Source organism: Manacus vitellinus, unplaced genomic scaffold, assembly GCF_001715985.3.
Source record: "Manacus vitellinus isolate BGI_N305 unplaced genomic scaffold, ASM171598v3 scaffold_28_pilon, whole genome shotgun sequence".
Classification (NCBI taxonomy): domain Eukaryota; kingdom Metazoa; phylum Chordata; class Aves; order Passeriformes; family Pipridae; genus Manacus; species Manacus vitellinus.
In genome coordinates, this window is record NW_021940122.1 from 4,522,472 (window position 1) to 5,012,523 (window position 490,052).

Here is a 490,052-nt window from a genome sequence, read left to right on the forward strand (position 1 = left end):
GAAACCTGGAATCACGTAATTCCAAATATCCAAATACCCAAATGCTTTTACATTGTTCTGACAACAGAAAAGGGACATAGTAAGGGTATAAACTAGGGAAAAGGGATTGCAGTGAAGCATATATCTACACTAGCTGTTGTGGCTCACTGTTTAATTATTTAAGATAAATATGCTATCACCAATAAATCAAACCCAAAGAAAGACTCAAGGTTATTTAGGATTCTCTGAACAAAACAAAATAAAACAAAAAATTCCTTGTTCAAATGGAAGCAACCTTCCTGCTTTATATAGTGCTTTTGAATTAAGTTTCCCAGCAAGGAGAGACTATATAATCACAGAGCCCTTAACACAGGCAAAATCTGCCTAGTGGAGTGAAATCAAATCTTAGGTCAGTTTTATGAAGATTAGAAACTTTGGGCAGAAACATGCTAAATTATGGGGAACAATCCTGTGGCATCTTAAAGGGTGTATATGAAACTAGGGCTACATATGCTTTCCCTGTCAGAGAAAATGGACTGAAGTCAACAAAAGAGAGTCCTGCCTGCAGAATTTGGCCCACAGAGTATTGGTCCAATCAGTTTTCAGGATTAAGCATAGATCTCACTGATGCTGACAAGAAAGGTCATGGTGTACATCCTCCCTGAACTGAGCAGCCTATTCATATTATGTTTGACAAACAAAAGCTCATTATGGGTGGAGTGTATGGGAAATCACCAATTTTCTGCTTCATTTCATTATAAGAATTTCTTTGAACCTGAACTTTGAAGCAAGAATCTAGGGAACTGATTGTTCAGAACATACGAAACTGGGAATAAATTCCAGACTTAAAGGACCTCTATCAGTTTCACAGCAGACCAAGCTACATCCTGGCATTAGGACAAAGGAAACAGGGCACCCCGAAAGACAATTAAACTTGTTGAAGATACTTGTGAAAAAGTAGTTCTGATTCCAATAAATGAAAGAGTGACACTTCTTCCACCAATAAATAGGAACTATATATTTTTCACAAGTTATTCATACATCAAAAAAAAAAAAAGAAGGCAGCAGCAGATACTGGGGATTCGGTCTTTTCCTCTAAGTGGCACGGGTGAAGAGCAAGTCCCTTGTATGGAGTTCAAGCACCCCCTCTCCTGGGAGGCCCCCTATCTTTGGTGTAAGCACCCCCAAAGTGGGGGACTCTCCTCTTATTCAACCTTGCAGGGAAAAGCTTTAAAATCCCTTTCTGTCCCGGCACAGTAGAACAGAGCAACACTCTCTTAGTACAAGGTTCTCCCTCTCGTGGTGACAGTGTTACCTACTTCAACCGTTGTGTTCCTCAAAAGCTGTATAAAACAGAAGAGAAGTGCAAAAAGGAGCTGAGTATAAATGCTGTCGACCACAGAAACGTGAGACCATTGCCTGTATTAGCCCTGGAGGTCTACTTGGTCAACGAGGAGATGGAAAACGAAAGTAATAATGAAAACCATACATTAGAATAAAGCTAATATTTGGACAGTCTTTCCTTGATGTTTATATCACTCAAGAAAAGCAGCCACTGCAAGAATCTATAAACTGTAAAGTTGATATCACTTTCTGTTTTCTCTCTCCTTAAAAAGCAGAAAATATGCACATATGAAACGAGTTTCTTAGAAAATCACAATTCTTAAGATTAGTATTTCTTCAGAGAATGAAAAAGAAAGGATATATGTTCATAAAAAAGCAAGATTTCTGGATTCACAAATGACTGACTGTCTTTTATGTAAAAGATATGTTAAAATAGTGTTCACCAGCTGATTATTTTGTTAGTTTCACTTTCCTTTAGGCAATTGTATCTGTACACACTGCGTTCTAAAAGTACAATCTCTAGTGTGGATAATCTACCTGTTTGGTACCATCCTGTTTGTAAAACCACTTCTTAGCCTAAAAATATAAACTGTAAACTGTATAACATGCAAAATGAATTGAGGTGTTTAAAAAAAGCATTAGGAAAAATAAAAGGCAACAAAGAAGTTAAATCAAGAAAAATGTTAAACTAGTAGTTATGCTAAATGAATTACTGAACCTCACAAAGGATTAGCAGGGCAAGTGTGGAATGGGTACGCAGCCATTTAAATGATCTGGCATTCTCAGTCAAGTGAGAACACTTTCTAAAAAAATACTTATGATTCAGGATTCAGTCAAAGGAAAAGGCAAAGAGCATGGTCAGAAAATGTGGACCACTGAATCAGCACTCTGTTGCAGCAGCTATATGGAATTAATTTGGGAAATGGCACCTGTTTGGCTTAATGGGACAAAGCCCATCCTTCATGTAGTAGGGTAATCTAGTTTTGTTACCTGCGTAATTAATGTTGAGAGGATAGTCTCCTCCTTCCCTTACAAATGGGTATATACAGAGTAAAGAAAAGCCAGACTTAGAAATCACTGCTGGAAGACCATAACTTTTAAACTGCAAGTAGAAAGAAAAAGAATGTGGCCTCCACGTAAGTGCAAATGGCAGGAGCCTGTAAGGAATGCTGGCACTTTTTGATTCCCATGCTTGAAGTTCTGATTGCAATACCCCAAGATGTGGCATAGGTAACTCCTTCCCTCTCTTCTCACTCCAAAATAACTATATTTGCAGAGACACAGATTTGCTCATTCTCAGTGAAAGCACAATTTGTAATTGATGTGACCATCTCTCATTTCTTCCAGTATTCAAGTTAGGAGAAATGAGATATAATGAATACCTCCTCCACAACCCTCATCCACTTGGTTTTGCACATTTTCATTTAGAAGTGAAATGTTATCAACCAGAGGAGTGAAGATCAGCTGAGATGTACCTGAATTAGGAAAGCAAACATAAATTCCCATGCTCTCATAAGTTTGCACTCTCACTAATTTTGAATCAAGACTTCCTGCCTGGGACATCTGTTGCAAGATCAGAATACAGAAAGGACATAAAAAGCCATGAGGCTTGGGTGTCTACCAGCTTTCCCTGGGCTATTTGGATCTAGATGTTGACATATCCCTCCCTAGTGACATTTTTTTCAGCAGCTCTGTGGTGACAATTAAAATCCAGCAGGACTGACATAAAATTCAGACCCAGTAGGAATGTCCTATGAAGCTGGTGCAGGGAACACTCAACTTTAAAAACTTATGAACTGAAACTAAAACTTTCAGAGGTTGTTTTAATTTGAAAAAGGGGTGATCAAGTGGATAAATAAAGATGCAATTGGAATATATTACTAACAGTGGATGGAGGTATTTTTATCCAATTCCTAGCGAAATCCATCGGCCACATTCAGCATAACTATGGAGAGAACAATTTTTTCTATCCCACCTTAATGCAGAAGATAATTTTAGGAAACCTCAAAACTTTAAAGAAACAGAACTTGGAAGGAGTGAAAGACCACTTGTGGCATCTTTCTCCAAGGTTAGGAATGGAAGAGGAAAGTCTGACATACACTATTACAAATGAAATAACAGGACATCTTAGAAGAGAGCTAATAGATAACCTTAATTGTCTTGATTAATTGTTCTTCTGTATGAAAGGGTAGCAGGGAACAATCTCTAACTTTTTGTAGAGCCTAATACTGTTTTACCTTTTCTTTAAAAAAATTACTTTTCTACATCTTACTACATAGAGATTTAAAAAAATCCTGAAAAATTGCTTGTAAAGACAATAAAGAAGCCAATAATATGAAAAAGCACACTAGAGCTGTAATATTGGTAAATGCTTCAAATAGCTGCAGCACTTGATTGGGTTGTGAATGATACATGTGAAAAATTATTTTTCTATGATCATAGGCAGATGCAAAAGTTAAATGATTATACTATGTATATATATTGATATAGAATTGCTATATATATTGTGTACTGTATGTTCTAGCTTTCAGAAATACTGTATTGTAGTGTACTGTACTTAACTAAGCAGATCTAAATAGCAACTTGTCATTTTCCACAAAGTCACTAGTACTGTTAACAAAAACCAAAAAGTCTATTTTCTCCAGTAAAAGAAATACATACTGTTACAGTCACAAGACATTTTGACTATAGAGAGACAATGTACATTTAACCAAAGAAAAACACCAAACCAAAATAAAAATCTCACCCCAAAATCAACCAGCCAAAACTGTTGCATTATCATCTTATTCAAAAGGGGAAGGGAAATGCCACCAATCTAAGAAGAGGAATAGCATTTACTTAAATTTTTATGACTGAAAATGAAAGAAAAAAAATCCCCCAAAATCTTCAATTATCCTCTCTGGACCAAGGAAAACCCCCTAGTCAGGCAAAAGAGTTAATAAAACGCTACTTTGGGGGCCAGCACAATACCAAAATAAGCAGCTGTAGCTAAACATACTTAATCATCCCACTAACTGAATAGGCGCAAAATGAGTTCTAGAAGTCCTGCAGTTCTCGTGGATTACATACTAATTAATCTTACTGACCAATTTCTTCTGCTTCTGAAAATCTACTGGTCTTCTAGACACACTAACCATGGTCCTGAAGAGATTTTGGCAAAGACCAAGGGAGAGAAAGTTACTTGTTATTTGGTAGTGACTGCACATTTGAAATGGATCTCAGATGACATGTAAAGATATTCATAATCAATATCTTTCAGAGTACGTGAGGTGGGGAAAGAGCTGTTTGACATGGCACTTTGGAAACCAGAGATTCCAGACCTGGAATATTTTAGAGCCTCTCAATATACTGTGCTGCTACCTGTTTAAAGACTTGATAATTTCTTAGTGTTCTTTTTAAGGGAGAGTGAACAAGCAAGTTATTTTGCTTGGATTTTATTTCTTTGTAAGGTGAACATGGAAATGAATGACTGAACTCAACAGTATTGTTCCAGAGCTGTCATCCTCCATGGCCTATCTCTGCTAGTGAAGCCTGCTGAGATCAACTGGTTTATTTATTTTGTGGCTGAAAGACCATATAAGGCTCTGAGAGACATAAATCAGCCTTCCCTTTAGAATGAGTACTCACAAAAATACACTGGACCAAATCTGGGTATCACATTTTGAATGAGGGCAAACATCTTATTTGGGCAAACATCCAACTGTGAGCATTTGGCTAACAGAACTTTTAAAATGAATATATATGTGCATATATACTGCATGAGAAGCGTACTTATTTTTCACTAGAGTCATGCCAATGCTCCACAGTTAATATTGTAATCGTTGTTTCATCTAAACCCTTTCCTGCATCTAAACCAGGCATATCCACATGCTCAGTTAGCAACCTGTCTGTAAAGCCAGGAGGAGACAACTGGCTCTCTACCTGGACATACATACATACACACACATACTCAGACATACATCTGCATGCACACACACACACACACACACAGGCCAAATAATTTGGTTTTACTCAAAGATCCCATGGGTACCAGCAGACTATGTGACAAATGAAAGTAAAGGACTTCATGGGAAAAATGAAAAGAAAGTTGGGCAGGTGAGTGAATGGGATCCTGCTTCCTGAATGTGATGATCCTCTCTAGTCAAACAGCGTATATTCAACATGAGGGTTGAACCTTCAGGGAACTTTCTAAAGTTTAACAAAGAAATTGGCAATATCCAGGTGGCAAAAAGAAAAGGAGCAAAGTGAAATAGAAAAGGTGCCTAATTAAACATACAGATCTCAGAAAGATGTCTGTCCATGTAGTAGGAACAGGACACTGGAGAATGAGACAGTTAAGCACAACAATAAGTATCTAACCAAGGTCTGCACTTTTCCCAAGTGCCATAGGATTATGAACTTGGAAAAAAATCAAGTCAACAGTATAAAGTGTAGAAGTCTGTAGTTCTGTCTGGAAAATATCTAAAACAAGCAATGTTTTGCTACACTGGTAGTAGATTTTCCAGCAGGAAAAGTCCCAGTGGGGATCTTATGAAAACATGTGGATTACTGTAATACCTAAGATCAATCTGACATGGAGCATTTAGGAGGGATGCTTGAGGTGTGGCTGCATGACTATGCATGAATTTCGCAGCACAAAGAGGGCTCAAGTGCTAATAAAGTTTGCATGAGGGGTAGAAACAAGAATGTCCCTATGGGCTGAACTGGATAGAAGTTCTCACACATGATGGGATATTGGTAGTTCTTTTGTTTGTGTAATGTTATTGCTGCATCAAAAGGATATTTTTAGAATATGCTTTTCTTAAAAGGAATCGCAGCTAAACTAATCAAAGAGTCTATATTTATCGCCAGTGACATGTATGCAATCCCAAAAGTGCCAATAGAGGTTGCATTGATAGAAATTCAGAACAGAATTTGCCACTGGGAAGTAGCTTTTCACTAGATTTCTCTCTCCACTAGCACTGGAGAGGCTAGAGTCTGTAGTCAAATCACACAGCCTTACCCCCATATTATTAATTTGGTTTAGGAAGACCATTTACCCTCACGAGTTTTAAAGGGAACTGATGCCAATCAACCCAATCAAAAGTAGGAGATCTCTTTGGAAGAGGACCAAACTTGGAGCTGTAACTGAAGGTAAGAAACAGCGGAGAAGCACCTTTCAATATGAAGAGAACACTATGCCTCACTAATACTTCTTTCCTTCTTTCCTGCCCTTTCAAACAGGAAAACACAACATAACATATTTCATATGAAAGGAATGTTTTAGATAAAACTTTGCTATAGATACAAAACATAAGTATGCTCCACACTGCTCAGATGCATTTTGTTTTAAGGCATCAATTGTCCATGAGGCTGTAGTGTATTCAAGGTTGTAGTGTATTTGCTTCTGAAAGAAGTATCTTAATGCTCTTTGCTTTTTGAAAAATAGTTGATGTGTAAATTGGGAGATTAAAATACAGTTAACAAAGTGTTTAGAAGGCTCCAGGGAGGACTATGGAGAAAAGGAGGTTGAGGGGAGATTTCATCAGTCTCTACCTGAAAGGAGGTTGTAGTGAGGTGGGGGGTCACTCTCTTCTCCCAAGTAACAAGTGACAGGATGAAAGGAAATGGCCACAAGTTGCATGAGAGTACATTTAGATTAGATATTAGGAAAAATTTCTTCACTAAAAGGGAGGTCAGGCATTGGAACAGGTTGCCCAGGGAAGTGGTGGAATCATTGTCCCTGGAAGTGTTCAGAACATGTGTGGATGTGGCATTTTGGGACATGGTTGAGTGGTGGGCTTGGCAGTGCTGGGTTAACTGTTGCATTCATGATCTTAGAGGCCTTTTCCTAATCTAGCTGTTTAGTTATCCGCACTAGGAATAATTATATGAACATACATTCTTGTCTAACATGTTTCTCAATTACATTTTCTTAGAAAAACAAAAAAAAGATTCTTCCTTGTGTTCCCTTACACCAATAGGTTTACAAGAGTTAAGAATGCTTATTTTTCAGATAGGTCGTCTCCCTGTCATTATCTCTCTTGCGGACCAAATCTCTCTGTTCTATTCCAGAGAAAACATAACTCACCTTTTTTTTTGGTCAGAGTTAGTTTGAAGAAAGGCACACACCTAAAGCTCTCTCCATATTTCCCACCTGAGTCATCTGTGAAAATATCTGGACACCTTTACTCCTGCTGAAATGAACTGGAGCACTGAGCAGCTTTAAGGGAAACTAGCTGAGAGCTTATTACTTCTTGCTGGACAAATAAGGTTAACAGCAGCAAGAACACTGACTTGGCATGGCCAGAACAAGCCCCTGATGGACATGAATCTAGCACTAGGCCACCTTCATGCACTTGACTGTCTTACTGGACATGCTGCAGCGACTTGCTACTTTCAGCATCTGCCCCTCTGCAAGGCCTTTCTACCTGTATTTGGTTCCTGTCAGCAGGACTGTCAAGGTTTTCAATTAATTACAAACTCAAACTCCAGACAATGTATTATCTGTAGTTTCCCTCATAAGCCTTTTTTCACAGCAGAGTTGTGATTGCTTAGGGGCCAAGATCTTACTGAAGAGAAACCTTCTGGGAGCAGAGGAGGCTCAAAACCTCTCAGGGCCAAGTTCTCATCACATTACACCTCCTTCACAAATTTTCACAGCCAGCATAAAAACAAATCAGGGAATGTGAAAAGCAGCTATTTTGCTTTAGGGTGATCAGATGCTGATACAATTAGGCTACCTGCTGGTTCTTTTCTATAAGGTTTATTTCAATAACTCAGAGGAGCTGAACTGAAAGGGTTGGTTACCAAGGACTAGTCTTTCTTGGCAGAACAGCCACCAGGTGCTAATGTGATACTAACATAGAAGGATTTGGGTTGGAGGGGACTTTAAAGAATCATCTAGTTCCAACACTCCCTGCAACTAGCAGGGAACCTTCCACTAGACCAGGTTACTCAGAGCCTCATTCAGCCTGGTCTTGAACACCTACAGGGATGGGGAGTCCACAACCTTTCTGGGCAACCTGTTCCACTGTCTTTACTCTTCTTGTAAAGAATTTCTTTCTAGTATCTAATCTAAACCTGCTCTCCTTCAGGTTAAGGCCATTTCCCCCCATCCTATCACTACACGCCCTTGTGAAAAGTCCCCCTCCAGCCTTCTTGTCAGCCCTCTTTAGGTACTGGAAGGCTGTCATAAAGTCTCCCCAGAGCCTTCCCTTTTTCAGGCTGATGCTTTTTTTTCCTTTTGAGTGGCAAGTCATTTTCATCAGTGAGAGTTAGAGGATTTCCTTAGCATAATTGTCAGAAGGGAAGCAGATTTAGGTACACCGAAGGTCTGGTCATATTTGAAATGATTTGGGTGCTTCTGATTTTGGACTGGACTCAACACTCCTGTGAAGAGTATGTTTTGTACCTTCTCCTTTTGGGATTTGTTTTCATTATTAAGAGACACAGCAAATGCTAGCATAATACTCACTAAAGGGAAGAGATCTGTTCCTCCACCATGTGAGTGATCCAGCGTTAAAAGAGTAGCTCCAGGTTGAAGGAAGTCAATCAGTTTGGGGTTGATAAGAAGTGAAGGGGCTGATGGTATGTGGGTTATTACTCAACTCTCCTTTGGATGAAAGAAATCAAAAGAGGAAAAATGGGTTCCACTTGGCCTCTTTGATCTTAGAGCAAAAGGAAACCTCACTCACTTAAACTCAATTAAAAAAAAGTCAATTAAATGCTACTCTTCCCTGTTAGCTTACTGTGAACTTGAGCTGGTTTTGAAGCTAACTAACAGCGTGGGCCAGAAGCAGGTCTAGTGAAAGCATGACAGATGTTGAGAAAGTGTCCCCAGAGTAGCTCCTGCAAAACATCTGTAACTATTTCCCTTATAAGACTCCTGCAAAACATCTGTAACTATTTCCCTTATAAGAGACTATTAATATGGGTTTTCTGAGATGAGGGACCAGATTGAAATACAATATTACAATTTATAGTACAATTTATGTACTGTACTGGTATGTTTCCATTATTCATGAGTTGTGCCTGCTAGTCCTCTGCAAGAGACCACTGTAGGAAAACCTCACTAATGCACACACCCCAGACATGCACACGGACACACTCAGTAGCTGTTCTCTCCTTGCTAATCAGCAGACACTGAGGTTGTGGTCCTGCATTCCTTGTGGATTCATATTTCCCAGGCAGACCTCAGTGGAATGGGCAAGAGAAGTTAAATTTTGGTTCTCTGATTTATGATTTCACATAATACAAGAACAAGGGTATTTCAAGGAACAGCAACAGAATTAACTTGAAAAGGAATCATTTCAACGAGGGGGTAATTTACCTGAGGAACTCACTTCCACAGGACAGCATGGGGCCCAGCTAGGAATTAATAAAATAGATCTTTAAAGGACAATGAGAATTACCTGCCACAATATATAATTTTTATATGGGATAAAAACTTAAAGCCATAAATTATGTCTTTAAGTTATAGGCAAGTAAATATTCTATTCAAATTTATATGTTTTTATATGTACAAATAGTTAATGAGGATTATAATAAATCTTCTCCCTTAGGCTTATTGCTTTGTAATTATCCAACATGGGTCTTTCATCTTCATTCAAATCATCTCTAAGTGGCCACGTCAGAGACAGAGTACTGGGTGAGATGGACCACAGGGCAGATCTGCTCTGGCCAATCCTACATTTCCAATTCACTTCATCAGCCTCAGCAGCAGTAAGAGAAGGCACTTACTTCTCATTTACTCTAAGGCTTCCTTTATTGCACTTTTGCCTTGCAGAGAGGCCTGGATTTGTAAGCTTGAATTTATGTTCTATTTAATGCCCTTTTCCATTACCAAAGCAATATAAAGAGAGCTTAAGGGAAAGTGAGAATCAAGCTCAAGGAATGCAGGATATTGCATGCCTCATCAGAAGGATGTGTGCTACAGTCTGTGTTTTCTCATCTGTATCATTTTATCAGTGTTTGGCAGGAACCCTTTAAAGCATACTGAGATGAGATTCGCTAAACCACTGTCAGCAGTGGTTTCCAGATCACTGTGACTGCCATTCTTTCTGCTAAGGAATATTGTAGCAGTACATGAAGGCTGAATATACCTGCAACATTTGGATATTATAGTTGTTTCCAAGTAGCATATAAGTATTTCAAAGATGGGAGGAAACATTACTAAAAAGAATTTAACGTTGTAAAAGACAAAGGGGGTTATGTTTGAGCTCCTAAATTCACAGTGACCTGGCAAGCACTTTCAGCTACATTAGCAGTCATGCTGCACGTTGCTTCATGTTTTATAAAATCAAGTCTCGAAGTTCAACAAAATCAGTTAATATTTCAGGCACTCATTTGTGAAGACCTTGGCCTAAATTCTTTGACAAGTGTTTTAGAATTCAATCTAGTAAGCCCTAGCTTTATTTGAAGAACTTTGTCTATTTATTTTATTCAGTTGGCACCCTTCATTCATTCACTACTGATCTTTAATTCAAATTTATTAGACCTCATAAAAAGTTTGGATTTAAAAGATGATGCTTCTTTGATTTAGGGAAGGATGAAAGCTGAAGGATTAAAATTTGGATAGGATTTTTCTCTCTAAACATGATAGTACTTGGATTTTGGTGGATGTAAACCCTGATTCTTGTTTCCTGTTTACTGGTATATCTCTTCTGGTATCAGAACCATATTCCAGAATATGCTACATCTTGACTATAGTTCACCAGAGTTACAACAGCAAATTAAACAGCTTTTCCCCTACCTCAGATGACAAATGAGCAGCTACATATTTTTAAGCTGGGTAAAATTTTTCACTCGTTCCTCATATGGGATAACACTCTTCTATACTAAAGATCTCAGAAGAAAACAACCTTTCCCCAGAGAAAAGTCTCTAATCCTTTTGTCTAGGTTCACTTTCCCCATTTTTTTCCACACCCTTGTCTCCAGAACTTTTGTTTTCTGCACACAGATTTAGTGTGCCTTTGCATGGCAGATATTAGTTCTCCCTCTCTGTGTCCTGGGCTTTGTCTTTTCACTTCTCGGTTTACATGCTGGCATTGCTTTTTCCAGTATGGTTAAAACAACAATATTTGTTAACTAACTTGTGCTCCTTCTCCAGCCCCTTGAGCTACCCAAACAAATTGGTAACATAGAAAGACGTTACCATAAAAGAGACTCATTTGCTCTGGCACTCACCTCAAAGCCTCTCTTATGCTGCATACTGCAAATGAAAATCAGGGCTTCAGCGTTTAGGATCTGCTGAACAATACCTTGCAGGGCATAGAAAGATTCTTAGACTGAACCACCTGTTAGGTTTTTTTTCCCAAATAAATTGTAATGGAACAGGCACAGAACATATAAATGAAGTTACCTGTATTGAATGACAGACATCTGATAGAGAAGCCGCAGGCGTAAAGAACACACAAAGTTGTATGTGGAGATCTATCAAGTCAACAGTTAGAAGGTTGTCCAGCATAAAAAAATGTCTCATGTGAAATGCTCAGTGTTCACAAGCAAAGTTCTGTAAACTTAAGAAAGCTTAATTTAAATATAAACACAAGTAAAAGCTAAACTAGCAATTTTTCTTTTTTTTTCTTTTTGCATATTTTTGTTAGGTGCTTTTTCTCTGCCTAAAATATGAAGTCCAGAGTGCAGCTGGTGCAAGTCCTCACTATAGGTTTCAAGCAAGACAGTGTCAGACACTGATCCAACTGAACTAAGGACCCACGTACTTTGGGAGTTGGCTTTGGGGGAAAAATTCTTACACAGATACACAGAAGACAACTAGGGAGAACACCAGTTCAAACACAGTAAAACAAAATACAGAACACCGACATATATATGCAGATCAGGAATCAATCTTTCACACTGATCCTACATTCCTTGCATAGCTTGGTATATGCAGAGAATGCGGGATGTGGCCCTTCCATTAGAGATTTTTGCAAATGAAGGGAAGATTATTTGCAATGGTAACATTTTAAGTTATTTTGGCATCAGCACAAATTACCAGGGGCAGGATCAGATTCCCACACAAATATGGAAGCTCTCTAGCGAGCAAGGCAGGGATGAGAGAACAATACAGCAGATTAATTCTTGTCCAGTGACCAAAAAGAAGGGAAATCCTAGTTATTACACACTTCCAAAACTTTCATTACTTTTTCAAATAAGAAGAAAGACTACAGATTATATCATTCCCAAAACCAAGGAAACATTGCTAGAAAAATCTCTTTCTCAAAAGAAACCATCCTTCAGCAGAAATAAATTCTGAGATGGAACCAAAAAAGAAACAATAGAAGCTTGGTAAGAGCCAAAAAGAGAACCATGTAATTAAAAAAACAAAGTAGCAGTTCAAATGATACTGCAGGATGCACAAACACTAGTAGATAATCTCACAGATGACTTCACAGAGCCCCTCATCGACCCAGGTAATTCTTGATTCCATTAGAAAAGAGAGAGAATAATACTAGAAAAGAAAATTAAGAAACATCCTTCCTCTTTTTTAAAATAAAAATCAAGATCATCTCCCCTCCCCCCCTCTATCTGGAAGCAGGTTAGCTAACCTTAACAGTCTCAATTTAAAATAAAATATATATTTTTATATATATTCATATATATAATAAAAGAGAAGATATTAGTGGCAGTGTATGCAAAACAAAAAAGAAAACAAAGAAAAATTACTTTTAACAATCTCACTTTTTTTGTTTTTTTTACACAAATACTGTTGTAAATATATTAAAAAAATCAGCATTCTATCTGGTAAACGTCACTTTTGCCCCTCTATAAAATTTTGAATTAAAAAAGTCCCAAGAACTCTTTTTTTTAAATTATTATTCCCCTCCCCACCCACCCTCTATTCCTCTTTCTTCCACAAGAATAAATCCTGATGCAACTTTTTTTTTTTTTTTGCAAAGATTGTGGGAACTAACCCTTCTCTTGTACCTAGATCCATAGGTTGCAACCTCTGATATCTTTGATTTTCCTCTGTGTTTCTCTTTGCCTTCTGTGAAAGTCCCTCTTGATTGTGCTGAGGCCCTGTGCTCAGCGAAGACACTGAATAAATTACAAAAAGCCACCGTTGCTCTTTGTCTGAATCTTCTTGGTTTCTGCTATAAGGTGGTGGTACGAGAAAAGCAGCGGGGAGGGTGCGCCAGAGAGCGTGGGATGGAGCAGAATCCAGGTGAGGAACCTCTGATTCTTTTTCCTCACCCTGCAGGGACTCCACACTATCCAAGCCACACTGCCTCGCATTCCCCTCAGCCCTTTTGTGTGTTTGTGGATGCGTGTGTGTGTGAAAAAGCAGACTCGTGGTGGAAACCAGCAGGGCCTTGTTTCCTCTGGTTGCTGTTCAACCAGAAGCAAAATATTCCACAGTTCTAACTGGATACTGTGAAGTCCAAAAGCGGTCAGCAATGTGAATCATGTCCATTGAAACACTGCAAGCGGTGTACTTATAATGACAGTAGGCCTTGTAGATTTGTAGTATATTTTGTTTTGTTTGTTTTTTTTGTAGTGCTCTTCACAAGTGAGAAAAAAAGATTTTTTTTTTTATTATTTTTTTGTCTGTTTTTTAATTTTTTTTTGTGGTTTTTTTTTTTGTTGTTTGCTTTTTGTAGTAAAGAAGGGTTGTATTTAGAGGCCAGTAGCTAGAGATCCAACCAGTGGAGCTCATGAAGCACTACCTGGCCTTAAGGCCACCATCCGAGGGAGGCTGGGAAAATTATTATTCACCCAGCCTCCGGAAATGTAATGTACCAGCAGGCAAAAAACAGTTCTTCATGTAGTACAAAAACAACAAAACAAAATGAACCCAAAAAAAGGAGGAAAATAAAGGTAAAAATGAAACAAAAATAATTTCTTAAATTCTAGTGCCATAGCTTTCTTTTTTTTTTTGTTGTTTCTATTTTTGTTGTTCATAACAAAGAGAGAGAGAGAGATTCTACTTATCCGTCTGACACATGCATCCTCATGTGGTCGTTGAAATGCTCGATTTGGTCAAACTTAGCTGGACAGACAGAGCAGACGTACGTGGTCCCCTCCGTGCAGGCCACCACCCCGGCGGGGACAGCCCTCGCGCCGGTGCCGGTGGCTCCAGGCGTGCCGTTGGTGGCACTGTGCAGAGCCACATGCCTCTCCAGCAGGGTCTTGTGGGAGAACTTCTTCTTGCAGATGTAGCACTCGTAGGACTTCTCCCCACGGTGGAGACGCATGTGCACATTAAGGGAGCTCTTCTGGGTGAAGCGCTTGTTGCAGATACTACACTGGTACGCCCTCACGCCGGTGTGCGTCACCATGTGTTTGATTAGGTAATCCTTTAAAGAGAAGGAGCGCCAACAGATGCTGCATTGGTGTGGTTTCTCACCTGTCCATTACCAATGAGAAAGAGAGAGACAGAGAGAGAGAGAGAAAGAAAAACAGACAAAAAAAAGAAGATCGTAAAATTAAACCAGCCCAGTAGAATGGTTGGCAATAAACTAATGGTAAGTCTTATGGGGGTCTTTGAAGAGCTGCTCTGGCTAACAAAGAGTAATTCTGTTAATAAGTGTGTTTTGATACACAACATTTTTTGTAATCACAGGATACAAATGCTTTACAAAGGGGGCTGTAGGTATTCCCAATCCACGTACAGTAAAAAAGAGTTCAGGTGATCTCTTCAAGTTCACATAGTAGGAACTAAGACAGGACTGAAGTTAAAATGTCCTGATATCTACACCCAGTTTCAGTGGCACAGCCTCTTCTGCCCGTGTCCTCACGCTCATTTCTAGACAGGTGTTAGCCAGGTTACTTTACCTTTCAGTGCCTCCATTTCCCTGCATGCAACCTGCATGCAATAAAAGCATGGACAAAGCCAGTGATTACTATATAGCTGACCTGTAACACATTTATTTTGGTCAAATTGCTTTGTATTTCTCAGAAGAGAAATGCCAGAGATTGCCAAAGGAATCCAATGCTTTACAAGAGGTTTACATTTGTTGCCTCCTTTTTTCTGGTCAAATCTCATAGATGAAACATGGATAAGAGTAAATGAAAAGGGAACCTCAGTATACAGAATTGCCTAGGCTGGCCAGCACCATGTGAAGGACAACCTAACAGATAAAATTATAGTGTAAGAGACAGGAATTTAAAATTATTTGACTGCCAATTAAATATAACACCTTATGAGGTAAATCAGAGATAAAATATACTTATGTAATCTACCACATTGCCTTGGATCTCCAGGACTGCTGTAAAACTGATTATGGTAACTTGTATAACTGAACTCTGATCATGAATTCTGACAAACAAGTGACTACAACGATGAACTGGGAAAATTATTCAACTGAGAACATATGATTGCTTTGTTCAGGCTACTCTGAAATCCTCCTCATGCTCAGAGTTCTTCTGGGAAACAATGCCACAGTCTCCTGTTTCATGGTATCAAGCAACGTTTTCATGATATGTTGTTGCATTGATAATGTAGACAATAACTAACACCCTGGATGCCCCATCAAAAGCTACTTTTTAATTTGTTTTCTGAATCGCTTGTGGTATATTTCAGGTTTGGTAATTCATCATCCCCAAAGCTGTTAGGGAGAGAGATAGCTCTGTAACAATCAAAATTATTCTCTGTTTCACTGATTGAAAAAATTATTTTCCTGTGGTTATTCTGCAATTTCCCATCTAGCAGAGATTTTTCTTTCTTTCCACAGATGTCCTGCTTCCTCCTTTTTACAGTCTGTCTGCACTGTTTTAAATCCTGAAGAGCCAATCTTCAGGGACCATGACACGCCTGTGGTAATATATAATTTACTCTTTGTATAGTGAGATTACAATATGCCAGTTATACTCAATTTTAATAGGAGATAATTAATATGGATTGGATGTGAAGGACCTACTTTTTTATCTCTCTGAGTCTCTGTTCCTTTTTATTTCATGGTTTGCATATGTGATGGTGACATCCATGAATGAAATCCACTTGCTGCTCTTCCTTGCACTCATGAGTTTGTCCCTATTTGGTGAAAGACACTTGGTCAAAACACTGAGTCCTTACTTTCCTGATGGCTTTGCCAAACACAGTAGCGAAATGAGTGCAGACAGACCAATTTGCTTGACACGTTATGTGGAAAATGATAGTCTGTCAGTTAGAATAACATCTGATTAACTTTTTTAAGTTAAGAGACCGATTATATTTACAGTGCTCATTTTTGCCTGGGGAAATATATGTCCCAGAGTTTGTAATAAGTTGGTCTCCTCCACTCTAGACCCTGTTAGGACTATGCTATAAAAACACCTTAATTTTTTCCTGCGTATGTTCCTAAGAGACACTGAGTTCTGGCTTTTTAACCTCAGTTTCAAAGCCTTCCTGGGAGTTTTCCTCTCTTAAGAATCTCAAAACTTTTTAGTTGTTGTTTTTTTTTTTTTTGTATGTAAATATATGTGCTTCCTCAGTGAGCACTGTAGATTCTTTATTCCCATGATTCTTCATCTTGAAGCCAGAGAAAACTTTGCTCAGTGAGTTAAATGTGCATGTTCCTCCTTTTGCTTCTTTATTTTGTATTTGGCTGGTATTAGACAGCAATGTGGGGCACTTAGAAACATAGAATCACAGCATATCCTGAGTTGGAAGCAGAAAAAGCAATGTCAGTGCCCGGGCATGGTTCCTTCGGCATGCCTTTTCCAGCTCCAGCCTTCCTGGAGATGTAGCCTCTGTGGCTCTTTGAACCCTAACCCGAACCATAATGGATGCTTGGTCTGACACTGAGGCCACAGAATCCTAGAATATACTGAGTTGGAAGGGATCCACAAGGATCATCAAAGTTCACCTCCTGGGCCTGCACAGGAGCACCCCAACAGTCACACCATGTGCCCAAGAGCATTGTCCAAGCACCTCTCAAATTCTGTCAGGCTGGTGCCATGAGTACTTTGCTGAGGAACTTGTTCCAGTGCCCAATCACCCTGTGGGTGCAGAATCTGTTACTAATATTTAGCCTAAATCTACCCTGAGACAGCTTCATGCCATTCTCTCATGTCCTATCACTGGTCACCAGAGGGAAGAGATCAGTTCCTGCTCTTGCACTTCCCCTCGTGAGGAAGCTGCAGACCACAATGTCTCCTCTCAATCTCCTCTTTAGGCTGAATAAGCCAAATGACCTCAGCTGCTCCTCATATGACTTCCCCTCATCCCATCACCATGGGTGCCCCAGATTATGGTGGTATGGAGGCAGCAGTGTTGGGGCCCTGCACAGACATTGCATCCATTCTAGCACTGCATTTCCACAACACTGTGTGTCTTGGAGAACAGCATTGCAGGATACATTAAGGCCAGTTTGTAGGGAACATGGAAAAATACTCATCGCCAGTATGTTTGCATCCACGTGAAAGAAGAAAAGGAAGTTGGTTTCTGCTGCATGGAAAGCTACATCAGACCGTAGTTTTCGGAGCATAAGAACATACAGAGATTTGAAGACGTTTAGATTGTTGAATTCTGGTTTATGATTAGACTCCTCCATGACTTCTCTTGTGAGCCCTCCAAACAGAAAGACTAATTCAAACATTTTCATGTCCTAAATCTTTCCCTTTTTCTGTGGATCTTTTCCAGAGCCACTTTGCCTGGCTTCTTTGACCAGGGATAGGGAAAATAACCCTGACAGTGGGAACAGCTGTCTGCTCTCCATTTTTGTAATGATCCTGTCCAGCACTAGACAAGGTAGCAGACATCCTATCTCTGAGGCTGCACATACAAAGATTATTTTCAAAAGGGTTTTCTGAAACCCAGTCTTCTGTCGGTTGAGGTGCAATTATTCTCCCAGACATTCCAGGAGCCAGTTTGCTCCTAAATGAATTTTGAAATAGTTTATCTCCCTGAATCTTTCCTTGCCACCAGAGTTTATTATTCTGGGCATTCTCAGACCCATACAAATATAACATTAATTAATGATTAGAGATGCCTACCATTTTTTCTTGGTTGGCATTATGTGTAATAGCTAGGAATGTTTTAAGGTCAGATCTTCCAGTACTACTCTTTATCTGACTCCAAATAAAAAGTGCAGTGCACAGCTTGGGGGTAGGAGAAATAAAGCACCCAAACTCAGTGAAATTATTTGTGAAAATGCCTTTCTAGCTTTTAGAACAAGGATGCAAGGAGATATATTTGAATGTGTTCTGAAGGAGATATTTTTCTGAATAAAACAACACTATGTATGTAATATTTTAGTTATGTGTCCACAACAGAAAAATGAAGAACATAAACAGATACAAAGGGTAATCTCGGGATTCAGGACTCTTGATCCTTGCAATTATTCATTTTGTACCAGTCCTGAAATGTTGATCTTTTTGTATACGTACATGTCTGCCTTAGATGTCTAGAGGAGTTTTTCATTTAAGTGATAAATATAGGTAAATTGAAGTCAAACATTTACATACTCACATGGAATTGAAGTCTATTGCATACAACTGAGAGGCATGACCTACATTCCTCCCATACTTTGGGTAATTTTTCCAGGTTTCAACTCCATGTATCACAAACCCAGCATTTATTTTAAGATCTGATGTTAACAAAACCACCGCTTGGTGAAAGAAATATTTACTCTTTCTCTAAACTAGAATTTCTCTCCAATGTCATAAAGAGCTGAGGGCTAAAGCAAGCAAAATTTAGTCCTGAACTCGTGATAGTTCCTCCATGTAAGATACATATATCTCCTTGCTTTGAAGTCTCTTAACTTGAGAAAGCTAGAAAAGGTAGTTTTGGTTTGGTAGAAAATATGGTTACCTATATTGTCTCAATAGTCCATAAACCATATACTAAAGCAGCTGCATTTTTAAACAAAAAAGGGCTGATGTTGTGTTCTGTTGCGTTTTACATATATTCTTCCAAAATTTTCTCATTGAAACCTATGTTTCTGTACTCACAGCTAGTGAATTATCTGACTTACCAAGAGAGAAGGGATTACAGCAATCAGCTTCAATGTAGTACAGAAAGACCTCTTTCCCTCCTTCCTTACAAAACTCCCAATTTACTTTCTTATAGGAATATGTGAGGTCAAGAAAATATGTGGCAATGTGCGTAACATCCAGGTCTGGACCTACTGCTGCAGCTCCATCAGTAATGACTTTGCCCTAACCTCATGCCAATTATCATCACTTGAGTTTAAACCCCTGTAGCTTTAAAACCTACAGGGGTATGCCCTTTCTTAGTAGATACAGTTTTTCTTATGACTTATTACAGTTCCTCATGCCACTTCCACTTAAGGTTGCCTGGTCACCTTGCAGGATACAACAAATGCTTACCATTTCCTTGGACAGATGCAGGGCACATTTTACTCCAACTAAAATGAGCTTGTTTCTGTACCATGCACAGTTAGGCCCCTGCATGAGATCTGTACGTTTCTGCAGAGGCTCAACTTCAGTGCAGTAAGCCTGGGGAGTGTTCAGTGACACCCTGGATAACCCCTCTCTTCTGTTTGTGTTGGGGGCTGGCATGTTGGCAAACAGACTCTAAGTCCATGGTTGTAAAGGACTTTCTCTGGCTTCATATATAAGCCAAAGGGAAGTACTCTTACCTGTGTGTACAAACATGTGCTTGACATAGTTCTGTTTGGCGGTGAAAGTCTTGTTACAGAGAGTGCACTCGTAAGGCTTTTTTTCGCCTTGCCCACCCGCTGTGCTGTGGCCCGCAGACGGGGCCAAGGGCTGTGGGGCTGGCAGCTGGGCAGTAAAGGTTGACAGGCCAGGCTGGGACACTGTCACAAACTGTGTCTGTTGGCCAGCTAAAGGCTGGGGCAGGCTGAAGAGAAAAGGTTTAGGGCCACTGCCAGCAGACTGTGTGGTGAAAAGGGCAGGCAGGTAGGTGTTGCCAGCTGTGCCAATGACCTGAGTGTTGCTGGTCAGAGTCAGTGGCATTCTCAGATTGCTGGTGAGGGTTTCTGTCTGGCGTAAGTAGATCTGTGTGGTTGGCAATGGTTGGGCAACAGTTGTGTTGACAGAAGGCTGCAAAGCCCCCTTTTCGGTGCTGTTATTGACTGTGAGCACTTTGCTGTCCATTTCAACGTCATTGCTTCTCTCTGGTGAGGAAGAGTTGGCATCTACATGTTGCTGCTGCTGCTGCGGCTGAGTGCCATCAGCAGGGACGTCATTTTGATCTGCTTGAGAAGGTTCTTGCTGCCCATCCCGGCCCAGAGCAGCCATAAACTGCTGCTCCATGGAATCAGGCTCAGTGCCAATGGAGGAACTGACGCCTGAGTCAAAACTCTCCCCTTTGGGCTCACTCTCAGTGCCTTCTGCTTGGTCAGTGTCCTCAGTGCATTCCTCAGACTCATTGCGCTCAAGGATCTGCACCCTCTGTTGGCCATAGTAGTCATAGTCATCCTCCATCTCCTGCTTAATATGGATGTTGCCCATCAGGGTTTGAATTCGGACAGGGCGCGGTTGCTTGCGGCAGTGTGTGGTCTCTGGAGTGGTGGAGAGGTACCGCTCCATCTGTTGTGACCGTTCATGGATCCGGGTAATCCAGCTGGGATCTTCTATGTGATGGTCCCTGGGGAGTCCCAGGGCTGTTTCATGGTGGCTGACCACAGCTCCACTGTAAAAGGAGCGCTCCCCACTGCCATTTTGCATGGAACAGGCATAGAGGGCCGAATAGATCCTGTCCACACTGTGCTGTGAATGGCTCTGCAGGTAGCCAGACTCTGTGTCGGTGCTCTGCCCCGAGGTGCCTGATTCGGGTGTTCCTCTGGGTGTCTCCTGGCCAGAATCCTGAATCACTGGGTAGACCTCTCCCACATTTTGCGAGACAATCCTTGTGCACTCATCGATCACAGTCTTGATCTGCAGGATGCTGGCAGCTGTGAGGATTTGGAGGGCCTCTGACTGTGAGACCCGCAGCACCCCGCTGTACATGAAGTCAATGAGCTTTTGCACAGACTGGACTGACACCACTGAGGGGATCTCGATGTCACTGTAGCCCAGCAGCAATTTGTCCTGGAAAAAGGGGCTGCCAGCCGCCAGCACACAACGGTGGGCGCGTAGCATGCTCCCGTGGATGCGGACCGTCACGTCACAGAAGTGGCCACGGTTGCGCTGCTCGTTGAGGGTCTCGAGCACAGAATTGCTGAAGTTGTGAAGGTTGATGCTATGAATGCGCTCTGTCATCCCCTTGCAACTGATGTTACCTGGAGCAAAGCAGGAGACAAAAAGAAAAAAAAAAAAGAACAGATTGAGTCTTGTCCTCTGCAGGGCCACAGTCAGAGCACTGGCAAAGGTGACTGCCCACTGGGTAAACAAAAGTGACTGCACTGTAAAAAATCACATACAAGGGCATTGGTAAGAAGACACCATTTTTGTAAGGTCAGGAGTAAATTTTGCTACTCATTTGCAGATGCTCAAGTCCTGAATTTTTGGGCAAAAGCAAGTGAAGACAGGTGTAGCTGGGCCTAAATTCCAATTATATTACTGGGCCTATCGGTTTTTCTGGCTTTAAAAAGCTTAGAGCCAGCCAATAATAAACACTGAGCACATGGATTAAAGCTGGATTTTAAACTGTTTGGATGTGGATCCATGCCAGAAGAGATCAGAATCTTACTTTAATGGCCCCAAGTTGTTAATGCAAAGAGTATATATGAAAATGTGATTTCTATCTAGATTGGTATTTTAAGGAATGTGGATCCTATGTTTCACAGTACAGTGAAAAAAAACTGGCAGTTACTTTGTAAAATCCAAATCTGGTTCAAGATTTAGGCTGTAAATGTTCCTAAAATCCCACGCACAGTTTTGTCTGGGTTCTGGTTTAGAACATTCGCTACCCAATAGTGACAAACAGTCCTCTGAAAGAACCCAAAGCAAAAAGTTAACATGAGCTGTCCCCTTAATTTTAAGCATATCCCAAGTTCTGACTTGCAGCAGAATGCCATCATATAAAAACAAATGTTCTCCTGCTGTTATTTACTTGACAGAAACTGGAAAATTACAGACATTTACTCCAAGGAAGATTTTGTCTTAGTTTGGTTGGATAATCTAAATAGAGAACAGTTTAGAAAAGCATCTAACCAAATTGGGTACAGAGCCAATATAATCTTCAAATTTAACTTTTACAAGTGACTGAAAAGTAACTTCTTAATCTCTCTATCCACTGTTTCCTATTTTCGTCTTGCTTCCTTTGGCTTTAATGCTTTTCTATTTCCTTTCCTGTTCTTTACCATTTTTAGTTCTATTCAGATTTTGATGGGCAGAAACTGTTGTTTCACCTTTTAACTCTGAAGAACCAACTGCCTTTGGAATGGTAAACAAATAAAATAGTATAATAATTTTCTTCTCTTCGCATTTGTAGCACATACATCACCTTGGTTCCTAGAAAAGCGTGCAGAGAAAAGTAATGCTAAATCACCACAAGTATTACAGACATTTTAACTTGAATATTCCTACCTAAAGCTACAACCCCTCTTGCCACAATTACTTGTCCATGTGTGAGGATCCAAAAGGAAAATCTGATAAGCAAGCATGAGTAAATTAAACTAGCTTATTGTCACTGTCTAACAGAAATATACAGAGCAAAGAAATAGCATTGATAGCATTGAAAGCAGTGTCTTTTAGCCCAGCAACATCTCTCTAGTCCCTAAGAAGTGCTTTACATCTCATACACGGGCACTAGAACACTATGCACTGCAATTTGCAGGAAAATGTGACATCTTCCCTGTTCTGCCTTTTCCTTCACATTTATTCACTTCTGACATCTCAAGCACCCTCTATTCTGGTGGTTCAAAGAGAAACCATCTTGGACACAGGTGGTTGTTTTAATTCTCTGAAGTAGCTAATGATAAAAGGGAAGCACAAAGGTCAGGAACTGGAAATCATGATGGGGCCTGGCTGTCTGAAGAAGTCTGATGTTAACAGATGTAAACCAACCAGTACCAGAAGGGTACTAATTGCCATGTGTGATTAGCACGCTGCAGGGATGCTCACAGAGCAGAAACAAGGAGGAAACTACTAACAGTATGATGGAGGTTGTGAAATACATCTGTCTTGTTCATAAGCTTAGCCAGGAAACCAGAGTTTCTTCCTCTGATGAGACTGACCATAGGATCGGAAAAACATCTTAGGCATTCAAATACATTGCAACTATTATTACACAAAATAATGTACAGAAGAGATGTATTTCCTCCTCCTTCCAGACAAAGTAATTCTCCAAATGCCTACAGGGCAGTTCAGGATGCTTCCCTTCCCAACATGTCAGATCACACAAGAATCCAAAATGTATTTACATAAAAAGTCGGAATCCTTGGCAAAAGCTTTGTTCTGGTGAAGCAACAGAAGGTGGAAAATTAATGATAAATAGATGACACATCTTTTCAAGACCTACTGTAGGCCACAGCAAATGACTGCACAGCTACCCATTTATCTCTGTCTTGAGTAGTATCAATGACAACTTGATTTGATCCTAGGACTGTCTTTTCACAGAAACATGACTTTATGTTCTGCTTTGTCAAATGAGGTATTTGATAATAAGAAATATGCAGCAGTCCAACTCAATAACCAAAAAACCCTGCTTTCCACAAACATTCACAGTGTGGAATATTCTACACATATCAGAGAGGCTACAGACAGGTCTCTTGATTTGAGAGGTGCAAAGTAATCTACTTTTTCCCTTATGCTCCTTGGCAGATAAAATAATTTTGTGAGTGGAACTCTGAAAAATGCATCCTCAGGACAAGTCCTTTCCAGAAAGGTGTAACATGCATCATGAGACTGGATGACTTCTTGGGAAAGTAAACTCTGCCACTTACCCACAAATTATGTACAGAAAGGAGGAAGGGCAAGGTTCATCTATAAGTTTCAACAGCCCTTCTCAGGTCCTGGCTGTGGGAATCAAGAGTTGCGTAGCCATAGAGTATTCTGTTGTTAGATGGCTTGATGAAATCAGGCAGCTGGGCTTAACCACAGCACAGAAAAGAGGTTTGTTTGCATTGTTGAGAGTGATGTGAATATCTCTCCTCTCTCCTATAGGAGCTGATTTAGGGTGCACCTTGTGGTGTAGGACCTGATCTGAAAACCAACTGAGTCACTTCATAAATGGCATGGAATGCTTTTTGTTGTTCCTGTTAGTAAAAACAGAGTTTGCCCTTAGAAAAAAAAAATCCTTTCCTCCTTTACTTCTTCAAGTGAAATTGGAACAAATACCACTTCTTCACCTGAGAAACAACTGAAATTTACTCCTTAAGGATAAAACAAGAAGGGTGGTGGAAGAAACACACAACAAAATGGAAAAAAAAGGTAATAGAGATTTTGAGGATGATTATTCTAGGCCATCTTCCTTGACATTCAACACTGTAAACTATATCTATCCAAAGTACAGGCAATCAAATAATTTGCAATAGTGTCAGAGACACTACTGCACAAACCACAGCAGTATGAAGAGCAGTTTTAACAAATTCCAGAGATTGGTCTGTAGCAAAACCTGCTGTCCCATTCAGATCCTCTCCCTCTGCAGGAAACTGGGTACAGATTTTTGTGGTTGAAAGCCGAAAGTCCAAAGCTGATGCTTCCCATAAAACGTGGACTTGCCAATGCAGGTTTGATTCTAAGTAAATGCCACATTCTGACAAAGGCTACTAGAGCCTTGGACAAGCCAGAAAGCGTGTCAGCTCTTCACAAGACCCAGCTATACACACGCGCACTCACCTACTCGTCACCGCACAGAATGCCTGGCTCAGGAAAAAGCCTGCTGTCTCGGGCTCTTCTCAGGCCTGCCACTCTTTTAAACTCGAGACAGTGGGAACCTTTCTGCGAAATTCAAGTGGTCTTTGTTAAGTATCCCCCCTTTTTTTTTTTTTTGTCCAGTAAACATGATGTAGAGATCCCAATGGACTTGTTCTGAGAAACTCCTGTAAAATGGTTTTGTCCCCTTTCTGTGAAGCTAGTTCTGATTGGAGGGGTATTCACAAACCATATAGGAAAGAATGGGTGTGAAAATGCAAAGGCCATTCTTACCCAGATGGGCAATGAATAGGCATTTGCAGTTAAAAAAAAAAAAAAAAGGCAGGAAAAAAAAAAAGAAAAGAAAAAAAGCCCAGACAACTGCACAGATTATGCACATTTGAAATCCTCCTGGGATACAATTTGAAGCTGGCATGGCATAAAGGTGAAACATATTACTGTGCAACTTTGAAAAAAGCTTCATTTGCCCGTATGCAAATGTACCGATTAAACTGTCAGGCTATTCACAGAAACATGCATGGAATTCATCCTCAACTAGTAAGAAGGAGCACAACGTGGATGGGAAAGGAAAAAACTTTTGTTGTGTAATACATGACTGAATGCTTAGATTAGTGTTTCCCTGAATCTCATCCACCCCTCCTGCTGACTTTTATGCTATGGGCATTCAAAAGAAAGTAGGTTTTACCATGACAATAACAATGACAACCCCTCCAAGTACAGTACCAAAGAGGAAGGCAATGGCAGAAGGAAACAGCAGGCAGTGGACTCCTGGAAGATGCTATAGAAAATGTGGAAGTGCTGCAGTGAGGTACATCGAGTATGGCCTGAGGCAGCTTTCTATTTGCCAGGGTTGCCATATACAGACCTACATAAACTAGAAAGTTATGGTTTGCAAAGGTGATTTTTTTTTTGCCAAAACCATAAAAAATGACCCCCAGCAAACACATGATGTAGCAGAGCTAAAAAGATGTACAGAATACTGAAGACTGAAGGCCAAACACAAATGACTATGCTGTACATTTTAAAATGCATTGAGAAAGGATTTTTTTGTACAGCCACTAGATGTCCCTTTCTGCAAAGCCAATTGCTGACAGCTTTAATGTTCGTACCTGAAGGATATCAGAGACTTTGATTTTCTCTAGTGTCCTTTAAAATCACAGTATCTCAAAGCTCATTGATGACTACCATTTCTAGAAACACACTGATGATGAATCCACCACAGCTACTGTAACTCAGCAGTAGCTTGGTGCATAGCCTGCATGTGAAGCAAAACTGCCTAGGACACTGGAATCCAAGCTCTTTTTGGAAACTTACTGTGTGTTCTTTCACGGGAATCACTAGCAGAGTGAAACCCAAAGACTCTGTCTTGCTTTCATACTTACAAGGGAAAGAGAATAATCATCTTACACTCTTGAGAACTGGTAGGCTTGGTAAGACATATAGATTAAGTTTTAGCCTCAATCTTCTGCAGTAGCATTTAGAAAATTGTTTGGCAACCCATCTCACTGAGACTAAAACAAGATCAACTAGCTTGATATATTTGCCTAGTTTGTCTTCCTGACAACCTTCTCAGCCCTTGCATTAAGAATACACACTTTGAGAGAGAGCAGAAAAGTTGGAGGTATTGTATCTTGTACATAATATGATAACTTTATATTCTTAATATCAAAATGACAAGTGCCTCCCTAGTTGTGAGAACACCCTGGGCTAAGACAAAGATGTAGAAGTTAGGCTTAGTAGGCCACCTTCTTGCTTCTGAAGTTGTTTCTCTCTGCATCAGTAATCCAGCCACTAGTTCCTGGGAGCACAACAAGCCTAACTAACCCACTGCTGCTGGAGAAAAGCATTATTATCTACTCCTTACTCTCTTTCTCTACCATGGGTGGTTTTGGAAATCTCTAATCCTTGGTCTTCACACCAAGTGCCTTCTGTTTGTATCAGAAGGATGCATCAGGTTCTTCAGATAGTCATCTAGTCTACTCCCTTTCCTCATGGTGGGAACAACTTACCTACACTATCTCTTCAGTAATTTGTCTACCGTGTTTGCAAAAAAATCAACATTGTGGGGGATTTCCACTCCCTCCCCAGACAGACTGTCTGCTATCTTTCTAGCAAGAAAGATGTCTTAGTATTTAACTTTGAAAATGATTATTCATCGTTTCCTCCAGCAGATAGAGAGAACTATGGACCACTTCCCTCTTTATCGGACTCTCTCATATATTGGAAGGTGCCTCACTTTTCTTCTTTAGACCTATCTTTTCTAGGAAATACAAACTCAGGTCTCCAAATCATTCTCACTGGTTATAGGTATTCCCCTCACTTTTATCTTCTTCCATCTCCTTTCCAATTTGTCTTTCCTTCACTTAAAATGCAACCCTACAGTGGATAAAGTACTCTAGCTAAGGGAGGTGAATGAAAGAGTTGCCTATTTATCATCATATGTGATACTCTTTCAAGACTTTACAGAATAAATAAACCAACCAAACAAAATCCTGTTATCAAAACAGATTTGCCCTAAGAAAGATATATATGTCAGTAAAGAATCCTTAAGTTGGGATGAAAATCTCAACTCTTGCAAAATACAACAGTTTAGTGGAAATACAGCATTTCCACCACAACATATGAAAACTACTATAGCCCCAAAATTTCCATAGGAAGTTTTTTCATTTCCATACATTAGTGTGTTATATTCCAAACTTAGCACCATAACCATTGTTGCTTTCTTCAGCTCCAATGACCCGATTTATCCCAAGTGACAAAGCTTTATTTTCTGTTGTCCTAAAGTTAGTTACTATAAAATAAAACTGAATTAACAGAGCAAAAATTTCTATATATTGTTTCCATACACAAAATTAGTCCTGTATCCTGTTCTAACCCTCTGGGACCAATTTAGTGGGGCAACATTTCTTCCACTTGAAGAAGTGACCAGAACTCAAATCCTGAAAACCTGGTAATGTCTGACTTCTCAGCATATCTCAAAGACAGTGGAGAGGCCATTTTAGTCACTCCTGCTCAGACTGATTCTCCTGAATATTTGGCCTCATTCTAAGCAAGAGGAAAAGCTTATATGGAGTTTCAGGAACACAGAAGAACATTTGTATCCTCAGCAGGAGATCTGACCAGGAGTAGCCCTTGCTTTCTGTTGCTTTAAAGGTTTGCTGGAGTTTTCACCCAATCATCTGCTTGAACATCTTGAAATTCAGTATCTCCTTCTATAATATCTATCCAAAACAAACACCAGATGACACTACACAAATTGCCCTAACCCTACCAGATTGTTGTTAGAATCAAAATATGTAGCAGTCTACATTTAACAGGAAGTACTGTATTTTTACCAGTACAACATCTATTAATGTGTCAGTAATACACTCTATGGAAGAAAGAATCACTGCGTTCTGAAAGCTGTCAAACTTCTCTAAATTTCATCGCTAATAACTACATTTGTTTGAAAGACATAAACGCACGCACACACAAACAGAACCTTATTCTCCAAGGATAAAACATATCGAAGAGACAGCAAAAAAGAAAGAGTTTGCTTAAACTTTGTTCAAGAAATAGACTTTTTCTGAGACTAGAGAATATTCAGCAAATTTCCTATGGACGATTTATTCAGTTAATTGCCCTGTCCTTTTTAGTATTTACCTAATGATGAGATATCCATTTTACATAAAACTGAAGACTAAACCATAGGTGTTCTGTACATAAATGGCTTCTATATTCAGTGGGCATAAATCCCCAATGTCAAGAATAAAAGCCTCTATTTCAGCTTACACCCTTGAGGAGCAGGCAGTGAGTCACCTTCCCGTGCTTCGTCTGAAAGACCACGAGAGGTGTCCATCAGCACTAATCCCGTTTGCTCTACAATCCACAGGAGGCAATGTCTGTGCCTCAGTTTGCTCCACATGTAGAACAAAGACAGCATCACTCATCCCATCCTGCAGGACTGCCTGCCTTAATTAATCCTAACAAATTGTTCTGCATTCCTTGGATAAAGAATACTACAGAAAGATGAAGAATTATCTCCAGAATCTGAAGTTCTCTTCAGATTTTGTTCTCCGTGATTACCAAAAAGTTGTTTTCTTCTCAAACCGTTTAGTGCTTTACTTCCTCTATATCTCTTTATGGTCAGCATCCAACTTCAAACTGTAAAACACCAGGTAAAAACTGCTCCAATTCATAGCAGTGTCGTGACCAAAGCCTTCAAAGTGTTACAGCATGTTCAGCTATTTTTAAGTTAGAGAAGTACAACATTTTTAGTAACATTTTTAGCCAGGGTATTTACTTTTCCCACTTTCAGTCCAATCTGTATACTTACTATTTTAGGAATTTCAAAGATACTTTAAAGATGGTACAGGCAGAAGCCATTTTTTATTCCTAGGCACATATTTGAGGTCCAGTCCAATATACCTCCACATTAAACACTGGTACACATATACACACATACTGTTTTTCTCAGGTCCTCTCTCAGACTTTGTCTTCAGACCTTGTGCTGCTACAGCCATGCCATCATATCCCCCTAACATAGACTTCATTGATGGGGGATACTTCTCCTGTAGGTACCTACACCACCTCCAAGCAACATGTATGACATTACCAGAAGAACCACTGAAGCTGTCATCACAGCTGCATTAACGGGGATTTCAACAGACTGGCTATATCATTATAAGGGTGGTAATTCTTGTGACCCAGCCAGCTGCAACCTATTTATGTTAACAAAATATAAGCTTGCCAAATAGCATTTTAATGCTCTTTTTAAAAAATGTAAAGGGAGAAAACTATTCAACAGCCCTCTTAAATTTGGAAACAGAGAAACAACATGGCCACATGATGGCACCATTTCCTAGGAAGAGATACGAAGCCACGCTCATCCCTTCTTCAGCAGGGAACATTTTCATGTTCTACGTGAAAACTGTTTCAACCACACTTTCTTGTTCCCAGGGAGTCATGCACGATCCTGCCAAGCCCCAGCATGGTCCAACTGTTTTAATTGGCTATAAGTTTATAGCAGTTTGGTTCTTTAACAATCTAGGTGCATCTATTGCTAGTCTTCCCTCACAGTGCCAGGTGCTGTTACTCAGAGGGCGTTCTGCACTGGCGAACCTGCAGCAAGAGAACCACTGAATAGGGAAGGGGTGAGATGGGCCAGCAGTGCTGGTGAAGTTATGGTGTGAGCACTCCCCAAAGAAAGAATAGGGGGATGCTTCTTGGGAAAAAAACCCATCACTTTTTGGAAAATGTAGGCAAACAAGGTGATTTATTTTGCTGTTCTATGGTCCTGATTAAAAGATTACTCAAGTCCTAAAGAATACCTTCACCTGCTTTAAGGGCTTTTGTTTAAACCCTAAATAGTGTATTTCAGACTGAATACCCACAAGGAAAGTGGATAAGGATTGCTTTTGGTTATCCTGCTGTGGGGGAACTATATAAACTTATACCCTCTCTCAGAAACGTTGTTTAGGGAGGAGAAAGGGCTGGGGTTGGAGGTGGGAGCTGAGTCTGGAGAAGGAATGAATTAAAAGGATAATAGGTGCAAATATATTAAAACATGTCTCCAAAAGAGACAACTGCTATTCCATGAACTCTTTCACGTTCACCCTGTATTGTTAGGTTTTTCCCCCAGGCAGAAAGACAAGGAGGAAAAGCTTATCAGCCTGAGTGTGGTTAAATTCAGTAAGCCTGAAAGCCTGTGGGCTTTGGTTAAAAGGAAAATATAGATTAAAACCTCTTAAGGTAATTACCTGTTTAGAAGGTTTCTATTCAAGCTAGAATCCTCTACAGGGAGTGTTTGTAGCAGTCTGTTAGGAGAAGGGTGCAGTCAGATATGTCTGAGTTTTGTGGGAGAGCTGCTGCCTGCAGAAGAACACTGCTTATATCCTGCATGGTTCCAGAGAAAGGCCTTTCCATGTAGGAGATTTTGTTCTGGTCACAAAACTACTGGTTGATGGGAGAAACAAGGGATGGATGAAAAATTGTAAATGCCATTCCTCAGGGCTGACAAAAGGATTCTTTTATCTCTTCCAGTGACTTTATCTAAGCCCTGAGTAGAGGAAAGCTATCACATGAAAATGCTAGATTTTATTTGGTTATTTTTTCCATTTATCTTTTTTATCTACTAGTGAAAGGGTAATTGTCAACTAGTACAACTGGGTGCTTTGGTGAATATTTCAACTTAGAAATATCGTGAGACAAATATTCATACTGTTTTGGACTGTGGCTTCTTTATTTTGAGTTTATGGGATGACTGTTCAGGCCTGCTTATAATTCAGATTTAAATATCAGTGGGAAACAGCACATGCTCATGTCAACAATGCTGAAGGCCACAGGGAAAGTTTCTGTGCTCTGTAATCCCTGGGAACAGACTTATTTCCAAAATCACCTACTTAGTTTTGATAGGAATAGAAATGTATGGCAGAATGCTTTAAACTTCCTTAAATCAAGGAAATAAACAAGAACACAGCATTGCTGGGTGGCTGGATATCATCAGATGGATCTCTAGCATTAAATGTACATTGTCAGTTCCAACACTTCTCACTACCCCTCAGGGAAAAGGCCCTGGAATTACATGTATACACAAGCATACAGACACCAACAGGTGATACTAATGCAGTGCATGAGAGTTATTTCTCAGGTCTGCCTTCAGGCACATTCTACCTTCTACTCAGCTAAGAACATTAGAGATAGCATCTGGGAGTTTTATTTTGAATACAGGGAATATGCCCTGTTTTGAAATGTGGCATAGGATCAAAACACAAGGTAGTTCTGTTAAAACTGATATGGTTGCCCACATAGACAAGGAACTATGGGGAGAAACCCCTTTCTCTGTTTTTATTTCCTCTATCATACCCCTTTTCACACAAAAATTGCTACTTTGTGTGGATTTTTCCTCTATCTGTGTAACATCAATAAATTACACGTTATCACGCCTATCATCTAGTTATAAAGAGCCTTTCAAGATTTTTAATAGATGCACAATATTGCTACACTTACATTTTCACTGGTTAAGAAGTCAAAAATAGCTGTTGTGAGATTACTCTTAATTCATACTACTTCTCTCTCGTGGGCTTTCAAGAAGCAGCATTTCAATACAAGTCACAGATTGATACAGAGTATATATTGCACATCCCAGCCAGGCAGAGATCCTTTCAGTGTTTAATAAAGCAAAGCTGGGATGAGTAAGGGTTCTAGGATTTGTTTATCTTTTTTTCATAGGTGCAGTTAATTCCTCAAGGAGCTAATAAAGCTGTCAGATTACCTAGACATCTTGAATCCTCTTTGTACTCTAGTTCCTGAGTGGTAGATACATAAGACTAGATCTCATGTTATTTTAGCCTTATAAGTGACTCTGTGGACAATGAAAATTGTCACAGAAAACATAAACGAAAAGATGGCACAATGGCATCCCCTCTAGAAACAATGTAATTGATGTCCTTGGGAATCCAAATGCACAGTGCCAGCCAGAACACGTTGCTGTGGTCTGCAAGGCAAACACCACGATGCAAATGAAGTTTAGTGACATTCTGACAGGCTTACAACTGACTTTCACCTATAGAGTAGATCAAACACCATGTTTCTTGTGAAAATACAGTGACTTTCCCCCACAACATCTCCTAACACACTTTATACACATTAGTAGGAGGTACTAAACAGCACCTCGGTATTATGTTTCAGGTTCTCTCCCAGTACCACGCTAAGGCTTCAGTTCAAAAAAGACTTCAATGAAAGAGCTCTCTTTGTTCAGCTGTTCAGTGGAGAACAAGGCAAGAATTGTTTTTGGTTTTCTCTTATTCGAACACTGATTTGGCCCTACCTTTTTCTAAAGTTACTGAGGGGGATCACAGCACAGAGATTACATGGCTACTCTTCCATAGGCAAACAAGAGAAAAGAGGAGGAAGTGACTAGGGAAGCTTAGAGGAAAAGAGCAGAAAGCTCCAATGCTAAACAGATCACAGTGGTGAACAGGAGCAGAAGGTGACCAAGCAGGTCTTTACACCTGTAACTTTGGAGTTGCATAGTTGCAACAAACCAGGCAACTAATGCACCAGTCAATGTTTCTCAAACCATGGGACGTGACTCCCGAGAGAGATGCAAGCACTAAGCTACACAGCATTTTAACAACCCACAGTAGGATAGAAGGAGATGTAGATATAGCTGCTTCAGTTTCCTTCAGACAAGAGTCACCTGTCAAACACTGAAGTGCCCCTCTGTAAACTATATTAGCAAAATGGTGCATTTGGTTTAGTCTTCTCACCCAATTAGGACAGAGGAGATGACAGCAGTAGCATGTATGGCTAAGACAAAATAACAATGATTGGCATGATTTTGTTTGACATCCTTCAAGCAGATCACATAAAGTGACAGTTTTGGTATGTGCAACTTTGGGAAGAACAAGTACTAAAAGGAAAAAAAAAAAGAAGAGGAAGTTAGTCAGAAAGGGTCTGAAAGGAAAAGATAAGGAAGTAAAATCCGTAAAATCAGCAGGGAGGTGGCCTTAATAATACTTTAATAGAGTCCCTATGCACACCCAAAGACAACAACAGAAAGATGAGGAAGTAGAAAATGCTACAATAGTTAAATAACAAGGTATAAGAGTTCATTAAAGCTGAAAATGTATTCTCCAAATATGGAAATCATGTCCAAGTGACACTAATAGAACTGAGCATAAACTGTAGCAGGCTAGATGTAAAACAAAGATTACATAGGGTAAAGAGGAAACTTAAACTCACTAAAGGCACAAAGATAAATACCGCAATAAAACATTATTTAAACATATCAGACAGAGAAAGTTTACAGGGGAACAACTGGTACCTGGGAAGTGCTGTGGATTATGTGGATTGATAGATTAAGTAGGCAACCAGTAGATTCAGTGTGTTAGCTAGACTACTGGTCTGTAAAAGCAGTAAAGGTAATTAAAGAGGTTACAGAAACTCTATAGTGGAACTGACATTATTGCTTTAATTTTCAAAATGGAGTATGATGGAAGAAGGTAAGCTATCTCAACAGGAGAAGAAGAAAGCACTGCTCTAGAGACTTGTTAAAAAAAAATCCCAAACCAAACACAAAACCCCCATTACAGAAACAAAAAACGTGAACAAAATCCCCAATAACAAAAACGTACTGGAAAATCTTCGCACATTGAACAGTGACAGATATTTGTACAGTATTCATCAGTCCTTCATTTCATGAGTGAAGCTCATCCAATATATAAAATAAGGATTTTCCTGGAAGACTCACAACTTAAAGAATGGTAATAAAAATCTTGGAAGAGGCAGACTCAGAAGACATGAACAAGTAAACTCAGACTGCAGATATCTTACTGGACAGTTAAAGCATGCCTTGGTGGCTACAGCATGACTTAGAAACAGAGACACCACAGTATTACCAACTCAGTCACGTCAAGAATGGAAGCTATGGAACTGTAAAGATCAATAAGCCTTATCCTTTTCCCTGCTATTTAGAAAGAACAGATACACTGCAGACACATCTTCAAGTTCTTCCCTGAAATCATGAAAGCTACATACTTGCATGGCAGTTTTAAACCAAAGCTGATATTACACGTTATCACTGAGAGTTCTCTAAATGGAGAGCAGTAAGAAAAGTGCTGAATAACACAAGAATTGACAACCTAGCATCAAGCCAGTATCAAGGGGTCATCAAATAAGAAAATCAACATTTAGGATAATTAGACAAACTTTCAAAGGAGTCTACGTGTTAGAAATGTGATTTATGCATCAGTGAAACTCAGGCTCCAAAGTCACACAGTTGCTTCTGAAAACATACTCACTGACTTCATAACTGAAGTACCATATGCTATTAGTCATTTCTCAAGAGAAGAAAAGCCCGAGAGACCAACCTGACAAAACTCACTTAGTGTACTGATTAGGAATGTAGAGACCAGTTCCTATCAGTACTACAACATTTTGCACTGCCAATTCTTCAGTGTATTGCGATGACTTTTTCAACAGAGGCAGGGTGAGCTCAGCTTATAGTTTTGCATAGCTGTACTTGTACTTACTTCTGTCTCTATACAACTCAAGCAACATATATCTGCATCTATGAAAAAACAAGTAATTCCTGGCTGATATTTCTCTGAGAGTTTTACAAACAGAAATATAAGCGTACAGGACATAGAAACCACCTACAACTACTAAAAAGCAAAGCATTTATTAAACAAAATTTCAAATATTCTTCAAGATGAAAGTAAAATTAAGAGTTGTGACACTAGTATTTGAGAACTATGGGTACCCTTGCTTTCAGTTTAGCTTTCTACGGAAAAGGCCTGTATCATTATTATTATATCATCTAAAATAGATATCTAAACATACATCATTTCTTAGGTCACCAAAAACAACCTAAAAATATTCAGCATTAGCTAAGACATACCATACATAGATTAGCAAAAACACAGATGAAATTACTATTGACATACTGTCTGACTATAAACAAAGAAGCTGCTAGAATCACGGCCCCTCTTCTCCTCACTGAGGGTGGAAACCATTTGAAAGCTCCAAAGCAGTTCCTAGGGAATCATAGCCAGATATTTCCAGAGGGAGAGGGAAGACCATAAGGGCATGTAACCATTCTCTTCCTGCCACAGAACCTCAAAGAGGAATACAGGAAACCTAAAAGGTAAAGATGAGGCCAAACCACCTTCAGATCCATCTAGCCTCTATATTAGCCCCACGCAAATCAAAAATCAAACCTGCAGATTCATGGGAAGAGAATGGTAGGTCCCTCTAGCTGCTCAAGAAAATGGAAACCCAGAGTTTCCATATCCACTCTCAATGCTCTGTGGAGCTCAGGAACCTCATGAGCTTTCCTCTCTTGACTTTCCCTGCCATGCTGGAAGGCTATGAAGCCACAAAAATCATAACTTAGAAGGAAAAAAGAAAACAGACTGCTTCAGAGTTCCCATCCTGTGAAAGCTGAAAAATGCTGGAATTAGACCAACTCAGCCACGTTACTTGAGCATGTAGGGGCAAAAAGTTCAGATGTAGTCTATCACTGAGAGTGTTTATAAAATGCATTCTATTTAATGCACAAAAACTTCCTGGTCCCTTGCTAAAACATAACCTTAGAAAGTCCTCTCCTATTTCAACATCCTGCCAATGATTGTTTAATGGATTTTTCAAAAAACATTCATGCCTTACTTTCCTTCTCAACTCATTCCTTACCAGAATCTCAGGTCTCCGCAAGAATTCTGTGTTCTCTAAAATCATAAAAATTGCTTCAGAAGTTTTTCCAGTGATTGTCCAACCTGTCTCTCAGTCCCATGGAAACTCTTTGCAAAGATGTTGCTTTTGTCTTGTCTGGAACAAATTCCTTCACAGATGGACCATCCAATATCTAAGAATAACTCTTTTAACTATCAATAGAGACAAAGAGATTCAGTTGCACTGTTCCCGTGGGATTCCTTTGAGTTTGGACACATCTGTTAAGATGCATACATCAGAGCTTGAATGAAGTTTTTGTCTGATTGTATCTCTGAGAAAGTTTCTGCCAAAATGATCTTATCTCTTGGTACTTGCAGAACATATAGAGTTATAAATGCTTTCTGAAATGCTCCTGAAATAAGTGGCCTATACAGATCAACTCAGTTTAAATACAGCCAAGTCCTAATGACTTTCTTCCTCTCAGCAAAATCTTCAGAAGCTTTACCTGAGGCAGTTCAGCCTTCGAACAAGAACTCTACTAACTATGCATTCTCTATCCACAAGCAAGGAAATATGTGAAAAACTGCATATAGCACAAATCTCATATGCTTTCCTTTGTTTTTTTGTAACCTTTCCAGAACCTGTGCTTGTCCTTGCAGCTTTTTGCACAAATACCTCTCTTCTGGGTAAGCAGCTACATGTGTTTGTGACAACTGAGTAGCTAGAGGTATAACTCAGCTGGAGCTCTATCAGCTCACTCTATCACTTAATTCCAAATTAATTCAAAGTGGTGTTTTTTATCTGCCAAGCCCTCCATGAAAACAGTTACCTCAGGAAGAACCTCTTCCTCTAGATTGTTTCTCCAATTGCATTGCATGACTTAGCATTTCCCAAGACTGAAAGAGATGGAACTGGACACAATGCATCCTAGGTTCTGGATTTTGCTTCAAGGATTCATCTGTGCTGGAAATATAATACTCAAATCCAGAATGTTAGGACCCAGTCCTACAAGTGTGAGAAATAATGCAATTTCATTTGGAATAAGTGGCACCAGAAACAGCATGTAGAACATACTATGCTACAATAAAGCCCCTAAATTAAACAGTGTCACATACGACTTCAGGGGTTTTTTTTTTGCTAAGCATTCATATCAGTAAGAGTGGCATTCATACTATTGCTTAAGCTTTCTTCACCTCTGCCTTTTACAGCTGAAGAGCAGATGGCTATCATAGAGTTTTTATTTCCTATGCTTGGAAAAAGTATTTTGATCTGAATCATTCCAAAAGCACCCTGATATTTTAAAGTAGATTGGCTTCTGAATAATTCTCATAAAAAATACGTGGTGGTGTTTTCTGCCAAGCACCAGTGACTGTGCATGCAAAATGGTCAGTGAAGATTTCAAACTGATTTGAATAGGTGGCCCATAAAATCCAAGTCTTTTCTTCCAGACACATGAATGAGGCCTTATGAAACCATCTGTACATCTGTGCATTTTTCCGAGAATTGATATACCCTACCATGCTAACTCTTTCTGGGTGTTTCTGATATTTTCGACAAAAATTTCTCCCAAACTTCCTATCTAACGCTAGTTTTTAAGTATTTTTATATTATTTGCCATCCACTAGAAAACTCTCCACCAGTCCTTTAAAAATGAAATAATCTGCCCAGCTGTGGGGGAAGAGGCAGTATGATAGTCTGGGCAAGAGAGGAGAAGCAATGCTGTACTGTCTAGAAGGAAGAGAGAAGAACAGGAAGTGTTGCTGGCCCAAAGAAGAAAAGCATCGCCACAGGTGATGGAGAAGGAACTTGTAGAGATAGGCCTTTTTTAAATGTTGGGAGCCAAAAATATTAATCTCTCGTGTCAAGGAACATATTCCAACAGTAAGTCTTGAGGCAATATTAAAAAAATACCACAGAACATGAGAGAAAGCTATAGTAAATATACAGTAAATATTCATCACACTTCATTTTAGCTCATGTGAGAAACTGGCATTGCTATTTTGCAAAGGCATGTCAAATAATAATTATATGCATACCATCCCAAACAAATACAGACCTGATAAAGGTCACAACCCATCATAAGTAATGGAAGTTTTTCTATGGGTTTCAAAGCATATGGAATCAACTAACAGAGATCAACACCACAAGAGGTCTTACCATTCCCCGAATTTTTGCAGGACTCTATATTTTGGGAACTAAATTTCAATAATTCATGACAGGACAATACTAATGGTGAAATTGTTATTAAACCTCTTTTCTGAAAAAAACCCACACTTTCAGTGTGAAAGGAGCACCTAACCTGGCTTTGCAGTTTATTCATATTTATAGAATCATAGAATTGTTTAGGTTGGAAAAGATCTTTGAGATCATCTGAAAGATGATTTGTGAACATTAAAAACTTAGGAGTCTAAAAGACTGTCCACAGAACAGGTAGAGTATGAAGAGCTGCAGGCTCCACCTCCCCCTGCTGCCTTCTGCCAATATTCCTCACCCCTGAACTTGGCCACCTCAGAAAGCAAAAGCAGGAGTTCATTCTCCAAGTTCCCTACAGTCCCTGCTGGCCTCTGTCCTAAGGTTGCTTTCATGGGTTTCCATTTGTACTGTCAAAAAACATCAATGTGAGGTTTCAAATCCCATTTACTAATGAACTCTTTCATCTTTGTGAATGGGATAAAGGGATTCTTTGTTTGAAAATAAGGATTATTTCTTCTTGTTGTTCTGCTCATTTTTTGCATCTTTTCACAAGCTTTTTGTTTTCAGAAAACATTACAAGACAAAACTGCACCCCAGTTTTAACAAAGAGCCTGACATCTCCAATTTGAAGAGAATTCTTGTATATACCAAATTGCATGCTGCCTGCTGTTCAATTGTTTCACATCTCTTTCTTCTCCCCAAATCACCAGGTGAGATTTAGGAAAGTGTCCCCAATGTTTACCAGCTCTATTAAAATCAAGATCTCTCGCAGAAGCTCATAATGAATAAAGTCAGAAGCCAACAGGAATGAATTGCAGCTAAAGTGATTTTGATAGTGATGATCCCTATAACCCGGCTGCTTCCAAGCTTGGCCCCGAGGCAGGATTTTTAAATTAAAAAAAGAAAAGAATACACATACTTTTTAATCTGATTTTTTATTGTCATGCCCTGATTTTTTTTATAGGTTTTTGCAAAGTCTGGTTGGCTTCCAAGCTCTTGAAACATGGTGTCATCATCTTTCTTTCTTCTTTTCCCCCCCTCTTGTAAATTTTACAACATCCTAAAACCACTGCAGGAGAAGTAAACCATATATTCTAAAACTAGTGAATGATGAGGTTCACAGTACCCTGCACATTCTTGCCCAAGAGACTTCCAGGCAGGGACCACTGTGAAACAACAATGTTTTGAAGAGCTGACAGGGTAAGTTATGACTTTCCAAAAATCGAGTTTTAATCATTCCCTCCTTTATTTTTGTATTTTTTGGCAAAATGGAAAAGAACATTTTTAAAATGCCAATTAACCCATGCTGAGTAATCTGAAAGTGAATGCACTCAAAACAAGGGCCTTAAAACTTAACAACCAAACAGGTCTACGAAGATTTTCCAGATTCTCACAGACTGATTCCCTCCACAAAACACTCCCCTTTTTTCGTGGAAATCCTTTACAATGCTGGGTGTCAGAGCCAGACACTTGTTTTCTACCACTGCAGTACAGCACAGGCTGAAACCCTCCAGTCAGCAGATATGCTTGGGTAATGAGAAGCATGTGATTACCTGGAGAGGAGCAACTACAGTTCTAGTTGGACAGAGACACGCTTGAGGGATCTTCCCTTTTTAATTTGTAAGAAGTAGCAACCTGACCCAACAACATGGTCTCAGCTTCCTCTGCTCGATTGCATTATCACGACCTTAACAGAAAAATGCTGTGTTTCAGTGGTAATTCCCAAAGAAGGGTGAAGGTAAGCCCTGAGGAAGTCCTGCTTATGACATTATGGAAAGAGCATCCAACTGGAAAACCTGGTCCACAATAGGGAACGTGTTTTCAAGAACCCCAGCACAACCCAGCAGCATGTTGGTGTACTCACAATCAGATGACCCTGTGTGTGCGTGCAGGTTTGTTGGTGAATGTGGAAAGTGGATGAGGGCCGGGCTCAGAGACGGAACAGCTTCAAGGTTCAGGCAGGGAAGGCCCGGCTTGGCGCTGCATGCACCCGTCTGAGTAATCTCATTCTCCTCAGACGCCTTCTGGTTTTCAGCTGTCTTGGGTTTCTTCCTGAAAATAAACAAAGAGACCTTTGAAGGGACTGACTGCATATTTGGGAAAAGGCATTTTTAGAATCTGTTAAAGATAACTTTCTTCCCCCACCACCACCCCCCTCTCGCCTCTCTTTTCCCTTACAGGGAAGGAGGCAGAGAAGACTTTCCTCCATGCTTCTTGTTTGGAAACAAGCTGCTCCTTGTTTTGACTCTGATGCAATGGCCCTGAGACTGTGTTACAGCAAATAGGCCAAGCACGAAGCTCCTCATTCTGCCCCTACTGATGACATATAAAATGAAACTCGTCCCAGTGGTTTAGACAGTTGGAGCTCCATTTGACAAATATTAACCAAGGCTGTAGCATTCTGAATAGAGAGAGTTATACAGAAATCTAACAGCATTGTCTGAAAAGCAAACAAATATGCAAGTTTCCAGTTCAAAACAAATCAGTGCAGAGACTCACTTTGTAGGGAAAAACTGAAGCAATTTTGAGATGCAGAGATCATCTAAGTAAAGCATGAAGACTTGGAGCCTGGAATAATGGTCTGTGAGCACTGTGCACATGAGCTCTCAACACCGTACTTGATCCAGGACCTCCAAGGAATTAAGCCTCAGTGGTACATCATCAAGCAGGTAGTCAATCACCACCTTAGTTTCCACAGATGGAGAAACTGAGGTATGAGGTGACGTGGCAGGTTTTGCATCGCACAGTGAACACTCTGAACAGGGTCCCTCTGTTTCCCCTGCTCCGTTACACAGGTGCAGGTGCTCCCTCCTGTGCTCCCCGAGGCCAGTCGCTGCCCAGCCAGGGGCACTGCTGCCCTGGCCCGGGGCACGCCGATGGCACCCCGGCAAACATTCGGCAGTTCCCACTGCAGCCAGGCGGAGAACTGTGGGTCACACTTGGAAAAGGAGCAACAAGAGGTGCGGAGGCCGAAGACATCCAAATAAAACGCCGCTATCTGCTGCTGACACTCGAGGTGCGAGCAGCGGCGGATCCCCCCGGGAGTGGGGGGGTCATCTCATCCTTCCCGGGGCAGCGCCTCACACTGCTGGGCGACCACGGTGTAGGGGCAGCGTCCGGCCCGAGCACGGGCCGTCCCAGAGCACAGAGGTGTTGCTGAAGCCCAGGCAGCGCTGCCCTGCGCCCCGCACACACAGTCCTGCTTCCCATCTGCGGGCACAGCCCTTCCCAACAGGGCTGGGCTCTCCTCCTGAAGGACCAAGGCGGGAGCCCCTTATTCCCGCACGCCCTTGCCCTCCTGCACCCCACCCAGGACGGGCGGCGTGCAGATGACACGCCAAAACACGGCGCTTGAGAGCCAGAGCGGCCCTCTCCGTAACTCGATGTTACAGCAAGGCAGGCCCCGTTCCCGCGGGGGGCGAGGAGGGGCAGCCCGGCCCGGCCGGTTACATAAAGGCGTTACATAAGGGCGGCACGCCCGGCCGGGGGCAGGGCCGGGCCCGCCGCCATTCCCCGCGCCGCCGGCGGGGGGCAGCACCGGCCCGGCCCGGCCCGGCCCGGCGCACAGCCCGGGCGAGGGGCAGAGCGGGCAGAAAAACTGCAATTGTAATAATAAAGAAAAGTTAAACGGGACAAAAAGTAATAAAACAAATCCCCCTCCCCTCGCCTTGCAAAGCCTCCCTCTCTCTCGGAGGTGCTGGGCCGGGTTGGCCGTCGGCACCTGCCTTGGGCTGCCCGGCGCTGGAGGGATGCCCTGGGCAGGAAAGGGCGCCCTGTCTCAGCGGGACGGGGTTCCGGGGCGCGGCCGGGGAGCTGAGCTTCGCACATGAGGCATCGCCAATGGGGGTCACACCGATAACCCCGCAGCTGCCGGCAGCCCTGATGTGTTTTGTCTTACTGGGGCTACAAACCCCCACGCCACGGGACGGGCCAACGGCACTGCTGCTGTGAACTACGTGTCTGTAATCAACATGCTCAAAATACACTGGCTAAAATCTAATCTGATTTAAAACAATAGCACATGACTATATGGACCTTACTTAAAGTTGTAGAGGTATAGAAAGGGGCCGAGCTGATTTAACTCTATTTTAAACAGAAGGAAAATGAAAGCATTTAAAAGTGTATTTTTTTGCATGAAGAGTAAACAGAGCATCTTGTCACTCCAAGCTTGGGTATCTATCCGTCTGTTCCCCTTTCTGTCATGGGAAGGATCCATCTTTTGCAACGCGAATGAGAATGCATGAGACATAGAGTTTGTATGTGGGCACATATATTTTGAAGTACGTGGACTGCATATGTTTTGTTTGTAACAGTCTGCATGGATCCTTGGCATACGAACTCTGGCACACCTTCACACATGCCTCATTTCCAGATCCCATGATGTTCCCATGTGTAGCCAACATGCACTAGGGACTGCAGGAAATCTGTGTGCAAAACAATGGGGGTTTACAGCACTGCTACCCAAGCAGCTTTCAGATAGCACATCTTTTTGTCCAGGCAGCAAAGGATGTATGTAAGGCTGGACTCTGGATGCACAGGGCAATGAAGTTCCTTGCACCTGGAAGCTGAACTGCTGTTTTTAGGGTATGTTTTCAGCTCAGAGTTAAGCCAAGTTACATGCTTGGAATACAGCCTCTGACTCCAGCTCTACCCACACACAAAGCCACCTACCCTGGGCAGGACATTGCTGTTATTTGCAGGGTAGAGGCTTAGTCCAAGTAAACATGACTTGTCAGCCACTAGCACAGCCAGAGTTGTGCTGTTAGACCAAGCACTGACTGATGCTTCATCCTGTGGCTGATCCTGTGTGTGCCTCCCAGGCCTTCAAAACTCATTACAGGGATAGGTTAAAAAATGCTATAGCAACAGGTAGTAACACCAAGGAGACTGTGCAAAGGACCCCCTGCTTCTTCCTTTCCAAAGCCATATATTTTCTACTTTGCTCTTAAGGCTGACACTGTGTTATCAAGATGCTCGTTGTCATCACTTTTCAACATCAGAGTCCTGCAGCTTGATGACTTGTGCTTACTAGGACGGTAAGAATAGCAATGATGCTGACTGGCACCAGAGACAATACCTCTCCACAGCAGTTCATTTCTCTCACTGTTTAGACATGTTCGGCATCTCAGTACCACCTGAAAGGAACACAGGCTTCCATAGGAGAAAGGCTGAGTAATGGAATCAGCCAGGTCAGTTAAGGATCTAAAGAAAACTTTTCAGAAAAGAAAAATCCTGGAGACACTGTGATCAAAACTACCTATGAAGAAACCCAAACAAAGTTCTCCACTCTGCAATGTCAGACTGCTGTTGCCAGCAAAGGCAAAGGCAGAGCAATCCTGCTGTTGTTGTAAGTATATTGCTATTCTTTTGTTCTACCTTATCACCCATATAGAAAGCTCCTATTGCTATGATCTTCACCTATATATTCTAATTAAATATTCTTACATTCTCTTTCATAGTCTACTTCTATTGCTATGTTATTACTATAGTCTTCATAGGGAGAGTTGTTAAGTGCTGAATCAGGTTGTCATACCTCCATCCTTGGAGATTTTCAAAACTTAATTGAACAAGGCTCTGAGTAACCTAATCCAACTTGGAAGTCAGCTCTGTTCTGAGCAGGGAATTGGACTAGACACCTCCAGAGGACCATTCCAACCTAATTTTTTTCTGATTGCACACTTCTCCTATGAACACTTCCATCAGCAAGCTCTCTAATATATCTCCAAGTTCCAGAAGCTTAAATAGCACACTAACTCTGGAAGAGTATGACTTGTTATAGCACACTAACTGTGGAAGAGTATGACTTGTTATAGCTACATGAAAAACCCTGAAAGAACAAGTGTAGGAGTGAGAATGAAACAAGTAATAAATATTGTTCATGGAACCTTCCCTAACTATACCTACTTATGTACCACCTCTGGATTTCATTGATTGGCAACCCTATGTGATTATATCAGTATTAAGGGTCAGTTTACCTTGCTACTTTAGTTCTTGTGATTATGTTCCTCTCTACAGACTAACCCTGGAAACAAGATGTTTACTATTTACTTGTTAGGGCAATAAAAGTTGCAACTTATTTGCAAAAGACTTGGGAATGTGCTCTTGGAGCAAGGGGCTCCATTCTGATATCCAGTTATCTCTGAGCTCCTTCTCCACGCACACGTGTGGTGCGTTACAGGTCCTTTCCAATATTGCACTCATTCTTAAAATAATCAGAGGGCCATCATCGTCTTCGCTTCTTGTGAAGGACAGCAGAAGGCCAATATAGCAAAGAGACGGCACTTCTGTACATGGACCTGATGCACAGAATACCAGAAGTTGGGGACAGAAAAGATGCTGACCTTTCTAAGACTAATCTGAGTCTAGAGGGTCACTGCAGAATTTGTATTTGCTACTGATTTACAAGAGATTCATCCGGTCCATTTCTAAGCATCCTACCTTCTCCATCTCTTTAAATTTGCTGTCCTATGTCCAGGTACTTTTTTTGGTATTCACTTTCACCATTCCCTTATATTTATTGTGTTTGTTTTCATTATGTTAATTTACACCACTTAAAATATATTCCCTTTTTTCTTCATTGTATGTTCTCCAGTACCAGTATTAGGCTAACTGCATCCACTGTCATCCTCGAACTGAACTGGGCATATCAGGACTTGCCAGCTCATGTGTAAAGCAAGATTTACAATCATTGCCATAATTTTATTTCTGTTTGCTGTCAGTATCTTCATTGCACCGAGATATTCCCTCCTGTCCACATACTTTAACACTGCACTATCATACAACAAGGTCTCAAGTGAGGGGCTACTCACAGTGATGCAGTGGCTGCAATGATCTGGGCTGTAAACTAGAATTGGCTCCTTTCTGTTTAATTTGAAGGCAGAATGGGTAATATTTTGGATGTCCTAACCTCAAAGCTATCTAGAAACTAATTACTACTTTTGAGCTTTGGAATGCCCTGCTACACTTCCCCTTTCTTGCTGCCACTCTTGCATACAGCTTTCTCTCCCTCAACCCTCCACTTGCTCTCCACAGTTGGAATGAATTTCCCCTGGATGAGTTAACACGTTCTCACAGCAGGGCCAGCAAACCAGGTCCCTGTCAAAAATAGACAATGTATGTTGTACTTCTCACCCAGCAGCTATAACTAATGCTTGAACCTTCCCTTACAAGGGGAACAGCTCTCTATTCTGCAGAGACACCAGGTTAGCAATGAACAAATTAGCTCAGGTATAGGAGCCAGTGTAGCCACGCAGAGCCCACAGTAGCATCCTGCCTCTCAGGGGAAGCTATGATAATGTGACTGCATGAGAATAATACTACATAATGAACAATAATGAGGCAGTTTTCAGCCTCTGAATACAGGGAGGGCTGGGTCACCAACCAGACCTTTGTTCATCGCACATTAAACAGCACGGAGGGAACACACCACAGGGTTGCTGATGTTGTTATGAGTGTTGCTGCTGGCTGAGTCTGCCCACCCATGTTCCAGGCATTATTTCACCTCCACACAGATATGGCATCACCTTACAGTAAGTGCCCTCAGGTCAGAGATGCCTGTAGTGTCCAAGCACTGCACTTAACTCACTGGTGTACAGTTCGTTTGTAACCTTAGTAATTCACAGAGGCTATATATAATTGAAAAAAAACCTCCAGCTTTTCAGATCCTAAAAATAAGAGTGTGAAAATAGTTCATGTCTGATTTTAAGTAATATTTTTCCTGAGTCTTCTGCTGCACATTCTTCCTCTGCCTGTGTGCGGCTAACACAGCTCCTGATATCAGTGCTTATCACTGCCAGTGTTGTGTCTCTTCCAGACGTGACACTGACAATACATATTTAGAAACTGACAAAGTAAAGAGGGAGAGAGATGAGCACAATCATAGAATATAAAAAAAAAAAGGCTCGAAAGAACAACAAAAAGCACTGAAATCTGCCCAGAGACCTCACCTCAAAATTCAGGGCACTCTGAATGCCAGAACTGAGGGTGAAGTTTCCCAAGATGGGCTGGCTTTACCTGAGCCATCACAGTTTTCCTGCCAGAAGTGTTGTTCAGTAGTTAAAAGTCCTGCACAGGCTGACTGTCTGAATATTCACGGAGCTTCTCTGATGATTTTGCAGCCACATTGATCTTCATGCTGTTACAGCTACATGACTGGCAGTTTGTTTAAAATCTCTGATTGCAAGTTTGTGTCATACAATGGAAAACACAAACTCCTGAAAACATCGCCATAAAATGTAATACGAAAGAGAAATCCCAGCAGAACACTGCAAAGCAAGAATGGGAGGCATGGAGAACTGACAAGAGAGACCCAATGTTCTAGTGCAATAAAAGCCTGGAAAATTTAATCAACACAGAAAAGTAAAATAAACTCCAAAATCCCTTACAGGAGACTGATTAACATAATTAAATTAAACTCAGAGATTAAGTTAGAGTGAAATTTGCTGTGTCTTTTTTAGGCCTGAAGAGGGGTTTACATGCCCCCAGACTTGTCTGTTTTTTCCGTTTCAACCACAAGTCTCATGAAAGTTGGGCCCCGACTACAAAACTTGCCTGACTTAAAACCTCAGAGCATCTCGGCCACAGCAACACTGTGACAATACTGGCAAGTACTGAGAATTGATCATAAGAATTCAAAAATATGGGATCTACAGGGGAAAATACCGCAAATAACAGACAAGTGGTCATTTCAGAGCATAATAAAACCACAATGCAAAGTCAAAATTCTCTCAGACAACTTTACCTATATAATCCAGCCAAATCTTACAAATCATAATGGCCTTAAATCATAAATGACTCAAGGCCTGGAAAGAATAGTGTAAACCTTTAAGGAGCTGCAGTACATTTCATCTGTATTGCCTGAAACACCAGTGAGAGAAAAGGTGTCTCATTAAAAAGTTATAAGAATAAAAAAGAAGATAAACACTCCAAAGACAAACATGGATGAACCAACTAGAACAGCATGAACTAGAGCAGTAAGTAGGGAGAACCTGCCAAAGTAAAAGATACAAGCAGATCAAACCAGCCATTGCTGAACTATGCTGTGAGGCTATGGCTTAAATATTTAACAGTTTTTTATTGACATACTTTTTGCCCACATATTTCCTTGCAAATTTCAAAAGCAAAACTTAGTTTACCCTCATCAGTAAGGCTTGCAGGTGCTGCAGCTTGGTTTTGTTTTTTTAAGATGTCTTTTTTTTTGCTGAACAAGAAGTCTTTTATAAGAGATAAAATATACTTACAGTGGTTTCCAAATGGTATCACTCTTCAGGTAAATTACTCCAAGCCTTGGACCTAGTGCAGACGTTCATTGGGGCAGGGAACAGAGAGAGGCTGTGTCTGTACCAAGAAGAATCAAAAGGAAAGGTCAGGGGCAAATAATAATTATTTAATAAAAGCAAGAAAATTTGCTACAACGCTAACTGGCATTCTCCACTGTCAGTACAGCTGGCTGCAGCCTGGTAGCACCAGATTCTTCCTGCTTCAATCCCTCCAGCTCTGGCTGCAAATTACCACAGAGTCAGTCCCCAGTTATCCCAGGCTGCCCATGCAACTAATCTGGTGAAGCGAGGAGGAGAGGGAGGATTAGACAGCAAAGTGCTATCAGTAGGATTCATTCTGAGAAGCGGCTCACTCTAATGGCATGAGCACGGAGCAGTGATGGGAGAGCTAGCACAAACTTGGCATACTCAAGTGCATCTCATCAGAACAACAAGGCTAGTCCTGTTCAGAGGAGCAACAAATGCTTCCTCAGGACTGAAAGGCAGGAAAAGGAAGGAAAAAATCCTCCTTCGTGTCTTTTGCTGTCTTCACATCACAAAAATGATGGCTCATATCAAAGCAGAAACCCCACTTATCTCCCATCAGCCACCAGGTCTACTGCAGTGGCACCAGGGAATTAACTTATTGTCAGCCTTGCAGGAAAGATTCAGCTCGGCAGCAGTTTTATCTCTGAAATCTTCTGAGCTAAAGAGAGAGTTGGAACCAGTGGACTAATATAGAATGGGATCCACAGAAAAACCTCAGCTCCAGTATTTATTAGAGGGTGATTTCACCATCCAGACCTAAGTTTTTGGAAGTATTTACATTTTTAGGGGACTTGAATGCCTCTCTAGACTTATAGAACTCTGCCTTTGCTAGCTTCCTATGATCCTTGGGTGGTTCATTGTGGATGTTGGAAGTACATCTGAAGTTAACATCCAGGGACAGAATTGAATCCTGCTTACTTCACTTATGCAAAGAACTCCCAGGACATCATATACAGTGAAGCCACTGGTGCTATTTCCATGAAGAAATGATTTTGCCTACTCTGATCAGACAAGAAAAGCAAATATTTGCTTTATCAAAAAAATCAAGAAGGTGGACAAAAAATGATAAGAGATGTAATTGTTATTTCACAGGTAGCTAATGTCACTGTGCAAGTTGGAATTTATCTCTGTAAATGCAAAACAAGAAAAAAACTCCACTGTTCATGCAGCAGGAACACAGGAATGAGTGCCAACAGACACAATGAAGGATTTTAGATGACACTGTAATAATGTACTTCACAAAATATACATTCAGTTTTATGTGCAATTCACACATTTTGTAATGATGATGATTATTAGTGACTGGGATAGATACTACATACTGATTTCAACAGGCCACATGAAACCTGGCAGCTACACTTCACAGGGGCTCAAGCAAACACTTTCTTTGATTCCAGTTTTTGTAGGTTCTTCCCTCTTGGAGTCTGCTTTGAATTGCAAATTAAGTAAATTCAAACACACACACACACACACACACACACACACACACACAAAAATCCTCAACTTAGCCTAAACCTCTGAGTTTCACCAGGGCTTGGGAGAGGAACCATATGTCAGCATCAGGTTAGCTCAAAAGAATTACATAAAACAGTGACACCTTTCACCAGTACCAAGAATTGAATTTCAAAGGTGCAGCAGCGCCCAAGGATTCTGTAGATTTAAGCCCTTGCTAACACTCAGCATGGCTTACTTTCAAGCTCTCCTTCCCACTTCCATATACGCCCCACCTGTTCTATTAATGCTGACCTTGTTTCTTTTATCCACATTGCACTCATAGGTCTGTCTTTTATCTGGCTATTCCTCACCTTTTTAAGGCATAAATCCCATGTGCCTTAACGACTGCCTAGTACTTCAGTTAACATGCATTTTTAACTTGTACTAGAAGCAGAAAAATCACAGGATTGCATCTTTAGTCTTTACTTTGCAGAACTCCTGCTCACTTCACTCCTAATTTCACACAAGAGAAGCCTAAGAACTGCATGTACTAATCCTACATATTTTGTCACCTCTCTTTTTTTGTCATTATTGCTCTTCTAATCTCTGGGATCCCAATCCAAGTGGTTCTGTCTTGTAGCACTGCCTAGCACTCAATCTGGCTTCACATCAAGGGTCAGGCAGACAAGTTGTTAGAAATGGGCTGTTCAAAGTCTTCTACAAAATCTGGGCACAGGAATCTCTGTGAAAGGCAATACTTAAAATATCTCCATTTTGCTCCATATTTTTTTGCTATGGCCTGGGAAGAGATATCTCTTTCCTCCAGTGTAATGAGCATAAAGCACAGAGATCCTCATCAGTTGTTAGGTACTTTTTAAATATGTAAAATCAGCAAAGCTGATGGTGTTTCTGAAGACATGGGGGGTGCAACAGAGAAGGAAACACTTCAAGTTTTTCTAAAAGACTTAATCTTGGGAGAAGTTAGAGGAGAAGGATATTTGACCATAAGAGAGGCAAGCAGGACAACAGAGGAATGGGATGCATGACAGTGGGTTAAGTAACTCCTTCCCTCTCTACATGGGCTTCTCTATCCAGAAAAGGAAAGCATTATGTTCCTGCTCCATGAGGTACTGTGTGCTTAATTAAGATTTTGGAGGATAAGTTTTCTGCATGAATGCATTCCAGAAGTGCAGACTTTTATTACTTAAATATTCCCACTAATGGTAATAACTTGGGCATTTTATATATGCTCACTTTTATCCCACCTTGATCTTTCCAAGTTTTATCTGTTAATTTAGAGGGTGTAAGAAACATTAATTCTATCAGTGTTTTTATTAAGGAAGGTCCCTTTTATGATAGCAGTGATGTACTACAGATTGTGATTTAAGATGTACACTTTAGGTCAGTTTTATACTGACTTCAGTGCAGTTGCAGTGGGCATAAAGTCAGGAGAAAATGTGGTACTTTACATAATAGTGCTGATGATTAATGGACTCCAGGACCATAACTCTGTATTCTTAGGCACTGATCGTTCTTCTCCCTCCTGAAATGTGTGTCTTGACCCTTTCATCTCTTGTTAGCTACCTTTCCAGAGCTGTTCATTAATCAGCACCATTGATCTGATGTGGTCTGTCATATTGTATTACTTAAAACACACAGAAGCAATCACTGGCCTGACTCTGCTCCTTACACAACACACCATCATATTTCCTTTACAGATGACTTAAATATTATAAACATCAATTTACTGCTGGTGCTTGGTCCTGAAATTGGCTTTTTCTAGATTGGTTCCCTGCAGGACATTTCTGTCTCTCCCCCTGGATGTACTCCCGTCTGCTCAGAGACACCATCAAACACCTTCAATATTCCCAGTTTGTTAGGGGCACTCGTATGTCTGACCAGCAAGGGACAGTCATGAAAACAGCCCTTTTTTTGCTTGAGACCTGGTACCACAGCCTTCTGTTACTTTCTTGCAGTGAGTCCTGATCAAGCAGACTCAATTTTTTACTTAATTGCTATTTATTTTATCCCTGCAATAGTCTTTTCCCTGATATCTTCAGAATGCTGCTTCCTTCTGCCTTTCCTGTGATCCCTAGTAATGAAAAAATTAAAAGATGAGCTTCTTGTGAGCTTATTTCTGATTATTCTTATTTGCTGTGCTGGTACAGTGCTGTCGATCATGAGGCAATGAAAAATAACTTGCTTGTGCCTTAGAAGTTAGCATGTCTGATCTTAATTCACATATTGTACAGGTCTCCTGAGTAAGGTGGGGTCAGTTTTAATTGATGCTTTCACAGTCATGATATATTTTCAGACTGGGCTCTCTAAGCTAAATCTAATTCTTTTTTGGTCACTTTTTCTCTCTGGAAGTAGCAGAGGAGATGAGAACATCAGTGTTAGCCATCAATAAACATTCAAGAATCAACTTTCTGCATGAAGTGGGTTATTTCAGATGTATTTTAGTGTTTCTTATTCAAAAGAAGGTACATCCTCTGACTACGACTGACTACAGCATTTATGTTACAAGAACAAGGTTAGGCCACTGACTACCTGCAGGTAGATATCCAATCCCAGTGTCTTTATACAGAGATCAAGATGGACTGATATAAAAACCACCATTCCAACAGAGGCCAGAACTTGTGCCATAGAAAACATAAAAATTTAGCAACACATGACATGCTATCAGAAGGCCATAACTATGACTTTTTCACAATAGTCAAGGCTTCATTCAGGACAGGAAACTGCTCATTTTTGTATTCTACTGGGAACACTGTATGTCCACTATCAGTATGGTCTGAAATTCAGAAATTAATTTGTTAATGGATTAGACATTTGCAGAAAGACTGTTTAAAGAGGCTAGACTGCTCTAGCCTGGTAAAGGCAAATTTCCCACAAGGACATGTTTGCAATAGTACTAGGGAAAAAAATCTCTCCCTGAAGTCCCAGGGGGTACCTACTGAAATCCAGAATAGCAAAGTAGTCTGTAGGAAAGTCTACATTATGTTCCCACTTTTTGTCCCTCTATTATTTGTCTGCATCTGTTTCTTTTTCCCTTCTTTCACTGCCTTTTATCTGATAGTATAAAATTTCACTGCTCTTAAGCTGCAATTCTTTTCTTAAATTTGACTTTGGCACATGGAATAGGCATTTTTAAGGTCTCACTTTTGTCTGTTTATTCTTCTGGTATTCCGTTCTATTTCTAAGCAGTATTCTCAATGCAACAGCTACCCATACCTAAGAGCTCAGGTCAAAAAGGATAACTCTTCTCCTATTGACTTTCCTTTCCACTTCCCATGCCAAATGGCCCCTCCTACCAGGTACAGCAGTACAAGGCTTCAACCCTGAACATTTTGAAAAGTTCTCTCTCATTGAAGATCTAAATCCGGGTGCTGCCTATTTTCCATGAATGAAGATCTCATCATGCTTAGTGTGTTGGGTGTATAAACTCCACACTTGTAGGTGAGCCTGGTTAGATGGTGCCCAAGCACAATGTGTGCTGCCCTCTTGGCTGCACTGGCTACACCTCACTGTGGGTAGAGCAGGGTAAAGCCACGTTAGGCAGCGTTAAGCAACTGTTTGGACTTTGCACACCTGATTTGAAATGGTGAAGATAACTGACACCAGGAAGAGGCAAATAAATGTCAGCAGTTGGTGGGCTTAATGAGAGCAGAAGCAGGTCAACAAAAGTCCTGATATAACATTCAGCTAAAGATTTAAAGGAATACAAAAATCTATGATGCCAGACTGAACCATGGCAGTGTGTCAGACCACTTTTCACTAGTGGTAACACAAAGAAACAGTATTGTACACATATGTAGATATATACATATCCATTAACCATATATTTATATGTGTGTATAATTATATACATGATTATTAATTTAAAATTATCTTGTTCTGGCAAAACATTGCTGGGTATACAACACAGAATTCTCTATATTCCTACTATGGAACCTTCTCAATTGTACCTGAATGTTAAAACCACATACTTTCCAAAATAGTTCATTAAAGAGGGGTGTGACTGAGGCAAATAGATAAATTCGTAATTTTATGCTGCTGGTCAAATATGGAGTAAATCTTCTGTGCTCCTACGTAACCTTTTCTGGGAACAGATTGATCTGTGGGCAGTGCTTGTATGCTGGTAGCTGAATCTTGAGTGCTAGTTTTCTACAGATACTTAGAATTTACAGAAGCAGTTTGAGAGTATAAACAACCTCAGGCATTTATGTGCTGATGCTGTAGGTTAAAAGGTATGAAACTCAATGGAAGAGGTTAAGGTTTTGAAGCCATGAACACCGAGGATGGCCAGTGCAATCAGACTATTGCCTTGTTAATAAGAAGGCGGCACTTGGACAACACGACACTGCCTTAAGCAGGGTTCTCACAAAACCAAAGGTATAGTTGTGCTGCAATTAATACTGATGTTTCTGCAACTGAAATATGAGTTGCCATCACTGCAATCACCAGAGACAAAGAAAATGTGTAGAAATTAAATTGTTACAGTAATATATCCGCCTAAGCTACTGCTTTGGCTAGATGAGCCAGATTAGCTCATGACAGATGAGCTTCATGAACATTTCATTGCCAAGGAACCCTGTCAAAATATTGGTGATTTCTCCGAATCTGTTCAACATCATGGAGATGTCAAACGAAATCTGAAAGGACATTATTTTTCAGGAAGAACAAAAACAATGAAAGCATACGAAGAAAATGAGCTGAGTTTTTTCCTCCTTTCCTAAACGTTGCTTTAGTTTCATTGAATGCTGTCCTTACAAGTACTTTGGCCTAAATCCTGAAACCCTCAGTCCCACAGATGTTGGTGAAGTGAAGAAAGTACTGAATCTATTCTCAAAGAACAGATCTCCATGTTTTTCAGTAACCAGGTTTTCAAACTGAAAATGTATTTTCAACTAAGTGCAGGGACCATATAATCTCAACACAAAACACAATTTAATGAAGATTTACACTGTTGACACTGGTTCTGCCATACGACCTCCCTCCTGGTCACAATGGTACAGCACTTGATGCATCGATGTCTGGCCACCAAATTTGTGGTTCTTATGCTGAAAGATGATCTCAGTCACAAGTTGGAAGTACATCGTCATAAGTATGGAACGTGATACAAAATGGCAACTGATAAAAGTAATGAAATACTGGTTTTTTCACGACTTGTTGCTTGCAGAGACTATGAGAAACTGTTTACATTAATTAAAGGTATAATTCTCTGTAGGACAAGGAAATAAATTTCAGCTATAAATTTCCATGTATTTGATCCATTTGTCACAGAACCATCTCCATCAAGGTAAACTAGGAAATAACAATTTCACAGATACATCTGGTTTTCTCAAGCACCAAGATCCAGGTTATCAAACAGGTACACAGAAAAATTGAACACTCTTCTCCCCCCACAAAACCCAGCATCTTCTTGATGGAATTCTTCCCTCTCCCTGAGCTTTGATTATGCGAATTGTTTTATAAGGAGAGGAAGATGCTGGCATGATTTTTACCTGCCTTTACTAGAGGAAGGTTTATATTAAAAATCTTGTTTGCATGGATTCTGAGGGGTAAATTCTGAGACAAGGAATCTTTTCCTTAAGTTTTAAGATTCATACCACCACTGCCTGAATGCTGAGCTAAACAACTGCGTTACTGACAGTCACAAAAAATATTAAAATGATTTCTAACTTTTTTTTTTGTTTTGGATGACTGTCTCCTGTCTCTGAAGATTTCCCTTGCAAGTCATTCATTAAAGAGTTGGTAACCAACACAGTGAAAAGACTAGGTAAAAAGCACTGTGAACATGTTTTCTCATACCATTCTTCCTGTGTGTTTGCTGCCTCTGGCCTCAAACTGTACAAATGAAAGCTTGTTTGATTTATGTCAAAAACTATATATAAAATATCATAGGGGATCCACAGAGAAACAGAGTCACTGTGGGCTTTGGTTTCATTATCCATTGAGGAATAACTGACTACAGCCTTGGAGTATGAAAAACTGATCAAAGCCCTTGCTTCCTCATATGCAAAGAGAAACCCACTGTAGATTTCCTGTTTCATGCTTCAGTGCCAAAACACAATGAAAAAGTTCTAGATGAGCATGTGAATTATTCTAAAACATTGTTAAATCAAATCTGATGGTTATGCACATTTGTGAAACTCATCATTTGAAATGTCAAGTCACTGACAGCAGTGTGTCCTGAGGTGTGATGTATATTTGTGATAATTATTTGCTTTTTAAAGTTATGTATCATCTGCATCAAAACAGGATTTTTCTTAAGTATGCCTGAAATGTAGAGATGTCAGTGCCAGCTGTGTTATTCAGATCTGGGTTTTAAACACCCTGTGCCAGGAAAACACGGAGTCAGGATATGACTACAATACCATTTTTAAGGCACTCTGAGTTATTTTTCACTTTTCTCTTAAAACTGTATGCAGTGTGGTTGATGGAGAATGATTACTAGCATTAATAGTAGCTGCAGTGATTTCTACTCTGTGCAGTATATGCAGCATGATGCATTAAGGAAAATAGCATAGCAATAATTGTTGTTATTCTTACTTCAGTATTAGCAAATGATAAACTCTTGGGATTTATTGGAATTCAGTATTCAGATCTCTTCTGTGGCTCTGAGAGGCCTCTTCTCTGGTCATTTCAAAACTTTTTTGAATGAAACTGAAGGCAGTTGGCTCTGTTGTTGGGTAAGTTCTGCTAACGTAGGAGGGCTGTCTCCTGAGTGTTAAAAAGACCATTTGCAAATCTTCAGCATCTTCTTCCTTGACAGCAGAAGTTACTACACAGAATGGTTAAGATGATGCTGAAATGAAATTTTACAGGAGATCCACAATCTTCCAACAGGAGACAAGGTAGGGAATGGCAGTGACTTGAGGTGACCCAATAGCAACTTCCCCACCTTTTCTTTCTGGAAAGTGACACCGTAAATCAGCACCCCACCAGTGTCTGAAGTCAATCTTTTTTCCTATCAGAAAAGAAATTCTGTGAGGAGACTGCAGAGAATCTGGCAGCTACCTTACTCCTGCTATTTCCTGACAGAAAATGTTATAAGAAAATTGCCCAGATGAACAAAATTATCAGGGCGCTTGCAGATATTCTAATCTGTGCCATGACCGGCAAGAAGTACCATAGGAGATGGATCAGGAATCTTAGCTGTAGGGGAGCTCAGAGCTATTCTAGTTCAATCAGATTTCACAATTTGCTCTAATGAAGACTGCTGGCAGAAGTTCAAAGCTACTCCAGGTCTCGACTCTCCCTCCACGTTACTATAAAAATGTCTGTAGAAGTGTTAACTGCAGAGGAGCCAAAAGTTGTTTTGGTTCCAGCCTTTCCCAGCAGGAGTAACTGAGAAAATAGAGTAGGAGTGCTAGTTCTACTCACAGCTCCCTCAGCCTCCTGTAGAACACCAGAGACGTTGCTGGGAACATGGCAAAGTGTGCCCAATGCTGTCACCCCTCAGAGCTCCTGCAGCCTCAGCCACTCCCTCCAAACACCACTGACACAGATGCACTGGCTCAGTAACTCCAGAAGTCTTTGGAATTGCCATCAACCTCAGCTGCTGATAACCTGAAGGCTGTTTGAGAGGCAGCAGGTATCAGGAGGATGGCTGTGTTCAGCCAGCATTGATTTCTTCAGCCTTTTGTCTGTATCTGCTTTCTGTCTCATTTGGAGGTGGTTACTGTTACTACACGTAGCATGAATCATGTCTCCGTTAAAAAACAGAGCTTCAATTGTCTTACATAACCCCTGGTAACTGCATGTCTAATAATAGCAAGCCATTTCCAGGTAGGGAATCTGTCTGTGTCCCAGACCAGACACATCCACATGCACGCACACACACATATTCATATTACTTTCTACACTTCACTTCTGGGAAGGAGTGAGCTTTTCACATGCAATATGACAGTTCTGAGCTGCAGGACCAGACAACTATTATTTTGAAATGCCATTTTCACTTATTGAGAAGCCAGTCCAGTACGTGCAACTTGCTTCTCAGCCCAAGCAGCAAAAAGGAGCAAAACCAAAACCCGACAGCTCTGTTTGGTTTTGAGTGACCATTGAATGGTGAGGGCTATGGTTGAATCCTGGCCTGAAAGCTTGAAACTTTCTAGATTTTAACTCTCCTTCTGTCTCTTAGGGAAGGCCCACATTTTAATCAAGTTGGTACTTCTCATAGTTCTGACGAACCTTATTTTTCCTCCTCTCAGTTTCCCCCTTGGAAAAGTAAACAACAATACGCAATTCCCTCATTACTGCCAGCCTAATGGAGAATGGTGCAAATTAATGATGACGTCTTCAAATGAAACTTCTTTATAAATTGAAAATATAATTATTTTTGTAATCCATGAGTGGTCCACAGAAAGGAGGAGTTTCTGAAGATTACTATGGTGTCACAAAAAATCTGAACTTTCATTCAGTAGGAGGTTAAAGAAGAAATTTTCACTGGCAATGTCGCTGCTTTTCTGTGAGACATTGAGCTGCCCGTCCTTTTCCCAACGAGACAACATTCTTCTGCAGAGAAACATGATTCAGGTCCATCAACTATAGTATCCTGATTTTGGTGAATAACAAACACAAGACTCTTCAAAGGGAGGGAATCACAGAATCATAGATATCTCGAATTGATCGTATGAGGATCATCGAGTCCAATTCCCTGTTCCTCGCATGACTAAAACTAAATCATATAACTATGAGCGCCATCCAGGTGCTTCTTGAACTCTGAGGGGCTTGGTTTGCAAATAGTGTGGTTCTAGACTGTTTCACAAGGTTTTCCAAAGAAACCTGTTCCTTCTGACCTCTCTTGTCATCAATCACCATATCCAGGCATCTCAGATTGGATTATATGGTATTACCAATGTAAGAGCCAGGCTTCAGTCACCCTAAACTTCTATATTATCTCAGTGTAAGAGAGGAATTGAAGGCAGGGATTTGGTAAATCAGTTTCACTTCTGAATTTGTTCAGCTTTGAGATTTCAGTTTAGGTTCATTTCTTCACATTGTGTGAATAAAACACACGTGAATAAGCAGTTAAAAACTTAACCGATCACATATAAAAAATGTTCTCCTTGAGCTTTCATTTCTAAATCTATTATCTTTCTTAGCTTGGATAATCTTTCTTGAAAGTTTGCTGGGATTATTTGAAAACAATAAAACTTAGTGGATCAGATGTCAGAATCTGGTTCTATGCCTACTTCTGATCAAGACATACCATATAGCCAGGCAGTATCTTTGAGAAATCATACTTTCCTATTTCTTGGGATCTATGGACAATGACTAACAATTTGGTATTGTTATTCTGGGATCAAGTGTCTTACTTCTTGGATCCACAAATCACCTTACAGTAAAGTCCGAAATGAACTAAACATAAATTGTATTTGAACTCACAAACTGACTGGTCTGGCCAACAATTGAAGACCAGCTTTCATGGATGCCCTCCCACTAAGTCTGTGATACTCATATGATCTCACACAGATTTCTTTTGGTGCAACAGGGAAAAAATTGGACTGGTACTTTTATTTGTTATCAAATAAAAGCCTATGGTTCAGCAGCAAAAAAACCCAAATCAAACAAGAAACCTGCTGAGTTGTAAACTGTAGGTTATCAGTGTCGTGCAGTCATGAGCTGACTGTGTTACTGCTCTAGGGTAAGAAATTCTTACCTTTTCTGTAGGAAGTCAAATTAATTTGCCTTCACCGTCTAGTAATCCCCTTGTCAAACAGGAAGAAATTCAGATATTGGCCACTCTGCATTACAACATATTATTTAGAAAGTTGAAAGAGAGAAGCAAATGGAAACCCTAGAACATGCATCAGTTGCTGAACTTTCAGCATTCCTGCTAAAAAAACAGTATTGCCCAGATTCCAGCTAAACATCTGAGAACACAATTGATCTTGTGCACTCAGGTTATTTTTGTTAGGGCTGAAACTCCTGTAGGAAACACTTTAACTGGTGACCCAGTAAAAGGTTAAACAAAAGTTGGACTCAAGTTTACAAAGCCATCTGAACTGGCTTCAAGTAGACATGAAACATCTATGCATCTGGAAAACGGAACTTGCAATTGACTTTTCTGTACCATCTGCTCTCAAGAACATTTTCTGCTTGGGAGTTGCATAAACAAGGAAAAAAAGCACACAAACAACTTCCTGTACCATGTTTTTGGTCACTTGTAATGACGCATTACAAAGCAAAGCAGCTAAATATGCACAACTGTGCCTCACTCCAGATGACAACATGTATTATATAAGAGTAATGCCTGACAGAAAGACACTTATTTTAAGATATCATGACACAAAGAGCACCCAAGGGGAAATATTCACTACATGTGAGAGTTGGGGGCAAGTGCCAGGGAGAGTTTTGCCTCCATCTCAAATGGCCAAGTGTAGTTCAGAAAAATCAAAAAGAGGACTTTTTTTGGCTTACAAAGTAAAATGACAGAACTTGTTGCACCTTCTTCTGTACAGGGGAATTTAACTTGTAATGAATGTAAGCTTTTTGTTGTTATTTAATGTCACTTTGATGCGTTTTAGATTCAAAATTATTCTTATCCCAAAAGCTTTCAAAAATATAATTTGTTTAGACTAGCTTTGTTTGCCTGTTGGGAAGCCATGGCCTGATTTAATCTTGTATTGTGGCATAAATAAAACAATATCCACAGGAATTAGAGTAGTTTAACCAGAATAAAAATATCTACCTCTCCAAATGAGTCCCAAGCCTTTAAAACTGTGTATGTGTTGGCCTCTCTCTTTCCAGTGACTGCACTAATGGAATTTCATGGAGACATATGGGGAAAACCCAGTACCTGTGCGAACACAGGGAACTGCTGAAGGTGAAGAGGGACGAAAGCCTAGACTGGAGTAGGGTGTGCAGCTAAAGAAGGCAGTTTGCCTCTGCTTTGCTGTATTTTTGAAACTGAAGTCGAGATGAGTTTCCCCCACTAATGAACAGACTCAAGCTATCAGTCCACAGCCGTTACTACAGGATCAGCTGGCAGTATAGATCTGACCTGGTTTGGGCATGGGCACATGATCACATTACTGGTAAATTAGCAAGAGTTTGTATTGCTGCAAGAGAACAGACGATATATAATCTAGCCCGAAGTCAGAGCGGCGCAGACGGGTGATACCTGATCTGATAGAAAGCCTGCGATATAAAGTTAATCCATTTGTTCTGAAAACATTCAAATCAGTATGAGAATTTACCCCAGATAACACTTTGTGTTACATGGCTACAGTGGTTTTGATACAGTTTTATGACTGAGATCCACTATGCCATCAAACCACAGCTTCAGAAATTGATTTTGCATGGACACAACCAATTCTATCAACCTACAGGGTAAATCTGGGGGTGCAAATAGCTCCAGGGGAGACGAAGTCCCCCCATCTGAGAAGCAGACTGTCTTTTTAAAGACGAGCCATGGAAGAATAAAGGGGTTCACTCCCAAATTGGTATCTGTTACTTTCCATGTGCCAAAAGGACTTAGAATGCCAAATTTTCTTCCTATCTTCAAAACACAGTGGTTTTATCGTTAATATAGGATTTTTCTAGATAATGGACCCTGTAGTTTAGAATCTGCAAGATTAGATTATTCTCAGGAGACAAGTCCATCTCCAAGAAAACATCTCTGCCTGTGGCAACAAATTCTCAGATTAATGAAAACTGTTTTAAGATTTCAGCTGAATTAAGAAGGTGCACAGTTCATACAGGTCACCTCTACATGGGAGGGAACATCAATATGTTTTCTGTACCTACAATTCATTAATAGCAAAACTTGGTTCATATCCTCTTTGCTATAGCATCCTTCCTTTCCTGCCTAGCCCCCTTCCTGACTCTAATGCCTTACACCTCCATCCATCAGAAGGACACCACATGAAATTTTGTCCATAATTACACTGGCAAGTCTCCTTTGGGTTTCGTGGAAGTTACATACTCATAAATGGGAGCAGAATTTGGCCCTCTGTCTTTTCAAAAGGAAGACTAACGATCAAATAATTTTCTCACATCTCTGTTTGCACTTTCACAGTCTGGTTACATTGATTTGTGTCTCATAAGTAGACATTTCCTTTGTTGGTTACAAATCAATGTTATAGACCTAGCCTGCCTGCACATTTTCCCCTTCCCTCTCACTGTGAGAAAAACAAAGTGCAGCTTCAATTCTTCTTGCTTTATAAATGTGAATTTCCTTGATGAAGCATGAGAGAAGCACAGATAAAATTCCAGCTCTCCCTCAAAAAACAGGAAACGTCTGTGCTTAAATTTCTAATTACCAAGGTGCTTTATGGTATGATAAACACCTTTAACATTCCAGTCCTGCCACTGTTTTGTTAACCTAGTTATAATCCTCTTCTTCAGATATCACAAGGTTTCCCAGAGCAATCCAATGTAATATCACAGACAGCTATGACTTCATGGCATGAGTAAGGAAAAAGAGGCAAAGGTTTTAGTCTTCAGCAGGACTGAGCTGCCACAAAAATCTCCAGGAAAGGATGGAAAAGAAAAGGGTTTGCAATTGGTGCCTGAGAGGCAATGAGCTTTTTGACTGCAGTATGAAAATACAACAGTGAGGATAGATGGGTATTTTACTACAAATGGATACGCATGATAATAGAAAAGAAATAGTAAGAAATAGAGCCATCAATAAGAATATACCAAGTAAAAGAAAGTACAGGTGTAAATGTGGAACATATCAGTTTGATTTTCCTTTATTAAAAGAGAAAAAAAAAGTTTTTAAAAAAGAGTAGAAGCAGCCTCAAATCAATCTCATCAATTTTAATACTATGAAGAAGTTTAATAAGTGACAGTTCCACCAGTTTGATGGAGGACTCATGACTGCCGAAATAAAAATAGAAATTTTTTAGAGCTGGCATCAATAAAAATAATAATAATGATAAGGTTTAAAGGATGTGAGATCAAAAAGGAAAAGAAAAATTTTACAAATATGAAACAAGGCTTGCTACACTGCCGTCACCACCATCAAAGAACATCCTCAGAAGTCAAAAGGGAATTCTATTTATTTTAAAGAGCAGCACTAGTAATCAGGAAATCTGGGTCCTACTTACACCTCTTCTGGGGAATCTGTGCTTGGCCTTGAGAAAGATATTTCAGTGCTCTGTGCTTCAGCTTCTCTGTAAGGCCAATCAAGATAATAATAGCTCTACTTCGCAGGCATCTTCTAAAGCTTAACTCATGGGTGCTGAGCAAAGACCTTTAAGGTATTTATGTAGAAACTATACATGGAAGGAAAGACAAAAAAGAACATAAAGATTTGGGAAACACTTGAAATTCCACAGCTCAACCACTTCCTGGAAATCAAAAGAAAAGAACAAATAACTTCCTTTTTTAAATTTTATTTCCAAAGGAAGTGTAAAGCTTCCCAGCTAATTGGCAAAGAAGTTGCCCCTGCAAACATCATCATACAAGAGGTAACAGGGAGCCCTGGCTGGCTGCATCCTTAAGACATTGTGTACACATGCCTGTGTTATCCCAGTGAGGTAACACCATTCTGCTGGTCTGATAAAAACAGAGATGAGGAGAAGTTACGACTACTTGGAGAGTTGTCTATTTGCACAGACTCTTGACAGCAGCAGTTCAGGCGAGAAACCATATTGCTCTAAGACTCTGGGGACCAACCATTCTGTCTCTCTGGTCCACCAATCCACAACCTTAGGCAACTACCTTTTTTGCTTGTGTTTAAAGTAGGCCTGGCTTTCTAAAAATTTTGAGTTTTCTAATAGTAGATGTGGTAGAATAGGCCTTGACAGAGTAAACCCATAAACTAAATCAGAAGGAAAGAAAAAGAGATAAAAAATAAGAATGCTAAAATGAAGAGAATTATAAAAACAAAACAAAATTATTCTGATTTAATACAACTTTGATACAACTTTTCCAAACCATTTTACTTAGACATAAATGACAAACAGAAGACATAAAATACCATGAGTCAGATCTGCAGAATCAAATAGGTTCATTGATGTTTGTCACAATTCTTGTCTCTAGTAAGAGTTAAGAAAGAACTCAAGAGCTAGAACTGCCCAAACTCTGGTTAGTTTACTGATTAAGAATATATCTACCAAAACCCCAAGCAGTGATGTGTTACCAACCCAAAAGGACTACCACAACTATGTTCATCTACAGGACACAGAGAACTCAAAATGCATTCCAATGCAAATATACTTATAGCTGCTTATTTACAGCATAGGTGCCTTCCACTGTATTCTGCATATTTTTCTTATCTTGCACTATCAAAGTTAGCAGACAGTGGAAAGGTATGTATCTTTTCCTTATCTTATCCTGAACAGGCTTTGCTAACAAGGACATAAATTCTGCCTTTTCAATACTAAGCTACAATTAGGACGGAGGTCATGACATCGCAGTTAGCACAAAGGTCACAAGTAGTGTTGCTACTCAAGGGGTTCCACACTACAGCTAAGCAGGAACCCAAAGCACTCTGGGCATACGGAAGTGAAAAAGCTTTTTTATGTCTGAATATATGCATGTCAAGAGTAAACATTTAATGAACAATGATAACAACCCCCCCCATCATGTTCATAAGCATAACAAGGATCAAAATATTTAACTGTCAGATGGACAAGGTAGGTTTACCTGGTGGAGAGCACTGTAGGTAAATGAAATCTTGTCTTTTACATTTCATGCATTTTAAGAAGCTCCTCAGACTATTTGTTTACTTTAACCAGATGTCAGTTCTTTTGACAGTAAGTGCTAGAACAAAATTTGTCGTGGAATGCATACACCTCCAAAAATTCCAAAATATCTCAACAGGTTGTTTCTTTTTGGTTCTTTTTATATGGATAAACATCAAAAGGTGAAATATCTGGGCATAATTCACCCAAAGACTGGGCAGAAGTACCCAGAACGAGCATTTTGCTGCAGGTGCATGTTACTTTACAATCTAGTCTCATGAAGACTCATTACAGGACAATATGATTCACTTACCCAAACTTTTACTAAAAAGCCTTGGATAGACTCAGGTAACTAAAGTTGAGTGCCTGTTTTTGCTGCACATTGGAGCAAGTAGCCTCAAAAACTCAGCCCACAGGACTGGCTCTGAGAGCAGGGGGAGTTGAACTGTTAACTGCAGTATCCAAAACACACGAACCATGAGAGGATTATACTGAGCTCTGTGACAACTACACTTGAGGAAAATGAGGGAGGAAAGGGGTTGAAGGAACATGAAAGGAAAATGAACAAATTCAGATCAATGGAACAGACCTGGAGGCTTCTAAAGAGGATCTTTTAAAGAGCCACAGACAATGGCCACAGTCTAGACTGAACACACAGAGAAAAGTCAAGACAAATCATCAACATTAAAAGCTAAGTAATCACATCACATAACAGCAAGATTACAGCAATAGTATCTCTGTCTCTGCTCTGAGGTGAAATCACCTGGAATGTGAGATTTGTTTCTGGGCACCTCCTCATCAGAGTGATTGGAGAGAGTTCAAAGAGCTGCCATATAAATGACCAGAGTGGTGGAAAGACTGAGCTATTAGGGAAAGAAATGAAGAACTACACCTGCAATAGCCCAGTTACAGTGCCAGTGACTATCAGATGAAGGGAAAGGCATGAAAACAAGCTTCATATAATTGAAAGGTGCAAATGCCAGAAACAAAAAAGAGAAAAAAAGAAACAAAAAAGGGAAAGAAGAGAGGGTAGCTAATAATAAAAAAGGTGTAGAGATAAAATCAAGACCAGTAACATAAAGCTGACATTCCAAAGAGCAAATAGCATAAGCCTGAAGAGTAATATGCTTAGGGAAGGAACTGAAGTTTGACGGTGTATTTAAAACTGACCTAGACAAAACACTAGACGTGATGCACACACCATCCTTCACTGGCCCTGGGAAGATGGACTGAGCAGGTCTTGATTGTTTTTCCAGTTTGATGACTCCAAGGTACACTCTGTTTTTGTGGCCTAAAAGCCATCTGTAAAAATATGGAAACCCATGAAACACACTTTGGCAGGTTAGATGATGATTAACCAGAAGGAGACTAAATTCATGTTCATTGGATAATCTTGTGAATTAGGCAGAGCTGTACATGAAGAAAGAAGTAAAACAGCAAGAAGCAAAACCTAGCCAGTTGAGGAAAGGACTTTTAGCATCAGACAGTACAACGAGGAATAGCCACACAGCAGAGTGGATAAATAATCCACTCTGCATAAAAATAGAATAGCATGTATGGATCAGGCAACAAGATGTGAGAATGGAATTGGGGAAATTACTTCAAAGGATATGTGGCCTCCTGAACCATGAGTTGACTAGGCTATGGAAAGTTTAAATGCTTGCATCACAAATCCAGAAACCTGATTGTGCAAAAAGGGAACTAGGCTCTCTAGAAAGCATCCTAAGAAAGTCAGCAACAGATAGACAGAGTGAGCCTTGAACCTTTCCATGCTATTGAATGGATATAAGAAAATAGAAGAAAAAATAATACTCCACTTACTGGAGTATTAAAACACTGCAAAAAGCTGCACACACAGACAAAAAGTATATTAAAGTCATGCAGGGGGTGGCAATGGAGGGAATGCAAGTGAGGTGAAACACTGCTGTCACTTCCCATCCATAAACCCCCAGCAGCAAGGAGTGCAGACAGGAAAACCACCAGCTAAACCTGAGACATAGAAATTATTACATTTCTGACTGATTTCAGCCTGCACTGGAAATAATCCTTAGTTATTATAACTGGAAAGTAAAGGACTTATGGGTGAAAAGCGAGGGGTAGGTAGAGACAGAAATAAACTTGTTTTTAATGACAGTTTAAAGTGGTGGTGTTATCAAAGAGAAAAATTAGGTTAATGATATCATCATTTGAGTTGTGTCTGTTTTTATGGTTTTTGGAAGCAAGGGGAAAAAAGACAACCTCCTTTGGACCAGAGACACTAACTGATTTAACTCTTCTATGCTTACTTCAGATTTGGTGCTGCCATGTAGCCCTGACAAGGCAGCACCTTCCCAACACTGCTAGCTTGGCCTGAGGTCTTACGAGTACAGCTCTGCTGACTGTCAGATCCTTCCACATTGTGAAGGAAAAACATCTCATGGAGTTTCATGATACAAAGATCATATTGGCTTCTGAGTTATTCTTCTGCTAATATTCCTCACTGGTCAAGTATGACACCCAGAAGACTTTCCCTTTGCTCTACCTTCAGGAGCACAACTTCTTCAAAGATGCATTTTGATGCTGAATTTGAAGTTGAGCTGGTTGTACCAGCAATGGTGCTTCCTGCACAAAATGGTAAACATAAATGCAGCACTGATTACTTTGCAAATCATGCCCTGAGGCTCGAGGTCCAATGAAACAGTGATTTTAGAGGCAATATCACATAAGGTATTCTCATTACTCCCCAGGCCATTGCAAAAAATTACTCCCCAATCCCTGCAAAAATTTATGATTTAAAGAAAGATTGGTTGTCTCTGCTCATAGCCCAACTCTACAAACAGCTGTGTTGGTATGAGTGGGGGAACTGTGCAATGTGTTGGCAAATCTGAGCAGCCAAAGAGGGAAATTTTTTCAACTGGTTTGGTCCCTGAAGCCCATGTGTCGACAAACCACAGCCTGTGCACCTTATTAGCTTTCTGCAGGTCCCTGCTAACTAATGGTATGTACCTGTCCATCTGCAGAGCCAAAAATAGCTACTTTTAAAGAACAGAAAGGAATTCCTGCTGAGCCTGACAGAAGACAAGCCCACCATGTGTCTGCCTGGTGCTGTGGAGTCCTGTGACAAAGGTGGCTTGAGGCAGTGCATTTATTTTCCAGCTGATGTGCACTGATAACCTGACCTCTACACTTACAAGATTCATGTAATATTTCACCGCTTACCTCAGCTTCTACTGGCTCCATATTCTAAACCCCCATGTACATCACAAAGGACCTTCCAAGCAGCTGACAGACAAAACACTTCTGACACCCATTCTGGGTAGGATAACACTTAAATATGAGAAGGAAATACAATGCTGCTCACTCCCCCAAAGTGCAAGCTAATTTTAAAGTTAATACTGTAAGTCCTTATTGATACAATGTTTTAATTACCTTCATCCCGTCCAAAACCAGCACTCCTAGCTCTATGTGTACTGCTGATATGACTGACAGCTGAGAGCTTTTCTAAATACCAGGCATAACATTGCAGTCACTAGCGACTCAAACTGCCTAAAATGGTGTGATTTTTATCACTTCGACAAAACTTATGACAACTCTCTTTAAGTGTAAAGGGATTTTTAAAATTTACTAAGATTTATAAAATAAGCCTACCTAAAAGTTTGATGTGTGTATGCAAATTATCTTCAACATCACAGTCTACAACTTCCTTCTGAGAGGAGGAGGAGGGGCAGACACTGATCTCTTCCCTGTGGTGACCAGCGGCAGGATCTGTGGGAATGGCCTGAAGTTATGTCAGGGGAAGTTTAGGTTGGGCATTAGAAAAAGATTCTTCACCCAGAGGGTGTTTGGGCACTGGAACAGGCTCCCCAGGGAAGTGGTCACAGCACCAAGCCTGACAGAATTCAAGAAGTGTTTGGAGAATACTCTCAGGCACATGGTGTGACTCTTGAGAAGGGTCCTGTGCAAGGCCAGGAGTTGGACTCAATGATCCTTGTGGGTCCCTTCGAACTTGGCATATTCTGTGATTCTGGTATATAGAAAACAGTCTGCCTTTGCCGTATACCAACATTAAAAAAGGTCTCTCCGCTCACAGAAACAAGCTTGGCCCTCCTTTCCTCAGTTTACACAGCCTTCCACTCAAGCCTGGGAAAACAGATAGGGCTTTCCCCCCCAAATATAACAATATTTGATTTTCTCTGAGGAAGGGTACACCAACGTAGCCAGTGAGATAAGGCATGCAAGACAATCAATGGCAGAGCTAATCAGGCTAATTCAGCTGTTAAGAAAGCAACCAAACCCCACAAAGCCCCTCAAAGGTCAAAAAGCATCTCCTAGATTATGCCTGAGAATGACCTGGAAGTCAGTGTCATCCAAAGAGTGTTAATATATTAAAATCAGTGGGAGAAAAAATTTTATGCAAGCAAGAACTTGCTCTGTATATGAGCTGAAGTTTTTAAACCATCCCCCACAGAGACAATCATAGTAGGATTCACAATGAGAAAGATCTTATTACAATTCCCCACCAGATACTAATGCAAACAACACCATGTGTCTATATTCAGAAAGCATCTACATTTCTGACAAGTCTAAGATTTCTGAGACCAGAGCAACAAAAGACAGTCAAATGCAAGTAAGTCTTAATTTACAAATACAGGTATCTTGACATCCAAAGGGTGCAAAGTTTTTCGTTTGTTTTTTTTTTTTTTCTGGCTCATAGAGTATTAGGTACTAGAATATCTGATCTCTATTTTATGTCTGATTCAGTTCCTGCTAAAATAAGAGATGCTAGTGGACCCAAGTGGGAGTCTAGGACATTTCAAAAAACTTTAGCCATTATTGGGCTTGGCTGGCTATGATACATAAAGATGATTTTTCAGGCAGAACCAATGAGCATGGCTCCACCCAATGCAAACTGTGGTCCTGCTAGAGCAGTCCCTTTAGTAGAGACCTGTACACCCTCCCCTGTGTACCTGACCGTCTGTATACTGCCAGTGTAGGTGCACCTACTGCTGGTGCAACAGATGTTAAAGCAGGAAAACCTGACTCCCAGGGCAGAGGATTAATGGGGCATTAACATCAAGGCCCCAGTTGTGACCATTTAAATGCTAACAGTCATAAGTAAGTTATCCAAAACACGAGCTTACAGTGTGTGCCACTAGAACTTTACTATAGGACATTTGGGGCCAAAACTTGCCCCAGGATATGCATGAAGTCATCCTGATGATGCTAAGGGAAACCCATGTGCTATATAATAAAAAGCAACTGGTTCTAAATAGGGCTATTTTAAATCAGAATGTAACAGGTTATCTTTTACTGAACAGTCCCTTTACTATTTACATTAGAAAAATTAATCATGTCACAGTTGCCTGGATTCATCAGCTGGGCTTTAGTTTATATTCTTCACTAACATTCCCAGAAAAATGGTTAAAGAAAAGCTTGGTTTTAAAGCCTAGCAGGTTGAATTAATGTTCTGTTAAATCTGGCAGAATTTGTCCATGGTTCTTTATTGACCCTTGTATTTCCCCTTTTGACACTGTTGTGATGCACCTTTTCCCATCCAAAGTTCACTTCATGGTCCAGAGATATTTTTTGACTGAGGAGAGTGTATTTTCACCTTCTCTTCACCTCCCAGAGCAGTATTTCAGGGCCCATCATGAGGTGTGCCATTAAAGCTAAAGCATGCTCATGGCTCCTCTCACATTGCAGCAAACAGATCTGTGAGATTTCAAATCTGCTGAGCAGCAGCAGGTAAACACAGCTTTTGTTTTAGCAGCTCAGTTACAGCTAAGTGAGCATCTGCCCTGGCTGTACACAATAAACCTTCTATTTCAGAAGAGTATAATTGTCATTGCATTTTGCTGTCCTTTGAAACTTGGAGCAGGACGCTTCAGCCTGAGGGTCCACTTCAGACCTTAAGGCACTAAAAAACCCACATCCTTGACTGCTTACTATCATATGCAATTACTGATATCTGTGTAAAATGGAAAGAAAATATCATACTACATAAAGCCTCAAATGATCACCCGGCTTGGGATTCATACACAAGAGGCAAAGCCACAGAAATTCAGTGTTGTTACGTGGCTGTGGCACGTGCTATGTGCAATATACTGAGTAAAACTCTGCTGTCACTTTAAAGATTTTCTTATTCCTGTTGACAGGTTAGGAGGCTCTAGAGAAGTGTCTTATCAGATGCTACTTTTCAGTTTTAATGAAACTTTCTGCAAAGTGGGAGCTGAGCTGCCTCCATATACCACTTCTCTTCTAGGAACTTCACTTGAAGTTATGGACCTGCTTCCTTATATGCAGCCCTTCATTTCCCCCCAGAAAAGACTTTTATATCAGGAATATATATATATATATATATTTTCTTCAAGAATATCTATTTTCTTCAGGAAATGCATTAGCACTTCTTTCTGGTTTATGTCTCAACGCATGGCACAGAAGGAACTTTGAAAGCAAATCTGTGGTGAAATTCAAGACAGGAATGTAGCATGTATGTGTTCAGAACAGAGTTTCCATGGTATGAAGACTGCAAAGTAATCGGCAACTGATCCAAAATCTCAGAATGAGCAATTTGTAGCAATTTCTTCTATGTAAAGTTATCTATAGCATGTAGGGAACAAACACATACATGCATACATGTCTTTGACAAAAATACCCAACCTCTTGGAACACACTGACATTGCATGGTGTATGTGTAAGACTTTAATAAAATGTTTGGGGCCCATGCTAACTTTGATTTGTAGAGCTTTGAGTCATGCAGCCCATGCTAATGTTACTCTATGCTGCTATGAATACAGAGAAGAATTTTTAAGACCAGCTCGGTGTGTTACACTCATAACTCTCATTTTATTTCAATTTAAATTGTGTGTTTAATCTCTTTTGAAGGCTTCAAAGATCCTATCCACCTCTTTTTTTGGGCACAGGATCTCATGAAAGCATGCATTGTAAATTCCATTCCACTGTGTTCCTCCCTTTTCCAGTTTTCTTTCTGCCTGTCCCTTTATCTGCCTTTTCTGGTCTCTCTTTACTAATTTCTAGTAATTCCTTTAGCCTGCCACCTGTTCTCTGCTTTCACGTATATATTTTGTAATACTCTCTAACATACATCTTTTCTCTGCTGTTCCTACTTAACTCTCCTGGCACCATCAATGTTCCATGCCACCACAGTACCAGGATTGTAATTTGTGTGTTTACCTTTGCCTTCCATTTACTAGGATAAACTCCCTCTGTCTCACACCTTCACCTTTAGTTAACTCTGATTTCCTATCCTCTTCAATTCCTGCCACTCCAGAAAAGGCAGGAGGAGGAATGAAGTGCTTGTGGAGGCAGTGCTGGCTGTCACAGATTGACAATGAGCACGGTGCCTCCAAGCGCCGAGATGCCGCAGTTTGTAGAGTGAAGTGAGACCTTGGTGCCCGGTACGCCCTCCTTGATTGAACAGACATTTTGAGTGTGGCTGCCAATCACTGTTAGCCCAGTGATTCCCTGCATTCTCCTCACTTCCTTCTCCCAAGCTGTCAGACTGGCAAGGCTCAGGAGAAATCACAGGTTTCTTAATTGCATTTGTGCCTGCACAGAAAGAAAACTTAAATACAGGCGGGTCAGATCTGTACAGATGATGGAGAATATTTTGCTCCATTCTGCATTAGTGTGGGCTCTTTGATTTGTTCCTGGCAGCTTCCTTGTTCCTGAGGACAGAAAGATAAACTGTGGCTTTGTATGGATGAGGAATGACAAAGCAAAAGGAGAGAAAACGAAATTCATTACATTTATCTGTGCAAACATTTTCTTGTACATTTTATGTATCAAGCCCACTCCATGAGCACATTTATCCTGGATGGCTCTACCTTGAATTTATAGAAAAAGCTTGTTCCTACATATACAACAGTCAGATTGGAGCCCTTTATTGGTGCTGATCAGTCTGTCCAGACTCTTCTGACTGCTCCTTGCTCAGAGTCAAAGCATCATGCACTGTTTTCAATGGCTATTTAAGTGGTGAGTGGGCTTTGGCAACCAGGCAGTCCAGAGGGAACGTGCAGCAGCCGCAGGCAGTCTGGTCTGTGAATCCGACTCAAAAGTGGTCAAATTTTCCTTTGACTGCACAGGATAGACTCACCTTTAAGAGGTCATTTTCTAGTCAAACCAAAGACAAAAGTTGACTTAATCAAGATGGTCCAGTGACTCTTGGGAATCCCAGTGCCGTTAGTGATCGGAGAGAAAGCAGAAGCCACAGACAGTCCTTTCCCAGGTGGCTTTATGGGCAGCCTTAGTTTACTTGGCTCAGTGTCTCACAATTACTGAAATAACAAGTTGCTTTCTTCTTTTTATCGCAAAGTCTCATGGGAAGCTTGATTTGCATACAGTGACTCAGAAAGCTGCCTGCTAAGCTGCACGTACTGTATGTCTGTCTGGAACAAGTCAGAGTAATTTGTCCTCTTATTTACAGCAGCCTATTTATAACAGTACAGAGATGACCCAAGGATACACCAAGTCCACCCTCCAAATACCCAGAAAGGGGCTTTTCACACTCATCACAAAGCCACTAGAATACTATAGCTCCCTCAACTCCTCCTTCCAAATGAAGATGATCTCCAAGGGCAACAGGGAGCAGAGTGGATTAGAGCAGGTTTTGATGAAATACATCAGCAAGAACATTTGTTGTGTCATGATCACAGTAAGAATCCACCTGTCCCAAGATGACACAAAGCCCAAAGGATGGAGGACAAGTGTCCTTGAATATCTATGGATTATGGTATCCATTATTACTATTTTCTCCAGAAATAAGATGTTTCCAAAGGGTAATGTCCTGAGTGATGCAGATGGTTGATCTGCAGCTTTCAGGATTTTTGTTTAATGGTTTCCAATGCCCAAAACTCCTAGAAAGGAATCTATAAAGTCACAACCTTTCTCAATCAGATAATTTCATCTCCTAATAATATCAGTTTCAGAAAGCACCATATATCATGCATGTAGAAGTAACAGACCTGTAATGAATCATATATGTGTATTCTAAATTAATTTTTCACAGGAGTAATTTTAAGTGTCCTATATTAGCATCTCCTGCTGGCTAAGGTTTCCTCCCAAGAATAAGATTAACAATTCTCCAACCTGTGCACCTTCAAACAACTGCTTCTTCCCAGACAAGGAAACAGGTTTTTCTTCTCTGTTAGAGATATAATATTCTTCATTAGAACTGCAGAAGCCTAAGTCTTTATCCAAAATTTTGTCTCATGTACAATTTCTATTTTGCATTAGAAGAAGGTCAGTGTCACTGCTCTGGAGAAGAGAGCAGGTTTCTTAATAAAGCATATCATGCTTATTTTTGACCCTGTTACTAGACTGAAATTAGTGACTATACGAATACATATCACATATTTAATATACAAATATAAACATATATGTCTGCACACACGCCCATCAAGCAGTTATACATATTCATGCATGCATATGTGCAAACAAATCTTTAATTTTATTTTTACCTATATATATTTACACACGTTTGTATAAATACTTATACATACACTTGCATATGTAACTTGTAAGCATTTTACACTCATAGAGCACTTCCTAATCTTTCTGATGTGTCTTTTGTGATATCTAAAGTGTTTGGCTGAACAGCAGTTTTGATTCCTGGAGAAATGATAAATAAAAGGTGTGAATTTTGCAATTCACGATGGAAAGAAACAGAAGAATTCTGTATCGAAGCAATACAATCCCTTTGATTTTCAAGGAAGATATGCAGAACAGGGTTAAAGGTGGCTTGTAAGGTCCTGAGAGATCAGCAATGCTACTTACAGCAATACTACGTACAGAAAAGCCATATATGTAATTATTCTAACATATGTTTACAGCTTTCCCTCTCTCTAAGGCTGGTCATGAAGGATTGGTAGAGTTGACTGTACAACTGATGCAGAATGGAAAAATTTGCTCCCTTTTTATTTTTGGTACCCAAACCTCAATCTTTTCTAGTCATGTTTTTGTTCAGTTGTGTGAGCTGAACAGTCTGGATAAATGGTACATATACCTTTGGCAATACATGAAGGATTCATTTTTTTGCCATTTGTTATTTATACTATGCGTCTGGCCATCTAAGTCATATGCTTCCTGTTTTTAACTGAATGACAAACTTTTCAAGCAGGAGGACAGATTCCAAGTGATGCAGAAGTGCCTCATAACCACAAAAATCTTCACCTGAACATTTTGAAAATGTTCATTAGGAGAGAAATACGGCAGAATAAAATAGGATTTGGACAAGTATGCGCAGATGCCATTTTGTAGTGCTTTGCCAGGCCTAAGATAAAAGACTCAAAATACAAACAGGTGAAATAAGGAACTCTTAATAGTTTTGCAAATGGTTTTACTTCACAAAGAATTGCATGTCATGAGTTAGAGACTGGCATTAAGATTTTATGACATTAATTTGGGAAGACTTACTAACTTATCAGAGATTTTACTTTCCAGGAAAGTGATTCTCCCAAAGTTTAAAGATGTTATGCCAGGTGTCAAACATTCTCTAGCTGTATCACAGCAGTAAGAACAGAAACCTTCCCACTAATTACTCAGTTTAACCTTTGGGTGCATTTTGTTGTTTTCTGGCAATCTCACTTCAGGTCCTTGAGCCTTCTCCATCCAGAAAGAGTGGGAGAGAAGTGGAGGTAACAAATATGATTATTGGTTGAGAGCAATATAAAGCTCTCTCTTCCCAGAGAAAAGATGTGTTCAGTAGTATGTGACAGTAGTGGCAGGCAGCAGGAAAATACATCTTGGAGTGCAGGGAGTTTAAATGATTACTCCTTGGCCTTGGGCAGCCTTTAGACCCACTTGTGCTATGGTCCCTCAGCATTTCAAGAACAGAGCTGGCAAAGAGCTGCTTTCCCACCATGCAAAAGAGCGGCTCATGCCAGAAGAACACCACCTGGAGTGGGCATGTGAGCGGTGGGCAGTGGGGGCTGGCTCCTGGTGCTTTGGACAGAGGAGTCAGAAAGGGTTCTGCTTGGGGGAACACCACCAAAACCATCATAAATGTGAACTTGTCTCTTTATAGTTATGTAGAGTGATCGAACTATTTTCTTGTGTCTATTAAGATATTGACAGCCGTTATGAACAGAGGCTACCTTAGACACTGTGGTTTGGAAGGAAAACAACAGAGAAAAATGTAGAAGATCAACTCCAAGCTGTCAACAATGATTTCTTCTAATTGTGAACAGTGCTGAGATGATATACTACTGACAGTAACAGAAGTTTACTTTACCTCAATATCCTTTAGACACTCAGTTGCGTGTTTAATGCATTCCAAGTCACAAAACTAACTTCCTTTGCAGAATCCTTTGAAAACTATACCTGAGATTATGAGGTGAGCTGGGCATCATCATTCTTTTATGATGGAAGAGCATTTTGTACAACCAAATCTACATTCCACTGCTCTTAAGTTAGGTCTCACTCCATAGGTCCACATTCCCAACATTTCTTTTCTAGATACTTATGCAAATCATAGAGTTGTAGCATGACCTCATAGCAAGACCTTCAAAATATTTTGTCGCACAAAATCCTTGTAGGTTACTGAAGTGCTAGTATTCCTATCTTACAGGCTAGAAACTAAGGCTTGTTACTTGCCAGGGTCACAAAAGAAAATAATATGCAAAAATCTGAAAATCAGACTTTAGAATTCAAAGTCAGTGACATAACTATTGGAATAGTCACACTGTCCACTTTGGGATTTAAGACCCTGCAGACCTTTTTCCTCCTGCCCTCCCACATAATTAAACTGGACCTTGAAGCTTTGTAATTTCTCATTAGGTTTTGTCCTGTGATTTTACTTAACAAATATTTTGTTTTGAATACTTTTTTCCCCTCCAAGTTACTTCCACTATTCCTGTTCCACCTTTGATTTTCCTTCTGCATCCACTTGGTTGCAATTGAGATCAGTAGAAGCTGCTGTGCTAGAACTCCCAGGAGTCAGAAAAACCCCACCAAGGATTTTTAAACTTCTGACTCTATCTTCTCCCTTTGCTTCATTGAATTGCTTAAAAATTCATGCACCATGCAAAGTTTGAGTCTAGTTTTCCATAGGCAGCACAGACTATATTTTGTTATGGCAACATTTTCTGGTGCTGTTAAGGGGGGCACTTCTTCCTATTGCATTGTGCACTTCTGATTTCCTGAATGCTCAGAGAGCACTGGATATTTATTGAGTCTTTCATAAACCTGAGCTCCTTGTCTACATCAAGATTCACTTTCACAGACCAGTTCAGAGCATGGCTGTTCCCCAGTCCTGTACCTCCTTTCCTCTTTTCTCTGACATTCAGTCTTCAAGAGGTCTTACCGGTTGTGTTTTCCCCTCAACTCTACTGCCTTGTGCTTGGTGGCAGAACTGTCACATGCAGCTGAGATCACACTGACCCCATAACTGAGCAATCTTGTATGCCAGCAGCAACAGTAGACCGAGAACATCTCAGTTAGGTGTCGTAAAAAGTGAAGTGTCTGGCAGCCACAAACCTCATTACATCCCTAGCAAAGGCCTTATACAAAATGATGCTCCCCTGATGCAAGAACCTAGTCTTCCCAGATTTCTTTACAACTTCAAGTACAATCCTAGAGCCAAACTGATAGCATGTGAGAAGTAGGTTGAAGGCTCTTTTCCTGATGGAGACAAATTGCGAATGCTAGCTACTTTCAATACCATGCTCACTGTGCTTTGGCATTTAGAGACATCCTTAAGCATGGATTTCTTGGTTTCTATTGTTTGTATGTTCTGCCCCAATGTTATTTCAGTGTACATTTTAATGACTGAATTTATTATATAGCTCACTGCACAAAAATTTCAGTTACATTATTAAAAACTCCCTAGTACTGATTTTTGGATCAGATATTTCCTGCATGTATTTTGAATCCACTGTTGGTTATTGAGTAGCTTTTCTTAATTTTTTTTTTTTTTGTTCTTGGTCCTGTCTGGGAATAAAGGCTAATATGGGTCTGCCCTCAGTACTGTTACCTTTTTTTTCCTCCCCTGTATTCCAGACTACAGCACAGACCTCTCTTAAACCCAGAGAGACAAGATAAGCCTTTTCTGCCTGGCAGCATTTCAGAGACATTAAGTGTAAGAGAGAAGGTAAGTAATTCACCATGCCTCCCCATTTCTGTAATGGGGGAGGACATCTTGATACATTTACAATACTCCTTTGGGGATATTTCATCAGTTATATCTAACTCTAATGGACAAGAATTGATTTGAACTTTCTACTTAGTGCAGAGCTGTAAACAGCTTCACTCTAGGTTGCAGAAATGAACTGGTGTTTTGTAAAATTGAGAGAAATTTTGAAAACTTCTGTGTTGATCTATTAAGTAACCTAGTAGCTGAATGATCCAGGGGTTACTAACTTGTCTTTTCAATTTTAATAACAGAGAGAGCAATAGCTAACCTAGATGATAAAATTTTTTGTTCTAACATCTCTCTTCCATTTTTGTCAGGGTATTGGCATTTAAACTATTTCATTTACTTTCCATTGAGATTTGTCAAATCAGGATAGAGTCTGAGAAGGTATTTTCATTGTTCTATTTGATGTCGGATGCTTATTTTTGTAGTTCTCAGAGCAAAGAGTCCAGAGAACTCTCTGTCCTGCTGTAGTAATATCTGCTAATGTTTAAAGTCTATCAAAAAATAGCATCCAAGGCTCTTGGGGTATTCCCCCCACCATCAAGTTTTCTATTGGTTGGTACCTTAGGCAGTTTTATTCCTGGGCATGAAAGCAAAATTCCATCATTTTTTAAAATTTGGCAAATACAGTATTATATCTTTGCCAAGGTTTGCAAAGTGAAAATACAGAGTTCTTTGTAGCTCTGCTAGGGAGCAACTAAGCAGCTACTGTTATCACATGCTGTATTTTTTAATGCCTGTTGTGTTAGAGATTATCTAGGAAGGTTGAAACTGGGGCAAATGATCACATCAGTAATCCATATTTTAAGATGCCTATTTTCAACATATTGATCATCATGGTGAGCTATGAAAGCGCTTTTGTAAGGCATTAACAATTCTTTACAGATATAGTCAGAGAAAACAGATGAGCAAAGGAGATACATTTTATACTAATTCTACAGTTAGAAATCAGGCAAACATAAGCAAGAAAAGCCAAAACTATGACCTTCTCAGCTCAACCTTTTGTTCCTCTGAACTAAAGATGTTACCCTGCACGACTGTGTTTCTACGCTGTTTCCTCTCATTGAAGAAAGAGAGAATTGCCTTTTTTTTGGTGCATCATCATCAGGAACTGCTGCTGAAACAAGACAATAGCCTTGAAAACTTTACTATGGGACCACAGAATTGCCTCTAACATAGGCAGGGCAGAAGATGTCAGCTGCCACCACCATCTGACATTGAATGGGATCCCAACCTATTTCCAGCTGGCATGACCACTGAGAGCCTAATCCTCACAGGCCTTTCTTATTTTGGTAGTCTAACTGACACTGGTGATACTGCCCTTTTGTTACCAATTTTTCTAGTTTCTAGCAAGAGATGACTTGAAGATATATTGAAACAAAATGGCAGAAGGCAAGACTGCCACAAGACTACTGTAACTTTGATACTGTGAATGGTGGGGTAAATAATGAAAAACAGCCTATGTGCCTTCAGAAAGTTGAGAACCACAGTACCAGATACACGGCTTCTGTACCTCTGGCATTTTAAGAGAGAAAAGCTGTTAATTTCCTGCTGGTCCCATGTTAGATCAGAGTTTTTGGCATTCATCCAGCACCAATTTAAGGAGTTAGTAGCAAAAACTAGGTCTAAAGTTTAAAGTCTAAATTTTGCTCCCTGGTTTCTACTGATGCTACAAACATGGCAATAGGGAAACTGGACTACTGCTATTAACAGGCTGTGTTCTTGTCTGCAGTTTGTAAACATCTGATTAAATTGTGTATTTCCATATTATAAGGGTCAGGTGAACCACGTTGAATGCCAATATGTTTCTGCTTATTACTTTGGTGATTTTCTTCTCGATATATTTTTTTAATAGTTCAATTTAACTTGATTTTATAAAAAGAGACAGAGCTTTATTTTAAATGTTTTCTAATGAATTGCTCTAAGATACACATTTCTTGACCCAGTACCTCGATTTAGCATCTTTCTTGAGACAAATTTGCAATTTGGGAATGGCAGAAGATGAAGAGAGAGAGGTGCTAGCACAAAGGATTTCATCTGAATACTTCACATTCCAACACATTTCAGGGAGAAACTGCTAAAAGGAACTGGCTCTTCTAATACACTCCTTATTGTGAAACCACAAAGACAGACTGGAACAAATTTTTAACTTCTGTAGTGATAACATTTGCCCCATCTCTTCTATCCTCATGGATATCCTGGGAAATGGATCCTGGATGCAATACACAATGCTAGCTGCCAATTACTGCTTCACAGACCAGCATCTAGCTGGTAGTGGGAAGCAGCAGAACCTCCTGGCATTCAGTACTTTAGAAGGTGCCCATCTGCAGAGATGACACCTGGGACCAGAGGGATGGCCTGTTTGCTCAGGAGGCATTAGGCATTGAAGCACTCAGGCATGGACAGATTCTTCCAATCAAGTGGAGAAAGCCTATGAGAAATTGTCTATGGTTTTAACCATGGTGGTAAACAATTTACAAACTACCAAAATAAGGTTTGCTAAATTAACTTGAAAGATGACCACTTGGTCTTTCAAAGTAATTCAGCAATCTTTGAATTTCCTTGTTTCTCCAACTAATTTTAAGAACAGATTGCATTTTTTGGTTTGGTTGTTGTTTTATTTTTGGCTAGGAGCATCTACACCTTCGTCTCAGTTCCCCGAATGCTCTAAGATTCATATGAAACATAATCCTAGATGATACGTCACTACACCCTCTCTGTGGAAGGTGTCTAAAAAGGATCTTAATCAGCTGAAAATCATAATGATCTCCTCCAATATAAAAAATTATGACAAACAAAAAGACATTCTTTACAATGCCTCAGTATTCCTATCCTTATGTCTTTCCTCTTTTCTTTGATAGTGTCTATTCCCCCTCAAACTGAAATTTAAGTACAGAAACTCTTCTTTCTATGGATTTGCTCTTTGCTTTTCCAACCACTGTTGCATATTTTTTTCTGTAACTTTTATCTGGGATTTATAAAACTTTCTTATGGATCTGCTTAGCCTGGACTTGTGCTTAGTGAAAAGTATTTTTTTTTCACTTGAACAACTTCTTACACCTTTGCTCATTTGGGCACACTCACCTTCCTGCTTCTTACACTTCATGATACCATGTTTGTGATATGGTAAGAAGTCTTTGTGAACCTTTCAATTTTGAATTTTACAGTCTTCCTTGAATTATCTTTCTTTTCTTCCTTTCTTTTCTTTAAGCCAAAATAAAATAGGCTACCATTATGTATCTGTTCTGGTATTCAGCAGCATCAGAAGTGTTTCCAAAGCAATTCTTAAGCACTGTAGTGTGGCCTGGGCCAAAGAGAAGTTCTTTAAAGGCATATTATAAATGAAAACACTTTCCATAATAAATGCTATTTGCACAACTGCTTGACTTCTTCCTTCTAGCCATTCAATAATGAAAATAATATTTCTAATTTACCTAAATAAATAAATAAATTCTAGTGTCTGGCAATATTCTCATTCCTACTAAATAGTTTTAAAGGAATGTATTAAAATGCAGTGTGATGGATTTATTTTCATGAAAATAGGGAGGAAGACAATGAATCTGGTAAGACAAGATGCCAAGATCTTTATACACAACATTCTTGAAAATCTATCTCTTCCCATTCAATCTAAGAAAAAAATTTTGCATTGAAGTGGCTTAATCCAAGGTAATATAAACTTTGGAATTCAAACTAGATAATCATTTTTTCAAATAATTCTTAGACCAAACCCATCTTACATATGGTTCCTAATCAGGGACTCCAATATTATATTGCTAAAGGAAGGTATAATTTTTATTGCTCACCCTCTCCAAAACTTTCCCCAAGTGGCAGCCCACACATCTGATCCTGATATTTTTCTCTTGTGATTCTGGATAAATGCAACAATTGTCTGGGAGATACTGCAAGATCCCTTTACACAGGGTGAATTGGGTAAAGACTCAAAATAAGTGGTGCCAATCCTTTATCCATCTGGTTTATGACTGTTCCAGATGGAAGGAGGCTATTAGAACACCACTCTTAACTCACAGCAAAGGCGGAATATAGTCTCCAAATTAATGATTTACCATATGAGCGACCTAAGCTTCGTCAGAAGGCCAAGAAAGTATTTGGCCCACTCGAAAATTTTCATATCTGTCTCGAAATGGAAAGGACCAGATTAACATTTCCTGAAGTTTAGTACCAAAAGGGGCTAGGACAGCTTGACAATGCCTGGCAAAAGCAAGACAGAAGTCAGCCCTTCAACTGTTACGCAATTTAAAAACACAGGTCTTCAGCCCACAACATATTTTAGGACAGACATGCTCTCCTGTGCAGAGTTACCAATCCAGTCATGCAGGTGCAGCCTCTGACATCCAGCTTTGCTTAAAATGAGAAAAGCTACTAAAATGAATTACTTTCATTTTCGTTCAACTGTAATGTTGTGCAACTAGTGCAGACAACCGATGCAATCATGAAGCAATGGAGGCAGTAGCTGGGGGGTGACCAGTGGGTCCCCAAGCTGCTGGGGCAGCTGAGTGGCAGGGCAGGGCTCAGCACACAAAGGGCCGGATGAATAGGAGGAACCCAAAGCTTGGAGTGACACCTAAAGGCAGCTGGGATAATAGAGACCTTTAAAGAGGTCTTTGAAAGTGGAATGTGGAGCGAGGATAGCAGGGGTACAGGAAAGGCATTGCTGAGGATTTTTCTGTTCGTTAAGTGAAGTAAAATACAGCCCTCGCTCATTATGGAGGCAGGCAGCCTCGCCTGGCTGATACATCTCATCAGCCTATTAATAAAGCTCTGCTCGAATCTAGTTTCACAAGGCAACCCATCAGAGTCTGTGCTTCCAACGCGTGGTACAGACACAGGGCTATGGAAAATCTCACCCTCCAGAGAGACCTGAGTGAAGCAGTCTTTTTCATTAATACCAAGTCTGCACAATGAATCAACAACAGATTCAATAAGGCCAGGAAGAGCAAAAATAGAGCTTCTGACCAAATAAAAGATGTAATGAGATCAGAGTGAATTTAATGGGAACCTCTATTCCACTGAATAGGCAAGGTCCCAGACATCCTCCTTCCTGGGTCTCAGGAGCTAAGCCAATAGACTTCAAGTTGCATCATTAAGTTCAAAATCAGACGAACTGTAATTGAAATAAAAGTCTTATTTTTGGCTTGTTGATCAAAATGGAGCTCAGATGTGCCTGAGGGCATGATTTTCATCAGGACCTCAATGCAATCCTTGATTTCCCAAGCACTGCACCTGCAATGAATCATGGGCTCAACTAGTAGCATATTAATACCCAGTTACCTGGTGTGCAGGTGGAAATAGAAAATGCAATATTTAAATGCTTTAAAAGCACCTGCCATTTATAATGAACACAATTCTTTCCAGGCACAAAATTGCATCTTAACACACATATGCCATTACTGAAAATCATGCCCGATGATTTTGAAATAGTATATTCACATTTGTGCCTACATCCTGATAGCCTTTCATTTCCCCTCCCTCCAGTAATTAATCTAAAAGACCTTCTTCCTGACTAAGGAAGTTAGTAGAGTCTCCATATCCTGATCATAGCAGATCCCTTAACCTTGTGGGAGAGTATCACAAAGCTCACATCAGCTGAGAGCCAAGCAGTGATCCTACACTGTAACTTGGAGTCAAAGACCACTAGTTAAAAACAGCATGTGGTCCCGCCTTTAATATGTAATACAGTAGGTGATGGAGAACTGAGAGAAATGAAAAATCTTGTTCTCATGGGTGAATGGACAGCCTGTCATCTGTCCAATTTCCCCCACACATGAGTAGGTAATAAATACAAATTAACATCCATTGTCCTAACGTCTTGAAGCTTGGCCTCTAACTTGGTGTCACACAAAGATTCAGCAAGTCCCGTGGGATACTCTGGTACCTAGGCAGAAGAGAAGATAATTTAGGAGTTTGGTGATCTGGGGCAGACAAATGAAAGTAATAAATGGCTTCTACGTTTCGCTTGTTTCCTGCAGAAGAAAGCATCTGCATCAAAATGAGTTTAAACATAAGGGAATACATTCTCAATGTGTTGCACAGGGATTTAGCCACATGACTCCCATTGATGTTTATGGGAAATGAGTGGCTAAATCCCCATGTAATAGGTTGAAATTTTAGCCCAAGGAGACTGACTGTGGAGGAACTCGTCAAGGTCTCTGCTTACAAAAATTGTGAGCACATCAACCATTCTCAAATACCATCTCTCTTTACTGGTATAGAATCAAGGGGACCCCTTGAAAGGGACCAGTGAAATTAACTCTTTATTAAAAGGTTGCTGAGAAATCTATAAAACTGCTCTGCCAGCGAGTGCACGAACATGATCTGCGGGTGCAAGTGCATGTCAGAGGATGATAACTTTTGTGTTGATCATGTCACTATTTACAAGCTAATGCTCTCCTGGAAGACAATAAGGAATTATTGAATGATTTAATGATTCAGACTTCAGCAACAAAAGGTATCTAGCAGCATGGACATCCTGCTATAAAATGCATCAAGAAGAGCTTCTAATCACAGTTAGTCTCAGTAGGTTGCAAAAAAAGAAGGAAGATGCTAAATCCCTTGGCTTTTCTCCTGCCTTAAGGAGGATGGAGATAAGCGTCAGATTAAAGTGAGAGAATCTCTTCTGTTTTCCAATTACACAGATACGGGCCTACCACAAGAAAGTTTTCAGTAGCCAAAATTTACAACCAAATCAGCAATATGAATATCAGATTAGGGGTTTAACCAGGAAATACATGTTTAATTCTTTCCTCAACCACATGACAGTTACTGCTCAAGGTAAATTAGCAAAGGACTAGCCTATTTCTGCCTAAAATACATAGTCTGGGTAAGAGTGTTGCTGTGAGACCTGCACACTTTCTGCAGCAGCAATGACAGTTGGATTCTGCAGACATTTCCCCTCCCTCACCTCTTGCCTGCTCTCAACCAAAGAGGATGTTATGGACAAAAATGAAGTGTTTTAACATAGCAGATCATTAGATTATATTCCATCATCCAAGTTCAGGTTTACAGGGAATCAAGTTCAAGTACAGTTATTATAGAAAGCATGTTCTTCACAGATGTGCAGCCAGCAAAACGATTGTTGCATGTCTGTAGTTTTTTTAATATAGCTGCTGAAGAAAACCCTTCCTGTAGAGATTTCATGATTATTTCATAGACTTGAGAAAACTCTGAAGGTTGTGATAACAGCAAAAGAGGGGTTTTTTTGACAATTATAAACCATCAGTCAGCGGCATTTGATAAAGTTTGAGCAGTGCATACCTATTCTTCTTTGGCCATCACACTACAATTTGAAAAGATAAATTGCAATCCTCTGTGTGTTTCAACTCTGAAACAGTGTATATGCGAAAATTAATCTGGCAGACTCTTCTGAAATCACAGGCTTCTGAGATGAGCAAATGGGTACAGTTTTCTTTTAGCTGTTTTTTGAACCCCATGTGTTGAGAGAAAACAACAGAATGGAAATTGCTCATCAAAATGTTAACTTGTGGCACGGCAGAGCCCCAAAGCAGGTGTGTGGCACGCCGTTCCCTTCGCTGACTTGCCTACCACATGGCACCCAGTTCTGCCACCTCCATCCCTTCCTTTTGGAATTCTTCCTCCTGCAAACAATGAAATGTGGCTTGACACTGAGTCTAGCACAGAAGTGATGTGACCTTTCAAGAAAGCAGGCAGTTTGGGAAAACCTTCATTTAGGATAATCCATCATGGAATAATCCCTTGGATTATCTGTAGCGACCACAGTTCTTCCAGCCCAAATATAACTGTTTCAGGTAATAATTTTGCTACTAGGAGCATATCTAGTCAGAAAAATAACATGATCTTGCTAATTCAAGCTAACAGCTAGGATGCTGACCTATCACAAATAGTTGAATTTTTCAAATTAACAAACACTTGAACAGACAACACAAAATATAAATAAATAAAGAATAAAGCATCACAGAGCACACTTTGTTCATTTATTTTGACAACTCCTTAGGTTTTAAATTGTGGAAATACTTCACAGTGTACAAGTAAATGTGCTGTGATGAACTTTCTAAAAATAATGAAGGCTTCACCATCTCTGCATGAATGTCTATCCCTGTAGTGTGTAGCTGGAACTGAAGGCTAATGGAGAAGTTACTGTACAAAGGTGGCTGAGATTTTCAGAGAAAATATGGGAGAAGAAATGTTCTTTTTGACTTATTCTTCATTCTTCATAGTGTTGTGTGTACTTGGACATCACAGACTGCAAGAAGCCAAAAGCTATTCTGTGTCTTCTGAATCCTTTAGCCTTCTGCTAAACCTCGGTGAAGGATCACTCAGATTTCCCTAAAATGTCTAATGAAAAACACAGTATTGTTTCTCTGGCATTCCCCCCCCTTTGCCTTGCATAGGGCCTTGCCAGACTTTCACAGGGGTCTCAATCTGATATGCTAAATTTCAGATACCTGCTCACAACCAGGTTTTGGATAAAGAGATGGATTTGAAATAAAAATGCCCATGAGCCTAGAATAAAATTTCACTTGCTCCAAAATCTCACATGTCTTAACATATTACCCAGAATTTTAGAAGTCACTTTTGAAATATAAGCTTAAAGTTATAAAATGTTTATCTTCACAACCTTTTTCCCTCCTCTTAAAATGCAAGAAAATGTTCAGTTTTTCTAAGGCACAAAGACAAATGTTGCTCCATAAACTAAAGAGCAATGCTCTTCTTCCAGCTGCATCTTTTTCTTCCCAAAAATGCAATGGAAACATAGGATACCTTATTAATGTCATTTGAAAAGATGCTATTAAGCCCGTGCTATGTGAGTAGTTGTCTCAGGGCTTAATCTATCACTCTCTTCCTGGGCAGAGCAGCAAACTAACATTTCACTGTTTTTCTTATTGCATTGCTCAGTGTGGCCTGGATGTGCCAGAGCTCACTCTGTCACTCTCTTCTGGAAGAGCAGAAGAAGCCCTAACATACTTCCAAGGGCCCTTGCATCCCCAATGGGAATGCATCTTCCATGTGCTTCCAATTTTCACACAAGTGTTCCCCCATGGGTTTACATTTCCCTTTCCCAGCAAGAGAGAGAGAGAGAGAGTATCACCTGAATGGGGAACTTGAGAGGTTTCAGAACAGAGGAAATCTCCCTACAAAAAGGTAACGGCACACAGGAAGTTTAAGAAACCCCTGATCATGCCAAATGAGTTATCAGGCTGCAGGGAAGTCTGTGGGCTACAGTGGCCCATCTTTGGTGGCCCTGATATATTTGCTGAATTCACGTTTTCTCTTAGAAAAGGCAGTATGAACAACAGTGTTTCAGGTGGCAAAGAAGGGTTACCAAAGCACACATGCATGGCACTCTTTCCAAATCTTCAAGAGGAAAAAAAAAAGATTGGACAAAAAATCCTCACAGATTCTGTCCCTAAAGAAATATGAACTCTCAACAGTTTCAGCCGTTGGGTTCCAGCAGCTGCTGTTTATTTCTTTCCCCCACCGAGTGAAAGCTGAAGAACAAAAGGCTGAGGACAGAGTATTGCGAGTGAGCTGGCGCGAGTCAAAGAACTGCACTGAACATAAATAGGCTAGAGATGAAGAGGGAAGTTGGTAGGACACGTTATGCTGATAGCACATTTATTTACCGCAGTACAGGGCTGACTGAACAGGCAGAGGAAGCAGACATTGACTGGACTGGGCTGGTGGAGGGCCTGATCAAAATTCACTAGGAAAAGCATTCCTAGTAAAATATAATGCAGCAGTAACCATTGTTATCATATTTACTGCAGAGTTAGTGTAGTTTGCTGCTCTGGTGTGACAGTATTCAGAGTTGAAAAAGGGGCAGCTCTTGCTACGTGGACCGCACTGATGGGCTTTTCAAGTTTGCCATTTTCCTGTGACCGGAGAGGTAAGTAACTCACATAGTTTGATTTCAGCCATGAAATGGCAAAGGGAGAACCAAGTCATAGCTCTGCAGATACTCAGTTGCTCCACTGGTGGCCTCAGCCTTTCCTTTCTTCTCAGGATGGAATTTATTACGATAGCTCTGAGCTCTGACTTCATTCTTAGTGGCTGAATTTGTGTCCAAATGTCTCTTTGCTGGCTGCTTAGACTAGGTGGGAGGGTATTGCCCTAGAGGATCATGCTGTTTGAGGACAATAAACAGCTCTAAAAATTCATTACTTTTCTTTAACCCTCACCTCCTCATTATCATTTTGCAGTAGTAAATACAAAGTGCAGATAAGCAGTGGAAACAGAAGACGTGAAATACCCATGACAAAATACAGAAGCATAGAAGTGATGCTTCCTCTGCCTTTACTTGGAGCAGAAGTTAGCTGACATGACAGAAATCATAAAACTTAATTATTTTCAGCAAAAGTATTTTCAGCAAAAAAAGTGATTTGATAATTTTTAAAGATTATTCATAACCTGTATTGCACTAGAGAGCCTAAGTCCCCAGGATATGTTGGGATACATGCTGTGTGGCTTTCAGGATGGGTACCATCTCATACTATGAGCTGAACTGCATTAAGAGCCATATGATGCCCTGTGGCCTAACAGCAGGGTATGCAACGTGGATCAACCCATTCCTAAATTTGGTGGGCATACTGGAGCAAAGCTCACTCACACCCTTATCAAGACAAAACTCAGGAGTCTTTTCTTCTCTATGACTGTTTTAAAGAGAGATGTGTCCTTAGAGGAAGATGTTTCAGTATTATTCAGTATTTCCCTGAAATTTTCCAGTGTTGCTCTTATTCAGGATTAAGTTCTACTTTATTGTGTTGTACCAACAAGCAAACAACAAATCCAACCCCAGAGCATTTAGTCTAAATCCACTGGATTTTTATTGCACTACTTCTTAAGTGGGAACAGACCTCAAATGCTACTTCTCCTTTTCTGAAGGCAGAAGACCATAGCACTCGAGCTCAGAAGCTTGACCATTAATTGTTTGTATTGCAGAGCCTATGACATACTTAAGTAGCTGAGCACAACAATAAACACAATAGCCAGTTCATTAAATCATTCTTTGTTAAGACTTTCCAAAGCTTTGGGCTTAAGCCTCTTAAAGTTGAAATCATTATGCTATTTTTTTTAAACAAATGAGCAAACATAACTCACATAAAAAGGGGAAAGCACAACAGTCTTTGATGTATGCATCATCACTGTGATGTCTTACTGAGATTAAACTATATGTCTAACACCGCTAAGAGGTTTCAACAGCTCTTTCCAAGGAGAAGCTGAAATCAGGAAGGGCTATAAAGTGCTGCTGTTGCTGTCACCTCTCTTGCAACAGCTTTCCTTGGCCTGTCATATCATGAGAGAGGCTATCAATAAACTTTGTAGAGTGGTGTTTGTGGTCCCTCTTGTGCCTGTAAGATCCTGTCAAAACCTTGACTTGTTGACGCACCCTGACAGGCTCTGAGGATGACTGGAAATGACAAAAGGTGGAAGAAAGAATGGAAGTTTGCTGCCTTGGGCGAGTTTGTTCTTTTAACACCATGTACGAATATTCCAGCTTAGAAAAATGGAGCTGAACTATTCACAGCCTTAAGGTATTAGGCAGGCATTTTACACAAGGCTATTTAGATATGGATAAAATACCTTAATAAAATGCTACTGTGATGAGTGCACCAAGTTATGCTACTTTTAAAATAAAATCATAAACTGCACCCTTTATTTTGCTACACAGCTCTGGCTGTCTACAACTCATTTCTTCTCTCTGTGCCAACATTGCAGCCACACTGCAAAAGAACTTGGTTTCTCTTTCTCCATAAAACAATCCTGCACCTTTACTCACATCATATGCCATGGACAGAATCTTTGCCTTTCCCTTCCTGTAAATACCTTTAGTATGTGAAATCACACACTATTTGCATAAGAACATATTCTAGGGAAAGCAGAAGAGATATGCAGAGCTAAGCAAAGACTTAAAAGAAGAAATTACCATCTTTTCCCCCACTTTTGCTACTATCTGCCTTTTCTCTTCTCTCAGCTGTGTTGGTTATGATGTTTGTTGTTTAGAACCATGTTGCTCTAAGAGCCAGTTTCTGATGGGTGCTGAGTGTCCCCTGTTTTTGATGGGTTGTTAAAGTTGTCAGGGCCTGGTTTCCTTTCCAGAGGTATCCCCTAGACTCTAAGCAGTATAAGGCTGGGGAGTGTTGCTTACAGGCTTCTGAAGGGACATGTTCCTCTTTGGGAAAAAAAATATGAACAATAATGGCTATGTTCAACATCCTACTCTATCAGACCATTAAATCACTTTCTTGCAGTTTTTACCACTTCTTACAATTGTTGCCACTATAAATTTCAAGACAGAGCTTACCCTGATATGGAAGTTACAAAATCATGGCTTGGCCAAGGACTCCCTCTCTGTGGCACACCAGTCTTCAAAGTAGTCCTTCCTGAGAAGAGTAGGGTGAAGAAAAAAGGTGGGAGCAGGAGGAGGAGGCAAAGCCTGACTTCTTTTTCCCCATGTAAGGTACCTCAGCCTGAGCAGAGATATATGCTCAGGACAGTTGTGGCCTCAGCTCTAAGACTAGGCTTTTTCTGTGCAGACACAAAGCACTTACAGCTTTAAAAACATGTATAAATGAATTGAGAGTTAAAAACTACTAGAGAATACTCCATGGGATTATCTGTACCATCAAGACAGGAAAACTTTGCAGATGCTACTGTCTCTCTAGAGGAATAAATGCTTGCATTTTAATATTCTCAGCAGCTGGTTCCTGTTGAATGCCATCAGGATGATTCAGCCACCCACCAGGAACACCAGTAGCAAGTGCACACACAGAGAAATCTGCAAAACTTTCTGCTCCTGATGCCAATGCTGTTACTTTGGCAGAGTCTGCTCTGTATTAGCTATTCTTCATTACTACCAGTAGCAGGTTTAACCTCACCCCAGGACGGTGAAAGAAAAAGAACTAGTCCCTGGGGCTGCTCTAATCAATCCAACTGTCTGCCTCCTATCAGTAGTGCTTCCCACAATCCACATCATTAGCAGCTTACTCTGTGGTTACCTCATTCACTTTCAGCCTCGCCACAAGTAACATATCTTCTGTGAGCTCTCTCTTCAAAATGATGGTTCAGGCAGTCTGATGTCCTTCCCCCTACAGTGGTCAACATCAGATGAAAGGAACATCACCTTATAACATGCTTGGTTTCTGCATGAGGCTCGACTGCAATAGATTACTTCCTCACACTAGCTGATGATCAATTTATGTCTAAAAATATGAGATCTGCTATCTCTCCCCATTAAAAAAAAAAAATCAACCTTAGTGACGTTCTGTCTGTGGTCTGTGGACCACTTCCAGGTGTTTTATGGAGGTGCATCTGTCTAGCAACAATAATGAGGCATTTACTTTTCAAGTGGCAATGCTTCCTGACAGTTGTTGACTGGGTCAAATCACTCAAGGTTTCCTCTGATCCTAATGGGACAAATTTCTGCCTCTCTTTTGTCTGGCATTTCTTGGAAGTAAACTGTGATGCTAATCTGCAGAACCCTACCTGGAAAGGCCAGAAGATAAAGAAGACTGAACTAAACAGCACAGTCACTCCTGGATGTTGGTGGACCCGTGACTATGGATTCTACATCAGGAAAAAAGTCTTTCAGTTCTAATTTGTGTGATGACTGACAGCCAGAGAGTGAAAATAAACAGCTCAAATGCAAAATAGTGGGAATGTAACAGAGCAGCTGCATCCATCTGGTCAATAACGCCCACTTAGGTTCTCCTCCTTAATACTCCTGCCATTTCATTCAGCTTAATATGGAAGATGCTACAGGTGGACTGCAATGTCGTATCAACATCTACATCATTACAGAGCATCCTAATTTCACCATTATTTGATGTTTTGAAAAAAAAAATCATGCCTTCAACGTGGAGATAAATGTTAGCACAGACCAAATCAGTGGTGTTGGCCTTCCAATAGTAACAACCCCAAATATGAGTGCCATACACACAGATAACTCCTCAAATAATCTGTCAAACAAACTAAAGAAATTAGGTTTATCGCCTGTGCCATGTCGTCCTCATGTGGAAAACAAGCCAAAATAGATAAGTCGGAACTTGTGCATTGGGTAAGTGACAGAAATAGTATGAACATAAGTGTTCACCTGTCAGATCCCTGATGTACCCATACAGCTTGTGACATCTACTGCTGACTGCAATGATATTCATCTTGATTAGAAGTGATACTATCATATTCCTTACTTGCTTTGTAAAGAATATCTTCAAGAAGCTGTGTCATTTACAGAATCCAGAGTGGTCCCTACCATGATCTCACCTTAAATCAATAAAGTTATGGAACCACTACTTGCTCTGCCTTAATGAGTGAAACAGCTAAATGCCATTCAGAGTCATCCATGAGTCTGTAGGAATATGGAAAAGAGAGACAGGACGGCAGCAGAAAGTGAGAGAATAAGCTTTCATACTGAATTAAAAATGAAAAAAAAAATTAATGAAAATTTTAACTGCTTGCACAGTTTTCTGGTATTTCATCTCATGTGAAAAATGAGAATTAAAATTCACAGAAATTAAAATCACTGAAAAATTGGAATTCATTTAAATTAAACAATAAAAAACAGTGTTTTGCTTTTCTGCCTTGAAAAAAGAATGAGAGAAAGGGGAAAGAGAACAATTTAATTTCTTTTACTTTTCTTTTTTTTTCCCCCAATCAATATTGAGGTTTTTTTGACCAGGTCTTCCAGTAAGCTATCTCACTGGATGCGATGTGGCAACAAGGATCTGTAACCGATTGTGGTTTCAGGGCTGAGAATGCATTGGATTGTCTTCTCTGCTATTTTAGCCCCAAAGTATATTTTAAATAGCCTTAAAGGGAATGAAAATTCTTCTCATACCAGTGACAGGGAGAAATGGCTTTAGAAAGGACTTTCATGTTTCCAGTAGTTTTCACCTCTTTCTGCTTCTGAATAATTTTTTCTTTGCTTGCACAAGTGCAACAGGATAGCCTTGTTTGAAAGATTTTAGAATATGACACTTGGTAATCCATCAATCAATGAGAACACCCAAATATGTGTGTCTAGTAAGTGGTGAGTGTCATGGCGTTAACTTCCACACACTTCATTCACATTGGAGACAAGTCAGCCATACAAAACCAGTCTGAAGGGATGGTTTTTTTTTCTTTTCATCTTCTTAAAAGTATGTTATCTTCTTAAAAAAGCTAGTATGAATGATCCAGACTGGCCCCATTTCAGTGCTTGGCCTACAATGGCAACTTAGAAATTATCACTTTTCTCACTCTATTTTCCCAGATTAGGACTACTCATGCATTTCGAAAAGCCAATCAATGTCCTTCAGAAAAATATTTTTTCTTTCTTAATAAAAACCAACCAGACTTTTACCTTGGGCGGAGTATTTTATCAGGTTTTAAGAGGAGAACACTAATACCTTCAAAGCACGAAAAAACTCATTACACTGATACTCATTTATCTTGTAGCATCAGTGATGAGCATTACCAGAGCTATTTCACAGGTAAAGGAAGACAGGAGAGGAATGATAGAATATTTGAAGTGAAGACACAGGAATTCTTCATACTGAACTCCATGAAATCCAAAGATAAAGGCAACCTTGCCAAATGTGCCTCATGATTTCCTAACATCTCACAGGCCACGTTGACACCATCTTCTCAGCTACTCCTGAGATAGGAAACCATCGGCTGGTTTTAGAGTTGTTTGTAGTAATCTGAAGCCAGGGAGTTAAGTGACCTGTTCCAGGCTGCACCAATGAGTGGGCAGCATATGAGGAACATGCCCATATTGTGATGTCCCAGCCACCAGGGCAAAGAGAGGTGTTGCTCTGGAGAGGGCTAGAAGGGAAACAATTTGAGAAAACTAACAATACACTTACCCTAATAAAGTTTTACCCTATTCTTTGTTCCTTTGCTGTCAGGGGAAAAAAAAAAAAATAAAAAGAAAAGAAAAGCTATGTGTGTCAGAAGACCTTTCTCTCTCTAATTAGGCCTCCCTTTCGTTATGCCCTGAACATTGGAGTTTTAATCCTGAGGACAGAGAGGCCTTGGGCAGAAAATTTGGCCAGTCTTTTTCACAAAGTTTGAATGTGTTCAGACCTTTCAAAACTGTACCAGTCTCTCACTAACCTTCAGATTAAGCAGTGCATTTTCAAAGCCATAATGAGCTAAGCCCGCTGGCCTCCTGTGAGATGGGAAAGTACCCGCTGCTTGAGAAGCCCTAGTCCAAAGTACCCATGGTGAATTACTGCTCCTTTTTGTTACACTCTTAACATGCTCTGATATTTCCCCATTTGGTCTGACCTTATTGATCCTGCAGACTACATTTGTTTCTTTTTCCTGTCTTCAATAGCTTTACGATGCTTCTCTTTTTACGCTACTCTCTGTGTCTGTTCTCAAGACCTTTTCTCTTATATTCCCATCTCTTTCCCTCTTTATAACTGGGTCTTTGCCTTTACTCACATATTTCTTTTATTTATGCCTTAAATACTCAGGAAGAAAAAGAAACCTGCTCTCTCTGCATATTGTTTCTCTTCTCTATTCACCCACTTCTTCTGCAACCAGTAATTCCTCACCTCTTACTTCAAATTCCACTACTCACCTCCCCATCCACTCAAACCGTATTCTGGGTGTCAAAAAATCACCATCCATCAACCAGACCAGCAAAGTTTATTAATACCAAGCACGGGGAGAAGATTTCTGACAGTAGAGGGCTCCTTAATACACCAGACAAAGGCATAGCTGAAGTTAAGTCAAATTCAGACTCAAAAGAAGTGAACTAGATTTCAAAATCTTCAGAATAATTCTGTAAAATATGTGGTCATTCCTTATGACTACATATCTCAATTACTTAAAGACTTAAAGATTATCTTTCTGAAACATATGTTCTAGTTCAGCAGAAGCAAAGTGCTTTCAGAAATTCAGTAGGCTTTTTCACATAAAGGAAACTAGTTAGGACTATCAGCAGTGCCCTTGCTGCTTGACCATCTTCAGAGATGAAAAGGCAACAGTGTCCAATCTGTCTTGGACTTTGTTTGACGTTGCCTCTGTTATTCCACCTGCTAGCAGATATTGGATAGTTTGAGACAATTCCTTCTCTCTTCAACTACAATGCTATTTCTCCTTGTTTGCAGGGTTACCCCTTCCCAAGCCTGGGCTTCATAGCTCCTTTAAAAATGGTGACTGTGAGGATCTAAATGGATGCATTTCCCTAGCACTCATCTGTACACTGAGAGAAAAACAGAGCAACTTTTACTTTTCAAGAGCCTTTCCTCATTTTACAGTTCCAGTCCCTGCCCCAGCTTCTGCTCAGGGCTTTTCCAGACTGCCTCCAAGAAGACTGACCTAGTTCTCCTTGGCTCACTGAGGTCCCCAGAAGCATCACTAAGAACTCAAGATTAATACGTTTTTCCTACTACATGTTCAAAGGACCGTAACAGCCACAGAGCTGTTAGACCCAAGACACATGAAGTTATCAATGACTCAATTTACATTAAATTACCATTTGGATATTTATGTTCTTAATCATATCTATGAGAATATACAGTCATGTCTTAACTAAGTACAACTGACAGATATGGAACCAATCAGCATCGAATACATGGATTTTTCAAGGTCTGTTTAAATTCAGTCTAAACTGTGGGTTTATGGCATCACAAAAATTTACTGAAAAAACATGAGTTAATATTTGTCCAGTTCTTTCACATGAGAAGCACTGTTACTGTTGTCAAAAGTCTACTGTGGGCTTAAGTAGCTGTGAGAATGCAAAACAGTTTAAAATTTGAATAGCTTTCGTAACTAATAGCAAGTAGGCAATATAACAGATGGCGACTTACATGAAAGATAAACCACATCTTAATAACAATAACTTACATTCAGAGGGGTAGTGTTTCTTAGTGCTTAGAGCATGGGACTGCGAAGCAGCATTCCCAAGTTATTCTCCTGGCTCTGCCACCGATTTGCTGTGTACATTTAGAAAAGTCACTCAAACATTTCTGTGCCTCAGTTTCCTCCTCTGCAAAATAGAGATAGTTCTTACAAATATCACCACAGCACTGAGGGAATGAGGTCCAATTTGTTAGATTTTATAATAAGCATTTTGAGACAAATGAAGGTATAGAAGAGAGGTGTTGGTTGTTGTCATTATTCAGTCATTGATCAAATTGTAAAGTGGTTACTTTGCTCAACACTGAGCTAATAAAGCCATCCGTGGAGTGGGAGGTGGCAGCTGCTTAACTATGCTCTATACCCTTATGGTGTGGATCAGGTCAGAAAGTGAATATTGCCTCACACAACTGACACTTCAGAGGGAATTCAAGGAGGCCAAATACAATTGCCTTCATTGAAATTTAGCCAGGGCATTATGCAATCTTTAACAGTGGTCTAAATCTCTATTTTTATATCTCTGATAAAAGGGAGCACCTACAGCTCTCCAGGTTTCTGTCATCATTAGTTGGCACATTACTTCATTTTGATCAGAAATAAGATTGCTTCTCACTCACTGACTTTGCTTTGTGCAGCTCTACAGAGTTTCAGACAAGTCCTCCAAAGCAAGCACCAGAACAGTCTTATGCTGTCTGACATGAGCATAATACAAAATGAATAGGTTGCAAATCAATGTTCCCCTTTGCTTTCTTATATATATCAACTTTTTTTTTTTTGAGGTATGGATTGAATTTTTAACTATATAAGTAGTAGAGACCACTCAGAGAGGCTCCATTTCTTTCCATGCTTGCCAGACACAGATTTCCTCACGACTTTGGTGAGAATTTCATGAAAATAGAAGTTAAAGAATTGGACCAGGATGTTAAAAATTATTACAGAGAGGAAGATTCCTTGTAGGGTACACCCTGGTGCTTCAGCAATGTGCAGGCAATGCCATAAACTAAAGCCTGAAATCAACTTGCTGGCTTGTCTCATTAGTGGGGAAGGTTGCCTCAGATCAGCTCTGTTTAGCATTCTCCATCTGTATAAGGTTACTGTGGCACTGATAATTTTCTGTGGCTTCTCAAGATTGTGGGGATATATTTCAACAAGCAAAAAAAAAAAAGGCACTATATATATCTATATCTATCTATCTATCTATCTATATAAAGAACAGTTGATCTCACTGAAGAAGACTCCAGCGTCTTCCTACAAAGAGCTTTCACTGGTATTTCCTGATTCTCCAGCCAAAAAAATCATCACTAAATTCTTTTCTCTGGAAGGATAGAACAAAAATTATTTCTCACACTGGCTTTATGGGATATGTAGTAGAGATTAACAGGTCAAAGAGTTTTAGGTCTCCTATTCAGAGGACTGCCTAAAAAATATTCTATGTACAACTGCTCTCCAGATGGTCAAAACTGAAAAAGCCATCTGAGCAAAAATCAAGTTTTGGAAAGTGCCATGAGAAATTTTAACCAGAGGATGTGGATTCTGCTTGTGCTGGCTTCAGTGGAAATAGAATCACCCTAAATACTAATTATTTTTTTAAAAAACCCTTAAGTTCATAAAAGGAAATGTCTGGAAACTCCATGTTGTTATTTTCAAAAGTGATGAGCTCGAATCACAAAACCTGGATCTGTATGCCTAACAGTGCCAGAAGTTCAGGAGAGTTTGGACCGACAAGGCTGGCTCAGGCAAGTGTTGAGTGTTTTCCCAGGATTTTTTGAAGGCCAATACAAGGGTTTCAAAGAGGAGAGAGGCATGTGCAACATGGCAGAGTCACAAAAAAACATCGCTTGGAATTTCCTGGGTTTTGTGAGATTAAAATTGTAAGTCTAATTAGTTTAAGGAAATTAGCTCTTTATAATTTTCATTTTGTATTGAAGAAATAAGAAAAATTAAAAATAGAATGAGAATGGAAAAATTAATGGGTTTCAGTAATTAGTTAATCAGAAAATGCTCCTGTCTTAGTGTGACTGCCCAACACATTAAAAAATAAAAAAAAAAAGAAAAAAAAAAAAGAAAAAAGTAACCATGACTTTCCTCATATTTTCCAAAACAATATAAGCTTCACCTCTGAGCTTGGAACGACTACTTGACATTTCAACTCAGCTCATTTTTTAGCGGTAAGCCACTGAAATTGGTGTTCAGGTTGAAATACCATCTCACCATAATATTAATACAGACATAGAAAAAATACATACATCCTGGCAAAAATAAACCAGAATTTGTTGCTTCTACTGGCCACATCACATTTACATGAGCTGCATGCTCTAATGAAAAGTTAAATGGAAGGGAAGCCTCTTCTGAAAGCAGACCTTTTCACCAAGTGCTGAACCAGGGATCTCTGACATCTGAAAGCAGCAGGACAACTTATTACACTGCAGGAAAACACATTTCTCTTGACAGTGGTGATCCACTCTGAGGCCTCACAAGCCACACACTGGTACACTAAAGAGACATGTGTTAGACAAGCTGTTTTGTCCCTTGGCTATCACCCTCCTGAGCACTGAGCAGATCTGGATTGGGCTGGCTTAGAAAAAAAGTCAGATGAAAGCAGTGAAGTTAAGCCAAGTCAAAATACAACTTTGGTGCAATTCCACCAAGTCCAAGTTATGCTAACAAAACTTCAGCAGCAGCAAGCCTCTGCCCAGCCCAAGTCACACACTCAAGCATTAGTTGCAGCATTTGGCTTTCACTTTTCCGCACCTTTTAGCTATATTTATTTCACAAGGTAGCTAAGTATGTATTTTATCATTATTTGAGCTTGTAATATCTTTGAAATAGAATAATCTGCTCTGCAGAGATGAAGGCAACAAGTTTGAGGATAACTTTTTTTTCCTATAAATAAAGATGCTGAGCAACAATACACTGAAACGGCCAAAAACTTGAAAGAAGTCTTCTACCTCCCACTTATGTAGCTCTCACACTTCAGCCTTATCATGGGGCTGTTTACTGACTGTCAACTAAATTCATGGGCAACTCCCAGAATGAGCTCACAAATAAATACCCACAGCTAGGACTGCTCAGAGTATTGGAGCACGTGTAGAGTAACAGGGAACATCACGTACTGTGCATGCACAGCAATTTTTAAACACTCTTAACACTTACTCCAAAACCAGATTTCTTCCAACAAAGTTTGTAATTCCTTTCTCAGTACCATGAATGTGCCCAAGCACGAAACATTAAAGTTGGTTTTAAGTTGCTAGAGGAAGAGAGAAAAGGAAATAAGCCTCAAAATGTTGTCTCTGGTGAAAGAGCCTCTTAATCCTCCTTGAAATGACTGGCAAAAACTAAACAAAAAGAAAGAGTGTGCTGTTGACAGTGAAGCAGAGATATTGGTACTTTTCTGAAGGAACTCGAGGCACATGCAAATAAAGTTTCAGACTGCTGGAGTCAGCTCAGCTCAGCTCTAGCAACTCCACTAAAGCAAGCATGCCCTGCAGGCTCCAGAGGGATGCTAGGCTGTGCACATTCTGGGGTGTCTGGTTTCCAACACTGATTCAAGGGGAACACCCTAAATCCTGATGCTCTAGCTCTGTTTTTCATCAACATTTCCTCAAGAAAACCTGCACTGACTTCAGTGGGAAGTTAGATGAGAAATAAGAAATACCATCAACTAGCAGGGAGACCTCAATTCGGTTCAACACACCTACAGTAAGGCTGAAATGCAGTTGTTTCTGGATTATTAACAGAAAAACCTCTGGTCTGTATTTGCCTCACTTACAAGATTGCTCTTGTACACTGGCCTAAGTATACACCAAGAAGAAATGCTAAAATTCAGAGCTCTTCAGCTGTGCTAATGAATATCAGCACGAAATGTATATAAATTGCATGTACAAAATATGCCCATACTTTCCCTGGAGCGTGGCGGTCGGCCCGCACGCAGCCAGCTGCTCAACAGCACAAGTTGGTGGAAGGACTGACTGGCCAAAGCATCTACTTTTGACAGAAAGTATCAGTAACTCCTTTGTGTCTCCACAGTGCAAACAGGATTTCGGCTTTGCTAATCTTACCAAATTTGGATGAATAAAACACCAAGTTCCATAAAAATACAGCAGTAATTACAGAGGGAGCAAAGTTGTGTAAAAAGCTCATTTTCTGGTTTGCTTGACAAAGTATATTATGATTCAGGTTGCATAAAACTGAACAAAAAATGAACAAAAACCCGAACATTTTAAATTCTTCCTAAAAAAACTAAATCTCCCCTCTTTCAAAATCTATCATTTATGAATGTTTTACAGATTCCACCTCCCATCTTTTTCCTTTACAAATAAATTCTTAACAATTCTCAAAATAAATCCTTACTTTACAAAGAGAAATTAAAATATTCCATAGCAAAGTATCAAAACAAAACATTACCTCTCTTTTGGAAAGACGGACTTTTTCCTCGCAACAATTTAATACGTTTGGTAACAATTCACTGTTTCTGTTGACGTGACTTAGCATTTTCAGGCAAAAAAGTTTTGCAACAGTGTTTATCTAAATAATGTAGTGCTACAGACAGCACAAAGAGGGAAAAAAAAAAATCTCATCTCCCTTAACTAAAATGTGATTCGGTATCAGAAATGGATATCAGAAATGCTGCCATAAGGCTACTTGGCTACACACCTCCGATTGTTAGCTGCTGTCTGGCTCCCCTCATCCTATTAGTAGGCACCAGCATTCTGGTTCAGGAAACTTTTATGGGTGGCGTGCACAAAGAGCGTCTAATTTCTACCTCGCACTTCATCCTCTCTTCCTTCAGCACAATGTTTCATTTTCTTACAGCCTTAACTTCCCCCGTTTGCTCACCTAAATGCAGAAAAGCCCAGCACAGGAATTGCTGCCTGACAGTTTTTCAAACTTGGTGTGAAGGTGCCCAAATGAAATAAATAAATAAACAGAGGAAAGTTTATGAAAGTGAAACAAATGGCAAGAAGCAGCAGGAGCAGCTGCAGGCAGCTCTGCACTTCTGCTTAGACTGATACAGGTGTATCCCAACTTCACCCACTCAGGCAGGAGAGACAGAAAGACATGCTTGAGTATATACGGACACACTGAGAAGTGCCAGGGCAAAGAAAGAAGTAAAAGAGAGAAATAAAACCCAAAGGTGTTATTTATTTTTACAACTTGACAATGAACTTCAATTTTGGCAGAGGATTAAAAACAGTCCTGGGAAATGATTAAGTTTTTTTTTTTTTTCTTTTCTATAAAGCTTCAGCACAAAAAGAGAGATTATAAAGGGGATATGCTCACACAGGCAAATATAAAATAGGGGGGACTGAGGAGAAGGAAATGAAAGGAAAAGAAAACAAACAGCCTCCTAACAGGCCCATACTGCTAACGGGAGGCCAAATAAAGAGTCATATGATATCTGATAGTGCAGGACACGTCGCCAGGAGCTGGAGCGGATTGCCTGCAGGAAGAAAGAGCCAGTGTGTTACTGCTCAAAGAGCTTTTCTTTCCCCTTTTTTTAATTTTTTTTCCCCCTCTTTCTCTTTTCTCCTGTACTGTGAATGTGCTACTCTCAGGTCAGCTCCACGGAGTCCCCGAAAGACAGCTACCGTCTTTCTTCCTACTTCTGGATGCAGTGACAGCCACTGGAAGATGCCTTCTAGTTGAGACTGAGGGGGCTAAATCTAGGTTTCAGCTCTGTTCTGTCCTCTCTCTTCTGTCACCACCTCCAAGGTTGCAGATATGAAATACTCACAAAAGCATGTTAGATTTAAAAAAAAAAATCAAGGGGGAGTGGGGGAGAATAAAAAAAGATTCAGGCAGAAAAAAAATTAGACTGCTTATCCTGTGGAAAACTTCAAAGATCAAGTCCCCTTTCTGTGCTCTTTTGCTTACTTTTCATGTGATTTTTTTCCTCCCTTTTCAGAGAGAGCAAGGGAGAAATGTCACAGAAAACATTCAGACCATGAAAAACATCAGGAACTGGGAAAACTCTCTGCAGGAATGAGGAAAGCAAGAATTTTAGGTAAAAGACAGGCATTTGTAATTTGCCAAAAGTTGTTCTATTTGTTATGTTTGCCAAGAGAACAACTAACTCTTTTTGGTGGTCCATCCCTCTTGGCCAAGCATTTTACATTAAACTGGGAAGCCCGAAAAGTACTTTCGACTGGGCACCACTATTGCTGTTACCTGTGCAAAGGCAGAGTATCTGGGTGACCTGCAGTGAAGGAACTTAGTCTTGGAGCAGGGCACTTCAGGCCACGATAACCCCCCAACTTCTGCTGGGAAAGCTGTGCCCACCACAGCTTTGGAGAGGGAAGAGTCCCAGCTAACAAAGCTGGAGGGTTACAAGCCCCCAGATTGGATACTGGCATGAAAACAAAACTGTGTTTTAACTGGTGGTTTCACTTGTCGTGGACAGTTTTCCTTCACTTCTGCAAAGGATGGGCTGTATCCTGCAGGACGTTTTGCCACTGTAGGCTAGTGGGATTTCTAAAGCAGCACAAGCAGAGCCCAAGAATGGATTTTTCCCCTCTTCATCATATAAGATGTAAATGGACTGATTCTCTGTGTACCCTTACACAATGCACAGGTGTTGCTTAAAAACAGTGGCACGAATACATATGCAATACCTATGTAGCTGTAACAGACAACCTCTCCTGAGGGAAGCCTGCAGCAGGAAAATAAAAATCAAGGTATTGCAGTAACAGTGCTCTGCATCCAGAAACAATCGTCGTAACTCTATAATAATTTGATACAGATCTGTGTATAAATTGCTTATGGTTTTTAGGGGGGATATAATATCAAAACCAAGAGTTTCCTCTCTTGTTTTCTGTACCTCTGCTATATGATGCTGTTCTTAGACTGGCAAATTGTCAAAGGCAGGAAAATACAAATCAATAAAGGAATGAAAGCAGAATTTGGGTAAAGAAAGCACTTCCTCAAGCTACTGAATTTGCAACAGTATATATTCTCAAACATCCTAACCACTGTTCAGGAGAAACTGTAAAGAAGATGTCTTGTATGCTATATACTATATAGCAATAAAATTCAAATCTAAACACCTCCCTAAATGTGATGCGCTATTCCCTTCTCTATTGCATGTGCCTTTTTCACGTACAAATAGACAAAGAGTGTATCTAGAAGAAATACATTCAGAAGAACAAAAAATCTACAGTGCAGAGAGGTCTATCCAGAAACCCTCAATCTGGGGCTCGACTAAAGAACTAAACTCAGAAGGTGAAATGGAGCCATTTGAGAGAGGGTCCCACCAAACAGGAGGAACAAGCAAACAAACAAATAAACAAAAAAATCCCTGAGCTCCGACTAATCATTTGAGCTGCCAGTGAGAGGTGACTTTTAGACAGATGGTCAGGGAAAAGCTGGGTCCGTGGACACAGACGTTAGTGCCCCATCTGTATTTTAGGATCCTAGCTTCAACAAGCCATTACCAACTTTTTTTCTAAGTGACAGAAAGTGAAAGATTTCTGTTCCCACTCATTCGTTTCTTTTCTACCATAACCACCCCATTTCCCTCCTTTTTTTTCCTCAGTAAGAATTTGTTGTTTGATTTTTTAAGTAAACAGAAACTGTACAGAAACTGTTTGCAATATAACTTTTATGGAAAAAAAAAGATGCTAGGTAAGTTGGCAAAACAGCAGTTGGAATTTAAAGAGAGAGTTTAAAAAAAGGGAGAAAAGAACAACATACCAAACTCACTTGGTCTTGTCCCCCTTCCATTCCTGTTCTTATTTATTCCAAATTATAATTTGGAGGTAAGAGAACTGCATTTCCTTTCAATCTATTTTGTTGCTGCCACACATTCTGTGCTTTGCTTCTCTCTTTCTTTTTAGTAGGGGAAAAAAAATCCCTAATAAAAATAGAAAAACATATCTCAGGCGTTAAGCTCGCTCTCCCCCTTTCCTTTGTAAAGAACTCTTTGTTCTCTAGTGAAAATGCTGAAAAAAATCCCCGGGCTCCCTGAAACAAGTGCAAAACACTTAGAGGCTTTTGGGCTGGCGAGGAGCCAGAAACCCTCCCGCTGTCTGGTTAGGAAGAGAGGAAAGAGAGAGAGAGAGGAGAGAGAGAGGGAAAAAATTGGAGCTTCCTTTAATAGACATAGGAAGCAGGTCCTTTTTTTTTTTTTTTCTTTTTTCCTTTTTTTCAAAACTGGCGGTCAAGCGTTAAGTAACTCCCTCTCTAAATCCACCTGCTGGAAATGAACTTGGGTAACCCCCCCAGGGGTGCACAAAGAGGAGACACAGTAACACACTCCCGGCTCTTCTCCCACCCGCCCCCTCCCCGCTGCCCTGCTTCCATTCTCCCTGTTCCCAGCACACAAATGCCCACGGCTCGCGCTCCCCCTGCCACCACCAACCAACGTACCAAAATAAACGCTCGCTCCATCTCCTTAAAGAGCAGACGGGGGGGTGAGGGGAAAGAAAAAAAAAAAAAAAAAGAAAAAAGGGGGGAAAAGCGCTTTTTTCCATCTCGGTTGCGACAGTGATAAGGGGTAGGGAACATCTCATACCTGGTGTGAATGCTAATCAGCCAGGAGTTCTCCTTTTTTCCCAAGACAGGGAACTGTTTCCTTCCAAATTTATTAGAACCTCCTCCACTGCCTCTTTGAAAAACCTTCTTTTGTCACCCTCTTCCCAAGTCCTGATACTTCTTTAAAAAAAAAAAAAAATGGCTTCGGAGCTCCTTCTATTCTTGATATTGATTCTCTCTCTCTCTCTCTCTCTCTCTCTTTCTCCCTCTCTCTTTCTCTCCCCCCCCCCACCCCTCCTCCTTTCTCCTGTCTCTGTCTCTTCTGAGTGGTCTATTGATAAGTCCCTAGAGGCACTGGGTCAGCCTGCCCGTAGGAAACCAGACACAATGCACAAATCTCCGAGTGCCATTCTGCCATCAGCAAGCAGACCACGTTTAGGAGAGAGGAAAAAAAAAACACACACACACACACAGTAGAGCAAAAGACAGAGAGAGAGAGAGAGAGAGAGAGAGAGAGAGGGAGAGTGTGAGAAAAAGACTGATTGGAACAGGAGGGAGGGAGGGAGGGAGGGAGTGAGAGAGCGAGGGAGAGAGAGCGACACTGCCAGTCAGGTTAATCATCCCTACTTTAATTAGCTGTTCGGCTTAGACATAAAACAATTGAATTTGAATGATCTGTCAGTGGGCTCGGCTGAACCAAAGGGGAAATGCGAATATTACAAAAAAGACTGTTGGTGTATTCAGATAAGCTCGCTGGGAAAATCCTCAAAGGATAACTATTAAAACTTACCACCAAACAAAAAGTACAGATTTAAATGGCATTATACAGAGGCCATCTCCAAAAAGCTGGGAGATCCCTTCCCTCTCCTTTTTACACATCACTGCAGCTCTCACCAAAATAAACACCCACACCTTCCTACAGTCTTCTAAGACTACCTGTCCTGTGGGGTGGGGAAAGGAGTGCCTACTACTTCAGCTCGCTTAAAGCAAGACCATGCTGCCCTTCAGTTGAATTTTCCTGATGGATCACTGGAATGTTATGATTCTGGAACTACACAAGCTCTGAGAGCACATCCTTGCCATGCATGTCTGCACAAACACAGACAAATCGAGTACCTGCAGGATACAGACGGAGATGCTGTAAAAAGGCAGTGCTGGGTACTGGGATAAGACAAGTCCCAGGCACTGGGGAGGTAGAGAAATTATACCCCAAAATAGGTGTCAAAGCAATCTATTCCTTCTACCCTGGGCTGCAAAATGAAGTACAGTTCAAATGGATGAATCCTGGTGATATCCAGGGCAGCGGCAGTGCTGTGTGGCAGGCCAGGCAGAGATTTATGACACTTCTTTAAAGTCTGCTTCTACAAAGGTGTGGGGCAGGCGGCCTCTCCTTCTGAGAGGGAAGGCAGCAAGTAACATGCTGCCCTGACAGCAAGCTGTCAGCATGTTTAGCCCTCAGACATCACCCCCCTGCCCCACCAGAACTTTCCCTTGTCACATGCAAGGGACCTACTTTCGATTTCAGGACACTGAATGCCCCCTCATCAGGGGCTCTGATGTCCCCTCCTGAGCGAATAGCAGCAAGGAAGGTGTGTGAATTTATTGTGCAAGGCAGCTATATTCTCTGTGGTTTATATACATTCTCTGTATTTCATACAGGGCTGCAGCTACAGCAGCAAGTCCATAATTCCTGATCAGCTCTGTGAACATCTGCTGTATATAAGCTTTAAAATGAGCATGGCTAACCTGCAAGCACTGCTCAAAAGCATGGGAAGAAAGTAGAGAAGGGACTCACAACGTGGCTGACGGTTGGCCTTTGAGAGGAAGTGCTGTGATTCCCCCATCACTGCATTTTGGGTACAAATGCTTAAGGAAGGAAGAAACAAAAGAGACAGAGGCTCTAGCAACCTCTCTATATTAATTTCACTGTCTTTTCTACATACATGTCCAGGCAAAACTGGCACCAGTTCTTATGTGTTTTGCCATTAATGGGAAGTTGATGGGAGGTGTCATTATTATTCATTCCTTCTATCACCCTCTGCTATGGGAAAAGGTGGGTTCCTGCCCTTTTCCACCACTGAAAATGTCACATGCTGTGTATCTGTGTCCCACCTGCCTACCAGCCCACTGGAGCTTGTTGACTCAGTACAGATTATAGGAAGACCTAACCAGGGTCAATAGGAGAGGGATGCACTGCAGAAGCAAATGGGATGTTGGACTTAATAAGGGCCATTAAATGTTATTTATGAGTTTTCTTCCCAGCCTCCCAATATGAGTTGCTCACACTTGAAATACCATGGAAGGTAAGATGCTCCCAAGGAACAGAAAAGGAGATTTCAGAGAAACAAAGTGCCATTAAAGGCCTCAACCCCTTTCCAGAAGAGGAGATTTTGTAGAGCACAGTGACATAGACAAGTAGTTTTCTCTTCCCTAGGTCAGTACCAAAGTAATAATGCAGCAGAACAGCTCTGGGCTACATTTCTAATGAAATATGCAGAGGACTTGACCACCTTATGCAGGGGTTCAGTGGAAGAAACAGTGTGCAGTTATGTAATTACAGGCTATGGTAATGGTACAAGGGGCCCTCCCTAAGGTGGCACAGACAACATTAACTGTGGCATTTCCTAACTTTTAAGTGTTTGACTTAGTAATATTAACATTATGGTAATGCGTTTTCAGTATAATTTTTCAGGGTTTTCTTTAAAAGTCAACTTAAAAATCGAAAGCTCTTCCATGTTGCTGCTGATGCTGAGGTGGGTTAGCACCTGTGGAGCTGTAATACAGAACTTCGCCACTTCAGCCGGCAGCGTCATCAGCAGCTTGTAAAACGGTGCTTACAAGCTGATCAATCCACTGGAAGACTGTAAGGAAACTTCATTCAGTGATTTGACAGTGTCTTCCTGACACTGCTTACTTCCTGCTGAGAGTCAGGAGCCCTAGGCTGACTTCCAAGGAGCAGAGCAAAGTGCACTGCCATGGGAAGAGACCCTTTGGTCACTGGTCCCCAAACCCGTACATCTTCTGTTGTTGATTTTGCTTTCATTCCTTCCATTCTCTTGACTCCATGGACTGCTGTATCTCCTGTTTTCTAGCTTACTTTTGCTCATACTGTTTCTCCCTCCCTACACTACTCCTTATCGCAGCCTGTTCCTCATCCCATTCCCCTTAAATAAGCATCCCCTCAAATGCCTCTCGACCTCTGCTCTATCCCAGACACAGACAGACATTCAGCACAGAGGAAAGGAAACTGCTTAGTATAGTAAATTAGGCCACGTGGTGTTCCAGGCTGCCTTAACTAGACCACTCCTTGCAAGACTGTTTAAAACTAACTCGGATATCATAATTTGCAATCCACAGTGTAGACATATCAAAATGTCCTTGTTCTCATTTCCAGTGCTTGCTGCCATAGCAACCCCTGGTCAAAAGGAAATTTCCATTGATATCAGAAGGAGCAGCATTTCACCCAGGTGAGTTTTTACTATGTGGCACACATTTTATTAGCATGTGTTCCTGATATGGTGATCCCCAAATTTCCTATAGCCCTTAATGTAGCAAGCACAACTATTAAGTCTGGCTCTCAGTTGGTCCCCTTCTACTAGAAGATACAAAAGTCTAAGACCTCCTGCTTTCTACATGGATATCATCCAAAAGCCAACCCACAGTCTAAATAAATGCAAAAGGCCAGTGGGAGCTCCAGAAAATGTATATCACCTAACCCTCCTCAGATTTTTATCACAGATTTTAACTTAGATACATGATGATCTCTTGTTTTGCATGGCACCCTCTTGCTTGCTCTTCCTTCATATAAATCATTGCATGTATCAGGGAGATTTAGGCAAAGAAGCAATAATTCAAAGCTCAGTCTGTCTAATCAGTTGAATAAAGTTAGCTCTTTGCTATGGAAAAAGCAATCAGTGCTGCAACAAGCTTTCAAACATATATATGATACTTTCTCCATAGGAAGAAAGTGTTGCTACAGAATTGGAAGAGATCTTTATGAGAACTGTACCTGGATTTGCCAGTGGCAAATGGCAGGATTTCTGAAAGAGCCATCAGAACTGCTCCTCGCTTTCTGTCTTCTACATGCCTTACTTAATGCCAGCCAAAAGAAGGACATGGAAATGGCAGACTACTTACTCCTTTAATGTATATAAAACATTCTGCAATGCAACTTGTAGCACTCAGTAGAGCTGACAAGAGCTGACATTAATGGGAAATCAACAGATCTGGGTGGCACAGAGAGGAATTTGGTTCCTTTGCAAAGAAGGAGCTCTGCCTACTTGAAAAAATGGCATTTAACTATATAATCTCAGGATGAGTTGTATAAATATATTCCTCTAGATTTATTGGCTTGTCTTCATAAACAGCTGCGAGTTTGTGCTTTTTGTTGAGATGTAAACCAGCACAGCATGTTGGTGAGGGTGAATATAGTTATTATTCAATACATAAAAAATTAGTGAAAGAGACTGGGAAGTCCATCCTATTACAGAAATCGACTGCTTGCTTATCTTTTGGGTAAGCATCATTCCTAACTTTTACCATTGTGCTCAGTAGATACCTTTGTATGCTAAAGTGAGAAAGGTACCATGCCTTGCATCTACTTCATTTCTGTCATATATGCAATTTGGTTTTCTGGGGTAAAACATACAAGCTTATTTCTTATTACACTGATTACCAGGACCAACTCCTCCTGCACCCTCCACCCTACCCTAAACTATATGAAATCCCCAGGATTGGTTCCTAAAGCACCTTTTACTGACACTGTGCAGTTCCCAGTTCCCAAGGCAATTCCTTTCAGATGTTTGCTGACAATAGGGAAATGTAAATGGAAACATCACAGAGGCTTCACAGTTTTACTCTCTTAGGCAATTCAAATATAATGGCCTATTTTGTGGGAGAACCTCTCTTTAAAAAAAAAAAAAAAGAAAATACTGCAAACTGGTCTATGAGGGACATTTGGTTCTTCTGTTTTAGTGCATTACCAGCACAGTAAGATGCTGAAAAGTGAGCCATGCCCTCATGGGCACCAGTGCAATCCCCTTGCCTTCAGAGGAAAAGCAACAGTGCAACCTAGGGGAACTCTATAAAACATTTGGTTGAGAAGACACAAGAAGAGCAAGACTCCTGCCCTTCTTTGTACTCAGCTGCATTGGGTCAAAAAGTAACATTTCAAAAGTGTGTTTTTACAACAAATTAAGGAAATCTGATTACTGGTTAAGAAGCAGGTAAATGAGGAGGTGACTTTCACAGGTAATATGTTTTCTGCATGTTTATAAGGATGTTTACTGTGAAGGCCTCAGAAGATTTTTAAACACCAAAAACATTAACTCTCTACCTCACTCTCTACCCTCTATCATGATTCTATACTGTCGTTACTGTTTGCACCTCTGCCCCAAAATTAAAAAAAATGAAAATTACTTAAACAGCATCATGTGTTATATTCAGTCTATTCTACTCCGTTCTATTATATTTTATTCTAAGATTTTTGAAAGAAGCATAAGTATTTCAGGATGTCAGGAGGCTTAATTTTCTCACACACTTTCATGGGAAGACAATTATAATTCTGATTTGAAGAACTTTAAAGCGGACGTCTGCCCCATTTCTGTTCTAAATGCTGACAGGAAACATGGTATATATCCCTCTTGCTAACTTTGGTCCTGTCACATATTCACAAACCTTATTTCCTGCATTTGGAGGTGACAGGTATTGTGCTGCTGCCTCCAGTCTTTCTCATGTAAAGATGTGTTGTTTCCGTAGGCTTTTCCATAGGCTCAATACTGAGTAAAAACTGTAACTATTCTCATATTTCTCATTCTAGATAAAACTTTTTAAGAACAACAGCATTGCTAGCAGTCTGGGGAGTTGTACAGCCTCAGCATACCAAAACCATGACATTGCCACCAAAATAACCCCATCAAGGGCTTCTGGTTTCTCTGTCCAACCATCTAGTTTTGTCTCAGGGACAGATGCAAAAGGGTCTCTATCTGCACATTCCACTTTATCTCTTAGACTTGGAAGCCAAAAACCCAGAGGAGAGTGTAGAGTTCTGAATATTTCCTGCATCTGATATAATTGTCCATCATGTCCCTTGGGCTGGGTGAAGCCATGAGGGAAGAAGACACAGACAGGGTTGATTTCCACCTCCACTCTCTCCACAGACACAGCTGCAGCTTGCACATTGACTAGAACAAGACCGGCTCAGGAAATGAAGAGTAGTACATCACTCATTTTCCCTGCCTGTTTGCTCCTAATTATCTTGCAATACATTTCACTGGTAGTTTTATCATAGAGAAAGACAGAAGGTCCTTCTGGTTACAGCACATAATTACTACTTTTAAAATGGCTTGTTATTCATTCATGGGCAAACTTCAGTCTCTTCCTCCCTCCCTCAAGCTCACTGCCTCTTCTCTTTGTTTGTTTGTTTGTTTTTTACTTTGGGAGGTAGGCTGTCAATTCTCTGATAATGTTACCTGATAAAGGAAAAGAAGGGCCAGCAGAGGTGGTGTTCACTTTCTTCTGATGAGATTGTGGCCACACTGAAAGAAGTGTCAACAATCTCAATAATTTAATTTTGGCTAATACAACACCTCTTACAGGCTTGAGCTATGCATCTCCTGTGTAGCCCCTAGTACAAATCAACAGAGCCACTTTTATACTCATCTTCCAATATTTCTCTCCAACCTTAGAAAAAACAGAAAATTGCCAGAGGGCAAAGAACTCTCATTTTGCCATTGACATTTCTGCAATCCATCTCCCTGAATTGGGAGACCCTTTCACAGATCCAGAACCTCACCAGCATAAGGAAGAATTAGTATAATTAAGAATTAGACACAGGGTCTCTAAAATGGGAATCATAACAATGACTAACGTCACAGGAGTGTTTTCAGAATTAATTCATGTAAGTAAAGCACTTACAAGATAAAAACGTAGGAGCTGCCACATCAGATTAGACCACTGCTCCATCTAGGAGAACATTCTGTGTGCCACAGACAGCAGCAATAAAGGCAGGGTAACAGAAGTGGGGTCTCCTCTCTGTGCAGGAACAGGGTTCAGTCTAAGAATAGTCAGTGTCAGTCCTTGGTTACAGCATTACTTTATGATTTAGGTTACATATTTAAGCCCCTACTACTCACTGTCAATAAACAAAGTGGTCTTGCAATTAAAGGAAAGAATGAGGGTCAGCAAGAGTTGGGTACAGTGACTGTACAGCTCTGCATTCATTCCTGTGCAGGACAGTTTCTGATCAAGAGTTTCTGTTTATCATTGAGTGAACTTAAAATTATTCTAAAAATCTCAAGTTTCAGAAACACGGTTATTGAAAAAATGCACAGTAGGATATAAGTACTTATAAAATTGATATATTTCATATACACATATATTAATATATATATATTTACATAAAGAAGGATATACATGGACATGAACAAGCTGCTTTAAAAAGTAACCTTGTCCTCACTGGTGCTGCTTTGAGCAGGGTGAGGGCTGGACCCAGATGACTTAAGGGGGTCCTTTCTGATTTTCATTATTCCAGAATTCTGTGAATCCACAATTTTCCATGGCAGAGCTCTGCCACTGAACATGAAACAACTTGTGGTAAACATAGTTTTTACAGAAAGTATTATTAGGGAAGTTTCTTGGGTCCAGGATAGAAACTCAAAGTTTCAAAGTCAGAGAAAGATGCTGACCCTAGACCCAGGCGAGTAAGGATGTGATGAGGGAGACCTGGAAGTGAACAGGTTCCCACACTCCCTCACCCACTGGAGAAGTCCTGGCCCATGTCTTTTAAAACCTATTTTTTTAATGAAAAAGTTTCATAAAGTTTAATTCTCACACTCCAAAACTGCAAATATTTTCACTGTGGGACATTGTTATTTTCTGGCCAGCTCATCTATATGACCGCACATTCTGCAAGTACCTGCAGACCTTACATGATTGCTAGCATTACTTGTGACAAGGGTAATGACAATCTTTCTGTGATATTTCACTATCTCAGATGGTTTGACACCTTTATTTTAATTCTTACAAATTGTTCACTTTATGAAACAGCCTTATCTTAAAAGTAAATATATGGGTTCAGATGAGTTTTTCTTAGTTTAAGAGTGGGATTTTAAAATTTGGTTTTACTTTTGTACTAATCATGCAGTGTTTAATAGAAACAATCTATACAATGCAAAACCCTCCTGAAAGACAGAGCTGCAATATATTTTTGTGCATGATTCTGTTTTATTCCATATTCTACTTCAGGACAGTGTAACAAAAAAACCAACAAATTAGAAGATAATCTGTGAATAAACCAAATCCCTCACAACTGACCGAACCGTAAATGAGTCTTACATTACTAGAACTGGATAAAGTATCATCAGTATCAGATTATTACATAAGAATACGTTAGTAATGTAGCAGCAGTCTAGTCTTTTAAGATGTGAAAGAGCGTTATCTAACCTCTCTGCAAAGTTCAGGAAGAGGAGCCATATGTCCAAATAATCATTTTCTTCCTGGTGTTTAACATGTCAGTTTTTCCAAGGGGCCTATTTCAAGTTAAAAAAAAAAAAGGCGTGAAATGCATTTTGATTTTTTTTTTTTTTTTTGGCAAAAGCAGCTCATTCTCAAGCTTGCAAGGAAACAAGAAAAACAAAATCAAATGTCAAGTAGATTTGCTCTTTGTTGTAATTAATACACAAGCATTTGCTTGTAGCTAGTCCTGAGCCTGAAAACAAGTAGTGTCAGTTGTGGTGCTTTTAAAAAGGAGTAGTTCTCTGGGCTTCAAAGGGCCAAATGTTCAACGACTGAAAATCCCAACTCAAATCAATGGCCCTAGGCCAGTGTACATTAGCTAAGGATCTGACCACAAAGGAAGGATAGCATGAAGCCTGATGGCTGAGAACATGACACACGCTCGAAGCATTGGGCCCTAAGTGATATGAGACAGCAAAGAAAGGCAGGGCAGACTTCTTCAGAGCAGAAAGAGGGTAATAATTAACTGAAAACAAGGAAATTGCAAAGCCCTGTGCTGCAGACTACATGCATGCTCAGTTTCTGGTCAAGGAAGTTACGTGAGATTTCTCTTTGAGTCAGAGCAATGTAGTGGATAAAAAGGCCCTGTCTAGCCAGGGGGATTTCCTGAGGCCATCACAGACCAGCTCAACATGCTGTTAAGAGGCTCGTTTTCATGAGAGTTCTTGTTGCATTTGTAACGCTGGCTCCAGGCCCCTAGAGCTTCAAGTGCCACATCACAGTGCTACAAGCCCAGTGCTGAATGCTTGGCACAGGACCAGGCATCTTCCCTTCCTTCTCTCTGTTTCCTCAAGTCAGCAGGTGGGGCTCCAGCGCTCCATCTTGTTTTGATTTGTGGGGGGATTTTTTTTCTCCAAGAAGAAAAAAAAAGAAGAAAAAAATTCCCATTGAATACTTGCTATTCTCCTTTTTCCCCATGTTGTTCCGTGGAAGCGTTTGGAAAGAGGGAGAAAAAAAGCACTTTTCTTTTTTTTCTTTTTCTTCCAAGGGGCTCGGTATTTTTAATGAAACGAGGTGCTGGAAACACCTCAGGACTGAGGGCTACTGGGCCGAGATCTGCTCATCTTCACACCAGGGTGAACAGTAGCAATTCAACTGAGGTCATCCAGAATGGTCTGGCAGGAAGCTCCCCTTGCCGTACGCGGAGTCAGCCCTACTGAGCAAAGCTCTTCGCCAGGACCAGCTGGGCCTGAGCCCCATCACAGGTCACAGAATGGGTGTAAATGAATGCAGGGCAGAGACAATATAAACCTCTACTAACTTTCCCTGTGAGATAGTCATAAAAGTGCTGGAACTCAAATGCTGGAGGGAGGAATTGGGGGGCAAAGCCAGCACAAGCAAAAAACTCTACCAACAGAAGTGTGTGATACTGGCCAGGATAAGAGAGAATCAGGGCAACATATATTAATTTGGTACTTATTTTCCCATACACTTGTGTCTGATGTGTAATTCTACCATTTAGGTCACTGCTGGATTTAGCCCGATGGGTTTGAACAATTAATTATTTTCAACGATAAAACTATTCCATTTTCAAAACTGGATTGAGCAGTAGATTAGTTCTAGATTAAATAATTTAACTACAGATCAGCAGTAGGTGTTTTTTTCTGTATTACACTGGCATATCAACAAGCACATATTACTTTTCAGCATTTTAATTTACTTCATAATTTATAATACTACATTGTAAACTGGGTGGACAACCATCACCTTGGAACACTACAGCCAACACCTCAAAATTTAATCTCTTTTCCGAAGAGCCTTGTTCAATCTTTTAAATGATCAACTACGTGGAGAAAAGAAGGAATATAATCACAATAGACTAAGAAAAGCAAGCTGCTTAACTCCACGAGCATAAGCTCTCAGGTTGCTTGACCTTAAGCAAATGCTATGCCTTGGTTTTCCCATCTCTGAATAACAACGGTACCTAATTAATCGATTGTTGTAAAGACCACACAGTTATTTATAAAATACTTTTCAGTAGACTACTTGAGGCAGACATTTCAAATGATTTCTCAGAAAATATTTTAAAATGACACTTAAATTCAGAGAAATCTGTGCTCTGGTATTCTGTTAAATCCAGAAGTGATTCATCCTGTGCCTCAGTTTCCTCCGAAGCTAAGTGCTGAAAATATGACCCCCTTACTTCACAGAATCCATGGAAATCCATCCACAAAATCCAGGGAAAGCTAAGTCATTAACAATTACTTAGTAATTGCAACTCCTTGGATAGAAAGTCTTGGAGAATGCAGTAATATTACATACTATGAATAACTGAGGCAGAAGAGGCTCAGAGCTCACACCGTAAGAAGTTTTGAGGTTCATCATATCAGAACCAAAAGGATCTGAAGTCGCTTTTGTGCAGAGCAGCAGCATCTGGGAACAGGTAGGATGTCTTATGCTCCACTTCCAGGGAAGAGAGATGGGCTTCAGACTGCTCTGTCCCATGCTACTTCTCATTCACAGCGAGAACTGCAGGATGCTTCTGCTCTGATGGAAACAGGGGCACCACACAGATGCCTGCTTTCTAAATGGAAATGCTAGAGTAAGAAGAAGATGTGGATGAAGAAGGGATGAAGGAAGGGAATATTTTCAGAGGAGGGAAAACCATCAGACTTCCACCAGAAGTGGCCAAATTACTTTCCGGAAAAGGAGAATACTGAAGATACATCAACTAAATGGGCTGCTGAAATGTCATATTTAAGTTCAATGGATCATATTAAGGGTCAGAAATTATCAGCTTGGGTTACAGAAGCGTGCAACTGGTCAGCTGCACTAAAGATGGCCTTTACCTTCCTGCCGTGCTTACATGGGGACAGACCAAAATCAAGGCACTGGAGGTTACTTCTGACACTCAGCAGAGAAACTTGTCCTCCCAGTTATTATTGTTATAAGGTCTGAAACACTGCAGATGGAGGACTTGTCATTCAAGAAGACACAGTGTACATTATGGAAATAAACTGGAAGCACAGTTAAAGATTAGCAAGTCTTTTTCCCTCCAGCTGCCATTGATATGAATGAAGCCCCTTCTTGCACAGGCAAAAGGAAAGATGAGTTAATGTCGCTTTCTCTTCTCTAAATTCTCGGATTTGATGACTAACAGGTTACCATGTCTCACTAAGAAAAAGGCCTGTTTTTTGCTTTTAAAAACCCTAAAAGTATACAGAGAAAGTAATTTTCAAGGTCAGAGGGTTGGTTTGACATTTAAGAAATACTAAAACAGATTTTGGCTTTTAAATTTGTAAATCAGAACTACTTCCTGACCTGAGAGACAATCTGCCAAATTTCTAGCTGATCACAGGCTCTTCAGGGTAAGCTAGAATCGTCAGATATATCATGTTGTCTATGTACACACCTCTGTGATTTTAAAACAAAATGTTGATCAACTTTAAGAGAACACAGTTTTTGAGACCCTTCGTACAAGAAACATGCACCCCCTCTCCCAGTAACCGAAGAGGCAATCCTCTCTTTAATAACTGCTTTGGTACAGTATTTTGCTTACTACCGGAGAACTCAATTGCTTAATACACTAATAAAAAAATGAAGGGAAATAGAAACATTTCAGCACACAGAAACCAAAACCCTCCTTTTATTTTACAGTAAGACTTTGATCCTCCCACCAATCCTGTTGCAATACAAACCAATTTCATTTAAGGCTACATCTGACAAGCCAGACTTCTGTGAGACTGCAAAACTCTGCTAAATCCCTGGGTAAACTGTAAATGGGTGGAGGGAAAGGTTCACAAATTCACAAATTGTGAATATATGCAGGTGGACCACACATATACAGGTAGCACAACCTTGCTATGAAAGCTCAACAAAACTTTGTGCATATAGAGATTTAAATATCCATATTGTTGTTTAATAGATGCAAGAGATTGCATTGCTTCTCCTTAAAGTCTCTTTCTCTCACAACCCATCCTGCCTACCGCTGTGGCTCCATTTGTGCAAAGTGGGCTGTAAAATAGTTATGTTATTTAAAATGGGAGAGGTTGTACTTTCTGCCTTGCCTCTCATGCCAAAACAGCCAAACCAATTTTGCTGTTTCAATTAGGCAAGAAAAATGAAACTTTTAATTGTTTCTCTCCCTACTTTTTTTTCAGTGATGTAGTCTGAAAACTTTCAGCCAAAACTGGCAACAGCTTAAGATGCAGTCCAGCAAAGGCAGCTACGCTGAGGAACAAAAGCCTGCTGGAGGTGGAGTGGGAGCAAAGAGGATGCTGCGAAGTTTCTGCTGCTTCCTAAATGCATCCCATATACACCTGTGCTATTTAAATCATGCCAGTTCTTGTATGGACTATAATGGGAAATTACTTTCCAAGACTGTTTACTAGATTTGTTTGTCCTACTTCCACCAGAGTTCAAATGTAATTGTATTTAATCTTCTATTTGTTGTTTTTGTGTTGTTTTGGTTTGTTGTTTTTGGGTTTTTTTAAGTTCTGTTCATAACAGTTTGCAGAAAAACAGAGAGTTTGCCAGCCTGAAACTCTGTTATACTCAAATCGCCCTGGGCATTACAGGATGTAACTTTTTGTCTAGGAAAGGATTTATCTTCAACAGACTACCCAACTTCCTGACTTCTGCCTTTTAGTAATTCTTTTCCTCTTTTCTCTATCCAGTCATCCCAACATATCATCCTCTAGCCAACAAATATTTAAAAATCATACAATCTAAAAGATGACTCAGGAAAACAAAAACTGATGAGTTCTAATAAAAAGATCCATGATCCTGGCACTTCCTGGTGCACAGGATATACACATACAAGAAGGAGAGAGATGCACAACAACACTGCTCAGCAGTTTTTTTAGGTACAAGAACTGCAAAACACTTAAACACAGTAATGGAGAAATTTTGGATCAGATAATGATTTGTGAAGCTGAGGAAGTGATACTGCTAGCAGAATGAGAAGAGTGTCATTTCCTTCTAATGCCCAGTTAAAGGCTGGCTTAGGCTGTGATTCTGGTTTTGGCAGGAGTACAAGGACAGCTTCTTGTGAGAACCACTGCAACACTAGACACCTCAAAGTGGAAATGATAACAGGAAAACAAAACTGAGGCCGTTCATGAGCAAGATGGTCAACACATAGGGCACACAGCCAAAACTTCAGAAAAGCTGAGAAAAGATTGATGACACCCTGCTTTTGCTGAGGGAATTTGTGGAGTTAGGTGCTCCTAGCTGGCTAAATTGAAGTTTTTTCTTCATGTGAATGCATAGTTTATGTGCACAGATTAAATCTAACCAAATCTAGTGCTACTGCAAATGTGCCTGCAAAGATGGCAATGTCTCATGATCAGCATTTCTCAAGAAGCTCAGATCAACTGCGTTTACAAAATGAAATTATATTTATGTCCCACTGAAAATATCAGCACCAAATTCTTAACCTGGGGTTGCTACCGAAAATCTGCATAATACACAAGGCAGCACTGAGTCTTGCTCTTGCTCTCAGAATTGGTGATTCTGCACAGTTAAAAAAGTGAAAGCCATAAAAGCCTGTTTAGTTGGAAAAGTAAGAAAATGACACTCTGAGCATTGACAAGGAGTGGGCTTGTTAGGTTAGAAAAGATCTCTACAAAACCTCTGATAATATCTGAACTTCAAGAGGAATGGTATTCTGTTGAGTTGGGTCATGGTGGTCACCAACACAAAGAAGAAACTGAGGTGCAGCAACAGGAGATCAAGTGATTTCCTCAGCATTGGAGGGAGTTATACTGCTGGGATTAAAGTAAAAAATCCATGTTCTTGGTCCCATTAGCAAACCACAGGCTCATATTGCTTTCACTACAAACAGATTCCCCTTCACCATACTGTTCTTTTCTTCTTGCTGACTGTTCAGTGTGACCATCCAAAAACACTCCTATTTGTGTTATTTTTCACACACACCACCCTGAAAAAAAATTCAGCATGAAAGAAGAGCAGTTTCCTCCAATACAGCTCAACATCCAAACTAAGCAGCAGTAAAATCGTATTTATTCAGTGACTGAGGTTTTAAACAGTAAAGTGATTGTTACTGAGTTATAGACTGGACCATGCACTGAAAAAGACCCCAGAATAAGTTTCTGGTAACAGCTCTCTCACCCTGACAGTCCGCAGGAGCACTGGGGGAGAAGGAGGAGTGTATGTACGTGTGTAATTGGGGGTGATATTTGAATATGGCCAAGCTTCACAATCACAGCAGGCAGAATTTGTCAGACTTTGCCTTTGGGAATGAAGTGGGGAGACAGAAAGAAGGGAGCTGGGTATCTGAGCCCAGTGCATGTGTGTGAGCTCTTCACCTGCAAGTTGGGTGTGCCTGAAATGGGAGTCAGAGAGAGAGGTAAGCCAGGAGCTCCCCAATGCTGAGAGTGCTCTCACGCTGCCAAACTGAGTGATCCAAAGGCATTGGTGCTAAATGTGGTCTTCTTCTCTTTCTGTGTAAAGTCTGGCAAGCCCTCTACCTTTCTCTATGTCTTTGTTTTCCTGTTTGAATACGTGGTATTCCAATGAAATATAAATATTAATATTTGATTAACTCTCATCTACAAAGCTTAGTTCCTTAAAGTCTCGTACAGATCTTTCAAATCCTTGAAAACCTATATAAATACAAATCCTTTTATTTTTATAGCATTACATTAATGACTGTACAGTGGAAGCTGAAGAATTAAATAATCTCTGTCTATATTTGCTCATACCTTTGTGAAACTGTTACCTTTTCAGCTGCTATTTCTCATGCCTTGTCTCAATCCAGAAATGTCATTTTTGGTAAAGTTTTGCAAAAAGCCATTCAGCTGCTCTTGAGTCATCCAAGTATGTAAAAAACAGTTTCCAGCTGTTAAGTTTTCCATAAGCTTTTTTTTCTCAAACATGCTCATATAATTATAACACAGCTTTGTTTTAAAACATCAAACTTGACACGTACATAGTCCTGAAAGAGAAGTAGCTGCACTGACATGTTTGAAACCATTTAGTTTTGAAATGAAAAGGTTTTTACCATATTAAAAAATATTTATTTTCTTAAATATTCTCCCAGACACTGACCTACGCTTTTCTAATGGTAGACAGTCAATTGTGTAAATGACCAGTACAAAAAAAAAAGAGGAAAAAAAAGGACACTATTCTTGCAATCTGTGACTGAGCTGAGCTGTAACAGGGAGGACTGGGGGACACTGTTTACATTGGGAGCAAGCTCGGACCTGCACATGGGGCACTCTGCATACATACACACATGCACTCTGGAAGAGCACGGCTAAAGCTCTAGCCCGGTGTTTTCACAAGACCCAGCTTGGCTGCATGCACTCCAGAGAGACTGGTAACAGCTGGACACTCGCACTCTTCAGCCTCGTCTGCTGGCAAGTGGCTCAAGGTCGCTCTCTCCAAGCCCAGGCCAGTCACCATGAATTTTAATGGTTGGTGAACTAATAGCTGGCAATAAGGTCAGAAAACATGAAGGTGGCACAGTCTGCTTTCAAGATCATGCTTCAACTACTAGTACAAACCTATGATTATGTACTTGCTAAAAACCTTGGAACTGGCACTTAAGGTGGGACAAGGACAACCGTATCCTTTCACCTTGCCCATAACACCTGGCACTCTGCTGTGATAGCCATAGCTTTCCATAAAGATTCTGAATTCAATTTGGTGTTACATACTTCTACAGTTTTAATTATTGCATACTTGCATTTCGGTATAGAACAGCATCATTTCAGATGGAGATGTTTCCTTGTTTATATTCAGCATAGACAGAAATGCACTGCCATGATACCAAGCAGTTACGAATCAGCCATTTCACAGAATCGCAGACTGGGTAAGGTTGGAAGGGACCACACTGGGTCATCTGGCCCAACTTCCCTGCTTAAGCAGGGTCATCCCAGAGCACACTGCCCAGAATTGCATCCAGACGGCTCTTGAATGTCTCCAGTGAGGGAAACTCCACAACATCCTGGGTAACCTGCTCCAGCGCATGGTCACTCACACAGTAAAGAAGTCATATTTGGGTGGAACTTTCTGTCTGTTGCCTCTTGTCCTATTGCTAGGCACCACTGAAAAGAGTCTGTCTCCATCCTCCTGACACTCTCTCTTCAGATAGTTATAGATACTGATGAGATCCCCTTTCAGTCATCTCTTCTTGGGGCTGAACAGACCCAGCTCCCTCAGACTTTCCCTGGAAGAGGGATGCTCCAGTCCCTTAATCATCTTTGTTGCCCTCCGTTGGACCTGCTCCAGGAGCTCCACATCCCTCTGTACTGAGGAGCCCAGAACTGGACACAGCATTCCAGATGTGCCTCACTAGGACTGAGTAGAGGGGCAGGATCACCTCCCTTGACCTGCTGGCAATGATCTTCCTAATGCACCCCAGGATACCTTGTGGTTTTCTTGGCCACAAGGGCACACTGCTGTACTTATATACCTTGGTAAGATCCCCTCTCAGTCATCTCTTCTGCAGCCTAAAAAGGCCCAGCTTCTTCAGCCTTTTCTCATAAGAGGGATGCTCCAGTCTACTAATCATCTTTAGATCTCACTTCATTTAATCTGTAATATTCCAGGTTCTAATGTCTTAGAGAAATAAGTGTTGGTTTTGAGAATATTAGTGAAGGCTGAAACAGCAGCTGTAGTCTGATGGATTACTGGATTACATGGGTTTTGCTCTCAGAACTATTTTTTTATATGACAACGTAAAGGCATACATGACTTTGCATGAACCACTGGCCTCAGCATGAACTCTTCTGTCAGGCTGGAGGAACTCTTTCTAAAGATGCAAAAGGAAAGTCACTGCATTTATAGGTTTTTATATGAGACTCAACTGTGCTGATTTGTACAGACAAGAAGAGACTCCACAGCTGTTTCTTATTCAAAATAAATAACAGTACCCTCCTGCTCTTGCCTTTCCTGGGACATATCCTCCTACCATGCAGGTGTGAGTCCACAGAAACCATCAATGTCAGAAGATACATCTTCATGTACTTTTATCAATACACCTATAACTCAGTTCTATGTCCACTACTTTGAGAGGTTTTCTGAATGTGTTTCAGACCACATTAAACATACAAGCAGTGCTCAACAAATAAATGTCACTAGAATACAATTACAGGGAAAAAAGCAGTTCCTATCCATTGCACTGTCTTCTCTCTGTACTATCTGCGTTGTAAAGCCCACAGGTAGGGATCAGTAAGAAACCCTATTGTAAGCAAGGGCAGAGGTAAGGTTGCTGTGGGAACCTTAACTCTAAATTTCCTGAGTTTAGGGAGATTAAAATCTGAGTTGTCACATCCCATTAGCACACTTTGTTGTGCATACAGAACATGGCCTAGGCAAGTGTATTGTTTCTAAAGGAAAAGATGTGCCATCAGGTAAATAGGTGTCATTTGGCATTGACATTTTGGCAACTCTAAGCTACACTATTCAGTTCTAATCAATGCTACTGGATTTTGAAACCCACCAACATAACAAAGAAGTGGAAAAAGCAGTAGAAAAAATCCAAACAAATTGTATGTTATGCTATTTGCTCTACTATTCTGAGTTCCAGTGTCAAGACAAAAGAAGAGTAAGAGTTTGTCGTTTACTAGTTGTAGTAATCAAGAGAAGATCTGCCAGACACACTCTTTAAGGGGCTTTGTCTGTCTGGGCCAGGTAGATGCTGCAATATACAAAGGACTTCACACACAGAGAAAGAAAGAGTGTTCATGGACAATGATGCAGCGTTCTTAATTAAGATTTTCATTACTGATACATACATTAAGGTTTTGCTAATGCAAGTGCCCAAGCACTCTCATGTGCAGGTAGATGTCTCTGATTCTATCTCTAGAAACCCTTTTGCACATCACTGCAAACATTCACCAGCCAATGCTCAAAATCAGCTCACCTGCCCTTTGCTATAATGACAATGAAAAATAAAAAATGATATTTTATTTGTCTGACAGATGAGAACTTAGCTTTTTGCAGACATGAGAATGAACAGCCTTTTGCAAAGCTGTGCTACAGCGCATTGAAACTGATTCTGATCTCACACCTGTTTGATGTTGATGTAACATCAGAATCTTCAATAGTATGAGTGCAGCAAATGTTGAAGGAAAAAATAATGGAAGAGGCATGAAGGTAAATGGAAAATTGGATAAAACAAAACAAGAGTTTGCCAAAGGTAGTTTGTAGTTGACTAACCTGATCACTTTCTTTGATAACTGATTATCTAGACAAAGGAAATGCAGTAAATTTAATTTATCAGTAGAGTATTTGATAGAGTATCACAAGGGAAATTATGAGTTTAGATCAAGATTTGCAAAAGGACTGTAAGGTGAATAAGCGCTAACCGGAAGGGGGAATGGAACAATGGGAAAGAAAGAATTATTGGGCAAGGTGAAGGCTATATATCCATAATTTTTTAGTTAAAAAAATAGCATTTTGTATTTGCTCAGATTTGGGTGGAGTAGGTAATATTTCTTTATGAGGTGCCTCAAAGGGAGGGGCCATAGATTAGGAAAAATTGGGAGCATGCTTAACAGCCATAAAGGGATCAGTCAACTTCAATAAATTGCTCATTAGCAATATTTAGGCCTCATTCATCTGTAATGTTTCAATATTATTTCTATGGTTCTTTTCTTTGGGAAGTTCACAGACGCTACAACTCACTCAGCAGTTTACTTATACAGCTGAATTAAATATCTAGTTCAGTTTTGTGCTTTTAAAATATTCTTACTCCCAGAACAGGATGGCCATTCATCCACAAAATCTGTTTGCTGAATACCTTAGATCTCCTTTGAATGCTGGACCCTGTCTCCCAACAAAATGCTGCTGGATACGGTGTGGAGGAGAAACACTTGGTGAACAGAAGCACTTACAAAAGCACTGCTTCTCCATGAACACACTACATGCTTTTCTTCATCTAGTCAGATTATGACGTACTGTGAATTTCTTCAATAGGAAAAACTGGACTGACCCTTAGCAAGGTGATAGTGTTGCCCTGGCACACTGTAAGTACCAGGATGACGTGCATCAAAGCCACGCCAGGATAGAAGGTGAAGACAGTGCCACAGAAGTCACAGTAGAAGGTATCAATGTGAGATTAATTTGCAGCCTCCAAAATAAATGATCTGCCAATCTATTTTCAACAAGCTAAGAAACAACATAGGACTTTTGACAATCTTCCTCAAGGCATGCCTCAGTCCACGCATATTTCAATGACTTAAACTGTTACCTTTCCATTAAAGTCCACTGGAAGAAAAGCTGTATCTTTGTTTTAGCCTTCTGCAGCAAAATTGAATTATTTAATGTTGTGACTAGACCATGCTAAGTATGCGTGGACATTCACACAAGAAATTTGCCCTAAATCCCAAAACTTGAAGGATTTTTTAAGTGTAAAAATTGAAAGCCAGTGTCTGAAACACTTCATTCTTTGGGTTTGGTTATATGCTGATGACACATAGTAGGTTTACTTCACAACCTTCAGTGCATATTGCAGAGCATCCAGATAACACATTATTTTTTGTCTTTCATGCAAAAGTGGATTTACTACAAAAAGTGAAATGCAATTAATCCCTTTTACAGATATCCAGGATAAGTGAACATAGAAAAATATGAAATTTAAATACACATCCAGATCCAAATGTTGCAATTGATCCTTACTTTGGTGATTGAGTGAAGCATGAATACTTCTAAATTGTATGCTATTTGAAGTTGGGATTCCAATTTTGTCCCTGAAAAATCAAGCTGTTTAGAGTATGCTTAAGAAGCTAAAACATTAGAAAACGGCATTCAGAAAACTGATACAGATATTCTATTAAACTTAAAACTCAGTATGATGGAATGGGAGAGAGTGAGATCTATTCAAATCCAAAAGCATTTCCTTTCAGTGATGTGCAAAAATCTAATATCTTGGGCATGCAAACATATGAAATGAAAATATTACCTGGGGGGCTGAATTTGTGAACCATATTCAGTATGATATTATCCAAAATGATGGAAAGCAGTAGCAGTGAACTTCAGAGGAAGGAAACATTATTTCTTAATACGCTGTGAATCTTTTATGTCTAAGAGTTCCCATTCCCACCAAAAGGTAAAACAGCCTTCATGAAGCATGGCCTGAAGACTCACAAGTGCTTTGACATGTTACATAGTAATAGCACACAAATGAACTACATGGCAGATGACTTTCACTTCTTTTTTAAGTGGGAGAGGTGGAAAGGAAAAGGAGATGGAGGAGATACTCTTTCAAGCTCATTTTCAATCATTGTGTCTCACACATAGGACATTCAGTATGAATATGGACACATGGTTGGGCATGTAGACCTCTGTGAGTATTCATATTTTGGTGCCAGTTTCAATAGTCAAATCTATGGTGCCTTGATCAGGAGGTGACTTTTGGGAAATCATGTATTTCTGGATACTGTGTTTCATAGTAACCACTCCTCCAGCACAACTTGTTCTTGGTACCATTTTTATCTTATATCTGGTGTGTACATTTTATGGAGAGAGATAGACAACGTGATGCTAAAGCAGGGTGCATCAAAGAGGATTTCTGCTCTAGGAGAAGGACTAAACAATACATTTCAGAAAAGACAGAGAGACATTTGGTGATATAATTGTAGAATAGCAATGTGCTTGCCAAAGTTGGAAGATAATTTACCAGAACTGCAAAGGGAATATTCTGAAAAACTCTGCCACACTCAGTAGTTGTTACCATTTTGCACAGTGATTTCAACCTAACAAACTTGTCTGTCTTAATATTTTGATGGTTGGTATTCAAACTGCTGTAGGAAATGCTGCTACTGATTCAGAAAGGTGATCTTTTCCATCCAAATATATTAAATTATGCCAGTGTGGGGTAAAAGCACTTTGAACAACTGCATTTTCTTTCTGTCCCCTTCTTTTTTCTAGCTAAATCTAAAATATTATGCTCCTACAACTGTCTAGTTAAAACCCATTTTTTTTCGCCGTAATCTGTAATATTTCCAAAAAAGCTAACAATCAGTACATAATATTACACTAAGTAAGTGAAAAATAACCCAGAACAAAGAGACTGCTACTATGCATAATGGCAGAAAGGTCTGACATTTTCAGCTGTCATGCTGGCCAATCTTAAATTCAATCTCATCCAGCTTCAGTGGATGTATTGTAGGCATTGCAGTTAGAAAGTAGGTTGCAGACATGCCTCTGTTGTAATCCACACATCAAGTTCACAGCTATGTGCAGCCATCATTACTTGTTAAACAATTTGAATGTCAACACTTAAATTAATGCTTGAATGAAAAACTGGTACCAAATTTTTCCCCTTTTTTTTAACCTGGCTATGTCTCTGTATCCATAGACCCTATGGATACTGGGTCTATTTTTATCACAGATGTTTTAGAACAAATCCATGAATATTATCAGACTTGTTTTAAATAAGGAGGAAGTTTTTTTCTATGTACATCTATTGCTTAATTCTATTTGATGGTTCTGTCTTCAGATAAATAATAAAGTTGTGGCAGTTGTTCAAGAACATTCATCCCAAGGTGTACTCCCAGATATACAGTGCGATTTCTATAAACACATCAGAGTAGAATTTCAGCTCTACTGCCATTTCGAGGCTGTTTCACCAGTTCTCTCATTTGCAAATGCCAAATAAAGTGCCTCTGCCCATGTTGTTTTCTTTTTTGGAACATTCCCTTCCTTCAGGAAACACGTAAAAGCTGGGGAAATAATATTCCATTCCTGTCTCAGATTGCTGTGTAGGTGACCATTCCCTTTCAGAACCTCCTTATTTTCAGCAGCAGATAAACTGATTCTTCTGGATAATTTGCATGTCTGTTTATTACATTAATTATGATAACTCTTGAAAAATGCTAACTCTTGAAAGCTGTTGTAAACATAAGGCTTATTACATGTAGACTTTTTTTGGCATTTTGCAAATGTTCATTTCTGATTTATGAATAAGCTTGACCTGGAGGTTATTATCCTCTTCTGAAGTAAGGGGAGAGCTGCTTAAGAAACCTGAGAAAAGATGCCTCCTCCCTGTTGCTGATGTAGCAATCACTGTTGTTGTTCCTCATCTGCCAAACAGCACTAAGCACATGAACTAAATAAAGGGATTCAGAGGGTGCTAATTAGTTGCTATTTCATGATGATGGTTCAGAGTGGTAACAGATGACAGTTCGGTGGTGAACAAGTACCAACAGCAGGGACATATACATAGATATCAAAGACTATTTGAGGATCATCATGCCTGAAAAAGTGAATACATATTCTCAGAAACTGGCAACTGGCAGGCTGGAATACTGCTGGGTGTCTTTTGACATACAAATCACTGACCATATGATGGATGGTTCTCATAACTATGATGAGATCAGTAAGATGCTGCTCAGCTTCCCTTAGGTCATCATTACTTGACCAAATAAGTCTTCATGAAGCTGGGGAATAAATGGCACTTTTTGCACTTTTTTCCTTCTTCACCCCTCCCCCCCCCCCTCTTTAAACTAGGATGTCAAATAACAAGAATTAGAATCAGTCAGTGCTGAATCTGATAGGAATGATGCTGGAGCTCAGTACAACTCAGTTATATCAGAAATGTATTTCAAAACAATGGACAGATGTTCATGGAATTAGGTTAACATGTCCTGCAACTTCCTTGTATCTGGATCACTCTGGTGCACTTCTGATTTGCACTTATCAAAGCTAACAGCAGATAACTTTTCAATATTGTATGGGTTCCATCTGAATGGGGAGTGCTCTGGAATTAAAAGAAGTGCCCTACTGTAGCTATTTATCCTACTGTAAAGCACTGTTGATACTACTACATGCTGCTGACATTATGAGTGAAAGGTTCAAGGCTGGTTGGAAGACTTCTTCCATGAAAAGGATAATTTTTGATCAAGAATACACCTGCTTCTCTCAAAGTCCTGAGGACATTCGAGTGGAGCAGAGATTAATAGTATTCCTCTTAAGTGGGAATACAGTTTGGGGGAGAGATCCATGAAATCCTTCCACCTCCAAACCCCTGGTGCCATAATCAGACTTACACTTGTGTAAGCTTGGGGAGGAGGATAAAGACTAAATCATCAACAAATTATGGGTAGGCATATGAAAAGAGAGCCCAGGTGCTAGACACTGAGGCAGAGGGCAGAACAAATCTGTTATCTCTAGAACAGAAACATGCTTGAGAGGTACCATTACAACCTCTAATGTAAAAATGTCACAATTATACTTTTTCTGCTACTTAAAAGAACCCAGATTATCAGTGGCCTGAAGGACCTGACTTCCAGAGAGCAAGGAGAGAACCAGTACAAACAAGACAAATTCTACGCACATGCCTGAAACACAGTAGGGCTCCTATGGCGCTTGCTAATTTGGGAATGGAGGAGCACCTTCCTGGCTGTGAAGTAAGCCTGATTTAAGGAAGCAAGAGAGCATGTGACTCGTTTTACACGTCAAGAAACAAAGGCAGACAGACGGGAAACAACTTATGCATGGTCACACAGCAAAGCACTGCTGAAGAGGGATTTCGGCTCTGGGTTTCCACATGCCTGCCTACCATGAAGCCAGCTTGCTGCTTCCACATAAACTGCCTTGCCCTGCAGAGGTAGAACAATGATAAACTGGTGCCTTTGTGCAAATGTTGAAGGCACATGTTCTCTGCCACAGACAAATGGCTTTGCCACTGCTGCAGGAAGTGTTACACCAGCGGTGTTAACGCTTCACGTCCCGGAGTATCATTAATGCTTTTTATCTATATTATGAAGTTCTGCAACAAAAATAATGGGATTTGTCAGGGGCTGTTATAAACCGCCCCTGCTGGATAAATACATAATACATGATGGCAAAGGTCTGATGGGCCTTTAATCAACTGCCTTTCTGAGTCAAATAAATGTCACATTAAGACATAAGCCATGTTACATTCTGTGGGTGCCTCTGCTCCCCTCATCTCATAGGCCTGACACCGCCACAGGGAGCTATGGACACACATAGACTCCTACTTATTTGTAGCAAATATATCAGAACAAAACTGGAACAGCATGTTGTAAATTACAGATTTGGGACACCTTATAATGAAAGGCAAAGGGGAAAGGAAAGAAATATGGGGACACCATAGGCATGATAGGTCAGCTCAAATACATCTCCTTGGGAGCTGGCATTGTCATACCACCTTTTGCAGCCACTGCAGCATATCTCATCTTACTGCCCACAGGGCAGGGTAGAAGCCACTGTGCCATTTCCTTCTACACCGCAAAAGTAGTGGGTCAATTTTAAATGTTAAAGTCACATATTTTAGGTCTAGAATCAGGAAAAGAAACCTCTTTCATTGTTTCAGTATGCACCTGAAAAAATTATGAATGTCCATTTGCACTTCAGCATCTCTTTGAAGAAATTCCAACAATCAAAACACTACTCAAAATTAAATTTACGGATTTGCAGGTTGACTTCCTCCCCCAAATATGAAAGAGCTATTTTTCTTACTGTGCTATGCTGCCTTTTTTTTTTTTTTTAAATTCCAGGCAGCACTTTTACAATCATCTACTTTCCTCTCTGAACAGGTAGGAGACATGAATTTAAATTGCAAAATGGAGATCTAAAGTAGCACAAAGTCTAGGCATATTTGGACATGGAGTTCTAAACCAATTTAAAAGCCCTCATTATTTTTGGCATTCACTAAATAGCTTCACCTTGGACATCCCAAAACAGTGGCTTTAAATGCTGGTGGACATTTGAAAAACTTTGGTCTCTCTTTACTTAACTATGGTAAATATTATGAAGTGGTAGTGCTATATTTCTCTTTAGATTGCAACAAGAAGAGTCATTGTTTTAAAAGCACTAGATTTCACTGCCAATATGTATGAAGGAATCCCAGAAAAATGTGAGTTTTTGTTCCAAATGCGCAAAACCATCATGTGTCAAAACCTGACAAAATTAAAACTCAAATGATAACAAACAAACACTCCCAAAGGTTCCTTATTCCTCGAAAAAGGAAAAAAACAAAACTTAAACTATGAAATAATTAATTCTTCTCGTTCTGGGTCTTAAAAACGCAATAATCTGAACAAATACAGTATTTTCTTCACTTAAAAAGGTCACCAAATCAACAACCTATATAGCAGCACCCAAACTCAAGTGAAAGGGAGACCAGATGAGAAGAGAATCCTGCATAACATCTTCCAAAGAAACCACTAATAGATTTTTAATCCTGATACGGTCAGGTGTCAAACAAAATACAGCATATTTAATCTACCCATATGAGAAGAGCAGGTCAGAGAGCACTCAGGACTGGGTAAAGAAGAGTCCCATGCCACAAGGTCAAATTTCATCAAGGACAGGTAGCAATGCTAGTTGACTGTTTTTTGTACTTGTTGTGCACTTGCACAGGATGGAATACTGTTTTATTTTGAATTAGAGCACAATGGCATAATGGCCATCAGAACAAGTATATTCCCACGTATAAACAAACACGGTCCATATTGTCATCCAGAAATACACATATAAATTCCAGATCAATCAATCACACAATGTCACTGAACTAAAATCTGAGTCTCATAAGGTGATACTGCATCAAAGTCTTGGACTGCATTAGAAGAAAAACTCAATATTGAGTCCCGTGGCCATGGGGAGCAACAGAGAAGTTTACAAGGGCCCTGGGCTAACTTTGATGGAACTTCACAACTCATACCAATGAAAAGTATAAAATGTTTAGTATAAATACTTACTCAAGAGACAGAAAAGGTTCCTTCAGAGAAAGGCCACAAACTGATTGTGAGTGATCTGAGAAGAAAAGGGAGAAAGAAAAAAGGAAATCAAGTTACAATAAACATACTAAATTATACCAATATAAAACAGGGATCGAGGAGACTTACAGATGGTGGCAATTCCCACAAAAGAGGTAAAAAAAAGCAAATGGTGTTTTAAATTCACAAACTGCATAGATCTTGGAGGCTTTAAACTACCTGACCCCAGAACTATGGAGCTGAGAAAACTGGTAGTGGTTCAGGAGCCTTTCAGTCCTGGAATAATTCCAAGCCAGCAAAGACTAAATATTCTCTGGTGGCCTTTCAACAGTCTCCGTGAAATAGGCTTGTGGCTCCTACGGACAAATGCTCTTATCACAAAAACACTGCCAGACTTGAACGGCATCCTTCTTACCAGTCATGCCAGATATACAGGATTCTGAAACAGAACTCGCCTTCTCAATCCTGACCTTCACAGAAGAGGGGTTAGGCTTATTATTAGGGCTGAGAATGCTTACATTACAGCTGATAGCTGCACAGAAAAATTGTGTTGCCTTAGTTCCTTCTGTCAACATAGTACCTTTCGGATTTGATTGATTTGTTACCCTGAGACCCCTAAGAAAAAAATGACTGCATGAAAGTGGAATGGTTAAAGGATTGCAAACTTTTGGTAGACTACAGGTCTGCTATGGAGTATCTAAGTTTTATTGTCAGTATATTTATTTCCATATTTATTTCCAAAGCACATTAACCTGGGATGAAGCAATAAACAATATTAATATATTAATATATGAAAACAGCAATTATATCCATATACTCCTGTTGGACACAAAACAAAGGCAGACGCTCCCCAAATGTTCAAAGCTACAAATCAGTCCTGTCTCTGCTTCCCTTCACCAAGCTGAAAAAAATTTTGGTAGACAGACCAGACAGAGCTCTCCATAAGGTTGCTATCAGGGAATGAGGAGCACAGTGGACAAAGACCATGAGACCCATGTCTGTGCTACAGTACTTAAGACATGGCCCTCAACCACTGTTTCCTGTCTAGTTACAGGAAGAGGTAGAGAAATACAAACATGACTTGAGACAGTGAAGGAAAAGAGAGGAGCTCTCACAGCAGAGAGAGACAAAAGGCAGGCAGAAAATTTGTTCAGAGTTGTAGCAACTATTTGTGGGACTTATGGTCCTGGTAGAGGAGAGTGTGAGAGAAAGCATTTTTGCATATCTAGTGGTTGGTCACTGGCAAGGGAGGTGGAAGAAATAGAGGAAAGAGCAGAGAGAATCATAAAAGCTGTAGAGCAGGAAACAAGATGTTTACAGCATCCTTCAGATAGGCCACCCAGAGAGGCCCTGTTTAACAGTAAATTTCACTTTAAAGAAGCTGACTGTTCCCACATGTAAGGAAGACTTGCAAGAGACAGATAACAGGATGGATTCTGCCCAGATTGAAAAGCTGAAATGACATAAAATGAAAGGAAGGGCAAGATCAGGCTGGTGAAGAGAAGGTCTTACTTTCAAGAATCCATTATTCTAATGAACTTTAAGGGGGAAGTTCTCCTGGTGGAAAAAAATCTCCATTGCTAAGCATGTATCCCTTATTCTCCTTTACATTGCTCCTGAAGATTTAATCATGGAAGCCCATAGGCTCATCTGTAATAAATGATATGTGAAGGACTGTTAGTGGCTAGTAGTTGGGTAGTATTTCTTTCAGGGTTCTGGGCAGATGGGACGGTGAGCTGCAAACCCAGGAAGAACCTGAGACAAGAGGTCTGAGCCAAAGAATGTGCCTTGGAGGCCCAGAGTTAAAAAAAAAAAAAAAGTAAAAAAAAAGGTAAAAGAAAAAAAAGTGGGAGGCATCCAGTATGGGAAAAAAACCCCAGAGAATGGAAAATTTTAGGCTGAGTGGTTAGTGTTTGGCTCTGTTATAAGCAACATAAAACAAGGTCTCTTAAGGGAAAACGTCAAGCAACCTTGACAACATGGATGCCAAAGAATTCTACAAATTACAGCCTGAGATTCTGGAGGTGCTGAGTAATGACTTAAACCAACATTACCACTAAATTTGCTGTAAGAAGTGAACGAGATTGTCGTGCCTTATTAAAACCGTAGGGTAATTTTAGACAGGCACAATATACTAGAAGGTGCAAACCAGGATCTGGCAAATCATCAGAACTGAAACACCGTAATTTTTTAAATGATTGCAATTGGTCTGGACACTTGATTACCAGTTTTGTTCAAAAGAAAATATACGAAAACAAAACTTGCCCTGTAAAGTACTGGAAAAACAAGACGTGTCTGAGGAAGCTATGATTCATTCCAGGTTAGATAACTGCAGAACACGTATGCGGGAGAGAAGTGGGCCAAATCCTGTTGTCACTGCCCTGTGCAATCATGCTAACTTAATTGAAACCATGAGCAGAACCTGAACCATTAAAATGCTGGGGTGAAACATTTTATGATATGGCACTGTTGGTCACTAGAGACATTTAACCTAATTACATTAGATTAACACAGTAGATTTCTTCAAGATATATTATTATATAACAACATAAGAAAATGAAGTCTAAGAAAGTTCACTGTTTTCTCCAGGTCACTCTGTTAGAAGCAGAATAGTATCCTGTCTCAATTTATGTCATTTGTTTTCAACCCAGTATGGCTCTGTTTGGTGGAGTGGACAAATGGAATCCACTGATATTTTCTATATTGAATTCCAAGTGTTAATTAATCATTATTATTTAGAAGCCATTTTGGCCATTGGACAGAATAACCAAAGGCTAATCTTAAACCTGTCCTTCCTTCATTGTGGTCAGATTCTGCTCACTTTCTCTTTCTTTGCTACATGAATAAATTTTATTTAAATCACAAAGACTAAAAGATAAGAAAGATTTGAATGTTAAGGCCATTTAGGAATCTAGTCCCCCCTGAGTTTAATGAGAATAAGGTTCCTAAACACTGAAGAATTTCTATTTATGGGGAGTTGAGATGGTGAAAGCCAGTGGTATGAGTTACTTTATATAAGCAGATGATAGATTTATGAGGCTAACTGCAATTTTCAAAAGTGACTGAGGCATTCAAGTCAAAGTCCACTGGAAGTCAGTGAAATTTGGGCTGTAAACCATGCAGGGACTTGAGAATATTGAGAATATCTTAGGCGTCAAAAACATTTTTGCAATTGGCATTCAGTTGCTTCTTAGAATTTATTCACTAAATGGCTTGAGTTAACCTGCTTCAAGTGCAATTCTGCTCCATTTTTGCAAAGTGATTTAGGATCTCTCTGATATACTGCACTACCAAGGTGAGCATTCCTTCAGCCCCAGGCTGGGAAGAAGCAGGATTGAAGGACTGATAACAGATTCAGATAATCCTAAAATGACTGGTCTGCCTGGAAACATTTTCACCCTTTACTGACATAAACCAGTGAAGGGCACAGCTTTATCATATGTAATCTACTCAGTGAATTGGATCTAAGATGCAGTCTTGTTTCCCCTCCCCTTCTGAATGCACTACACCTGCTATCTAAACTAAAATTTAATCCCAGTGGAAGATAAAGAAAATAATTTACTAGAGAATTCTGCAGTTCAGAGGGGGTCAAATGGAGCCAGTGCCATTCTGGGGGAATGCAGTGAAAGAGCAGACAGCTGAAATTCAGTGGAGCCCTTTAAATGATCTGAGGGGGCAAAGAGGCTGCACTGCATTTCTGACACAGCCGAGACAGATTACAGCAAAATTAAATTGAGGATTTTAGTGGATATAATTGTTGTTTTCATATATTAATGAATAACAATAATACATGATTCTAAACTGAATACCAGGTTTGACATTTAATCTGAGCGTTCATACTATCCATAAATGTTCATAAACGTCACAAGACCCCTACCCTTTGATTGAATTACAATCTAGTATGCAATTTAGGAAACACGGATTAATCTACATAGATTTATATTTCTGCAGGTTACACAGTTATTTGTTGATTTATACCCTTTTCCCCTAAGTGTCCTTTTCACTGAGAACCCAGGAACGTACATGCAAATCCTTAATAGGAGAGCAGCTCAAAATCTCAGTGACTAGCAGCAGATGGAAACTTGTTTCAGTGAAATCTATACTAATTATCATTTGCCTTTTGAAGTCACCTCTGCTAATGGCCAGCAGAATCTTAGTCCCTGTGATATCTCCTATTACCTTCCCATTACTTCTTACTACAGCCAGCAATCACCTAACATGTTTCCTGGCAATGCTGCGCAATTAAATCACCTTTCAATCAGCTTGCTGAGGAATCCAGAGATGGAAAGTGATTTAATATTAGGAGTTAATTACAAGAATGCAGAGGAAGGCAGTCAAATGTTATGTTAGCATACCAGAAATATGACAACGCCTTAGCCACAGATGTCACACACGAGGTAAGGGGCCACATCAGGAAAAGTGACATGGCAACAGAGAGAGGATAATGATCCTCAAGTTCTCCCTTTCCTTTTTTTTTTTCTTTTCCTGTGGCCACCTCCTTTAGCGGTCAAAATATCCGGAATTTCAGGCACCTGTATTAACAGGCTTCACTGCACAATGGTGTCTGCTTAGGGACTGATAATGACACCTACTTAAGCAGAGTGTCACAGCACAGAAGTGGCCCAAAAGGCCCATCAGAGAAAAGCAGTTCTATGGATCTTGACCTCTGCAGAGGCCTAATTCTGCTCCCTTTGATATCAAGCAAGTCTTTGCAAACTATTAACTGGGCAGATTCCTTTTCTTCCTCTGCATCTTTACCTCTGTGTGCCTCCTAGAGGAGGAAGCTCCACAGCTTGGCCCCTGTCCTCATGGACTTATTTAGTCATACAAGACTGAAGAGAAGGGCTGGCTACTCTACGTAATACAAAGGGAAATTACCATCACTCGGTTGAGCTGGTGCTAGGAAAGAGATGAACTGAGGGATGGTTTTACAACTGAAAACTTATTGCAGTGAGGAAGAAAGCTCATATGGAAGAGGACACTGCAAATTCAGCTTTAGAACCAATTATATGGCCATGTATCAACTCTTAATCTACAATACTGGAGAATCAAAACAAAATGATCTTTGAGAAATGACAGGGAGTTTTTCTATTTACATTAGAATTAACATACGTTTGCAAACATTGGTACACATATACGTATTTTTGCTTTGTATTATTAAAGAATTTGAAAAAATCTACCCACCTACAGGTGTACATGCCCTTTTTAAAGCAATAAACAGCCAAATTGTTGTTCTGTAGAGAATGCAATGATGACTTGAGAACAATTTTGAATCAATATTTATCAATAATACTTCCATCACTCATTTTCCAAAGACAGAGCATGTTTAGAAGCTACAGTGCACAAGATAATAGAAAAGGCAACTGACTGTTTCCTCTCTCAAATTTGAAGACAACGCCTTGCAGTTTGCCTCAACACATACTGTAGAGGATTTATAACAGCTCAAGGTTATATTTTCTTTCACTAGTGTGAAAGTATCATTGTTAAATCTGAGCTGGAAAATTTAGTCAAAGGAGCCTTTTAATTTTTTTTTTTTTAATTAAGAATAGTTCAAATTTTAGTCTTGTCTTTTTCAAATTGAGAAATATGTACTGAGAAAAGGAGACTTTAAATGTGTGATACACATGCACACACATAAAAATGCTTTTATAAACCAGAAACTTCACGGACCCTTAACTAGAAAATACAAAAGAAAAGTCTTGATGGAATAGATGTTTCAGCACACTCTGTTTGCCAAGAAGGCTTGATAATATTATGTTTTGATAAGACAAAAGAAATTAATGCAATCAAAATTTGGACTTTCATGTATATATAAGCTAATTCAAAAAGACATCAAGCTGACTCATACCACAGGTAACTTAGCCCAAAATAAGTCCTAACAGCTGTTCTCAGTAAAAACAATGAGACAGATGAAATAAGAAAAGTAGTCTCTTGCATCTGCAAACTGAACTCTAATTAACATCCTTTGGAGGTCTCCTGCTCCCTAAGAACTGCAGTCAAGGAAAGTCTCTATACAAAGCACCACCTCTGAGGAAAACATCTTTAAAAGAAGAGCGGGAGAGCTCTCTGGAAGCAACAGCGCATTACAGCTTTAGTTGCTTTAAGAGGCTCAGGGTGAGAGCAAAGGTAGCCAAAAGTGAGGAAGAAAAATGTTAAATAGATTCTTGTTTTCTAATGTAAACGTAGTATTTTGAGCACGCACCTTGACTTAAAGATGGCCTGAAATAGTACTACTTTTATCTTTCAGTAACTCTAACCACTGACTACATCTTTGAGGAATTTGTAGCAATATGTTGGAACTTAGCTCTGAAACCTTAAACAGAAGAAAATAGAAAACATAACTACCTAAATATACAAAGATATATACCTAAAAGTTCTGCCTTTCAGGATCATACCTTAAAAATTACGCCTTGTCTCTGCTCACACCTGTAGGTGAATTTTCTGTTCTGATGGAGTGTGGTTGAACTGGTAGCTCACAAGTTAGATCTGTTGCCTTACACCATAGCCACATCAAATTGTGCTCTCCTTATTGCAAGCTGGATAAGCAGTGAAGCATATCTTCTGCTTCCCTGCTTGGAGATTTGCAGTTCTAGTGCAGGGTCAGTTCAGTGTTCCCTGCACCCTCTCAAGTATCTGTCCTGAATTCAGCAGTTCCAAAACTGGACTACACAGCACAAGAAAATACAATCGAATAATACTGAATTATTTAGGCAGACTCAACTTCAGTAACCAAAATGTTAAGCTGAGCAAAAAAGGTATTAGGAACTAAATGCATCTTTATTAATAATAGCAATTAGTGAAGTTACTATTAATAAGGAGATAATTACTATAAAATCTAGTGATACATACAAATAGGTTACTAATGTGAGGAAGTGACCCTGGAAAATGAGTTTAAGTTATTGGTTGGGAGCTTTCTGTTGCTAATTATGATTTTCTTTCTGGGTATTAATGTTCCTCCAGCATGATCTGATAAACCTGGCTGTGTTGTGATCACTTCTCTAAATGGTGTCTTTGGACCATATGCAGTCCCAAGAGCCATGACACCCCACTCTATGTAATTTATTTCCACAGTGAGACGTGCTGACTCCCCATAATATTTCTTTCATTTTAATGTCTGACTAACATTCAATTTGGGACATAAGTACTCCGATATATCATTTTTCCCTGATGGCACTGCAGATCAGAACTAAAGGGCACTGGCTGAGTTTGCAAGTACCACGATGCTCTGAGAACAGGCTCAGCTAGGGTGGGGGACACTGTGAAGCCTGAGCTGCAAGGGCACTGGAGGGTTGTGCAGGGATGTGGGGGTCTGCATCATCCATGGGTGCTGGGGGGGCAAAGGGTATCTGCCTATCCAGTAAAGAAATCGGAACTTGACTATACGAAGACCTGTAGGAAAATCTTAACCTGACAGAGACTGTACACAAGAACAGCAAATTCTTGAAGGATAAGATAGCATATGGTTTCTGCTCCATTTTTTTATAATTTGTGCTGCTTCAAACATGAATTGTGTTCTTGTGACAGTATGCAACATTTGGAACAAGACTAAAAGCATTGCAAAAGTATTTCACTTTCCTTTAAACCCCTGCAGACCCACTGAAGTCACCAGGGTTACGCAGCTGTACTTCTGTATGCAGTGTTAAGCCTCCGGCATCTACAAAGACAAGTTAAGTATGTGCTTTGTCTGAGCTTTCCAGAAGGAGAACCAACTTGTTTTTTTCCTAAAAGGCCATAATCAATACTTTGGAATTTATTTTTCACCCGTTTCTTCTCACTTCATGCCTATTAAAATGAATCAAAACTACCTTATAAAGATCCACTAAAAGGGTTTCTGGGAACAGTACTCTCCATTTCATATTTGGTATGAGAACAGTGTACTCTGTAGAAATGCTGTTACTTTTGTGATGCGTGCCCTGACAGCTGAGTTTCAGAGGAACTAAGTTTTTCATTGCTCTTTTATATAGGGATGCACGGCTGAAGTGTCAAGAATGCAGTCTCTTATCATTGAATCTGATCCCTCTTATCAGCAAATCTGATGGTATTTTATAGGATCCTGTACCTAATCCTAAGTTTTACTGCTAATATATCCAAACCACCTCCCCTCTTGAATCCTAGTTGTGTCAGTTTAACTTTGACATGCTTCCCTCCCTGACTCTCACTACCTACATGATGCTGCAGGAAGGGAGTTTAGGTTGTGCAACAGTAAACTAGCTTAGATGGCATTTTTTACCAACTCTTCTACCTTAATTGGAATATCCATTTGGTAATATAGATAGAGGACAAGACAGGGTAGTCGACTGAATCAAATTATTGCAAAATGTAACTGAAGGGAAAAGGTATATGCCCCAGTCAGACATAATATAAAAGAAGTCACACTTGTGAGTAGCTAGCACCTTCTTTAGTAGGACTCAGCCTATAAAGCAACACTTCTGTTACAGTCCTGAACTTCCTCTCCTGAACAACCAAACCATCTTGGGCTACCTCAGCCTGGCAATTTCATTTGCTGACCCAGTCAACAAGTAGAAATAATACTCACAACTGAATTGTAGGATATGCTTCCTGACTGACTGAATTATTTCTTTAGTTTTCCAAACTTCCCAGTTTTCCCCAAAACAGTACAGCTTATCCATATCTGTACAGCTACAGAGAGCAACTAACATGCCCTAAAGCTGTGAAATTCAATATACATAGTCTCAGAAGCTTTATTTGTTAAAAAACCCAAACAAACCACCAATGAGCTGAACATCACTTTTTGCTTTATAGGGGTAATTGTCCTTATTCCAATTGTATGGAATGAAAAAAGGAAAGAAGAGAAAGCTAAACTAATCTTGAAGCTGATCAATACTAAAGGAGAACTACAAAATGAACTCACATCTTTTGATGCCCAGTTTAGAGCCTGTATCACATCAAATGAGAAGAAAAATCCTTACAGAAACCTGAAAAGCCACCTGCATGCTCCTTTCAGTGAAGAAAAGCCAATCCCTTTGATTGCTGAAGCCAAACCAAACAGCAGACACAGAGATTTTACAAAGTCTCTTAGTGGTGAGCCATAGTTTATGCTACTTATCAGCTTTCCTGTAAAGCTAAATGTCCATTTCACAAAGACAAAACCAAAACCAAAACCAAATAATTCCAAGAACTTATTCAAACTCAGTTTACATAGTTCACTGCATCCATTCAATTCAGAAACATAAACCCTTCCTTATGGGTTGGATTTGAATATAATCATCACACCATTTTCCCAGTTATCTAAAAATGCAAAAGCTTACCATGATCAAAAGGAGGTTTATAGGTGAGTCAGTTTAAGAAGCAGCACAATAAACAGGCCTTATAGTCTAAGAACATGTCACTTCTATAGATGGACCCTGTCTCATATGCGATTGCAGAACTATACTCAGGGTTAGTTTGGGAGGCAAGTGGGTAGGGGAGGAAAGACTCAAATCCAATGGATACTGTATAGCATGAGAGCACTGCTAGCTTTATTTTGCAACCCATTATTTTCATACACATATGAATCAAAGAGATAAACTACACCAATTTCTTCATAGCTGACTTGTTACAGGATATTGTGAGTCTTCACTAATGACTCCTTGAGGTTGGATATTACTGTGATTAGGAGTTGGGAGGATAGAGGTCTGAGACCTTCCAAAGGAAACATTTTGTTCTGAACTGTTACAAGAAAATAAAGTCAGCATTACAGTAACTTTAACAACCCAACCAGGATAATGGTCTGTTCATGCAGACAGTGCTTTTGCTATTTAAAATGAGGGACACAAACTTCATGTAAGATGGGTAGCTGAGATAACCCAGCTACTCAGTCTTGGGGATCAGAAAGCTGTCAGGTTGAGAAATATGAGTATCTGTGGTAACACTCTGGACAAGTAAGGAAGGTAAAGTTATTAGCAGGTGGCAAAAAAACCCTCAAACCCCAACACTTTAAAATTTACTTTTGGTTTGTGGCATGGATAAATGAATTAATGAACCTGAGATGCTCTGACACTCTTGGAAGCCTACTGAGATAGATTTTGGTTTTATGCTAAAGCAGGCTGTAGGCAATGCTATTCTGCACTGCCAGTTATCCCAAAAAAGACTGATGGTCATGCCCATCACCCAGGTCGACATGAAAAGCTCTACTGACTTCACTGACAGTGAAGCAAAGAGGTACCTCTACACCATGTTCCCTTGTAGCAAAAGCAGATAAAAAGCATTCCTTGAAGACAAACGTAGGTTTTGTGGGATCAGATTTCCCCCCAGCTCCTATCTGCTTTCACCACAAAATCTTAGTTTTCTGATTGCCATAAAACTGAGATTAAAACAACAAACTTCCTTAGAAAGTACGCTGTGAGGGGATGAATTTTAAAATAAAGCATCTTTTTTTCTTTCATTATCAACTCTATCATTTATCAGCTCTAGTTTTTATCAGCAGCATCTATCACTTGCCACTGTGGCAGAATCAGAGGCAACAGACGCCTTTGGAACCCCCAATAGTGGAAGGTATCTGCCAGAGGTATCACCATATTGTGGTGAATATTCACTGAAGGATTTAAAGTTAACCATGTATTTGAGAACAACTAGAGAGTTTCCTTATTCAAAGCACTCAACAATTTCCATTTCAGTGCAAGTGAAATGGTGAAAAATACTGAGAAATGTCTTATGTATTCAGAGCTTTTTACTGCACAGAGATATCAACAAACCAATCTATACAGCTTAAGAGCTAAGGTCACGTCTCCATCCTAAAAGAGCCTTGAAGAAAAGTTATGGACTAGACTAATGAGAAGACTCTGTTTACTAGGAGAGCTATACAGAAAATGCCTCTGTTTCCTCAAAATATGTTTTCCTGGGGACAGGTCAGTGGAAAGACATACCATGTAACCTGGGAGATGATCACTGTTTTCTAGCTTCAATGAAGGGAAAACCATGTGAGCAAACAGTCTCCCCCATGCACACCATACAAAAGTGATCCCTGGGAAGGGTTTAATGGAATCAGATTGTCAAAACGATGAAGCTGAAAAAGCTTTTACAGATTACATCCATGACAAAAACTTTAGCATAATGTATATAGTGCAGAGTGGTTTTTGTCATGGCAAAAAGGAAGGAATATCATTAATTTAGACACTAAGTGTAAAGTTCTGCTGAAAATCTCCATGGGATAAATCAGAGAAATACAGCATTGACCAGACAAATGGAGCCAGGCAAGTCCCAGTTCTTGTTAGAAGTTATCGAAAGTGCCATTGAGTTTTTAAAGTCTGTCATCTCTGGTAGATGATAGGAAAAGGGTTGGGCTGTTTTCTTCAGATCTACAAGCATCTGGCTACAGTCTTGCTGGGGCATATACATGATTGGAATCGAAAATGAGCTCTTTTAAAAGTGCTTCTTAAAGGGACCCTATTCATACAAAGTACTTTCTCCCCAAATCTTTTATGGGAAAAAAGCTCATTATGGTCACACAGACAAATGCTGTATAATCTTTCACCCTGTCCACTAGCAACGTGTTCAATCCAATTTACAGCACTTCCCGCTATTCTACTTCTGGACTCCCCACACAGCTCTCCTAAATGCATACCCATCCTGACCCACTGCTCCCCACCTGCTGCTCTTTCAATTTCAGGCTTCCCTGGAGCACTGACTGCCATTCATGCCTAATAGCAAGGTGGAGCAACTTGATTAGACAACTCTGAAAAGTGAAATTTCTGAGCCTTTTTTAGGCACAGAAACACCATAATTAAGACACACAGTATTGTATGTTGGAATGCTCTGAGACAGATGAGAATGGCCTTCACTTCAGGAAATGTCATTTTGTACCCATGACAATATATATTCATCTGAAAAACAAAACTTTCTGATTGAAGCTCCTTTAAACTCCTCAGCCTGCTGAGAGATCTATCCCTGCTCTTTGCATCCACTTCCATGTAGATGCACTAAGGGCAATAGGGGCTGGCAATTAGTAGAGAGAAATTTTCGAGGAACCCTTATCCACTTCTGGAAGGCCCATCTGCAAATTGCAATTTTTTCCCAATGCAGCTTATTTTTTTCATCTACCTTGGGCAATTCTGCTCACTAAACATATACGATCTGCTTCAAGTACTTGACATTCGGAGCAGGGGTGCAAAGGTGGGATCAAGCAATGCAATAGACCATGTCACACAACTGATGTACAGCATTGGTTTTGGATCCTGACTGGATTAACGTTAAACCATTGAACCCTCAAACCATTTATTTAAGCCCATGCTTAACTTCAGATGTGTGAACGCAACGGGATTCAAGCACGTAATTAAAATTTAACCTTTACTTCCCTAACTTTAACATTTACTACCTTAACAGAAATGGACTTATGCATGTGCTTAAATGGTTTGCTTTGTAAAGACCATTTATAGAGCTGAAATAAGAACTGGGAAGAAGAGATGAAGACATCATCGTGATTTGGACACATTCAGGATTACAGGAGAGAAAAATGTCACTATGAAATTATAAAAGATGGTAACTACTTCTGGAAGACAAAAAGCATTTTTGATGCAATACTATATTTACTAATACTCACTCTATAGCTTTCTAGTTAGGGATGCAGTTTGATTTTCTCTCACTATTTTTCCTTAAGCTAGTCTTATATGTATGTCCATCACCATCTGGAGAAGGTCAGGGCAGCTCCCGGGCTGATTCCTTTGCCTGCACAAAGGAAGGTAAAAACCACGTGCAGAAAGCCGTCTGTCACAGCACTTACCACTTACACAGTAAGTGTGTGTGTGAGCTGATAGTTCAGTACCTGAAAGTATATGAACATGTGATTTTTCAAGCAGGCCGTTTGCTTTGACTAGAGCAAAGCCTGCCTTTCTCGAATGTTTGCACAAAGCAAACACACAAAGGGCGTGACTACAGCCGGAGCAAACTCATTTGTAAAAGTAAGTGAATACTCACGGACTTTTTGTCTGCGTGTGTGTTAATGTCCACACAGTTGCTCTTTTATTAGGTATAAGTGGCCTTTCTGGTTGACACTGAGAAACAGTGCATCAGTGCTCATCCCAAGGAAACATTCACATCTGCCAGCTTCCCTCATCTGTCAATATGCCCATGCACAGGGCAGGAGCAGGGGTGAATCAGAAGGACTGAGTGAGACTGACAATAGAGCTTGCATCAAAGGTAGCATTTCTCTGTCTCTCTGAAATGCAGGCATTTTACAAGCCTTTCTCCCTGAAGGAATTAGGATTAGACTTCAAAGCTGCAGAACAAAACAGAGTCATACAGGCACACAATTATTGGACTAAGTCCATGGACAATGATACCAAGGGGTTTAACGTTCATGAGATCTTTTCAGACTATTGCAGTATCCTTTCTGTTCTGAGAGTTCTCTTGCCAGCAAAAGCCTCCAACCCCTCCGGTAGCGGCCGCAGCATTAGCTGGCGTGACAGCACCGCGTGTCCCCAGCCTCACCGGTGGTATCGTATTCCCACTAGAAAGATTCAGTATACATCTTTCATGTTTCTTAATAAAGGAAAGGATTACAAGGTACTAAGAGTATCAGACATAACCCCAGCAGTCCCTCTTTCACCCCAATTCTCTTCTCCCAAGATAGTCATTACATCAACTCTAAATTAATTTATCTTAGGTAAACAGCACAGAAGTATTACAAACAGAATCAACTCCTCTTCAACTTGCAACACTTTTTTTCTTTTACATTCTTTACAAACAGAAGTGGAAAAAAATAAAATATGTACATAACAGCAAATGTTCTCTCACTATTTTTCTTTTTTTTTCGTTTTTTTTAAACTGTTTTTATCTTATATAAACAGTGGTGATGGAACTATAAACACCATTATTCCACCTCCATGTTAATACTCTTATTATCTTGCATAAACAGAAGTGAACGAATATGTACATGACACCAATCAATCCTTAGAAAAAAAAAAGGAGAGAGAAGTTTTTATCTTTTATAAACAGCGGAGGAAGAACTTAATGAATTCAAAATGTAGTTTTCCTGTTTATACTATTATGATCCGAAAGTAGAAACCAAATGATGTATATTCAACATCATGCAAGCAGTCAGTTATGAAATACCTTCTGCTGACTTCAAGAGTAAATGCAGCATTAGTGAAATCTGCAGGTCTGAGGGATTTGAAAACCAGTGGTCTGACTTTAACCACAGAGCAGGGGATGCGCTGTCTTCTCCTATGATACTTTTGCCAAAGTTCTTCAGCCCCTTCCTTGAAGTGCCACCCAAGATAAAACAGGACAGCTCAATCTCTGTGGTGAACCCTTAGTATTTGGTCCTTCTGGTGAGATTGCCAGACACAGGGAGGTAATTAATATAGATGGGTTATGTGTAATTTGGACACCTACCATTAGAAACTGGGCTCAAACCCCTAAGTCATTTCACAGAGGCCACCCAACAGCTGTTCGACAGTAATGACGTAATGACTTTGGGGCATGACTGACCTGGGTCAGATTTAAACATGTAACTTCAAGCTGATAGGCTCCATATGTCAGTACTAATCCCCATAACCACCCACGCCTTCTGCCTTCTTATTTTTGTGTGTGCTTGTTTCTGGCTGATCTTCTAAAGCCCATCTCTGAGCCTAAAAGATTCTTCCCTCTACCTCATATATCAGCCTTAACCAGAATGAAGTGTAGTTTCAGGTTTTTTCCCCCTTTACCATAGTTTCCTATGGTGGATCCTGTTTTCCTTTCCTTTCCAGTGTCTATTTCCTTCTCATCCTAAATTGTCAGCAATGGCACCTGGTTTTCCCACAAAGGATGCTTAGAGGAGATTTTTTTTTCAGGCCCTGTCCCTTTTCAAAAAAGGGGCTGCTCTTCAGATTGATAGTGCTCTTCTCTGCTGTTATCCCTTGCAAAAGCAATGCACATTTTGTTTCAGCCAGTCTGTGTATAAACACAAGCTGGGGTCTCCTACATAGCTGGGTGCAACTGGTGGCCCAGGTGGTCAGCCTTGCATTTCTTTTAAAAGCATTTATTCCCAGGTTCCAGACTGAATACAGCTTTAACTTGTATCCTGCTGCCCAACTTCCCACAAAGTTGGGACCTTTGCACAGGAAGAGAAGATCACTCAAAAAATTAGAACCCAGTTCCACTGTACAGATTTTAACAGGATGCATGGTCTGAACCACCTGCTAAAGGGCAAAAATCTCTTCTATGGGTTACTCTGTGTGCTAAGGAGATCATGAAGGAAAACCTCTGTAAGAAAACTCAGGGCAATTAGGGCCAATCAGAGAATGCAGAGCCCCTCTGTTCAGGAACCAGAAGAAAGAGTTTTGCTTGGCAGCAATCTGCTTTGCTGCATCTGAGACTGTGAAAAGAATTTCCTTAAAATAATAACTGCTCAGATAATTGTGATGCAGTGATCGTGAATATAGAAACAGTGTTGTCCCCCTTGTTTCCCTCCTTTCTTTTCCTTGTATTTCACTTGTTTTCTATATTTGTACATACTCTGAGACCCAGTTAGTGACACTTCTGCTTTCTACCAGAGAAGACCCCTGAGATGCAAAGTTCTGGCCAGCAGGATCTATGTCTGAATTTTCCCTCCTCACAGGGATGTTAAGTCTACATTCTGCAGCCTCTATCTAAAAAGGCTTTTTTAAGCACCAAATTAAACACACAGGGAGAAGTAAGGCCTTTCAGAGGAGGGTAGCCAAAAATTGAAGAAAAAAAAAACATATTTCACCATTTGTTTTGAAAACACCAAAAATGATTAAAACATATTATAAATGAAACCAAACTAAGAAAAAAAAAATCTTACCATATGAACAAATTCCCTGCCAAGTTCCATTTTTAAATCAAAGCCATTTTAGGCTCATATGTTGAAAAAGAGAGTCTTAAACTAACAAACTTATGTAATGGATTTTAAAAAACTGCACAGACGTGCTTAACTGAAATTGCCAAATCTGTTTGGACTACATGAGGAGAGAGAAGGAGGAAAGGGAAGAACGTAAAAAGGTTTGGGATTCATCTGTGCAACTGCCCCCAAGTTGAGGTTCCCTTTGAAGTTGGTTCCAGCTTTCAAGGAGCCAAGAAAGATGACTCAGTCCATTCTAGTTTCTCCCCCTGCCCTCTTTTAGTGGACCTCAAAGTTTGGGACAAATACAAATGGGGTTCCTTACCCATAGTAAAAATTATGAACTTATATTTGGATAGCAAAGGGAGAGAAAAGGGAAAGAAATGGTTAAGTGAGAAGTGAGATACAAATCCACAAAGACTCTCAAGCAAGAAGTAGCAAAGGTTAGGGAGCCTTTGGGGTTGGTGGAAAAATATAGACTATAAACCAGGACAAAGAGATTAATCAAGTGGTAAGCAAAACACTGTTAAGTATCATGAACAGAAAAATGTAAATGACAATTTACATTTTTCTGTTCATGAAATACTTGTATATCTAACCCAGCTTTTGGATAGTTCTTTTCCAACTAAGAAATACCAGGTTTTGCTTTAGCTAGGAGGATATCATTGCATTTTTCTAAGCAAGTATAAGAAAATATAAATGGCAAGAGAAAGGATTACTCAGCCCACTGTGTTGCAACTGAAAAGGCAAAACTAGAGGTCTCATCCTGTCAAGTAAAGACTCCCTGCTTCAAGCACTACATGTCTTCTGTCATCTGACAAGCATCCTGATACTCTAGCCCTACACAACAACAATTCCACAGCTTCCATGACCTTCCCTCTGTGAAGAATCGAGACGTGCAGCCTGCCTTGTACCTGTTCCTTTGAAATTCTCCAAAGGCCAAGTGGAACACTCTCTGACCTACTCAGGTGCACCTGCTCCTCTCTTCATGCCAAGTTTTGGGTGGCCAGGAAGGCCTGCTCACCCTCTCTCAGACTGCCCAAGAGAACTTTCAAGTCTTCCTAAGACATCGGACATTTGCCAAGGTCAACTAGCAGGTCTCTTTCTTTCCCCTTCAACAGCTTCCTCAATCAAGTTTTGTTCCTTCAGGATTTCAGCATTAGCAATAACAACAAAATTACATCTGCATCTGACGACTGCACGGCCTTGCTTCCCTGCCACGTTTCTGCATTTGCTGTTCAGACAAGATTTTGTTTGGATCCAGGTTTAAAAAGCTGTTCAAAGCCCATAGCTGGTGAGGTGGTTCAGGGGCAGTGTCCTGATTTAAGCCTCTCCCTGTACTAATCTGACAAGAATGCTGTAAAGACCAAAGGGTAAAGAGTTATAATTGCTTAGTATCATAATTATAGGCGGGCAAAGGGGGTTCTGCTGCTTTTTAAAAATTAAAAATGTGTTCAAGTTCAAGAATGCTTCTCTGTTAAATTTACACAGAAAAATAATCTCAGCTCATAATGATGAACAATGACTTAACAAGAAAAATAAATCACAGCCAGAAGGCAGGTCACAGGACTGTGCAGTCAGTAGAAGATATAAAATATAAGAAAAGTTACAATAGGGCCACAATAAACTATCCACGTTTGGTGGCCTAAATCACTCTCTCTGTTAACTCCTGTACAACCCAGACATCCTCAGATGTTTCTCCCAGTCACACGTCTGCAACTACAAGGCCTAAGAAACAACTGTAGGTGATCCATTCTCTATTCTGCTACCTTCCATGAAGAGCATGGTTGCAGCCTAGGGAGAATTCACCCATCTGGGATGAGGAAGTTCAGAAGTCACCTCAGGAATGTCTCATTACAGTCAGATTTGCAGACTGTTTATACAGGCTCTTCTTTAGATTCCTTGCTTAGATTAAGGTCCCTACATGTGAGGCACTGAAGATAGGGGTTCCAGGGAGCTGTCTCTCCCAGTGGCACCCAACCACTGCCTTGTGCTGACAGGTACACTCAAAGGGCATGATGTTTTCAGTCTCGTTTCTCCAAAAGCAAAGGCTGGATCAACAGTTTCTTGGAAGTTCCCAACAGTAAGTGGCTATCAACTCAGACTGAGGAAAGTCCAGTTTGAGTGTAAGTACTGCTTTGTGCCCATAGCTTTAACCTAGGAATTACCAAGTCATACTAAGGCTGGACTTGATGATCTCTGAGGTCTTTTCCTTTAATGATTCTGTGATATGCCATCATCATCCCCAAAGGGAAGAGTTGTATCAGGCGAGCCTGGCCACTGATCCTGACCAAATCTTTAAAACAGATTGAGAAATCAATAGGGACAGTGGCAATGAAACAAAATGCCCATGCTAAATCAACCCCTTCTCATGGTCTTCCCACAGCAGGAATAACATGCTGGTAAGTCATTATTTACTTCCCTAAACTATAAACACCGTGTATCAGATTAAGCACCCATGGGGTTTGTTCAATACAAAAAAGGGGACTAGGACATTTGAGTTATACTAAACAGCAAAATATCAGCAAATCAAGAGACTGAAATATGCCTTCATTTAATTTACATTTGTATAAAACCTTATACATTGTATAGCTAGAGATGAATTTTGTTCAAAAGGTTTTAGACAACCAATCCTAGAAGGTCCTAATGCTCTTGTTTTTTATCAGCTTCCAAGGTGCTCAGCACCTTATCATAATGATAGAGTTATGCATATTCTGATCTTCAAGATTTCAAATTTCAGTAAAAAAAAAAAGTAATTAAATGGACACTTCCGTTTAATAAATGAAATAATAACAATAAACCAAAAGTACAACTCCTTCAGCTTCAGTTCACCTTTTATGTATGTATGGAAGTGTATGGAACAGCAGAGCTGTTCTGGGAAAATGAGTGATTTCCAGCTGGGGCGATGTAAAAATAAAAAATTGTAATTTGGTCAAGGGAATGATCTCTCTTCCTTTCTCAAATCAGTATTTGCTGCCTGATATGGGAAAGCTGTGACTCAAATCTCTAAATGCTTCTGAAAACATGATGGCTTGCAATAGAATATGCAAGCACTTACTTACAGCCACCTCTTTAAACACAAGTAGAGAAGGAAGCATGGTCTAGGGGCTAGTGAGGCTTTGCAAAATTATCATGAAATTCCACCAGCCCCATGGTGAAGAACAGTTAGCCTACAGCTATATGGCACCATGGGCCTGATGGGTCAGTGATGAACAACAGTGGTAAAGAGCAAAGATCTTTTAAGCCCTCCATAAACAACCTGACAAACACCAAACTCCCCACATCCCTGCACCCTAGAGAAGACTGAGATTTTTGAAGACTCGCTTAGAAAAAACTGCTAAGAAACAAGAACACCTGGGCAGTATCCTCTGAAATCAGGGTGACTCATAGTGAAACTCAAGGCAAGTAAGTTAATGTGAACACTTCTGACCAGTTGGAGGAGAACTTGGTTTTTTCCACAGGGCTAAAAAAGCATGAAAAAGTACAGTAGAAGACAATTAAAATGCATCACCACACTCCAGCGATGCTGTGTTCTTTTAATGGGCCCATTCCTTTAACAGATGTTTGAGCAGTGGGCTGCAGCCTACTATAGCTGAAACCCCCAGAAAACGGACGCGTGCATTGTTCAGTTTTTGGAAAGTACTCTGTGGCCTTTTAGAGTCGTGGTATAAATGCAAGCCGTACCTGATTCCCAGCTCCCAGGAATAATTAAGAGCCAGTGCCAACATCTATTCCAATTCTGATTTACAGTTCTTGTCAGTATAAATACAACTGTCCTTTTCTGCCAGGGGAAGGGTGAACTGCCTTACAAAAAAATGCAAACCAGCCTGATCTTTTACCCAGAACACTGCTGAGTAACGAATCCTTTAACCATGCCAGTTTGGGAGGCAACAACAAAGGAAACAGGCATTTTCTTCTGGGAAGTGTTGCATATTTGGATCCTGAATCTTCTTCAAACTTTAAAAATGCTGATGGAATTACTGAACTCTTTCTTACTAAATTCATACAATGAACTTTTGAAAAAACTTTGTTTAGACATACAATGCATTTTGCTAGGCCTATGACACTAAGTGACAAAATACTCTGTTCAACACAGTTCCTAAATAACTTACAGTCCAGTTTGAAAATATAAACATTCAAAGGAGTTCCTACCATTCTGGATACTTAGCTAAGCTGAACTTCCTAGAACTTTAGCCTATAAGTACTCAAAGGTTAAATGGACAGAAAACAGATGAAGAGCCTGAAGCTATCTTCAGAAAAGCTGGTCCCATCAGTCAGCTTTGCCTTTGATTTCAATAAGCCAGCATTAAACGTGGGATTTCATTCCCTGCTTTGCTACTCACTTCATTGTACGATCTAGTAATTTTCTGCCTCAGTTTCCCTTTGACACTAGGGAATAAATTCAATTGTAAAATAAACTATTGGTTTTAAATTTGAATATGTTACTGTCTCAAGGAAAAGCCCTGGATCCCTAGAGCACACTTCAAAGAGGGGAGAAGACTGAAATTCCATCAGCCGTAAGACAGTCAATATCTCAGCAAGATACTGAGAGCCTTAGCATAAAGTCTGTGCCTCCAGTGAGCTTTCTTGCAACTTCTGTTCATATTCTGAGAACCAGGAATCCTTTGGAAAAGGAAAACCAGATCAATATAGAAAAGAAGGACTCTGAAGGGAGCTTAAAGAAATCTTATCTGCTGCAAATCTTCTGTTGACCATTGAAGCATGAAGTTTAAATGTTTTCAGCCAAATCTTTAAAAATACTTATACATTGTAGATCTCCCTCAGGGCATTTTGTCCTTTTCAAATCTAATACCAAGATAGATATACTGCATTAGGTACAGAACACCAGATCAGCATTCCTGCTGAGCAGATGGAGCACAGATGGAGGATGCACCTGACCTCAATGCTAGAGCAAAAGGAGTTGGTATGACTTAGAATCAGTTCTAGGTATTGGGATGTCAAATGTTGCTGCCACCCAGCTCTCTAACCACCACTGCTACAATGCTGCCTGAAATGCTCACAAAGCAGATCTTGAAGTGCCATGGCTCACATTTCAAGGTAATAAACCAAATCATAAGTGGTGATGGGTTTCTTGAAAATGTTTAGTAATAAACTGTTATGGTTCAGGAGTTGCTTCAAAACAATGTCAGATATTTGTAGAGTTGGGATAGAGCAGTCAGCTTGGGCAGGTAACTTTACTTACCACACCAGTACAAGCTGTCTGCACTCATGAGTCAAAATTCTCAGCTTTTCTACCCACCTGAAGCAAAGCTCTCCCCTGTGAACCCCAGTGCCATAGCAGAAACCGTATAGGCAGAGAAACCCAGGCTTTCTCACGACCCCCTCAGCCCCCATGGACCCAGATTCTGGGCTCATTCTCTTCATCTTTTTAGGTACTTGTATAGTCCACATCAGGCATCTCTCCATTTTTGTAGCAATTATTTTTAAAGCATCTTTTATAAATTAGAGAGATGTACGTACAGGTGGGAAATGGTGATACATTAAAAAACTAAGGCTGAGGTCTGCAATGGTATTTTGCTTCCTAGTTCCTAGGAATTCAAACCAACTTTATCATCCACTTCATCTGCTTAAGGAGAGCAGAAGCTGAATTACCCAAATATCATACAAAACCACTAATAAGTATTTGGCCAGTCAAAGATTCAGATTATGTAGGCATTTTTCATTGGAATAAACAGGCTACAAAGGACACAACCCTATTTGAGATAAACAGAAATTATTCTGTATCCTAAACCAAAATAAAAATTACTGAACTCGAAGCTTCAAGTGATGCTTGGACTCCAATCTGCTTATTCTGAAGTGCAAGCACAGGACTCAGTGTCATTTCCGCTATCACTTTCTTGTTTTCTTCTTTCTGTACTACATACCATACGACGGAACATATCATGAAACTGAGTATCATCTGGGTGCATACAACTAGGACGACTTGAGATTTTTCCAATAGAACATATGGCCATTGGAAGATGCCTATTTATCAAAAGTGAAGCGCTGAAAATACAACAATTTCAATGAAATTTTGTTTAGGGAAAAAAAATTGAATTATCTCCTACAATCAAGTCAATATTGCATCTCAATATTGCACCTTCTAGAGGGTTTTTTATTCAGATGGAATTGCATAATAGAAATTAAAAATAAAAGTAGAAGTCAGAACAAATGTTGTAAGTTTTTAATGGACTATCAATTAATTTTTTGGAGTAAAACCAGGGGCCCTTATGCCAGAAAAGGAAGAAAACACACACCACCCCCTCCCCCTGAACCAACCCGGAGAATCCTACAGTGCTGTGAAAACCTGAAAACGAATTCTCCCCGTTCACGTCTAGTTCTGCACACATGCTAAAGGAAATAAAAATCAGTTCAGCTTTGTTATGCAAATGAGAGTGGGATACTTGGAGACAGGTCTGTACTTCCTAAATGCCACGGATGCCTGCAATGTTTCAGGACCATCTGGGCAGTGGCAAGAAGAGGAAATAACATGGAAGACACACCGTGGTTTAGAGAACTGGGTATACAGGACCTCCTGCCTAAATGCTACATATATAAACTTAAGCACTATCAGTGGAGTCTGCTGGAGTCCTAGGGCGACAATAATTTCTGCAGGGGCATCAGTATGTCTGTGGGCTGGGATAAAAAGGTCCCTTGCACAAGGGAATAAATGGGCTGAGGTTGCACAGTGCCTCTGAACTTCTGCCTGATGCTACGGGACTGGGCCTGCAAAAAAGGTCTTTTCTGAACTACACAATTGGAGGATGAGATGGTTGCTCCTGATGTTGATTTCAGCATGGCCCATGCTTTTAAGTGCTGCTGTGCATCAGGGCCAGATGGGTCTGTTTCCCAAAGCGCTGCCACTGAGCCCAGGCCTCTTTACACAGGAGTTAGCACAGGGATCAAGATAAGTATTTCAAAACATGGAAGCATGGCAGATACCATACAGAAATATAAACTGATGTTAAACTCCCCTAACTAACTCTCAGATCTCCTTCCTGATAATATGCTAAGCCTCCAGCTCTGCATTTGTCTTAACAGTATGGCTCTTGAAGAAGAAACATTACATTCTGGTCTGACTCCATGGGGGGGAGACCCATCATTCCCACAGCAATCAGAAAATGAAAGACATATGAGGACATAGTTCAGGCATAAGAAAACCCTAATTGCTGATTACTAAAGTACCATAATGTGCTAGAGAAGAAAGGATTCCTGAGAACATCAGGACAGGACATTAGCAGATTAATATTAATCTCTAGAGTTCCAGATTCATTTCCTGTCCATGCTAATATCCTCTTGATTACTGCAAAAACAATCATACAAAAAAGTTCAATTACAAACATGAGAAGAGACTTAAAATATTAAAATTTTTGAAGCTTTCAACAAAATATGTATAATTAAATGAAAACCTAGGCTAATGTTATGTTAAAGTTGAGATTTTAATTGTGCAAAGGTCATGGAGTTTAGCACCAAAATTCATCAGTACACTTAATCATATTGGGCCAAATTCTGCTCTCAGTAACACTGGCATAAATTTAGAATATCTTTATTTTATTAAGCAGAGTTGTTTTTTTTTTTGCCATGCTACATTGGTGTGCATAAACACTAGAACTTCCCACAATGTATGCAATACACAAAACATTACATATGTACTAAAAGGTACATTGTAGACATGAGACAAAGCATAGTTAAATTTAATTACATAGCCTATGCAAAAGTTCAGTTAAAAAAAAAAGAAAAAAACACTGCCTTTTCAATTGCACAAGACTTTATCACTTCTCAAATTATTTCACATTGTCCAGGACAGTATGATGAAAAATTGTTTTCCATGCCTTCAAGACAGCAGAAGTATATTCACTGTAGTGTTACAAAAGCAATATCTGGATCTTCAGATATATTAGCATCATTGCACAACTAAAGACCTATATTCAAAAGACGGCCTCATTTTGTCTATCTAACCTTGCACTGTAGTTAGACTTGCATATGCACTGTCAACTATCCACCAGAACCACATGGGATTGAGCTGCTGTTTTCCTGCAGAGAACAATCTGCTGAACCCCAAAAGCTTTTGCACCCATAAACAGACCTATCAGTGAGCTAAGTGTAGCAAGCCAGCGTGCTTGCCTGCACAAAACTGCATGTGAACAAACCTTGCTTGAAGCTCATTTAAAAATCTGGTATAAAATGTCCTCATTCTCTTTTAAAAGACAACATAATTTAAAACAGGAGAAAACAGAATAATAATGTACTTTATTGGGATAAGTAGGTCATCAAAAAATAAATGCGCCTACGTTTATTGGAACGTCTAGTCCTCACAAATGGCTTAATGGATTTTTTCAAACTTACTGAAACATTATTCACCTCTGAGCTTAGAACAAGCTTGAGAAATTTCAGCCAAAAAGGTAATTGTTTCAGAAAGTTATAAACCACCAAAGATAGGGGGCTTGCAATAAAAGTGCTGTTTCAACCATAACTACAATAAATACAGCTAATGAATAAATGTGGTCTGGCATGAACAAATAAAATATGAAAAGTCTAATGTGGCCTGCACAAAATGCAGGAAGGTAATTGAGTGAGTAAATGTCAAATGAAGGATGATCCTGTCTTCTCAAGAATTCACCTCAGTGCAAGATTCAGTGAAGGACCTCAGGACCCAAAAGCATGATAGCTACATTCTGAAAACCTCTCCTCATTTATTAACAGCAGTTGTCTCCAAACTCTGCAAGCAATAATGATACATCAAAGATCACATATTACTACAAATCCCCGCACTGATAAATTCTAGCTGAAACACTGACAAGACCCTCCCTTCTTTCTCTTCCACAACTTCCTGTGCTCAAACAGTACTAATCTGCACAAACACCCAGATCCAGTCTTTCCAGTGGCAACTCTTTCTGTGGTAACTTAACTCCAGTCTTAGACATCTTGGGTATCTGCACTATGATTATGTGGACACATCACATCTTTGTGCTCTAGAACTGTACAGACAGGCAGACTCAGGCACTGCTTTCAAATAACATTATCATCTTATGACACAGTCACAAGTCCCTGTCTATATACATGCAGGTGCAGTCTCAAAAATCTCTTACAAAAGGGTACGATTATTTTAAATTGGATATTAATTTCCACTGTAAATAACCAGAAGATGTGCATTCCCTGGTGCCATCTAGATATCATGAAAATTTTCCTCTACCAATCCTTTTTGAAAAATGTAGTGCAGAAATCTTGGGAGAAAAGTTAATCTTACATCACTTGGATTCAAGATATACAGACAGAAAATCACAAGAAAAGCTTCAAAACAACCACTGATTCTGCCTTGAAATCCAGCCATATTCATACTTCAGCATGACCTTTTTGTTTCAGTTATGGAATGTGATACTTCAACGAGAATGTCGTTTTCCATGTCCTAAGGCATCATTTGAGGAGTATTTGGCAACTGACAGACATGTTGTTTATTCCTCAACTGCCTGGACGTTATAAACTTCTCCACCAAAATAAATCCACAAAATCAAACAAATTCCCAGTTGTGACCAACTATAGCAAGTTGTTCGACCTGTGAAATGGTAAGTGAAAAGGAATTAGAGCTCCATTTCACAGCTAATACTTACACTTCCCAGGTAGTGAAGTCAAGGAAGAATTTGAATGAGGAAAAGATGGGGGGGGGGGCTTGTATCATCTCAATCTTATAAGAAATATGCTGTTAAGGATGCTGGACCATCATTTCTTTCACAATCCTGCTGAATTTCATACAATTCAGAAAAAGGAAAGGAAGTACATAACAAAATAATATACAATCACCTTAACAAGAGTTGCACTTGTTATTTAAGTGGCACAGCGGCACAGTTATTTAAACATTAAACCTACAAAGCTTTAGTTCAATCAAGGCCCTCCTCAAATCCTACATCTAAGCAGCCTCTTGCAGGTGTTTTACTAGCTAAAATCCCACAAATGCCTCATTTTGTAATTCATTCTGCCATACACTTTATATAGAATACCACCTTCATCACTCTCTGAAAAACTTGCATTGGGAGTTGCCAGAGAACTAAAGTAGCTAGCTCTGTCAAACAAAGTCTAGGAAGAAATGTAATACAATGCTTGTGTTGTCATCCCACTTTTTCAATTAAAAGGTTCCCAAAAGCTATTTCTTGCTATTTTTAGGGGTTCTGAATTGCCATGAATCTGATTTAAGGCACAGTGAAGTTGGTGTGAATTTCTCTTATCAACCCAACATTTTTCTTACGTGGTCCCTCTGGAAAATATAATCAAATAAAACAGATATGTATGAAATCATGGTATGTTATTTCATCTTTTAATTATTTCTTATAGCATGCCATTTAAAGTACTTCCAAAACACTTTCCAAGTTACGAAAACTCCCAAATTCTTGCAAAATGTCAAGTATGTTGAATTCTTCCTTGTGTAACTGCAAGTATTCTATTGCTATTTGACATAGGTGTTTTGCTGGAAAATCTCTGTACTTTTTGATTAATTCACCAGAGTAAGGGTATCTATGGCTTTGCAATTTGTAGATTCCCGTTTGTCTCAGGTTTTTCTTTAGATGTTTTACGATTCAAAAACCCCAAAGAATGAGACCTGTTACAAGGAGTGACATTTCCATTTAATTTAGTTTAAAAATGTGTGTTTGAAATTTCAGAATATCAACACCCCTACAGAAACACTTAACTACACACAGGGATAAAGCTCTTACTGACATGAATTATCACAAACAAAGGGCTGGGTATTTTGCAAGTATAACTTAGTATGTTTCAACTAAGATCTAAATAATCATACTGATTTTACAACATCTAAAAATGTGGCCAGACATTCTTTTGGCTAGTAGATACACTATTTCAACAGCTTGGTGTTTTAACATTTCCTTCTTGTTTGATACTTAGAGCCGTCTTTTCTCTATCAGTGTCACTAAATGTACCATTTGGAAGCACATAATAGTCAAAACATAACATAAAGGAGAGCTTTTCTCTATGCCTGGACTGGTGACGTAGGTATTTTCTTCTGAGAGGCTGTTTATCAAGCCAAGCTATGCTGACTTGAATGGCTGAAGTTCATATTGCAGCTGACATGTCTGCTCAGTATTTCACTGTGACTGTGAAGCCCACACCAAGCATGCCATCCTTCAAATCCATCTCATCCCTGATGAGCAAACACAGCACAATGACAATACTGTGGCTTTCAGTGCAGTGCTCATTGTACAGGCTTTCTCTATCCTTTAAAAAGGCGGTTGAAATTTCCTATTTTTCCAGCTCCCTCTTATTTACACCTTCTTCTCAATACTTATATACTTCTCGGTACTTTGAGAGAAGCAGAAGGGGCCATATCACCCCCTCACAGGTTTCATATAGGAGAAGCCTAGAGGGCACTCACAACTCCGGTGGGCAAGCTGGCAAGCCTTGGAGGTGGCAACAAAGATCTTTAGAGAAATTGTTATAATCAAACATAACAGCAGGCAGCAACCAGAATTTTAAAAGGCATCCAGTGCCAAAGGAACGCCCCTAACCTGCTAATGTGCTCTTGAAAATACCTTCAGGCAATCAATGACATCTTTAAACATCTAAATGCTTTTGATAATCTGGCATCCAACAACTAGATCCCTCCATTGCAGAGTTTCTGTAAATGGGAAAAGTGACAACAGTACGAATGTGTTGCCAAACACAACATATAAAACACTGCTGTAAGGGCTGACATTCATCTTTCATCCTGAATATCGAGGTACGATCCAGAGAGGCTACACTGTCCATCATGCAGCAATTCCCTATCTGGTTCTAGGTATCAGATCATCCCTTCATGCTACAGAAATAACTGCAATCTATTTTCTTTCTGTATAAAGCACGGTGCCTCTGAAGCTCCAGACATTATTTGCCTGAGGCAAAATTTCCATTTACTTCAAGGGTTCAGAAATTATTGTTCATTTACTTTAGTATTGTTCATTTACTTCATTAAAGCATTTGTTCCAGTTTCAAAATATAGAAAATGCCTAGTCAGTCAGATGTCTGGGTATAACCAAAAATTGGGTTGGCAGGCCATTTTGAATCCTTGTTTTATGGAAAAAATAACTGTTCAGGAAATTGTTTCCCTTAGCAAATAATGTTTACAATCCAAAGGATCTAAACAGGTTCTCCAAAAACAGCAATAAAAAAAAAAAGACAAAGGCAAAAAAAAATTGATTAGGTCAGATAAGCAATGGTTAAACCCAGTCAGAAATCAGGGTTGCTCTCCATTTTAATTTGATTTTGCTCTCTACAAAAGAGCACAAAGCTCTTCTCTTACAGAGAGCTAAATACCAGCTATTCCTGAAGCATCATGAGAGTGAAGAAAGGGTTCAGGAGAGCTTTCTTATCTGAACCTCTTTATTTATCTGACCGGGATCAGGTAAAACAGTGTCATTAGCACTTGCTCAGCTCCAAAGTCCTGGGTGCATCATGCCCACTGGCATCTCCGGACTCCCAAGGGGGATGACTGTCTGTTGAAGTGCAATGCCAGCCTCCTCCTATTCCCCCCGCTCCTGCTGGCACCCTGAGGCAAGCATCTGGGAGTGTACGCTGCCCCTCTCTGAAGCAGGTGCAAAGAATGGTAGTCAGCGTGTTTGCTCCCCATGAGCCTGCTGCAGGCAGACAGAAAAGCCTGGAAATCCCTCCAGTAACCCTCCCGGGGGAGAATGAGAATTTAGCCAAGTGCACTTAAGACCAAAATTGTTGCAGAAAGGAGACACATACACTTGTTAAAATCCGTCTGTAACATTCCCTCCCATCCTCCCCTTACTGTGGACCGATCTGGATTTCTAAAGAGTATAATTATGTCTTGCACAATGATTATGAGCTTTGGGAGCTCTCCGAGAAAATTTCCTCACTGCACATGTGGCCATTGGCTGACATACCAAACACATATCACTCTATTTTTCAATTTTTTTTTTTAAACTCTGAATTTTGCTGAGAGAGAGAGGCCAAAAAGAAAGGACTGACACTCAAGCCCAGAGCCAGGTTCTGCACTATGTTGGTGTGTCCTGAAAGCCAAAGGGAAGAGCCATTAGAATGGCCTTTGTTTCCTAACACTGACTCTGTCTGCATTCCCAGTACCAACAGCAGGACGTCTCATCTATCTGTATATTACCAAGAGACCCTATACCAAGCATTCACAAATTCTTGATTTGCCCCACTTATTTTATGTTTTCCTTTAACTGCTGTATGAAATAGATTCTATCTTCTCTAGAGCAGATGCTCAGAATTCACTGTATGCCCATGCAGTGATACCAAGGTTTACAATAATTGTCAAGCTACCTGGAAGCTTTAAAAAAAACCCCACTGACTGGCAAAATGCTAACAGCAAAAATTACTATAATACGCTACTCCTCCTTTCTAAATGCATCACTGATGGGCTGGACATCAACTTTGCCAATAGGAGATGCCTTTGTACTGAGTACAATTAATGTTTTTATTAAAAAAAAATCTTTCCTAAACGAAAGAAGACATTGTCCACTCATGTGAAAATGGCACCACTATTTATCACAAATGATACAGCCAGTCAAGAATAAAAGAAATGATTTCACTTGCATGCTGTGAAAATTTCAAGGCACCTACATGGAAGGCATGTAAGAATAGCATCAGTCAGATTGTATGGCTGAGGGTAATGGACATCATCCTTTTTCCCATCTCAGTCACCATCTTCCCCATTTCCAAAGGGCCTCCAAAGATGAAAATGAATTTGACAATCATTTTGCAAGGCAAACTGATCCTGATTCTTCCAGTCACTTTGTAATTCACTGCAGATGGTAAGAGTGAGATGTTTACTGGCTGGCAGGTAATGAGCCTCGTTGTAGATAATAGTGATGGACGGGCAATCTTGCCTGCTGACAAGGAGGCAACTCAACATGGGCACATGGCATTCATCCATGACTTCATGTAAAAGGATAGCTGTGACAACGTACACAGGTTATAAACTACCCTCCTCTGTTAATGTCAGCATGCAGCTATACTTAAGCCTTTCCAGTTCACATTTAAGTACCGTAGAATTGATCCTGATTGTCCATGAAAGTAGAACAGTCAGATTTGTGACCTAATGTTTACTCTTCTATAAGAAGAAACCTGATCTGTTTAAACATCTAGATATTCCCTCTTCCCAGGTAATACCATTCATCACAGCTGTCAGTGCTTCTTTAAAAGAGAAATGACCCTCAGGCATAGTATAAAACTCCTTAGAAAAAACTACGTACACCTTTGCCAAAAGAAGAAATAGCTCCTTTTTTCACTGGTCTTGTATGTATACACTTTGTGAAAGGCCTACACACACTGAATTATAAATCAGTATTTCCATTTCCATCCCCACCCCCATATAAAGCAACTCGTATTAAGACCTACACACTGCCCTGTTTTTTTTTAATCTCAGACATAAGGGTAGTGGATTTGGACAAGCTCAGCCATTTGATGAGATATACTTAAACAGCTGGTTCCAAGGGAAAACCAGAGTAATTCAGAAATGCAACAGAAGATAACAGAAAAGCCCTAACTCCATTTCTCCTCTCCTTGTAACTTTATGATGGAAAAATAAAAAATCATACACTCAACCAAATACCACCAATGTCTTTTGTTTCACCAGAATATATTTCACTTGAAGAAAGTGGTCATGGCTAAAATTCATAAAATATACACTTTAAAAATGTATTTGTTTATATATATATACGTAAATATACACACATTTAAACATGCATATTGTTATTCCACAGATAGACACTTGGTCTTAGTTTTCCTATTCTGAATCGAATATTCTTTCCCTCCTTCCCTGGTGAAATCTGATCATTTGTACTGTACCGGGGCTTCAAGATGCGATAAATGATCCCAGCGCTATGTAAGTTTCATCCAAAACCTGTCTCTTCATAGATTCACTCCACATATTCTTTTTACTTTAAAGACTCATGTGATCATCGCTTTGATCCTTTCTCCCTCAGCTCTATTAGGGGCACCATCTCTTCAGGGCTTGCAGCTTATAAAAAGACCACCATATTTTGATATGCCTTTGATGTTGTCTTCCAAAGTATCTTTGATTTTTAAGTTCTGTTCAACTCTTTCACCATTAACCTTGATTTCACTTAGGAATTAACAGATCTATAGTTTCATTGGAGGGCTAATTTAGAAATTCTGTTTTCCCTGGCACTATTTTTCCTCTCTTAGCTGGAAAGGTAGGTAAAGCAACACAAAGAAACTGACCAGTGTTACAAAAAAAAAAAAAAAGGAACTATATTATATAAGCTAACACCTTTCTTGAGTTTTGAGTTATGCTTACTGAACAGCTCTCTTACTGAATCATTAAGCTGCCAGCAAATGAAGTGGTTCTGCAGGATGATAATGAGCCACATAGACCTTCCACAAGGCCACTGGTGACTGAGAGCTGTTACTAATGGATGACTACTCAGTAGGACTGCGGTTTCAGTCCTGTGCTTGGAGACTGTCTCCCCTGCATAGGACACTTGCATTTCTCCTTCGACACTCAGAAAAGATGCTGAAGCTGGAAAGGCCAAAGAAACTATACAATTTGAAGTAAACTAAACACAGAGCAGCAAAACACATTCTCAAAAGGAGAAACTGGCACTGTCTCTTTAGTAGGTATTTTCAATTTTTAGCTTATGATATTTGAGATTTATTCCCTCTCCTCAGGCACCACTAAGTGCGACTGAAGATTCATTTTTGCTGGTATAAAGAGACAGATGAAGGCTAAAAACAGGTCAGCCATACACATGTGTACACACCCTTCCCTGTCCCTTCCCACCCCCACTCCCTGGATTTATTTATACATCCTAACTACATTCAGGTGACATTCAGACACATTTCAGGTTCTTGAAAAAAAAAATTAGCTCCATTGATGGGAGCTGTATCTCAGAGTGCCTTTCCTTTATTTAAAACTATCATGCTTTTCCTCCACCACACTATTTCCTATTCTTTAGAGGCACAACTTAGAAGACTTTACCCCCTCTCCTCACTTAAATAAAACTGCTTCTGTTAGAAATGAACACGCGTAGTACTTGCAGCAGCTGGCATGGGCATGCCCATCCTTTTCAGTAACTGCATAGGGCTATCACTGCAGCCTGTTGCCCTCGCTAAGGCACCAGTAGCACAGTTTAAGGGTTCCTTCCCAAGAGCATTCCTAATGCTACCACAATAATCATTCCGGGCTAACACTCTAACACCTAACCCTGGGGACACCCGGAGCTTCTGATAAGACACTGCGATGAGAGAATCCAAATGCAGCTCATCAGATATGTGCCCTTTCCAATGATCCTTCCTATCACTCATCGCACTTGCTATCTAAAACATCTTTGGCACAGAAGCGCAGGCTGGGCGCTACATGACCCATTCGCAGCACTTCTCACCCTGCACCGCTCAAAAGCGCACAGTCCAACGTCGCAGTGAGAGAGTCCCACCCAGCGCTCCCTGCGTAGCCCCACGGCCCGGCACAGTTCCTACTGTATCACGCCTTTCCCAGAATCTTAGCCCCGCTGGAAAGCATTCAGCATTGAGAGGACCCATCTTTATGCTGATAACACTAAAATATAAAATAATGCCAACAGCTGGTGCTACAAATGGCTTTTAAAAACGATGTTCATTCACTAAAATTCCTCTTGCTACTTTTGACATGAAACACGCAGTCTCTAATTATTCTGATCAAGACGGTGAAATACAAAAACAAACTTTAATTGTGTTTAACAGATATTTAATCAGGACTCACTGAACTACAGATTAAAGCTGAAATTCATAAACCATAATTACCCAATTGTCGCAAGCTTTTTGGTCCACATTCTGCTTCCGTCTGGGCGTCTGGCACTTTGCCCCGAATTTCTTTTAGTGTCTTCTCAGTTTCATTGCTGTTCATGTTTTCCAGCAGAGATTTAGCACAGATTATAAAATATCTGTTCTTGGCAACTTTATTAGTTGTTTTTTTCTTAAAAAGATTATATCCCACCTATCCCCATTCTGAGGCTGAATGAACAGGCATGTACCATGAGTTATTTCTTGTCATAAGCTGTCCTTTCCACCTGCCAGGGTCCATGGTATTCACCTATTCTACTCAGGTTCTCATTCCCTGACCACGGCCACGCTACGAGAGCATCATCCAGATATTGCTTTGAATATGCCATCCAACATACCTACCATGAATTACTCCTTCCTTTCTCCAAAGACAGAAGTGGGTGCCATATGGTTTCCTGTTTTGGTAGGAGCTTTCTCATGTGCTTGATGGTCTGTATTCATATGTAAGAAGACACAGCGAAAGCAATAAACTTACCATAGGAAGCAGGGAGTGGTAAGGTATGTACTAACCACCAGTTCCTCAGGAATTTAACTGCATGGATTCAGACTGCTTCCCAAGAAAATTACAGATTGTCCTTTAGCACAGAGAGACTGTGCCAGAGAAGCGTGGCTGTTGACAGCAGCTTTCTGGGGACCTCCATACATTGTGTGCAGGTTATGCGGGTACTCTGAAGGCAAGGATTCTTTCCCCAGGAAGCATTCTCAGGACCTTGTAAGGGAAGATTACGTGGCCTTTCAGACACAGGAAAAAACAGCTTATCAAACTGCAGGTGAAAGTGATGAACAACAAAGACATTTCACCTTATCAGAACAGTGAAGGAGGTTCCCATGTTGGCACCAAGCCACACACCCAGCCTGCTCAGTTGTGGGGAAACACATAACTCCTGTTGGTCTTAATGCCTCAGAAATTTAGGGCATGAGAAAAGATGAGGGGAGACATGGAAAAGATGACACTGTGGAAGATGGGATTTCAGCTCTCTGTTGAAGATAGAAAAAAGAGTGAGCTTGATTAAAAACAGGATGGCCTTCCATGCTTTTTCTCTTAAGAGCTGAAGTATTCTTGAAGAACTCTAAGTCTGGGTGAAGATATATGGAACCACATACTGAAGTTCTGTCAGAGGTATTTGTCCTTTGTGGTCATTCATAAAGTTCAAAGAATTTTCTGACAAGAAGTATGAGAGTACAGGCTAAACCTTTACCTATTTCTTTGGACCTGTTCTCAGCTAACATACAAAACATACATGCCTTTTATTTCATCTTTCAGACACTTTTCATCATCAAAAATAGTATTTCATATGTTTATTTCTATCATGGTCATAATGTCCTATCTCCACTTCCCGTTCTTTTAAGAGCCAGGCACTGAATCAGTCACATACCTTCCTCATCAGCTCCTTCAGATCAAGTCTTAAACAAGAAGCAGTGCACCACCTTAGTAGTCACTGCTGCATGTATATCAAACTGCTTTTTTGTTTGTTTGCTTTTGAAACTTCCTCTGAAGCTTTCATGACTTGACGGTCTCTGCAAGAACCTGCATCTCATATTTCACAGCAGTCAGATACCAGCATGTGAACACAGAGATACAGAGAGAAGTATACTATTTCTTCTGTTTCTTTTCATACATAAGAGAGATTTGATTCTTCTTTTGTCAGCCACACAGTCTGAAGTCCAGTCACAGTTAGGTCTTTGCAGCCTGTGCAGAAGTCTGACGAGAACACAGGATGGTTGATGACTTGCCATACAGGGCAGGCCTGATTTTTCACAGAAAAATTGTTTTCCAGTTTGGCACAACTGTTTGTCCAAGGGTTTCAAGCTCCGTATTTAAGCAGTGATAAAGAAATTGCTATCCAGTGTTAGTGTCATTCTTCATTCAGACTGTTCCTCTGAAAATAGCCTACAGCCTTTGAGATGCAAAATGTATCGTTTTAATGTAGTCAAGGTCCCTGCTTGCTACATTGCTAAATCTATTTAGCAGATTCTTCGTGCTATAATCTGTCCCCAGACCTGAGGAAGCTCAGTGATTTTAAGTGTTTTAAGTTAATGATAATGGTTAGTGCTGAGAACAGATGTACCTGGCTGTGGTGTGATCTATTCTATTAGGCTGTTAGGAGCTGTGTATTCATATTGACTTAACATTTTATGTCTATTTTCAAGGTGTGATGGCTGCATGGGGTGTAGTCTAGTTTTTTCCCCCTGACATATGATGTATCATCATATCTGTACTTTTGATACATGGTGACTGCACAGAGAGATAAAGAACATGTGCGTGTTTGTTTTCCTGCCTTCCTAAGACTTTGTATGTCTATTTTTGCTGTCCACTGGCACGATTATGGGAAGCAGTAATGTATACCTGTATTCATACTAGACCATAACCCAGGAAATGGTTGCACAGATTAGATGTGCATGCAGAGGGTTTGATGACTATGCTACGTATCACAGAGGTTTACTTTCCCTGGTGTGAAGGCACTGTGCGTGACTGAATTCCCTATAACTGGCGGCTGCACGGATAACATGCCAAGTAGAAGCTGCTTTACTATTCTTCTCTATCCGTAACACAACAGAATGTAAAACTCTTCAGTCGCATCAAAAAATGGTACTTCACTTCCTTTCAGCACAATGAAGTGAAATTTCTGCTGAGAATTATTTTGCTTGGTCTTGCCATTCACAAACATCTGCTATTGCCACCCTCTGGGGACAATGCACTATTTGGGCTGTGCTATAGAGGAGGTCCTGCATCTTATGGCCTCACCACAGTCTTCCAACGCATAAGCAAACCCCTTCTACTTACATAGACTATACCACTGATGTTCTGCCAGTAGGAGCTACAGAATTAAGCTCTTGCAGAATAAATGCAACTTTAACTTGTCCATGTTATCACAGTGCAACAGGAGACATGTCTCCTGAAAATGAATACAGCCTCCTTGAACAAATCTTATGCATGCAACCTCTTGCTGGTGAGAATTCAAAAAGCAGACACAGGTGAAAAACCATGTGGGGCTCTAGTAGAGACATCATCTCCACACTGACTAAATGAAGGGAAATGTTAAAGGGAAGATCCAACAAGGTTAAAATCCAAAACCATTTAAACAACTAGAATCAAGGACAGGTTGAGAGAGATGCAAGCACAGGACAATACACTACATCTCAACACAGACATTTTAATTACTATCCTTATCCAGAAAGATTAACTGGAAGTGTCACAGTGCAGCTCTGGATCAGCACACCACCAGTTCAAGTTATGAACCATACTTTGAGTAGTTCTTAGGCTACAGGGCAGTGAAGTGATGTGCTGCAATGCTAAAAACAAGAGGTTAAAGATTTAAATTCAGTAGCCTAATTTTCTCTGATAGTTTGGCCAATTTGACTAAAGCAGAGCCCTACTAAATGACAGGCACTGTCAGGTTCACGTCTCTCAATCAAAAAATTACACCAGTACCACAAATTTAATTTTCATTGCAATGTAAAGAGTAGTTTCTCAGATGTTACTGACATACATTCTCTCCAATCCCTAAACCACGTCCTAGGTTCTTTGTCTCTTTGGAAATGGAAATGCATTCTTATGAAAACATTACAGGCTAAATATCTACGATATTGTTTCATGAAGCAGACAATTTTACTATGAAAAGAAATAATATAATCTAATTCTCACCTTTGAAGTTCTGCCTACACATGAATGAATTTCTCTTTTTTTTCTCCTGTTACCCCATTTCATTCCTAAGTCCATCTACCACAGAAGTCAATTTGCTCTACACAGCCCCTCAGAACATGTGCTATAAACATCCTCCCTTTACCTAAATCCTTCTTTCCCCTGACAGGACTTTATACAGATGCATGGGGGAAAAGGGCCTGGTATCTGACATTTAATAAGAATCTCAGAGAGAATACACACAAAGTGCATTAAGATTTTCTCCCTGGTACTCAGAAGGGAGTGAACGCTGTTTGCCCACTGCTGGGGGATTGGTCTGTATCTGAATGTGGGATCTCCGTTTTTGCAGCTGGCACAGCCATTTCTCTCTTTCACTTTACATTCCAGCTAATAAGGCTCATTTTTTGGGCTGGGAAGAAAACATCTTCACTGGAAATCATGATTGTGGAATCAAGTATTCCCCAATAAAAAAGAAAACAATTTAAACAGAGAAAAAACTTAAATGGCAGTAATCTGGGATCTCACACGCTGAAACATGATACTGTACCAGTTATACTTGAGTCATACTTTTAAGGCACGTTTCTCAGCTATGATCTTGAGAAATTTCTATGGCTTTGGTTTTAAATACAAATTGCTGTTGACAGAATTTAAACCGAAGTTCATGATGCAAAATACAATAGGAGAAGCTCTAACAATGGTTCCTTACCTTACATCACTCTAGTCATCCTACTCATCTCCCATTTGTTTTTGATGTATTCACATGGTAACTGTATGTACTAGACAGTGGGTCTTTCAAGAGGCAGCCTGGATTCAGCCAGAGGTGCTTTTTAAACTTCAAGTAACAATGGTTGAGAAGAAGTATCACCTAGAAACTTCAAAATTCATGACCATAACTCCCCAGGCAAAGAGAATAGCAGATTCCAAGATGATATACAGATATTGAGAATACATGTGAAAAAAAGCCTCACGTTTCCAACACAAATCAGCCACCTGGGTCCTTGTGGCACTGATCACTGTTGGGCTGCTCAATCCTCTCTCTGACATATAGATATCACAGGCCACTGTGTAGGACTGGGTGTAAGGCTGGGGAAGGGGCACAGAGCCCATTACCAGCAGTAGCAGTATGACTCAGCGTGAGCACACCACTGCTCTCCTTCACACAGCCACTGGAGCAGTGCTCTTTGTCTGGCCAACCCTGCTCTCCTCCACCCCTGCTGCTGCCTGCACCCTGAGGGACCACCCCAGGCAAGGGGCAGCAGGGGAGCATTTTGGGTAGATCAGCAGCTAAAGGGACATGTTGGGGGAGTGGGAGAGGAGCAGGCAAGGAGTTGAGGGGGCTGCTGAATAACAAGAGGCCTCAAGGCAAAATCAAAAGACACACAGAAGCACACTGCTAAACCTCCTAGCACAGAGCCCCTACAAGGCAGCAGTTTCACCAGCTCAGATGAGCAAAGGACTGAGTTTCTTCTCCCCACAAGGACCATAGCCCACAGAGGAGGAGTGAGGAGCATGAGACAGTCTGTTGTTTTCTACCCCTAAGTCTCTAATGTGAGAGGGCAAATATTTCTCACTTTCTTTAAAAGCCATTAGACATGAGCTCTGACTAGCAGGCAGTGAGGCCAGAACTCCTTGCACACTGACAGGGGCAAGTGGCAAAGCTGGCATTGCAGCCAGCTGAATCAGGACCTGAGCACAAAGGACAGATGTGCATTGTGTGGCATGTAAGGTGTGCCACAGCTTCCAAGATACCTGAACATCTGCCTTTTTCAGCTTTGGAAAGTAGTCCTTCCAACTGGGATCTCACATGCTGAAACATGATACTGTACCAGCTATACTTGAGTCACATTTTTAAGGCACGTTAACCACACTGATGGCAACTTGTGGCCCAGAACTAAACTGAACAGGACTAACTTCATGAAAGGGAGGGAAGGGTGCAGGGGCCTAGAGAAGATGGTGATATACCCACAGTGTAGGACAAGGAGGATGATGCTGTTCTGTTAAGCAAACAGTAATTGTTTATTTAACCATAAAGGAAATGTGAAGATGACAAAAACATTTTCTGACATGATGGAGAAAGGAAAGCATTCATTAATTTCTAGTAACGGTCTTTATTCCTGTAATGGCATTTATACACTGACCAGAGTTATCATTTGTAATCTGCTTGTCAACTCAACACTCTTAAGAAACTTTTCATAAGGGAGGGGAAAAATCACTAATTATTAAAAACAACCCTAAGCTGTACTTTCAGGTTTTGGTTTGAATCCAGTACCCACAACAGAAACCTTTCAACAGAAGGCAGCAAGGACTTCTCAGGGAAAAGCTACAGGATCAGGACACACATTTCCAGTAAAAGCTGGCCTTTCTTCCCCCTCCTCCCAATCTCCTTATTCCCAAAAGATACCAAGAAAACACAAGATTGTTGGGATTTCTATAAGAAGATTTGGCAGGTTTTTCATATTTGTTTAGACTGTAAGATATAATTTGAATTTGGGTCTTGCCTCTTTCTCTCAGATAAAGAATGAGTTATTTGTTCTCTGAATAAGTATTTGTTATTAGTGGATCAGACATGGATAAGGTATATTATTACAACCATGTTTGTTAGGTATGATTTACATTGTTTGCTGCATATCATCTTAGGCTGTCTTTAATTTTGTTATACTTTAGGGGGTTTTTGTTTGGGTTTATGCATTTAGTCACAGTTGGTTGTGTTTTGAACTTTGAAAAAAATTAATACAAAGGAAATTAAAAAAAGAAAAAGAAAATATTTTCAAAATGATGTGGAAATCAAATCTATCCCTGAGTAATTTGATTTGTAGGAAATGGAGAGCAAAGCATTACAAAGCATTATAAACAGAATGCCTTGAAGTGCATCATAATTACTTACATGTGCAAATACATTGTCTAGGTTTAGGAATTCAGTTAATAATAGTCATAATAATTCTATGCCCTCACACAGGGTCTTTCATGCAAGCCTCTCCAGGTTTGTGTAAGCAATTATTAACTAATGCTTGGGTACCCGGGAGTACTCTGCTGCTATAAGGATGGAGGAAGGGGAAGAAGGGGTAGAAGGTCTCCAGGGTCAGGGACAAATTATGATTTGCTCTCCTGGTAAGAGAGAGCTGCAGATGATAGTCTTCTAACAACAGGTAGATCAGAGATGCAGAAGTTTGTAGCTTATCTGACATTTCTACAACTTACTGGCTCTGTAAGAAGAATTGCAACAAATGTGCATCTTAGATCTTCTATTCCACAAAGTTTAGAGGCTGAAAATTGACATATATCAGATCCATGGCTGATCTTTGGTGGAACACTGGTATATGCAAAAATATACCAATATTTTGTATCAAAGCACAAAGATTAACACATTTGCTTTGTTTGGAACTCTTTACCAGTGTGAATGGCTTTCATCCGAAACTCCACAAATGGTTTTCAGACCACGGGTACCCTTTAAAGTTCAGTGGTAACAGCAAATCCCATGCTTGTAGATTATTTTCACATCAACCTCTTAAGTTTTAAGAGACCTGAAACTCTCAACAAAAATCTGAGCATGCCATATTACCCAAAAGCTTTTCCACACTTCCAGGCCATGAAGAAATGTAGGACTTTATCTTCTTCTACTGTTTAATTCCATGACACTTTCTAAGTGTACATCTACATTTCTTTCTCTTGCAACCCATGACAGGAACCCGCGGTTTCTGCAGCCCAGGCCCTTTCCTCCTTGTCAGCCATCCTTATTTTACCAGAATATATGTTTGCATGCTTCACTAGGTGACCAAAACCCAAGACTGCCAAATTATTTCTGCTGTTTCATTTAGCCATGCAACAATTCTAATGCTTTAAACTACTACCTGCTGAAATGGCAATAAGTGCTGTGCTACAGTTACTGACCCACGCAGACACAAGGATTTGACACCAACACATCCCAATTTCTTTTAGCCTACATTTCTGTACTCCGTGTAGCTGTGACAAGAAAGTGTTTCTCCATACATTTCCATTACCTGTTATGCTGTACACTAATAAAAACACTGGATATTATTTATTTGTCTGGCTGACTGACAAAGCCAGGCATCAAAGCATCATTCGGTGTCACATACTTCAACGCTCTAATCTTTCAGAACTTGTAAAGCAATCTCTTACGGCGCTTTGTGGGCTGTGAGATCACCCTGACAAACTGTGATAATGTTGGCAATCTCCAAATGGGTGTTCATTTGCAATCTTACTACAGAGGAATTGCTATGTTTCCAAATTTGAGGGTTTGACATAATCTGTCTTCACAAAGCTATCAGGGTCTGTCATAAGGCTGTCTGTGACCCAGGGATTTTATGGGGTCAATATCTATCCCCAGTGCAACTTCATTGCAAGCAGTGGAATTACCTAGAGTATGACTTTATCTATTTGCTTTCTTTCTCTTTATTTAAAATACACCTTGTGCTAGTTTTTTTCGAAGTGCAAACAGCACCTACTAATAACATCTGAGCCAGGTAGGTGAGATTACTCCTCCAAATCGTGGCCAATTTCTTACAGTTCATGCCAAACCCTCTGCTCCCCTCACCACACTTAGCAGCTGAGAAACAATGCAAATGTCAGGTCAAGCTACAAAGCTATTGCCATCATCTCTTCCCTTCCGTATGCTCTCAGTACTGGCAGTCTCTGGGCTGCAGTCCACAGGATATCCACAATTATGGCCCAGATTGAGGGAAGGGTAGAAAAATGATGGTACTCTGCCAATTATGTCAGAACCTAAACTTGATCCATTTTAAAACTGAAGCTGGTGACTGTGGGATAGCACCATGTTCTCTATAATCTGTCTAAAGAAAGGAAAATAACTTATGATCTCAGAAAAAAAAAAAAAGAAAAAAGAAAAAGAAAAAAAAAAGGCAGTGTTAGTGCAGACCTAAAATAAATAACTATTTTATATTTGCCTCTGAACCTTATCTTTAACTAAAGAAATATCCAGTCTGAATGCAGAAGGAAGATTTTTAAAATGCCGTAGGACTGTTAAGCACCCCAAGAAAAAGTGATACAGAGAGAGTGTAAGGCTTGTTGTATTCACGAGGGCCACAAAACTGCTAGTGAAGTAATTTAGTTTCGAAATTACTTAGGATTCCTTTAGAAAAGCTGGGAACACAGGATAGAAATAGAAAACTAAAAAAAGTGCATCCAGTGTTTCAAAATAAGTTCCCTCCACAACACCCTTTCCCTGCTGTCATCTCCTGAGGCAAACTTCCCAGCTCAGCAGTGCCTCACACTTACTAGAAGATCCTCCCCAAATCCTGCTCAGGGTGTGAGTGAGCTGCTGGGACCTGGCTGCTGGGACCTGGCCACAGAAGTCCGTGCCAGGGCACAGGCACTCCATGTCAGTGCTGCCCTGGAGCACAAGATGAACTTTAAACACTGGCTTGGATATTCTGCTGAGCTAATGTTGGGATGTTTTGTTATGTTTAGCACGTTCTTACAGAAGAAGTTCTCTTCCTTGGATTATTCCATCTAATCAAAAATTGTTAAAGATGCACCGTACTTTGTTTTATCCCCATTTAAGCTATTTTCTGCATTTCATTCTCTATGGAAAAGGAAAGACAGTGCCACTATCCAACTTTACAAATAAGAACCTAGCTGCAATGCTAATGGAAAATTTTGGGACCCAAATAAATTCCAAATTTGTATTTTGGCATGAATTTACATCAGACTTGCTCCTCCTCTCGAAACGCCCACAGCTTTTACCAGGAACAGCAATTATCCCTTGTATCTCCTCAATCCTTCAGAAAAGAATGCACAGTCTTGGAAGCCCAAGGTAAATGTTTTCATGTGTCTGTTATCTCAGTGAAGTCAGTAGGTTGTATGGATATTAAAAAAAGGTTGCATGAAAAGACAGCACAAAGACCCCTGGGCTTCAAAAGGTTAAACAGCTTCACAAATACAAACACTGCAGTTGGGACAGTCCTGAACAGAACAGTGAAAGTGGTATGTGCTTTTCCTTCCTAAAACTCCTTTCTTGAGGGCAAATGTTTTTATCTCACAGTAAGCTGAAAATTATGAGTTAACTTGTATACTAGTTATTATTTGACTCTTTTCTACATAAATCTATTTTTAAAGACAAAAAAGTTAAAGGAAAAAGCCCTACCTTTCAGGTCATGCTACTTCAGAAGGTTTTTGCTAGTCACAGACGAATTATAGTATTATTTCTCCTTCCAAATGTCCGTTTTTTTAGTATATTCAATACTGACAATAAGATACTACACATCTAAAATTTTGTGAAAAATAAAGAAAAAAGACCATCATTGGTAGATCACTATTTATAGATGGAAAGAATACAGAAACATATTAAATTTACCTTAAACAAGGGGGTTTATACCATGACAGCAACTTTTAATGTAATTCATTTGTCTTATAAATTACATCCCTGGGGATATCCCTGAAAATTAATTAGGTCAGAGAGGGAAGGAAAACAAATCGAAAACTTCTCAAGACTCCAGGAAACAATACATTTTAAACACAGCAGTGTCAACAATCTCACTATAAAGTTCTTCCCTCCTCTTCCCCTATTCTTCCTTCCAGAGACCAAGATAATCAGATCGAGAATCATCTTGTCCCATCAAGGTCAAGGAAACCATATGCGTTCAAGTACAGAACATTTCTGAAATTGAAGCTTTTGCAAGCAGCTTTCCAAACTACAAACTCCCTGGAAAAATTCTGAAATATAATTTAGTAAAGACAGTCATTGTGACAATGTGGCTTTTAAAGCACAAAGCTCCAGTCACGAAATGTGGACATGATATATTCATCACACAAAACAGAAAAGCAAAGGAGAGGAAGGCAAAAGAAAACAATAAGAATTTTAGATGAGTTTTAGTACTGGCCAAATTCATCCTCAAATCAAAACTCTGAAGGTTTGCCTTTTCATTAGCCTCTCTAGAGTTCAGGCAAAAAAGAACTTGCCCATGTAGTTTTCCTGTAGCACCCTGTCTTCACTCCGTGCAAGAAACAAGACTTAGCTTTTTTCACTCTTTTCTACACAGTTCACCAAATTGGAAGTGTTGACACACATATACAAAATCAAAGACATTTTCTGATCCCACTTGCAACATAAATCAAATTTTGTACTTCCTGATGCCTGTGCCACCTTCCAGTACTAAGTGAAGAATAGGAAGACAACAAAATGCAGAGGAGTAACTGAGTTGATGGTGCCTAAACATTGAAACTTTAAGAGACTGCACTAACAGATAACCTCACAGTACAGACCTCACCTGGATCATGTGAGGGCATGAGATCACATTTCTGCCAGCCCTTATATGTGTTAACATTAGCAGCAGGGAACAAAAGGTATCAGATAAGGCATGGAGCTTGCCGGTAAAAGTCAACACATCAAAATATATTTAAAAAACTGCATCAGAGAATTTATAATGGATCCGTGCTTTGCATTTTGAGGTGACAGAGTTCTCGATCTGGTAGAAAGTTCCCAAAGCTCAATTTACTACATTGTCAAAATATAGCCTGAGGGGACAATCTGACTTACAGCATCTTCATGACTGGTGATGAAAGAACCTCGCTTGGCTTTTAGATCCCAAGTTTGGCTCAAGATAGTGCAGTAGAGAACAGAACATCCTCTGTTTTACTCTGGGTGTTCACAGTGTTCCTCTTCAGCACAGAATTAGGTTTTACTGTATAGAATTCTCACACACAGCTTGCGGATGGGTTAGAATTCACACCTTCGGATTTTGGGGATATACTTCACACCCTGCATTGTTACTGCTACTAAAGATACAGATTACAGTGTCCTCATGTCATTGTAGCATCTGTAATGGAAATCTTAAGAAAATTCAGGGAAAAACTGTGTTTTACAAGGTCACAGTATGTCTTATTCAGCCTTGGAAAGGCTTCAGAGCACAGTAACCACATTAATTGGACATTATATGGACAGCCAAGTATACTCAGTTACTGTGCAGCTTTTACTGTTCTTTGTCATGTTGCTTCAAAACACATTTCATGTTTTAACCAGTCATATATACATATGAAAGCATTTCACAACACTGGACAATGCTACAGATCCACAGGAAATAATTGTTTCACAAACATGAAGCAATCGGCATGAATATAAATAGTGTGGCCCAAATCTGTTCTAAATTATGTGTCTACAAACCCATGGAAGTCAACTAGTACCGCTAACGGAATACAACAGATAAGAGTACATAAAAATATAAAATATGGCTCAACTATTCATGGTCCAAAGCCTGCCAGCCTGCCATCACTTACATTTTCCTACTTTCCCAGCATGGCTTTACAGGAAATAATAAAAAATAGAGTATCTGGGATTTCTAGTTCTTTCATGCACTGGAGGACACAAGTCCAGGAACATATGGGCTTAAATGTGTCAGCATCCTACATCACTCTTATTTCAAGAATGTTATTAATTTTTGTGGGTGGAGTCCAAAATTTTAATGCCATATCAACACACAGTGGCTGTTTTTGTAATGCATATGTCACAGGGAGCATATGTGTAGCAGTTCAAGGATAACATTTTAACTTGATTTCAATTGACTTTCTGAATTGTAATACTCTCAAAAGATGAAGTATTGATGCTACTAGCAGGCTATTTAACAACTTCTGTCTTCACAGTTTCATCCAGTCACCTCAATTCTGACCTCCAGGATATCATGCTATTGCAAAATTGGACTCTCCACACAAAGCTGTTTCAACAAATCTCATTTTGCTCTATAATGCACAGTGTGTGACTTCAGGATTGGTATCTTCAATGCTGAACCAAATTATATCAGTGATGTATGCTACTCTAGGCAAAAAGCAAGGCTAATATCAGAAGATTCTTTTCCGTGCTAACTTTACCTAAATTTCAGTCCAAATCCTCTCAAATGAATTAGCCTCTTTACCAAACTTGCAGGTACGGACAGATACTGTGGGAATCAGCCATGTAACTGTTCCAACTGGATACAGTGAGAACAGTATTGCCAAGGGCTTTTCGTCTGTGACTCAACAGGTGGTTTGGCACTGAGATTTCTACCTGTTTGTGGTTTTCAGCTCTGGTTTCAAGACAGAAAATGAGATTATTATACCTTTCAATGCTGCATCTCAAGCAGGATGTACGGAGAGCAAGGTTTCATTCCAACCGAGTCTCTCTCTCTCTTGCAAAGTTGAGGAAAACTGCCAACCGCTGCTGCTCTTCACATCAACATGCAATGGAGATGTCAGGAAAGGGAAAAGTAAAGGGAGAGAAGAAAAGGAAAATAAAATTGTAAGTTTTACATAAATAATAAACTGTACCTAGTGACTACGTCTGAGAAAAACAAAATACAAAATACTGGCTTTAGTATAAGGAAATAAATAAACAAAACCTTGGAACAGCTTAATCTAAGAGGTTGGTTGTGGGTTTGGTTTTTTTTTGTTTGTTTGTTTATTTGATACAGAGAATAATTTTTACATTTCTTTTCAAGAGATAGAATACTTTGAAAACATATGATAAACTTAAAGGGCAACATTAAAGAAACAAACCTAGCATAGCATCAAAATTAACTACTCCATTACTCAGACAGCAGCCTAAGCCCCTCCAACAAACACCCTGCAAAGCAGTAGAAGCACTCCCAACATATGTTCTTGCCTGCAAATAGCCCAGGGTGCAAGAGGTGGGTTTCATTTTTTGGTTTTTACAGTCTTCTGCATAGGCCTAACTCTGCCTTTGTTGAAGGTAGTGTTAACACACACTGCATACAGAAGGAACTGAATGTGGGTAACTGCATACTTCAAAAAATCACACCCAATATGTTCAACTGATGCCACTGTTCCCTGAGGACAAGTGTAGGCTATGGAATACTACAAATAATAGAGAACAGTAGTCTAAAGCGTGCTTTTCAGAACCAAGAAAGCACACTTTGATACTTTCCACAGATAACTGGCAATGTGCATCTTCAAAATAGTAGTCAAGAGTAGGTAGAGACTGTCTAGAGATGCTTACTGTGACATAATTCTCAATGCCTTTTCATAAAATAAGAGTTCTTCAAAGCAACTCTCAGTAACTACTAAGAGAACAGTCAGTGAATCTATGCTTTTCAGATTAAAGCAAGAAAACGAAAGTCAGTGTTCTCCACAGATGTAGACGTAATGAGAACGACTTCAATACATCTGCTAGTAATCAAAATGGCTCCACAGTCACCAGTGTGCAGAAAAGTGGAATCCCAGTGATCAGCAAGAACTTTGTTTTTCCCCAATAACTGTAAAACCATATCAGAAAATTGTGTATACTAATTTGCCTACAGAAGATGAGTCACATGATTAAATCGTATTCAATTATCTATACTAAGAAAGACTGAGCTGAAGAAAAAATGGACCTATCTTATCATGCACATACAATCACTTGAGGGAAAGGGGCCCCAAAATGTTCTATTCCTGAGTTGGAAGAAAAAATCCCCAGCCAAGTGGGTCTTTTTTCCCCATGAGAAAATGTTTCCACAAAAATACAACTCTCAGATAATCAAAATAGAAAATTTCCATCAAGTACCCAGAAAAAGGAGGGGGGGAAAAGAAAAAAGAGCATAGAATCCTCCAGAACCAGCATTTGGGAAATATTTATTTTGACTTTTCTTGGGTAAAACTTTTATTCCCAAAGAAAATTTTCATTTCAAGAAAAAGGATTTTCACTGAAAAATCATTTCAGTGGAAAACACCTGGCCACTGTTACAAAGGATAGGACCACTGGCCTCAGCCAGGGGAAGGCAAATACCAGCCAAGGCCAGTGGACTGGGTCTGCCACAGTCCTCTTGGAAAATCATGGGCACAGCGCATCCATTCTCCGCGATGTTAATTCTCCTCCAGCTTTTCTGCCTATGTAGACTCTCCATGCCTTGGGGTAGGAATCCTCTCTCACTGTATATTGCATACAACCTACTGTAACGTGTGTTTAATGATTTTCAGCATGCAGTAACAACAGTGTTTGTCCCTCCTGCAGCAGCTAATTTCCAATATCAAGATGAGGAGAAAAATATGACCTATGGCTGCAACACACTGCTAATCAAACACTATTGTACAGCATGGTGCTGTGGGGGGGGAATGCCTTTTCATTGTACGACTAATCAGAGTTTATACACACAAAACCAGACAACTAGATAGTCCAGTCTTGTGATCTATGTTCCAAGCTGCCAGAAATAAGGCAGGAAAGAGGGGGGGGGGGGGGGTGGTGGTGGGGAGCATCTCCTGCGTTCATAATGAAAGAAGAGAGATGACTGGACTAAGAGCTGATGAGGTTACAAGGCAACAGCAGTGCCATGAGTTGTTTGGGCTTAAAGCCAGATGTCTTGTATTTCCTTTGATTGTTTCTAAATAATTAATGGTATTAATTTAATCATGTGACCCACCCACCCCCCTTTTAGTATTTGGCTCTGTGTACTAACACTAAATATAAAGGAGAAAAACAGTACTGTCTATAGCATACTGAATATTGATGCCGTGTGTTTGGACTGCAACAACAGCTGATACTCACATCCATGAGACTACATATTCTACAGCACTCACACAGTGTTTGCATGGAGTAGATGAAGTATTATCCTTTATACTCCATCCATAAACCAACTCAACTATGACATATGGACACTGCATGTTTGAAGTAGTAAAATAGAGGGTACATCGCTCTCTCTCCGCCCACACTAAGATGAACCTGCCACTACTATTTCACGTAACATTTTCTGGCAAGCTCCCAGTTTTCAGTCATGCTGGTTTGCTTGAAAGAAACACTCAGAGGAGACTCTGCTCGTCTTGCTGTTCGAACAAACAAAATAATCACGCATCTTGAGTTAATGGTCCAAAGCTTAATGAAGATCATAGAAAAGAGGCTGCCCATGATGAGAGCATTCCCTTCTGACTTAGCCACATAAGTCACTGCTGTTGGCAGAAGGAAATGGATTATGAGGATAATAATTAACCCTGAGCTCTGGTCTAGACAAACCTTTGCTTGGTACAGTAGCAGTAAGTGCACAAAGAAAACAGCAACAACCAGAAGTAAAAATTTCCCCAGGGCACTGGCAGCAACAGCAGGAGGACCCCTGTTTCTTGATGGGGCTGCAAGTGTCACAGGTATCAAATAATCCCATGGGAATATTAGGGTTGAGTACTAGGACTGCTGAAATCTAACAGCAGAATTCCTGAACAAATAAAGACTAATGAAGGCACCTCCCTACATGCATGATTCTATTATATGCACTCAGTAAAAATGTTTGCCCATCCTCCTACATATCACAGCATACTCTCAGCTCCCCTAGTCAAGTCTCCAGTTCCACCCATCTTATCTACTTTGTTTTCTATCACATTTTCACTTATCTTCAATCCCATGGTACTTACCAAAGAATAAGAATCATAGAAGGGTTGGAAGGTACTTTTAAAGGTCACCCAGCCCAACCTTCCTGCAATGAGCAGGGACATCTTCAACAAGATCAGCTTTCTCAGAGCCCCACCCAACCTGATCTTGTTTCCAGGGATGGGGCATCTACCACCTCTCTGGGCAACCTGTTCAAGTGCCTTACTCACCATCAGATAGTATTAAATGGGGTAGCTGTGAGACAATGGAGAAAGAAATCTGACAGCTTGGAGAAGACCCTCACTTTGTCCAGCAATGCCCCAGACTTCTGGAGGTAAGGACAAAGTGATAGGAGGCCCTCACAGATGTCAAAAGAAATTTCTGGAAGTGTGCACAAACCCAACCTCATCAAAGAGAGTCAGAGAGGGCTTGGTCAAGTCTTATTTCTTATATGTTCCCTATTTGGTTTTCATTCTGCAGCTAGACTATTAGTTTAAGAATGGCAGTGGTGTTTTTCTACAGTTACAATGCTTCAGTCAAGGGAAGTGAACACTGAAGAATTCTCCACTAGAAAGCCTGGTCCTAGTCTTCAAGGACTTGGCAGTCAAGGCCTAGCAATCCTATAGGCATCTTCCACCAACCAACTAGAGGTTCATAGGAAGAAGTCTGTTTCATTACATAAAGATTGTATGAGATGTACACCAAAGCCCTTCAACTGGGACTGGGGCAGTGCCAAAACAAGCACTGGCTCTGCACACTACAGAGAACATCAACTGAAGGAAGAGTCACAATTGCCAAATCACAGGCTGAGGCACTGCAGAGAGAGTGGTAGAGTGCCCTGCGTAACAGAGCTCAGGCTATGGGGCTCTTCTGCAACAATGGAGCAGAACGAATACCACACTGATCGTGCTGGGAGGAAAACATCTCACCCTGTCCTATCAGTGCATCTCTAACACGGTTATAAGGTTGAGTAACATCATGTGTTTATTGCTCATGGATACACGTAAATGGAGAAAACATTTAATCATATCAGTTATAACAAGAAGAAGAAGAGTAACATACAGCCAAACTTAAGAGTGACTCCTTCAGTTCCTACCAGCTACCTGCGTTAGAGAGGCAATACGTAAACAAGCAAAAAGCACATCAGGACAACCCTGATACCAGAGTTCCCCCCTTGGGGAAAATGGGCTCTGTGGTTTTGAACTGGAACAAGAGGAAACTGCTTCTAGACAGGAATGATCACAAAGAAATGACTAAACTCTTTGCAAGGTAGAAACACTAGAAACAGACAAAAATATAGCAGAACAGTCACAGCACTTTATGAACAACCCCTGTACTTAACTGCTTGGTTTTTAGGATTCTGGGAGGTCATGGTAGAGTGAAAAGACAGTATTTTTCCTGTGGTGACAAGGATCTTTCAAAGTATCCACATGTCTGACTCTGCTGAGAATGTATCTTTTATTCCTTCTTTTGCATTATTTCCCTCTAATGACAGCTTTGCAGTGAACCACCTTTGTGAGTTGCTCAAATAAATGTAAATTTTATCTTGTAAGCAATACCCTCCAAAATACAACTATCAACTTATAATAAAAATCTGAAAAGCTAAAAGGCAGTGGGTCTTCCCCAGTGCCCTCATCTCCCCAGTGCACTGGACTGCTTGCTATTATTATATATGGAGTTCTAGGCAGGGTACTTGTTATTATAAATATGTACTGTATTGAAATATATAGCCCAAGTCCCCAGGGCCCAACATTTTAATTAGAATTACAGTCATGCAAATAACTGATTTATTTGGCTAGCTGACCAAACTGAGAACATGGAAAGGAAAAAAGCCCCGAACAAAAATCACCTATGTGTTTAACAAAATGGACTAGTTTTCTTGTTTGTGTTTGATACATTTCCATTAAAATTGACTTAGTTTCAAAACAAAGCCAGAAACCTTGCTTAGAAATATCAAAACAAAACCTTTTGGCTTTCCAAAACTTTTAATTTTTTTCTCAGTTTATTTTTTTTATATAATTCTGGCTAACCCATATCTGAGGCAAGCAGCTTTCAGCAAATAAAATATTTAACTTAACAATTTTACCCAGATTTAAATCTAAGGGCTGAACTGTGAGTTGACTGGATCCTGACTTACTGAAAGAAGAGCAGGGAGGCAGGGGATCTGTATTCTCTTCTTGGTTCAGCCCCTGTCTTTGTGTCCAAGGTGAGTTATTATTTAATTTCTTTATGGTTGTCTCTCTGTCCACACTTTGTCTCTGCAGTCTCTGAGCTCGCTGGGGTGAGATGCACCTCCTACAGCATGTCTGTACATTGCCTAAAACAACAGATTGCTCATCTCAACTGGGGCCTATATGATTTACTATAATATAAATAACTCCTCAACTGCAGTCAAATCTCTTTTTAATGCCAATAGTTTCACTTGCATATATTTAGCAGCCCATCATGGGAACATCATCTTTCTTTTTAATTAATTACTTCTTAATAAACGTAAAATATGAACGGACAGCAAGTCTGGATTTTTCTTCCTTCATCAATTTCAGCCCTCAAAGAAAGCATCTCGTTTACAGCTACCAGGAACCAACAGGGACATGTACTGAATGAAACCTGAAACCCGAGATCCCCTCAGTACTTTTGTACCCCCATGATTTGGGGACAAATCCTCTCCTTCCTCCAGGGAAGGGAAGCTAGCTGGATTGAAAGAGCTGATTAGTGGAAAGCCTCACAGGCAACCTCTAAATTCTCTGTGCTGGGCTTTTAGGCACACAATTGTCACGCAATTGTCACACAATAGTAGGAACGGGAAATGCCAGTTCAGCGTCTGCAGAGAGGTGGAAACAGCCTATGGGATTGCAGGGAAGAGCTCTGCCTGCCTCTACTTTGAAGACCCCTAGCATCTCACAAGGCCAACTTACCTAGTTGAAAGACAACTTTAGAGCTCATTAGAAGGTAAACAACACAGAAACAAAACCGACTGCAACACTACCAACTCTTCAACTTTCATGTGCAGCGCTTAGGGCTGGGGGTGGGGAGGTTTCTCAGAGCACACATGGCTGTCACTGACAGTCACGTTTTTAAAACACTGGGGACAGAGTTGCAAATGTGCCCCATTATGTCTTGAGATGTACTCCCCGGGTACAAAAGGTGCGTGGGTTACTGTAAGCTCCTGTGTTACTTGGCTGAGACCGTAAAAGGCAGTGCAAAGTACAGACTGAGAAAGAAGGAACTGTGGAGAATACAGGGTGGTTATTCCTACTGTACAGGCATGATGCTGGGTGCTCCAGGTATCCCAGAGTCCCCCAGAGCTTTAACCTCATGCTACTTTTCTCCATCCCTGGGGCTGCTGCTCAGCTCTGGGAGACTCCACCAGTATTTCGCAGCCCCCGTGGCTGTGCCTCAGCCCCCATGTCCTGTGAGGGGACTGTGACAGATGTACAGACTGTGTCAGTCGATGCCAAGGTGACCACATTCTGTCCAAGGGCAGCATTTGCAGGTGGCCATTCCCCTCTGTGTTTGCATCCCCCGCGCTGTGCTAAAGGAGCAATTATTATCATTAAAAATAAATCATCCTCCCTGTCGATTGACTGTACTTATTGGCCATTGCTGCCATCTAGCCAGATGCATTTCCAATATTCACAGAAGCCTTGAGCCTGTTTATTTTCCCATTGCTGTTTGGCCTGAAGCAGGGATAAATGCATCCCTTGTTACTTGCTGCCTCTGCAGAGACATTTGTAAACTTTCATGGGGTTTTCGTTTTTTTTTCCCAACAGGTGACAAAATACTGTATAACTGCAGGTGCTCTGCAACACAAACAGGAAAATGGAGATCAGATGCAGCTGTAGTTGGAGTAAGGGGAACATGAAGATAAAGGCAGCAGATAAGAGAGTGCTAAAACAAGCAAAGAAATGACTGAGAAGGGGTAGTTAGCTACTTTTGTTGCCAACTTACTCTTGCAAGGTAGCTAGAACAGAATAATTTGGTCTATTTTGTTATCATGCCAAATTTTTGCAGGTGTTACCAGGGGAAATTTGGAAGTTTGTTGAAAAAAAAGGTTTCTGAACATTATCGTAAAAGGATGAAGAATTTGTTAGCTCAAGCTAGCACTGAAGGATGTACTGGAGGTCACAGCTGAGGGGCACTGGCTGATGTTACTGGACTTGTGAAGCAGGAATTACATGGAAGTGGTTTCAGATAGCTTCTGAGTTCAGATTTATTCTTCTAAGAATTTGTTCCCAAAATTCAGTCAGGAAAATGTTCATAAGGGGGGGGGGGCTTATTCTGCACCCATCCCTTCATCTCCTTTTGGTATGAAATAGGTTGAAAAAATTAATATTCTAAAGAGACTTAGAAACTGAAAGATTCAGACAGAGTTTCATGGCTTGATTTCCATCCACAATTCAGCTCTACAAAGCCAATGCAAACTTCCAGACACTGTGGCCTTTCACTTCTCTAGTCAACTTGGTTTCAGAGCCATATCCAGCAACATAATAAAAAAGAGGTGAAGCACAATGGGTAAAGAGAAAATAAACGTGACTGTATTATAAAAGACAGTGATTGCTGTCTGGCCATCCAAACAAAAGAGGGAAGGAGGATATCAATAAAGGTCTGTGAATTCAAATGTCTTTTACTATACTTCCTGTTCCACCAGAGGAATGACAAAAAAGTTGTATTTTGCTTCCCTGACTTTTCTCTTCTTTGAAAAGGGAGGTTTCATGGGTAATCCCATGTAATATTCAGCTGTGCATCCAATTTATGCAGTGGGATAGGATTAAAAAAGGAACAGAAGGTCTGGATTCTGAACCTGCTGTAACAGTTTTGATTTGAATACAACCCAAGTCTTGAAATGGCTTGTTTTCCACTTCTGGTTTGGAGCTGGTTGAAATACTGCCACAGTAGCACTTCCTGCAAAATTTATGTCCAAGATTCTCATTATTTGGAACTGAACTCAAAAGATTTTGGCACCATGAAATCCAAACAAAACTCTGTTCCTGACTCAACTGGCCCAGAAGTCAACCCAAGCTTAATCTGGTTCTGGGTCCAAATCCAGCTTCAGCCCATTTCCATTGTTATATAGATTATGCCATAATACCACCTCTAGCCTCAGGATTTATGATGCCTCCTCACAGGATGCATATTTGTGTGTAAATACATAAATCACATCAGACAAACAAAGAAGACATGCCAGAAAACAGGAGGGGAGGGAAGAGGAGAGATACCTACCAAGCAGTTTGTCTCTAAAGTGTTGCCAGTTGTGAAAGGACCCGACGTGCTAATATCCGCTCATTCAGACTCTTACAGACATGCTAAGAGCGTGACGGCTGGCAGGCAGTGCATTTAAGTGCTGTTACTGAGGCCCCCAAATATTGACAGAGTGCCAGACTCTGAGAAACTATTGATGTATGCAGCCGGCCGCTGCTCCAGACACCTCTCAGACAGAGTCTTTAAATGTCACAGATTAATGAATTTTCATGAAACGGAGAATGAGAGAAAGAATTAAAAAAGAAAATATCCCATAGCACCAACATGAAAGAATCTTTTATCCCTACACAAAATTCTGCCCTCAAGCCTCAAGATTCCTAATAGATTATAACAGATTGTAAGTTGGCATGAGATGCAGGATGAGGAGGTTAGACCCTCTAGATCATGCAGAGCATCCTCAAACAAAGACAATATGAGAGATGTTCATTTAAAAAAAAACCAGTGACAGTCAAGGGCCGCTCAGGTCTCGGTTTCATTTTAACCTAACCCAAGAGTCACAAAGCTTAAGGGGTATAGCTGGGTAAATGTTTTTGGTTTGTTTTTTTTTTTTTAATCTGAGGTACAAAGGGGGCCAAACTGCAAAGTTCAGCTGTTGACTTTCAACCACCCTAACTTCAGAGCCATTGAGACAGACAGCTGTAGTTGGACCCTCTCTTAGTATTTGATCTTGTGCTTGATCTTATCCAAGAAATTGCAAAAGTTATGATAGAACATTTTTATGCCATCAGATAAACCAAGTATGCTGATTATTTCTCTTTTTTCATTTATATCAGTGAACTCAAATACGTATGCAAGAACTTCAAATATCATTAAAATGTAATAATGCAAAATGCAGTTGGAGTGTAAATGACAAATCTATGCATAACACATAACTAGAAGAGGAAGGAAGTGAAGGGATGATGTAGATGTTCTATGCAGAAGTAAAAATGGGTCATTTATACCCAACCACATAAAAAAAAAATAGCTTCAGTGAGTCCCTCTGCACACAGCCACTTGGAAGTGGAGCTCCAATGAGCCATTTTCTCCCTTGTTCCCAAAGGCATAGGCACTGATTCCTGCAAGGTTCTACTGCCTCCACTGCCCCCAGGCTGTCCTGCAGGATTTCTCTTGAATGCAATGACAGCAAATGCGGTGACCACCATCACACCCAGGTCCTTGCTGGATGCTTCCTTCCCCCTCAAAAGTACATCTGCTTCACAGAGAAAGGGAAATAAGCACCACCACAACAGCAAGGCCTGTCGCAGAAAAATCCAGAGAAGCTGAGAGCACCTCAATGAGCAAAGAGTGCTGTAAGAAAAGCCAAGAAGCAAGACTGTTGATGGGACAGCAAGACCCTGTGGTTTTCTACTTCGTTGGAGGGAGCCAAGAGGAGGGCAATGAAGATGCTTGGAGGGCTGAAACACCTCTCCTATGAAGACAGGCTGAGAGCGCTGGGGTTGTTCAGTCCAGAGAACAGGAGGCTTTGGGGAGACCTTACAGCAGCTGTCCAGCACTTAAAGAGGCCTGACAAGAAAGATGATGGACTTTTTACAAGGGCATGAAGTAATGGGACAAAGGATAATGGCCTTAAACTGAGAGAGGGTAGATTTGAATTGGATATAAGAAAGAATTCTCTATGATGAGGGTGGTGAGGCACTGGCACAGGTTGCCCATAGAAGTTGTGGATACTCCATCTCCAAAAATGTTCAAGACCAGGCTCGATGGGGCTTTAAGCAACCCGCTCTAGTGGAATGTGTCTCTGCCCATGGAAGGGGAGTCAGAATTAGGTTATCTAAAGATCGCTTCAAATCCAAACCATTTTATGATTCTATGATTATCGCTGCAGAAAAGTCAATATTCTTCACTGAAAACTGTTCCACTAACTTTCCTCTTGTCTCTGGCGACACAAGACTTCATAAAATCTCACTGGAAGAATGGGGACTAGCTTGTGCAGTGTTCAAGAGGAGCTTGTTTTCACATCACTTTATCAGTCAGATTATTTGTGGCAACCTTTGCCAAAGCAAAACAAAATTTGGTTTTTCTTTTTTTTTTTTTTTTAAATCTACTTTTCTGAGCATGAAGCCATGTGGAAACAACTGCAAGGACTCTGATGGCAATGTCCTGCTCCTGATGATGTAGAAGTCTTTGGTTTTCAAAAGCCAACACACTTCTGTAGGTTGGCACATCTGGCAATTAATAGTATTGTGGACTACAACAGTCAGCCTTTTTCGTTTTCCACTCTTGTCACCACCCAAAGCATGTCCTCCCTACCCCGCCATATCCACCACACATCCCACAACCACCAGAGCTGCAGCAGGGTCTCCAACACCATTATCCATAGCTCTACAAATGACCTGGCTAAAGTAGAAAGTAGCCGCCCTTTGCCAACAGCCAGAGAAGACAAAGCACATATGTGTGTAAGAGGGGATGACACAAATGACTAATTAAGAATATAAGAAGCCAAAATGTTAAAGCCTTTCTATTCTGTGAACAATCTCTATACAAACAAAGAAAAGAAAATCAATATAGATTTTCACACAGGGAACTATTTTACACATCATTGCAAACTTCCTTTAAAACACTCAGTACTTTTTCTTTAGGACTTTCAAAGAGCCTGTCTAACATTACTGCCCATTCTAGCCTATCATTTCTCCTCACTTACCCCTTTTCCTTTCTTCCCCTCTCTCTCTTTTTAAAAAATAGTAACTGAGGAGCTATCACAAAACACTAACCCAGCATTTCATTCACTCCAGTAGCACATCTTCAGCAAAGGTCAGCATCAGCTATACTGAAAGAAGATGTAAAAAGACCTCAGTATTCCCCTGCTACAAAAGTCTTCAAATACCTCAGAAGAGATGGGCTTCAGTCTAAAGACTGAAGTCAAGCATCATTTGGGATGATCCCTGAACCTCACAGAGAAGCCCAAGTGTCCAAGCTATGAAGTTGCTCTTCACAAGGGCTGATTACCCGGACTCTGCAACACAAGACACGATGATGCCCCTTTGGGTGACTTCATCTCTTGTGCAGGTGCTAGGGCACAGCCAGCTCATTGAAGAGCTTGCCTGACACATCTCTTTCCAGGAGCATGGTGTGTATCCCCGGGCAATGCAAACACTGTCTCCTCCAAGACTGCCTCACATGGTAGCCAGTAACAAAACTCCCTTCAGAGATTTGTCCCTTTTCTGGAGGAATAGTAAAGGGAAGCCAAAATTTCTAAAAACTAGCAAAATTTTGTAAGTGATCATGCTGGGAAAGGAGCAAACCGGGCAATTTTCTAACTCACTGCAAGGCTAGGACACTTTTTTATTCCAGTGAGCATCTGGTATTTTAACTAAATAAAGGGACTGAGTTAGAAGACACAACAAAGTCTTATGACCTGTCCAAACTTATGCAACAGCCTTCTCTCCCTGTCTTCTTTTGCAAATACTAGAATACCTAATAAGCCTTCTCTGTGCTCCCTTTGCATGTCAGCATTACAAAAGCCATTCCAGCTCCATAAACTCCGCACCATCTCCAAGACTGGGGTAACAGAGGTGGGCAAAAATTTAGAAGAACTGGAAATATTAATGATAGCACAAAATTTATCATAGAAAAGAAAAAAGTTGAATACCCTGTGCACACAAAATAGCAATTGCAAGGTAATGAGTAGGAGCAAATCTGTTACAGAATTAAAATTATTAGGTCTGAAAGGGACCTTGGAAGTTCCTAAGTTCAACCTCCTTCACTAGGTTTAGGATAGTATCAAAGGCCAACTCCTTTGTCTCATCTTGTCTCTTTGATTGTCACCATAAAGTTTCCATCAATTAATTAATTTCTTGTAGTAATTTCTGATTAATGTTGTCTACCTTCTGTCTTTTTCTTTCCTTTCCTCCACGTGCATGTGTGTGCATACATCACAGAGCACAACCAGCTTACACCCCCCTCCTTGTTAAAAGTCCCACCTCTTCTGCTGACTTACTGTACTCTTAATCAAAAGGGCAGGAGGAAGCCGCCAGGATTCATTCTTTCCCCCCTCTCCTTCTCTCTCCCTCCCTTTTTTCAAATGGCACAAATGTCAAACTTTCTAAAAGGATGTTTGGCATAGCTGAGTTCAGTCATATAACGTACAAAGTCGGTATGATCAAAAGGTTGCGGGGCTGCCCACTGCTAAAGAAGAGAGGGAAAAAAGGAAACAGAGATCTTTTCTAAAGTGTGAAAGAATGCATGAGCCAACTGTTGCCACTGGAAACACCATGTCTATTAGCAGCAGCAGTGGGTCTGAAACACAAAAACCTTGGTCCAGATTCCAGATTCTCTGAAAAACAGGGCTGTTCTGATCCAACTTTCCGCCCATGAAGAAACAGGGACAGACACAGCTATGGAACTGAAGACTTTTTTTTTTTTTGCCCTGTGCTTTGCATCATTATATGGAAAATAACTGTATCTATGTGGAAGTAAGAGCACTCAGTTTTGTAGTCCAAGTTGCTGAAATAATCAGATAGAACACAGATTCACACATCCAAAATACATGGTCTCTCTGGTACTTCTATACTGCTACCTTTCACCACAGTATTTTCATTCTTACTCTACCCATTGCTGAAAAACTGTTCTTCCCTTTTACATATCTAAGATCGTTACGATTTCATAAGGCAACTGGTTTGCAATCATAGAGCACTTCACAATTGCTCGCATCTTCCTCCACATTTCTGATACAACTCTTCTGGTTTTATTCATCCGTTTATTTGCTTCACTTTGTTGAGTCCTTGTGAAAACGTCTGCATCTTCTTACCCAACATCAACACTAGAGAACAGCCTGGCTATGCCACCGGCTCCTGCAAAATGTCTGTACTCACTGTGGCATTAAAACTGGTGGTCAGAATCTCCCCATGAGCTTAGACAGAGTTTCCCTCCCAGAAGATAACCCCAAAAATGTAGACGAAAAAGCTCATTGTCAATATCCATTTAATAGAAAAATCTTAATTATAGATAGCTTTCAGTCCCAGAACAGTAGACAGGAACTTGAGATTAATTCCCCCTATGACAAAGTATGTGAACAATAACCAGAACTTGCAATCAATACCCAGAGGAGAGAGCATCCAAATTGTAACAGGGATTTGGGATTCATTCCCAGAGGGCGTAATATATGATTTGGAACAGGTAGACTGGGATTAATTTTTTGATTATGAAATATTTGAACGTAATTTTCAACTTTTAATGAAGAGAGGATGTGGACACCACAATTAACATAATTTCTAAGTCTCTCCATCATATTTCAAGAGACAGATGACAGATCACAAACAGCTGTTCAGGTCATACACAAGTTAATGTGGGAGTGCCACCTAAAGGAAAGTGCACTAGGATGGGACTCTGGAGAGGGGCAGGCAAAGACCAGAGGTGCACTTTCCCCATTTCTAATAAAACTTGCTTATTGCAAAGTCTGCATTAGAAGTAATTATTCCATGTTTGCTGACTTTACATGGATAATTGTAAGTCAGAGAACATCAGTATGAGAACATGGTTTTTCTCTTACACAGGGAAAAAATATAAAGGTGTTCACAGGAGAAATAATTCTCACTCTGAAGGAAAATTTCAAAATAGGAGAGCACAAGGTAAAATATATAGAACCTCACCATGTCCCGGGGGGAGAATACAACCCAAATTTCTAAAGTTCCTTAGAATATAATAAAACAGCTAATTGTTTGCCTAGAACAAAGATAACGACTGAGCTGCGAATCTTACCCTTTTCTGTTAGTTTCCACAAAATAATTTTCTTTATGTTTTCCTCACAGGCCAATGAGTAATTTTAATGATTATGAGCTGCATCTGTAGCCATGTAAGACAAGGCAAATTTCCTCTATCTGCATATCTTGCCATTTATGAATGCATCTAACAAAGTGCTGTTTCAGGACAGGTTGATTGTCAAAGGGGAAAGAAAACCTAGTCTCCATGTGCAGCATTCAGTATTGCTCAGTTGGAAGGAAACTATCCAGATTGAAAACGTCTTGCCCTGAAACAACTGGTGGTAGAAGAAATAATAAAAATGAGATAAACCAAAATCCTCTTTCAGCTCAATATATACTTCATTCCTAATTTATATTTGTAAAATATTTTTAAAGACGCTCTGAATTTCTGAAACTGAAGATTTTTCTCTTCCATTTTATGCCTGCTGTGTTAAACTTTTGGGTCTTTCACTGAAAAGAGACAAGCCAATTGGGGTTCCTTGTGGGGCCACCCCACCCCTCTCTAATTAAGCCCTCAGACCCACATCTACCCAAGGATCATTTCCTAAGCCTTCAAAATTATATATAAGTATGCTGTCTCTGCCAGGTCCTATTAATCATAAACTTCTTCTCATTTCATTTCAGTATTAAACTCATCTTGTTCAAATCTCTAATTTTCCACACTGACAGAGAAGTTCTCTATACATCATTCAGTTCTATTTCCTAGATACGTTCAGAATTACAAAATTCATTCAAGCCCATCTGATCTCTTCTCACTAAACCTTCTGCCTTCCACTGACTGACAGAGAAGAATTAGCCTTCCTCCTGTCAAGTATACATCTTTTCCCCACAGAACTATGTGAAAACACATCCAAATACAGGCAATGACTCAGCTTGCCCTTGTACTTGTGTCTTTGCTCTACAGAGCAGTCAGTTTTATGGAGCAGCAAGTCCCATTGATACAATATTAGACAGACTACTAATATTTCTAAAGTAAAAACAGCTGTAGCTACATGGCAGGGTACCACACATTGAAAGCAGAGGTATCATCAGCACCCCTCATTCTAGTGGACACAGGAAGTCTCACGATGAAGTCATGCTACAGAGTGACACTGCTGAGCCCAATACATCACAGGTCATTTTAAGTAATTAAAAAGTAAAATTTGTCACCCACAATTTTCTTCAGTGATCCTATCTAATCTTAAACCCAAGTGGGCAGATCTCAGGTTTGGGAAGAAAAAGCATGTCAGATATTTTTTGCTCTTTCCCTGCTGCAGTAATGTCATCTATTTAATTTCTAACCCAGTGCCACAGCTTCTCTCCAGTTTTACAAAGACATCACAGCACTATTCCGGCAAAACAAATTATGGTACTGCTGTAGCAAATAGGAGATGGGACTAGAAGAGCACTTCATGTATTTTTTCTGTTGAGTCAGACATTCAGTAGAAACGATGGTGGTTTCCCTAGAGGATACACAAGGAGTTCGGTGCTCCATAGCCGGGAACAGCCCCCTTCTGAGAGGCTTTGGTTCCCAAGCAGCAAGTTTCAACCCACAACATGACTCAGGGACCTGCAGAGTTCTCTGCTCCCACATCCACACAAAGGCTACACCAGCTTTTCTGGCAAGTTAATCAAAGCAGCTATGGCAGGGGACTCAGAGTCAGATAGACTCCATGAGGGCATGGTGTTAGATTAGTCACCTCACCAATTTCTGCCTCAGTATCCCCAAGTGTGAATTAGTTTTTGGCACCTACAAGTTAAGAGGTCGGCAGCTTTAGAAGAACTGTATGTTAGACAGAGATCGATATTTCATTTTAAAAAACAGTTTCTATTCTGCTGTACTTTTGCTGATTTGAAAGAAAACAGACTCTGTTGCAGTATTTTTTGACTAAAAACCTGTAGAAGAAATCATTACAGTCTTTTACAACCAGAATCTGGAAGGGTGTCCCATTGTAATATTTTCAAAGAGAAGTTGTGCATGCAGTATGTATGTGCATATGGTGTTTATGAATTGTTTTTTAACTTTAGATATTTTATTCATTTTTCCACATGGTACAAGTAGAACACACATCTTTGTTGGATAGACACCAATACAGTAACATAGCTTTCGATTTCAGGCACTCAAGACTCTGTAGGACAAATGGCTACTCTTATCTTCATGCCAGGACATCACATCCTGAAATTAGGATGCATGCCATCAGGCAGTCAATATCTCACTGAAGATACTCAGCCCTCAATACGTTCAGTTATACTAAATGAAGGAAACTGTAACCACTTCCAGTTATTCCATAGAGAGATTAAGGTCCATGAGAACTTTGTGTCTTGGCATACAACATCCTATTTTGATTTCACTGTGTTGTGGGATCTGCTGTTATCCACAGTTTGTGCACTTCGTTGTTTTTTTTTTCTCACTTGCAGCATGCACACAGGCAGCATAGTAACTTCAGTCATAACAAGGTTCAGAAGACCCTAAAGCAGAGGGAATTGGGTAAGGACTGGCACAAAAACACCTGGCTGGAGCCTTTTAGGACAGCAGCAGAAAGAGCACAGATGCTACTGATACCTGCCTCCCCAGCCCCAGAATGAGCAACACAGAGCTCAAAATTCACTTCTCCCATTTATGCTGTGTGCGTGTGTGTAAGCTTTTCCCCCAGACCTATGGAAAACACTGAAAGCACACTCTCTAGGATAAGTGCCTATCCAGACTCACTAGTGTAGTTCATGGGGCAAAGTCAGATGAAATGCAAGCGTGAACAGCTTACCTACAGACCAGAAAAGTCTTGCCTCTGCACACTGCCATGTCTAATAACTATATAAACCTTGTTTATTTAATTTCAAAGCTGCTGTTTCACTTAAGCTGTACCACGGTCTCAGGAATCACAAGATGGTGGTATTTAAGAAGTAGAGGCGATGCTTTCATTGATTTTCCAGGAAAAAGCTAGGTCCGAAAGCAGAATAAAGTTTCCTTTATAAAGAATGGAAATACTAATAATATAAATGAGTTCTTTATATAATTTAACATTGTTAACTATCACTCTGTTAAATAAAATATAATAAGGGACAAATCAGTACAGAGAAAATACATAAATATTAATTCTGTTCCCACTGGTAATTTAACACCTATCTTGTACCCCAAGGTCTTGAAAACACTGAGTACAGAAAATAGTTCTTTCCCACTATCTGGGAAAAAACAAAGATTAACATTTACATGAACTTCAGATGCACTGGTTTTAAGAGAGCCAAACTAAAATGCCCACGTTGAGTATCTATGGCACAGAAAACGAATCATGCTTGTTCACTGTCCTACCGAGAGTTTCTTCCTGTGATTGGCTTAAATTTGAGGTTTCTTGACAAGATCTAATAAATGGTTAACCTCGCTTTCCTGATAAAAAGCAAATGCTCCCTGACTTCACTCTTTTCTTGAAACAAGTCCACATGGATGAAATATACAAACTTCTGTCAACACCACCGCTGCCCTGTGCATTATTTAAATGCTAAAATAAAAAAAGGGGATTTTTTTTTTTTTCCTCAGGCACGGCAGGTTCCACCGCGGGGAAGTTCAGCTCTGCTCTCGCAGGCACAGACCTGGGGCAGTGCCAAGCCCTCTCCCCTCACCCATCCCCTTTCCTGCTCTCCCAGCAGCGGGGCAGCCCTAGGGCAGCAGGCAGCGATTCCAGCGAGGCGCGGTATAAATAGGAGATGTGCTGTAGCCTTGTGGATCGCAGGTGGCACAGAGCATTTATCTTCACACGCGCCAGGGTGGATATCTACAGCTTACGAGTGGGAAAGGTCAGGTATGTCAGCTATGATGGCAACAAACAGCCTTACTAGCAGGCGCGGGTGTATTCACCTTTCGCTGCTCACAGGCGGCGGGCGCCTCCGGAGCTGGAGCGGGAGCAGCAGCCCTGGAGCACCGGCTATCTCCGGGCATGCTCCCACCTCGGCTTGGGGCTCCCTCTCCTTCCCCCGCCTGTTGGGAAGGCGCCACTGCCTGCGAGGGTGGCAGATAACGCCAGTATTTTGGAACTGCTCTCTTCCGAAGCCACTGAAGAGATTTATTATTTATAGGCAGAGGGATGAAAACATGAAGTACGTACATGGGGGCCCGTGGGGGGAGAGCCAGTTACTGCCAGGCAGTAATTTCAGTCTGAAGTTCCTATGACTTAAATAGCCACTTGAGCTCTGCTCTTGCAGTTTATGATGTCAATAGAACCCCTAAATGAAATTACAGCCTTCTGATACGCAGCGGGGTAGCTTTTCTTCACCGTGTAATATACCCGGCCGGGAGAAATTGCACTATACGCAGAGTTTCACTAAAGCAGAGTTTATCATAAGAATGTTCCTGCTAAAATATGATTAGGCTTCTTGTTTGCCAGATAACACATCTAATGAATCAGGGTATGTGTGATAGTCATGTTTTGTGAACGCAGACATATACCCTGAGGTGAACTGGGCACTCCACTGCCTCAAAGCACCACTGTTTCATTTCCACCGTAATTTGCACCTGCTTTGTTTTGCCAGCAGCACAGACCCATGCTAGCTCTGGAACTTGCCCCCGTTCCAGGAACTCGAAGCTTGCAAAGACAAAAAAAACAAACAAGGCAGAAATGGGGGGATCTACATGCTGTATTTACAGGCTTGCTTCTCATTTTTTTTTTTTTTCTCTTTTAAGCATGCCTGAGCCTGGCTAAACCTCATTAGTAGCCCTGTGAGGGTAGGAAAAAAAAAATTCCACTTTTCAGATGGGTGAGAAACAGACAGAGGTAAAGATCACAGTGATAGACCTGGGACACAGATTCAGGTCTCCTAAAGTCTATTCCATTTCTCTCCACTGTCATTATGTTACTCCTACAACCCCCTTCTCAGCCCAGGACAGGAAGAAAAACCCTTCATCTTACCGTTCATGAACCTTCCTATTTCTTTATCCTTTAGCTGAGGACATGACTGCAGTTGATAATTAGAGATCTGTAGTTAGTGGTTGCTTTATCTCAATAACTTGCAAATCCCTCTTACTTTCCTAACTTTCCCCGTCATATGACTTAATTCAAAATCAAGTTTCACTTTCTTTTCTGAATTACAGGAAGGAAAATTAGTGCTGCTTCAGTGTTGTGACCCAGGAAAAAAAAGCTGTTGTTCAACTTTTAGAAAAGATAGGCTTACACTATAAAATAAGAAAACAAATTGAGAATACCTTAAAACAGGCAATGTACTCAAAACAAGGCATTTTTATTCCTTTTTGCTTTTATGTACTTTTACTGCAAAAATTGTCTCTGGATATTGCTTAAGTTCTTGTACTTCTGTAGCATCCAGTACCTATGAATCTGTGTACCTTTATCATTACATCTTTTTCTGTGCTTTGTTCTTGTCTGATGCAGTTAACAGTCATAGAACAAGCAGCATATCACATCAAACAATTGTGCAGAAAACAGTGGTTTTCATTCTACTCCATAAATATATATTCTCTTCCCCAAAAGTTCAAATGTTCAAACTGGTGGTTTGAACATGAGCGAAAGAATACTATTTTCTCTTTGGTGGTGTCAGAGAAAGGATGACAACCTTCCCACTTTATCTATGGGTAAAAGAGAGGTTTTAATTTGGCACTGCATGTAAAGCACTTGAGATTACTACTTGAAAGGGATGCTGTAACTAAAATGGCTACTGCTAGAAGCAGACAGTGCATGTATAAAAGAATGACCATATGTATTAATTTTAATTTTTTAAAGCAACTATGATAAACTATTACACAGTAGACAAAGAAGCTAGTACTAATGAGACAATTTATCATCTTACCATCCCAAAGTGTTTAAATGGCATGTTAGAATATGATTTGAAATTGCAGATTTTCACCCTAATGATTTTAGACCATAGACAAACCATTAGAACCTTGGCTTACAGTCAATAAGCAGCTTATACCATAATAAGCAAAACTGTCTATTTTTTCCACATTGCTGTACATAAATACCAGCAAAGACGAGTTCCTTTGCTACCAGAGAGAATTACAGAATAAATAAATTAATTAAATAATTTAAACATCAAGAGGTTTAGAGCAACACAGAGACTCTTAAAAAAGAGATTAAACATTGTTTTGCCTTCTTGGTGAAAGATGCCAGAGTGACAGTCCTTGACTTCAGTATATCCAGAGAACAAGTGTTATACAGGCAGAAGTCTGAAGTTTCAGACATTTAGCACTGTGCTTTGAGAACTTTCCATTTCAGAAGTACTTATGTCTTTCAGACTTACACTGCCTGGAGGGAGAAAGTAAATCAGAGATAAGCTTCAAAGATCAGACCCAAAAGTGTGTGTGGGCGTTCAGTATAGCCCATTTAGAGAAAAGAAAAAAAATCCATTATGTTTCTATCTGTGATGTGAACTGCCTGAAAGTTTGGGATGTTCTGATCTGTCAGCTGCTTTGAGTACACTGTAGAAAGGTGATGCAACAGCTAAGTCGGGATCTTAACATCAATTTAGTCAAAAGCCGGGACCATTTGGATTGAGGCTTTGATGTATGTAAAGGTTATTTCTATGTGTATGTAAGACTCTTTACTGAAGGGATCAGCCAACTTAATTGCGGGTTTTGTTGAGAGCTGGTGATTTAGTTGAAGTTCAGAGAGAGGTCTGCAGCACCAGGGAATGAAGAGAAACAGCTAACCCTTGCTGCTCAGTGCTGAAAAACGTTTGTGGTCAACTTAGGGGTTTGTATATGAAAAAAGAGAAGTTCACAGTTCTTTATGGTTCTAATACAAAACCAGATGAAACTCAGAGGTTTTGTCTATCTTTCACTTGAAGTTTTCAGGCTTCCAGGCAGTCAAACTGCATGCTGAAATTGAAGCAGGGGTAGGGACTGACAAGCCACATGGATTGAAACCAACAAAAATATTTGCAAAAATTGCAAAGCATTAAAACCACCAAATCTTACATGACTTTACTTATTGGTTATAAGAAATAGCAAGTACTTTAATATGGGTTGGACGTGATTTGGTACCGAGCTCAGTTCTGAAATCAATGTCAAAGCCTCCGAAAACTTCAATGAAAGACTGCTCAGCGCCAGCCTTTACGTACCGTCCTTGGGACTTATACTGGGCATGAAACCAGGGAAAAGGTGACTGGACTTTTCTGTATGTCACAGGTGACCAGCAGCATTTGAAGAGGGGCTATCTCCCTTGGTGTCAGAGAGACATGCTTGTTGATACATGTGCTGAATGAATCCTACTCAAAAGCAAGACAAAGGCGAGAAGAACGCTTCCTAGTTAATATCCCATGTGAGATATATTGGTGCCATTAAAGATCTTGGTCTTTTGCCAGGGACATGTTTCAAAGAACAGGATAATAACTCAAAATACAAATATTTTGACTGCTGCCCTGTGTTTCTTATATGCCTACTTTGTTAAGAGTAGAAAATGTTAGTCAAGAAATGATTCATTGCTTCAAGTCATATAATATGGAAGATGATGAAGGATGAATGGAACAGCCCACACATTGCCCTGGCCGCCTTTATAACCACATCAGAAATATATTAACAGAAGTGATACATTCAGTGGGGCAAGAGAGGACAAAAGGATACAGTCTGGGCCTGGAACTAGAGATGTTCATCCTACCCCTTTTTCTTTTGTTGGCTTTCCCATGTGGCCGTGAGCAAATCACTGCAGATTTCTAAGTCCCATCTTCCCTATCCAACAGCTGAAAATAACTCTGTGTAAGTACCTTGATGTTGGCTGAGACGCTCAATTCTTTAGCATCCAAGATTTTGTATATAAAGTTCTTCAAAGTACATTTTTTTTCTCATTTCCAGTTCCCCATACAGCAGACAGAGAACATAAGGGAATCGAGAGAGTTAAAAAAAAAAAATAAAATCCAATGCTTCCCTCTCCCTCAAATGGACCAGCAGCCTATAAACCAACTAGTTCTTCCTATTCCCAGAGGTGGCTTCCACAGAAGCATTTTCTTTTACTATGCATCCACTGTAGAGTTTCTTTTCTGCTTGGCTGGGCAATCAGGTATTCAGAGCATAATGTAAATGCTCAGAACACAGAGGCATGAAAACTTGCCAGACAGAAACTCCAAGCGAAGGATTAACATCTCCCCCCCGCCCTTCTCCGGCTCTCCCAGCCCCTCCTGCCCGCCCTCCCCGCCGCAGCCCGGCCGCGCTGCCAGCCTGACCCCGCTGGTGGCGGTGGGATGCCGGGGTGGGCACAGCCCCCCTGCCCGGGCGACGCCGGGCTCCCCGCACTCCGCTCGGCAGCCTCCGCGCTCCGAGCTTCATATTCCTCCTGTGCTTGCTGCTGATCTTTGCTTTTATATACTAAAAAAAAAAAAAAAAAAAAAAAAAGGCAAAACACAACAAAAAAACCTTTATTTCCTGCTTCGCCGCGGCGGCCCCGAGAATAGAAGCCTTGACACATCAAATTCTGGGAGCTCACCACTCACCAGGGCTGTGGTTCCTGGTCCAAGCAGTGACGAAGGAGAATCACCTCACAGTCTCTGGAGAGTGGCAGGGCTTGGCTGCGAAGCGCGCCCTGCGCCGATGGGCTTTTTGAGTTCGCTCTGTTCCAGAGCGAGTGCCGAGGCAGAGAAATTAGGGAGGGGAGAGGTGGGAAGGAAAATCACTGGAGCCTCTTACGATCAAACTTCCACTAAGCAAGAGGAAATGTCTTATAAATAAACAACAGCAAGAGAAACAAAAAAATCCATCCCGTCCTGCCAGAGGAATGTACATTATTGTCTCTCGACGGAAAACTTTACACCACACCAGAAAGCAAGAAAGCAGCCATGTCTCCTGAAGCCACCCTCCCTTGAGCGAGGGGGTGGGGAGGAGGAGGGCAGCGCGAACTTAAAAAAAAAATATTGGGAAGTTCATGCGATTTCCCAGTAGACAAACAAAACTGTCCAAATTCAACAGATGTCAGTATTCCAAGGTTTCACACAGTGCTGAATTTCTTTAGGTCTGATGATCATTGCTCCGCCATGAGGACACATTCAAGGAGGAAGGTCAAGGCAAGGGGAAGGAAGAGAAGGTCACAGTATATGCATCTGTGTGTGCAGATCTGTATGTATATATGTGTATATTTATTTATGCCTAATATTCACATTTTATGATTCATATTTATAAGCATATTTTTATATAGCTATTTTAAAACTTGAGGTAGATGAAATTCTCTTCTCTCATATCTCCCCATAATTTTTGAGATTTACAGGCCAGAGTTCCAAGGCCTTCATTCTCACCTCACGAGACTACAGGTGTAATCTACTTAAAACTAACACGTTATCATACTGCAGCTCACAAGTGACATGAGTTTGGTGATTTCAGTACAGTCCCTAGCTTTGCAAAAAACCTATTGCACGATTTGGCACAGCGCACAACAAATAGCAGTCTCTTCATGAGGAACTACAGATGGCAATTGGAAGAGTAATTCAAATAATTTATCAAGCCCATTTGGAGACCTAGAATGCGAGATGGCCCGAGTCTATGAGAAGCCAGTATGCTACAAGTCATTATTAGCGAGCTTATTAAACCTGTCTCGCCGTACAGCCGTAAAAGATCAGAGATTGCTGATGAGAACTGAGGTGCTTGGCAGTGCTGTGTCTTGGGTCCTGACTAGGAAACCAGAGTACAGGAGGTGAGGACCTTCTTCAGAGGAAAAGTGGGGTAAAAGACTAAAAGATCATGAGGTAACTGAAAATGGCTTGGCACAACCTGCACTTCAGTTCTAGGGCACTCCACATTTAAGATTGCGATGTGATGCTAAAAGTGCATAGTGCCCACCCCAAAATTCAGTTTACCAATTCTCAAAAAATTTGCCTAACCTGTTGAATTCCTGAGGACTACCATATTCACAGGACACAAATGAAAACATATTTTTTAAACTAATTAGTTTTACACCTGTGCATTGTTGCTGTTGAAATATTGCTATCATAGACTTTTGCTAGCAACAACCAGTCTACAGTGCAGGTGGATAAGGCAGAGACAAGCTTAAGATTGAAGTATGTTTGAAAATAAAAGCCTTTAATGCAAAATTTATAGTAAATCACAGTTTCTTCAGGCTCAGATCTTTAGGAGAAGCTATTGTTAAAGCATTTCGAGATCTACAATACCAAGGTGATCTTAATAAAATAAAAGGAGGCATTTTCAAGAGATTTCTTAAGACAGAGCAGTAGAAGTGACATCACTGAAACAGCACCAGGGGAGCTGTGTGAAGGACGTGAGTCTCATTAATCTTACCAGATTAATTGGCAAATTGTAAATCTGATCATCTAGCTCATACATGCTGGTACCAAAGAGGTCCTTAACCTGGAAGGACACTGGGTGACAGAGAAGCTGTTGGCTGATCTGACCTCACCAAGAAAGGCTTTGCTCATTTACAAATCAGCTCAGCATTCACCTTTCTCGCTACGTTTATGTTTACCAGCATTGCCAGAAATATTTAAGAAAACTGAGACTAATGTGAGCTCTTGCAAGTGAAACCTTATTAGTGAGAGGTGTCCAGAGAGCCAGGTGCTCAGAGAGGAGAGTGGTGCACAAATGATAATGGAACAGAATTTGAAATAGAAATTCCTGTTTGTGACGAGGAAAACCTTTAACATTTCTAAGCAGGAAACACAATTAGCAAGCTGATCAACTGACCTCAGGTTCCCAATACCTTAGCTGCCTTTAGGTAATTTACGTAGATGGAAGTGGGGGCAGTATATGGCCTTATGTTTAATAAGTCATTTGCTAAACAGTCCAGAGATCAATAGCAGACATTAAATTAAGTACTCTGGCATTCTTATTATTTAGTATCATTAAGCATTAGGGATGCTGTACTGTAAACACAGGGTACAGAGAACTAAATGAAATCTTCTATTTAAAAAAAAAAAAAGCCTGTGGAATTTCTGAAATTTAGACTAGATAAAAAAACATGCAGCAAACGGATTAAAATCTCAGTAAATTTCATGTGTCTGCCTGTCAGCTCAGACTATTTCCATTACAGACTTCAGGAGGCTGAACTGTGCCATTCTTGTTTCACTAGCATTAACAGTGGCCGCAGCCTCAGAACTGCAAAATAATAAGAGTCAGGAGGACAATCATTTTCCTCAGATTTTTTATTTTGACATTTCCCATTTGTGCCCTTTTTCAAAGTTTTAATTTGGTAAAGGCACTTTTCAGCCTGTCTTTTAACAGGTCACTAATAACTTGGGATGCAAGATCTCATATTTCATTTTTTGCTGCTGCCACCACTAAATATTTCATTTACCTTGAGTACAGCAGACCACTCTGGAAGGTTTATTTCTTTTTTTTTTTTTTTTCCACACCACTCTGGAAGGTTTATTTCTTTTTTTTTTTTTCCACAATACTGTTCACAGACTAGTTTTTGTGATTCTTTATTTGCATTAGGTTAGTTTCATCCTACCGTTTATTTGTTTTTTTTTTTTTTTTCCACAATACTGTTCACAGACTAGTTTTTGTGATTCCTTATTTGCATTAGGCTAGTTTCATCCTACCTGCTTAAGTAAATTAACAGACTGCCTACAGAAATATTTTCATTCTTTAAGTAGCTTGGTGAGGCAACTGTACTAATGTTCCTTCTTCTTGAGACCTGTATGCAAATAACTGGGAGTCTCGGAGGTGGTACCTTATTATAACACAAGCTTGTTCCATAAAATATTTTTTAATATTCATAACTGTGTTACATACACAAATATAAACGTGTACATCTGTACATACACACATACATATAAATAAAATCATCAGAGTTTTATTTCTGCCCCCTACTTGGCTGTTAGCCCTTGAACTAGAAGACTCAATGCTTTCAATTCTGCATATGTGCACACACACAAAATACAAAGCTAAACAGAAGCATTTTAAAAACAACAGTATGACCTAAGGGTTTCTCTGCCTGCCGTATACCAGTCTAGAGAGGACAAGCTTCAAAAAGGCTGATGCTTTCCCCATCTCAGCAAAGACAGAGAGAAGAACCCCAGCAGATGCAAGAGAGTGCTTGGAGACCCTGACTTTTCTCTCCTCCCCTCTATGCATCTGTCCATGCAACTAAACCTCTGCGCTTAGAGACAGGCCATGCTGTGACCAGACCTTGGGAGCAGCTGCAGATAAGCACATGGAGGTTAATTCTGCTTTTTGCTCCATTAACCTCTGCTCCACCTTTGTGACACCCTCAAGGAGGAAAGACTGCGAGACGGTGTGGACAGGGGAGCCAGGCACGTGCCGTCAGCCGGGCAGCACTGAAATGGGAGTCATACCATGACAGGGCTGCCTCTGGATCCCAGGCTTCACAGCATTCAGAGACTAGTTTCCTTTGCTCCTGCCAGTTCTGCCTCACCACTGAACACTTGCAGGATGCAAGTATTCCCCTTCTCTGCAAGGCAAGCTTCATTGCAGTTCCCTGCAGCCTTTCCCTCTGCTATATGTTCCTCTCTATGGGAGGAGATGCACAGCCTTTGGCAGTGGGTGCAAACAGACGAGATAAACAAAAAGAGATGAATTAAACCTAGTGGAAAAGTCTTCCCCAGATGTAGTGTCTCCACCTATAAATACAGATTCTCCTGGTGTCCTCCAGATGCAAACACAGAGTTGAGATTTTCGTTGTTTTCTTGTTTAGTACAAAGCAATTAAAATGTAAAAACTGCTCAAAATCTTCCTTCATTTAAAAAAAATAGGTCATGGACACAGAAGCGGTCAGTCATGGTTTGGAGTGGGCAAGCAAACAATTTTCATTTGATTGTGCTCTTGTTTTTGTAACTAGCTTTTCTGCTGTGACCTGCTATACTTACCCTGTCTGCTGTGCTAACCAGCAACATGCCTTTTTAATCTGCCTTCCTGGGGTCTGCATTTGATTACAGCATTCATGTTCTATTTAGATTCTTTTGAATCATGCCCTGTGGTGCTAGCACGAAAGGTGTTATTTATAAAATGAAATTCTGTTGTATTGCAACTTGGATTCAAAGAGGACAAGCAATATTAAATACTTACTTTATTTAATAATATCTTGGATTTATTAACTCAATTTCGTTACAAGATTAGAGATGGTAACCTGGAGGGGGTTATTAACTAATAAACAGGCTTCAGGCAACTCTGCCCTATATAAAATAAAATAAAAATACATATATATGCATTTAAATTACTTCTATTTTGAGGGCCCAGATATACACCTCTGGCTCAAAAGAATAGGTTTCTTGATAAATATGGTTGCAGGGAGCTCTAGGCTGGAACCCACTAAGCTCACAGTCCCTTTAGGACAGTGGGAATCCATATTCAACAGTTATCCCAAGCGACTGACCATGTTTAGGTGCTTGCATCCCACGTGGGATGAAGTCTACCACTCAGCTGTGACAGAACTGGTGAAAACTGCAGTTACTTCAAACCACTGTGGGCAGCACACCAGAAACCACGAAACTCTGCTAACCCATCTGACCCTCCTTGACTTGCCCAACATTACAAGGCTCATATTAGTGAGCTATTCCACGGCTCTTACTTTCCCAGCATCAGTCCTGGATGTGCCACAGGCGAAGCACCTCAAGCATTTGGGGAATCTCGCAGGCAACATGCTATATCTCCCCAGAACAATCTCCTAAGCTATCAAAGAGCTTCTCTTTCCAGAAGACAAGGGGACAGAAGGTTCCTGACTGTGTACCTAGTATGATATGAATCTGTATTCTGATACTTAGCTATTCATGACTACTTAGACAACATTTAAAACCAGTGCATATTCTATTCAGTCAGATATCGCATGACTGGCAGCTGAATTTAACTGCAATCTCTTCACCTAGTAAGCTCAAGCACACTTGCTGGCATCTCAGGTTAGAAAATTCACAGAAGGTTCAAAGCTTCTCAAGAGTACAAGAACACCGAGATGCATTTTTTTGTCCATTTCCTAAATAAAACTAACAAATGCTAATACACTATTAAATGCCTCTTCTCTGAAACACTCTACGACAAGATGTAGCTTATGTGACTTTGAACCTGTCAGGTCCACAATAAAGGCTGAGTCTGACAGGGGAAAATAGCGCAGTATCAATGTCACAGATACTACAGGCTGGGAATTCCCACTTGGAGGTGCATGGCTGCTAAAAGCTTTCACCCCACATCTGTTGCATAGTTAGCTGTGAGTCACCTGCAGTCAGCTTCATTAGACCTGAAGTGTCACTCAAATAAGACAAGCTATTGCTAGAAGAGATCTCAGATTTTTAGGCATTTGATAGATTAAAAGGAAAGTGTCATGATATGTTAAATGGATATTCAAATACTTTAGGTCTCAGTTTTCATCTACTTACAGATCGCATGCCTTTTCCTGAAGCTGGATGGTAGGCAGAGACCAAAAATAAAGGGCAATTTTTTTTTTACTCATGTGGTGTTGTTCATTGCAATGACTCAGTGAAGTATAAAATCCAATGCATGAAGATCATGAAAAGACAGAAATACTAACAAATTAAATCTGATCAGAAACATATTTGAGAGTGACCTCTAAAATTCAGGAGAGAACACCTACAGCATAGTGGTGCGCAGATATTCCCAAGAGAAACTGAGGTTAAGTAAAAGAACTGTATGGAGAAGAGGTTAATTTGGGTCAAAAACGAAGGGAGATTGAGAAACAGATTTATGGTAAAACTTTCAAAGGCAGAAGCAATAATTGCACCCACAAAAGGCATGTGCATCATTGCTGCAAACAAAAACACATGCTTGGACTCTCTACAGGCAATCTGGCATCTGTCTCTCATTCCCTCCCTCCTCCTGACCCTGAGACCTCTCTCTCTGGAATTTTGTTCCATGAATATTCCATAATGCTACACTCAGCTCCTATTTTCATGAAAAGTCATCATTAGCTAATAAGTGGAAGTTCACAGCATTACTGTCAATCAGTGGTTGGTTTCCATGAGAATGGAGACAGATCTCAACTAAGAAAAATAGTAAGGTTCAGGCACAAGTGATATTCTGTCTACATGTGTTATGTGTATATCACTTTGAAACTACTGAACTAACTTGTTTGGCATTTGATTTATTAGCAGACTCTCAAGGGTATCTACAAAATAAGCCAAGTTTAAACAACATTGATTTGGGTCATTTTGAAGTGAGGCAGAAACAAAATATATTATTTGGTATGTTAGGAATACTGCTATTTATTCTCATTCTCTCTTTGCTCACTTCTTTCTATATGCTTAAAACCCCATTAAGAAAAAGAGTGAATCTTTTTTCTAGCTGCCTTTTTTTTTTTTTTAAATTTCATCCCACCAGATCTCAAAGTACAACAGTTTCTATCCTAAAATAATTAGTGAGAGAAATTTATAACTGATACTGTGGATTATGAAAGGAAAAAAATTCTGTTTTATTGGTAAGAGCATGCTACTATTTCTGAATTGATGCAGTCTGTTTACAATGAACAGACCAGGTGAGTACATGATGTAAGGGCACAGGGTATGCACGGGGTAGAACTTTACAAAGGCACATTTATCTTTTACTATATTTACCCACTCATCAAAGTTTCTCCTCTAGAACTAAACAAGGTAAACAGTGCAAGAAAATAAGAAGCCAGTTATTTCCTTTTTAGGGGTCATTAACACCAGAAATGTTGTGAAATGTAGATACATTTCTACATTTCAAATGTTGTTAAAATTTAATACAATTGGGTCAATAGCTTTATAAGGAAATTCTATGAAAAGAAGGTAGTTTCATTCACTGTACTAGTTTTGCCCTTGTAATTTTAATATAAAGAAGGATTACATTTTAAAATATACCCCAAATTTAAGACTATTCATATAAAAGCCCCTGGTTTTACTTCTGATCAAATTAATGAAGAATGAGGTCACAGGCAATGAGAGAAACACCAGCAAACAAAAAACCATTTGACAGACATAGTTAAAATGCCTAATTCCATGCAGTTGCTTCAGTGTGACTGATCTCAGGAAGAATAAACTAGTTCTGCAGGGACAGACAGTCTGAGCAGTGAATGGAAAAACAAGGAAGAGACACTGGGGAGAGAACACCACTGGGTGAAGCCTGCACAAGCTAGAAATCACTTGGCCTCTCAAAGACCCACCAAGACATAAGAAGGATAAATGCAATGCCATCTGTATGCATTCTTCCAAGTCTCCACTCTCTTTCTATTTTTCTCAACCAAGAATCTCTCTGCATATATCTACCTAATGAAAAATTTATCTTCTTTTCCTCAATGAAAGTTTAAGAAAGTTCTGGGACAGATCTGTTTTGAAGTCAAACAAGAATCACATTATAGCCACATAGTGGAAGAATTTTCTCCCTCTTGGGGTAGTCTGTTTTTGCCCTCATGTGAGGTCAGCCTTTGAAGCACACTCACATAGCTCTAAAATATAATGTGAGAGTTCTCTAATTAAACAGACACTAATATAAAACTGATACTTGGTTTCCATACTGAGATTCATGTATGCACCGTATGAAGCTGAAGGACCTGGGTCCAACACAGTTGTAATCCTGTTTCGCAGTATCTGGTGAAACCCAAATTTACATTTTTTTTCCTAGCATGTTTTCATCCAGCATTCTGTAGAAGGACTGAGGCCCATTACAGCCATATTACATGGTAGAACAAACTGGTCTGACCCCAGGCAAAGACTTTATCCTCTCTGTGTCTCAGTTTCCCCGGGTGTCAGGCTGGAAGGGTCATTCTTTTCCACTTAATAGGGAAGCTTTGGGAATTATCTACTTAACATCCAGATAAAAAAAGGCTCAGAATGGTAGGGCTGAGCAAGCAGGCTTGCTGCATAACATGGCTGTTGCCAGCAGGCAGCAGGTATCACAGATCTCATGAAAGATCACTCGTCGATTTTAAGTTACGTTCATTTTTGTGCCTGTTCTGTAGCCCCTAGAGATTAAATACAGCTGAGTGCTATTATACAGTTAGCTCCAGCGAATGAAAAATATACTCTTTTAGCAGTTTTATTCCTTTATCAATTACTACTTTAAGAGACTTGTACTGTATTATTTTATATTGGCCAGTTGTAAAAATAATTTATTCCCTGAAGAGTTTTATTCCTTTAACATTTCAAATTTTTTTGTTCAATGTTTACCATGTGACCATTTTTGACAAAGAGTGAAAGGAATACTTTATTAAAGGAGCTAATATAGTTCCTTTTCTTATGCACATTTTGACCATTTTTTAAAATAAAAGATCTGGATGGGATTTCTAGTAACGCAGAAAATCTAGTAAACTTTTTTTTTCTTGCAAGTTTCTTTGCATTGCTGTATTGTCATCATGAGGGAGAAAAAAGGAAATCCTGTCCAGATTTCTGATAAAGCAGCAGACCTACCTACAGAGGACCAAACCCACTTTCCTCCCTTCTTCTATGTACATCTTTTTTCTTAAGCTTGCTCCTACCAAGGACTGCATAGAATAAAGATGAGTTCCTTACAGACTAGAAGCCCAGTAGAAGAGCCATTGTGATGAAAACCTGTCAAGCAAGTACAGAGCCACTACAGAACTAGCAGGAAAGCTTGCTCAAGCATTATTCAATGACTGACATTGACAGGTAGCTCTGTGACTTAGTTTTCTCTGTAAGTAGCTCAAACCATAACGAAAAGAACTGCCATGATGAGGAGGATGTCCAGTTGGATTGAAAGGCCAAACCTATGCTGCATTTGAGAACACCATATCATGGAGGCAGGAACCCAGGTCATGTTCAGCAGAGGCCTGTGACATCACAGAAGAGGGTGACATCATTACATATGCCTCACTTATGGCCATACATAGTACAGAATCAATTAAGGATGAAGCCATCTGGGATGAAGTTCATCTAAGGATGAAGAGGAGAATGAACAGGGTGTGCAACAGAGCAGAGCTGGCATTTGAGCACTGCCGAAAGAGAGCTAAGCTTTTGTGGAGACAGTGTTGCATAGACTCATAAAACCTTTGCTGCTCAACAGAAGATGTTGATTTCATTGCCAATTCATAATTCAGATCAGATGATGAAGGATTTCCTGAGGTTCGCAAGCCCTGTTAACGATGGGGGGCCCAGCTCAGACTAACCCTGGAGCTGTTAAAGTGAAAACATGCTGTATACAAGGTTTTGTTCAACTTCAGCACCAACCCTGAAGGCACTGAAGACTCACCTGAGTTTTGCTTTGGGCTACTAAACTCAAGTAGACTTTAGGAGAAAAGACTGGCTAAGCTCAAGCCAGCACCTTTCATAAGCAGTCCTCAGAGCAGTTTACAAAGGGATTTCCTATTTTATGAGGGCAAAACTAGTACAGTGAGGAGGAAAGCCTTGTTCAAGAGCATTTAGCATAGCAGCAGCAGAGCAGGGAAGAACTTGGGTTACTTGTGGTCTAGGTCACCATACTTCTCACTAGACACAACATCTGAAGAAAATGAATATTACAAATTAGTAGTTTCAAATTAGTGGAGTTTCATACAACTCTAATCAGCAGCCACAGACACACCAGTCCCCCACAAACATCTACTGCTCAGTCACATAAGTTTATTCACTGGATGTGGATGAAAAGAAATCCTTCATTAACTGGAATGACTTGTGTCAATCTTTAGCCCTTTAAAAGACTGACTAATTTTAGATTTTTTGTGGTTAAATATATTCGTAAACTATTAAAACAGTCTCCTGGTACATGGAAAACATATGGTTTTAACAATGTTATTCCTTCATGAAGGCCTGTTTCTTCAAAGTTTCCTTTAGTTATACACTAAGCTTGTTTTTTGTTCAGAATGCTTACTTTTATAACTGTTTTTCCTCCTTTCCTCAGCTATTTACTGGAGTGATATATATGTGCATGAGTATACATATATATATATAAAACACATACTTTTATTGATTGAAGATGTAACGATATGGCTAATACATTAAAAAACAGGGAAGAAGACAGCCTTTTGAGACTTAAGCATAAATTCAGAAAGAATCTCTACATTTTACTGAGGCTACAGTCTACTAATGAAGAATTGTTTCCTCATCACTCCCAAAATATTAAGCTATAGTTGCTCTCATTTTTAACTATTTTCCCTGGGACTATTTTCCACGTTAGACTGTAATCACCATTTTTGGGTAGCTCTACAGCCACCCTGCATTTACCTGCCTTCTCTGATCCCAGCATACCTTCATTGCTACGATCTCAAGTTAGTTTGTGAACTTGAAAGAAACTGTGTTTATCTTGGGTATCTTGCTTGGCAATGCAGACTGCTGTTGGGTAAGCAGTTAATCTTAACCTTGTTTTGCACTTTATAGTTGAAAGGGAGAAGTACAGCAAAGAAGACTAGGCTAGTGTTAAGTGGGAAACAGTGATCCTTAACCAATGTTTGGAGCAGAATGTAAAACCAGGAACTCCATGAATTCCATCAGTCTTTGGTGGAGAAAAATTAAGGAGGCAAATTTTCAGCAGCCAGGTGGGTTACACTGAGCATCACTCGTTTGCTTCTGAAAGAACAGCAGGTCTGGCCTAACACCAGGGCTGAATAAATGAGAAATGGACAAGAACAATATTGGTTATATGTGAGAAGTAGGGTTGCTTTAAAGAAATTGAGAACCATGTCTCTAGGAAACACTGCTAGACCTATAGTTGCAAATTAGGGAAAGCAACTGAGAGAAATGAGTAAGCAGGATGGAACAGTAACAGAATTGGAAAAGGCATGGTGATGAAAGTGCAGGATGTAAGTTGAGTACTGTATTCTATTGCTGGATGAGAAAAAGCAAAAGCCAAACAAGTCCATATATTCATGTCAGATATTAGTTGCATTTCTTAATGAACTTCTGTGACATGCTCAAATACTATGATTGCAGAATGATAATCTATAAAACAGAATTGAAAACTATTTCAGGCTTGGGTTTTTTTCCTTGCATTTTACTGTTCTTTAGATTGAATTTCTTTTTTTCTGTGTGAATTTATGCTGCAAGGCTGGGACCGACTGATGTGTATGCATCTTGCTCGTACAAAGAAATCTAAACTATTGCTCATGCAAAAGACTGGATACAACTCAAGAGTTCAGAAGGAAACACTTATCCATGGAATTGAAATGAATAAATCAATAGATTTATGGCTCAAACAGTCTACCCAAGTAGCACAGTTTTACTTCCTTAGTAATGTAAGCTGCAGAATTTCACTGGGTTATGTCTGCATTCAATCCATAAGGCAAGAACTTCTTCAAATCGTGAAAACAGAAGGAAAAAAATAGATAAGAGAGAGATCAAGGAAATGAGAGCTTGACCTGTCATGGGAAAATAACTGTCAGTTAAGAAGAGGCAATGAAGGGAGAGCAACACTTGAAAGAATAGGTACCTCCACACTGAGTGGAGGTACTTGCAAAAGATCTAATAAATCTGTAAATCAAATGCAGAGAAAACTGCACTAGGACAGCAAGGGAGTAAGGAAAAATAAAGATGGATTCCTTTTATGCCTAAGAATGACCAAGGACACAGTAATTACAATACATACTTTTTAGGTGAGCACATCTGAACTACCATGCTTGAATTTTGACCCCTTGCTTGATATAAAACTAAGTTTCAAAAAGAGCAAAAGGAAAAATGAAGTTGGCCTCCAGAAGGGATGTTGGAAGAAGTGCTGCTTCCTTTATTTGTCCATGAAGGTTTTTTGCCACTCGTGCTAGAACAGCGTGAAGGACAATAATTTCGAGTGTAATGAAATGAGTGCCCCAATGTGAACACTTCCCAACAGGAGATCCATAACGCCTTGACAAACTGTAATGCCAGAACACTCTGCTATCACTGCTCTGTCCGGATACTGCCCTCAAATATTTGAGACATTCCTGGAATTAATAAATAAATGCTGATTTGGCCTGGCTGGTTGCTGCCTGGTATCCCTGGCTGGCACTGCCTTACAATGGATGGCATTGTTATGTTGCAGCAATTCTTTTGCTTTTCTTCTTAAATTTCCAGTGCCAGCAAGAGGAAGACTGATTAATTTCAACTAATGTGACTCTTGAAGCAAGATATGACTCATTTATGGGAACTTTTGTTGGATGCTTAGTCTATCAAACCATGCATACTTTAGATTATTTGGCTCTGTAGAGGATATGATCAGGCAGACACAACCATTTTGGTTGAACTCAGGTACACATTATTTTTGTACTGAAAAGCTGGACATGAACAAAAGTTATAGTGCAGCCTCACCTAAAGTCCATGACCAAGCCTTTCTGTGCTCTCTGGAAAGAGCTGCATAGTACAATATGTTTAACTTCTCAGAAAATGACAAAAAACAAGTAAAAAGGACAAAAAAATGTTTGTCAGTCCCAAGTCAGCGAAGCTGTAGTACTCAGCATTTGCTTTATGCAATATACATAAATGTCAGGTCACAATGCAAAACCTGGAAAAGAGAATATTTTCTCCTGTTATGCTTTCGCACCATGAAGCAGCCCATAACACATCACTTAACTTTGGGCTCCTTGCTGGACTAAACAGAATAATGTATTTCAAACCTTCCTTTAACGAATAAAAACTAAATGTAATACTACAGATATTGTCTCTACTTTTTAAAGCTCACTGATAGAGAGTGAAGTTTCAGGGAAAGTGCATCAGAATGCCTTTGGAAAACACCAGTCTAGGATCATAATGTTTGCTTTTCTATCCGTGTATTTCTACGACTAGCTTTCATTTGCAAAAATGCTTCTAAATGTTACTTAGTCAAGACTCACAATGGTTGAAATGGGAAAACAGTGGCACAGGGCTGCTGTGATCTACTCAAGGCCACAGAAGGAAAACATTGTCAGAGACAACACTGTTAGAAACCAGGATTAGCAGAAAACTTTCTTATATCTGAAACGTGCTTTCATTATCATAGAAATAACTGCTCAGATCACCCACACTTCTTTAAGACAAATGCAGTCCTGATCCTATTATTTAAAAGTGTCTGGAAAGAGGAAGTTTGCAAAGTGGATATATGTAACATGCACGATCCTTTTACAGGGAAGACAGAAGGACTGCTATGGGTATTCCAATTACCTTCAAACCTTCACTACTAAGTCATTTGAATTGAAACTGCTAAATATAGAGTTTCCTTTGGGTGCATGTAGGTACACCTGAATACTTTCATGTATTTATACATAAACTATATATATAATACATCTACATATACAATATAAAGTGACTAACAAACAATTCATTGGCATGGTAGCAGCACTGCACACTTGGGACTTGCAAACAACTAGAAAGCATTGAAGCAGTGCTCCTGCTGTCTGGGCAGGAAGAATAGCAATTATATGCCCTCCTCTCACATCAATATCTTAACAGTCTCACTAGCAGTCTAGTCCCATATAGTGCTCAGAGGAATCCATATAGGGTTTCTTTGAGAGAACTATTCTTTTCCATCTCCTGGCCAGACAGTTAAGTTGCCCCTATCAAAGAGTTCAAGTAGGAATGATGTGTGTGTAGGTAAGAGGAACTGTACTACGACCTGAAGCTGAACCAAGAGGCTCTGGGTTCTTGATTCATATGTTTGTGGGTTCTGCTACCATGTCATAGGAGAATTTTGTGTTTCCACTTACCTATTTATTAGAAAAGGAATGAAAATAATTACCCATAGTACTTGGGAGACTCAAAGTCTTGATAGGTATACATGTACATTCGTGTCATGCATAAAGTCTCCTGAATAACACGGAGATATATGGGGGTATATGCTCCACTTAGCCCTGTCCTCCCTCTCCAATGGAGGTCAAGAGCATTCATCTACAAGAAAAGGTATAAAACCAAAGCAAGCCTCCTGTCATACCTTCCCAGAATATTCTCCTTCCCTTCAATGATTTAGCTGAGATACCAAGTCATTTGGAAATAAAGGGTAACAAAAAAATTTAAACACTCTGGAAATAGGGAAGATTTCCCTGAATTAACACTTATGCTGTGTTAAGCCTGATCACTGTCTGAGTTAAAGGTCCATTTCAATCAATCAATATTGGCTCAGGGAAAACCCAACTGGAAAGCTCAAATTAGAAATGAAGACCAGCTATCATTTTTTAAAACACATCCAAGTGTGGCAATATTGGATAGTGTTCAACTCACTTATTGTAGCCATCTGTAAAGTCTGCATTTATCCAGGTACCTTGCTAACCCTAATAGGACAGAGGAATCTGTCCTATCATAACAGGACTATCAAAAGAGGGGAATAATTCACACTCTGGAAGGGCTCATTTATCTTAACTTGTTTTAGAGAAAAATCTAAAATCCTCACTTTCAGGTTTCCAAAGTTAAGCAGGAAGGATTTTTACCCTTAGCTGCAACTTTGACTCTGCCAGCTCACAAAATAGTGGTGACTTAGACCCAAATGCTGGATTTCTGAACTTCAGAGCTTGGAGGAAGTTTAAATCCCAACTCACACCAAACTTGTCAGACTTTTCCTGTATGCACATGCTCCTCTTTTCCTGCAGGGGAGGTGTGTGTTGGGGGAACTCCTCTGCTGTAAACTGGTACTCTTTTTTTTCCTTCTCATGTGATGACGGTCTCAGTACACAGATGAGAAGACCAAAACATTTGGGATCCCTTCCTCTGTATCTACAAAAAGGATTTATGTATGAATCCCATTAATATTAGCAGAAGTATTGTGAAGAAATCTGCACTAAGAAGAGAACATGACCCTAAGTTTAAAAAAAAGTCGAAGTTCAGACATCTGGGGATCCCTGTCACAAAGACAAACAAAGTAGTAAGGAATGCAGCACAATTTATTTGCTGAACAACAGGACATCTAGCCTGATAAACTCAAGTTGCCTTGATTCAGAAGCAGAAACTATAACAAGTTAAACACTTGCAAGGTGGTTTTGCTTTCTTTTATCATTTGTTTGGATATTCAAAAAAAAAGAAACTGGAATAATGGACGCTAATAATGTTCACACAGAAGGGAAAGCAACCCAATTCCCTTCATTGTTTTAAGTACAACAGAGAGTAATGCTATTCCCATTAGAAGAAATGGATCATGAAGCTACTTTTCAGTTTGTCCAATCTTTGCTGCACTCAAAAGAAAGGTACAGAGAGGATCCCTAAGCATACTTTCCTGTTTTTCTCATTCCACCTGGAAAAGAAGGACGAGACTGTGCACAAGGTACTCCCAGTACATCCAAAGGCACTGCCTGTGGAGTTCTGCAGTGAATTGTCTGCCTACAGGGAAACCTTAGGAAAAGCTTTTAACAGATTCCTGCAAGAAGAATTAAATAGTTCTTCAGAGAAGAGATGGAAAGAGAAAAAAAAAAATCTTTCCATACCCAGCACCTGCTCCAGCCTCATATAACTGGATGATTATAGCATTCCTGTCTTAAATCATTCTCAAAAGGGGACCAAGTTTAAACTTTACAAACCTCAAACCCTAATTTAACCAAATAAAATACCACTCAACCCCACTGAATGTTTTATATGAATTTTAAATAAAGGAGGTAAGTTCTTCTTGAGTGAGGCATCATATTTATTTTGACTTTAGACCTAGCTCAAATCCTGCAACTCTCTGAATAAGAAAGAAAGAAAAATAAGAGTATTTTAAGTGCACTTGCCAGATTCCAAACTGGGTAAATACAATTTGCTCATTTCAGTCCATTTTGCAGTTTCAACAGTCTAACTTCTCCCTCTCTATTTTAGGTTAGTAATGCACTTGTTTCTTATTCCAAAAGGAGGTCTTGTTTTTTTGAAGTAGATGATAAGATTCCTGTGCAGTTTCTTTAAAAATTTAAAACACTGATTATGAAAACATGCACTCACATATTCTTAGCTTACAGCTGGTTAGCTATTCCCCTGAATTTTTAGTCCTACAGGACTAGTCACACACTTCAATAGCAAGCAGTTATAAGTATTCACAAGAGTTTATAAGTTCCATCAGAATTTTTTCAGGTAAACAAACCTACCAAAATTCAAAATACTAATACCAGAGTTTATATTACTGCTCTGAAAATATAACAAATATATAACATAAAATGCATATGTAAGGTAAATATTGCAATATTTACAAATGCAGTTCCCAGCAGAACTGAGATATCCCAAAACCAATGACATTGTCAAATTCCAGAAGAAACAAATCTTTCTGAGCCATATATATTGCAAATTGCAGTACACATCATGTAATTTTTATAATTCTTATTGGTAGCTTGTCATGTTGTTAGTACTTTTTACATCAAAAAGTACTATTGATCAGAACATCTGTTTTTATATTATATCCTTTTTAAACAAGAACACAGACTGTTTTCAATAGTACTCAGCTCAGAGGTACCTGCATATGCAGCCCAGACTGAGGCATACAGGTGTTAATGGAAGCATTCCCACTTAGATAAATGGGTTTTGATGTAGGCTTATTGGGAAAGTTCCTGGAGCTGTAACAATAATTGCACTGAAGCCAATGAAAGTTCTGAGTGTGCCATTACATGAGAAAGAAATAGGTCCACATGGGCTTGTACAAATTAGAAATAGTCTAAACGGGCTGCAAATCTCCAGCTGATACCTTAATTTGGATTTTTAAACTAGAAATTCCTTCATCTGCTTTTCATATAGCAACATCTTTGTTTTGTCCTGCCTTTCAGTCAGAAATCTGGTCACATACATGGTCAAGACCAGAAACATAAAAATTCAGCATTAAAATCTGAAGCACTACTTGCTTCTTTCTTGGGCAGAACTCCCTCTGAGATCTATAAGAGAGTATGGGCTAAAAAAAGCTGCTGAGAATTTATCTTACTCGAATAACAGATGACATATTATGACACGGTCCTGTGACAGTCCGCCCAAACTGGAAGAACTGACATACAAAAGGATTTCTTCCATGACCTGCCAAATGCACTTTGACCTCATTTTAGTAATTTCCTTAGGTCTTTTGCTGGAATTCAAAACAGTCCTAAAGTCCATTGTCAAAAATACAGCCACCTTACAGTGCTTCACTTTTAAATCTCAGGAAGACATCCATGTACCTAAACTGTTCTCCTAACTCTGCCAAATACTTTGTCCAGTAAAATGATACAAAAGGACTGATTTACAGGCTAGGCACTACATTTTACTGCTGAAATTATGTATTTCTAAACATCCATAAATAATATTAAGACTAACTTAAAACCAGTGCACATTACTTATTTCGTTTTCTTTAAGAAAATATACAGTTCACAGAAATTACTGTATATCCCAACAAGCTCTTAAAGTAGGCATTATCTCCAAAGTTACACAGTAAGAATGTCACAGTATTTTGTTGAAGTGTATGTTGCACTTTACATTAGATGTTACACAAAGAGTCCAGGCTAGAAAATATTTGTGTGGATAGTGGATCACAAAAAAAAAATTACAAAAGCAACAGAAAATCATATGTAAAACAAATAATTCATCTGCTACTGGATGAATAGATTAAGTGTAGTTCTGGAGATGAGAATGATGTCTAATCTGCAAAGGGAAAAGGCCTGAAGTAAACAGAAAACTTCCACATACATCTTATTTCTCTGTATCAGAGTGATCTATTAGGCTATGGAAAAGAATTTCTGGGAACAAAGTATCTCTACATTGTGAAGAAAATTCTCTAGAATAAGATAATAGGGTTTCCACTATTTTTCTCTTTGTACCTTTCCTGTACACAGTTAAAAACAAGCCTACCAGCACCTGGAAGCTATGCTACCTGAAGAAAAATTCCAAAAAAAAAATAAAAAAATCATAGAATTATTTAAACTGGAAAAGACTTTAAAATCATTGAGTTCAACCATTAACGCAGCACTGCCAAGCTCACCACTAAACCATGTCCCCAAGTGTCACATACACATGTCTTTTAAATACATCCAGGGATGGTAACTCCATCACTTCCCTGGGCAGCCTGTTCCAGGGCTTGACAGCCCTTTCAGTGGAGAAATTTTTCCTAATATCCAATCTAAACCTCCCTTGGTGCAACTTGAGGCCATTTCTTGTCCTGCTGCTTGTTACCTGGGAGGAGAGGTTGATCCCCATCTTGCCATAACCTCCCTTCAGGCTATTGTAGAGAGTGATAAATTCTCTCCTGAGCCTCCTTTTCTCGAGGCTAAACACCCCCAGCTCCCTCAGCCACTCCTTGTAAGACACATGCTCCAGACCCTTCACCAGCTCCATTGACCTTCTCTGGAGACCCTCCAGCACCTCAAAGTTTTTGTTGTATTGAGGGGCCCAAAACTGAACACAGGATTTGAGGTGTAGCCTCACCAATGCCGTGTACAGGGAGAGAATCGCTTCCCTGGTCCTGCTGGTCGTGCTATTGCTGACACAAGCCAGGAAGCTCTCGGCATTCTTGGCCACTTGGGCAAACTGCCGGCTCATATTCGGCTGCTGTCAACCAGCACCCCCACATCCTTTTATGCCAGGCAGTTTTCCAGCCACCTCCAGCCTGTAGCACTGCATGGGGTTGTTGTAACCCAAGTGCAGGACCTGGCACTTGGGCTTGTTGAACCTCATACAATTGGTCTCAGCCCACTGATCCAGCCTGTCCAGACCCCTCTGTTGAGCCTTCTTGCCTTCTTACGTTCCAGCAGATCAACATTCCTTGCCCTACTCGGTGTTGTCTGCAAACTGACCGAGGGCACACTTGATTGTCGATGAAGATAAACAGGGTTGGACCCAATACTGAGCCCTGGGGAATCCCACTAGTGACTGACCACCAGCTGGATGTAACTCCGTTCCCCAACGCTCTCTGGGACAGGCAATCCAGACAGTTCTTTATCCAATGAACAGTGCACCTGTCCAGGTCAGGACAGTCTCTCCAGGAAAATGCTGCAGGAAACGGTGTAAAAGGTTAAATTTACTAAAGTCCAGGTAAACAACATACATAGTCCTTCCCTCATCCACTAGGCGGGTCACCCTGCCATAGAAAGCAATCAGGTTGGTCGAGCAGGACCTGCCTTTCCTAAACCCATGTTGGTTGGGCCTGATCCTCCAATTGTCCTGCACGTGCCACGTGATGGTACTCAAGATGATTTGGTTCCATCCATAACCTTCCCCTGCACTGAGGTCAGACTGACAGACCTGTAGTTTCCTGGATTCTCCTTCCAACCCTTCCTCTAGATGGGTATCACACTGGCCAATCTCCAGTCAATTGGGATCTCTCCTCTCAGGGGACAGCAGCCAGGACTGCTGATATATGATGAAAAGTGGCTCGGTGAGCACTTCAGCCAGTACACCCACTCAGTACACTTGGGTGGATTTCATCTGGCCCACAGACGTATGTGTGTCTAAGTGGTGTAGCAGCTCACTAACTACATTTCTCCTCGGATTATGAGAGCTTCATTCTGCTCACCATCCCTGTCTTCCAGCTCATGGGCTGGGTATCCAAGGAACAACTGGTCTTACCATTAAAGACTAAGGCAAAGCTCTAACACTGCACACAGTCAGCCAAACAAGGATTCTTTGCTCCCATGGAATCAGCATCCTTTCCAACATAATCTAGAAACCTGAATCACTGTTTGCTGTTACCTTACACCCATTTATATGTGCAGCTGTCATCTGTTTGCTCAGTAGACAGGGCAATGAGAAGAGACCCGAAAACCCAATACATACAATACAAATCTATTAATCCCATCCTCAAATCAGCTCCAGGCTCATGAATTGGTGTACCACCTTCTGAAAATACAAGCATTCCTGAGAGAAATACCACCTTTCTTTGGAAATCCTAATGTTGTAAATACGACCTTACAATAAAAAGCTCACAGCCCTTTTCAGGGCAGTACTGTTCTGACCTCCTCCTTTACATAAGCAGAAATAGTCCTGGGGGGGCTGTCACAAGTACTACCTCACATCAGACTCTATCAAGTAACAAGAAATATAATAAGGACCTTGTGAATGTTCCCCAGCAAATAAAAAGAAGACATAGCCAGTGAAGCCGTGCTCTCCTGAACCCTAGGTTTCATGCTTAGTCTGAAAATTCCATTGCAACCTCTGGATAAATACAGGATCTGAATGATGATGATTGTGAATGCTGATCTTGTGGAAGTAACTAGTACTGACTTTTGAGATCCTTAACACCATATCTGGAGCAAAACAATCAAGAGTTTCGTTCTACATGTTGCCCGATTAGTGTGCAACGCCAGGAGTTCTCATCGTGTCCATCAGCTGCACTCACGAGCCACAGAAGGAAAAAACCTCCAGCAACAGTCAGAAGCCCACAGCATAAGCAAAACCTGTGTTTTGGAAAAGTAGGCCTCACTGAATCTGGAAAGCATTACCATATCTTGCTTTCCTGTGTAGGAAGCTCTTCACCTCCATTTTAAGCAAGACACAGCAAACAAAAGTCTATTTTGTCTCCTCTAACATGGCAGCATGTGACAGTCCGAGTGTTTGCTTGTCTCTCCTCAGAGTAGGCGCTGCAGATTAGACATGCCTATAAGGGAGAAGAGTGGCTGAGATACGTTCTGGGGGTGACCAACAGAAGATGTGAGTTTGCTCATGCACCACGTCACCCCCTTGGTCTGATGAAAGCCTCCACACCTCCCTTCCCTCCCCTCTCCTTTAATCTCTGCATGCTGCTATGCGGAAGGTGCCAACTCGAGAACAGACAGTTCTGAAAAGAAGGCAATTAAAAAAAAAAAGCACACTACTTTAGAAATTTAAACAACAAGCCCTGTGATCAAAATAATTCATAAAGGGAAGGATTTTATGAAGTCATTTCACGAGCACACAATGCCTTTCTTTTTTTTGCTTTGTTTTTTAAATAAATCCGTCAGTACACATGCCAAGGCAACACATCTGAATACAATATCAGTAGACACACCCTGAATCCCTGTGCCTGTGCTCTCCCAAGTTACAGCAAAAGCTGAAAGTTGGGCTTTTTGCCTGAATTTTAACAATTATCAATTTATTTCTTTTCATTTGGGTGTGTTAGTTAAAACCTCTTTCTTCCCTTCGCTGTCTCTTTCTCCTCTTTTATGAGCACTTCTTTTTCTCCTCCCTTCACCAAAAAAAAAATCTGAAAAATGGATTTTTCTCTTACTGATGGTGTGTTTCTTTAAAAAAAAACACGTAAAGAGATCTAACTTCTAATGAATCCCTCTGGCATAAGGAAGCCTGTTCTAATCTCTCTTTATAGGGCTTGAGTGATAGTTTTGCTCAACCAGTATTGACAGGGCCGTCCTGTTTCTCAGGCTTTCATTTTCCCTGAGTTGGAAAAAGGATACAGTGCATTTTCACATTCTCCAAGTCTGCAGTTGTTTTTATATAAGAAGCAATTTGCTTGGGTCACATCAGGTCAAATGGGAAGCCTGCCCAGCTCTTGGTTTTAAAGGAAAAACATACAGAAAGACACAAAAACACAGCAGTTTCCTTCATTAAATTCCACTCTACCTGCCATGGGCTTGCAGCCACAATGGAATTTCCCACCCTGGCTGACCATAGCTAAACTTCTCTTTTTTTTCCCCTTTCAATAAAAAGTCTTATTAGTTTTCTTTCAAGTGAACTTTGAGGTAAGGGTTATTAAAGTCAAAGCAATTGTCCATTTTAATAAATAAATAAATTAATAAAGGCCTTCACAGGACTGGGGTCAAATGCCGAAGTCTTTATTGAAGCCCAGATTCTGATCTTTGTTACAATGCTGTAAGTCAAAAGCAACTCTTCTAAAGTTGTTGGAGTTGTGCCTGGGTAAAAGATCAGGATCTTGCCTCAGTTTTTAACTCATTTCTCACTCAGGGAAAACCTCAGCTGACTGCAGTATGAGTTTGCCTGAGTTAAGACTGCCTGTGAAGCACAGCATGAAGCCTGTCTCTGCAATGTGTTAGGCATTCTGCTGAGCTCTTCCAAACTCGCAGTGGCTTCAACACTTAAAAGGAATGGCACCCAAATAACTGCCTTTCTTATTACTCAGTAATTGTAAAAGTTACCAGAACTAGGAAAACTTACTCCCAAGGAAAAGGAAAGCAGCCATAATCCCTTCACAGCCTCCCAAACAATCAGTGAAACCTGAGGTGAAATTCTACCCTGAACTGCAGGAAGAAGATGCTGAGGAGGTGACTCAGTGTGAACATTTTTAAGAACAATAGATCACGAAGATGCTTCACTGATTTTAATATAGCCCTTAGGAGAACCATAGCTGCTTGCTTTGCTTTGATTATGATTTAATTGTACACACAGGCAACGGGGAAAAAGAGAGAGAAAAAAAAAGATACATCCTGAACCAGAGGTGAGACTGTTTCTTCTAAGATGCTAAAAAGGTGTCTAATTCAAATTTGAATCCATTTAACTATCAAAGCATTTGTACCTGGCCTCTCTCTGCTGAGCACCCAGTTCTTCCCACTGCTTTGCTACTAGTTTGCATTTAACTGCAAATGCTATAATTAAGTTTGCAGAACAGTTTGCATTCAGACTGTTCGCCCATAACTTTCTGCGAAGCTCTCCTTTTGGGCTGAAAGACTGGCCTCAAATGATGCAAACTATAAGGCAGATTGGGGGCAGGTGGAACGGAAGAAGTGGAGGATCTGCTCAAGTGGGTGGCCCCCTCCCTTTCTCACAGTTTTCTCCACTCCGAAAAGCCGTTCAGCCTTTTTTTTTCTTACAATAAATTAAAAAAAAAAAGGAAGACGAAGAAAAAAAAGAACAGTTGGCTCAGTGCCCCTGTATCCTCTGTTTTCCAGACACTCATGTGTGAAACAATGGCAGTTTTGCCTGAATCAGGGCTGAGGATTGCTGAACTTGGCCTTTGAATGATTTTTTGGACTTACTATCGTGACTTTCATCCAGAGATCACAAAGGAGTTTGCACTATTTATCACACCGGGAAGACTTTTGAAGCAGTTTGAGCCATATGAGAGCAGAGTCACTTCTTCCCTTGCAGTCTCCTTCCCCTGGCAGCCTAAGAAACAAATGAGTTTTTAAAAATTTCATATACCCTCTTCAATTTCAAAGGTTGGTTAGTAAGATACTGCAAAGTTCTCTATTTTCTTTTCCTACGGTCAGATGGTTCTTTTCTTTTTCTTTTCTCCCTGCTCTCTCTGGTTTTTCTAGTTGATTCATCTATTATCCCTCTTTATGTAATTAAATTTCTCTACTCAATGTGTCATTATGCTCAGGCTGTATTGTGTTCTGTCACCTCCAATGCCTTTCCTTCAGAAACTCTACATCCCAATTCCTCTTTAAAGTTGCTTGCTGAAGCATTTGTCCTTTCAGCATCCCCATACGTTTATAAACTGGAGATTAGTTCACTTTGTCTGACTTCCAAAGCTGTTTGCTGCTTGAGACCATTTCACGAGCTTGTCTATTCATGTGGATAAACAAAAAAAAAAAATCAACTATAATATGAATAAGGAAGAAGAAACAGCAGTTGCATGGAACAAACACCAGTGAGGGTGAAATTAGTAACAGTCACAGTTTTTACCAGTGTTGCCCCGCCTGAACTATTTTACTTTGGCAGATCTTTATACAGTAGGATTTCACAAGTTAAAAGGATGATATACTTTTTTAGTAGAACCAAGTGATGCACCATAATGTTTAGCTCATGATTCCAGCACTTCTATACTGAAGAGTCCCTAAACCCACAAACTTCTGTCTAGATGATTAATCTGAATACTCTGCAGTTCCCCAGAGCAGTCCATTATTTCCCACAAAGCCTTTAAAACTTTCTACTAAATTCAGGATTTTGAAGCAATGTCTGGTTAACAGATGTGCTTTCTCTGAAACTTTTAGTTATACCTCAAAACGAGAGTCCTTTCAACTACTTAAATTCAAGTCAATGGCTAAACTCCTATTGATTTAGGAAGATGTACTCAACTCTTGAAACAGGGAACTGGGCCGAGTGGCAGACACTTTGTATGTAACATCAGAATAAATACAGAAATTCCAGTCTCCAGATGTATTCCTCAAATTGTTTTCATTATTTGCAGTTTAAAAATATGGCAGAAGGGGAAAAAAAAAAGTGTTCAAATGGTTTACACAAGAAATGATGCCTGAAGTTAAATGTAGCCCAATAAGCTACCATGAGCAGCAGAAGACTTGCAAGATGGTCTCCTTTCCCTTGAGGATGGAGCTTTGAGCACCCTGGTCTAGTGGAAGGTGCCCTGTCCATGACAGGGAAGTTAGAACTAGATGATCTTTAAGGACCGTTTCAACCCAAACCATTCTATGCTTCTGTGGTAGGATGTGACAATTATGGCAGCCTCCACAGCACATTTCCACTCCTCTGAAACGATCTCACCCAATTTGCAAGACATCACACCCCCCATTTCTCTGCTTTAATCGCCATGCATTTTGTTCTCACAGAGATGCTGAAACCTTCCCGGCTTCAGGGTCTACACTCACAATCTGAAAGACTCAGAGGAAAACTGGATCATCTCTGTGCAACCACAAATGGTACCAAGTGGACAGAGGTGAGAACCAGAGCATTTTACTTATCTGGTGCAAACCTCTACATAGTAAATGGCTCATCACAGAGCTATTGGAGAAAGAACATGGAGACCAGGTGTACCACTGAAGTCTTAAAGAAACATTTGCCAGCAGAGCTTCAGTTCTGGTCAGGGAAACTTAGCAGCCTTAAGCACCACAACTGACTAAATAAATGTCTTATAATTTTATAAATGACAGCAGGAATGACTGTAATTATGCTTATTAGCAGATAAAAATGTCTCTAAAGGATTGGATTGGGGGGGGCTTATACAGCAAAACAGGAAACAGGCTCATTGAACACATCTGTGGTGCATGGTTAATCTAAGCCGAAGCCTTGTGAACGTTCATTTTCCATGCCAAGCATGATCAGTATAAGACATGATTATAGTCTATCAGTTCTAGGGGTTATAGCTTGAACCACTATAGAAAACTAGCTTAAAATTATAATCATGTTAAGATATTACATGTATTTTCTTAAAGATCTGCTTAGCAATTTCATATTTTGACTGCTTCAACAATATTCCCAGAATCAAGCCTTTAAAATTGACTACTTCATTATTTGTGTTGCTTAGGATTTTTCTGAAGGCAGAGTAGAAAAAAAGTTTCAAAGATGTTACAAGTTCTCTATAGCCTGCTTGTGCTGCATACAGTTTGATTGAAATTCCACGTAATTTATGATTTTTACAGCCCTCAAGAGTGGTAAGCACGGGAAAGATAAAGTCAGAGATATTAATCAATTGTAACTCAATGATTTGGATATTTAGGATAAACCCACAGACCCAGAAAGAACACATTTATTTCCATATATCTGGGATTTCAGATTTCTTATTTGCTTAAATTGTAGATAATTTAATAACTAAAGTACCTAATTGATAAAGTAACTGGTAGTAGTAAAAAATCACTAACGATAAGTTAACCACCAACAAACCCAATATTTACCCTTTTAATTCTCTTAGATCAAGAGCAACTAACCTTCCTGCCTTTAAAGCCATGCACCACACCTAACCTCTACACAGTTGAAAGCCACAAGACACATTCCACAGACGAAGAAAGATATGAGTTACGGGACCTCCAAAAGCAATTCACAAGTTGGAGATCACAAACCCTCTCCAGGATCCTACTGTTTTACTGCACAACTGGGCTGAGCTGAGCTTGCAGCTGGGACGCCGAGTGAGTTGCTAATATTGGCCTCCCTGGTCCTCACAGTGAGGGACGGAAATGATTCAGCGGTGCCCTGTGCCAGCTCGGCCCTGCTGTGCATCATCCATCATCCCTCCTCAGCCCTGCATTGAACTTAGAGTGCTCACACGCCTGACTACAGCTAAATACTAAAATTTTTTGCTGTCGCTGTTAGGAGACCTGTAGATTAAAGGTCTGTGGGTCTATACTGCTTGCTGTGCTGAAGGGTAGATAAACCTGGACCAGCTTCAGGCAAGTAGAAATAAGCCTCATAGGGGTCTTTAACAGTGGAACTCAATTAGCTGACTAATAGGAATATTTGAGGATTTTTATAAAAACCCCAAAAATTTCACTGGAGGGCTGACTTTGTAAGATAGGTGAGGATACCAGGACTTCTAATTTAAATTTTATTGATCACCGCTACTAAAATACTTAGATCTTCACATTTCAAAACCTGTGAAAACCATACTTTTCATTAATTTATTATTATTATCATTATTTTCCCAAAATGTGCAATTCCTGCATCAAAAAGAACTAACTGGGTAGTATGTTTGAGATGCTAAAGCTGTATGAATTCTCTAGAAATATTCAGCATTCACTTGCTCAGAATGGCAAGTTTCAGTGAGATTTTCCTTGCTTTAATTGGTTTGAGCTAGCTCTTTGGCATTGTCTTATAAATAATAGAAGCTACACACTGCACTTTTATAACATCATTCATCTAAGGATCTCATAACTTAATTAAGAGGGACACTGTCAGGTTAAAAATCATATATTTTTCATTAAGTAATTTCCTTATCTATGTTACTAATAACATTTTAGGCTATTAAGCTGAAACAAATTCTTAAAATCTAATTTAACATCTACTACTAGCATGTATATATTATATATATACACACAGCTGGTTTACTCTCTGGGATATTAAAACAGATGTCCTGGCTTTACTCTTGTTTCAAGTTGGTTTCATTTACAGATTTTCATGTGTGAACAATGTTCTTCCTTGGGACTGGTATAAACACTCCACAAGAACATTTAAATGCAAACAAAAAGCTGTACTAACATCTAAGAAAATAAAACATATGTTTTTGTTAATATAAGACTTGCAAGGATTCAACAATAAAACTTTAATTTTGGAGAAAACTGCCTAACACTGTGTGGTGGTTATTTTAACTTTTTCTAATGGGAAGGTGACAAGTACTACTTCTGTATTGCTTAATTACAGGAGACCAAAATCTGTTTGCTGTGAGGGAATACATCATTAATAATTTCATTCCACTACATTTGAGCCTTTTCAGATATCCAGAAATGTGCTGTTACTTCACGGAGGCTTAAAGGAGAGGTTTGCTTTTGATGGGAGAAGTTAGCTGTGGGGAAAGTTAGCATAATGAAGTTTCTACCTGTCAGAGTTTAGCTAAACTAAGTTGTTGAAGTCTACCTGGCACTTCCATAACAGGCGGACAGCACCTAAACCACTGCAGGGGCTCTTGGAATCTATATAAATAAAGTGTAACATCAAAAACTACAGTACACATTTTTCCAGTCTTCACTTAATGCAGGGGAAAACTAAGACACATGATCAAAGTCACACAGTGAGTTGATAATAAAACCAAAATAAAATCCATAGCCTGCACTCACTCCTCACTAAACTACTTAGTTTCTTCCTGACATTTCAATGTATTTTTATGAAGAACAAAAAAAAGCTATTTTTGCTTGTAGTCTTACTAGCTAATACAGAAAGCAAGATGCGGTTTTGACTTCCAGTAGGCCATTTTGTTTTGAAAAGGAGTCCTTCTCTTTTCTCCCTTCCTGAGGTTCAGTGATCAGCAAAGCAAGTGTTCACTTGCGCATCCAGAGCTCCTAACACACGAGCAAAAAGGAGTCTTACATTTCATTTTGCTTTTTAATGGTCCATTGCTCAGACATCAGTCCCAGGAGACATACTGCCAACTTCTAAACTTTTTAAGCAGGTGGGGGCTGAAATGGGAAGCAAGTCACCAAGTCAACAGCAGTGAGTCTGCTCTGTCTACTGTTTAAAAAGAAAACTGCAAGAAGACTGAAAATAATAAATACAAATAATAAAAAATACAGCCAAAAGGCCTCTCAAGAACTGGTGAGGAGCTATGGAGGTGTGCTAAAGCCAAGAACGGTGGTACAACCTGATATTCAGAACTAAACACAAAACTTGTGCACAAGAATCCCTTAGATGAGAAACACTAGGGTTCTTCAGCGTTAGATGAGACTGCCTTCAAACTCAGCTGCAAATGCTACATGCTCAAGGTTAATCCATTTCGCAGCACAGAGACAATATGAAACTAGGCCAAGGACCACACTTCTACCACAGGAAAAATTAAAGAAACATATTATTATTCTGCCTGAAAATGTGTTTTATACAGTAAACGTGAGTTTTCATAGGTACCCTTTTGCTGGCTGATTGCAGTAGTGGGACTTCAATGTATATTTGTTTGCTCATAGTCAACCCTCTGTAAAACTCTCATTATTTCACATTAGCATCATCTTATGTCAGAGTCCTACACCTAAATGAGAACCACAGTTTTCAAAAAGAGCAGGGAAATGTATCCAGGATGCTACAAAATATGGATCCCTAAAACAGGATAACATTTTTTGGTTACAGACTTTTCATGTTGCACCTGGATTCAGGATCCAGGACACAACAGCTGAGAACTCATGGCACGGGTCTGAATGGTGGCACTCCTGTGTCATCTGCCAACCAGAAAATTCCATCATGAGCTTGGTTAAATCTTTCAAATCATTGGTGTTTTGTTTTCTTAATTGGTAATGCATGGGACTTGAGTGACAGTGCTTTAGTACTATTAAGTCTAATTATCATTAGGCACATCTCAGCCAAGCTAGCCAATGACAACTACAGATAGCATAAAGCTTTTCAAAAATGTATTTGTGTCTTTATGTTGGTGTCTTAAAAGTATGAGGTCTGATTATACTCTGGTATTAATGTGTATAATTGTCTCATTAATCAGCACAGACCTTTCTCAACTGTATGTATGCTTCAGCAGTGAATAAATTGTAACTGTGATGGTATTTTTCAAGCAAGACAATTTTTAAATGTCACACACACATATATGTCAGAAGATATCTGCCTTCTTCCCTGACTATTCCTAAGACCAGAACGCTGAATTTAAAAGGTAACTTGTCTAATATAGCAAAATCAATCCTAAAAGTCAAGCACAGCTATCACCCTCAATGCCCACTTTGCCTGCTTTAAGGCTATGTTAATGCCCAGAAAGCAAATTTAATCCTGTATTTCTATGCCTAGGGGGAGTTTCTCTCAAAATTTAAAAACAAATCTCTTTTAGGTCCTTCATGAATCTAAAAATACTGCTGAAGCAAAAGTAAAAAAGAAAAACCCAACACATTCAGACTTGATACAACTTTAAGTTCATATTTACTGTAATAATCAAGGAAAAACATCACAGCAAAACACTTGTACCTATTTACAAAGGAATTTAGGACTGACTTTGGGGTCTGATATCCTTTTCTCATGGATAGGCTGAGCACAGAGAAGATTTTCACAATATAGTACTCTTAAGTTACTAAAACAATTAGCCAGAGCAACCATGAGTCAATGGCCTCAACCTTTTCCACATAAAGGCTAAAAAATTCAAGTTGACCATTATCCCAAAATAATCCTGTTAGGCCACCACATGGTGATATATGTTACATGTTATATGTGTCCAGATCAAAGGTATTGCAAAACACAGGTAGAGAACTTGGTTTTTCAGAGTTGAGCATTAACAACAAAAACACCTGTTTTTTCAGTGCTGATTACACAGGAAACCAAATGAGTTTCTGTGTTTCAGTAGCTGAAAGCAAATATGATTGTATTCCACATCTTTCTCTCCTTTGCCCATTATTTCTTGGGCTCACGTATGCACTAATTCTCCCCCTCAAACATGCACGGTCTCATTTACTTTCTCCCTTGCTCTTGCATTCCTCCAACCTCTCTGTCCATAACCAGCTATCCACCCATGGTTTTACAAGGTATTCATATTCTCCCTTCTCTCTTTAGCCATTGCATGAGCCTGCAGTAGTGCTTTCTCCCCTAAGAGTCACCTTCCTGTCAGGTTGTGTGGAGCCCAGTAAGACAGTAGCTGCTGCAGAAATTCCCTGCTGGGAATGGGACACTCTAGGGTTCATGCAGAGCACTAAAACACAGTCTTTTGGTCTGTGTTTGACTGAGATCATCATCAGACAGTATAGCCACTAATTATAACTTTGCCTTGTCCCTCACCTCTCCCTGAACCAGTTTCCTCTCTTCCCTATGAGGAGAGCTAGAGGCAGTGAAGTACATCCTTTGGGTATGTAAGGAAAGCCTCCTTCATTAAATGCTATGAAGTGCTTTGATATCCTCAGAAGCGTGGTGTTATTTAAGTGCTAATCACTCTAGTCTTCAGTATGTCCAAAACTATTTCACTTGCTACCAAAAAGCTCCGTTGTCACACATTACATTGCCGTTGTACTGAAAAATAATTAACAGCCTACATTTTGGGGTCCATTATTTGAGCTGTCTGCCTGATAGGGGAATTATCCATAATTCCCAAGTTTTCAACAGAGAAATTAGAAAACATTAAAAAGGTAGGCCAGGGAACAGCTCTATGAAACAACTCATAGAAAGAACGATAAAAGACACCATTCCTTCCAAACACTAAGACAAGGCAGTAGGTAAAAGTCAAGGCAATCTGATGTAACAAGCAATCTATATGATAATTTAAGAAGTAATCTTTTAGATGGAGTCCCAAAGATTATCAAACTCAAGTGTTCAGTAAACTGTTCCTAAACAGCTAGAAATCCTACAAGTTATGAAGAACAGCACATAGTGCTCAAAACGGAAGGTGTAACTATAGCTATACCTTTTTCAATTTCAAACAACACACAAAACGAGATGTATACAAAAGAAACAACCTCTAGCCCCTGGAGCACTAGCAAATGAGGAAATTCACTGTCTCCTCTTGATTGTTCAGAACCTCTTCAACTCTTTGCCTTTCTGGATGCAACCAACTTATCACTTTGAAGTCTAGCTAATACACTGTTATACTTTTAAGTCAGAGGGTCAACATCCTTGGGTGACCCCAATGAAACCGGGTGCGGTTAAAATTACATCCAAACGGACCTCAGACCTCAGTGTCCACCAGAGTATGACCTGCATCATTTCCTTATCTTCCAGAGCTCCCAGATTCAGTTGGATAACATGGGGCAAATACTTTGATTACAAAAAACCAACCACATCAAACCACCCTCCCCCACTAAAAAAACCCCAAACCCCAACACAACAAACCCAAAACACAAAAAACCCCTTAAGTACCAGTGATACAGAAAATACAATAAATAAATAAACCAACCACTAAGCTTTCAAATGATACATAAGTAAGCTGAAAATTTGCACAATATCAAATCTTTAATTGGAAGTAGAGGAGAAAATGTCTTAGCAGGCAGTACAGATATATTAAGAACCTGAACCTCAAGATCAGAATCAGCCTCTGAGGACCAGCAGTCTGGGAAGGGGCCTCTTTCAAAGACACTTCCCTTTCATTCCAAACTGGGTTTTTTAGTGTTTTTCTTTTCCCTTACAGTCTCAAAGCTGTAGAAAGTCATCTTTCTTTTCTTTCCAGCTCCAACTCCTGACTTCAACACTGCCAGCCAGGCCAGCACCCAGTGCACTCTGCCTCCAGCCACTGTGGAATTTCTCACCCTGGCACCACATGCCCAGCTGTGCTCATGGAAGTGGAAAATCTGACAGCATTGTCAAAGACACAGCTTGGGATAATTGTTCCTCATAGTTCCTCTGTCAGTGAATATTCTCATATTCTTCTCACAGGAAAGCTACTATACCTCTTATATTCCTCTGCTTGCAGCCATAGAATTCCTCTTTGCCATTAAAGCAGCAGTTAAGTATGTTATAATGTGAGAAAAGGTTTAAAAAAACTTGTGCAGATTAAAGCTAAAAACTCCATAACTGTATCTGCTTTAATAACTTCTTTGTGCAGCATAAACACAGGAAGAAAAGGAGAAGGAAACCAAAAGGTACCTATGTTTATGTAACACAGATGGGTGTCCCTCATGCCTGTAAAATCCTTATTTTATAAATACAGTATATAGATTGCACTTGTCTTAATGCCAGAAAGAGAAAATCACTATTACACTACAAACACTTAGGTGTAAATTTTAAACAAAACATAGAAAGAAAAGCCGTGCAGCAGCTCACAGTCAGGCAGATATCTGGAGCCCGCACAACAGATCCCAGTATGAGGAACCATTTTCATCACAGATTCACAATTTCCACCTTCAGATCAATCAAACCTTGGTACCTATCTAACTTCTTTGGAAGGCTACTGTTACCGTCGTGCCCAAGCTCCTCTCCACCTCTAGTGCCTTCATGTCACTGGCCCTGGAGGCAGAGCATGCTGCTTCCCCAGGGTCCTCTGGGAGAGCGGTGGCAAAGTACAAGACAGCCCAGGGTTTATGTGTTTCAGGTTGGTACACTGTTTGGTTTTCCTCTTAAGTGCATGCAACAAGTTTTGGCATTTTTTTTTTTTAGGGATGCAGAACTGAAAGAAAGATGCCAACAAAAATCCCGCTCACTCCAGCGGGACAAGGGCTGCACTTTCTAATGTCCTCCACTGATCTTCTCCACTTTTCTCTGTCCCCTCTTCCCCAACCGGTGATGTTGTACCTGATTATTTGCAAGTCATTGCTTTTCTTTTTTTTAGAATGCTAGTCAGTGCTTAAACTGTCAAAACCAAAGTCATGACTGGAGGGACTTCTCTCCACTGCTTCCTTCTGTTCCTTTTACTACAGGTAAAGTGTCATTGTTATTTCAAGGGGAAAGGGGAATAAACAACATTCCTACTCTACTACTTGAATGACAGTTCCACTGAGCAATTTTCCACCCTCAGATCTGTGCACACTGCTGTAAAGGCAACCCCTGCTCTGATCTCAACACTTTTAGGTGAAAGTTTATGTTAATAGAGCAAATTAAGCTACGCAGTTTCACACCACCTCTGGCTGGTTCCAAGCCAGGTCTGATCTCCCCTCAGAAAAAGAGATGACTTGAAACCAAAATAATTTAACCAAAGCCACTTGAGTATCACACTGGTATCTCAAAGTAGATTTGGTGATCCAGAAAACATAGATAAATAGCTGATGCCCAGGTGTGAGAAGCAATGTTGATGGTAATATATTAAGTGATACTCTTTCTTTGGCCTACACAGAACAATATCCATAGTCTCTACCTATTCTAGTAATCCCAACAAGGCTCCCTTCCCTTTGCTTCTACACAGAAGCAGGTGTAACCTAGCTATCCCTATGTCTCTTCCAAAAATTAGTCATGATGTGAGGTGATTAAGAGATACCTCAATGACTAATAGAGCTCTTAAAATGGAGGTGCACAAAATCCTTAGGCATTTAATGAAATTTAGGCCAAAAAAATATAAAACATACATAAATAATAAATTTATTTGGTGCCATGGATGTCTTTTCCTATATATTTTGTATGTTACGAATTGAAAGAAATGAAAAAACATGAAGTAGATACAAATACATGCACACACAGAGAGAAAATTATGTGGCCCTTTCTAGCATGAAAAGGAAATTATTAAAAGTTGGATAAACAACAACGGAGGATATGACAGGGGCAGCTGGAGAACCACACTGGGGGACAGAACTTCTAAGTGAATCCACACAAAAAATGTCTCCCCTGACAATCCGTTGTTCTTCAAAGAGAATAATGATTCTAGAGATGAGTTTGCATTTGTCTTCGGATGTCACAATAAATGCTAAGAAAGCAGCTGAATGAGAGTTATTATTTCCTCTGAGCAACGAAGGATTTGGGTAGACTGTCAGAACACCAGCACCCGCAATCTGAGGGCAGATACAAAGCAACAGCAAGCTAGCAGGAAGCTCAGAATCTGTCCAGGGCCCTGGGAAAGGAAGATGAAAGAGGCTATGGGGCAAACTGGAGATCTAAGAAAGGTAGATCTAAGAACCACAACTGTAAGGCAGCTGTTAAATCATGAGGGAAACAGGAACATTGTTTGAGAAAGCCATCGCAGGAGGCATAAATGTTTTCCAAGAACATAAATGCTCGCAAATTGGCAGAGAATGTGCTCCACAGAGGTCTATGCTACTTCACTGGAATAACTCAGACAGTTTGGGGGTACTGGGGCTGCATCCAAGTCCTTACCCTATTCACATACTCGCTACTCTGAGCACAGCGGAAGGACTTGTTAGCCCTCAGTGCCCAAGAGTATCACAGCTATATTATGGGCTATCTAATCCTTCCTCTCTAATTGAGCGTGCTGGGCAGAACACAAATCCAGCCCTACCTCTCAGTAACAAGATGCTTTTCCAACTGGCCTGATGGAGTACTTGGCCTGATGATGACTCTCACAGTCAGATGTGCAATCTACCCTCTGGCTCCCTGTTGGTTTGGACTCATTGCCTATATGCTCTAATACCCAAGATTGAAAGAGATAAAACAGAGATTCCTGTTTGACTGTATAAGACAATATGTTACAGAAAATAGGTAAGCCATGTCCTTGTCACCTGCTGTTTGCAGAAACTAGCCCTTTCCACTGCACACTCTTGCCTGCAGTGCTCCTATATTGAAGAAGACAACTGTAAGTGACATGAAATAATCTTTAAAGACACTGTATGACAGCTGGAAAAACATCACAAATTGACCTAACAAAGTAGGGTGCAACCTCCCACTTAGTCAGGCTGCTTTGGAGTGTCGGTGTCACAATGCTAAGGAACCTGTTTCACTATTTGCTAACTTCCATGGCACATAGGAATATCTTTGTTTTATCTGATCTAAGTCTAAAATGGACTATGGTTTGTGTTACGAAAGCATAAAAATATTTTTTAAATCCACAGCCCTGCCCTCCGCCCCCATACCATTCTATCAAAACATACACAGGAAAACGTTTACAAGTTTTAATCTTCCAGCTAGGCTTAGTTTCCTGTATATATTTCAAATGCAATGTCTAAAGGACACACACATACAAAAAGCTAAAAATGCAGGTGGGATCTGCACAGAGCTGAGCTCCAAATTTTGGACGTGAACCATGTTATCTTACACGTTGGCTTTGGTCTTTCAGTTTTCCCCATTACAGCTGGGTTATGAGACAAAGTTCAGATTAAAGCTGAATGAGGGGGAATCACACTGGAGTGCTACTTTTTCTGTATGTGAAGGTGCTTACAATTAAGGGGAACTCAGAATCACAGTTTAATTTGGCATCTTCAAAGCTGAGATGTCTTCATTTCAAAGACTGAGGTAAGTCTGCAAATTTCAAAATATCTAGCACACATCAAACCCAAGAAAACGGAGCAGTCACCAGAAGAGAGTCGAGTGCTTAAACTCTGACAAAGAAATAACTGACATGGTATATTGGGTTTGCATGGCAAGGCTTTGGTAGCAAGGAGCCTACAGGGGTGGCTTCTGTGAGAATCTGCCAGAAGCTTTCCCTCTGTCTGACGGACCAAGGCCAGCTGGCTCCAAGATGAACTCACCTCTGGCCAAGGTTGAGTCCCTCAGTGACTGTAACAGCACCTCCGGAATAAAATATTTGAAAAGGGGGATAAGAAACTGCAGAACAGCAGCAGTAGAAAGGAGTTAGAATATGTGAGAGAAACAACTTTGCAGACACCAAGATCAGTGAAGAAAGAGAGGGAGGAGGTGGTCCTAGCACTGAAGCCCATGGTGAAGACCATGGTGAAGCAGGATATCCCCCTGCAGCCCATGGAGGTCCATGGTGGAGCAGAGATCCCCCTGCAGCCCATGGAGGACACCACACCCATGCAAGTGGATGCCTGAAGGAGACTATGTCCCCATGGGAAGCCCAGGCTAGAGCAGACTCCTGGCAGAACCTGTGGCCCCATGGACAGAGAAGCCTATGCTGGGGCAGGTTTGCTGGCAGGACTTGTGATACTGTGGGAGACCCTCACTAAAGCAATCTTTCCTGAAGGACTGCACCCTGTGGAAGGGACCCACGCCAGAGCAGTTAGTGAAGAACTGTAGCTCATGGGAAAGACTCACATTGGAGAAGTTCATGGAGGCTGTCTCTCATGGGAGGAACCACATGCTGGAACAGGGGAAGCGTGTGAGGAGTCCTCCCCTCCCGAGGAGGAAGGAGTGACAGAGACACTCTGTGACGAACTAACTGCAGCCCTCATTGCCCCTGAACCATGAGAGGGAGGATTTAGAGAAAATCAGGAGTGAAGTGAAACTCAAGATGAAAGGAGGGGTTGGGGGAAGATGCTTCTAAGATTTGTTTTTATATCTCATTATCCTACTTTGATTTGACTGGTAATAAATTACAATAATTTTCCCCAAGTCAAGTCTGTTTTGCCCATGATGATAATCGGTGAGTGTCCCTGTCCCTGCCCTTATCTCGACTCATGAGCCTTTTGCAACATTTTCTCTCCCCTATCCAGCTGAGGAGAGGAGTGATAGAGTGGCTATGATGGGACCCTAGAGACCAGTCAGGGTCAGCCCACCACACATGGAACTGGGCTTTTCCCCATTTCACTCTCACAGTCCTGTGGTAAACCATTTCACTTCAACTTTGGTTTAATTTAGGAAAAAACTATTGAAAACTCTTATGCTCAGAATGAGTACATATTAATCTTTTGTTCTCAGTAATAAGGTGCAAAGAAATGAAGTCCTGGCAGGATACTAATTTCTGATGTTGTCAATTAAAAAACTTCTCCTGGTGTTTTGAATGGAAAAATCTCCCAGAAAGTGTTTTTAGCGAAGCACCCAGTTCCAAGTCCTGGATTATTGGGTTAAGCTCCATCAGCAGAGAGACCAATATAAATGCTTTTCATACCATCTGCCTTGATGCTTTGACAAAAAAATAAAGAAGAAGAGAAAATATGTAAGTCCAAAATACTCTGATTGTAACCTGCTTTCCTTTAATACAAAGCTCAGAAATTCAGGTCCTAAAAATATAAAATGAAAAACATGCAATTACTTTTTTTCTTTTTATCTTTCCTCAAAACCTTACAGAACATCCAAAATCATCCAGTGTTCCCAGGACCTGATTTGTTTTATATTTTAAAATCAGAAAAGCAGTTTTAAGTAAATAAAACCACTAGCAAATAATTTTCTTCAGTTCCTTTTGCTATTCTGAAAAGAGCTCATTACAGTGCGTTATTTTACCTGGTGTTTATTAGGAGGCTCTATACAATTACCAAGGTTTTGATTTCCCTGTTTAAAAACAAATTAGAGTGGTGTGCAGGGCCTTGCAATATTAGGCGACAACTCCAACAGCTAATGATGGAGGACAGTGCCTCAGTGAAGGTGTTAGCAATCCATCTGGCCAATTAAAGAGTAACTCAGGCAGAGCCCAATACTATTTCTCAGTTATGGTGGCTGTGACATCAAGAGTTGAGAAGCAGTGAGATTTGGTGTGAAACAATAAAGTGAACACATAAAGAAAAAAATCAGGGAAGAGCTACTACAGTCCCACAGCAGAGAAGAAAGGGAAAACGCTAACAGCCAGAGATGTACCTTGACTTATCAACAAGAAAAAAGGCTGGACTTTAAAGAAAACAAAACAGTTCAGACATGAAACAGATACTGATAAAGTCTGTCTTCCTACAGGTTTGCAATCAGAGCCTGTGAGTGCTACACAATACGAGCACAATTGTCATTGGTCTCTCCCACAACAAAGATAATGTTCTCAGTGAGCAAAAGACAGCATGTGCTGTGACTCTGCTGGAGCAAAGCCTGTGCTGGCCAGCCAACTGTCCTCTGCTGAATATGCTTAGTTGATAAGTTCTGCTTGTCTTTCCCTCAGCAGGGGCACTAATTTGAGTTTTTCTCCTCTCCTTAGATACCCATTCTGTAGAAGACGAATCATCTTTTCAGTTCTTTCCGACTTGGCTGAAAGAGATCGGCACACTCAGCAGCTACGTATGGGTGTGACAGATGGGCACAGGGACAGGCAGTCCCATAAACTTAGATGAGATAACTTGGCAACAAGTACTCCAGAAATCTGAGGTGTTTAAAATCTGGAAGTGGATCCAAACTTCAGCTTTAGCCATGCCCAAGGTAGAGAGAGACCAAAGCCTTGTTCTGTTTTCTGCCTTCCCATTTGGACCTCTGTGAGGTCTGACCATGCACTGTTTTATCTTGTGGGTTATTTCTCATGACTGCAGAAGCAGGCCAGCAGGATTTCCCATTGCTTAATGTGAACATGGATACCACACAGGACTACATGTATTTCATTTCTTATCAGAGACTATTTTAAAACTTTTTTCCTTTTCTTTTTCCTTCTTCTTGTCTTGCAGCTTCAAAAGCATCTAACTTGAACTCAGAAGTCATTAATAGCATTTTTTCCTGTCCTTTCCCACCTGAGACACTTCTTCTGACCCCCTTTTAGGAGCTTAGCACATCCCTTCCTTCCCACAGCCAGTCTCCCGCACCAGTTTCTACTCCTTTCTCTCATCTTCCAACCATGACAGAAGAAGGAGTTAAAAAAATCTCATGCTGCTTTCTGGCCAATACCTTCTTAAGTATATCACCCCTCCCCACGCACACAGGAGTTGCACTGCCCTCTCTCTGGATGGTTCCACATATCTGTTCTCTGAAGTTACCAAGATGGGAATGATTTTCCTCAACATGAAATGCTGTATAAAGAGTGTGGGTGGGAAATATGCAGTGTAATGGAACTGAAACCCCATAAGGGAAATCAACGCAGGCAGCTGCTGATACACTATTTACTTGGATAAATCATCCATTTTTCTCCCAGGCCAGATGACTTGAGGTATCACCTACCCAGGATTGCAAGTGCAAATATAAATAATAAATAAAAATAACTGAGGAAGAATTCTCACTGTAATGGGTTTTGTAGAGAACTAAGTTTCAGTTAAACTTAATCCTTGCTGTCTTCTGTGTCTCCAGCAGCAGAAACATCTGGTCGGTTTTAGATTCCCCTTGGATTCCCAACTTCAAAGGGAGTTATAAAGAATAACAAATACATGTACTGGCACTGAAAAAAAAAATTAGAGCAGCAGGAGAGAATGGTAAAATTGTCCTTATTTGACTGCTAGTGACAGGCGCCACAGGCAGAACTGTGAGAAAAAATCTTAACGGCTCAGGCAAATAAGCTTTTTTTTTTTTAATGACTGGCTCTCTCTACTAATGACGCAGAAAATCTATGGGATCTGCCCCATAATGGCAAGAAGCACATGTGCCAAGGAATATGCACGCAAGGGTATGCAGAAAATAGATTTCAAATCAGATATGTACTAAATAATAGAAGGAAAACAGGAACTAAGTTTTGTTCCCAGCCTTTTCACTGGTAGTGCCCTGAGTATATTGCTGGCTAAATAATGCAGGTCCAAATTTTAGTTTTTTAAAGTCAGTAGGATGTTGTAAAGTATGGTCAAAAACAATGACTGTCATATGTGCTTTTCAAACCCTATTTCAAACCTCCAGAAACAAGGGTAGGTAAGCAAACACAGTAACAGATGTCTGCAGATCTCTGTCTTTCCTTTACTCTCTGGTGGCTAGAAAGTGAATGCTATGCTCCTTTTATGAATGCAGCACTACCAGCAACTTCTGACATGCTTCTGCCCTTGTATGCAGTGAACAGAAACATCTAGCTTCACCCTGATATTCTGAATCAGTGCACACATGAAATAATCACACCCCATCCCCCACTTCATCCGTGCAGCATCAGGAACTCCTTTTTCTTTTTTTCCTTCCTTACCTTTTACCATTTCAGTCACAGGGTTAATAAAATACATGTAATATGAAAGATGTGTGAGAATTCAGAAACCTGTGTGAAGCCTCCTATCTGCCAAACGCTAACTCGTGTTGTATGAAGATTAAGTCTTGTATGAACACTAAAGTTACCCTCTGTCATCAAAACTACAGACTCCTAAATGCCTGGCATCATGCAATGCAAGTTTACAAGATGGATGCCAGAGAGGAAAATTACAGAATAGGCTTTTGCAAATAGTATTAAAACCACAGCCATCCTTCTTTCACCTCTCTTTACAGAGAGTCCATAGAATATAAGTTTTGAAAGTAGTCATCAAATAAATTCCAACGATTCCTGAATCTTAGAGACTGATCAATTTGTGAATATTTGATGGACAAGAAAAGTTATATTTGGCAAATAAATTATTTGTTGCAAATAATTAATTCAGTTCTCTTGCTGGAGCTGCAACCATGACTTTTTAATGACCTTATTTTACCTTACTATGTTATGAGGTAAGCAGCTTCCCATTGTTTCATCTTTAAAAATATTTCAGGATTTCTTAAATGCTCCACATAACAGCAAAATCATATCAAGATTTTCCCATAAATACAGCAATCTAATATTTATATCAGAACTTTAAATTGTAAAAATCCTACGTGCTTGTACAATGTAATGATCAAACGACTTCTGCACTTCTGCAATAGGCTCCATACTGAAGGACCCTATTCCCAAATTTATTTCTCACTGAATATTAAAAAACTGTAAGTGAAGATGCTTTACAAACTGTTAAAGAAACAGGAATTAAAGAATATACTGTGATATTTATCATGCCAACACTTCTGGAAGAGCTACAATCCATGACATACTGATGCCAAATTAACTTTTGGGAAAGTCTCTGACTTCTTGACCTGAAGACCTTTGATTCTTGAAAGGGAGCCTGCCTTCTTAGCAGGGTTGTATTACCTATGTTGCCAAATTCCTCCTGTTGGGAACCCATTTGGATTAATGTTTACAATCTTGATTTTCTTTCAAATGGCCCATTTACTTCTAGAGACAGTAAGGGAAGATAAAAAAAGATCAGGAAATCCCAGGGTTCCCCAAACTCATACTCCAAGAGGGGATTCACCTCTAACACTTAATACAAAGTTAACATCAAATGTTTTCTGACTTCTGTATTTGCAATCAGGCTTTACTGCCAGTGTTGATTTGGCACTGAAGGCAGCACAGGCTGCAATACCTTGAACAAGAGTCATGGGTTCTGAGTTCATCTAACAGTTTGAATGGAGAATTTCCAGCATGAACTTGATCCCCAGCCTGCTAAAGCCAAAGAGACAACTTAGATGAGGCTCAATACATGTTCCAAGGGAACTTAATCTGTTTTCTACAAGAAATACTATATAAAGCAAAACACAGTTCATTTAAAAACCATACAGTTGTACATCCTGTCCATACCCCTGAACCTCCACTCCTATACCCTGCAGAAATGGCCTTGGCTTTCTGAAGACAGACTGGAAAGTGAACATCAGGTTCAGTGAAGGCCTAGTGAGATGCATCAGTATTCCCCTATTACAAATAGTGAGGGAAAAGAAAGGTACTGAATGAGGAGAGGAAGAATAGCTTTCTCTTTACTTTTATGATACATTTTTAGCAATACAAATCTTTCCAGTTTAAATTGTATCTCTCAGTTTAACGTGGTATTTATTAAAGGCAATAGCAGAACAAAAGGGACATACACCAATCCTGGGACATCAGCAAACAAACACTTCAGCTACATCCCAGGATTTCTCCAAACACCTTTCCAAATGTTTCTTTACATCCTGTTTATAGCTCGTTACATTCTCCTGTGACCAGAGCTGGTAGACCAGATCCTGCATGGTCTAATAGTTTCTCAAGTACCTTTCCTGCTCTCTTACATATCTGTAGGCATTCAGGCACAATGCAGTAATTGAATATAACCATTATAAAGGCAGTTCAATTCCTGGCCAACCCTCAGCATGCACATATACATTTGCAAAGCATTAATGGCATGGTAAGCTAAAAGCAACCATCCCAATAATACTAAGCCAGTTAGGCAAGATCTAGATCTACAGATGCTTTCTGTTTGCTTGGGATACTTTACTGCTTATATTATTATCTTTTTGATGTGCACTGCTCCGCTAGCATGCAGGAAATATTGTGAGCGTATCCAAAACATAAACTATTCTATTCTATTCTATTTATCTATTTATTTAGTTCTGAGGTGGGGGAGATTTTATTGTTATATTTTTTTAAGGCCCAATTACATCAGTACCTCAGCTCTTCATGTCCAAGAACAGTGTAAAAGATAATATTCAGATTAAGTCAGCCTTCTTAAGACTAAATTCAATTTATACTGATATAACAGGTAACACGTTTAGTCACGTAAAAAAAATCTGATGGATACAGGAGACAGCTGTTGGACAAAGCATATCTTCCTGCCTTTCATGTCACAGGCCTGTTTACTGAGAAATACTGAACCAACAACACTATTGTTCAAATATACATTTATTTAAAAGCAGCTTTTTGGTATCACAAAATATCCCTTTCCTGGTCTGAAAAATAGAAATAGAAGGTGAAGTGGTCTAATGAATGGAAAAATTTTTCAATTTGTATTATTTTGTAATCTTCTGTTTACCTCCAATGGGAATAAGCACACCAAAGTTTGCAGAGCCACAACTCCCCCTGAATGGGGGATCAGACCGATCTATCCCTAACTTACAAAGGTTGCAGTGCTGATGTTCTCAAGGACTATGACAATGTTGTATCTACCCAAACTCAAGGACGACAGATCCAAATAACCAAGGTATCACTGAGTGGGTTAAGTATCTCAGTCCTTGTTCAAAAAGTAAGGATCATCACACTGTTGAGAGAAGGTCAGATGCTTTACATTTTCCAGCAATAGAGCAATTCTTAACTATATTCTTTGCTTTTAATCTTCACCCTTGCCCTACTTGTCCAAAATACCCCCACTACATTCATGTTCTTCCTTTGTAGGGTGCTCTCACTGAAACAGATTTAGGCCACTCCTGAAGAATTTAAACTCAGCCAAAACCATAAGCTAAAGTAAAATGCCTCCGAGGCACAAACCACACTGTGGCCCTTGACAAGACTGCTGCCAGAAGAATTTTACTGTTTAAGTATGCAGATTATACATGAGGAAGAAAAAGAGATAATGTGTTATGGGTGTTATAAGGACAAGGAGAGACTCAAAGCAATAACCAGAATGTGCTCTTCTAGGGGAAGGTCCCTCTTAAATCAAATCTAAGAAGTAACAAATAAAAGTGAATGCACTAATAGGCTTCACACTCACACTATCATTACCTTGAACTGTTTGTTCACTTTGCAAGCAATTGCACTGAGATAGGCACCCAGAATTTGAAAGGGTTGATTCATGACCAGCCCACAAAGAAGAAAGCCAGGAGAGTCGAAATGGTGTCAAAGGCTTCCCAATTTTCTGAGCAGAAACACAGAATTCCCAGGGGAGATCTACTTACAGCTGCTAAGACAGGTTCTGATCAACTGTTACAGAGACAGAAAGTCCCATTATAACATCAACACAAGAAGACTTCAGCATAGTTTTAGGGTCATAGAATCATAGAATCATTAAGGTTGGAAAAGATCTCCAAGATTATTGAGTCCAACCTTTGACTGAACAGCACCTTGTCAACTAAACCATAGCACTAAGTGCCATGGCCAGTCATTTCTTGAACACTTCCAGGGATGGTGACTCCACCACCTCCCTGGGTAGTCTGTTCTAATGCTTAACCACCCTTTCAAGGAAGAAATTCTTCCTGATGTCCAAACTGAACTTCCCCAGGCACAGCTTGAGGCCATTTCCTCTTGTCCTGCCTGACAGGTCCTCACACATTTTAAAATTTTGGTCGATTCAACAGATTCAGTAGAATTCTGATGAAGCACTCCCTTCAGCATGACCTAGAAGAGCCCAAACACAACCGTATATTCTTGCTTTATAGGATAGCTAGACTTTGAAATTTGCTTTTGTTTCACAGTTGAATTAAACACTACGTTGCAAAGTTACCCATGAAACAAAAATAAAAAATCATTTCAATCAATTGAATGCTGTTTTGACAAAATAATTTTGTTTTGATTGCTAGTTTCAGCTTTGATTTAAATTTTATATTAGAATATAAAATACATTTTTGAAATAAAAGTTTGAAACAAATGCATTTCTATTCCACAAATTCCAAAAGCTTTATCTGGAAATATGAATAATAAAAATAAATAAGAGTCCTGGAAGTATTCTTCTTTTAATGAACCAGTATTTTTTTAGTGCTTCTAGTCCCGACCTTCAGTACACTTTAGTAAGCCTCAGAAGAAGCTTATAATACCTCTACCATACTATCAATATATCAGTGACAATCTAATTATTATTAATAACCCATGTGTTATGCTGTTCTTGTCCAAAAACTGGTGAAGCTAAGAGGTTTTTTCAGAAAGTCAGTTATGTAATGACTAACACACATCTTGTTGGGTCAAGTACCATTAATTAGTACTGCCATTTGGGCAAATATCAAAACCAGTTTTGAGCAGGATAGAGCAGCAGACTGAAACTCACAGAGAGTCCTACAGAAGACTCTGGAGTGAGGAGAAGTGAGGGGAACACTAGTTGTTTCTGCTCTGTCCTTTAACCTTAACCTTAACTTAGAGAAAAATGTAAGAGCAGTCGTGATTAATAAGATATTAAATATCTAAAATTCCTTTTTCTTTAACCATTTGCTTCCTCTGCTAAGAAGGCTCTTGATCACTGCTCATACATTTCCAAATTACTAAAATGCGAAATACCATGAAGTCATGTGAAGCTTGACTGAAGCTATGAGACAAATCCTGGCCTAAACAGAGAAGAACTGAGGGATTTCACCTAGATCAGGTAGCAGCAGGAGTGCCGACATCTGAAACTATTTATTTAGGAAGATCATAAGGAGAGCTGAAGTAGTGTGTGTCCTTTAAGCATGACACTCATCATGCCCAGTCGTGCTTGGCTGTTTCAGCACTGAGATGCTTATGAGAAGTGGTCGTCTCCCATGTCATTTGGTGAAGGGTTTTTTGTAATGTTGTCAGAACCTCAGTAAGAACCAAATAATTTTTGTTTCTTATACAGCAAATTTCTGAATGCAATGCTTGGAGCAGAAGTCCAAGAATTCAAACAGCTGTACTACTTAGTCCCCCATGAAAGCACATTCTAACAGGAACTTGAACCTATCAGAACATCAGATGCCACGATTCACAAGGCTGAGATGGGCAAAGTCTTTGGGAAAACTGTTGGGATTATCTCATCTGTCGGATTTTTGAAGCATTAGATTTGGGGAGAGGTATTTGGGAAGAGAGAGAGTAGCTAAAATAAAAGGAGTTTGGATTGCATATCCTTATTAACATGAGGGAAATACAAAGGTTTGTTCAAAAGCCTGAACTACAGTTACCTCTAAGAGAGCTTTTCCTGCTGCACACCGAGCAGTCTGTTGAATTTGTGTTCTGCATACTGGAGCCATGTGCTGACACTTTGCACAATCTGAAAGGAGCTGAAAACTCTCTCCTTCACCTTGTGTGTGCCTTCATCTAAGGCTGTCTGTAACCCTTTCTAACAGTAAGATTTCACAGCCTAACTGCCTGAGGAAGATGACTGAATCCCTCACCCTTCACAAAATAAAAATACAGATTTAGAGATCAGAGAAAACAGAAAATACCCAAATGCATGTCCATGCCTCAGCATTCTCATGACTAGCAGTCAATGGTCCCCAGGCTTAGATCCATATCAGACAAAAAGTTTCCCTTTCCTAAACACAGTGCCTCTTCTGAATGTGGGACTTTCAATCCTTCTACCACCAGCTTCCCTCTCCCTTAGCTGGTCTTATTAAAACAAACAAATAAGAAACGCCCCCCTCTGCTAAGCATTTGTCCACCCTCCTCTCCTCATTTTCCTTATGTCTCCCAGGGTTTGGGTTTTTTAAGCCTCTGTACTAATACCTGCTCTCTTTGGTTTTTTGGTTTGGTTTTTTTTTTGTGTGTGTGTGTTTTTTTTCTTGCCTTTTCTTTCTGTTTGCTTAAAGCTCCAGCCTCTAAAAGCAAATTTGGAGAAAACTGGCTTTCTCTAGTTATCCCATTGTTCTTCTCAGGCAAGATCTATTTCAGATGTTTCTATTTCAAATATTTAATGACAGACCTATTCATACAAAGACATGCCAACACCACTCCCCTGTCTCTTTGGCATGATGCAGAGCACAGAAAAAGATTGTCACAAGATACAAGGACTCTGTTAGTCAATAAAATCAAGTTCTAACTCATAAACAGTACACAGCAGATTCCATACATTTACATGCTTCCCAGAAGCAAAAGCCTGAGAAAAAGCAGTTTCAAGGGAGACCCCATGGGACAGGCCCATCCATTTAGCAGTACCACAGTGGACCTTGGCTGGCTTCCCTTCCAACAGGACCTGTAGAGAAGCCAAAGACTGTATTGAGCCTTGGAGAGTTAACTTCCTTTTGGGGTCTTGTCTTCATTGCAACAGTTGTTTGTAAGTACAATGCTAATGTTGCCCCCAGCATGATTCCCATCCACAACAGAAGCCTCTTGCTCAAACTAAGTGCTATTTTAACTTGACTCTGGCCTAAAAACAGATTAGAAGTGGCAACCCATGTGCTGTAGTTACTAGTGTCAGTAACACAGTGGGAACTCATCAGTTCTCTGGTTATGTTTAAAGTGCTGATCTAAGATCCTGTCTTGTAACTGGGGTCTAGACTAAAAACACACAACCCTTATACCCAGTTATCTACAATAAACTCAAGTGGGTAGCAGGCAATGGTCTGACATTAACGATTTGCTTCTTCTCTCAATCTCTACAGTGCATTGCTGACAAATAAATACTCTGAATTTGCAGAAGAAACTGCACGTGCACAGATAAGTTTAGGATAGAGAACCCTTACAAACATCAGCCTGTAACACTGCTGTAACAAACGGATTCAATGCATGTAAAAACAATACTTGTTTTAAGCATTTTTACCCAGTACCTCTGCCTACCCAGGCTATCGTTCGGAATGAGGAGGGTTTTTCTCAAGTACTTTGGAGTCACCATCTGTGAAACAGAGCACAGCTGCACCAATAATCAACATGAACACAGATTTTAGTTTTGTGAATTGTAGATCTTATCTATACAGTCAAAAGAATTTTAAGGCCCATGTGGCCTGTGAGAGCAAGCTAGGGTGTCCATACAGTCAGTCGCTGTGTGGCAAATCCAACCTCTCGCATATTGACTGTTACCTACATAATCCTTCTCTTCCCTCTAATAAATCGACACGAGATGAGCAAATCTGACTACAGGCAACTACTACAAACCACCACAGAAGTGGCCATATTGTCATCTAAACATCTCATGCTCGACTTTATTTACAGTCACCAGGGCTGTAATCTCAGCTGGTAGTTTTAATTAGCAATGAATGTACTTTCACAACAAATTGGACCTTCTCCTTCTTGGGCATCAGAGATCCCTTCCACAGATGACTGTGGATTATGAAGAGACAAAGTTTGGGGATGTTGGGCAGGCAGCTTTCTCCTATCACGTATCTGAAAAACTAGCATCACTCCTTGGCTCACAAGAGGACTTGGCAGGAAGTCAGACTATGACTATCCAGAAGACTCTTCCCTCAGCGTCAGAGTAGTAAGATACATCATGGAAACTTGTAACAAAGCATAAATAATTCTATTTAGAAGTCAATACAAAATTGTGGACTACAAGGCCAGCTGCAGGGGCTGGTTTTTGTTTATGAGTTTAAAGCCAAAACACGGATAACGTGGCAAGCATCATCAGAGAACGTAAATATCTACTCTTTTGCTGTTATTGCTAGCTTTGCTCATTCTGTAGCCACTAGTGAATGCCTTACTACAAAACTGCAAGTGCAGCAGCAGGGTTTTAACAGCTTTTTTCCTCTAGCTGCTCTGGGATTTTTCCTTTCTTGGCTGTAACCAGTTGCAACCAGTTGTGAATAAGTCGTTATCCCTCTGTGCAACTCACAGCAACTAAAAGAAACCAGTGTCATTATGCAAGTTTCAAAAAAGAAAAAAAAAAGTTTTGTTTTATGGTTAATTATCCATGGTCTATTTACAAAATAAATCAACCCATTGTGCACCACCAGGATTTGTGGCCTCATTTGAACTTTGCTTTTCATTAATCACTTCAAAAATAAAAGCTAACTGGTTTTTGTTTTTTCTCCTTTTTGGTTTATTACTTGCATCTGGCTATAAATTGTAAAAACGGGGAGAGAACAAAGTATGGATTATTAACCCTCAGTTTCATGACTTACATGATCTCAGTCTTGTCTTTCTCCAAGTGCCTAAACAGATGCACAGTCCAAAAATTCCAACATTCTGTAAGAAATGTAATCACAAGAAGATTGAAATATTTTTTAAACTCAAACTTTGAGTTACTAAAAGGCAAAAAGCTTGCCTTAAGAAACAAAAAGGTGGGCAAACATTTACAAACATATTTAAGCTACTGAAGGAGGCCAATAAAATTACTCATGTAGATATCTAAGTAATACACAAATGTTTGTGAGCTCTAAGTGCAAGACTGTTTTGTTTAGAGAAAACCTACTTGCAGGCAGTCTGGAGAAGGCAGAAAATGGATATCTGGTTTCTTTAGAGTGCTTACAATTTATACAAGACAACAGAAATGTTTTTTTCTGAAAATGTTTTAATTATATAAGAAGTTTAGATCTTGTCCCTATGAGATGACAGAGAACTACTGAATTTCTGAAAACTAGCCAATGGAGAGGCAAACGAAGGACATTTTTAGCTGCTCTGTTAAAAAACCTAAGTGTATTAACACTTATTTCACTTTGATAGGGAATAAAATACATATTTGCATAAAACTGAAATTCTCCTCTGCTTCAACTAAGAAAGCTGAACAATTTATTTATGTCCACTATGGACTCTTCAAGTAAAACTATAAAAAGTAAGAAAGGTTGAGAAACAAACATGATAAAAAAATATATAATGACAGGATATAAAAATGTCATCCCCCTTCTATTTTCCTTTTTTTTTAAATTTACCAGTTACTCTTAAGTGTCCTTTGCCTTTACTATGACAAATAGAAAGTCACGGCACTCCACTTAATCCTTAATGAAATGCTTTAGAAAAAGCTGTGCTGTCTGTAGGTCAAAAAATGTGGCTTTGCTGCACTCAAAACTACAACATTTTATTTCAAAACTCCTGAGCTGGATGCAAGTATAAGGAGACTGAACATAACCAAGAGGTATATTTTAAAAACTGAGATAAAGAGCTGAAGCTAAGAAATTAGATCATTAATACTACATATTATTACTAATAGGAGCTCAGGAAGGTAATTTTTGCTTGCCTGTTGGTGAGAAAAAGAATTGTAGAGATTTGAAAAGTTAAAAAAACCCACTGCCTCCTCCTCCACCTTGCAGATGGCTGAGATGCTTTAACTTTCATTTCCAAAAGTAAATTAGCTCCCACTTAAATGAAAGTAAAAATTAAAAGCTGCCTCCACCTGACTGCAAAGCACAGCGGCCAGGCTGGGAGAGGAATGGAGAGGCCTTCAGAGAAAATAAAAGCCTTTTTAAGCAACTCCTCATATGAACGCCTGCCCTTGCAGCAGCAAGCTGTGGCCCTACAGCCGCTTTCCATTATAAATGCTAAATTGGGAAATGTTTAACATTCTTTGTTTAATCTTTGCAGTATAAAGAAAAAACAGCTGATTCTCAGAAACATGACAGCCCGAGCAACCATTAGTGATCTGCCTCTCCCTTCCTCAAAGCAGAACAGGCCATTTCCAGCCTCAGTGGTGACTGACACTTTATAATCAGAAATGTATATTTAGATGGTTCCTAGAAGACGAGACTGAAACTTTGCCATTTTTTTTTGTTCCAGTCGTGTAAGGGGCCTAAGGCAACCAGAATATTTAATAAAAACTGTGAGCAGAAAAAGAGTTTAAGAAACATATGCAGTGGAAACTACAGGCAAAGGTGGTTTCAGATTCTTTCTGGATTGTTTTCTGTTAATATCTTTCCACAGTCTTTCCATGAAGAAGAACATTATTATTTATTTTGATTTAAAACATTATAAATTGAGTGTATTTTTCTCTTGTTCACAGCACAGTCCATCTATTCTGCTGCAACCAGTCACATATAAATCAGCACAAACTCGTGAGCGAGCAACCCTCTCTGTTGCTTAGACAAGCAAACTCTCCTTGTATCTTGCCTCTGCAAGAACTTCCCTAAAGGGCTGAGTTTCATCATGCGTCCCAAAAGTCAAACTAGTTAGAGGCTTCTTCAGTTGAAATTATGAAATAATACCCCAAATCGAGTCCCCACAGAAACTGAACTAACTGAAATAGTTAGGTTTTTTACAAGATTTTGCCCTGGAGCACACTTTCCGGATCATCAAGTCTAGTTCATTGCTCTCTTCTGCTACAGATATTAAAGGTCACATCCTAAAGAGTTGTTTTTAAGGCTCTGCATCAACAAGGTGAAGAGACCTTATCCATCTTTTCCACCCTGGCCACCAGCATTCAGCAGCGATGAGACCAGACATTCAGGAAACAAACCCGTGAGCAAATGAGGATGCACTCCTTCCCCAGAGGGGTTCTCACAGGCAGCACGGTACATCCTCTGTGGGGCTCACGCTGATGAAGGCACTCAGTCCAGAGTCCTCGCTGCATTTTGTGACAACAGGAAAACATTAACCACTGTACAGAAGAAAAAGTAAAGAACATCGAGGTGTTGACCCTGTTCTGAGCACTGCACACAGCCTGACAACTCCTCTACACCACTGGACTTCAGTCACCCTGCAGGTGTCATGGCCCACTTGCACACATCAGGTTTAACAGCAACAGCAAGAATATACAGGTCCTCTGATGGGAGAAATGAACCATCTGCTTTGTTTGCTGTGAACATGGAAGATAATAACTTTGAAAAGGAGGACTGCAGGAACATTCAGTGCAGCTAGGCCTGATACTTTTGTTACAACTATTATAAAAATATTGCTTTTTGCGCCATTTCCTAGGGACTTCTGCAAGGCAAAAAGACCAGTGAAACTACTGAAGGCACTAGCAATGAATTACTGATAGTGAAGGACACAAAATTGTCATAAACTTCAACCAAAGTGTGAGAGTTGCAAAAAAAGACAGTTCTGAGGAAGGGAGGGAGGGAGGAAACCTTGCAGAATAATTGCTAGATAAAAAGCCTACCGTAGCTAATTCAGCACATTGCTGGATACAGAAAAATCATTTAGCTAGCTATTTTTCAAATATACCCCAAGTGTGTGTCAGGGAAGAAAAATAATGAAATTTTAAAATAAAAATTAATGTAGAGTTCCTTTCATTTATGTTGTTGTTTTTGAATCTTTAGTGTTCATATTTAACCTTTTCCCTAAAATAACAAACTTGAATTTTAAAAAAACTAAGGCACAGATCTTTATAGAGGCAGGATTCAAACAGCTTATGTTGAAAAATAAAATAGCAGTCTTTTTAAGTTGTGAAGACTTATTCATTAAAACTGAATATTAACATCTCATTTCAGAAACTGTTCAAACCATCCCTTTTGCCTATTTTGCCTATGAATTTAGGAAGACAGAAGTTTCACAGGTTGCATGTCTAGCATCTGGTCAAGTCAAATCACCCTCTCCTCCATAAATTAAAATTAGATTTCCATTCTGCAGAAAACACAAAATTCCCTCATTCTGGTCGCTGTTCAACTGTGTATATATAACCAGAGCTTGGCAGCAGGCATTTCTAAGGTTTTTTATCTTGTTTGATTTGTAAATACTCAGAAAATAATTAAATGTTTGTTTGACCATTAAGGAAGGCTAGTAGTCCACTTAAGCATACAAAGTAAAGCCGGGGACTGAAGACTGGAAGTTGGTAGCAACCTAGTGACATGCAGAGAACTGTCTCAGTAACTGAAAAGCATGCAGATGCCTTTAAGAGGGAAATTTGCTTGTCTACCATTAAAAGTTATCAGGTTTTGTACACCTATTCCAAATAGGTCTCCCATTGCAATCAGTGCAGATAAAAAACTTACAGACTAAGACTCTGAGAAGACAGGCAGAAAATAATTTTCATTCAAAGACAAATGATCACTCTTTTCATTAAGTTAAACACTGGACTCCTTATTGATCATGTTCTCTGTAAAGTTACACCATCTTCATCTTCTGAGCATTTTCTAAAGGGCTGACAGCTACGAGGAGCACTAGTATAAGAGATTTTAAGGAGGTTACTCTCTTCTAGTGCCTGCAATTATGTTATAAACTGCTATTGGTATGTTGATTTAGCCCCACTTTACAATTACATAGATTTTCATGCCCCATAATTCCTATAGGACAGTATTCCAGCATTTAGTCCTCTGGTGACTAGGGCCATTTTCATTTATATGTGATCATCTATATTATATAGGGTTATTAAGACTTATATGTGGTTGGTGTCCAAAGTTTGGTCTTTGTGCAACACCAGTCTGAAGTTTAAATAATTTTTTAACTTCTACAAATTATTTCAACACCTCCTCCCTATGCATTTAAGTAGATTTTATAAACATTAATAACACAGCTTGAGAATATTTCTGCAGGGCACAATAAAGCAAGTATCTATGACTATAATCCCTAAGTGATTCTGTACTGAGAAACAAATGGAGGCAGAAGAAGTTTTCATTGCCCAGAGTCAAAGCAAGGGCTAGTTTCAGAATCAGGCAGGGAATCCAGGTGTCCCGATGCACTTTTGAATATATATGTACTCCCCAGCAATTTGGTGAAATATACTTACACAGCTTAAAATACACTTACAGAGCTTAAAATATTCCACTTCCTGTTTTCACAAAATCCCGTTTCATTTAAAGTTTGTCTCAGGGATCACTGTTGAAAGTTGTCAGCTTTAAATATTTTTTTCTATTATGCCCTGAAGTGGGCATAATTCACATGCAGATTCATTTTATGGCTCTTTTCCAGTGCCAGAAAAACACTTTAAAATAACTGAGGATCGAGCCCTATAACTTTATAATTGACCTAATAGACTCCTGACATCATATCAACAGAATTAGCAGCATTACACTAGGGAAGAATCTGTCCAAGAATGTGCACACAGACAAGAACGATTTGTAAAGGGCAAAAGAAAACAAACCCCGACACAATGCTCACAACCACAAACAGGTCAGATCCTCAGAGGATACAACTAGGAATAAATTGCTTGCAATAACTACAGGAATAATTTCTTCCTGTAGGGTAGGAATGAACAGGAAAAAAAGTATGAACTTTTCTTTAGTACTGACCCTTTTGTTCCTTTTTTTGAAGCCCACAAATCCCTCATTTACTTATTTATTTGTTTAAAAAATTATTTTAGCAGGGCTATATGTATTTTTGCTTGCTAAAATATCCCAAACAATCCTAATCAGAAGAATCTTTGGACCTTTATGGACATCAGTCACTTAAAATAGAAATTAATAAAGTTCAGCACAACCTAAAATTTCACTATTCTTCTGCACTTGCTGCTGTTACACAGAAACCAAACTGACACTTGCATTAAGGTCAGGAGAGGAAAGAGAAAAAGCTTTCATTGTATACATCCAAAAGCTGGAGGGAGGGGGAGAAGAGAGAGGAGGAGAGAGGCAGAAACACTGTGTAGAAGCCAGGGATGTTCCAGAGCACACTGTGACAAGAAAATACTCAATAAGAATTCCTCCAGCCAAAACCAGATCTTAAATAGATCCATTGTCTTCCAGCCTGAAGCCCTTAAAAAGGCTCAAAATTAAAGTCTGTGCTGTGGGCACCCAGTTGTTCTTTCCTTTCATCAGGATTTGCAGGTTTTAATACAATCTGTCGTCAGGAAAAACAGTAGAGCTGTACAGTCCAGAGAGGTAACAAAAGCGAAAGGCAGGCGAGAGTTACATAACTGGCTTTTTACATAAATATTACATTGAGAGATATTTTGCTCTTCAGAAAGGAAAAAAGATTAAAAAAAAAAAAAGGCACAAACCACGTCAGAGCATTCAATCCAACCTCGCTTACTCCTCGTCCCTCTTTCACTTTGCAACATGTATCGAATAGTTGAAGCGAGGTGTTTCTTTTTCTTGTTTTCACTAAGACTAAAGAAATAACCAATTCAGACTTAAACACTTCGTAATAGATCGTCTTATATTACCTGAAAAGTGCACCACATCATGGAAGCTGGAAAAAAGTCTTATTTTCAAGCACAAGGAAGACTGCCTTGCTTATCTGCAGCACGGGGCAATTAGAAATGACCATGGATGTTAAACGAACTCGCCTCTGTACAGTCTGAGAAAAGGGAAAAAAAACCTGCAAGTCTCCCCATCTGTTATTTCCCTTTTTTTTTTTTTTTTTCCTCTTTTGGCTGTAGAAAAGCAAAATTATGCAAGAGCTTTTGAATGTAAAGCCTGTGTGTGCTTTTTCCCTTTTTGTCTCTGTGTACACGGTATGTGATATTGCGTAACTGAGTACAGAGTGGGTGGTTAGCATTTACTATTGATTTACACTACTCCTTATATTGAATGCAGAGCTGCAAGAGGGAGATACACGCAAAGAAATGTGTGTGTGTGTGAGGGGGGGTGAGATGGATGCAGATTTAAGGTATGTGCCATGGAAAGAGGGAAGCAAAGCATGTAGAAACAGAACTATGCTTTTCTGAACTAAACATGCTTTTCCCAACCTTTTCAGTTTTGTGTCCTTTGGTGGAAGAGCGGATGCCTAACAAAACCCACAAACCTCTCCATCCAAAAGTAAGGTTTCCCTCCTACACCCGTGCCCAAATCCTATTAGAAACTACAAAAAACTACCAATTAATGCTTTTGTGACATTTTGTGCTAGGTATAAAGATGCCTAGCAAGGTCTTATTGATCATGAGGGTCATTAAGGTTACTAAGAGACGTCTTTAGTAATACTATATATGAACTTTTTACTTATCCCTTCAGGACTTACTGGCTTGTAGGCGCACAGAAATCATAGACACTATGCATAGTATGCAATACAAAGCCCTGCATTTATTGAGATGATGGATGACATTGAAATATGGGAATTAGAGACTGGAAACAAAGAAAGTTTAACTTATTTTGTTCACTCATTAATATATCTATGTGTTCTCTCTTTTCCACAAGCACACACCCAGAATCACCAGTTTAGACAGACAGGTCTCTAGCTCATTAATGAGAATAGTTTTGAGTCAATAAGGAGAAATCCTCTCGTTCCCCTCACGTTGCTGAATCCTTTGCCTCCAAAGTGAGACATGGCTACCCAAACTCTTCCTGCTCCCACTTGACACTAGATCCTACAAAGCAAGGAAAGGCCACTAGGCTGGCACAACACTGGACTTCTGGGCAGCCATTTATTTATTCATATTGGGTTGGGGATTTTTCTGATAATGTCAGTGGGATTCTAAAGTCTGTTAATATGGTTTCTAAAGGATGTTGAAAGACTGAAGACTAAAAGGAAGTTTATTACAAGCCACAGCAGACACTGAGCCTAGTATCAGAAACTAAACTGAGTGTGCTGATTAAAAAAAAAAAAAACAAATATCAATGCTCTTAAAACTTCTTTTGCATTATCTTTACTGGAAGACACCCATTCCCCATATTAATTTATTCAAATCATTTTTAATGGGCAACATGTTTTTTCTTTGAAGATCTTACATCAGGCATTTTTACAGGTCCTAAAATAGCACAGTGTGCAAACAAAAAACTCCACGTTATAAGAAAGGCAAACCCTATTTTAAGGAAATTACACAGATATCCAATGTTTCTGACTATTCTATTTATTTTTTTTCTTTTTCCCAGATCCACATCTACTAACATTAACTAGGGTACTACCAGGCAGCATGCAGTTGGGATCTCCGTCACGATGTTAGGAAAATAAAACATAAATTCAGCGTCTTGCACATGCTTATTCATTTTGTTTGCACATAAATAGCATTGCATTGAAATTACCCAGCAAATTTTACAGAAAAAGTCATGTGATTTGTCTTAAAATGAAAGTGAACCTTAAAGAAAAAGAGAAAGGCCTTCATTATGAGGGATCTAGGCATGCAACCTGTATTAGGCACTTACAGATGGGGCCAACTCAAAATGTGCTCAGGCACCTTTTTTTGCTCACTGTAGGAGTGGTGGGGGAAAGAAATGAGACACAGAAGACAAACTCTACTTCAGTGTCTTGCAGTCACTAGAGATGATCAGACTTTGAGTGATGCTATGGGGAGTGTTTCATGAAGACTGGACCATAGGACCAGCGTACCAAACAATGAAAACTCGCACTGTTCTGAAAAGACTGCACATTAAGAGGAACATATTTTTCAGCACTTAAAGTTAGTCTGCATTTTTATTATATCCTCACCTTATGAGATGCAGCATAAAATCTTAAAATGTTTTAGAGTCTTATAGGATGTTATATAAAAGAGATATGGAGAGAAACTAAAGAAATACCAGCTAAGGGAAAGCAAGCTCGGATATTTGTAAGGGTAGCTCCAATGCTGCTATACTTGCTTAATCACTGTCCAGAGCGCACATATTTTTAAGCACTTGTTTGCATGTCAGATTATAAGTAACTATCTGTGGACTGTACATATCAGGTTCAACCAGAGATTTGAAACCCCTAAAAATATGGGGAGACAAATTAGGCAGTTCAGTTCTGATATATTTGTACTTGAGGGCTATCAAGCGAAGCTGACAAAAGTTTCCATTATAATCCATCTGCCTTCAATCGCTCAAAAATGTTGGAAACTTCACTATGTAAATTTTCTATTCTTAATGTTTACCTAATCTTAAATTTCATGAAAACTTGAATAAATAAAAGTTCATCTGTTTTACACAAAAGGGAATGAGGAAAAAAAAAGGAAAAAAAAAGAACATCCAGAGATTTAAGAGAAAGAGGGAAAAAAGAAATTAAGCTACAGCAAAAAGCATTAACAACTGAAAATATGAAGGGACTCATAGCCTATAAAGTCAATACTGGCTAGATTCACGTTTCAAGAAAAAATTTTCTACTATGATAAATACTGAAGTTTTTAAAAGTCCACACAGCTACAACACCCTACCAAACCTTTTATGAAGTGCAGCTTGGATATACATTTAGGTCAGAAAATCCTAAAAAAACCCTGCTATGTATGTGCTAAATAACCTGCTGTATTTGTATCTAATTGTATATTACATTCTTTAATGTATCTGATACATGTTCTCCATACAAGAGAACACACCTACAAAGTAACATTATTTTTTGCTACATTAGACAGCTGGTTTGGTTAGGTTTTTTTGGTTTTTTTTGATTAGTGAAGCACATTAATATTAGGTGCCATTTGCATGTATCAAGGATTCTACAGTTCTGTATTTGCAGAAAAACTATGTGACTTCTCATTAAAGACTGTATCATAAGGGAGAGACTAAGCTTATAAACAAGTTATTACTCTAGGATTTCATATTTTACATGTAAGCTTAATGTTTCTCAATATAGGTTCTGTCTTTTTAATGACTGTAGGAGGAGATAAGCACAGTGCTAGGTTGCCATGGGCTTTTAATGGCAAAATGAATAATAAAAAAATATTAAAATGATAGAGACAAAACCTAAATATAAGCATACTAGAGACGCTTGCCAACTGCCCTTGCTAGTTAAAGAATCAATAAACCTTTGCAGACCTTGTGCAACATGACTGTACTTGCAATAAAAGTAATTCACAACAAATATGCTTTTCTTGGCAATTTACCTTTACTTTTCTCCTGCTGACTTCTCTTTCACATGAACCTTTTGGACTCAGTGTTTTGGAATGACCATGACACAGCAGAAGTTGCTAAACTTTCCCCACCCTTCAGCTAACCTATTAAACATGTGTAATGGTGTTATTTCTTAATGGTTCCTACAGACTGACGTATTTCCAAGACGGTTTTAGACAAAATGAATGGCAGTAAAATTGGCAGGGACTCAGAAAGCAAAGTCCAAGGAGACTAGCAAAGAACTCAGTCAGAAAAAATGGTCTCTGGATATTTTTGACATGTCTGCCAGAACCAAAAGAGTAGAGGTTATGTCAGTGTTTCCATAATAAACATCAGTTTTCAGGATTATAACTCAGCTGCAACGATCTGATCCAGAGTCAAATCAACACGTGCATAGTTTTAGATCAAGAGCAATTTTTTTCTTTAAATGTATATTTCCCCTACTGCAAAAACAATCTAATGTTATAATTTAATCTGGTAATGAATTACTAATTCATCAGAATTAGGGAGAGAAAGCAGAAAACAAAATTCAGAATTCAGAAAGCGAATGCTTTCTGGGATTGCATAACTTCCCTTCCAGATATTCCCTATGAGATTTTGAAAAGACCATATTTCTAAAGTAATTGGTGGCTCAGTATAATCCCTGTCCAACAAACCTTAATAGTTGTTTTGGTCCCTAAAAGCAAAACCTTGTTTTGAAGAAGTGTGACTTCTGTAATGTGCAGTGAACTCAGGAAAAGACTAGGAGGGATTCAGAAGAATTTACTGGATAGGCCAGTTAATTTTTGAAGTACTGTAATTTATCACATTAATTCATCATATTTTTCTTAATATCGCTCTTCAAACACACAGGTTTTCTCCTGAGGAAATCTGAATAACTTGAGGATATTCAGGCAACAGGTAGATGGCACATCTGAGGCGTCCCTGAAGTGCAGAGGGCACGGTGCTCCTGTGAGGTGTGAGGGCTGTGCCCAGGGCTGAGAGCAACCTCCAGTCCAGAGGTGAGAGCAGCTGCTGCCACCACAGCCACCATGAGCAGCAAGCAGCACCTGAATAAAGTCTGGGTCCCGGTTTTATAGAACTTTTTCACTAGCCCACTGACCAGAGAAAGTGCCAGCACCTCCTGTATCAGTCAGGGATTTTCCATACCTTCTTATTCATACACATATGACTTCAAACTCCTCCTTGTGTTTAATTCAAGTATCTCAAGAGATATAGTAAAAACAAGCACCTTCACAGGATACTTCATGTGACTCAAAGACCAAATTTTCAGGAAGCACCAAGGTGATAAGAAGCTGGGGTGTAAACCAAACAGTATGTTAAAATATGCTTGGAAGCGCTAATTTTCAGGTAGCAAAATAAGACAACTGAGTAAAAAATGGCTTGTGCCAAACCCAGTAATGAGTTCAGAAGCGAACTCCAGATGTTCTGGGCTGCCTTTTCCCTTTTAATCTGCAGAGGAAAATTATTTTAGACTACATTCTTTAAGAAAACCTGCATTATATGAGCTAAATACCACAGCAAGCCTTTTACCACTTGACATCTTAATTTTCTGTCTTTGGTTATGTTTTGTCATGTTGAGTATTGCTGGCCTGAGTATGAATATATACATGTTTACCTTTCTTCTGCTTTGCTATAAGTTCCTCAGAATACTGAAAATTGGCCATACTCATCAGTTGATGGCATATTTTGATTACAAATAAATTAAAAACAAGTGAATTGTTTGTAACACAACACAAAGCATCAGCAATAGTATTTCCTACTGTTATCCCTTCATTTTTTTCTCAAGACTATCAGAGCACTTTGTAAAATGAGATGTACTCTTACTGAATACCTTGCTCCGTGAGTAGCTCCGGTGGAATCATGAGACTGATTAAAAAAACAGGGTATTATTCAATTACCTAACTCTTTGGCATAATTACCAACAATTCTACTCACAAACAGGAAAATAAATAGATAGATTTTAAATAATTTGTGCAAGATCTCACTCTAGGCAAGTGGTCAAGCTGGAAGTAGAACGCCAAACTCTACTGCTTGTCTCTTGATGTAAACATCTCATACTACCTGTATTATATTAAAAAAAAAACCCAAACCAAAAAACATAGCACTGATAATTTTCAGGCATTTTCCAACAACCTTGATCTGTCTAAACATCCTTATCCAAATGCTACAAAATAGGAAAAAATTGACTTCTCAGGCCCTTCTGAATAGTTGTAAAGTTTTCTTTGTATCTAGTAAGGTTAAGACCTTTTAGACTTTAACTACCTACATAACAGCTATGGATTAACCAAAGCTATATTGCTACAACAAAGAGAAAGAAGAGTGTTAAAACAGGCATCAGAGATTTAAAAACAGAAGGCTAGGACACACATATATGGACACACACTCACAACATGATTTCTGAAAGCAATTTTATCATGAAGTTAAATGTTTTCCTCAATACTCTGCCACACAAGTTCATCTTCAGAGACTGAAGGACCTGAAGCAAAGATCAGTTGTACAGTGGAAGCAGAAAGTTGACAAACAGTGTGTGAGGCTTACTGTAAAATAGAAACTAGATGTTGCACTTTTTCAGACTGTGAGTCAGGATTTTTATTTTCTTTACTTCTTTTAAGGTAAAATTACAAATGTTACGCTTTGTTTCTATCCTCTGACTTTATAAGAAACTACACAATGACTTGTATTAAGCAAATTATTAGAGATAGTAAATATATCATTTTTGCTGCTCATATTGGAAAGAAGCTTTCTTACCTTTTTACTTTGTTTGCTGGGAGCCAACAGTGTCATACCCTCAGTCATTTCAGTGTCAGAGACTCTTTTTATTATACAGAACACAAGTAATAGCAAAACTGTGCTGATCTGCTTGCTTTCACTCTATATATTCTCTATATTTATAGGCTTATGCTTCTATCTGAATCTATATTTATCTGGTTTATCTGCCTACAGTGCATCTGTTTCTCGTACACACAGACATATATACATATACACACGTGCACGCACACAAATATACAGACACATATAAACACACATACGGGCATGCCCCAGAGTATGTGTACTTACAGTGGGCTTCTGTTCAACAGCAAGATTTGTGTAAATATAAACATATGCAGTATACACAATATAAACGAAGACACATGCACAGAGAAAATCATAAGCTATTGCATGAATATGCCTTGCTGGCTTTAGGAAGGTTTCAGCAGGCTGCCTAGTCAAGAGGGTTGTATGCAATTAGTTTCCTTTACATTACTCTGCTGTTGTAGCTTTGCAAGCAGTAGGAGTTTATGCTGTTGTTTTGCTTGGAGTTTTTTCTGTTTAAGTGTACCTGACACAGTTGTGAAATCACTGCCATCCTGTCAGTAAATGGATTCCCTGTTGGTACCACTAACAGTTTACCTCAGGCTAGTCATTAAAAAGGCAAGAGTTAGGCCACCCTGTGCCAGTTCAGGAGACCACCCCTAGAGGAAAGGAAGAAGGTATGACCCCAAATCCAGGTCAATCTGGCAATTTTAAGACCAAACATTCCCTAGGCCTTAAAAATAAACATTTTCCCGAATTACCAGAGCATAAATGGGGATATTCACCTTCACATGAGGAGAAACCAGCATGCCACACTTCCTTCCCTGTATTACCAGAGAGAACTGCAGGTATTCTGCCCCATTCCTTAGACTGGAGCTAGGTCTTGCTGGCTAGGCTTCTGAAGTCTATCAGAACTGCCGAAGGAGATGATGGAAGTGAAGTATGTGACACTAACAGTCTCTTTGATGCCATAACGTGATAAAGCCTCCCTCAGGCCAATTTAAACAGATTATAGCATGCCTCTGCTGGAAAATCGTAGTTCAGTACTTGTTCACATCCTACTATCTCAAAGGGGTGTTGGAGGAGGAGTTTACACAAAGTAAGAGCAAAGCCAGGCAACAAAGTCACTAGGGAATTCTTTCTATCCCCCTCATAGCAAAGTGATATTTTGGCTTCCCAGTTGTTCATAAGACAGTGAAAATAACTGCTGATTTCATGCATGACCTCTGGATTCTTCTGAAAAGAGTAGGAATCCCTAAGCCAAAAACTGCTGGGTATATAGGCTAAAGAAATAAAATACAAAGAACCTACTGGGTATCAAGGGCAGCTAAGAGGGCCTTACCCATAATATTTCTGAAATCCTACAAAGCTGCAAATAGGGCCAAACAACACATCTTGGGATTTTACAGGAGTAAAAAACTATACTCAAGTATTAAAAAAGAGTCTCTTCTGAAATCCAGGTAATAAGTATATTAACTAGTAGCACTTAATGGATAAACAAATTATTAGGATGTATTAAAAAACCCCAAAGAAGTTCTATAACTCGAAATCAGGTAAAAAAACCCAACAACAACAACAACAACAAAAAAAACCACCTTAAGAAGACTTTTTATGTCAAGATCATGTTGGATAACTAAATCAGAAATACTGCTTCCTAAATCAAAGACTTCTGGATAATTCTTTCATTCTCTTAATCATACTGAAGACCTGCTCCTGTAGTAATTTTACACTTATTCGGTTTTAGATGGTCCATTTGAAAGCATTTCCAGAAAATCTACAAACAAGATGGTATTTAAATATAATATATATACTTTTTAAATAGGCAGATTTTCTACGTATCTTCATTTAATTTCTTTTTGGTCTTAATATTCTGATTTCTCAATCATTATACTGAACTGCAGCTACTGAACAAAACTCCATTCATGGTTTCCTCACTGGTAAAGTTATCCCTTAACCCTGATGGCTGAAACAACTCTTTTAAAACTTTTAAAAATATAATTCCATCCTCTTAACATACTATTTTTTAACTGCTCAGATCAACTTACATAGTAACAGGGGATGCACTCTACTTAAAAATTTTGCCATCTACAAATAAAATATGAATTTGAAAGAGGAAAGAGAAAGGATTTTTGGTTAACTTCTGCATTATCTGAGCACCATCAATCTAGTATGATCTATTATGAAAATAGTGCTAAAAATGACAGTTTGTGATTACTGTAATGATTCTACATTTATTTTATCTTTAGCAGTGACCATTTAGCAACAAGTCCATTAATTTTTTTCTCAGCGGGGTATTTTATAGTTTTAGTGTATTTAAGAGCATTTCTAAATTGAAAAACATTATTTAATTATTCAGGTGGCGGCAGACTGATTACAGAATATAGTTTCTCTTTGAGGGTGCCCTACAATGTACCTTTATACATATAAGAAACTATTCAAGCATTTCTTTGATGCACAAATGTACAAACTCCAACCTCATTTGTTCAACATTCTTTGAAATTTTGTAGGTAGAACATAAAAGGAATCTGTTTAATGCAAACTCTCTCCTTTCTTATGACAAAGAGAGTGAATATTATTGGAGTTCAAGAAATGTACCCTTCTCTCTGTATACATTGCACTGAAAAAATATAGGCTAGGACAAACATCTGATACATCTTGCATTGCTTGAAGAATCTTAACATCTGACATATATCTATCCCTCCTAAAGAATCTTTTTATTGGATTTGCTAACTGATATCTAGGATCTTAAACATACTATCTTATTACTTGGAGTAGATTTAATGGTATGTTAAAATTGAAATTAGTTAAAGTAACCCTTTACTTCCAAATAAATTAAAATATAAAAATTTAAGCCCTATCCCTCCCTCAAAAAAACCAAACCAAGACGCATGTAATTTTATGCTGATTTAACTGTATGAGTTTATAATGCAATTTTACATTTGTATAACTATATCTATGCATGAAGTTGATCTAGTATAATTACTTAAGTAAAAACATCAATCCTTTCAAATAGAGCAATTATATTAGTCTAAAATCTATGCACATACTAGACCTTAGTAGATGTCTGAGACCTTCTAAGACAAAATGCTCAGGACCACTTGTCTATTCCAATAGTCACAATTCCTGATTAATCTCAACAAAGCTGAAACTGCCCCAAATGTATGAGACTTAAAAGCAAATAAACTATATGGGCCACACACTAATGTAGAGAATCATAATTTCAGAGACCAACAATAAGAATTTAAATATTAAAAGAAAATATTTGTCCAATTTATCATCAGACAGACAGTAATGAGAAATTATTAAGGAGAATTCTTTTGCTGGAGTTCAGTTGGACAAATTCAAAGAATTATATGGACAGTGTAAACCAACCAAGACTGTTTAGCAGCTCTGCATAGAACAGGCTGAAATCTCACCAGCAACTGACCAGTACTGCTTCCTAACAAAGTCTTGGGCCACAGATATACAAGTACAACTTGGCACCATCGTCACCTCTTTATGAAGATTTCATGTGGCCAACAACACTTAAAATTTGGAAGCAGGAGAGGCAATGAGCTTTCTGAAACACATCATTCCACCACTATCTCAACTATTTTACCCATAACTGTAACAAAAGACTAGAAGTGCAACTTAGAAAAGTCACTTACAGAAACAATAGAGCTGTAATAAAATCTGAATGCTGCAGGAATGCCTAGCTTAGCACAAGGCAGTTTTTCTTTCTTTTTTTCTTTTTTAAAGCACCTCTGAGTATACAGATGACTTCAGAAAAAAATACACTCTTGAAACTGCGGTATCAACAGATGAATTTTAAAATATTATAAAGAGACTCCCCAAATGGAAGTGTTCCAGGGCTTTAACACTGAGTTTGATATATCTTTTCAGAAGCTCCTAGCTCTTCATAACCCTTAAATACTTTGTGATTCTCTGAACACAGAAAATAGCCTTATTCCTCCTTAGAACCCAGCAGAAACACATTCTTGAGAATAAAGTGAAAACAAAAAGAAAAAAGTTAAGTCTGCAGATCATCTTGAACAAAAGAATGAATTACCTCAACAAATAAAATGCTGACAAAAAACTAAGAGCCTATCTTAGTCCTATCACTATTAAATTAATCATCCCAACTTTCCTGCAGAATTTTGGCAAATAATTTGTCTCCTTACACAATGGAAGAAAAGCATCCTACTCCCTGATGTAAGCACTGAAAAGTTATTGAGTAAGATTTTTGTACATTATTATCTCAGGAAGTTATCTTGAAGGCTCAGAGGGAGTTTCAGCAAATATCTCATGTGGGGGAGTAGAGAAGACCATGTTTTCCCATGGAAGGACAACAGAGAATGGGCACAGATGGAAATATAGGAAATTCCATTTAAATGTGAGAAAAAAACCATGGTGTTGAGGGTACTCAAACACTGGAATTGTTACTCAGAGAGATTCAAACATTGGAATGGTTACTCAGAGAGACTGGAGTCTCCATCCTTGGAGATACCGAAAAACTAACTCAATATAGCACTGAGCAACTTGCTCTAGGTAAAGTTGGTTTGAGCTGGAGGATTAGACTAGACCTCAATGGTTCTGTGAAATCTTTTCAGATATGAATTTAGGAGCTACACCAAAACATATTAAAATATCGTCTTGCGCATGGCTTTATTTGACTTGGTCCTGCTCAGAAATATAAAGCTTGACTCCAGTTTGTATAGGTTAACAGAACAGATGGCAGAAGTATCAGTATGCTTTTATAACACCTTCAGTAGCAGCAAAAGGCACATCCTGTTCATGTGTTTTGTTTATGATAGCTGCTGGAGACTGACAGAGACTCAGGTCACTATAATCTATACACTATCAGATCTCCCTATCTCTGCATGACACCTTGCTTTAGAAATCAAATCTTCATTCTGCATCTCAACAAAGCTTAAAGGTTCTTTGATCCATCTGATGTAAATATGTCCAAGAAAGAACTAATGATTGCCTGCACACATTCAACCAGATGCTTTTTTCTAGCCTAATAGTTACTTCTGAAAGTCCAATGGACAATTCTGATCCGACTGATTTACATCATTAATACTAATATGCAAGCTCTTAGCTTCCCTAAATTCAGTTTCTAAAAAGTATCATTATTTACAAGGCAACAGGAAACAGTAATATAATTCCTAAAAGTCTTTCCATTATTTCTTTTTATTTTGTACAAATAAGAGCTAGAAGGAGACAGAGCAATTGCAGCACAGAAAGAGATGAAGCAGTAATCATTCAATTGAAGTTTCAAAGCCAGAAAAACACAGGCAAATACCAACCACCACAACTAGAAAACCTGTATCTGGAGAGCCCCAACTGGATGTATATAGAGTTATCAATATTCTTAAGAATTAAAACCAGTCAAACACGCCAAAGCAATGAACAGAAATTTAGTAAAGGCCAGCTTCCTCTCTTACTCCTGATCTCCAGTCCTCTCATCTCCTCTGAAATATGGGGAAAAGCAATAAATGGCAAATATGATAACAGAGTCAGAATCCTTTGGCCATTCTACCAGTCTAAAAGATGTAATTATAAAAGACAGTGTTCTGATGCGTATCAATCTTTGCAAGCTTTTACTAGAGCACAGCGCTACTGAATTTTCAGTTGCTCAGAATTAAAATTAATTTATCTTCTTGTGATTTCTGTTAGTATCTATAAGTGAGATTTTTTTCAGATGTGATTGTTAAAAGATGTGATAATTCTCTACTACAACCGATTAGAAGAAATGCTTGGGCAGCAGTGTAATATAAAAAGAGGTTTTATCATTGCTGTCCAATTCTATTTTAGGAAGAATTTGCATTTGGACTGTCCATCTTTTACTCTCAATTCAGAACATATAGGTTTCTTCAATAGCCAGTAGGTTATACTTTCAAAGATGCTACTTCTGAGGGTTTATAAAATGATTAATAAAGGCTTTAAATAAATGCTTATTAACTGTTATAAAGGATTGAGTGGAACAAGCCAATGGATGTTTCTAATAACCTACAGATAGATATGTGATGCACTTACAAAATGTGGAATACTTATTATCCATCTCAAAAATGTTCTTAGAATGCTGATAAATCATATATAAACTTCTATGAATTGTTTATAAAGTGTGTCATCAATATAAGTGTAGCTGGATAAACAATGCAAGAAAAAAACTTGCAAGGAGGCTATTTACAGTAGCTGTAAACACGCATAATACTTCATTGTGCAAAGACTTGAGTAATAGTCTTCTGCTTTCACAAGGATTAATCCTTCTCATCCCTCAGCTGGTGATCCAAATCTTATCTCCCTCTCCTGCATAGTACCAGCAGATATCTCAAACATCCAGGAAAATGGAGCAAATGTACCCATAGAGACATATGGACCATCAAATCCCAGAGCATCAGCAGGGAGATGTGTGGCTACAGATTTTCAGAATCTTGAAGGAAATTCCACCCTAAGGAACACCAGGGATTACATATGTAGGGGGAATATGTGAATCTCCTTAAGGAACTTAATCAGTGAATGGATTACTACTATAAACTCATGCAGGTGTTACCTATGTAACAGTTATAATATTAACAGTATTTCTCCCTTTACCTCTGTGTAGTTGTAAATTATGCATTCTGTTGTTAAATCAGTAAAAATTCTTTCATATTAGTCAAATGACCTCACATTTCATTGAAAGCAGAATCTGGTCCTGAATGTCACATCAGTGAGAACATAACAAAATAGAATTCTCTTGTAAGAAGGCAGTGCAGAATTTCATGGCACATTAATGAATCTTTGTGGTAAAGCTTTCACTTCATTGACACACGCTAAATAGCAGACAACTACCAGTCCTTACTGTCTTTTTTTTTAAAGAAATTTCCTGGTGACAAGAAATGCCCACCCAAGAAGTAAATACTGTCAGGAAGCTTGCTGGATGGAAATAAACATACTATGTATTACTTATTGAAAAATATAAAAAATGAGGCTAGAATTTCTAACTATGTGATTTTACCCACACTGGCACTAGAGTTTAACTTCAGCAACACCATTCCTCATTCATGTTTCTGCAGAATTCATAGCTCTGCTTTAACAGTAATATCATATATTGACTGTTTTCAGTAGAAAGTATCAAGATTATCATGCTCTAAGAAGTAGTCCATGTTTGTAGTCCTATGAAGAGAACAGGATTGTTTATTACTTATCCCCTAATTCTATCATTTTAGGCAGCTGAGTGAACTACAATGTCTGAAATTCAAACCCAACTTCCTGTCTAACACCGCTGACTGAACCAGTATGCTTCCACAGGTTTTCCCAGAAGTGCAACTACAAAGGAGTGGTGATGGTTATGCTCAAGAAAATAGAGATAACATAATGGTTTGGGAAACACTGCCGGGTGAATACATTGCTCCACATCAGCTCTGATCGTGTCAGAGTAGCACATCAGAAACACATTACAGTTCTGATGGGAGGGTAAGTGAATACAGGAACATATTACACTCAGTACAGGAAAAATCTAGGGGCATCATAGAAAAGCTGGAGAGAGTGATTATATAGGCTCAGGGGGATACCAGCAATTATGAAAAGGACATTGCCAGCCACAACTGAAAAGCAAAGAACAAAGCCAACAATATGGTATTAATCACATGCCCTGTCCACATACGATGCCAAACTATTCAAAGCACAGAATGTTCTTTATTCACCTCATTTTATATTGCTTGAATGAATTTAGCATTTATGAAAATGAGAGATTAAAAGCATTGATATCAACCAAGCTTTGGGCCAAATCCTACTTATCTTATTGATGCAAGTAGTTCCACTGATTTTAATGGATGTAATTACTATTGACTTCAACAGAGCTACTCACAGAGTCAGGAGAGCAGGATGTGGCTCATTGCATAACCAAGCTTCCCTTACCACCATGAATGGTGCCAACTCATCCATTCTGATGCAATGCCCCTGCTTTTTTGGTAATGGATCCCTTGAGCAGAAACAACTTTATGCACCAAATGCTGTGATATTTTTGATGTGAGCACAGCAACAACTTGACTGAAATGACCAATTTTACTTTCTTCAAAAGCAACAGACAGGACTCTCTGACACCTAGAACTTCATAGCATGGTTTTATTATTCATTCCTTCAACTTCTTATGAATGAAACATCTGTGTGGGGCTGGAATTACCCTTCTGCAGGACTGCCTATTCTCTGATGATTACTGTATATTTGAAAAGGATAGTACAAACCAAACTGATTTACAGTCAATCTCTTGGGCACAGGAATAGGTTGTTTCCAGTAGCAGGTTTCTAGCAGTGGATTGCCATTTTGAAGGAGATCAGACTTCATTTATGACCGCACCAGTTTTCTTCTGCAGTATCCCCTTAGGACCATGGCAGTATGGAGGAGATTTGAGGGACAAAAAGAGAATGCAACAAACAACATCAGTGAGAAAAAAGGGAAGGGAATCGCCTTGACGGCTTAGGAGTGATGTTAAGATGTCGTCTTTTAGGGGTTTAGTCCTTGTTCTTCAGTCATACTGCTTCAAAGCCACACAGGTAGCAGCTTTTAAATGTGTAAGATGGCATGGAACACAGAAAGGTAGAAGCCTGGAACTCTTTTTTCAAAGAACTGAAAAGGCAGAAACCCAGTTTTTTATGTCAGTTAAACCCCCTGGAATATACAATAAACTAAGAATTTCTGTCTTCAATCCCAGCTTTCCACAATCCAATTCCTACAGCATATTCTCAATGGCTATTCATGGTAGGCACCAATTCTAATATCTTTTTTATTTCATTATAAAATTTAAGTTATCTCCATCAATCTTAAATTCCTTTGTGGGCAGCTGAGACAAGAACCAGTCTAAAGATGTTCTGCTGCACTAGTTCTTACTCATCTTAGTGAGAGGTTATTCATTGCCCTCTGAAATTCCTCACTGGCTCCTGAATGTAGTTACAGATTCAAAGCTAACACAGATCTATATATTTAAGGACACAGAGTCCAGATACTTCAAGAAAAAAAAGTGATCTTTTCTTGCAGAGCAAATCTTTGCATGTAGGACATTATGAAATTTTTCCTTTATAGAAATAATAGAGATTTTCCAGGCTTAGGTCCTGTTATGTGCACATTTTTGAAACGATTATTATCTCAAGCGCACAGAATAATGGTTAATATTTCAGATTTTAAAATACAGCAGAGCCTCAATTATCCAAATTCAGTGAACCCAGACAAGGTTTTGCCCCTTGTCATTTATTAATTAAATGGTAAATTGCTTCTATTACTAATTATTTCCACAGATCCATGGGCATGCAGGGCATTTTGGTTACTGGTAAACGCGATTATCAAGCGCTATTCAGTGTTCTTCTCATGTTCTTCAGATAATTGAGATTCTGATGTAATCTGGAAACCATTTAAACTATTTTTTACGATGTATTACTGGGAGGGCTTCCAGGTCTTGTAGGTCCTCTGGGGTAGAAGCATCCCCAAGATTGTGGGAGGCAGCACTCCTGACAAGCCAAACGACAGGAAAGTGTGTCAGCCAATACGTAACACAAAAGCAAAACTATTTCGTGAGCTCGATCTGACAAATTTCTAGTCCCAGCAGTATATTAGTTTGAATGAGTGACTGTTTGTTTGAATAGGATGCTAGCAAGTCTGATATTACATTAAAATTTGCTCTTTTTTTGAGGAGGGTCTTTATTTAAGGAAAGAGAAGTTTAGCTAAAGAATCCCTTAGATGTGAGGGATCCTACAAAGGAGAAATGGTTCTAACTAGAGCAAAATGGAGCAGACTTAGAAATACTATCTGAGAGATTTTAAGGGTAGAGTTACAGAACTGTACACAGGCCAGAATGATGCATCATCTATGGGTGAAACCATGAGCCTCTGCATCAAAAGAACATTAAGTCAATACAATTCAGGTACCAAATACAGCAAAGGACTGCCTCAACAGTCAAAACAAGTCTGTTGTCACTGAGTAGAGTATCTAGACAGCCAGGGCAAATGCATAAGCACTTCAAGACAAAACCTAGGGACTAAGTGGAGTGCAACATCTATTAAAAAAAAAAAACCAAACAAAAAACCCCAAACAACTTATATAAGACACAAGTTTAGCAGCTGGAGATGTTGTCTGTTGCAATACTGGTGCACTTCATAATAACCAGCAGAATGCACAGATGAGGGATTGTTGCTGTGAATTAAAACATATCTAAATAAAAGGAATAAGTGAAAATTTAAAAGTACCAAAATCATACTATGCACACCATCCTACTAAAGTGTTTATTGTGACTATGAAAAGCAAAATGGAAGACCTCAGACGCAGAAAACCTATGAAAGAAGGAGCAACTTTCCTTTTTAGTGCTAAGCCTACTTTAATAGGTGTGTATTAAAGTACCACTTTGCAGTAATGAACATAACGCACACAAATTCAGTTCTCTGTAAGACTGGAAAAATAACAACATAATCCACTACAGCAATATATAATTCCAGAAAGAAAATCCTATTTAAAATAAGGAACACAGAAAAAAAGGAAATTAAAAAGAAGCAGCTAAGGGTAAAATGTTTTGAGATGTTACTGTTAGAAGATATTATATCGGAGATTCACGTCTCTTACAAGTAACAGGAAAGCCTCACCTTAGAATAGCTATAATAATCCTGACCCCCAGTTGTCTGCCTCAATCATTTTGAGAAACATCTCAGCAGTTTGTCAGGCAGACACAGCAGATTACAGCCTGAGGTACCAGGCTGTACTAAACAGGTACTAAACAGTTCTGATTTACCTGAATATGCTAGGTTGTAAACTGTCATAATTCGGTTGCCTCTTTAGATGAAAATCCTTTGCAAGAGGGCAAAAATCTCCAGAAGTGCATAATATGGTTCTTTTAGATGCAAGAACCTTTAAAGTTGCCCTGCAGTAATTTATTTCTACTCAGAACTCACAAAACAAATGTATAACCACATGAAAAAAAAAGAATATAATAGGATTTTAAAAGCGACCCAAGTGAAGGGATTTACTAGAAGTAAAAAGACACCATCCAAAATGAGGAATTCATAGTGAAATGCAGAAAGCAGGAAAAAAGTGTATATTTTGTTGATACTTTTTTAAAGAAAATAAATGTTGAATAAGTCAGGCCCATGAAAATGTTGACAAACAACTTTTTAAAGTCATAAATAACCCTGTTAAACCCCTCACATAGAATCTGTTTCTGCCAACAGATGAGGTGTAATAGGATTCTTCAAAGAACAAAAATCCCAAATTAATTCTTTGTATTTGTGTTCACTCTGGAGTAGTTTAAAAAGGTTTGCAAATGAAATCCCTTCTCTGGAAGGTCAAGTCCGAGAAAATGTATAATGGAAAGACTAAATGGTTCCCATCTAACAGTTATAAAAGAAACTGTTATAAAGAATCTCAGTCATGAAAGAGCTTAACTAATAACTCTTGTACAACAAAAGAATAGAAAGTGATTTAATGGCAATAGTAAAAAAAGGGCTTTAGGAAGATCCACATAGATCACTTGGTCTATAGTCTATGCCATAGAAACTGGTAGAAATTGCAATAAATAATAATAGACAATTGAGTAGATAAAAGAGTGAAGATACAACATGAATTTTTGCAGAAGGAAATCTGGATTCACAAATCAACAGTTCTCTGAATGAATCAATGGGCATATGTGTGAGAGATTCAAGCAGTACTAGTTGCTAAAAAATAAAAAAAGATTAAAAACCTCACCAAAGTAACTTTCTAAAAGAAAGTTATCATGACATAAGAGAAGAGAGACTAAATGTTCATGCAACAAAATAGGACTTAATGTAGCTATTACTACACAGGAAAGACAGTGTGGAATCCTTGTGGATATACCTATGAAAGCACCAGCTCAATACTCAGCATTCATCATAAAGGAGGGAAAAAAAAACCCTTTAAAAAAAAACCCTGAGAATTATTAAGAGACAACTAGAAAGTAAAACTAAAATCATAATGATATCCTTCTAATAAAATCCATAGCGGACTCACATACTGAATGCTATATGTATGTTTCAACTCTCAATAAAAGAGAGGATTTAAGCAGCCAGAAAGATGCAGAAAAGGGCACAGAGATGTTCAAAGCATGGAATAACTTCTGTGCAAGGACAGATTAAAAGGAGTTGAGTTCTTTGCCCTGGAAAATAAATGATTGAGAGAAATATAAAGGACCTTTATAAAATCATAACAAACATGGACAAGGTGAACTGTTAATAATTGCTCTCTATTTCTCATTACATATTTCTAGAAAGCATCCAAAGAAGTTATCAAGCACCAGGTTTAAAGCAAACAAAAGGAAGTACGTTTTCACACAGTATGTAATTAAATTGTGGAATTCACTGGCACAGGATGCTTTCAATGCCAGAAGCAAAAATGGTTTCAAACACCAATCGGACAAAATTAAAAAAATAAAGCTTAGGCTTTAACAGCCCTTTCTATCAGCGCTATTAAACACAATGATGCAAAAGCAGAAAACACTACTCCACACTTAGAATTGGGAAGGTTCATCTGCACATTTCTGAAGAGCAGAATGAACCAATCTGACATGTATCAGACAGCAGCTAAGCCTCAACATAGCTAACACATAGATCACAGAGATTCCGGTTTTAAAATGAATTTATGGAGCACATGGATTATGGCTGCAACTGATGATTTACTACTGCACTGTCAAGCCACTGGATGTTGATTAATATCCTTCCCCAGGTACAACCATAGTTGAAGTGTATGTTAAGGAAAAGGAGTTAAGAATGAAACAGAAATGTTTGGAGGACAAGGTATTCTTTCAGGAGACTTGTGATAAACAGGTGCAGCATGCCTTCCTAACTGACTAAGATTCCAACAGGTGATACTCATTCCCAAGATGAAAACCATCAACCTTATGTAGTTACCAGTGAGGATACCCCTTTGGTTCTAATGGGTGTTCAACATTCACATTCTGGGGGAGCTGCACTTAGTCTACTGGGCATGTTACACTCACAAATGCCTTTTAAAACTAAGTAAAAACATTCAGGTCATGGAGCAGAGCATGCCAAAGTACAAAAACACCAAAATGAAGTCTGTCACAACAGCTGTAGTGTTACAATACAATCTTCCATGTTATGATTGTGTATTTTGTGTTCTGTATAATGGATAACATCCAGGGAATGAGACTAATTCAAATACTCTTTTTTTATCCTCTCTGTTCAGTGTGTGGCCCCAAGCCTTGTTTACTGAGTGGCATCCAAGTCTTGCATGAAATAAGATGGTTTTTTGTTTCTGGATTTTCTGTGGTACTCATCAATATAGCATCTGAATATCTCAACAATCTTGGTGAATTAATCCTCACAATGTACCCTCAGATGCCTGGAATGATTTTAATTCCTCATTGATGAAAATTATGAGAGAAATTATGTGAATTTTTTTGTGGCCACACAGGGAGTCTGTATTAAAGACAGAAAGACAATTTATATCTGTTCATTATAAGGGGTGCTGAGCATCTCCTGAATTCATCTTATGAAAGGAGCACTCCAAGAATTTGTGCTCTTCCAGCAGATCTGCAGTTTACCTATACCATAAACCTCTCCAATGGGGGCAGGATACCATGGACAGGGACCCCATTCCTACAACACCATCTGTCTAATCCTGTGAATTGGGAAAAGTGTCTCAAAGGATTCAACACAGCAAGATTGGTAGACCCCTTGGAGATACTCAGATCATCAGCACGATGAACAACAAAATTATGACATTCTGTTGTTACAATCCTATGAAAAAATTTCTCCTTCAGATTTGCTTTGTCTAGAATTCTTGTCAACATAAGGTATTTTAAATCATATTTTTCTAGAAAGTCTGAGGCAGGGGCACTGGTATGGATGTAAGAAATGAACAACTAACACATGGACTCTTTCTGTAATGTTAAAGATGGCAATTTATAGTCGTAGTGTAGTTCATAACTATGAATTACAACTTTATGAAACACTCTTTATACACTGCACTTGTGATCTAAGTGTATAAAAAATATTAAATAATAGCCTCATGTACCTTAATGGTCTGTCTCACCCAAGAAACTAAGAATAAAGCTCAGTGTCTGTTCTTCTATTGTGCCTATGTATTGCAGCATTTGTGGTCTGTAAGATCACACATTGCAGGAACAACTTTCAGTTCTCCGTGACAATAGGGTGAGCTGAGGACAGATTGGCAATCTTTGGAGATGAATTTCCTGCCCTTTGTGGGTTTCTGTTAGACTCTTAGCATTATTTGAACTTTTGTGGTTTAATTTTCTTTGTTGCTGTTTTAATTCTAATGGCAGAAAACAGGAGACAAAACAACATCCCTCTGGAGGCAGTGAATCTCAGGATCTGAGGAGTAAATGGCCACGTTGTCTCCTTCTGCCATTTTAGGATACATCAGCAAACAGGGAAAGGACATAACAGATCTGTAGAACAGCAAAGAGATGTAGAGCTTATCTTCTGGTAAAGATACCAAAACATCTGTTGATGTTTTATGGCCTTCTGAACTAATTTCTTCCCATTAGCATACAACCACAACTACAGGCTCAGAAACTTCTCACTATCACTCCCTTACTAAGACCTGAAAAAGAAGCATGAAGGCTGTCCTGCAGTTGCAATAGCAGTCACTTTAAACACAAAGAAAGATCCAGCCTCAGACCCAAATATTTGTTTCATTCAACTATTATGGTTTATAGCTGTGCACATCTTATTCAGAGAACAGAAGGTCCTAATTACTCAGGGAGCAATGGAAGTCCTTAGAAAAGACAGCCATAAAAGTTCTGCCCCACGTTCCTAATTTCTTGAATTTATAGAAGTACAGCAGACTGCACTTCTTGCTCCCTATTTCTAACGTCTGTGGGCATAATCCACTACCTTTAGGATGAGAAAGTAATGAAAAAGATATTTTCTCTGACTATGTGCAAGCCTAGCTGGGCAAGGATATTTTTCCAGAACCACTAGTGGCTTTCAGATAGTGACCCTTTCAAATAACAGTGAATTTTGGATGCAAAGATGAGATCAAGAACAATACTTAAGTAACTACAGGTAATAAATTGTTAATGGAGGTCAGATCTGTTTGTTATGTTCTCCCCTCACAGACACAAAGAACATTATGAAATATTATTTATTATGTATATGCAGGGATTTTCCCTTTACATCTGTTTGAAAAAGAATCATAAAACAACTCCATTGTAAAACTAAATAAGCTACTAAAAGGAATAACAAATTACTTCTCCGAGGGAAAGAAGTGCCAGTTATGGGATAGCAGTCACTAACTACTGCCAGGAGTTTTCTCAAATTCTGGATAACATCAGCATGAGAGAGTTTTATTTAAGTCCATCTTGACTAACACATGTGGAAGGGAACATTTTTGATTCTTCATTCTCTTGGGTGTCACAGCTTCCTATCCTTTGCTTCTGTTTATAGTCGTCTCTCACCATGTATTTCAGGAAAAGAAAAATCTAAATAAAGATCACAGCCTGTTCCATTATGTGCCCTTCCTCTTCTTTTTCTCCTCCTTTCTTGCATTTGTGCAGTGTTGTGGCACCTATTAACTACCCATGTTTTCAGAATGACATTATACAAGGTGCAGGATGTACCACTGTGCCCTAAAAATATCAACAACTGCATTAGTCTCACAATAATTAATGGCAGGCATTATGCAAATGACAATTTTTTCACTGCAAAATAATGACATTTCTTCATTTTGAGCAGAGTTATGCAAAACAATGAATTGGGGATGATAAATCACACAGGAGAATTAAGAAAGCCATAACGTTCCTGCCCAGGCAGGCAGAAAGACAGACAGACCAACAATTTAGAACACATTGTTTGTTCTCAAACTGCTATTAAGAAATAAATAAAAGCATAGCCAGCCGGTCATTAGAACGTATGTATAATTTAGTTTCCCCCTTTAGGCAACTGTGCATAAGGCAACGTTAAATTCTAGCAATCGAATTATTACAAGTCACAAGCAAATTTTTTTTATTAACCTTAATAAGTCATTCACTCAGAGACTACAGTCATCAGGCAAATAAAATGTATCACATGTCATTCTCCTACACATTAACTAATTTCTTATGCAAACATCACAATGTATAGCAATTACCACTGCTCAAAAAAGCCTCAAAGTCAGTTTCAATTTATTTTATTGCCTTTGTGCGTGGCCATTTCCTGTAGAGCTTTATTTTCTATCCCCATGTTTTAGGTGCAAAAGAAAATGAATGCAAGCAACAAGAAGCTACTTCTCTAAAAAAGTTGCCACAGCTTTTCCTTATTGTGAATACTGTTAGAAAAAGACATTGGTAAGATCCTCTTGTGAACTTCAAGAAGCTTCTCAAAGGTAAAAAGCTAACAGTGACCAGCCACAAGCACGCTCCCTTCCCCATCCCTTTCTCCACTACAAGCACCCCACCTCTTATAAGAGCAACCCCTGCCCAGTCCTCCCAGTGCCTCCTGCATGGAGCCTGGTGCAGGATGGTCTGTGAGCTCCCCAGAGCCACCATTCCCACACTGTTCCCTGAGGAGCAGGCTTCCCAGTGAGACTGGGACTGGAGGGTAGCTTTGAACTCCCCTACATACAACACTCCTTCACTGTTCCTTACAGTGTCTCCTGCTGGAACGGAAGTGTCTCTAAGCTTTTAATAGACATCTTTCTTTTTAGTCATTCCTGCTGGGAGAGTCTGATGTATCAAAGAGTTACAGCGATTAAAGCTGGAAAGACCTATGGTATTTAATCATTTAGTCCATCCTCCCACCTGAGCTGGGATATTCCTTACACTATTTTTTCTGATGCTCTATTTAGTCTAACTTTAGAGAGTGCCAAATAACTGGGCTCCCTTCCCTGGGGAGGTTATTCCACAGTGGTATGTCATGAGACTGGAAATTTCCCAAGGTATTTGCTGTGCTTTTACTGCTTTATGTTTAGTTTTATTAAGAAGGCATTAGTTTTCAGACTCCCAATACTGCCATAAGATTTCTGTTAGTAGAGACTGAAACTGCATCAGACTTCCTCATGTCCACAGCTCAGTATGACATTTAACAACACTGTCCACTGGAAAAAAAAAAAAAGAAAAAGTTGGATTTGCAGCACCTAAATATTATCCAAAACCTGTTTTTATTCTCCACAGTGACTGCTGACAAGAACTGGTATTGAAAGGGATCCAGTACAGGACCTTTACAGCCAATGCAATATTACCTCCCTTCTAGCCACATCAGCTGCTCCCCTCAGGAAGTGCTGGTGGCAGTTCCAAACACACATAAGGCAGAGCATCAGCAAGGACTACATATTCCCCACAAGGAGGTTCAATTGCATAGCTCCTGTGAAGTACAGTGAGGGGGTCTGGAAAACCCACAATTCATGCATCATAGAGAAGAGTCAATTCCAGCTTTATGTGAAGGAATGGGAAGATCAAATGTCACTTTTTCTTCTCCCCAGATATTAGTACCCTTGCCTCCACCAAAGACAATTGAGTAAGTCATCGACATAGACATAACAGAGAGTTTAGGAAAGAGAACAGTTGTGCTGGAAATAACTGGGGTCTTTGAAAGCAAAGTGGTAGCAGTTGACCACCACCCTCCCACTTTTAAAATTCATTGCAAAAAATTCTTCACCTCCAGTTTCTCATCCGGAAGTTAATAACATTTTGCAGCTCTCCTTAAATAAAATCCAGCCCATCCTGGATCAATAAGACTGATGCCTATTTCCCTAATGGCAGCCGATTGCCATTTGCTATTCAAATCAGACTAGATAAATTACAGTACATGCCAAGGAACAGGCCAGTGAATTAAGACAAGCCTCCTGAGGACCAGCGATATTATTAATCTTTTAAGACACTATCATATTTCTTCTTGACAGTGTGCGTAGACTCTCAGACATGCTGCACCCAGATTGAAATATCAGCTGCTGCAAAAAATCAATAGCGTTAGAAACACAATAATTTTCTGTCTGCAGGGCCCCCAATAAGCAACACTTGTGTTTCTCCTCCTTTCCACATCTATGTTCCAAATGCATTTGTTTTAAAATCCAGGCCTCAATTCCGAATAGTCATTGTGGGGGGTAAAGTTGCTTTTGTTGTCATCCTTTGCCACAGAAGCCACAACTGTTATTCTCGATAAGGTTGTGGTTCTCAGAGACAGTGTAAGATATTCAAGGGTCAGATACTCACCTAGTATATTCTACCCTTCTCCCCACACTCTTTGCTGCTCAACCTCTTGCTCTCTCACTGAAGGCTTTATAAAGACAGATATTGCTAGAGCTCACGCTATCCCTAAGAAAAATGAAAACGGGGACCTTGGACTGAACTGACAAAGGGAGACTGTACATGACAAGAAAGCAAAAAGCTTAAGGGATTTCTCTTCAGATTGGCAAGAGAAGGGGTCAATTCAAACAATTTTGATCTCTTTAGACCTGTGGATGAATTCAATAAAGGTTCTGACAGTCAAGTAAGCTGCCCTCTGGTTTCTTAACTACTCCTTGTGCTGAAGGGGAGAAAGAGTCTGCAACTGATAACTATTCCAAAAAGGGTATTTTATGACTTAGGAGAGCAGCAAGCTTAGGGAAAAATCTGTAGCTTAGGGGTTTGGCAACAAGATGTTAAAATGAGGTTTCTCCTCACCCTTGACATGATATAGTTTAACTGTGTGAAAAAAACACTTATAAAAGACAACAAAATCAGAAGTCTCCACACAATTCTAAGCATGAGATTATTCTGCATATAACTGGGTAAGAAAAACATCTACAGAAATGGACTAGAGCGGATAAATCAACTCTAGGTTGGTGAAGTTGCTATTCAAGATTGCCAGATTTCTGGCATCCCAGATCAGCAGTGACCAGAAAGAGTTGATGAATGTCCCAACAGGGTGAGAGGAGTGAAGCGATGAAATCATTCAAGTTACATCACAATTAGCAGTTGCCTTCTGCCCTTAAAACATTGCTAGCAGCAGTGGTAGGACTAAAAATATTAACTCTCCTCTGACTCTTGCAGAATCTCAAGAGCTTCAATTCAACCTCCATTTAAAAAGTGGGTAAGCATGGCAATATAAACATAGCTCTGCCTTCTGATGAATGCCAAGGTGACCTGGCTGATGGACACAGCATATCAGCACAGTGTTGTTAGCAAATGGATGAGCAGTCACCCTGTGTGGTTCCAGGGTATGCTCTACCTTTTCTGTGTTGAGCAAAAGACTTGGCTCCCCTCCTTCCTCGGGTTTCTCAGCACACCTCCTCTCTCTGGTGCACAACGCGATGTGCTTAGACAAAGAGAAGAGTGAACTGCCATCAGGTTTGTTCCTAGGGAGTGGGTAATTTTGATTAAGGCTGGCCAGTGGATAAGAACTTTATTTTCTTCATTGGGACAGAAGTAACAGGTCTCAAACATTATAAAAAATAAGCTGGCCAAATGCCTTCAGACCTAAACATCTGAAGCTTTCAATCTCTGTGTCATCAGAACTACCCAGAAAGTTCTTTTCATCAGTCTTTGCACTAAAGAGAAAAAGGAGTGATATGGTGAAATGACAGCTTGCCAGCAGTGTTCTCCTTAGCACCACGAGGCAATTTTACTGGAGCAAAGGAGTCTCAGTGGAGATCTTAACACTCTCTACAGCTACCTGAAAGGAGGTTTTAGCAAGGCAGGGTCAGCCTCTTCTTCCAGGAAACTAGCAACAAGACAAGAGGAAATGGCCTCAAGCTGCGCCTGGGGAGGTTCAGGTCAGACATCTGGAAGAATTTCTTCACTTAAAGGGTGGTTTAGCAGTGGAATGGGCTGCTCAATGAAGTGGTGGAGTAACTATCCCTGGAAATGTTCAAGAAAAAACTGGACATGGCACTTAGTGCTATGCTTTAGTTGACAAGGTGGTGTTTGGTCAAAGCTTGGACTAGATCTCAGAGATCTCTTCCAAACTTAATGACTCTATGATTCTATAATTGTCAATTAGAAAATTAGTTACTTCCCAGTAATTTTCACATCTGAGGAGCAGAGTTGAGATTTAGTTCTTGCTCCTGATTCTCCATGAGCTGGACTTGATTCGCGCATCCGAATGAACTGCTCCCAGTATATACAAGTCTCACTCTACTTCCAATAGATTTTGCTTATGCCATGTGGGACCTAGGAATGCACTGATAACACTTCATACAACTTTTAAAAACGTCATGGTGAGCCATGTGCATGTGGAGCTCAGTCTAAACTGTGGAGCTAATATGAGCATTGGCACAAAACTGTGAGTGAGCAAGCAGTAGGAGGGCTAAGGAACAAATGAAGGACCAGCACAGAAAACATCAAGGGTGATAAAGGATGGGATTTGAGTCTGCCACTTTTCCTCACTGATCCTCAAACCACTCCACTGCTTACTTCTCCTCTAGTCTCCTCCTATCTGTGCTACATCCTCTAACTATGGATCATTTCTACTTTTATTTAGCACAGCAAAAATCATTAAGTCACACAGTACTAGGGCTAGAAGCAGCATCATTTTTTGGAAGATACCATGGTATCTATTCTAAGACAATGGATCTACAAATATCACTGAACAATAAAGAGAAGAGAAACTCATTTTGCCAGTGTAGATAAGAGGCTAAAATAATCTATACAGTCATGAACATTTTGAGTTGGGTCTTCTGACAAGTTCCTATGTCAGTCCAAATAACGTGGTGGTAGTCTTAAGCTTCCCCAGAACCTGAGCTACATCTGTACAGAAGGTCCCAGAGTTGTAACTGGGCTGCAGTACAGCATTGTGCACACAAAACATCAAAGCATGTGAGAGCCATTACCTTAAGAATGCCCCACCTTTATTGCTGTAAGCACACCAAACACCTGAGTATGATCTGAGATCTTCAGAAAGATGAGAACTTCAAGTCACTAAACATTGTAACAAGGCTTTTCCACACTAAACCTGTACTCCACCTGCATGTATCCTTCTCCTGTTATAAATGAACACAATTTACTCCGAGCAATACAGACTAATTTCTTCTGTTCTTTTTAGGTGCTTTTACTTGCTACCATATGCCCTCCATTGCCCTTGCATCTGGAAAAGAATCATTTCTGTAGTAAGTGGCCATACCACTATTGTTCAGGTTCCCCTGGTATTTTTGTCCTAGGAGCAAGATCACCAGTGCAGTGGACTGGTCTTAGCAAAGCCATGTAACTAGCTGGACTCTCTCATGTTGAAAAATACGCTTGGGATTTAAAAGAAGCTGTGCACATCTTCCTTCTGACATTCCTGTTTCTAAAGGAAAGGATTAGACTGAGGGTAAAAGTACTGTCCAAATAAAGCATTAGGGCCATTGCTGCTAGTCACAGCTGGTTCAGAGGAGATTCTCTAGACAGCCTCTTCCAGATAGATCCTGCTGGAACTGAGTCTGCAGACTGTAATGTTTAAATACCATAGAGAAGTTAAAACAGTAGTGACAAACCCAGTTAAGTTTAAAGCCAGATTTCCATTGCAAAACACCCTGCATGCCATCCCTGCTGACAGGCAATGCTAGGCATCGCTGTCAGCTACAGGGTACAAAAGGAAGAGGAAGAAAGTAAATGTATTGCAAGTTTAAGGCACAGACACATACTGCTAACAACTGCTGTCTGATATTCTTCCTCACCCACAGTCTCTGCCCCAAGACATTGCTCTGATTTTGCAGTACAGAGGAGAACTGGTCTGTGCACAGAAATCTACCCACAGGCTACAGCTCCAGGACACCTAGAGAGCATTCATCTTACCCTGTGCTTGGCCTCTTTAGTCATAGGTGTTGAACAAGCCCATCCTTTGAGGCGAAAGCAGCACAGGGATTATTCTCAAACTTGGTTGTGACTCATAACAGTCTACCAGCTCATTCTATAAAAACAAATGGACAGAGATGGAAATTGCCAAGTACTTTTAGGGGAGAGGAGCTGGGAGAAGAGTATAAGATTCCATGCTAAAAGACAGGAATAGAGTCAAAACTGCAACTGAGATGGTATGGGTTGACTGACTATATCATGTAAGAAGAAGAAGAAAAAGGAAGATCTGTCTGTAAATGGCCAAAAGACAAAAGATGTAAAGGGAAATGGAGAGAAAACTGAATGATAAGCAAGTAAGATGAGATAAATGAGGATTTTGAGGTGGTTGGGGGAAGAAAACCCAAGCATTGAAAAGATGTCAGTAAATCCAACCATACTTAACCCAACCACAGATTTGGAGTGCTCTCTCTAAATGATGCAGCTAGATAAAAACTGTGTTTCTCTTTCTGGTCATTAGCATCTATGTCTGGCAATTACCTGAGAGTATTTTTGAGGGCTTTCTCAGCTATTCTTTTTTCCATACCTCTACCACAACCTCCCTGGCATGGCCTCAAAAATAACCAAACAAAACATGTATTAAAAACTTCGGTTCTTCTCACCTCTTATTAATGATCCAGTTCTGCTGAGGCCAGAGGTGAGAAGAAGTCACTGGTATTCAGTCAGCTCTGTGAAATGAGCCTGGAAAAGGTAATGAACTTCTCCAGAATAATACTCTCCATGGTATATTTAAAAGAAATTGCTGCTGATGGTCCCTGGTTGCACTCTTAATAAAGGAGGCTGGGGGGAAGAAGGCCTGACACCAAGAGATCAGGAGCATCCTATATTCTCCTTTTGCTTTCGGTGGGAGTTGATGCAATGAGCTCACACACAGCAGCAGGAAGTGAGACATACACCTGTGCAAGAAATGTTAATGTGTTTTGGTAAGCCATGGCCTCTTTCTTTGTCTGAATAAACACTCCCTCCAGATTGTGGCTAATATCTGCTAAGAGGGGTGGGAGGAAACATCTCACACTGTGGCAGCCCTGCTGCCTCTCTCACATGAGTAGAAATACGATTTCTCACACTCACATGACTCTATCCCTGCACTGGAACCTCTGGTGGAGACACTCCCAGATCAGTTACAGGTTTTAATTATGAAATGACAGTACCGATAGCTGGCTTTGCTTGAACCGGCATGTGCCACTGAAGCCGATGGGAAATATGTAAGAAAGAGACCCAGTTTAATTAGCCTGAATATTTTACATTGATTATTTTCTACAAGAAAACCATTACACATCTTGATTTGTCACCTGTCAGGTTGCTGTTCTTATCCACCATGATCTCTCGTTGCCTCTTTGTGTCATAAAAAACCAATGGTAAAAGTGACAGACAGATGCAAACAAGATTTTTGTAATTACAGCACTGTGGCTGGTGGTTGTTTGAACATTGTTTTATTTCTCCCAATCAAGTCCTTGGACTTCACAGCCCTAGAGCTTCAGACAGGGGTGAAGCTGATTATATTATGACATTACAGTGCAGACTGGTAGATCAGACAAAGTGGATTTCACTCAATAATTAAACTACAGTATCTTTTGTCTAAAGTCCAGGACAGGATTAACCAAAAGGTAGCTCTTTATCATTGCGATTAGAGCTGGGATTTGAAGAGTGAGTCCACAGATTTCTGATTTGATAGCTCATCCTGGGTACCAGCTTATTGGAGGCTGCACATCTGTCTGACTTGCAAAAATAGCATGAGGTCAATATGTATTTGCCAAGTCGCACCATTTCCTTTATTTTATTTTTAGCTGGAGGAAATTCAGATTCATTTAAATATCACAGTGTCTTCTGGCTTTCTATGGCAGTATGCAGATTTATATTTAAGACCTGCTAACATAACTCTGCCCCCATCCTAAACTGCATTGTATCTATAGGATAGACTCACAATTTTCTCTGTAGCCTTTACCATTATTCTTCAGGGTCCAAGAAAGTACGCCTGATCTTGGGAAACTGAACAATACAAATTTAAAATACAGCAGCTTTATAGCTGCTCTAAAGTGGTCTAGCAAATGAAGTTTCAAGCTTTCAAGGAGCTCCTAAGATTTATTGGATGAAAATAGTCTTAAGATTTTGGGTTTTGTGTCAGCATTGCATAAAATCCCAAACATAAAATACCAGCTGATGCTTTTTTATTTATTTTTTTTTTAAGTTTCCAAAAAGCTTTTAGTGCTTCTGCTTCTCCTCACAACTTTAATAAACACAGGGCTGGGAAAACTTGCTCAGTACAGCGAGACAGTTTCCTTATGCTGCTGGCTGGGGAAGCAGCACTCCTGGCAACTGCCTTGATTTACTCACTAGAGCAGACTTTCTACAAGTGGAAGCAAGGCAGGGAAAAGCAATGGATATCTCTTTTTATTTTGTTCTTCAAGTAGCCATTACGTCTAAGAAACAGAAAAATCAAGGTAAGAGAAATAAAAACACTACTTCTACATCCCATCAACAAAACAGAGTTAGGAACTGACTTCAAATTCTGGAGATACTTTCTACCTAAAATCTGTTGAAGGCAATGCTGTTTTAGGTTTGACTCTAGGAAGAATCCCAACAGCTTCCAAAAGTGTATGGAGAGTGGTTTGGCACTTGCCTTTAGAAAGTCATATACATTTTTAGGTTCCTTTCGACAAGTTTTCAAGCCATGACAGTCACAAAAAGTGACAACCCACAGGCCACTATTACTAGGTTCCAACTCTTCCCCAACAAAGGCTGACAAAAAAAGAAATGCATTTGTGAAAACAACAATAAAAATTTTATTTCCAGCTGAAAAAGGTTTCTGAAAGGCAAATACTTTTACTGAAGACTGAAAGAATTTTTTGTGGAAAACAGTTGAAAATCCAAAGTATTCTCTCTGGAAGTCGATTTTCAACATAGTTTTAAAAAACTCTTAGGCTTAAAAAAAAAGTCACAGTTTATACTGTTTTGTTTCATCCACAGAATAGTCTTGTGTCTACCACATTCTGCATGGTTCAGATGTGATTTAGAATTGCTTGGCCCGTCTTTCCAAAATGTCCTTTGACATTTTGCCTATAGCAATGTCTCCTCTCATTTGTATGAATCTCTGATGTAGATTATGAAAATCTAAAGCAGGGGCAATCTCTTAATTTTTACCCAAACATTTATTAGAAACAGACCCTAATTCTGTTAGGGGACTGGGTAGTATTACAATCCAAATAACAAACTAAACAATTCCCTAGGCAAACAAACTATTTTATTTGCAGTTTTATTGTTATTTTTGTAATGAAATTTACAGAGAAAACCCCCAAATTATTCATAACCATTTATTTTAAGTCTTGAAAGCTATTTCACAGCTCTGAGAGCCATGAAAGACCCTCAGTATCATGCAGTTTGATTCCCATACAATAAAGAACTTAAATTTCACCCAAGAATTCCCGTAGCAATTCTAATGACAAATGTCTGAATGGGCACATAACATTTATTAACACTTATGATCTTAATTTAAGAAATTAAACCAACAGAATATCACAAAATACCTTGGAAATCTGTTTTAGTTATGTACTTTCACTTCTCAAACACTTACAAGTGAGGAGAGAAGAGGAAATCTAGCCAAGCAAGCAGGCAGGCAGAGGCACAGAAACATCACACAGATGAATGATCAATAGTGCATTCCTTGGTCAACTAATAAAGGCACAGATAAGTAATACCAGATAGAACAGTTCCAGTAATCTTCATTTAAATGACTAGCAAAATATGTAATAAAATCTCACTGCTACACTTGTTCTTTGTAGAGCTGTGAAGGTGTGAATTTTATTCCTAGTCCTGCTGCTGATACTGTAGATACAGATTCCACTTGCATAGGGATTTCAAAGGTAGTATTCAGACCATTAAACTTTTCCTGAGACCAAACTGAAAACAAAATGCAAATGAACTACTGCTGATCCTGAGCTCATGCTGTTTCCCTCCTGCCTTTCACAATTTTCTCCATTTTTCCTCTGAAAATTCTGAAGTTTTAAAAATAATATTAACCAATCAAATAAGTACCAGCCTTTATATTTATATTTTTTTCCCTTTCTGGGTCTTTGTATTATGCTTTGATCATATATTCAGTGTCTTCTCTCCAATCATGAGGACTAGAAACTTATTTTACAAACAAAAACCAAAGAACTTGACATTATCTGTTTACTTCAAGAGTACAATCTTTAAGAAAAACATCAGATATTATGACACTTTCAGTAAAACTGCAACCACTTCCAGCAAAATAAAACATTAATATAGGTGTGCACATCCCTCTGGCTTTCACATCATGCGTAAACACTAAAATTCCACAAAAAGAGCCTTGTAGTTGTGAGTTGCTCTGGAGAAAAGCTGGATAGCATAACATACCCATGATTTCACAAAGTGGTCAAGTGCTTCCCACTAAGCAGGAATGGACTCTCATATGCCAAACCCTGGCTTTGGTAACACAGTGGTAAATTTCATATTAATGTAAACCAGGGCAAGATTTTTCCCAGTATAAATACAATCAGAATTAACGTTATGTTTTACAGAGTTCCTAAACAACTACAAATTTCTTCTACCAAGCACCTGGAAAAGGGGGAAATACATGTCCTGCAGCATGATATTGCCTTTTGAAATTAAATCACAGCTGAAAGCTTGGATAAGTCCAGTTAAGAGAGGAAGATAAATTCCCAGCCATCAACACCAAAGTGACTGCATATGTTCCCCAAACTCAGAAGATGCTATCAGCACCCAGTTCCTAGACCATATGTTAGTTAGATGAAAGAAATCGACCCATAAACCTAACCAGGAAGTTTTCATTAAGGCTGAAACTATGATGGACTGGTTAAGGATCTGTTTTTCTCAGTTAAAGACATAACCATAACTACTTTCAATTGAGTCACTCACACTCAGATGTAATGTACCCATCCTCAAAAGATACTTAACATTGTATATTAAGTATGTCAAGCACTTGTTCTGTTAATAATACTTTGCACTTCCATTTTGCTGGTCTCTGCCAGGAGACCAAAACACTTTGTGCTCATGAATTAATCAATGCTATCACCACTGTGCACTGGAAATAGCTGGTTGTTTGGCTGGAGCCAACCCAGCGACCCTGGATGATACCAAGTTTTAACCAGAACAGAAGACAAACCAATTAGTAACAACGAGTAACAGTGGCTTCCCCAAGTTCACCAAGTACTGACCACAGTCAAAATAAATCTGCCAGAGTAAGCAGAAATCATGAATTTTGCCTTTATCAAGGTAGAATGTATGAAAAAAAGAAATATCAAAAATTAAAAAAAGAAAATGCACAGTTTGCAACTTCCTAAATTAACATCAAGTTGGCCAGGATAACAGTATCTTATTCCACTGATTGATCATTAGGCAGGTTTATATTCTCTATCTCCCATGCTATCCTTACAGGGAACAAATGAGACTGCCCATTATGGAAGATTCAAAAATTGGAGAATAAAATAAATTAATTGACCTTGCTAATTTCTATTCTCCAAGTTTGATTCTAGGGAGAAGTTTCATGAAACTAAACCTATCAGCGCTGATTGTCAACAAAATATAGGTTTCTGGAAAAGGTTTAAACAGGACTGGTCATATTCAAAAGCTCCTTGGATTTCACCATCAAATAAATCCATTCTTTCAAGTCCCTCTAAAAAGCACTTATAGTCCCCATATACTTCGCTAACTTTTGATTTAGTTTCTACTTAGGTAAAACAAATGAAGTCAGTGGGAGCTTTCCTGGAATAAGGTCTGAGAAGAAAGTTTGTAAAAGGCATTATTCTTATTTTCAGGGTAGAAAATAGCTGCAGAGAAATATCTGTGCCTGAAATGAAAGAAAAAGGCTCAGACTTCACAGTGTTGCTTTTAGTAAGGTTTACATATTCAAAAAAAGGACTCAGCAGACCAGACTAATATTAACTATTAGTTAATATATAACACTACATTACCAGCTTAGAAGAAATAATGCCCATAGACTAGGACAAGATCAATACATGTTTTACACTATCTAGAATGAGAATCCCAATGTTTAAAACATATGGTACACATCTTGAGTAACTTCAGATAATACACATTTTTCCTTTGTACTTCAGATTTTACCAAACTGCAGATATTTAATATTTTCCTCTCACATTGTGCACAGATTTCAGTAATATGGACATAAATTGTTTTTCACTTTTGTACGATATGTATTGCAATTAAGATAGAGTTTAAATAAAACAATTCAATTTCTAGTAAATTTTTCTACAATTAACAGGCACAAACTCCTGCCAGTCTGGGAACTCAAGTCGTATTCACAACACTCAGAAAACGTGCTGAGGAAGCTTTTATACTATGTCAGGTTTCTTAAGAGTTTAACTGTATGCTAATTTTTCTTAACTGCTCATCACACCCGCAGTACATGGTACAAGTAGGTAAAAATCTTGGCCTATGGGCTCATCTAAATTGCCACAGGATCACTGAGGTAATAAAATCAGCATTAATTAAATCAACTAGTCTAGATCGCCCCACCTTCTTTGTATTATACACCATTTTAACAGACTCAGAAATTTCCTCTAATAACTGCTATAAAAGTATTTATCCTAAAATACTCTATGGTAGGATCATGACCATAAATCATATGCTAAATGTGGTTTCAAGTATGTAAAGTTTGGGGTTTAGAGCTCAAGGCATTTGCTTAAACATAGTTTTCAAGTGCTATCAGAAAAGCCTTAGGGCTTAAGCACATCTGGACATGGGTAGCAGAATACGACTTACCACTTCTGAGATGGCTGTCTTTTGGGAAAAGCAGCTGAAGGCCAGGCAGTGTATCCCACAGCATCTCACGTGATAACAAATACCTGCGTTTGAGCCTCTACTGTACAGACAGTGCACGTGTACCTTTCCATCTACTCATTGCTTTCAGACCCTCCCGTCATCAGCAAAAACGTAGAAAAGACATATTCCTTCTGTTTCTGGCCAAACACGAGATGTCAGTGAAAACTCTGCTCACAAAACTTCACTTTACGCCCTCCGTGTCTCGGCTGAGGAAATTTATACGCTATCTCTGCAAATTAAACCGGCTGTAACATATGCAAAATTTCCTCTGATCGAGGGAAAATTTGGAATTCTAAGAAAGAACATCACTTTTACGTTTTATAAATACACTGAGCTCAATCCTGACAGGAATTCACAAACAAAGTCCTGACTGGACAAATTGTGTTGGACTGCATTTCCCCTGGCTCTTGAATTTTCCTTTCAAGCTTATGAGATTGAATTTTCCAGACTAGATCCACAGACTCCACTAGTCTCTTATACCAGCCAACACACTTAACCCACTGATTTCAAATATTTGCCCAGATGCTTCAGGAAGAAAGTCTTATTTGCCCTAGTTCTTACCTTCCTTCTTCATGCACCGTGAAAGCTACCAGGAAGACAAGCTGACATGAAGAAGCTTCTCTCAAAACCCAGAAATACCTGCCTGTAAAGCTCACACAATGCATTGTCAAATTTGAAAATATGAATTTAAAAACACAGAGACTTATCCATATTTATTCAAGATCTCACAGATATTGTAAATACGATTGGACAGGGATTTAAAGATAAATAATATCATCTGCTGTCTCATCTTCACTACTCTAAAATAAGAAGGCCAACATTGGTAGAACCATTCAAACTGCAGCCTGTATTCTTATGATTCTACAGTTTCTTTTTATTTCACCCGTACTTGCTTTTTTCACTGGCAGTGGTGGCACTTTTCAGTGGCTGCACTTTCCCCAATAGAGCCATTAGGAACAAGACTTTTGGTTCAGAGCACTGTAGGACTTGGTAGTGCAATGTGCCCCACAAAGGAGACATGGGTTTGGATTGAAAGCAGCTTTGGGGACCTCGGTCAGTGGAGCACAGACATACTACAGCCACACATTTATTGAAATGGGATACTCCTCAAGCAGAGTGCTACTGTTGAATTCTTGAGTGTTTTTCCTTCAGAGGCAGTATACTGACTCTGAATTCAACAAGAAATCAAATCAGGGCTCCTGGGTTCCATTTCTGGCCTGCCACTCACCCATGATAAGATATTGGGCAAATCATTTAACATAAATAAGCTTCAATTTACAGAGCTGAAATACTGCACATGGGTGTAGTAAGACTGATGAAAAATACTATAATGGTATTATTAAAGTGCTTTCTCCCAGATTTTTAAAATTCCTTATCAAATGTTGTCTTAACCCTCCTTGCTGAATTTTAAAGCCTACTTGCTTTCTTAAGAATCTCCTTTTCAAAGGAAAAATAATTTCAACTGTCTAAAGATTTCCTTGCAGGCATTTGAACAAGATTTTAGAATAAGGCTACATATCGTGCCAGTAGACAAAAACAATTTAAGAAATTATTGCCTTCAAGTCCCAATAGAGAGTAGCATAATATGCTAGGATCTCTTTACATGTTTTTTTCTGACTTTAGCTTATAGTTCTGGGTATGTGTGAGAAAGGGCAGCTTTCCATCATCTCAGTTCTGCCCCAGAAGCCGTTTCCTTTCACTTGGTTTGGTCTGTACTTGAGCTCTGTCAAGCAACTATTGGTATGTGTAACTTTTTCAAACCAATGAAATTAACTTAAATTCAGTCTTTTAATGCACAAATTAATGTTCATCAAAACCTTGGGGATCAGATACAGCAGATTAGAAGTACTAAAGGGAGTCAGGCTACATCAATTAATATTTAAGAGAGACCAATAATTTCATATACAGTCAAATTTAGCAATAGTGTAAGGTACCCATGCTGAGACATAACCACTCAGTGCTAATCTATACTCATCCTGTATGTGAAACTAAAAAGAGCTCATAAATGTAAATGCAAACCATTTAGGAGCTAATAACTAGTCACATCATCATAATTACATATCAAGTAAGAAAAGTCCATCTTCCCATAACCTGCAAACCTGCACAGCACTCCCAACTTACACACAGAAACAGAAAAGTGAAGACTAACATTTCTAGGGCAACTCCCTAATTTTGGTTATTAAGCTTTCAGCAACATGCACAGAAGAATCTCAGAAAGCTTTTAAACTGTTTACAGTCTTTATTCAGACTTCATAATCTACGAACAGAAGTGATCCCTTGTATGAGGGAGTATTTCAGATGCCTTTCTTTGTGACAGGCTGAATCACACCTCTAAGTGCCTAATAATCTCCAACTGACTGCAAAGGGAGTCCAAATGAGGATGGAGGTACCTGCACTATGTGCAACTGAATGTCAGTGAGAAGATCCTTGGACCCTGGTTTTCAGAAGCTCTGAGCATTTCTGGAATTTCATGAAATCCACAAAAGCTACAAGTGCTTAGCCCTTACTTGAACCAAAGATGCATAAAAAGAAGCTTTCCAGAATTAATGCACAATAATTGGGAGATCATGTTGTGAATTCATCAACAGTTTATTAATTCAAAACATTAGCATCATAAGCACAGCATAGGAGCCTTACTGCTCCTGCAGGGTTTTTTTCTTTTTAAGATGATATCATCTCCCCAGCTACAAATAATACAATGCTCAGAGTGGCCACGAGGAAGTCTAATATAGGATATTTCTCTAGGGACAGCATTGCTTCAACCACTACCAGGAAAACTTTCTGATTAGCTATTCTATTGTGATAGCACACACTGTACCTGCTTTAGGGCAAGAGCATTCTTCAGCAAATTTGTCACCAAGGGGTTTCCCACAGCTTTTGTGAAAGTTGTGCAACTGTCTCTCTTTTTCTTCAATAGTATATTTTTTTCCTCCTTTTCTCTTCAGTAAAAAAAGATATCTGATCTTCACAGATGGAAAATTAAGTATTGCCAGGATGGTCAATATACCCAACAGCCATTCAAACTGGTCTGATAAATGAAAGCATTTGAATAGTTGCAACCAAAATAAGCGACAGAAGGTGGGAAAAGAAATGCATAATCATGCCAGCTACTAGGGTACTGTTTATGTTTTATCATTTGGAGCATCACAAAGTACAGAACACAAACTACTACTAGCATTTGTGCATACCTTAGTATCTGCACACTAAATCACAGGTACGTGTGATACACAAAATTTAGAGAGAGTATAAATTAGCTCAGTTTGTCCAATCGATGTGCCAGTGTTGTCAACTGGTCGTTCAAACCCCACTGCCAGGAAGATTAGTCAGTAATATAAAATGGCCAATCCAAGTTATGACACAATATAAGATCCATACCTTACACGACGTTTCCATGTTTGCAGGCAGTACATGTCAGAAATACCAGAAATGAGGTAAACAAGATTACATAAATTAACAGACTCATCCTTCCCTTTCACATGGTCACCCTGACCTCCAAGGGCCCAAGAAGCAGAGAAAAGACAAAGTAGTAGTGGAGAGAAGGCCTTCATGGCTGTCCTTCCTTTCCCCTTCACTAAGTAACTTTTCAGGGACTTTCCTGCATGTTAAGCATCTTTTTTGCATTGCTTAATATTGTTATTAATAATTCATATTTTTGTCTTTCTCCTCTCACTCTGACAACTTTTATTTTTAATCAATGGGCATGTGTCAAATTGCTTTGTTATTTATTTATAATGTAAGCTGACAAAAGAATGGGATATGTGGTATAAAGATGAGACAGTGTTTCTTTCCTACAGCTGATATCCTCAGTAATAACTATGTGTCTTGTTCTAATCAGTAAGGTCCAAAAAACTGATTTTGCCACAAATAATTGAGGATGTATTTAGATTTGGATGTCTGTCCTCTTTCCCCATAGCCATACACTGAAATAAAAGTTGAAATGTAGGTTTATTTGTGTGCATGCACATCATCTTTGAGAAAAAAAAAGGAGTGCACAAAGGTGTTAATAACGACGTGCCAGATACTGGTGTACTTATTCAGACAAATGTATTACTACTATCAACATGCTTTGTCCCCTAATATATCAACAATTCTCTCAAATCGTTTAAGGCAGAAACCTTACCACTCTTTTCTGCTCACAAAACATAAACAGAATCACTAACTCGCCTAAGATTAAAGAGGAATTCAGTAGCACAATACCTGCTTCAACCAGCAGCCCCCCTTTGCCACATAACACATGAGAAACCCCTTGCAACATAATGCATGGGAAAAATGCATTACTAGGCACCTCGCCTCATAAAGCTGGGAAAACAATTAAACACTTCTTCATTGAACACGTGAAAAGTAAGCTGTTTGTTACAACTGGTTTCCACATTACCTACTTAGGATTTGACTTTTACACTCCTCTTTCACGCACACATATTTTACCTTGACTGTTACTTGAGAAGTCATTTAGTTACTCTCTGGATTTATTTTTGTCAAATAGTAAAAGCATCTCATAGTTCCAGTTGAATGAAATTTGACATTCTGGTGTGTCCTGATGCAGGAGCCAGCCCCGTGTGGACTGGGGGAATGGTTTGGTGGAGCTTAGGATTGTATTCCACAGCAATATTTGCCTGCTGGACAGGATATTTCCATACAGGGTATAATTATTGTAAAATAAAATAAAGCACAAAGGCATAGGAAAAAAGAAAAGACATTTTCTTTCTTTTTTTTTATGAAAAGGATACTATGCCATACAGCTTTTAATTCAAAGGAGGGCATAGACTGAGGTTGTCTACTTAAATCCTTTTGTCCTCAAAAGCTCCTACTTCCCATTTTCCTCTAGTCACCACCACGTGTTAGGTGCTCAGAGGGGATGTGTTTTATTTTTAAGCCTACTGAGAGGGTTGGTGCAATATAGTGACATCCTGTTCTAAACACAATGTAATATCAGCAGATACTAGGTCTGAGTCACCTGCTGTAGCTCTGAAAGCCAACCAAGCAAAAGGACATCAAAGACCTCAAAGCAACCGTATAGGCTGGTCAGCGAATTTGAGAATGTCCATCAAAGCAAGCAAGGTAGAGGATTACATTGTTCAAACATGAGGTCATTAGAACTATGGTTTGGGAGGGGGAAGATTTTACTTTGGTTTTCAGAATAAACTGTCATAGTTTACACATGCACATTTGTTTTTGTTTTTAAGTTTGCTGGTGTTTCATTCTGTTTTAATTAATCCACCATGGAAGAGAGAATAAAAATTGAAGCATTTTCTTTGATGTTATCCTAGCCTTAATGCTTTCTTTCAATGCCTTCTTCACCAAACACATCATGCTGAGAATAAGCATGGCATTCAAAATGAGGATTGTTCCTTCTGATTTACAGCTCAGGGACACAAAGAGCACAAATGTCTATTTCTAATGAGTAAAGACCAGTTGGTAGCCAGATCTCCTCCATCTTAAGTCTGCTTTTGAAACAGTTATTAGAGATTCCAGACTCCAACATGGCCACAGTGAAAGCAGTCAGCTCACATATATATCACGAACACCACCAGTAAGTGAATTTCTCCTCATCTACAAACTAAGGGACCATTCAGATTTTGAATGCCAGGGGAAACTACAGACATTTATCACACTCTGAAGAACAGAAATACAGTAAAACCAGGATAACTCTCAGTTATCATAACTAATCCCACTGCGTAATCAGGGTTCAGGCACATACAACATGTAGACAACTTGAGAATTGAAGAGCACTGCCCTGGAGAACATTGACCTTATCCAGGGAGAGGAACCAGGCAGTCCAAATCTTGTGACACTGATGGGGAATTAGTCTGTGATTTCTGACCTCAAAAGGCTAGTGCTCTCCTCATCAACTTTCTTCTCCTAGAAGAGCCTAAAAGAATGAGCTTTTATTTCTATTTGCGTTACCAGTTAGAAATGGCATAAGCAAATAGAAAGAGAAGAGGGTTCTTGTCTAGTATTTTCAACAACTTTGTAGATTTTAAAAGGCCAGAGGAAAATCCTCTGGGTGCACAGATGAGCTGGCTGCGAGACAATTAAAAAACCAAGCAATTTTGAAATAAGGTTAGGGTGATGGAAAGCACCAACTCTCCCTGATTATGAATAATTCCCATTTCTGTTCATTGCCTTCCCTTATCTGACTCAGGAACAAAAAAGCAAATGTGTGTATCAGTTATTCAGCTGTTGCTGGGGTTTTCTGTTTGGTTGGGTTTTTGTTGTTGTTTTTTTTTTTTTTTCAAATGAGCCTGGCTTTATTTAGGAGTGAGTTTTTTACAATAGGTAGTACTGGTCTGTTTCATCTAAACTGCATGGTACACCACTCATTGACTTCCATGCACATAAAGCAATTGCTGACTTTTGAGAAGTTCATCCTAAAAAAAAAGGCAAATCCCCTCCAACAAACAGAAATATAAAATGACCATTTAGCGTTAGTATGTACCTGATGCTTATGGGTGGTCTTTTCTCACAATAAATTTTTTATTTCCTACGAGCTGAAGCTTTTACCTTTTTCTTGATTTATATTATGCTTTACTAACAGATGTAGTTACATACTGAACTGATAAAAAGCTTTAGATGTCTAATGGGGAAAAGGGATTGCCGCAGATACTACAGTTAACTTTTCAATACATACTGGTACATACATATCCATACCATTATAATCTGTCAATCACATGTAGTGAGTGCAGTTCAAAACGTTGCTCAGTGTGTGTTCAGTCTAAAATCTACTAGGGACTAAAAAAAAAAAAATATAGGGAGGTTTCTCCTTGAAGAACTGAGACTACCTAGGATTAGTGATTTTATGACTTGGATCTTGGGATAAGAGAGTCAAAACAATTGGATCATCTGAGGTTACACAGAGCCTGAAAGAACAAAAATCAGCTTGAACTGTAAGGACATGTGTGTGCTTCCAAGGACTATGGATCTTCTGATTTAAACAGAGAGGAAAAGGTCAGGGCATCTGTTTTTTTCTTCCTCACTAGCCACTTTATTTGCTGTGTGGCTTGCTACATTTCTGTGTCTCAATTTCCAAATGCTTAAATAGGAAATGTTAATTGTACACAACACCAATATCTCAAGATGATGTGGTGCATTTTGCTCGAGTTCTTTTGCCATTGACACAAGAGGCTGGTGGTTTTCATGTAAAAAGTAATGGTACTACTGCTGATGTGAAACCAGAGGAAGTTTATCTTTTCATGTAGTCACTTTTCAAAGTATTTACTTCTACTCTACAAGCCTGCCTTATGCAGCATGTGCATTTTGAAACTAAGTATATTAAGAGGTAAGTCTCCTGACTGTATTTACACCATGAGCCAAATTTAATCCTGCCTTATACACTGGGTAGACACTTGGACCTTCAAGAGATGCCAGTCAAGACAGAATTTATCTCAGAACCTTTCTCTGCCAAAGTTTTCCACAATCTTGCTCATGTGTTTTACAGTAATACTTTCTTTTTTCCCTGTTCATTAACTATTAAAATAAAATATTCACATGACAGATTTTTGCCTCAGTTTTCCCACAGCAATCATATTTCCTCACCCAAGAGGATATCAGGAAGCTTCATTAATTGTTTCTGAAACATTTACAACTTTTCGTGGAAAAGGTAAAGCATCTGTCTCCTAAAGGAGAAAAATCATTTCCAAATGGATGAAGTATCTCAGGTACCCTCTGAAGCACACATGTATTTTAATTCTTCTCTCAGAGATAAAGAATTCAAGACACAGACATTACAATCAGTTTGTCAAGTTCATGTGTATTATCTGAAGACCAGAACTTGTGTCTTTTTCCCTGCAATTCATCTTTAATCTCAAAACAACGTTGCTTTGTTGAATTACCTCTGGATATGGTGACGGGCAAGAGGTTATCTGAATTGGACAAGTCATCCCAAAAGTAACAGCAATTTCTGCCTCTGTCTCATTTCTGTTTTTAAAAAAACACCTGTAGGAACTGGGTCTCCTTGCAGTCCCTCCACTTCTGCCAAACTTGCTTAAAACCAGACATTTTTAAGCTAACAAAGGAGGAGGGGGATGGTCTCCTAGAAATAAGGCATCTTCTCATATCAGTAACTTAGCAGTACAAACACCCCTGTCACCTTTACATGTATTTTTCTGTATTGATGGACTGTTCTAAGCAGTTGTTGCAGGACACGATGGTTAGCACATGTAAAATACAAAGCCCACTTACAGAACAAAGAAATTACCTGCTGGTAGCAGTTCACTTGAGCTCATCTTATATGAGGGGTTTTTAGAATATCTTTCAAAAGCTGAATTAGAGAAATAGAAATTTTAAAAAAAATTCTGTAAGATTTCTAAACAAAAAAAATCTAAGGTAAAAGCATCAACAGTTGATGCAAATACAGAAACAAGCTAAAGAAATAAAAAGAAAAATAAAAAAAGACCTTGAACTTTAAACATTTCACCAGGGATACATTATCAAAGATGGCCACCACTAACTAAAGACTGTATTGTCCCTTTCAGAGGGAGAATTTACTTTCTTTCTTTCTACATATTAGGACTGAAGCAGTATTTTAACACATGGGTTAAACTATTAATATGAAATGATAAGTTAGGAATGAGCTCCACAGGTATGCACTGAAATAGTTCTCTGCTGCAAAGTGAAAAATGGGGATTGATGCTTGGAAGAGATTAAGGATATCTCAGGATTAGGGAAAAAAAAACATGTCAGAAAGTTATGTCTTCTGGATAGAAAGCCACTGGGAGTTTGTAGAGGATATTGAACCACTGTTTGCTGAGAACTTGAATTAATGTACTAAGCCTCTGTAATGATCAACTCCAACGAACATATCCAGTCTGAGATCCACTGAAAGAATGATTAGCACGGAGTTACAGATCTGAAACCAAGAAGGTATCATATATACACGCTATTCTGCCTTTATGCATAATACAGGTCCTAAAGTCCTGCCTTGCTACACGCAAACCAGATGAGCCCCATGCAAAATAAAGATCTATTGGATTTCACTTGTTCAGATTGAATGTCCTCATCCAATTCCAGCCCTGCAGTCACTCATTGCACCACCTGTGCAGGGGAGTGCTTTAGCTTCTCCCCCATCTTGTGGTCCCTCGTGCCAGGCACAGCCTGCCAGCTTGTCCTCTGCTGCGCTAACGACACTGCATCCACTGCCCGGGGCTGGGGAGGAGCCATGGGCATGTACTGGGGAACAGCTGTGCTGCCCGAATGCCCCCACACCCCAAGTCCTTGCAGAAGTAGCACATGCTGCATGAGCCCAACTCTGTGGCTCCTCTGCCACCATGGGGCTGGTCACGTGCGGACGCCTCAGTTAACCTGGCGCACGACCTAAAGAATGTACATTGTCTTAACTCCTCTGCAATGTGACCCTGATGCACAGCTCTCATGTGCTGGGCCTGAAAGCAAACAGTACATTTGGGGAGCCTTGGATTTATTTCAAAATAGATGAAGTCCTTTTCCAAAAGAAACAGGAACATTAAAGCCTTTGTAATGGAAACAGTGAGACATGGTTTTCAGACTGATCAAGCTGAAGCAGTCTTCAAGGCAATCCTTTGTCACAAACAAGCAATATTTTCACTCCTGCCCCGCAGCAGACCCCTGTGATATATTTTATTTCCTTTGCAACTGGCATCAACTCATTTTCCAAAGTCAAATACATCTACCTTCCTTGCTTCTCCCTTGGGACTCTTTGAAGGAGAAGGAAAACATCAAGACTAGACTGTGTTGTGGGATTAAACATGTCAGGAGAGAAACAACAGAGAAAACAATTATAGGCATTATACATAATACAAAATGGGCAAAGTGTGAGAAAAAGAAAAAGCATAGCCAAATCATCGGAGCTGTAGCTGCAGAGAGCATAAATCCCCCTATAATTTGCCCAATCACCATCCCTTGGTTTAGGATTCTGCTGTACTTTGATTCACCACTGTCTATCATTTACACACATAAAACCAGTGCTGCTTTGAGCTACTCTGCTTTATCATAAAAAGCCTTCCTACCCCAGCACCTGTCCTCCTGCCAGCACATAAATCCCAGGTTAATCTGCCACACAGTATCACCTCTTCACAACACTTAGAGCTTCTGTGCCACTGCACTTTTTATCAATCTCACTTCAAACATCATTTTCTGAGGACTGACTCACACCATTACTTCCTTTATTTCTAGGAGGACAGGGTAATCTGCCCTTTGTAGAAACATCCATTTTGTCTGATTTCCACTCCTCTTGGAATTTCATCACGTAACATCAATTCTGTGTCACAGGCGAGTAGGTGAACTAGTGTGAGGGGGGAAAATCATCATGGAAAGAACAAATGTCTTCATAAAAGGACACCATCGCTGCCTTACAACTATTTATATTTCAAATGTCATCACAGTTTTGAATGGCAGCTCTCATTCTGTCTCTGACATCTCCCTGTGTGGAGATGTTTGTGGTATTTCTCTGCTTTTCTTGCATCATTTATACAATATGCTAAGTACAATTCTAAATGAATCCATTCTTTTGCTCTCCTTCAAAACTCCTGCCCAAGTAGCTCTGAAACCTCCATCACTGACCACCTTTCACATCCCAAGGCTAAAGAAGCTCTCTGGAACTTCAGTTGGCTTGCATTTTCTACAGCTTCACAGTGAAGGGATTGTACAGTAACCTGAGTGATGCCTTAAATATGCAGAAAATAAGTAACACCTTTATAATGAAAAGGTGAATCTTCTAGTGAGAGAGGTCACATCCTAGTAGAGATGTACAAAGAAATGCTAAAGCCTCATTACTACTCACAGCTATAGGGAGAGCTCCTTCAACTCAGTTGATAATTACGTGGAACCAAAGAACCAGGACATCTAGGGCAATTTGCCTGAAAACAGGAACAGGAGAACAATCTTTCCTCCAACAGTACCACATATTCATAGTTGGCTACAGTATTCTTCCTGCTTAACTCTCCATCAAGATCCTATCTTTTAAACAAAAGCAGAAAAAAATTTCCCCATTACCTTCTTTTCTTCCAAGTTCTCAGAAAGTTTTCCATCCTATTTATCTTTTCATTTTAACTTTTCGAAATGTTTTATAGTCTTATGACTTGTTTTTCCAATTTGTATAAACTTTGCATCAACCTGATGACTAATGGAAAAATGTTTTTATGGAAAAATTGAGATATGATGCACCAGATTCCATAACTCCCAGAGAAACTTTTACATAAGATTATTGATCTATATTACTTTCTTATTTCTGTATTCATTAATTTTAAAATGTGACTATGGTTACCAATCTGTTTTCTAATATGACTAAACACACCAAAACACTTTTCTTGCAATCTACATTTTAAAGATTTTAATATATAATGCTTGGGCAGTAAGAGCATTAAATCCCCAAGCATTATCTGCTCTTTTCTCATTTTGCACTACTAGCTAAAATTCTGATTAGTTATCCTCTTGGTTTCCTTTACCTTTATTTTGCCCTACTCTTCAGTGTTCAAATTAGAAGGCTAGAAATTAGTGTCTCTATATTTTCTACTTCCAGCAATGCAAAAAACTGATTTTGTTGACTTGTATAAATTACTTGCTTCTGCAAGGACAACTCTTCAGACCGCTAGAGAAAGGTTGCACCACTTCATAGTCCTCTGTTATCCCAAAACTGAATCTGCCTAAGAGCACCTACGACAATGAAGTGCTCCCAGCCCTGATTCAGTAAGCACACACTAGGGTTTTTCAGCTGGACAGCTCTAGCTTAAGATCACAAAATTAGGGCCTAATGATGTTATTAATAATGAAGCATTGATATTCTCCAATCATTTTCATTCTGAATTGGAATTTATGGTAGTGTGAATAAAACCCAGTATAAATTATATCTGAAGGTATCAACAGTTCACAGAAGTCAAGTCTAATCAAAACATAAAGAACTGAAGAAGTGCAGACATAGCTCCTTAACCACTGGAAGACTGGATAGATACTTTGTCAACTCCATATTAAATGTGTAAGATAGGACAGATGTGACTAGACAGAGGTAATGTTGATGATATGATTTTTCTTTCTTTGTTAATGACCTACATGTGTTGTTTTGCTTGAGGTATTCAGTAATTTACTCTCTATATTGCAGAAACATGCATTGAGTTGCCTCAGTATCTAGCATTTCAACAGCAATATACTTTTCTTTCCTTAGTTTTTCCCAAGCAGGGTTCACAATGATCTGTAGAAGACATTAGTTATTCCTCTGCTTCTGTCCTGCTTTTTTGTAGGAAACAGACATGAAAAGAGTTTTGCAAATCACTCAGCTCATCAATGGCCATAATGGAATTTAGTGCAAGTCTTTACCTTCCAACACTCTGCTTTAGCCATGAAGCTTGCCTTGTTCTGGGCAATAGATGTCTACTTCCAGCATAAAAACACTGTCCCTGTATCACCTATCATAAACATGATTAAAAAAATATATGTATTTGCACTCTTAAAGTCCATCTTTTTACTATTTCTCCTAGTCTTTTTTCTCATCTTGGAAACAGAATTTCTTTGCATTGCAGAATCTGAAGAGGGAGCTGCACCTGTTAGCACTGCAATACCTTAGGGCTCTCTAGTCAACCATCTGCTTTTCAAAATCTATTTGTTATCTCTTGAGCAACCAAGAAGGCATAAAGTATGTTTTATCACCTTAATGCTGGAAGTGATCATTTACAGTAGAAAAATATACCATGCCAGGTAGAATTTTTACTAAGAAAAAGGAAGAAAATTTCTGGTGGAAGGCAGGGAGTGGCAAGAAGAGGAGGCAAAAAGAGGGTGGAGGGGGTGGACTGAGAGGAAAGGAATGGGTATAAAACTCACTTGCTTCCAGCAAAAGTCAACTCAGTATGCTCTACTGGGAGCCAGGGACTGCGTATTATATATTTCTATAATATGCTTCCATATATCTGCAGAAATAAAAAGATAAGATTTGACAATCTAAACTGAAAAACGGTTTTTTTTTCAGACATTTTAACATGACTGCTGGTCTTGCATTAGTGCTTGAAAAACACATCTTTCAAAGGAATGAAGTATCGTAGTACCACCCAAGGAACAGTCTCGGGTTTTGCCTGTTTTTTCCAGTAAGAGTAGACCAATGACTGATTCATACTTCCATTATATCACAATTGTGCTTTTGTTTGGCACCCTCTCATCTCTTGCAAGTCACTTGCAGATGGTCTAGAAGCCACAGAACAAGCTGTACTTCCTTTCTATGTCAGCCATCCCCATCTTATGGAATCCTTCCAGTTTGCTGCACACAAGGTACAAGGATACTACTCCACAGATATCTCTTTTGACTTCCAAAAAGCCCCCTCTTTCCTTAGGATTCTGTAGCTAGTTTTTCCCATTAACAGAAATAAAGAAATAATTTGCACTGCCTCCATCTCTCAGCGCACAGTAAGTTCACATAACCCAACTCAGGAAAGGAAATGGAGAGATTTGGAGGGGTTGTTCAGTGCCTAACAGTGAACAATGGTGGAGGTCCACCATCGGTGGAGGAAATACTTCTGAAACTACTGTAAGTAGTTATAAGTAGTTGTGTAAGTTGCTGTTATGCCATCACATAGATTTTGCAGTCAACGCTGATCACCCTGTTTTCAAATAGGATAGAGAAAAACCAAAAAGGGTTCAGAAAGTAAAAAAAAAAGACCCAAGATGTTTTCATGCGAAAAGTTTAGAAAGCTTCAAACTGACAGAGAAAATGAAAAAGACTGAACACAGTGGAAGTGATATAAATGTAACTGCATAGAGCAAAAAATAAATCTGACCTCTCAAGAAAAGATGGGACAGTCATTAAAACTAAAAGGCAGAATACTAAAACCAATAAAAGGATTACTATTTTTCATCCACGTACTATATAATAAACTTACAGTACTCTGTACCCAAGACATCAGATGGACCAAGATTTTATGAGTTTAAAAAGGAATAATTATTGTCATAATAATAACAATAATAAGGTCCTTTATAATAATAAATATAATTACAGAAATAGTTAGCATAATACTGAATAAACAGAATATCCACAATTAGGGTACAATAAACCCTGAGGACTGAAAACTACCCATGTTTAAAGACATAAGCCAACTTCAATTTGCTACCTATTAATGAGAAACTACTCCTGTGTGAAAAGTTAAACCGCCATTACTCTTTACCCATTTTTTTCCTGAAGGATCTGATACTAGGTTCTGTAATGTTTACTGTGTGGCTTTCTAGAGGTGCATCTGCAATGCATATATGCCCATCGATCAGGTGTTCAGCTTGGATACCCCTCCTGAACACAGTCAAAACAACCAAAAAAATCCCCGTAAAATCAAAGCAACATGTTTGTTATTCAGGAACATGTGCTATGTTTATTTACTTGTGAGACTTGAAATTGTTTTAGCCATTACTTTTAATGCACATGATGAAATGGGGAGAAGAAATGAAGGACAACATTTTGTAGGTTTGATAAAAAATGGCAATGTTATTGTTTTGTTATAGGAGGATTAAGACATGAATAAGAGTTATATTTTAGGATAAAGTATTTGTAACCACCTATACATCTCCATGCCCTAATAGACTTTTTTAGTATTAGAAAATGAAGTTCACGTGTGGAATAAACAAAAATAAAATCATCTGTCAATTTGAGCCTGCTCATGGAGAGTCAAATGAGCCTCCTTTCTTATGGTTTCTGTCGGACTGTGGTGTCTGATGCATAATTTTGAGTACAATTGCAAAGCAGCCTCTCCCACAGCAAGGCCGTTAAAAGAGCTTTTCCCCTTTGCTGTCTACTTCAAAAAAAAAAAGTGGAAGCTCAGATATCTTGGAGACCTTCACCCATCAAACTTGGCTAAAAGTGCTCAGATTTGGGAAGGAGAGGAGTAGGAGACAGGTAGGCAAACTGTATACAGGAGTAAACGGAGTGGGTTCCCAAAGGTCTCATTTCTCTGGGGAGCCACACCTAGGGAAGCCCTAGGGATGCAGGTAGTCCATAAGAGTTGCTTAGAAAAAGTTCTTTCTCTGCAGCATCTCACAAGCATTCCTCCAGTGAAATCAGCATAGCAATGCGAGCACATGTTCCTGCCCCACATTTAGCTCATGTGTAGTTTTTTAATAGGAGGCACCTCCATAAAAGCCAGAACCCATTTAAACTAAATAAAACCGGGCCGTACACTTTCTCCAAGCCCTTGTTTTGTTTTCTTGTACATCGATACATCTGTGCTGACATAAAAGCACACACTGCAGACTGCTTAAAAAACTATCTTCACTTCCCCAACTTTTAGACAAAATTTAGCTATGAAACCAAAACAACAGTACTATCAGAAACAAAAAAAAGCATCAGTCCTGTAAACAATGGACAATCTAAAGCTTTAGAAGAAATATATGCAGTAATACACACATTCTTACCTGCACAAGTCTGTACCATCAGCCTTTGAGAGTTTTTTTTACATCTACTCTGTAACGATGCATTTTTTGAAAATGGTTCTAGTGCTCAGGAATGCCAAGAATTTAGGAAGAGAGCCACAGCTTAAGAGCGCAATTATTTGCCAGTAAATACTCAATTTGCTTGTCCTGTGATTTTTCTTCTCCTAACTCGCCCTCTCCATAATCCGTCTCTTGCTGCGTCATGAGCACAAGAAGTCTTTTCTTCATAACATAACACTTCAGTTTGCTATTTTGTTAGCATTAATTAAGAATTCCCTCTACTGGTCATTTTCTATACTCTTACAAATAGCACCTTGAGCCCCGGACATTAGACGGCAGTGAGTCAGTGTGTGGGATTCAGCCACCATTTATAAACACCTTCAACCACATTCACCCAGTTTACAATATTCAGGACATCTCAGCTGAATTACTGCTTTGTGTCCAGTTTGTATTCAGATGGGGGCCATATGTTCCTTCATGTATTAGAGCAGAGCTCATTAGCACTGCTGCAGTCACGCCACAGCAAACATTTTTTTTCTCTATCTTGCCTCCATTTTAACCTGATTAAAAACATTTTCTCCAGGGTGGATTTCTGGGAAAGAACTGCTTAAATTCAAGTGCTGTTAAAATGGATATGTGTAATTTTAAAATTAGTTTTAAATTAAAATTTGCTGCAAAAGAACTCAGCTGTTACTTAGGATTAAACTACTTACTAAACTCACCTCCTAAAAACACGGAAAAGTATTCACAAAAACTCTGTTGCATTAACCACAAAGGCTAAATATTCAGTGAGCACACAGACCTAGAAAAACTCAGTATATGAGATCTCTCGTAAGGATTTAGACACAACCTATTTTTAAAGAGGGTATGTATGCATGCATCTGTGCAAGCAGCATCATACAACTAGATTAACACCTTGCAATAATGGAGAGAGTGGGTGTAGTTAGAAATCTGGATGTGCAAATTGTATTTCCTAAGAAATTTCGTGTAGGCAAGTCCCATTCTGCTCAATCAACAGTAGGCAGAGAAATACTATATTTGGAAAAAATTCATAAAATACAGAAGGAGTGACTTGAATCACCCACATTAATTGCTAAATGAAAATCTAGGTTCTGAAATACAAAACAGGAACACTATTATTGGGAGCAGAAGAAAAAAAAGAAGACACACCTGGGATTGAACAGTATGATCCAGAATCCCTTTAAATCCATTTTAGGATAGAAATGCATCATCTGTCAAAATCAATTTGGGTCTGGTTACTTCTTACATGAGTGAAAACAACTTTTGGGCCCCAAATTGAAGAATAACATCACATCATAGACACTTTACTGCAGTGATATTGTAGAAAACTGTGGAATTCCCACAAATTCAAACCACAGTATGATAAAATGTGATAACAATTCATCACGTACAAATAAGCATTTCAAAATCCCACATTCAGAGCACAAACTGTATCAGAGGCATCAAACACTCTTAATAAAATGCATTTCTGCTACATATATCCTATATGTCTACTGCTAAAAAGCAGACAATTTAGAAATATGCTTAAACCACTCAGTCATCTTTAGGATTATTGTACACATATATCCTCCAGTGCCATATGTCCAAATTGATTGTGAATTCATGTTAGAAATTATTTAACGTGTCTTTCCCCACCCCTCAGTCAAACAGCAACAGAACAGCAGGATCCATGAATTTTTATAGTGCACTGACCATCTCCTCCACCCTAGACAGCATTCTCCAAAATCAAAATAGGATGGGGAAACAAACAGCATGAGAAAGGTGAAAAACCCTCTTCGAGTGCATTGCTCCCTTCTTCCCTAAAGCTGATTTTCCTCTGAAAGCTCTAAAAACAGTGCACAAATAATACATCTGGTGGCTGATAGACCTAGCTACACAAGTGCCTTCAAAACAGGAGAACTTCCTAGTGTCCAGGTAGAGCCCATCCTGTATGCTTTGAAGCAGCCAACAGAGTTCGCACGTTTCAAGAAGACAGCAGTGGACCTGCTCTTCAATGCTTATTTGTGAGGGAAACACTACTTAAACAGAGCTACACACTAATTGTTCATAAGATTAACTGTTCTCCCTTAGGCTTTGACTTAAACTGACATAAACAAAGCGTTTCAGAATGAAACCTGACTATTGTTGAGCTATTGTTATGTATAATTTAAGAAGAAGGCAGTGAAGAGTAGATCAGTCTTAGGAGATACTTTCAGGTCAGATTTTCAATATTTAGATGAGAACCTGAAAATGAAACTTTACATCAACTTTAAACAAAATTACAGTACATTAAAGAAAATGAAACTGACAAGGATAATTCTGTTTTTAAGGCTTAAAAGTGAAAAATAAAAAATAAGAACAAAAATAAATTTAATTTTTATAAATAACTGTAAGCAAGCAGAGTTTGTTGCAATATTTTGTAATAAATAATTCTTTCTGAAAAAATGGAAAAGGGTTTCCCAGTTTTTCTTGTCTTAAAATTACGTGCTTTCACATTAATATACTAATTTGCCTTTGCGCAGCAGAGCTTTTGAAAGAAGAGCTGACACACTTAATAGGGACAATTGGGTTAAAAGGGAATTTCCTGGATAAAGTCAGAACATAACAAATTCTTACTTATCCAGTGTAGTTAATGTAAAATTATACTCTTCTCAACAGGGACTGCATGGTGAAAGGGATATCTGGTTTGTTTAGGAGGTGCCCCCATTAACTGGATTTTTTTTTTTTTTTTAATAATGCTCTAAGCAATCAGCTAGTAGAGCCAGACATTGTCCTCAGGTAACCTCACACAGCTGCCTCCAGTGCAAAACGCTGTCACTTCTCAGACTTCATACCCTGTGATCTGCTTCCTTCCTTCACATTCGTCCCCCGAGGGATGACAGTCAAGTGCAGCGGTCCCTCCTCGCTGTGCAGCCCGGGGAGCGAGCACTCACGTGGCACGATGCTTCAGCAGCAGGGCTGAAACACGGCCCCTGTCTTAACATGCATGTTTTGGTAGGAATCCCTTCCAGATCCAACTGACAGGAAAACGGCTACATGGTCACTCTGACGTTTTAACCTCACGCTTGTTTTCTCCCTCGCTCGCAGCACCTACTTGCTTTCACTCCCGAAGGTATTTTTACTACCCGAAGCTGGACAGGCATGCTGCAGTGCTTTTTCTAACAAGAAAAATTCCTCTCAAAACAACTTGGTGCTTATTTTCTGTGCCACAAAGCTCCCAGTACTAACATCTCTATCCCATCTCTGCACTGAATTAACCCTCTGCTTTATCTACATAATGTGTACTACTACTACTGCTGGGCATCTTTAGCTACTTCTAAATGAAGAAAGTAGACTCCAAACAATATACTTACAGAAATCATTAATTTTGAGGAAAAGAGAAAAGCAAATTAAGCCCACATTTATGTATGCTAACCTGGTAATGTAAAGGACTCAACTGGTTCAGAACAGTTAAAATGCAGCTGCTTAATGATACATCTTTTTCCAGGTAAATTCCTACTGAAATCAACAGACAAGCTTCTGGACAGTAACACTGATACAAACCTGAGCTACTTCTACTAAAATCTCACAGATTATAAAGGTGTGACCGTGCCCCAAACCTGACCTAAGCTTGCTATAGAAAGCTTTTCATTGGAAAACTGTCTCCTGGCAGGCACCAAGGTCCACTGCAGCTGAGTGAGGAGATAAAGGCTATCACTATTTCCCTTTAGCAGTGTTAGGAAGCTAAGGAGGTACACAGAGACACGTCTCTCAATCCAAGCATATCATGTGAACTTATTTTTTATTTTGATCTCTACACTGATATTTTCCCTAAATAAACCTTACCATTTATTTAGTGAAAAAATATGAGTTCTCATTATAATATAATTGATCTTATAATTAATTTTCTGTACACATTCAACAATAGATTATTCTACAACTTGGCAATATGATATAACTTAGGTCAGGCGTGGAGGCGTACTTTGTACAGGCTGTTACTAAGTGACAAAGGAATTTAGGGCATCAGTGAAAAGGTTGCATTTGTTAACTGTTCATTTCCAAACAGTGGTGGCTCCAAGGGAATTGCATTTGTTTCGCTGTTTTTTTTGATAAGATTTCCTGCCTACCTCTGCTGAAAGTTGCTGGAGAAGAGCTGGTCAGGTATTTTGGTGGAAGAATTGTTCAAAAGAGATTTAACAAGCAGTCCAGATGCTAAGCAGACATCACTGATGTACAGTTCCAGCCTCTGCTATTTCTCAAGTGGTTTTTTTTTGTTTTATACTTCCCCACTTAGTGTTCATGCAGTGCAGTTATTTCCAGCTCAGATATAAAAACCCACCAGGAAAAAACTGTAATACCTTATCCTATCAGACTAATAATGCACAGCTTATGTGCCATTTAAATCAGAATTGCTTTCCCCCAGTGAATGGTGGATAAAATTGTTCTAGACTGCAGCAGATGGAACTGGAAACTTTGTCTTCCTGTTTGTATCTGGGGCACGTACGATCAGCCTATGTGAACAAGGCTTCAGCAAAACATTTAAAAAGAAACGTATCAGGAACACAAACATTTGCAGATAATAAATCACAGAAGCAGCACTACATTTATCTGCTCTAAAACAACCACTTTGATCCTGCAAAGGCTATCAAACCCTCCAAATTAATGAGCTAGGCTGGGCAAGCTCACTCACTGCATCCTGCAAGGATGAGAGGAGCACACAGAAGTTTCCTCTGTGTCAACAGCCCCATGCAACAGGGAGGGAGATGTGGAGATTTCCCAAAGCAGCTGCTGCCAAGGTCTGCTCAGGAAGGAGCAAAGACTGCTGCGATTGCCTAGAAGCACAGATCATGTTCTGGGGGATCTTCAGGACCATGTGCTGTCAGAAAAAACGCCACCGTGGTGCGGACTGGGAACCTGACCCACATGCACATTTTCCAGTACTCACCATCAGTTTCAGAGAGCAGGTTTATCTTTAAAGCACCTCTGCAGCAGGGAAATAGCATCCCCTTCCTTTCACAGCTGGGGAATGTAGGCACAAATATATTATTGACTTTTCCAAGGTTACTGAGCTAGACAGGAGAAGCCAGATCTTGGTCTGGTCTGCTGATCAGAGCCTTAATAACACCAAGCAATCCTCCCTCCAGCTTCAAGGCCACAACGTCTGCGGTTTAGCATTTTCACAGAGGGCATAATCTGGGCATAAGTGAGGATGTGTAAGGCAGAAAAAACCCTCTTGTTTGATCTTCACAGGTAACCTTAGCCCTGAAGTAACCCTGAGGTAACAAAAATAATGAAAAATATGATTTTTACTTGCAAGTTTAAGACACGAGGTTTGAAGGTCATCAAAGTGGTTTTGTCTCTGAAGTGAGAAATGGTGTTTTTACACTATACTTTCAGCACATGGGTTTTAAGTTATCTCTGCAAAGATGGATACAAGCAGTTTGTTTACCAGGTTAGGAATTAAGGAAAAAAAAACAACCCCCCAAATCGATGAAACTTAAAACTCTCCTTGGCTTAATTACTGTTAACGTTTTATTCCCTTAATCAAAGGAAAGAAAAAAAATCAGCTTGACTTTTTTGACAGCAAAGTCAAACCAAGTGGAAAATTCACCTCCTACAAGAAATTTTGAAAGGGAAAACTCCAGATAGCAACTGGATTCATGTTAGTGAAATGCTTTCCGCTGCAGACAGAACTGTGTTGTAATGAAATATTATATTTTTTTGACCCCCTACATCTCCTTCCCTCTAAAAGACAAGGAAAACTGTTGGATTTGAATATTAGTTTTGATCAACTTGTTTCCCATAGGAAGGGCCACTGAATAGGAGATAAAACCATACAAAATCATGTCTGTGAATTTACTTTGCAGACTACCTATACACATAAAAACATGAAAGAAATTATGATAAGGTTAGAGAGCATGACTATTTCTTAAAAATTATTTTTCCCTTCCTCAACTCATGTTGTTAAGCTACATAAGTAGTCTGAAATTAATTTCAGAAAAGGGGATTACTGGAGACCACTAATAGTTTTTCACAAATATACAAGAAGCCAGCAGTAATGCTGGAAATGGACTGGAGCTGCGAGGTCCTCATTCAGCATCTCCCCAGCACTTTTCTTGGGCCCCAGTGATCTGTAACCGCTGGGAAACAGTGATTTTTATATTCAGAGATCAAAGGGGCCGAATCTGTTCTCTGAGGACATGAAGTCCTAATACAAGCTAAAACTAAATGCTCCTAAGTTGTTCACTGTAGGGAACTTGGAAAAGAGACTTTGTTTTGCACCATTTATAGTGCTCTGCAATCAAAAGATTTTAGAAAAAAGCAGAGAAAGATATACATAAGTTTAGGCTTGAGAGGACCATTCCAGGTCTCATCCTAAAGTGATGTTATATAGAAAAAATAATAAAATGGATATAGATGATCTTTCATAACAAGTTTCCAGTTTTTTCATTTAGTTCTATTTAAACAACGTATTTTGCTGTGGCCAACTGCATTCTCTCTGGTCTCTCAGACAGTGGGTTTCATGCATTCTTGCATATATTTGAACTTTTGATCATTTTCCAAAAATTCACTGCTAGTATCCTAGGCAGCAATCACTGGGCAGTGATATGGGTCATTCTAGTTTAGAATAAAAAGGAGATGAGTGTGACTGATCCTCTTTCTCAAGGCCAAATCTCATAACAAATCATCTGGAGAACTGCCAACAACTTCAATAAGACCAGAAATTGTCCCTACTGTTATCTAAAAAACTTATCTGCCTTATGAGAAAATCAGGGTGCAAATTCTCCAGTTAGACTGGATCCATTCTCCTACAGACTTAGGAAAAGAATAATCAGACAAAGGAGCAAAGGGAGGGACAGCAGTCTTTACTGATGCCTGTATACTACTGCTTATTGAATTCCAAAATAGATGGAGGAAAAGCAGGGAAATGTGAGTAGCACTGCATCAGTTTTTTCTGAGCAAAAGTGGAAATATTACCTTTTTTTTTTTAGTACAATTTAGAACAGGTTTAGTATCCAAATAGTGTATATTATATATATAATAATATACAAATATAACACAGGGCTGCTCTTGTCTTAATCCTTTAGACTTTGCTCCTGGGAAAGAGTAAATGAAAGAAAATAAAGTTGGAATATAAACAACTTATGAAGTTCTTTTTTTTTGTCAGAAAGTGACAGGACAAGGGGAAAACCCCATGCTTTTGTTCCCCTTTTTTTTAATTTCAAGCTTTGGAAAGATGTCAGTATGTCTACACAAGCATGCATGTGCATGTATGTATGTCGAATTTACTAGAATGGCAAAGAAGAAAATGAGTTGATCTCAAAAGAAGCAAAGAATCTGGGACTTTGAATTCTCTGACTTCAATAGTGTTTCAAGGACTTGGAATGTGACAGATACTGGCATATTGTGTTTTGCTGTGAATGAGGGCTTGACTCTGAAAGCTTTACAGAGTCTCTGCTCCTAAGGAGGAATATGCACAGCTCATGAGGTACATCTGAAGAGTTGGGATGTGATGAGCCATTCTTGACCTCTCCCTTTCTAGTATACAGCGCTTACCCCAAAGAATGCCCGGCCTTTTACCGACCTGTAATTTTATAAGAGGCTCATGTTGACAAATCATTTCAAAATGAGATCAACACAGATAGGTAGTTTGTGCTGTGATACAGAAAGGAGTTTTCAAAAGCAGGGGAGCAGAGGAGATAAGCAGTAGTAGCATATATAATGGGAGTTACACGTCCAACTGTTTGCATGTTGGGCTATCATCTTCAAGTACTGCATATTACTAAAGTATCTTCTTTTTTTTTTTTTTTCCCTAAAAGCCTATAAAACTTTTTTTTTTATTATTTTATTTCTGGGGGAATGGTTTGACGGGGCTTTTTGTTGCTTTTGGATTATGAATTTTATTTTAACTATTCCTGTATTTCACTCAGTTCTATTTGGTAGCCACCTCTAAGGTGAAAGACAAAGGCAGAGGGAAGGCAAAAAGAGTTTGAGAGGAGTACCCAGATCTGAAGAATTTCAGGCTTGAGCTTCAGACCCCACAAGCAGCCATTTTACCAAAGTTACCTTGTCTTATTGCTCTTTAAGTTACAGGGCAAATACTTAAAGTGATAATTTAGCCACAGAATGTTTGTATTAAACAGGGGCCTCCTGCTCTCAAGTTTCTATAATTTACAACAAAGAGTTTATTAAACACAACTCTTTCTGTCTAACATTCAAATCCATCTCTGCAACACACTCTCCTCTGGATTTGCGCCACCGAATGAAATGCTTTGGAAAAACAAAATAAACCAAAACCCTGCTGTGGAAACAGGACAAATCTAGTTTCACATCCCCTGCAGAGAGAGAAACAAGACGGAAGTAAAAAGCACCAAATGGAGCTCATAAAGCTTCACTCTGATCTCAGCCTCCACATTCTGGCAGAAAGCACTACCTAAGAGATGTGCTCTGCTTCAAGTGAGAACAGCCTCTGATTGCACCGTGAGCACAAAAATATATTGTCTGTGAACAATTACCCTGAACAAACTCTGAATAAGGGAAATCTGACTACAGAATAAGGGGAAATGTGGTGGGAGGAAGGCTAATTGTCCCCCTCCCTTGTCAAGGCCTTATCTTGCACGCCAGCCATCTGTAGTAGCTGTGCCTGCAAGTATAGTTTTGTGGACTACGCTGAATCTCCTTTCCACAAGCTCTGTCATGAGCCACAATGAGGTGCAATCGTCTTGCCCATCAGGAACCATCCACCACAGAAGGGAAGTAATTTGAGTCATGTAACAAAACCAGTTTCTCACTTTACGTTCATTTTATCACTGGTAGCTGCTCGTATTCCTTATTACATTCCATACAGCAGTATATAAGCGGAAGGAAACCCATCCTAACCCACAGGTGCCATGGGGAGTTAATGAGGCTGGTATTAAAATTCACTAGCTCTTTCTCTTTCAATATATCTACAAATAAAAATAATTTATTTGTTGGGAGGTCACCGCCCAAAATAGGAGCATAATCTGAACATTTTGAACCTAACACAGCTAATGTCTAAGGAGAAGAATGCACACCTGAGTATAGTTTTTCCTCCATTCCTGGATCCTGGACATCTCCTCTTTAATTACATTTTTAGGACAATCAGCAACTTAGAAAGTGTGGGTTGTGACTCTGCTTTCAGGTTTCTCTTGTTTTCTGCTTTTACACAGAATCAGCATACAGTTGGTACATATATATGCAGATGGTAAAGGAAAGAAAAAGCACACAACTAGATACAGGGAGGCCACCTTGTGATCAACCAAGCTCTCATCTTGCTTGTAAAACTACTCTCAAATTCAGGTAGGAAACAGCTTTTTCTGCAAGAGAGCACAGCAGAATGCTTTGCCCTAATATGGGAGATGTAACACAATACATTGCTGACAGTTTTCTTGTGACCCCCCTATGATCACATTTACTTCTGGAACTTTGAGTTTGCTTTTTTAATATACTGAGCACTCTGCATATATTCATCACCGGGCTTTTATGGTAGGAACATCTTTGAATCCCATGCGATAGGACAGTCTCTGTTTTAGGCTTTAGTCCTTCATTCCTTTAGAAAGGCAATGTTCTGCTGCAATTTTTGTTGTTGTTAATTAATTCATTTGAGATCATTTCTTAAATTTTCATTTTAATGCATTTTTTGGTGGGGGTATATTAGTCACTTCTAAAGTTGCGTACAACTGTCACTGATTTAAAATTGTTGTTAACGTACATAGATGAATCTTTTTGTGTTATATATGCACATGTATATATATAGACACATGTGTGTGTATGCACGTATTAAAAAAAGCAAACCAAAAAACCTTTTCAACTGCATCTTTCTCCCTCCTCCCTTCTCCGTTCTGAGCAGCTTCTTGCTATCAACTGCTGGAGTGTGCTCACTCTACACCTAGAGCTATAATTATTTTGCTTTAATTTTACAAAACCTTTTGTTCCATTCCCACGAGCCCACCTGATCCTTATATTACACTTGCTCTATTAAAACACTCATGCAGAACAAAGCACAGTTGTACTGATTCATAAGTAACTCACCCCCCACCCCCTCTTTTTCTTTCTACTAGGCTCATGTATCTTACCACAGTTTCATGACACTGTCCCTGATACCACTCCATGGTCCCATTTTTGCCTTTTTTTCTTCCTTTTAAACTGTTGTTTTTATGTGCTTAGGGTCCAATTACACTATTGTGTGCTGCTGTTTTGAATTGCTGTTGTTCTCAGTCATTTTATGTTATGCTCTTTGGCACAACAACAGATATAGTGCAGAGGGTGTTATGGAATTTATTTGTTGTAATCAGACTCTAGGATTTTTTTTTATTATTATTATTCATAGAGTACAAGCACCAAGGCTAGCCCTACATTTTCTCAAGGCAAGCCAAAGACCATTTGTGGCCCAGCCTCTGACACCAGACTACCCTATCTGCAGAAAGAGGGCACAGCAGCAGCTCAGATCAACGTGATCTCTGTCACTTGGGCACGGCCTGCAGGAAACACCAGATTTTATAGAAGACCAAAGACACCAATAACACTTGCAATAGGATCTTCACAGTAGCACTGGTCATTTCAGAATTAAAAAAAACTCAATCCACACTCTCATAAATTATTGTTGAGAAATGCAAGGATGGAGTACAGTCAGTAAAAATGGGAACAATAGAAGGGCTGTCTCATCAACTTGTCCTGTACAACTTCCTTGAGCTGAGACAGCCTTCATTTCCTGGCTTACAAAGCACCAAGCATTTTGTTAGGACTAAGTAACAGATAAATAATCATCAGCCAGAACAGTGAGGAGTGGGTGTATATGAAGACAGTGAGCAAAGAGCAAATAAAACTGAGCTCTTGGTAGGCACCTTTTCAAGATGGGGAGCAGGACATTTTGCAGTGCCCTACTGAACACCAGAGGAGGTAGGTGAGCACACAAGAACAGACCAGAGGAAGGTGCGAGAGAAGGCAAGAAGTGGAAGGAAAACGGGGTGTGTGTATGTTTTTCTGGGTGACATGTGTAACAATGGTGAATATTAATGATTTCTAGCAATTAAAAAGAATAACAGGAAAATAAAAAGGGGAATGTGGCAAGGCACAGAACAAACACGTCTGTAAGGGGTACAAATGAAAGTTGCAATTTACCAAAGAATAACCATTCTGCACATTTTATGTAGCATGTCAAATCTATCAGATTTTTCTCTTATTAAATCATCATTCTACAGCAACAATCATTCTCTCAATCAATCCCCCGTGTTAACAACTCTTAGTAATGACTAACTTGGCAGGAACTGATGTTTACATATATTTGAAAGTCCTGAGCACTGTTCTGTATTTTTGGATGTTAAATTTCCTTTACATTTGGTCTCTTATTTTTTAACCTGTTTTTAAAGGATGGATGCATTCAATTGGAAAATAAAGTTTTGTGACACACGCACTCAGATTATGTTAGCTCAGGAAATTGGCAATGGGATAAGAACAAAACCATTCACCTCCTGATTCCTGATTGAAATCCAGTCCAAGTGAGATAGTCACAGAAGCTATAAGCCTCCCATGGTGGCTTTGTGATTTGAGATTATTTTTTATGAATCTCAATCCACTTCAGGCCAAGAACCAGAATCGCAAATCCACTGCCTCAATGAGCATTAACTAGCATCACTGCACACAGTAACAGGGGAGATGCCAAAAACCAAACTGGTCCTGGAGTCAGACTTCTCACCTTATCCTGGGAAATGTTCACTAAAAAACAGGGTATTTTTGTTCCGTGCACATGTGGAGCAAGGGAAACATGTATATATCTATCTATTAAGCAGAAAACAAACCTGTAGTCACATCAGCTAGTTGCTGCAACATTCACCTGAAGTGTGAACTAGTTCTACAGGACTTCAGTAGTCTTCACCCTCTGCAAAGCCAAGAGGTTTCTTATGTTGTGGCCCTGTATCACTTGAGAACTCAGACAGGGAGGGCATGGGGAAAGGACAATACAGCAAAGGTTTTCCATCATAACTCCTGAAGAAGAAGCAGCAAGCCCATGCAACCCTTTAACCCTAAAATCAAAAGAGCCTCAAAACAAGTGCAGGTTTTGGTCATTATTTGGTCCATTTTTCCTGCCTAGATAAGAGAAATAAATGGGGTATTTAATTTTGCAGAAGACCAAACCTGAGGAGGGCTGTGTTGCACTTTCTATTTTATTTGGGACCTGACTGATTAACAAAGCAATTAGCAAAGCTATTTCACTAAACAAACATCCTATGACGTACAACAAAATAGTGATGCTCAGGCATATTTCTCATGGCTCCTTCTTTTAGGGACCATGAATCATTGAAATCATTTGGGAATTAGCTACTCCGCTTCCTACGTTTAGATACATTTGCTAACCTGAGAGGGGTAAAGATCTCAGGACTCAACAGTAGATTTAAGTTTGTCCACCATCTGTGCTGAAGGGCAGCCAATGCAGATTGCACCTTCAGATCTGCACTTGGGTGCCTCTCTGTTATGTTTCATTTCACACTTCTGATCTCCCTGCCTTAGAAACAGCAAAAATGCACAGCTGATGAGCCAAGTTTGCATGCAACTTGAAATTGTTCTTCCGTGGCTGTAGTTTGCACGTGCACTTTACTCAAAGGTAAGTGAGATGAGAAATAGAGTTGCCTTTAAAATGGCCAAGTATTGTTTATTTTACATGGGGAGTTTTGGAAGCAAGTAGTTATTTTCAAAGTTTTCAGAGGCATCACTGAAAGTATTCAGGTATACAAGAAAAAGCTGGTAAGAAGGTCAGACATTTTCTCCTTCCATTGCCCTTCATTAATTTTTTTCTTTTCCTTTTTTACCAACAAGAAGAAAAAGAAAGATGCTAACAAATGAAAAAAAAAAGTATTGATTTGATGATCCTTATCCAAAATAAAATTTTTGAGAGGGAGTTTTAAAGTATACCTGTAAATACATACACACATAAATATTTCTATCACAGCAAGTTCCAGTAAAATGTATAAAAATTCTAAGTATACCTAAGTAGATAGACTAAGTACAGTTAAATTCAGCTGCTAAACTGGAAGGAGTAGACAAAAAATAGTAAAACTATTAAGAATTTGGGAAAAAGTCACATCTTTTATATGAATTTAAACTTAGGATCTGACACAGAGAATGATGATTTAATTTAGGAGTCATAAGGTTAATAATGCTGATTCACTTGCAGAGAATTCAAATACACATTGCTTCTTTCTAAACCTTTTAAATTGTTTTAAGCATGTTTTAGGGAGGATCCAGAATTAGCCAACTTGCCAAGAGAACCTGTATCTCAGTGGAAGCCAGTATTCAGCACACTGAACACTCAAAATCATAAATTACAAGTTATATTAGTCCAGCAGAGCAAGGAACCACTATTTTAGGGAACAGGTATGTCTTCACTGAAAATAAAAAGAAATAATTTTCAGAATTCCCAGTAGACAGCTTCAGCTCTCATTTAACATTAATTTTTATGGACACTGACTACACATCAAAAAACCACTTGTGAACTTGCTCTGTGTTTTTGGGAAAGCTGAAAACACCAGGAATCAGAGAGAACTCAAATCCAAGTATGCTTCACAGAGAACCCAAATCAAAGCATGCTTCAATCTGCCTTGCCTGTTGTGAGGAAAAAGGGAGCACTAGCCCAGCTTACATGCAGGGACTGCACACAGGCCCACGCTGATATGTTGAGCACTCTGATGATGTGCTGGGCACCAGTGTGCTTTTCACATCGATTTAATGTGATTTTCACAGTTTGATCAGTGAATCTGGACTCTTAGTATTCCTGGTTCCTGAGGAAGCTCAGATTGCTACTCAGCTGGTTTAACTTGATAACTGGCACGCTGGGCTTCAAGCACTGGTATTTAACCATCTTCTTCAGTGACAGCATGTAGGTTGGGATCTGACCATCACTTTGTCTACCAAGTGACCCACAAGCTGAGAGTCTTTACCAAGAGTCGGAGGACACAGATATTTACCATGCAATCCCCTAACAACATGCTCACCAGTGTGGATAGTAACACAGCAGTGAATAAAATCTCATCAGTTATTTCCTACAGGAGAAAGTCTCCAATGAAGAAGGAGTACCTCAAGTGAAGATAGCATCACTTATACATGCCAGATTTGACCTTGACATGGTATCTGAACCTAGAGCAGGATTTGAATTTTTCAATTAGCTTCACATGCTCCAATTAGTTTCTCAAACTGCACAGAAAGCAGAGGAAGTTCAGTCGTAAGACAACAGTAAGCTTTTGAAAAAACATTATAGGGAATAATTGTGCTCTGGAGGATTTATTTATTTACTAATGCAAACAGTACACACTGAGATAACATCTGGCAGTGTTTATTACAATGAAACCCAATCAATACTTCTGTCTACTACAATATCTGTCCACAAAATAGTCATTCCTCCTGGCACTCAAAAGAAATACTCAACTATGTAATGTAGTAGCTTTTGACAGTAAAAAGGGAGGTTGACACCCCAATTCTTCTTTTAGAAAGAATTAGATATACCTAGACACAAGAATGGTGGCAGAAAATTAGAGAGAGAGATGCAGCTCATAGCATTACAAACAGTATTAGAAATTCATAAAATCATAGAAATCGAATTTCAAACCTATGAAATTATTTGGGTTGGAAAGGACCTTCAGGATCATCTAGTTCCAAACCCCCTGCCATGTGACACTGCAGTGACACCTTCCAGTAGATCAGGTTGCTCAAAGCCCCATCCAGCTTGGCCTTAAACATCCCCAGGGATGGGAACTCCACAACTTCTCTGAGCAACAACCCTATAGAATTTCAAAAGTAGATCCCAGACTTATTTCTTGTACCTCAGTGGAGGGTCATGATCAATGGCAAGCTGACTATGAGTCAACAGTGTGTCCTGGTGGCCAGGAGGGCCAACGTGTCTGGGAGGGCATCAGGCAAAGCATCGCCAGCCTGTCGAGGGAAGGAATTGTCCCGCTCTGCTCTGACCTGGGGTGGCCTCACCTTGAATATTGTGGCAGTTTTGGGCATCATGATATAAGAAAGATATTAAGCTGTTAGAGAATTTCCAAAGGAGGGCAGCAAAGATGGTGAAGGGCCTTGAGGGGAAGCCATATAAGGAGAGGCTGAGGTCACTTGGTCTGTTCAGCCTGGAGGAGACTGAGGGGAGACCTCATTGCAGTCTACAGCTTCCTCATGAGGGGAAGAGGAGGGGCAGGCACTAATCTCCTCTCTGAGGAAACAGCATGAAGCTGTGCCAGGGGAGGTTTAGGCTGGATTTTAGAAGAAAATTTTTCACCCAGAGGGTGGTTGGATGAACAGGTTCCCCAGGGAAGTGGTCACAGCACCAAGCCTGACAGAGTACAAGAAATGTTTGGACAATACTCTCAGGCACAGGGTGTGACTCTTAGAGTGGTTCTGTGCAGGGCCAGGTGTTGGGCTTTGATGATCCTTGTGGGCCCCTTCCAACTTAGGGCAGTCTATGATTCTACAGTTACTTTTGCTAGTGAGCTACCAGGTCTTTTGTGGCATTTTAGAGTTACAAGTAAAGGCAGAAATTTTGACTTCTAATTTCCTTTTGAAGTCAGGATTCAAAAAGAAGTGATACTGAACCTTCCCACATAATTAAAAAGCCAAAAATAAATTTGTTTTGAAAGTTCTGTGTATTAGAATTTCCAAGTAAGCCCTTTCATTTTTTTCTATTTCTGTATTTGCATTATTGCACATCACTGTAGAAAAACTAGCAGTATTTCGTGCAATGAAAAAAGTTACTAAGCTAACGCTTAGTAGTTACTGAATCTTCACCTTTCTGAAATCTAAGTGCCTCTTGCAGTCTAACAAACAGATTGACGTGCAGTAAGACATGCACTACTACTTACATATCATGAAATTAAGAAAAAACTAACAAAACAAAATCAATACTATTATTTTTCCTCCTTACATTTTAATTGCTATAATTTTGCTTTTGTTGAAACAGTCATTTCCAAAGAAAAATTATATGTCTGTTTAATGTGACCACACATAAAATAAATGTACATTTGCCCCTGTTTAATTTCACATTTTGCTGTCTCACTGTTCAAGGCATTTCTATTTGTACAGGGCCTAGAGGTAAAATAAGACCTTCTGTGCTACACCAAGTCCTGAGGCATGGGCTGTGCTCAGAAGTTATTGTGGTGATATGTTACCTTTTTCCCCATAAAAACTTCACTTTGACAAGATAATTGGGATTTAGTTATGAACTGGGGAGAACAGGGAGAAGAGGGGACACAATTTGTTTTCCTCTCTACTGGTCTAGATCTACTGGGCAGAGGAGAGCACATTTTAAGTTGGACTGGTACACTGAGCAGCCAGAGTAAACATAGCAGCATTGAAGATGCCTGTTCCTATAATTTGTGTTCATAAGGTTTGCACTAGGATTTCATGTTTAGCTTTTTACTATTTCTTATCCTCCACACCATCAATATCTTTCTATAACCTAAAGGTCCTAATGATATGGCTATTAGAAATGAACTGGGGAGGAATTATAACAATAGTGCTATATTATCAAAGTGGTGAAAGACACAATAACTTACCTTCCAAGCACTGAAACTGGTGAAAATCCCACTACATTAAATGGAGACCCTATAAAGGGCAACAGTACTATCCACTGCTGTCAATTTGGCCAGATGGATTTCTGCCACACTTGCAAATACACAGAATATTTGACCTAGCTTTAAGTAAGAAGGCTGAGATTTCAAATATGCAGAACAGGCTCCATTATTTTTTCTCATATTTAAACTAATACAGGACAAATACAGACTTGGTTCTGAAAGCTCTCAACACTGAGAAAGATTGGTTGCAGGAGTTTCCATTTGCATATCAGTGATGCAGAGCAGTAAAAATACAAAGTGAGACAGAGACTGGGACTTTTACCCCTGATTCAAGCAAGAACCCAACCCCAGTCCAGCAGAGGACCAGTCTGTCAGAACTGCATACAAAATTTCCTAGTTCCTCATCAACTCCACAAACTAAAAAGCTGATTGTAAGCTAGTATCAAAAGTGGGCTAGATAAAAGCGGGGAGGGGAATGACTTCTGATCAATATAGTCTTATAAACTTCTATAAAAGAACTCCAAATCACCTGGAAATAGGAATAAATCCAAAATAAACCTTCATTCAACCACTACCAGGCAAAAATGTGCATGTGACAACTTTTATGTCACTTTGCTATTAAAACAGGGTAAATCTAGTTGTTTCAAAAAAAAAAAAAAAAAGGAAAAGACTCTCTAAAGAAAGCATGATGTGTTTGTTTTCCCACTGTAAAATATTTTTTTCCCTACATCAGTTAAGGAAAGTCCTGCACTTCCAGCAAGACAGCAGACAGAGCAATTGGTAACTGCCCCTCACCGGGGGCAGCACTGCTGGAGAGGGGGTAACAGATGAATACATGGAAATGCATCAGACATACCATAAGCCACCCAGTGTAAAGGGCCAGCTCAAGTACATGCATTTGCAATGATTCCTGACTCCACTGAAAGGAATGTGGAAGAATCTCAGTGACTTCACTGAGGGGGGGGGCAGGATTTCTCTCTTTATCTGTAAAAGAAGTGATCAGAAAATGGCTGCACTCAATACAGAAATGGTGTGCAGAGATCTGGCAGGGATCACAGGTAATTATGTTCAACGTTAAATAAGGAACATCTATTTTGCTAAACAGTACATTTATTTTACAAGAAATAGAGGCATAAGGAGCTTAAAGAATAACTACTATATGGTATAGATACATTATAAACATTATGACAGAGACAGAGTAAGAGATTTTTAGAAATCAAATGCTTTTAAATGTAATTAAATCATAATAAAGATAATCACATAGAAAACTGTGCTCCTGACAGTCTGACAATGCAGGGACATCAGAAATGTTTTCCACCATTATAAGGCACAGGAAATCTATGCCTATCTCATGTTGATGAAAGGAAAATTCTATAGGGGGATAGAATATCTATTTTAACAGCTGGTAATTTCATAAAAAGTAAAATGTACCTAGCGCATTTGGAATTCTCTGGGATACAAATGATTGCAGTAAGGAAAAAGATCTTACTAGTAAAAAACCCTGTCCATGGAAGAATTACCAAGTCTTTACTCTCTTGAGCTTCCCTTTGGTTGCCTCTAGGTTGAATGCCATCTAACAAAATGCTTCCCTTTGCCCTTAATACATCTCAAGTACTGGATAAAGACCCTGACTCTGGGGTTTGAATTTTGCTTGGAGTCATGCACCTGAATGTTATTGCATCTAGCTTTAGAGCTAGTAGCAAAGTGTCCTTTCATCATCAATTTCCGTATCTTTGCAACAGTCTAAGATATACATACAAGAAAAGAATGACATTTTGAGCACCCCAGAAGTTCAGAGGCTGTCTGAATGCAAAGCTTTGGTTCAATAACACTCCAAAAACATATACATTATAGGATTTTATATTTTTTATAGATTATAATCATACCTACTTGTTGTGATTACCTTCCTACATTAAGAATTCTGAACTCTTGCCCAAGTACAGTTCCCTGGACAGGACAGGGAATCACCTGAGGTGACCATGACTGGTATCCTGAGGAAACTAAATATTTGCTAGGTATCTAGAGTTGTACTAGTATCTGATTGTTTCCCTCAATGCTGTTCTAGAGTCATGTGTATCAGCACATAGGCATGAAACCAGCACAGCATAATAAAGACTGGTAAATTGAACAGGAGTTTGTCATGACAAATGTCTTCTTGAATGGAAAGCATGATCAGAATAAGGGCAGATGCAGATGTAAAGAGTAGTATTTTCTAAGCCACACACACAAAGAAGCTGAGAAGTAGTAATATGTCAATGTGTTACACAGAAGGAAACAGAAAACGGGATTATTTCTGGGGTGATTTTCACATGACCAAGAGTCACAGGGACAAATTCGATAGCACTGCAGCCCTGACAAAAGTAACAAAAGAATCCCTTCCTTCCTGCAGGATTGAAGCAATTATGAGGAATCAAAACTCTTACATTCAGGTGCCATGCATGAGCATCAGTACCTATAGCAACCCTTCCTATTGACTCAGAGATTTTTCACATCTAATCTTGCTATATTTTCTATCAAGATGATAGACTAATTTAATTCTATACCTTCTTGGTCACCTGGTTTCTGGATCCCTCAGCATCCTCTCTCTGCATTCCTCAGGCTTGTTTGATGCCTTGACCAAAGAATTTCTCTCTAATTGCTAAATGCACCCAGGCTAAAGCTGTCATTTACACACTAAACATGCCCCAAAGGATGATCATTTTGTAGCTGTTTGCTTCAAGAATCCAGTATCACTTGTTCTGGAGAAGTGACAGCCACTGAGACATAAGAAGGTTAGTCATGTATTAAAAGAGGGCAACAGACATGACAAAACAGATTACTCTCCTCACTTGAAACCCTAATGAATGGAAAGAGAAGCTGGGAAGATATAAGAATTCAGCTGCCTTTGGCTCAGATTTTTCCATTGATGGTCTGATCTTGCAAACTATATATATAGGAACCGTGCCACTATACCCCACTTAAATGAATTGTGGTTGCATGATTATGACCTGGTTCATAACATGGAGTGATCTGGTGCACAACTGCTACCACTGCTGTTGAGAAATAATGTTGAGAAAACTTATGCCTTGAAAAGGTTCTGCTAATAAGAGTCACATGATTCTCAATCACTTATTGCCAGTCTTGAATGAAAGGAGATAACACTTCCATTCTGCAAAATAGTTTCATTATTCAAAATTTCAGTAAGAACACTGCATGAACTAGAACAAAATTTCTATAGAAACATTATGAAGACAATGAAAAAAAATCTGCCAGAGAAAGCAACAGGTTCAAAAAATTTGTTAATGCAGGTTCTGACTTAGGGATGTCTTCAGTTATTGCTGACATGAAAACATCTTGCAAAGTCAAATACTTATTTTTTTATTATGATTTAAAAATAAAAAAAATAAATAAAACAAATAAACTTATCTTTTTCATGACAGTGGAAACTGTTGAAAACAACAGATGAATTTTGACACAACAGATTAAATTCTCTTCTAATCTATTATCTAGATGCAGGTGCAATGATGGGAAAGAGGACAATAAGAATGAGATCCTTTATAGTAAAATTCAGAGCTAGATAACTTATATTAATGAAGAAAACAGACCAGAAAGTTTGGTTAACTTACATTCATCAGACTGCCCTATACCTGATTCTGGAATTTGAAATGATTCAGTGTGAGTGTCCTCAGGGACACTGATATAAATATAGAATAACCACAATGCCTTTCTCTGGAGTCCCTCCCATTACACAGTGGTTTAGGGCAAAATAAGAATACTAAGGCTTGGAAAAGGCCAGGTCTGTGTTGTCTTTTTTTTCTTTTGTAGCTTATCTGATGACATCTCGGGTCTAAGTTAACCTTCCTTGCTCAATAATATTTAATCTTTATTTTATCTTGAAGTAGACTAGCAAATGCTTTCATAAATGTAGTGGAAGATTTTCCACTTTCACCACAACACCTTCAGGTAGTGAAATGCTAAAGTGTTTTACTACAACTTACTACAGCAGTGCTATGCAGGGAATCAATGCTAATATTCCCATGCCTTTTTAATATGAGTGAATCACAGCCCATACTCCTTTATATACCAAAGCAACCACACACTGGAGAGCCATTTTCCTATCTTCATCTATTGTGGCCACTTTTCTGCAAAAATAAGAGCTGCCATCTCTGAAAAGAAGTCTTGATTCTACCCATTTGTACACTACAATTGATGCCCTTAAAATACAAACCTACAACAACAACCAAAGCCCCACACAACCTCCACCTCCCCAAAACCCTAAATGTTAAACATTTGTAAGAAAACAAAAAAAGCATGAGGGACTTAATCGACAGTAATTCCCAACTCCTTTTCCGTGCTAAGTTGTGAATGAGACTGACTAAAACCAACCTGAGAACTAACAAAATTTTCAGGATGGCCAACTGGGTTTTGAGATTAGCAGTTCCATTAAGTGAATACATCTTTCAAGGATGAAAATTCATGAAAATTCAGAAAACAGAGACAATTAAGAGAACAGAGACAATTACAAAGCTCCCAATCTCCTGAGACTTTTACCTTTTTGTAGCAGCCTTTACTTCAGCCTCATTACATATTTTCTCTGATCATCAATCCTATTTGCAACTTTCAACTGTCTCCATGTTCTGTGTCAGAGGAGTTTGTATCAGACAATACCTGGAGTGCCTCCACTAATCCAAATTTTAAAAACCAGTAACTGAAACAAATCAGCATTTGTGCACTGACTGGAAAGAAACCCTGCAGACGCTGCGCAACTGAGAATCTGTTCTTTAGTATCTGTATGACTCCCTCCCCTGTCCTTATCTAAAAAAAAGAAGGGTCAAAGCAAAATCCTGGTAGTCCAATTGAATCTTTGTAGAGACAGCGTGGTTTCAGTTATGAGAGGACGGAAAAATTAGAACCCTGGAGATCTTTTGGGAACATTAAGCTTTATTAATCAGGAATGTATTAGCCACATACCAACATTCTCAAACGGTATGCTGAATCAGAGAATACCAGGGAGCAACAGAACCCATCCAGGCTGGTCTTCTGCCTTATGGGAAGTTCTACCACACACTGAGAGATGGTTTTCCAAGCCATTCCTTAAAAAAGAAACTTCCCCTGCTTCCACAATACCTACAGGTTGTGCATTCCAGCACTTTACAGCTGATACAGTCAGAATATGGTTCCTGATATGTGACTTGGTAATTTTCACTGCTCATTGAACTGATTTCTTTAGGTCTTTCTCCCAGTGGACATGAAGAACAATTAATCACTGTGCTCCTGATTATAAGTTTTCACTCACTAGATATTTTTAAAATCATATTCTCCTTAATGTACAACAAAAGCAACACTTTCAGAAGCATATAATACCATGTAAGGCTCCTATATATCCTCTTGCCCCTGGGCTACATAACAATCAACCAGTTTCTGCTTTCTCAACAATTTCAACTCTAGGACAATTTCTGCCTTGACAAACATTTCTGACCTCTCCACATTTCCACTGGGGTTCTACAGGTAGAAATCAGGGCAGAATTTATCCCCATGAGTTTCTGGATTAATGTCTTGGTATAGGAAGGGGAAAAGCCAAAATTAATTCTCTTTGTTAATGCTAACACTATTCCTCAGTGACAGTCAGCCCCAAGACACTGATCTTTGTTCAAAGCAAGCACAATTCCATACTCATTTCACATTTGCAGCACAGCTTCTACAAGCCAGTATCTTCTGCATCAAAAGAAAAAAAGGAGAAAAAAAGAAAAAGGCTTAAACTCCGGGGGGCTTATGTTTTGTCAGAGGAACAAGAACTGGGAATTTGGAGGACTCAAAGCCCATCTTAGACCTGAAATTCTAGTTAAAACAGCAAGTTACAAGAGGGAAGGACAGATCGCATATCCATCAGGAACTGTGAGGATTCTTACACTATAAAGAACATGGTAGGGTAACTTGTTTGTTGCTTCAAAACTCTTCCTTCATTTGAAAGCACTACTGTGATGGACGAAGCCCTTCTCAGCCCTGACATCCTGACGCTACACATGCAGCCTGCGCTCTGGGATGCCAGCTTACTGTGTCACATTGGCTTGGGTTCTGCCTCTTCCTTTCCTTATGCCTGCAAGCTCAATTGAACTTATGAAAATTCAAACTGTCTTCTGTCTGTTTCATACATCATCAGCAAACAATCACTAGGCAAAATGAATTTGCTTTATGTAATTTGTAGGCTACACAAATGCCTCTGCTGTATAATACCAAAAAAATGGAATAAAGTTTGGTTAATTCAGCATGGAGGGAAGTAGCAAAGCAGCAGCGCAGAGAGAGAACACAAACAATAAAATACTCAACAGTAGGGAGAGCGACATGAGAAGTACTTCTGTAAATTGGAGTTGGCCTTGATAACTTTGAGTGATGGAATTAAAAAAAAGCATAACCAAGTTATGAAAGATCACCCCCACAAGTGGCTATATCTCCATCCACTGTCATTTGTCAACACAATATACTTATTAATAATAGCAATGGTTACTATTTATCCTCTAAGAGCTTTGCAAACACAAATTCAATAATGTTCACAGAGCTGTATCAGTTTGAACCAGATTGAAAATGTGATCAGCTGAACGGGGCACAGTGAAGTTAAATGACTTGTCCAATGCCACTCATTGATCCAGCCTCCATTAAGATTAGAACATTGGATCTCTTGGTCAGTAATCAGATCACAAAGCTGTGTAAGGCTGAAACCTTGACAAACCAACTTCTTTTTTTAACAAAAATAACACATCATATACTCTTTATTGCCCTCGGCCCTTGGCAGTGTAACTAAAACCACTGCTTTGAAAGTACATTTACCGTATCTCTTGTATAGGTTTACAAGGTTATGCATACAGAATCTTCTCCACACACAATACATTGTCACTGTCTCATTCCAAAATCATGCAGACGCTGAATGTGGGCAGAGGTAGCTCTAAATGCTTGACTGAATCCTATTTGAGGTCAGCTGCAAACAGCAAAATACTTAAAGTATTTGAGTAGTCCCACTGACCTCAATGGATCTACTTACCTATCAACCCACACAAGTTTAGTACAGAGCACACAACGTAGAAATCAGCCCACAGACCTTTTCCATAAAGAGTGTACCTACACCACATTTAGAAAGCTGAGTTCTCGTGCAGCTGTCTGACAGATGTTCATGGGTTGTGAATATGTATTTTCTTCTAATGCCAGGCACCAAGTCAAGCATATTTTATATTAGCCAAAAATTTGGTCCATCTTATATTAATCAGTTGTTTTAGAGCCATCCCTACCCTAAAGCAAGATTTCCACCCTTCAATTAAAAAAATCAAATACAAAACTATCAGAACATGGTTTGCTTTTTCTTCTTGCTGTTTTTGGGTTAGCACAGGAAAGTCATACTGGCAAGTTCACCTTATTAAAGATCTAATTACAGTAAACATACAGAAAACAAAGGAAATCCTTAAAGCAAACCTTCCTCTATAAAAAAAGTGCCACCATTTTTATTGTGGCAAGTGATGAGTTGCATGGACACAAGGTGTAGTAAGAATCTCATCCTCATTTTACAGGATACATGTGCATATGTAAAAGTTTCTTCACCTTGTTCTTCTGTATTCCAGAGACGGGCTGTATGCCAAGGCTACAGAACTTAGGAACAGCTAAAAGTTTAAAAGTGGGGTCTTTTTTTTTAAAGCAAATGATACAAGAAACTCAAGGATTAGAAACATGGTCCTTTACTTCATGGAACGGAAAGAACTAGGTAGAAAAGACCTGGGAGTCACGATCCCACACTCCATTCCCAGTTTGACCACTGATTCACTTGGACCTTGAGAAAGCTGCCCTACATCTGTGTTGATGTACTTGATGCTCTTGATAAAAAAAAAAAAAAAATATTTCCTATACATGACTTTTACACTTGTGTATTTATTTCCCCTCCAAAGCCTTAAGTCTCATATAACTAAAAAAAGTACATTCCAGGCAGCACCAATTATCAGGTCCATATATTGCTACTTGTTATTTTGCCTTAGGGCTGTCCATACAGTAGTTAGTGATCATTTGAATCCTAAGGATTCAAAGAACTTGTCTAAATTCACTCCTCACTCTGCTGTTGCATTTTCGAAAGAGAATTACTTTCCAACAAGAATTGTCACGGTTGTTCACACTAAATAAGAAGACAAGTATGAAATTCTGTACTCACAGATTCAGAAGAGGTCTCCCATTTTTACCCAAACATCTCCCTTTAAATGGCTGCTGGACTCAGCAAATCCACGAGTGTTTTCAACTCTGCTCACCAGTGTAATTGCAAGGTTAACCTCTGGTGGCCAAGGAAGCTGCTCATATTCAGCAATGATGAGCAGAAAATGTTAAATACCATTCACTGGCCACAGCCTGCAGTTAATACACAATATTTAAACAACACAATGGCATGGCCCTTGCCAGTAATGTAAAAACACAATGGAATAGAGCCAGAATGGCACAATCTGCCTGTCTGAGTCATGCTTGGCACTACATGCTGAAAGGGGCATGAATTAGCTGCCCACAGTGAGACTGTACCCTTTAGCTAGTTTACAATAAAACATTAAAATACATTAAAAAAAGAAAAAAGGGGAGGAAGGAGTGATAAATCCCACCTAATAGTTAAAATATTTTAGCCCTGAAGTACAAAAGCACCACTTTGGAAGAAGGCTCTGGATTTCATTACAGACTGCACATTTTGATCTCAAACAAGAAAACAAACTAACTGACTTTGCTTTGTAATATTCCTCAGCTTTGTACTGTTCAACTGAAATCAATCTTTTTCTTACTATCTACAAGATCCTGGATTTTTTTTCATATATTATTTCATTAAATTAAGAGTATCCGAATATAGTAGATTTTCCAATCCTCTTTTGCATGCCTGTTGTTGAGCCATTGAAGTTCCAAATCTTAATTATTAACCCAAATACATTCAGATCCTAAATAAGGGTGGATCAGAGTGATGTACAATCTGACCTGCATTTATGGAATAACTCTCCTCTTAGAAAGAGACTCCTTTCTTGCTGAGAGACGTAGATGTTATTTTGACTGTTTTGTTGTGTCACAGCACAGATGAATTAGGCATTTCTGCCTTCATCTACACCCTAAAGCAGCTGAAGTCCCCTGTGATGTCATCAGAAAGTTGTTTGTTTTTTTTTCTTGTACAAAGGAGAAGAATTTGTTACGACATCATAAGAAGAGAATAAACTATATTTTGTGCTATAAGGAATCTTCTGCTACTTTCTGTTATCTCTGCACCAACATGCAGAAATCCTCACTGACAAAGCAACAGGAACTGTAAGTCAATAAACAGAGATGCACAGTATTCCTAATAATACGCAAAACAAAGCAGAAAAGAATGATCTATTCAGTGGTCTGAAATTAAAGATCTGCTAGATGTAAGTTCCTTTTTAATTTTTAAATAAAACATCCTTTGAACTTCTAAATTCTATTCAAGGGGACTCTGACCTTTATCCAAAACCAGCTACTGTGCTAACACTTTGGATGCATATAGAGGAAAAATACGGACAAAAGGTACCGGAAAAGCTTTTACTTACAGGAACGCAGTGCAGCTTAATCTTTTTGTTTTTAAGGTGCAGTGATTTCAGCATCTACAATGTAACTTCAGGCAGTCTGAAAAGAAACAGGTTAAAATCTCTTTCAGTTATAATTGGTATTTCAGATTTAATTAAAAATTAAACTTTCATAATGTTTCACCATCCAAAGCAATGCATTATCAGTCAAGCGTAGCCTTTTTTTTTTTGTTAAAAGAAGCTCTTCCCAGAGTAGTTTGCAATGAAAGAAGAAGGGGAAAAAGGCAATTGAGAGTAGCAAAATATATTTCTTCAGCAAAAGATCTCGGAATAACTTGGAAAGAAGCCTTCTGCCACTTAATTTTAACAATCAACCTTATACTAATTAAAAAAAAAAAATTAAAAAAAAAAAGCATCACAATTAAAGAAGACAGAAAAACACCATCACATACCAACGACTGTGAGGAGAAAAATGTTAATTTCAGCAAAACAAGGACATTGCTAGGACCAGAACATACGCACCAAAAGGGAAAATATGGTTTTACATAATGCCAGCCAACAACATTTTTAAAAATTCGTTCTACAGCATGTAGCACTTTTAGACTGTTGCATGGGGGAGCAGAGAAAGACAAGTTCAAAAAGAGGAAAGCTGTTTTAAAGTGTACAAGGCAAAAGGTCCCTTGCAACCTTTTGTTAAGGGATACAAAATAGCTCATCTATAAAACTGCACAGTTTTTTTATCATGTAAAATAAATGTCACGTTACTGTGCAAAACAGATGATTAAGAAGTGGTAGCTGTAGACATAGTATTTGAACAGATGCAAAAAAAATATATATTTTTTTTTTCAAAATGCAGTTGGAATAGTTGGAATGACAATAAAACTCCAGGGGTTGCACCATAAATATGAGTTTAAATGTTAGACTGGAGTTTAAAACCTGTGGTTTTAATTATATCTAATTATAAAAGCTCCAAAACCAGGAGAAATGAGAAAACAAAAAAATATTAATAATAAATTCAAACATTTTTGCAATAAGTTGTCAGGATTCAGCCTCATAATAACAAACCATACAGCAATATACACAGACACATACAATGTATCAGTGACTCCTTAAAGAAACAAATCAAAACTTGATTAAATTTTATTTTTAAAAGGTGACAGCAGAACTTGCCTAATTTATCTCATTCAAAGTCCAAGCTATTCTCTTCACCATCAGCACACTGACAGAGATCAGCAAATAAATCCTGGATGTGAATCTAATACTGATTTTGAATGTCCCACAGGCTGGGACCAATTCCTAAGTGAAATTTTGCTTTATTCTCCCATAAGTAAAAATCCAGTTCTTCAGACTGCAGAATTATACGAGCCTTCTCAATCCATTCCCACAGTTGTTTAAAATGAAATGCACTGTATCAGACAATATACTGTCACACAAACATGTTCATACACACATGTATACCACAAACAAGAACGAGCTCACGAACTTATTTGTGGGTTTAACTTCCCACTCCATCAAGATCAGAGGTATTGAAGATCAGGAGACAAAGCAGAGAGTACAGAACAGGACAGCACAGCAAGAACCAGAAACAATTCTTGAGCATTTGAATGATGGAACAAGAGCCCCCAACACAGGCAGTAGGATGATGCCACAAGATAACCTTTGTAGGCTTGGATGAAATTTTCCTGAAGGAAGCATTTGAGAAACATGTTCTTCATCCTTTAGACAACATTATATCAAGCAACTTTCCTTCTTTCTCCTGACTGGCATGTAGTCAGATAGACTGAGAAACAAGGGAGAAACCCAGGCAAGAAAACTGGAAAGTCCATCAGAAGCAGGCAAGAGCACAACTGCCATATAAGTGATAACAGCTTCAGCCTTTGAACTTCCAATTCTTTCTCTTCCTTCCCTTTCCAAATTTACCCCTTTTATAACATCTTCAGGACAGTAATGCTGGCAGGGAAGGAGAGGGGCAGCAGTATTTACAATCCAAAGCTATTTCTTTTAATGAATGCAATGAAAAACTGACCTCAACTGAGAAAACAAAGAGCATTCACTGAGGGTGAAATGTATCCCTGTGTAGAGAGCCAGCATACAGACTGCACCACTGAAGCCCTATTCCAATGACCTAAATAGGAATAAATTGGTGCATGGACTTCACCACTGCGAATTTTGTCCAAATTCTTGTAGAGAATGAGGAAACATGGCCCTCTCCTATCAAAGCACAAAGGCATAGCACCTCTTTCCCATGCTGGGCACCATCCTGACAACTCTTCAGTGTATATTTCTTGGATTGGAAAGGGAAAGGAGGGAATGCAACATTTAGCGTTACTCTGTAAGTTAAACACGAGGGCACAGTGCGTGCAGATAAAGCCATCCCTCTCCTCCAGGCAGGCACAACCAGCACACGCCATAATCCTTCCGCTAAAAGGAACACAGTCTGGGAAACAGCTCTTTATGAGAGCATGTTCAGTGCCATCTTGAAAAACTTGCAATTAAATAACCATAGTTAACAGAGCACCTGACATACAACAAACACAGCCAGAGCATCTTAAAGAGCCATTTTAGCTACAAATTAATGTTAAACCCAGAGAAAACCTCATGAAACTCAGAATACCTATCATTGCCACTTTAGCAGTATCTTCCTTTTACAAACTCAGAAACCTGTGACTTCACCTGTAGGAGTGAGAGGTAGAAACAGAGGTAGATTCTTAAGCAGAAGACCTGCATTCCTGTGCACAGGTGATGAGGCTTAACATCTGTGGGGCAGGAGATCATGATTGTTGACTGAAAGAAGTGCCCTAAGTCCCTCACAGAAAGCAAGATACATGGCTCAAGAATGGGCAATGAACTTCTACTTGAGGGAGGTCCAAGAGCTGGAATTGCAAGAATGAAGAGTATGGCAGGTCAGGAATGAGGCACATGAGTAAAGTGTTAACAGCAGAGCAAGTGTTAGCTCTTAGGAAAGGCTTTAAAAACAAATATGAGAAGGTAAACACGCTTTGCTTTCTCATGATTTCTGATTGCCATAAAGCTTATGCAGAGACTGAAAACTGTGAGAGGAAAGCTACCGACTGTACAACTGAAGTTCATTAACAATATTCCATGACTTACAAGGGCTCCTGACTCTGCCTGACTCATGTTTATGGTCTAGTTCCCCACTTTCATAAGAACCACATTTATTCCATCTAAAAATTAAAGAGAACGAAAAAAAAAATGTATAATTTGTTGTTGGGAAACATTTCAGAAGATGTTGGCTTTCTGCAAACTCTTAGCAAAAAGGAAGTTCCATATCTGCGAGGTTTTGATTTTCTTTGAATACCTTAAGTCAGATGGAGCAGGTTATTAAGAATCCCATATAGCTGATTAATTATGAGGACAGGGAAGGCTAGGAGAGAATATAGTACAACACTTATTGATATATTTAGAATTTTCTACATATAGAAGTTACAGCATCAGTCAATTGATCTTTCTCAAGTTCACTTCTGGAACTGAAAATCAATGATGAACCAACTGCCACACATAACTACTCAGAGAAGGTAAAATACTGATGTCCTGACTCAAGAAAAAACCCCATTGATAATATTCAGAAAGTCATCTTCAGCAACAGGAAAAGGGGGAAGGAGAGGGCACTGGATGACAAACAGACATACACAAACAAAAAACCAACCCAAGACCTTGAAGAGAATTTTCAAAACTGCTCATGGGCCAGACATGGGACCTCATTCCAACTTCAGAATCTAAATGATTACTTAGAATATGGCCCAGATTATCTTCTGACATTTTAGGTTTGAAAACATAAGCAAGGCTATGGACTAATTGCATCACGGAAATGAAAAAGGAATGTCAATCTTTTATGAACTCCTCATCTAACAACAAATAAGCAAACTTTGAAATTGGAACCATAGACACACCAGCACAATGCTCTGTCCAGGTTTATCAGTAATGCAAAAGAATAAATCTTATTACCATAGATATAACATTACGCTACTGATTTTTTAAGATGAATGCACTGTAGTTGGTATTAGTTCTCCATAAACAGCTTTATTTTGTTATCAGTCTCTTGTCTTGAGGGGAGAGAACCAAAAAAAAGAGGGGAAAAAAAAAGAATTAAGTAATGCCAGTGCTTGAAAAAATCCTTCCGAAAAGCTTTCCTGAATTGGAGACCTTCATACATTTTCTAAAAATATGCAGGAATTTCGGTAATTTCTAATTCTGCCTTCAAACTCACAGCTATTTGTATGGTATAGCAGTGTTGATCTGGGCTTATTTGTAACACTCTAGCACTGTGGACCAGAGCCACGGGGCTGCTGATGGCAGAAACCTGAGGTTTTTTGTGATTCAGTAGAATGGGAGCAGAGGACAACCTACAGCATTGTGCTGGGATCAAGGACTCCTTCCACTGCAGGAATGGACAACAGGAGACTAAAGGTTTCTTTGTCAAAATGGTAAGTCTCCATCTGTTACTAGTTCACTGCAAAGATGAGCGCCCACAGAGAATTTGTCTTCCTTATGGCATTCATCTTTTGAGCTTACTTTCCTAGTGAAGACTGTACCCATCACAAATTTTAATTTCCAAACCATGGCTGTTTCAGCTAGAAAAACATTTTAATCACGAAAAAGGTGTACTTTTGGCTACATTTCACACACATTCCCCGACAGTATTTGAACTATTTTTGTTCAAGTATGAAAAAAATCTACCTTTGGGCAAAGACTAACACTCCTTGAAATCTAGGTTTCAGAAAGTTAGAGACACTCAACTGAATAAAAGACACCATGCATAATCCACCCTAATGGTCACTTTGAAACAGGTATTGGATGCAATTTCAACACAAGGGCCCTCAAACTTGTTAGATGTGTTGGATCCCCTAATAGCACAGTCCACCCCTCTCATTTATTCCTACTGCTAACAGAGTAAGCAACAAGCACTTGAGAAGCCCAGCTGTGAAAGCACATGAGAAGCTGAACTTCTCAACCCAAAGAAGAGTTAGTCTCTATAACTGTACTTAAGATCTGACCTGAACTCCTAAAGTGCAGTTTAATGGATAGTTCTATAATCAGGTGGGACCCAGCATCCTTCTAAATACCTCTTGAAGCTTTCCTCCTACGCAGGGGCGATGATGGTAATCAAGTTGGCTGCTGAAAACCACGATATTCCTTATTCCAACTGTTTTCTTGCACAAGCTGTCCCTAGATCCTGTTTATGTTCCCAAGGAACAGGAACAGTGACAGCATGCAGCTTTCATGAGGCCTTGCCCAAACAATTCTTTCTCTAAAGATGCAGTTTTTTTGTGAAGCAGCTCTGAAGCTGATATTCTCTGAGTATCTCTTGGAATAAAGCTTGAAGACTTCACTTATGCCCTTTACAAGCTATTGTAGCATATAAGCTTCTCCTAGTTCTTTTCAAGGTTCGTAATGCTTTGATCTTCACAGCCTCCCTGTTCCTGCTAAATGGTATCATCTCCCATGGCTCATATTATCTTTAGCACATAAAATGATAATACCTGTTAAGAAGCAGGCTCTATCATGTAATCACAGCAGAACCTTTACATTTATTCTGGTTTAACACAGAAACTTACATCAATAAGTGCTTCATTGTGATGGGTATTTCAATGCGGTGACAAACTGGGCAGATAAAGGTAATGTGGTGGATATAATTTGTTTGGATTTTAGCAAGGCCTTTCACACAGTACCACACAGGAAGCTCATAGAGGCACTAGAGAATTATGGTCTGGATACTATATTACAATAAGGTGGATAAAAACTGTCTGACAGATAGGAAGAAATGAGTTATTAATCAATGGTATTAGATAAGAATAGAAAGAAGAATCTACTCTGATGTCGAGCAGTAGGTGTTAGGATTATCACTAAACAGATTCATTAGGGATGAGAAAGTGAAGGTAAATATTGACAGCATCCAAAACTGATGATTCAAAAAAAAATTAATGTATGAAACATGAAAGGTATCAATATTGTAAGATACAAATAATGCAGATGTGCATGACCCAGAACAATGTGGTATTTAATATATCTTAAAATGCAAAATCATTATTGAAAACCAATAGAGAATTTTGTTTTGAACTCAGAAATAAGGTTTTCACTGTACTGGTTTGACTTCGTCATGGTACTCTGCACTGTTATGGTCTAGTTGTGAAATTGGCTCCCTTGCAAAGCCAAGTAAAATAACAAATTGCAGTCATTGTGGTAAGGGACAATCATCTGGCTTACTTTCTTAGAGCAAGGATATTAGTTCTAATGATTAAGATTTTGAAGTTTTAAGTAATCACACATAACATCCTTCGATTCTTCTTTGGAAACGAGGTCCTCCTTTAGTTGTAGCTCCCGAATTTCCACTGCCCTGCATAGTTAAAGCCTTTTTGTTACTGATTTCTGGTACAGGAGGTGACATTGAGTTATCTCCACAGACACACTCCGTACATGTAACACTCCAAGTTTAACGGGTACTACCTCTCCACTTCCTTCACAGATCTGCCCCAAGGAAAGTCAGTCTGACCCTTATCTATGAAAGGGCAAGATCTTGGACGAAAGGCAACGTACTCAGATGAAATGAAAAACCACGTGGCAATGCACATACACTTCATGGGACATTATGGCAGAGATCAAAGTGATAAACCTTTGTTTTGAATTCTACATATTCCTAAGTGTTGAGCAATTTAACATAGTTGAATATTTACAGGATAAACTCAGCAATATCAGCAAGATGTGAAGTTCATTATATCCTACCTCTTTGTCTTTCCTTTTCCTTGCATGGAGAACACACTCCCAGCATCACAACCTCAGCTTACTTGTGCTGCTCCAAGAATAAGGCCAAAATAACTTTTAATGTTCTCTTTCTTTAGACAGCAACACTGAATAAGTGAGTGAAGGCTACAGGTTTTCAACTGTAAGAAATTTCAGAAAGTTGTCACAACTTTTACTCTTGACTTATCACTAATGGTCATCGCCTTGCTATCTGACATCAGGAGACTGTGCCTGGTAACTCATCTCCATTGCCTATGAAATCTGTTATCTATGTTTTTGGGACCTTTGATCTTCTCCCAGGATCTACAATACTACTTCTACCTTCATGTAGCAGCCTGACCCTATCTCCCTGACAAGCACCTCCTTCCCTCTGCCTTCACTGGGAGAATCCACCTTGTTTACACTGCAAAGCTTCCATTTTCCCTTCTTCACTGCAGAGAGAGAAGGGACTACAATGGAGGTGTGACACTCACCTCACAGGAGAAAGAGACAGTGGGGGAAGTGCAATCAGCACAGAGACATGAATGTGGAGTTCTAATTGATGCCAGAGAAGTGGAATGAATGAGAGGCAGCAATACCCACTTCAGGTCTCTGGAGCAGCAAGTGTAAGTGTGGCCTTGATACACTTTAGATGGACTGTAAGTCCAGCACTGTTACGCTAACCGAAGCAGATGCCTTATCTCTACAGGTCTGCCAAGGACCTTGGGAGAAAGTTGGGATTTTGATGTGTAAAGCCTTTCAATAATAAATAAAATTTTAAAAAAAGCAAAGTCTACAGGATAAGTTTGGACTTCATATAAGCAGGTGCATCTCAGGTGGTACTAGGACTCCTAGAAATTACACATGGACAGATTTTATCCCACCATGTGCAGAAGCACAAATCAATGCAGTCTTTTACTTTGGCACATTACTTATTCTTTTGCCAGAAGGCCATTAACCTGAAGCCCAAACCCAACATCATCTTGCACAATGTCATGCACTAACCATGGCCAGAAGTTTCACATTATTTCAGTTTATGTAACTCCCATATTAAACTCAAGGCCCAACGAGGATACTGAACAATATCTTATTGTACAGGCTATTGAGATTCAATATTACAGGGACAATGCTACCAACTCCCTCCAATTTCATTCATCTCAGAAATCTTTACAAATTTAATACCAGAGGGTTTTGAGACCTTTGGACTTAACTGTAAATCTGATGCTTAAACTTTTAATGTAACACCAATGTAAACTCTCAAATATTCCCCAATAAAGTCCATATATGTAATTCTTGTTTAATTCACAAGAAGTGAAATTCAAACTCAGATGGAACTATATAAAAGTCCAGGGAAGTTCAGTGCCTGCATTATGATTTGGTAAAGCTCTATTGTAATTTTATTCCTGAGAAACAATGCAGGGAAAAAAAAAGAATATATCAGCAATGATTCTAACTGATCACTGTGTCAGGACAGGAAATAATATTTAGAAAAAAAATAAGAAAAAAACCTTCCATTTACTTTCAATATTAGTAAAAACAAGAAACAGCTTTCTATGTTGCCAGCCACATCCTGCAAAGTCTGTATAATAAAGCAACAGCATAATGACTAGATAAGTTTAAAATCTGGATTCAGAGACCTCAGCATCCTGCTGCCCTGGTCCAATACAAATTATATTTGCAGTTATTCCAGGACCTTGAGCTATGGAGTGTACACACTTAAATCTGTGCACAATTTACCTCTGTTTCAAGTACTTAAGATGAAGAGTACATGCTAGGTATGAGCTTAGACTTGCAGGGTTTCTGCAATGATTGAATTGTTTGAAGTTCCAAGATAAAATTCACTCTGTCTCCATTTGCACTACAAAAAATAAAACATCCCTAAAATACAATAAAATGTTGTTATTAGAAAAATGAGGTTGAGTATTCAACCTGTTCCGTAATCTGTGTTTAAACAAAGAGATAAATGTATTCTCTTGGTGGTCAACCAAACTACAGAATTGAAACTGATATATCATTTTTTAGCAGTAAAAAAAATTCTAACAAAAAATTGTATACAGAAAAATATAACATTAAGTTCCACCCTGTTAACAACTAACACTGGGCAAAACACTACAAGACCATATGTTAATTACATTCCACATAAAGAAGAAGAGAAGTTCAGATATGCTAGTGGAAACTAAATTTTTAATAAAATAACAACTTCAATCTTTTTCAAGTCTTTTCCAAAATACCAGAAGTGATTAGAACACATTATGGACTAGTCACTTGCCAAGTTTCATGTTTGAAATCAAAGCTGTTTTAAAATTTCCTGAACAACAAAAAAGCATTTTAAAACTGGTAACATTCATTCATGGTGATATAAGCAAATACCAGCCAATCTGAATCTTAGAACATTCTTGATCTAATGCCTTTATGTTGCAACTAAGCCCAGAAAAATATTTCAGCCCCAAATGCTGAGACAATATAATAATATTCATAAATAAAAAGGGTCATTTACATATTATACAACTAAACTTTTTATTTCTTTAATATACCTTGAAAGAATTAAAAGGAGAGATCCTTCAGGACTATTGTTGTCGTAACTGAGATGCATTTACATTTACAAAATTTACCAAAGATGAACCTGCCTCTAATTTGCATGGAAGATCTCAGCACTCTCCAAGTATTTTCTCAATAAATAACTACAAAAAGGAAGTGGGTCTATCATGGAGGAACTGCTTAGTTTCTTTGCATGCGCTGAGGAACTCCTTTTGAAATAATGCAGGACAGCACCATCTCATGCTTTGCCACCCCCCCACCCTCTCCCACCTAAGTAATACATAAGGAACAAAACTTGAACCTGTATCTTCCACAGTAAAGGCACTTGCAAAATACACTGAGCCTGCCAGGATACAAAACACCAACTGCTATTCCACTCTGTGGCTACTTTTTTAAGACTGTTGCCTGTTTATTCTGATGTATGCAAGCAACAGAATGAAATACAATAAGAAGCTGAACTTTAGGGCAGTAGTTTACAATAAAAAGAATATTATTCTAGGATTTATATGTACCTATAAATTCTCATTATGCATCTGTGTGTACTAATAGAGCCTATGACACAAAACACCATATTATTTAATGTCAATTGAATGAAGGTTTGCTTTCAATTACATATAGTCAACTATCCCTGTAATCAGCTGGTGCAGTAACTGGGCTGAAATTTCCAAACATATTCAGCCTTTCCTCCTTGAATCTCAGAATTATTTAGAAACACAATTTCTTTTCCATTAAGAGACACAGGGATGCCAACAACTACGTTATTACCCCAGCAGATCCAGAGATGCTGGAGCAGAACTATGAAGTCCAGCTGCCAGATCTTCTGCTGTAGCCATCTGACATAAAACTCTCTCCCTCATACATTTCTCTCTTTTAGCTTAAGTTTTTACTCTTTAACAACATCCTACAACATTAATGCCTTTCTATTTTCTAAATGACTGAGCCTCGTATTTGGCCAAGAAAAAAACTTTCCATCTCCTGAGCTGTAACTCAAACCAGCCTAGGGTTTTATGTAGTCTGTGATCTCCTTTCTGTCCTCATTGAGTTGAAGTCTGCACTAAGAAAAAATAGCCAGTTCACAAAGACAAAAAAATATATCTCTGATGTATGTAAAAATGCTTCCCCTGGTGAATTACAGGAGAAAAGTTGGGTTTTTTTCTTAATTCTAAGCCACATTAAGTCCAAAAGGAGAAAGTCCTGCACGGAAAATGCCTACAGAATTATTTCCTAACCCTACAGACTGCAGAAAATTCCACTGTGTTAAATAAGGTGGTACCAAGGCCACTTAAACATATTAGCACATTCAATCTGCATCCCCTAATTGTTCTTAAAAACGCTAATGAAATGTTCCAGACCACTTTTTATTTGTAGGACTTCTGAAGTCATCCATTACCACCATTTCTCTTAAAGCAGCACAGCAGTCCACGTACCATTGGTATTGCTTCTGGCCTGCAGAAAACTCTTCAGTCACATCGCTCTGGCTCACCTTTTTTGCAGTTGCTAAACTTCATTTGAAAACAATTTGACCACCACCACCCTGTCCTCTCACATAAAAAACAACAACCTCCCAACAAAACTAGCTAAAAGTACATTCAAGACTGGAAGCAACCTCAGTTAGTTCTTGAATAGAAAACTACACAAACCAATGCAGAGGGGAGAGAAGCCTCAAATCTGTGAATAAGAGGATTGTCTCTCATTTCCTAGGATGTAACCCACAAGATGTGTCCATATCAGGAAAAAATAAAGAACCCTATCTTTAAGTTCCTGCAAGTACAGTTCCAATTAGGAAGGGTTCTTAGCTTTGAGCTATCACTGTGCTAAAAATAGAAATGTTCAGGAAACACATTACTCTTGAAAGTGATTTCACATACAATCTGTAAACACATTGCCCTTTTAGGTAAAATGGCAATTGTTTGAAAGCCAGAAGCTAGAAATATTAAAGTAGGAGGGATCTTTAAAGACAGTTTGCAACTTGAAAAATTGAAATTTGTGCCTTTTTCTGTAAAAAAGAAGCTGACAGGACTAAGCAAAGTAGTGATGGGCGAGGAAGGACAGTGAAAAGCGACTTCTGCACTTTTGCTTTGGAAGTTTTTGTTTATACACAGAGAGAGAGAGAGAGATACACATATAAAAGAAATGCTGGTGTTCTTTTCTTTTCATAACCTTGTGTGCATCTCTGAGGGACATGATTTGTACCAATCCCCATTTTTGTCATTCATGTTTTATGCAAATTTCATGTTTTCATTTTATCAGATATGGCTCATAAAAGACAACTTAAAATTCACATAGTTCAGGTTACAAGTACAATGCTGTCATAGTTTCCTTCTTTAAAAAAAAAATCCTTATTTTTCTTTTCTGTTATACCTTCCCTGTGCAGTTTGAATGGTACAATACTATTTTATTGAAAGGTGTTGTGGACAACTTCTGGTTTAGCAGGTGCAGAACACTGGATGATTAATAATAAATTCGGAGCAAGAAACAGAGTGATTTTTATTCTTTTGGGTGATCAAAATACTCTTTGTTAAGTTTCTTGGTGCAAGTTCTTAAGCAATACTTGGAAAAATATGGGATTGTTAAGAACCTACTGTTTGAATATGCAGTGATAAGAACTAATAGTGATTAAGAACTATTTGCTATATGTATTGTTAATCAATACCAGCCCAGTAAAGGTTTGCTTTAAAGCTTTAAGCTGGCTTGATTTCCCAGTCTTCCAAATTCATTATTTGTAACTGATGCCGATACGCAGCTTCTCATTGCACGGCTCACATGTTGCATCACATCACCAAATACAAAAAGAAGGAAGGGAGTGGCTCTAGCATACATTACAGACAGGTGAAAGGAATGCAAAAGAAGTCCTGATGCTTTACTTTTCACAAATTTGCCAGTGTATGACCAAAAAAACCCACCCAAGTAAACCCGTGTAATCTGTTTCTCGTAAGAGAAGCAAGTTTCAATTATCAGTAAGTCACAGATAGTACCTGAAGAGTTAAACGAGACTCTCCTCATTTTCAGGAGATTATTTTGTTAGTGGTAAAATAATGTTCAGGTAAACCTCTCAAATTTGTAAATGCTCTCAGGTCTCCTCTCTTCAAGCTGCACAGTCCATACCCAAACTGTCCTCAAATCAGAAAAACGTTTTCACCTGCATTATTCAATCAGCAGAACCTGCTCAAATCGTTAAATATGAATCATTATCAAGACGTATGCCAGCATATCTTAAGAAAATATTGACAGCCTGTTTACCATCACCTGCCACCTTCTCAGTATTCGGCAATAAAGAACCCTGAGATTCTCAATCAGGAATCTGAAAATTACCCTCATCCCACGCAGAGATCAATTCAATCAATCGATATTTTCTTACTGCATAAAGAGACAAGTGGTTTTCCAAAGGTCATAGAGCAAATCATTGGTTAAGCCTGGAATAACTAAGGATATCTCTGGATACCAGGTTTTTTTCTTGGTCTCGTTAAGGCTAGAATTGTACTGTCTCAATACATCCTCTCACTAATACTCTAAATTTACCAATTTCAACCAAATTTGCTAGAGGGTTATCACCCTGAACAAAAAGGCTGATTCCTATAAGCTTAATTGAAAAAAAAAAAAAGAAAAAAGGCAGGGGTAGAGGGAGACACTAGTAATTCCCCCCCAGACAGAACCACCAGTACAAGTTCATACCTTAACTTAGCACCACAGAATTGGATTTATAAACATCTCAAAACCCAGGAAAATACTTCAGTGAGAGGTCATACCTTCTTAGTCAAGAAGTCAATCAATCATAACACTAATCTGTAGAAAATCTAGATTCCAGTGCTCACTGAAACAATTAGTTGTTTCTTGAAAATTACTGGAAGTTTATTCTTCTCCTCTATGACCTTCAGGAGTCCTGATAAAAATGAACCCTGTGAGAAATAGCCTTCTCATTAACTTCTTGAGATAGAACAAAGACTATGTATCACCAAGAAGCATCATTATGCATAACAAATATGTTACTAGAGGAATCTGCTAATATTTTGGATAGCTTTATCTACGAATATCTTAAGCTGCCCAGAATATCTTTCTGATTCCAAAGTAAGGGGAAAAGTTAGTTTCTACATTATTTCTCTTTCTGCAACTTCAAACCAGTCTGCTTCTGGCTTCAAAAATCATGTAGCTGTGTTAATGGCACAAGGCACATTCAGACGTGATTATCACATGTGAAAGGTTAAATAAAAGATTTCAAGACTACATAAACCATCTGAAGTCGCTAAACAGCCACTCATTAGTACACCCTTCAATTGCTTGAGGTAGGAGAAGGATTCAGCCTAATCCGAAAGCATTAATGAATTGGTAAGCAATGGGCTGGATATGGACGAGTACTTCAGTCAGCAAATAATTTTTCCCAAGGAAAAGGCAGCATAGAAGAGAGATTCTCCTACAAAGGTCACAGACAGTCAGAAAAACCTAGGCTACAGCTCTTGCAGCAAAAGAGTAGTTGCTGCCGAGCAGTGGAGGAAGAATGATGAAGCAAGAATGGATAGGGTACAACACAACATGGTCTGCGAGACAGAACGTGGCCCCAGGACTGAAATGCAGTGCTGGCAGCCATTGTGCTTGGGGTAGGGGTCTAGAAGAGTAGTCTGGGAGTCAATCTGCACTGTCCTTTCCACATTCTATGAGATTTTTGCTTTTTTCTGTTTGAAAAACAGGAACGTAAAGTAACAGTTTGACTTCTATGTTGTCTCTTTTAGGCATCATCAACCATTTCAGAGTGTTGTTATAAAAGACAAGTCTAAAAATATTTTTTTTTTCCTCTGACAAGCAGTTTGATTGCTCCATTAGCCAATACCATCACTTTTCCAGAAGCTGTCAGTAAAATGGCAACTGATACCTACATAGGAAATAGCTGCAATAGCTCAGGTCACACACCGTGACAGCGATGTGTGAATGCTGACTACTGTGTACAACGAACTTTCGTTTCCACTCGCATATTTCTTTTCTTTTCTTTCCCAGTCATGTGACTCCAAGGATTTTAATGTAGCAATCCCCAACTTGACAACGTATTTATACCTTAATCAAACCTACAGCCTTCAAGCTGTCCTTCAAGCTGCTTAAAGAGACAGAAAATTAAAAAGAAATAACAGTGCTTTTCAGGGCTTTTGCCTTTTCTGCTTGCACTCTGGAAGAGTACTGTGGACATTCTTTATGACTGAAGTATCTGCAGACAGTTTTCCTCTCTGCTTATTTCATTATTAAGGCCAAAATTCTGCCACATAATCCCACAGTTCCTGTTTACACCCAATACTACTGCAGAGTTTAGGCACTAGATCACAGAAAAAACTGGAGGCCCTTCCATGCATTCTTCATGTGTGGAAGTGGTGCACAGCTTCTGAAAAGCATAATCACAGAAAGAGCACCATTTATTCCAACCACACAGGAGAAGGCCATTCATTACCTGAACAGCTTCTTTTTGCCTTTCCTAAGTCAGAACATGACCACCACCTGCAGATTACCTCTTGACAACACCTCTTTCCGAGAGGCAGTGTTTCTGAAAAGCATCTTGCTGTGCTAGAAATCTTAACAGGCTCATGATACAGGTAGCCATGACACACCCTCTTACTGTGCTTTTTGTTTCCTATAATTAAAGCTCCATAATAATAATTTGGGTGGCACTGGTAAAAGAATGAAGAAAAAAAACCAAAATACTACCTCCTGCACTAGCAGGGTAACATAATTTAATCATCAGGCCAAATGAAAAAACCCTCTGCATCTGAATATCCCCACCTAGTACACAAATTTGGTATTTTATCTGAGTGTGAAGTTGGTGGCCCAGGTCCCTCTGTTTTCATTTTCTCCTGTGCTCTACTTTACATCCCAACCATGACTGCATTCAGCAGCACACATTCGTGATTTCCAAATCATCAGCTCATATTTAGCCCCTATTTTCAACCGCACACTAGAGACCTGCACCTATTCCACAAATAGAAAGAATCCAAATGCTTTCCCCTAGGCTCCTGCTTGGGATTTCATTATTAATTATATTTGAAGGTTATACAGTTAAAATACTAACTTTTTTATTTGAACATTTATATTAAGCTGCTGAGATTTCTAGCAGCTTAGCAGCATTATTTCTGTGTAAGAAAATAAGCCTCTTAAATTCTGCACGCAGGCCTCTCGTCTAAAATGGAAGATTTTAGAAAGGCACTGAAAGGTAACACTGAGTTAATGATGCTTTTTAGACTCAGACCTCCAAGACTGATCACACAGAACTCTATTACTTATGCACCCCCTTGACCTTAAGCCCTTTCACATGCATTGCCAATAGTGTCTGAATTCAAATAAAGTTTAGCAAAAAGTTAGTTCCAGAAGATGCACCTCAAACTCACTGTTAGTTACAATTCATTACAAAGATTTACTATTTCCAATGCAATAATATGTTTAAATATTGGGTAGCAAATCCCAGAAGACTGTATTTAACTGTTTTCTCCAGAGATAATCAAGGTTAGGCAGGAGAGTCACCCATCAAGAATGGTGGATATTAAGATGATGAAATTTGTTTGCAGGTGTAGATTTTGGTGGAAAGACCAGATGACCTCAGTAAAAGGAGGCCTACGCCAACCAATTCCTATTTCACAACACAAACTGAAAATCCCAAATTTTAGATAGCTGGCCAAATGTTGATTTTAGATATATACTAGAGTAAATCCAGAACACTGACTGTATGAAAATCCAGGATTATTTCTCATTTGTGACTCTGTAAGAGAAGAGAATTTTTTTCACTGAGCCAATTTAATTTCTTGCTCTTTAATTGATGGATATAAGCTAAGCATTAGATACCTAAAGGGTCAAGTGCTGAAAAAATCTAAATAGAATTATATGTGCAAGGAATGCACTTTTTTTTCAAATAAATATTTTACATTTATTAATGACAACAAGACAAGCACCATCTTTTCATATATGTCAGAGGCAGAATTTTAAGCCACCGATTTTTTTTTACCCTTCACCTCTTGGTGCATCTCAAATAGAGAACTTTTCACCCACACTTTTGATTCTGATATACAGAAAGGTTCATTTTCCCAGGTCAACTTCAGATTTCACAGCTGGACCTATCTATTTACAAATCTGTATAACCTCATGAAGAGTTACCACCATTCACTTCCTTTCTTTAAGAGATTGTTGCTGGTCTGCAGCACCAAAGGTTCTCCCTGATCACCATGACCAGATACAAAATCAAAAGTAACCTGATGGCATTAATTTCAAGATGACACCACCGTAAAAGCATCCAACCACTTTGAAAAATGAATGCCCGTTCAAAATGTTGATCCTTGATAAAGTAGAGCAGACAAATAAACCAAACCATGCTCTCTTCACATGATTACAGCATGCCTTGTACCAGATGACTGAGTCAAAGCTAAGGTTTTATAATTATAACTACCCAGCAGTTACAACTGTATGATAGCCTTGAAATCCATCTCTTGGAAAATATTACTAGAAGTATTAAATAAAATACACTTCATACACTTAGAGCTTGTTATAATCACCAAAACTCTATACAAATACTAACTAATGATAGCTGGTTAAATGGAAATATTAAATGTTTAAACCTTAAAGCATAACAAAACAACAGCGCATTTAAATTCCATTTAAATAAATGTATACAAAGGGCTTGATGGATTTTTCTCCATGTAAAAATAACAAGGAACAGATAAGTTACATGAAATTTAAATAGAGGTCTTTCCAAATTTAAAAAGTGTAAGAACACTGAGGAGCATCAGGGTGCCAGAATCCGATGTAATTTTTAATCAAAGGCACAAAATGGTGGGCCCTTGTCCTTGCTCTCTCTTGTCTTTTGAAAGTAGCTGTACACACTACTTGTGTCTTTTAACACTGTTGGGAAGCTGCCTGAGGACAGCCTAAGTTTCAGCATAACTTGCAGAGACTTCATCTTGTGTGCCAAGTTCCAGCCTGGAGTGAATTTTTAACAGTTGAGTTATAAACCCGTGAAAACAGGGGCTTACAGTTGAACTGCTGACAAACCCTTAACTATAGCAGTGCACACGGCGCCAATAATAGACAAAACTGCCCCATTTTACAGCATGCAAAAAGGCTGGAATTCAGCTGTTATCAGGGATAATAATAAACTTCTGCTGGGGACTCAGGCTCTCAGCCTCAGATTTACATTCCCTCTGTCACTAAGAGTTTTTAAGTTAAACAATTTAGCATGAAGAGGCAGCACACAACATTTATATCACTGATGGCAGTTGTTCCAACTGCTCTTGTGCTAAAATACCGCGCAACCTTCTTCCTGCTCTGCATCAACTCCTCCCCATCCTGAGCCACTGGAACTGGGCGTCGATCTGCTCCCTCCTTGTACCTCTTGCAGCACTCATCAAGCCAGTCCAAGAAGGAAAAAAAAAAAAAAAAGGAAAACAAAAAAGGAAAAAAAAAGGCAGCAAAAAACTTGTAGGTTAACGTTGCATCTTAGCTTTTTAGCATTTCCTCCTGCTAAAGAGCCAAGGTCAGATATGGAAAAACTAGAAAAAAAAAGAAGGCTTGCTTCTCACGCAACAGACACGAGGGGAAAAAAACCCCATCTGGTCTAGAGGATGTAAAAGATTTTGCAGAGTTGTCACCCGAGTTGCCCCCAGTCACCAGTACCCAGAGACCAGGTATTCAGACAACTTCTTATGCACAACTCAGCACTCCTTTGAAGTTCCCTTTCCTCTGGAAAACTATCCTTCGACCCTACTAAGGAGCAGAATTACATCAGTGATCACCAAGTTTAAATTTATCTGCCCAACGTCTATATTTTAGTTTTTAATCCATCTCTCAGGAACAGCTTTTAACGCATTTGAATTTTTTTTTTCTGTCATAAAATATTCTATTTATTTCCCAGCAGCTGGTGTCAAAAAAGTTGTTGTTTTCTTTAAATATTACTCTTAAATAAATAAAATCTGTTTTCATATCATGTAAAATTAGTTTTGCCTGCTGTGGCATTATGAAGTGATCATTTTCCTATGAATAATTCAAAATGAGGATAAAAAAAGGAAAATAAAAAGATGACGGACAATAGCATGCCATTCAATTTGTATAAATGCAGCAGTCATACTAATAGTTCACTATGTGCAGCACAGATGAAACACTTTTTCTTTGTCAAATGTAGCCACTAACCTTAATTTAGTATTTCAGAGAGAGGTAGTGAAAGAGATTTATTTCTTTCCTGTGTCCCCCTGTGACTTATCTAGTGGGGCAGATAATAGACATGTCTCTTTTTGCTAGCAAGATATCAATATTTTAGACAACAAGTTTTTGCTTGCTTATCATCTGTACCATGGCTCAACTGGTCCTTGATGTCCTTTAAGCCTTTCTTTTTTATTTTAACCTATTCTTTGTTTAAACCTCTGGTTTGACAGTGTCTCTCTGTCTTTTACAAAAAACTATTAGAATTGTTAACATTTCCTCTGGAGTCTTCATATTACCCTGTCTTTCAGAACTGCCGTAACTGCACAGCTGTAATTATTCTCACTTTGAATTCTGACTGTCATATTTGGAAGGGGATGAAGGGTGGGATTTTAATAAATCATTCAGGCTCCCCAAGGCATATAGTATCTCACCAAATCTACTGTGAACTTTCAAGGTGGAGGGGCTTATGGACTGAATGTATAGATAAACTGCTAAGACATAAAATACCATTTTCATCAAGAAGAACGAGAGATTAATAATAATAAATTTGTGAGTGAAAAGACTCAGTAAGTTAAAAATGCTATTTTGAATGGTTTTTTACTAAGATCTTCCTTGAACAGGTTTGAAAACATAATTCTTTTATAAAGTTTCAGAATATGGCTACTGAGTAAAACAAGTCTAGTGCTAAAAGAGTAGGTTTGAGACTCATGAATTTTATCCGTCATTACAACACAGAAATCACTTATTATCCATTTCAACTTCTACAATTCATTCATCATGTTAATTAAAATATTTGTATCACAATAATGCCTAGAGAGCCAGATCAGAAACAACAATCCCTTGCACCATGAAGAAAGAGGGAATCCCTACCCCCAGTATTTTTAACAGGGATAACATTAACCTGCCACACAATATTCTTGGGAAACACTGGCCTTCACAATGTCATCTTTTGAGCAAGAAAAAGTTTTAATATTCAGAAAGAAAGTGAAGATTTTTTGAGGGGAAGAAGACTGAGTGGGATTTGTTTTTCAATAATGAGTGAATTTCCCTCAGAATGCAAGGCAAATGGATTCAAATGAAAATCCTGGACCTAGACATTGGAACTCTGGACTATTTTCTCTGAGCAGTACCATGAAAAAACTGTTTCATACAGCAATGGTATGTTGATCACAAAGTCCTTCCACAATAAAGCACAAACATGCCTGTTGTCAATTAAGAGCAAGATTACGATGAAGTGTCCCAAATTCCATTATCCCATAGCTACAAGCCATTACTCTTTTTTCCAGTTTAATTTTTTTAAGTAGGTCATTCTGGTATACTCTAATTTTTTTTTTTATTTTTTTTTTTTTTTGCCATCCATGCCAGCCCAATTTTGGCCAAGTCTCCATGCCCTCAAGACAAAATAAAATTCACACATTTATTTTATACAAAAATTCAAATATTTTTGTACACACAACTCTTATCCACGTCTTGCAAATTTCAAAGTCAAATGCAGCAATCTGTGAATGTTGCTTGCAGAGCCTTTCAACATTTTTCATTTGGAGACTAATGTAAATGGCAAATACTTCAGGCTTACTAGACAAAATAGGGTTTTTAAAGCACAAAGCATCTCAAGACCTAATAGGAAAAAAAAAATCACGTCTCAAGCTATCTGAAAGGAACACCTATACATTTACAGTAATCACTGGCCTCCTGCCTCCACACCAGCACAGTTGCTTCATAGGCATTCCATCAGTACCTACAACTCTGCAGCATTTTGAGAATTTCCCCACTAGATTCCCTTTGTGAACTTTAGAAAATGAAAGAAGAGACCATCTAAGAAACACCAAGTTCTACTCTGAGCTTCAGTACAAACAAGGAGGGAGGACTGTGTCAATGCCACCAGAGCATATACATATGCTGTATGCAAGATAAAAGAAGATTTCAGATCCAATTCTGATTTTTGTAAGAAATTCCACAAACGTTTTGATGGATGAAAATTCCAGTTAGAGACCTTCCCCACTGTCCACTCTGCCTATGGTCACTGGGACTTGCCAGTGCATTCCATCCACAGCCACACAGAGAAGTTACAGACTGCTTTTTCAAATATTAAAGCACTCGAGTATGTTGCAGTACCCTTAGCAGAGAGTTTTGCCTTATTTTTTGCTTTCTTTAGTAATACTGATTAAAAACACTGTGAGCAAAATATACAAATCTACAGACACCAGTAAAGTTGCACACATGTATGGTGACTGAAATTATTGATAAAGTACTAAAGGGCAGGAAAATAATTAATGCTAGTCAACACAATTTTACAGAAAATAGGTCTTGCCGAACAAACTTGATTTCATTCTTTGATAAGAATAGCCAAAGAGCTTATACACTTACACTTTTATAACCATTTGACTTAGCACTACAACAGAAAATTCCAGCTCTGTCAATGAAAGTACGTGTTGAATGGCTAACTAATGGAAGACCCTCAGAAACCTATTACCCTAGGGGGTTTACAAACACAGGTGGGCTTAGGAAAATGCAGATAAAATTAGTAATAACACCAACACTATTCAGCATTTTGATCAATGAATCCTAGGTTCTAAGATCACTGCTGATAAAAATTTCTGGATGATGCAAAGACTGATAAAAGACCAGGAGAACAGGGTATCAACAGATGGGGAGAATCGGGCGCTTGCAAAACTTCTGTTTTTTCAAATAAAGCTTTTTAGTGTAGCATGCCTTCAAGAAAAAGGAATGCATGCTCTGTCTATCTACAGGATGGGACATGGATGCATGTGGGGTGAAAACTGGGAAACAGTGATTCTGAAAAGGATTTAGAGGTCACAACAAATAAACAGCTGAACATGAAGACCTCATGCAATGTGGCAAAGATGGCTAACGGAATCCCTGGAGGCATAAACAGGAGATAGTGGGTAGGCTTGGGAAGGCATTTTTACTTTTCTTTATTGCATTGTTTTCTAAAGGAATCTTTAGTTGGGTGAAGAAAGGCATAACAAGAACCAAAGTCTGGAACATGAAGCCAAGAATGAAAGAAAGAAAAGTCAAATCGAAGCAGAAACAAATCCCACATTTTTAAACAGCAAGGGAATTGACCAGTGGAACAAAACTATCAATGGAAGGGAGGAGCTTTAACCTCCTGATGGTTTCAAGATGGAGAGTATCTGTTTGTGCAAAACTGGGTTCAAAACAGGAATGACCTTTCTGACCTCAAACCATACAAAAAGAAAGTTCTGATATTATGTTTTATGTACCCTCAGAATTAAAAAGAACATTCTTCTTTCTGAGTTACCATAACAAACAGTCCTCCCACAAAAGATATATGTGTGTTCAGCACAGTGGAACAGGTTTCACTGCTTCTGATGGTTTCTGAGAAGAATTCTGAAGTCTGGAGACAGCCTGGAAAGACACTGCTCATATCCTCTGAAAAAATGTGTTGCTTTGTTTGTTAGTTAAGTGACTGTATTTTACCAGAGTGTAGCTCAATGGAGGGCCACCATTGAGAGCTCACATTCAAGCAACTCCCAAAGCTGGAATGTTTAAAGTCCTCTCTGGGTCTGTTTCTGGATTCAATTTCACCTTGTGCTGGAAGTCAAATCTGGTGCTACCTAAGGAATGCTATCCACACAGCAAGGAAAAAAATCACAGAATCACAGAATTGGTTTGGAAGGGACCTTAAAGATTACCTAGTTCCAATCCCCCTGCCATGGTCAGGGATACCTTCCACTAGACCAGGTTCCTCCAAGTCCCAGCTAGCCAGGCCCTGAACACTTCCACAGATGGGGCAACCACACCTGCTCCAGAGCCTCACCACCCTCATAGTGAAGAGTTTGCTCCTTACATATAATCTAAACCTGCTCTCTTTCAGTTTAAAGCCATTACCCTTTGCCCTATCACTATATGCCCATTTGTTGCCATGGAGTTCTTTTTTCCCAACCATGACTCCTGGAATTCACAGATCCTGAAATTTCCTTCAAGCTTCAGGTTCAAGTATACATGAGATGACTCTGAAACTATTATGTTTTATCCTCCACTATATTTCCCATCATCCATGCTACCAAAAGCTCAAATATGTACCTAAGAATAGTGCTACAAACTGAAAAAAAAAAAAAAAAGGCAGTAATGAAATTTTTTATGGCAGCAAATAGTTAGATTTTCAAGTCCTACCTAAAAGTTAGAGCTGTAGAAATAAACAGCCCCCTAAATATCCTACTGCACATGGCATCAGAGCTGGCTTCAAGGGAACAGCACGACCTATTGAGTTGCTCCCAAGGGTCCCTCCAGTTATTCCCAGTGGTTCTCTTGACCAAGTACTGACCAGACAATTAAATAAATCACACCCCAAGATGGCACAGCTGCAGTTACTGAAAGTGATAAGAGATGTTTTCCATTCCTAATTCTAGCTTTGAATTTTCCTTCTACCTGCTGTAAATGGTTCAGCTTATAAATGCAATAATTTTTTTGATGTCACTAAAACTATGTTTTAGTTACAGTTACAAGCAAATGTCACTCATCTGCACACTCTACCTACTGCCTGAAAACAATATGATTTAAGGAGTATGTCAGCAGTAAGAAAAGACTCTTCCCACTGGATTAAAAATGTGCATTTTAAGAAAGGAAACACTTTTAGAAAGAAGGAGAGGGAGTCTTCTGTTTCTGTAGTTTATTTTTCTGCTTAATGAAACAAGGTTTCCAGCTTCTACAATAGCAGCTGCAAAGGCACTTCATTAATCTCCTGAGTGCACTGCCTCTCCCTGCATACCTGTAGCTGCCCTGTTTGAGCCTCCTGAAAATTATCTGTTGGCATCGCTTCAACATTCTTATGAAATAAAAAAAAAGTTTAAGGAAAAGTATAAAACTATGTAAATCATACAACTTTCAGAAAGAACACGTTAACCAACAAGTTCATTGCCTGTACTTCTCCCATATCTTGAAGACATTCGGAAGCAGTGAACTCCAACTTGTTCCCACTGAGAATAAATCAAAAGACCGTCTACAGAGATCTCCTCAAGTAAATGACAAACAGGGGAAGAAGTCATTACTGCAATCTCAACACAGACTGCATCAAATGCCAGATGCTTGTTCAGGCCAAAGCCTTCAGGGATGATTAAAAAAACACACAGGAATTTTCAGAAGTGCTCAAATATGCTAGGAAAACAAATGCATGGGAAGTAAAGGCTACTGGTCTCCTAACATCATCTAGATGATCTGAAAATCATATGATAAGATTTGGTCCAAGGATTTAGACAAACTCAAGTTTTCCCATCTTGTTCTGGACTTGACATCGCTTGAAAATGGATGGATATACACATATTAACGCCCTCTATTTTAACAGGAAACAGCATCAGAGAGCCTCAGACCTCACCATCTTGTCTTTCTTAGTTTAAAAACTAAACACTAATTATGCAAGGGCCTTACAGGGTTCTCAGATCTGTAATGGCAAAGCTGCATAGAGAAAGTGTTAGTGACAGGGCAGTACTCATAGGTCTGACTATTAATTACATTTGGTTTCTTATACTTGCACCTGCCACAATTATGATAAAGGGTAGAGTTTCAAGTAGAGTAGATAAAGAATTTCATGACACATTTCCCCCCAGAAAAATGGAAAACACTACATGTTTTATAGGGCCATATTTGTTAAATAGCATCCATGCCATGGTTAAGCCACAGTTCAGGATATTCCCTCACAGATGACCAAATCTAAACTATGCAAAGTTTAGTTGACTCCAAATATGGAACTTTTTAATAGTATGGAATAGAAAAGATCTTTGCTTACAATTAATTTCATATATGGGTTGAACAAAAATAAAATCATTATCCCACAAGTGAAAATTCTGGCTTGTGTTCCACTCAAGGTTTAGAGAACGAAAGGGAAATTATATGTACGCTTGAGTCTATTCACGCAGCTACATTTTAACTCTGCAGTATAATCTCTTCTTCTTCACAATATCACAATATTTTTCCTAACTCATCTCGAAGCTGGAGCTTCACTTCTGCATAAACCAGGACATACTGTTTTCCACACGTGTACAGTGCACACAGTAAAAAGAAAATCAAATGAATGTTACAGAAGTGGCCAAATGGAGGTAAGCACAGGGGCTTATTTGCTGCAGTATTTTTTCCTCAGTGTTGGAGTGACTTCCATAATGGAGTCCCTTCATTCACTAAAAAAATTGCTCTTCATTTCAATGCCCATTCTAACCATAAAGCACAGGAAAAATGCTCGGTAATACTTATTAATGCAATAAAACAATAAATGCCACTCTGCCACCAGGAGAACAAGCCAGTTAAACCCACTACTTTATTTTTTAATTCACAGGAAAAAGCAGAGTTGATTAGGTAGGAACTAGTCCCTCCCATCAGCTACCCCACCCCTCCAAAAAAAAAAAAAAAAAGAAAAAAAGAAAGGCAAAGAAGTAAAGACCCTAAAGAATGGGCAGTTGAACAGAGGAAAAAAATATCCCATGCATCAGGCAAAAGTCTGTAATATTATCTAGAACGACAGCACAGCCATTGTTAGTGGTGCCAAAGCACTGCATGTTTGCTATATCACCCCAGGTCCTTGGAGAATAATAAACTAAGCAGATTAGACAGAGACTGATGTCTCTGCGCTGCTTCCACCTCCACCTAATGCGGGCAACTGGTCTGTGCTGTGGAGCACAGGCGGGCAGGTAAACCCAGAAAATGGGGACTCCATGTTGGTGGGGGCGGGGGGGCCGGGGAGCTGCTGCCAACAACCAGGGCCTGTTTATTATTTAACAGTTGGTATTGCTGGAGGCCTGGCACTGCAATAGAGCAATCTCTGTTTCAGCGCGAGGAAGGCTGATTACAAGAGCGCGGGAGCCAAATCGTGTTTACCATCATCGGCGAGAACCTCAGTGCCCCCAACAGGCATGGAAATCCTTATGGCAGCTTCTGTCCACCCATCCGTCTGCAGGCTGCCTCCCTGGGGCAAAGGTAAAGAAGGGATGGCGATCTCTGTACGGAACAGGGAAGTAAGGTTTTGGACAGGATGATCCTCAGAACTGCAGGGTACCCCCTGTACTGGCACCGGCCAGCCCATGCCCTCCTCTCCATTTTTATGAGCCAGTATGCAGCCTCAACTCACCATCTCAAGCACTTGATGTCACCCAGGGCTAAAACAAACTTCCAGCTCTGGGCAAGTTGGGGGCAGGAGGCAACAATGCTCTTGTGCACATAGTCTACCTCATGCCCCAGCAAGGACAGTGTGCCACAGAGAAAGGACTGGAAAAGGTTGCCCAGGGACATTGTGGATGCCTCAACCCTGAAAGTGTTCAAAGCCAGGTTAGAGAAGGACTTGAGCAACCTGATCTAGTGGAAGGTGTCCCTGCTCATGGAAGAAGGGGTTGGGAATAAATGATCTTTAAGGTCCATTCAAACTCCTTAACATTCCGTGATTCTATGACTTCCCCAGTGCAACTCCTATGATTCATGAAAGATAGCACTGACGAATAACTTGGCATTGAAAGTTTTCTTAGCTTCTGCTGGAAGTCATTCCTGTACACAAGAAAAATCTGGAACACCTCCCTACACACACATGAATTTTAACTAATCCAGTTTAAAAAAAATTATTTACAGGAATGCTCACAAAGATTCACACTCTAAAACAGAATTTGTGAAGTATGGAATCTATTGAGTAAATGCAATTATCAAGCACCATGAATAAATAAGACTGGGTCAACCCTTAATAACCTATGGCTAGAAAAATCATAATAAAGGAAGATCAGACCATGTTGGTGATATGAAGCCTTCAGTTTTAACTGGTTTGTTTAAATGCTATTTCATCTTGGTAGCCACAAGAAGCTAATTATACCTGATGGCTGCTTCTCAGTCTTCACAAAAGAAGCTCAATGATCACCTTTTACTTCCTGATGAACAGGTGTTTTTCCGGTTTTGGTGAGGTTCAGTGCAAGGGTGGGCTGTTGGAAGACCTGTAGTCTACTTGAATCGCCATCACTGCTTTGTTACATGACACTGAGACCTGGTAGAAAGTAACTTTCCTCACATCCCCTTTTCATAAAAAGGGGAAAATGAAAAGCAATGCATATAAAACCCAACAACTGACTTTTTAATATTGATGAAGAGTTTAGCAGTACTGACACGGTACATGTGCTTAGAAACACAAAGCTTGATTTTATTCTGCATCACTACAACAGAACCTGACTGCTCTCATCAGCAAAGGGACAGCAAGTGCAAAAGCCTGAGGAAACTAAGGTTTGATTTTAAGTTGAGGTCACTCCCAAGTTAGGACAGCCAGGAGCACAGTTAAGCAGGATTCTTGAATCCATTCATAACAGTCACACTGGGGAGGGCCCTGAGCATCATGAGGGATCCCATACCCAGGGAAAACTGGAGCCTGCCATAGCTTCTGGGCAGTACAGGAAAGCGTTACTCAGACAGGTGGTTAGAAGCACAAACCACCACCTGCTCCTGGATCTCCTCTCACTGTTTTCCCCAGCTGACTCTGGCCCTAACTGCTTTCAGCTGGCCAAGGCAGCTGCCCCGCACTGCTGCGAGGGAGATGGCTGCAGGCTGCTCACAGGCAGAGGGGGGAGCAGCAGCTGCACACCCCTTCCCTGCCATCTCCTGCACACAGTTCTCTCCTCTGCTGGTCCCTGAGAGGGGGACCAGCCTGAGGCTTCTATTTGAATTCCCTAGCTTAGTCAAAAACCCCTTGACTGCAGAACACTCAGCCATGGGACCTATGCTATGGGTATGTTCAGCAGATTTCAGTCCCCAGAGCTGCCAATTTGGCACTAACACATAATTTGTACTAAATAACCTTTCAAGAATTCAAACACAAATAATGTAATAATAGCAATTAGAATCTTTACTGAGAATAGCTGTATCAGATACTCAGTCCAGTCATTTCACAGAAGGCAAAAAGCACTTGACAAAGGAATCTGCACCTTCACAGGCACTAGAGGTGTGCAGGTATATGTAATAATTGCATTCCTTGTGTATTAATGTTTGCATATAAGAAATGCATGCTGAGCTAGCATAACACCTCCTTCCTCAAATAATAACCAAGTTTCATACTGTGCCTGAAGTGCTCTTTATATAGTACACAGAAATGGGTTATGTAAAGATTAGAGCTGTGAGAGTTGTTCACAACATAACTAAAAATTTAGCAACCAAATCCAATTCTAGGCTAGGTTTACCCAACACAAAAGTCAGGACAGTTTTACAGAAAGGTCTGTGAATTTTTAATGGTTTTGACACTGAAATCATACCAACCTTATACCAACAAAGAGAAAGAAGAATAGAAGCAGAATAAGAAAAGGATAAAATGGCATTGAAAGGGGCTGGAAAAGAAAAAGGAAAAAAATTAGGAGCAGTAAGGTTTCTTCCCTTTTTCCTGTGCTACTGCCCTTCTTTCCCATGGTGAAAAGGGAAAAAACAGCCCCCAGCTTCCAGTGAGTGAATCTTGTTATACTGGAGCCATGATGCAATGTGTGGAGTTCAGGGTGTTCAAATGCTTTTGTATGCACATGCATCGTTACTAGGAGATGACTAGATTTGGTACCAGGATAATATTCCATCATTGTGTGGTGTTTTCCCATCTGATGTTGCCTTTTCCCCAGTTTAAAAAAAAGCGAAACTAATAAAAAAGAAAATTAAAAAAGATACAATAATTGTTACTGCACACTCTAATGAATTATTGTGTTCAAGGTTCCTACAAAAAAAGTAATATTATACTCGGCTTATGTTTTAATTGATTTATTAATATTTTATCACAGGAATGTAATTTAAGCTCCTCATGATTTAGATCTCATAAACCTTTAGCATTTTGCAAATTCAAATTCCAATTTAAAGCCAGGGCGAGCAATTAACTTTTCTATCATCTTGTCAGGGGAGAAGGTTCGTGTTTAATTTGAGACAAAGTGACAGAAATATATATACACTGTATGCATTACCCCAATTTAATTTATGAGTCAGCACCATCCACCTTCCAAATGTAGATTTAATGGAAGGGGAGGAGGGAGTGGGGGGAGACCCCCCGCTACTGTGGCACTTGCTGCAATATCTGCCCCAAATTCACTATTGAAATAATGTCCCTGGTTTATTGAGATGTAGGGCTAGATAGATTACAGCTCTATTTTCAACCCTTTTGTTTTAATTTCCATTCACTCATCACTTTCTCATACAAAGTATGTTCTCTCAAATGTCAACTAGCATTTCCAAGCTGGCAATGGGCAGTTGAAGCCACGGCAGGTACTCCCACTGCCTGTCCCAATTTCTCTGCTTTCTGCCCCCATCAGTCCCCCTAAAAGGCAGACAGCAGACAAAGAAAGCTCCCTGTAGGATTGACACGAGCTAATACCTGTGGGGACAAATCCTGTAGTCCTCCCTGATGCAGCCGTCACGCTGAAGTCTGTGTGGCTCTCGTTTGATTAAGGAGAAAACAGAAAAAAAGATGGTGCTACTAAACTATTTTTGTTCCTATTACCCACTCAAAAGGACATTCTAACCTCTTTTTGTGTAATGAAGGAAACCTGCAGTCTAAATTTGCATGGGCAAAAATTTGCATGAACAAAATAAACAGTTGGTTAGCATTTGCATGTGCTGTTTTAATAAAGTAAGGGAAAGGCTATTTTATGGCTACCTGCCAGAAATTTTTCAGCTCTGCTGTCCCCACAACACCGCTAAGCTTTACACATGTGGTAGCTCATGATCTGACAAGAAGGTGACTGAGAAGATGGCCCATATATTACCTATTGGTCTTTACTGTGTCCCTAAATACTTAAATAAAGCAAGCATACTTCAGCTGTCTAGGGGAGGAGAGGCTTCATTAACACGTCAAAACTTTACCATTACTGTCAGCAAGTCTGACAGTCCTATCATATCCAAGGGGATTGTTTCAGAAAGGAACTAGGGGCTCAATTCCAACACTTCTATACACAACCAAGCTGAATCTCAAGAATCCCAAAATCTCGACGCTGCAAACTCAAGCCCAGAAAGTCCAATAATCAGGTCTTGTCCCCATTTACAGAGCTGTTATACCCATACTGCATATGGGTATAACCTATATCCAAAACCTACCTAGGCAAAGCATGTCAGATGGAGCCAATTCAGAAAAATTCTTCCTCCTTGTGAATTGAAAATTTTGGCCTTCAAAACATATGAAAACTGAAACTTCTTTGAAATAAGCAAAAAAAATCTCCACCAGTTTAAATTAAATGAAATATTTTGTTTCACTAATTTCAAGGCACTCCTCTGTAATTCTGAGGCATCTTTAGTACTATTTTCTTTCCTTAGAAATAGAAAAAGAATGCTCTTGTATTGAAAAAACATGATTTCTTTAAAGAACAAAACAAAAAAATAACGTTTCTGTATATATGCACACAGACCAAAAGTTTATTCAATGCTTTTCTCCAAAACTTCTTGTGCGGTCTTATATCAGCTTATGGTCAAAATCTGCATAGCAAAAAAGAGACTTGAGGTACAGTCATTATACAAAATCCAAGATGCAGAAGATCTGATATTCAGCCATATTTAACTCTCAATACATGCTGGACTTAAACTTGAAAATCTTGTTTCATGTCTTATTCATTTATGAAGCTTCACTCTAATTCAAAGCCTTATTGCTCTCTAAACTCAGGTAAAAAAGCTCTGCTGTCATGCATATTTTTAGACAAATTATAACAGTGTCCTGAAATTTCCTTTATTTTGTGGTGTCTGCATTGCTGACAGACACCAGCCCACACTGGCATCACTGCTGAGGTGTCCTAATACTTGTCTGAAAAATACTATTAACTGCACATCACAGGCATTTTGGGGTGCATAAGAAAACCCAAAACTTAATTACACTGGAGTACTGGTGTGATCTCACATGACATTTGAGTTACTGTTACTAAAAACAGGGAGATTGCATTTACTTAATGCTTCTTACAGTAAACCAGTCAATTTTAAACTTTCAAGGTTGTATAATCAGACAAAACAATACTGGATGGGAGGCGGGAGGAAGGGGCTGTGGAATTTACAAGTGCAAACATTTCACGCAGCAAGCAGCAAAAAATTGTTTATTCTGCTAAAACAGAATATTCCTTGAATTACTATTGTATATGAACTAGCACAGGTAGACAGACTGCACAGCATAAAATCTCAACTAAAATAATTTGCAGAAAAGATTACCTCACTGCACCCCCAATATATCTCAACACATTCTGCATTTAAATCAGCCTTTAAATTCTTAGATCTGTTCTTAATGCTGCGTAGCCATTACATCTACTCAACATACTGGGAACACTGCCCCCTTTTCCATGCACTATCCACTCCTAGAGGGAGAAGAATTTTGATTTCATCACTTTTCTTTTGTTATGCAAGTTTTACCTGTTTGAGTCTATGAAGTTTACCTGCCAAAAAAAAAACCAAACAAAAAAAACCCAACAAACCGAGGAACCTTTCCACTTCCAAAACCACAACCAGGCAAAAAAATTGATTTTGCTTAAACTTACAACATGAACCCATGACACTGAGCAACAGTAAGATTTCAGACACTGAACTCAAAAGATGTTCCTTGGAATGAGTCACATCCAGAGACACTAACTTCCCTACAGGTACCTTTGCACTTGCCAGGTCTCCATTTAGAGGGAGTGGTAATGGTGGGTGTGGAGGGGTGAGGAATTAAATAACTTACCCAATCTTTCCCTTACCCTCAGAGCAGCAGAAAAAACTATATTACATTATCCCTCTGCTTGGAGAAAAGTAAAACTATCCCTCTTCATTTCTCTTCCTGTGCCCTCTAATCCTAACCCCTCCTCTTCAGTTTCTGAGACTTTGATAAGGGAATATGTGTACAAAGCAAAATGCTTGCTAAGTAAAGGCTTGCCAAGCATGCCTATGTCATAGAAATCCAGAAGTCAAAAAACTTTTCTAAGGGAAGAATCTTAAATCTGGTTATGGCATGAACCTGCCTTGGAGTCACATCAGCCAGACTCTGAAGACAAGGATGTTGAATCTTACTTCTGAATGTTACAATGTGCATACTTAGATTAGGAAACATGTTTAATTTTTATGCTGTATCATCAAAGACATCTCCCAAGGGCTCCAACAGGAGTGTCAAATCTTGTAGTCTGTGTTGTCAGAGTTTTTATGCAGGAAAGTTTGCTTTTCATGCATTATTTCAGACCTTTGCAAACTACTTTGACTTGGAAAAAAAATCCTATCTTCCCCAGTTTTTGAGAATTAATGATACATAAGGTAGCATAAGAAAAATCTTTTCAAATTAAACTAACTTACACCTGATTTTAAGTACAGCTCCTCCTTCCAGCAAACAATGTGCAGTCACTCCAGTTGGACAAAAGCATCACAGCTTGTAACACGTAAGGTAAAATTATCTACTGAGGAGTGCATTGCTGTAGTTGTACCCTACCTAGGACCAAGTTATACTCATTTGAAAAAGGGGGATGAACCTTTAGGGTGGGCATAAATGGGCAAACAAATTATCTCCTTCTGGTCTTCTTGAAATTTGGCATGCAAAAAACGATGTTGCTACATAATCTTGCAAATCAGCACGGTTTTGAATCAACACACTCCCCCTCCCATCAAATTATAAAAAAAACTCAAGAAAGACAACTCAGAGTGACACCTTAAGAGATTAAAAACAGAAGCAGCAGAATAACCCGAGAGGCAGGGCCACTCTTTGTGAAAGGGCATTCTTCAAAAAGTAGCTTCTGAAGCACACCTACACAATTGATACACTACTTTACTTAACGTTCCTTTTCATGTTTGCCCAGGTTCATGTCAAGGGTACAGCAACCCAAGGTGTTTCCACAGCAAACTTTCATGTCCGCTGCAATTTTCTCTTTCAAATTCAATACAGTAAAATGAAATGAAGCAAAATGAAACAATCTTTATATACCAGTTCAGCAAGCATTCCCCAGCTCTCATTGTGCTGCATCTCTCATCAGCTCTCATTTACTCAGACAAGACAGAAAAGATTTGCAGATCCTATTACACTTTCCCACCCTATTTCCCATTCTGTGTGTAATTTTTTTTCTTCAAATAATACTGATTGTGTCAACTGGAAGGAAAAAAAAAGAGAGAGAAGGAAAGAAACAGGCACTCTTTGTGTTCTCTTTGTAGCAATAAAATATGAAAAGAAGAATTCACAAGAAAACAGCTGAATTCCCAGTGCTTAGAAAACGGACCTGGATACAGACACATTCTACTTAGAGCAGCATCTCCCACTAAACTGTCAAAGTGTCAGGAAGAGTTGTGTGCACTTTTGTCAGTGAATAATGTAGAACACAGTGCACTTCCTACCAACTGAAAGTCAAAATCCTGGAAATTGCAATTTCATAGGGAGAGTAAAAAAAAAAAAAAAAAAGGAAAGAAAAAGTGTTTTGCATACCAGCAAAGTGATGAGAAAGAAGGCAAGACCAGGGTAGGCTGTTACTACTGGTATTGACTTTATTTTTGTCCTTCAGGGAAATCAAACAGAATGTTTTAAAGGATAGAAATAGTGAAGAGTTAAAATGAGTAAGTCAATTGGTAAGAGAAATCAGAAATACTAGCTTGCTTTGTAATCCACCTAAAGATGTCTGATTTTACAAGCAACTCAATTCAAGCACATTTTTTGCTTTAAGTACATGCATGCTCTCATGGTAAGCTTGAGAATAAAAGCACCCTTTGATTTTCTGCTACGTTCTGTCTCATATACTAAACATTTTCCAGTGTTTGCAGAAAGTGAGGCAGCTGATTCTAAAGAAAACAGTCTCTTAAGAACCTCTCTTCAACCTGAGACCAGGTCCATCAGGTTTACTATGAGAAGACTGATTCCCACCAAAAGTTGCATGTGATTACATAATTAAAAACTGGAAAAGCACAGGGAAGTTGAATTAAGGTTGCTCTGTCAACTTTAATTCTAGTATTCACAGGTTTGACTTTTAAATATATGAAATATTATTTCATTTTTTCCCCCATGTATTTAATTCCCTGGATTTTCAAATAGCCAAGCGAAAAAGGGAATCTGCTACACACCAACATATCAGTGCTTTGTGGCTATCAACAGTATGGCAACTTGCAGGCCCACTAGACAGATCTCTGCCTCTTGAGTTCATTAAAAAGCTGATAATGGTAGTAGGTCCTCCTTATTTTCATGGAACAGCTATTGTCAGGCTGGTGAAATACACAAGTATCGAGTAGAACAAAAATAATACGTCCTTGCCACAAAGGTCATTCAGTTGATTTCACTCCAAACCATGAAGGCACAAGAACTCTTAAAAGATGTTATCAGAATATTTTAGCACAGGCAAACCCAAATGTTTTCCTTCAGCATCAGATTTGTGAACAGCCCACCTGTGGCAGAAGCACCTCTCTCAAAAATTACATTTAAAGCTACTATAACTAAAAATGGTTACAACTCAATAAAACTTAGATGAGAGTGGTTTCTGTAATGGTAACTGCAAGGCAATGAAACCTGTGTCTAATAAATGTAGATAACGTGCATGAGACAGAGCAAAAAGGAAAATGCTAGGCAGGCTTTAAACAATCTGGAACATCAGAAACATGTAATTTTAACTTGGACAAACACAACAGAAGCGTGGGTTCAAGGAAAATTTCCACCTAACAGAAGAAATGATGACTGATTTAGCTGAACTGTTCCTACACATAGATTATATTCAGGCAGCAATGCTCACTCAGTTTAGAGGATGAAGAAGTGCCTCCATCATCACCAAAATCTTCTACACACTCCTGCTGCCCTGGGGATTAAGATGCTGATAGTAACAGTAAGTGAAAAAGGGAAGATTTTGTTCAAAGACATGGGAGAGAACTGCGAAACAGGAACAGAGGAGCAGGAGGGGTCTCTGCCACCGGGCATTTTGTCACCTGTAACAACTTCAGTCACTTCCTCCTGAGAGAAAACACAGATCATCACTGAACAAACTGAGAGCACGACAAAGTTATTTCTTAATTAGATGAAAAGTTAAAGTAACTTTATTCCTCCCCAACAAATCCTACATGGCTTTTCTTGTGCACCTACCTGCATTAATCTGAGCACAGAAGGTCCTGCTTTACTAAAGTTCCTGCTACCACAGACTCTCTTTCACTGGGAGCACAAAGACAAACTGACTGCTTTGGAAGGAGGAAAAAAAAAAAACCACCCCACCCACTATTCACCTGGTACTGTTCATAGGAGGCACTAACCTGACCATACTCCCAAAACAGCACTGCTCCTGTAAATGTATACATTACAAACATACAGGTCTGGAATTTATAGTCAACAAACAGCAATACGTTCCCACCAGGGAATGTATAAACACTTGTAGAAGCAAAAATACTCAGACTGGCTGCACCACACACAGTGTTTATTTATCTCCCTTGAAGAAGATCAATGGGAGAAGACATTTGAAACAAATTTTTAAACAATATGTCACTTTCTGTTAGTTTATGTCAGTGGGGCTTCTTCCAAGTACTTGTGTCACAGTAAGATAGGGACACGTTTAGATAGTTTTCTTGTTCCTTTACTCCAGTCATGGCAGCTGGGCACAAGAGAACTGAAAGGAGAAGGGCTGCTAGTCTGATCGAGTTACTGATTTAACATTTAGAGTCTTTGCAGCTCAAGAGAAAATTGCTCTGTATTTGTAACCTGAATGCAGGTCAGTAAATTTAAAAGGTCAGGCTGAACATTTAAAATCTTTTTGTTATTAATTCTCCACCAGCTCCCAGTTGTGTGAATGCCAATGAGCAGACTCAGCTCCTACTGGGCTGAGTAGCAGTTAGCCTGCACCTCTGAAGACCAGGTCCTCAAGAAAATGCAGGAGCAGTTTTGAAGCAACGACTTTCTACCATACAAGCAAATGCATTCTCTGTTCACTCAAGACACACTTAAAGCACAGGAGGCACAGTTTCTTTACTAGGGCCTCCTCATTTGTTGCTAACCCATTAGCTTAATGTCAATGCAACTGAGTTTTCTCCATCCACTTATTTCACTCTTTAGGAATACACAGACTGTTTTGGTGCCATCTTGCACTAATTTACACAATATCACAAGATTTGTTGATGCTTCTTAATAACACAAATAACTCCCCATAGTACACAGCACTTCTATAACTCCTTTAGTCCAGAGATATCAAAGCACTTTGCAAACAATATGTTTGCCTCATAAACCACCTCCACTGCATTAGGTCCATGTTATTAACCATACTTTACTACCATCAAGAAAAACTAAAATAGAGCAAGGTAATGCAATTCAGCAGGGTTACAAAGAAAACAGTAGGAATGGGAGCCAAACGTGAGTTTGTGCCTTTCTAGCCCCCCAGTTCATCAGAAAGCCAGCCATCTGAGATGGTGAAATTCAACAGAAGTTATGATTATGTCTCAGGTAGATTTATATTTCTAAGATGCAAATACTATGGTGTGAGGTTTATGCTTCTGGCCTTTCAAGGGTCTTCTGCCTCTACAACAGCTTTTAAATACTATGGGAAAATACACATAGGAACATGAAAACTTTTGAGTTTTCTTTCCATAGGATTTGATTTGCATTTGAAAAGATGTGGATGATAACAAGGAACATACCTAAAGCATCGCAATAAATTTCAAACTGATTCCCTTCCGATATAACAAGTTCAGCCTCCAAAAACAGAGAGATGATCAAGAACGTGTGTGACTGCCACTTTCTGTTACTACAGCAATATAAGTAAGCATCTGCTTCCTGCAGGGCTGCTCAATGCCAAAGGATTGCATGAAAAAGTCAGTTTTCCCCTATTTTGGTAGATCATACACACTCTCCTATTGTGCCTCATCAAAATGCTGATGAGGGAGGAGTGGAGTGCACTGAAAGAACAAACAGGCACTGGAACCACTGACAATAAACGAAAATAAAACAATAAACCTACAGAAATACCCTGGTTGAGGAACAGACAACTTCAAGTCAAAATCAGATCTGAGGCAAACAGACCAGTCCTTCTGGAGCAGCACTTAAAGGTAGCCACGACCTGATCCATCATCAGTTTATTAGAAGCTGCACATCAGCTTCAGAGGATTCTTCTCAGACAGGAAAGCATTCAGATCTCAGGACCCTGATGTCTGGTGTATCCCCCTCTCACTTAAGGTTATTTGCACCCCGTACTCCCCTCCTCCAGACCTAAGGCTCTAGACTTGACACCAGACCATTGGTTTGTCTAGATTTCTAACACCAGAGGAATTTATAAGAATAGATGAGTGTTTGTGACCACATATCTGGTAGTAAACTTGTTTCAAGGATCAGTGTCTTGTGGAGTACTCACACAGCCAAGAAGGCAATACTATTCATTTTCAGGCTCTGGTTTAAGCCATATATTACTGATGCTTTGCTTTACTTTCTACCTTAAATATACTTGGAAATTTGTCATGAATCCCCATAAGTAAGTACCCTCAATGAGTAGTTTTTCAAAGAAAATTTCTCTTGCATTGTTGGTGCAGTAACCTTCTAGTACTGATGGCCTTATACAGAAGTAGTCTTTTGTTTTAATGACTTTAAAAATCTCTTAAGATGCTTTACCCAACACTTTTATGAGCAAGTAGCTTTCTGCTCTGGGAATGTCATCTCCATTACTAACTGAAAAAAGTGATGCTTATGTATCCCACACCAATACTGAAACATAATCAAATAAGGAATACTGGTTAGATATTAGACACAGAGCATATAAGAGAGACAGAGTGAAGCTTCAGTAATTGTCAGGAGAACATAGCTTACTGAAAACAGATCTTGTTTCACAGGAAGACAAAATTCTTGTTTATAATTTAGCACTAAAGAGGAAGAAGAAATGCACCTAACATACGTTCTGCTGATAAGGCAACCTACATTCCTACAGCTTTTAAAGGTATTACACTGAAAGAAATATATTTTGTATGCTCATACAGTGCCCTCAACCATAAAAACATATGAACAACCATCATACAGGTTACATTATCAGTATCCTACTTACCAGTGCTTAAAAGGTGACTGCTACATTGACCAAACTCCCTTAATTTGTGATTTTTTCTAGTTATGCACCTCAACATATTAAGTGGGTGCACCTTGTACCCTATCCATTAAAAGACTACTCTGCAATACATTTTCCCAAATCAGTGCACTCAAACTCCTAGAGAAATTATCCAACAGCATGAGCTGACTTGGAAAAAAAAGTCTGCCTTGCTGTGAAAGAAGAATTACCCCACCAGAGCTATCCCCCTCACAGCTTTTTTTTTTTTTTTTTTATTATTTACTTCTAATGGAAGCAAAAACCCCTATCATCTCACCTACTCCTCTTTTAATAAGGAATGACTGCCGTGACTACCCCCATCTAGAACCACCATTCACTGCCAGCACCTCTGCTCTCCTCGTGTGCTTAGAGAATAACTGATTAGCACTTTGCATAATTAACCTGATTAGCACTGTGCATAATCAAACTGATTAGCACTTTGCATAATTAAAAAGAAATAATAATAATAACAATAATAAGCAGTAGGTAATAGCAAAAGCTGCTAGTCCCAATGCCTGTTCGTTAGCTCTAGGATTAGTTTAGTGTGGCATATTTTATTTCTTAAAACTATTTCTTTAAAGCTGCACAAGGTCCTGAGAAACACAACTTCTAATTTACTATCAAGATCAATAGTGAAAAAATTAGTTGTTCCACTATTACAACTTAGGATTTCTTGTGCCTCCCACTGCTGCAGCAGAAGACATTTAACAGGATGGATGCCTGATCAGATGGACCAGTGGTCTGATTCCCACCTCTGTCTACAGTATTGCTTTTGGATTCATTATCCCAGGATACAGAAGCCTCACATCTTTTAATGCATATATATGCTTGCAATGTACTTCCAGGGTAGGAAAGCTGTAGTATAACAATTGTTATTGTTGAGACAAGTAGGGTAGTGAGATGCGTATCCTCAAAAATATGTAGGCACTGAATTCTCTCCTGCCCTGAACAATTACTCCAGACCACAGGAAGCATGGAAAGGAATATGGAATTAATCAGATCCTTGCCCCTAAGCCTGCATCGTTCTTCCCCCATTTGAACATCACTTGCCTGTATGTATTTTTTGCAACCTGTTGAAGAATATGAGAGACAGAAGGTACTTTATTTGCTCGCCTGTCCCATTTCCACTGTAAATCTCCTAATTAGTGTTTCAGGTTTAACAACCACCTCCCCAAACCTGAGGAATGTGCATAGCTACATCTAACTAGATTGAAAACTATGTGTCAACATCCATGTTAAATGCCTGCATCACTAGTAAGTCAGTTCTCCTGGACATTCAATGCCAGAAAGCCTAAAGACTTTTGCCCCAAGAGAGTCAGTAAACCACTAACATTTTCTGTTCACTAATGTGGCCTCATTCCTTCTAGCCATCACTGTACTCCATCTTTCCCCTCACTTCAACCTCATCTCTCTCTAGAATCCTTATATTATAGTTCAGATTTTCCTTGCATTCCTCACAGTCTTCACCTTACATATTCTATTATACCTTCAAAAGTACCTGAAATATTCACTGCTAACCCTCCATTACCTCCTTCAATGATCCTGTCTACATTTCCCATTGGGTAGCAGACACATGTTATGGCTTCTTTGCTGAGTGCTCAGTCAGTTGTTGGGACACTGGGCAACTGGGAGGTCAGCTTGTTCTGAGTCATAAGTCTGACTGCCCTTTAGCTGACCAGAAGGGAATTGCAGTGTCTAGACTGCATGCAGCCCAGATGCAGCACACTGCGTGGACCTGTCCTAGAACCGTAGCAAAAATACTCCCACTGTGCTAGTTTCCCTTGTGAATTCTCTCTCATAAAATGAGGCAATGAGAAACTGAGGAGAAAAAGGGCAATAAAAGAGAACTTCACCATAATTAGCTGGAAATGAATTACCCATGCACAGAGGTCTCTCCATCACCCCAAGCTAAGGAACCCACATGAACAACAAAGGGTGCAGAACTAGTCACTCATTTCACAAGTTGTTTAGTTTCAGAAGAAAAGTGTTGCTGTAGAGATTTTTCAAGTCCAAATGTTCCTGGTGAAGGTAGTTCCAGTAATTCTGGGAAGGAAGCCAATCCCTTGGCTTTATATGTAAATATTTAAACAACATTATTTTTATATACATATATTTTATACACACACATATATATATGTCTTTAGACTTCCAGACTTGCAAAAATGCAACAGAAAAAATATGCAAGTCGACCTACAGCTATTGTCTCATCTGCCTGAACCATGATAACTGATCATCAGAAACACAATACAGCAATGACTTCAAAATAACCGAGCCATGTCATCTTTGTATTCTAGTCCACCCAAACAGAAGTGCTGAAAGCAGGACTAGAAATTCTAAGGTAGAGAGATAAAAGTCCAAAATTTTTTTCTCCTTGGAAGTGGCAAGAAAATAAGGTTTATCTATTTTAAATCTTTCAGAGCCTAGATGGACACGAGTGCTCTATCCACTGGAGGTGTGGAATCTCCAGCTTTGGATGACACAAAGTTTCACATTCCTAGCATCTTAGTGCTGTGACACCTGACCGTAAAGCTGTGACTTCATGTTTAGAAAGGTCACTGCTGCTTCAGACTTAAATCAGGTCCATACCTCAAAAGGGATAACTTGGCAAAAAATGCAAGTGAAAGAATGGAAAAATATCTGTTACTGAGATTCGGTGGATAAATAAAATGGGGGGGAAAAGAAAGCTTTGAAATTGTTGAGGGGAGGTTTGATTAAATGGAGGAAGATGATTTAGTGAGAAAAAGGTATCCAGTCAGAGCATATGATGAATAAATCAATTCATGAAAATAAAATTTACCACATGGATTCCACCTCTGTCTACTCAGTAAGCAAAAAACAGTCTAGTGCAAGGTACATGTATGTAAATTCCTAGCTATATGATTTAAAGAAACAAAAAACTTATGAATACAATACTTATATATCTGTATGTACAGAACAGTCAGTGTGAGTTTTAAGAAAAGAACACAGAAGTGTATAGACATAAAAAACCCTGCAGAAAATAGGACCAAGAGTAGGGCAAGTCTTTTAGAAAATATCTTAATGGCTTTATAAAAAGCCTTCATCCAAAGTTTGAGGGGCTTTTGCAATCTTACATTTTTCTATTGCAAAATACACCTGCTTTCTTCTCTTTTTTTCCCCTAAACTAAATATTTCTTCCATCTAATGACTCTCTTTATTAGACAGCATCTAATTTGCATACATTTACATACAATTTAACTGCTAGCTTGTGAGAACAAAGAAATGGCTCTGTATTGCACTGAAGGACAATACTCAGAAAAGGAAGGTATAAAAACCAGCTAGCTCGGTGGCTGTATATTCTCTTTGTTTCAGAAATACTAGGAGTTTTAAACACACTACTTAAAGGGTGAAAAAGATTATTTCATCAAACAATGAAAAAAGATACAGTGCAGCTTCCTTTTAACGCATTCTCTCTCTGGCCTGGTTAATGGGATTTAAGGGTCCAATATTTCTTTGCTTTCTTCTGTTTCCTTTATTAGAACTGATGGATTTAATTCTGTCACATATTTTACTTCATATTTTATTCCTATAACAATCTATGCTGAAGTTCAGCTCCTATGCTAATTCAATGCTATCTTCCTTTCCTTGCAGTCAGCCTGGAATACAACTGAACGATCTCTGATGGGCATGAAGTACGCTGCCCTCAATGCCCAGTGCTAATGGATTTTAGAGAGAGTCTGCCAGAGTTTTACCTTGTGGCAACAAGTCTAGAGATAATGAAAACTTACCATGTAGCTGACTGGGAATCAACAGGAAGGGAAGCAGGGCTGAGCTCTACTTGTGAGAACAGGGAGGGACTGTGGTCAGAGTAAATGCAGGATGTAAAGGATGCGTCAAGCCCTCCAGTTCCCTGAGGAGAGGGGGGGGAAAAAGAGGATAAAATTATCTTTAAGATCTTGCACGAAGGAAAAACCTTTAATAACAGTTGCCAGGAACTCCAATACAGGCCCTACCAAAAAGCATGATACAATCAGCAAAGGGTTTTTCTCCAAAGGCTTTGCAGTTGAAGCACCAATTGCTCAGGACATCTACAAATCTAATCCATGTAGACTTGACATAATATTGCAGGAAAAAAAAGCATTTCAGGTTGCATGCTGCAAATCCCCACGTCCCCTCAAATGTGCAAAACCCAAGGATACAGACTAATCTGCCATTTGTCACTGCCTGCACAGCAGAGCCAGTAGCTTCACTTCTGAACTCTCCCCTTCCCAACATCAAACTCAATGACCTGTCTGCAGTGGGGCTGGGAAAGTAAAGTATCAGCATTCAGTGGCACACGGATGGGTTAAAGAAAACCCAATCACTCTGGCAGCATGTTCTGAGAGCCTGTCCTACAGAAACACATCAAGTGAAAACTTTTCTCGTGTAAGCAGACCTATTGCAATGGAATGGAATAGGGCTACTCATGGTAAAAAGCATTAGGCCAAGTCAGTGTGCATACAAAGTAGGTGCAAAATTCAGGACCCAGCAGTCATCTGCTCTGCTCAGTTTGCCCCAGCCAGCCATGTGGTATGCAGCACATTGGCTTTATGTGATCAGCAGAAGGCCAAGTGTTAATTCAACAGGCAAACTCACACCAGCATGTGTGGCACAGCAACATTGTGACTGATGATAAAGGATCCACATCACAAGCTGTATACACAAGAAACTTGGGTTGATACTGCCCTGATGTGACTCACTGGCACTTAAAACACATTAAATTAAAATTTTCATCTGAAAATAATCAATAAAGTTGGCTGAAATGTTAATGAGGCTTTACTCTTTTTCAAAGGGGAAAATTCCCTACTGCTTACAAAATTTTTTTTTCCCTGCCTTATCTGCTTCTAATGACATATAGCAAACAAACCTCATAAAAGAAATTAATCAAGCCTTCACATTATTTTCCCTTTTCAAGGGTGGAGAGGTTGAGGTGTGTGATCTTCAGCGTTTCTGATCTATACCAAAATGCATGTCTTAAAAAACTAAAGAGGAAGGAAATTCCAAAGCCACAGTTCCTCTGATTATCATATCCTATGCTCACAGATATATCTTGCTGAAACCACTAAGTTATTCTTTCCAGAACGTTAGTGCAGCACAACTGCACTAAGATGTAAGCTGATTTTAATTGCCGCTGCCAAAATTCCACCCCTCTCTCACCTCCTTTCTCTCCTTGCCAGATGCCCCCAAGTCTATCCTTGATCTAGGACTGGATAAATGTCTGGTTCAGGGAGCTTTCAGATGAAGGAAAGTTTCTTTCCTATGTGTTTTCAGCCACATCAAGCCCCTGCTTCAGCTCAGCACCCAGGCAGGAAGCTCGGAGGTTACAGCTAAGGAGGTAGTAGAAGTGTTCAAGTGGAGGAACAGCAACAGAGCAGCATCAACATTGATCAGTTTAAGCTGCTGTGGGCCTACATCTTGTGATGTCTAGGGTTGCTTTGGTATGACATAGAAGAAAGGTTCTTATCGCACAGCTGGAAGCCAAATCAATCAAAGTTTTATAGGTAAAAAAAGCCCCCACTCCACATACTAACTTAAAATAAACTGGCGGGCTATACAGATCATACAGAACAGAAGCAGTCTGCTTCTGATGAAAAATAGCTTGAGATAATGGTGCAGTGCTACAATCTGCACCGGGCATTTTCCAAGTGGCAGGTTGAATTAGCCTCAAGTGACATGCACTACAGTAACACTTCCCTGAGGCAATAAGGGAAGGTCCCGCATTCAATAGGAAAGAACTGAACTTTCTTGCCAAAGGGAAATGATAAATCATGTGGTTAAGAACCACTGTTACCAGAGCATCAGGAAGTTCCTGAACAGTCTTTCAAGGACTTCAGAAAATACTTCTGGAAATAAAGAGCAGGAAATTTCTTTTACATCTCTAGAGTTACCATACTGTGCATGTCTTTTGCTACTTTCCAGAGCACAAGCATCAATTCCGTCCTGATTAGAAAGTAAGCTTTACCACCATCAGTATTTTTAAAGTCACTCTGCACAAACAGTTGCGCAGGAGGCTGTGGGATGTGTATCTGGATTTCAGCTGAATACAGAAGACACTTCAGTTCAAGTCTCTTCCTTTAGCTTCTGTGCTCCAGGAATAAGAAAAATTCGAACATTTTAAACCCTACAAGAGAGATCCTTTGGCATAAAGGAATCATCCAACACCACTATCAATAGTTCAGGAGAAGTTGCTAAGAGCTTCACTAGCCAGTTAGCACCCACAGGGGATTTACCATCTTTGGAAATTACAGTAACTGAGAAAACAAAAAGAATCAGTGCAGACATCTGATCTTCATCCATCTTCATTAGCTCAACAACCAATACCTGCCTTTTCAGTACTGCAGTTAGAATTTGTATTGCCAAGTTACAACTAGGCCTCCAGGGCAGGACTCCAGACCAGGCATAAGAACTGGTGACTTTTTCTGTTCAACAATAACAAACTGTGCTTTCACCTGTAGCACTACATACCAGCATATGTGAGTCTGAAGCAATAGCATCTACACAATACTTGTTTTCATTCCAGTCTTCTACACACTCTCAAGACGGCTGCAGTTATTCTATCAGTCACGAGCAGCTCCACAGGTTGTTACACAAACTTAAACATGTTCAAGTTACATGATGCCTATACAATAAGCTTGGCTGGTTTCCCCAAAAGGAGACTCCCATTTTCTTTCAACTGCCTTTAAGAAACAGCAGTTACCAGTACAACGCACTTGTGCATTAAATTATTCTTGCTGTGGCTTCTCACTGAATACACGTCTACATAAAATAACTGTTCATTGGAAAACATGCATACTTAAGTATCTACATGCTAAAATACATATATACAGACATGTAAAGTATTCTGGCAAATATCTGTTTGATTGAATTAATTTTACTCTTTCTACAATACAGCAGATGCCCACATCAATTCTGACTGTCTTTAAAATAATGACAGGAATCTAAAAAATTTAAATTATGCCAGTATTTGAATACTTTCTATTCAAGTGCTCTTCATCACCTTAAAAGTGTATTACCACAACACCAGCCTCAAATTTTATCTTCTCTTTAACAATTCTTCTTGGAGCTTAAAGTAGGTTAAGCAAATTGTTCATCAGATTTTTCCCTTTCCTTTCTTTTGTTGTTATATACTCCATTGAAGCTGAGAGATGAAAATGTAAAAGTTGGTTTAAGCAGAAGAATAATTCAGTGGAAAGGCACTCCTATTGCACCTAATTAAATCCTGGCATTTATCAAGTTCCACTTTTTGTACATAGCAGTGGGATTATCCAAAGGAACAAGCGTGTGATTCTCTTTCCACTCAAATCATGGCAAAGAATTCCAAGTTGAATATATCAGCAGCACATTGAGACCAGCTTCAAGCACTTTTGAAAATTCTCCCCCTTTCCAACCTTCCCAGAAAGTGGGCATAAATAAATAAACCTCCACCACCTTGTGTCGTGGAAGCAACATCCAGAAGCTGCAGTTTGTGTAGTTCTGTCAAGTTAAAGATGATGAGAATTCCCTTTTAAATACAAACAATATTTCTGAAGTTAGTAAATTCTTGCAAACATTCACTTTGATTTGATAAGTTATATTTAATACAATTTGTCTCAGCAGCATTTTAAACCATGACAGCTAAAGCATGAGTGGGTCATTTTTACATATGAACGTGAAATCTCTGCAGTTGTGTACACAGCCTAGATTATGCATGCAGGTCCACACTCCCTGAGATAACAAAATTACCCGGCTTGCACTCCAAGCCAGTCAGAAACTGTGTAGTAGCAGACAGCAAAGTCAAGCCCGAGCCAATCAGTCCTGCTAAGCAGCTGCTATCTCTGTTGCTTATTAGTTCACCAGTATAGTAGCCACAACCAAAGGCTTCAGATGGGCTTACAGTATGCACAGAACGAAACTGTCCCTGCTCTCAAAATACCACAGAAACGCAACTGTGAATGAATACTATCAAAGGGTGGAGGTAGGAGAGAAATCTATTTAAACTTTTCTCAAAACATTATTTTTTCAACACTGAAGAGAAAATCCTTACTCTTGAATCCTGTATAATAACAGAACCATGCTGTTTGCTGGCAGAATGCTAAGTTTCATTTTCAGCAGAAAAAAAATTGTATAATAATTTTTTCTGATTTAGATGGGGTTTAGGTCAACCTTACCTACATACAAATGAATGTTTTGTTCAAATTACAGGGTAATTTTAATTAGGACACCCTGTTAGACATCCTGTTGTTCTATTTAATGGACTTTCTCAATTATGAGAAGAAACACCTCCCCACCCGCCTGCGACTTGAAGTAAAAATTATGCTGAATAAATATACAAAGACAAAAATTATTATTCGACATCAGACCTTTTTATTTCTGTTAATCTTTATTTGGCAACTGCTGTATCAAAAGGGCAGAGTTCAGAATCCCACACCTATTAAACACCTGTTTAAAAACCACTTGAATCACTGGAACCAGCCAAATATGTCCCAATTAAGCAGAAATGTTGGCACTGCAGTCCCCGGTAAGGAACACCCATTGCCATTTGCTCTCATTAGGTTAAACGGGTTTCTTGGGACATAACTGAATTCCTGATTATGTGCACTGTAAATGGATGGAGAACACCAGAACAATAAAATTTAATTCAGTGTAGCCTTCTGTCCAGTTGTCAAGCACGGAATTTTGGGAAAAGGGAAAAACTGAACCTTTGGGGAGTGGACAAGAGTTATGTGTACCACATGAGACAACTCATGCTTCTTTCAAGAAATTGCCTGGTTGATATAACAGAAAGAACTGGGCTGAGATTTCTTCTTGAAAACACTTCAAGATTTAGAGTTGATTACATTTTTCTCAGCACCTCCTCCTCTGTACTTTGTATTAGTTTGATTCCTTTACATAGTTTTGTTAGTTATAATACAGTATCTTTTTGTATTCACTTTAGTGTTAAATTGTTCACCAGTTTCTTCATTTTGTACGTTTATGATCCAGTGCTGGAATGCAAAGTCCAGACAATAAAAGCTTTGTTCACAGATCAGACACAGTACTGCAAGTTTTCCAAATATTTTTATCAACTTATTCAAAAGCTCTTCTGCATGGCAAACAGAAGAATCTTGTCTATCATTCATTTAACCTCTTGACCCCTGTCAAGGATGCGGACATGCTTGCCAATAAGTAACAAGTCAAGTGGTCTTTTTCCAAATACTCAACAATACATTACAGGGTGGTGCCACTAGAAAGCCACTAGACAGAATCAGAGCAGAGTGGTAGTGATTAAAAAGTATATTTGAGATGGTTCTAATATCCATGCTCAATCCCCTATAATCCCACTTCATTATCAATTTATTAACTTCCTTTGTTGTCCTTTCTGTCACCCTTCTGTGCTAGTCACTAATACATCTTAGTTTGGAAAGTGCTCTACTCCATGTGCACAAAAAGCTAGCATACTTCACATAAAATTGATCAGTTAACTGTATACAAGTAAGAGATACAGAGTCTCCAAACTGATATCTTCAAATCGAACGTATAAAAAGGATGGTTCAGCACTATAAACACTGCTTAATTCACAACTCAGAGTCAGGATGTTAGCAAAATGAAAAGAACAGCTATATATTTTTCTCTTCACTTATGCCAGATAGACTTCTTAAGAACATAAATCCTCTTGGTTTTCTACTACCTTTTGTACTTAGTGTAGATTCACAATTATTTAATGCCTATATTTCTAAAGTAAATTTTAGTTCATGAAAAAAAGCCTTTTAGAAACAAAATATGTCAGCTAGCAGTTGCTGCTGACCTGATACTATATTTATTTTCAAAACAACCATAAGAGTGGCAGATGCTTTCTTGTTCTGGTTGGCTACAAATGGCACCAAGAAATCCTAATATAGACACCTGCATTCTTACTCTTTGCTTGTTTCCTCCCCACACACACACTCAAGTATTTTTGCATACAAACAACACTTTCTGATTTGCTATTGCTATTTATTTAGATATTCATGGGTGCTATATTCATTGTGGTTTTAAGAACAGTTTCCCTTCCATAATCCTACTGATCTCAAGGATGCTCAGTACTCAAAACATGTGAAAAAGATAAAATATTCCATATTTACTCTCCATTATTTAAATCACAGATTTAAGCGTTGCTGCTGATAGTGAAAATGCTTTAAAATCATATACCATACGAGGTTTGTGAGAGCCACAAACCTCAGCCAATTTTAATTTAAGCCCTAGTAACCTCCCCTCTTACAACTGGTTGCTGGCATTTTGTTCATTAGATGATATCTGTAGCTGCAGCACTTCCAGACTACAAAGAGTTGCAAAAGCTATCATTACAAATGGATGTTTTTATTGGTAGACATTTTGAGACTAACCAAAAAGGAGCAGGAAAGCAGGAGCCTGAGTGGAAAGAAAACAAAATAAGCCCACAAACAAACAAAACACTACAAATCACAACAGGACAAGAGAAAAATCAAGCAATGACATCACCTCGCTGGATTAGTAAAAACAATTCTGCCTTGATTGGAATTTCACTTTTTTTTTCCTTTGTAGTTCCATTAAACAACTATTAAAATGTTTAGCTGCATCACTTTCACAGATACAAGTAATACAAGGTAGTTTATCAGGGTATCTAAGTATATTTAACGTAACTTAAAGATAAAACCAGTAGTATTCTGTACTGTAAAAACAAAGAAATAAAGGGAAGCATCTCCTTTGTACTGAAAAAAAAGTCAAAACCAATTAACTCTGTAAGTTTCAACTGACATTTTCCTTCCACTGAATCAAAAGTATATTTTGAACTCTAGAGAAGTTGCCTTCAGTAACACCCTTCAAATGCCTGAGCTCAACAAAATGCAGAGAGCTACGAATTAGCACGTGAGTTGGAGAAGCAATGGAATATTCAGTGGTAGGGGAGACTTTTCCTACATCCCAAATATCTACAGACAAATATTTTATATGCGATATAAATGCAGGATACAGGTTTAAAGGAGGGAAAGAAAAACAGCTTCAGAATCACCTGGAACACTTTGTGGAACTGACTTTTAATTGCCTACAACAGCAATTTTTAAAGCTCTTGCAGGAGGCAATTAAATCCCCATACTTCAGCTGAGGACAAGACCCTCTCGACCCTAGAAATACGTGGTAATACCCAACAAATGAGGGGAGAGAGAAAAAAAAAATAAAGAGAGAGAGAAGCCAACCCAAATACTTAAAGCCAAAAGAAAAAGTTAATCATAATTACTCTCATGTCAGTAAATACCCTCTTCCTCACTATCAGGACTCCACAGTGGAGTGTGTCTTTCAAGACAAAGTCAAAAACTGTGGTCCATAAAATAAAAACTGAGATAAGCAAAAGAAAAGAGCAAGAAGTGAGGTGTGGGGCTAACACTAAAGACGAAGATGGCTGGAATTAAGAATCCAGATCCATCCTTTATCTCTGGAGCAGGGAGGGATAAAATAAAATGGAGGCACATAAACTTTATTCATAAAGTAAGGTGAAGTCAGTGGAGGAATATATTAAAAAAATTAATGTTGCAATATGCCATCTTGTAATATTACATGGAAAACCACACCACTGTGTGTTGTTAATGTATTTGGCCAAGTGCACTACTGTATTTAATTTGAACTTTGATTACAATAAATCACACAATAGAGAAAGGCAACCAAGTGACTCACAGTCCATTCTGAAATCTTACCATATTAAAACTTTGACTGCAGTAGGAACACAGTAACCAAAATCTATGCACGCTACATCAGAGGAAGGGAGCAGAAGTATTGAACAGAACATCCCAGGACTCTGTGGTCATTTGTTAGACATGAACAGTAACTTGCCAGGCCAGCAGCTGGACTGTTAGAGCAGTAGATAAATTTGGTGCTCCCTGTATCAGATACAGCAAACCACGGGCTGCCCAATTTTCTAAGGAGGGCACAGACGCTCTGCACACCTGAGCACTATTAACTCTTGCTGCTTATGAAGAAGAGAGTCAGTATTGGCAGAGCACTGGCTTGAAGCAGGGGGGAGGCAGTTGGAGGGGAAGCATAAACCTGTTTCTGCTCACTACCAACAACGTTATTACAGGCACCAGTAATGAGGTGGCTAGGCTAGAAGGGGAAAAGGAGCTGGAGTGCTTTATCAGCTCCAAGACCAATGCTGGTTTTGGCACTATTTTCACTCTAGTGAGTTACAAACAACAAAAAAAACCCAACCAAGCAGGTGCTAGCAATCTGAGAGACCACATGCCAGCTACAGCTGCTTCAAACTGATTCAATTACATCTGCCTGAATAGTCCCAGGACATTGAATCCACTAAAGGGAACCACAGGTCGAACAGAGACCCAGTACTTCGGGATCTTAATGCTCCGTTAAATTAAAGTGGAAGCCCTCCCAACTGAAATGGGAGGAGGATATTCAGATATGGTCTGAAGCATATGATCACACTCAGCCTAGGATAAGATGGAAGACAACATATGCATGACACTGGGATACACAGTAAAAGCCCATTGGAAATAACACCTCAAAATTTTCTTGAAGCAGTCCAACAGCACTGCCTTGTTTCCCAAAACACTGGGTGCAGTACATTTGCTTGAACATGCTCTTGGGATTGGGACTTCACTCCAAGCCTTGTTTGTACAAAAAGGGGCCAAGCAGCTGGGAAATTCTGGAGTGTAGTGTGTCCTCATTAGCTTCCATCTGCCATCAGAACTCAGCTCATGGCAAGTTTGGCTAAGTCCTGGTGTTCTCAGGTCCAAATCTGGGTCAGTTTTAATTACACTATACAGAATTCAGTGTGCAGTTTTTAAATCCTTATTATACAGCGCAGAAGAACGGGCAGCTCTCCAACTAATCAATTTTTTAAAAGTACATATATAAAAATTTTAAACCAGGCTAGACAGACAGTGGGTGGAAGAGAAAAAAAAATGTATAAGCGAGTACAGGGGTTAGTTAAGAGAACTGTTAGCAAAAGTGGGTCACCAGCAAGTTCTGCTTTAAAACTTCAAAGGAAGGGGAAAAAGGAAAAAACTCTTCATTTTTTAAGACACTGAAACTGATGTGCAAGATGTATACAATTCATACTGCCTTTAGAATCAGCATGGGTTACACACAATAATACTGCAGCCAGATTTGTCTGAAGGGAAAGATAGTCTTATGGCTACAGAACCCTACCAGGCACTGGCTGACCTATTCCTACACCTTTTAACTGTGTTATTGCCAGGCTTGGGAAAGTCATTTTCCCAAAATGAAAAGCCTTTAGCTCACAAGTATAGAAAAGGTGTGGTGATTAGAAGTACAGTTCACTGGGATTTTCAAAGGTGATAGGAAACTGCAGGAAGTTAGTCTAAATCCTTAACCAATTAATGTCTTTTGGACTACTGCAACTGCTATTTATTTCCTCTTTTTCTATGCCATCAAATAGCCATCAGCCAGGTCAGGACTTGCAAAGAGTTTTGCATGCCAGGTTGCTGGCAAACAAAATGATAGGAGGCACAGAGAGTGGCATGTTTTTCACTGAACAGACACTTGGGATAGGACAGCACGCCAAATCTTATCTATGAAAATTGGGCTAAAATCTACTCTCAAAGTCAACAACCAGAATCTGCCCTGTTTAGAATCTTTGTCAGATGCAAGGGAGCAACTGGAAGTCTTCAGTGACAGCTACTAACATAAAGGTAGCTCAGAAACGAAGACGGATGATCAAGGAGCAGAGTAAATAGCAAGGAAATGATAGATGCTTGTTAGACAAGCATAATATTCTGCCATCTCCTACACAAAAACTACACCACCTTCTGCACTGTTTCCAAGTTTGCTTTAACCATTTCCATGAACAACACCTGTTAAAACAAGATTTCCCTTCATGCACCTTGTTAGTATTATCATAGCTTTCATTTCAGAACTATAACACAGCAGAAACACGACACAATCCTGCACACTCCCTTGTACTTCTTCACTTAGTGGCTAATCAATATACCTCCAGCTTCTAGATTAATCCAGTACATTCTGACGAAGGATGAAACACTCTACTCTTTCAGGATCAACAAAAGCTACAGGGCTGGAGCAACCAGTGAACTCTTTTTATTTGAAAGGAAGCTTTTTCTTTAAGGTAAGGCCCCTCTCCCAGACACCACCCTTCATATATGAAAATCCACACATTCAACATATTACACAGCAATCCAAGCAGAAATTAAAAACAAAACAAAACTTACTACAAAAGCATTACAGTCGTAGGTACCACCAGCTTCTCCATTACAGTACTAGTTCTCAAAAAGAGGAGGGCTTTTTGCCCATACCACCTGACTGGTCTCAAGCTCTATCCCCACCTGGGTCCACTTGTATTAATTAGGACAATTAGCCTCACTGTCTCCAAATAATTGTCAATTTAGTTGAGCTTGGATAAAAAAAAAAAAGGCAAGCTGAGGCCACAAGCAGACTGGGCAAGGTAATCTCCAATGACTGAGGAAGAAAATTACCGTGTGCCAATCTGTTTTCTGAGGGTCTAGTTTCTTAGCATAACTTTTTGATATGAAGTTTCAATGTAGATCAGTAACAGAACAAAAAGGTGCAGAAGAACAATAACACAGCAAACACTAGTAAATTTAGCTCAGATATTATCATTGTAATGGAAAGATTACATTCTTGTAACAGAAATTTCAGTGCTCAGATGCTGACTATTCTCTCTTTTAAAGCACTGTTACTGCTGTTAGGCATGTTTGACGGACTATTTGAACACATGACCCACTAGTGACTAGGAAGAACAGCCAAGCTGCAAATTATACACAAAGAAGAGTGGAGTAACAATGCTATCTAGTGCTGCATGTCCTCTGAAACAAGGAAGCTCAATGATGAAACAGGGTGGCTACTTGGGAAGCCCAGGAAGAGAGGACTCTGCAGTTTGGAAGGAAAGTTCAGCTTCAAATTAATTTTTTTGTTTTATGTCATCTACTGATGCAGCTTTATAAAATTATTTTATTTACCTCTTACTTTGGCATTTCTTGCTTTTCCTCTTCCTTCATTTGACATGTATTATAACAAACCAAGCCAAAAGGTAAAAGCCAAAGATGCCTAGCCTTGTATCCAAGTGCTAAGGTGGACTTTCACTAGGCTTTGAGTAAACTTAAGGATCACAAATATAACAACAGGTGTCACTCACTACCTGCTGCAATAGGGGAACTATAGAGTAGAAGAAACACTATCCTCTGAAGTGTCTTTACATATCACTGTGTAGCCATGTGGAAGATGCAGTGTTGAAAATGAGCTTTCTTCCCCTCCCCCTACCAAAAAAACCCAAAAAATCAAAACCAAAAAAACAAGATGAGAGACGAAACGGTGAAAGGAGAGGTTCTGTTCCTGCTCATGACCCTAGAAATAGACTTTTTTTCTTTCCTCTCCTCCATCTAAAATGGTGTTTGGATGTGACCCAAGTTCAAGTCACTATAACTCTTCAGGTTCTTCAGCTGATAATGCAGCCACTTCAGAGCTGTCTGCTGTCTACTGCCACCACAGACATTGACTTGCTAAGGGTGTATCTGCTAGCCCCAAATTCTGACCAGGGAGCCTATGGAAAAGGAGATTGACTGGTGTTTCCACGCTGTTCTTGCATAACAAGGCTCCCAGAGAAGCACATCTTCCTTTTCCAACTCTCTTCATGGGGAAACAGTGAAAGATGTGTCATGGCATATGAATGCAGATATAATCTATAGCAACAAACAAAGTATGCCATTCTGAGATAGGGGACTGTCAACACCTGGGGATGTTACAAGCATAGGAGTAATTTACAGAATGAATTAAAACATGGTGGTCCCAAGTTAGAGAAAATCTTGTCAGACATACCTCCACTAAAATTTCATGCTACTGTATTAATCTTACTGTACCTATACATAGCTCACATAATCCTCTTAGTAGGATCTGTCCTCACCACAAAATCAGCTGGAATATCTGAGAGTATAGTATGACTTATAAACAGAATAAGTCTCCCAATTTTATTGTGCTTGGCTGTGAGAGTTTAAGTCATATCCTTAACATCTGAATGTCATTTTTCTATTGCACTTTATTTGTGAGTGGGTGTTTTTGGTGCTGTACAGTTTACGTAAAATGAATCAGAACATAAGAAAATGCAACACCTATTATCATGTGTTTCATAAACATCCAGCCCCTGACTTGTGTGTGCCGTGCAGCAGAGTTGTTATTACCAGCTAACAACATGTTCTAAACTAAGTCCTACAGATTTCATTTTTTTTTTAAATTTTAAAAGCAGTGGATCCATATTAAGAGGAATTTGAAAAATTACCTGCAGAGGAGGAAACCTGCAATTCTTTTACTGCAGTGATGAGGTGGTATCAAGAACAGTGCTAACTAAGGCCAACCAAATGGATCAGAAATACTTTCCTAAAGAATAACACTCTTGTATATTGTCCTTGAATAAAAACTGTGAGACCACACTAAAGTGATGTCAGTTTGCAAGTTTTATGGTCCAGTTTCCAGTCTACATGACAGAAGACAGCAAAAAAAGCACACAGACCTACATACATATCTCAGTTTATTCCTTTCTATGATTTGATAGCCAAATTTAGATCAGATGGTGAATTCAGAAGATCCTCTACAGCAAGAGAGTATAATCCAAGCTTGAGACAGAAAATGAAATTACAACAGAAAAACACAGGAACAACCATGAAAAGAAATTTTACAACATAACTGCTTTTGTATAGCAATATGAGATAAACACCAATTATCACCATTTTCTAGATGAGGAAACAGAAAGCTCTGATCACAAAATAAATCATGGGACTCATGCTGAATATACATGATTATGGCATACTCTGGTTTCTCTTAATTTTTTTTACATTTACCCTCAGTGCCTGACAACTAGTGGTTTCTATATTCAGCTAAAGAAGTCAACAACAGTAGATAAGCACTGAAGCATGTATTTGGAGCATGGTTCAACTGAAAACATACCATGTCCAGATCACATCCCTTGTAGACCAGACAGACAGGCTCAACAGCATGACCCTGACACTAGCCACAGCAGTTACTTACTGAATCTATGGGCAGGGCAACTGAGAAGTCTTGTTGCCCTGCACTAAATCTTTTCAGTTGCTGGCAAAGCACTGTCCAGGAATTTTCTGAGCAAGTGGTTATGTATGTTATACATATATATATATAAACATACATACACACATACATTCATATATACATATAAATATATATTTGTTGTATTATCTGGGCATTAAATAGATCCTTGATGTGCTTTTCTTTCATGAGTTTATCTAATTTGCTTAGTAGGCAGATTTCCTTCTGCTTTTTCTTCAGCTTGGGTTAATGACCTCCATTGTCAATATTATCATTGTGTGTCTAAACAAGATTTTCTGGAGCTGCAGAAAAGAGATCGGTCTATAGATCACTCTTTCTTGGCTAAAACAGCATGGAGTGTAAAAGATTTCAAGACAATGGCAGATCTGTTCCCATATTATGATGTAGATTTCAACAGATCATAACAATGCTGTAGCTTTGTGGTTTGTTTGACTAGATTTGTAACATACTAACTCCTTTTTACAAGAGGAAAGAGAACGATCTGAATGAAGAGGCACAAACTGAGTAGATATGAAGGTGAAATGGTCTGAATTTGCCAGTCAGACATGCAGTACGACGGCATTTGCTGCTTGGATGCTGCCTAAATAGGCCAAGATCAAGATTGCAGAGGTTGGTTTGATTCTGATCCCTCAAAGTAACAAGACACAGAAATCAAAGCTCATAATAAAAATTAAAATTACCCCATGAAGTCATCTTGTATTTCCATACTGCAATGAATATATGATGTATGCATGGGTCTGTGTGCACACTTACACACACTTTCACACTCAATTCCATGTTATCCCCTGCATTTCTATGTTGCACCATTGCAAATATACTCTGAAAGAACATAATTGCTAGAAGAAAATAGCACCCATTGGTGCAGAGAACCTATATGCTCCTGTTCCCCTTTTGCAACGAGAAAACACTGATTCACATCTATTTGCCTCACCTCCCTGCCCCTTTACCAATGAGGAACTCACCTTACATGCCTACAATGCCTTCCTTGGCCAGGTCTGCAACCCCAGGCAACCCGGCCTCGACTGTAGGCAGCAAAGGCGGCGAGCTCAGCTCAGAGTTTGACATGCTTGGTGCATGTCACATAACACAAGCAACCTGCTAACGAGCTGCTATGTGCTCTCTCAAAGTCACAGCTGCCAGCAACAATTGAGCAAGTGCAGCCTAGCTTTTCAGGATTCCTGCCTGTTGCCCAGGAACCACACAAAGCACTGGAGATTTTAAACAGGTGCAAACAGTGCTTTTCTCCCATGCCTCGTCCTCCAGCATGTGAGACTGCACAGCCTCTGCAATGGCAACAGAAGAACCAGAAAGCAGGAAATGAACTTTCAAAATGTGATCAGAGTTCCTACTGATAACGCAATGCTTTGAGGACATGAGAAAAACAGCTTGTGCACAGCACTGTAAGCAGATGCAGGAAGGCTTGGTCAGGCTTGCCTTCATGAAGACCTACTTTTTCCAGAAACATGCAGCTGTATCATAATTCTCTGTTACACATTTTTCTGAATTTGTCAGTATTTCTCACCTGCAAAATATTTTGTTAATGTAAAAGGTAATGTTTCAGAACGTGCAATGATTCAGAACGCGTAATGAGCATCAAAAATAAATGAAAAGGGTGTATTTTAAAGCTTACTTTTACAATAATTTGATAGCTGCATAGGAATTTTTAATGCACAAAACTGTCTTTCAAATAAATGTCTTTAAAAGCATAATACAAATTACGCACATTATCTAATTGTGTGTATGTACAGAAATTATACACGTACCATCTGTTTACAGCTCATTGCTTAACATTATAACCTTGTATGTACACAGCTCAGTGCATAGGTGGTACTGTAGGTAGACAGAAATTGTATATCCTGAACTGAAAATCTGTGAGACAATTTTTAACAGGCTCGTTAGAAAAGACTGCACTAACTCCAGAATGGTTTGTTTTGTCAATATTGCCTACGCTGTGTTAAGGTCATCAGTATGAGTTTGTTATTAGCCACGTTCCCACGTTGGTAATCAGGCAAATTCCTATTAATTTCAGCCAGAATCTTGCCTGAATTGGAAGGAAGCAGGAACTGGTTAAGGCCATTAACCAGATGGTCACTGAGATCTGGCATTCTGATGTTATGATCAACTGCTAATCTGGTGTCTACCTGCTACTTACAAGCCTACTCACAAGAGCAGGCACAGGTCAAGCCTTGAGCAAGGGTCTTTTGCTGTTTGTTCAGAAATGTTACAATGCTGACACGCATGCTAAGGGCTTCTTTCTAAAATGAAACTGCTTATATAGGTTTTACCTTCCCTTTTGGATTCAGCTTTCCACTTGGATGTGAGGCTGAAAAGGCTAAAGGGTTCTCTTGTACAGACGCCAACAAAAACAAAGGTAAACTTAGAATTTTCATTAACTGTAAATTACAAGAGCAAACAGAAATAAGGATTGATGTGAGCAACAGGGAATGCTAAAGCTTCACCAAATGTAATGTGTAATGCTTCAACCCAAACATATTTTGGGATGACTGCCAAGAAGATGGGTATAAATGTGGGAGGCTTAGTAGAGTACAGTTTGAGCTAAAATGTGTAAAGTTTTCACTTGTGCTAAGGAAACATTCGTAGCTAGGTAAAAACAAGGCCTTATGAAAAATCCAATTTTACATCTAATCTAAATTTCCCTGGGCAAAGCAACTGCTCTCTTCCTAAACTGATCCTCAAGATAGCTGGCAGTAGTGTATAATTACTGCGGATGGTATTGCCATGGGTTAGGCACTAGTTGAATATTGTAAAGTCTAAAGGTGTCTTATCCAGCATTATATGGTTTGAGGTACTCATCTAAACCAGAATTGGAATTAGTCATTTCAATGCTTTTGTTATTTGGTGGTCCAATGACTTCTGTACAACTATTAGACAGAGATGTTGCCCCGTCTAACAATTTTTCTTGTGCTATCTTAGCTTACACTGTTATCTGTTAGTTCTTTTGATCCAGAATCTCCTTTTAGTGAAGTATACAGTATCCCTAATCATCAGTTTTCCTAGTGAAGAATAATTACAGTGTCCTACATGTTGGTGGTGCTGCAGGGGAGAGGGCATTAAATAACTCAAATAATCTCAATTTGCTGCTAAAAATCCCCCAGCAGAAAAAGGCCTACATGGTTGAGTTTTGGTTATCTACTATCAGAGCTGTGCTTCAACAGTAAGAGTATAAGGCTCTTCTAGCTCGACTAGAAGACTAGTCCATGAACTAGGACTTAAGTTTACTTTCAATGAGATAAACAATGGATAATTCTAGTAAATGCAAGAGGCTGAAGAGTAAAGGGCTAAAAATCTTATAGAAATTTTCAATGCAGGCTCATTTCTCAAAATTCTCTCTTTTCTAAAGGTACTTTCTTCTTGACTTGATAGACTAATTATTTCAGGAAAAAAAAATCATCAGTTAAGATTCTTACAATTTTTCCTGCATAGACTTCAGAAAGCAAACACAGGAATGAATTTCTAAGAAGGCATCTTACTGGCTACCACTTCAGCTTTATTCATGTGATTGGTTCCAAGATCTTGAGACAGTAATACAAGTTAGTTCATGTTTCTCTGTTTTAAGTGTAGGGTACATCCTTCCCTCTCTGTGCCTGAGACGACACAGCACCTGCAGCTGACAGATACTTACAAGCTTTGGAGTCCCCTTTGTGCACCTCCAGTTCCACAGATGTGGAACCCAGAAATTCCTGCTGAAACACAGTACAGGAATCATACTGACAATCCTCAATGCACCCCCATACTTGGCAAATAAAATGACCCTTTGGTAAAGAGATGGTGACAACAGAAACTTATCCTATCTAAAAGAGAATTAAAATCTCAAAAGACACCTCCTCTTCATTCCATTGTTCAACATGTAGATCTATTCAGCAAGGAGGGCTGAAGGTGACAAGTAACCCTAGCAATATATGCACACAATTCTACTTGACACCAGAATTAATAATACAGCCTCCACTGGTAGGGGAGACTGTGTTTTTCCATTTGCTGGAGAATGTCTTCCTTAAGGCTAACACTGGCATGAGAATGGTGAGAACATTTAGGAAGGACTCTAATGTAAATGCAGCTCAGATTTGTTGCCAGCTACTCCCAGGCAGGCAAAGACATTTCTTAGGTTATCCAAGAACAGAAAGCACAGAGTGTGCAATAGAGTTTAATGACAACAGTGATTCGAAAAACTCTCTTTAAACCCTAAGTAAGGATCCTAGACATTCTAGAACAGGCCAGGATTCAGTATTTTGCCAATGATCTTAGGGTGAAGTTACACTCTCTGTAAATTGAAACTTTCCTTCAAATTGAATAAGTGTGTGCACCTCAGCAAAGCTTTGAGGAGTCTGAAAGAAGAATGTATCCTTTTCTGCAGTCAATTCTGTAAAATAAGAAACTGGATTAACCACAGGCTTCACTGGTGCCAGCCAGACCACTAAGTGTGCCATCTTACTCTGTAAAATAAAAGCTATTGTAATTTTAAAAATATATCAATTATACACCCTGCCCCAGAAGTACTATAACCTGACTTCAAATTTCTTACAAACTGTCTTCTTACACACCTAAATAATACTGGAATGAGAAACATCAGATTACTTTCTAGGAGATATTTACACAAGCTAATATTATTATTCTGAATAGGACTACAAGCTGCCTTCCATCCACAGCACTGTTCGGGCTGTCATTTTTGTAGTTAAGATGCATTTTGCAGCAAGACTTAACTGTTCTTTCAAGTGCACTGTACTGTTAGTTGTTGTCACAATTATTTATAACTAGGGACATCCATCTCCTACTAACCTTCTGTTCTGGTCCAATATACAGGAAACAGTATTTGAAGCATTGAAGTACATTTATAAGAATTTCAATTCAATATTTTTTAGCTACATTCTGCCCTCTGGTTTTGACTCTAATTCCAGGCAAGTCAAAGATGGTATTCAGTCTTCCTCTCTACTGCAGGATTTGTGTGTATGAAAATTTAATTTTGATAAAAGGTCAGGATAGAAAATGAAGATGTTCAGCTGAAGAAAAGGGTTTTTAAAGAGATTTGAAAACATGAGACCACTAGTTGTGTTTCTTTTTAAAGTGTATCATAAAGGTACTGTAGCATTCTTTAACACAGGGAAGCAGTGGAATAGTGCATGAAAAGCTCAATGCCAAGAAATAATCTATCCTTAGTTTAGCCATGAATTATCTTACAACCTTGAGAAAATTACTTAACTGTTCTGTGTTTCAGTTTCCCCATCTATCGAATCTATCAAATGAGAACAATGATACTTTGTCAAACCACTCTAAGGCTCTTTTAAAAATGTATTATCATTTGGAAACGTGTATACTGTTATTTCTAAGAAAAAACACCAAGAATATAGGAATCAATATTGATTTAAACATTTGCTGCAATATTTTAGTGTTTCTTTTAGGTACTTTACAGTATTCTCAAGTGTTTCTATGTTTAAGTGAATCAACTACAATTATGAGCATAGGGATTTGAAGATACTACATGCTTTAAGTTTAAACTTATAAACTGTTGGTTGAAACATAAATATTTTCAAGGACCTCAGTAGGAGATGGACTATACTAGAAAGTCCTATACTTTTTCCTAAGACAGTCAATAGTGCTCCAGCTGAGGTAGCACCGGATTCTTTGAAAAACACAATAGTTAGCAAACTAAAAGAAAAAGAGATTAACATCATGTCCTGCCTCCTCAGTATTCTTTTCAGCACCTACATGATACAGATGCACACAGAAGATATACTCTTACTTTGAAGTGCAGGAAAATATATCCTGGTAAGACTGAGTGTCATTCAAAGCATCCTTTGAAACTTATTAAAAAACTGCATCTGAGTTTTGTATTTGTATAGATGTTTTAATGATTAGTTTATTTTCCTGTACTTTTGGAGCACAGAAGAGCAAATGCATTACATGTTAAAACTCAACAAACTTTGCTGGCTTTAGATATGCAAATACTTCTGTTTCTGAAAGTTTATCCTGCTTAAAAATGTATTTGTAAGGTGTAATCCAAAAATGGCCGGACATACATATTGTAGTCAAATTCCAAGTCATCAGTCTTTACAGTTTTTAAGGCAGGGATTTTAGTGCAGAAGCAAAGTGTTTCCTCAACTTCATATTACAAGAATGGATCACAGAATTTCTCAAATAACCTCCATTACAGATGGGACCAAACATGCAAACTGCAAGACCTTAACGATTATATTCTCTGGACATTGTTAACAATCAAAACCAAGATATCAGAACTGGGGATAGCTCACAAGTTTAGAGACAGCACTCATTAGAAACCAAATGCCAAAATATATTACTGAGGCAGAAAAAAGTTGGGGAGATTCTACAGCTACTTCATCTTTAATAAGTATTTCATTCACTAACTTTGTAATATGGAGAATTTCTATCCATCAAGTTATTCAATCATATTTATAGCATCTAAAAATTTACAAGCATTACGTTAGGTACAGTTACCTTATCTCCAAGTAAAAAAAAAATACATATTTGAATACAAAGGGAGCAAACTGAGTTTTCTTATTCCTACCAAGATTAATATACTTGAATACAAATAGGAGGACAGCTAGATGAGAGTTACAACAGAGACATGTGAAATTCCCCTCATTTTTATGTGTGATTACAAAAGCAACACCAGAAATATAGGCAAACGTGAAAAAACAGGGTCATCCAAATTAAAATTATGTTAAAAAAAATGTATGGCCCCAAATCTATGGTAGACCTGTGAGGAGAGATTGCCAGCTAGAAGAATGGGAGTGAGGTGGGATGCTCTCAGATATTTAAGAGCATAAAGTGTGGAATAGAGTGAAAGAGCAGGAATGTGCCCACACAGGCTGTGTTAGAGCTCCAAATGTCTCCAGCTCAAGTGACTAATGTGAATGTGCAAAGAGACAACCACTTCAAGCAGAACTTTTTACTGATTAAGTCACTACCATAAATCTCAATATGTTCCCTGCCATATTGGCAGCCTGTCTCTTTTTTCCTTTTAACTGTGGGCCAGATCCTCAGCTGGTATAAGTTGGCATCGCATTTTGTTGCCTTCAGTGGAGCTAAGCCAATTGATGCCATCTGAGCATCTGATATTATATTTCTGTAGCAGTGAAAAAATGATACAGTGGCATTAATTACTACATAGCCACGTCTCATAACCTCATGGCAGCGCTGGAAAGACTTCTCATTTATAGTCAGCAGTCAACATACAGAGTGGAAGGGTCAATTGGTCATTCCAAGCTCAGTTTGATGGCTGTAAAGTTACTAGTCATTCCAAACACAGAAGAAACCACTTTTCATTTTCCTATGTGATTTAAATACTTAAAATTTGTTAACTCACAGGCATCTAGTAGCTACAGTATGTCCTTAAAGCACCACAATCTATTGCATCAAAAATGCAATGGATCTGACATGCAGAAGAACAGGCAACTGAGACAGACAAAGATTTGTTTAACTGAGAATCCCAAGTCCCACTGCCAACAGTAAATGCTAAGGGAAAGAGGGTAAGTCAACTTTCATCTGTAAGCATTCTGCTACAGACTAACAGCATATCAGAGATGCAGACACACACATTCTTCAGTTTTGATATTCTAATAGAGAAAGTGGTCAGGGTTTTTTTGGTTCAGCAAAGGAAGGAATGGAGCACAGGACTAATTACAGACTGCACATTAGTTTGGACTATCTTTTACAATGACCTGACACTCATAGTTTATACTCTTGGTATAAAAAGCCCATATGTTCCATTTCACTGCAGAAGGAAATAATCTTAACAGGAAGTCATAACACCCAGATAAAACCCCTCTTCTCTGATGAAATAACACTTCCTACTTTCTACCCAACACAAAAAAGTGTAGGTTGAGACTCCAAAGAACAAGGGTGGGCTCAGACACTTGGACATCCAGTAGAAGTAAAATGAACACGTGCATCAACATTGTAGATGCAGCAAAGTTTCATTAACTCACCCAGCTTTTTGAAGGTTATTGTCAGCGTATTTGAGGGAGGGGTTTTTCTGTGGCACTGAATCTATCTTGACTTGCCTTAATTTGTATTCCCTGCCCTTCCCAGTATTTCCTCTCATCGATAATTATCTCCTCAGCTCCTAAGTTATTTTGTTTTAAGCACTTCATACCCCCTGGACACTTAACACCGAGATCTTACTGAACATTAAACAAACAGATTGCCATCTTTGTCTTTAAATGGGTGAAATAAAAGTACTAGCCTATCAGACAAAACCATACTTATTCTTCACCTACTCATTACAATTTGCATATTATAGCAGCATGCACATTCCTAACAAGCTTCCAAATGGGGGATTGGAAGTAAGTAGATTCATTCTACAAGTAAATGTAAAATAAATGGCCTTATGTTGGCTGAAGCACATCCCAAAATACAGATAGTTTGCTATGGATATAATGTAGCTACTTGATAACAAGCAAAGGCCAAAACATGGGAAGATAAACCCTGGCTTCACCGACTTCAGTGGGCATTTTGCTTGCGGAAGGACAGACCATGAAATTCAGGGCTTTAGCCACAAAAGGGCAAAGCTACTGAGAAACAGGAAACAAAGAAAGAAGGAAAACAGAGGAGATACTAGAGAAGGCAACCTATGGGGGAAGGATAATAATAAACAAGAAAAGGTAAAGAAATGAATAGGAAACAGGAGAAGCAAGAAAGTGCAAGTTTCGAAACACAGTAGTATTTAACATTCCAAAAGACAAGTAACTGAATCTACTCATATCTATCAAGAAAATGCCAGGATGCTTCTGAAGTGTCCTCACAGCTATGCACATTTGCTATTAGGTTCTAGTATGAGGACACTGACAGAAGCTCTACTACTGTCATTCTAGAGAGCTTTCCACTAGGAACAACTTCAGATAGAGAAATTACAGGAGTTCTCTTGGACCTGAGTGTATCTGACTGTCACATGTAAGATCCACACTACAAAAAGGTTTGAAACCTAATACATATCCAGTAGAAAATGTAAGAGTATTTCAAACAGATACATTCTGCCTAACTCGAATTTAAACCAGTTGATTAAGAATATGACTTAAATTCACATGAAGAGTATCATCCATCTTTTAAAGCTTGGCCTCCCATTTTTATATTATACTTGGCAGAAATATGTCCATATTCAGTTATATTGTCTCGAGTCAGTGATGGGATCCAGCTGTTCTGATATTGATGAAAATGAAAATTATAATCTTCAAATACTTCATTTAACTATTATTTAAGAAATATTATTGCTTAAATGAGACACTCCCTTCACAAAAGAATGCTCATGAAAACATATGCCTTTTTTTTTAAATGGATTTTTTCGTGTCTAAATTTGATAACAACCTATAAGTATGTTTAGTCATCCTTACCACAGGGGAAGAAAGTAAGTAGGGAATTTCTGCCTGACAGAAATCCTTCAAGTGACAAAGCTCTTAATTTTGACTTCCGTGGAAATTTTGGCTCAGTATAAATTCACAGGATTTGGCCTATGCTTTGCAAAGATGACTGGGATTCGAGTTTATTATTACTTAGATAAATGTTTTGCTAGAATCTCAAAAGCACCCTTAAAAGAATTGAAGGGAATGAGTTTGACAAAGAATCAAGGAGATCAATTATTAGTGTGTCCAGTGGACATAAAGTGTACAGTGGACACCAGATGGATGGGCAGTAGATGGGAATTAATACAGTTTGGTTTTAGAATGCTAACATACAAAGTAGAATAATTTCTTTCTTCCTCAAAAGCATGGTTAGAGTTTATATTCCCATTTCTTATGTAATGGAGCTTTCCTAATATTTATTATTTATCAAAAATACTTGTTTTCAATGTTTCCCTAGGAAGCTGATATATACCCAATTTCAATTTCTAATCAGAAAAAGCATGCAGCTGCTACTAACAGGCCAAATGCTGAAATGCTTGCCTGGGATTTAGGCTGTCCACTGTTACAGATGCAATGTGACCAAGACTCCCCATGACATTTAGCTGGTAAGCCTGGAGAAGTCTAGACAGGCACCTTGATAATAAACAGAAATGTAAAGGCTATGCAGCCTCATAACTTCCATGTCTCAAATCTGTTTCTCTGTTTCCTATACATTGACTCTTCTTTCTCCCCATTGAAAATATGTGGAAGGGAACCAGGAAAAAAAGCTACAAGCCCATAACATTGTGTTTCTAAATCTCCCTGAAGGAGGAGACAGAAAAAATAGCTCCTCAAAGTAAATCCCAGGTGAAAGCTCCTTGCTGCAGTTCTGTAGTCCTAAACAAGAGAAGGGATGCAAATATTTTTTTCATGCTGCAACAACCTAGCCCCTAAATTTGTATTTACTTCATTAAATTGTTCTTACTTTAACCTGTGATTTTGCTAGTTAGTAACAATTTTTGACTGTTGCCCAGAGGACATCTCTTTTCTTTGCTTACTCTCTGTTTTGACATGTATGTCACTGCAGAATTTAGCCATGTAAATCTTGAAAGTAACTTGCAGCTCTGAAACAATTTTGAAATATTTCTTTCAAATCCTATGCTGTCAAAACTCAGTGAAACTTTGAAAGGCATATGAATATAGCATCTATAAACACTGTAGCTGGCTACACAAAAAGCTGAAAAGAATAAGGGTTACCAGAGCAGGAAAACACTGTTAGTTACTAAGCATTGTTTCTTGAAGCATTATACTCATACCTAGGAACTACACATTCCTACCTGTAGATCACATCAGTATTACAGGGGTAAATGTCTCTAGAAGAAAAGAGAAATCAAAAAGGAAATGAAAAAAAAATTCACACCAAACAATCAAGGTACTCACTAGATAGTATCTATCTGAAGATATTCAACTAACAACTTCACTTTTCCCACTCCTTCTTTCAGCAAAATGCAATACTAGGACCATTACAAAATATTAAATTCCCTCTCTGGAGTCCCCAATGTTGGAAGTTCATAAAAAGTTAAAGGATAATACTTAGTAGAAGCCAATAATAATTTTGTATTAAAATATCCACATAATAAGAATACCACTGTGATGCTAAATTTCCACCTTGCACATTAAATACTAGTGTACTCAAGCTTCCCCTATGCTTGTGGCTTGGGCAATGCTCTGCTCAGGAAGTTCAGGATAAATCTGTCCTCAGATTATTCTGGTGTGAGCTAGCCCAGTGGAAGAGACTTTTATTCTGATGTGGCTCAACCAAAAAAGTACTCTGGACAGATATCCAAGGAAAATCGAAAATACCACCCAAACAGCAATCATATCATCACCATGTATTAAAATTTAAAGTACTTACAGATTAAGCAGTAACAGCACTGACACGGTAACACATAGTATGGCCTCACCCTGCAAACGTCTCTCATCTGAATAATCCTAAATGTGTGCAGTCCCTGTTAAGTGCAGAAAACTATGAAACTTGGGAGGAAACAGATCAAAAAGCTGAAGTACAGAGCAGCGACGTGACTCACTTAAAATTCTACAGAAAAGAAATAGAAATTCATAAATTAAACTGTTTCTGACTTTTGATCTTGTCTGCGGGACACCAGATCTCTCCCATGAGAATAAGTGTAACAAAGCAAAAGCAACCCCTCCCTTGACATTTTATTATATTTCTATAATTGTCTCAATATACCAGATCAATTGTGTTTGAAAAGGCAGCTATTAAAACGTAACTAGACCATCTTTGGAGCCTTTGTTTGTCAATTGCATCAAACAACAAATCTTCTGCAGAACAGAAATCAGACTGTATTTTTACAATAATTGCAAGTCATTTCTAGGAGAAAAAGGTAGCAACAATACCCAAGGAAATAAAATAACACACTTTTGTGCTTTCCCATCAAACCCGATAGTGGTATGGGTTTAAATCAGTCAGAGGCAGCTACGCATGAGAGATTGCACTCTGCAGGCTCTATCAGTCACAAGTCAAGGATACACGTCCATGATTTATCATACTTTTCATGGTAATTAGCTAGAGTGCCATTTTGCTTCCAGTAGCATCATTCAACTTTCTTTTTTTAATTTGGTCTTTTTTTTCTGCAAATGAATTTACATATTTCTCAATCTCTCATCCCCTACTATGTTTTATTTATGAATATAGGCCTTGCTGATGGTAACTTTAATGTGAAGAAGGTAGTAATTAGTGTACCTATCTGCTAAGTTAATCCCTTTCCCACAATGTCTGCAGAGAAGTTGAGGTAAGTAACAGTTTACAGTCAATATTAGGTTTAATTATGCTTAATGAGGGTAACTATCTCTGTTTACTAACTGCACCTAGGTGTGTAGCTCCTATATGAGTTTTTCTCCCAGCCTCATTCCACACTGTTAATAGTGCCACTGTGCAGGGTATGTGTGGTGCTTTAATCCATAAAACTGCTCCAGGAGAGCCAAGCAAGTGAGGCACCTGTTTCAATACAGGTTCAGAGGGAGCAGAATGGCCTTAAAACACTGACAGCTTTGTGTAAGGAGAAAGTTTTACTGTCTCATATTTTGGTGTATGCAGTGCGCTAGCAAAAAGAGGACAAAACCCAAAAAACCCACAGACATTCCCCAAGCCCCTCCTCTGAAAAAATAAAATAGAATAAAATAAATTTTTTTCCTGGTTTTCAGGGATCATCCACATAAATATTTCCTATAGGAGTTACTATGTTCTTTTAGCTCATCGAAAGCTGTGTTAACAATTAATACCCTGAATTTACACAGACGAATGAAGACTTCTTGTCCTACTCATATTTTATGAGCAGCAACCTTCCACAACTAAAAGGATTCTAGAGGCAACTGAAGATGACACCAATGTTGTCTTAGAATTCTACACTAGTAAAAGGTCAAAAGCAAAGCCTCAGACAGAAACCCAGTTCTACTTCAACTGCTCTGTTTTTAGCATCTCGGCAATGTTGTTACTTCAGTCGGCTTCTTCCTAATAGGAAGATCTAGATTTGAGTTTACTTCATTACTTTTTGCTCTAACATTTTCCTTTGTAATTTCATGTGTTATTCCCTTAAGAAATGCATGCAATGGGAATTTTTTTTAATACATATTTATAACTACCTATGAAAAAGGTACCTTCTTAAATCTCTGATTCCCTAGGACACATGGATTTAGGGATTTTTATGTGTGTGCATGAGGGACTAAGTTTGCAAGAGAAGTGCTGAAAAACAAAGTTGTTTGATTTCTAGTAAGAAATGGAAGTTGAACACACAGAGAAATTGTTCTGTAAATGGAGAGGTTAGTTCATTTGATTTTTCTAAGGCAGTAAGAAGCGAGTTCTACATTTCATTCATATCACACAAATGTGACATTTCCTCTGACAAAACTTAGGGGTTTTCTTTTTTCTTTTTTTTTTTTTTGCCCTAGTGAGCACTCTGCATGAGTCCACATGTTCCCTCCTCATCTTTGTCATTGGCAAGACTTCAAGAAAAAAAATCTCTGGTTAGAAAATTGTTCAAAAAAGCAGGAAAAACTTCCGCTAAATCATGCTTTTTGTTTTTTAGAAACCACCAATTTTACAATTACTTGACTGTCAAACAAGCAGTTACTAAAGTAAGATTTTATTTAAAGGCTAAACTCTCTAATTCTGCAAGCTATATCCAGATCAACATGCTTTGACTATACAGGTTTCAAAATCTAAGCTCAAGACTTTTATGTATTATTCCTACAGTGTGCCAAACTAACTCGAACATATTACTGGATGTTAGGGAAAAGGTTTCTAAAAGAGAAGTGAGATTTTGTAACTGATGTCTTTCCCTCTCAATGCCATGTTCCAAAAAATGTGATCTCAACATGTAAACACAAGTTTAACTACTATGTAAAACTGTCAATAGCTACATAAAGATACCTGTTTTCAAAGTGACAATATATTCTTTCTTTAGCCATTTAAGAAATCAATACTCAGATAAACATGGACTTATTTCTGAGATAGAAATTATTTATAGGCACATATATTCTTCAGAAAATTGGTGAAAGTTTTGTATCCAAGAAGGGAGTAGAAGAGGTCACGTTATCTCTTCAATACAAAGTCCAGCATCTAGGTTAATTTAATGACTTAAAATAATACAGGATGACTCTCAGAATCTGGAAAATTTAAACAGCTCATGATTTCAAGGATAGATTATGGAAAATCTAACTGGAGAATGAAAAGAGCACTTAATACAACTGGTCAACACCAGGAGAGGGCATATTCAAGTTACTTCTGCCCTGATGCTGCCTTTCGGTTAATAAACAAGCATAAACAAAGCTTGGGTAACTGAACATTAATCTATTTTACTAAAGCACAGTCCTCAAGTTAGAGACAACAGGATTATCTGCAGGGCACTGATGTTCAGTGTACATACACGAGTAACTGTCTCCTCAAAAATCCATGTGCATATCTCCCTAAGAGATAGATAGATGTAGGCATTACTACGAAAATCTCCGCAGCTCCCCTCCCCAGACAATTGGTTGGAAAAAAGTTCCACACTTTTCTGAAGAGCCTAGGAAGAAGGTGGGCTTGCTTATTTGGATCAGTCTGGATAATAACCAGTTTTTTCACATTGCAGTGTTGCCTCCACACATCTCTCTGCTCAGATTCACCAATTACAATGAAGAACAGTGGGAGGATGAAGATTTTTTAAACTAATTGCAAAATAACTAAAGAAAAGCTATTTCTCAAACATAAAGACTTTGAACAGGTAAAAATATTATTTTTCAGTCACCCTTAAATGAACTGAATCTCTGCTGCAGTATAACATCTTGGCAAAGAGAAAGACACTCTCCCTTGATGACCTCTGAAGTAATGATAAGAGTCTCCAGTCTTGGTGGAGGAGATCACCTGAGAGACATTGTCTGATGGCCTCCAGAATCTCAAGGCATCTTAATTTATTATACTGAATTATTATATTGAAATAGTGTGTCTCATGTTTATAGCCCAGTCAAGTAGTTGGAATTGGAACACTGTGTTTTAGCCACATACCAATAAAACTGTTACAAGAAACACACGGAACACGTAGACACAGATACTGAGATCTTGGGGTAATCTCATCTCGTAAAAAACCTCAAACATTTAAATGTGCCTATAAACATTATTGTAAAGATATTTTAATTCAGAGGATGGAAGAAGTCTAAGATCAAAGTTCTGCAAATGAGCACAATTCAGATTAATAAAAACTTATGTAATTAAAATGCTCTATGAGTGACTAAGTAGCAACATTTCTTGCTTCTTTATTTTCTTCTTCAGTATTGAATTCTTGCCAGAAAATATACATGTTTTCAGCTGCTTGTCTCTTAGAAGAGTCTCTGCCTACTTTCATGAATTCTCTCTGCCATCCTTAAGATATGCCTTCGGAAGGCATAGAGACTTGTATAATCCCCCAAGTCCTATTAATATCAGTAAGAATGATACAAGTTTGATTCAAAAGAACCAAAGAGAATGACTAAAATGGCCTCAAAGCTGCTTTTCAGAGTCAAAATGGTCTACCTCATCTACTTGGCATTAAAATGTGCTGCTGCCACATAAGTGGTCCAGTTCCCACTGCTGCTGACTTCTTGCTGTCTCTCATTTTGTTGTCTGCTGTTATATTTGCTGGTACAGAAGAAATAGGGGGTTGATCTTTTAATGTCCTACACTGCTGATAACAGCAAGTTATGCAGTAACTCTACTCTGCTAATCCAACTATTGCATAACTTAAGGTTGGTTTTGACTGGAAGGTTTACAAAATGAATGAGGCAGCGGAAGGTGTTCAGCGGCATCTCCACCATGTCCCCATACAAATGTCTGATTCAGCTCTAACAGGAAAACAGACATCCATCTATACAAAGAGGGGACAGGGAGAGAAAGAGGGAGATACTGAGACAGAGAGGAAGAGAAAAAGAAATAGAGGAAAAGAAGAGAAATAAAGGGAAAGAAAGAAGGAGAGAGGGAGGGAGAGAGAGAAGGGTGAAAGGATTTCACAGTAGTACTCAGTGAAAAGTATATATATTGAACTTTGCAGGACACAATAATGTTTGAAGTTAAAATCTTGTAACACCAGAAAAAAGATTTAACCCTCCCTTTTAAAATTAGTTCCTTGTCAGCCCCAGTTCTACTTTTATGGAAAACCAAGTGCCTACTGGGTTTTAAAAAGGCAACAGAATAGAAATCTGACCAGAAGCAGCAAAAAAATTCACTGTCCTGAGCTACTCACTGAACAAAATTAATTTCCCCAAAACAAATACCAGAGGCATTAAAGATCAGTACTTTAATCTCTCTGGACACCTGAATTTGACACTTGGACAACAGAATTGCTATTTATTATTTCCAATGACAGTAAACTGACTCACTGGCATAGAAGAAAGAATTTAAAACCAAATCATGTTCCATGTGGCAAAAGTGCCAAGTGTCACCTGTGCCATATCCTCCAGATAATCTGCAGTTCAGATGAAGAAGAAAATGAGAATGACTGAAAGGAACTGACCTTGGCATACATTTAAGAAAAACCATTGTATGCCATACCTTCTTCTGAATCTCAAAAGACTTCCCTGACATTTACTCTTTACCCATACTTTTTCCCTCCCAGAGAACAGGGACATTGTCTTTTTCATAGGAGAAGTATCAGGTCATGGCCCATGGTAGATCAACATGAATCACTGACCACATGCTCTAAGAAACCAAATTTTAGCATCCTGAAATTCCACTTTTCAAGTGCTGACTGCAGAAACCTGTTGTGCCAGTGTGTTGGCTAGAGAGGAAAATCCTTTCACATTCATTTTCAAAAATGGTAAAGGAGGGAGGGTAAAACATTAGCCCTCCAACTTTTGCTTTTTAAACAGAAAAACCAGGCACACTGGTCTTGCATTGTTAGCTTTACTGGAGTATGTGCTGAACAACATAACACATATGCATGAAGATAAACATTAATACGCATGCACAATGTTGAACTTTGTGTTGGCAGCCAGACTGCAGTAACCCATGTCCCCTGGGCAGAAATCAGCAATGAAGGAACAGGAAAGAGTCAGTGTAATGGTTAACTAGCCCAGTGGGATATTATTCAAGACAAGTGGAGCAGCAGTACTGCAGGCTGTGATGTTGGTCACCTCTCCCTCTGGAATACTGGTGGATGCCTGGAATCAAATTCAGAACTGAAAAAAACAGCAAATGTAGTGTCAACATAAGAAAGAAGCTGAATTTCCCCTCCTGAAGTTTGCATATAAGGAAGACTTCTGCAGGTGCTGAGATTTCCTGTGAAGCTTGATGTTGAAAGAATATGACAGATTCCAATTTATCAAATATGACTGCATAGGTTTTGGTAAGATTAATAAGGTTATTGGTATCACATCTAGGCAATTATTCCCTATACAGCAGCAAGTCATCAACTCTTATGGCAACTGGGAAGTATCAATGTTGATAACTGCAACCATGGCATCAGGACTGCAACAGATGGTTAAAGGACATGCATTTAGGTGACAGATTAAACCATGAGTCTTTCACCTATAGCCAACCAGGGAAAAACCAAAGTCATTATGGCTGATTCCCCTCCTTTGGTGCTTTTACCCTGTGGTCTCCCGCAACATCCAGAAATTCTTTCAAAATACTTTCAAATCTTTCAAATTCCTTTACAGCAGAGCATTAAAATGAACATACAACACCTGCTATATTTCTTTCAGTGCTACCTCAGTCAGCTCTTGCACAGGGGTAATACACTACTACCCGGACTTCCGCTTGAAAAGACAAATTCCATCTGTTTTTTTTTCTAGCTTTCAATGATTTAACTTCATCAGCCATTGCAGAAATGACAATCAAAAATTCAATTTTATTTTTTATTTTCCAACAAAAGCATTTGCTTCTTACTTAAGAAGACCTTGAAATAAATTATTTAGCAAAAACAAACCAAAAAAAAGCAAATTTTTCTTTCAATAAACCCACTTTCCCTCTGAAAGGGTTTGCTCTGAGTGTAGATTATTCATTTACTTTAATTATTTTGAAGTGCCTCTGTTTGAGTGGGTAGGAGTTAAGTATCCACAACACCAAAGCAGGTCCTAGAATTAGTTGCTGTAAACAAAATGTTCTGCAGTGGCCTAAATCTGCACAAGCAGTAAGCCCTGAGTGTTTTGGAAGTCTTTTTCCACGAAGAGTACTTCGGGGGACCCTGAAAGCTATAGGACTCAGGTCCCTGATAATGTATTATGGGACTTACATTGTGTCTTTCCAATCAGGAACACACAGAAATCCTTTTCCTCACTTTGCAGGAAAACAAAAATGTTACTCTTATTTAAATGTGGATAACAAAATCCAACCTGGAAGAGGCTGTAACTATCTAAAGCATCTGACCAGAAATTTTAATCTGTCATAGAGGAGGATTTGTTAGGACAGAGTGGCCAAGTAAAATAAGAGAAGGTAGAGAGACAGAACAACATACATAAGCAGGCATGTAATCAAAAACAAAAAACGATCTTTCATAACCTCTCTAATCACAGCTCTCTCTCTCTCACACACACACACTGCACAGATACAGGAGTACTTAAGTTGTTACCCTTTGTTGAATGTTTCCAGTCCAGATAGCTTTCTGGTTAATTAGGTACACACACTAAAAACAACAACAAGAAGAAAACAAGCCAAAAAAGCCCTAGGAAAACTTAAGATAGAAGCGTTTGGACACAGTTGTGAGCGCTCATCCACAGAGAGAAGAGGAGGAACTGAATCTGGGGAAAATACACAAGATTATCACTTTATAGGCAGTGGGCACTGAGTGGAACAAGGATTCCAAAAATAAACACATCTAACATTTAAATCTCAAGCTGCATTTTCAGTGACACCCTTTCTGTCATGACTGTATGTACATTCAAAACCAAAACCCCAGCAGCTAAACATCCACAGCTTTGAGGAATTTCAGTTTTCAATCTCGTGGAAAAGCTATCATCTAAATGTTCCACTGTATCCATGGACTTCTACTACCACATTCTGATTTAAGGACACAAATGCAATAAAACTAAAACCAAAGACAGAGAAAGCAACTGAAATGAAGAGTTTGTGCTACCCATTCCTTTACAGATACGGAAGATGTGATGTAGGCATCTGGAAAACTAGAGGATATCTTCTCTGATACACCTCATTTCATAAGGCTCCCCACTTTCAAACTGCATTCCTGTGCTTTGCACATACTTCCATATACATTTATAGCTCCTCTGCACCGTTGCCCATAGTTACACCCAGTATTTACAGGTGAGCCTGCAACCCCGTTCCTCCATGGAGGTAAAACAAGAGAAGAAGGAAAATAGCATGAAGGAAAGTAGGAAACAATTCTGCACTTACTCATCTATAGTTGGTAGCTATATCTTAGGAATAGTTGCTTTAAAATACAAGTTGTTGTTGAGGTTTGATTTAAAAATCTCTGTCAGTTTTGACATTCGGGTGAAGGTATTGCTGCTGGGTCCAGAATAATTTGCATATCTTATCGCCAAATAAAATGTCTGAGGTGTGCACCAATCTGATGAAATTATAAACAAGAGTCCACACAAGTACACTTGCCTTCCTGTTTGATTTCTGTCCTGTTCACTCTTCTATAATAAATTATATGATCATCTCATTCTAGCTAGATGTTTAACTGTCCATGTAAAAAGGAAAATGATAGCAGCTTATTCTTTCCCACACTTTACAGCAGAGAACCTGACAAAAATGTGAATTTTGGGAACAAGCAGAAAGCTTATTTTGTTACAATACACCAACTCTTTAATTGCCACAAAATTAGTGGAAAATTCCATGTAATTATGTATTTTTAAAAATAATTTCCCACCCTGAAAGTAAATAAATAAATGCAACTACACCTCTTTTACAACAAATATACATGCTTAACTTTATGTCCTGCAATTAATCTTATGTATTTCAACAGGATTACTCATAATGCTGTAAGAGAAATACATGTGTAAATCCTTGTAGAATCATGGTCTGAATTGCCAACAAAGTTATACTGCACAGTTAAAGGCCTAGGTTTAAAATGGCTCTACAGAAGGTCAGAAAAAAAAACCTTTAGGCATAATAAGTAACAAAATCTACTCCAGGGAGTGACTATGGGAAAAATAGCATTGAGGGTGTCACCCTTCCTTGGGAAATTCACCTGCCACCAAATCCTTTCATTAATTCACCTTCTTCCTCTACCAGTTAACACCTTAACTTACCACTCCTTTCTCACCCATCAAATACCATTGTCCCTTTCCACATTTCCTCTGCTACTGTGTGAGGAAGGGGACAGGAGATGCATCTTACCCATTCTTTTGCCCAGTGAAGCAGGATGAGAGCACAGTCTCTACATTAACTAGTACAGTAATAAAGAGTTCATGTGCTAATTAACAGACCTGGGTGGACAACTTTGCTTCTTAGCCTGTTGTTATACTATTCACAAGCCAGTGTATCACTGAAAATTGACCTATGGACAATCCTTAACCTGTTATTGGAGTTCATTACAAGAAGCTGATGATCAAAACGTATACAAATTGGATACCTAAATGTCCTAGCCCTGTCTCCTGATGAGTAGCTTTACCATCTGCTTTCTTCTGCAAATACACATGAATGGCATATTAGAAGTTTCTCTCTGTACATGATCAAGTTTTTGACTAAAATCCATGGCTTCCACAAACACTTCTGCTTGTAAATTAACTCAGTCAGAAATATTAACTAAAATGCCAGGAAAACAAAGTCAATCCCTTAAAAGTTCAAATGACTATTTGTCACAAACATTTCACCTCTACTAATGAACTGCAAAAATGAATGATAGAAAATGCAAAACTGTATTATGTTTAGCAGTTAACATTTTAATAAGGAGGAGATTAGCAATTTTTAATACCTCCAGTGCTTTGTTATATACAGTAGCACAATAACTGAATATTTTAATTGCTAATTATTTAGACCTCATTCAGTTCTCACTCAGGCAAAACTCCCATTGAGGGACTCTTGCCTGAGAAAAGAGCTACAGATTTGTTTTACTGTAATTTGAAAAAAACTTTATATATCATAAAAACTATCAAGTTATAGTGAGACAAAAATCATTAAATCCTTAGCAATATTAAATCCTACTGAAAGTCCCACTGACTCTTAACGCCGATGTTTTCATATTAAGTAAAACAGATAATTGCAGTTTACCAGTTGTAACTTACCTGTATAATTTATGCCCAGATATGCTGGTGGCTCTTAAAGAGGTCTAATAATGTTTTGATTCTTCTTACTTTATCCCTGATTTTCTCCTGTGGGAAATCTCCATTCAAATGTGATAAGGAAACAGCATTTCCAAACAATTATGGTATCAACACCTTCAGAAACATAAAAATTAGCATTTGGTTTTACCTTTTGACTTCGGACTCCAAAAGGGTTAAGAGCAGCTCTCAACACTTCTCTCTTGTGCTGCTGTAAAGAAAAGAAATGCTTATGTTTAGGGATTTGCACACAAAAAACCTTGAGTTTCCATAACAGTCAAATAGCTCGTTGTTCAGTGGGGAAAGTGGGTGGAATGCTGTATATATATATAAACATACAGCTATCTGAGGGAAGACAAAACAAAGTCCTACACGTTCACATGTAGTACACAGGTGACAAACCAATAAACTGTACCAGTATTTCAAATGTCATTTTAAACACATGCTTCAGAGAGAACAGTTATACAGCTGGACACCAAATTAATAGGGAGAGATTTCTAACACTCCAAGCTTAAAAAAAAAACCAAACAAAACAAACCTCATTTTTTCCATTAAGTGTAGTTTCATTCCTCTTAGGGATGAGTGTCACAATCAAAGTTTTGCCACTTATGTTTGTCCTTCAAATGCACTTTGGAAAAAGTTACAGTTAAGTACTCAAACAAGTCAAGAGTCTGAAGAGTTTTTTTGGTTTGTTTTTATTTTTTTAAATGAAAAAATATGTATGAAGTCTTCACATCTTTCAACTATAAATGGCTTTAATTACTAAAATGTTCAGAAAACCTCTCCATAGGCAGCATTGGAAAAAAAAAAAAACAACTAAAAGGAGACTTAGTACCATAGACTGCTAATTACCAAAATGTTCAGAAGTTGCTGGTACAAAGCAAAGGAAAGAGTAAGCATTTTGAAGACTGAAAGTAAGACCTGGGCATTCTCCTTCACCGGTACAGAATATAGCATAGTTTCCAATTCCTGTTACAAGAGGTTCACTTAGATTACAGTGCTCAAATCCATTTCAGCCAGGCTTCTTATTTCCTTGCAGAAGCAGTGAGATTCCTTTGTTCCCCTCAAGAGCTGACTTTCCACCTAAGAGCCTGTGTTCAAAGCTAATGCCAGCTGGAGTATGGCAGGACTAACTAAGACTACCGGTATTCTTTAATAATGTAAACACCCAATTTTTTCTGTGAAACAATATTTTAGATAAATTGTTAAAATAATTTAGAAATTAAAAATAATTTTTATTTTCTATATTTTGCTAGTGGGGGGGTTACATAGCTAGCCACAAAGACATTTTAACGACTGGGATTACTGTTAGGAACAGATTACTTATCAGAAATGAACTGATCTTCGGAGTAGCCTTACTTATTTAGAAAGATCTCAAAAAAATGTAACACCAGTAGGCTTTCAGGCTTGGCGTTTCCAAGCTTGATTTCCTACCGTTCCTGGCTACTACAGGGATGCTTCTGTTTCTTTCTCTGAGACATGCTCACAATTTCTTTCCAGATCTTGTCCTTTTCCTCTTGTTTTCTGGGTGCCTTCTACCTCTGATGATTACAATCAAACAATGCCTCAGCTTCAACATTCGTGGAAATTTCCCCCTGGCAATCTCCCACCCTATGTGTGTTGGTTCTGAGCATACTCAGCATAGTCTGTTCGGTAGCAGCTTCCACTGTTTTCAGGGAAGAAGGTTTATTTTGCTTGATCTAAGGCTGTCTAACATGTGCTTCAGCTTTCGTAAGGCCTGCAGCTCTCTGAATAGAGAGACACACTGGACAGACATCCATAAGGATGGTCTGGAATAGTCTGTCAGTTCTGCACAGACAATGAATAAAGCAAAACAGAAGACCTAAAATATGGAGTAATGAGGATAGGAGTTTGACCTTTAAGTGCTGCTGGATGTATTGCACAAGGATATGTTTGATTTAAGTGATACTGTTAGGCATGAAACTGCACTGTTCCCTTAATGTCCACCTCATCTAACAAGTGAACCACTCCGTACTTGCTGGCACACTACATGGCTCTTATGAGTGAGCCCAGTAAAAAAAGGTGGCACTGGTGAACCTGGAAGAGCTGAAAAGCATGGAAAGAACATGGGAAAATCTGATCACAGGGTGAACGAGAACATTTTGTATTTGAAGATCCACTGATCAGTCAGACCTCCACTGGTGTTTAGACTTAAGCTCTGCAAAGGATTAAATCCAAGTCAAAAGTTTCAGTTTCTCTTCTCAGGCCTACTGTCATTTGAAATTTTGTACAAGTTCTCATGATGTACCCAGCTATTCTCTTGTCAGTTGTGATTTTTGCCAGAAAGTGCCGTACAAGAGTCTTTATAACTGTTACAGTTACTTTATTTTCACAATCATTAATTGATCCTTTCTAAACCTTTGAACATCTGAGTTTAATTAGTGACAACATTTCTGCCATAGTTTTTAAAATTGTTTTTATACATGGTTTAAATTAATCAAGTCTTATACTTGAGATGGCAATTTGTTGGACAAAACCAGCTACCTCCAGGCATTCACTCTGTTTTCAATTCCAACCTCCATGTTTAATGGTTCATCTTAGATCAACAGCTTATTAGTGATTCAAATTATATCATGTAATCAAGTAATATGCTCGAAATCTGACATAATGGAGTGAAAAACTATGCACACAACTCAGGAAACCACTTTTGCTTTTTCACTTTTACATGAAAGTTAACTTTAACATGAAAGTTACATCATAGACTCACAATAGGCTTGCTGGCATCAAAAACATAAGTACATCTCAATCCACAGAGAGGCTTGAGGTGGGTCATGGTAATTTCCTAGAAAAATGTGCTTTCAAGTGTGAAGTAAATGAGATACACTTATTAAATCTTCTTTTTCAATATCCAATCCTACCACAGAACTAAGAAATTCAAAAATGGACAACTTAAACAGTCCTAAATAAAAAATGCCTCTTCACTCTGCCAGTTGTTTGTACAGTAAAACCAGCATACTGTACTGCTGTTCAAATGCAAACAAGAAAGAACTATATATACTTGTTCATTTCCGTATGTTGATGCCTTACACCCTGCATGGACTTCTGACATTTGCTACTAATGAAAAAAACACTATGCAGTGGCCTATCATCAGATTAAGTGAAATCGAGATAAATACATTCCATTCAAGAAAATGTAAATAATGTGTCAATTTTATTTATGTTTTTCCTCAAGGTTATAGAGCTTTCATGGTGAGGGGAGAAAATACTGTAGCATGGTATCTATGAGGATCTTCTCTTTTAAGATTCTATGTTTAAGAACAAAATTCAAAGAGTAAAATAAATCATATTAGCATCACTCCAGTTCAATTCCTTCCAAACACAGTCATCATACATACAAATTAAACTCTGGTAGCAAGTGAATGAAAGGAATCACTGTTGATGAATGCTGCAAACATAGGAGCCAAAAGGATTTCAGACAATGATTCACTGTGAGACTACCCGTAAATCTCTTGGTTTGTTTTGAGATTCAGTCAACCTGGTATGAAGCTTGGGCAAAGTATGTCCTTCGAAAATGGACAATGCATCACAGCAATGCTCTAAAAAAAAGGCTGAAAGACTAGTGTGCAAATTTAATGCTCGTGGAAAAGTCTTATCTGGCAGGCTTAGAGCTTCAAATCCTTTCATTTTCAAGGCAATATTTCTGTCAGGAGAACCGATTGGTTCACACAGGCTCACCACTCCCCCTCACTTTGAACTGAGGGACCATGTTGAGTGGTCAGGTTTTGTGGCTGGTTTACCTTTCATTGGCCTTAAAATCAAAGATCAATTATTATCAAATGTAGTAATGGTTTTTGTGACATGGACTTTGGTCCACTGATAACTACAACTGAGATATCTTTAACTTGAGTCAAGTTTGTCTGTCTGGGGGGAAAAAAAAGAATAAATCAAATTATTATTATTAAATTAGTATTAAATTCCATGATAATGACAAAGTCTGAGGAATTTCTGAAGACAACTGCCCAAAGCAGACCATTGACTTAGTCTGCAAGTGTAAGACAATGAACTGGATATGAACTGGCTTTTTTGCAGAGAAGAAAGCTTCATACATGTATGGAAACATTTTAAAGAAACAACACTGCTACAGTTCCATTCTTAACACTTGAAAAAGTCTTTTAGAAACCAATTTAAATACTTTGTGCACTTCTAAATTCTATTTGAAAAATACTATCTGCCCATATTTATCTCCATGGAAGACTTGGATTAACTGTGTAGGCTCAGGATAAACTATTGTTGAAGGCAACAGTCACGTGATGAAGAAAGGAGAACATCTGTAACACTTTCTGTCAGGTTAACCTCCTCTTACCTTAATGTACTATAACTTTACATAAACAGAAATCATCACCTGGAACATGAGAAGCAAATGGCACTTTTAATATCAGAGGCAGTAGCAACAAGCCTGTGTATTTCTTCAGAAAGAAATACCAATGCAGACAGTGAATTAAAACGTGCCATGGTAACAGATGAAGACTTCAACTGTCAACAAAATCAGGCTATTAATTCTCACTTAAACAGTCTTTTTAAATCTTTGATTTTCAATATACAGTCCAAAGATCACTCTCACATTTCAGCAGCTTTTGTCTTTTAGTGCTGATCACTTCAACTGACTTTTCACACTACTCAGTGCTTTCTCTCCCCTTTGGAAAAGGTAAGTGAAATTATCAAATGGTATCTTATTCTGCCAAGACCAAAGGAACAGTTCAAACATTAAAAAAAATTAGGCAATGGCTTTGCTTAAGGTAGGAGGGGAATGAGGTGGGGGAACCAAACCTGAATCTAAATTTCTTTTCTTTCTCTGTTTCAGTCTACGTTCAGGTCTAGACTATGTTAACAGCAACCAAAAATTACTGCACGGAAAACACAGAATTATTTTACTTAGTACATTCTTTCTCAAGTGACAGATATGAGATTCAAAGGGAACCTGGGAAACTATTGGCCTGTTAATTTCCACCAAAGGCAAAGGTGCCCAGACTGATCTACTTGGACTAAACTATCACCTGCCACAGGATGCAATCTCTCAATGGACGGTTCTAAATATGTCTGGGAGAGCAGCTCACCTGCTGTTGGCCTCTCTGTACCTTTTCAAAAGACAAAGACTCAGACTTTTTCATCTGTCAGCTTACACCAGACTGTAACTCACTCAAACAACAAGAAAACAGACACACAATGTGTCTGTTACCTGATCTTTTCCTTCAGATTTTTGTTCTATTTCTGAAAGAGAACAAGGCTGAAACTTTCCTTTGACTGAGATGAACCAAATGTCACCTCATAACGAAGAGAGACTTCTCTGTCTCTGGTCACTGGCAACAACAAAGTAGGAATCAAAGGTGCCGCTTTTGTCTGAAAAATCATTATCACCTTTAAAATTTAATTCCCTCAAAGCACTAGAGACTAGTCTGGAGGAATGCAGAAGGGAAGCGAGAGATGACAATTCTCCATTTTCTCCAGAGGCTATGTGTCCCTGCAGAATTTGCTTCCTGTGCAGTGCTTAACTCCTTGATGCCCTTTCTCTTGTTTCTTGGCAGAAACTTCTTCAGATTTAAAAATCAGAACATGAGCCAAGTAAATAAAAATAAATAAATACAGTTCAATGTCTATAAAAAGCACAGAGACTAACCTGCTTAATTATTAACAAGTAAACATAACAAATTTTGAATTATTTACTTAATCTTTTTCAGCTACAAACCTCAGACTTTTAGAGCATGAAATACATGCTTTATTTTAGGACACAAAACAGGTATTTTATAAGGCTGTGGAATTTTTTATTTTTTTTTTGAAGGTGGGGTTGTTTTGAAGAATGCACATTTCTTATTAACCCCAAAATACCTTCCTCTCACCAAACCATGCTGGAATTTTAAATAGAGAAATAAAAGTTTTAGTATAAAGATCCTGTATTCACGTGTTTGCTAGTGAATGAGACGGCTGTTTCTGACTTGCAGCTGAGCAAAAACAAGATTCCTGTGAGGCATATGCACCTTCTCCTGTTTCTGTACATCTGTTAGGAAGAAACTAGATTCAGAAGGAGAACCTGGTGAAGATACCAGACAGAAATTCTACAATGAGACATAAAACAGTCCCAGGTACAATCCCATTTCCTTTATGGAATAAAGCTATCATGCCAAAGGAAATCTTATCTATGCCTGTAAATATTAAAAAAGGTCATCACCACTGGACCCTGAGGTTCTGACAAGATGCTCTTCTAGGCCTGACCTCCAGCTGGGTCCATCTCCTTCTGACAGATTGTTCTGTTTAATTCAGTGCTGATAAGAGACAGTCTTCCTGGATGATATGCTGAAAATGAGGGAAATGCAAAGTTTCTTGCTGGATAAAACAAGTGACATTTCTTTACCTACTGAAATTAGCACATGCCCTTTGAAGTCCCCAACAATCAGTAGTATAAAACAATGCCATGTCCTTCTCAGGAACCTCAGGCCATCAAACTCTCATAATTTTTTTTCTGAATGATAGTATCATCATCATCACAGAAGAAACATGGTTGGGAATCTCAACAATTTTTCTTAACTAGCATTTCATGGAAATTATTCTATAATATTGCTTTTGAAGGCCTGGATTAATGAAGACATATGCATATACACTGAAGCTGTACACATGAGACATGTCACTAAAAATCTATTCTAAAATTTGGCACACAAGCAAAGTCTTCACAAGAGCAATACGATAATATTTAACAAGGTATTCACATATTAATATTCCCTCATCATTGCTACTTATGTGTACAGTGTGACATCTGATAACGCATTTATTCATCTACTGTTAATTGCTATAATGGTCGGACAGAATTTGGTTTTTTCCTGGTTTTAGATCTTAAAAATTTTGTCAATATTTATGTACTATACTTTTATTTTGCCTACCAAAGCCTTCCAAAGGTGCAATTCAGGAGATGAGACAGTTAATCACAGAGCTGGCTTAGTCTCTAATTTAGGTGGCCTACTTATGTTAGCAACATTTTATTAGCACATTATGCTGTATATTTAATATTTAGTACACTGTGTGAAAATGGTTTACTGTGTACTGCTCACACAAATGACTTACAAATTCTGTTTGACACACAGAGAAGAGTGTATAAGTAATACATGTATTTCTAAGTATACCTAATGCTACAGAAAATAAGGATAAAAAGAAGACACGTAGAGAAAACACTAAAATGTATCTGTGATGGAGTTAAGCTTACAAATACTTCGATAGACAAAAGGTGCAACATTAGGGATATATGCACAATGCCCATCCTTCCTTTAACTTTTGATTTCAGCTGAGGCTCCTCCAGAAGGAAAGGAGCTTTCATAACTCCTGAAGTCTCACGATGGAGACAATTGCAACAAAACATACAGCAAATCCTCCCAAAACCTTTTGTATTTTACCATACCCAAAAGACAAAGTAGGATCTTTCTTTTTAGTGTAGGAGTGCTTTCAGGACAGTTTTCAAGAGACAGATAAGTTAGCTATGTCCTCATGAATTATGCAGCCTTTCCAGCCTGTGCTTAGACAATGCTAGCTGGAAGCCCCAGAGAAGGATGCCCAGTGCATGTGAGCAGCAGGTGGAACCAAAGGAGAACCAATCAGCCAAAGCAGATCCAAGCTTTCCTTGAAGAGCTGGAGAGCAGCTCTGAGCAGGGATCCCAGTTATCTAGCTATAACTGTAGCCAGTTTGGTTGTACTGATGTTCAGACATTACCACTGGAAAGAAGATTTTGACTTTAGTCCTTAGTTGTGAGGAAAACTATACTGGTTTTCATGCTCCTACTTATAAAGGGAATCAAAGCTACACCAGCAGGCATTTGAAAGGGCCAGATAAAGGAAAATCCTTTAGCCTGACATGAATCAGCCCTATGTGAAAACACCCATAAGCAGTCCTGGTACAATTCTACACTTGCTTTTGATCTCTTACAAGTGAAGCATTCACATTTATCAGAAATGCGTTTTTCTGAAATCAACAGACAGGTGAGTGCATCAGTGTGAAGGATGAATGATAACCTCCCAAGACAAGTGATCTCCAGTTGCCTCTGATACCCCAGCTAAGAAAGAAAAGGTCACCAAAAAGCAAGAAAACTTTTTTGCAATCAGTAACCTATAGCTTTTCGTATTTCTTCTGCTGTGTAATTTGTCAATATATCTATCAATACTTTCATAATGAGGTAGCTACGACAGATGCTAAGACTTCAGTAAATACCAAACTTCTTTTTTGCAAAAATACATGCTCACACCAAAAGCATTTTTTTTCTGCTGGTGAAGTATTTTCAGTATTGTAACAAAGGACCCTTACTGTTTATTACATTCCCTGACAAAATATCAGTTCCAAAGCTTTTCTCAGTATCTTCAGTCGATGTTTGTCAAGTGACATTCAAAACATTTTTTATTTTGAAAAACAAAACAAAATTGAGCCTATTTCACATTCTTTTTATTCTTGTACTTTACAGAATTTTTCAAAATTATTCCAATACATGTATAACACTTACATGGCATACCTAAAGTGCCTCACAATAGAAAAATTTAGTTCACATTTCCTCTAGGAAAAAACCCACAAAACAAAACAATCTACAAAACCTCTTAGAAAATGTATCTTTCTCCAGTTATATTCATTGGGGAACATTAAAAATTCAATATTTGCCACTTTGCAATGACTTCTGGACACAAAACATGTTTGTGTTCATGCTGCAATAGGTTCTTCTAGTCTAAACATAAGGGGAATTAGAACAAAAGTACACACTTGAAACAGTTCTACATATAACACCCACAAAACATTTTGGATCCTAACATCACTTTTCCTCTTATTTTTTCTGATCATTCCTATCATTCACTACAGACACAGTATTTATTTTTTATGATGATTAATATATAAAAATGAGTACATAGAAACCAAGTAACAAGAATGAGTCTAATTAAAAATTAATATTATTACAAAAATAACTATTATATTAATCAATATGAAGACAGATATTCAGATCAGTAGGACATTTTTAGTTCTAACACTCATTCTGCTTTAAGGACATGAGGACAGTCAATTTAGTGAAAACCTTAGCTGAGATAACAGCAATACATAGTATAAAACCATGTTGGGAACTATATTGCAAGTTAGCAGATATCTCCATTACAAGAATGCATCGTACCTTACAGGACAAATATAAAGTTTGTACAGATTAAGATCTGAAGGCAACAATACAAAAGGGTGTCTACATTTTAGCTGAAAATTCACCAGCAAAAGTGAAGGGATAGTTGTGGATCAGACTTACCTTTGCTTAGTTTTACCAAAATCAATGAGATTCAAGGATGAATTTTACTCACTGCTTATTACACAGTAGAGATTTTAAAAGGAAAGCTTTATTACAAATACTTTCCATAGCAAATATCTTTCTTTAGGTGATACCTCTCAAAATACACAATCCACTTAGTAAGATTTTAATAGGACCTACATATATAACTTCTTTCTATATTTTTCTCAAACTAGCACTGTTCTTCCATTGGATACAGGTCAATGGATTATCCAGGTTTTTGTCCCGTTGTGCTAAAGGAGACTAAATAAAGTTTCTGAAACACGTAATATAACACAAAACTATGTTCTCAGGTAATTAATTATTTATATTACAGCTGAGTTTCGAGATGACAGTGAGATTGATGTATTAGGCACTGCAGTGACACAGACTGGAAGATAGTTGTCACTAGAAAAAAAACTTTTCAGACATGTCAGCCAAAGAGTGGAAGAGCAGGAACTACTTTTTCAGATGAGTTGAGACACACAGATTGGAGTTACTCAGAAAATCTGCAGTGTTGAACTTTTATCTCAGGTTACACTCCACTGCTTTAACAACAAAGCCTTCCTTCCTCTCTAGTAATTAATATAAAGCCAACAATCCCAGTTATTACATCTACCCCTCAGCAACTCTTCATGTTCCTACACATTTGCGTAACTCCAAGAATCTCAAAGCACTTTAAAGCAAACCCCAACAGAACTAAGTTATCCTCACTTTGCAAGTAGTACAATAAAACAGAGACATTAAGGGTAAAGTCATCTCACCTAGCTTTGGCCATCTAAAAGACACTGTTACCTCAGCTACTCCTTTCAACACTGGAGCAAGGTGAGCATCTTGAAAGGGCAATTCTTTCTCAGATACCCGGGTAAGTCAATCACCAAAGAAAGGTCACCCTTTCTTCTGCCTATTCCTTCCACCTAGCCTAGATGCCAAGACTAAACGCCTCATGTTTAGATGAGTGAGCTATATACTCCTATTCTATTACAAAGTATTCCTATTCCCTATTCTCTTCACTCTTTTCTACAAGGCAAAGAAAAGATGATGGGCCAAGGTCTGTATGTGCTGGCTAGTCAACACACACATGTGGAAAGTTAGGTGCACACAGTTACACGTGTGAGTGTACCGACAAATGAGACAGTGAGAACTCATTGCTTCTTAGAGTCCAGGTGTTCAAACATTTCTGGAGCTACTGGCAGGCCAAACAAATGTGTGTAAGTTGCTAGGTCTAGGTGAGATTTGTGCTGCTCTTAGCCCAGAGTGCAAACCCAGCAGGAATATTCACAGTTCTGTCACAGTATAAATAATGCTAATAAATAAAACTCACATCAAAATGAGATTTTTTTCCAAGAAAGTTGATAAAAGTCTGCTATCAGACTTTGATCACAAGTCCTACTATTCAGAAAAGGAAATGCCTCTGAATCTCAGTGAAAATGAACCTGTCCACAGCTGAAATAACTTTTAAAAAACAGAAAAGCTTGTATCATTTTCTCTGTCAACTCAGAAATCAGACCTGGGGATCCAAAAACGTTTGACTTTTCTATTGCACATCTGCACACATCAGAAAAATCTGGCACTATACTACACGATAGGACCTTGAAGCTCTGAAGTAACTGTAAAGTGGTATTTCAAATAGCTCTCCCAAAATGAAAACTGGCTAACACAAAATTAAAGTGATGGCTCTTACAACATTAAAACAAACAGACAACAGGAATGAAAAATACATTGTCTTGCCTCTCCCTCAAAAGAATGACTTTGACTAACAGCCTCCATTGTATGCAGAGAACGTTAAGTAATGTATTTCAGTGTTTTTGCCAAATAAAGCCTGGGAATGAGTTTTCTAAGGGAATCACAGGATACCAATGGAGTCACATTAAAAAAATACCAGCACTTTCACTCAATTAATTTCCAAGTTCTAAACGTAATGAGAATCAGAATTTTCAAAGTCATGCTTCTTCTCTTTCTTCAGTCACTGGCAAAAAGCACCCATCAGGTACATGGAAAAGCTCTAAAGTTTTGCTTTAAAGCAAAGACTCCTGAATGGGCCTGAATCGTGCACACTTATCACAAATCGAGCAGTTACCACCGAGCCTGCTAGAAACTCCACTGCCACACTGACGCTTCTCAGCTTTAGCAAGACACTTTGTTTAAATCAAAAGCAATATGCTAACACTAATGCTTATCTGTTATCAGCAGAGAAGAATCAATATTTAATGCAGTAGCTGAAGATCAGCTCTCATTGTTTCACGGCTGAGGGGAGAGAAGGGAGAGGGATGCTTAGGAGCCGGACTCCAACTGCTGATCCTGCCACTGGGAAGCACAACAGCAGCAAATAGCTGACCAGCTCATTCATCAAAAGCAGAAGGATCTTCCAGGGCAACAGCAGTGGAATGGCCTTTCCTGGGAATAAATTTGCATCTCAGACCTTACCACCTCCTTCCGTACATGCAACATTTATTTATTTTACCTGCCCAGTGCAAGCAGAGCTATGTTCAACAAAAAGTACCTACTGGAAAACCACAGTGCCTGTGACTCTTTCTCCAGGTGATGAGAAAAAAAAAATGGAAAAGCTCTCAGCAATGAGTATATCCATATGCTAATAGTGCTAATGCTAATAATTCCTCCTGCAGGCACTAACTTGTGAATAACACCTTTGGACAATTTTTTTTAAGGGCATGAAAGTAATCTTAATACTTTGCAGAATAATATCTTCATATCCATCTACTATTGTTAACTTTCCAAACCAGAGGAACTGACATTATGTATAGGAATTAGAATGATAGTTAATATTTATTTTTATAGGGAGGAAGAAGAATATCTTAACTCTGAACTTTCCACTTTTATTAATGGTTAAAAAGTTAACTAAGTATTAACTTTATTAAATTAGTAATTTATATGATACATCTAAAATTTACCTACTACTGACACAAATCTGTTTGTTGTTTTGGGGGCAGGTGGATGGAGTGGGTGAAGTGTTCAGACAAAACAAAACAGTTTCCAAGAGAAGGATACAGACCATCTTCTATTTCTATGAGAATAACATCTATTATTTAGTGTGGAGCAAATATGTTCAGAGGCTAAGTGGTCTCGTTCAAATGACAGAGAGATTTTTTTTCCCCTTTTTGTTTAGTACAACATGCCTCTGATAAACCCAAATAGCTTTTATTTAAAAGGTAATTTTATTAGGTAATTTTTAAAATGGGAATTACGATACGTACCAGAAAAAATTGCTTGGTTATTTCCTTACTGATTCTTTACAAAGGCTAACTATTTTACCAAATGGGCAAGATGAAATCTGTTACAAAAAAATAAACAGGACTTACACTTTAAATTCCATTCATAGCAGAGAGTTATTTTGATTTTAGGTCTGGTCACCTAAAAAATAGGGACAATAAACTGGAGGCTGTATCATACTTCAACAATAATAACTGGTGCCCCAAACATTTTCTATCACAAATCCCACTGGCAGGATTTCTACTTTACAAGTGAGAAAAAGCCATCAGAAAAACAAGTCGGAGTGGGATAAAAAACAGAAGAAAATAAAAGGCTTCCTAACTTCCAGTCTTGTGCTCAGATGATAACATTTCTGTTTCTAACCCAGAGACATTACATCACCTTATTTTTAAAAGAAAAACAAGCTTGCCTTTTTAACATCTCTCTTGTATATCCACCTTTGCATCCATATTTGTGTAATCCACTATCATGACTAAAATAATCTATCAAATAGGTATCATGGCCGTTCAAATCTGAAAGTGAGTGAAAATTTCAGTCCTTGTGATACTGAGTTTACGTGTGTGAGCCCCTTAAAATATTGGCATTTCCGTTCAGCAGAGTCCCTTCAATGCACACACTTAGATAACCTCCCTGTGACAACAGAGGCAATGCTTTCCAGTTGTGTAGAGCCTCACCAATTAGAAAAAGTCAGGAGTTAACAGCAGGATGCTGTAGAGAAAAAGCTTAACTTATGAACATGTTCAGATTGCCATTGCCCAAAAATCTGAGTAATGTTCCAGATATGTTATGTTAATCTGTTACACAAGATTGCCCGTAACATGAATATTTTTTTAAAGAGTACTTGAGGGTGGTGTTGGGGGTTGAATGAAGGCAGGTGGCCAAAGTTATTACCAGAGTGAAGAGGATTATTTTAATTACTATTGGATTATTAACCCTCTGCATGTTCCTATTTAACCAGTTGCATTGTATTTACAACTCATATGATCTATAACCATTGTACTTGAATTTACTGTTGATCACTGAGCATTCGGGAATAAAAATAGATATGATTAGATGTGCAAAGCTCATTTGAATGCAGTTTTATGCATAGACAATTTCTATCCACTAAAAAATAGCCTTTAATAATAAGATATCAAGGAAAACACAGTGAGAAATGATATTTTCTGTATGTGATCTGTGTATTCTAGATACCCCTCATAATGAACGTGACCAAATACTGAACACGAACTGAAGAACAAACCTTTTGTGTTGATGCAAAATTTGAGTGGCAGGAAAAAAACATAACAGAAGATAAGGGTTTTCATTCACAATGCAATGTAAATTAAAAAACCGTGGATACAAAAGAGTAGAAACAAGAAAGGTAATATAACAAACTTACATTTCATCCTCCATCTTTACAAGGATCAAAAAAGGGGCATACATCTTCATTCTAGTTGAATGGCCACTATAATAGTAAATTACAGTAGCTCATACAAGAAATGAAATATGAAGGACTCAGTTATGTTTTAAATTGAAACAATGCAAACCATAACAAAAAAAAAGAAACAAAACAAACTGTAAAGTCTTTTGTTTTTGTTTTTTTTTTTTTTTTAAACAAGGGGCAAAATATCAATGAAAGTAAGGTATATCTCTATTTATGCAATCACTTTGCCTTTAGCCTCACTGGGAACAATATGAAGCTCAGAGACTTCCCTTACCAAGCCTATATTCACTCTAAATAGGTCTTGACGGTGCTGTAGCTGCAGAGCCAAAAAAAAACGAGGCCAAATTTTATGTGGTCGTGATAGTGTGGGAGAAAAGCTTTTGTGAGGATTTGATGCTGTAACTGCATTTGTACATCTGGCCCCCCACAGACCTTCAAAGACTTAGACATCTATAGATACTTACACGGATTATTAAATGGCCTGTTAGTAAAAGGGGTGGATTCAGGACACTGACACATTTGAAACTGGTATCTGCAACTGGACTCTGACATTTCATTTGGATACTTAAAGCATTAATGTTATTGTATCCTGAGGACCTATATTAACAAGTTTGACGTAACAGATGGAAGCTTTTTCAAAAAAATGTAAACAGCTGATCAGAGAGCCAGCACTACTCTATAGACAGAACTTACAGTGAAATATAGCACTCTACTGTTTATTCCAAACACATCACGTCATTGTAAGTAGATTACTTTATACAGTGAAGAAATACAGTAAATGTAAAAGGAACACACATCAAGAATTTCTCTTCCCACTTTCACTAATTTTAAATAGAACATTCTCCTGCAAATTCTCTGCTTTTGACCGATCAAAAAAAAAAAATCAAGATAATTATTGCCCTCTCCGAGCCAGAGCAGATAATCTGAACTACACTTCATTGAGTCTTCTTGCAGGGCTACTCATTGTGCATTCTCAACATCACCACAATTCTGAATTTTGCTAATTTAAATATGATTCTCACTTAAATACTATCTATTACACTAGACCTTACCGATTGTCTGTAATGTGAGTAGCTTTCTAAACATATACTTGCAAACCTGATCCTTGGTAAAAATAAAAAAACTACTTCAGAAATAAGAGAAGCACAAGAAAGCAGTGGGGTATTTCTGGAAAATGGGGTTTTAACTGTTCTTGGATTACTTGTTTTGGTCTTTGAGTTGCATGATTGTTCTTGCACATATATTTTAAGGGCATATTAGTAATATAAATGGTTAAAAATACAGGATCATCTACTTTCTGCATTTTTCACATTGTATATTTGCTTTTGCACAAGGGAAATTAATAACAATGGCCATGAATGACTGCTGTTGCTTCTTGCATGATTTCTGTGCTGCACTTATAAAAGACACTGGAAGTTCAGTGCTCTGGAATGATAACTCTATCTACTATAATGTTTTACTGCAGGAACTTACCTACTGGATAACCCTGCCCAGAATCCTTAGCTGGAAATGAGACAAATTTCTGTTTGTGGAGACAAACAGCCAGCCTAGTGCATCGTTAGCAGCAGTGCTTGAAAACTGTTCTTCGTTACATACAATGAAAAAAGGAAAACTGCAACTCCTACATGAATGCAATATGCAATAGATTCCCAGAACTGTATCTCAACATGGATTGGGTTTGGGTTTTTTCCCTTGGAAAATAATGAAATCAAACTGTTTAAGGCAGCACTCCCAAGTAGTTGACAGTATTATCTTAATAACTTGATTAAATAAGTAAACAAGAAAAAAAAGATCCCTGTTCACAACAGAGAGTGAAAGCAGCACAGAGCTGCAGGATGGGAACTGCTTAGAAGGAGAACTAAACCTCTGTGGTCAGAGTCCACCTACCATACCCTTTTATTTAGATGCTCTTCTCTTTCTATGAGTCCATAACATGCTTTTATAATATGTCTTGTATGCATCAGAGAGCAAATATCCACATTTATTAGGCTTATGACAGTGTAAACACCATTAGAAGTGGTTCTGGTATGACAAGCTTCATTTTACACTTCTCCATTTCTAATTTCATTCATCAGTTCTCACTCTCATCCACTTAGTGCTTCCATTTTTTGTCTCAAGGCCAGATTTTTAGTACTTTCTGTTCATCTCCAACTCTCTCTGCAGCTTTGTATGACAACCAAACTGACTCCCCTGCTGTCATTTGCGATACTTTTAACATTAACTGGACAAAGTCCACATTCTGTTACTTCAAATATTTCTTGAGTATCTATTCGGTCTGTGTTTTAGTGATCTCCAGGCTCTAGTTTACATTCTTTAAGATTTGATTTTTGCCCCAAGTCCAGTATTTTTATAACATAACCTTTATATAAAACAAATGTTCCAGTACATGCAGAAGATTAAAGGAATGAAGGAGGTATTCGGCTGTCCTTTAATTTTACGTATGTTTAATGTTATCTTGGAGAAATGTACCTATTTTCATTTTGAATCTAATCTACAAACTATGTTGGATGATTGTGTAAAGAGTCAGCAAGGTAGCTGTTTAAAGAAACAAAATAGAGCCAGGAACAAGTACAGTGGCAAAATCCAGTGGATAATTTTGCTTACTCTCTGATACTTGGTACCTTTGACTTTATTTATCATATCCAGAGGACTGGAATCCAGAAGCAATCAGGCTGGTGGTTTTTGTTTGGCCTCTTACACAAAGAAAGCAACCAGACATTTCCGATCTGGGTTCAGCTACTCAACTCTTCTTCTAGTCTTGGGAATGGAGATGAAAGCAGGCTGTTTCAATTAGCCTGGCTATAGAGATGATCTGGAGCTGTGAATTAATTGATTTGAAGACCAAGAGGGACAGCTCCTGCATAATAGAGGCCATGGAATTTTACTCTGTAATTACAGTTAAGTTCAGCTCCAAATCCAATAGAAATCAAAGGTGACCATATAAGGCCCATCTCTAATCAAAAGTGGCTCTTTTCCCTAACCACTAAGTGCAAACTATTCTGTGTTTCTCTCTATTTCAAAAAGCCATTTGGGTCTAAAATGAACCTGTGTGAAAGATCTTTATTCCTGTGTGGACAGGAACAAATTTTCCACTGCTGCATGAAAAGACTAGAACAATGAAAGTATTGGGAAGGGAAGTGGCGGGGGGGGGAAGAAAGCTCTGCCTTTTTGGCAGTACTCACAGAACATTAGTTAGGGTAGGTGGAGTCCTGCTGGGTCTAACCAACTGCTCAGATCCCCCGTAACATTTTACTGGCCCCCAGCTTTACACTGTACATCTTGGAACATGGCGAAAAAGCTCATATACACATATATTTTAAAAGACACAAAACTCCTGAGCGCATATCCAAAGCAGATCAATTGCCTTTGCAATATTCTCAGAACAAAATGTTCCACCAGCAGATCTGATAAGAAGAGCCAAAAAATGGAAAACACTTGCTACCAATTTATTGCAGTCACCCATAAACTATTACTAGAACATTATGTATTGGGGTTCAAGCCAGAAAGCTATTAAAGCGGACTGCACTAGAGTCTTTCCACTATGCTACTGAAGCATTAATAAGTCCTTAGAGAATGGTGTTTATGTTGAAAGAATAATCTTATAATCAAATTTTCACACACAAAAAATTGCAGCTCTTTCTAGAATTACTGTGTGCCTTTGCTCTCTCCCCCACATTGGCTAGTGTCTCCACAAATACCATCATTTTCTATGTTTCTGTCTGGCCCAAACCCTGATGTACATACTTTGTGTTCCAAGCTGGACAAATTTCAAGATAAATGGTGTTAATTGACAGTGTTAATGGGTGCAGGGTGTACCACATCCTTTCCCCTGTTGTCACTGCCTAAGTGTCTTTCTCACTCCTTACAGTCAGTCTTTGTAAAAGACAAAAAAGAGTTAAAAGACAATGCTAAAACAGCATCACTACTTTTTGTTTGTTTGTTTGTTTTTACTTTGACACACAAATAATAAGCATCCAATGCTATTCTGTGGGGCTGTGTTTTCATCCTGGTTACAGGAAAACCTATAATAAATCAGAAACCTCCTTTCCCATTTTAGAGACAACACGGATACCCAGCAAGATGATGATTAACCCAATGAATCACTGATTTTACCTCAAGAATTGATGTTTTCCTTTGAAAAGGTGTGTGCTTTCTTTTCAGCCACTCTCCTCTGGTAGCACACAGGTGCAAACCATATGACCGAGCAGGCCAGGTGGAATTAAGGCAGCTCCTGTATCTCTAGAAGCTCCTTAAAACAATACATTTTGTGTTTAAATGTACGAGGCCTTCACTCCAGAAAGACTTCAGATTCTACCTGAATTAAGTAAGAAAGAGATCTAAAACTTCAAGAAGGGAAACCAAGTCCCTTGTATTAATTTATTCATATTAACCTAAGCAACTAGTTTAGTTAAGAGCTGCAAACTGTGGTGTTTATTATCATCATCACCACAATCACCAGATATCACCTAATATCCCCACTTGGAGCTCTAGAGAGTGCAGGCCAGGGGAACAGTATGACAAGTTTACGTTAACATAACACCTTTCCTGATTTGCCTCTTCAATTCCTGGAATATCCTTAAGGTTTGAGAAATGACTGGTAAACCACTCCTGGCTGCCAACTGACCTATAGGCTGCTCTCACTGGGCAGGAAAAGTTAAATTTCCTTGCAAACAGGGAGAACTCTCAGCAATAAAATACCATTGTAATGGCTGTAAGTACTAATTTTGCTATTTTCTGAACTTGTTGAATAAATGCCATTAAATCGGATCAATACTTGACGTCAAATAGTCTGATTTGAAAAAATACTAAGAGCTTGCATCTCTCTCTGATATTAATGGAAATTGTAGAAACTTAGTATCTATCCTTGACTTGGGCCTTTAGTGTAAACTGAAAAAACCTGAATTGTGGGTCAAATGTATCCCTTAAGTAACTTCACTCTATCCCACGTGTTTTTTATCTCTTGATTAATGACTGTGGGATATATTGCTTGCTCAGGCAGCACATTTATGTGTGGAGTTTTTCTACTTCCTTGTGTAATTAGTTACATTTCAATCAAACTTACAACAAAAATAATAAAAAATCATCTCTACCTGCACTAATGCACAGGACGCCAGAGAGTGATTTTGCAGCAGATAGACCACATCTACAACTAAATCTCTCTCTATGGTTTGCCTCTTCACAGCAGGACTCAGGCTCTGCTGTCATCATTCAGCTTGAGAGGTCCTTTTTGATTCTTGAAAGAACACAGAGACACGTGCCGGCACGACGACGTGTCAGCAAGCCATTTTATGGGGAACCCTCAGCTTAATGCTTAAAAACTCTCACTATGCCAGCAAGAGAAATGAAAATACTTAATCACAAAAATCAACACCCCAGAAAGGCCTGGAAAGCGCTCAGGTCTCTGGAGGAGATTTCATCTAGGATCTCTGCAGCGACTGAGTTATTGCACCTTCTGCTCCAGCTCCATTAGTCCATACGCTTGCAAAAAGTTGTCCATTGCTTCACTGAAAGGTTTACATTAAGATACAAGTCTGGTGCCCTGGAGAAATGTCCTAGATGTTTTCTATGCTTAAAAGGCAAGATGTGCCTAATATGATTTTTCTGTAAAGAGCAACTGAAGTATGGTATTAATAAAAAATAAACTATGTTAACTTATGTTAAATCTTTCTCTCTTCTCCAAAAATCCACAGCTGAAAAAACCCTACCCTAGCAGTACTAATGCACAAGCAAGTCCTCTCCATCTGCCAAATATGTAGGTCATTTCAATGAGTGACAGAGACAAAGAGGCCTGATTTTAATTCATGAAATATTCCTGCTAATAGCAAAGTTATTGAGACATCTGTTAAAAGCCTGACCTGTTATAATGGGGGGATATCTAAAATGACTGAAATTCCTATTTAAATTAATGCTACAGTATTTTATTGGGCATTTTAAAGAGGTATTGCTATTAACAAAAACATTATATAAATTAGAAACAGGCCTGCAATAATCCTCCAGATCAAATCTGGTACTGTCTTCTAATACTACAGTATGAGCTTTTATTTGCGTGTGCACTATGTGTATATATTACAATGTAGCAGATATGTAAAAAAAAAATATTAAAATCTCAAGTCACAGCAGCCCAGTTTAAAGTTTGGCAGGGAACAGTTGGCAGACATTAGAAAAAAAAAAAGAAAAAAGGGAAAAAAAGTAAATATGTTTCATGGCCTGTATATTATTGAACATTTTTCCAATTCCTGTAATGGAAATGTCAATACTATGGAAATCCTCGAAACATGGACAGAGACAGATAAATGTGACTGGAGCCAAACACCTCCACTCAGAATGAATAAAAGGCCTTCAGACAAAGAAAATCTACATAAAAATAATCTACCCACCCAATAACACTAACTAAATTAAGCTTTTGCCTTTGGGGTAGTGGTGAGGTGAGCAGAGGGAGGTGAGAGGTAGGTGATGAAAGCTGTCAGGAGGACTGCACTGCAGAGGCAAGGCATGGACGGGATCTCCCTCCATCAGCACTCAGAGGAAGGGAGCTGAGCACCAGGGAGGACCCTCTGGCTCTGCATGCAAGGCTGTGCCCAGGGTAGTAGTGAAGACAACAGCTCTTCTGTTACTGACTTCAACAAAACATGACTAATGACTGGCTTTCTTCTCTTTATCTTAGATGATGTGCTGGAGGATGCATCACACACAATGTGTGTGTGATTCCTCATTCCTGGAGGCTGAACCAGGAGCTCTTCCTTGAATGCTCTTCTTCCTGCTGGCTCACTCCCAAAAGCCAGTGTTACAAAGGGGAGGCCAAATTTTCCCAGGTCATAGAGAGATGAGCTAGAATGAGGGGCACAAGTCCCAGGTCTTCATTGCAATTCCTAAGAAAACGCTCAGGAGATCATCTCAATCCCAAACCAAAGTGAAACACACCAGCCTTTTTCATCTTTCTCACCCATACCTTGGTTTCTTCACAAGATGCTCCATGCCCACACCGGTGGATGTTACTGTACTTTCTACAGTACTGTCCCTGCTATGGATGCCTTGTGGATTGATGAAATACTGAATTGTAGAGCAGAAAATGTGTAATAACTGAGGAACAAATCCTAAAAAAAGATGCTCAAATACTCTGAATCGTGCTGCAGGATAAAATATAGCTCTGGAAGTTTACCAGTAGACAATTTATACATGTTTTATTTTTAATTCAAGGTTTTCTTCTTCTGAATCTAAACAATGCTAGTAGAATATCAATATATTTACATTAAAAATGCCACTTAGTTTCCAAGGGAAAAATGCAAAGATGTAATTTTTTTAAAAAGTCCTAGGGTCAGCCAAGACAAACCCAACACCTATGAAAAAAAACACTAGCGTATGAAAAAAATACGAAGTCTAACACACGCTCCTCCACTATTACAAGATATTGTGCATCCCCCTGCAACATCCACTTAAGTCATACCATACAGCCAGTTGATGTACCACCCGTGTGAAATCTTGTCTTTTTTTATGAAATTAGCTAGGCAGAGATCTGGTTTTAATGTTTCTCCTGAGATGCTCTACGAATGTTCAGAGTTTAACAAGCATATCTTTTTTTTTTCCTGCATGATCTATATTTTACCACTTTTCTTATTGCTTTTTCCTTCTTCTCTTGCCGTGTGAGACATCAATGTACAGTGTAAAATACATAAAACAAGGAGGCAAACTGCCTCCACTGAAGGCCTACCAAACACACAAAACACACAGATTATTTTCGTCAGCATTCAGCTATAAAAACACTGCACACCCCTAACAACAGTAAGAGGGAAAACTCATTATTTTAGGCTGCCAATGTCCTCTTAGAAATGAAATGTTCAGTCTTGGTTTTGCCACTCCTTAAACACTAAATACTTCTCTGTGCAATTCTAGTAACTTCTTAATTGTATTTTTGAATGGATTATGAGCACACCTTAACTAAGCAAGTTACCAGCAAACAGTGCCTAGACGGGTTATATTCTACTTTGGTAAGATCAAAGGATGTTTTTGTATTATTCCATTCCTCTCTCTAAATATATGCTCTTCTGGCGCAGTTAGTGGTTTCAAGGAAAATTCTTAAAATCCCTACTTAACTGGGATCAAATAAATGTCACTGAAGAAGCATAACTGAGCCTTTGCTTGCAGTCACTATGAAATAGGCATTATGAAAATAAAATGGAGTAAGAGTCAGATCTGCTCAGAAGCATGTAAATGTCCATCCTTACTCAGTAATACTTTCCACCCTTTCAACCTCATTTGGGATCTTACTTGACAGATCTTTCTCTTAGACCACCATTGCAAACAAACAAAAAGCCCAGTCCTCCCGTGTACTTCAGGATATAACAGAAGAACAGTGGATGTGCTCTATAGAAACTGAACTTGTGGGTAAAACTCCTTATCAGAGAACTGCACTGCCACCTTCTCAGCCCAAGGAATGCTAGCAAGGAGAATGATACTTATTAACACCAATGAAAACCTCTTGTAAAGAAAGGTCTCCCACTTGGAAAAAAAAAATCATTTGTCTGCAGATTTTTGTATTTAGTATGGTTAAAGGTAACAGAAATGAGAGATGCTAGTGGGAGAAAGAATTATCCAATTTTCAGTGCACGTGCACTTCACAGCTTCTGTAATAAAAACATTCACAGCTGGCCCAGGAAGAACATCAACTATGCTCCTCATAGCAGTATAGTAGAAGCTGTGATTCTCTGTCTTGTTTTAAAATACAGTCATTTTATGAAACCTTTTTTGCTTTAATGCTGAAAGCATTGCTTCAGCATTTTCTAGAGCAGAGTAGAATTCTCCCCTTGTTCCACGAGACTTTACAGTGCCATTTTTTCTTCATTTTGGATCAGAAAAGGAGCACGTTCTCTTGAGTCTTTCATTAAAAGAATGAGAAGGATAAAAGAGATTTCATTTCAGACTTGTGAGACTCAGGGACAAGACTTTGCTGTCTCATTTAAAAAGAGGATTTGTACATGGTCGGTCCCCATCTCACGTAAAGTGACTCGATCATAAGACAGCTGACCATTCTAAATGGATTCTCAAAGTTTTTGTTGTTTTGACTGTTTATTTTCTTGTGGGTGGGTGGGTGGGTGTATGGGGGGGGTTGGTTGGTTGGTTTGTTTGTTGTTTGGTTTGGGGTTTTTTTTGAGGAATGCTATAAAACTCAGGTAATCATTAATAAGATCTGGTAAAACACTGAAAAAAAAGAAAAGCAACTTGAAAAAAACCTACCAAAACCAAATTCAATCTCCACTAATGTCAATAATACCATATATAATGATTAAATATAAGTTCTCTGAGTTGATCACTTTTTCTAAGTGCATTTGCACACAGTTGTTTGTAAGTTCTTTCTCTGGCTAATGAGCTGCACTGAAAAGTAGATGAAATTTTAAAGTAAATAAGTATAACATTCTCTAAAATCAGAAAGCCCAGGAGCCCCCAGGCTTGGCCCAACTTTCTTTAGCACCTTTGTAAACACAGGAAGATTGAAACAGAGGGAACATGACAGGAGAAGCTGGGGGTCCAGACACCATAACAAATCATCACAAAAACTTTTAAGCATCTCAGAAGTATCACAGAGATTTATAGTGGGCCCAGTGCTACCAAAGGTAATTCAGAAGTTCTCATTTCTACAATGACAGTTAGAACATGGCCACAGTTCCAAACTCAGAAGTGTCAGAGCCAACACTTCACCAACTTACAACGACCGTACAAGTGGATTTCCACCAGATCCAGTTTTTTCAAAGCACATTCATTTCAGAGGGATATAGTGGAGCAAATCAGAGATTAAGTCCTCTGATTTAGCCTTTAAACAATACAGTTGAAATCTCAATTCCTTTTTGGCTTCTTGAAAATAAAAGCCTTGGGATCAAAGGCAAGGTGGAGAAAATCAAGCACTTACACTTTACATTCCTGTTTTGTCTCGGACCTTGGAGTGCACTAGGATAATGACTATGAGGGGACCAGGGGCCTCCATAATCTGCATCCTGCTGTGAATTTTGCACTCACAGCTGGTTAAGTCTTTCTGATTTCCAGTATTTTTATTTCATAAAAGAGAATAAAAAGATAAGTTTCAGTTTGCCCTCTTCTTTTGCAGCCATAAGTTGCTTCCAAGACCAGTGCCTGACCATATCCCTAATGTGCCCTCCAGGTGTCACCTAGGCAGGAAATTATTGCTCCCAATGACAGGCTGTTCCCTTTTACAGTAAGTTCATTGTGCACTTTCACTCAAGAAGGTGTATGGTTGAAAGGGATTCTGTAAAGGTACAAAACAGACCTGTGAAGCTCAAATCTTTGTAGAGATTAGAACTTTTCTGAAGCTCCACTACACAAACAGGTGGTGTTTAACATATAAACACAGAAACCTGACTTCAAAGCAGACAAGACTTAAGAGGTTGTTCTTTCTTCCCTAGGAGTGAGAGAACAGTACAAAAGACTCCCTAAGTGGCTGTGAAAGATCTCTCCACAACAGCTTGGTACATGTTGTATGTACTAATACTTTGTCATAAAAGGATGATCACTACTCTAGAGCACCAGCCATAGGCTGTGGAGCATCAGGTTCACCCAGAGGCTCTGCACATATGCTGTTACTTTTGGCAAGTGGCAATCTCACCATGCTCCAATTCCTCATCTAAGAAACGAAAATAACAGCTCTGCCCCTCTGTCAGTGTTGCACAAATAACCATGTTAAAATTCTGTTGTTAGTAAATATGAGGGTTAGAGGGGTATCATTTCCTGTTACTGAAGACTGAGCAATTATTTGTTTTAAGCCTATCTGGTAGAGCTTTCCATGCTAAAAGCCAGGAGTGGTTTAGGATTAACTTTATGGCATATTGGACAAAAGCTACAGGATACATGCACAGCTACTTTTCTCATTTGTGTCTCACTCACTTCTAGAGAACTACAGTGAAGGGAATACTATTAGTTTCAATGTCCTGAAAGTTGTGAGACCTTTAAGTATTATGCTAGTCATAAAATAAGCATTTAAACAGTTTCTGAAAGCAGAAAAGGGTTTTAGGATATTTAATGCAAAGAGAAAACACAGGATGCTGGAAGGCAGTATGGAGAAAAAGAGACTGAAAAGATTTAACCTGAAATATTTCTAAATTTATTTTCTTATTTGCATTTTGAGCTCTAGTATTCAACTTAAATCTTCCAGAAGTTTCAAACAGTACTTTAAGACCCTTGGAACACAGTCTGTCAGTGTGAATTCAAAGCTTTTGTCTTTTAAACCTGTTTTTCAACACTGTTACTATCTCATATACCTTAAAAAACCCCACCTAATCCATCAAGTTGGGTTTAATTTACACAGAATAATAAAAAAAATCATATATTTCTCTTGACATCAGACATTCCTATTTCCAAACTCTAGACCAAAAATACAAAGTTAGACCTTAATATGGGCTTAATGTAGACTTAAACTGTCTGGTTTTGGTTAAAAACAAGTACAATGAAATTTAAGAAATAAGAAAAAGTTACATGAGAGAAACCACTGGGGGTTGGATTGTGTTTGATTTTTGTTCATGTTTATTAAACATTTCCCAAGAAAGAAAACACTTTTACCATTGAATGCCTTCCACAGGAATCCACTAAAGAACATTCCACCTAGTCTAAGAAATAGAAATATGTCAAGGATGAAAGAAAGCAACTATGTTCACAGGATCAATCAAGTTCTCTTTCCCCTTTCCCAGGCAAGACAAAAAGCAGCCCAAATGCATTTAAACAGAAATGATGCATATGGGCCAGCAAAGAAACCTCACATTTTGATTCAGTCTTACCAAGTAGATTTTCAGCAAGCATAAATCATCACAGACAATGGAGGGAGGCTGACAGCAACTATCTGATTATTTGACCATATACTTTGTCCTGACTAGTGCTGGAAGCAGACTCTACAGGGGAAAGTAGGGCTTCCATTTGCTCACAAACTCACTCGCACAGTATACCCTCTACAGCAAGCAGAGAAGTCCTCAAGTCTTCATTTAACTTCAGTTGAGAATCCCAAAATGGTAGTAGAGTGCCTCAATAACATCAAAGTGAATGTAGTCACAGACACCTTTCAAGTCCATGAGATCTGCTGCTGTTCTGCCTTCTCAATGAAAGAACACACCCCCAAACAGTGCATGGCACAGGCAATTCTCAGTTCTAATATGGCAAAGAAAAGGACTACTATTCCATTTCAACAGGATCTTTAATGTAATCAACCCCATCTACCCCATTCTTATTGAATCTGTCTTTTTTGCCTCAGGCAGTTGGCTCCCTGCCACACAATGTTTCTACAGCGACATTATGTTTCAAACCTGAGAGCAATCTGAACTCCTAAGCCAACGTGGCAGGGCCCAGCTCATATCCCCACTGCTCAGAGCTAAATGTCTCTACAGCAGACTCGTCTTGAACAGAACCACTTGAGAAAATGCAGTGCGGAGTCATAGGGAAAGCTAACACATGAACAGCATAGATGATCAAGAGTCAGGTGCTTAAACTCACCTCCTGGCCCTCTTCCATTCAGGAGAACAAATCAGCCACAGCATGCAATTTTCAAACTTTGGCTGAAGTTACTTTGGCATCTACAACTCATTTTCGAAAGTGACTTTGGGTATTTCTGATCCTAAGACAAATCAAGCCTGAAAAAAAATGCAGATGGCATTATCTCGTAACGGATGATCCACTACTGAAAATGGATTTTAAGAACTTCAGGCATGATTGAACCTCCTATTGAAAAACTGAGCTGACATTTGAAAAAGACAAAATAAATGTGTACAAATGGAAAACAATTCTAAAGTCAAGCTTTTGTAGTAGAAAATTTAAGGAGGTTCAAGGTGTTTTCACACAAGAACCAATGAGAAAACCCTTTCAAATGCAAACATCAACTACCTGGCATATAATTTTGTTCTTCTAGCACTACTGAAAAACCCTTCTGTTTACTAAAGTGATAACAGCACTGAGCTTTCTGCCTCTATTGCCCAATGTCATGCCATCCCTAATTTATTTCTCAGTTGGAAACCAGTTTCCAGTAAGGAACTACTACAAAAATATTGAGTACTGTGGTTCTAAAATTCTGAGGGTATCAGCAAACTCAAAGATTGACAAAGCTCTGTCCCTGCTGATCATCACTGGCAAAGTAAGTTGGAAGACAAAGTTCAGCTCCTGTCCCAGGGAAAAAAAAAAATCACTAACCACAAGAAGTTTCAAGTATTTTGATCTGGAGTCATCATTCTGTACTCAGTCTCAGTTCTGGCTTATGTAATGCCTTCTTCCCTCCACACCCCAACTTTAATTTTTATTTTTTTTTACCTCTGGAAAATGGAGTTTAAGTATAGTTATCTCTTATTCTTGCTGATCAATACTGTCTGTGGCAAAAGACTAGGGGTTACACTGGACAGATTAGACACTGAAAAGCTTTTAAAATTACCAAGAAATCAAGTGCAACATACAGCTCTGTTGACTGGCCTGGATTAACTCCCAAAGTTGGCTGATAGAAAGATGTGAGAACCTTTCCAAGAAGCTAAAACCTGTAGTTAATAAAAGTAGCTGTAATATGAAAAATTAGGTTCTTCTCCCTTTAAATCACAGTCCATAGAGGCACTGAAGTAAATCCCTTAATCTCTTTTTAAGTAGCTATTTTATCCCAACTTCCTCTGTGGTTTATACCCTCAAAGCATCTACACCACAACTCAAGAACAGCCAGGCAAAGAACTTCAACTTCCTTTTCTTCAAAAAGTATCTAAAGTAAAATTAGATAAAATATACCCCCCCCCCGAAAAAGCCCACAAGAAAAACAACACAAAAAAACCAGCCCCAAGACGAAACAAAAAACTAAAAAAAAAAAATAAAAAATCTCAACAACAACAAAAAAACCCCCACAAAACCATGAGAACCGCTAACCTGAGTTTGGCCTTCCTGATCTTTTAACCCTTTATCCAAGACCATGCATCAAAAAGAAACCTTCACCAATCTTTAAACTACCATCATATATTCACTGAGGCATGTGAATGATTAAAACACTGTATGTTTGCATCTTTTACAAGTGTATCAGATCTGAATCTCTTCTCATCCTTGTAACCGATTTATGGACAAGAAAAGTGGAACAGCAATTTTAAGGCCTCAAGTCTGTATCCATGGACAAGTTTTGTGCTTCCTTCACCACAGTATTCAGTAGAGCACTGGGCAGATCCAACAAGATCTGTCAAAACTCAGTGCGCAGCAGCCAAATTAACTTGCTCTAGGATTTCTAGCAAGCCAAGGATGGATTGAGATGCAGCCTCCATTTACATCTCTTAACTCTTACTGACACTGAACTGCCAAAGAAAAACCTTTGTAAAATATTTCAGAAGAAAGATTCAGTAATAACTTTTAGATGATGATGTTTCTCGAAGAAAAAAAAGAAAAGTATGTTTTAGATGTTGGACCATGCCTTCCTCAAACAAGGACAATTCCACAATGTCATAAACCTATGTATGACTCACTAATCAATAGCATAAAAGGTGCTGGATTATGAAGGTGAAAGTGTTTGCTTTGACAGTCTTCAATTAACTGGTGACACATAATTTTTATATATATATATATGTTTGGGGGTTTTTTAACAACACTTTGCATTTTCACTGAACTTTACAAACTTTAACTAACTGTCGTAAACTTCAGCAGGGAGACAAGTGTCATTATCTACACACTACGGATGGGAAATTCCAGGCAGAACAGTTGGGCAATGCATCTAAGACCAGAGAGGAAGTCCTATTTGTACCAAGGGGAGTAGATCCTCGCCCTCAGACTCACATTCACATCATGCCTCTCAAATTGCATACTAGACCAGTCTCCATTTGATAACAAAGGTCACTCCTATCTTTCAGTTTTTATGAGACTGTAGATGTTGACAGCATTTACCTTGTGATCTCGACAGTTCCACTAGCACAGCAAAGGAAACACCAGGGTAATGTTGAAGGCTACAGTCTGAAGTGTAAGCTCACCAGATTTTAAGGAACATGCCACAGGCAGATGGTTATACAGTTATGAAAGGAGAGCATTGTAAACTAAAACCACATTCTACAATCCCCTTCCTTGTTTAGACATATGCACCCTGACTATTTACTAAACACATCTCACTTCTTTACATTTCATCATCTGCATCAGCTCTGAAATCTTTTGTGTTTGTTTTTGCTTAAATAAAAATAAACAGAAATCTTCACACCTGGTGTTCACATTTAAAGTCACAACACAGATAAAGAACCACTCATGAACTGGGAAAGGGACACTCAATAGTTGAATTATGGGTTCCCATAACATTTGATTCCTTTGGTTAATGCATTTTTTGAACTCCTCTGTCCTAAGTGCACAGGATATATGAGCATATCAACACTTTCATGACAGCCCAAATCACCCACTTTCCATAGCAGTAGATTGACATGTCATGGAGAGTGTGATTAGGAGGTCATCAGAGTACACAAACCACTAGATTAAAGCTCAAACCCAAGACATATTTGCTCCTTGGGTTATTAAAAAAAGATCAGCAGAGGAAAAAAAGCCCTGCTGTAATTGAAAAATATGAGGCTTAATATACTGTTGAAAACCCTTCTGTGCAAGGCTGTTTGGGATTTTTTTTTAAGCCAACAGTATGTTATCTTTTGATAGTGAAAATATGTATTTATTATAATGTGGCTTCTACTTAGGCTGGCATCAGGTTGACAGGCCAGCACCATTTGCTGCTGCACCAAACTCTTAAAAAAAAAGTAAGGGGGGTGGAGGGATGGAGGGTGGAAGCAGGAGGATGAATATGTGTTCCTAACTCTGAGATCTTTTTGATTCTTTCTATAAATCACATTGCTGATTATGTTACGAAACAGAAGATAATTCTCTGGATCTCCATCTTTCTCTCAACTCTAGCCCACTACGATCCACCTTCTGCTTTTTTAATACAGGAATCTGAGTCTGCCAGTTTGCTATCCATTCTGAGAAAATCCATCAGAAAGAAGGGAAGCAGGCAAGCTATCATCATATCCCACTGATGTCCAGGAAATGCCAGCCTAACAGCTGTCACAACAAAGGAACTTCAAAGTCACTGCAAAAAAACTAACAATTGCCCTTACTAACACTGAATCATTGATGAAAAACTTTATGAGAAGCAGAATCAACTTAAGAAGGAAAAGGAAGAATTAAAAAAAAAAAAAAAAGGGTAGGCAGAGGGGTATTTCGTTGTGGATTTTCCCCCCTTTTTTGAAGGAGAGATCCAAACACCTACAGTCTCCAAAATGTCCTTGACTAAAATCTCAAAGAAAGTTATCATTCACGCCACCTCTAACCTTATGCCTTCTGATTGAAAATTTTCAAGTAAAAATGTTTCCATCACGTCCTTGGTGCAAGAACTCAAGGATGTGCCTTTCTCATGAGCTCAGAAAATCTTAAAACCCCTTGTCTCCTTGGAGGAAGTAAACAGATGTCTGCTAAACACTTAGGTTTACATAACATTTCTTCCCCCTTATTTATTGAAAAAAAGGTCTTTTTAGAAAGCACTTGATATTTTGAGAACACTGAATGCTTTCTTTCCTTTTTTTAGTATTTTTGGCAAAGTATGTTTTTGATTATTTAAAGATAATCTCTATTCTAAATTGCCTCTGACTCACATAACCTCCATACTTTAGAAACCACAATAAAAGTGCAATATATTAGCTATAAATGAATAGGGAGTGAGTCAGTGAATAGTTAAGGACATTCCACAGAAATGCATGAGCTGCATACTAGGTTTTTAGAAAAATATTCTATTTCATTTTTAGAATTAACAATATAGATTAGTTGGAACAAAGAAAATACTCTCTTGCAAAACACTGCAATGTGTTTTGTTTTGTTTTCCTTATGTGTCTTTGTCTATTGTACAAAGACACCTTTAGTGAAGCGACAGAAACACTGGTTTTGCAGAGAAAGAATAGTCACAACTTGCACACACTAAAGGATTTCTGTAATTATGGGAGGTTTTTTAACACTTTCCCTGGGAATACCTCATTTGTTGTCCTTTGCAAGGCCATTTTACAATATCAGCTTACAGAAATTACTGTAGGAAAATCACATGTTTTTCTCCAGCTACTGAGTTCAAGTGTGTTTAAGTTCAGTGCTTTGAGTATTAAAAGAAAAAAGAAAAAAAAGAAAAGAACCCTGATACTTCTACTTGCCAAGGCTCATATTCTCAGCAAAGTCTTCATACTGAATATAGGAAGAAGTCCATTAAATACTAACTAATGTTTTCCATGCATCATCATGTCTGCAGATCCACACTAGGGAGTCATGCCCCTTACCACATGCATCCCAGATCTAGTAAGCATGGTATAAATAACTACACAAAAATCATAAGTAGGGGACATGAGACAAACAGAATTCTTACAGCACAGGATTATGGCTATAAAGAGAGTCATAATAACTCCCATTCTATCAAACCCATTGCTACTGCCTGAAAAAACAACTTTTTTCAAGATCGAAATCTGCCAGAGGTAAAACATTTACTACAGATGAACCTAAGACAAAGGTTCTCCATTCCATTTTAAAAGCAACAAAAGCTGACTGGACCATAATCTGAGCATGAACTTAAATGTGACATGGAAATATATCCAGGATAGGGCCTTAACTATCTTGGCAGACATCATTCACTTCCAGAAAAAACATTAACCACATAGGTGTTGAGCACGCTGGAGGACCCCAGCACAAGGTTAGGGAAAAACAACAACAAGAAAAACATGGTAAGTAAGGAAATGCTCAGTGGATCTAGGTGTACTAAAACCAAAGGCGTGCAGTATTCTTTCCTTCTTGACTTTGGCTGCACAAGGTATTTGGATGCAGAATGCAGGTCGAGTTGCAACAAAATTATCCAGCCTTAGCTAGTCGTAGCTATCTCCTGAAATAGAGGAAATAGCAGCCAAGGACACCCCAAAATAACAGAAGATAAGTATTGAATAGCTATTAATCTCACATTGAATCATGGAGACTGAACAGGACAGGTTCCTGTGCCAGTATTCTGCACTCATAAATAAAGGTCATGCAGAGCTCTGGGGACAGACCATGTGTTGACCCCAAAGCCTGTGTTGGTGGAATCTCACCTTTTTTCCACTCCTACTTGTCTGTCACTACCACACAGAGAAAGTTCAGGGTTCAAAAGATAGTCCACCCACCTACACCTTTAGCTCACAGCAATATTAAGCAATCCTCTCTGTTAAATGACAGCTTGGGACAGCAGCTCTTTAAGCAGAGTAACTAAATAAAGAACTCCTGGGCAAGCTACTAGTAACAAATCTTAAATCAGCCGCTGTTTTCTATACATGATAAAATAAGCATTTCCTCAAATGAGACAGGTGTGGGAGATCCTAAACCCCTTCCCATTTAATCTCCATAGGAAAAAAAAAAAAAAAAGGTGTTCACCCAGACAGCCACTGCAAAACTTTTCACCTCTTTTCAGATGCAGATATACACTCCCCTGATATCTCTGCCAATAAAACCAGAAGGAGGAGCGAAACTTAATGAGATATAAAAATACAACTGGATTCCTTTTTGTATCGTTCGTTGGTTTTATTTTTGGACTGTTTACCCACTGAGGTGACATGATCTGTAGCAACACAGCATAACCCCAAAACCCAGCATCCCTCTCGGCAACACTTGCTCTGGCGCATCCAGGCTGAAGCTAAACAACGGCTGATGGTGCAGAAGCGGATCACCCACACTCAGAAAATGAAACAACAGACAGAGGGATAAAATAATTCTTATTCTTCAGGGTTTAGATTGTAGCTGGCCCACATGTGCCAGATAGCTAAGGATGGGAAAGGCTCTTCCCAAGAGTATGACTGGGGCAGACAGCCCAGCATTTTCAACTGTGAACATAACAGTTCTAGTGAGTCTAAGGAAAACAGCAAACTGCTTTCTATCATGTAACTTTAAGAAGACATTTTTCAATAGCAGGAGGACTAAATAGGTCACAGCAAAACCTCACGTGCTGTCAGCAAAGACTGTAGTGGTTTTGCTGAAGCAATCTCTTCTGTAATCAAAAATGGCCCATCCCTTCAGCCTTCCTCTGTGGCCTTGGTCTGACAAAACAGTCTCTCGTTTTGCCCAGTCAGGTGCTGTTACAAAGCAGAACAAGGTGCTTTTATGAAATCAAAAGCCCCAGCCTAGAAAACTAAATGACATTTCAAAACCTATCTGGTTCACCTGGTGCAATTTCCCCCTCTGCTTCCAGCAGATTAAAGATAATGCAGGATTACCAAAGTTGGGTGTGCTCCCAGCTTTGTATCTGGAGTACTATAAAGAATGGCATTTGGTTTGCTTTCTCCTGTACATACCAGTGAAGTGGGACCTTCTTATTGAGCCACTTCAGAACTGAAATATTCCAGTAACCTAATATCACATAAGCTTAAAGGCCTATCCCCAGATGTGTGCTCAGAGTTGTCCAGTGAATTCAAAGCCAGAATCACAAAACCCTTTCATAAACGGAAGCCTGTTTAATACAGCTATTGCTTCTCAGTGAGAAACTGTCCGCATGCAACACTGGGTACCGCTCTGAAGCTGGAAGCAAGCACTATTTATACTGCAACAGAGAGCAAGTTTGGTCTTAACAGGAGGGATGCCAGCTTCCCAAGCTGGCATGCATGATGGTTTTGCACACAAGAAAAGAAAAATGAGGAACAGAGGGCAGGGGGGGAGCAAGAACTGTAGTCCTCACTCCTTCTGTCTGTATCTATCACGAGTGTAAAACCAGCTGTAAACAGTAAAGGCTTCCCTATCAAGCAAAAATACCATCCTGATTAAACAGTGGTCATGACAGTTAAATATTTTTAGACTTAAACTAGTCCACCACAATTCACTAGAACCTCCTAACTAAACTAAACCCACAGTGTAAATCTGCAGCCTTTATCAGAAGGAATAAATATGTGTCAATGACTTGAGTCGTGGGGGAAAAGTCTACAAGAAAAGAGCTTTTAATGTGATTGCACCAACTTACAAAGGTGAAAGAAGAGGGTAAAAGGAAAAAGAAAACACATACCATGTCATATAAATCCTTTGCTGGAATATTCCAAAATGCTACTCATCATTACACTGAATCTTCTGCTTATATTCTGCTGGTGACAGTTTGATTCTGCCTGTGCTTATCAAATGGATGGGTACATGCACAGTCATATGATAGAAAAGGGTTTCTCCATAAAAACAGCAGCTGAAGGCAGTTTGTTGCCACTAGAATGAACCCTCCAAGCTATAGCTTGTTCTGCAGGAGCCCTTGGCCAGTCTGAGACACAGGTGAATGTGTCTGCCCAGCTGGGCTGCACAGAGTCCAAAAGCCACTGCTGAAGCACCACTTGGTCTAGGTAGCTGCTTGGAAATGGATGGGACCAGAGCAGTGAGTTTTTGTGTGCACCCATGTGTGTGATCTCTGGGCTGTGTGAAACTTAAGACTTTTTACCATTCTCTTGCACAACACACTCTGTGACTTCAGCCCATGCAAGTCTCAGGAAGTTTTTATGATTCACACTGAAATTTTTCCTGCTGAGTTTTACCCCTTTGAACATCTTAAAATAATTCCTTTTTTGTCTTAATATTTTACACCCTTCAAATACTTGTAGATTGTTATCATATGTCTTAGTCATCATTTAGTCCAAACTGTACATATTAAAATCTTGTAATCTTTGCTCATATTTCAATCTCTTCAGCCTCTTAACTTCTGTTGCTCTTCTCTGAATTCTCCACTAATTTCTTGACAACTTTTTGGCAACAGAGTGGCCAGAATAATAGTGTCATGGACACCTTACGGCTGTACAGAGATGAAAAGGGAAATGTGCAACACCAAAATGACATTAGCTCTTCCTCAAAAAACAACAAATATGTCTAATCTGTTGTCCAGGATCACTTATTTTTAGTGGCTGCATCATGAAATGCTCTGAAATACAAGTACAAATATTCACCTAAAAATAATAACTCAGAGACAAGAGTTTAATATATTTGAACCTGTGTTTAATTAGTCTTCATGTCATCTGTGGGGAAGGTAACATGGAACAGTATTTACCTGCAACACTGAAGAGCAAATGGCTGAAGGAAAGTCTCACAGGAAATAATGCATAGAAAAGAGACCACACAGAACCAAGAATCCCAACAGTTTCTTCACCACAAATCAAGTTAAGCAGCAAGTTACAACCAAAGAAGACAAAGCAGTGTTTAAAAAAGGAAATATTTTAAAATAAATACAAATATATACAATATTTTAAATTAAATACAAATACTCTCAAACTCTGGAAAATTCTAACATACAACATTTCTACAAAATAAGACAAAGCATGGTAGTTTTCTGCATTGTCTGTCTGGACTGTAGAAATATTCTTCAGATAAATCTGATCAGGCCAGGGACTAAGATGCATATAATCTAACTATTATCTTCCTGAAAGTTAGATATCAAACTGAAGCCACTGTAATCATCTCCAGAGAGCCATTAATCCCATCCTAAAACTGTAATATATTTAGGATGAATAGCTCTCTAGAGGTATTTCTCCTCCTCTCCACTGATAACAGAGGGAGACTAAGTAGCTGCCTTGACGCGTTTTCCTTGATGATGACTAAAGTTAAGTAACCTGTACCCAAACATCATTTATAATGGCTGGTCTCTAAAGGAATTAATGTAAGCAATTAGGTTGTGCAGGCACTTTAAATATTATCTTCTATGGAATTTTCCAATTATTTGGTATTAAAACCAAACCAACCAACCCACAAAACGAAAACTAAAACCTTACAGATTCGCATTCCTTCCAATTCTCCCAGTACTAAACAAGGACCACTGCATATCCACATGCATGGAAGATTTCCTTCCATACAAGTCTCCAAACATTGGTGGCAATACAACAGATTCAGGATGACAGAAATCTGTCATTGCCTTTGTATGTAGGGTTCAAATGCTCTAAAGTGGCTATTAATTAACTAAAGTTTGGGAAGCAGCATTCAACCTTCATCTGGTTCACAACAGGCGGAAACAAAATCGAGCATGAACAAAGTTACTCAATAGGGAAGACCCACACAAAGCTGAGGCAAAAACACTACCAAGAAAATTATGTATGAGGAAAACTGAGAGAACAGCAAGTCTATTAAGATATAGTTGACATGAGAAAACACAAACCCTTGCCACAAGGAACTTCCAAGCTAAGAGGAAGCAGTAATTTTTAAAAAGAAGAAAAGAAGGGGGGGGCTGTTTAAAAATTAAATGAAAACCAGAAATATAAGAAAAGAAACATAATATATTGATACTATAAACCACTTCAAATATATAACCTTTGTGATAGGTATATGGAAGAGGAAAAAAAAACAGGAAAGGAGTGTTGCCTCGCAAAACAGACTGCACAAACATGCTCTGAGGCCCAAAATGTACAGAGCATCAAACCTACTGAAAACTACATATAGTGATTAAAGGCAAAAGCAACTAATTCTGCCATGATCAAGAACTACCACAAACTACCAAATCAGGAGATGAATGTGATTTTGAAAACAGTTTGAGAAGTAAGACAAAGCATTTGCATGAAAAAGTTGGTGAAGATGGGAATTAATTATGCATATTCTGTGGAGAAAAGAACACAGCAGATCTCAGCTTTCCAGCATTGTCATGCAATGCACATGGGACTTTTTTTTTTTTTTTAATTCAAAAAGTAAATAAGAGACCAAAGGGACATTATTTCCAGACTGGGCTCTAGTCTGTGTGGATGAACAGACTTGAGCAGGTGAGAGTGCAAGACAGAGTAATGAAGTTCAAAATTCTTTGGAAAAGGAAGAGGGATAAAAGCAAAGTAAAAACAATGGAGTTCCAGAATGTAGATCTCAATGATCTTTAAGAACTAGTAGGTAAAAATCCCTGAGAGTCTACAGGGATAAAGAAGATAAAGAGGTATAACTGTTCTTCCAAGCAATTATAATAATAAAAGCACAAGCTATGCCAATAAAGAGGAAAGAACAAGAATAGCAGAGTTTTAGCAGCACTAAAGAATGAGGTCTTTACTACTATCAAGATATAAAAAAAATCCTGAAGAAAACAGAAGGATATCAGAATATGTAAGTACAAAAATGACATAAACATGTAGAGACAAAATCATAATGGTTCAAAGCACAAAGGACAAAATTAACAAGGAATGTCAAGAATAGCACGAAACCATTCTATTGGTACATTTAGGTAGATGAGGAAAAATGTGGCTCTGTTAATCAATGCAGAGGAAGTTCAACTGACAGATGATGTGAGTAGGCTGAAGTGCTTAACACCTTTTTTGTACCACCATTCATTCAAAATTTCAAGCTGAGAGACATGGATAATTCACTTAATACTCATGAAGAGGGGTATGGTCTTACTCCAGAAGAAATGGCAAACAAATTAGAAAGTACTTAGCTAAGTTAAATATTTTCCAAGTCATTTATATATGAACTCATCCTGGTCTCCTTAAAGAACTGCCTGAAACAGACTTTGAGACTTTGCAGAAGGTAAGAAAAGACTCAAAGAATAAATCTAGTACCTACTATGAAAAGAGAGAGAGAAAAAATAAAGAATGGGGGAATTCCAGACCATGATTTAAGCTTAATTCCCAGAAAAACTATTGAACAATGACTCAAACCAGCTTTTAAGCACCTAAGTATAAGAGACAAGTAGCACTCAACATTGATTTTGAGAACAAATCATGCCAAAACAGATTAATTTCCTTCTCAACAGGAAAAGAAACCTTGTAGAAAGCAAATGTCATGTACTTTGACTTTATTTTGGCCTTTGACATCTTATATAATATTCTTATATGCAAGCTAGGAACAAAACAAGCATATCCATGGTATCATACAGATGGAAAACTATTTTGGATAAGGGAACACATAGTAATTACCAAAATACAAGAATGCATCAACTGGGTTTCTGCCCCGAGTTTTTTCTATTTGACTTTTTATTAATAACCTAGGTGATGGAAAAGAAAACATGTTTATTAAACCTGCAGACAAATCAACCTAGGAGGGCACTGAGTGACTGAATAAAATTCAAAACTACCTTGGCAAATAAAAGAAATCGTCTAGAGGTACTGGATGAGATTCAACAGGACTACAGATAATGTAGTCCTGGGCAGAAATTATTAATGACACAAATACAAGACAGTGATAACTGAGCAGTTTTCAGAAAAGGATCTAGAGTTACTTTGAATTACAAGCTTAATATCAGTTAGCAATATTTGACAGACAAGGAGTCAATCATCTTTTTGGGGTTTGTAAAAAGACATGTTGCTCCAAGGACATGGGAAGTAATCTTTTAGCTCTACAAAATCTGCAGAAGTTTCAGGATGTAAACAGACAATCTGGGTAATGCTTTTCAAGAAGATGTGAAGCAAATGAAAAATATCCACAAAAACTCATGTGTTAGAGACTAAAAGAGAGTCTTCATAATAGAATCCAGTACCTGCCAGACCTTTCAACTAGCCTGATGCCAGCAACGAGTCACAGAAAAGTGGCAGCAGGAAGTCTAAAAACTTTTGTCATCTGCTCACTATCAGGGAAAGAAAAATGAATAAAAGGTATGAAATATCTCGAAAGCAGCAGCAAAGGCAGAGAGTTCTGGAAATCAATTGCACCAGGGCACAGTATTTTGGTTTTTTAACCAAAAATTGATAAATTTGTTAAAAACACATTCATCAAGACTGGACTCCTGTATAGAGAGAGCAGAAAATCTAATTAGTGGACCTCAACTGCATTTACTTTCAAGGTTTACAAACTTCCTCAAAAACAGTGAAGACTCTTATGGTACCAACACACTGGAAATGACATCTCCAAGTTCTGTGATGAACCCCAAGTGCGCACAGGTGGAGGCATGTCTGTACTGTTCCTTCTTTCCCTTCAAAATAGACCTCTCCAGCTCATCATCTTCCCATCCTTCTAGTGCAGATTCTACTCAGACCACTTATTTACACAAATTACTGTCCACACCCTCCTATATCATGGCTAATCCCATAGCACCGGTTCCTGCTTCATTCCCTCCCTGCGTTCCTCACCTCCAGTCAGGGTCCAACTCCATACTCTTACCTTATTGCACTCCCTGCCCACCTCCCCATGATCCCTGCCCTGTGTTGCCTTGGATGTCCTCCCTAGTCTTGAAGAGAAAGTGCAGATCCTGACACGGTCAGTGTTTTGGCAGTGGCTGCTGGGGGCGGAGCAGGCTGGGTTACCAACACCAACAGAAACGAGTTGCCACCTGCCACATTATTTGCCTTAAGCACTTTCAGATGTTCGGGGCAAATATCTGAGGAAGAATGTTTGTCATGTGGTCAGATAAGAATCTCCAGGTAGGCAGGGCTGGGAGCTTCTAGCTGTCTGAGTGGCTCAAGTACCTCATTGTATTGCTCCAGTCTGCAGCATGTATCGCAAAAGGTGACTGCAGGGAAATTATTTCCCAAGTCAGATTTCATAGCTTTTTGCCTGCCTAGAAGACAGGCACCTCAGCTGGCCCAATGCATAAGACTTCACACAGCAGTTTGTGTTACCTGGGCTGTCACTCCAGACAAAATGCCTGCTGGCAGATCTCCCTGAGCTGAGAACTTCACTTGGAGGCATAAAACCCTCAGATACTGCTAAGCACCACAGACTCTTTCTGATTCCCGGGATCGCACACAGAAGACACAGCTGGCCAGCAGGGTGGTCTGATGCATCCAGAATACAGAGATGCACGGCAAGAAGAGATGCTGCCCTGTTGCATTTGCCAACACGTGAACTGCAAACAGTATGGCTGAGAAGTGTAATGTAGAGACTGACTGAACGAGCAAGTCCCAAACCTCACAGTGCCCTGCAGATTGGAAAGGCCTTCACATAAAATAATGCAAAGGCTCTTCCCACCAATTAAAGTCCATCTGCTTGACAGGGAGTTGTAAAATAACAATCATATCTTAAAGATGGGTAAATACATAATATCTACTGCCTCAGGAAAGATGGGAAGTTCGCAATTTTTCTTGAATAATTGATGCAGGCATAGGTAAGGCCTACAGCTACTAATATCAGTGGCAGAACAGTTTGGCGAATGAGAACAAGATTAAGTTTTAACATTTTTTGAAGAAATGGAGCCATTACCCAAATTCATTATTCAAACACTTTTTATACATTCAGACTCTTTCCAAATGCACTGCTGGTAAACACAGGCATAAGTGTAGGAGTAAGAACATATATAAACTATTTTGTACACTTCCATGATGACTGCAGCTAACCCTGAAGCCTCTGGAATTCTGCTAATCACAAGACACACATGTTCGCAAGATAATAAAACTGAGATACCAGGAAGCAAATCCATGCCATGCTGATTCATGTTTCTGACTCTGTCTAGTTGCTCAGTGCTGTCTGCTTCTACATTATTTGAAACCTCAAATATCCAAACAGCTTTCCCAATACCCACATATAAAACTTCAGAAAAATTAAGCCATTTCCTTTCACGTGTGAATCAACCTGAGGATTAGATAATATCTACTACAAAGTAACAGTGAGACCAAGAGCTTATTAAAAAATAAACAAACAAAAAAATTCCTTTCATATGGCTAGTACGAATACCCATTACTAAGTCAAACAGAATTCAAATTGAGTATAAAACCTACATTGTTCAAACACTTGGCCAATTATCTCATGACAGAGTAAGGTAGTAATGTCCTCCATGGCTAGTTTTTTCCATACTTGCTCATGAGAAGGCTTTCCTTACCTACCTCAAAAGTGTTAGGTACTTTCAGAAGCTGAGGTGACCAAAGTAGGCAAACAACTTGATTTCTTCAGCAGTTCCTGTCTTCCTACAGATACACATATGTTTTAATTTCATGTAAATATCACACACTGCAATTATACAACTTTTTAAAACAACATTTTTGCCAGAAATGTTACACCCTTTATTTGGAATTTCTAAGTTCACTAGAACTAAGAGTCTTCTGGCCAACTATTATCTAAAACTGTGCTTCTAAATGCATATTCTACTAGAAGTTCTCTGCATCCAGCAGCTTCAGCAGGTGCACCTGGGCATTAAACACTTCGGAAAAAAAGCAGCTACTTATTTAGAAACATAAATAGAGAATTTGGAAAGTAAGATGAGATAATCACATATTTCAAAGTTTAAGTTTTGACAGTTTTAGGATGTATGTTTCCTGTCTCTAGATCATATGAAAAAAAACTGAGAGCAGTTAGCACACTTGAACAAGCAGCCCTCTATGATGCAAGCAGGGAACTATCTCCAGTGAAGCTTTCAAGTTCTTTCTCGACTTGCCTGATAGAGCTAGAACCCACAGATATTTTCAAAATCCATCCTTATGCAGAGGGTTTTCACTGTGCAAACCCAATGTTGTTTAGCATTGAGATTTTATAAACTAACTCAATTTTTCATTAATTATGAAATTTGCGAATTAACAGCATTGTAACCTTATATGTGTACCTAGGAACAAAGTAAAATTAAACAGATGTAATACGAGTAAGGTTGGCAAACGTACTCTAAAACACTCTTCAGAGCACAATCTCAACATACAACTATGAGCTCCTATTTCCACACTTGTGCACAGGCCTCTTTAAGAGAAAACGAGTTTCTCCCAAGGTAGCTTGTCATTACTGTGCTGCCACCATATTCTGTTCGGCCATCACAACCAAACAAACCTACCCCAAAACTCTCTTTCTCATCTTTGAACTACACCAGAGTAGACAAATGTAAGGAAAGCAGAAACAGAACTTGTGAATACATTTGTTTTTCTTGTAATAATTCTAGAATTCATTGCAAAAACACAGTATATCTACCTTTGCTATGCTTTATATTGGAACTCACGTATGTACTAACAGACTGTAGCAGAAAGCCATCTCCAGTATCTGTGGGCCCTTCAGCAACTGCACAGGAACACAACAGTGTCCAAGGAGAGGAAGGGTAATCATTATTACTCTGTCAAGAACAGTGCAATAGTTGGTCTTATGATATTTCCCTCAAAGCAAAAAAGTTATTGAAATTTGTTTTGCTTTGGATCCCCAGTATAGAATTAATTGCCTGGGATAGTTTATCTATCTCTTAAGCCAAGTCTGCATGGGGACATTGAGAATGCTAAGGCAAAACAACTAAAGGTTTGACACCAATATGCACACATTTAATTGTCTTGAAGCTGTGAGTAGATGCTCTAATTCAACAGCAAAGCTCCCTGTAGTTCCTTATTCAGTTAAGCTACATTGGTCTAAGACTAATTTACTCCTGAATTAAAGTAGTCCCCCAAGGACTCAGCACAACTCATTTTTGCATACTAACTTCATGCAGTTAGTCAATTTGCCTTAGCTCTTCCTGAGTTCCCCAAACCTTAGGGAGTTTTCAACTGAAAGGAGCTGAAGGGAGCTTGGCTACTTCATCTCCAATGGTGGGAACCCAGTGTTTTCTTCAACTTTTTCCTTCTAGAACACAGGGGGGGAAAAAAAACCCTAAAAGAAATTCCTTGCATTGATTAGCTGCTTCCTTCTCTAAGATGAAAATTCAGTGGATTTGGAGTTTATCATTACCTACTCTCGCTCTTCAAGGTTGTGGAAGTCTTGGGAACTGACATGTTAACATACAGGAAACAACCAGAAACAGCCAATGAAAAAAATGCAAGTGGATACTAATCTCATAGTGGGATTTGAACTGTCACATCATCTTTAGAGGTTTCAAATCATGTTGGAGCCGTAATCTACTGACACTGGTTTTGTTCATCACGAAATGATTTGGAAATGGCAAACATATCACCATGCTCTACTGTTGTTGTGGTACCTCAGCACTCTCTGTAAATGAATTGTAGCCTGTTAATTCAATACTAATTCAATTTAATACTAATCCTAAACTGGGACCGATATTTCCCAAAATATTCTAACAAAATTACCTACAGAAAGGATCAATTATTTTTAAAGCAAATTAGTTGCTTCCTTACTGAGAGAGCTCAGACTACCATTTTATTTAAGTCAAAATGTAAAGCACTTCTATAACTACAAGCATTTAGGAGAAATAAAGATGTCCTTCTTCCATCCAGGGTCATTAGAACTTACCTGGATACTGGCAGTAGTTGGGCAACACTTTGTTTTGGCCTTACTGCACGGATGTCCAGGTTTCAGTGATGTTTTGGGTGTACCCACAGAGACATCCTTATGCACACACTTGTGCAGACAATATCCCGAGGTACTTCATAAAATTAAGTTCATTGACTGAGCTATCAGAACTAGTGTTAGAGGCCCTACTGTACAGCAGCTAGCTGAAAGGAGTGTTTAGAGGAATAAATAAATATACATAATGCCTGACGTTTCCTTTCCCCAAAATAAATTCATTCATTATAAATGAACTGTCACATCATCATCTTTAGAGACTTCAAATCATGTCAAAGCTGTATGTACTGACACTGGTTTTTGTTCAGCACAATTTGGAAATTGCAATCTTATCACCATGCTCTAACATTTCTCATCACAACCATTGCTGCAGTATCTCAGCACTTTCTGGAAATGAACCATGTTCCATGGATTCAGTAACAGATTAACACTTTAAAATACCACTCAAGCCAAGCATCACCAGAATAAAGTGGGAAGTATGCAACATGGGATGCACTGGAGCTTGGACCTCTAAAATTTTTATTTTCAATTCTAGATGTTTTTAAACTTAGCATTTAACCTCTCAGTGTTAATTAAAAAAAATCCCAATCCCACAGGAATTTGTATAGCCTTATCAAGCAAGAACTTTTAAATATTTTGATATATTTTAGTACTTAAAATAATAAAAACAATAAGTTTACAAATGGCAGTAAAGCCTCAGAACAATATTTTCATTGATTTGCTGGAGAGAAGGACCCCTAGTGTCCAGCTGGATTTTAGCCAGCCTGGGGTCTGGTGACTACACAGCATCCAGGATGAAAAAACATTTTAGCTTGTAAAATATTTCCTGCAAACATTTTCTCATCCCTTTTATTTGGAAACTGACTGATGAAAAGAAAAAATACATATATGCAGTTCTGCTTTCCTAAACTAATTATTTCAAAATATTATCAAGGTATCATGTGATCACCTGGACTCTGAGGATTCATCATTACTGATGAACAAGAATGTGCCTTGGCACAATAGTTTCAGTGGTTGATTATGCATTGCAGACACCTATAGATAAACATCTCTATTTGTAAAAAATGAGCCCTGTCTCTGAGAGCAGTTGCAGATCAGGCTTTAAAAGCAGCATCAAAAAAATGTAATGCTAGAAGGATGAGGCTGCCCAGCCCTGTCATATAGTAGCTTTGCTTTCTAAGAGGGAAAAAAAAATCTGCACGATTCCTTATGATCAGGGTTCTACCCATTTATTTGGCTAATCATTCAAATGGCTAAACAGACCTCTAATTTGAAAATAAAAACCGACTGATGCAATCACAAACAAGTTCTGAAATTGTGATTTATAAAAAAGAGGAGAAATCTTGTTCTAAGCCAAAACACACACACAGTTACCTTTTTCTAATCAGAGCATTCATTTCTCCTCATTATGATCTCACAAGCACATTAAAATCTTATTAACATTAATTACTTCTGAGCGTCTATGCATGAGCAGCGACAGGCTTGCGCGCGCGCGCGTGTGTGTATGTGTGTGTGTCTCTGGATCATATCTACATTTATATACCTTGCTGCACTTTGCTTATAAAACATGTGAAAATATTGCTGCTAACACCAATTAGCTAATTTCACACACACAGATAGTAAGCTGCTGTCTCGCTGCACAGCTTATTATAGACCAGCAGACAGATGGACAGACAAACAGACGCAAAAAGCATCACGGCTCCTCCTAAATGCAAGATCTAAAATGCCTGGCACCCCCAGGAGTGCGAGTTTTATCCTCGTAAGTCTGAGGGAACAAAATGACACAAATAATAATAATAAAAAATAATAAAAAAAAATACGAGACAGCCAAATATTCCATTTTCTACACAGATGGGTTCAACGATGAAGTGATAGAGACAAAGAAAAAACTGGCAGGCAGACAAGCAGCAGGCGCACAGAGAGATAGACAGAGACAGATAAACAAAGCAACAGAGAAAGAGATGAAAGCATATTCATATATGTGAATCTGGGCTAAGCAATATTAACTTTAACCCACCAACAAGGTGAGGAAAGAAGTGGCAAGAGTCACCATAAGACTCACTTCACAAGCAAAATCCTGACTCTTTACAAAACTATTTATGGATTCTATTTACACTGAGCATACTATATGCAGCAGTGCTGCTGGTGACACTCAGCTCCACCACAAACTCCAGAACCAACACAGGAATCCAGGCATTGCTATGGAACTGCACCTTCCTCTTCTTTTTCACCCTTTGTTTCCATCTAACTTAGATTCACCTCTACCCTTCTTCCAAATCTCATCCTCCTGAACCATTCTCTCTACTAAGGGTTAAGATATAAACATCATGCCAAAGCCATGTTTCTTCTTCCCTGGGGGATCAGCCTCTCAGCTGGGTCCTTTGTAGAGCCTAGGTGGATATTTGCTGGTTATTTTCCTCTCTACCCAAATACCCATGTCTGCTCATCTTCTGCAGCTCTGAGAAGAACTGCAACCCTTGACTGGAATTAAAACTTACACTGACATCAGTAGGATACAAGGTTTAGGAGCGTCAAAATTTGCCTTTTAGAACTACTACCCTTTGTTTCACTTCTTTATTCTTCCACTGATGACATGATCAAGCAAAAAACTATAAGGAGGAAAATAATCAAAGCTAAGGAAGATGGTTTTCTGGAGAAATTTCCAGATGGCATGAAAGGCTTCTTCATTGGGAAAATTTTTGAAATGAACAAATCTTAATTTCTCATGGTAACACGAGTGTTTGCATTTCCTACTCCCTCTTCTCAGATCAAGAGAAGGTAAATGTGGCAATAATGACTGCGTTATTCCCAGCCTTTTACCTAAAGATATTAGAGCACTTCACAAATGTTCATGAAGCTTCAAGGCATGCAGAAGTTTCTCCCATCACTCCATTTTACTGCAAGGGAACAGAAGAGCAGAGAGGTGAAGAAACCAGACCAGTAAGAAGGTCTACAGCAGACCCAAAATGTCCTCTTATATACATTTGTCACTTTTCTCTTCTTATACGTGCTCTATCTAAGGTCATTATAAATAGTACCTGAATTTTAAAACTAATAAATTCCATGTCTGCAGACTGTACTCGGGAGCCTTGATTTGTATTTATCTGACTCATGACCTTCTCCTAATGTTTCTTATGCAGAAGGACCCACTTCCATACAAACCCAGCACAGCTGCTGAGAAAACTACCATGAATTCAGTCAAGCAACTTTGGGGCATATTGGTTGTATTTCAAACATCCAAATCAGTTATGGTGCATTCTTAGTAAATCCAGTGATTCCAGGAAGCTTTGGAGCTCCTGAGCATGGACATTATTAGTTCTATTGCACACAAGGGGTAAGCTTGGTGCACCTTGACCGAATTCTGCCCAGCTCAGTTTTACTGTGCACACAGAACAGATCTGGTTACACTGCAGAGCAGGAACCATGGCATATGGCCCCTTCTGCCACAAGAAGAGGTACATGACCTGCTGAGGCAGAAAATAAGTAAGCAAACTGAACACCACTCCATTTGCTCAGCTTACTGTGCTTCTTTAGTTAAGGTTAAATATACAGGCTTTGAGAATAAAGATCCAGAAAAGTAAAAGCTTTATAAAATAAGCAAAGAGCAATAAAGATTTGAAGCTCCAGAGTTTTATGCATATGACAAAGTAGGCTTTTTCCTGCGTATTTCCTAAAAAACAGAGCATAGACCATTAAAACCTCTCTAGAATAATGCAGAATTACTTCCTTCCTGGTCTTTACCCAAAGAAGTGGTCTGAGAGGAAGCAAGATTCTCTCTGACAAGGCATGGAGCCTCACCAATTCTGGTTAACAGTGATTCACCCAGAAGTTCAGCTCATTTGCTCAAGCTTCCCAGAAAGCTCGGAGAAATCCATAGACCGTTATTCTTCCACATTTCAAACTCTCTGCTGTGTTCCCACATCACTGACCTATATTTGAAACTTAGGAAAACAGGACAACCACGGAGAATTTCCCCGTAAACAGATCAGTGATGCCCATCAAACACCAAGGAAGGGCCACACAAAGACATGAGTTCAATAAAATGGTTAAGAAATAAGTATCCAATAGATTTGCTGACTTAATGCCTACATAGTTGTTGACTCTTTAATCCATCTTTCCCCCAAACCCATACAGATATGAATGGTTCATGGCACCCAGAAAGAAGAATGGTGTATTCTATAAAGCACTGCTTTTAAGTTTTGAAGACTACAAGCATCCTAATTAAATATAGCAAAACTTGTACCTCAGTGAGTTAAAAAAACCCCCAGAAACTCTTTTTTTAAGTAAATGCATAACAGTGAAGATACTTAATGACAGAAAAAAGTTGCCAGTTTTTACAACCACAACAACATGTAGAGGCAACTATGCAACAAGGAACCTCTGTAGAGCTTCCCTGTGTCTGAATTTTGCATGTAAAATGGACACAAGGGTCCTAAACAGTAAGAGGACTCAAATACAACTGGCTTGAGGATCTCTCAAAGGACATATGCTTATCAGCAGAGACAAATGAATCTCAGAGACCATTCAACCTCCAAAACTGGTCAAGTATATGTGAAGGATGGGACAGGGGAAAAAACCCTTCTTAGGCGGTGTAGAGGAGGGAAAGACATTTACTGCCCTTCCTGTACAAAGAAGTTTGACCTGCCTTTCACAGGTGGGAATTACCCCAGTAAACCTGTCTCCATCTACTGTATTCATCTGCTTTGTGAACCCTACTATACTGCGTCTGCCAAAAGTTACAGCAGGTTGAGACAGTATGAGAGTACTTAGGAGGTGCACTTGGCACCCAGACCAGCCTTGAGATCCAAACCCCTTTGTGTCCTTTTGGAGGTTAATAAGACGAGGTTTTACTGACTCCATCCTGGCTTTTATAAGCTTCTTGAGGATTATTGAAATTGGAAATTGCACATGAAAAAGCTGGTTCATCCAGTTTTTAGGAGGGACGTTCATCTGGTTTGCCCTTCAACCCTTGAAATGTGAGACAAGCCTGAGGAGTGTTCTTTGTTACAGTGTCTCACAAATATATCCAGTGATGGTGAGTCCATATGTCTCTGATAAAGGAAAACCTTATTGTGCATTCCAGCCTTTTCTTTTGTAAACATACTACGCTAGATGAATTTGGCTCTCCAAGAAGAAAGTATTAATTGTGCTGGCTAATAAAACTTTCTGTTGCTGTCCTTCCAATCTGGTCTTCTAAGCATCAACAGACATTAAAACTGGCTCTTGGGAAATGAAAGCAGTACAAACCCAAAACCTGTTTGCAAGTTTTCAAGAACTGAGATCTCCAGATCTTGAGAATGTCATTCTCGAGCTAAATGCAGCTACTCATTGTACAGTTTTCAGGTTGAATGTACAATTGAGTTCCTCCTACTGTTCACTCCCTGACAGATGCCTCAGCAGCAATACACCTGTGTTCTGCCCAGACCCAATACTTGCAGGCTCCTATCATTACTTGCATAGGCTTTTCTTCCACTGACAAGTTTAAACAGAGGAGTAACAATCCTCTTTAAATGCCTGTGTCCAAAGAACCCTTAGGGACTGTGTTCTTCTTTACATATCACAGTTCTTAGAGGTTAATAGCCATTGCACATACAGCAGACATCCATACAAGAAGTTCAGACCAGTGTAATTATTTGAAGGTACGTTTGTCTTTTTACGTGATAGGAAGCTCCAGTCTTCTCTTGATGACTATTTAATTAGTCAAGCAACACTATTATGTATTTCAGCCAGGTATAACTTTCCCCTATGATTATTACTGTACAAAAAAAGGGGACAGACTGGTCAAGTTTTCACACATCTACTTCTTGGACAAAGCTAACACTGGAGCTCCTCGGGATATATCCATCTGAGAGAAATCCAACTGGGGGAAAATAAAAAAAACTGAAGTTACATTAACTGAGTTAAGAGAGTAATTATAAATAATAAGCAAACGAAACCCCAAAAAGATTTTGTTGTCTTAAAAAATTCTGCTATTAAACACTTTGTTGATGTGTTGGTATGTTAAATGTATTTGGCATCAATTTCTAGTTACTGTATGGTTTTTATATCTCATTCAGAAAGTAGAAGTAAGACTTTAATGGCAAAGAAGTTGTATATGTGTTACAATACCACAATGGTGTTTAACAAAAAAAAAAAGCCTAACAGTCTTTAATATAGCCAAGAATCATCTGAGCTTCCTTTGTCCATGGAACATGGTCTTTACTTTTCCAGCTCCTATTTGCATGTACAGTATACTGAGGAAGGAAGAAAGAAAGGTCTCACTTCCTTTTTCTCTCTGTGCCTCAATTGTTTCTGATTAAAAATTGGAAATAATAATGTTGATTTAGCTACTGGAATTAAGCAAAACTAAATTAACTACTTTCATTAAACACTGTAAGATATTTGAATAAGTTTCTTCAGAAAAGCAAAGCGCTATTTATTCATATCAGCAGCTATCTATGGTTAAACTGTCCCAGAACCTTTCGTGATCATTCCCTTCTGCTGATAACTGTTCTCTGTTTTGAAGTGCATGTGTCAGTCCTGTATCTAAAAAAGCCTGGGAAAGACTTAGACAGAACTGGCGCCTCTCTTTTTTGATTAATGAGAACAAAGCAAAACAAAACAGTAACAACAAAAAAAAAGAAATCACTCAAGGTCTCAGGATTAAACCTTTGCAGATGAGGAAAAAAAAAAGGTAACTTTTTGTACATTAAATTCTTTGCAGGCTTTGCCTGGGCTTTATGAGAATAATCAGCATCACCTCGTAAAAGCAAGCTTTTTCATCAGTTCCATAAGCTGAGATTTCAAGGAGAGATCTGGTAAGAAATTTATTAATACACCTATGTATGCTGCCACAGGGGAGACAGTATCTAACACAGCAAAAATGAGGTCAAATTCAGCAGCACTGTCCTAAAGAAAACTGTCTCCTGGTCACAAATCACTTGTGGAGTACCATGCATCATCTTTACTGCTTCAGACGTATGCCAGCTGCACCAGCAGGCTAGAAATACAAAGCTAAATTCAGCTCCTGCTTCAATGTCATTTTTTCTAAACTTCATGGAATTGGTTCGCTTTTATAGAAATTTAACGTAGGGCAAAATATGACCCACAAACATTTTAGCAGAGACACAGACATTCAGAAATTTCACGTGGAACTTCTTATCCCAAGAGCACAGTCCTCTGAAGATGATTATTGTATGATGATTATTCCAGCTCACTGCTCATGAGGAAAAAGGAAAGGGCTGTGGCCTCGTCCCACCCCACTCCGGTCCTACTCATACAGAATCCTGCCGCTAAAATTTTCTCCCTCTCTTGCCAGTGGTACCAAGTTAGCCCCTCTTTTTGCATGAAGTTCAGACTTTTTGTCCTCATTTTCTTTGAACAGCTCTGCCCCCTGCCTGCGTCTCAGCTTTTATTTCTTCTAGCTGCTCACATTCTTCACGAACCTCCCTCCTAAATGCTCCATTTGTGTCCTTCTACGACACTGAAGCCAATGTTCCACAGTAACATTACTCCAGATTTTAATAACTCTTTAAAACAGCCTACAGTCTACTAAACTGTGTTACTGCACAACCAGACTTAACCAGGAAACTCCAGAAAAGTGCATTTTAGCTCACTTCCTTTTTGTTTTCAACGTTTTTCACCTGAAAAAGATGTGGAATGAAAATTAAATTAAATTATTTTGGGAGCAGAATAAATTATCACAGGGCTGGATATGGATGTGATCTAGACAAGAGGACTCTCACACCACCATAGAGACAGCCTTACTGAGCTAGCTCAGTTATTAATAGCAGTCTGGTCAAGACAGCAGAGGGCTAAATGCAGTGAAAGTACGTGGCTTAAAACATATGCAAAATTCACCTGAGTTACAACGTAATACAGCCTGCATGATCAGGGCAGAACAGTTACTGTCATCCAAACTACCTAAGAAAAGGCTAGCTCTTAATTTCCATGTGGTAAAAACTCTTTCAAAAACAAAACTAAACAAAGCAAAACAAAAACCCAAACCCCAAGACTTCAGGTATCAGTTCTAGTCTGACATGCCAGAGAAAGACCACAAGTATTCAAAAACTTCATGGGGAGGTTAAAACAAAGCAGATAGATTAAAGGAAAAGGTTGCAATGCACTTCAGGGTGATAGCAAGGCACAAACCCAAGAGGGAAGGACAAAACTCACTAGTATAGCTATAACTAATGCCTCCTAACTGCTCTCAGAAACTGATAAACATCATTATCCCTTTCCCAAAGACAAGTAACTGAGACACTGAGAAATAAAGTGACTTGTTGAAAGTCACACAGAAAACTATGAAACAAACTGCGAATCCTGCTTCCCCTGGTTATCCTTACCAGTACCTTAGATACAGTAAAGACTGCACTGCAATTTGATTACAGCCTCTAATACTGCACCATGACTTTGTGCTGACAAAAATATTTAAGATCCCTGTACACAGGCTGAAAAAAGAATTGTCTACAAAAGTATTAAGAAAGAGTTGGAATGAGATCCATTCCCATCTAAAATGTGACTTGGAAATTGGAAGAAAAAGCAATTTAATTCCAGAACCAGAAATGTCCAGCACCAGGGAAAAATAATTGAGTGTTCTGTTGTCCGGCACAAAGTTCTGCAAAGCCGACTGTACGGTAAAAGCACAACTGGCTTTTAATCTCATTCAGGAGCAGCTGCTTTCACAGCAGTGAAATCTTTCAGGACAAGCCTGACTGACTTAGTGGATAAATTATTTGAAGTTGGTATAGCACAGAAGGTACCAGCTCATTTAGGAAATGTCGCCATCTTAAAAACACTTATTCTATCCAATTGGAGCAAGCTTTGAAGGTTTCAAAACTTGGCCGTCGTTTGGATAGGAAAATAAAAGCAGCATTTTTATGAAATGCTGGAAATTACAAAACACGGTTTGGACTTCAAACAGTTCACCCGTGAGCCAGGACAGGCTGGGCCTTCGCCGGGAACTCATGTCGTTTCTCATCACTTGTATTAGTTTAGCACCAGCAAAAGGTGCCAGATTGGTAGCCCCAGGCGCTGTATTCTCTATTTATCCCCAAAGCAGGTACAGCAGGATGGCAAGCTATCACAGAGATGCCAGCCACTGCGACATTTCCTCATGTCCAGGGACCTGGTGAGAGGAGGGTGATGAGGCCTCAGTGCTATCTCTGCTGTGACTGCCCACATGGGGGCCAGTACCCCGCGCTGTTTCAGGAGGATGGGCTCCTAAACTGCAGGGCCCATGAAAGGGAAATAATGTAGCATCAGTCTACAAGTGTCCTCCGAGACTCTGAGAAAGAAGAACCAGGGATTATTTTCTTTGCATTATATTTCAGCCGTCTCAAAATGAATGAATACTAGAAAGAGCAATGAGGCCAGAGAGAGTCAACGTACTGAGTACAAATGAGATTTATACGTGGCTTGAGTCACTCCAGACAATTAGCTACCCACCAGGCTGTTTAGTTTATTGTCCCTACTGGATAAAGATTTAATAAGCAGTCACCTAGATGGGAAACATGAGACTTGCAGAAAGGAAACTTTTCACTACTCTACACGGAAAACTTGAGCCCAGTCCTGCAACAGTCTGCACAGTTGATTCCCACTGATGTGTCAACGGCTGGAAGATGGGGCTCTTTATCAAGACAGTCCACATAGGTGGAAAATACAGGAAACACAGGACAATTTTTTATTATATTATCACTATGTCAGAAATCTTCCATACATTGTAAATTCTATGGAAATTAATACAGTTTTCTTCATTTTTTTTCTCTCCAATACTCAATCTTATCCAGGACTTAGACCTTTTTTCATAGTATGAAAGTGCAAATTCTGGATTTTATTAACTTATCTACTGGGGAAATATGCTGTGTAGGGAATATATTAAACAGTTCAGTCTATGTTTGGAAAAGAAATACAGATTCATCACAACGAGGAAGGATGTTCAAGAGTATCCTGAAAAAACAGCCGGTATTCAAGCCAAAGGACAGGATGAAGTGGGCACAACAGTATAAAGCTGACAAGCAGATTTAACTGACAGTGACAGAAAGAATTGGAAGCTGCCAAACTCTAAGCTACATCAGGGTTTCTTCAGATACTACATGCACTAAAATTGAAACTAAAAGCATCAATGAGGATATCAGATAAAACTCCTTAAGACAGGAAAAATCCTAGAAGCAGCCACAGCAAAATGAAAAATACAAACTTGGGAAATGATAGAAAAAGGAACGCTTATCAAGTATAAGTAAGACTGGAAACAAAAAAGGCTGAATTACAGGATTGAACATTTCAGGACCTCTCAGCAGTCATGCCTGGTATACAAATCTTTAACACACTTCATCAGAAGACTTCGTTTGCTGATAATACTGCTAGTTGCAAGAGAGCTCAAAGCCATTCATTTAGGCACAATTTTTGTCAGGCAGTGTCCCAGAGGGTGTGGCCCAATCTTCTGGGAATAGCATTTGTTAGTTTTAGAGAACCAGCAGAGGGAGCACATCAGCAATTAAACATGGTTTTCTTGTGTTTGTGCCTAAACAATGAGATTTTTTTTGTTGTTTTTTGTTGTTGTTTTGTTTTTATTCTCAGCATTCCTCTTTCACTAATGCCTGTGACTCACTTAGCTATCAAATTGTTAGGAGTTTAGGAGCCAAAGCCATGGAGAATAACAGGCTCCACATCTACCCCACATAAAAAAACAATGGACATATGCTTTTACCTACTTGTCTTTCTTCACTCTCTCCCCATGTCAACCTCCATCTTACCAGTTCCTGACATTCTGCCCATGAAATCTTGTGTTGCCACACGATGATTGCTCTCAAATTCCTGCACTGTGACCACTAACTTTCTAGTCAGAAAGAAAGGCATATGGATCTCTAGGGAGGAAAGAGAAATCAATAATTAACTTTCAGTCAGCTGAAAGGACAACTCTGAAGTCCATAAGGCAACTTTCCCAGTCCTACTTCTTGTATCTGCAAGGGATTGATCACACAGCTATTGATGATTTCAGAAGCAAAATATTAGAAAGCTCTTCTTTTAGTTGAGAAGAAAAAAAAGGGAAAAAAATCAGTAATTCCCATGCTGTATTTACCCCAGAATCAAAAGACACACTACACTTGTCTGCATTTTTAGCTCTACCACAATCCCAAGATAAATTCACTAGGGAAGTATAACAGTAAGAGGTCATCTACAGGTGACAGGAGAATGGCACCAAGTCTGTCCTGCAGAGGCTTTCCCACCAGGTGCTCTGCACAGGGTTGGAAGCATTGCCTATTCAGTTTCCTTTCTTCTTTGCTGTAGTTACCAACTGGTTTAAATACAGACTTTTATAACCACTAGTTTGATAGTAGCTCAAACCTTCTGGAAGACTCTACGGGTTTTGGTTCATCCCTTGTACTGTCATTTATATTTGTGCAAATTGGCCATAAAAAGTTACCTAGCGATCTGTGTCCACCCATTTCAGAAAATCACAAGGAAAGATTTACGACATGAGGTATTGAAGAATGAAGTCCTAAAGACACTCACAGTGTTTGAATTAGGCAGGACTGGTTTCTCCTAGAATACCTGTCTGCCATAAAAGATGTCGAGGTACGGTACCTGATAACAACAAGTACAGCACAGACTGCAAATCTGCCCTCCATGGGGCTGGCAGGGCAAGTTATCGCTGATGGGATCAGACCATTCTTGGCATGAAAGGATTTCAGCCTTTGTTCTGGCATAGTCCATGGCCTTTCTTCCCGTAGTGCCACCTAGTGCCAAGGCAGTCAACAGCTCGCTTTTCTGCGAGGTGAACATCTGCCCCATCGCAAACAGGCTAGGACTCTCCACACTCATTTCACCAAGGCCAAAACCTAGCTGTCAGAGAAACAGCATTTTTTTCTTTAAAGACAGCTTTGTCCCATTAGCTTGATTTCCCACTCCTGTATTTTAACTACTTCAAGATACAGAGACTTCACTGCACGTGGTAAAAGCTGAACTTCTTCCTTTCTCCAAACCTCTGGGATGTGTAGCAACTTGCCCCGTGGCACCGGCAGCCCTGGCTGCCCCAGCAGCTATGGAAGATGGAGGTGGCGCATGTCCCTGTGCTTCTGGTGCCCATTTTACAAGACTTGTCTGCAAACAGAACTCCCGCCAGCGCCGGGCAGTCAAAATGCCGTCATAGTACTCGCTGGCACTGAAGGATTAAGTACAAAAATGTAAGAAAACATAAAAGACATAAGCACCAATCATTTTGAAGTGCCAGTTTCCTATTAGAACAGAATGGGATCAGTGCAGTTAGAACTAAATATTAACTTTTATGATGAATTATAACCAAGAATATAGACAACACAATCAAAGCAAAAACCACCTGGACAAAAACCTTTACCTTTATTCACTCTTCACTGAAAGTTTAATACATCTGTGAAAACCTCTGCAAGTTAAAGCTGTACAGATATTGCAAAAATATCTCAAAATTTGGTATATGGTCAAACACTTCTCTTCACCAAGAGAAACCTGGATTACTTGCATAAATAGCTTATTAAAATCCAAGTTATTTTTCACAGTCGATACTGTTTGTTTACTTTCTTAATTTTCTTGGGCCAAACTAACAAGAACAGTGAAGTCCGTTTCACTTTGATTTGCCATCATTTCCTCTCTGCAGCACAGTGTGAATGTCAGACCCTACAGAAGGAACAAGTTATGCTTTAAAAGTAACTATTTCCAGTGCATTGTTTCATTAAAAACACCCAAACAAACAAACAAAAATTTATAAAGTATTTGGATTTTCTAAAAGTTTTGCAAAAAAAAAAAAATCTAAAGTAACTTGAAGTTAAATTTCAGTCTTTAAATTTCCATTAACATTTATGAATCTCTTTCAGTAGAAACTCTTCACCATCGAGAATGCAGTGCAAAAAAGTCCTATAAAAACAGACAGGAGTGAAACCAACTGAAATCTATAAGGCCACAGCATGCCACCAATTTCTAAACAGAACTCCTTTTCAAATTATTCTGCTTAAAACCTCCTATGGTCTGCAAAAATGAACAGGGTTTTCTTGAAACGATTTAAATAACAATTTATCTAAGACTGTAATCTCTCTTGTATGGGATTTGTAAGCCATCCCACAGAATTCTCTAGCAGGGGACACTGTTCCCTATTTACATCAAAGTTTTATATAAATAATATTACATTTTTTTTAGTATTCTGCAGCTGTTTTCCCTTATGAATAAGCTGGGCCTATGAAGAAAATGCGAAAATAGGAAAACTGTGAGTAATATTTATAATAATGATATAGTCAACGCAGGAAATTGCTACAACTGTCTTTATCAAAATAAACAAGATTGATATTTTTTCCTGCTTTAAGAGAAAAGAAAAATCTTCTACTATTAAAAATAATTTGACTTGGTATTTGTTTGGTATTTGGATTTAACTGTCTTATATCCCATTTTTGGTCCTATTAAAAAAAAAAAAAACACCACAAAAACATACACACAAAAACCCCAACAGCACTGCTTTTCGTCTCACAGGAGTGAAAGAGGCATATACACACGCCAGTCAGCCCAAAATTACTCTAGCTACAGGGCATGGCAAAGCATGAAATAACTGCTCCAGAGCACTTCCTCATGTGGGTGTGTTAGATAACTGTCTGCTCCAACACTAAAATAAAGCACAGTGTGACCCAATCAACACCGCGGGCTCTGCCCCGCACAGCTGCCCGGGCGGCGAGCAGGGGAACCCAGGGCACCCCGCGCTGCCCCGCACACGCCAAGCTCGGTCCTACGCCCCTGGCCAACAGGTTTGAACATTCCATATGCCGGATTTAAGTTTACTTAGGCATACTTTACCCTTTGCTGCTGTATCCAGATTGCAAACGGACTTTGTGCTATTGAAAGGGGCTAAGATTTTTTTTATTTTTTTTTTTTTTTGGCTAGAATATACTTGGGGTTCAAAGAAAATTACAGCCTCCTAGTGAAAAAAGTTTTAATATTACAACAAGATCTTACTGGGTAATGAAAAATGTTTCTATCACTCTGACTCACTTTCTCTGCTTGAATTCTTCTTGCCGGGAGTTTTCATAAAATCAAGAGATTTCTTGTAGTCAGTTTTCAAGTTTTTCAAAAATGTTAAGATGAGTCTGGGCTTCTGCTAAATGTACGTGCAAGAATCCTCAGAACAGGTCCATGTGCTTTCCTACAAAAAAATCCCTGGGCGGTTGAGGAACGTACACCTGCACTGGTTCAGGAGAAAATGACAGGTGCCTGAAAACCCACCACCCATCCCATGAGGAGGATGGCTGCTAACACTCCTGCTGCCTCACTCGAGGCTGATCACCATCTAGAGGGATCAGCAACTCCACCTTTAAGACCCCTACATTTTTGGCATAACTTCAACATCCCCTCCACAACCAGTGCGAGTTTCAAAGCTTAAGGTTCAAACTTTAGAGAGGGGAGGAAATACCTTGCTGCAGTTAACAGATCATCTGAAGCAATAAACACATTTAAAGTCTATCGACAAAATATTAATTTAGAAGCTTGAATAAAAAGAAGGAGGAAAAAAAATAGTAAATAATGAATGTCATTCCCCAGCTAAGAGATGAGCCACCAATTCTTGGCACACTGATATATAAAACCTTGAAAAGTTTCGCTTATGTTCTGGAAATAAAGCTGCTAATAAAATGGAGCAAGTAGTTTCTGTAGTTGTAGTGCCAGTGAATAGATCTGCTGCTTTGGATTTCAATTAACTTAGTTTGTTCAGCGAGGAGGCACTTCTGTTGAAACTGGGGACTGGTAAGTTAAAGGACAGCTAAAAAAACCCCAAACAACAGCAAAAAAACCTGTTGGCAGCAAAAGTTCTTTCTGGTCGCAAAATAATGGATTTTTAAGAAACATTTCAAAGGATTTGAAGGTTTTGGAGAATCTCCTAGGCAGTCTCAGGTGGGTTAGGAATATTGCATTATAGACTTCTTTGTGCTAAAAGGAAGGCCTAATGCATGTTTTTAAGAAGTCTGCCTCTTCCTATTAAATAAATAATTTTCTATTAAAAAAGGTGACTGTTACTGTTGAGAGATCTCCACCGATCAGCGTCCATTTTATATAATTACTTACGATTCTCCAGAACATTTTATGTAACTCACTTCCACTATCCCTTCTTTCTTTTTTTTTTTTTTTGTTACCAGCAGAGTAGCAGTTTTACTCTCCAACAGAAATGACAAGAGCTAAGATAAAAAGACCATTTCAAATGGATCAGTTTAAGCAGTCTTTAGAACCCATGGGCTCCAAAAACTCGACAATGCTAAATGGGCTATGAAATGCATCACAAATCCCTCCCCAGAAAAAAAAGAAAGAAGAAAAAGAAGAAAAAAATTAATTCAGAGAAAAGCTTCAATGTTTGAAATTACAAATAAGCAGCATATTTGTGGGATGAAAAAATGGTAAATAAATAGTTACTATTTCTGGACAAAATGGCTCGATAGATTTCATAATTTGCCACCACTGTAAAAAAATATCTATTCCCTCCCCCCCCCTTCCCCGTCAGTACACACGGAAACACAAGCATAACCATGCATAAAGTGGGAGGGTGGGGGGCAGCCAAGGATACAAACTCCCTCTTAGAAAGTTTGAATTCTTATTAACCCAGTGATGCCTCCATAATGTTACATTAGATCAGCAACATAAAAGTTAGAATATACGTCTCCTTTCTTCCTAGTAAAGGAAACTGGAAAAACACTAATAATGAAAAATAGATGTTAAAAATATCCAGGAGGAAAAAGTACATGTACAATAACCAAAATTAACCCCCTCCGCCCCCACACCAAAACAGATAAACAGCAAAATCTCTGAATAAAAATCCTGTCAGGAGGAGTGGAACCTGCTTTCTCTTTTTTTTTGCTTTTATTTACAGTATGCCAAGCATGGACTTTAAACTTACAGTGTGCATATATATAGAAAACAAAGAACGAGAGTCACCGTTAACCCCGGTCACAGGCATTACAGTTAAAAGTCATTGGCAAATACTAATAAAACCCCATTTAGCAGTAAATAAGGAGAACATGATATATGGACGGACAGATGGAACTGCATAAACAGAAAAGAAAAAGCAGAGAGACCCACAAACATACGGAGAGGGCTGTTTTACAAGAGTGAAAGATATTGATTTACTTGGAACTAGTGTTGGAAAACAAACGTATTTGTTTCCTTCGTGATTAAAAAAAAAAGTAATTAAAGTGAATCATAAGGGGGCACACCCTTAAATAAGTGGGGGGGAGGGGGGGGAAACATTTGTAGAGGGTAAGGCCTTCTATAGATGTTCCGAATTTTAAGCTAGCAAATAGGTCTGGCAAACTTACATCTCTAAATTAAAAATCGAGGGGGGGTAGGGGGAGGAAATAAAGAAGTGCTGGTGGTTTAAGGAGAGTATAAGCTTTATTCTTTCATTTTTTATAAAAGTTGACTGGCCTACCTTGTTCCCCAGTCCTCAGTTTGTCTCCTCATAGTCGCTGTCTCCCTGGAAGTACAGTGTGAGTGGTAATGACTGCCTGCCTCCCTAATGAGTCCATTTTCCTGCTCTTGATGTTGTGTATATACACACACTGCAACCTACCTTACAAACCACAGAGACGGGAAAGGGAGAGCGAGCGAGAGAGAGCGAGCGAGAGCGAGCGAGAGTGCGAGAGACAGGGAGAGCGAGAGAGGGAGAGAGAGAAAGGCGCACACAGACAAAGCCCTCCTACCAGACAGCAGACAACCCTCCTTCCCCTATCTAGCAAAATACAACTCGGCTAATGCAGCAACAGGTTCAATACTGCCAGGCTGAGGCAGCGTAGAAAAGGTATACGGGGCTGAGCAGGATTGCTGGCAAATAAACAGTTTGGTGCCGGCTGGCTCCACCTTTCTTATTTATGTTACAGGATGTTGGAATGCATTGTTTCAGACAGTCCATATGATTATCATAAATACATTTTTTGTGCATATTAGCATGAAGCGCTGAAACGTCTCAGCCATTCTGCTCCGTAACCTTATAGCTCTAACACATGCAGGGAAGGTGTAAACATATCTCTTTTGACAGGCAGACTACACAAAGCCCACTGATGATTTTAAAGTCATGAGATCTTTCAAGAAAGACGCTCCTGAAGATAGGTTTCCCCAGACAATAGGGGAGCAGGGAAAATTGATCTTGATGAGGAAGAAGTCTTCCTAAGAGCCTGCTCGGTAAACAATTGAAAAGAGAGGGCTATTCTCCCCAGCATTCCCTCCTTTCAAAAATATATATTGGGAAGCTTCTACCCCTACAGCTATAATAATGTGCTGTGCTTATGTCTGAACAGGTGCAATGCATATAGTACATGGTGTTACAAGGACAGAAATAAATCTCTCAAGTAAAAAAACATTTTCCCAGTTGCAAACAGGCCAAGGTTATTTAAAATACAGGTCTAATTTGAAGAACGTTCTCCCCACTCCCTATATATTTTTGCTGGGGGGGGGGGGCAGGCGGGTAGAGGGAAGGTGTGAAGGGGAAGCAAAGATGGGAAAATCAATACATGCAACCAGTTACTAGATTTTTATTTTTACAATATTCTGTCACATCTGAAGAAGATATAGACTGCTTCTAAAATAATTTTCACTCAGCCCTGCCTCTTATCACACGTAAACCTATGCTGTCACAAAAATTCTGTTGATTTTAGTGACAACTACAGGCACGTGAAAGTAGCGAGAGAAGGAAAACAACATTTTTGCACCAATATTTCATCCTTTGCAAAGGTTCTCCAAGAACTTTAGCTACGGGGTATTTTTTAGATGGAGAAACTGAGTCCAAGGGAAAAAAAAAACACATTAAGTGATATTCCCAAGGTTATGCTGTAAATCAGTGGAAAAAAAGATGAGGACCCAAATCTACTGGAGCAAAACAGAATTAGCCTGGAGTAATTCATACCCACCTAAAAGTTAAGTGTCCTGTCTAAACCAGTTGTGTAGGCTCCCTCTATTGTCAGTGGAGAGACAGTCACCTCCCAAAAGTAATTCATCCCAGCTTTTTTCCCTCTCTCCCCACTGAGGAGAGAGCCTACACAACTAGATTAGGCTAGGCAGATAGTTGGTAGTTGGCTAAATTAAGTAAAATGAATCTCACTTTTGATCTAAAGCTCTATTACAACAACATCCTGCTTCCCAAAATACATTTTTATTATCACATTTATTATTAGGCAATATATGCCTAAATTGTAGTGATGGAAAAGGGATAGCCTGCTGACTAAGAGAGACAGGTAAACTCCCTAGATTCATGGATTTGTACCCTCAGGCTGGCTTGATATTCATGATTCACAGAGTCTTTATAATATTAACCAGCCTGGTGACTGGTGAATGTGATTAGTTTTGCTCACTGGTAGATGCTACACATTTTCGTATTTCGCTTATAAACATTCTGTTTTCATCCAGATGTACAGTAAATACAGAGGGATTAAGTAATTTATTTCAAAATGTTAATTTTCATTAGTGTTTTCATCAAAAGACAGATTTTCTTACCTTAGGGTAAAATATAAAGAGTAAAAAGCTCTAATAGGTGACTTAGTCCAACTCCTTCTGTAATATTTAGCTACGTACACACCTGGCATATGTAGAGGCTGCTCTACAAGTTACTCCAAATATATACTGCAAGAATATAGTCATATTACATATTTTCTTCTCTGCACTTTATGACCATAAGCACCTTATTGAAGGGTATGTCAGGTCAGGAAAGCAGAAGGGGCATTTGTAGACTTTGCTTCTAACTGTGGTAACTTGATCTGGCTGTGTAAGTACCAATTGAGCACTCACTGCCTCAGTTTTTCCATCTGTAAAACAGATTCAACTGTAGTTCCATGAGTAGATGGTACTGTAAATATGTGAAGAGTCTTCCCATCTCAGACTGGCATCTCTCAGAGTTTTACGATGGCAAGTATTATGGGAAAAATATAAATACTTTATCAAAGGGACCTGTACCAAAGCCAGCTGATGAAAATCACAAGTTTTTATATACTTATAATTCAATTCAATTAATGGAATAGCCTCTGAATTTAAAATTTAACAACTAAATCTACACCAAAATAAGGATATCAGATGTGAGAAGCTCTTAGTACTCTGCAGTATTTGACCCCAAGCTAACATGAATTCCTCTGTCCTACCAACCTTACACCTACAACCTTACACATACAAGTCTGAAGAGATATTCAAAATGTACCAAGTTCAGATAAAATACAGACGTCAACCCTTCAAATTTAAGACATTCAGGTTGAAATCTGAGGACTGAGTTGGAAACACTTTACTTTGAAAAATATTCAGATTTGCAAATGATCCAGAGCCAAAACCTGTAAGTTGAGAGGCACCTAGATCCTTACTTTCTTTAAGTTTCTGGAAATGTCATATATGTATCTGAACAAGGATCAGAGGCTGGTATTTTGAGGAGGCCTGAATCTCAGTAAGAACGCTAGAACTGAGCCCAATTCCATCCTGTTACAACAATGCTTAGAAACCAGACTCAAACTGGAACCCAAAGCCACCCCTTCCAAAGTCACATAGGTTTATGTACTTGTAGAACTATAGAACTAAACCAAACACTTTCAAACCTCGAGATTGGATAGCAAATATGAAGTAGATTCCAACTTAGCTAGTTTTGGCCCTCAATCAGAAATTAATCAAATTAGCTATAATCTTTATAAAATCCAAATATATGTCGAACCTCAATGAAAATAACCACAAGATGTGATCTGCACAACTAGTTCCTTGCCTGAAGATCTTTCTTAGATTTAGATTCTGAGCATCAATGGCTCAAAAAAAATCCCGAATGGTGCAATTTGAATAGAGAATCCTGATTTAATGTTTTACCAACAAAAAGCTGCCCATTTGCTTGATTCAAAATGCTCAGTGAAAGCCTGCTTGCCATCACTCCACATTCCTGTAGGTCTACAGTTCTTCCTCCCCATTATGTGAGGAGGTCGATGGATGTGCACTTGGGTCATGTAACTGCTGGCAACTTTCAGCTCTGTCGCAGGAGAGGACACAGACCTGCCATGTGACAGGGTCTGCATGGCAGTCACATGGCTGGTCTACACTTGGCCATGCAACAGCACAGGCAAGCAAATTCTTGTCATGTGCCCAGGATTGTCTCTCTCCCATGGCAGAGGCACCGAATTTTGGTTATGCCACACATGGGGTCACCCCAAAAGAAAGAGGCTGGAACAGAGGGTTCAGAGCTGTCTTAGTAAAAGGTTGCACTATCCATCCTGAATGCAAGAACAGGCAATGCTGGTCTACCCACTAGATGATACTCCTGGTTTTCTTTTTCTGCAAACTTGTCTTCTCAGTTCAATTAGTCTCTAGCGACTGTCATTAGGAAGGCAAAGGAGCCCCAACCCCTCTAGCAAAGCCTTAAAAAGAATGAAAAAAATACTAGCACCGTGAAGACAGGTGAAAAATTCTGGTGCTTGGTGCAGCAGGGACACCCACCTACAGTTCTCCCAGGAAGCTGCAAAGCCCTATGAACACACTGATCTTCAGTAGTAAGGGGAAGTAGGGAAAACCAAACTGCCCACCAGAACTGTGAAAGACTTTGCTGCAAATTACAAAATTCTGGATGATGGACTAAAAGGGAAGGAAGGTGCTTTGGTGCCAAATAATTCCATACTGCACCTCTCCTCTCCTTTTTATGTCCCCAGGTACACCAACATGCTGAGTTTAGGTATATCTTGCTGGTAAACCAAAACTGGAAAAGGAGTCACGGCATCATATAACCATGTTAGAGGCTAAGAGTTACTGCCTTTGAAAAAACACCCAACTAAAACCTAGCCTGTTGGCAGATATCTAAGGGTTGATTTTCAAATTCTGACGAAATTTAGGTGGGACTGACTTCCTAAATTGGTTGGATACCTTGCCCATCCCTGTGGTGGGCTAACACACTGGTATTTATGTACTTCACATAGTTGCCTTACGACAGTTCCATTAATACCTTCAGGGAGCTCCATTATTCCAGAATCCCAGGAACTGTTCTTAGAAACCAGGCTGGTTTAACAGCATACCGTTGTTAAAAATCCCAGGCAAATTTCTGTCACAATTCTGTTTCAGATGGTATAGGCAGGGCCTAGAAACACTCACAGCAACATGTCTGAACTTGATTGCTTCCACTTAGTCCCTTAACCACATATGCAGATCTCCTAGACTCCCCTGGTATATCACACCATCATATTGCCAGCCCAACAGGATTGGTGATTCAGATGTCTCTACTGGTGTCCTGCAGTGTCTCTGCAACTTTGTGCAAATGTAATGAGAAAGATGCCAATTAAAAAAGCACAAGAGTCCTGCAGCGTGGCAGGCTGATTCAAATTAGATACCTGTATGAAGTGATTAAAAATAGGTTTTTTAAACTTGAAGATTACAGGAGGACAGTACATTTGATTTCCATCAGCAGGGGCCAGTAAAAAATGTAGAAGGACCACACAAAGCTCTTTATCCCTGCAAATTTACTGGTGATGATGTTGAGGATAGAAAGGGAGAAATACAGTGTACTTCTGGTGCCTTTCAATATGCAAAGAATCTCAATTCTTCTCCCATCTCAGCAGCCACTACTTACTGCCACACCTCCAAATAAGTAATACTTTTCTTTAGCGACTGTGATCCATCATTCTGTAGTTCAGGTGCCTATAATCATTAACAAATCAAATCTCACAACTTCCTTTGACAAAAAAACTACTGTCATTCTCATTTTACAGATAGTAAAAAACAAAAGGAAAGAGTTAATCACTCTGTTGAGAATAGGAGTGAGATTGGGATGTCAGCCTTTCCTGATCAGAAGTTCAGGCTATGTTGCCTTTATGGATCAGTCTCTCAGACAGCCCAATTGATTGGCAAGACTGGGACGCACTTACTGAACCAGAACTGGCTTTTCTAATCTTGTTTGTTTTGGTATTTTTAATCTCAGAATGTCCTGAATAATAAGTCAGATGCAAAGCGGATATGTCTCCAACGGTTTCAATAGTTTTGTGTAAATCTGTCTGCAATAGTATGTACCAAGTACCATAAATGCCCACTTTCCTTTATGATGAAAAGACCTGCACTTAAGTAAAGGAACACTTTGCACAATGACTGTTCCCTTACAGCCCTTAGACCACCTTGCACAAAGGCTGCAAAATGGTGTTTCTGTTGCATAATCATCCCATGTCAGATACAACAGTGCTGCATTGCTCTAGTACTGTGGTGGGTAAGTATTACTGCTACATCAGTAAATTGTGACAGTGAGATCTGGCAACATAATAAATTTTGTCCCAGCAGGGCCAATCCCTTGCTTCTATATTCATCAACACTGGTGTATATCAATCACCACCTACAGGGATGAGAGTCGTCTTCAACTCCAGAAGACCAGTATTGTACCAGCATATCACTTTCCAATTCAAAAACCAAAGCCATACAAAAAGTTCTCATACATACATGCACACACACTTGGGATGTTCACCTGTTCAGCTTTCTGTCCTGAGTGTGTAGATTGTGTTGCAATTATTTAACGCTTGAGGTGCAGTTACATGTAGCCTTGGCTATAGGTGTGTTCATCCTCCCCACTTACACAGTGCTGGGATATTACCTTTATTTGCATCAGCAGGCCATTTGTGACCAATTTAGCTGTTGAGCTAACGTGCAAGGCCCTCCTGCAAGCTGCGGAGTTACAATGAAGTTGGATCTTGTTACATAGCCTACTGCATTGTATGGTGCACCCTCTGCTGTATAACTACATGGTTCCCAAAGGTTATCTCTAATTTCATTATAAAGAGTCATGTTGCAGTTCAGTCAACATTTAAGGACTAGAAATTTGATTATTTACTTATGCAAATCCATGCTGAATCCATCCCAAACTGGACAACAAATTGTAAAAAATAGTTTTACCATCTGAAAGGAGCTTTGGTAACAAACGAGTCAAGATGCACATTCATCGCTCTCTTCTACCAGATAACTAGGATGACTATAAGAGATTTCTATTTTTGTCCCTGAAAGGGAGCGTGCAGAGGATTTGATTGCTGTCATGATTACTGGCTATGACATGAACTGCAGTGAAAATTCTGAAGCTCAAGGTGGCCAATACTTCTACTTTTACCCTCTTTAAACAGTAGACGAAAAATAGCCAACAAACCAAACCAAACTTCTGCAACTCTACTAATTGTTGTAGCAGTTGAAATGCACTAAGTTTATCATGAATGAAGATCTGATCTAGATGGGAAAAAAAGTGAGACGCATCACTAGCAATATTTTGGAAGCTGTTATTTTACCCTTTGGGTGCAACTGAATATTTTCATAAGCCTATCAGCATGAATCCATTCTACCTGGAAAATATTTATGTCAGCATTTTCAAAGGTGCTACTCCTTCAAGAGGTAATTATCTCCTAGTTTAGAATATCACATCTGAGAGTACTGTGCCCCAAATGAATAGCCACTTCTGGAAAAATAAAAACAAAAATGCAATCTATGTACATCAGATGTACAAAGACAGAAATTTCATACTTTTATTTGATTGACTATACATGAAGTGGACAAAGAACTCCTCTACAGAAAAGAAACAAACAGTATTGAAACTTCAAACATCCAAAAACTCTTCAGTAGGCTCTAAAAGTTACATGATTATCTTAAAAGCCAGGGATTTTTTTTTATCTCTATTATGATCAGAAGTACTTTTTAAGCTTTTTTATGCAATTACTAAAACTAGAGATTTCTTTACTTATTTTCTTAAAGCTAAGCCTATATGACCAAAAAATAAAAATAAATCTCAGCATTTACAATAATGCTGGAATATTTGAAAGGGGCAACACTAAGCGCCATTATTCATCTAATACTTCACCATGACATCCCTTCAGTGGATGTAGGATTATTTTCTCAAATATAGTCATTGTGAGAAAATTCCTCTATGAGATTTTTCTTTGTGTATTCTAGGCAAGGATGAACCAATGCATTTACCAGGCAGACTGAAGTTGTAAGTTACTTAAAAGGCTGGACTTTTGCTCAGACCTTGTAGGCTTGTGTCTCACTTTGAAGCAGTTCACCCCAAAATTTCACTGTAGGACCCAGTGTCAGTTGGCCCAAATTCCTGCTAAATCCCCACATTTAGTGTTTCTGGATATATGCCCCTAAAATCCCACTGCCAGCTAATAGGAAACATAAAGTGCAGGGACTTGGGGGCATTTAGGCCAATTGGCTCTGACCTGTGAGTATAAAAAAGTACCTGATTCTTTTGTGGAGCAAGATAAATATTATGAGACCACGCAGTAAAAAATAGAAGTGAGTAAAACATCAAGCAAAAGTTTATCATTGATAGCCTCAGAAGCCCACTCCAATAATAAATGTAACCGCTGACCTCTGTCTCAAATGCATAGAAAACACTACAAAGGATGTAACCATTTTACTAGCAGTAATGCCACCAAAATTATGTACAGAAGTTTCACTTTCACAAACCTTGAGTATGTGTAGACCACCTCAGGGGGATTATTTTTGTGTCTATGTGGGCAGGATTCATCAGCTTTGAAACATTTAATAAAAGATGTTTCTGAAGAATAAAAAATAAGATACACTAGGTGTAATAAAGAAAAGGAATGTCAAGGTCTGTTTTTTTTTTTTTTTAAACTTTATATAAGCTAAGTTCCATTAGAAAAACTAGGCAAGACTGGTTCCAATTAGTCTTTTAGTTTTAGCCTAAAGGAGAATATTTTTTATAAGGTGAACACAGTTTGCTCAGCTGTTTTAAAGGACACATTTAGAGTGCATTTCTTTTCCTGAAATATTAATTGAAATTCATTTTGTAAGGAAAAGATGAGAGAGTTTATTATTTAAAGCCAAAAAATTAAAAGCAAAAAGTTGTATTAACTGAAAATTAAGCCTCAGGTCTTATTTTACACAAGAACAGAGATAAGAGCCTTTCTTTCAATCAGACCTATCAAAAATTGGAAGATCTAGTGAGGTTAGTGGTGGTGTAAGTCTGATAAAAATGAGCTTCGGTATCCTATAGACAAACAACCCTTTTATTTTGCCTGTATTTGAACAAAAGGGTCTTTCATTACAGAACTAGAACATACAGAACAAGGTGACATAATATTTTCAAAATGATATAATAGAAACAAAGTGTACCAACTTCAGTGTTACTCTTCAGTCAGGTTTTGTAATGAGCCCAAGTCAGATACTCATTTTGTAATGAGCCCAAGCCCTTTATGGTCAAAGGGATGTTTTTCTATGACTTTCTTTGCAACTATTAGCTAGGACTGTATTATTTGGTATTGCTACCAGGATTATCTATGATTATATAATGAAGGATCCCCTTTGTAATATCTGTGCAATTAGACATAATTAAGTTTGTCAGAGGAACGTTAATTTCCTGATTTTTGAGTAAATAAAGAATCAATGTTAACATTGCACTAATCAGTACTAACTAATGTTTAATTTGTTTTGTTTCAAAATCAGAGGTCACATTGTGAAACCATTTGATAGTATGCAACAAAAGAACTCAACAAAATAAACAGAAGTTGGAATAAAGATAACTTTATATTAACAGGTATTTTGCTGTCCTACTGTTCCATTTGTTGAGTTGTCCTGAAGCCAACAAAATATTGGTAAGAATCAGGATACAAATATGACTTTAAGTACTCTCAGTTGTAGTCTTGGAATGAATCGACATTTTTGTTTACCATACTGTGATAACATCACAGATGTTAGAATCACAAATGCCTGTATACCTTTAAGCTTTCTGTTTCAGAAACAAAGGTACTACCACAACAGCTAGTGTCTCACTAGCTGCAGTAGACCATTTGTGGGCCAGGCACCAAGCAAGAGATGAAAATCAAGTCTGAGAAAAATCCCATATAAATATTGAGCTATACATCACCCATCCATCCAGCCGAGTAAGTAAATGAGTTTCAACCTGAAATTCCTAGGGATTCCTATAGTAAAGTTGCAACATACCATACAAATTCTCTGGGGATTCTCAGATATGGGTTTATGGAGGCAAACTGTGAGTGAGCTGTTGATGGCTGTCTGGTGCAACACAGCTATTGCCAGTCAAGAGAACTGGGATTGGCTGTTCAGGCACCACATCCAGCTCATGCAAGCATCTAGTGCCCACAGTGTAAAAAAAGGTACAAAACAGGTTTATAATGAAGAGAATTTATGGGGCATTACTCTCCCAAACTGTTGTTTCTATAAACAATACTCTGGGCTCAAGGTATCAAGATGTGACAGTGCTGAAGGTCTCCATAACAGGATTCTCTCCTTTATTTTTCCTGTCTTATTTCTTGAAAAAAAAACCAACAAAAAATAACAAAACCAAAAACAGTAAAGCAGTAAATAGGTTCTACATTTAAATGAGTGTCAATAGTCTTAGGAGTCAACACTGCATCAGACATCCAAGACTTCTTGTATTAGGAGACCGACTGGAAATAAACAAGTGTCAGTTCACATCTGATGCGATCTTTAATTAGAACTTCACAGTCAAGTAGGCTACAAGCTTTTCACATCCTAAATTAAAGCTGTACTTTTGGAGCACAAGAAGTCAACCACCAGGGAACAAAAGCACCAGTTTACCATACTGCTAAAAGTCAACTCGGTCACACCCCTGTTTCAAAATATGAAGATAATTGATAAAGTACATCATTTTCTGGAGCAGACACAACATAACAGTTTCTGTGAATTTTTGGTGTTAGGAACTTAATGATGTGCAAGTTCTTTGGGATAACTACAGGTTACTCCTGTGAGAAAAGAAAAGTTATGTGCAAGACAAATAAAACCCAAAAATTGATTTACAGGTGCTACCCACGTGCATGCAGCACTATCCACAGGTCTCAAAGCTTAAGATTATCCATCCCTATCTACAACAAGAGTTCACTTTCAGACAAATGAGAATACTTGCTTCACAATAGCTCAAAGGTGTTCAAATCCCTGCAAGATACTAACACTTTATTCCATTCATTTTAATGGAAAATAGATGTCCAAATTCCCAAAGACAGCCCTTTTACCACTGGGTCCAAAGAAACAGATTACTTGAAAATATCTTTTTATCACAAGAGAAGACAGGAAAAAAAATTCCAATTAAAATTGATGGAATTGATCAAAGAATGAAAGCCATCAAGGAACAAGACGGGCAAAATGGGGAATAAAATAAGGGAAAAGTGCATAAAGTTATCTCATTCTCCTCAAGGATTATAAAATCTTCCTACTAGAGTAAAAGAAGATATTTCCAGTTTGTTTTCTAACAGCTAAAAAGAATATAAATTAAAGACTAGGAACCATATTGAAAACTGTGGCAAAGGCAGACCATAAAGCTGGAAGTCAAACCTTGTACCTTGAATTACTCCATTGTCACAATTAAATGGCCAGGAAGCACTTCAGTGTTTTAGAAGTAGCCATAAGCACCTCTAACATCACAGATTTGCCTTTGAACTGAAGTTTCTTCTGCTAAAAACAAATTCCTGGTTAATACTGCTTGGGCTAAAAAAGAATTTCCTATAGCTGCAGCCCTTAGGCTTATCATAGAAATCTGTATACGTCTGGGAAGACCTGTGGATTGTGGCAGGTAATTAAAAAACAGTACAGTAAAAAACCACAGTTGCTTTGCAGCCTTAACCCTGCTCCTCTTAGCACACCTCCATACTCCAGCTCCTTCCTGTTAACTTAGTCTTTCAGTCCTTGGTTGTCTCATGTGCACTAAAGACTAGATCAGCTAGTCTATTAAACTAATAAACTAATAGCTAGGTTTTCCTTTAACAGAACTAAATCTAAGATTGCACAGAGAAGGGAATCATAAAATCATAGAATGGTTTGAGTTGGAAGGGACCTTAAAGATCATCTAGTTCCAACCACCTGCCACGGGCAGGGACACCTTCCACTAGACCCAGTTGTTCAAAGCCTCACCCAACCTGGCCTTGAACACTCCTGAGACATAGATGTATACTACTTTGCAGCTATGACAGAGATTGAAAAAAAAAACAAACAAAAAAATACCCCAAACCAAACAAAAAACAAGCCAACAAACAAATAAAACAGGGGCAAAAAAGGCAATAACCTATAAAGGACCACTAAATATGACAAATATGAACAAAAGTAGCACAAATTGTATGGTACTGGTAAATTAGCATATTTTTCTCTTTTCAGCAACTGAAAGCATCTGAGGAACACTGGCTTTTAGAGAGATGCTCCCCATGCCCTCCCATTTAAACACCAAACCAAAACTCACACAGATGTGATTGATGGGATAGAGACCTGACAGACAAAGCTAGGGATAGTTTCAAAAGCTGAAACACATTTGACCCAAGATGTCAGCCCCTCACAATAGACCCAGAGAAGATGTTATTACATTTTGTTGCGGGGTTGCTTATATCTGGTTTGGTCAAGAGTCCATGAGACATGATACCTGTATTACAATGTCAGATACAGGAACAATCCAGTGGTATTTTTCTATTAGTCCTGACTCTTCAGGATCTGACACTTAGAAATGTTTACGTGAAAATAACAAAGAATAGGAACAGGTGATGCTTGAAACATTAGGCTCAAATTTCTATTGGTAAATAAGAAATTTAAACATTCTAAAACTCAACAGGAAAGTGACAAGAGTACAATGATTTCTGTCCCTCATAAAAGACAGCAAAAATGCCTTTCTACTTACATAGAATAAGCAATGCTTTCAGGGCCTGATGAGAGAGGTGCTGCTAGTTGATGGAATCATTTTTCATCTGATGCTAAAAAGAAAGTAATAAATGAAACGAATTTTGAACATGAGCTTACAAAACTTTTAGTATCTAAAACCTGCTATTAAGTAGGCTGAGTATTCTATAACAAGGGTCTAACAAAAGCTAGTGTTCTCACTTAGGTTTTCCATCCTAACTCTTAAATCCAGGCTGCAGGCTCCTTGCTCTACTATTAATATTAAAGATACCAGTGTTAAAGACTGGAGCATAATGGCTAACATACGTAAAAATATTCATTTATCTGACTTAAAGAGAAGTTGAAGAATGCAACAAGTGTATGCATGTACCAAAGGAATACAAACCCCAAGATAATTCTTTAACAGTATACTGTAGGCATTATCAAAAATTGTTCAAGAATAAGTTGGGATGAATTCATATCCATCTCAAAAAGTGCAGACAATTCATTTTTGCAGACACTTCAAGATGAGATTTCTTTTAAGTGAAACTACTGAAGCAGGACTCTGATGAGTTTGATGATTCTGAAAGTGAGATGTTTTAATGCTATCATTATCATTATTAAATGTCGCTGTAATGATGATTTAAATGTGTTCTAAACCTCCTAGATGCTCTTCAACATTAGACACCTTTGTGTCTTGAAGACCCAGAAATACGCTTACTAGTTGATTATGCTATATAGAAAAGCTCTGCTTAACAAGGCAGATGCAACCTTATTTTTTCTTAATGATATTGCCTTCAGTAGAATACAAAAGAAGCAATTGATAGCAATGATTGAAACATTTCTTTAAGAGACTTGTAAATTCAGCTGTCCACTACAAGAATCTCCAAGAGAAGAAACAGGGAGATAGTAAAAGAAAAAGTAACAGTTTTGAACAGTGACATTAGTGTAGGTTTGCTGTCTGAACATGACAAATTATCTCCTAATGGCCACAAGCTTATGGACAATGAAATGTATGTCCTTGTTTGCTATTATTAATTCTGTACCAAAATGAAAATCACAAATCTTGGTGTGGTGTTACCGAAGACACCATCCAACAACCAAGAGTGATACATGAGAAAGGTGTCTTTGCTCTTTGGTTAGACAACAAAAACAAAAATCAAAACAGGAATGTTTAAAACTATTTCTTCTGCTTCTGATACACAGCTGCTCAGTGCTGTATTGCAGCCACACTGAGTGAAAAACTAAGTCAGACTTTTCCAAAGCTGTACTATAGAGCCTAAAGACAAAAATCACTCTGCTATCACCAGCAGGTTGCCTAAATTGAGTGAAGAAGGTTAACTTGAGTGAAAAAGTGCCTCTGGTTCTCAGAGACACTTGGTGTTCCTCTCAGGAACATGTACCTCTGCGTTTGCATCAACAAGTGTCTTGAAATTTGCACTGAGAACAAGAAGGACTTTGATCAAAAAATAGCACACATTTTTCTCTGCAAGGAACTTTACAGAGAGGTACTAAATTTACAAAAGCAGCTGAAGGAGGTTTCAGAGGGACTTGACAGATTACAGGCTGATGACACTACCGTTACAGCCTCAGTGGAAATGTGGTTTGATCTAATTAACAACAAAGAACTAGAACCACTGAAGAATAGAATTAAAAAATTATTCAAAGACTCTTGGAGGCTTTCCATTTCATAGCCACCAGGACTGATTTGAAACACAGACGGATGGGATTAAACCCAGGGTAGGACGTCAAGGTTGGGACAGGTACTGAACATATTCTAGATATCTCAAATCTTCTAAGATTAAAAACTGAAGATCTATATTTTGCCCTAAATATGCAATTAAAAATGGATTTGATTGAATACAATTAATTTAATCACGCAGGTGGAAAATACAGATGTTAAATTAGGGCAGACAAGATGGCTGAACTTAGAAATGATGGATTTTAGAACAGATGCATTGCTGTCCAGCCAACTCAGCATCACTTTTTACACATTTTTAGTTTATTCATATCACTTGCATTGAAACTGTGTAACAGCATAGGTGCTAAAATCAAAGAATCTGGTGAAGTGCACCAATATGCAGAGTTAGATATAAAGCCTCATAGACCTAAATTTTTCACAGGCTACAGAGACCATGAAGATGTTCTTGTTTTTTAATTACACTTTGCATTTTAGGTAACTTGTGTTCAAGGGATAAATATGCTTTTAAAATACTTCATGTCATTTGCATGCACTGTTTCAGTGGATAAAATGCTACGTTTGTGTTTTCTCCAAGAGGCTTTTGCAGAAAAAAAAACAAAAAAAGTCATGCTGCAGAGAAAATTCAACTTTGATATGTTGGCTGCTGTTTCCACATACAAATTTTCTCTCCACACCCAATAGAGAACACATACTTCAGCTAAACAATTGTCAGCATCTGTTAGCTATGCCAATATCCTGTGGAAAGTATCAAAAGGCTTTAACTTATTTTTAACTGAGAGAACCACATAACTAAGAAAGTTTTTGCTTCAGAATTTCAAGTCAGATTTGGGATTACTGTATTTCCCTCTTAGGGAAGTTGTATGATTATTAATCTTATAATTAAAAAAGTAGAAGTTAATGAGGAAACATGTTAACGTCAGATGACTTACGTGCCTATTAATAATAAAAGTGTATTGGGAAAAAAAAGGGGGAAAAGGAAAAACCCATTGTGTAATCCAGTTCTGATGAAATGCCGGACAATTTTGAGACTGATAAAGTGAGTCACTGCCAACTGACTCAGCATGACAACGGGAGTTCATTGTTGCCTTCGGACCGAAGGAAGCAAGCAGACAGTTGGTTCAAACTGGATTTGTTCTTTCACTAAAATGTGCTCGTCCCACCATCTTCTTTTTCTTCTTTCACGTCTTCCATCAGACCCTCTAGTGTCTCCAGTACACACTGCATTTATTAAGCCCTGCAATATTCAGCTAGCATTGGATACAACACACATCAAGCCCTCAGATGCAGCGTGTTACAAAATTAACTTAAAAGGCTGGAATGCAGCTCCATTTTTAAGTCCCAGTATATTTATATTTCACATATGGTTTTCGCTAGGCTGTTCACAGGGGGGACTATAAAGCATCTCAACATGTGAGGTACTCTTGTAAACCTCACTATGTCCTCAGTTGCACTTAGTGTCCTCAGGCATGGGGGATGTTGTACTGCAAGCATTAATATGTATATAAGTGCTGCTTTTTACATCCACATTTCCCCCTCCCTGCTTGTAAGTTTGGTAACAGCGGGATGGCTGAATTCAGCTCAAAAAATGGAATTCCTGTTTGTCTCCAAGGCTTTCCAAACATTACCTTCTGCCAGTCACTGCAACTTCCCCGGGCACCTTCTCAATTTAACAAAACAAAGAGAGCTCGTGGGACTCAGGACCCTTCATAGTCTGGGCAACAGAACTAAACAAAATATACTGCCTCCCTCCTTGAAACCTCTCAGCTATATGAGAAAAGTTTACTTTAATATTGCAATAAGGTGGATTTATATTGCTAATGTACACAAGAGAAAGGTTCACCTGTTGCATAACATTGTATAAAGGGTACAGAATGATGTTAGAGAATCTAGTCTGTGGCTCTTTACCTTCAATACACTCAAAACTCCATCTCATCATTCATTATTTTCTCCTCCTCTCATAAAGATGCTTCTCCTGAAGTCTGCCTGAAATGTGAAAGTCACTTTTTGTTTTTTCTTTGTTTTACTAGTCTTATTAGTCTTAGAAGTTTATTGATTTAACTGTAGCTTATGAAAGGCTCCTAGAAATAAAATTAAATTATTTTTGAAAAGAAACAAGCAACAAGAAAGGTCCAAACTTGTTCAAGCAGCTAAAGCATACTCAGCCATTATAATTTTTTTAAATGCATATTTTACCAACAGGAACTATGCCACATCAAAAATTATCATGCCAGGTGAAAGAAACTCCTCAGAACTGAAGGAAAGATTGGTATTCAGCAAATGGGTTATATTCAGCTTGAATACAGACAGTTTGGCAGGTGACTTGAACTCAACATCTCTAAATATGAGTTTATCCATCAGTGCAAGAGGCTACTGATGCTTCCCTATTTCAGAAGGGTGTATTAAAAGCTTAATTAATTGTTCATAAAGAACTCAGATTCTCAGATGAGAAGCATCAGAGAACACCAAAGTATTATTAATCTCAGGTGCCAAAAAATTATCCCTGCTCTTGCATGAAACAGGTCTGAATATGGCAGCAATATCCCCAGTTCAGTTTGCAAATGGTGAGAGTTATCCAAGTAAAATAAATGTCTGGCCATCAGAGTAAACAAAGACATCATTTTACGAGTCCAATCTAAATTGTAGAGATAATCAATATGAGAATAGCAGTGCCCACAATGAAACCTGTATTAATTATGAAGAGAGTTTATGAAAGAAATTAATCATTATTATGGAGTTCGCTGTAGGAATTTAATAGCATGAGCCAATTCTACATGACTCTTATGATGCTTGAGGTCAAATATGCTGAGTTTGAAATAAACTTTAATCTACTCTGAACTAACTTTGTATAAAAAAAGAAAGCTTCTCATAAGTTCCACATTACTGCCCAAAATAACAAATCTATTCTACCCCATAAGTGTGTGTGGTCTGATATGCCATCCTGAAAATAGATTCTAATGTCTCTATCCCCTCTCTTCTTTTTGTTTGTTTTGTTCTGAATTTTTTTTGTTTAGATTGGTGCTATAGGAAAATTATATACACTGATTACAAGAGAAAATTAGATATGAGAGACAGGCAATATATTTTTAAGCTTACTTTGGTGGTTTTTTTTCCTTAAGTAACCACTCTTCCAAAATAAACACAGAAATGTTTATGGAAATAAAGAAACAAATTATAAGAATTTTAGGTAGCATACCGCAGTCAAATAAATACCATTTTCTAATAAAACAAACTGGGAGAAAGCCTAATAGAACTTAACCCATAGTAACCAAAACAGCAGCTCAGGGGACTTTCTGTTCCAGAATCAAAGCTGTTCTTGAGAACTTAAGATTCATATTAATCGATCAACTTCAGTATTAATCAATTAGTCCCTTTTGTAAGATTATAAAATCTCTAGGGAGAGGCTATGACTGGGAGCGTTGAAAATGTCCAGTGTGGGCTTAATTCCACCTCCAGTCCAGTCCTGATTGTTTGCAAAAGGAGAAGAGTAAGACTGATGGTGAGAGTTTCTGAAAGGTCTATCCTTTGTATTTATTTGTTTTTGTGAAGTTCATCTTAAAACAAATAAAACCAGGAAGACATAAGTAATGAGCCCATCGAATTGCTCTGAGGTCCATGCATGGCAAGAGCTCCATGAATCAGAATTTGATAGAGAATTCTTGGGAGATTTCTTGTTTGGGGTACTTCTGAGCATATGTGTGGGGTGTTTGTGAGGGGAAGAAGGGCAAATCCCTAGGATGCAGCCAGGATGAAGGGTTTGGCTACCCCTACAAGTGCACAGAGAGAGGCAGTAGAAGTAGTACCTTCTTGCTTTTGCAAAATGCAGGATTAGCCATTTTGGAGACTCCTAATAATGTATGCAAAGCTTACAATATGGTCAATAACAATTAGGTGTGCAAGAGGAAGAACAAACCCTTAAAATTTTACGAGAACAAACGGTCTTCAATTAAAAGAGTCAAAAAGAGCTCAGAGTGGATATTTCTGTTTCCTTTGTTGATGCTGTAGGATTTCTTTGTAGCTGTACAGTTCTGCTTGCTAAAATCCTCTTGGCAACTACAGACTTCCTTACTTCTGATCTCATCACACACAGATGGCTAAGGCTTGTAAAATATTATTAGGGGACGTGTTGGAGTGGCCTGAACACGGGTCACTCCAGCAGTGTAATTTGACTCTCACAATTTCTCCAGATTTGTATAACCTTGAGTTCTGCCAGTGTTTCCCAAACTGCAAAATGGGAAGGGAGTCTACCTCTTCATGAAGTGATGAGAATGTGTGAGTTAATATACATACAACTCTACATAAAAGGAAAAGTGTTACTGCTATTTGGGGAGAGCAAGATAGGGTCATGTGGACTTCAGTTTTATTCTCTTCTCTGAAACAAACACCGACACAGATATAAATAGCGCCCGTAGAAAAGCAAGGGGTGAACTTCTGCTTGTTTTTTTAACAAGTTGTAGCTTTTGCATGTAATGTCTGTTTAGAAGAGATCTGAATAGTTTAATAATTAAAGCAAAAATCTTTAATTCTAAAAGTATTACATTTACCAGAGTGGATTTTTTTTTTCCAGTGGTGTCATAAATTCACAGTATTTACCCACCAGTTCTGGTTTTCATAACAAGACTGTGGTTTTTATTTTGATCGCTGGTTAATTTATTGCTGCAGCACATCATTTTGCTTTTCTTTTGGAGGTTCTGAGGAAAAGTAATTCTTTACAGACACTGTTCAGATGGTATTTTTCAATTAAAAACACTTAAAGCAGAAAGGAACGATTGTCTGGTGGGGGACTGAAGATCAGAGTTCAATGCTTGGCTCTACAATAGACTCCCTGGGGAAATTTTCAAAGGCACAAATGGCAGGTTGGCACATCACTCTCATACTTGCTTTAGTGGGAGTTAGTTGCCTCTGAAAACCTCTATTTCCTTTCCCTAGATTATCCTGATCAAGTCACCTATTTTTTCTCTGTTCCTTGGTCTGCAACCACAACAGTAGAAATTCTAACATTTTGTTTCCCTCACCTTTCTCCCAACTTGCCTTATTAACTGCAAGCTTCCTGAGGTTTTACAGTATGTAAAATACCCAGCGCTGGTGGATGGGGGCACTGATCTCAACTGGAATTCCCCAGTTTCTGTTAGAATACACACATGCAAATAACACTAATTGTAATTGGGAATCTGGAGTTAGCATTCTTATCATATCAACTCCAGGTTATTGTGCAGCACTGCTTTGGTAAAAAGCACCAGATCATCAGCCCAAGCGAATGGGATCCACAGAACAGGTGCAGGACAGCAGGATTGGGTAAATTGGTACCAAGATGACCCATTCATCGAAAATGGGAGATTATTAACCCTCTTCATGTCGGTCCTTGGTTTTTTTGGTAACTTCACTTTAATCCAACCTGCTCCATTTAAGTAGACATTCTTTGACTAAAATGTTACATTTTACTGGAACTAAAAGCAAAACCTTAACAAATGGCCACAAAGGTTTTCAGAAAACAAATCGTGAACCTGAGTATTCATTTGCACCATGAGAGTACAAGTACTCATCCACTGTGGTAACAAAACCAGATCAATCTAACTTATCTTGCAAGAAAATTTTTATTTTCAAATGAAAAATGTAAATTTCCCCAAAATGTGACACATGGAACCACTTGAAGGGAGCGAATGACAATATACTGAATAAATGTGCGTGACAAGTAAAATCAAGAAAATGTTGATCTGTACTTGTTTATCCAAAAAGTGGAGTGCCCCACAGAATTATTCTAAGAAAACTAATAATTATTTTTTCCTACTCTACTGAACTTAAATGCATTGTGACCACCAGTAAAAATAAAAACCAATTCATATTCCATGTGCACTCATTAATTATCTACTGTCCTACCAGGAATTACCATGTTTGCCAAATGAGATGAGGCTAGTGCTCATTATATTCCAGAACACCACCACTGAGCAATGACGTCTTTCAGATACCCACTACTAGTTAAACTAGGCTTTTTATTTTTGTCCTATTGCATAAATTATTTTCTAAGCCATTCATCTTTCTCAATGATCTCTTTATGGCTGTAACCAAGACCCTAAGTTTTGTGGGCATTTTTTTTCCCCTCAAGTTAACGCAACTAAAGCCAGCAGCATTACAGTAGAAATTATTTTTTATATAATATATTCATAAGACTAACACATATCTTTACGTGCTAGGCACATCCTCCATTTCTTTTTGCATCATTCAGTTTGTATCATCTATGCAGTCAGTCCAGTATGCAATGCAAGACAGAATTCCTACAGTAGATGTAAATAATTCAAGAAAGTTTGTGACTCCTCAGGGAGATTTACTCACAGATCACCTGTTCACAGAGTTTAGAGATGTCAGAAGAGTTCCAGGATTATTACAGACCAACGATGGGAAAAGTTACAACAAAGTATCCGTATTCTTACAGCGTAGAACTGAAACTGGCTTTGATTTTGGGTACATTAGCAAACTTCAAAAGGATTGGTCTAAATCTGCCAGGGGAGGAATGTTGTTTGATTGCATCATGTACTGGGATGCTGCTGCAGTCGGATCCAGAAAGAATGACGCATCACAGTCTGACATGGCTCTGATAATAGATAAGTAAACCGTAGGATTGCCAAATGAAGAGGTCAAAAAAAATCACAACAAAAACAAAAGAGCTGATAAAGCAAATTACACCAACAGAATTTGCAGTGCAACATGAACAAAAGAAACCCAAACAAACCCCATTTCTATTACTGATGGGATGCCCCTGTGTCCCACATGGCATCATTGCAAACGGATTCTGCACAGAGTGAGAAAAACACAAGCCCGTAGTTCTGCAGTAACATCAGCCCACACAGAATACCACCACTTGCCAACTGAGAAACCTTGACCTACTGGCCATGTGCCTCCATTTCTGTCCTCCTGATCCACTAAATCAGTCATGTCTTAAGGTAGGTTCACAGTCATGGGTGACGAAACCCAAAGCTTTTCTGCTTGCAACAATCATTGTATTTTCCTCCCAAAGGCAAAGCATGCTAAGGGCATTTTTTATATGTCCAGAGGCCAACAGCCTGTCACTCTCTTTACGCAGTGTACCACATGTATCTAGGACATAGAAAGGATTATTTAAAACTCTGAAGTTCGGAGACATTTATACCCACTACATTTCCAAAATAAGGATGGCACGTTGCTGAAATAACTTATTTAAAACTTTTTCTCAAGTACAGAGTGATAGAATTAGAGTAAAATCATCTAGAAGGGGTTGGAAACACTTTCTCATGAAGTCTTAAACATCACTTCAAGTGACATTAACTTCAGCTACGTGTCCCATTGGAGAGCAAGTGTCAGCAAAGTAAATGCATTAGTTAAAGCTTAATAGTAGTTTGGTGTTCAATATCCTGAAATATTTAATATGTTTTTTCCCAAAGTAAACTGTTATTCAGTTTTAATGAAGACATTAACCTGCTTGATTTGTAAGCTCCTGTGGGAAGTCAGTCTAAAACACTGTCACAAGAGGTAGGCAGATGTAACAAGAGCTGTGACAGGAAATCAAGCACATTTTAAATGTTAAAAAAGCAGCCAGACAATGTCTCAATATGCTCTTGTTTTCTTTTAGTTTTGTTTATATTTTTGGTAATGCGATTTCTGCCTTTTAAAAGACGCCAATTAAGGCTGGTTATAATGTAGTCTGAAGGTAACTGTGGGTACTGAAGTCTATGCGAGTCCTCACCAACTATTTTGTAAACAAGACGTGGTAGAATACAAACTAAAAAAAAAAAAAAAGTTTGGATCAGATTCTGAACTTCAAGACACTTTGCAGTTTCCAGCATTGTAGGATGACAGCTTTAAACTGGAATCCACTGTTAGACTTTTAGTCACAGTTTGAATTTTCTAGATTGACTTTGAATACAGTCTACGCTTCATGGGAACAGCCGGTCTTGTGAGTTTTCAGCTCAAAATGATAGTGATATAACAAGATGAGCAAAAATGGTGAGACCCCAAGCAATTAAGGTGGGTGTGTACTCTTCCTGAAATGCATATTGGTGGTTTGACAAGGGAGACAAGCTGGCTGCTTTGTTTCACAGTAGCTGTGTTTAGTTCATGCTGTCAAGCGTGGATTCTGACACTTAACAGTATTAATATTGCTATTTCTATTGATATAATTAGCACTTCTATAAATAATAGCTAAAGCTGCCATAGCTAAGTATATTACTGCAATCAGCACCATCAGGCCCTTCTTCGTTACACACCCTCCTGGAAATACAAGCTGATTGATCTCAACAAGAAGACAGCCAGTGAGCAACTCTGTTGATTCTAGCAGCCCAGCTAAGAGCAGCCACCACCATGTAGAAGACTCTCCTAAACAACTAGTTTGTATGTGTGAGACTAAAGTTTCTCACCAGTCTTGCACCTGCCAACGTTTGAATGCTATTTTCAGCCACATGATAAAAAAGCCCTCACATTGAGTTCAGTGGGTGTTATTCATACACTACAATGGGGGAGAAGTCCTACAAATCGTTTTGGAGATAAACTAGACTCCACACTTAAACTCCATCTAAATAGCACAAAGCTTTTATTTATTTACTTGACAGCTATGAAACAGAAAATTTCTTAACAAAACATGTGTTGCTGCTTTTAACAGAAGAACAGCAGCACCTGCCATTTCAATCCCTCACTTCATTCTGTTACACTTAAAAATACTGAAGAATGACAACTTTTCTAGAGGTCCAAACCTCAGGCACTTCCAATCTGTTTCAAAGAACTTTGCCCTTGTTTCACTACACCTAAAAGCCATAACTTCTACATGAGTTTTGACAGTGTTCAGTATCTTCCTTGAGGTAGTTATGCTTAATGATTGCTACTAAAAGATTATAGCACCAGTGGGAGAGGGATGTGTACAGAACCAGTAGTGCTGGTGTTGGAAATAAAGCCTCAGGGTCTCAGAAGATGCATGCAAAAATACAAGCAGTTAAAAATTCCAGTTTTGGAAACAGTGGGTATTTTCCTCTTTCTTCATCTTCCATAAAGTGATGTGGGTAAACACTGTACAAAGCTTTTCTGAAGGCCAATATTTACAGTGTCTGGAAATAGAAAGTGTTACGTATAAGAAAAGCAGCCTAGATGTCTGACTGGAGTTTGTTACAAAAATGCTTTAAAACTTCTACGTTCTTAAGCTTTAGTCAAACGGATGTGCTAAAGGCCGTATGGGAAATTAAGTCATTTGTGTGTACAATTAGCATTGAGTGTGAGACGTGCACATTTTTGAATCCGGTGAGTTCTTACAGAAACACTGCTTGCTAGCTGCAGTACTTGAAAACTTAAAATGGTAAAGAGGAGACTACAATTCCAAAGAAGTTTTGTACTCCTGTACTACTAATACAGCTCACTTTGTATGAGGCCAAAGCACTCACAGAGCACTATGTTTTTCAGTAGTATCAATGCCAAAATCATTCCTGTATAATTCCACTGATGTCACTTCAGTTATTTCAAAGAGGAAATTCATGTCTAAGCCACCTTCTGTTTTCTGATGCAAACCCAGAATAACTACACCAAAGTTTATAAAATTACTGGCATTGGCATTTATTGTCAAACCAAACAGTCAATGGAAAAACTGGCACCTACCATTTGAAATTATTACTTGAGATATTATTTATAACCCTGACAGCAGCATTTCGGAATTCTCCATGTACATACCTTTGCAAATATTTGTGATGACAGCACATGGTATTATTCCCGTTGTACAGATAGGAAACAAAGACTGAGCAATTTTCCCTAAAGTCAAATATGCTATTTGTGGCAGAGCAGAGAGCTTCATGATGCCCAAGTCTTAAGCCAGGAACCCAAAACAGTAAACAAGTACTCAGTCTTCAACATGCTTTTGTGAAAACATAAGAAGCAATAACTGAGTTGGACCCCATATTGGATTAAAAATTTAAGGAAAGAGGAAGGAGTAATTATTTCTTTGAATAAGCAGCTACAAGAACCAGAATCAGAACTTTCCCTTATGAAAAAATTTAATAACAAAGTGTTGTATTTTGGTATTCCTTGAGGTATCTTTCACAAATATCTGGGAAAATGAGAGTAGAACCCGAGACCTACTGATATCGGTAAGCACAAAACAATCTACACTCCAAAATCTTTTTTTTTCTGCTCACCCTGATCAGGCCACAAACATGGGACCTCCTGAAGCAACACAGACCTTCCAAAATCACTTCTGGTTGTGAAAAACAATCAATGGCAACTATTTTCTTCTGTTTCAGAAATGCCCAATGATTCATCTCAATGTATACATCACAATTAAAGAACTGAATTTTGATTTGCTCTGATACCCAAGATCAAGGGTCAGCATGCCTGTGTAAGGGTAAACAAGCAAAGTTTACTAAAAGCTGCCAATTTGAGACACTAATTTTTTTGTTTGTTTGTCAATACTGTAATGATTTGTGCACACTTTCTGCAATAGCTCTTCAGAGAGCTTAAACTACTGGTAAGATTTCTTGGGCAATTACAGATGAATTCTGCTTACTTAACATTAATCTGGTACTTTGAGCGAATTAAAAATAATTATTTTTCCCCATAGCATCTTCTACATTAATATCTGCAGTCACTCTGGAATCTTAATGAGCTAAACTCAGTAGGTTCTGTCCATACTTGGCTAGAGGACAGCCTTTTCCTTCAGGATACACATGCGATCATTTGGGAACAGTTTGCAAATCTAAAATTCCACCTCGCTTGAAGGGATTTACAGCCTCACATGACAAACTATACTGAACAATACCGAGGCCCTGTGAAAAATAAACAGAAAGAACACACTTATTTTCTAATACCAAGATGGAAATAGCAAGTCTTGAGGGCCGCCTGGAATTTGACCAAGGTTACCCAGCAAGGATCAAATCCTATTTGTCTTAGGCAGGCAGCCCTGCCGAAATCAAATAAGCCTACAGCACAGATCAGTGTACTGAGGCTATGGTTTAACCTCTGCGGCATGCTATAAATCCTGTGCCATAAAATAGGTGCTATGGATTAATTTCTAATCCAAATTACAACTCCTCACTGAAGAGCTGAAAACCCAATTCCCCTCACAGATTTCCCTAACAAGGACAGGACCATGCTGAGATTTTTTAAGACTTCACTTATAAAATTTCGAAAAAAACATTCTCCAGGATACTCAATTAATGCAGTGACAAATAAATCACACTGTTTGAGGTAACAGAACAAATCATACACTATGACACACCATCTTTTTTTTTTTTAATCTGCCTGCATACCTAGTCATTAATTTACCCAATAAATTAATTCCACAAGTGGCTCTCCGAGTCATCAGTTTGAATTATCAAGTTTCTGCTGTATTTCCAAAACAATGCCAGGCATGCATGTGCGTAGGAGGGATGGGACAATGAAGCCAATAGGTGCAGCTGTGGCCTGGGAGGCAGAAGGTCTGTTCAAACTCTGTCACTGACTGCTCTTTGACATTGGGAAGTCATTTCCGTGCTGTTTAATTCAGGGTCTTTCTACTACATAATATTTTAACAACAAAGCCACTCCCCAAATGCTCAGAAGGCAGAGGCAAGCCTTTATGAACTTTATGAAATCTTATTTTCCTCTGAAAATCAGAAATATAGAGGAGGGGGAAGGGGTGTGTGCAGCCAATCTGTTCAAAGTTCTTGCCTTTGTATCTTCCCCATGTGTAAAACAGGAAATAATTCAACTTTCACAAAGCATCTTTATGCAAGTACAGGTGAAAGACCACCTCTATAAATTCAGATGATTGAATGAGCTAGCTTGTATCTCGTACATCTGGCACTACTGCTGCACAGGATCTGAACTGTTCTCCTCTTTAGTCTGAATGCTGGCAACCCTGATTTTAAAGCAGGGGGCTTAGGGTTCCATTCCTAATGTTATAACACAGTAAGAGCAACCACGAAATCCTCGGCCAAAAGGCTTTTTATTTTATTTTATTTTTGTGCTAACACAACAAACAAGGTACATTTTAAGACTCAAAAACCATTTCATTTTGGAAGACACAAGGCATTCATGCCTTTAACAACTGACTAGGCACAGATTCCACATGCTATCAGAAAGTTTTTTTCTCATAGAAATGAGGATTTTTTAAAAACACCTACAGATTAAATGATGAGATTTAAAATAATGCTAAAATTTTCTGTAATGTTCTTCCTGCATTACAAATGGACTATTAAATCAGTGAAGTGCCAATCAAATGCTTTTGTACTTTGAAAGAAAGGTTTAAATAACAAAAGCAGTTTTTCAGGCCTCTCTCTCCCTCAGTAGTCAGTGTCACCTATGCACTAATTACAACATATTTACTCGCTTTTCTAGTAAGATCACAATTGAATAGATTTTTCAGAACATGATTTTTAAGAAAAGTTGTAATCAGAGCCTTGTGGATTCTGGTTCTTATTAATCCAGCTTGTCTAAGAAAAATATAATGTTGTGCAGTAAACTTCAAGATATATGAGAGGATTGAATAATAACAGCTTTGGATTCAGTCTCCAGCTTTAAAAATCAACTTGCTGCATGACCTCGGGTGAACCATTAATTAACTAGGGCCAAATCCTCTGTGGACTAAACACAATGGAACTAGCCAGTTTGTACAAGCCAAAGATCTGCCCCAAGTTTCCAGAAGTTTTGAATCGGGCTGGCCAAATACTGGAATTTTCATCCTATGAAAATATGCTCAGTTCTGTTTCAGGGTAAGAAGTAAAGCTCTCATGTCCTTTGTAGAATAAAAATTCCAAGCAATTCCTTTAAAGGGGGGAGAAAGGGGGAAAAAAACAAAAATAAAAAGGTGAAGGTCTCTCAGGGGAAGATGATGTTAACCATGCTTTCGCCTTGCAAGCAGAAAGTAGAATCGACAGAAGTCTTCAAGGCAGGTAGCCATGAACCATCACTTTAATTTTCTGGTCAGAAAAATCAAACTTATTTTTTTCCAGCAAAACTGGAATCTGCAGTTTTTCTGCAGAAAACTGCAACTTCACAAATACCACATTTTCCACTGGGACGGGAAGGATCCTCCCAATCAGCTCTAATATTGTGTACTCATTGCATCCTGTGAAGACAGCCTAGCTGCTAAAAAAGCTCTTGCCTCTGAGGGTGGTTTCTGTGTGCCTGTGTGTGTGTGAGAGAGAGAAGGGTAACAATACTTTCGTATCATAGATTTATTTTTGTCTTGAGTTACCCATTCTTTTACAGCACCCCAAGATTCACGCATGCTAAATGATTCTGCATTTCTACCACCTTAGCCCCGTAAATTCCAAAGACATCGTTTCTACATGGACAGTACATCCCAGGTATTCAGAACGACCCAGGAAGGCGCTCGGATTTCAGGGCTGTGATACAGTAGCTGTAGACAACAACAGGTTTTATGGCGGTACTTTTCACTCCCAAAGAATTACTCTGCCGAGAGAGCCCAGCTACAGGCTTTGCACATTACTTTGCTTTACTAGGCAGCGACTCTTACTTTGTTACAATTTCCCATCTGCCGTCCAGCAAAGAGGATACAGGGCTGACACAGGAGGGCTTTTAACCTGGGAAACACCGACTGACTCCGCTGCAAAGGGAGGCAAAGTCTGGGAACACGGCCGGCGGTTCGGCGGCGCGTTTCCTCTCATCCAACATACCCATTTTCTTCGATTTACACCCGTGAGCCCCCTCCCTGCCGACGGGGCTAAAGAATCCTGGGAGCGAGTCCCTGCGAGGGGCGATGCCCGGCGCTGGAAGCGCAAGGCACGGGGGGGCTTTTGGAGTCCCGCTCGGGTGGGACCTGCCAGAGCCTCGGCCAGGAGC

General features: G+C 39.0%; 1 protein-coding gene across 17 annotated transcripts; it reads right to left on the reverse strand.

Annotated features, from left to right (window-relative positions):
- Positions 1-13,157: 13,157 nt before the first annotated feature.
- On the reverse strand, positions 13,158-462,678 carry ZBTB20 (zinc finger and BTB domain containing 20). 17 transcript variants are annotated; one of them, XM_018074632.2, is made up of 11 exons: positions 462,540-462,678; positions 462,399-462,443; positions 403,143-403,202; positions 368,591-368,712; positions 327,475-327,550; positions 174,615-174,720; positions 129,299-129,353; positions 47,559-47,655; positions 40,184-40,371; positions 19,830-21,437; positions 13,158-14,653 (listed from the first exon to the last, which is right to left on the reverse strand). In XM_018074632.2, the coding sequence occupies exons 10-11, from the start codon at positions 21,415-21,417 to the stop codon at positions 14,235-14,237; spliced, it is 2,007 nt and encodes a 668-aa protein (XP_017930121.1). In that variant the 5' UTR covers positions 21,418-21,437; positions 40,184-40,371; positions 47,559-47,655; positions 129,299-129,353; positions 174,615-174,720; positions 327,475-327,550; positions 368,591-368,712; positions 403,143-403,202; positions 462,399-462,443; positions 462,540-462,678; the 3' UTR covers positions 13,158-14,234. The 17 variants fall into 17 exon arrangements, 16 of the variants coding, with proteins under 16 accessions (XP_017930121.1, XP_017930122.1, XP_017930120.1 ...); XM_018074633.2 differs by lacking the exon at positions 462,399-462,443; XM_018074631.2 differs by having other exon boundaries at positions 462,399-462,678.
- Between the last annotated feature and the right edge of the window lie 27,374 nt (positions 462,679-490,052).

Coding starts and splice junctions, on each gene's coding strand:
- ZBTB20 (XM_008922512.3), bottom strand. CDS start 40,919: ATGTGCACAGTGCTCACAGACCATTATTCCAGGCTCCAAGTCTTCATG. Junction 40,372..40,818: donor CTTCAGTTTTTCCCTACAAA/GTGAGTCTCTGC, acceptor GTTTATTTTCAG/GAAGAAACCCAAGACAGCTG. Junction 14,654..19,829: donor GCACATGTTTGTACACACAG/GTAAGAGTACTT, acceptor GGTAATGGACAG/GTGAGAAACCACACCAATGC.